Source organism: Oncorhynchus mykiss, chromosome 19, assembly GCF_057628025.1.
Source record: "Oncorhynchus mykiss isolate SJ-2025 chromosome 19, ASM5762802v1, whole genome shotgun sequence".
Lineage (NCBI taxonomy): Eukaryota > Metazoa > Chordata > Actinopteri > Salmoniformes > Salmonidae > Oncorhynchus > Oncorhynchus mykiss.
Window position 1 is genome coordinate 50,118,295 of NC_143040.1, and position 450,955 is coordinate 50,569,249.

At 43.2% G+C, this 450,955-nt stretch overlaps 13 protein-coding genes, 2 long non-coding RNA genes and 2 pseudogenes across 25 annotated transcripts; 9 read left to right on the forward strand and 8 right to left on the reverse strand.

Moving 5' to 3' along the window:
• Positions 1 to 842: 842 nt before the first annotated feature.
• LOC110497863 (BTB/POZ domain-containing protein 7) lies at positions 843 to 28,776 on the reverse strand. The gene is made up of 11 exons (XM_021574300.3): positions 28,400 to 28,776; positions 19,683 to 19,915; positions 16,522 to 17,658; positions 6,634 to 6,842; positions 4,672 to 4,747; positions 4,186 to 4,346; positions 3,884 to 4,027; positions 3,571 to 3,760; positions 3,297 to 3,475; positions 2,709 to 3,110; positions 843 to 2,580 (listed from the first exon to the last, which is right to left on the reverse strand). Exons 2-11 carry the CDS (start codon positions 19,762 to 19,764, stop codon positions 1,831 to 1,833), a joined length of 3,330 nt encoding a protein of 1,109 aa, XP_021429975.3. The 5' UTR covers positions 19,765 to 19,915; positions 28,400 to 28,776; the 3' UTR covers positions 843 to 1,830.
• Positions 28,777 to 33,000: 4,224 nt separating this feature from the next.
• LOC149975225 (uncharacterized) lies at positions 33,001 to 34,657 on the forward strand. Its single transcript, XR_016488682.1, has 2 exons — positions 33,001 to 33,218; positions 34,203 to 34,657. It is a non-coding gene; the product is annotated as an uncharacterized LOC149975225 (long non-coding RNA).
• Positions 34,658 to 35,701: 1,044 nt separating this feature from the next.
• Positions 35,702 to 85,919, forward strand: LOC110497864 (protein unc-79 homolog). Of its 2 annotated transcripts, none has more exons than XM_021574305.3 (50): positions 35,702 to 35,828; positions 37,286 to 37,406; positions 41,250 to 41,404; positions 42,068 to 42,238; positions 42,487 to 42,582; positions 42,738 to 42,793; positions 42,929 to 43,058; positions 43,188 to 43,252; positions 49,462 to 49,550; positions 49,936 to 49,976; positions 50,778 to 50,806; positions 54,596 to 54,825; positions 54,998 to 55,169; positions 55,368 to 55,598; positions 55,843 to 56,033; positions 56,292 to 56,415; positions 56,940 to 57,083; positions 57,529 to 57,744; positions 58,012 to 58,239; positions 58,374 to 58,524; positions 58,844 to 58,923; positions 59,078 to 59,226; positions 59,465 to 59,622; positions 66,032 to 66,213; positions 66,457 to 66,658; positions 66,855 to 67,034; positions 67,546 to 67,614; positions 68,061 to 68,398; positions 68,660 to 68,842; positions 69,060 to 69,222; positions 69,326 to 69,475; positions 69,623 to 70,927; positions 72,132 to 72,248; positions 72,365 to 72,467; positions 72,585 to 72,725; positions 72,853 to 72,891; positions 73,078 to 73,190; positions 73,294 to 73,379; positions 73,865 to 74,038; positions 74,131 to 74,199; positions 77,605 to 77,715; positions 82,949 to 83,053; positions 83,160 to 83,237; positions 83,350 to 83,439; positions 83,596 to 83,771; positions 83,945 to 84,128; positions 84,254 to 84,457; positions 84,921 to 84,998; positions 85,080 to 85,121; positions 85,230 to 85,919. In XM_021574305.3, the coding sequence occupies exons 1-50, from the start codon at positions 35,807 to 35,809 to the stop codon at positions 85,416 to 85,418; spliced, it is 7,920 nt and encodes a 2,639-aa protein (XP_021429980.2). In that variant the 5' UTR covers positions 35,702 to 35,806; the 3' UTR covers positions 85,419 to 85,919. The 2 variants fall into 2 exon arrangements, with proteins under 2 accessions (XP_021429980.2, XP_021429976.2); XM_021574301.3 differs by having other exon boundaries at positions 35,706 to 35,828; positions 41,091 to 41,404.
• A 6,433-nt stretch (positions 85,920 to 92,352) lies between these two features.
• On the reverse strand, positions 92,353 to 110,603 carry LOC110497865 (proline-rich membrane anchor 1). The gene is made up of 4 exons (XM_021574306.3): positions 109,625 to 110,603; positions 108,497 to 108,638; positions 105,201 to 105,327; positions 92,353 to 94,591 (listed from the first exon to the last, which is right to left on the reverse strand). Exons 1-4 carry the CDS (start codon positions 109,805 to 109,807, stop codon positions 94,492 to 94,494), a joined length of 552 nt encoding a protein of 183 aa, XP_021429981.2. The 5' UTR covers positions 109,808 to 110,603; the 3' UTR covers positions 92,353 to 94,491.
• An 8,454-nt stretch (positions 110,604 to 119,057) lies between these two features.
• LOC110497869 (protein FAM181A-like) lies at positions 119,058 to 120,962 on the forward strand. 2 transcript variants are annotated; one of them, XM_090211294.1, is made up of 2 exons: positions 119,058 to 119,133; positions 119,370 to 120,962. In XM_090211294.1, the coding sequence occupies exon 2, from the start codon at positions 119,451 to 119,453 to the stop codon at positions 120,282 to 120,284; it is 834 nt and encodes a 277-aa protein (XP_090067420.1). In that variant the 5' UTR covers positions 119,058 to 119,133; positions 119,370 to 119,450; the 3' UTR covers positions 120,285 to 120,962. The 2 variants fall into 2 exon arrangements, with proteins under 2 accessions (XP_090067420.1, XP_090067421.1); XM_090211295.1 differs by lacking the exon at positions 119,058 to 119,133 and adding an exon at positions 119,174 to 119,272.
• LOC110497867 (ankyrin repeat and SOCS box protein 2) lies at positions 120,908 to 135,233 on the reverse strand. 3 transcript variants are annotated; one of them, XM_090211293.1, is made up of 9 exons: positions 135,125 to 135,233; positions 125,343 to 125,568; positions 123,888 to 124,057; positions 123,529 to 123,684; positions 123,154 to 123,399; positions 122,789 to 122,960; positions 122,109 to 122,703; positions 121,842 to 121,995; positions 120,908 to 121,657 (listed from the first exon to the last, which is right to left on the reverse strand). In XM_090211293.1, the coding sequence occupies exons 2-9, from the start codon at positions 125,474 to 125,476 to the stop codon at positions 121,494 to 121,496; spliced, it is 1,791 nt and encodes a 596-aa protein (XP_090067419.1). In that variant the 5' UTR covers positions 125,477 to 125,568; positions 135,125 to 135,233; the 3' UTR covers positions 120,908 to 121,493. The 3 variants fall into 3 exon arrangements, with proteins under 3 accessions (XP_090067419.1, XP_021429983.1, XP_021429984.1); XM_021574308.3 differs by lacking the exon at positions 135,125 to 135,233 and adding an exon at positions 125,743 to 125,837; XM_021574309.3 differs by lacking the exons at positions 125,343 to 125,568; positions 135,125 to 135,233 and adding an exon at positions 124,393 to 124,666.
• Positions 135,234 to 136,462: 1,229 nt separating this feature from the next.
• Positions 136,463 to 149,365, reverse strand: LOC149975226 (ATP-dependent RNA helicase DDX24-like; annotated as a pseudogene). Its single transcript, XR_016488702.1, has 6 exons — positions 149,294 to 149,365; positions 145,513 to 146,925; positions 140,427 to 140,552; positions 140,196 to 140,307; positions 139,557 to 139,739; positions 136,463 to 136,496 (listed from the first exon to the last, which is right to left on the reverse strand). The product of XR_016488702.1 is annotated as an ATP-dependent RNA helicase DDX24-like (transcript).
• On the forward strand, positions 136,963 to 140,067 carry LOC110497868 (ubiquitin thioesterase OTUB2). The gene is made up of 6 exons (XM_021574313.3): positions 136,963 to 137,283; positions 137,407 to 137,484; positions 138,641 to 138,759; positions 138,876 to 138,960; positions 139,096 to 139,287; positions 139,581 to 140,067. The coding sequence occupies exons 1-6, from the start codon at positions 137,281 to 137,283 to the stop codon at positions 139,785 to 139,787; spliced, it is 684 nt and encodes a 227-aa protein (XP_021429988.1). The 5' UTR covers positions 136,963 to 137,280; the 3' UTR covers positions 139,788 to 140,067.
• Positions 149,366 to 149,690: 325 nt separating the features above from the next.
• On the reverse strand, positions 149,691 to 153,906 carry LOC110497872 (protein Z-dependent protease inhibitor). Its single transcript, XM_036954823.2, is given in 6 exon segments — positions 149,691 to 149,972; positions 150,091 to 150,238; positions 150,356 to 150,632; positions 151,109 to 151,322; positions 151,325 to 151,734; positions 153,818 to 153,906. Coding segments are annotated over 5 exon segments (1,218 nt in total). The 5' UTR covers positions 151,706 to 151,734; positions 153,818 to 153,906; the 3' UTR covers positions 149,691 to 149,774.
• Positions 153,907 to 154,092: 186 nt separating this feature from the next.
• LOC110497873 (ataxin-3) lies at positions 154,093 to 162,061 on the reverse strand. 5 transcript variants are annotated; one of them, XM_090211297.1, is made up of 12 exons: positions 161,948 to 162,061; positions 161,403 to 161,518; positions 160,655 to 160,819; positions 160,510 to 160,554; positions 156,973 to 157,058; positions 156,773 to 156,839; positions 156,584 to 156,671; positions 156,349 to 156,484; positions 156,002 to 156,171; positions 155,646 to 155,802; positions 155,471 to 155,526; positions 154,093 to 155,358 (listed from the first exon to the last, which is right to left on the reverse strand). In XM_090211297.1, the coding sequence occupies exons 3-12, from the start codon at positions 160,706 to 160,708 to the stop codon at positions 155,306 to 155,308; spliced, it is 912 nt and encodes a 303-aa protein (XP_090067423.1). In that variant the 5' UTR covers positions 160,709 to 160,819; positions 161,403 to 161,518; positions 161,948 to 162,061; the 3' UTR covers positions 154,093 to 155,305. The 5 variants fall into 5 exon arrangements, with proteins under 5 accessions (XP_090067423.1, XP_036810723.1, XP_021429992.2 ...); XM_036954828.2 differs by lacking the exon at positions 161,948 to 162,061 and having other exon boundaries at positions 155,987 to 156,171; positions 161,403 to 161,513; XM_021574317.3 differs by lacking the exon at positions 161,948 to 162,061 and having other exon boundaries at positions 161,328 to 161,431.
• ubr1 (ubiquitin protein ligase E3 component n-recognin 1) lies at positions 161,447 to 199,221 on the forward strand. Its single transcript, XM_036954818.2, has 45 exons — positions 161,447 to 162,135; positions 162,829 to 163,088; positions 163,610 to 163,688; positions 163,820 to 163,930; positions 176,640 to 176,767; positions 176,866 to 177,004; positions 177,185 to 177,247; positions 177,433 to 177,664; positions 177,769 to 177,857; positions 177,975 to 178,073; positions 178,163 to 178,320; positions 178,426 to 178,525; positions 178,639 to 178,767; positions 178,884 to 179,064; positions 179,508 to 179,569; positions 179,725 to 179,835; positions 179,976 to 180,041; positions 180,149 to 180,250; positions 180,342 to 180,405; positions 180,585 to 180,709; positions 183,587 to 183,639; positions 183,761 to 183,863; positions 183,983 to 184,031; positions 184,152 to 184,306; positions 184,405 to 184,504; positions 184,616 to 184,719; positions 184,834 to 184,914; positions 185,013 to 185,191; positions 185,841 to 186,043; positions 186,171 to 186,264; positions 186,390 to 186,542; positions 186,691 to 186,791; positions 186,882 to 186,978; positions 187,172 to 187,320; positions 187,428 to 187,483; positions 187,581 to 187,677; positions 187,791 to 187,858; positions 189,674 to 189,909; positions 191,492 to 191,628; positions 191,724 to 191,832; positions 191,978 to 192,034; positions 192,135 to 192,212; positions 192,328 to 192,498; positions 193,728 to 193,829; positions 195,601 to 199,221. The coding sequence occupies exons 1-45, from the start codon at positions 162,091 to 162,093 to the stop codon at positions 195,740 to 195,742; spliced, it is 5,217 nt and encodes a 1,738-aa protein (XP_036810713.2). The 5' UTR covers positions 161,447 to 162,090; the 3' UTR covers positions 195,743 to 199,221.
• A 3,257-nt stretch (positions 199,222 to 202,478) lies between these two features.
• Positions 202,479 to 203,154, forward strand: LOC149975227 (uncharacterized; annotated as a pseudogene).
• Positions 203,155 to 204,498: 1,344 nt separating this feature from the next.
• LOC110497875 (uncharacterized) lies at positions 204,499 to 216,684 on the forward strand. The gene is made up of 20 exons (XM_021574318.3): positions 204,499 to 204,571; positions 206,700 to 206,817; positions 207,043 to 207,135; positions 207,281 to 207,424; positions 208,405 to 208,563; positions 209,147 to 209,228; positions 209,345 to 209,534; positions 209,652 to 209,795; positions 209,909 to 210,099; positions 210,218 to 210,353; positions 210,465 to 210,576; positions 210,667 to 210,796; positions 210,890 to 211,073; positions 211,175 to 211,508; positions 211,654 to 211,753; positions 211,893 to 212,011; positions 212,139 to 212,317; positions 212,426 to 213,014; positions 214,010 to 214,113; positions 216,382 to 216,684. The coding sequence occupies exons 1-20, from the start codon at positions 204,563 to 204,565 to the stop codon at positions 216,505 to 216,507; spliced, it is 3,243 nt and encodes a 1,080-aa protein (XP_021429993.3). The 5' UTR covers positions 204,499 to 204,562; the 3' UTR covers positions 216,508 to 216,684.
• A 23,452-nt stretch (positions 216,685 to 240,136) lies between these two features.
• Positions 240,137 to 244,322, forward strand: tmem179ab (transmembrane protein 179a, genome duplicate B). Its single transcript, XM_021574320.3, has 4 exons — positions 240,137 to 240,530; positions 242,154 to 242,291; positions 242,506 to 242,584; positions 242,725 to 244,322. The coding sequence occupies exons 1-4, from the start codon at positions 240,229 to 240,231 to the stop codon at positions 242,905 to 242,907; spliced, it is 702 nt and encodes a 233-aa protein (XP_021429995.1). The 5' UTR covers positions 240,137 to 240,228; the 3' UTR covers positions 242,908 to 244,322.
• c19h14orf180 (chromosome 19 C14orf180 homolog) lies at positions 243,969 to 262,909 on the reverse strand. Of its 2 annotated transcripts, XM_021574319.3 has the most exons (8): positions 262,307 to 262,909; positions 261,267 to 261,297; positions 255,330 to 255,416; positions 253,713 to 253,839; positions 249,746 to 249,885; positions 247,348 to 247,517; positions 247,133 to 247,259; positions 243,969 to 246,075 (listed from the first exon to the last, which is right to left on the reverse strand). In XM_021574319.3, exons 1-8 carry the CDS (start codon positions 262,457 to 262,459, stop codon positions 245,870 to 245,872), a joined length of 1,041 nt encoding a protein of 346 aa, XP_021429994.1. In that variant the 5' UTR covers positions 262,460 to 262,909; the 3' UTR covers positions 243,969 to 245,869. The 2 variants fall into 2 exon arrangements, with proteins under 2 accessions (XP_021429994.1, XP_090067424.1); XM_090211298.1 differs by lacking the exons at positions 261,267 to 261,297; positions 262,307 to 262,909 and having other exon boundaries at positions 254,801 to 255,416.
• Positions 262,910 to 264,154: 1,245 nt separating this feature from the next.
• LOC110497878 (uncharacterized) lies at positions 264,155 to 266,892 on the forward strand. The gene is made up of 2 exons (XR_002469732.3): positions 264,155 to 264,230; positions 265,968 to 266,892. It is a non-coding gene; the product is annotated as an uncharacterized LOC110497878 (long non-coding RNA).
• Positions 266,893 to 291,409: 24,517 nt separating this feature from the next.
• Positions 291,410 to 293,757, reverse strand: LOC110497879 (zinc-binding protein A33). The gene has a single exon (XM_021574322.3). It carries the CDS (start codon positions 293,652 to 293,654, stop codon positions 292,164 to 292,166), a length of 1,491 nt encoding a protein of 496 aa, XP_021429997.3. The 5' UTR covers positions 293,655 to 293,757; the 3' UTR covers positions 291,410 to 292,163.
• Between the last annotated feature and the right edge of the window lie 157,198 nt (positions 293,758 to 450,955).

A 450,955-nucleotide genomic window follows, 5' to 3' on the forward strand; every position in this document is an offset into this window, starting at 1 on the left:
GTATTGATTAGACATGATTTGGAAAGGCACACACCTGTCTATATTTAAAGGTCCCACAGTTGACAGTGCATGTCAGAGTAAAAATCAAGCCATGAGGTCGAAGGAATTGTCTGTAAAGCTCCAAGACAGGATAGCGTCGAGGTACAGATCTGGGAAGGGTACCAAAAAATGTCTACAGCATTGACGGTCCCCAAGAACACAGTGGCCTCTATCATTCTTAAATGGAAGACGTTTGGAACCACCAAGACTCTTCCTAGAGCTGGCCGCATGGCAAAACTGAGCAATCGGAGGAGAAGGGCTTTGGTCAGGGAGGTGACCAAGAACCTGATGGTCACTTTGACAGAGCTCCAGAGGTCCTCTGTGGAGATGGGAGAATCTTCCAGAAGGACAACCATCTCTGCAGCACTCTACCAATCAGGCTTTTATGGTAGAGTGGCCAAACATAAGCCACTACTCAGTAAAAGGCACATGACAGCCCGCTTGGAGTTTGGTAAAAGGCACCCAAAGACGCTCAGTACATGAGAAACAAGATTATCTGCTCTGATGAAACCAAGATTGAACTCTTTGGCCTGAATGCCAAGAATCACGTCTGGAGGAAACCTGGCACAGTCCCTACGGTGAAGCATGGTGGCTTCGGGACATGTCTCTGAATGTCCTTGAGTGGCCCAGCCAGAGCCCGGACTTGAACACAGATTGAACATCTCTGGAGACCTGAAAATAGCTGTGCAGCGATGCTCCCCATCCAACCTGACAAGCTTGTAGCGTCATTCCCAACAAGACTTAAAGCTGTAATCGCTGCCAAAGGTGCTTCAACAAAGTACTGAGTAAAGGGTCTGCAAATATTTGTTTTTGCTTTGTCATTATGGGTTATTGTGTGTAGATTGACAAGGGGAAAAAATCTATTTAATCAATTTTAGAATAAGCCTGTAACATAACAACATGTGGAAAAAGTCAAGGGGGCTGAATACATTCTGAATGCTCTGTATTTCAGAGACTGAAGAGGCAGCACAATGACAGACCTACAGGACCTCAACAGACCTACTTCCTGCCTGATCTGAACTAGCCTGAGCCTATTACTCATCAGCATTTCTGTGTAACATGCAGCACCAAAAAGGGGAAATCAAATGTAACCTGTCAGGTGAGGTACGTACTGGAGGAATGCAGAGAGAGGGAATACAAATGAGAGGAGCAAGAAAATGTTTTTACACGATTTTATCATGAAGATAACGCTGATTGAAGCTATGTGCTGGTGTTAACTAGTTTATACTGAGATCCTATTTATACATCTCCCAGTTAAAATATATCCTGAGGACTACAGTCCATATGTATATTATACCTCCTCAGCACATCTGAACTACATTTCATGGTTGACGATCATAGTAACGTCTTTATGATCTTCTTTATGATAACATCTTTGTTCCTGATTCCCACAACTTTGAGGTCACAACAAACCTGTGGTGCAACAAGGCTCAAGGGAAATAGGCAAAGCCCCTCCCAAACAGTACTGCTGGAGTTATATTGTAAAACTGCAGCATTGAGGTTGGCTTCACCAAGCTTCAATACAACAGTCTGACAGTCACTGCTGTTTCTCCAACTAACCTACAGTCCTGATGCTGCTTATCTGTAGCACTCAGAGGAGACGTGAGGTGAAGACAGCACTATGTCATGGAGAAAGGCCTGGAGGAGGTAGGGTACTTACACACACACACAATAAATAAAAATCATTAGCCACCCCTTCACACACACTCATTAGTGCTTTGCTGTCCATGACAGAGGGTTGTTTCCCTCACTTTCCCTTTTGACAACTCAACCCCAGGTCCTCCCCGAGGGTTATAGTGCAGACTTCTTGTAAGGGTAGTCAGGGTTGTTGGGTGACCTGCGTTCTCTGCTAGCCTCCTCGCTAATACTGTTCCTATGTGGCTGCTGGGCCCCTGAACCTGGGGACTCGCCAGTAACCGCCATCTCCTTCGGGCCTTCCCTGTGGGCTGATGACCGCTCCTCATACCCGTCTAGGTTTCCACTGGGGGAGCCACACAAGTTGCCAAGACCGTGAGTAAGGTCGGTCTCATTGTTTGATCGTCCTCTGGGGATGTGTCCTTCCCCAGCCTGGGGACCAGAGGGATTAGCCAGAGCTCCATCCTGCCACTGGGGGGGCAGGCCTAGGACGTCCAGGCGCAGGGGGTCAGAGCGTGCCTCAGCTGCCCGTCCCTGGCTGTCAGACATGTAGGAGGGAGGGTGGCTGGAGGAGCTGTGGCTGTAGAGGTCTGGCCCTGCGTAGGGGGGCAGGGGGTGGCTGGATGTTGCGGTGGTTGTTCGGCAGGAGAAGTCATACAGATCAGGGAACTCTGCCTGGGCCTCCAGCTTTGGCTCTGGAGCGTGCCTCTTGCAGGAGTGACCATGACTGAGGCTGAGGCGAGTGGAGGGACAGGGGCCGGGGGGGAGGAGTGGGGCCGGGTGTGCCATGGGGCCATGAAGTTCGTGACCGTCCCTGTCCCCCATATGGTGCTCCCTCAGGGTCATTACAGAGACACCCAGAGCGATGTCAGGCATGAACTCCCTCATCACAGGCTCCATGCTCAGCTGGAGAGACAGAGAGAAGCACACCAACACGACTAGTTATACATGATTATACATGATCACAGCACAATACACTTCTACAGCTACAATGACCAAAAGCAACAAACACAGCATGACATGTGGACCTTCACCTGTGGTTCTGGGAGCAGGGCTCGGCCCTTGGCCTGGGGGTTGCTGCAGTCTGGAGGTGGAGGCCTGGGGGCGGAGGGGTAGTCTGGGCTGCCATGTTTGGCTGTGGTGTGGAGCTGGAGAAGAGTGTGGTTACAGGGGTAGGAGAAAGAGCGGGTGGGGGGTGGGATGGGCACACGAGGCCTCCAGGCGCCCTTTAGCTGGGCACGGCTGGGGGTGGCAGGGGGGTGGTATGGGGGTGGTGGGGGAGGCAGTGGGGGGTGAAACCCAGCCAGGCCCTCCAGGTCTGAGAACATGCTGTCCATCGCTGGGCTGCTGTTGACCCGACAACGACCTGCCTGGCGCAGGGCCAGAACAGGACTCTCGTCTCCAAAACGCTCCTCTGGGAAGAACTTGTAAGGGTTCTGAGAATAAACAAACAAAACATTTAGCATCCCAAAAACCTTCTACTATAACACACACACACGTTATTACGTAGTACACTAAGTGAGTGATACTTTTGTCTTTCAGGGAGGTCCTTAGGACAGAGGTCTCCCTTTAACAAGTCGACAGCCTGGTCCTCCCTGTACCCTACGGGGCTTCCCCCTCACCTGCAGTAGCTCAGTAGCCCCGTCCGCCAGGCCAAACTCCCTCAGCACACGCAGCTGCAGCTCATAGCTGACGGTGGGCCCCTCGCCACAGTTGAGGGCGTAGGCCCTCTGGACCTGGTCGGTGTGACTCAGCTCCTGCAGCCTCTGGACCATCTCCTTAACCACCGCCAGTCTGGGTACTGACAGGACACACCGAGGGTTGGTGGGCCATGTCAACGTTTCTAATATGTTATACTAAATGGCTTTCTTATTGGCACCAGTCTTGTCCTCTTACCTGGGATCTCATTGGCTACCACGGACGGAGCGGTGGTCTGGCTGCTGGCCATCTGCTGATGGTTGATCATGTGACAGCACTGTGGCACGGCGTTGTTGACCATGTAGAGGGTGTCTGGCACGTTGGACATGCGCACCAAACGTAGACGCACCAGATCTGTCTGTTCCACCATCATCTCATCCAGCACAGACTGAGTGGGGGAGGAGACGGGTTAGGAGTCGGTCATACCCTGGCCTGACCCAAACCCTCTCACAGAGATGAGAGATAAAATACTCTCCATTAACCAGCAACCCCTCGATGCGGAGTGTCCTACCTTGGCCTCCTCCACGTATGGAGAGAAGAGACGTGGTCGCACATAGATGCCAGCGTTCTTCTGCCGTAACCACGAGTTGGCCTTGCCCCCCTCAGTCGTGGGCAGCATGTCCGAGGGAGGGGTGCTGATCAGACCCCTCTTTGTCTGTGAATGGAAAGAGGGTCATTTAAAGAGAACACACCAAGAAGGTCAGGTCAATCAACAACTAAGGCATTAATAGGGCATAAATGATAGATCTGTATTGGCAGCAATCAGAAACTGTATTGAAACATCCATATGACGCGTCATCCATGACTACTAACCGCGTCAGAGAGGACGTCGCTGTTGGCAGGGAGGATGTGCTCAGTGCGGATGAAGGGAAGCAGGGGGGACAGGATCTCCTTCAGCTCCTCCACATCCAGGTCCTTCCTCTTCACCCCCCGCTTGTTCACGCTGTGGGCTGTTCCGCTCAGCACGTTAGGCTCTGGGAAAAGAACCCGCCCACAAAACACACACAGTTGGTAGTGATTCTATATATAATTATGTGGTTAGTAAGGCCAACACACACTCGTTATTTTTTAACGATACAGTATTTTTCCAGTCGGGTTCAGAGCCACACAAAAAACTAAAAAATACTGCGATCTACGATCGTGGTGCTTCAGTCTCCCATTTTTAAGGATAAAACTTGGAAAACTAAATTATTTCAGTCTTTTAGTGTATTTTGGAGGTGCTGGTACTGTAGGTGGGTGCTTTTCCAACAGCCATTAGAAGGTCTGCTCGGAGGGTAATTATAGAGTGTATCATCTTACCCCGGTCTGCCATCCTCTTAATAAGCTGCTGCTCGCCCCACTTCACAACGTACTTGAGAATGTCCTGCTCACTCGCCTGTGAAAGAGTGAGAGAGAGAAGAGGGCAGGGGAGGAGTGCGAGAGAAAAAAGATAGCGTGATGAGAGGGGGATGGTGATAGGGAAAGAAAGGTGTAAGGACAAGGTTAAACATTGTAGTGTGGAGCAACATCTGAAGAGGCGGTTCAGTGAGGAGACTTGAATATGTGTTTGATGGTGTGACACGGTGTAGTGGTGGCTGAGAGTTGTACAGTATTTGTCTGATTGGATTACAACGTTTCACCTGAGCCGTCCTGTGCGACACCCAGGGAGCTTGGCACAGCAGAGCAGACCAAAGCTCAGTTTCAATTAGTGGCCATGTCAGAAGGCAATGCCTCCAGGGAACGTTCTCACTCCGTCTGTACTCCAGACGCTGTGTGTTTGGGTTTGTGTTTATGCAGCCGTGTGCGTGTTGCCACTCTTCACCAAATAATTGTCAACCCAATCATGCCCTAGCTGCCTCGCAGACGGGAGGAACTCTGGGGAGGTGAAAGGGGGAAATTCTAAAAAGACAGTTACATTTTTGTAACCAAAGCACTGACATTGCCCCATACAGTACATAAATAGTCAATACATTTAAAAAAACTATTTAGGATTCATTTATTGAAACTAATATCAACTAGTTATATTATAATGGAACACAATCTTCTGGAATGCAGTAACCTCAGCATTGGCGCTTGTAGAAACCTATGGTTCAATGGCATAACATTGTTCAGTTAATTTAGCAGACAAGAGGCTCTTATTTCCAGAGCCCTATTCACAGTCAAGACACACCTATGTTATAGTAAAAAAACATGTAATATAACAGACTAATATAGAACAGAGTATTTTTCCAAAAGTTGCCAGTGCGAAGTGATGCGCATGTTGCTTCTGGAACAGGTATTCCCAATGAGTGATCATTTGAAACAGGGCTCAATTTGGTAAGGGTTTGATGGTTACGAACCAAAAATTGGTCTACTTTTCGATATACAGACATTCGATTTAGTTTATTCTGACTGTTCTTTGGAATTTTCCAAATGGATGAATAATTCCACACGGAACACTGCATGGTGATGAATTATGGCTACGGCATCAGTTTGGTGAGAAGCCTACGCTCAGTCTTTATCAAACTCACGCGTTTGCACATTTTCAGTGTGGAACCTGTCTGTGTGTTCAGGGGGTTATAGCCTAGGCTAACCAATTCTAAATGACACTAGCAGTTCGCAAAGTAGCGTAAGTGGAGAATAGACGGGATACAATTTTTCCAAAACTGCAACTCGTTGTTGAAACACATCTTCCCAACTTCAATCCACCAGTCCATTTTAAATTAGTGAAAGGTGACATCATTTGGCAAGGAATGTAGGTTGTGTCTCCCATCATTTAGATATGTTTTTTTATAGCCATTTATTTCTGTAGGCCTAATGGGAGCTTGTGTCTCCCATCATTTAGATATGTTTTTTTATAGCCATTCATTTCTGTAGGCCTAATGGGAGCTTGCGTGCAAACTCAGCACACGTGTGTTGAGGGAGCAGTCAGAACGCATTTGAGTGATTGAGAAACAGAGGGGAAAGGCAATTTAAGGAGAATAACTGTGTGATACTTGGCTTGGTCTCTTTTTTGTTGTGCCCCGCAAATAAACATGCACAACTGGAACACTTGAGTCAAACCAAAATAACGTAATCTTCAAGACAACATTAAAACAATTTTCGGGACAAAATGTAACTTGTCCAGTCGGGCAGTCACGAAAACCATTCCACCAAATAGTTTTACAGTATTAAAGAAAGAAAAATCTGAGAAGTCTGTTCGAGTACTCGATTACACATGCCCATCCATGACAGGATACGATCTTAGGAGTCTGTGGAGATGCATCCAGTTCAATCACACACACAGCGGCGTGGGTATCTCACCTGTAGGTAGTCTGACTGGATAGCGGTGAGCAGGTGCTCCTTGCTGAGCTCGTAGAGTACGTCAGAGGTCACGACCTGGCTGAACTCCTCACACAGGAAGTGTAGGGCCTGGCGGTGGACCCACTTAGAGCCGTAGGGCTGAGAGCTCCATTTCAGGATGGGAACCAGGCAGTCCAGGGACAGGCTCTCCACCACAATGTCCTCACAGCCTGGGTGAGGAGACAGGAACACAGAGCACAGGGGTCACATACCTCTAACACTCATATCACGGAGTGAACAGCACCTTTAATAGCCTGGTGGTCCAGTCAGTCTGTGCTTCAGCCAACCCCTCTCTGTGTCATGCCAAATATGTATTGTTGAGTTGGCTACAGCACAGTATGGGCCCAGGCTACATTTTTGTAAATCTATTGTATGGGAAGCCATACCCTGTCAGAACATTAGTAAGAGTATTAATGGGTGACTTAATTGAACCATAAATACCCCGCCACACAGTCACACAGGGGTCACTTCTGGAGCCATTCAGAAGCCTACAGTAGTTTCCCTCCGATTCATCACTACAGGGAGCACTCCCCCCTTTCCCCCGGCACCCCCCTCCATGCGTTTCCTAAATCAGAGCACATACCAGAACAGCAGGCAGTGGTTTAACACTGTTACACACAACCCCACAGAAATGCCTTTGATACCTTCACGTGTTCCAGTCACTCTACCTCCCGTTCACCACACTAACACAGCAGCCAGAGGGAAGTATGCCGCACACACACACACACACACACACACACAGTATACACGCACACAGAAAACACATGCACAAACACACACGCTCTCATGCACTCGTATGCATATGCACACACACACACACATTAATCAAAAACGAATTAAAAGTTGCAGAGGGTTATTAATTATTACTTGATATACTGTAGCCATTTGAACCCATCTTGGGTGAAATGGAATTTCAGAAATGGCTATAGTGGCAGTCATAGTGGCAGTAGCAATTGAGATAGAACTAAAATAAACATCAAACAATCAAATGACATCAACTTGGATAGGAAACTAGTGCATGTCCACAAGGGAACATAAATAATTTGGCTTCACTTTTTGACAGTCAACTCAGTGGAAAATGAGAGCAGGCAGTGCGATGCCAGTGAGAGGCACACAGTGTGCCTCTGAGGCAGACGGAGATACTGGTCTGCTTTGAAGTGGCCCCTGCCCAGGCCCCATACTGCTGGCTCTGTCTTTAGCTTGTGGAGAAGAGCGGAGCAGGCTGCCCTGCCCTAGGCTTAGCTGGGTTATGAGCTCCAGTACCAGTGCTCCTCTGGGACTCTTATCTGTGGGCTGCGTGAGATCTGCTGCACTGCCATTCCCTTTGAAACTGCACTCTGGGAAATTGGACACTGACGCTCAGGGAGATGACGCCTGCCCTCCTCTTTAAATATATATTTTTTTTCCCTCCTTCAACCGACACACACAGTTAAAGATACATTTTCCTAGATTTTCCCTTCCTTTACTTTTATTAGCTAGTCAGAGCGATGCAAAGCAGACCCCAACAGTGTTAAACGCAGGATGGAAATCCTGTGTCGTTAAGAGGACAAATGAGGTTGAAATGTGGACGCAGACATTTAGCCTTTTTATCTTCCATAAACAGCCTGAAGTGGGAATAGATTCCACACTTCCTTTCCTTCCTTCCTTCCTTCCTTCCTTCCCTACCGGTATCTCTTCTCTCTGTATTCCGCTCATTCTATCCTAATTTTCTCGCACTCTCTGAGCAGGGGTAGACATGTAGAGAGAGACACACACACACAGACAGACACAACTTCCTTTGAAAAGGTAAAGCTTCCCCAGTGGAGACCAGCAGCACATGAAAGCAGACAGCTCTGTTCTCTATTAGCCCATTAGAATGCATAGCACCATTCAGCCTTTTAAAGCTTTGCACCCTTATTATGAGCCGGAGATTAGACTGGGCATTATATCTAATACTTAAGCCATTTCCCCTTCCTCCTTCCCCTCTCTCTCTCTCTCTCTGGCACTATGCATTCACTGCAGCCTAGCAGACTGACTAGAATATCAACACAATGAGCATTATGGCAACTGCATCTGTGAGACGGCAATAACTGAGGATGTGGGCTTGCTGTTTTTTTTAGCTCCATGTTTATGAAACAACGTTTCCAAACCCACTTAAGACATCAGCAGCACTCAGGACCAGTAAACACTGGTGGACTTGAATCATGTCTGATTACTCAAGTAACTAGAGCTTAATTTTTAGCGGAGGTCTCAAACAAAACAAAAAGGAAGGAGGAGAGACTAAAGAAGAATGATGGGCTTCACTCCGACTGCCTGAGGTCTAAGGCCAACTTCCAAGCAAACCGATTGCCGAGGAGCAACTGGAAATCCCCCTCTGCTTGGAACAATTAGGGTTCACTCATGTAATAGGTCAAGTTCTGCCTGTAACCAAAGATATGATTGATCAGACAGCAATATCACAGACCAAGACTCCTTAAACGTAACAGGAGAAAGTTGAACGGCTGACAGATTCTCCTAATGGAAGGTGCTATGACAGAACTAAGGCTGTTAGTCACACAGGGCCTATCAATAGCCTCTTAAATGCAATGGCAAGTTTAGATATCAATTCTGATCCCATTCACTACCACTCAAACACTTTCACATCAGCAAGCAACTCTGAAGACTGACTGACTAACGTTATTTATTGCCCACCCAGGGTGTGGTCATTCATGGTATTAATCAATTACTAAAACTTACCGCACAGGAATCATGATTGTAATGGCACGCATGTCTCCACAGATGAGTCATTACTCTCCCGCTCTGTCTGTCTGTCTGTGTGTGTATATGTGTAGAAAGGAAAATCTACATTGGTATGCTGATCTACTCATTATCAATGCTCTCACTGTGTTTGAAAAATGAACAAGGCTTTTAATATCGGCCAGGGTAAGTGAGAGTAAGTAAAAGAGTGAGTGAGTGAGTGAGTGAGCTCTGGCTAGGGAGCTAATAGGGTTGATAACTGCTGATGGAGACGAGAGGCTCTCAGATTGAATCCTACCACCAGTGAGTGTACCCCGGCCTGGACACAGCTCAATCAGATGGAGGGGGAGCAGATGAGGCACAGAGAGGAGGAGAAGGAAGGGACTGCTAGCCCGGAGATAACTCGATGCGCATGACAGCTACCCCAGGTCTCTGACAGGAGGCTGAGGTCACTCAAGGTTGTCACATAGAAATTAAATCATGGGCCTTCTCAGCTCATTTGACACTTGGGTGAGCAAGAGTTTTGGCAGCCAACGGCGTGTCAGTGGAGGCTCCTCACAGAAGGATAGGGGGGACCATCCTACTCAGTGAATTTCAGACAGATAGAAATTGTGAAACACCTAAAAAACTAACATTTTTAGATAAAACTATACTAATTATATTCACGTCACCAAATAATTGAATCAAACACACGGTTTTGGAATGAAGGTCTATAGTTGCCTAAACAACACTCTGTTAGGAGCACCCCCCCTCCTTGTGGTACATTGACTTCAATACAAAACCTAGGAGGCTCATGGTTCTCACCCCTTTCCATAGACGTACACAGTACACTTCCGGAGGACATCCTCCAGAGCTCTTGCAGCATGAACTGACAGTTGAACAGTTTTGAAAAAATTAATTTCTTTAAAAAATTGAGAAGCAGCAGAGAGAGAGAGCTATATTTTGTTGTATTTTTGTCAATAGCTAATGCCGCTAATTTAGCCTACTCAACAACCTGACTCAAACAGAGAGGAATGCTATGTATGTTAGCTAGCTGGCTAAGGCTTTCCAACACTCCAACTCTTCCAAGTTAGGGTAAGCGTTCGGTTTTATTAAATTTATTGCCACCATGGCCCACTGATGTAACTACTAAACTGCTTGCTGTACTCTGTACTGCATGATGGTACACATGGATTTAATTGTGGGTTTACTAATGCGTTAGTTTTAGTAGCTATGTTGACTATGACGTTAGCTAATACTGTGACAACGTAGACTGTGTGTGAAGCGGTTAGCATTTATGTTATGAAGGTTTGGCTTGAAGAGGTTTGTTCACCTGGTCACAGACAGCTGTTTGTGGTGCACTGAAGTTCACAAACTAAAGGAAATGTGAGAGGAGAGCACGTAAATGCGAGAAGGAACTATACAACAAGGAAAGTGATGCTGTTTTTATGTGGCTGCTGAAATTTATCGGTGATCATCCGATTGTGTTGCAAAATGTTTCTTAAAAACGGAACAAAAAACGGGAATGGACCTACCTGAATTTGTCCAATAGGAACTCTCATTTAGTTTGTAACTGTTTGGAATAATGATTACACTGTCTGTCACCTTGTTCACTCCAATTTGTCTCTCGACCTGTGCACCTACATTATAAACTTCAATTTGTAGGCTAGGTTGGAGCAACCTCACGATGGGTATAGGGAAAATGTGAGTATCATGTAGTTGCCCAAACCTAACAATGTTACATTGGGCTGGGTGAATGGAATATGAGTGACAGCCATCCAATATGCTGTAATGGCCACGATCTTAAAAATAAATAATTGTTCTCCCTAATCTTAAAAACGGCACTGACCACCAGGTGCGTGTGTGTGTGTGTGACTGAGCGTGCAGGCATGTTAAAACGGTTAGGGGTGTCTTTGAGAGGAGGATAACTAACAGAGGAAAGAGAAGAAAAAAAACTGGAGAGATGGAAATGTAATTAACTAAATAAGACGGCTATCGTACAGACGAAATGAGAGGTCCTTGATACACACCACAACATGGGGTTTCATGGGAACTGATGAGATTGTTGCTTCTCTGTGGTCAAGAGAGGGGATATAAATACCCTATAGTAAAGGCTTGGAGGAGGGGGGGGGGGGGGATTTGAGGGGGTGACAGTTTGCCTGGTGCAAAGCTGCCTTGGCAACCCTGAGAGACATGATGGTGTAGGGAGTAGTTTGGAAATCGATAATGTGAACGGGACAATATTGCAATATTATTTTTGCGCTAGTCAGCTCTACCTGCACCAAAACTTCAGTATTTTTCCTTCATAGCTTGTAAATAGTATTTTTCCTTCATCTTCTTTGAAAAGAGAGCCAATTTGTTTAACACTTAATTTCCATGACTGATCAAAACTGTTTTTTTTTCTTCATGGCTCTCTTGTCCCTCTGCAGCAATATGTTTGGAACATTGTATCTTGAGGTCCCTGGCAATTCCCAGCCCTCGTACAGGTGTGAGGAAGATCTAGCCAGCTGTGTGTGTGTGTGTGAGAGCCATCTTTTCTACTGTGCCTTTATAACATGCAAACATGGAGTTGTGCTCCCCATGCTCTTTTAACTGCAACAGCACTTTGAGATTTACAAGAAAAGCTTAAAAAAAAATGTTGTAGGACAGACAAAGGTTAAATCTTCCCACTGTCCCGACAGCCCAGTAGTACATTGTTTCCTGTCTGTGATGCAGCTAGTGACAAGAGGCACTAATCCCTGTGTCTGTATGTATTTGATGGAGTGGGTGGGCAACAGCTATGATCGGTGTCTTCTTTACTACCGAATATGTAATACTGTCAAAACCCCACTGATCTCCAGCAGAGATGGAATGTAGCTGTTAAAGACAGATGTGCAAATGGCCACTATTCTTTGACACATCAACCACAGTATGTATGGTTGAGATATATATATATATATATATATATAAAAATTCAATGATTTTTTGTTTCTCAAATATCAGAACCCATCAATCAGCTGGCAGATAATGGTGTGAGTGGTTTCTGTTAGTAGCACACCTCACATCCTGATCCCTGCCTAGCGGATGTGAGAAACACCTTCATATTAAAATGAACCTTGCAGGCATGAAGAGAGCAATCACCCCCCACAGGTTTAAAATCACATCACTCATTGGAATGGGAGGTGACGGTAATAAACTGACAATATCTACGCTCTTGGCTCCATCTGACCTTCTAGGGGGGGCTTCTGGGTGAACTCCAGTACTCAGAGTGACAGCAGCCAGAGAGAGGGAGAGCAATGGAGAGACGGCTGCGGTCTTGTGATAAATAAAAGGAGTGATGAGGCCCTGACAGGAGCGCTCGCTGGCTCTGCAGAGATGTGTGTATCAATAAAACTGTCTGTCACTGGAGACCTTCCTGGAACAGGGAGGGAGGACAGAGGAACAGTCCTGAACCGGACATGCTTTTTCCATTTACATTGGCCTACCGTCTGCAGCTGAGAAAAACACAATTTGCACTAAAACAAGCTATCAATATAGGGATTCTGTTCAGAGAGATGTCACCCCATGGTTACCTTTTGCTCGTTCTTGCATGGACTAATTTAGTTACATTGTTGCATGGGGGACATATTTTGGAGCTGGACCTATTGCTAGGCAACAGTCTGAGGCGTGAGAAGGTTAACCCCCTGAACTCTGTGACTTGTCAAGACGGCTAGTTGCAGTGCCTTCAGAAAGTATTCACACCCTTCGACATTTTCTGCATTTTGTTGTGTTAACAGGGTGGGATTAAAATGGAATGAATTGCCATTTTTTGGTCAACAATCTACACTGAACAAAAATATAAAATGCAACAATTTCAAATATTTTACTGAGTTACAGTTTATAAGGAAATCAGTCAGTCAATTGAAATAAATTCATTAGGCCATAATCTATGGATTTCACACGACTGGGAACACAGATATGCATCTGTTGGTCAGATACATTACATGACTAAAAGTATGTGGACACCTGCTCATCGAACGTCTCATTTCAAAATCATGGGCAGTAATATGGAGTTGGTCCCTCCTTTGCTGCTATAACAGCCTCCACTCTTCAGGGAAGGCTTTCCACTAGATGTTGGAACATTACTGCAGGGACTTGCTTCCATTCATCCACAAGAGCATTAGTGAGGTCGGGCACTGATGTTGGGCATTAGGCCTGGCCCGCAGTCGCTGTTCCAATTCATCCCAAAGATGTTCGATGGGGTTGAGGTCAGGGCACTGTGCAGGCCAGTCAAGTTCTTCCACACGATCTTGAAAAAACATTTCTGTATGGACCTCGCTTTGTGCTCGGGGGCATTGTCATGCTGAAACAGGAAAGGGCCTTCCCCAAACTGTTGCCACAAAGTTAGAAGCACATAATCGTCTAGAATGTCATTGTATGCTGTAGCGTTAAGATTTCCCTTTAATAGAACTAAGGGGCCCACCCCGAACCATGAAAAACTGTAAAGTTTCCTCCAGCAGAGTTTGTGTGGCCTACCACTTTGCAGCGGAGCCCTTGTTCCTAGACGTTTCCACTTCACAATAATAACACTTACAGTTGACCGGGGCAGCTCTAGCAGGGTAGAAATTTGTCTAACGGACTTTTTGGAAAGGTGGCTTCCTATGACAGTGCCACGTTGAAAGTCAGAGCTCTTCAGTACGGGCAATTCTACTGCCAATGTTTGTCTATGGAGATTGCATGGCTGTATGCTCGATTTTATACACCTGTCAGTAACTGGTGTGGCTGAAATAGCCAAATCCACTCATTTGAAGGGGTGTCCACATACACTACATGGCCAAAAGTATCTTGATTACATAAGCATTCAACATTTTAGAATCACTTTTAGCAGCGATTGCAGCTGTGAGTCTTTCTGGGTAAGTCTCTAAGAGCTTTGCACAGCTTGATTGTACAATATTTGCACATCATTATCAAGTTGGTTGTTGATCATTGGTAGATAGCCGTTTTCAAGTTGCGCCATAGATTTTCAAGACAATTTTAGTCAAACCTATAACTAGGCAACTCAGGAACATTCCATGTCGTCTTGGTAAGCAAATCAGGTTTTCCTCTAGGATTTCTCCTGTGCTTAGCGATTCCATTTCTTTCTATCCCCCCCCAAAAAAACCTAGTCCTCCCTAGTTAATTTCTTTGACACAATTTTTAAAGTTTTACTTTAGTGTGTTGTTGCAAACAGGATGTATGTTTTGGAATATGTTTTATTCTGTATAGGCTTCCTTCTTTTTACTCTGTCATTTAGGTTGGTATTGTCACGTAACTACAATGTTGTTGATCCATCCTCAGTTGTTTTCCCTCCCATCACAGCATTAAACTAACTCTTTTAAAGTCACCATTGGCCTCATGGTGAAATCCATAACCAGTTTCCTTCCTCTCTGGCAACTGAGTTAGGAAGGACGCCTGTATCTTCGTAGTGACTGGATACACCATCCAAAGTGTAATTAATAACTTCACCATGCTCAAAGGGATATTCAATGTCTGCTCTTTTCCGTTTTACCCATCTACCAATAGACCACCCCCCCGGTCTTTCTGTATTTGAAATATATCTGTGTTTTAAATTCACTGCTCGACTGAGGGACTTTACAGATAATTGTATGTGTGGGGTACAGAGATGAGTTAGTCATTAAAAAAATCATGTTAAAACACTATTATTGCACACAGAGTGAGTTCATGCAAATGATTGACCTGTGAAGTACATTTTTACTCCTGAACTTATTTAGGCTTGCCATAACAAAGGGGTTGAATACGCATCGACTCAAGACATTCCAGCTTTTCATATTCTATTAATTTGTAAAAATGTATAAAAATACAATTTCACTTTGACATTATGGGGTATTGTGTGTAGGCCAGTGACACAAAATATCAATGTAATTAATTTTAAATTCAGGCTGTAACACAACAAAATGTGGAAAAAGTCAAAGGGTGTGAATACTTTCTGAAGGCACTGTATTGGTTTTATTTAGTTGGACTCGGTCTGAGTAACCCCAGTGATGAACTGTTAGCCCCGCATCCCTGACCAAGTGAGGACGGCGTAAGAGGATTTATTTTTTTTGAGGGTTCTACTGGCGCCGGAAGACCTCTGCTTTTGCTCTCCTCCCGCTCGGAGGCTCGACCGTTGGAGATGTTGTGAGAGACTAAGCTCTGAGTGACAGGCCCAATGGACTGTTTGCACTCTTGCGCTTCTCAGTCACGCACAGGTGACCTGGATTCCGGACCGTGAGTGTCATTGGATTGGGGACTAATTACTTTGCTATTTCTTTTATTGGTTTGAAGGGGATCCCCTCTGTATAAAATTAACACTTTTAGGTATTAAACCCTGGTACCAGGTCCTTCCTAAATAAGTGTATATCTGTGATTTGAGTATTGAAACGTTAAAGAATAACTGTTGGGTTACACATGATTCCAGTTTGAGCTTTCTATTGAGACTCATTTTATTGCGATTACACCGACATGTCTTCATAATTCTGTATTACTCTTATTCTTTGATTTAGTTAAAGGTTAGTCACTACTTTATGGTTAGGCCTACACATACATCTTCACATGCCGCCTACTTATCATTGCCACACACCTAGATACTAGGTCCAAACTGATAGGTACACAGGTTCCTCAGAAGAGGGGGCTACAGAGATTAACGGGATGGAAAGAGACATGGAGATAAGCTTTTAGCAGTTGTGCCAATACTCAGTCTACATTAAAGTCTTGATGTTGGCTCACACTCCTGCCCTGTCTAACCTTTGATAGATTTCAGTATGCAGAGATGCAGTTATATGAGGATATCTATCCTCAGTCAGACCCATACCGTCACAGAGCTAAGGGCAATATCACATTAAAATAGCACTCTTAGCATGAAAGATTGACTTTCAAATTCATGATGCGGCCCATTTATCTACCTTGGCTGACCTGATTTAAAGGATTTAAACCATTGAAGCATATTCTCACTAGCTGATACAGGCAGCCTCCCAGATTACCATTCATCCACACACACTGAACAGATTATAAAGGGATCTGGGAAGAACTGGACATGTAGCCCCAGGTTGAGTGTGAACACCAGCTCTCTGTGAACCATTCATTCATATCCGCTCTGAGCTGGAGTGTGACTGGACAGGACAGACAGACAGGACAGAGATGGTTGGTACTGTAACTTACCTTGTGCCAGCATGCTGAACTCAAGGAAGAGCGCGATGTGGTAGAGCTCCATGGCCTCCTCAGTGCGGGTGCTAGCTCCTCCCCTGCCCCCGGCCACCAGGACCTGCACCTCCCCCAGGCTCCCGGCCGAGGGGCTCCCCCTCAGCACCAGCCCCAGCTCTACCGCATCCGTGTACATGCAGTGAAGGATGACTCGCACGTACTTCCGCGGGATGATGGACTCGTCCAGCACGATGCGTGTGGGTGTCTGCAGCGTGCGCTCCGTCATCTCCTCCCCTGTGCGGATGCGCCGCTGCAGAAGGTTCCGGAAAAAGGGTGAGCGGGCCGAGAGCACGGCCTTGTGGGCCCTCAGGTCCTTGTCTGGGGAACCCAGCCCCCGGCAGCCTCCTGTGGCCACGCCCCCTCCAGCCCCCCCACTGCTGTAGGCCTCCACCAGCTCCGCATCGGAGGAGAAGCTGAGCAGGGCGTCGTAGTAACACATGTAGTCAAACAGCCCTCTCATGTCTGCCTCCAGGGAGTTGGGCGTGCCGAACTCCTCACTCAGCTGCACCAGCACGTCCACGTTCTGCAGCCTGGAGTCCTCCACCCCACCCACCCCAAACTCCCCCGTGTACAGGTAGTGCAGTAGTGCAGAGAACATGGGCACATCGATACCCGCCGTCTCAATGTCCATAAGGACCTCAGCTCCATACCCCGGAGAGGAGGACAGTAGGGTCTTGAAGAAGGGGCAGCGGGAAGCCAGCACGGCGCGGTGGGCGGGGAAACAGGTGTCCTGGAAGATGAGGTCCACGTCGGTGCAGTACTTGTGCTGGTAAAGGGCAGCCAGGTCACGCTGCAGGCTGGGTGCCTTGGCCCGCGCCAAGCTGGCATGGAAGCTCAGCTCCTTGAGGGAGGCTGTGCCCTCATACTCCTCCACCAGGGCGTTGGCATCACGCACATCCCACCCCGACAGGAGCTCCTTCATCTGGCGGGCATGGTCCGCAGAACGGCTGGACTTACGGCGCTTGATGAACCTCCTCTTGAGGGTGGCCAGGCCCAGGCTCTTCTTCTTCCTGTCATGGGGCTTGTCGTGACCCTGCTCCAGGCTGTACAGCTTGGACTCCCAGCCATAGCCCTGCTGGGAGTATGACGACGTCCCTGCAACACACACACAACATAACACAGAGGTCAGCTGGTTCAAATGTCCTGGTTATTTTTGAACAGGGAAATAAGTTATGAATAAAATCCTAGCATATGATACATGTATCTTGTTTTCCACAGCTGTTTTTTAAATGCGGTCAATTCCTCTGGCTCGGTAGCATTTAGAGTTTGCCATTTCTAGTCTGAAAGCATGACCCTAGGAAACACAATCTGTATTTTCTCCTAGCCCCGTCATGTGACCTGTTCAGGCTGTCCAGACACACCACTTTGCTCGAGCTCCCTCACAGCAGGCTTGGCACTCCCTTGATCTAGGGCCTCAGGTCTCTCATTTCACAGATAATTCAATGTTATGAAAGGAACAGGCCATCATTATCAAAATGAATCACAAGCATCAATGGGTCTATCTGCTAATAAAGCTGACTTTGATTAAGGCATGGTTGGAATTAGACGGCAACAGGAAGTAAAACATGGACTACAACGTTGTGTGTAAGTTTGGGGGGGGGGGGGGGGGGGGTAGTCTTGCAATGCACTTGTCCACCTATACTTGCGTCAGAGGCACCACTGCCAAATAGAAAAGTCTCTCTGCCCTTCCTTCCCTGAGCATCCATCACTGTGACCCACATAGTAGTCATTCTAATACTGTGAATCATCCTCTGTCTACGCCGGCACAGCTAAGCTTACAACCAACAAACATTAGAACCGCGAAGAACATCCAGTTATTCTTTGCAATCTACAGGGCTTTCAACCCAATCAAATTTCCCTGAGCATGGACCAGTCTCTAGAACTACAGACAAGAAACGTGTAACAGGAAAATTACTATAAAAGCCTGGGGTTTTTCGTTAAGCAGACAACACAAAAAATGAATAAGCAGCCACTCCTAAAAGGCCATCAATAAGGCCCTGCAGTGATATATAATGAATGAGGAATTGATGCTTGGAGTCTGAAATGGGAATTAACAGAGGCAGCGGTGGATGACTGAACAGTTCTCTGCAAGAGCAGTCAGATCAAATAAAAGTTGAATAGAATGCAGCTTGAACACTTCCAGCCCAGCAACGCAGACAGATGACATTCATTTCATAAGTCAAGAAAAAAGAAATACTTCTGACTGACAGAATTCTTGCAAAAAAATCATAAGGCTCTCCAGAGGGTAGTGAGGTCTGCACAACGCATCACCAGGGGGCAAACCATCTGCCCTCCAGGACACCTACACCACCCGATGTCACAGGAAGGCCATAAAGATCATCAAGGACAACAACCACCCGAGCCACTGCCTGTTCACCCCGCTATCATCCAGAAGGCGAGGTCAGTACAGGTGCATCAAAGCTGGGACCGAGAGACTGAAAAACAGCTTCTATCTCAAGGCCATCAGACTGTTAAACAGCCACCACTAACACCGAGTGGCTGCTGCCAACACACTGACTCAACTCCAGCCACTTTAATAATGGACAAATTGAGGGGGGAAAATGTATCACTAGCCACTTTAAACAATGCCACTTAATATAATGTTTACATACCCTACATTACTCATCTCATCTCATACTGTACTCGATACCATCTACTGCATCTTGCCAATGCCGTTCGGCCATCGCTCATCCACATATTTATATGTACATATTCTTCTTATTCATTCCTTTACACTTGTGTGTGTATAAGGTAGTTGTTGTGAAATTGTTAGATTACTTGTTAGATATTAGTGCACGGTCGGAACTAGAAGCACAAGCATTTCGCTACACTCGCATTAACATCTGCCAAGCATGTGACCAATACAATTTGATTTGATTTGAAATCTGAGCCTAAAATCAGTTGCTGATTGAAATGTTACACTGGAAGTGAAAAGATCAACTCCAACCTCCCTCCCTCCACAATGACCTGTACATTCCTGTATCATGCATCACATTTAAGTATATCATTTTTCTATGTTCATATTCTTGCCGTGAAGGTCTGTTGAGGTCACTGATAATCAACACTTAAGATACTTTACTATAATACCCGTAGTGCATGTAAGAACATTGAGAACCTACCTATGAAGGTCTGCTGTATCTGTGCGTTTCCTCCTATACGAGGGGAGCATGAGTGCGAGTAGCTGGATGCATTGGCACCCATTGTGACTCTTCTTCACTTGTTGTTCTGGGATCTCCCCTCCTGCATCTTCATTCTGCCCGGGCGAAGCACTTCATTCATCAGCCATCGGCTCCCTCTCTCAGGGCCGGGTCCTCTGGAGCCTCCTCTGACACCCACGCCCAACCTGCCATGCCTGAGAAGGGGAGATGGGGGGGGGGGGTAGCTATGGAGTGATTTGATTGTTTTTGAGTAACTTTGTTATTGAGTAAAGTGCCATGTGGATTAAGCCCCGGTGAGACTGTTAATACAACTCAAACAGACCATACATCATGTCCAGGGGTGAAGGAATCTGTTACTCCTGATCTCAACCTCACATTACTAAAAAATAACAATAATACTTTTTCAGACAGAGGATGGACACAGTTTTTGCCCCTGAAATTCCTTTTGAAAATCTAAATCATGAACTTCCTCTTGTATAACACTGCATATATTTGCTATACGTGCAGAGGCTATATATATATATATATATATATATATATATATGAGGAATAAAAACATCAAAATGTTGATATCATTTAATATCTACATCTAGATTCTAAACCATCCAAAGCTGCTCAACAGTGGCTTAAGGTTAGCACCACTTCAGACTGTTGCACTCTCTCGGCCTGTTGATTGGCAGGCAATAGTAAATGCAATACAGATGTATGGCGATCTTTGTAGGAAACCAGACCCCAGCCCTGTCCAGCCTACCTCTTTTAGACAAAAAGCCCCATACAAACTCCAGCTCAACCTCCCTCTCTCTGCAGGCCCAGCCCTAGCCCTAGTTCGCCCCTGCACCCAACCTCTCTCTCTGCAGGCCCAGCCCTAGCCCCAGTTCGCCCCTGCACCCAACCTCTCTCTCTGCAGGCCCAGCCCTAGCCCTAGTTCACCCCTGCACCCAACCGCTCTCTCTCTGCAGGCCCAGCCCTAGCCCTAGTTCGCCCCTGCACCCAACCGCTCTCTCTCTGCAGGCCCAGCCCTAGCCCCAGTTCGCCCCTGCACCCAACCTCTCTCTCTGCAGGCCCAGCCCCAGTTCGCCCCTGCACCCAACCGCTCTCTCTCTGCAGGCCCAGCCCTAGCCCCAGTTCGCCCCTGCACCCAACCGCTCTCTCTCTGCAGGCCCAGCCCTAGCCCCAGTTCGCCCCTGCACCCAACCTCTCTCTCTGCAGGCCCAGCCCTAGCCCTAGTTCGCCCCTGCACCCAACCGCTCTCTCTCTGCAGGCCCAGCCCTAGCCCCAGTTCGCCCCTGCACCCAACCTCTCTCTCTGCAGGCCCAGCCCCAGTTCGCCCCTGCACCCAACCGCTCTCTCTCTGCAGGCCCAGCCCTAGCCCCAGTTCGCCCCTGCACCCAACCGCTCTCTCTCTGCAGGCCCAGCCCTAGCCCTAGTTCGCCCCTGCACCCAACCTCTCTCTCTGCAGGCCCAGCCCTAGCCCCAGTTCGCCCCTGCACCCAACCTCTCTCTCTGCAGGCCCAGCCCTAGCCCTAGTTCGCCCCTGCACCCAACCGCTCTCTCTCTGCAGGCCCAGCCCTAGCCCCAGTTCGCCCCTGCACCCAACCTCTCTCTCTGCAGGCCCAGCCCCAGTTCGCCCCTGCACCCAACCGCTCTCTCTCTGCAGGCCCAGCCCTAGCCCCAGTTCGCCCCTGCACCCAACCGCTCTCTCTCTGCAGGCCCAGCCCTAGCCCCAGTTCGCCCCTGCACCCAACCTCTCTCTCTGCAGGCCCAGCCCTAGCCCTAGTTCGCCCCTGCACCCAACCGCTCTCTCTCTGCAGGCCCAGCCCTAGCCCCAGTTCGCCCCTGCACCCAACCTCTCTCTCTGCAGGCCCAGCCCCAGTTCGCCCCTGCACCCAACCGCTCTCTCTCTGCAGGCCCAGCCCTAGCCCCAGTTCGCCCCTGCACCCAACCTCTCTCTCTGCAGGCCCAGCCCTAGCCCCAGTTCGCCCCTGCACCCAACCGCTCTCTCTCTGCAGGCCCAGCCCTAGTTCGCCCCTGCACCCAACCGCTCTCTCTCTGCAGGCCCAGCCCTAGCCCCAGTTCGCCCCTGCACCCAACCTCTCCCTCTGCAGGCCCAGCCCTAGCTCGCCCCTGCACCCAACCGCTCTCTCTCTGCAGGCCCAGCCCTAGCCCCAGTTCGCACCTGCACCCAACCGCTCTCTCTCTGCAGGCCCAGGCCTAGCCCCAGTTCGCCCCTGCACCCAACCTCTCTCTCTGCAGGCCCAGCCCTAGCCCCAGTTCGCCCCTGCACCCAACCTCTCTCTCTGCAGGCCCAGCCCTAGCCCCAGTTCGCCCCTGCACCCAACCGCTCTCTCTCTGCAGGCCCAGCCCTAGCCCCAGTTCATCCCTGCACCCAACCACTCTCTCTCTGCAGGCCCAGCCCTAGCCCCAGTTCGCCCCTGCACCCAACCTCCCTCTCTCGGTAGCTCCTCCATTGACCCAACCTGGACGTAACCCTACTCTGAACTGCGTTGGTCGGCAGTTTCTTTGGTTTGAGCTCTGAAATAGTAAGTTAACTGTCTGCAAGTCTTTATGCATGTGAGCAAATACAAGTGACAACTGTTAGTCATGGTGGTCTGCTACGGTCTACTATCAAAAGATAACACATACATTTATATTTTAGAAGACACTCTTATCCAGATCATAGCTTGAAGCAAAACAATGTTTGATACAAATCTAAAGATTATATGACCATCAACAAACCCATCCCACTAACCCCAACAAAGACACGTCCTGACCCTCTGGGAGGCTGGAGGGGAGCTCCAATGCGATGGGAGATCTGCTTTATCTCAGATGGATGTCCCCCCGCCCCCAGCATGCTAATAAATCACTGTGTTTTCCCCCATAGAGCAGCACTATAACCATCCTCCCAGAGGCCCACTGTAAAACCACAAGCTCTTACTCAACACTCACACAATGGGAAACCAAACATTCACACGAATACACTCAAAACTACTAAAACTGTTTCACATATACTAAGTTATGGTTGATCTTTGTTTCATCCGAGGGATTTTTTTAGTTAACCTTTATTTAACTAGGCAAGTCAGTTAAGAACAAATTCTTATTTACAATGATGGCCTACCCCGGACGATGCTGGGTCAATTGTGCGCCACCCTATGGGACTCCCAATCACGGCCGGTTGTGATACAGCCTGGAATCAAACCAGGGTCTGTAGTGACGCCTCAAGCACTGAGCTGCAGTGCCTTAGACCGCTGCGCCACTCGAGAGCCCAAATGGTGACGTAACTAAAAATAAGCCAGGCTTCAGGGAGAATATGGATTGGATTTGTGTAGAGAATTTTTATATCTAGGATAGAGGAAAAAACCCAGATGTGCTGTCTTGTTTACAAAAGGTCCTCTGAGGTGCAGTAGAAAGCAGAGCAGCAATGCATCCATCACATCAGCCAAACAACACACTCCCAACTTTACAGCCAGAGTCCAAAACAATCATCTTCAAGAACCACATTTTCCACTAGGATCCTGGAAGCATATCTTAATGTTTGTAAAACAACAATTTCCTTGAGACCTGGACACTCGATGTCTCCTCAGCATCCCAAGTCTAACTCCACTCTCTCACTCTGATGTTGAATAGGCAGAGGAATGATGTCTGGGGGTGTGGGGGAGGGACACAGATTGGCTGGAGCAGGGTCCTGGGACGGGCCGGAGTTGGGTTTAGGGAGGGGAGTGGCAAGATGAAAGGCAAGGTGAGCTGGGCTATGTGTCACTAATGAGAGGTGACAGGGGAAAGGCCTCACGCCATGGCCCTCCCCATGCCCTCTCTTCCACTCTGTAGCTTGCAAACACACACACACACACACACCTCACCACAGTGGATTGGGTCGCTGTATTTAATCTGCCACTTACACTCTAAGAATAAAAGGTTCTGCATAGAACCAAAAAGGGTTATTTTGTTTGCTTCATATATGACACCCCTTTGTAGGATTCTTTAATCGGAAACCCAGGGGTTCTTCTTCACTGAACCAGAATTAGTTCCATATAGAACCTTGGATTCCATATAGGATTCTAAATAGAACCTTAAGGGGTGCCATATGTGAAGCAAGCATAGAACCCTTTTTTGATCTATCTAGAACCTTTTTTTCTAAGAGTGTACAGAGCATCTCAGCCTCCCACAGCACATTACCATACAAAACACCAGGCAGGAATAGGACCAATCTATTATTCAAATGACAGTCAAGTCATTTTATCAATAATTTATATGGATTTCCTTATCAGAGCGTGTAGGAATAGAAAAAAGGAGACAGGCATATCTCTGGGTTCTACTCATATCTTCCTAAATTTCCAGCTCTCCCAAACCCCTCCTGTTCAGCCTTTATCAGATCACCAACAGTGGCTGTCATCCCAGAGTCCAGCTCACACATGCGCACAGCCATGAATTTGTATAAGGGAGACAGTAACAATTGGGATGATTTGACCTACTAAGTACTCTATAGTCAAAGCAGATGCAAAATGCCCATTTGACTTCTGTTTATACAATCCCCCTATAGTCCAGAGTTGCAGATTGGTCTAGTTTTTCCAAATGGTTACTGCGCAAATTCGTTCTATGATCCAAAAGGCACTGCACATTGACCAATCACAATGCAATTGACACCAAAGATAGACAGTTGATGACTGAAACACCAGCAGCAGAAAAGAGACACACATTCACTTCATTGTAGCATATTTTATCCTCTTTGAAAAGCGTCAACATCTTAGCAAAATTGATGCTATGTTATATGCATTTCCCTGGCATCAATAAAGCACCAAGGCCATGAACTAATAGTAAACTATATCAGTTCAATCATTCACAAGGCAATATATTAGCCTTTAGCGCTCCATGCCCCACAGGGAGTTTCTCTTCATTTACTTACAATGAAGATGTAGAAGGCTATTGATTTCTAAAGCATTCTCTATTCATTTGGGTTGCACTACCAGTTTATCGCTCAAACATCCATCCAATCAGCATTACCATAAAACAAAGCAGTCCCAAGATCCCATCAAAAAGGTCAGGATGTGTGACTCCCTGACCTGGAAATTGAAGTTTGGGACATCACAATGCTATTCTAATAATAATGGTATTTTACCAAGACACGTCGGCCAATTGTTGAACAGGAGAGTGAAGGGGGAATAACAAGTAGTCTCTCCCTGCGTCATTTTCATTGTGTGCTTTACTACTGTGCTAACTAATGAGCCGGACTCACACTGTCTGAGACAGCATGTCCCCTCCCCTGCATGTCCCTATATCTGGGGCCTTTGCTACTGTATCAGAGAGGTTTAATAAGCCTTCTAATGAAGGGCTGGGATAGCTTGGGGGTGGGGGTTACTATAGAGCGGGACACAGAGCTCGTTAGTATGATGACCACAGGGTCAGCCGTGAAATTGATGTGTCTCGGCACCTTCTGCTGAGCTCAGACCTGACCAAGACATCTTTACCCGAACTGACATAATGGATCAATCACCATTCAGTCAGTGACAGGATACACTCTTTCACTCATTTTGTGACCATTTCCAGTACATCTTGACATGTGGCTAGTTTCCTTGTCGTTCTGAAACATTGCCATAAAATGTCTGTTTCACTATGTTGGACAGATTTGGGCCAGAGCTCAGCACAGTCTATTCTAAAGAAAGATGTGAGAGCTGACCTGGATTTTATTATTTTCCCTACTTTTTCCTCAGGTTTATGGTCTTTCGTTAGACGTTCTGCTGAGTCGACAGGCCTAAATGTTTTTGCAGCATAAACTCACTAATCAGGAACAGAACTCTATACATTTCACTCTAAACGGGGCAGTAAGAAACATCCAGCGATTTGTATTTATGTAGTCTGTGAGTCACTGGGACAGACTTACAGGGCCATGTCACAAACTGCTTAGCTCTGCAGTGCTCTGGTCCATCAGGCCAATCAGTTGAGCAGTGCAGCCGTTCATTCCACTGATTACAGCCTCTGTTAGGACAGCTACCATAAACGGCCAGAACAGACCAGAAAACAGAAGCACACTGGAGTGGTGCGCAGGGTCAGCTGTTTGTTCACCCGAATTGTGCTATAGACTAAAGTCAGACTGCATAATGATTTTTTGACAGGGGGTGCAGGATTTTGTTTTGCCTGATTTAGATATGTTTCTGCTTATAATTTCTGACATTTTGATAGGCTATTTGTTAGTCAACTTGTCTACAATTAGATACAAGCAGCTTATCTTCTGTCATTATATGTTTACCTAAAAGACTATATAAACCCTTGCTCAACAGAATAATGTAATAGATCGATAGAATGAATGCTACAATCCGGTTGACGTCGGTAAAGTTCTCTGTCATCTTTCGAGGAAGCAAGGATGTTTAGGTACTGGGAAGGAAATACAATAAAGCAAAAACAACAGGAAAGATTTTCTGTACAAAGTGTCAAAATGACATCAGCTTGACCGGTTGTCAGGAAAAAGAAAGCTGTGAAAACGACCCAATGTGTTTCTGATAAAATGTCAGTTCAGCTTCAATAAATATTTTACATGGTCGAAATACTATCAGCATTTATGGTGATGACAGCACCTCTACAGACCGTATCTAACTGAGCATTGCATTCCCTTAAGATGCAGGAAGAAAGAAATCATATTCCCACTTCCAAATTATGCCTATATTTGGTGTATAACTGTTATTATTAAGACTATAGCCCTATTTGCCCAGAAGTAGTATTACTAGAAAACGTGATGTATTTATTACCCCAAAATGTCCGTTATTCCAGAGGACAATTCAGAAGGGATAAGTTTTCCAAACTGCCTGGAGTTTTTTTTCTAGGTGTGCAGATATTTCAAGTCCAGGCGGTAACAGGCTACACTGATAACTGAGATTGGTTCCCAAGTTTCTAAACCATACCAAACCATCATTGGTATAGTGTCACCATAATATTTGAATTGAGGATGTGTGATCATAAACTAGCACCCTGACAAAACAAATAAACTAAGGACACAAAAGGTGGTCTTCATGTCAAAGCAACTCGTGGAAGCTAGTGAGCCTCTGTTATGCTCTGTGTGCAAATTAATGACCTCATCATTCAACAGTCTACCTTGGCATTACAAACAATGAAGGAACTGGATATCTATGGTAAACAGGCCTGAGCCGGAGTCTTCAGCCAGACTCTCAGGGTGACATTCAACATCTTGGGAAACAAAGCACTGACCTGCTTTTCCCAAATTTGGGTCAGCGTTCAACAGGAACTTTATTTGAGAATAAATCCACTGTTAATAACTTACCACCTTCAGCTCAATCTCTCCAATTCAGATGACTTACTTTGGCTAATTTCCTTGTGACAGAAGATATGTAGACCATGCACTTCAATATTGTGGGATATTTCTCAGGTTATGCAATAGTTGTCATTTCTGAGTAACTGTCTACATTTTACTCTGTTGCCCAGATAAAATAATACATGTCTTTATCTAGAAGGAAGGAAAGCAGGCACCTCAAGGACACAAATCCATGGAAGCAGATAACTAATGGCCTTTGTCATGTTATAATGTATATTGGCTTTAGGCCACAGAGTAATTGAGTAAACATAGTTTTCATTGATATCTAGGCTCTACACATTCATCCTCACATTGCAAGAAGGATGCATGTGCCTTACTCAAATGTTTATTTTTTTTTTTTTTTATGTCCCAGTTTTCTTAGGACAATATAGGGCAAACCAGTCATGGCATCATTCTAATCAGATGCCTGTGTGAGCCATTCTGATTCATCTCAATTACATAGTGGTGGATTTCACACTCCATAGGCTCCTATAACCTAAACATCCTATAGGATACAAACAACTAAACATTCTGCTGCCTCAGTGAGGTATGCCCTAACAGACTAAATTCGAGTTGCCATAGTATAGGTTCTTAAAATGTTACTGTTGCAGTCAAATTCAAGTTTAATACATTGATCTGCCAACGATGGCAAAAAAAAAAAAAAACATTCGAATTTTTGACATTGCCAGAAATGGGGAAACCTCTCATTTCAACGCCGCATCAGTCACTTCAACAGTAGGCTAAAGAAGAAATGTAGCTAGGCTACATTATTGCTATAGCGCGATCCGCCAACAACTAATTGGATAGGCCTACCGTGTCGATACTGTAGCAATAAATAGCAACAAATGTATAACTATTTGTTAAATTAGTTCGTTTTTTTTTTTTTTTTTTTTACAATTTAACAAATGTTCTTGTTAGAGGAATAGCATATGGATCGGACCTTTCAGGGTAGCTGCATCGTAGCCTACAAATAAGATACCTAACTTAAGCCATAACATGAATGTCGTGGAGAGGCTTTGTTAGTATTGTAAGCCATACCACGGAGCCATTGTTGCCTTGCTGACAGCATTTCGATTATTCCTGCTAAACCCGTCGCATGCCAGCGTCGTATCATGGAATAGCCTACGCTCGACTGAATCGGAAACAATGACTCACAGTAAAAATGGACATTATAGCAAACAAGTTGAGTGATAAAAATAAACATTTCGGTAGCATGTTAGCCATGTTCATAACCCTGTAATTAGCCTACATGTCGGTTTCTACGTCCGCTTTGAGTTGCTCTTTGGAGACTTGACAAGTTCTGTAAAAATAAATATCTGGTCAAAAAGGCATTTGGACCTGCGATAGATCGTTGATTGAATAGTTTAAGGTGTCACTGTACCTTGAGCAGACTTAGCTTCTTTCAGAAATTATTCTCCCTTTTAAGTGGATTCCCGAATGAAGTTGTGATGATTTCCTTGTAGAAAAAAAATTGTCTTAACCTACGGCACAACTCCCCTTTGTAACACCGATCATTAAGCATAAATCGACGCCAAATACACAGAGAGAATCCTACATGTGCCTTTAGATCCACTTTGCCTCGACTTTTCAGCAAATTGCAAGTCCCTTTTCCGAGAATAGAAACTCAAGACGTGTTCCTTAGCTTGGATTGATTTTCCTTAAAAACACTCATCCTTGCTCGGCGCCTGGTTGGGTGGTGTGGCCTATCCAGACGCTGTTTGCTGACTGGTTCGAATCTGGAATTGTCAGCTTGCGAGCGCCGTCTAGCTGTATGTGCAAGCAATACAGGCCAATTTGATGATAGGCCTTCGCTCCAGTTTTCATGATATAATTTAAAAAAAAGTTAATTCCCATACAGAATTTACCCCATTGTTTTGCCCAGAAGGCTCAGACTTTTCTGTTTCCAAACTCTGGCCGGCACCCTAGTCTCACTGGGCCATGGCTCCGGCAGACTTGCACTTGGGGCCAAAGCCAGGACACCAGAGTGGCGCAGCTGTCTAGGCACTGCTTTGAAAAGCCAAGTTAACAAATAGATCACTGACCATTTCGAATCCCACCGTACCTTCCCCGCTGTGCAATCCGGTTTCCGAGCTGGTCACTGGTACACCTCAGCCACGCTCAAGGTACTAAACGATATCATAACTGCTATCGATAAAAGACAGTACTGTGCAGCTGTCTTCATCGACCTGGCTAAGGCTTTCGACTCTGTCAATCACTGTATTCTTATCGGCAGACTCAACAGCCTTGGTTTCTCAAATGACTGCCTCGCCTGGTTCACCAAATACTTCTCAGATAGAGTTCAGTGTGTCAAATCGGAGGACCTGTTTTCCGGACTTCCGGCAGTCTCTATGGGGGTGCCACAGGGTTCAATTCTCGGGCAGACTCTTTTCTCTGTATATATCAACGATGTCGCTCTTGCTGCGGTTGATTCCCTGATCCACCTCTACGCAGACGACACCATTCTGTATACATCTGGCCCTTCTTTGGACACTGTGTTAACAAACCTCCAAACGAGCTTCAATGCCATACAACTCTCCTTCCGTGGCCTCCAACTGCTCTTAAACGCTAGTAAAATTAAATGCATGCTTTTCAACCGATCGCTGCCCGCACCCGTCTGCCCGACTAGCATCACTTCTCTGGACGGTTCTGACTTAGAATATGTGGACAACTACAAATACCTCGGTGTCTGGCTAGACTGTACATCCTCCTTCCAGACTCATATTAAACATCTCCAATCCAAAATTAAATCTAGAATCGGCTTCCTATTTCACACACGCTGCCAAGCATACCCTCGTAAAACTGACTATCCTACCGATCCTCGACTTTGGCGATGTCATTTACACAATAGCCTCCAACACTACTCAGCAGCAAACTGGATGCAGCCTATCACAGTGCCATCCGTTTTGTCACCAAAGCCCCATATACCACCCACCACTGCGACCTGTATGCTCTCATCGGCTGGCCCTCGCTTCATATTCGTCGCCAGACCCACTGGCTCCAGGTCATCTATAAGTCTTTGCTAGGTAAAGCTCCGCCTTATCTCAGCTCACTGGTCACCATAACAACACCTAGCCGTAGCACGCGCTCCAGCAGGTATATCTCACTGGTCATCCCCAAAGCCAACACCTCCTTTTTCCGCCTTTCCTTCCAGTTCTCTGCTGCCAATGACTGGAACGAATTGCATAAATCGCTGAAGTTGGAGACTTATATCTCCCTCATTAACTTTAAGCATCAGCTATCTGAGCAGCTTACAGATCACTGCAGCTGTACATAGCCCGTCTGTAAATAGCCCATCCAATCTACCTACCCCATATTGTTTTTATTTACTTTTTTGCTCTTTTGCACACCAGTATTTCATCAACTGCACATCTATCACTCCAGTGTTAATTTGCTAAATTGTAATTACTTCTACTATGGGCTATTTATTGCCTTACCTCCTCACACCATTTGCGCACACTGTATATAGACTTTTTCTATTGTGTTATTGACTGTACGTTTGTTTATTCCATGTGTAACTCTTTGTTGTTGTTTGTGCCGCACTGCTTTGCTTTATCTTGACCAGGTCGCAGTTGTAAATGAAGACTTGTCCTCAACTGGCCTACCTGGTTAAATAAATGTGAAAAAAACCTGCATCTCAGTGCAGGAGGCATCACTATAGTCCCTGGTTCGAATCCAGGTGGAATCCCATCTGACTGTGATTGGGAGTACCATAACGCGGTGCACAATTGGCCCGGGTTTGTGTGGGGTAGGCCGTCATTGTAAATATGGATTTGTTCTTAACTGACATGCCTAGTTAAATAAAGGTTAAAAAAAAACTTTAGTTTTCGACCTTCATTTACATAACACTTACTAACTGTGAACTTTAACACCTTCTCAAAAAAGCATAGGTTGTTGATTCTGCTCTTCACAAGTCCTCACTGTCAGCCCTAGCTATGGAAACACATTTTCCCTAACATAAGGGTGTGTATACACTACTGTTACACTGGTGTTACAGTAAAAAAGCAGCAAAAGTGCAGTTTATTAATATTTTAAAGTCTGTAAGATGTGCAAAGGCTACCATCAAAGAGTGCGTCACAAAAATGTAAACAATGGAGCAAATGCATCTTATGATGACATCTATACATGCACATTTTTATTTGATTTCTAAGCCAACCCAATCTGTTTTGCTCCATAGATCGTCAGTTTTGTTGCTAAACAACCAACCCACCTAGATTATTTACCGACATGCAGCTGTGGAATGAAGATAGTTTAAAAAGTGATCTATACTCAATCAAGCCTATAATCAATTAAAAAAAATAGGCTATATACCTAATCAATTAGGCTATTTTCTGGTGTGTTTGGTCTTATGTGTATTATTAGGCTACAAAAGAAGTAGGCTAGATTGATAGTTGATTGCACTGTCGGTTAGGCCAGAGTTTCCCAAAGTCAATCCTGGGGCCACTCTGGGTGCATGTTTCGGTTATTGCCCTTGCACTATACACCTGATTCAAACAACCAAAGCTGGTTGATGAGTTGGTTATTTGAATCAGTAGTGTAGTGCTAGGGCAAAAACCAAACTGTGCATCCAGGGGGCCCCCAGGCTTGACTTTGGGAAACCCTGGGCTAGGCTGTGGTCTTTGGTGTGGCGTTCAGTCATCATTGAAGTACCAATGTCCTCCAACGGAGGGCGATATGTTATATAAAATGCATTCAAACCATTGGCACAGATTGTGGTGGAATTTCTTTTGTAAATATGATTTTTTCCCCTGATTACTTTAATTCACTTGTTATCATCGTAGCCTATGTGATTATTAAAATATTACATATTTACAATGATTCTCATGTGGTTGGTATAGGCCATAAGTTCCTAAATCTTGTAGGCCTATTTCTCTTTTGCACTTTTCTATTTACACTAGCATCCTATAAACATTTCCTGAATGACAATATTAATGTGCATTGAGAGTAATCCACTCTGGTCAAATCTGTTGTCATGGATGTCACGTCTTTCAGTTGGACCTCACAAACTGTAGCATACACCCTGAGAATAGAGCTCTCTAACTGGAGTGCATCACACTAGACCTTTAGATAAGTATGTTCACAGTAACCAGACAGTAACCATATTTACTCTTTCTGAGTCTCAGATAAGGAATATCTGTTTCAGCCATACCCATAACCCCCTGCTTCCTAGTGACTTATGACACGACATCGCTTGCTGTTACTTTTGTTGTGTGGTTGGTTATTTTAATGTTTGGTGCTGACCTTATGTCACGCCCTGACCATAGAAAGCTTTTCATTCTCTATGTTGGTTAGGTCGGGGTGTGACTAGGGTGGGTCATCTAGGTGATTTATATTTCTATGTTGGCCTGGTATGATTCCCAATCAGAGGCAGCTGTTTATCGTTGTCTCTGATTGGGGATCATATTAGACAGCCATTTCTCCTTTGTGTTTTGTGGGATCTTGTTTTTGTGTAGCTGCCTGTGAGCAGCCCAGAACGTCACGTTTTGTTTTTCTTCTGTTTTGTTTGGTGAGTTTATTAATTATTAAACATGTGGAATTCTACGCACGCTGCGCCTTGGTCCAATCATTATAACGATCGTGACACCTTATTGCCTCCCATGTAATCTGGTTATACATTACAAATGTGATATGGCTGATTCTACACCAGATAAATATTAACGTAGAATTCATCATCTGTGAATAAACCTTTGTCATAGTGGGCTACAGTCAGTGTCACTGGTTTTATTTTCTCAAGGTGTCACGCAAGTAGGATTCATTTTGTGTTGAAACATTTCCATATCATTTTTCTATATCATTTGATTGCAATTAAACCCAATCATATAAAGCCCAATCATACCAGTCCTCAATACATTTGGCCAGCCTCTATGATTGCATGTATACTAAGTTTTTTGACAATGGTTTGTTTTGGAGTCTGGGCCCTGTTGTAGTGACTCCTCCCTTTGGATGATAATGATGGGAAGGCTTGATGAAAGCCCAGTGTCTCTATCTCAGAGGATGTGCTGCTGGGAAGTTTTCCAGTGTTACTGAGATAGGACCTGCTGTTCAGAAGCTGTGAACCTGACGTTAGCCACACAGGATTAAGTAGAGTGATGTTTGCTCTTTTTAGGGGACCCACAGGGTTCCTTGTACGGACAAAAGCGGTTCTGCAGGACCACATATCAAATATCTACAGCAAGCCACCCAAGGACAAGATTGGGCCTGGGGTAGGAACCAACACTCCTCATCTCTCTGTCCTTATTAACTTATTTCTTGCAACCAGAAAAATAGTGTTTTGGAAGTGTCCCATTTGGTAATTGTTTTGTTTTGTCCATATTACCAATTTCGTTATCATTTTTGCATTCTTTATTTTGTTGCCTGCAAATGTTTGAAAGTATATGTTATCTTATATTACCATTCAATGTCACTATTGAATGGTCAAGTTGGTCCATGCAAAGCTCATAGGAATTGAACTAAAACAAAGCTATTTCTGACGAATTGCGGCCCACTGAACTCCTAAAATTACACAAGCATCAGACAAGAAACTACAACACTCCAACAAAGTTACAGCCTGAGGCAGCCATATCTTTAACACGTTACTTTACATTCTCTAATGTAGTGAATTCAAGCGAATGGGGGTTTTCCAGCTAAAAGAGAAAGATGGTTTATTAATAAATGTATTTGTATTTATTTAAGTTAGTAGTGCCACGCTTTCCCCTCGGAAAAGAGATCTGATGACAGAGTTGTGAGACAGAACCTAGTGTTGGTGCAGCCGTCCGCTCAACTTTCCTCAGGGTTTTTAACTGATCATTTATGGGTGTAGCTATGAAGCCCAACAGTGCCAGGGGAGGATGTTGTGGAGGCAGGGGGATGGAGACTGTGCAAGGGAGACCATGATGTAATATAATCACAGCAAAGGATCATGACCCGCTGGGGGGCAGGTCAATTGGTCGGCCCAGCTGTGAGCCTACAGCACGAAGGAGAGAGAGGGCTTGATAAACAGGGAGAGACAGAAAGTTGGTGTTTATGAGAGAGAGAGTGGGAGGGAGGGGGAGGGGGGGGCGATGGGTTTTACACAAATGCATAAAAACCTGACCCAGGTAATTACAGTGTTATTACATGACCAAGGAGTTACATTCAGCTGTTGCCTGTTGGCCTTTTGATTGTTTTATATTCTAAATGTGTATGTGGTCTCTTTGTTTCCCTCACAGCAATCTCTCTTCACAATGTCAGTGTTTGCATTCGCTCTCCTGGCTCCAGCTGGATGGATCATGCACCGTATACCAGTTTACCGCCAAAGACCCCCTCCAGAACCCTGACTGGGCTACACCACCATGCATAGTATGACATCAGTGAAGCATCAGAGAAAGATAAAAACATTGCCTAAATGTATCTTGTCTTAATAATGTCTAAGATTAATAAATATATAAACAGATGAATGAAACCACAATAATTTACCAGGTGAATGGTATAATGTTTCATATTTTCAATTTATTTTGTTTCTAAAGAGGTGGGATCATGACATGTAGTATTTCAGTTGATGGCACTGTAAATGCATTATGGATTTGTCCCTTAAATTAGCACTGCTTCTATTTGCAATCATACATCTGCAGTATGTGCCATCCTATCTGACTCAGATCAATAAAGACAAAGTTGGCACACTGTTGCATTGTTGTTTGTCTTTATTGCAGACATTAAATATTGTTTCAGCAGGCTGGCCCATGGCCAACTATGTTTTCGGCTTCAGAATTCCAATCTATATGTGACTTCCGTTGAATCCGTGATTTTCTTCTAGTGGAATGCGTGATTGTCTTCTAGTGGACAAGAAGTACCAGGAACCAGTGCGTCAGCCCAGGCTCCAGAGACAGGATGTTGTTACTTTATCAGCTGGAGAGGGGAATACTTTAGTCTGGGTTCTTGGCACACACCGAGATCCGTTGAGAAGGCTAGTTAAGCTCATAGTGTCCATTCTCTTAGGCTCAGAAGTGAAAATCTTGTTTATCTTTGGAAAATCTTGTTCATCTTATTTTAACTGGGGTGAACTTGGAAGAATTACAATTACTTAAAAACCATTCATGATGTAAATAGTCAGTTGCCATAACCCCCCAGCTATGAAAGCAAGAAACTATAGGAGCAATTCTCTCTCACCCCTAACTAATGTGGATCAAATGGCCTATGTTTACCACAAAGAAGTACAGTAGTTTGATAGTATATTTTCATACTGTGCATTCTGTCACAATACATTGTTTAAAAATGCGACCCCTGATGCTTTATAAGTTACAGTTACAAAATCTCTGATAACCATCTGTTGCTTGATTATAAATTAGCCTATATAAAATAGTGATATATAGCCTAAGAGGAGTAAGTATGCCACCACGTTCGAACTTCTCACTTTGATTCTCAGTTGATGCAGAATTGCGAAATGAGCAATAACAGTCTCATGTTGAGGCGGGTGTTAAAAATCACTTTCTTGAATGACACTTTGTCATAGTCGGAGCAGTCCATTTGGAAAAGTATGTTCTGATTTGGGTCCTCCTTTTTCTATCAGCACATTGACATATACATATAAAATGAAATATATATAACATATCCACGAAACACACCATATGCATTTGAATTACTTACATGTCCAATGCAAGAGATTTCAATTGCTGTTAACCTGCTTTCATGGCAGCAGTGGTACAACCAAAGCGAGCCTGTGCGCGAGGGTGTTTATTCACTTTTCTTAAGACTAAGGGGGAACAACACCGTAGGGGAGAAAAAAACATTTGACATTTGACAGTGTTTGTTTTATGATTCGTGAATTATTTCCACAATGTCTACGAAAGCAGAGCAATGTAAGTACTATTATTTAAAATATTCCTATTATATCCTCCCATTTTTTCGTGTAATTTTCTAGTAAGAAAGCGAATGAGAGGAGCTGTCCTTGGTGATGAAACCGCGGTTGCTAAGGCAGGTTGCAACACGTTCTCGCGTCGCAGAGGATGGCTCGAGGGGCTGGTGTCTAGGGAATGCTCTATGTTCTGACGGTTGTCACCAAAAATATATGAACATAACATTCTAACCGATATTAAGCATTCCTTTTTGATTGACACGCTGTATTGGTATCACGGTCGATTTGATACGTTTTCCACTGAACAATATGGTGGCATTGTTGATCAATAATGTGGTTGATTTGCTTGTTCATATCATATCTTTTACGTTCATAACATAAATACGGGTTTTTTCTTCATCATTTACCTCTGAACAGGTGGATAAACAGACTGCAGTTACATTATTTGATAAACTATCAGATTATTTACTCTAGAAAAGGAGAGTAAATAAATGCATAGTGTAATAAACAATTTGTGGTTTGTTGTTGTTGTCAATCAACACACCTTGAAATAACTCAACATTTCTCAAATAGGCATATAATGCATGGAATAAACAAAGTTCCTATATATACATTTATCTGTAATAAAGCCTGCTTAAACGATTTTACATCTATTTGGCCATGTTTGGGGCATCTTAGAAGGTACTATATGCTATTCTATGGTACCATGTATAAACACCCACTAGGTAGCTTATAGAGTGTGTGAGTGTTGTTTCTCCTGCATTCTGTAGGCTACATTGACATTACTGAATTGGTCAGACATTAGCTTGCACAAGTATCACACGTTTTAGCCCTTAAAAACAAGAGTTGATGTTTGGTTTTGGCAGGCAAAAAATGAGAGTTTTTAGCCCCTGCTAAAATTTTCCACCCTGTTGGCTCTAGCAATTGAGCCTGTGGACGAGGTACATTTCTGGTTTTACAAAGTGTGTCTGAAGGGAGCCCTGCTGATTCTATTTACAGAACCACTGTGTTGTAGCCAACCATGTTTTCCTTGGTATGAAATTTGCAGAAAATGAACACACTCCTACACCCATGTATATAGCCTATACACAGTCATTTAATTACACATACACCCACACCCTGCCCCACACAAACACAAAGCCTGTGGGTGTTATTGTTATTTTTGGGACTTGTCATTTGCAGGTCAGCGAGCACTAAACACTACCAGCGTGAGTCACAAAATGGCACCAAAACAACCCACTCCAGGGCTGGTTGTGACCGAGCTGGACAAACACAAAGGTCACTTAAAGAGAGACCGACAGGATGCCACAAGGACAATGACCAGTTGCCATGCTTGGGGCAGACTATCAATAACCAGGCTTATACTGTACCAACCATAACCTATTGCCCCCACCTCCCTTGATTTGATAAAGGCTTCATCAGACTTCTTTTGTTTGTTACTCTGCTCTTTATCTTGTTTAGTTGCCTCTAAGATACGATACTTGCAAGAGTATCACAACCGTGTGCAACACAATATTTACCCCGTGCCCTCCGGAACAGACATTGCAAACACACTGAAATACTTTTCCCAAACCCTGCTCAGGTAAGTACCCTGCGCTGGAACCACAGGTGAAGTAACAGTAACAGTATTTGATGTTTAGTTTCAGAGGAGAGGTGACTGGGGTTTAGCCTAATTCTAATGCATGCACAGCAATAAGACAGGATTATTGCTGGTAGGAAGTCAGTTGAAATTAGAAGATATACATGTAAGTGTAAATATGGGAAACGGTTTCCAACAGTGCAAGTGTATCATCATTTAAGAATCCTAGTTGATAACCACCCAGGTCCTTTTTAGAGAGGGAATTGAGTTGCTCCATCCTCTGCCTTTGTGATACCGTATGTTTCATGTTGCTGTATGAGGACCATGATCCTACAGTACATCAACAACACGAGTCAACAACACGATCCCCTCATATCGCCCCATGGCTGTCTGATATTGTAGTACGCTCTTTTTAAATAAAATAGAGAAGGTTTGTTGGGTTCCAACCAATAAATCAAATCTGCCAAGATTGCCATTACTGAGTCTTTCCAATGTGGGTGTGCCTCAAGGGGATATGAATTGTGTTGATGTTGTAAGTAGGCGGTTATGAATAATAATGTGAATAATTATGTTATTTTGCAGAGTGTACCTGGTATGGTTGGTATTATATTGGAGAAAAACCCCTCTGTAGGTTCAGTAGTAGCTTTGTAGATGCACATGTTCCTAGGATGGCCTGTAGTCTCACTCCCAGAGGGGCTAAGGGAGGTCTGGTCCTCTGGCTCCTTGGGTCTGACAGTCCCCAGTGTGCAGTGACAGAGAGCCTGTGGAGGGAACAACACGTCCCCTCAGAACAGGTCAAGAAGCCAGGGCAGCCATTATGGCCACAACCAGTATGTGACATTTATTTGTTGAGTTTGAGCAGAGCTCTCTGTGAGAATCAGTTGTGCTTGCTTTGATCATTGGCTACAGAAATCATCATCATTAGGCACAGTTATCTAAAAGGATGTGGATTAGGGAGACAGAACTTTCATGTTTCACTTATGAAAATTATGGGATAATGACAATCATTTTCATTTCATCACACAGTGGACATAGTAGTGCATTTTTTTATGATAATGTTCAAGTCAATATTGGTAAACTATCTTGGATCTTTCTGACTTTGCTGAGAGAATGATCCAGCTAGATGTGCTTGCTAGTGTATTGTTACAGTCCTGGCATCCTATTGGTCCTTGGCACAGATGGAGCGTGACAAGGGCTGTGATTGTATGAGCCTATGTTGTGGCAGCATGTTAACTCTAATGACAATTGTGTCTGTGAGGCTCAGTATCGCTGGGGTGTGAAGGGAATCACACTGGTATGATACTGTAACATTCGCCTCATGTTTTCCTTGAGCCAAATCTCCTCCCTCCCAAATCACACAACAAACCATGCCTCCCACATTGAAACCCCTCTGCACTGCTCAGTAGACTCTCAGACATTCTGACAGACACCTGTGTTTCATTGGCCTGGGGTGAAGAGAGGGAGAGCGAGAGTGTGAGCTAAAGAGAGGGAGCACTGAGGCTTGCATATGTCAGGTTCCTGGAAAAAAAAAAAGAGTCCCGCGCAGACAGAGGATGGAGCGCCAAATTAATATTTCATTAATTCTGCAGCATAGAGCGATATCAGTGTAAGACTATTATGATATTAGTGTAAAGGGATGTGGCTACCTGGGCTCATTTTAAGGGGCTTACTCCAAGGGGTGCTATGCAACATGTCATATATTAGTCAAGTAAAGTAGTTGCCACATTTTCCTCCCAGACAGTCATCTAGAAAGTAACACCCACCAGCCAAGCTGTCTAGCTCTCTGCATCAGTGAACCATGGATTCACAGTCGCCCTGACCCCATGCCAAATTCCATTATCATTTGAGTGACTGTGAGGAACCAAGATGCAGTCTGATACTGAATCAAGATAATTTCATGTATCATATTATAATGTGATTTCCTTCATTCCTAGTTCCTCTTGAACCTTGCCTGGCATGAACAAGTCACACTCAAAGGAAATGAAATATCTCACATCTAGCTAAGAAACACTGGTTATTACGTTATTATATCCCCTAGTTAATGCTTATTTACAGCAATGTAATTTATAGTCAGTGGCTCACTCAAGCTTTAGAGAAACTAGATATTGCCGCAGTTAGCGACAACATTTAGAAGATAGTGACAGTGTAGGTTGTTTTATCGGATCTAAGATGTGTTTTACTGTGTGTGCATAATGTGTGTCTGTGTATTATTGTATGTGTGTTTGTTTGTCTGTGTGTCTCTGTGCGTCTGTGTGTGTGTTCAATTCAATGCTGCAGTTGAGTATTTGCAAAGAGGGCAGTGATATTAAGTCATACTCCGCAAGATATAAAGCTAATCTCCCCCATTGTTGGAAACTGACTATCCCTTCCAACTCACTGAGATAATGTTTTTTACACTTTGGTTTCCAGTATTTAAAATTGTCCAACTTGAGGCCAAATTCTTACGGAGTATAACTTTCAGGGGAATAGTCAGAGTATGATGATGTTAATCTTGAAAAATGTCATAATAGTAGGCTATTCTGTATTGCTACACTAAAATCCCCTTACTCACTGCCCCTGTAGAAATGCTATACCTCTACCTCTATGAAAAACAAAACATCAGAATTTGTCATCTGGGCTCTCATGCTAAGTACCTCCAAGTCATTTTACTGATAGAACAGCTTAGTTCTTTAACATCGTGTTTAGTAAAAGAGCAAGGCTCTCTGTCCCCCCGCCTCCCCACCCCTAGAATCCCCACACACAAACCAACCAACTAGTTCTTTCCTCTCTGTAAATGGTGAGATATCCACCTTCCCAGGGGACAGCAAACACAAATGTTCATCCCCCATTAGCTCACAAACATAATGCTACCTGTCATCCCGTTTGAAACAACCTATTCCTTTGTCATTATAGTTTCTCCCCTACTGTAGATTAGTTCTTACATTTATTTTAGAGACTTAAATCCATATGCCTGTTGGATCTCATTCTTTCTCCTGATGATACTGATACAGTATCATAATGAATGCATATGGACATTTTTTCTCTGGTGCAATAAACATGTGCTGTGACCCAGAAATTCTTATCTAACCTCACACACATGTTTATTACTAGCTGAAGCATGTTTCAAAAGTGTCACCTCCGTATTTTCCCTAACCGATTTGGTGACATTCCCATCCTTGACGACAGCCCTACAAAACAGGATAATTGTCCCTGAGAAACATCATGGGCCATTGGCCTCTCGGTATGATTGCTGCTGAATTGATCTGATTGGAATATGGCAGCCACAGAGGGAAAACCATTTGCAGTTTCCCCTTCAGAGAAGTATGGGGTTGCCACTGAAAACATGCATTTTTTTTCTCCTTGTCGCCAGATACGCATGAGATGCAGTGATCATTGCAGTTTTTGCAAACATTTCTGTTCATGTTTTTTTGTTTTCAGAAGACAGAGATGTACAAAAAGTGAAATAGAAAATGAAAGTAATTCTACGTCACACTGAACAGATAAAGCAGGGAACAATTCCCAATGCCTTCAGTGAAATACTACAGACACTGCATCCTATGTGGGGTCTATCTGGGTTAGTTTTTTTCTATTTACGCTGTCTCTGTAGTGCCATTTCAATGTAATGTGCTGTTTCTTTGTGTCTTTGTTGTCTCTTTTTTTCCCTTGTTCCCCCCTATCCCTTCCCTCCTCCCCCCACCCCCGGAGCAGCATTCTGTCCCGCACAGGCAGGAAGGAGAACCAGGAAGCTTCCAATTTGGCCGTGCCCATGACCATGTGTCTTTTTCCTGTGCCATTCCCACTCACCCCATCTCTAAGACCACAAGTCAGTTCCATCAACCCTACAGTTACTCGCTCCCTCCTTTACAGCGTTCTGCGTGATGCCCCTCCAGACCGCGGGGGGCAGGGGCAGCAGAGTCGGGACGCTCAGCTCTCAGAGTACCCCTCTCTGGACTATCAGGGGCTCTATGCGACCCTCGTGACCCTGCTTGACCTGGTGCCCCTGCTGCAGCACGGTCAGCATGGTGAGTGATACCAGGACATACCTCTGTACGTGTCCATCGCCCTACGACCCGTTTTAACCACATGAAGCTGCCTTTTCTGGCCTCATTCGCTCCAGGAAACGAGTCCCACAGAAGACCTAAAGGGATGCATGGGGTGATGGGGAACATGCTGGATCCTGTCAGCTAACTTTGTTGATAACTTATTTGTAGACATACTGTAGTACTGTACACATGTATTAACTGTTTGCAATCTCTTTATTTTTTTTATTGAAAATGGAAAAAAGCTATTTTAAAGGTTAAATTGCTATGGCTGGCATATGTTGTGTATATATTAACTGCACCAGGTAATCGTAATCTGTAAATAGCAAGTCTGTGAATATATCTGTTTATATGGAATAAGCATGAAAGCGCATCTCCTTGACTAGAAAGCACAACCCTTTGCTGAGGGAAAACACCAGTGCAGTAATAATAGGTTTTACTGAAACCGCACTGATCTAAACTGAGTCTCACAATACTCTCTCAGGATTTTGTTGTATTTATACACATTGTATATTTATCCATTTTCTTTAAGTTGTAATGCCAAATGTTTATTTACTTACATATGTTTGCAACGTATGTACATTTCATTGAATTACTGTCTCTCTCTCTGTGTCTGTGCGTCTTGGCTCTCCCTTCTCCCATCAGATCTGGGACAGTCCATATTTTACACAACAACTTGCCTCCTGCCCTTTCTCAGTGATGATATTCTCAGCACTTTACCCTACACTATGATCTCCACTTTAGCTACATTCCCCCCATTCCTGCACAAAGACATCATTGAGTACCTGAGCACCTCTTTCCTCCCCATGGCTGTATGTGAGTACAGCCACTCTGTATCTAACATCCATCTACTTGCATGTGAAAAAGAACCCCTTTTCAATTCAACATGAAGTTAACAAGTCATTAAGTGGGATAAGTCTCATTCAATATCAGTAGTCATACACGTTTACCAGACATTTCAGTATGCATCACCATATCAAATGAACTGCCAGGTTGGTGTCCCACAGTATGCAGTTCTTCATGAGGTTTATGGTTCTTCATTTGTCTTTTCTGTCCTTCTTTAGTGGGTTCCACTAGAAGAGAAGGGGGTGTTCCAGCATATGTCAATCTCTCTGCCTCCTCTATGCTAATGATTGCTATGCAGTACACCTCCAACCCAGGTAAACCTTGAACTCAGGTTATCCTAAACCAGTACAATACAGTACATCACAGTGTCTATGTCCAGTGTAGCACAGCCTGTCTTTTGATTCATGTACTGTACACTATGTTATACCTGCCACCTGCCTGACTCTAGCCCCTGCCTTTTTGTTTCCAGTATACCACTGTCAGTTGTTGGAGTGTCTTATGAAGCACAAGCAGGAAGTGTGGAAGGTATATGTTTGCAAAATGCATGTGCCATATTCACATAGGTTAGATGTCTCTCTCATAGATCTGGAAAGTGTCAGTGAATAGCTTTGAGAGGTTCTTATATTTTAGTTCACTATGGCGTGTGTTGTGTTGTGGCAGGACCTGCTGTATGTCATATCCTACGGACCATCCCAAGTAAAGCCTCCAGCCGTGCAGATGCTCTTTCATTACTGGCCAAACCTAAAGCCCCCAGGAGCCATTAGTGAATACAGAGGCCTGCAGTACACTGGTGAGCGGCTTATGGTCTGCCTGTCAGGTTGGTCTTCTGTGCAACAAACCTTTAGATTGCAGGTCTAATCCTCCTTCCACCTCTGCATCTCTCCCCTCTCCTTTTTTCCCTCCATTCTATTTTCCACAGCCTGGAACCCCATCCACTGCCAACACATTGAGTGTCACAATGCCATCAATAAACCTGCCGTCAAGGTAATATCTGACTAACTACTGTACACTGTACACAAACATAAAGTGAATACACAAAGTATGTGCCAGATTGCCATGGTGTGTAAAAGCGTATTGGTGTTTTCTGCTGGAAGCACAACATTAAAGCAACCAGCGAATGCTTGAGTGACTTTTGTCGTTCTGTCGTGTAATGATATCACTGGCCACGCAACTCAAGGCCTGTTTGCGCTGCTCTGCGTGTCTCTGCTCAACTGTGCTCAAAACTGACAAGTAGAGCGGAGAAAGGAACAGGGGCAGGGACAGGGGCAAGATTTCAATTACCCAGGAGCACAGAGGGGGTGTGGGTGTGTGTGTGTGGGGGGGGGGGGGGTCCTAATTGGAAGCCATGACCCCATACTGCCCCTGAGGATAGTACGCCTGTAAATGAGAGCAGTAAATTACAGAACATCATCTGAGCATCTCGGCCATTAGCACTGTGGCCTAATACAGGGTCATGTACAGATCATAGATAACAGAACAGAGACATATGCATGCAGCCAGCCACAGACTAAAGGCAAGCAGAGACAGGTAGAGGGGACATTATATATATATATATATATATATATATATATATATATATATATATATATATATATATACTGTATATATATATATTATATATATTACCAGTCACAATTTTGGTCACACCTACTCATTCCAGGGTGTTTCTTTATTTATACTATTTTCTACATTGTAGAATAATAGTGAGGACATCAAAACTATGAAATAACACATATGGAATCATGTAGTAACCGAAAAAGTGCTAAACAAATTAAAATATATTTTATATTTGAGATTCTTCAAAGTAGCCACCGTTTGCCTTGATGACAGCTTTGCAAACTGTTGGCATTCTCTCAACCAGCTTCATGAGGTAGTCACTTGGAATGCATTTCAATTAACAGGTGTGCCTTGTTAAAAGTTAATTTCCTTCTTAATGCGTTTGAGCCAATCAGTTGTGTTGTGACAGGGCAGGGGTGGTATACAGAAGATAGCCTTATTTGTTAAAAGACCAAGTCCATATTATGGCAAGAACAGCTCAAATAAGCAAAAAGAAAAGACAGTCCATCAGTACTTTAAGACGTGAAGGTCAGTCAATCCGGAAAATTTCTATAACTTTGAAAGTTTCTTCAACAGCAGTCGCAAAAACCATCAAGAGCTATGATGAAACTGGCTCTCATGAAGACCGCCACAGGAAAGGAAGACCAAGAATTAACTCTGCTGCAGATCATTAGTTCATTAGAGTTGTCAGCCTTAGAAATCGGCAATAAACTGCACCTCAGATTGCAGCCCAAATAAATGCTTCACAGAGTTCAAATAACAGACACATCTCAACATCAACTGTTCAGATGATACCTTCATGGTCGAATTGCTGCAAAGAAACCACTACTAAAGGACAATAATAATAAGAGACTTGCTTGGGCCAAGAAACACGAGCAATGGACCGGTGGAGTTTGAACAAGAAAGAGACTGATGGAGTGCTGCATCAGATGACCTGGCCTCCACAATCACCCAACCTCAGCCCAAATGGTTTGAAATGGTTTGGTATGAGTTGGAGCGCAGTGTGAAGGAAAAGCAGCCAACAAGTGCTCAGCATATGTGGGAACTCCTTCAAGACTGTTGGAAAAGTATTTCAAGTGACTACCTCATGAAGATGGTTGAGAGAATGCCAAGAGTGTGCAAAGTTGTCATCAAGGCTACTTTGAAGAATCTAAAATATATATTGATTTGTTTAACACTGTCACGACTTCCGCCAAAGTCGGTCCCTCTCCTTGTTCGGGCGGTGTTTGGCGGTCGACATCACCGACCTTCTAGCCATCACTGATCCATTTTTCATTTTACATTGGTTTGGTCTTGTCTTCCATCACACCTTGTTCCAATTACATGTTGTGTGTTTAACCCTCTGTTTCCCCTCATGTTCTTGTCGGTGATTGTTTGCTGAATGTATTGGTGCTAGTTATGTTCTGGTGTGCAACAGGTTTTGCACCCTCTTATTTTATTTTGTTTTTGTTTGTTTCCGGAGTTTTTTAAATTTTTATTCAACTGCTCCGTTTATACCAAGTTCACTCTCCTGCACCTGACTTCCCTGCCACCAGCACTCATCTATTACAGAATCACTGACCTCAACTATGGAGTCAGCAGGAGAAGGTGCCCCGGCCATTGAGGTGGAGGAGCGCATCCAGGAGCATGCGGTTATGCTTCACCCTCTTGGCACCGCCATGGATCGCGTTGTCCAGACAATGGACCGCTGGGAGAGACAGGGAGTTCTTCCAGCGCCTCCACCAGCACAACCGGGATCTCTCCTGAGCTCCCCTTTCCCGCCTGAACCCAGTGGGATCCGTCTCTCCTTGCCCCAGGAGTACGACGGGAAGGCTGCAAACTGCCAGGGGTTCTTATTACAATTAGACCTCTATCTGGCCACCCTCTCATGGCTCCATCGGGCCGTGAGAGGGTGTCCGCCCTCGTCTCGTGCCTCACCGGGAGAGCCCTGGAGTGGGCCAACGCCGTGTGGAGATGTGGCATTGGACCAGTTTGAGGAGTTCACCCGCCGTTTCCGGGCAGTCTTCGAACACCCGCCCGAGGGTAGAGTGGCGGGTGAGCGCCTCTACCATCTGAGGCAGGAGACGAGGAGCACCCAGGAGTTCGCCCTGGAGTTTAGGACCTTGGCTGCCGGCGCGGGATGGAACAACAGGGCCCTGATTGACCATTACTGTTGCAGTCTGTGCGAGGACGTCTGTCGGGAGCTGGCCTGCAGAGACACCACCCTCACGTTTGACCAGCTGGTGGACCTGTCCATCCGGCTGGACAACCTGCTGGCTACTTGCGGACGTTCAGATTGGGGTCTGGTGGTTCCATCCTCCTGCACCCCCTCTCCGATACCCATGGAGCTGGGAGGGGCGGTGCGCAGGGAGGGGGTTCCCGCTCGTGCACCATCGGTGGCCGCAGAGGTCACACTGCCGGTCGGTGCCGGGTTGGTTCCTCTGGGAATCGAGGCAGCAGGCAGGGCATCACCCTGCCTGTCACCCCAGGTGAGCTGGCACCAATCCTACCCAGAGCCCTCTGTTGCACATATGTTTGTGTTTGTCACGTTCCCTGAGTTTTCCCTGCATTCACAGCATAAGGCGCTCGTCGCTCGTCGATTCATGCGCGGCTGGGAGTTTTATTGATAGGGCTTTAGCCCTTAGTTTAGGGATCCCCATCGTTCTCGTGGTTGTGCCCTTCCCCGCTCACCCCTTAGATAGTTGACCATTAGGGTCAGGGTTGATTAGGGAGGTCACCGAGCCTTTCGGCATGATGACGCAGGTGGGTCATACGGAGAGAATTAGTCTCTTCCCTATTGACTATAATGCATTTCCCCTGGTTAGCTTGTCATAACCCCACTGTTTCTTGGCCACAGAGGGCTCTCACGGGGTGGTCACGAGAGTAATCAGGTAGGTGTTTAGGGGTTGTGCTACTACGGTGGAGAGTCCAGGTTCCCAGAATGCGAAGGCAGACACACTGTCCCGGATGTATGACACAGAGGAGCGGCCCATGGATCCCACTCCCATACTTTCGGCCTCTTGCCTGGTGGCACCGGTAGTGTGGGAGCTGGACGCAGACATTGAGCAGGCGTTACGTACAGAGCCCGCTCCCCTTCAGTGTCCGGCTAGGCATCTGTACGTTTCGTCTGCTGTCCGCGACCGGCTGATCTATTGGGCCCATACGTCACCCTCCTCTGGTCATCCTGGTATCGGTCAGACGGTGCTCTGTCTTACTGGAAAGTACTGTTGGCCCACTTTAGCTAAGGACGTGAGGGTTTATGTTTCCTTCTGCTTGGTGTTCGCCCAGTGCAAGGCTCATAGACACCTGCCCAGAGGTAAGTTACAACCCTTACCCGTTCCACAACGGCCGTGGTTGCAGCTGTCGGTGGATTTCCTGACTGATCTTCCACCTTCACAGGGTAACACCACGATCCTGGTCGTTGTGGATTGTTTTCCTAAGTCCTGTCGTCTCCTTCCTTTGCCCGGTCTCCCTACGGCCCTACAGACTGCGGAGGCTCTGTTTACACATGTCTTCTACGGGGTGCCTGAGGGTATAGTGTCTGATCGGGGTCCCCAGTTCACGTTGAGGGTCTGGAGGGCGTCTAGGGGTCTCTGTCAGCCTTACCTCAGGTTTTCACCCCGAGAGTAACTGGCAGGTGGAGAGAGTTAACCAGGATGTGGGTAGGTTTCTGAGGTCTTATTGCCAGGACCGGCCTGGGGAGTGGGCAACGTTTGTGCCCTGGGCAGAGATGGCCTAGAACTCGCTCCGCCACTCCTCCACTAACCTCTCTAACACTTTTTTGGTTACTTCATGACTCCATATGTTTTATTTCATAGTTTTGATGTCTTCACTATTATTATACAAAATAGAAAATAGTCCAAATAAACAAAAACCCTTGAATGAATAGGTGTGTCCAAACTTTTGACTGGTAATGTATATATGTATATACAGTACATTCGGAAAGGGTTCAGACCCCTTGACTTTTCCACATTTTGTTATGTTACAGCCTTTTTCTAAAATTGATTAAATTATATATATTTTCCTATTCAATCTGCACACAATAACCCATAATGACAAAGTGAAAACAGGTTTTTAGACATTTTTGCAAATGTATATAATTAAAAAATATATATATACCTTATTTATATAAGTATTCAGGCCCTTTGCTATGAGACATGAAATTGAGCTCAGGTGCATGTTGTTTCCATTGATCTTCCTTGATTTACCTGTGGTAAATTAAATTGATTGGACATGATTTGGAAAGGCAAACACCTGTCTATATAAGGTCCCACAGTTGACAGTACATGTCAGAGCAAAAACCAAGCCATGAGGTCAAACGAAATGTCCGTAGAGCTCCGAGACAGGATTGTGTCGAGACACAGATCTAGGGAAGGGTACCAAAACATTTCTGAGGCTTTGAAGGGCCCCAGGAACACAGTGGCCTCCACCATTCTTAAATGGAAGACGTTTGGAACCACCAAGACTCTTCCTAGAGCTGGCCACACGGCCAAACTTAGCAATCAGGGGAGAAGTGCCTAGGTCAGGGAGATGACCAAGAACCCAATGGTCACTCTGAAAGAGCTCCAGACTTCCACTGTGGAAATGGGAGAATCTTCCAGAAGGACAGCAATCTCTGCAGCACTCCAACAATCAGGCCCTTTATGGTAGAGTGGCCAGACGGAAGCCACTCCTCAGTAAAAGGCACATGACAGCCCTCTTGGAGTTTGCCAAAAGACACTAAAAGAACTCTCAGATCATGAGAAACAAGATTCTCTGGTCTGATTAAACCAAGATTGAACTCTTTGGCCTGAATTCCAAGAGCCACGTCTGGAGGGAACTGGCAACATCCCTATGGTGAAGCATGGTGGTGGCAGCATCATGCTGTGGAGATGTTTTTCAGTGGCAGAGACTGGGAGACTAGTCAGGATCGAGGGAATGATGAACGGAGCAAAGTGCAGAGAGATCCTTGATGAAAACCTGCTCCAGAGCACTCAGGTCCTCAGACTGGGGCGAAGGTTCACCTTCCAACAGGACAACGACCCTAAGCACACAGCCAAGACAATGCAGGAGTGGCTTCAGGACAAGACTCTGAATGTCCTTTGGTGGCCCAGCCAGAGCCCAGACTTGAACCCAATGGAACATCTCTGTAGAGACCTGAAAATAGCTGGAAGAGCTTGAGAGGATCTGCAGAGGAGAATGGGAGAAACTCCCCAAATACAGGTGAACCAAGCGTGTAGCGTCATACCCAAGAAGACTCGAAGGTGTAATCGCGGCCAAAGGTGCTTCAACAAAGTACTGAGTAAAGGCTCTGAATTCTTATGTAAATGTGATATTTCTGTTGTTTACTTTTAATACATTTGCACAAAAAAAGTTATCTGTTTTTGCTTTGTCATAATGGGGTATTGTTTGTAGATTGATTAATTTTTATTTTATTTAATCAATTTTAGACTAAGGCTGTAACGTGACGTGGAAAAAGTCAAGGGGTTTGAATACTTTCTAAATGCACTGTACACAGACTTATTTGAGTTTGAGGTGTTATCACGTGTCATGGCACAAGCATTGAAGAAATAGGGTGTGGTATGCACTTCTTAGGACCCCTTACAATCCTATATCACTGCTACTATTGTACTGTATATTCCTTCTGGATCCTGTAACTGTCTGTTGTCGCCCTATAGATGTGCATCGATCCCACCCTCTCCGTTGCCCTGGGAGAGAAGCCCCCTCCTCTGTACATCTGTGAAGAGTGCAGCCAAAGGATATCAGGGTCTGTTGTTGTAAAACCTTACTCTCCACCAAGATGCCATTCCAAACATACGTCACCTGCTGTCTGCTTCATTATTCCAGTCTTTATCCTGAGGGAGAGGCATCACCATGGTTGCATAATTCCATTGAGCAGATAATGAGATTGCCATCACTAAACAACTTGTTCTCATTTCCTCTGACTTATGGCATACTGTATACACTATCTATGTCTAGCTCTTTAGAATACAATGTCTCTTCTTGGATCCTCATTAAAGACTCACAATATAACATGAAGCAGTCATGCAGACTACTGTATATGTTTGTGTATCTGCTAGAAGTGTATTTATAAGGTAGTCTCAGCTAACTATAAGTTGATTTATGATTTATATATTTGTGTGACTTTACAGAGATCATGCAGAATGGCTTGTTGATGTGCTCTTGCCCCAAGGTGAGTGTTAGCAAATTAATCTCTCTCTCTCTCTCTCTCTCGCTCTCTCCCTCTCTCTAGAGTCAATCAAAGGGGGGTTTTAGTTATGACTGTAGGGAGGGAGGTGGAAGTTAGTGCCCACATGAAAACAATTACAGTTTACAATAGAAAACTACAGTAATTACTATAGAATTCTGTAGTATACTGTAGTATACTGTAGAATACTATACTACACGCTGTAGTATCCCTCAATCATGTGTAGTACTTACTATAGAATGTTGTAGTATACTGTAGAATACTATAGTAATAACTACAGTATTATCCAAAAAATGACACTGTAGTAAACACTACAGTATTTAATTTGCATATACCCTGCCCACTCCCCTCTCCCATATCCCAGTTTGTGCCACCCGTAAGTGAGAAACCTACCAAATACCTGCCAAATATAGACCAACTATTGTGTTCCCTGTTACAGAAAAGAGCAGAAGCACTGTTCTTCAGGTTATGTGCTCTTTTAGTACTTCTCCAGTAGGTTCTCTCAAGGACAAAGCCTTCGATTTCATGTCAAATATAATAAAACAAAAGCGCTATAGTAAATACTACAGCAAGGTCTGCAAAAACACTGCAGTAAATACTACAGTATACTACAGTCCTCAAAAAACACAAAGTAATTATAGTATATACTACAGTTTTCTTTTACTACAGTATTTATACTATAGTTAGTCCAGTATTTCTACCATGGTATACTACAGTATTTTTGTGTGGGTGAACCCAATGTCTGTCTGTATGTTATGTTGAATATCTCTGGCCTCGTCTTTACAGCTGAGATATCTGCTATTTGTCAAAAGAAGGTAAGGCCTGAATGTTGGTGCATTCATATGTGTTTGTGTTTGCTTGGGTTTGTATTTGTATTTGTTTGTGCTCTCATCAGTTTATGCTGAATTCATAGTAGTATATTTGATGGCTAAAAATACATGGCTAAAAATGAGTACCCCTTTTTTTCTACATATTAGACCAACAAGGGAAATAGAGTTAAATAAAGGTTAAATAAAATAAAAAAATAAAGAGTGGTGGATTGGAATTGTTTGCTAGTTTGTTTGCATTTTTGGATGGCTTTGCTTACCTAATCATGGACAGTGGCTGTGCCGCCCTTGCTATGTCATGGTTAATGTGTTGGTTAATGCCTAGGGCCTTGGGAAAGTATTCAGACCTCTTGACTTTTTCCACATTTTGTTATGTTACAGCTTTTTTTTTTTATTATTTAAAAAAAAATTCCTCATCAATGCATACCCCATAATGACAAAGTCGAAACAGGTTTTTCAAAAATTTTGCAAATGTATTAAAAATGAATAACTGAAATATCACATTTACAAAAGTATTGGATGCATTTCAATTAACAGGTGTGCCTTAATTTGTGGAATTTATTTCCTTCTTAATTGAGACAATCAGTTGTGTTGTGACAAGGTAGGAAGGTATACAGAAGATAGCCCTGATTGGTAAAATACCAAGTCCATATTATGTCAAGAACAGCTCAAATAAGTAAAGAGAAATTACAGTCCACCATTACTTTAAGACATGAAGGTCAGTCAATGAGGAAAATGTAAAGAACTTTGAAAATTTCTTCAAGTGCAGCCGCAAAAACCATCAAGTGCTATGATGGAACTAGCTCTCATGACGATTGCCACAGGAAAGGAAGACCCAGAGTTACCTCTGCTGCAGAGGATACGTTCATTAGAGTTAACGGCACATCAGATTGCAGCACAAATAATTGCTTCACAGAGTTCAAGTAATGGACACATCTCAACATCAACTGTTCAGAGGAGACTGCGTGAATCAGGCCGTCGTGGTCAAATTGCTGCAAAGAAACCACTACCAAAGGACACCAATAAGAGGCTTGCTTGGGCCAAGCAATGGAAATTAGACCGGTGTAAATCTGTCCTTTGGTCTGATGAGTCCAAATTTGAGAATTTTGGTTCCAACCGCCGTGTTTTAGTGAGACGCAGATTAGGTGAACGGATGATCCCCGCCTGTGTGGTTCCCACCATGAAGTATGGCGGAGGAGGTGTGATGTGTGGGGGTGCTTTGCTGGTGATACTGTTGGTGATTTATTATGAATTCAAGGCACACTTAACAAGCATGGCTACCACAGCCTTCTGCAGCGATACGCCGTCCGATCTGGTTTGTGCATAGTGGAAGTATCATTTGTTTTTAAACAGGACAATGACCAAAAACACACCTCCAGGCTGTGTAAGGGCTATTTGACCAAGAAGGAGACTGATGTAGTGCTGCATCAGATGACGTGGCCTCCACAATCACCTGACCTCAACCAAATTGGGATGGTTTGGGATGAGTTGGAGCAAAAAGTGAAGGAAAAGGAGCCAGCAAGTGCTCAGCATATGTGGGAACTCCTTCAAGACTGTTGGAAAAGCATTCCTCATTAAGCTGGTTGAGAGAATGCCAAAAGTTGTCATCAAGGAAAAGGGTGATTACTTTGAAGACTCGAAAATATCAAATATTTTATATTATTATATTATTATTTCATAGTTTTGATGTCTTCACTATTATTCTACAAAATAGAATAAAATAAATAAAATAGTAAGAATCAAGAAAAAATCCCTTGAATTAGTAGGTGTGTCCAAACTTTTGACTGGTACTGTATGTATATATATATATATCATGCCATCATGCCAACATCCATCCAGTGTTTATTTACCAATGACTGGTAAAAGTGCTTGATTTGATTTGAGGAGAGAGGTAACCACTTGTGTCATTCAAGTGCTGTAGAAAGAGACACTATACTAGCCTGCTACAGGCTACAGAGACCTAAAGTGGAACACTCCCTTCATTACTTGTCCGATGGATGGCCCAGTCTTAATGGAACTGGCAGGGCATGATGTTTGTTCCGGAGCACAGTCCCAAGGGCATAAAAGTTCCCCCTTGTTTCCCACGGAGACTGACACACAATTCACAATGCTCAGGTAGTGTATCAAGCTGAGCAGCCGGCCAACAACTGTCCTCCATCCCAGTTCATCCAGCAGCAGTTTCAATCCTAACACAGCCTTTTCAATAGGCTTTGTCCCACGGCAGAAAGCTCTTTAAACTCTTACCTGGACCCACGCCAGCTCTCTCATTACCAGCATATTGTTGTTCTGAGAGGTGATTGCTAGTTACAGCTAGACAAGGGGTTGCCTTCACAGTGTTCTGTAGTTACAGTATTAAACACTCATATACTGTGTAGAGAGTATAGTCCATTAACCAAGTTTTCAGCACAATGTAACAATAAGTTATGGATTGCGTGCAGCTGTGGTTTTTCGTTGAAAGAAAGAATTGTCCGTTTTATGTTTTTGCGAAGAACAGAGAGAGGGGGAGGGAGGAAGAGAGGAAGAAAACAGAGAAGGGGAAGATCTGTTAATTTGATAGGTGGTAATGCATCTCTGTAATGGCCAAAGCTTTTAGCGGCTGATCAGATTAAGCCAGTCCACAATTGCCACCATTTTTTTGTTGAGAAATGAGACACCATAGGGACATGTGCAGTACCTATCTAAGAATGTTGCTATCTGTCCCATGGCAGCGTACACATTAGTATACACACACACAAATATACTCAAAAGTGAAAGAACGTTCATTTCATTTGGGATGTCTAAACATCAGTGCATTTATTGAGGCATAAGAGCATTTTATCTTATTTCACTTAAAGGGACATTTCACAATTGTTCAACCAACTTATTATTGATCTCCAGCACCACCCCAACATCAACATATGTGAAAATGGTGCGTTTCTATGTTTTGTAGTAAAACATATACACTGAGTATACAAAACATTAAGACCACCTGCTCTTTCCATGACAAAGACTGACCAGGTGAATTCAGGTGAAAGCTATTATCCCTTATTGATGTCTCTTGTTAAATCCACTTCAGTCAGTGTAAGGGAAGGGGAGGAGACAGGTTAAAGAATGATTTTTAAGCCTTGAGACAATTTACATGGATTTTGTACATGTGCCATTCAGAGGGTGAATGTGCTGTTGAACAGGGTATGGTAGTAGGTGCCAGGCGCACCGGTTTGTGTCAAGAACTGCAACACTGCTGGGTTTATCACACTCAACAGTTTCCCATGTGTGTATCAAGAATGGTCCACCACCCAAGGGACATCTAGCCAACTTGACACAACTGTGGGAAGCATTAGAATCAACATGGGCCAGCAGCTTTCTGTGGAAAGCTTTCGACACCTTGTAGAGTTCATGCCACAAAGCATTGAGGCTGTTCTGTGGGCAAAGGTGGTATATTCAGTGTAAGTGTTTCCAATGACATCATCAGTGTGCATTGTGTGATTTTAACCAATTATGAGAAGGTTTTTCCTACTAATTGTCTACTAATTGGTTGATGATGTCATTGGAAACACTTATCTTCCTCTGTCTTTTTTACTACAAAACATAAAAACATGCAATTTTCTTATATGTTGATGTTGCAGTGGAGCTGGAGATGTTGAGAAGTTGAAAATGTTAGAAATTTCCCTTTTCCCTTTTCCCATTTCCCTTTAAATGGTGCAAACAGTTTAGATTTCTGTAACCAAAATAATTCAAATTTTTATATTAAAATGATACGAGGAGTTGTCCTCTCATTGTCCCCTCTCTGTCTTGTAGAACTGTAGCTCTCATGTCAGGAGGGCGGTTGTCACCTGCTTCTCAGCTGGCTGCTGTGGGCGCCATGGCAACCGGCCCGTCCGCTACTGCAAGCGTTGCCATGTCAACCACCACAGCAGCGAGACGGGGGCTGCGGCGGAGACCCATCTCTACCAAACCTCTCCCCCTCCCATCAACACCCGCGAGTGTGGGGCAGAGGAGTTGGTGTGCACTGTGGAGGCTGTTATCAGGTGAACATCACAGACAACACAGGCAAACAACCGTATGCTTCACAATTGCACTGAATTCAACCAGTTATCTACCTCTCTATCACTATCTATCTATCTATCTATCTATCTTCCTCTGTCTTTCTGTCTGTCTCATTCTTGATTCCCCCTCTCTCCATCCATCTATCAACATCAGCCTACTGAAGGAGGCAGAGATCCACGCAGAGCTGCGTGAGTTTGAGCTGAACAGGCGTCGTCAGATGGGCCTCTCTGCCTCTCACCACTCCCTTGACAACATCGACTTCGATAACAAAGAGGACGACCAGCACGACCAGAGGCTCCTCAGTCAGTTTGGCATCTGGTTCCTGGTGCGTGGCTCGCTGGTCTATCACTCACTATCGCAGTAGTGAGATTAGGATGTTGACACACCTGTCTGGGCTCTTATTACCAGCCCGGGCTGTACTCTCTTCATAGTGCAACATTATATGCTTTAACCGTATCTCTCTCCAATCTTGGAAGCCCCTGATTGACCATGATACCCTACATCCTTTCCCCCATCCCTGTAGGTGAGCCTGTGCACCCCCAGTGAGAACACGCCCACAGAGAGCCTGGCGCGGCTGGTGAGCATGGTGTTCCAGTGGTTCCACTCCACAGCCTACATGATGGACGATGAGGTGGGCTCCCTGGTGGAGAAGCTCAAGCCACAGTTTGTCACCAAGTGGCTGAAGACCGTGTGTGACGTGCGGTTCGATGTCATGGTGATGTGCCTGCTGCCCAAGCCTGTGGAGTTTGCCAGAGTGAGGAGGAGCGGGGGAATGGTGGAGGAAGAGAGGTGTTGGAGGGTCAAGGTGGTTGAGCTGCAGGGGGTGATCGTGAGGGGTTGTAGGGTGTAATGGTGGGTGTAGGGTAGTATGAGGTTAGGACTGTTTTTCTAGAGGCAATGCACATTGTAGGGACAGCAAGTGTTGGTTGTGTTCCTTGGTGAATACCCTCCATGGTTATACCTGACCTGTGTATGTGTCTATGCACCCATATCCCCAGGTGGGGGGTTACTGGGATAAGTCTTGCAACACGGTGACCCAGCTGAAAGAGGGGCTGAACAGGATCCTGAGCCTGATCCCCTACAACGTGATCAGCCAGCCGCTGTGGGAGTGCTTCATGCCAGAATGGCTGGAGGCCATCCGCACTGAGGTGCCTGACCAGCAGCTCAAGGAGTTCAGAGAGGTGCTCAGGTACTGTATATTGAACTTCCTCCAAGTCGCCCAGTTCACTGTACTACCTCCTCTACGTCAATGGGTTCCTATGGTTACTGTTGACGCAGAAATCATTTTCTCTCTCATGAGAAAGTTTGAATGCTATGTGAAACACAGTCATGGGTAGACAGTGAAAACAGACTTGCTTAGTTTCCATTGTTACACCTGAGAGAGACGTAATACTAAGCCTCAGCTCTAAAAGCATTTCCCCACCTCTCCCCTCTGTTCTCCCTGCAGCAAGATGTTTGACATTGAGCTGTGCCCTCTGCCCTTCTCCATGGAGGAGATGTTTGGGTTCATTAGCTGCAGGTTCTCAGGCTACCCAGCCTCTGTGCAGGAGCAGGCTCTGCTCTGGCTGCATGTGAGTATAAGGCCTGTGGCTTTTTACGAGTGTCCATTTCATATTGAGTGGTTAATTTCATGTGTGAAATGGACAGGTTGTCATGATGTGTGAGTGCCTGGGCAGGGGCTTTACTGAATATCGAACTGGGTCACACGGCTAGCATGAGACCAGAGTTCTGAGGGGGAGAGAGGAGGGATTTTGCTTTTGATTCCATATGCACTCACAGCCTGCTGTCCTATTTATACGTGGATGGATTTTCACGTTTTCTGTCATGACTGTGATTACAGACACCAAAGTAATTCAATCTGACTATATAGGTCACACTCAAAGCAGCACTACAGGAGTATGTGTACTACATTCTAGTGTCTTGTCTTTTGCCTCTCTTAACATTTGTTTGTTTGTGTGTTTCATATGTGCGTGTGTAAACCTGTTTTTGTCATTAATGTGTCTTGTGGGTGCGTATGAGTTTGGTCTGCATCTTTGTGTGTGTGTGTGTGTATATCTGTTGGTGTGTTTGTTTGTATGTGTCTGGATGGACCCAGGTGTTGTCAGAGCTGGACATTGTAGTGCCTCTGCAGCTGTTGGTCGGGATGTTCTCTGATGGGGTGAACTCTGTGAAGGAACTGGCCAATCAGAGGAAGGCTCACGTCTCAAATCTAACTGGGGAAAATACTGAGGCTCGGAGGGTGAGATGTCATACTATGTCATCAACTCCCATGCAAAACAACCTCAATGCCAAAGAAAAAAGCTCTTATCGCTCATATATTTCCTTTCTATCAATGAACAGTAACAGAAGAACAAATGAGCTCAGGACAGATACAGTTTACATCCACAATAGGAAAATTCTTGTTATCTAGCTACCCTCTATTGTCAACCATCCACAGCCCGTGCGTTGTCATGGTAACTGCTGAAGTCTAAATATAGTCCTGTTTAAGGGGCTTAATTGAGTTTTACCATCGTTCAGATTTATCATTGAAAGTTAAAGCCTTCGGCTCATCTATCGACAGTATATTTGCAGTATATTTCTACACCTGAACACACCTTGATAACTTGGGAGGGTAATTCTAAGGATAGTACAAATATGAAACAATTACACGTTTGTGTGTGTGTGTGGGTGCGTGATGTTCCTAGGAAAGCGTGGTTTCAGAACCAGGCCGTCTTGGGCAGCACAACACCCTGAGCCCATTCCCCAGTCCGTTCCGGAGCCCATTCCGGAGCCCCCTGCACTGCAGTCCCTTTAAGAACCTAGGCCATGCTACAGGACACTGTGCCCTGGACCTGGACTGTGACGATGATGACATGAACCTGAGCTGCTTCATCCTCATGTTTGACCTCATCCTCAAACAGGTGGCCAAATCTTTGAGCATGAATGTGCCTTTTGTTTGTGTGCTGAATGGGTGTGTTTGTTTGCATGTGAGCAAGGAAGTGTGTGCTGTATAATAATATATTATTTTGAAGCTCGGAAGGCACATTCCAGACATGGGTTCAGTTATACAGTACTGTTTGCTGCATTTTACAATGCCTCATTGAATATGTCACAGCCACCAAGTTGAATTCCGTCCCACTTTCTATTGGGTTCTCCTGTTCAACCTGTTGTGTTGGTTCCTTGTCCAGATGGAGCTCCAGGATGACGGCGTGATTATGGTTCTGGAAAGCAGCCTGGGGAAAGACATCGTGGGCATCATCAACAACGTCTTCCAGGCCCCGTGGGGGGGCTCCCACACCTGTCAGAAGGATGAGAAGGCCCTGGAGTGCAGCCTGTGCCAGTCTAGCATCTTATGCTACCAGCTGGGCTGTGAGCTCCTGGAGAGACTCACCCCCAGGGAGGAGATACATCTGGTGGTGAGACACACATGCACACACACTCCTGTAAAAACAACATGAAGGATGTCCTGAAGCGTCCCAATTGTTTTTCAGTGGTTGGTAATTCTTACTGCATTTGGTTGTCAATAGACATGATTGTGTCTTCCCTATAGGAGCCAACGGATGGCTTGGAGGACACATTGCTGTTGCCTCAAGTGTTTGGACCTGAAAAAGGGACAAAGGGAGGGACAGAGGAAGGGGACCACCCTACCAGCACACACACTGACAACCCTACCTATCAAAGTGACTCTCCTGACAACCCATGTATGTATCCATGGTGACCTAAGGCTTGGGTTGGAAGGGTTTAAAAATGAGCACAGAATGTCTCAATGCATTGATATAGATCTGACGAAACACAAGCAGAGCAATGCTCAGTTGTGTCGGTGTAAACACCTCATTGTTATAAAAATGTAATCCCAAATGTATCGTTTGACCTGAAGCCAACGAATGTGAAAAATATGAATGAACAGTTCTCTGTAACAGTTCAGAGGCAGTGTGCAACATGAAAAGGAAACACTGCATAGTTTCTCCTTTGCTAGGCAGTGTTAGGCTTTGTTTTATATCAAAGCTTTCTGTTCTACAGCAATGAAGAATAATCCCGACAAGACGTTTTCCTACCAGCAGCTCCCTGTGTCTCTCAAGCTAATATACACCATTCTGCAGGTACCTGCTAGTCCACCTGTATCTAGTGTTAAAGTATCTTGTAATGTACAGATATAAACTGTCTAAATAATAGATGCGTAATCAAAGAAAATAATCCCCTCATTAGAAAAGATTGAGTGAGGAAATGAACTCTACCTTCTGTTCATCAATGTAGGAAATGTCCAAGTTTGAGGAGCCTAATATCCTGTTCAACATGCTGAACTGTCTGAAGATCCTGTGTCTCCACGGAGAGTGTCTGTACCTGGCCCGTAAGGACCACCCCCAGTTCCTGGCCTACATCCAGGAAAAGATGCTCATTCCCAGGTCATCACAGTCACCATCACCGCATGGGGCCCCTCCTGCAGTTTCAGACATAGCTTGTTGGTTTTCTATAGATATCTTTGCGAGTACTTTCTTTAAACATGACTTGAGCCATGAGATGTAGCTACATGTAGCAACTGAAATTGTCGATCATAATCTTAATGAAAGTTGTACTGGATCATCAAACATGTGAAGAGCAGCCAGATGTGTGTGCGTCTAATGTGATACCTGTATGTTCTAGACTGTGGACCATGCTGAAGTCCGAGTTCTGCCAGCTGGCCTCCCTGGCCGTGCCCCAGCTCCTGCATGCCCTCTCCCTCTCCCATGGAGCAGACATCTTCTGGAACCTGGTGGACAGCAATTTCAACAGCAAGGACTGGAAGATACGCTTTGAAGCAGGTGAATGATATAGGAGGCTTCTGTGTGTGTGTGTGTGTGTGTGTGTGTGTGTTTACGTACAGTACCAGTCAAAAGTTTGGACACAGCTGCTCATTCAAGGGGTTTTCTTTATTTTTACTATTTTCTACATTGTAGAATAATAGTGAAGACATCAAAACTATGAAATAACACATATGGAAGTAACCAAAAAATTGTTACATTTGATTTGAAGGCCTCCCGGATCGCGCAGGGGTTAAGGGCGCTGTACTGCAGCACCAGCTGTGCCACCAGAGACTCTGGGTTCGCGCCCAGGCTCTGTCGTAACCAGGTCCGTGGGGCGACGCACAATTGGCCTAGCGTCATCCGGGTTAGGGAGGGGTTGGCCAGTAGGGATATCCTTGTCTCATCGTGCACCAGCGACTCCTGTGGCGGGCCGGGTGCTGTGCGCGCTAACCAAGGTTGCAAGGTGCACGGTGTTTCCTCCGACACTTTGGTGCGGCTGGCTTCCGGGTTGGATGCGCGCTGTGTTAAGAAGCAGTGCGGCTTGGTTGGGTTGTGTATTGGAGGACGCATTACTTTCAACCTTAGTCTCTCCCGAGCCCGTACGGGAGTTGTAGCGATGAGACAAGATAGTAGCTACTAAACAATTGGATACCATGAAATTGGGGAGAAAAGGGGGTAAAAAAAAAAAATGTATATATATATATATATATATATATATATATATATATATATATATATATATATATAAAAATGTATTTGAGATTTTTAAAAGTAGCCACCCTTTGCCTTGATGACAGCTTTGCACACTCTTGGCATTCTCTCAACCAGCTTAATGAGGTAGTCACATGGTAGTCACATTTCAATTAACAGGTGTGCCTTGTTAAAAGTTATTTTGTGGAATTTCTTTCCTTCTTAATGCATTTGAGACACATCAGTTGTGTTGTGACAAGGTATGGGTGGTATACAGAAGATAGCCCTATTTGGTAAAAGACCAAGTCCATATTATAGCAATAACAGCTCAAATAAGCAAAGAGAAACAACAGTCCATCATTACTTTAAGACATGAAGGTCAGTCAATCCAGAAAATGTCAAGAACTTTGAAAGTTTCTTCAAGTGCAGTCGCAAAAACCATCAAGAGCTATGATGAAGCTGGCTCTCATGAGGAACGCCACAGGAAAGGAAGACAATGAGTTACCTCTGCTGCAGATCATTAGTTCATTAGAGTTAGCTGCACCTCAGATTGCAGCCTAAATAAATGCTTCACATAGTTCAAGTAACAGACACATCTCAACATCAACTGTTCAGAAGAGACTGCGGCCTTCGGGTTCGAATTGCTGCAAAGAAACCACTACTAACGGACACCAATAAGATGAAGAGATTTGCTTGGGCCAAGAAACACAAGCAATGGACATTAGACCGGTGGAAATCTGTCCTCTGGTCTGATGAGTCCAAATTTGAGTATTTCGGTTCCAACCGCCGTGTCTTTGTGAGACGCAGAGTAGGTGAATGGATGATCTCCACATGTGTGGTTACCACTATGAAGCATGGAGGAGGAGCTGTGATGGTGGGGGGGTGTTTTGCTGGTGACACTATCCATGATTTATTTAGAATTCAATGCACACTTAACCAGCATTGTTACCACAGCATTCTACAGCGATACCCCAACCCATCTAGTTGTGCTTAGTGGGACTATCATTTGTTCTCAACAGGACAATGACCCCAAATACACATCTAGGCTGTGTAAGGGCAATTTGACCAAGAAGGAGAGTGATGGAGTTCTGCATCAGATGACCTGGCCTCCGCAATCACCCAACCTCAACCCAATTGAGGGTTTAGGATGAGTTGGACCGCAGAGTGAAGGAAAAGCATCCAACAAGTGCTCAGCATATGTGGGAACTGCTTCAAGACTGTTACGTTTCGCTGGTTGAGAGAATGCCAAGAGTGTGCAAGGCAAAGAAACACTTTTTTTGTTACTACATATGTGTTATTTCATAGTTTTGATGTCTTCACTATTATTCTACAATGTAGAAAATAGTATAAATAAAGATAAACTCTTGAATGAGTAGGTGTGTCCAAACTTTTGACTGGTACTGTATATATTTTAAGTTAGATCCAAATGTTTTATTGTGGCATTGTCACAGAGCACCGCAGAGCACAAATTAGTATATAATATAATAATATCAGTATGCTACATTCACATTTAATTGAACATACTCTGACCATAAACATCATTAGAAGTAGATATTGATTACATAAGCAAAGGAACATTGAAAAATAACAAGAACAATTGCTAAGGGAAATGATGTGTCATGAGTACAGATCATTATAGGATAATGATGATCATGAATTCTAATGATCTAATTTTGGCCCCATATTATCTGTACTGAAACGTATGGCAATTTACTTTTCTGTGCAAATCAACAACAACAAAAAGACACCAGTTGGGTGCCAAAGCAGTACCATGACCCACATCATAGATTATCCATTATATTGACTAGGTACTCTAGTGGCGACTTTAACAATGAAAAGAAATGTCATCAAAAATGGAAGGCAGTCAGGAGGAGGCAGGATCAGGTGGGACCATTCTAGTCAATGAGATGGCCGATACGCGTGTGAACAACAGGCACATGGTTTCCACTAGTTACCACAGCCACTATGGAAAAATGGGCTATATCGTAAGATTTCATGAAAACAAGCATTTGCTTTTTGGTCCTAATTTAAGGTTATGGTTAGACATAAGGTTTGCAGTGTGGTTAAAGTTTAAAATCCCATTTTAATCAAATAAATTGTAGAAATAGGTGGGGTTTATGACTTTGTGGCTGTGGTATCTAGTGGAAACCAGGCACAATGCCGATATAATGTATTGTTTTCTCCCAGTTGTCGGGATGTCCCGAGTCCTATATGTCCTACACTTGTAACAACCTAATCATTATGAAGCTTCTATTCCATAAAATAAGCCACACGTAGCAAATAAGCCATTACATTTTGGGGTTAACCAATTTCCAGTGTGTGGGCGTATAACACAAACATATAGTAACCCAAAGGTTCACATTCAAATCTCATCACAGACAACTTTAGCTAAGTAGCAACTCTGCAACTATTTACTACTTTTTAGTTATTTTGCAACCACTTAGCATGTTAGCTAACCCTTCTCCTAAAACCGTAACCCCAACCTTAAAACCCTTTAATCTAACTCATAACCTTAACCTTATCTCCTAACCCTAATCCCAAGCCTAGCTAACGTTAGCCACAATAAATTGGAATTTGTAACATACTGTATCATGCGTTTTGTAAATATCATAGAACTTGTAATTCGGAACATATCATACAAAATGTATAATGGACATCCATAACTGAATTACATAACATACTAATTGTGAAGTGTCCCAGATATATATTTACTATGATATACACCTTAGCGAAATACATTTAAACTCAGTGTTTCACAATTCCGGACATTTAATCAGAGTAAAAAAATCTCTGTTTTAGGTCAGTTAGGATCACCACTTTATTTTAAGAATGTGAAATGTCAGAATAATAGTAGAGAATGATTTATTTCAGCTTTTATTTATTTCATCACATTCCCAGTGGGTCAGAAGTTTACAGGCACTCAATTAGTATTTGGTAGCATTGCCTTTAAATTGTTTAACTTGGGTCAAACGTTTAGGGTAGTCTTCCACAAGCTTCCCACAATAATTTTGGGGAATTATTTTGTCCCATTCCTCCTGACAGAGCTGGTGTAACCGAGTCAGGTTTGTAGGCCTCCTTGCTCGCACATGCTTTTTCAGTTCTGCCCACACATTTTCTATAAGATTGAGGTCAGGGCATTGTGATGGCCACTCCAATACCTTGACTTTGTTGTCCTTAAGCCATTTTGCCACAACTTTGGAAGTATGCTTGGGGTCATTGTCCATTTGGAAGACCAATTTGCCACCAAGCTTTAACTTCCTGACTGATGTCTTGAGATGTTGCTTCAATATATCCACGTAATTTTCCGTAATCATGATGCCATCTATTTTGTGAAGTGCGCCAGTCCCTCCTGCAACAAAGCACCCCCACAACATGATGCTGCCACCCCCGTGCTTCACGGTTGGGATGATGGTGTTCTTCAGCTTGCAAGCCTCCAGAGGACCAGAGGACATTTCTCCAAAAAGTACGATCTTTGTCCCCATGTGCAGTTGCAAACCGTAGTCTGTTTTTTATGTCGTTTTTGGAGCAGTGGCTTCTTCTTTGCTGAGCGGCCTTTCAGGTCATGTCGATATAGGACTTGTTTTACTGTGGATATAGATACTTTTGTACCTGCTTCCTCCAGCATCTTCACAAGGTCCTTTGCTGTTGTTCTGGGATTGATTTGCACTTCTCGCACCAAAGTACATTCATCTCTAGGAGACAGAACGCGTCTCCTTCCTGAGCGGTATGACGGCTGTGTGGTCCCATGGTGTTTATACTTGCGTACTATAGTTTGTACAGATGAACGTGGTACCTTCAGGAGTTTGGAAATTGCTCCCAAGGATGAACCAGAATTGTGGAGGTCTACAATTTTTTTCTGAGGTCTTGGCTGATTTCCTTTGATTTTCCCATGATGTCAAGCAAAGAGGCACTGAGTTTGAAGGTAGGCCTTGAAATACATCCACAGGTACACCTGCAATGGACTCAAATGATGTCAATTAGCCTATCAGAAGCTTCTAAAGCCATGACATAATTTTCTGGAATTTTCCAAGCTGTTTAAAGGCACAGTCAACTTAGTGTATGTAAACTTCTGACCCACTGGATTTGTGATGCAGGGAATTATAAGTGAAATAATCTGTTTGTAAACAATCATTGGTAAAATTACTTGTGTCATGCACAAAGTAGATGTCCTAACCAACTTGCCAAAACTATAGAAATTTGTGGAGTGGTTGAAAAACAAGTTTTAATGACTCCAATCTAAGTGTTTGTAAACTTCCGACTTCAACTGTACATCTAGCCCCTGATTCCAGGCCTACGGTCCTAACACTGAAAAGACACACCCTATCCCCTCAGCCGTCAAATTAGTTTGACACTTCTGATGACGTATCATGACGTCTGACGAGTGTACACTTGCAGGGCAAGGGATGAAGGAATTACTTTTAATGGACCACCCTTGGCCAGAAATTCGTCACATGTTCATCCCGCGATGATTGTGTTTTCAGCCGCCAGTAGCTTGTGGGTGCTTTATATGCGCTACAGTTAATTATGAGTGCATGTCTACTTATATTAAATATATAATTATTAATATACGCCTACTGTATGATAGCTATCAAATTAATTAGCTAACTAACGCTAGCCTGCCTAGCTGGAACTTCTGAAGAAGGAAAATGTTTTATTTCTACAATTTCCAAAAGATAATCAAACAGCAACATGTTTACTTTTTACGAGACGTGTTTGTGCCGTCATGTGCATTTGTAGTACAATTTCTAAGTTATTTGCATTCGTTTTTACTTACACTTGTATGTTGACTCCTCCATTGATGTTGTTTTTAAGTTTTTGCCGACTTTTCTTAGCGGATGTACAATCGTCTCGAAGTGAATTTTGGGGAGTGTCAGGCCCCGGAGTGAGCATAATTGTACACTCGCGAAGCTGACTAAAAATGAGGGCCGAGGGGCTTAAACTTCCCTTGCTTGGCTAATAATTTAGACCGTCCTCCAAGATGGCGACGGTGATTCCCCCAAGGGCATAAGGCGAGGGTAAGTGAATGAGGGTGTATCTTTTAAGTGTTTGGACTGCAGCCCCAAGTCTGTTATCCCTCTTGACTTTGCCTGTGGGCAGAGAGGAAGAGGCAATCTGGCTAGGATAATGCTGGCTCGCCTCCTTCTCCACAGTGTCATCTAGTGACAGACACTGTACATTGCCCATCAGCATTAGAGTGATGCTTATTTTAAGACTCCTTTGCAATGAAAATAATGAATAGACCAGACATTTGCTTGATTTATTATTGCCCCCCTTAATGAAATCGGGGAGGATACTGTGGATCTCCATCCGTACGTTCTTTCATCACACGTGATATCTCAGACAATCACGGGCCCAATTTTGAGAAACTTGGGCGAATGATGCGTCTTGCCATAGAGATCCGGAATCTACAAAATTGTGTTATTTTTATGGGGGATTGGAAATGATGCAGACAATTACATTGATATAAGCTACAATCTATCTGCAATATTAAAGCTGATCTACACCTTTAATTTGTTTTTTTTTTTAAACAAAATTGCATTATTCGTAGAGACGACGTTTACTGATGCATTGTTTGTTATCTATGTACAAAAGTAAGGTTTACAAGATAAAACATTCAGATTAGATTGTAGAACGTGTTGTTCTCATTATACCCTTTACTTAGTGTTCTATCTACCTCTGTGTCATGGCGCTGAGATATTGTCTTATGCCCTGTCTGTGTTGTCACGGTAACTCCCAGTGGAGAAGGTAGCAGTGCTCTGTCGGTTCCTAGACATTGGTTCTGTGACGAAAAATCACCTGCTGAAGTACTCCCTGGCCCACGCCTTCTGCTGCTTCCTGGCCTCTGTGGAGGATGTCAACCCAGCTGTGGCCACACGCGCCAGGCTGCTGCTGGACACCATCAAGAGCCCAGCACTACAGGTGACTAACAGAGCTCTATCTAGGCCAAGATAAATACTCTTATTCAACTACCATACAACCACTTTTCTTATATCAATTGAACACGTGTATAGTCTTTTTTGTCTCGGAGGATAAATTGCTTCGCATCATGTCAGCAAATAATTCCGTATTGACAAATAACACAAACATGTAAGTGCAGTGCTAACACTTGTGTCTCTGTCTGTATCTGTGTGTGTCTGTGTCTGTATCTGTGTGTGCCTTTAGGGCTTGTGTCTGTGCCTGGACTTCCAGTTCGACACAGTGGTGAGGGACCGGCCCATCATCCTCAGCAAGCTGCTGATGCTGCACCACCTGAAGCAGGAGGTCCCTGCCCTCAGCTGGGAGTTCTTTGTCAACCGCTTCGAGACGCTCTCCCTGGAGGCCCAGCTCCACTTGGACTGCAACAAGGAGTTCCCTTTCCCCACCAGTACGCCCAGCTGGAGGATTCTCTCTGTTCCATAGTAGAAGTTGTGCTATGACATGTTCAACACAACAAACAAAGCATGTACAGTAGGGAAATATAAACCTGTGAAATAAGAACATAACTGTTCCAGTTGATGTGTGTTATGAGGCACAGTCACAGTGATGTATGTTATTTATCTTTCCTTCCATCTCCCTGTCAGCCATCACAGCTGTGCGCACCAACGTGGCCAACCTTAGTGATGCAGCGATGTGGAAAATCAGACGGGCGCGCTTTGCCAGGAATCGCCAGAAGAGTGTGCGTTCCCTCCGTGACAGCGTCAAGGGCCCGTCCGAGTCCAAGAGGGCCTTCTCCCTCCCAGAGACTCTGTGTAACCGTCTACGTAAGTGTCCAGTTGGTAGAGTGTCCATTGGTTGGTTAGGCTACTAGTCTGTGGGTCTCAGCTTTTGTCTGTCCCATGCTCCTACTGTTTCTCTCCTCATCCATTCATCTCTCTGTTCTGTTAGTACACCTACAAACAGTACCTGTGTTCCTGTTTGTTTTATTCAATTGTTTTCTGTGATTCGTTCTCTTGCCGGATGTAAGAGTTCTGTTTTATCTGTGATTTCCTCATTGACTCTGCACAGGATGCTGTCTGAGTTTCTGGGTGAAGGGGTTGGCTTTAGACTGTGTGTGGTTGTTAAGCTTGAGTGCTTCACATTATTCTTCATGTAAGCAAGTGGAAGCTAAATTATTAATAGAATTACTAGTCTTAGGATCCACATACGTCTTGGGGTCACTTTGTGAATGGTGTGAGACATTGGGATGTATAGGGTTGTCTGGAAGCTCAGACGTGTCCTTTGCTACTTCCCCAGAACATTCTCCTAAATTGTGTTCTCATGTATGGTTTTTAGCTCTAAGACTTACGAGGCAAGAGCACTCTGCCCCGACTCTGGGAGATATGATAGAGAAAGTCCTGCCAGGTAAATAACAACCCAAATCTGACTCACCTTATTACAACTGAACCAGATCAACATTCCCTTCAGCATAATCACATCATAGTGGGAGAAATAAATACCTTATGGCAATTGGTAAAGTTGATGTGCATCAGGAAACTTGAAAAAACAATGTTTGCTCTTCACTGACATTCATTGCTTTTCATCCAGAGTTCATAGATTGTGCATTCTATTTTAGTCTCAGGCAAAAACTAATTATACTGTTGGAATGGGAGAAAACGGTTACTCTTGCTATCTTGATAGCTTTTCACATTTTCTGTTTGCGTTTGACATATGCCATGAATATGTTAGTGGTGTCATATATGTAATCACCCTGCTGAATGTAGACCAAATGAGATGACTGTCGTACTATCTCCCTCTCTGTTCACCTGCTTCACCGTCCCTCTCCTCTCCATCCGCTCCCCTGTTTGCAGCACGCTTCCTCCCGCCCTTTAACCCTGACGCTTCAGCCCCTCTCCTAGGCCACAGCCCCTCACCGGAGGACGACTCGGTCATCAGGGACCTGCTCCCAGAGGATGCTGGGATAGATCACCAGACGGTGCACCAGCTCATCATGGTGCTGATGAAGTTCATGGCCAAAGACAAGAGCAGTGCCGAGGCAGACATTGGCAGTGCCAAGGCCTTCAACACGGTGAAGCGCCACCTGTATCTACTGCTGGGCTTTGACCAGCAGGAGGGTTGCTTCATGATCGCACCCCAGAAGATGAGGACCTCAACCTCCTTCAATGCTTTCATCGCTGGCATCGCACAGGTCAGAGAATATCAAGTAACCTTATGAATGACGGCGAGTTGACGCTGTAAAAATAGTTTGAATGATTATCCTTGAATACATTTAGAGTTGAATCCCCAGAAATATCCCTGGCTCTCATCTCCTTCAGTTGAGAGTAAGTTTAAGATGGGATTTTTTTGTCATGTTTCCCTCTATAAAGTTTAAGTTTCATGTTGCTGCTGCTGATTATGAAAATCTGTCAAGCTTCAAGAAGAACCTAGCGTGATGTGATATCTCCTGCAGGTGATGGACTACAACATTGGGCTGGGGAAGCAGCTGCTCCCCCTGGTGGTCCAGGTGTTGAAGTACTGCACATGCCCCCAGCTCAGACACTACTTCCAGCAGCCCCCACGCTGCTCTCTCTGGGCCCTGCAGCCACACATCAGACAGATGTGGCTCAAAGCCCTGCTGGTCATCCTCTACAAGGTACACACTACCCATGTTTGGAATATAATGAAACCTTATCCACTATGTGAATGTGTTTACATTGAAAACTGTATACAGTGTGTGTATAATTGATTACCGGCACTTAAAAGTCTGGTTGTGAATCATTTTTACTGGGAACAACAGCTAATTCATAAATATTGGTGTTGCTTTCTACTCTCCTACACTCCACTCCTACCGATCCTGTGTGTGGTCCCAGTACCCCTACAGGGACATGGATGTGAGTAAAGGGGTTCTACACCTGATCCACATCACCATCAACACCCTGAATGCCCAGTACCACAGCTGTAGACCCCATGCCACCGCCGGACCCCTCTACAGTGACAACTCCAACATCAGCCGCTATAGCGAGAAAGAGAAAGGTAGCACCAGAAAGATGATTACATTACTGGACTGGGCTTGAAATGAATCTGGAGTAAGACTTGAGAGTTTTGGATATCATGTGTGTGTTTTGTTTTTTTCCAGAGGAGGACAGTGTATTTGATGAGTCTGATGTCCATGACACCCCAACTGGAGCAGGCAACAAGGAGTCCCAGACCTTCTTCGCCCGTCTGAAGAGGATCGGTGGCAGCAAGTCTGTCAAGTACCAGCCAGTGGAGCTGAATGCACAGAAAAGTATAACAATAGTTTCAAAGGATGACCTATTTTATCCAAAAAATAAATAAATTGAACTTAAATGCTTTTACTGATATGAATTGAGCTTTTACCGATTTTTATAATCAGATATAAGCTATCTTTTGATCCTCTCTCCGTCTGTGTCAGGTGAAATTGAGCTGTCTGAGTACCGCGAGGCCAGTGCGCTACAGGACAGCATCCTGCATTGTGTGAGGGAGGAGAGTACCAGGAAGAAGCGTCTGCAGGCCATGCACAAGCAGAAGTCCTTAGACATTGCCAACACTGACTCCATCCTCTACAACCTGGACGAGCACCGACGTAAGTCCTGCATAGACCGCTGTGACCTGCAGCATGGTCTCCCCGCACCCCCCTCCTCCACCACCTCCCACCCCAGGCAGAAGGGGGGTCATGGGAAGGGCTCGTCAGACGGTTCCTCAGGCCGTGCGGAGGGCAGCGACCGCCAGGACCGTCGAGGATTCCGGGGGGGCCACTCAGACTGCTCCAGGCCTGTCATCCCAGAGGTGCGTCTCAGCTGCATGGGGACGTTTGAGGACAAGGCCGACCTGGACTCCCCTCTTACAGGGGGCTCATCAGCAGAGAAGGAGGACCCGGACCTCATTGACCTCTCCTCTGACTGTACTTCCATCCCAGAGAAACACTCCATCCTCTCCATGTCCGATAGCGACTCCCTGGTTTTTGAGCCCCTGCCGCCACTGAGGATCGTGGAGAGTGACGAGGAATTTGACCTCAACACAGTGATGGGCAACAGGCTGAATGGGAGTGCCAGGCCCCCAGCCTCCCCTGCCAGGCCCCCAGCCTCCCCTGCCAGGCCCGCTGCCTCCCCTGCCAGCAGTAGCACCCTGCACCTGTCTCGGGTGGTGCAAGTGAGCGTGGAGGACTGCTCTATGGACAAGAAGACCACAGACTCCACAGCAAAAGAAATCCCTCAACAGCGTTTACAGAGGAGGCCACGCTATGCAACCCCCACCACCTCCCTGGAGCTGCCTGACCAGCCGGAGCACCCTGGCCTGGAGAGCCCCATGACCCTCAGTTTACAACAGAAGAGGGACCTGCTGAGGAAGACCCCTGCTGTCCCTGACACCTCCCTGGATGACTTTGTGCACCCTGAGGACCTGAAGGCAGCGGTGGGTGTGGGGACCAGTCCCTCTGGTAGGACCGTCTTCCTGGACATTCCTGAAGACACAGCCGAGCCCCTCACCTCTCTGGAGGGGAACAATGATGAAGAGGAAGATTATGAAGATGATGACCTTGATGACAGCGACCTGAAACCTGATAATGATGATGATGACAATGACGAGGCAGAGTTTAAGATCCAGATAGTTCCCCGGCAACGCAAGCAGAGGAAGATAGCTGTGAGCGCCATCCAGAGAGAGTATCTGGACATCTCCTTCAACACCCTGGACAAGCTGGATGAGCAGCCCACTGAGACAGGTAAGAGAGACCAGGGTCAGGGGAGAAAGAGAAGCCTCAGTCTAGAGGTCTCCCTCTGTATGGACCTACGGCTGCTGTATCCTTCACCTACGCTGATTTCATGCACAATATGTATTTTTGATGTGTGTGTTTCAGTGACGACATCTCTTAAGATTTTTCTAGAACACATTTTCTAGAATAGTAACGGAAGTGTCTGCTTAGAAGGGCCGAACCACATGAACAGACTTTAAATTGTCTAGTTGGATATCCATGCTACTTCAAATCTTCAGTCAACTGGTCACCACTGCTGTCTCCTGTCCTGTGGTGTGGCTTTGTACGTGTTTCTTCCGTTTCCCATTCCTACCCATGGTAAACACCTGAAAAACAAAACATGTTGTGAAGTGAAGTCCTAGAAGCCGATAAGTAAATATCAATACAGCATCTTCAAATTGCTGCAACACAATGTCCATAAATAGCTGTCCATCTAAGAACAAGCAATAACATAGAATGAGAAGGCAAATTCGTTTTTTTACTAAATAGGGCATCAATAACCAATTGTAATTTCTTCACAAAATATTAATTTTAGATTGCTGTTGCACTAGGACTTGTTCTATACTTGTAGTTAACCACTTGTAGCTCTACACTACATTTGTTTTGGCGTTGGGTGTCTGCAGCATCTCATGCTCTAAACAGTTGTCCACATGTGAGGTTATAAGGTGGCTGAGAGCTGAAGCAGCCACCATTGCGCCCCATCCCTCACGCACACCACCCTGGACAATCCGCCTCAGCCCCCACCCTCACAGCTGCTATCCCAGAAACAAGCAACCACTCTTCAGTATCGAGTAGGATCCAAATACTTTCTCATTGTCATCTGTTTAAATTCACCAATAAAACAGGGTGTGGTCATCACACCCAGAACATTCAAACATTTCAAACATTTGGCCTTCTTTTTTTTCAATGTGTTAAATAGTTTTTTTTCATGGTTCTTTCGTTTTTCTTATCAATAGATCAGGGATTATATCTATATTCCGACAATATATCAAATATGGAATATATGCAACTAAGCCATTTCATCTTTTATTTTTATTTACCTCTGTGAGCGTTTTCCACTCCCCATTTTCATGACAGAGTTTGTTTTAGTAAACCAGTCATTGAAATGAAAGTGGAGATAGAGGGAAACTACCAGGCAACTCAATCCTCTGTATGTGTGTGTGTCGCACCCCAGCTCAGTACCGTCAGGCGAAGCGGGGCTCGTTGGGAGCTCTAACCATTAGCCAGCTGATGAAGAGACAGTTGGAGCACCAGTCCAGCGCCCCTCACAACATCAGCACCTGGGAGACAGGTCAGTCACTGGCTACCTCTGGTCCACCCCTTCAGATTTGTAAATATCAAAACACCTTTTAAATACTGTAATGACTTTGTTTGACTGTGCTGATTTTCGTGTTGCTCTCTAAACAGGCCCCACCAAGACCAGCCTCCTATCTGCCCCCAGTACAGTCAGCATGTTTGTGCCCGCCCCCGAGGAGTTCATTGATGATCAGCCTACCACCATGACTGACAGGTGAGTGAACCTACCGCCAACCACCAACACTGACTGGTGTGTCATTCTGGACAGCGGATACTGTATGTATTAATGGTAATTTGTTGTTATTAATACTAATACTGTGTGGTCTCTCAGGTGTCGTGACTGTGGTGCGGTGCTAGAGGAGTATGATGAGGAGACCCTGGGCCTGGCAGTGGTGGTGCTCTCCATGTTCATCCACCTCAGCCCTGACCAGGCCGCTCCACTGCTGCTGGACATCATGCAGTCTGTGGGCAGGTCTGGCAACTACAGCAGCTCCTGCATCAACCCCCGTATACATCCCATACACAAACCTAATTGTTCAGTAAAGTTTTGGCACACTCTGTCATGTCTCTGATCTTGAATTCAGATGTTTTTCTTACAGGCTGGCGTCTAGTGCTAATTTCTCTGGGCAAGCTGAGAGGTATGACACATCACAACTAGACATACTGAATATATTCTTATTTGGTATGTGTTAAACTCAGGTGTACTGTGGATGCTGATGACTAGTTCACGCTGGCTGTATTCTTGTACACAAATGAGAGAATGGGCCAACATGAGGTGCAGACGCTCTGTGTGTGAGTTGATGTTGATGTCTCTGTTGGTGTAGCATGCTGATCCCTGGCAACGCAGCAGGTGTGGCTAAGCAGTTCCTCCGCTGTGTGTTCCACCAGCTGGCCCCCAATGGCATCCTGCCTCAGCTCTTCCAGAGCAACATCAAAGGTCTACTCAGACAAACATATAAAACACAATATGGCTCCGGGTTAAGAGCAGCATTCTGAGGGATATGGTTTGATCTTTACTGTCAATTTCTGTGTATTTCCAGATGGAGGTTTTCTGAGAACATTGGCTTCTTCCCTGATTGATTTTAATGAACTGAGTTCTGTGGCTGCGCTGAACCAGCTGCTGGAGGTGGGACTTTTACTTGCTTAGTGTAATGATTAAAGCTCAGCACTGGACTGAAGGAACTATGCGGGTGTTTGTGTATGTCTTGAATCTCAAGCAAAATGTCCACTTTCGTCATGTATCCAGCAGGAGGAGCTCTTGTAAAAGTTGACGACACCACAGCACTGCTGTTAGGATAGCGTGATAACAAACCCAATTAAGAATGCTGCTGAAGAGTATGCCTCTGCATGGTTGTTCACCATATTCACTTATTCTCTATTAACTTGGTGTCTTCTCTTTAGCAATCTTACACTGTTACAATGTTCAAGGAATAGCACTTGTGATAGTCCACCTCAGTTCACTCCTTTGACTCATAACATCACTAGTCCAAACAACTTTTAGAATATAATTTTTAAACTAGTGAACAATTGATAATGGAACAGTTGGTAATGGCTCTATGGCAATACATATGTATTATGTAACCCTGTTGTCATTTATACCATCGTCCTCAGGGTCTGAACAACAAGAGGAGTCTACCAGCCGGGGGCACCATGCTGCACTGCCTGGAAAACATCGCCACCTTCATGGAGGCCCTGCCCATGGACTCCCCCAGCAACCTGTGGACCACCATCTGCAATCAGTTCCAGACCTTCCTCACTAAACTACCTTCTGTGCTGCCTCTGAAGGTACTGGATCTCACACTGCATGTAGGCTGCATTGACTGTGACCAATATAGAGCTAAAGCCTTATGAAGAATTGTATGATGTCTCTCTCACAGTGTCCCCTGGACTCCAGTTTGAGGATTATCATTTGTCTGTTGAAGATCCCCACCACAAGTGCAACCCGGGTGAGTCTGTCTGTGTGTGCTTTGCAACTGCGACCTGGCCAAGGTAAAGCAAAGCAGTGTGACACGAACAACACAGAGTTACACATGGAATAAACAAACATACAGTCAATGATACAACAGAAAAAGTCTATATACAGTGTGTGCAAATGAGGTAGGATAAGGGCGATAAGGCAATAAATAGGCCATAGTGGTGAAATAATTACAATATAGCAATTAAACACTGGAGTGATAGATGTGCAGAAGATGAATGTGCAAGTAGAGATGGGGTGCAAAGGAGCAAAATAAATAAATAACAGTATGGGGATGAGGTAGTTGGATGGGCTATTTACAGATGGGCTATGTACAGGTGCAGTGATCTGTGAGCTGCTCTGACAGCTGGTGCTTAAAGTTAGTGAGGGAGATATGAGTCTCCAGCTTCAGTGATTTTTGCAGTTCGTTCCAGTCATTGGCAGCAGAGAACTGGAAGGAGAGGCAGCCAAAGGAGGAATTGGCTTTGAGGGTGACCAGTGAAATATAACTGCTGGAGTGTGTGCTATGGGTGGATGCTGCTATGGTGACCAGTGATCTGAGATAAGGCGGGGCTTTACCTAGCAAAGACTTATAGATGACCTGGAGCCAGTGGGTTTGGCGACGAATATGAAGCGAGTGCCAGCCAGCGAGAGCATACAGGTCGCAGTGGTGGGTGGTATATGGGGCTTGGTGAAAAAACAGATGGCACTGTGATTGACTGCATCCAATTTGCTGAGTAGAGTGTTGGAGGCTATTTTGTAAATGACAAGTCAAAGATCGGTAGGATAGTCAGTTTTACGAGGGTATGTTTGGCAGCATGAGTGAAGGATGCTTTGTTGCAAAATAGGAAGCTGATTCTAGATGTAATTTTGGATTGGAGATGCTTAATGTGAGTCTGGAAGGAGAGTTTACAGTCTAGCCAGACACCTAGCTGTAGTTGTCCGTATATTCTAAGTCAGAACCGTCCAGAGTAGTGATGATGGACGAGCGGGCAGATGTGGGCAGCGATCGGTTGAAGAGCATACATTTGGTTTTAATTGCATTTAACCTCTCTGGGATAGGCGGGACACTTGCGTCCCACCTGGCCAAAAGCCAGGGAAAATGCAGAGCGCCAAATTCAAATAAATTACTATATAAATCTAACTTTCATTAAATCAAACATGCAAGATAGAAAATTAAAGCTACACTCGTTGTGAATCCAACATGTCAGATTTCAAAAAGGCTTTTCGGCGAAAGCTGATGATAGCACAACAGTAGACAATGAGATAGTAGCATATTTCAACCCTGCAGGTGCGACACAAAACACAGAAATCAAATATAAATCATGCCTTACCTTTGACGAGCTTCTTGTGTTGGCACTCCAATATCTCCCATAAACATCACAAATGTTCCTTTTGTTAGATTACTTCCGTCTATATATATCGACAATGTCCATTTATTTGGCGCTTTTGATCCAGAAAAACACTGGTTCCAACTTGACCAACGTCACTCCAAAATATCTCAAAAGTTACCTGTAAACTTTGCCAAAACATTTCAAACTACTTTTGTAATACAACTTTAGGATATTTTTAAACGTAAATAATCGATCAAATTGAAGACGGGATGATCTGTGTTCAATACAAAAAGAAAACAAACTGACGCTACTTTTCTAGTCACGCTCCTCTCTCAAACAGTCCACTTCAAGTGACTCTCATTCAAGATGGCCGTACTTCTTCATTACACAAAGGAAAAACCTCAACCAATTTCTAAAGACTGATGACATCCAGTGGAAGCGGTAGGAACTGCAAGCAAGTCCCTTTCCCAATGAAAACCTATTGAAAAGACAGTGACCTCAAAAAACAAATCTGAATGGTTTGTCCTCGGGGTTTTGCCTGCTACATAAGTTCTGTTATACTCACAGACATGATTCAAACAGTTTTAGAAACTCCAGAGTGTTTTCTATCCAAATCTACTAATAATATGCATATCTTATATTCTGGGGATGAGTAGCAGGCAGTTGAATTTGGGCATGCTATTCATCCAAAAGTGAAAATGCTGCCCCCTATCCCGAAGAAGTGAGCAGTTGGAGGCCACGGAAGGAGAGTTGTATGGCATTGAAGCTCACCTGGAGATTAGTTAACACAGTGTCCAAAGAAGGGCCAGATGTATGCAGAATGGTGTCGTCTGCATAGAGGTGGATCAGAGAATCACCAGCAGCAAAAGCGACATCATTGATGTTTACAGAGAAAGTTGGCCCGAGAATTTAACCCTGTGGCACCCCCATAGAGACTGCAAAAGGTCTGCACAACAGGCCCTCCGATTTGACACACTGAAGTCTGTCTGAGAAGTAGTTGGTGAACCAGGCGAGGCATTCATTTGAGAAACCAAGGCTGTTGAGTCTGTCGATAAGAATGTGGTGATTGACAGAGTCGAAAGCCTTGGCCAGGTCAATGAATACAGCTGAATAGTATTGTCTCGATTCGATGGCGGTTATGATATAGTTTAGGACCTTGAGCTTGGCTGAGGTGCACCCATGACCAGCTCGGAAACCAGATTGCATAGCGGAGAAGATACGGTGGGATTCAAAATGGTCGGTGATCTGTTTGTTAACTTGCCTTTCAAAGACCTTAGAAAGGCAGGGTAGGATAGATATGAGTCTGTCGCAGTTTGGGTCTAGAGCGTCTCCCCCTTTGAAGAGGGGGATGACCGTGGCAGTTTTCCAATCTTTGGGGATCTCAGACGATACGAAAGAGAGGTTGAACAGGCTAGTAATAGGGGTTGCAACAATTTCGGCTGATAATTTTAGAATGAGAGGGTCCAGATTGTCTAGCCCGGCTGATTTGTAGGGGTCCAGATTTTGCAGCTCTTACAGAACTTCGGCTATCGGGATTTGGAGAAATGGGGAGGCTTGGGCAAGTTGCTGTGGGGGTTGCAGGGCTGTTAACCAGGGTAGGGTAGCCAGGTGGAAAGCATGGCCAGCCGTAGAAAATGCTTATTGAAATTCTCATTTATCGTGGATTTATCGGTGGTGACAGTGTTTCCTAGCCTCAGTGCAGTGGGCAGCTGGGAGGAGGTGCTCTTATTCTCCATGGACTTTACAGTGTCACATAACTTTTTGGAGATTGTGCTACAGGATGCATTAGGCCTACTAACCAAATGGTGAGCACAGTCTTCAATCGAGTGTCATATAGCACACTATCCCAGCCCTTCTCTGATATGGGCCTGAGCAGGTTATATGACTGGTTACATTCTGACTCTTTAAATCAAAGGATTTACACCTGATAGCATTCAGTTTAGTCACACTTGCATGAGTGAACGTATAAGTCCTACAAAATCCCTGTTGTGTTAAAATCCCCTTGGCCTCCCACCAGCAGGCAGGACCAAGCCGTTACTGTCTCTTTTTCTCCTCTTCCCCAGAGCTTACTGGAGCCCTTCTCCAAACTGCTGAGCTTTGTCATGCAGTATGGAGTGTTCAGCCTCTCTTACCTGGTGGAGCTGTGTGGCCTCTGTTACAAAGCCTTCAACAAGGTAGATATGTAAAGTTTAGCTTACATTTGCTAGCATATTTGTTTGTTTGTTTGTAAAAAATAAAACTGTTAGCATTGCAATGATCTCATGTGAAATAGAGGTTGACCGATTAATCGGTATGGCCGATTAATTAGGGCCGATTTCAATTTTCATAACAATTGGAAATCGGTATATATTTTTTTACACCTTTATTTAACTAGGCAAGTCAGTTAAGAACACATTCTTATTTTCACTGACGGCCTAGGAACAGTGGGTTAACTGCCTTTTTCAGGGGCAGAACAATAGATTTTTACCTTGTCAACTAGGGGATTCAATCTTGCAACCTGACAGTTAACTAGTCCAACGCTCTAACCACCTGCCTTACATTGCACTCCACGAGGAGCCTGCCTGTTACGCGAATGCAGTAAGAAGCCAAGGTAAGTTGCTAGCTAGCATTAAACTTATCTTATAAAAAACAATCAATCAATCACAATCACTAGTTAACTACACATGGTTGATATTACAAGTTTATCTAGCGTGTCCTACATTGCATATAATCGATGCGCATTCGCGAAAAAGGACTGTCATTGCTCCAACGTGTACCTAACCATAAACATCAATGCCTTTCTTAAAATCAATACACAAGTATATATTTTTAAACCTGCATATTTAGTTAATATTGAACATGAATTTCTTTTAACTAGGGAAATGGTGTCACTTCTCTTGCAACAGAGTCAGGGTATATGCAGCAGTTTGGGCCGCCTGGCTCGTTGCGAACTGTGTGAAGACTATTTCTTCCTAACAAAGACAGCCAACTTCGCTAAACGGGGGATGATTTAACAAAAAACGCATTTGCGAAAAAAAGCACAATTGTTGCATGACTGTACCTAACCATAAACATCAATGGCTTTATTAAAATCAATACACAGAAGTATATATTTTTAAACCTGCATATTTAGCTAAAAAAAAATATTTAATTTATTTATTTCACCTTTATTTAACCAGGTAGGCAAGTTGAGAACAAGTTTGCGACCTGGCCAAGATAAAGCAAAGCAGTTCGACACATACAACGACAGAGTTAGACATGGAGTAAAACAAACATACAGTCAATAATACAGTAGAAACAAGTCTATATACGATGTGAGCAAATGAGGTGAGATAAGGGAGGTAAAGGAAAAAAAAGGCCATAGTGGCAAAGTAAATACAATATAGCAAGTAAAACACTGGAATGGTAGATTTGCAGTGGAAGAATGTGCAAAGTAGAAATAAAAATAATGGGGTGCAAAGGAGCAAAATAAATAAAGAAATAAAATAAAATAAATACAGGAGGGAAAGAGGTAGTTGTTTGGGCTAAATTATAGGTGGGCTATGTACAGGTGCAGTAATCTGTGAGCTGCTAAATAAATCCAGGTTAGCAGGCAATATTAACCAGGTGAAATTGTGTCACTTTTCTTGCGTTCATTGCACGCAGAGTCAGGGTATATGCAACAGTTTGGGCCGCCTGGCTCGTTGCGAACTAATTTGCCAGAATTTTACGTAATTATGACATAACATTGAAGGTTGTACAATGTAACAGGAATATTTAGACTTATGGATGCCACCCGTTAGATAAAATACGGAACGGTTCCGTATTTCACTGAAAGAATAAATGTTTGATTTTCGAGATGATTGTCTCCGGATTCGACCTAAGGCTCGTATTTTTGTGTGTTACTATGTTATAATTAAGTCTATGATTTGATAGAGCAGTCTGACTGAGCGGTGGTAGGCAGCAGCAGGCTCGTAAGCATTCATTCAAACAGCACTTTCGTGCGTTTGCCAGCATCTCTTCGCTGTGATTCAAGCATTGCGCTGTTTATGACTTCAAGCCTATCAACTCCCGAGATTAGGCTGGTGTAACCAATGTGAAATGGCTAGCTACAGTGCCTTGCGAAAGTATTCGGCCCCCTTGAACTTTGCGACCTTTTGCCACTTTTCAGGCTTCAAACATAAAGATATAAAACTGTATTTTTTTGTGAAGAATCAACAACAAGTGGGACACAATCATGATGTGGAACGACATTTATTGGATATTTCAAACTTTTTTAACAAATCAAAAACTGAAAAATTGGGCGTGCAAAATTATTCAGCCCCTTTACTTTCAGTGCAGCAAACTCTCTCCAGAAGTTCAGTGAGGATCTCTGAATGATCCAATGTTGACCTAAATGACTAATGATGATAAATACAATCCACCTGTGTGTAATCAAGTCTCCGTATAAATGCACCTGCACTGTGATAGAGGTCCGTTAAAAGCGCAGAGAGCATCATGAAGAACAAGGAACACACCAGGCAGGTCCGAGATACTGTTGTGAAGAAGTTTAAAGCCGGATTTGGATACAAAAAGATTTCCCAAGCTTTAAACATCCCAAGGAGCACTGTGCAAGCGATAATATTGAAATGGAAGGAGTATCAGACCACTGCAATTCTACCAAGACCTGGCCGTCCCTCTAAACTTTCAGCACATACAAGGAGAAGACTGATCAGAGATGCAGCCAAGAGGCCCATGATCACTCTGGATGAACTGCGGAGATCTACAGCTGAGGTGGGATACTCTGTCCATAGGACAACAATCAGTCGGATATTGCACAAATCTGGCCTTTATGGAAGAGTGGCATGAAGAAAGCCATTTCTTAAAGATATCCATAAAAAGTGTCGTTTAAAGTTTGCCACAAGCCACCTGGGAGACACACCAAACATGTGGAAGAAGGTGCTCTGGTCAGGTGAAACCAAAATTGAACTTTTTGGCAACAATGCAAAACGTTATGTTTGGCGTAAAAGCAACTGCTGAACACACCATCCCCACTGTCAAACATGGTGGTGGCAGCATCATGGTTTGGGCCTGCTTTTCTTCAGCAGTGACAGGGAAGATGGTTAAAATTGATGGGAAGATGGATGGAGCCAAATACAGGACCATTCTGGAAGAAAACCTGATGGAGTCTGCAAAAGACCTGAGACTGGGACGGAGATTTGTCTTCCAACAAGACAATGATCCAAAACATAAAGCAAAATCTACAATGGAATGGTTCAAAAATAAACATATCCAGGTGTTAGAATGGCCAAGTCAAAGTCCAGACCTGAATCCAATCGAGAATCTGTGGAAAGAACTGAAAACTGCTGTTCACAAATGCTCTCCATCCAACCTCACTGAGCTCGAGCTGTTTTGCAAGGAGGAATGGGAAAAAATGTCAGTCTCTCGATGTGCAAAACTGATAGAGACATACCCCAAGCGACTTACAGCTGTAATCGCAGCAAAAGGTGGCGCTACAAAGTATTAACTTAAGGGGGCTGAATAATTTTGCACGCCCAATTTTTCAGTTTTTGATTTGTTAAAAAAGTTTGAAATATCCAATAAATGTCGTTCCACTTCATGATTGTGTCCCACTTGTTGTTGATTCTTCACAAAAAAATACAGTTTTATCTTTGTTTGAAGCCTGAAATGTGGCAAAAGGTCGCAAAGTTCAAGGGGGCCGAATACTTTCGCACGGCACTGTAGTTAGCGGGGTGCGTGCTAATAGCGTTTCAAACGTCACTCGCTCTGAGACTTGGAGTAGTTGTTCCCCTTGCTCTGCATGGGCCGTGATTTTGTTGAGCAATGGGTAACGCTGCTTCGAGGGTGGCTGTTGTCGATGTGTTCCTGGTTCGAGCCCAGGTAGAGGCGAGGAGAGGGACGGAAGCTATACTGTTACACTGACAATACTAAAGTGCCTATAAGAACATCCAATAGTCAAAGGTATATGAAATACAAATGGTATAGAGAGAAATAGTCCTATAATTCCTATAACAACCTCAACCTAAAACTTCTTACCTGGGAATATTGAAGACTCATGTTGAAAGGAATCACCAGCTTTCATATGTTCTCATGTTCTGAGCAAAGAACTTAAACGTTAGCTTTCTTACATGGCACATATTGCACTTTTACTTTCTTCTCCAACACTTTGTTTTTGCAGTATTTAAACCAAATTGAACAGGTTTCATTATTTATTTGAGGCTAAATTGATTTCTTTGATGTATTATATTAAGTTTAAATAAGTGTTCATTCAGTATTGTTGTAATTGTCATTATTACAACAAAAAAAATTTAATCGTCCGATTAATTGGTATCGGCTTTTTTTGGTCCTCCAATATTCGGTATCAGTATTGGCGTTGAAAAATCATAATCGGTCAACCTCTAATGTGAAAGGCCCAATTTGAAAAGGGATACGGAAATATGACTTTGTCCCGCATTGTTAAACATGAATCCATGTCTGCAGGCCTCTGTATATTGTAGTTCTTGGTGACAATACTTATCCCCAGCCACTCCTGCTAGACAGGAAGGTGGCTGTGTGTCACAGATAGTTAAGTAAACAATCAGCCAGTATTGATTTACATCGTTAGTTGAGGCTCTGGGCTGAGGATGTATGAGGGCAAGCCTCCCTCTGTTAGAGCTGTGTCCTGGGCTGTCTCCTGCTGCAGGACAGATGGATCCTTACCACACCACTGCTGTCACAGCACCATGCTTTATGTCTCCAGCTCTATTGATTTCCTCCAGCCTGGTTAATCCCTGCTATATAACATCCGTTTCTCAAAACACGAGTCAATATGACTGATTACGTCTATTTAAATGTTTCCTGTGCAGTTAGTCTTATGAGGTGAGCTGTCTCAAACACACGTTTAAGGAGGATTTTTCAGTGCTTGGGTTATTGTAGATGTACGGATGTTTGGGAAGTTATGTTTATCACTACTGCACTACGCATAGAACATTTGAACAAATATGACCCCAAATCAACTATACTCGATATATTTTGGTTTCATGCTGATGAGAAGGGAATGATTTCTTTGGTTGAAAAGAGAGAGAGAGATGTAGCAGGGCTTTGTATTGAGGGCAGTGGCTCTCCAGGCTGACAGCCTCATCTGAACTGGGACCCTGGGAGAGCGGAGATCTGGACTGGGTGCCATGCTAATCAGATCCTCTGTCTCTATTCAGACCACAGACAACCTTTATTCTCCAGTACACATACACACAGGCAGCTCTGGAGAGGGAGAGAGAAACAGTACACAGCCCTGAAATATTAAATAAGACAGCTTAGAGAAAACATCCACCAGGCAAACCTTTTTCCCCAGTATGCCTATCTCACTTGGTTCCTCTAAAATCATTCCAACATTTGTACACAGTTATTTTCTATATTCTCTTTCCACTATCCTCATTTGTCCTCATCCTGAGCTATTTTGTGTATTCACAGGAGAGAGATAAGTTCTATATGTCCCGTATTGTGGTGATGGAGCTTCTGCAGGCTCTGAAGTTCAAGTCTCCTCTACCCGATACTAACCTGCTACTGCTGGTCCAGGTAAAAGTAGTACAATCAGAACTACTTGTGGAAAAGATTTCAACCCAAAAGTACCAAAGATAACTTTACAAATGTCTTTATGTTAACTATGTGTGGATGTTGTCAGTTTGTTTGTTCAGATATTGGTACGAGGCTAGCAGAGTCTACTATTCTCTCAAAGCACATGATCTCATCACTTCCAGGGGTAAGACAGTATATAATACAGTACATTGGTTATCTGTGTTCCTTTATGATGACCTATTGAAATAAACATATGGGTTGTTTGATTGTTGCGCTATTCTCTCTGTCTTTCTCAGTGCACGACAGCAGCAATGGAATGCATGAGGCAATACATCAGTGAGCTTCTAGACTTCATAGCGGATATGCACACACTGACCAAACTGAAAGTGAGTTTCCTCCTTACTCTGCCTTAACTCATGTAAGATGGGTGGATAAGTCTCATCTCTAACCATCGTGTCATGTGGAGGGTCCTGAGTTTCTCCTGGTCAAGTGATCAGGGGAAACGCAGGGCCGTAGTCATGTGATCATGTGACTCTGTCCAGAACCATATGAAAGCGTGTTGTCAGCCGCTGCACGAGGACACGTTTGGAGGAAACCTGAAAGTGGGCCTGGCACAGGTGGCTGCCATGGAGATCAGCAAAGGCAATCACCGTGACAATAAGGCAGTGATCCGTTATCTTCCCTGGCTCTACCATCCCCCGTCCACCATGCAGCAGGGGTGAGAGGCACCAACAGTCACAGCACTGATGTTACTTTCAGTGATCTCACTGTCTGTAATCATGAAGATATTCTATTACCAGAATTACTTTTATCAGGCATTAGAATGAATGGTGACTCTAATAACACTGTAATGTTTGCTCAACAAGCGTTTAACCTTTGTCTCCTCCTCAGACCTAAGGAGTTCATCGAGTGTGTGTCCCACATCCGCCAGCTGTCCTGGCTGCTCCTGGGCTCCCTGACCCACTATGCCCTGTACCAGGGCTCCACCTCCTGTATGCCCATCCCCCTGGACGCTGGCTCACACATCGCTGACCACCTCATCATCATCCTCATCGGCTTCCCTGAGCAATCCAAGGTCAGGAAAATGTCTAAGTGCTATATGCATAAATGTTGAAGAAACTGCTACGGAAACCTATGAAGATTTCACATGAAAACCAAAGTGTCACTGACCTCTCTCTTCCTCGCCACCTCTGTCTGCAGACGTCAGTGCTGCACATGTGCTCCCTGTTCCATGCCTTCATGTTTGCCCAGCTGTGGACCATCTACTGTGAGCAGGCGGCGGCCGCCTCGGCCCTGCAAAACCAGAACCAGACAGAGTTCTCTTCCAATGCCATACTGACGGGCCTGGAGTTCTGGAGCCGCGTCACACCCAGCATCTTGCAGCTCATGGCCCATAACAAAGTGGTAAGGAAGATCCACATGCTTATCTCTCCATCAGCTTCAAGAGGGGGTGGACTGGAAAGACGATGTGCTTGGAGACGTGCAACAGTTAAATGTGAACTACTCCTCTGACTGTTGTCGTGAATGTGACAGAGGAATTGGTTAAATCAACAACATATCGTTGTTATGTCTGACAGGACATTGCTGTTTTGTAAAACTGAGATTCAATCTGATCGCGCTTTATCCACAATGCAGGTTTTAAAGGAAATGTTCCTGCGTTCACAGAGACCATATTCTCAGTCAATGCTGGCTCTATTGGAAATCATCTTTAAATGGTGCATTGTTCAAATCTGCGGTCGGATTGCATCCCGGCCTGAGACTGCTTTTCTACCATACATTTTGTTTCATATTTGGGTGGGGGGGTTAATCATAAATCAAGTTATGATCCCTTGCAGTAATAAAAATGTGTTCTCTTCAACTTTCCAAGATGGTGGAGATGGTGTGTCTACATGTCATTAGCTTGATGGAGGCTCTACAAGAATGCAACTCAACCATCTTCGTGAAGGTACATTTTTCCCAAACACTTGATTTTACACTTCATGTTGCTTTCTATTTCAACAAAAAATTCCCCTCTTCTCTCCATCAGTTAATACCTATGTGGTTGCCCATGATTCAATCCAACCTAAAGGTAAGAATTAAATTGCAATTCAAATATGATTTGTATTATTTCATATATGGATATAGATGCTTGGGTTTTCAGAACATCCAGTGAAAAAACTCCCCCTGTCCCATGCAGCATCTGTCTGCAGGGCTCCAGCTGCGACTGCAGGCTATCCAGAACAGGGTGAACCACCAGTGTCTGCAAGGCCAGGCAGCCGGGGCCCTGCCCTTTGCCCTGCGCAAGTGGCTGCAGTGCACCCAGTTCAAGATGGCCCAGGTGGAGATCCAGTCATCAGAGGCCGCCTCACAGTTCTACCCTATGTGACCTGCCCACCTCTCACGAGATCCACCAAGACCCAGGCCACCTCAGGACCAGCGTGCATCTGCTTAATGCCTGCCTGCCTGCCTGCCTGACCATTAACATCAGGAAGTTGACTCCTGCATAAATTGATTCTCACAGTCTTAAGACTCTGCTTCTGACGTAGCAACGTCTAAACGTCTAAACTTTGAATATCTATACTACTCTTTTGTGCAATGAGAGGGATAGGTGAGTACAGGTCGGGCAGGTGTGCAGATGCAGTGGGATAACAGTACAGTAAATAACAGTTTAGGTGCCCAACATGCTGTGTGCAGCATCAGAGGTCAAACCAGATGGAGAGAATATCTAGCAGCACTGCAGATGACTGGAGTGGATGGATGGAGAAGGCTGTATGCTGAAGCTCAGGCTTGTTTACTTGGTGATACTCATGTTCTATATTGTTATTTTCAGTTGCTTGGTTGCAAGCCTGACAAAATAATAAAAATCAAGCCACATGTTCGAAATATACAGTATGTCTCAGTCTCTTTGTCATCTCTACAGAGAGCAGTTAAAAGTGCACAAAGTGTGATATGATTGTACATCTGCACAGTATCTAAAGTATATATTGAATAAGGTCTGTGGGAAAACTAAATGACTGCTAAAGCCAAAGGCTGTATCGGGAAACACCCATGCATATCCTTGCTCAGGACAAACCAATATCAATCACATTTTATTATCAGTAAAGACAATTGGACTTTAGGGCACCTGTCTCACCCTCTACCCAGTTCAGACAGGTTGCCTCTAGCCAACAGAGCCCAGATCGATCTGACACAATATGGGATACAGCAGGAGCACTGTAACTCGATCAGGGTGAAGCCAGACGGCGGAGGTAAACAAGACAAGTGAGTCCGTGTCTACCGCCCCCTGTAGAGCCTAGAACCAGTTACCTCTAGTTTAATGTTGTTTGTCATGATAAATCATTGTTGTGGGATCTAATCACATTATGGAAAGGGCACTTCCCACTGGGCACAGACGTCAACTCAACAACTAATCCACGTTGGTTCCACGTTTCAAATTTAATTGTAAACAACATTGTTTACAGCGGCTGACAACACGCATTGTTTACATTGTAAACAACATTGTTTTTTGATTCAACCAGTGAGTGCCCAGTGGGTTGTCTGGGAATATCACACCACATGATAGTTGGACTAAACATTTAAATCCAAGCTTGGGGCTCTATTCAATCCGTATCGGAGAAGTTAACAGTGCCTCTTAACTGAAGACGATGTGGGCAATGTAACTACGGAAAGCCATATATTTCCAATGGAAGAGAAGCGAAGTGGGAGGGTGATCGTTGGGCGATGCGAGCATGGGTGAGGGATGTGAACAGGGTGGGACCAAAGTTGGGGAAAGCTGAACTTAATGCAAATACTCCACTAAATCATGACGCGCTTGACCAATCGAAGCTCACTATAGCTTACAGCCCCTACTGGATTGGATGTTGATATCTAGAACTACCTAGCTTGCTTGCTAGCGTCCACACGAGGGTGAAGCTAGCGTAGAATATTTCAGAACTTCTTTACACCTGCAGTTTGTAAAATGATCTTCTACGAGAGGTGTGTGTCAAATGAGTCACCAGCTTTGAGTGCTGTCTAATAAAATCACACTGTGACAGAAACACACACACACACACACACACACACACACAGTATCCTTGTGGATACTAAATTAATTAATTCCCATTCGAAATCGTATTTTCCCTAACCCTATCCAAACCCTAACCGTAAACCTAAAACTAACCCTAAAACTAACCCTGAAGCCTAAAATTGCCTTTTTCCTTTTGGGGAATGGTGAAATTGAGAATTTTTTTGTTGTTTGACTATCCTTGTGAGGACATTTGGTCCCCACAAAAGGACATTTGGTCCCCACAAAAGGACATTTGGTCCCCACAAAAGGACTTATGGTTCCCACAAGGAAAGTAAAACCAAACGCACACACACACAGAGCAGCTAGGATATGCATGGGCTTTCCCTGATTTTTACTGCTTGAGAGCAAACAGTTCAGCCGTGCAGCTAACAGCCACAGACAAGAGACACACAGAAGCACTCACTGGATTTTTAATAACAAGTATACAGTCTTCAGATTGGCCATAATCATTCAATAGCACATAAGCAGCCTAAAATCTTCTAATTACAGAAATAATCAAATTTATACCACAGTGGCTATATTACTGTAAACAAATAAGGTGATTATTTTCCCATTCAGCCCTGTGAAATACCTTGTATTTTATCTGGGCGAGCCACACAGAGCTTTTTGAGATAGAGAGGCTCCGTGGCCTTCCTGTTCAGGCCTGTCAGATCTTCTTTATTACAGAGCAACCCAGAGTGCCCTGACTGGACAATGCATGAATGTTTAAATTGCCCGGAGTGTCCCATAGCATTATCATCAAGTGGCACATCTAAAGCAGGAAAGGCAGACTACTGTATAGTCTCTCATTCACATTCTTCTGCGGTGCTCTCCCTCCCTCTCTACATGGCTCAGCTTGGACCCTGATGGACTTCTCCCCCTCTGAAGTCTCAAAATAGGGCTACTTAATGTTAGATCCCTTACTTCAAAGGCAGTTATAGTCAATGAACTAATCACTGATCATAATCTTGATGTGATTGGCCTGAATGAAACGTGGCTTAAGCCTGATGAATTTACTATGTTAAATGAGGCCTCACCTCCTTGTTACACTACTGACCCTTTTGAGCTTCTAGTCATGAAATCTATGCAGCCTACTCAATCACCTTTTATAGATACTGTTTACAGGCCTCCTGGGCCATATACAGCGTTCCTCATTGAGTTCCCTGAATTCCTATCGGACCTTGTAGTCATAGCAGATAATATTCAAATTTTTGGTGACTTTAATATTCACATGGAAAAGTCCACAGACCCACTCCAAAAGGCTTTCGGAGCCATCATCGACTCAGTGGGTTTTGTCCAACATGTCTCTGGACCTACTCACTGTCACAGTCATACTCTGGACCTAGTTTTGTCCCATGGAATAAATGTTGTGGATCTTAATGCTTTCCCTCATAATCCTGGACTATCGGACCACCATTTTATTACGTTTGCAATTGCAACAAATAATCTGCTCAGACCCCAACCAAGGAGCATCAAAAGTCATGCTATAAATTCCCAGACAACACAAAGATTCCTTGATGACCTTCCAGACTCCCTCTGCCTACCCAAGGACGTCAGAGGACAAAACTCAGTTAACCACCTAACTGAGGAACTCAATTTAACCATGCACAATACCCTAGATGCAGTTGCACCCCTAAAAACTAAAAACTTTTGTCATAAGAAACTAGCTCCCTGGTACACAGAAAATACCGAGCTCTGAAGCAAGCTTCCAGAAAATTGGAACAGAAATGGCGTCACACCAAACTGGAAGTCTTCCGACTAGCTTGGAAAGACAGTACCGTGCAGTATCGAAGAGCCCTCACTGCTGCTCGATCATCCTATTTTTCCAACTTAATTGAGGAAAATAAGAACAATCCTAAATGTATTTTTGATACAGTCGCAAAGCTAACTAGAAAGCAGCATTCCCCAAGTGAGGATGGCTTTCACTTTAGCAGTGATAAATTTATGAACTTCTTTGAGGAACAGATCAAGATCATTAGAAAGCAAATTACGGACTCCTCTTAAATCTGCGTATTCCTTCAAAACTCAGTTGTCCTGAATCTGCACAACTCTGCCAGGACCTAGGATCAAGAGAGACACTCAAGTGATTTAGTACTATATCTCTTGACACAATGATGAAAATAATCATGGCCTCTAAACCTTCAAGCTGCATACTGGACCCTATTCCAACTAAACTACTGAAAGAGCTGCTTCCTGTGCTTGAACATAATAAACAGATCTCTATCCAACGGATGTGTACCAAACTCACTAAAAGAAGCCGTAATAAGGCCTCTCTTGAAAAAGCCAAACCTTGACCCAGAAAATATAAAAAAAACTATCGGCCTATACCGAATCTTCCATTCCTCTCAAGTTTTTTTAAAAAAGCGGTTGTGAATGGTTTCTCCTCTGACAAATCAACTGTACATTTCGGTGTTCCTCAAGGTTCCGTTTTAGGACCACTATTGTTTTCACTATATATCATACGTTCGAAAACATAATGTTAACTTTCACTGCTATGCGGATGACACACAGCTGTACATTTCAATGAAACATGGTGAAGCCCCAAAATTGCCCTCGCTAGAAGCCTGTGTTTCAGACATAAGGAAGTGGATGGCTGCAAACGTTCTACTTTTAAACTCGGACAAAACAGAGATGCTTGTTCTAGGTCCCAAGAAACAAAGCGATCTTCTGTTGAATCTGACAATTAATCTTGATGGTTGTACAGTCGTCTCAAATACAACTGTGAAGGACCTCGGCGTGACTCTGGACCCTGATCTCTCTTTTGACGAACATATCAAGACTGTTTCAAGGACAGCTTTTTTCCATCTACGTAACATTGCAAAAATCAGAAACTTTCTGTCCAAAAATGATGCAGAAAAATTAATCCATGCTTTTGTTACTTCTAGGTTAGACTACTGCAATGCTCTACTTTCCGGCTACCCAGATAAAGCACTGAATAAACTTCAGTTCGTGCTAAATACGGCTGCTAGAATCCTGACTAGAACCAAAAAATGTATCATATTACTCCAGTGCTAGCCTCCCTACACTGGCTTCCTGTTAAGGCAAGGGCTGATTTCAAGGTTTTACTGCTAACCTACAAAGTATTACATGGGCTTGCTCCTACCTATCTTTCTGATTTGGTCCTGCCGTACATACCTACACGTACGCTACGGACACAAGACGCAGGCCTCCTAATTGTCCCTAGAATTTCTAAGCAAACAGCTGGAGGCAGGGCTTTCTCCTATAGAGCTCCATTTTTATGGAATGGTCTGCCCACCCATGTGAGAGACGCAGTGGGTCATATGATTGAGTGTAGTCTGGCCCAGGAGTGTGAAGGTGAACGGAAAAGGCTCTGGAGCAACGAACCGCCCTTGCTGTCTCTGCCTTGCCGGTTCCCCTCTCTCCACTGGGATTCTCTGCCTCTAACCCTATTACAGGGGCTGAATCACTGGCTTACTGGTGCTCTTTCATGCCGTCCCTAGGAGGAGTGCGTCACTTGAGTGGGTTGAGTCACTGACGTGATCTTCCTGTCTGGGTTGGCGCCCCCCCTTGGGTTGTGCCATGGTGGAGATCTTTGTGGGCTATACTCGGCCTTGTCTCAGGATGGTAAGTTGGTGGTTGAAGGTATCCCTCTAGTGGTGTGGGGGCTGTGCTTTGGCAAAGTGGGTGGGGTTATATCCTTCCTGTTTGGCCCTGTCCGGGGGTATCATCGGATGGGGCCAAAGTGTCTCCTGACCCCTCCTGTCTCAGCCTCAAGTATTTATGCTGCAGTTGTTTATGTGTCGGGGGGCTAGGGTCAGTTTGTTATATCTGGAGTACTTCTCCTGTCTTATCCGGTGTCCTGTGTGAATTTAAGTATGCTCTCTCTAATTCTCTCTTTCTCTCTTTCTCTCGGAGGACCTGAGCCCTAGGACCATGCCTCAGGACTACCTGGCATGATGACTCCTTGTTGTCCCCAGTCCACCTGGCCGTGCTGCTGCTCCAGTTTCAACTGTTCTGCCTGCGGCTATGGAATCCTGACCTGTTCACCGGACGTGCTACCTGTCCCAGACCTGCTGTTTTCAACTCTCTAGAGACAACAGGAGTGGTAGAGATACGCTTAATGATCGGCTATGAAAAGCCAACTGACATTTACTCCCGAGGTGCTGACTTGCTGCACCCTCGACTACTACTGTGATTATTATTATTTGACCATGCTGGTCATTTATGAACATTTGAACATCTTGGCCATGTTCTGTTATAATCTCCACCCGGCAGAGCCAGAAGAGGACTGGCCACCCCTCATAGCCTGGTTCCTCTCTAGGTTTCTTCCTAGGTTTTGGCCTTTCTAGGGAGTTTTTCCTAGCCACCGTGCTTCTACACCTGCATTGCTTGTTGTTTGGGGTTTTAGGCTGGGTTTCTGTACAGCACTTTGAGATATCAGCTGATGTACGAAGGGCTATATAAATAAATGTGATTTGATTTGATTTGAAGTGGTTGTGCTTCAAATGGTCTCCCTTTTAAAATGTCCTACAGAATGTGCAAGGAGAAAATCCTCAAGAATATTGACCAATTGATTCCTTTATGGCCTAGCTACCAGAGCCCATAGATTTTTCCAATTCTATTATTATCTATTGAGGTGGGTATGTTGCACATATTCCCAGATTGTTGATCGATTTGCGTTTGTCAGCTGTTCTATTCAGTCACGCATGTGGGTCACAGTGGTCAGAGTGGTAGCAGAGCAGAAGTGGCCAGTCCTATGTACGTAGTCTGTATGCACAGAGAATGTCCGTGCCAAGACCTGACACCAAAGGAACCCCCAGTGGCCCACAAGTTGTCCCGTTAGCATGATCAAGCCCCAGGGGGATGGCTGTGTTTGATAATAGCTGTTCATTAAAAATGAACAGTGTGAGACAGACTGAGAACAGGTCCTGCGCCCAGGGGGAGCCCCAGGAGAAGACCAGTACGGAGATCTCTGAGACACAGAAAGGAGAGGCACCATGGGTACAGGCTAAAAATAACACCTTTATCATTAACACGCAGTGGATTTATCAATGTTGTACCGTATGCCATTCAATTAAAACATGTTCTCATTTTGTCTCTTCTTTTTTTGCTTATGTGATAGATAAGACTATAGGCCTATCTTTCTATAGACCTATTTACAACTGAAAAAGTCAGCAACTTAATCAACTGAATGTACATTATTGAGTTTATGTCTCTTTTGGTATATAATGAATAAATTGTGCAAAAACTTTTCATTGCCAAATATACATGAATGGTTTGCGCCATAAACATGACAACATTGATTCAATTCTAATTGGTAGCACATTGTTTAATTTCTACTATGTATAAACATATTTTCTGTTACACTGTACATGTAATTACAGTCCAGAAGGCAGATATTTTTAAATATCAATATTTACATTCATGCATCCATGATCATTTCCCTCAATGTACAGTATTAGTGACGCATTTTCAGTATCTGGGTACATTATAGGGTATATGGTAATACCTATGCATGCAGGGGTGGACTGACCATCTGGCATTTCAGGCAAATGCCAGATGGGCTGCTCCATTTTTTGCCACGTGATTCTTGCACAAAATTGGATTTTTTTGGCTAATAATGGGGTCCTCAGGGAAGACAATGGGCAAATGTGGGGGCCTCGAGGAAAGAAATGGGCTGGTGTGTTAGAAATGACAGGGCCAATTTTTGGTCCCAGTCCACCCCTGTATGCAAATCACAATGCAAGGTCTGTGTTTACAAAATTCAACAGTAATGGAAAATTTCAGAGATACTGCCAGACATCCATCTATTGTGCTCTCTCTCACACACACACACTCAAACACACATTATATACAGATGAACTGCACCTATGCCAAAAAGTAGCTTAATAATTGATTGATGCTTTAAATCAACTGTGTACTGTTTATAGCAGAAGGATGTTGATGATGCCTGTGAGTGTGAGTCACATGTCCCTTTTGAGGCCATCCTCTGCAACTTAATATCCGGATTAGCCTCTGTTTAGAATCCTGTCCTCCACCACACAGCACTTGAGCCCTGGGCTCATGTGCACTGTTTCTATAGTGATGGGTTCTCCCCTTGCTGAAAGGTGGAACAATTAAAGACTGCAAAATCACATCAGAACATGGCAAAGGGCTTTTCACTGTCCACCACTGCCTCCCCTGGCTGTCTAACCATTGAGATGTGACGAAACAAAATGTAATATGACGTTAGTATTGTCGGGGGCATTCACCTGTGATAAGACTCGAGGGTAGTACAGAACAAGCTGCTAAAAGCATGGTCCGACAGCACACACTCACAAACTCAAAACACCCATCAAACCCCCATCATATTCGCTGAAGTCACAGGGGAAGAGAAAAAGGCATGTCAAACAGCAAGAGATGAAGAATTGATACCCAAAACTCATTGCAGAGCAAGCTGAAGTGTTTACTGTGTCAGTAGCAAATGAACAGTGGGCTTCAGTGGAGGCTGACTCGTAATAATGGCTGGAACGGAGAAGATGGAATGGCATTTAAAAAAAATGGAAATCATGTGTTTGATGTATTTGATTCCAATCCACTGATTCCGCTCCAGCCGTTACCATGAGCCCCTCCTCCCCAATGAAGGTGCCACCAACCTCTCGTGGTGGGCTTAAAGCATCAAAGCATTACAAATGAATGGTATGATTATTCAATAATTCATAAAAAATAACACATTTCAAATCATTAAAATGGAATTCATACGCAGACAATAAATACATAAATGAACAAATAAATAAAATCCAGTTCTCAGCTGTGTTGTTGGTATGGAACATAGGAACTGACTTGATCCCCTTCTTTTACTTCACTCCTGTATATATTTTTTTAATTGCATAGTCAGATAATCACTATACATCCCAAATCACACCTGCAACTGTGACAGTGTTGTACAAATTCTGCTTTAAATATGAAAAAGGGTCTGAGGAGCATAGATGAGAGACAGCCCAAAGAGTAAAACCTGCATGCACAATTTCTTCATGATTTGGTCCTCGCAACCTCCTATCCCATTGCCGTCCTTCAACGTCTGTTCCTACATTATAGTTGCCTGTAAGAATTGCGGAGCTGTATAGATTGGTAGCCTAGCAGTCAACCATCCTCCTGTCAATGACACTTCGTGTTGACAACATGATGTTCAGTCTGGTGAAGTCCTCAATTCACTTTATTACTAGTTCTCTGAATCCACTTCAATGTTTTTGCTTTTTATGTTCTTTTCACTACTTTCCTTTATCTGGACGTTTCCTTTCATCCAGGTGACCTGCTAAGAGAGAAGGAAAGGCGTTAATGTGTTTTAAACAGGTCAACCCCTGTGGCGTTCTAGGTAAGAGGGAATTGTTGCATTTTGGGTAGGATGGATGGTGGTGGTGGTGGTGGTGGGGGGTTATGGTTATGCCAATTCCTCTTCCTGTCAGTGAACAGTCTACACCACAGTGTTGTTGGGGCCCATGGCTTTCTTGTTGCGTGCACTCATGGCATACTCTCCACGACTCATCCCGTTCTCCTCTTTCCGTTGTGGTTTCCTGCAAACAAACACAACTTATGTTGACTGAAACTGGACAGTTTCATCTCCATCTCTTCATTCAAAGACTCAATCATAGATACTCTTACTGACAGTTGTGGCTGCTTTGCGTGATGTATTGTTGTCTATACCTTCTTGCCCTTTGTGCTTTTGTCTGTGCCCAATAATGTTTGTACCATGTTTTGTGCTTCTACCATGTTGTTTTGTTACCATATTGTTGTCATGTTGTGTTGCTACCACGCTGTGTTGTCATGTGTTTCTGCCATGCTATGTTGTTGTCTTAGGTCTCTCTTTATGTAGTGTTGTCTCTCTTGTCGTGATGTGTGTTTTGTCCTATATTACATTTTTTATTTTTAATCCCAGCCCCTGTCCCCACAGGAGGCCTTTTTGCCTTTTGGTAGGCCGTCATTGTAAATAAGAAATTGTGCTTAAATCAAATCAATCAAAGTTTATTTGTCACATGCGCCGAATACTACAGATGTAGACCTTACAGTGAAATGCTTACTTACAGGCTCTAACCAATAGTGCAAAAAAGGTATTAGGTGAACAATAGGTAAGTAAAGAAATAAAAACAACAGTAAAAAGACAGTGAAAAATAACAGCAGCGAGGCTATGTACAGTAACGAGGATATAACAGTAGTGAGGCTATATACAGACACCGGTAAGACAGGCTAATTGAGGTAGTATGTACATGTAGATTTGGTTAAAGTGACTATGCATATATGATGAACAGAGACTAGCAGTAGTGTAAAAGAGGGGTTGGGGGGCACACAATGCAGATAGTCCGGGTAGCCATTTGATTATCTGTTCAGGAGTCTTATGGCTTGGGGGTAAAAACTGTTGAGAAGCCTATTTGTCCTAGACTTGGCACTCCGGTACAGCTTGCCATGCGGTAGTAGAGAGAACAGTTTATAACTGGGGTGGCTGGGGTCTTTGACAATTTTTAGGGCCTTCCTCTGACACCTCCTGGTGTAGAGGTCCTGGATGGCATGCAGCTAAGCCCCAGTTATATACTGAGCCGTACACACTACCCTCTGTAGTGCCTTGCGGTCAGAGGCCGAGCAATTGGCATACCAAGCAGTGATTTAACCAGTGCTCTCGATGTTGCAGCTGTAGAACCTTTTGAGGATCTCAGGACCCATGCCTAATCTTTTTAGAAGGCTGCGTTTGACCCCGCAGCCTTGTGAATGTTGACCTGTTTAAAGGTCTTACTCACGTCGGCTACGGAGAGCGTGATTACACAGTCGTCCAGAACAGCTGATGCTCTCATGCATGCCTCAGTGTTGCTTGCCTCGAAGCGAGCATAGAAGTTATTTAGTTTAGGTCGTCTGGTAGGCTCGTGTTACTGGGCAGCTCATGGCTGTGCTTCCCTTTGTAGTCTGTAATAGTTTGCAAGCCCTGCCACATAAGACGACCGTCGGAGCCGGTGTAGTATGATTCAATCTTAGCCCTGTATTGACGCTTTGCCTGTTTGATGGTTTGTCGCAGGGCATAGCAGGATTTCTTATTAGCTTCCGGGTTAGAGTCCCGCACCTTGAACGCGGCAGCTCTACCCTTTAGCTCAGTGCGAACTGACTTGCCTAGTTAAATTAAGGTTCAATAAAAAATAAATAAAAATGTAACGACAGTAGAGGTGCTTTATTTAACTTAAGAAAATACATAAATCATTCTACTCCTTAAGCCTGTGGTTGTTTACCTACGGAGAGATTGGATTTCATAGGCTGTTGTGGCTGGATGCACTGGTCAGTCATGCTCTCTAATAAGCTGAACAATAAAAAGTCACGTCGCTCTCAGACCCACGAAAGGAGAAGATAAATGAAACAGAAGAGATGCTGGATGTGGCAATTAGACACACTCCATTGATATTCGATAACATTTTATTTTACCTCAGAGAAGAGCTTATGTATACATAGAACATCAAATAAATACTAATACTGTAATATTCTATGTGAGTGAGATCCCCTCTCTTGGTTATGTTGGTTATGCTGTAATGCTACTCTTTCTTTGAGCCACATTCTGATGCAAAACAAGCCGAAGCACATAATCCTCCGCTATTATTGGTCTGTGAAAAGCAGTATCCTTTAATGCAAGCCATTTTCATGCATCCCTCAGTGCTTTTGTGGTTATTATATTTGTCCAGTGTACTGTGTCTTCTATGCCGACCCCTTCAGCTGCTCTCCTCTGCACAGGCTTATGTAACCCAGAGACAGATCGGAATACATTTAGTACAGTCATTGTCCCACTCAATACTGTACACTGCCTTCAGTGGCACAGGGGGCCCTTAAGCTACATCTTAGCTCAGTGTCTCCTTCCCTCTCCTCTTAAAGCCACTGCTGGCCAGTCTGACCTGACGGACAGTCGTTCAGTCTAATCCAGACCAAGACTTTGCCCTGCCATGGGATCTTACTGGGATGACATTTAAATATTCAATAAAATATATTGGTCACTCTTAGGCATCATCCACAAATCATTTTTACAATTACTAATGTGATATCTTCTTGCATAAAGAGAGTATTTACATCTCCATGGATGTTACAAGCCTTACTGTAGTACTAACTTGGAGACACTGAACTTAGAGTCCACTCGTTAGTATAACAGAATGGTCACTAATGAGTACTCAGTAGCTTCCTGACTAGCTTCCTGTCTGGGGGTGACAGTTGGCTTCCTAGGTCTCAGGCAAGGTTACCCATCACAGGAGACAGTGACAGGGATTCAATGCACTTCCTGTGTTGTGCTATCCGTAAATGTAATCTGTTGGAGTGTGTCCGGTAGTGGGCCAGACAGTGGTGGTGGTGGTATTGATGTCTACCCACAGACAGCGGCAGCCCTGCTGATAAACAGATGCTGTGTTCTCCTTCTGGGACCTAGGACAGCCTGGGAGAGGAAACTGCCGGGCCCAAGGGTACCAACACATCCTGTTGGGAAATGATTGGCTAGTGCTGGTGTGTGTGCATGTGCGTGTGTGCATGTGCGTGTGCATGCGCGTGTGTGTTTGCTTTCCCTAAAACCTTGGTGGTGATGGCTACCCACAGACAGTGGCAGCCCGGATGATAAACAGATGCTGTGTTCTCCTTCTGAGACCTGGGACAACCTGCCAGGAGAGGAAACTGCCCGGCCCAAGGGTACCATGGAACATTTTATTTTGCAACGTGACCCAAATGAACTACCCTCCAGTACATGCATTATGACATTGGCTGAAATACTATTCACACGTAACTATTTCATGTTTCAAAACAATTTCTTTATCTAGAGGAAGGGTACTGCTATGGGATCCCCTATGGCTCCTAACTATGCTAATTTATATGTGGGTTACATGGAGAGACAGGCAATTCTCAGTACTCTCAAAAATGTTATTATTTGGAAATGGTACATTGATGATAATTGTTGTTTGATGAACACTTGAACTCTTGTTCTGAGCACCTGAAATTTCCTATGCAATCTGACACACGCCAAATCAGTTTCCTTGATCTTCTGATTTTGTGTGAGGATAACAGTTTGTTGAGGGCTGATAGCTGTTACCCGCTTCCCTTGAAAAACAGTTTGCCCTACAACCAATTCTGTCCAATCAAAAGATTTTGCAAAAAACCATGACATCGACAGAAACATGGCTGAGATGCAAAGAAAATTCACGGAAAGGGGATACAAAAATGGTCAGATAAATACTGCCGATGAGGAAATCCAAAACAAATCTGGTAAAAAGAAACATTCTTGCGTTCTTACTACTCGCTATTCAAAGTGCTCTGAATGAATTAAGGGAATCGTTCACAAACATTGGCACATTTTAAGATCTGATGACAGTATAGGTATAGGGCTCCCGAGTGGAGCAGGGGTCTAAGGCACTGCATCTCAGTGCAAAAGGTGTCACTACAGTCCCTGGTTCAAATCCAGGCTGTATCACAGCCGGCGGTGGTTGGGAGTCTCATAGGGCGGCGCACAATTGGCCCAACGTCATCCAGGTTTGGCCGGGGTAGGCAGTCATTGTACAGTAAATAAGAATGTGTTCTTAACTGACTTGCCTAGTTAAATAAAGGTCAAAGAAAAAAAGAAAAAAAGAAAATAGGTATTCTCACGGGGGAGAAATCTCTGAGATCAATTGGTAAACTCTCATTTACCATCCCAAAATAACCCCACACAATGTCTGGCTTAGCTCAATGCTCACTTACAGTGCCATTGCAGAAAGAAAAAGTATGTGAACCCTTTGGAATTACCCAGATTTCTGCATAAATTGGTCATCAAATTTGATCTGATCTTCATCTAAGTCACAACAATAGACAAACATAGTGTGAAACCACTGCTGTCCAAAAAAAACATTGCTGCACGTCTGAAGTTTGCAAAACTGCAACTGGATGTTCCACAGCGCTACTGGCAAAATATTCTGTGGATAGATGAAACTACAGTTGAGTTGTCAGGAAGGAACACACAACACTATGTGTGGGGAAAAAAAGGCACAGCACACCAACATCAATACCTTATTTCAACTGTAAAGTATTGTGGAGGGAGCATCATGGTTTGGGTCTGCTTTGCTGTCTCAGGGCTTGGACAGCTTGCTATCATCGACGGAAAAATGAATTCTCAAGTTTATCAAGACATTTTGCAAGAGAATGTTAGGTAATCTGTCCTCCAATTGAAGCTCAACAGAAGTTGGGTGATGCAGCAGGACAACGACCCAAAACACAGAAGTAAATCAACAACAGAATGACTTCAACAGAAGAAAATACACCTTCTGGAGTGGTCGAGTCCTGACCTCAACCCGAGTCATCCAAAGAATATTGCTGAACTGAAAACGTTTTGTGAAGAGGAATGATCCAAAATTCCTCCTGACCGTTGTGCAGGTCTAATCTGCATCTACAGAATGTTTGGTTAAGGTTATTGCTGCCAAAGGAGGGTCAACCAGTTATTAAATCCAAGCGTTCACATACTTCTTCCACCCTGCACTGAATGTTTACACGGTGTGTTCATTAAAGACATAAAAACGTATAATTGTTTGTGTGTTATTAGTTTAACCTCTCTGGGATATGTGGGACGCTAGCGAGAGAAAATGCAGAGCGCCAAATTCAAATAAATTACTATAAAAATCAAAGTTTCATGAATTCACACATGTAAGATACCAAATTAAAGCTACACGTGTTGTGAATCCAGCCAACATGTTAGATTTCAAAAAGGCTTTTCGGCGAAAGCAAACAATGCTATTATCTGAGGATAGCACCACCGTAAACAAAGAGAGAGAAGCATATTTCAACCCTGCAGGTGCAACACAAAACGCAGAAATAAAATATAAATCATGCCTTACCTTTGACGAGCTTCTTCTGTTGGCACTCCAATATGTCCCATATACATCACAAATGGTCCTTTTGTTAGATTAATTCCGTCGATATATATCCAAAATGTCCATTTATTTGGCGCGTTTGATCCAGAAAAACACTGGTTCCAACTTGCGCAACGTCACTCCAAAATATCTCAAAAGTTACCTGTAAACTTCGCCAAAACATTTCAAACTACTTTTGTAATTCAACTTTAGGTATTTTTTAAAGTAAATAACCGATAACATTGAAGACGGGATGATCTGTGTTCAATACAGGAAGAAAACAAACTGACGTTAACTTTCTGGTCACGCGCCTCTAACAAACAGTACACTTGAAGTGACCCTCATTTTGAACAGGGCTACTTCTTCACTACACAAAAGAAAAACCTCAACCATTTTTTAAAGACTGGTGACATCCAGTGGAAGTGGTAGGAACTGCAAGAAGGTTCCTTAAATTCTTGATTCCCAATGAAATCCTATTAAAAAGAGAGTGACCTCAAAAAAAAAAAAGAATCTGAATGGTTTTTCGTCGGGGTTTCGCCTGCTACATAAGTTCTGCTTTACTCACAGACATGATTCAAACAGTTTTAGAAACTTCAGGGTGTTTTATATCCAAATCTACTAATAATATGCATATCTTATCTTCTGGGGATGAGTAGCAGGCATGCATTTCATCCGGACGTGAAAATACTGCCCCTTCACCAAGAAATTAAGCAGACTGTGTTTGTCTATTGTCATGACCTAGATGAAGATCAGATAAAATTGTATGACCAATTTATGCAGAAATCCAGGTATTTCCAAAGGGTTCACATGCTTTTTCTTGCCACTGTACAAATCTAGATCCTTCAAACACTACCAAACAGGGAAAGAGATCCCAATCAAAGGTGTTATCACGTGCTCCACTAAGGCAGTTACTTATCTTATAATTTGTTCTTGTAGAAAAAATTATGTGGGCAAAACAAAGCGCAAATTAAAAGTAAGAATCTCTGAGCATCGTAGCACCATTATGTGCAAAAACTGGACGTACCCAGTTGCGGCCCACTTTTTGGAAGCAAAACACTGTATTTCATCCCTTTGCTATATCGGAATCGAAAACGTCACCCTCCATAGGAGAGGGGGTGACCTTGACAATGTATTGTTAAAATTAAAACGAAAGGCCACCTGGATCTTTAATTTAGAGACCATTACTCCATTCGGGCTCAAAGTAGAGTTTGATCTCCTGAGGTGCTGACTTATTGCACCCTCTACAACCACTGTGGTTATTATTATCTGACTTTTCTGGTCATCTATGAACGTTTGAATATCTTGGCCATGTTCTGTTATAATCTCCACCCGGCACAGCCAGAAGAAGACTAGAAACCCCTCATAGCCTGGTTCCTCTCTAGGTTTCTTCCTAGGTTCTGGCCGTTCTAGGGAGTTTAGGCACTAAACACTGTGCTTCTACATCTGCATTGCTTGCTGTTTGGAGTTTTAGGCTGGGTTTCCTTGTAAGCACGTTGTGACATCGGCTGATGTAAAAATGTCTTTTTAGATTGATTGATCTGAAGCCATTCTTGTGATTATTGTGTTTTTGCTAGCCATTGTAAATCATGTTTGTAGGACTATGTAGCCAAATTGTATCTATGATCGTAAGTTATCCATTCATGCTTTTTTATATGTTCTATCTATACCTCTAAATCAACCAATGAAATCAAGCCACAGCTGGCCATGATTACAGACACCTGTGTGTGTCCTTTCAAACTATTTAAACCTGCAGTGTTTGTCATTATACCCTGATGAAGACAGCCTGTCGAAAAACATTGGCTATTAAGCTGCTAGAATGTGCAGCTCTCCTTTTCTTTTTCAAGGGCCCAAGGGTACCAACACATCCTACTGGGACAGTATTGGCTGGTGTGTGTGTGTGTGTGTGTGTGTGTGTGTGTGTGTGTGTGTGTGTGTGTGTGTGTGTGTGTGTGTGTGTGTGTGTGTGTGTGTGTGCGTGTGTGCATTTGTGTGTGCATACTTTTATGATTGGAGATTGCTAGGGGAGTTGGGATACACCGGACTTTCCCACTGAAGTCTCCATGGACCACTGAAAAGGTGTTTAAAGCCCCATAACTTTCTCCACTGGCACTGACCTAGTCTCAAGTCAATGATCGTCAATGTTTTTCTAGCAGGCCACCATAGAGGGCAGGGTGTTCGGGCCTCACAGCGACCTCTACCCAGCCCTTCAATAATAGATGTCATGCTGTTGACACGTGGCAGGTGGCTACACAACACTTCACAGGTCAGATTAATATTTCATATCAAAGCTGTGCAATCGCAGCACACGTCCGTTTGAAGTTTGGGGAAGGGATAATGTTGAGGTTGGGACATGTGTTGAGCTGTTTACAGTTATTCTCATACCATCTGGACATTAGAGGAACATGCTACTGTTTAAAGACCCCTCTTAAAGTGTTTTCACTTTTCACTGTTTCGGAAGTGTAGTAATGAAATATCATAAAACCAGAATATTATATATGCTTTGTAATAAATTCATTAAAGATACAGTATATTTTGCTTCCTCGTAAAATCTTTAACTGACTGTTTATGCTGGATTTACCCTGAACATAAACTGTCCTGATTTGTCCTCCTTGCTGGACAGAAATCCCAGAGGAGCGAGTAATTGAGAAAAACAGGCACAGTGTGTTGTCTTGTTTTGTTGTGGTGTTTAGATTCCCCGCATTGCTGACAGCATGGACTGCAGCATCATGTCTGCTGTTTGGATAGCACAGCACTGTCACACAGCACGTCTGAATCCTGCTCTCCATGCTCACAAACATCAACTCCCTTGATGCTATGAACTGAATTGAATGGAATTGGATGAAATGGGTTTAGTCCAACCTCTTTGCCTCTGACCAATGACTGGTGGAATAAGATTATGAGACAACAAAACAAAAGGCCAAATGTGTGCAACCCAGCTAAGGGACAGTCGGGGCTTGCAGAGATAGCTCCTCTAGTGTCTGTGCTGCTGGGGCCTTGGCCACACTCCAGCTGATTTTCATTGGGAAAGCCTTGAGCACTGAGGGGCTGGACGGGCTATATATAACTGTTTCTGTTTTTGTCACTGACAAAACCTCTCTCACGTTGTTATTGACTAAGACACCCAATTACTGCTGTTTCCCAGCTTTGGTAGACAACATTCATCTGTCTCTGTTTCTCTGACTCTTTTTCTCTCTACATTCTTTCTCTCCCTCTCGGTCAGAGAGGATCCATGACAATTTTCAAATCATTATTTTTGATTTTTTCATTACCTCTGTTTCCTCAGACTGATTTGTTATTGGCTCAGGGCTAATGTGGGCAGTCAGACTGGACCTTAGCATTTCTCCCTCCTCACTCAGTCACCGGGGATGGAGGCTTGGCGAGGCACAGAAGTCTGCAGTCACAGAGCCCACCTCCATAAGAACTTCAGGACACGACCCGCTTGCATGTATAAAAGATGTAGCCTGCGACTGAATGACTGTGCAAATTAATTCATAAATAATGACTTGGGTTTGGGGCTACAGCGGCCCGTATTGCAACAACACTTTCCTGCCATAGCTGCATTAAAAAAGGTGCCCCTTGGCTACAGAGGGGGCTGGTGAATTGCCATAATGAATTCCAGAGCCAACCTCCCATTACTTACACTGCCTGACTTAGCCTGTTTGTTGTTTGAGAAAATGATAAATATAATCCTACTGAGGAAAGACATATGTAACATCCAGTCTTTACACAGTTTTATGAATAACAATTTGATGTATTCAAATAATGTTCAAAAACGTGTCTCCAGCTGTGACTGTATATCTTCTTTAGTCACACTGTGCCTGTTAGCGTGTGTGTGTGTGTGTGTGTGTGTGTGTGTGTGTGTGTGTGTGTGTGTGTGTGTGTGTGTGTGTGTGTGTGTGTGTGTGTGTGTGTGTGTGTGTGTGTGTGTGTGTGTGTGTGTGTGTGTGTTTATCATGTGTGTCTGTGTGCACAGTATGTGGGTGTTTAAGTGTCTGAACATGTGTGTCTGAGTGCCTGTGTGACACTGCCTGAATGTCAGACAAGGAATTAGGTCTTGGTTGTGCTGCAGGCTAAAACCCCACATGCAGTGGTGGAAAAAGTACTCAATTGTCATACTTGAGTAAAAATACCTTAATAGAAAATGACTCAAGTAAAAGTGAAAGTCACCCAATAAAATACTACTTGAGTAAAAGTCTAAAAGTATTTGGTTTTAAATATACTTAAGTATCAAAAGTAAATGGAATTGCTCAAATGTACTTAAGTATCAAAAGTAAAAGTATAAACCATTTCAAATGTCTTAAATTAAGCAAACCAGACGGATAGCCAGGGTAACACTCCAACACTCAGACATAATTTACAAACGAAGCATGTGTGTTTAGTGAGTCCGCCACATCAGAGGCAGTGGGGATGACCAGGGATGTTCACTTGATAAGTGTGTGAATTGGACCGTTTTCCTGTCAAAATTTAACGAGGACTTTTGAGTGTCAGGGGAAATGTATGGAGTGAAAAGTACATTATTTTCTTTAGAATCATAGTGAAGTAAATGTAGCCAAAAATATAAATAGTAAAGTACAGATTCTCCCCACAAATGACTTAAGTAGTACTTTAAAGTACTTTTACTGAAGTACTTTACACCACTGTCCACATGGCCTTTCCTCCGATGAGCCAATCCAAACAGGGGGAAATCGATTCAGTTGCTAGTCTAAAAAGCTCTGAACAATTATGCAATTCAAAATCAGCCCACGCCAAGAAATAGAACAGGGAAGTATTTCAATGTCTAGAACACTGCTGACAGGAACTGCTGACTATAGCGCAGGTCTTTCAGATCATTGGGTTATTCCCAGTAAGATTATAGATATAATTTCCATCTAACTTGCTTTATGGAGAAAGCTGCATTGTGTAACATGATGTATGATATCCAGTATTAACGAGTGACAGTGTAATGACTTGTTGTAGGTAGAGCTTTCCAGATGATCCCTGTGACCTGTTCCATTACTGTGACCTCTGAACACCCTCTGACCCATAACACAGGCCACGTGTCCTTCTTTAGAGCAATAACAACATGGCAATGACATAGCAACAACCCCCAGAATCAAATGTTTTTCACAGTCACTAATTATTGTTGTAACCTGAGCAATGTTTCAGGTTGTGTTGAAAGCTTAATAAAATACAGAATAATTGAATTGGAAAGGAATATGTATGTTTTTTTGTTTAGATTGATGTATTCCGAATGGATGTCGGCTATACGAATGACAAGACGCAGTCTTTTCCATGCCAATCTTGTTGACATAGGTGACTGACATACCTCTTTATGGCCTTGTAGCAGATGATCATGGCTGAAAGGAGGAAAACAGCTGAGGCACAGCCCACTGTTCCAAGCACTAGGATCTCCATCCACCATGGCCTCAACAGCGGCAGAGGGGACTCAACCACTGGGAGGGATGAGGAGAGGGGGATGGATAAAGAGAGAAAAATACAGTTTCATTTTCAAACATCATTAGCCTTCTAACACAGCACTAGCACTTGGCCGCTTATCGAGATTAGGTTATCATGCAAACTGCTTTAGCCTAGATACTGTGTTTGTCCTACAGTATGTATTACATCATAAATGCTTCATAGACAGCCATTCTGTCTTAGCACGGCATGATGAAAGCTCATCATTAATGCAGCAACACCACACCCCATGTTGTAAATCAACTTGCCAGTGATCTGCTTAAAAATGGATTGATTCTCAACCTTCTATTACTATACTATTACACCATAAAGCTCTGGGCCTGATTTGCTTCCTAACTCTGGATAGCAGGGTAATGCTCACCTGTTCATCAAATTCTTAGGTTAAATGTTCAGAGATATCTAACCCTGCTCCATGAATCATTTAAAATGCAGTCAACCTTTATTACACAAGCACTCCATGTCCAAACTGATTCCACCTACAGGAGCGCCATGTTATGGTCACATGTCTGACTGAGGGTTAGGACTATGTACAAGTACAAGGACACACACCAGGGAACTTATATTACACTCAGTGCAGCTTAGCAACGAACAGTATCTGAATGGTGTACTCCATGCCCTCACCATCTCTCTAGACCTTCCCCTGTTCTCTCTCTCAACATGTTTTTTCTCTAGCCACGTGCTGTTTTCACTCTCTCTCCCTTTCAGTCTCCTCTTTTTTTAAAGGTGAATAGCCTACCATAGAGACAGTTAAAAGCTTTGTGGCACTGACAATACTGCTCAGTTTGACAGGAGGGAGATCTTAGGGGTCCCCAGCAATAAGCATGTCTCACTCTGTCTGAGCGGGAATCCATTTGACTATATTTAATTATTAAAACATGAACTGAATATGGCTCCCCAACCCACTGCCAAGAGTGTAATGATGGCTGGGTTTAATAATGTAGGTTTATCATCCAGGTTTATCATGCAAAAAACACATCCCATGCATTCAGAGTATAGTTTTGTTGTGAATGAGAGGGAGGAATTGACTCCATGGTAACGCACAACCCGTAGCAATGCTGTGGAATATTTAAACACTTTAGATTCATCCAGAGCAAATGACATGGCACGTTTCTCCCCAGCACACCACGTCATAAGTCAATTTGAATGTAAAATCTCCTTTGAGCCCAACTTCAGTTCTAATCCTGCATTTCGGATTCAATTCAGTCAGGGGTACGGATCTACTTCAGTGTGATAAAGCTCTCTCTTTTGAAGGGACTTCTGAGCCATTTTTTGAGCACATACTTTTACTCAACACTGCCAATTTGCCTCATTTAAAACTTTTTGTCAATACAATCTCTCTCGTTGTCCCACTTCTTCATGCATATTCATGTATTATTTTGGGACCAGTCCAATCAGCTCCCTTATGCATCTGGCACACACCAAAACAAACAGATTTTACAGCAGCAATGATTACAGTTCAATCCTTTCCTTTGAAGTTTGCCTCTGTTATTTTTTCACAAAGTTCTCACTGAGGCCAGATGACCAATGTTTTGCCTCCTTCCCAATACACGAACAACATAAATACGTGCCTTCTTCCCAACCTTCCATAGACTATGATTTAAAAATGCTATTTTCACATTTTACTCCAAGAAATTAATATTTTTTTTGCCAAGCCAAGAGGTTTTGCTTTGCCATTGTAATGGTTCTCTTCTTTTCAAACCACATAATAGAGAACGACATGCTGAAATGTACAGTCAGAGAATTCAGAGAATCTCATAGAATCATTCAGGGAACCTTCCATGCAGTGGCCTTGGCAGTAGTCACAGAAAGATCTAGAACCATAGAAAAAGAACAACAGACATGCATAAACATACACACATATTGTGCATCTATTTGTATAACGCTTTAGATTCATAAACAGGGAATTAGAATATGGTGACACAATACCCAGCCAATAAACTGTAGACCACGTTTACAGATAAGACCCGATGGAAGAGTCCTGCGTTCATGATCGACGACATTGTGGACTTATACATCAACAGGTGGCCGATAGGTTAGGTAAGTTAGAGTCACAGTGGTCACTGACAGCCCTATCTTCTATTCATATATGCCTCACTTGGTAATTTAGGAGGAAAGAAGGCCTATATGAATTGACCAGACAGAGGAAATCATTTAATCTGATTGATTGAACCCTTTCCACAGCTGTCTGTTGAGCATTTAACGATGAAGTGCCCCTGCACACTCTCAGTATGAAGTGTTTCAGCTGACTGATTTTCAACAGTCTCAGTGTTAACCTGGGCTGAGTGCACAATCAGCAATGCCTGTCCCATATTTCATAGCACTGCTCATTACAGTATTCATGACAACATACAAATCATATCACCAGTTATATTGACAAACTATCCTCTTTCCCCCATCGCAATGTCATACATTGATTCATATAGTTGATACAACTAATTTGTCAATGACAAGAATGTCCCCGTATCAGATCAGAAAATTATCTGATCATTAGTTAAGCACTGAAATATGTTGAAGGAGACATGGAAACCAGTAAGGCAAGAAACTCAGGAAAAATACACAAAACTGTGTGGCAACGCACACACGCACACACACACACAGTCAGTGGTCCCATCTTGACTTACAAAATGAAGACGGGACTGCCGGGACAGTTCATTAGCCTTCTTATCTGTATCAAAACCCTAATTTAATGAACTCATCTGTGTTTTAACAAGGGGGTCCTCGAGGGGAAACCAAATCACTGAGCCTGGCAGGACAGGAGGCAGAGATTTCACAGGCAACTGTGTACTCCCGAAGGTAAAGCCAGGCACAAATGATCCCTCTATTCTGCTGTGAACATCGTGCCGGCTCTAGTATCAGGCACTTGTAGTCTTCTCAGAAAAAGCCTTTCTCCGTCCACACACAGCACACTCTTCCACTACTCAGAAACCTCATGTGAGAAGATGCAAACACTTCATTCCACTACAGATGGTCTGGTAGAAAATCAGAGTAGCAAGACACTTAAAGTGAAAAGGTTTAGATAGATACAGGCACTGAAAGTGAGCCAGTTGTGAGTGAAACAGGTGACAGTGAGACAGGATAGTGAGACAGGAGAGTGAAACGGCAGAGGCTGGTTGGTGTGGTGTGAGACAGGTGTGAGTTGAGCCTTACCTGTGGCCAACAGTAGCCGTGGGGGAGGTGGGGGCGGAGGCGGGGGAGGAAGGGGAGGGTAGCTTCTACACTGGCATGCCAACTGGCAGTGTTCGCTCACTTTCTCAGCTACAGTCTGTGAGCATGACTTCTGGAGTTCACCCTTATGGACACAGAGAGAGAGAGAGAGAGAGAAAGAAAGAGAGAGAGAGAGAAAGAGTTTCACTATTCATTATGCATTCAATAATATTTACTTTCATTATCCACCCCCAAAAGACATATTTCTGAAAAAGTCTGCCTTTTTAATGATTAAAAATGATTGCGAGATGAGAGCTTAGAATGTTGATATATGCCTACTGTAGCCTACTTACTGAAATGTCCTGCACCATTAGTGCTAGTGCATCAGCAACTAAACCATCAGGGTTTGTGGTTTGGAAACCTCTGGATTTCCACTCAGTAGTACCCAAGATCATATCCCTCTACTATACTGCTTCCCCAGAAGCTGCATTCATAGACATACTGGATGGTACCATGCCTACGGCTGCAACCCTCTCCCTCAGAGAAACCACCCACCACCAGTGGGCAGTAGGCTGCCCTGAGGAGTGTGTGTGGGTGGACTTGGAAACTCGAGCAGATCACATTACACATGAACCTTGGCAACATCCCGCGCCTGCACAGCCAGCTCACTGCTCTCTGTAGGCAGCAACAAGGGCCAGGGGTTAGAATGCTCATCCTCAACATCATATTCCAGATGGGAATCTATAGCTCTCTATGTGCTACTTTCCAGGAGCCTACCACTTTCTGCCTGCCTTCCTGTGTGTGTGCTTGTGTGGGTGCGTGTGTAACAAATCACTTAATAGTATATTTCACATGAAAATATTGCATCAACTGACTGGGAACTACAGCTGATTACCACTCAAAACTTCTCCATAGCTGGTGCAATAGTGTGAGAGTGCAAAGGCAAGAGGCACATCAATAAACATAGCGTGTTTTTTTAAAGTATATATTTGATATAACATAAAAATGTGACAAGAGCAGGATCAAAAGCTGCTATTACCAAAATCACCCTAAAATAGAGCTCCACTTACGTTTGTGTAATAACTCGCCATGCGTAAAATTACAATAGGCGCGCACGAACACAATACCTACCTGGCATGAGAGTAAAACCAACGATAGAATGCACTGACCGAAAAGAAGAGGCCAAAAACTTAAAATAAATGGTATTAGATCTTGGACCAGCATTCCTCCTGAGCTCTTCTCGAAGACACTAGACAGCGTAGCGAGTAAACAAGCACGGTATGCATAGGATTGGACCGTTTGGGAAATTCTCATTCACCCTATCCAAGTCGTCGGCGATATCTGTGACTGGCGTCTCCAGAAATAGTTTATGCCATATTAATTTTGCTCTTGAATTTCAGTTGTCGTTGGCATATGACAGGCAAGGAAAGCAGGTGACCAGGCAATCCCAATAATTCATATATCTAAAGTTATTTATCTGGGCACTCAAACCCAATCCGAATAAATGCGCTATAGGTCGATGTCCAGCGCTGTGAATCCAACCGATGCTCCGTTACTCCGTGTGATGTGAGAGCGGTAAACGGGACATAGGCTACCTTACATTCTTGCCTGTCAGCATGCATGTATGCAAATACTCAAGCCATCGAAGTTTGAGCAAATTATGAAAAAAATATCCTTTGAATTATTGTCCAACACAACTCCCCAAAAAAGCTGCAGCCCCGTAACACATTTCCTCAGCTTATTTAATAAATCTTACTGTATTTACAAATATATGCAACTCTGGAGAGCAGAGCAAAGGGTTAAACTGATGCATCCCTCTGCCTAAAGACTATAGATTAGGCGGAGAGCCTCGCGGTACCATCGCGCATTCAGTGCAAGTGTAACTCGCACTTGACGTCCTCGCGTAGTGCCCTTCCTTTCAGCTCATACTTGACTGCGAGTAGGCTCCGACCTATTCTCGAATACCACGAATGGTAGGAAAAGTTGATCAGACGAGAGAGGTTTATCGAGACACGTAGGTCGAAATGTCCAGTATGCAAGAAAATAACATTTATGAATGGTAAGAATAATGTTCACACCGGTCTATCCCGTTAAGCGGCTAGAAGACGATGAGAGCGAGTAGGAGGGATGAAGCCATCTGAGGAAACCACTCAGAAGACTGGATGGAAGTCAGGATTCAGATGTGGGCACATAATACACACACTAATAGCATATTGTAGAAGATTGTATAACCCATATATGTATATACAAAACAATTAGTGTAAAATACAGAAGCATGTTGCCTTTACCAGCAGCATACCACCCTGCATACCACTCACTGCTGGCTTGCTTCTGAAGCTAAGCAGGGTTGGTCTTGGTCAGTTCCTTGGTCAGTTCCTGGATGCTGCTGGAAGTGGTGTTGGAGGGCCAGTAGGAAGCACTCTTTCCTCTGGTCTAAAAAAATATCCCAATGCCCCAGGGCAGTGATTGGGGACATTGCCCTGTGTTGGGTGCCGTCTTTCGGATGGGATGTTAAACGGGTGTCCTGACTCTCTGAGGTCATTAAAGATCCCATGGCACTTATCGTAAGAGTAGGGGTGTTAACCCCGGTGTCCTGGCTAAATTCCCAATCTGGCCATCAAACCATCACGGTCACCTAATAATCCCCAGTTTACAATTGGCTCATTCGTCCCCCTCCTCTCCCCTGTAACTATTCCCCAGGTCGTTGCTGCAAATGAGAATGTGTTCTCAGTCAACTTACCTGGTAAAATAACGGATAAATTAAATTAAATTAAAATACAGTAGTCCAGGCTATATACTGCGGTTTGAAATGTGGACATCAAGAATCAAGCTTAGAAACCATCAAGACTCAAGCTTAGAAACCATCAAGACTCAAGCTTAGAAACCATCAAGACTCAAGCTTAGAAACCATCAAGACTCAAGCTTAGAAACCATCAAGACTCAAGCTTAGAAACCATCAAGACTCAAGCTTAGAAACCATCAAGACTCAAGCTTAGAAACCATCAAGACTCAAGCTTAGAAAGCAAAATGTGATTTTTTCAAAGTTTGCGTGAAAAAGTATAGTAGGCTAAATTATGTTTATTCCCCATATCTTACTCTTTGGATGGGACGCACTAACATTGGGGCCAATTACAGACCCTACAGAGGGAGCGGTAGGAGAGGAAAGTTACATAACAATTTCGACGTGCATGCAGTCCTCTGTAAATAACAGACACCGTTATCCATAGTCCATGTTTACGGTGTCTCTCTCACGACCTCAGTTGACAAGCCAATGTGGTGCTCTCAAAACATGAAGCCTAAGCAGCTCTCTCCATATAATTATCCTCTTCCTCCCTGATCAGCACAGAGTGGAGAGGGTTTCTGCACACTAAAGGTCAATTACTTCCTTTAACTAGAAAACTGCTCTTAACACTTTGGAGTGGAAAACACAAGACTCTTTAAAAGGTTAATTGCAGCTGTTACTTACTGTAATTGTTTTTGATTAAAATGGTAAAAAAATAATAATAATTGAATAGCTTCTTAGCAAAGGGCAATTTCTATCACTGTCTGGGAGTGGTCTGAGTGGGGAGGGGAAAACTGAAAATTTGCCATTATTGGCAGAGATGTTTGGAACTGTTTTTGTCATTGGTCTATTAAAATCTCTACAGCTTCTGTGGGTCCCCTGCGGGGCGGTTGAGCTAACGTAGGCTAATGTGATTAGCATGGGGTTCTAAGTGACAAGACATTTCCCAGGTCATAGACATATCCAATCTTTCCAATTTACAGTAGCTATTACAGTAAAATAATACCATGCTATTGTTTGAGAAGAGTGCACAGTTATGAACTTGAAAATGTATTAATAAACCAATTAGGCACATTTGGACCATCTTGATAAAAAAATGTTGAACAGAAATACAATGGTTCATTGGATCAGCCTAAAACTTTGCACATACACTGCTGCCACCTAGTGGCCAAAATAATATAAATTGCACATGGGCTGGAATAATACATTATGGCCTTTCTCTTGCATCTCAAAGATGATGGTACAAAAAAAATACAAAAAACATGTTTTTTTCTTTGTATTATCTTTTACCAGATCTAATGTGTTATATTCTACTACATTAATTTAGCATTTCCACAAACTTCAAAGTGTTTCCTTTCAAATGGTATCAAGAATATGACATCCTTGCTTCAGGTCCTGAGCTACAGGCAGTTAGATTTGGGAATGTCATTTTAGGTGAAAATTGAAAAAAGGGGGCGGATCCTTAAGAGGTTTAAACTAATTTGCAGCATGCTGATGTTACCATTGAAGGCCAAAACTCCATCCCACTAAAACTGGTTAAAAAAACAGACAGTCTTTTCAAACAGAACTTACACTAAAAGGGCATTATCATAATTTTCACAATTACACAGTATTATTCCAACCTCAGTGTGGAAATATATATAAATCACAGGAAAATCACATTTTGGGGATTCATTTTTATTTCTGGATAGTTGCTGGTTGAAAATACAGTCTACACAGGATCTTCTAATCAGCAGGTTTGAACGGGTGGGAGTTTTGGCTTCTCATAGTGACATTACAATGCGGTAAATTGGTTAATAGTTCAGCCCTCACTGCCAAAAACAGCTAGTTTTCAGTTTTCCTCTCCCCACCCAGAACACTCCCAGACAATTCTAGCAAAAGTCTTGCTTGATTAATATTTTTTTTGCAATGGAAATCTATTACAGTAAGGTACTTAATTGTTGCCCAGAAATGATTTGATATATATTTTTTTTAAACAGCTGTATTGGGCCTTTGATGGTGTTTAATATATTATCCTCACACCAGCATCCATTCCTGTGCCAACTAAACATTATGGGAAAAATACTACTTCTGGTAATAAAGGAATGTTGACTTTAATTTATGAACCATGACGGTATGACTATTTGCACAGCACATCAAACTCTATTGCTTTTTCTGTTGCAGTGGCAAAGGGGAATTATTTTTGATGCAGTATTTAATTAAAATGTTAACGTCCAATTTCAGGCTTAATATTTCCTTCATGGTATTTAAAAACAATCCAATCAAGTCAAAGCACGGTTGTTATATGCCTATATGACCAGCAATCTGCTCATTATAAGGAGGTGGCCAGAGGGAAGGGTTGGCATTTCAAGCTCTACTGACTAGTGCAGTAGAAATAACAGAGCTCGCAGCCCTTTCTGTCATGAGCGATAAGTTAGACACAAGACCTGGCATTTAAGAATGCTGTTGGCTTCATGAAATTTAACTGGCATCCACACCAATTATCCAAGTTATTTTTGATGAAGATAAATTCAGTCAACACGTATACTGCAGCAATGCAATGCATTCTGTCTTCTAGGGAACAAAACGTTTTTCTTTTTCACACGTTTGTCTTTTATATACAGTTGAAGTGGGAAGTTTACATCCACTTAGGTTGGAGTCATTAAAACTCGTTTTTCAACCACTCCATAAATATCTTGCTAACAAACTATAGTTTTGGCAAGTTGGTTAGGACATCTACTTTGTGCATGACACAAGTCATTTTTCAAAAAATTGTTTACGGACAAGATTATTTCACTTATAACTCACTGTATCACAATTCCAGTGGGTCAGAAGTTTACATACAGTTTACATTCCAGAAAATTATGTAATGGCTTTAGAAGCTTTTGATATGCTAAATTATGTAATCTGAGTCAATTGTAGGTGTATCTGTGGATGTATTTCAAGGCCTACCTTCAAACTCAGTGCCTCTTTGCTTGACATCATCGGAAAATCTAAAGAAATCAGCCAAGACCTCAGAAAAAAAAATGGCGCGCTTCATAAAATAGATGGCATCATGAGGTAGGAAAATTATGTGGATATATTGAAGCAACATCTCAAGACATCAGTCAGGAAGTTAAAGCTTGGTCGCAAATGGGTCTTCCAAATGACCCCAAGCATACTTCCAAAGTTGTGGCAAAATGGCTTAAGGACAACAAAGTCAAGATATTGTAGTGGCCATCACAAAGCCCTATAGAAAATTTGTGGGCAGAACTGAAAAAGCGTGTGCGAGCAAGGAGGCCTACAAACCTGACTCAATTACACAAGCTCTGTCAGGAGAAATGGGCCAAAATTCACCCAACTTATTGTGGGAAGCTTGTGGAAGGCTTCCCGAAACGTTTGACCCAAGTTAAACAATTTCAAGGCAATGCTGCCAAATACTAATTGAGTGTGTGTAAACTTCTGACCCACTGGGAATGTGATGAAAGTAAATAAATCACTCTCTCTACTATTATTCTGACATTTCACATTCTTAAAATAAAGTGGTGATCCTAACTGACCTAAGACAGGGAATTTTTACTAGGAATAAATGTCAGGAATTGTGAAAAACTGAGTTTAAATGTATTTTGCTAAGGTGTATGTAAAAACTTCAGACTTCAACTGTAGCCTACAGTATGTAACTGTGTTTTGCTACTATTGAGAGGCATGTCCAGAGAGGATTACATTTAAGCTGAAGTCTTAAGTGCTGGCATAACATGTCTTCTCTGGATGGTTAGAGTTCTCCTGAGGGAGCTGTTTAGTAGTTTTGCTCCTCTATCCTCTCCTCCAGTCTATCCTACCCCTGTATCGATTAACTGACAAGAAGGAAGCTGTACATCATCCACTTCCTGTCCAGCTGACGCCACTTGATTGCAGCAACCATAGAACACCTGCCATAACACCATCATTCACATCCTCATGCTCCATAGAGACAAACATCACACAGACTTCAGGATAAGACCCTCTTGCTAATCAGGATAGATTGGTTATCATTATCTTATAACAGTGCCATAGAGTGTAGTCTACAGTGTAGACTATAGGATTAATTACTTATACCCACTAAAGACTGGTCATCTAAAGACTAAAGACTTAATCACTTGTGCATAACAAAAACTAAGGATACATAAACTTAAGTAATTATAACACTTTCAAAAGTAACTATGGTTCCCCAATGTGTATTGTTTTAAACAAAGCTTTTTTACAGCCTTGACTTGTTTGTCCTCACAGTGTTCTAGACTGTGTAGAGGTTTATTGCCATCTAGTGGAAAAGAGATGTGATTTTTATTTACCTGTATTTAACTAGGCAAGTCAGTTAAGAACAAATTCTCATTTATAATGATAGCCTATGAACAGTGGGTTAACTGCGTTGTTCAGGGGCAGAATGACAGATTTTTACCTTGTCAGCTCGGGGATTTGATCTCGCAACCTTTCGGTTACTGGTCCTATGCTCTAACCACTAGGCTACCTGCCGCCCCAATTTACCAATATGAATACTTGTGCATCAACACATGAAAATTATGGGGTTAAGTGGTTAGAGCCTTGAATACTAAAAACACCATATTAATACGATACAATATGTGTTTGGATTTGATATCATGAACATAAATAACAAGTGAATACAATGTCAGTACTAAAGTAATTGTGTCATAACGTGTCATAATGTAAACTGTTACCGTAATATGTTGGAAGTACCTCAGTCTGGAGTGTGTGACGTGGATGTGCCGTATGCTAATGAGAGTGCTGGTGGGAGTCCCAGAGAGACAGCTGCTGGGTCTGGGGGCAGAGCTTGATAGGGGGTCAGAGGGCAAGGGGGAGACTTGTGCTGTCAACACAGTGGCCTATTGGCAACCAAGAACCAGGGAGGTTGAAGTGGTTACAATGGGGTGTGTGTTTAAGATCTGACTACTAACATCTGAAGTTACTAGGGTAATAACATTGTTATTATTCAAGGATAAGTGCAACAGTGTTTTACAGTGATTCAGACTTTGATTTGATTAGTGCGTCCTTTCCAGTTAAATGTTATTTATTTATTTATTTTATTGAACCTTTATAAAAATAGGCAAGTCAGTTAACCTCTACGGAATGAGTGTCCCTAAACCGGGACGGTTGTTTTCAAAGTGTGCGAAAGTGACTAGAATGATGTTGTATACAACAGCCAACTTTCCGGAACATCATATATCTTATATGGGCAGAAAGCTTAAACTATTGTTTATCTAACTGCAGTGTCAAATTAACAGTAGCTCTTACAGTGAACAAATACCATGCTATTGTTTGAGGAGAGTGTACAACAACAACAAAAAATTACCATGGCAACTAGTTTGATACATTCACCTCTGAAGGTAAATAACGTACTTACATTCAGTAATCTTCCTCTGATTTGTCATCCTGAGGATCCCAGAGATAAAATGTTGCATAGTTTTGCTTGATAAATCAATTTTTATGTTCAAATGTAGGAACTGGGGTCTACAGTTCGACCCCCACTGCTGTATCTGTCTCCACACCCACCCTGCCCAGCCATCTAGATGTGTGAAAGTTAGTGTATAAGCTAATGATCCATTATGTATGACATTCCTGGGAGTGTGTAAACATTTTTTTTTGTATTGCCATAGCGTTTTTTTATGTTCTCTATAGTTATGTACTTGAAAATGAATCAACTGACCAATTCGGCACATTTTGGCAAACTCCTGACAGACTTGATACAAAATATTGATCAGTAAGGTAATTCTTCACGGGATCAGTCTGAAACGTTGCACACATACTGTTGCCATCTGGTGGCCAAACTAAACTACACCTAGACCTCTGAAAGTGTGGCCTTTCTTTTGCATTTCAAAGATGAAGGAACAACAACAACAAAAATGTTTTGTTTGTATTATCTTTTACCAGATCTAATGTGTTATATTCTCCTACATTAATTTCACATTTCCACAAACTTCAAAGTATTTCTTTTCAAATGGTATCCAGAGCATGCATATCCTTACTTCATGTCCTGAGCTACAGGCAGTTAGATTTGGGTATGTCATTTTAGGCGAAAGTTTAAAAAAAGGGTACTATCCTTGAGAGAACAAATTCTTATTTTACAACGATGGCCTACCCTGGCCAAGCCCTCCCCTGACCCGGACAACGCTGGGCCATTTGTGCGCCGCCCTATGGGACTCCCGATCACGGCCGGTTGGGATACAGCCCGGGATCGAACCAGGGTCTGTAGTGACACTAGAACTGAGATGCAGTGCTTTAGACTGCTGCGCTCCCGGGAGCCCTAAACCGTATGTCTGATGGGGCTCAGAACTTTATTATTCTACAATCTACCCTTGCCTGTGTCCCATTACACATCACATACAATCTGAAAATACAAACCTCGCCTTCATCTTTTTTATTCAAACTGTCATGGATACAGGGACACAGTAGGATTTATTGGTGCCACTATACTTCCTCTTTCTCTCTCATTCTCAGTCACTTCAAAAGCACAGGAGTAGGTCGACAGGGCAGGGGAGGGGTGCACCATTGTTAATTGGCCTTTGAGATTAACAGAAAGGTGAACGAAGAAGAGGAGAGATGGAAAATAGGGTCCTGTTGCCTCCAAGTGCCGACAGCATGAGCAGCTCAACCCTTCAAACCAGGGATTGGACAAGTTAAAATATATGTAATTCAGACATTATGTAGTTCAGGCTACATATTCTGAGAGAAATAACACGTTAGTAAATTATTAGTTATAAAACATGATACGCCTATAACATGTAATGGATACACAGTGCATTTGACTCTGAAAAGTCAATAAATATGAATATTATCGTCCTTTACAGGTGTGCTTAAACAACGTCTTGCGGTCAGGGCTGAGGGCAGCGAAGCGGTATGGTGGATACAGGCGTGTGGTGTAGGTTACTTACCAGACAAACGGTTTCCTCACATCTCATGCCACACTGCTGCCAAGAGGAGCTAGTTCAATGGAACGAAAGGTACTATTTTTTCTTCAATAGGGGGATGGAGCTCAATTAGCATTTCACAAGTCCCTTTTTCCTCCTCTATTGCAATCTTCCCCGCGGAGCCTGCTTTCTCCGGGGATTGTCCTGTTTTGGGCGCTTGTTGCCGTTGGCAGGGTGACAGTATTCGAGTGTGCAAACTTGTGCTATTGTCCGCCGGCCAGAAGGAGCTATGGAGACCCACTAATATGACACAGGAAAATGTTTGCTGATGGCAATTCTATGGGCTTTGTCCAACTCTTTCTCCTTCATGACGACTCGATTTAAGTCTCTAAATGTTTGACTACAAATGCAGGAGTGCTATCCAGCTCCTTTCCCTTTGTCCCGCGAGGTTTGAATGAGTAATTCAGCTTTTGTGTAGCTCAATTGAGGGGGAAAATAGAAAGACAAGATTCTTGAGCGCTCAAGCCCCCTTTCCATGGATATGTGCTCTTTAGATCACCCCCCAACCAAATCCTACATCTGACATCACTCTAGGAGGGGGGAGTCTAGAACAAAACAGTTGAATGTAACAAATGTTGTCTCGCAGTGATGAAGCATGTCCATTTCAGCCTAGTCAGAATAATAATGCTACGGGAAATATGTAAACTTTTGGATAAACTATTGTATGGGTGTTCCATGAGCGCGCGGAAGACCGGGCAGAAATATTGCATATATTAGCTGCTTTTCTTGAGGGATCTCCATGACAACAATTTGTGATGGCAAAGAATTCAATACTGGGGCGCTTGGAGGCTGATTGGGGAGCATTGTGAGGGGCCTGGGGTCGCTGATTGGTTCAAGGAAAGCACCATAACTACAAGCAGTTTATATTCATTCAACTTGTTGAAGCAGTCAGACTGCGTCTGGGATAGAGACAGGAATGGGAATCCTCTACAGGGGACATGGTACGTTCTATTTGTGGATATGAATGGATAACTTGCAACCGATGTTTTTTTAGGCTATGTGCAATTGTGTAGGCGAATTATTGTTTTATCATGCGTAATTGTGTAATTGTTGAGGGATTCTTCATGAACAACGAATCATGTAAGTAGGCTACATTAAATTCTTAATATGTTTTCCATTTACCCTAACAAATTTGGTTGCGCATGCTTCTCAATGATGCCATTCACTTTTTCCTCAGATTTTTAAGATGAAGAATATCATTTGCATGGACTTTTTTGGTAGTATGGATTAAACCATTTACACTTTCACACTGTTTAAAATGGCAAGTGCAGACAGTGAAGTGAAAACGTTACTGAACTTTGTAAACTTGGCATCCAGTGACATCAAAGCAGCTCTAGACAAATCAGCCCCTTGCAGGCGCTCTGTGGACCACAGGAAATACCTGCAGAAACAGCTCAAGCGTTTTTCTCAGAAATACTCTCGGATGCCCAGATGCCACACACACAGGTCCGCGGAGTCTGGCATCGTCAAAGCCCTGGTGGACAAGTCTAGCGCGTATTCTTTGGAGACAATTCACCAGAGCATGACGCCCATCAATGAAAAAGGGGGTTCGGGTGCGCAAGACGAGGTGAACGTAAGGATGGGTCAGAACCCAATTGCAGACAGTGCTAACAGCAAGCAAGATCAGGTACCCATGAGGAAACGTCAACTCCCTGCATCGTTTTGGGAGGAACCCCGGTTAGCCCAAACCAATACAGAACCTTCACTGTATGGATGGAAAAAGAGCCATGGTGTGACCCGAATCAATAGGGTTGAAAAAAAAATCAAAAATCACCAGGAACCAAAACCGACCTTGTTTCAATCCAATCGACTTGGCTCTATCGAAAAAGAACCGCTCAACGTGGACTTGGTCTCTCACAACGTCAGTGTGTGCGGTTGCTGTCCGTTTCAGTACCATGGACACCACGTCTTCCAGAGTCACATAGTTGTTCCCCACTCAACTGTGGGACTCTGGGGAAAAGCCTCAGTGGCTGAAATTGAAACGCCTGATATGGCACACGGACATAATAACCAAACGCATGTCGTGGTCAAACCCATACCGACTAAACCCACGGTCCCCTCATCGATTTTCAGCGTGTTTGGATTCATTTAAACACAATTATGCACGTATAAATACATTTTAAATACGCAATTCTTCATTAAAATAAGCAACAATGAAGATGTAAATATGAATTAGTTGACTTTGCAATGCCATATGTTTTTATTTCAAACTTGGTATTTCTCTTTTTTTTTAAGAGTAGTCAGTCATTGGCACTTAAGTCTTTCAGACCAAATAGGCTATTTCTGCTCGGAAGACCTGCAACGTTAGTTTACCTACCACTTGGCTTCCATATAATCTAAGAGGAATTAATGATAAAATCATAGCACTGTATAAAACTGAAAAATGTAGACTATACTTCATCATCCTTCTCTCTAATTCTATACTTCACATGTGTTGGTATAGGATTGGAGTGACATTCGAAGTTGTTCATTCTTTGATTATTTGTGATCAGCTATGCTGAAGGAAAGGTCTGCTTGTGTGTTGATTACTTCATGGTGTTTGTGTAGGCTATATATTTCTAAAATACACTGATTTAAAAACGAATTGATCGAAATGACTTGTTGTAGTTCACTGATATTTTTCCACAAAGGTAAACAGACTGACAGTGACGTTCCCCCCCCCCCCCCCCCCCCCCACAGAATTTCTGGATATTTTCTGTTTGTAAATAATACTTGTTAAGTGGAGAATTTACATTTATTTTTTTAAATAAAATGCAGATGTTTCGATTTTTTTCTTTGGTACCAGCACCTTTTCCAATACAGGATCATACATTTTGGCACTGACATTTACAGTACATTACAACAACAACTGGACTATTATATAGGCCTACACTCATTGCAGAAGGTCTGTTGAAAACACACTTTAAAAGCATATTACAAAATTAGTGCTGAATATACAAGTACATTCCATAAACCATCAAACTGATTGTCTGCATTTGTTTGCCTGGGCCTAAACATCTAAATGACACAGGTATTTTAAAAGCTTACCTTGAGTTTCATTTAAACTCAGTTTCGTTGCACTTCTTCAGAGATTATCAACTGCTGTGGCTTTTGGCTATCTGTTGTCATTTGTCAACCCATCCACTCAGAACTGCAGCTCACTTCCATACACACATGCTATGTGCAAACAACACACACACACATATTTTGCCATTACACACATTTTACCCTATCAAGTAATAATTACTAATCCATAAATACAGCCCAAACTCCTGTAAACAGGTAATATACTATAAGGCACAACACAGGACACTGATAAGCCTTATTTGCCATCGGGGCAGAAGTCATCAAAGCTGTGTCTGGGCAAGCTGAGGTACTGCAGCAGTCTGTCTGGGAGGGGTAGTCTGTCCAAAGACCTGAGTCTGGACACACCCACCTGCTCACGGATCCTTAACCTACATAGGTGCATCAGTGGACGGGATGACACTGAGGAAACAGCATGGGAAATTGTGTTAGATTGTCCCTCCTGTTTGAGTGTGTGTGTGTGTGTGTTTGTGTGTGTGTTTGTGTGTGTGTGTGTGTGTGTGTGTGTGTGTGTGTGTGTGTGTGTGTGTGTGTGTGTGTGTGTGTGTGTGTGTGTGTGTGTGTGTGTGTGTCTAGATGTACTCACATGACTTGGCCTTGATGCTGGGCCATTCTCGCCGGCCGCCCAGGACCTCGGTGAGTCTGGCACACAGTTGAACATTACCAACATAGTCCAGCAGCAAGTCTATGACGGGCCCTTCCCAGTTACACATGGATGGTAATGAGATTAACTCACAAAACTAAGGGATATTAGGATGAACAGAAAGAAAAGATAATGAGCATCATGCCTTCTTGAAAAATCAAGTTCCCATAATAATTGTGATCACGGCAATAGGAGCCTACTTTGACTTACCTGTACTTTGCTGACAGCAGGTTCTGTGTAGGTTAGAAGAGACATGTCATTGGTGCATTTGCTGATGTCAACACCTATGCTGCCCATGCTGTCCTGTGCTGGATGTGGGCCGCAACCATAAGCACATCTGAAGCAGGCCTGGGCATCACAGCCCTTATCCAAAAGGCACTTGAGAAGAGGTAGGTTATTCAGGCAGAGTACAATAGCACCAGGGAAGGTGGTAGGACAGGCTGGGATGCTTGTGTTAATATCGGCCCCATGCTCCAGCAGTAGAGAGACAATCCTGGCACAACCGTGTCTTACAGCTGCTAGTAGAGGGTTGACTGGGTCCAGGCTCAGATTAGCACCAGCTTTCAGTAACATTTCTACTGTCTTACTGCTCCCATTGGCAATGGCAAAGTAAAGTGGTGTGGTGCGGTGATCCGAATACCGCATGGAGCGATTGGGGGATAGTGTGGCATTGACGTCGGCTCCTGTCTTGAGCAGTATGGCTGTGACCATGTCCCTGTTGTGCTCTGCAGCCAGGTGGAGGGGGCTGATTCCACTGTGGCGAACTCTGGCCCGACTGGTGACCGGGACAAGCAGGGTCACAATCCTGGAACAAGTGGACATTAGTACTGTACATAAGAGTAATACAAAATACAGACATGACAAGAGCCATATAGTGCATTCTAACTTACTCATGGTGTCCATACTGAGCAGCAATGTGTAGAGGTAGGAGTCCTGTCTTGGTGGGTTTGTTGGCGTCTGTGTTGTGAGATAGTAGCAGCTCCACTATCTCCCTGTGGCCATCTTTACTGGCCTCATACAGGGCTGTAGCACCGTCACATGTCTGCATGTTAATGTCAGCACCTGGGGAAAAGAACACAACGTCAGAGACATCGCAAAGAACTGACCGACTGTTATAAGAACACATCACTTAATCACTTTAAAAGGCCATTGTCTGTCTCAATAAGGTGATAATTAACAGCCATATAGCATGGATGCATTATGTGGCCATACATGTCATGTCAGACATTACAGAACTACATACAGTAAACCCTACCTTTTCTAATGAGGTACCGTAGGGCATCTACACGTCCTTGCTGGACTGCTACTATTAGTGGTGTGATGCTGTAGGTATTAGGAGGGTTAATGGTGGCTCCTGCCCTAACCAGCATCTCACAGATCTCCATGTTGTCCCTGCACACTGCCTCATGGAGTGCTGTCCAGCCCCGGTTACACCTCTGGTTCACTGTGGCCCCGAATGACAGGATGAGGCTCACTATTTCCACGTTCTCCCGCTCACATGCTGGAAGGCATCAGATGACATTAGGTTAGCCTGGCAGAAGATACCATGCTTTAGAATAGGCCATCTATTTAAAAACAGAGGTATCATTATCTTCCACTCTCAGGCTATAGCCTATGTGGAGAGATGTACCTTTGTATAGGGGGGTCTCTTTGTTCTTGCAGCTGATGTCGGGGTCTGCCCCTGCCTGTAGAAGGCACTGCACACAGGACAAGTGCTGACCGGAAACTGACAGGAGCAGAGCAGTCTGTTCCTGGAGGGTGCGCTTGTCAACTGACCCTGGTTGGGCTGGAGGAGAAATATATGCATAGGCTACAATGCACAAATGTAAACACACAATGCTTAAACATCATTTACAACTTTGATAATATATAAAGTACGTTGTCTTCTTTTCACCATTTCATGATCCTCCAGTCTATTTAATTCAACCGCAACAATAAAGGCAAGGCTTTACATTGATAGACTGTAAAAATTATGCTTTCAACATGTACCTTTCATCAGTGCCTTAATGCATTCAGCTTGGCCATAATACGCAGCCTCATGCAAAGGTATCCATCCGTCTTTGTTCTCTTTCATCAGGCTGAGTGGTGCAGCCACTGACAGCTCATTCACAGTTTGAGCATCTCCTCTCTGGATGGCAAACACTATTGGCTCTACATCCCTACAACAGAGGGAAGGCAAATTACTTGAAGAGACAATGCAGAATCTAGGTTAATAGATGCAGGTTTATGATACCAAGTTCTCTCGTAAAAATCGTTTTTAATGTTTTTAAATAATGAGTAGAATCCCCGTGGACTAAATTTGTGTAGTCTGTTTCAGTGTATAAAAAAGACAACGAGGAAAAATGTCGGTCTTATATCATCAATGATAACATATTTTAATTTACAAGCACACATTATGGCCATTACATCTAACCATATATCTAACCACTGGCAACTAAAATAAAATCACTGATAGGCCGATTGCCCAGGGCTTCACAAGTAGCAAAATACTCACTCCGCTGACTCTGACGTAATGTCGTTCTGCCGTCGCCGCTCAACGCATCGTTTCTCATCGCTCGATAATTTGCTTAAAGATGTGTTGCCCTTGTTCCCACCATAACAAAATTGCGATAGATACTCAGAATAACTAAATCTAGTCATTGTTTTAGCGGATCCACACGCGTTGTAGAGAACACACGGGGCAGAGCAGCGGTCGAAGCAATGACAACAGCGGGGGAGGAAAGCCAGGGCTCAGCTGTGCTTTCAGAGATTATTTTAGGACTGCATTGACATGTGTGTGTTGGGGGTGGTGGCTACTATACCATATATGTCAAGGCACTCCAGAATCAGTCGCTCAAAGATAAAAAGCAAATTGCATCAGGATACCTTGGGCATCTGTTCTCCACCCCCTTAGTTTTTTATTATGGCATTTCCTAACTGAACTGGCAGGTGTTTTTATATTATGATACATTTGAAAAAGGTATTGTGTTAATGCTACTGGAATTGTCAATAACGTGAGAATGTAAAAAAAAAAAAAAATGCAAGGGTTATTATAACAAAATTATAAACCCAACCCCATTTGGTAAATAAGTCAAATGGCACCTTCTTTACCATATGGCTTTTGTGCAAAAAATGCTGACAGCATGGAAATCTTAACAATATGAGCATAAGTGACTATTGTCTAAGGTTTGAACACTGCAGCTTTAGAATACAACATCATGCCCTTCAGAGTTTGATGCCTACAGCTGTTGTATCACCCACTATATCATAGTGATAGGGGTTCAGAATTTGACTTCCTTTATCTTTGATGTAACTACGTTAATTTTAAAAATGGTATTTAACCTTTATTTAACTAGAAATAACATGTACCTGACCCTGCAGATTGTTACACATCTGATACAGTATAATGCACTCAATTATTTTGAACAGAGGCATTAAAAAGACATCTTCATTTTCTGGGCTCACCTCAAAGAGTTGAAGGATGAGTGGATTGCAGTGGGGTGAGTCCGAGAGTTAGAGGTATCCATGTTATCGATATTTTGTCTTTGGCATAGTGTTCTGGACAGGCTGGCTGGGATGGTCCCATTGGTGGTCACCATGTTGCACTCAACAACTAGGTTATGCAACACTTCCCTGTTGTCCTCGTAGCCCAGTGATGTGCCTGTTGGTCCTGGAGTTGCAACACAGGGACCTGGAAGGTAGTTAACAGCATGAATCAATTCATCATTAAACAAAATATTCCACTCATTCATCAAACATAGAAGTTAGAATTTCCCTTCAAAATCGTACAATCATGAAATAAGATGGGAGAGATAGAGCGCACAACAAACTTATGCAGTATCAAACTTAAGCAGCATCAACATACAGTCATACGTTTTCCGCATGTGGAGTAAACTCAGGGCCAGTCACTCCTGTGTTGATGTGAGAGAAAAGAGCTATCTGTGCTGCCAGACGACAGAGAGCAAGCAGCCCCAGCAGTGGTGATGCCTTTTAAGGACATGTTTAGCTTTGTTTGGTTCTACTTGATTCTGCTTCACTAAAAAGCCTCTCTCTGTCTTGAAGGCTTGCATGGTTATGGCAGAGGTTATGAAGGAGTATTACAATCACCCATAGAACAGCTTGAATTACAGTCCCCGGTAATATACATAAACTTTTGTGACATAAGATAAATCACTCAATCTTAAGAAAATAAACAGTCACCATCCAGAAATAACAAGATTAACCCTGCCAAAATGAAATGCCTTTGATTAGAAATTTTACAAATCTATCTATGGGGAAGTCAAAAGCCTTCTACAGTATATTTGAAAAAGCATATAGGCTAAAACATATTTATGGCTAAACATAAGTATTATGCAGGTAATGCAGAATTTTTCCATCTATGTAATTCCCAAAGCTCTTTCTGACAGTCTCAGTACACTATTTCTACTCTGCTCGGTTTCCAGAGCACCCAAAGCATATTTCCAAGATCTGTTATTATTAGACAATAACACTGGTTGAGGCTGTGGGTTCATTTTAGATTGATTGCTATTTTCTGTCTAACTTTACAGTCAAGTAAATGTAATCCAATCTCATACCATTACCACTGGGCCTACGTCCTAAAACATACCACCACCACGGTAACTAGCATAATGTTCGCCTTTCTGAACAACGGGTTTATCAACATATCTCCTTACAACAGGATTAGCAACTTGCTAAATTATATTTGCTGAAAATTGCAGAGCATCAGCTGGGACCGAGAGACTGAAAAACATCTTCTATCTCAAGGCCATCAGAGTGTTAAATAGCCACCACTAGCCGGCTTTCACCCGGTTACGCAATCCTGCACCATTTTCATTTTCATTTATTTTATTTTTATTTAACCTTTATTTAACTAGGCAAGTCAGTTAAGAACAAATTCTTACTTACAATGACGGCCTACACTGGTCAAACCAGGACCAATTGTGGGCCAATTGTGCGCCACCCTATGGGACCAATCACGGCCTGATGTGATACAGCGTGGCACCTTAGAGGCTGCAGCCCTATATACACTACTGGTCAAAAGTTTTTGAACACCAACTCATTCAAGGGTTTTTATTTATTTGTACTATTTTCTACATTGTATAATAATAGTGATTACATTAAAACTATGAAATAACACATATGGAATCATGTAGTAACCAAAAATGTGTGAAACAAATCAAAATCTATTTTATATTTGAGATTCTTCAAAGTAGCCACCCTTTGCCATGATGACAGCTTTGCACACTCTTGATATTCTCTCAACCAGATTCATGAGGAATGCTTTTCCAACAGTCTTGAAGAAGTTCCCACATATGCTGAGCAATTGTTGTCTGTTTTTCCTTCATTCTGCGGTCTGACTCATCCCAAACCATCTCAATTTGGTTGAGGTTGGGGGATTGTGGAGTCCATCTGATGCAGCACTCCATCACTCTCCTTCTTGGTAAAATAGCACATACACAGCCTGGAGGTGTGTTGGGTCATTGTCCTGTTGAAAAACAAATGATAGTCCAACTAAGCCTAAACCAGATGGGATGGCATATCACTGCAGAATGCTGTGGTAGCCATGCTGGTTAAGTTTCCCTTGAATTCTAAATAAATCACAGACTGGGTCACTAGCAAAGCACCCTACACTATAACACCTCCTCCTCCATGCTTTACGGTGGGAAATACATATGTGGAGATCATCCGTTCACCCACACCATGTCTTACAAAAGACACAGCAGTTGGAACCAAACATCTCCAATTTGGACTCCAGACCAAAGGACAAATTTCCACTAATGTCTAATGTCCATTGCTGGTGTTTCTTGGCCCAAGCAAGTCTCTTCTTATTATTGGTGTCCTTTAGTAGTGGTTTCTTTGCAGCAATTTGACCACAAAGGCCTGATTCACACAGTCTCCTCTGAACAGTTGATGTAGAGAAGTGTCTGTTACTTGAACTCCGTGAAGTATTAATTTGGGCTGCAATTTCTGAGGCTCGTAACTCTAATAAACTTATCCTCTGCAGCAGAGGTAACTCTGGGTCTTCCTTTCCTGTGGCGGTCCTCATGAGAGCCAGTTTCATCATAGCGCTTGATGGTTTATGCGACTGCACTTGAAGAAACATTCAAAGTTCTCGAAATGTTCCGTATTAACTGACCTTCATGTCTTAAAGTAATGATGGACTGTCGTTTCTCTTTGCTATTTGAGCTGTTCTTGCCCCAATATGGACTTGGTATTTTACTAAATGTCTATCTTTCTATCAAGTCAAATCAAATGTTATTGGTCACTGTCACGCCCTGACCTTAGTATTCTTTGTTTTCTTTATTATTTTGGTTAGGTCAGGGTGTGACATGGGTGATATGTGTGTTTTTGTCTCATCTAGGGTGTTTGTACTGTCTAGGGGTTTTGTAGATTTATGGAGTTGTTTCCATCTAGGTGTTTATGTAGGTCTATGGTTGCCTAGATTGGTTCTCAATTAGAGGCAGGTGTTTATCGTTGTCTCTGATTGGGAACCATATTTAGGCAGCCATCTTCTTTGGGTATTTCGTGGGTTATTGTCTATGTTATGTTGCACCTCAACACATTGGTAATATAGCGCTCACGGTTGTGTTCTTCCTGAAATAAAGAAAAATGTATTCTAACCACGCTGCGCTTTGGTCCCCTCCATACGACGATCGTGACAGTCACATACACATACTTAGCAGATGTTATTGTGGGTGTAGCAAAATGCTTGTGTTTCTAGCTCCAACAGTGCAGTAGTATCGAACAATTACCCACATCTAAAAGTAAAAGAATGGAATGAAGAAATATACAAATATTAGATCAAGCAATGTCAGAGAAGCATTGACTAAAATACAGTAGAATAGAATACATTATATACATATGAGATGAGTAAAGCAGTATGTTAACATTATATAACATTATTAAAGTGGCCAGTGATTACAAGTCTATGTACACTACCGGTGCCTTCTTAAAACTTAATTTGTATAATTTCTTTCCTTCCTAATGCATTTGAGCCAATCAGTTGTGTTGTGACAAGGCAAGGGGGTGGGGGCATACAGAAGATAGCCCTATTTTGTAAAGGACCAAGTCCATAATATGGCAAGAACAGCTCAAATAAGCAAAGAGAAATGACAGTCCATTACTTTAAGACATGAAGGCCAGTCAATACGGAACATTTCAATAACTTTGAAGGTTTCTTCAAGTGCAGTCACATAAACCATCAAGCGCTATGATGAAACTGGCTCTCATGAGGACCGCCACAGGAATGGTAGACCCAGTTACCTCTGCTGCAGAGCATAAGTTCGCTAGAGTTACCAGCCTCAAAAATTGCAGCCCAAATAAATGCTTCACAGAGTTAAAGTAACAAGATATCTCAAAATCAACTGTTCAGAGGAGACAGTGTGAATCAGGCCTTCATGGTCGAATTGCTGCAAAGAAACCACTACTTAAGGACACCAATAAGAAGAGACTTCCTTGGGCTGAGAAACACGAGCATTGGACATTAGACTGGTGGAAATGTGTCTTTTGGTCTGGAGTCCAAATTTGAGATTTTTCCTTCCAACCGCCGTGTCTTTGTGAGACGCATGTGCATTTCCCACCATAATGCATGGAGGAGGTGGTGTTATGGTGTGGGGGTACTTTGCTGGTGACAGTGTCTGTGATTTTTTAACCAGCATGTCTACCACAGCATTCTGCAGCGATTTGCCATCCCATATGTTTTGGGCTTTAAAAAAAAAATATTGTTTTATTTTACTAGGCAAGTCAGTTAAGAACAAATTATTGTTTACAATGACAACCTAGGAACAGTGGGCATTATGACACATTTTTTACCTTGTCAGCTCGGGATTCGATCCCCACCAACCTTTCAGTTACTGGCCCAATGGTCTAACCACTAGGCCACCTGCCACCCCCATGGGACTATCATTTTTTTTCAACAGGACAATGACCCAACACACCTCCACGCTGTGTAAGGGTTGTTTTCCCCAGAAGGAGAGTGATGGAGTGCTGCATCAGATGACCTGGCCTCCAGAATCCCCCTGACCTCAACCAAATTGAGATGGTTTGGGATGAGTCGGACCGCACAGTGAAGGAATAGCAGCCAGCAAGTGCCCAGCATATGTGGGAACTTCTTCAAGACTGTTGTAAAAGCATTCCAGGTGAAGCTGGTTGAGAAAATTCCCAGAGTGTGCAAAGATGTCATCAAGACAAAATTAGGCTATTTGAAGAATTTCAAATTAAAAAAATATTTGTATACTTTTTTGGTTACTGCATGATTTCATATGTGTTATTTCATAGTTTTGATGTCTTCACTATTATTCTGCAATGTAGAAAATAGTAAAAATAAAGAAAAACCCTTGAATAAGTAGGTGTTCTTAAACTTTTGACCGGTGGTGTAGCTTCCAAAATTGTATATATTTGTTATTACAATGGAGAGTACCAAAATGGCTGTGTGGTGGCTTCAAAACAGCGCCCCTAGTCATCTAGGTGTAATACACATCATTGGTTGCAACCCAAATTGATATTCAGTTGATACTTTGTTTCATTGAAACTGAAGCCTACTGACATAAATTAAATGCGTCTCATTTTCTTAGTGTCAAATGAACTAGACCCATACCTACTGTATCTGGAAAAGTATCTGAAGTCAAAACAGGATTAAGAAAATGCTGGTGCTGATCAAGCTGGTTGGATACCTAACAATTATTGACCATGTATGCGGACATCTATATTTAAAAAATGAAATGTATAATAATTGTTCTATCTAGATTGCAAACACAACCTATTTCTCAATGTCAGTCAACAACTTATCAAGGCAAGTATGCATTTTATGGAGTACATTTCACTTGCTTTCCATCTGTGAAATTGAACGCCTCCCCACAGTTGCTATGACAACGGAGAACGCTCTCCTTGCATTCCCTCTTGCCTCCCCTCTGGTTCCCGGGCAACATGTAACACAAGTTCAGTTGTACACCCAAATCCGGAAAGACCTTTGTCGCTCTCTTGTTCGTGTGCATGGAACCATTCTTTCAGGAACACAACAAGTGCAAGTGCTAAGTTTTATAAACTTAATGGAGTTCAGTTGCAACACCTACAAATACGGACTCTTCCTTTTATAAATAAAGACTACCCTCATATTAATGCAAGTGGAAAATAGAATGAAAAACATTTTTGTAACGCAATTTGAGTAAACTAGGTATGTAACAATCAACTTTTAGAATCGTATGCATTATGCATGATAGCTCATCTGTTTAGCTTTGCAAATCCCTTAGAGGTTTGCCTACCATTGGGCCACAATCCTTATGTCATGATAAACTTTTATTGATAGGTCTAATCATATCGTAGGCCCATGAGAATTGGATGCAACAATGATTTGCATTTAAATTATATTGCACAATTATGCAGCTTAAGTTAAGTTTGTAATGGACTAAGAATTTTAGCACTACACTGCCATTAAACACTATAATTATATATTCCCCCTGACATAGAGATGAAAATGCCAATCACACACCTGTTATAAGAGGTAAGTATTTCTAATTAGATCTGATTTGCACACAAAACATAAGTCAGTGCCATGAAACAGTATTTGCCCTTTTGTGATTTTCTCTATTTTTGCATGTTTTGGATACTGAATGGTATCAGATCTTCAACCAAAGCCTTTTATTAGAGAAAGGGAACCTGAGTTTACAAATAAAAACAAAATGCATTCTTATTTTGTTAATTTAATTAACAAAGTTATGCAACACCCAATTCCCCTGTGTAAAGAAATAATTGCCCCTTACAATAACTGGTTGTGCCATATTTAGCTGCAATGACTGCAACCAAATGCTTCCTGTAGTTGTTGATCAGTCTCTCACATCACTGTGGAGGAATTTTGGCCCACTCTTGCATACAGAACTGCTTTAACTCAGCAAAGTTTTCAAGCATAAACTGCTCGTTTCAAGTCCTGACACATCTCAATTGGGATTAGGTCAGGAATGTGACTAGGCCATTCCAAAACTTCAAATGTGTTGCTTTTTAACAATTTTCATGTAGACTTGATTGTATGTTTTTGATCATTGTATTGCTGCATGACCCAGCTGCGCATCAGCTTCAGCTCACAGTCGAATGGCCTGAAATCCTCCTGTAGAATACTCTGATACAGAGCAGCATGGTTAATTCTAGTAAGGCTAGTCGTCCAGGTCCTGAGGCAGAAAAGCATCCCCAAACCATCGCACTACCACCACCATGCTTAACCGTTGGTATGAGGTTCTTTCTGTGGAATGCAGTGTTTGGTTTTTGCCAGATATAACGGGACCCATCTCATCCAAAAAGTTGATTAAAGTTTCCAAAAAGCACATGGAAGCACCTGGATGATCATCAAGACTCTTGGAAGAATGTTATAGACAGATGAGTCAAAAGTATACCTTTTTGGATGAGATGGGTCCCATTATGCCTGGCAAAGTCCAGACCTACTGTAATCCCAATTGAGATGTGGCAAGAGTTGAAAGAAACAGTTCATGTGTGAAAACTTACACATCGCTAAGATAAAGCACTTCTGCATGGAAGAGTGGGCCAAAATTCCTTCACAGTGATGTGAGAGACTGATCAACAACTACAGGAAGCATTTGGTTGAAGTAATTTCAGCTAAAGTTGGCACAACCAGTTATTGAGTGTAAGGGGGCCATTACTTTTTACACACAGGGGCATTGGGTGTTGCATAACTTTGTTTATGAGATAAATGAAATAAGTATGTAATTTATGTGTTATTTGTTCACTCAGTCTCCATTTGTCTAAAATTAGGTTTTGGTTGAAGATCTGATTACATTCAGTATCAAAAATAGGCAAAAGTAGAGAAAATTAGAAAGGGGGCAAATATTTTGTTCACAGCACTGTACATTTGATGTGGATAATTCTTATGGCCAGTGATGGTGAAATGCAGTGGGATCATAAAGCATAAATAAAAGTTTTAAAGTATTAATTACACAGCTAATTTAACTACTAATTTCCCATGTAGGCCGCTAGCAGAGTCCTGGAGACAGGAATTAACTCATTACAGAGAACCCTTGTCTTGAAGAAGCAGGTGGAGGTGGATGAAGTGGATTGTCAGCTGGCACAGAAACAGCAGGAATTCAAAGCTCTTGCACAGAGGAGGGCAGGGCTATAGCTGAAACAGCAGGAAGTCAAAGCCCTTGCACAGAGGAGGGCAGGGCTATAGCTGAAACAGCAGGAATTCAAAGCCCTTGCACAGAGGAGGGCAGGGCTATAGCTGAAACAGCAGGAATTCAAAGCCCTTGCACAGAGGAGGGCAGGGCTATAGCTGAAACAGCAGGAATTCAAAGCCCTTGCACAGAGGAGGGCAGGGCTATAGCTGAAACAGCAGGAATTCAAAGCCCTTGCACAGAGGAGGGCAGGGCTATAGCTGAAACAGCAGGAATTCAAAGCCCTTGCACAGAGGAGGGCAGGGCTATAGCTGAAACAACAGGTATTCAAAGCCCTTGCACAGAGGAGGGCAGGGCTATAGCTGAAACAGCAGGCGGTGAGTTACAGTGCCTTGCGAAAGTATTCGGCCCCCTTGAACTTTGCGACCTTTTGCCACATTTCAGGCTTCAAACATAAAGATATAAAACTGTATTTTTTTGTGAAGAATCAACAACAAGTGGGACACAATCATGAAGTGGAACGACATTTATTGGATATTTCAAACTTTTTTAACAAATCAAAAACTGAAAAATTGGGCGTGCAAAATTATTCAGCCCCCTTAAGTTAATACATTGTAGCGCCACCTTTTGCTGCGATTACAGCTGTAAGTCGCTTGGGGTATGTCTCTATCAGTTTTGCACATCGAGAGACTGACATTTTTTCCCATTCCTCCTTGCAAAACAGCTCGAGCTCAGTGAGGTTGGATGGAGAGCATTTGTGAACAGCAGTTTTCAGTTCTTTCCACAGATTCTCGATTGGATTCAGGTCTGGACTTTGACTTGGCCATTCTAACACCTGGATATGTTTATTTTTGAACCATTCCATTGTAGATTTTGCTTTATGTTTTGGATCATTGTCTTGTTGGAAGACAAATCTCCGTCCCAGTCTCAGGTCTTTTGCAGACTCCATCAGGTTTTCTTCCAGAATGGTCCAGTATTTGGCTCCATCCATCTTCCCATCAATTTTAACCATCTTCCCTGTCCCTGCTGAAGAAAAGCAGGCCCAAACCATGATGCTGCCACCACCATGTTTGACAGTGGGGATGGTGTGTTGCTTTTACGCCAAACATAACGTTTTGCATTGTTGCCAAAAAGTTCAATTTTGGTTTCATCTGACCAGAGATCCTTCTTCCACATGTTTGGTGTGTCTCCCAGGTGGCTTGTGGCAAACTTTAACCGACACTTTTTATGGATATCTTTAAGAAATGGCTTTCTTCTTGCCACTCTTCCATAAAGGCCAGATTTGTGCAATATACGACTGATTGTTGTCCTATGGACAGAGTCTCCCACCTCAGCTGTAGATCTCCGCAGTTCATCCAGAGTGATCATGGGCCTCTTGGCTGCATCTCTGATCAGTCTTCTCCTTGTATGTGCTGAAAGTTTAGAGGGACGGCCAGGTCTTGGTAGAATTGCAGTGGTCTGATACTCCTTCCATTTCAATATTATCGCTTGCACAGTGCTCCTTGGGATGTTTAAAGCTTGGGAAATCTTTTTGTATCCAAATACGGCTTTAAACTTCTTCACAACAGTATCTCGGACCTGCCTGGTGTGTTCCTTGTTCTTCATGATGCTCTCTGCGCTTTTAACGGACCTCTGAGACTATCACAGTGCAGGTGCATTTATACGGAGACTTGATTACACACAGGTGGATTGTATTTATCATCATTAGTCATTTAGGTCAACATTGGATCATTCAGAGATCCTCACTGAACTTCTGGAGAGAGTTTGCTGCACTGAAAGTAAAGGGGCTGAATAATTTTGCACGCCCAATTTTTCAGTTTTTGATTTGTTAAAAAAGTTTGAAATATCCAATAAATGTCGTTCCACTTCATGATTGTGTCCCACTTGTTGTTGATTCTTCACAAAAAAATACAGTTTTATATCTTTATGTTTGAAGCCTGAAATGTGGCAAAAGGTCGCAAAGTTCAAGGGGGCCGAATACTTTCGCAAGGCACTGTACATTACACCACTCACCATGAGCAAAGGAATTTCAATACCATGGTGAAATTATACAGATATTGTTTATGTTCAAAATAGAACCTACAATAGAAAGAGAGCCGAATCCTTATCAGCAATATATACATCAGTAACCTGCTTATGTGTACATCATCTCTTGAATTTTTCCCCTAGGTTTATGGTCTCAACTGCGCCGGCGGGCCCTGAAGAAGTACCAGGCAGCGAGGAAGCAGAACGATCTGAAACAGAAGGAGGAGCTCACTGAAAAGCTGGAGTAACATTGGACATATCATTCTCACCTGAAATCTTGGACTCTCTTTACCTGACATATTTCCCCCAACCCCTACAGGCAGCATTATTTAAAGGATAAGGTGACCAAGCACAAAATGTACGAAGACTACATGATGAACATTTTAGATTTCCTCCCAGAGAGTAAGTTGTTTGACTTTTAGTTGAATCAATTATACCTGGATCTGGAAATCTAATGTTTGGCAGAAATATTGAGACATTTGAGTGCTCTTTCCAATTAATAAACAAAGTATACAGTGTATGTTGTAAGTGAGGTACAATACAATAAGTATGTTTGTTTCCTTATCTGACTGTGAATGTAGATCACCTGGAGTAAGGGGCAGACTCCCTGGTGATGACCATCATCCGACGCCTTGAGACCCTGTCCCTCACCCATCTGGTGGAGCACCTGGGCCAGCTGGTGGAGGAGCTGGAGCAGGGCCAGCACAGCCTGGACAGTCTGAAGCAGGAGCACAACACCAACAAGCTGGTCAGACATATAAATACATGCTTAGAAATGCATGTACACTGTGCTCTATATGTGCTAATGATAAGCCATTTGGTTTTGGTTCATGAATTGTCTGGGGCCAGGTTAGACTGTGTTGTCTTCTTTCCCTCTGAGGCAGATGAGATGAGGAACAGGGAGCTGTCTGAACTGTTTGCCCAGTGGGATAGAGCCAAGGAGAAAAACAAACAGACTGAGATTAACCTGACGATGCACCAAGGCCAGTCCCGAGACCAGGTCTGAGCACCGCCACCATTTGACATTAACTCAATAGTAACCAATAATAATGTCACAATAACCTCCACTCCACCTCTCTTGTCAGGTTGAGGAAGTTGGTAGCTTGCTTAGAGCTGTGAAAAAACTTGCAGAACAGTGCTACTTACACCACTATGGGCCTCTGGAAGAAATGGACATGCTGACAATGATGGATATGGTAAAGGTAATGTCTAATTGCATTGTTATGTATTAGTAATTACCTTGACCGAGATCCCATTTGTTCTCATTTATAAAGTATACTTTATTTAGAATGTATTATTATCCATGATTTCTTCCAAAATAAAGATTTTGTATAGTTTAAGCATATTATATTTCCCCAAGCAAGATTGCAACTAACAATTTATTTTATTAATTACCATATTTACAGGAATACATTCAGGAGAGGGCAGACAGAGAAGAGGATAGACGGATAGACGAGTGCCAGAGAACAGAGGATCACTGAAAAACATTAACAGTAAAACACAACTAAAAAGTTACTTTACATTTGTATTTAAGGTTGTTGTAATACTGTTATAATAGTATAGTTTGTGGTGATAAGTTGCTGATGAAGGAAATTGTTGGGGTTATACCATGCAGTTGTACATGCATTACTCATATACCCTAATCAAAGATTGATGTTCAAAAATTGTTAGGATGAATTCCAATGTTCATTAGTTTGCTTTATTCATTAAAAAATATATATTACAAAATGTTCATCTGACAAAATGTCTTTGAACCAGTCTCTTTGAAATGAATAAAAACAGATAAATATGAGTTGTGGTTGCTGTTTTAAAAATGAAGACTTCTGAATGGACTAACTATAGCACTTCTAAATATCCGGTTGTTAATGTTGCTCAAATATAAATGTATTATTATTATTTATTGTTTAAGCAAAGCATAAGGGAGTTTTACTCCAGTCTAGTAGGTGGCGGTAATGCAAACATTTTTGGATGCCTATCGCAGTTAAACCTCATCGAAGAAGAATGATGCTCGAAAATGAAATAATTTTAGAATGTCTCTCGATGTTACTTTTCATTCCATTGTCTCTTTGTTGCGTACAACTGTCGTGTTCTGTTTTACCACGCGATTAGCCCGCGAGACAGGATGACAATTCTGAAAACATTTACATCTGTTTCTACTTAGCTAGCTAGCTCTCTAACCATGATTATCTTTGTAGCATGCTAACCTATCCTCATCAAGGTGGAAAGAAAATCATTCGACTGTTCTTTGAGACGCCTCAAGTATGGTAATGTTATCTTTAAGCAACAAAAACATGATTTAACGTAGGAATTAACAAAGCATTATGTTTTACTACTGTCACTACACGATTTATATTAGATTTAATTTAGCCAATGACTGTTCTTTACAGACGGAACCAGGACAGTTTGTTTCAAGTAGAGAAGAAATATCTACATATCTGCTGGAGGTGGAAGCTGCAAAGTATCGGGTAATAATGCCTAGTCATAAAGCTATTGAAAAATGCTCACACGAGCATGTGAATTCAAGTTTGGACTAAATTAGGCTATTAAACACAAAGCTTAACGTTGCATGCCTGCTGTGGGATCTCTGACATCTTTGGATAGATATTCCTTGGATATTTCAAAACAAATAGAATTATACTGAACAAAAATATAAAACACAACATGCAACCATTTCAATAATTTTACTGAGTTCTATTTCAATTTCCTTATAATACGCTGTCGTACGCGTCGATCCAGAGCATCCCAAAGTGCTCATTGGGTGACGTGTGATGAGTGTGCAGGTCATGGAAGAACTGGGACATTTTCAGCTTCCAGGAATTGCGTACAGATCCTTTCGACATGGGGCTGTGTGTTATCATGCTGAAACATGAGGTGATGGATGAATGGCATAACAAGGGGCCTCTCGTAACGGTATCTCTGTGCATTCAAATTGCCATCAATAAAATGCAATTGTGTTTGTTGTCGGTAGCTTATGCCTGCTCATACCATAACCTCACCGCCAACATGGGGCACTGAGTTCACAACGTTGACATCAGCAAACTGCTCGCCCACACGACACCATACAGATGGTCTGCATTCTCTGGCAACAGATGTGGACATTCCTGCAGTCAGCATGCCAATTACGCGCTCCCTCAAAACTTGAGACATCTGTGGCATTGTGTTGTGTGACAAAACTGCACGTTTTAGTGTGGCCTTTTGTCCCCAGCACAAGGTGCACCTGTGTAATGATCATTCTGTTTAATCAGCTTTTTAATATACCACACCTGTCAGGTGGCTGTATTATTTTAGCAAAGGAGAAATACTCACAAACAGGCATGTCAACAAATGTGTGCTCAATTTGAGAGAAATAAGCTATTTGTGCATATGATGGTTTTATTTGGGGGGGGGGGGGGGGGGGGGTCTTAAATAGCAGCTCATGAAACATGGGCCCAACACTTTACATGTTGCGTTTATATATTTGTTTAGTGTAAATTACATTGTTAACACTACTTTACAGTTTACTTAACAAATTGCATATGGACTAACTAGTTACTCAAATACATAGTAATGTAAGATCATTTAACTAGCCTAAAATACTTGAATTTGTCAAATTCACCGACACATCTCTTATTTGTTTTGCAGGAGATTTGCAGCCAGTATAAGTACATGAGGAAAATCAGGGGCGATGGTAATTGCTTTTACAGAGCCCTCTGCTTTGGACACCTGGAATCATTGTTGCAAAATGATAGAGCTTTGCAAAGGTAAATTCCTTCCTAGTATGCATACATTTTTCCATGTGTTGGACCCTTTACCTGTGTGTGGCTTGGCCACTTCAAAATAATGGATGAAAATGTATAATTTTCTCTCCATATCTCAGATTCAAAGAAACAGTGAAACAAAGTAGCAAAGAATTATTGGCTGCAGGCTTTGATGAGAGCTCTTTCAAAGACATGCTTGACATGGTAAGTTTACATTTAACTTTGTACCGTTTTAAAAATAATCTAATAATGCACCTTCACAATAAAGATGACTAGTCACATTAACTGTCAGACATGTCTTTGAAGCCTGTTTTAATTATTGGACAATTCATATTTTAGTTTGTAGGTGTCCTAGAACAATGTGAAGCTGATGAGCAGGGTGACGCGTTGCTCCAGCTCTTTAATGAGCAAACTACCTCCGACAGTATGGTGCAATACCTCAGGCTGCTCACCTCAGCCTACCTGCAAAACCATGCCGACTTCTTCAGCCACTTTGTGGAGGCACCCAGTCTCAAGGTTTACTGCACTCGGGTCAGTATGAGTTGCGCTCAAGACCATATTGCAGTTAACTTCTGTTTTATTAATGTGCTATGGAAGTATGCCAGATGCTGCTGATACTTTTCTCCAAAGACAATCAGACCTCTTGTCAAAGAGTCTCACCACTCAAAACTAATGTCTGAAAGTATTCTGCTGCTCTCTAGTGGTGGTGCAATTAATGGAAAATAATTGGTGTTTTAGGGACCAATCAAGGACATGACAATTTTTTGGTAGCCTCTGTTTCTGCTTGGGTATATACTTACAATGTCCATTCTTGCCTTATCCAGGAAGTGGAAACCATGGCGATGGAGTGTGATCACGTAGATATTCTGGCTCTGTCGGAGGCCTTAGGAGTTAGCATCCACATTGCTTCCGTGGAGGGGGGAGACGGACACCGCCTGGCCCACCACACGATTCCAGAGGGAGCGGAGCCCTGCCTACACCTCCTATACAAAACAGCCCACTATGACATTCTCTACCCACATTGCCATTGAGGGGCTTGATGAAGGCCTCCACTTATCTCAGGTTTACCGGTAGTTAAGTGTTCAAATAAATGTACATTGTGATTAAGAAGTTTCTCAAACAAAAACGTTTCTAGCATTGTTTTGTAATTTACAGTGAACGCATATGCGGTAGACTCCGCTCGACTTTCTTGAATGTCCAAAAAAAAGTATTTATTCAAAAACACGACTGATATCTTCTAAAATCATTTGTGAAAATGTTAATAATTGCACTGTATTTCCATTTATATAAATTCAATCTCCAACATTCTAATTGAGACTACAATCATTTTTAACGCTGCTGCTGCTTTTTCTTTTGTTTCTGTCTTTCCTTCTGATTGGAGACACTGGTCAAGGCCGTTTCCAAAGCATGTAGGGGCATGTTGGGCAGGGAGAGCTTACCCATCTGTGTGGGGTACTTGGTCTTCATCACATTCTTGAATAAAGGCTGAGAAATCGGGTGACCTTCACCATCTTCTGCTGCTGCCCGTCATCCTCCTCATCCTTCCTCCCCCTAAAAAAAAACAAAATGTCAGTTTACTCTGATCTATTTATGCAAGGCCCTCTTATTTCTGTGTTTCTCATGGGGCAACCTCCCACTCCTAGATAACTAATTTAATGATGTAGTCTTACCAAGCAAAACATCATCCAGGTCCCCCTTCCAGAGCTTCTGCTGCTTGCATAAACCAAGAGTTGTGCTGCTTCTCTGCTGTTGTGGAATTCAATCTTCTCTACCTTCCTGGCCATGTTGACTCGCTCCTGTCAAGGCAGATATGAAATATGGTACAATGTTGTTTTATGTCATGAAAGATAAGTAAGTCTGTGCAGCTCCTAGCTTAGATCGACCATCATGTGATCAAATACAGGTGCCTATGAAATCTATTAATTTGCTTGTCATTTCCGGTCACAACTTGCAGACTTGTTTACGTGCTGCTGTGCATCTTGTTGCAAAGCTTACTTTATTACCTGACAACTTTACGTTTTTTACTTTTTAATTACTGTTCATATTTTTAGTTTTTCCCTCAACTTTTTTTCAGTCAACTTTTTCACTCTGGACGTTTTATCTGGACATGGTTCGTCAGGACTTCCAACAGCCGAAGCAAATTGTAACATTAACATGATGCCTTCTAATTGCAGTCGCTGTACTCATAGTATACAGGAGAACGATCGCCTTACGCTGTGCTGCCAGCACAGCTTCAGACGCAATCGTTAGGCAAGGGTAATTTCAGTGTAGGAAAGGATGAAACAGCGTCTGTGCCACCAGTAAGTACAGATAGTAAAGATAGTATAAATGCCCTCGCACGGTCCCTGCAGCCGGACAACTTTCTCATGGCTTCTGGAGGGAAATGCTGTAGGAATGCTCAACCGGTGTCATTCATTCAGCCGACAGAAACGTTCAACCGGTTCTCCCCATTAAGCAGCGTTACGGGGTCTGAGAGACCGAAGGCTCCCACCATTAGCTCTGACAAATTGAAAACCCTAGTCATTGGCAACTCCATTACCCGCAGTATTAGACTTAAAACGAATCATCCAGCGATCATACACTGTTTACTAGGGGGCTAGGCTACCGACGTTAAGGCTAATCTGAAGATGGTGCTGGCTAAAGCTAAAACTGGCGAGTGTAGAGAGTATAGAGAGATTGTTATCCATGTCGGCACCAACGATGTTAGGATGAAACAGTCAGAGGTCACCAAGCGCAACATAGCTTCAGCGTGTAAATCAGCTAGAAAGATGTGTCGGCATCAAGTAATTGTCTCTGGCCCCTTCCAAGTTAGGGGGAGTGATGAGCTCTACAGCAGAGTCTCACAACTCAATCGCTGGTTGAAAACTGTTTTCTGCCCCTCCCAAAAGATAGAATTTGTAGATAATTGGCCCTCTTTTCTGGGACTCACCCACAAACAGGACCAAGCATGGCCTGCTGAGGAGTGACGGACTCCATCCTAGCTGGAAGGGTGCTCTCATCTTATCTACCAACATAGACAGGGCTCTAACTCCTCTAGCTCCACAATGAAATAGGGTGCAGGCCAGGCAGCAGGCTGTTAGCCAGCCTGCCAGGTTAGTAGAGTCTGCCACTAGCACAGTTGGTGTAGTCAGCTCAGCTATCCCATTGAGACCGTGTCTGTTTATTTTTTAAATTTTTTATTTTACTTTTATTTAACTAGGCAAGTCAGTTAAGAACAAATTCTTATTTTCAATGACGGCCTAGGAACAGTGGGTTAACTGCCTGTCTGTACCTCGACCTAGGTTGGGCAAAACTAAACATGGCGGTGTTCGCCTTAGCAATCACTAGGATAAAGACCTCCTCCATTCCTGCCATTATTGAAAGAGATCGTGATACCTCACATCTCAAAATAGGGCTACTTAATGTTAGATCCCTCATGTCCAAGGCAGTTATAGTCAATTAACTAATCACTGATCATAATCTTGATGTGATTAGCCTGACAAACATGGCTTAAGCCTGATGAATTTACTGTGTTATATGAGGCCTCACCTCCTGGTTACACTAGTGACCATATCCCCCGTGCATCCCGCAAAGGCGGAGGTGTTGCTAACATTTACGATAGCAAATTTCAATTTACAAAATAAAAAATGACGTTTTCGTCTTTTGAGCTTCTAGTCATGAATTCTATGCAGCCTACCCAATTACTTTTTATAGCTACTGTTTACAGGCCTCCTGGGCCATATACAGTGTTCCTCACTGAGTTCCCTGAATTCCTATCGGACCTTGTAGTCATAGCAGATAATATTCACATTTTTGGTGACTTTAATATTCACATGGAAAAGTCCACAGACCCACTCCAAAAGTCTTTCGGAGCCCTCATCAACTGGACCTACTCACTGCCACAGTCATACTCTGAACCTAGTTTTGTCCCATGGAATAAATGTTGTGGATCTTAATGTTTTTCCTCATAATCCTGGACTATCGGACCACCATTTTATTAAATTTGCAATCGCAACAAATAATCTGCTCAGACCCCAACCAAGGAGCATCAAAAGTCGTGCTATAAATTCTCAGACAACCCAAAGATTCCTTGATGCCCTTCCAGACTCCCTCTGCCTACCCAAGGACATTTGAAGAACTCAATTTAACCTTGCACAATACCCTAGTTGCAGTTGCACCCCTAAAAACTAAAAACATTTGTCATAAGAAACTAGCTCCCTGGTATACAGAAAATACCCGAGCTCTGAAGCAAGCTTCCAGAAAATTGGAATGGAAATGGTGCCACACCAAACTGGAAGTCTTCCGACCAGCTTGGAAAGACAGTACCGTGCAGTATCGAAGAGACCTCACTGCTGCTCGATCATCTTAATTAACTTAATTGAGGAGGATAAGAACAATACAAAATGTATTTTTGATACTGTCGCAAAGCTAAATAAAAAGCAGCATTCCCCAAGAGAGGATGGCTTTCACTTCAGCAGTAATAAATTAATGAACTTTGAGGAAAAGATCACGATCACTAGAAAGCAAATTACGGACTCTCCTTTAAATCTGCGTATTCCTCCAAAGCTCAGTTGTCCTGAGTCTGCACAACTCTGCCAGGACCTAGGATCAAGGGAGACACTCAAGTGTTTTAGTACTATACAGTGCCTTGCGAAAGTATTCGGCCCCCTTGAACTTTGCGACCTTTTGCCACATTTCAGGCTTCAAACATAAAGATATAAAACTGTATTTTTTTGTGAAGAATCAACAACAAGTGGGACACAATCATGAAGTGGAACGACATTTATTGGATATTTCAAACTTTTTTAACAAATCAAAAACTGAAAAATTGGGCGTGCAAAATTATTCAGCCCCCTTAAGTTAATACTTTGTAGCGCCACCTTTTGCTGCGATTACAGCTGTAAGTCGCTTGGGGTATGTCTCTATCAGTTTTGCACATCGAGAGACTGACATTTTTTCCCATTCCTCCTTGCAAAACAGCTCGAGCTCAGTGAGGTTGGATGGAGAGCATTTGTGAACAGCAGTTTTCAGTTCTTTCCACAGATTCTCGATTGGATTCAGGTCTGGACTTTGACTTGGCCATTCTAACACCTGGATATGTTTATTTTTGAACCATTCCATTGTAGATTTTGCTTTATGTTTTGGATCATTGTCTTGTTGGAAGACAAATCTCCGTCCCAGTCTCAGGTCTTTTGCAGACTCCATCAGGTTTTCTTCCAGAATGGTCCTGTATTTGGCTCCATCCATCTTCCCATCAATTGTAACCATCTTCCCTGTCCCTGCTGAAGAAAAGCAGGCCCAAACCATGATGCTGCCACCACCATGTTTGACAGTGGGGATGGTGTGTTGCTTTTACGCCAAACATAACGTTTTGCATTGTTGCCAAAAAGTTCAATTTTGGTTTCATCTGACCAGAGCACCTTCTTCCACATGTTTGGTGTGTCTCCCAGGTGGCTTGTGGCAAACTTTAACCGACACTTTTTATGGATATCTTTAAGAAATGGCTTTCTTCTTGCCACTCTTCCATAAAGGCCAGATTTGTGCAATATACGACTGATTGTTGTCCTATGGACAGAGTCTCCCACCTCAGCTGTAGATCTCCGCAGTTCATCCAGAGTGATCATGGGCCTCTTGGCTGCATCTCTGATCAGTCTTCTCCTTGTATGTGCTGAAAGTTTAGAGGGACGGCCAGGTCTTGGTAGAATTGCAGTGGTCTGATACTCCTTCCATGTCAATATTATCGCTTGCACAGTGCTCCTTGGGATGTTTAAAGCTTGGGAAATCTTTTTGTATCCAAATACGGCTTTAAACTTCTTCACAACAGTATCTCGGACCTGCCTGGTGTGTTCCTTGTTCTTCATGATGCTCTCTGCGCTTTTAACGGACCTCTGAGACTATCACAGTGCAGGTGCATTTATACGGAGACTTGATTACACACAGGTGGATTGTATTTATCATCATTAGTCATTTAGGTCAACATTGGATCATTCAGAGATCCTCACTGAACTTCTGGAGAGAGTTTGCTGCACTGAAAGTAAAGGGGCTGAATAATTTTGCACGCCCAATTTTTTAGTTTTTGATTTGTTAAAAAAGTTTGAACTATCTAATAAATGTCATTCCACTTCATGATTGTGTCCCACTTGTTGTTGATTCTTCACAAAAAAATACAGTTTTATATTTTTATGTTTGAAGCCTGAAATGTGGTAAAAGGTCGCAAAGTTCAAGGGGGCCGAATACTTTCGCAAGGAACTGTATCTCTTGACACAATGATGAAAATAATCATGGCCCCTAAACCTTCAAGCTGCATACTGGACCCTATTCCAACTAAACTACTGAAAGAGCTGCTTCCTGTTCTTAGCCCTCCTATGTTGAACATAATAAATGGCCCTCTATCCACCGGATGTGTACCAAACTCACTAAAAGTGGTAGTAATAAAGCCTCTCTTGAAAAAGCCAAACCTTGACCCAGAAAATATAAAAAACTATCGGCCTATATCGAATCTTCCATTCAGCACGGTTGCTAGGAAAAACTCCCTAGAAAGACCAAAACCTAGGAAGAAACCTAGAGAGGAACCAGGCTATGAGGGGTGGCCAGTCCTCTTTTGGCTGTGACGGGTGGAGATTATAACAGAACATGGCCAAGATGTTCAAATGTTCATAAATGACCAGCATGGTCAAATAATAATAATCACAGTGGTTGTTGAGGGTGCAGCAAGTCAGCACCTCAGGAGTAAATGTCAGTTGGCTTTTCATAGCTGATCATAAAGAGTATCTCTACCACTCCTGCTGTCTCTAGAGAGTTGAAAACAGCAGGTCTGGGACAGGTAGCACGTCCGGTGAACAGGTCAGGATTCCATAGCCGCAGGCAGAACAGTTGAAACTGGAGCAGCAGCACGGCCAGGTGGACTGGGGACAGAAAGGAGTCATCATGCCAGGTGGTCCTAGGGCTCAGGTCCTCCGAGAGAGAGAAAGAAAGAGAGAATTAGAGAGAGCATACTTAAATTCACACAGGACACCGGGTAAGACAGGAGAAGTACTCCAGATATAACAAACTGACCCTAGCCCCCCGATATAAACTACTGCAGCATAAATACTGGGGTCAGGAGACACTGTGGCCCCATCCAATGGTATCCCCAGACAGGGCCAACCATGCAGGATATAAACCCACCCACTTTGCCAAAGCACAGCCCCCACACCACTAGAGGGATATCTTCAACCACCAACTTACCATCCTGAGACAAGGCCGAGTATAACCCACAAAGATCTCCGCCACGGCACAACCCAAGGGGGGGGCGCCAACCCAGACAGGAAGATCACATCACATCAGGATCATGGGGATGGTGAAAGACCGTGTCTTACCACTACCCCTTCTTGGCGGCCCCAACAATGTCCATATGGTCTCCGATAGCAGGTGGCAATGCCAGAGCTTGAATGGCCGTCGGTGATCCAAATCCTAGACTGCTCAGTGCCTTCAACACTTGATCAGAGACAAACAGATCCTTCCACGCTGCCACATCTGAGTTTTGGTCAGAACTAGAGCGCGCCGCATTGGTCCAATTCTTTGCTTTCTTTTTGGAGAGTTTAGCCACTTTGCATTGAGGGGGTAACTCTGTCTGTTGCTCATGTTCTATCTGGGACTCTGGGATGATCTGCTTTTCCACAACTCTATTTTTCCGCTGTTTGCCATCAGTCTTTGGATTGTTTGATTGTGGCTGAGCATCCTCAGGACACATAACAGCATTTTGTGACAGTTTCTTCAGGGGCTTCTTCCTCCTTGACAACTTTCTCTGAACCATTTCCAAGATTTTGGACCTTGTTACTCACCTCTTCACTTCACTGTCCTTAGAGAGGTCATCCTGTGTGGTTGGGTCATTTTGTTGGGCTGTTTTCTTCTTATTCTTCTTCCTCTCAGCTGGTTTTTCAGACGTTTCATTTTTATCACTACCTCCCTTACATACCTCTTCCCGTTTCCCTCCATCCATCTCACTTGCTTGCTTTTCTTTTCTTAGCTTTCTTCTCTCTTCTTTTGGTCTTTTTCTCCTTTAGCTTCTTCCTTGGCAGAATCTATCAGTCTGTAGCTTGTCAGCTCCTCAAAACAGACCAGTCCCCCCATGCCCTCTACAGAGAAGAGACTGGGGTCCAGCTCAACTGCTTTCCAGCTGCCCTTCACATGGATCCCCTGTTTGGCTGACTTCGGCCAGGAGATAGAGCATGCATTTTTTTTAATTTAAATTTTTACATTTTTTAGAATTTTACCCCTTTTTTCTCCCCAATTTCGTGGTATCCAATTGTTAGTAGCTAATATCTTGTCTCATCGCTACAACTCCCGTACGGGCTCGGGAGAGACGAAGGTTGAAAGTCATGCGTCCTCCGATACACAACCCCAAGCCGCACTGCTTCTTAACACAGCACACATCCAACCTGGAAGCCAGCCACACCAATGTGTCGGAGGAAACACCGTGCACCTGGCAACCTTGGTTAGCGCGCACTGCCATATGATCGAATTTTGGGGTTCTAGTCAAGATCCTAGCAGCCTATCCAATTTGGTCCTGCCGTACATACCTACACGTTCGCAAGATCGTCTTATTGTCCCTAGACTTTTTAAGCAAAGAGCTGGAGGCAGGGCACTGGAGTAACAAATCTCCCTTGCTGTCTCCCCTCTCTTCACTGGATTTTCTGCCTATTAGGGGGACTGTCCCTAGGAGAGGTGAGTCACATGATGCCAGGCTTTTGTCACTATACTCTACTTGGTTGAGTCACTGAAGTGGTTTTGCACTTGGGGTTATATCCTGCCTGGTTGGTCCTGTCCGGGGGTATCGTCAGACAGGGCCACAGTGTCCCTCGACAACCCCCCCCCCCCTGTCTCAGCTTACAGTATCTATGCTGCAAAAGTTTATGTGCCGGGGGTTAGGGTCAGTCTGTTATATCTGGTGAAATTCTCCGGTCTTACCTGGTGTCCTGTGTGAACTTCAGTGTGCTCCCTCTAATTATTTAATCTCTCTCTCTCCTTCTCTCCCCTCCCGGAGGATCTGAGTCCTTGGACCATGCTTCAGGACTACCTGGCCTGATGACTCTCGGATGTCCCCGTCATCAGTCCACCTGGACGTGCTACTGCTCTAGTTTCTTCTGTTTTGCCTGTGGCTATGGAACACTGACCTGTTCATCAGACGTGCTACCTTGTCGTGCTTCTGCTCCAGTTTCAACTGTTCTGCCTGCGGCTATGGAACCCTGTCCTGTTTACTGGACGTGCTACCTTGTCCTGGACCTGATGTTTTCAACCCTCTCCTGCTCTCTCTCTCTACCGCAACTGCTGTCTCGACCTCTGAACACTCGGCTATGAAAAACAAACCGACATTTACTCCTGAGGTGCTGACTTGTTGCACCCTTTACAACCACTGTGATTATTATTTGACCCTGCTGGTCGTCTATGAACGTTTGAACATCTTGAAGAACGATCTGGCCTTAATGACCATGCACTCTTCTAATCTCCACCCAGCACAGCCAGAGAGGACTGGCCACCCCTCAGAGTCTGGTTTTCTAGCCACCGTGCTTCTATATCGGCATTTCTTGCTGTTTGGGTTTTTAGGCTGAGTTTCTGTATAAGCACTTTGTGACATCTGCTTATGTAAAAAGGGTTTTATAAATACATTTGATTGATTGATTGAGATGTAATTACTTTTTCAGCCATCTGTGTGCCACCCTAAGTCTAGTAAAGGTGTCCTCCTCTCTTCTGTCTTGTGCTGTCTTCCTCCCATCCCAGACTTTTCTCTGTATTTGGAGATGCAACCTGGACTCAGGGGTAGACGTAACATAGTAAACATAAATCCGGGACACTCCAATCAGTATGATATATTACGTTTCGTATGGTATGTATTAGTTTGTGGATGTCCATCATCCAATTTGTATGATATTGTACGAATTACAATTCGTATGATACGTTACGAATTGCAGTTGGTACAATATGTTAGACATTTGCAAAACATATGATATGGTACAAATTCCAATTTGTTGTTGCTAATGTTAGCTTATGGCTAACGCTAACATTAGCTTGGTGGTTGATGTTAGCTGTGGTTAAGGGTTAAGATTAGGAGTTAGGTTAAAAGGTTTTAAGGTTAGCGTTAAGGGAAGTGTTAGCTAACAAGTAGTAAGTAATTGCAAAGTTGCAAATTAGCTAAATTGCTAAAGTTGTCTGTGATTAGATTCGAACATGCAACCTTTGGGTTGCTAGACGTTCACGTTAGGTGACCTTCTGTCTCATGTACCCATTCCAAATGTAACATTTCATTTTAATTTGAGTGTCTCGGATTTACGTTTGACTATGTTACGTCTAGTTTATGAGACCAGGCAGGGAAGAGATGCATGCCCTTAATGTCTCTATCCCACTGCTCCTGCCATCTTTGCACCACCACCGTCCATATCAGGCCGTTTGCCTCATTGAAACTTCAACGTCCACCTCCTAACTGCTAATGGCCTGTTTAGCCAGAACATCATCTGTTCCCCTCCACCCCCACATGGGCTGGGACCCAACTAATCCTCATCTTTATACCCATCTGTCTCACCCAGCCATTGGTTTGTAGTGCCTCATACAGCAGGTCTTGTCTGCTACAAGAGCTAAAGGACTGCAGACTCATCATAACTGCACGAGTCAGAGCAAATAACTACTCTGTCCAGCTTGATTTCCTCCACCGACTGCAAGGCTCAACAGTACAGCCAGCCAGGTAGTCTGTAATAAGTTTCCTGCCACCCCACATTGTGATCACGTGGTTTGAAAAACATTGTTAGGAACCACCAGGGTCATATACAGTCATTGGTAACCACTCAGCTTGAGCAGAGGTTCTTGATGGAATGTTGGTCAGATTTGCTTAATTTCTAGGACAATGTGTGATTCATGGATTCAGGATTGAAATGTTCATGTTATTGTTAGTCTGTATTAGGAAGATCACCAAACCAGTTGAATGAATATCTGTTCACCTTTAATACATACAAATGAAATATATTACATGTACAACACCTCTCCGGGCACCAAATGCACTGTGCTCATTAGACTCCGTTTTTGGTCGGGTCAGTCACTCGGCCCATGAACAACAAGCTGTTAGTGGCCTCATGGTAGATAAAAAATAAGAAGGGTCGGTTGACGATGAAGGAAGAGGGTAAGGCGTATCCAATAATGCCGCTTTCTGTGGCAGCGGCTACAGTGGTGCCTCTCTCATCCACCTCGATCACTGCCTTGTGCAACACCTGGAACCACATTATCATTGCAACAATATGTTATTTGTTATTTATCCACAGTGAGTAATAAAGTTGCACATTTCTCAATTGGTTAAGGCAAGTTTGGCCTGTTAATCCAAGAACTGACCTCTGACACCTTCAGGCCTGGGTCTTTGCTCAATTTAGTGAGGTTAGCGGTGTCATGGAAGATACTGGATATACCCAAATCTGGTAGGATGTTGTGCATGGCGTATGATTGCTCCATCTTGAACTTGGGCAGTTGAACTTCTAGTTTCCTTTAAAAAACAAGGAACTTTCATACATAGGAGAACGTATTCAATATGAAACACTTAGAAAACCTATGGAATTTTGCAATGTTTCACCACAAAATACACTTGACGCTTTCTATTTACCTTTCTTTCAGATTTTTAATCCAGTTGAGGAATCTTTCAGCTGTGATCTCATCATCTATTGTGGTATAATCCAGGCCTTTGTTGGGTAGCAGGATAAGCATTGAAACACCATCTCGGTACGGCAGCTTCAGCACCTTGGCATTAAGGGGAAAGTCGTCCATTGTGTAGAACTTATCCTCCATTCTTAACATCATAGGCACCTGGACAATATTGTAGTTGTCAATATAGAAACGTTGAATTTCTGTGTGATTGAGATTGAAGGGCATCTGCCATTCACCTAAATTCCAAATATGACAAAGCATATTTATTGGAAAGCAAAACCCACTGGGCACAGACGTCAGTTCAATGTCTATTTTTGATTTACATTTGGTTGAGGTGTCAACTAATGTGAATTTAACGTGAAATCAACAAAAAAATTTCACAATGCCAATAGATTAGGTAAAAAAAGGCCTTTTTGTAAATCCAATCAGTTTTCCACATTGATTCAATGTCATTATATTGCATTTTTTTGTTGTTGAAATGACATGGAAACAACGTTGACTCCACCAGTTTTTTCCCAGTGGGAAGTGTTATTGTTGCATTTTAGGCAATACAATTCCATTTTGAAAGTGAAATGTAAAACACAACATCTTGAAATAAGATATACTGATGGGATGCAATTATGGTAGACACAAGTGAAAACTAAATGTAAACAAGTTAAATGTAACGTTTTTTAAGTGTTTAAATCAGAGAATGCATGACATAGCTGCTCACCCCGAAAGAAAATGGTGTTGATGAGCATAAGTTGGGTAAGTGGATCCAAGTCAGACACCATCTCCTTGACTCTGTTATCAGTCTTTCTCATTATGTAGTCATTGATCATGGCAACGCTAGCTTTTGTATTTGCAAAGTCCACACTGTTGATATCAGCGTTGAAGAATTTCTTGATCTGGTCACTGTAGTCACTCTCTACCTCAAACTTTTTAGGCAAACAAAGAAGGTGGTGCTCTGGTCCAGTTTCAATGATTCATCTTGTGTGATGTTCCCTTGGAGTTGTTGGAAGAGTTCTGGAATGATGTCTGGTTGCTTGTCCCGATCTAGGTGGGCTAGGTTGAGCCCCTTCAGTATTTGGTCTCGTGTGGGACCCTGTGCTGCCATGGAGAGGGTGGCAAAAGCTGTGGATATGCTCAGGGGTGAGAAAAATATGTTATTATCATGGTAACCAGCAATCTTCCTGTAGAGAGTCATGGCAAAGTCCATGTTCTTGAAGGTCAGGTCTGTGATGTTGGGGCTCTGCTCTTGAGTTTGGTAGACGGGGATGAGGGACCAGACATGGGTCAGGAGGAAAAGGAGTCCCACCTTCATCATCATAGTAATTTGATGAGTTATGTGATTACAATCTGCAATAGTATTTATAGTGAGGTCCAAAATAATTTTGACAGTGAAATGTTTTTGGTTTTGCTCTGTACTCCAGCACATTGACGTTTATGTTATATGAATGAACCATTTAGAAACTACAGCACTTTTGTACATAGTCACCCCATTTTAGGGAACAAAACATATTTGAACAAATTCACGTATTTGTGCATTAAAGTAGTAAAAAGTTTAGAATTCGGTCTCATATTCCTAGTACGCAATAACTACATCAAGATTGTGACTCTACATACTTGTTGGATGCATTTGCAGTTTGTTTTGGTTGTGTTTCAGATTATTTTGTGCTCAATAGAAATTAATGGTAAATAGGGGTGAGTGGGGTAAACTGAACCATTTTTTACATTCAACATCACTCCATCAAGGTAAATATAGTATTCTTCATAACAAATATCTACATATATTTCAGGATGTTGTGTATCCCTTGACATAATCAGAATTTATGTAAACATTCATTTTGAAAACATAGCTTGTCCAAAAAAAGTAGTCTCTTGGCACAATATATGGTAAATTCAGCCACCTACACATTTCCGTACAGAACTAATTATGAACTAATTATGTCTATCTTTATTTCCCAAACACAATTCAACACAATCAGAATCACTTTGTGTCTTTTAATCATTTAAGCATCTTTTAACACAGGCTTAACACCTAACAAATACTTTTTAAAAAGTACACACTTCTAATATAGACCAGGCCCTGTTGTATCCCAGTGATAATGCCTTAAATTAGGCCTGGGAAGAAATCACTTCAACTTACCACATAGCCCTTGGCTCAACTTACCCCAAGGCAAACATTTGGACTATATTAGCCCACACAGCTTGAAGGATGCACTTTCATCTTAGGTTTAGGACCTTATATTGAACCTTATAGAAACCCCAACTGACATATAGAACAATCTTAAAATGATCTAATTTGATTTAGGTACCAGCACCATGAAATGTATTTGAACAACCTAACTTTTTTTTTTACCTAACTTGCTTTCTTCCACAGATTCCATAAAACAACCTCTTCCTATAATTTTGTACATGGTTTCTTAGAAACAAGGGTGTCTCAACTTACCCCACTCTCCCCTAATGTATTGTGTCATTTGAGTCACTTCCATAATAGAATATGTTTATAAACACTTGTACTTTAATGTGGACGCTACCTTGATTACAGATAATCATGAATGAATTGTGAATAACATTGAGTGACAGAAGCATTATTTTCATAACCCACCCCCAAAATTCTAACATCCCATTATTGATAATGGTTAGAGGATAGCATGACTTGGGTGTATGATCTTTGTGCCTAACTTTCTCATCCATCATTATTCACAATTAGGTGTTCAGAAACATATTCTATTCTTATTTACAATAAAATAGACACATAAAATGACACAATACATTATTTACCATTCATTTCCATTGAGCACAAAATAATCTGAAACACGACCAAAACAAAATGTAAATGCACCCAACAAGTATGTAGAGTCACAATCTTGATGTAGTCATTACGTGCTAGGAATATGAGACCAAATACTTCACTTTTGACTACTTTTATACATAAGTGAATTTGTCCAAACACTTTTTGTTCCCTAAAATGGGGGGACTATGTAAAAAATAAAATAAAAAAGTGCTACCCACCCAATACAGACAAATATCCTGAAATGAAAGCTGACAGTCTGCAGTTTAACCTCAAAGTATTATTCATTTCAAATCCAAAGTGCTGGAGTACAGAGCCAAAACAACACGTGTCACTGTTCAAATACTTTTGGACTTCACAGTATGTCATGTTTACATGTCTTCTAGACAAATGGCAAGATATTTGTTTGGTGATCAATGACTTATCAATGCATTGCATCAGAGCTCAAATAAAAACTACACTTAAGACAGAATGGGAAAACGTATATTTAGTAATTTCAGAACGAATGTCAGCTAATTTTGTTAGCAATTTAGGGGGCTTCAACATCACAACTCGCAAATAAGATTATCACAACAACAATAAAAGCAACACTGTATATACATATATTCTTACAAATAGTTGCATACATCTCAAAAACAGACCTACCTTTCAGCCTGGGTATCAGAAAGGTATTTTGTCAAAACCCTCCATCTACTATTTGGGGAGACAAAGTGCGAGTGTGCCTTCAGGGTTATCTATTAACCATGGGTTAGGTTTACTCAAACTGGTAGTCTTGTTTTAGTTTCTTTCCAAATGAAAGCAAATTTGGTACTGACAATTGATGTACCCACTTTGAAAGGTGGAAATGATTCAACTTAAATTAGGACAAGGATGTAATTCAACAATTCAGCCATAGATCAATGATGCAAGATTCCAGAAGATTTCAGTAGGAGCAAATATTTTATTCCTGGAAAGAAAACTTTTAGATACAGCAAATGAAAGAGAGTGATGTAATAAAATGGTGATGTGGAGTATAACAAACATATGATTGTTTAGTGCCTATTGAAGAATATCAAGAAGTGAAATGGATGCAATCATTAAAAAAACTAAAAGCATTGTGGCACCGCAACTCTAGTTCAAACTTTGCTCTCAAATAAAACAAGAACAATTTAAAGAAAAAGGGAATGAAATCATGGAATTTCCAGAGAAGTCAACTGAGCACAGCTCAAACTCTACATGGGATGTGTAATACATGCTTTGGATTAGCGTATCCAAACCGGAAAATTCCACGTAAATACGATAATTGTAAACAGCATTGATCATGTTATCACTGTATTAAAATAGCGTGTGTCTATACTACTTCAAAAGACAAAATAACAATTACAAAAACATATGACTAAGGAGTTTAAACCAGGGTGGTGGTTAATTAACTAGCTAGGGCAAGTCGGATCAGCCCTTTAAAATGCTGCTTATATATGTTTCTTTAGAAGATGCAGTAATACAGCTAAAACGGAATTCACCTCACTACTGGATATAAATCTATTATTTTATGATTTTGGGGGGGGGGGGGGGGGGGTGACCACTTACAAGACCCAAGTGAAAGAAGGCAAGAGACTATCATGGTCTCTACCAAACCTCTACTGAACTAGTGGTCCCATGTAGCACTCCCATACTGAAGGCTAGAGGATTGTCCTAGGTAATTATTGGTTTCCTCTCTCGTAACACACCTCACCATTTTGCCCATCCACCCACCAAACACACCTCGGCACGGTAGGCTCCATTAAGACCCCTCCCAGCGGAAAACAACAAGCGTAGGAATAAAAAAATCAAACCACAAATTAGAAATACAAGGCGCCGTGGTAGAAAAGCCATCACAGACTTGGAATAACTGCATTTTAATTCTTTATCGTCGCTCTTCCCAGCCTCAGGTTCAAGTCTGTTAGAGTAGACTAGCACCTTTTCTTTATTCTCTGTTGTTATACTCTTCTCTACAACCTGTCAGCGAACTAGCCAAGGGAGGTGTGCCAGCCTTCTGGCCGGCTATACGTTCGCTTATGGGAAGGGTTAGAGGAGGGGGTGAGGCTGCCCCATGAAGGAGGTACCAGTCGAGGCAGGTAGTAGTCAACGTAGGCTTTTGCTGGAGCACCCTCCACCTCACTGGCTGCGTTTGGCTTGTGCATCTTCCTCTGTGCCACTCTTCCCGGGTCCTGGAAAATGTGAGGGAAGGGAGGATGCTCGGAGTTTAAGTCTCAACCTATTATTATTATTATTATTATTCAGCAATGCAAGTATTACTGTATGAGCTCATTTCCCCCTTACCTGTGCTTTCTGTTGGTTGTTGAGGTGAAGTGGGCTGAGCCAGCTGTTGGGACTGTCTGTATGGTAAACAGTGGATCTACAGGTTAGCATTGTCTAGTCTGGTTATTTTTTTGTAACCACACACACACACGAACACCCACAGAATAATAAATATTCCAGATGGTGTAGCACTTACCTGTCAAAGTAGGCTTGTCTCCTCCGTCGCAGTTCTTCAGCTGAGAGTTTCTCACTCAGAGGTGCTCCTCCTGTAGTACTCCCTGGTGCTTGGCCGGACGATGTCGTTTTAGCAACAAGTCCCCCTTTTGGTATTGACGTATTGCTCACTACTGCCCCTAGACAGACACATAGACAAATTACTCATTTTAGTGTTAGTTTTGGGATACTTTTATCATATTGCCATACATTGTGCAAATTGCATAATGATTTTGTTAGCGGTCTGTTTATATATACAGGTCTAAACCAGGATATGTATCAAAGCGGTTGTGTGCGTGTGTGATTTTATTTACGGTTGCTTACCCAATAAAGCCTTACCCTGCATGCTGAGCTGTATGGCCCTGCGAAGATCAGCCTCTTCATCCTCCACCTCCATTCCCTGTCTACTCAGGGCCAGGGCCTTCCTCAGCTCCTCCTCATCCTCATCCACCACCCCCTCTACCACACCAGGGCCTGCCTCCAGCACACTACCCTGCCCTGATGACCTGCTGCTCAGGGTGAAAAGCATTGTCAGTGTCTCAAAGGGGTTAATTCTCTCCCCTTACCAACTAATGACTCTAGAGGTTAAAGTTCAAGATGCTGCATGAATCTGACAGTATGAGGGAATGGTGGTAATTTGTGGTTTGGCGAAAACTACTGTCACTCTGGAGGCCTCTTCCTCTTACCCCATGCCACTACTCGACTGAGCCTCGTCCTCTCCAATCAGCTTGGGTCTCTGTTGCTGCTGCACCTTCATGATCCCCAGAATCTGCTCTGCATCACACTCCGGGAGATTTCCTCGGATCACAAATATGGAATACCCTGCAAGAAGACAGGCCTTTGACCAACTAGCTAACTTTGATAAATCAAGAGCACAAAAATGTAAACACAAAAAAATATGAACATATCAGGTTGTTTTACCTTCTTGTTGTAACTGTGCAAGGAAGAGGGCTAGGTATGTGTCTGATATCAGCTCTGGTCCAGTCAACAATGAATTCAAATTAAACCACTGCAATGACAAATAAATCAGGTTAAATCAGCTGGCTATATCAACCGGCCCAAAATGTCTGAAGGGAAATCAATTATACATAGTAAAATCTCAACTTATACCTGTTGCCCAAGTTTTCGTATTGTAAACCAGTGCTCCTTGTAGTTGCATATGAATGCCTTTTCATTTCTGAAACAGAAAATAACATTATTTCAAATGTGATAGACCATATGAAAAATGTGTGAAAAGTGAAATTTCAAGATAGAAAACAAATAACTTCATACAAAGTTTATGATTTGTAGCACATCCACAGGGTTCTTACATTGGGTTTATCATAAGGCTCTGGTATTCTCGGCTGTTGAAGAGGATCAGCTCCAAACCCCACACTGATAATGCATTGCTGATAACCTGATGGTGAGACCACATAATAAAGTTGTCAGTGTCATCAAGAGGTAATCTTGACATATTGTAATCTATTTATTTTGTAACAGTTAATATATATATATATATATATTTTTTTTTTCTTCCCATCCCTCACTACCCCAATTACTATGACACCCCCCTCACAGTGTTCATTGGGAGGAGATCACAGAGACCTGGCAGTTTGGTACCAGGTCAACAACCTCTCCCTCAACGTGAGCAAGACAAAGGAGCTGATTGTGGATTACAGGAAAAGGAGGACCGAACACGCACCCAGTCACAGACGGGCTGTAGTGGAGCGGGTCAAGAATTTCAAGTTCCTTGATGTCCACATCACCAACAAACTATCATGGTCCATAAAACACCAAGACAGCCGTGAAGGCATGACAACACCTTATCCCCCTCAGATGACAATTGTGCAAGTTCTCCCACTTAAAAATATGAGAGAGGCCTGTAATTTCCCTCATAGGTACACTTCAACTATGACTGACAAAATGAGATTTTTTTTTCTCCAGAAAATCACATTGTAGGAATTGTAATGAATTTATTTGCAAATTATGGTGGAAAAGAAGTATATGGCACCTGTTTGAACTTGTTATCAGTATAAAAGACACCTGTCCACAACATCAAACAGTCACACTCCAAACTCCACTATGGCCAAGACCAAAGAGCTGTCAAAGGACACCAGAAACAAAATTGTAGGCCTGCACCAGGCTGGGAAGACTGAATCTGCAATAGGTAAGCAGCTTGGTTTGAAGAAATCAACTGTGGGAGCAATTATTAGGAAATGGAAGACATACTGATCCACTGATAATCTCCCTCGATCTGGGGCTCCACGCAAGATCTCACCCCGTGGGGTCAAAATGATCACAAGAACAGTGAGCTGGGACCAAAGTAACAAAGCCTACCATCAGTAACACACTACGCCGCCAGGGACTCAAATCCTGCAGTGCCAGACGTGTCCCCCTGCTTAAGACAGTACACATCCAGGCCCGTCGGAAGTTTGCTAGAGAGCATTTGGATGATCCAGAAGAAGATTGGGAGAATGTCATATGGTAACATGATACCAAAATATAACTTTTTGGGAATAACTCAACTCGTCGTGTTTGGGGGACAAAGAATGCTGAGTTGCATCCAAAGAACACCATACCTACTGTGAAGCATGGGGGTGGAAACATCATGCTTTGGGGCTGTTTTTCTGCAAAGGGACCAGGACGACTGATCCGTGTAAAGGATGAGTGAAAACCCACTTCCATCAGCAAGGGCATTGAAGATGAAACGAGGCTGGGTCTTTCAGCATGACAATGATCCCAAACACACCGCCCGGGCAACAAAGGAGTGACTTCATAAGAAGCATTTCAAGGTCCTGGAGTGGCCTAGCTAGTCTCCAGATCTCAACCCCATAGAAAATCTTTGGAGGGAGTTGAAAGTCTGTGTTGCCCAGCAACAGCCCCAAAACATCACTGCTCTAGAGGAGATCTGCATGGAGGAATGGGCCAAAATACCAGCAACAGTGTGTGAAAACCTTGTGAAGACTTACAGAAAACATTTGACCTCTGTCATTGCCAACAAAGGGTATATAACAAAGTATTGAGATAAACTTTTGTTATTGACCAAATACTTATTTTCCACCATAATTTGCAAATAAATTCATTAAAAATCCTACAATGTGATTTTCTGGATGTTTTTCTCTCTTTTTTGTCTGTCATAGTTGAAGTGTACCTATGATGAAAATTACAGGCCTCTCTCATCTTTTTAAGTGGGAGAACTTGCACAATTGGTGGCGGGCTAAATACTTTTTTGCCCCACTGTGTGTGTGTGTGTGTGTGTGTGTGTGTGTGTATATATAGTACCAGTCAAAAGTTTAGACACCTACACATTCAAGGTTTTTTCTTTATTTTTATTATTTTCTACATTGTAGAATATTAGTTTAGACAACTATGAAATAGCACATATAGCATCATATAGTAAGCTTAAAAGTGTTAATATAAAATGTATTTTCGATTCTTCAAAGTAGCCACCCTTTACCTTGACAGCTTTGCACACTCTTGGAATTCTCTCAACCAGCTTCACCTGGAAGGCTTTTCCAACAGTCTTGAAGCAGTTCCTACATATGCTGAGCACTTCTTGGCTGCTTTTCCTTCAATCTGCAGTCCAACTCATCTCAATTGGGTTGAGTGATTGTGGAGGCCAGGTCATCTGATGCAGCACTCCACTCTTCTTCTTGGTCAAATAGCTCTTACACAGCCTGGAGGTGTCTTTTGGGTGATTGTCCTGTTGAAAAACAAATTACAGTCCCACTAAGCCCGAACCAGATGGGATGGCGTATTGCTGCAGAATACTGTAGTAGCCACGCTGGTTAAGTGCGTCTTGAATTCTAAATAAATCATTGAGAGTGTCACCAGCAAAGCACCCCCACATCATCTCCATGCTTCATGGTGGGAACCACACATGTGGAGATAATCCGTTCGCCTACTCTGCATCTCACAAAGACACGGCGGTTGGAACCAAAAATATCACATCAGACCACAGGACAGATTTCCACCAGTCTAATGTCCATTGCTTGTGTTTCTTGTCCCAAAAAAGTATCTTCTTATTGGTCATCTTTAGTGGTGGTTTCTTTGCAGCAATTCAACCATGAAGGCCTGATTCACGCAGTCTCCTCTGAACAGTTAGTGTTGATGTGTCTGTTACTTGAACTCTGAAGCATTTATAAGGGCTGCAATTTCTGAGGCTGGTAACTAATGAACTTATCCTCTGCAGCAGAGGTAACTCTGGGTCTTCCTTTCCTGTGGCGGTCTGCATGAGAGCCAGTTTCATCATAGCGCTTGATTGTTTTTAAGAGTGCACTTGAAGAAACTTTGACATTTCTTGAAATGTTCCAGATTGACTGACTGTCTTGAAGTAATGGACTGTCGTTTCTCTTTGCTTATTTGAGCTTTTCATGCCATAATATGGACTTGGTCTTTTACCAAATAGGGATATCTTCTGTATACCACCCCTACCTTGTCCCAACACAAGTGATTGGCTCAAACGTATTAAGAAGGAAAGAGATTCCACAAATTAACAAGGCACACCTGTTAATTGAAATACATTCCAGGTGACTACCTCATGAAGCTGGTTGAGAGAATGCCAAGAGTGTGCAAAGCTGTCATCAAGGCAAAGGGTAGTTACTTTGAAGAATCTCAAATATATTTTGATTTGTTTAACACTTTTTTGGTTACTACATAATTCCATGTGGGTTATTTCATAGTTTTGATGTCTTCACTATTATTCTACAATGTGGAAAATATCAAAAATAAACTAAAACCCTGGAATGAGTAGGTGTGTCCAAACTTTTGCCTGGTATTGTTTGTGTATACACATACACAGTGTAATCATGAGGATCTGAATACATTATTTCATCTTATACTACATGATTGTTCGTTTTGTTACTCACTTGTATAGAAAAGAAACCACTGTCATCCATGTTACCAGATGGCTGCTGCAAATACACACAAATAAAGAGCATGAACATTCTAAAATCTACTAATAAACAACTACTGTATTTATCATAAACCCCAGGGCCCAGACCACTCCCATACCTGTAAAAAGGTTCTGTACTCCTCACTACCCATACCACCCTCCGCCATCCTCATCCTTTCCTCTTCATCCAGTTGATGGGCGATGGACGACAGGTCCACGGGGGTGAAATACTCGCCTTGCAGAAGGTTGTTAAGGCAATGCTGAGCACACAGGGAGCCCTCTTGCTGTAAATGAGAATGAATACATAAATCAAAATTGTACCACAGACTGCTATAAAATGTGTCAACAGCAGCTACTGAAGCTAGATATGTAACCTAGTTTATTAACTAACGTTAACTAGCCAGCTAATTGACAGAAATTACGCCAGTGAAACGCAAACTACAGCTAGCTATAATTAGGCCATGTAGCTAGCTAGCTTATTCACACATTTATAGCATTTCAAAGCATCGAGGGCGCATTTTGTAATTCGATAATTTACGTAACGTTATCACGTTCCCTAGTCAGCTCTAGTAAAAGTTGAGACAAGTTGGAAACTGGGACAAAAAGATAATTCAACTAACTAACGTTAGCTAACTATAATTTAACAAGCTGGCTAGAAAGAAGGCAAACCCCTCGATGTACTTCAGCTGTAAATTGGTGCAATTTAGCTAGATAACAAACGTAGTTATTTTGAAAACGGTCGGAATGCACATTCGGTGAACTTAATAATCGAAAGAAAACAGACAAGCTTACTTTCTCATGAAAGATGGACTCCATGTTTAATTGTCCTACTAAACGTCATACTCTGACCAAAGAATGTGATCTTACCTTCGACCCTGCTGGGTTCAGGACGAAACAGCCAATCAACTCTCAGTATTCGTTTGTTATTGTTGACACTTGCCAAATTTCCTTACTGGCTAGCTAGAGTTTTGTGATACAGATAGCTATGAACAAGAATATAAACGTCTTAGTGTACAATTCGATTCATGAATACAATCTGTGTATTATATCTAGTTAGCCTTTATTTTCATAGCAAAGTTTCAGAGGTGAAGGGTTGTCACTAGTTACCACAGTCAAAATGGCTAAATATATAGTAACATTTCATGAAAGCAACATTTGCTTTTTGGTCTTAATTTAAGGTTAAGTTTAAAATCTGATATTAAGAATACCATTTTTTTTTTTTAAATAGGCGTGGTTTAGACATAAGTATGACTTTGTGGCAAGTAGTGACGACAGAGGCGAGGAAGTCACGGCTAGAAAGAATACAACGTTTGTCAAATTAACGTCAAACGTTGAATGGTGTTGCATTTTAGCTAAATCTACCCCCTTCCCTAACCTTAACCGAAGCACCCTGCTACGTTAATTCTCCTAACCTGCTACAAAAAGTAACATCTCACAAAAGCTGAATCCCTTCTAGCCATGACTAGGCGAGGTCGATGACAGTCGCAAAAATAACTCCAAAACGTCTCTCCACAGTCTCACTCCCTAGCATCAACAGTTTTACGGCAAATGGAATATGGCGGAAGGTGAAACATCGTTAAACGGACTGGAGCTCAGTAAGGTATGGTATGCTCAAAATGTAAATTCTGTAAATTACACGCGTATTTTGTCTTGATCTATCTTATATTTTACTGATGATATGGTTTTGCACTATATTTGAGTTAGTTCCCGTTTTACTTGGTGGACGCTCTTCTACGCACCCCTTTTCAAGTTTGCTAACCTGCTAACGTTAGCAACATTTACTAGCTACTGTAGCTAGCTAGCTAGCTAATGTTGCAAGAATACTATTTTGGTGGGCATTCTATCTATCTATCTATCTGGTTAAGATATGTCTGGTACTTTAATTATGAATTGTGTTCACACAGCTAACGTTAGTTCAGATGTTCTTGGTGGTAGTTAGTTAGTTAGCTAGCTACGTTGTCACACAGCATCGGATATTCTTGGTTGTCAGGATTTGTGACTAACGTTAGCTTATATAGTGTGTGTGTGGGGGGGGGGCTGTATTCTTTCTAACCATGACCATCTCGCCTCTGTCGTCACGAGTTACCACAACCACAAATTCATAATTATGGCTAAACACTGCCTATTTAAAAAAGTGTGTGTGTGTTTAGTTTTAAATTTGAGCTTGCTAGGTTAATGCTTTTTGCCAGAACACTGTATAACAAAGATGTTTTTATCATTCAAGAAGAAGGCTCTCGATTAGTGTGTATTTATTTAACCCAGATGTTGCTCTTCTCCCTCTCATGTCTTGCAGAGATGGCGGGATGCTGCGGACTGCGGGGCAGAGATGCTCCGCTTCGTGGTGGAGCAGGTGCCACAGATCTACTGCCTGGAGGTGGAGTCCAACTCTCAAGAGGAGGAGGAAGTGGTGCAGAGCCGTCTTCTGCAGCCACTGGAGTGTTTCCTGTTCGGGGAGGACCCTCAGGCCGGCCTGGAGAAGCTCCAGCAGGGCAGTGCCTCCTCACAGCTTTGTGGACGTGTCTTCAAGGAGGGGGAGACTGTCTACTCCTGCAGGTCAGAACCAGCTTACTAATTGTCATGAATCAATGCTCATTAAGACAGAGGTTTCATAACTTCTGAACCAACTCAGTCAGTAGTTGTAAGAAACAGAAATATTTCTGTTTCTCTGTCAAGAAACAGAAATATGAAGAATCTGTTGACCATATGAACGTGATGACCTTTTTAGTAACCCGATTAGATATAAGCTCAGAAGGTGAGTTATTTAAAAAAAAAAAATAATAATAATTCTCCCCCTCTTAACTCGACTAGTAATGTGGTTCAAAGATCTATGTAAATATATCAAAATAGTTACTTAGAATTGATTTGCAAAAGCTGCAGTTCTATTATTACCTAATTGGCCTACCTTTTGGTCACCTCACACACTACAACACTACAGTACTTAGCCTAACTGGCTCTAATTAATAGTTAAGTTAATTCTGTATCAGATTTTAATGTGTGACTGCGTGCTTTCGGGCCAACTGTTGAGATGTGTGTGATCAAATTACGACTCTAACCTCCTGTGGGCCTGATTACAGGGACTGTGCGATAGATCCCACATGCGTACTGTGCATGGACTGCTTCCAGGACAGTGTGCACAAGGGCCATCGTTATAAAGTAGGTTCCCATTTAAAAAGTTTTTTTTGGGGGTGGTTTTAGTGTTTAACATAAGTATTGATAACATCTCGTGAAATCTCACCTGCTGTCTGTGTCCATTACTGATCCTCAATGTTGTGTGATTTTTATAGATGCACGCTTCATCAGGAGGGGGGTTCTGTGACTGTGGGGATCTGGAGGCCTGGAAGACTGGGCCCTGCTGCTCCAAACACGACCCAGGGGCTCCCACTGCCATGGAAACGGTGCGTTTCATAACAGCCGGAAGAGAGGGGGGGGGGGGGGGGGTCACATTTTATTTTTCCATTCTGTGTTGATGACCTCAGTGTGCTCCTTTTCCTGTCTTGAGTTGGAGAATGCACTTTTGGCCTTCAACAAGAAAGTGTCTGGGAAAATGACACTTGGTCAGCCTCCATCACAAAACAAATTAGTGCTGGAATGACAGAGGGAGGGTGGTTGCAGAGCGGCCTTATGGAAAATAAGGGGATGAGATAAAGGCAGTCTACTGACGTTCTATTTAATTTGGTCCACTTATGTTAAATTATCATCCATCAACAATGTTTCCATATCAACGTGGAATGGCTTTTGCTGATAAGAAACAATTATAAATAGGCCTAAATGGAGGGGCATTCAAGTCATTGACCAGTGTGGTGAACAGTCATGAAACAAAAGTGGTTGAGTACTGATTACTTATGCAGCCCAGCCCAGGTGTTGTCTGGCTTTCCTTACCCAGTATGTTGAGATGACTGGGCCTTCCTCTGATAAGATCAGGAGCGGTGAGCAAACACAGAAGGCCCATGTGGCTCATTGCCTCTTTCCGTAAACAGTAGGTGCCTCTTGTAGGCTGTGCGCTGCCCTGTAGGCTGCTTTTTAGTGACACATCACAACACTGTCTGGGTTTCAAACAAGGAAGCTCTCAGGCGGGTAATTTCTCAGACCTAATGTCTAGTGATAGATTACATCCCCTATTTTGACATGGTAGTGTGACATGGTGTCTAGAATAGATAAACAGACAAACTGACTGTAGCTCTACCTATGTGTTATTTTGCCTATGTGTCGAATAACGTTTGTGTTCTTTTTGATAGTCTGTACACTTCTGATTGTAGTCTTACAGTGCATTTGGAAAGTATTCAGACCCCTTGACTTTTTCCCACATTTTGTTACGTTACGGGCTTGTTCTAAAATTGATTAATATTTTTTTTCCCCCTCATCAATCTACACACAATACCTGATAATGGCAAAGCAAAAATATATAAAACAAATATTACTGAAATATTACATTTACATAAGTATTCAGATCCTTTACTAAGTACTTTCTTGAAGCACCTTTGGCAGTGATTACAGCCTCGAGACTTCTTGGGGGTCAGGGTAGAGAACATCACTTCTAAAATGAGATCATATGAATTAATACATACTGTGCTAACTGAATACAAAACCAAATGAAACAAATATTTTCTAACATTGTTCCACATATGATAATAGATATGATTATTACACCTACATATGAAACATCATTCATTTTTAACATAATATAGTGTGCTATAAGCACAGCACTTATTAATTTAATGAATAACATTAGTTCCGATTTCTTATTTTACTATTGAGTTATTAAATAACCTCAGTGAATTATTTATTCAGGCAGCCATAGACTGCAGATGGATTAGGAAGCGTATGATTGTATAAGTAGGCTCAATCATTATTATAATTTAAATATAAGTCAGTGCCTTAACATGTAACACACAGCCAAGTGTCGGATTACGGATGGCCCTGAATGAATCATGAATAATTAGGAAAGTTACAGAAGCACAAATATCATACCCCCAAGACATGCTAACCTCTCACCATCATAAAACATACTATATTCTTATTTACAATAAAAGTGACTCAAATGACTACATTATTTACCATTAATTTATATTAGGCTCACAATAATCTGAAACACAACCAAAACAAACAGCAAATGCATCCAACAAGTTTGTCGAGTCACAGGCTTGATGTAATCATAGAGTGCTAGGAATATGGAACCAAATACTAAACATTTGACTACTTTAATACACAAGTGAATTTGTCCCAATAATTTTGGTTCCCTAAAATGGGGGGGACTATGTACAAAAAGTGCTGTAATTTCTAAACGGTTCACCCGATATGGATGGAAAATACCCTTCAAGCTGACGGTCTGCACTTTACCCTCATAGTCATTTGTATCATTTCAAATCCAAAGTGCTAGAGTACAGAGCCAAAACAACAGAAAATGTCACTGTCCCAATTAGGGCAGTCCGACTGAGAGTCGTCTGTTCTTAAGCGTGTATTTTTTAAACATGCATTTTTCCATGTACAGTACCAGTCAAAAGTTTGGACACCTACTCATTCAAGTGTTTTGCTTAGTATTTTTTTTTTCTTCATTGTAGAATAGTAGTGAAGATATCAAAACTATGAAATAACACATAAGGAATCATGTACTAACTAAAAAAGTGTTTAACAAATCAAAATATATTTTAGATTCTTAAAAGTAGCCACCCTTTGCCTTTGACAGCTTTGCACACTCTTGGCATTCTCTCAACAAGCATCACCTGGAATGCTTTTCCAGCATAAGGTGAGCACTTGTTGGCTATGGTCCAACTCATCCCAAACCATCTCAATTGGTTTGAGGTCGGGTGATTGTGGAGGCAAGGTCATCTGATGCAGCACCATCACTCTCCTTCTTGATCAAATAGTACCTTACACAGCCTGGAGGTGGGTCATTGTCCTGTTAAAAAACAAATGATAGTCCCACTAAGCGCAAACCAGATGGGATGGCATATCGCTACAGAATACTGTGATAGCCATGCTGGTTGTGTGTCTTGAATTCTAAATAATCACAGACAGTGTCACCAGCAAAGCAGCCCCACACCATCACACCTCCTCCTCCATACTTCATGTTGGGAACCACACATGCAGAGATCATCTGTTCACCTACTTTGCGTCTCACAAAGACACAGCGGTTGTAACCAAACATCAAATTTGGACTCATCAGACCAAAGGACATATTGCCACCGGTCTAATGTCCATAGCTCGTATTTCTTGGCCCAAGCAAGTTTCTTCTTCATGTTTGTGTCCTTTTAGTAGTGGTTTCATTGCAGCAGTTCGACCATAAAGGCCTGATACACAGTCTCCTCTGAACAGTTAATGTTAATGTGTCTGTTACTTGAACTCTGAAGCATTTATTTGGGCTGCAATTTCTGAGGCTGGTAACTAATGAACTTATCCTCTGCAGCAGAGGTAACTCTGGGTCTTCCTTTCCTGTGGCGGTCCTCACGAGAGCTGCTCAACTAAAACAATCTCAGTCGATCAACAGGCTAATGACCAAACAATTGACCAGTCGACTAATTGGGGTCAGCCCTAGTCCCAATACTTTTGTATCTCCTGTCCAGCTTGTTTATCAAATTACATTTTATTGAGCACATACTTGTTTTTAGCAGATGTTATTGCAGGTTTAGTGAAATGCTTGTGCTTCTAGTTCCGACAGTGCAGCAATATCTAATAAGTAAAAACTAACAATTTCACAACAAATGCCTAATACACACAAATCTAAGTAAAGGAATGGAATTAAGAATATATGGATGAGCAATGTCAGAGTGGCATAGACTAAGATACTGTAGATAGTATAGAATTAAGCAATAAGGCACGAGTGGATGTGGTATTTGGCCAATATACCACGGCTAAGGGCTGTTCTTAGCACGATGCATCGCGGAGTGCCTGGACACAGCCCTTAGCCGTGTTATATTGGCCATATACCACAAATCCCCAAGGTGACTTATTGCTATTAAAAACAGGTTAACAACGTAATTAGATCCATAAAATAAATGTTTTGTCATACCCGTGGTATATGGTCTGCTATACCATGGCTGTCAGCCAATCAGCATTCAGGGTTCGAACCACCCAAGTTATTATACAGTATGTACATATGAGATGAGTGATGCAAGATATGTAAACATTTATTACAGTGACTATAGTGTTCCATTTATTAAAGTGACCAATGATTTCAAGTCTGTGTACCTAGGCAGCAGCCTCTCTGTACTAGTGATGGCTATTTAAGTCTGATGTCCTTAAGATGGAAGATGTTTTTAATTCTCTGGGTCCCAGCTTTGATGCAGCTGTACTGACCTCGCCTTCTGGATGATAGCGGAGTGAACAGGCAGTGGCTCGGGTGGTTGCTGTGCTTGATGATCTTTTTGGCCATATTGTGACATCGAGTGCAGTAGATGTCCTGGAGGGCAGGTAGTTTGCCCCCGGTGATGCGTTGTGCAGACCACACCACCCTCTGGAGAACCCTGCGGTTGTGGGCGGTGCAGTTGCCGTACCAGGCAGTGATACAGCCCGACAGAATGCTCTCAATTGTGCATCTGTAAAAGTTTGAGGGTTTTAGTTGACAAGCCAAATGAGCAATGTTTATAATGTTCTTGAAGCCGTCTTTCCTGACTATATAAATAGGAATCATATCCTTGTTTGTGATAGGTGATATCTTCTGTGATTTCTATGTGTAGGTGGGATGTTTTTCTGTAGGGTGGTAAAACTTAAAAATGCATCAGCAGTCAATGCCTGCTTAACATTGGTGGCTGAGATGCTTTTCTGCTGTCAGTTAATAATTAAAAATAAAAAAAACATGTCACCATGCAATTGTCATAAAGTAGGGAATGGTTCTTCAAATTATTGAATAAATGTGTGGTGTTGTCACCACAACACTTGTATTTGGTTGACATCGGTTTGCCTGTAGCTGAAATGCTGCCATACCACTGAAGATGCTTTGTCACCAAATCGGTGGTCTCGTTGGCACTAGCAGCACTCATGTTTCCGACACAATGTGAAGCCCTTTCCAGCATCTAACTGCGTGTTCAAGGCGGGGAAGCTTGTGATTGGCAAGTGTGTGCATGCCATGCAGAGTAAGAGAGCCCGCTTGTTATTGGTCAGCATCCTCTGTGCACGTAGAGATTGAATGAAGCTAGCGCATTTGGAGGAGGTACCATAGTTTTAGTTTTTTTTGTATTAACGTAATATCAAAGAAAGGAGATAATCGCAGTCTCTTGTGATATGGGTATCGCATTTTTGATCTGAATTTGATTAAATCGTGCAGCCCTAACGTCTCTATTTCGAAACGGTATATCGTCCAAACCTAGTCTATGCCATATTATGTAGTGTACAGTTTAGATGTTAGTCTTGTCTTCCTCTTTTGTTAAGAGATTAGTCAATTTGGCAGTACGTCCAACCAGAGTTGTAGGTAGTGGCGGACTGAAGATGGCAGACTGAACATAGTTATATAGAGCACCTCAAGATGAAAACGTAATATTCAATATCGGTAAGTTAGATTAAATATTAGCACTACACAATCTGGAGGGTGATAAACTTCAATCTGGATAACGAAACAAATCTTAAGACTAGAGAAATTTATCGACAAATATTATGAAAACAAGCAACACCTAAACATGATGGAGAGTAAGATAGGGGAAACTATTTCAAAATGAAAATATGACCCTTCTACAGACACAGACAATTTAATATTTTCACCCCCGGGAATGGTAAAGGTCGAAACCGATTTGTTTAAATCAATAAATTACAAACGGGGTATACTTGAATTAGTCAATAAGGATATAAAAGAGTTGAAGTCAAGCCTCGAGATGAGTGATGAAAAAGCTGCGACATTGGAGAAAGATAAAAACAAACTAAAAGGGACAGTCAATAAGATTGAAATCGAAGTGAATGAACTTAAAAAGGAGAACACCATTCTGAGAGAAGCCTTACTTGACCTACAGACTAGATCCATGAGAGAGAATCTCGTACTTACACATATCCAAGAGAGAAAATGAGAAGTTCCTGAGTCTGTAGTTAGAGTTCCTCCTTAAAGAGCTTCAGATTCCAAATGAAGCTATCGACAAAATTTAACTCGAATGTGTACACCGCTTCGGACAGAGAGGGCAGAGGTATGAACGCCCAATCGTTGCCAAATTTGCATCTTTTAGAGATAAAATAATGGTTAAAAGACTTGCTGGGACCAAAATTGGCATGAATGACCAGTTCCCGAAGGAAATTGCAGAATGGCGTATCCAATTTTCAAGGAAAATAGATTAAAAGGGAAACGAGTAGCTCTCGTCATCGATAAACTATATATTGATAATCAGTTGTTCAGAGACACAAAGACGAATCCATGTCTATTTAAAAAAAAATACGAAGTTCTTATAGACAAGGAAATTAATGAAACACAATTCTAGCCTGGTTATGGATTGTAATAAAACAAAAACAAATGTAGCTTTTTTTTATATTTCTTCAAATATAACTAATTGGAACACAAAAGCATGCGAGGCAGGGTTGGTCCTGCAAAGCCCGAGCCCCCTAAAGGGAGAGAATTCTATACAAGGACATTCTCAAAGCTGCTTATGAGAACCTTGACGACCTTGTACCTAGCCAGTGGGGATTCCGGTGGGGTGCCCCCACCCAGGCAATGGCAGTGCTGGCTTTAACTAGCTGCAGTAACCCATGGGAGGGGGTCACATTCGGACATTCAGAGAGGGGTATATTATTTTGGCCCTGGTGGCACAAAATCAAAAGTCTGACTGCATGGAGATACTTGGGAAAATGGTCAATATGTGGGAAAGTGTGGGTCTTTCAGGGAAAAGGGGTACATTTGACCTCCCATCATCCTGGACATGACAATGGTTAATCTCCCCATTTCTGCCCATTTTTGTTTTGCACAGTCTTGCAGGCCTTCTCATACAGCTGCAACTGTATATGCAGTTGTAAATCAAGACCTTTCTTGAGTTGGGCTCTGGGATGGTGCAATTGTTGAGAATGTGACCCTATGGTTATGTGGGGGAAAGGTTTGAGTGTGTATGTGCGTATCCCACAATTGTTGCGAAGGAGTAAAAGATGTTAGGGACAATATAGGATGATTCACAATAATTGTTTGCTAATATAATAATTGCTTGCAATATTGTAATTTTGATAATGGTGAGACTGGTGAGAGGTAAAATCCTTTGCATAAATTGCCTACATCATTGATGTTTACAGAGAAAATCGGCCCAAGAATTGAACACTGTGGCACATCCATAGAGACTGCCAGAGGTACGGACAACAGGCCCTCCGATTTGACACACTGAACTCTGTCTGAGAAGTAGTTTGTGAACCAGGCGAGGCATTCATTTGGGAAACCAAGGCTGTTGAGTTTGCCGCTTAGAATGTGGTGATTGACAGAGTCGAAAGCCTTGGCCAGGTCGATGAATACAGCGGCACAGTATTGTCTCTTATCAATGGGGGTTGTGATATCGTTTAGGACCTTGAGCATGGCAGAGGTGCACCCATGACCAACTCGGAAACCAGATTGCATAGTGTAGAAGGTACGGTGGGATTCGAAATGGTCGGTGATCTGTTTGTTAACTTGGCATTCGAAGACCTTAGGGTAGGATAGATATAGGTCTGTAGCAGTTTGGGTCTAGAGTGTCTCCCCCTTTGAAGAGGGGGATGACCGCGGCAGCTTTCCAATCTTTGGGGATCTCAGACGATACGAAAGAGAGGTTGAACAGGCTAGTAATAGGGGTTGCAACAATTTCAGCGGATAATTTTAGAAAGAGAGGGTCCAGATTATCTAGCCTGGCTGATTTGTAGGGTTCCTGATTTTGCAGCTCTTTCAGAACATCAGCTATCTGGATTTGAGTGAAGGAGAAATAGGGGAGACTTGGACAAGTTGCTGTGGGGGGTGCAGGACTGTTGACTGAGGTAGGGTTAGCCAGGTGGAAAGCATGGCCAGCTATAGAAAAATGCTTATTGAAATTCTCAATTATCGTGGATTTATCAGTGGTGACAGTGTTTCCTAGCCTCAGTGCAGTGGGCAGCTGGGAGGAGGTGCTCTTATTCTCCATGGACTTTAGTGTCTCAAAAGTTTTGGAGTTTGTGCTACAGGATGCAAATTTCTGTTTGAAAAAGCTAGCCTTTGCTTTCCTAACTGCCTGTGTATATTGGTTCCTAACTTCCCTGAAAAGTTGCATATCGCGGGGGCTGTTCGATGCTAATGCAGTACGCCACAGGATGTTTTTGTGCTGGTCAAGGGCAGTCAGGTCTGGAGTGAACCAGGGCCTATATCTGTTCCTGGTTCTACATTGAAAAGGGCATGCTTATTTAAGTTTGTGAGGAAAGCACTTTTAAAGAATTACCAGGCATCCTCTGCTGACGGAATGAGGTCAGTGTCCTTCCAGGATACCCAGGCCAGGTAGATTAGAAAGGCCTGCTCGCTGAAGTGTTTTAGGGAGTGTTTGACAGTGATGAGGGGTGGTTGTTTGACCGCAGACCCGTTACGGATGCAGCCAATGAGGCAGTGATCGCTGAGATCCTTGTTGAAGACAGCAGAGGTCTATTTGGAGGGCCAGTTGGTTAGGATGATATCTACGAGGGTGCCCGTGTTTACGGATTTGGGGTTGTACCTGGTAGGTTCATTGATAATATGTGTGAGATTGGGGGCATCAAGCTTAGATTGTAGGATGGCCTTGGTGTTAAGCATGTCCCAGTTTAGGTCACCTAACAGCACGAGCTCTGAAGTAAGATGGGGGACAATCAATTCACATATGGTGTCCAGGGCACAGCTGGGGGCAAAAGGTGGTCTATAGCAAGCGGCAACGGTGAGAGACTTGTTTCTGGAAAGGTGGATTTTTAAAAGTAGGAGCTCAGATTGTTTGGGCACAGACCTGGATAGTAAGACAGAGCTCTGAAGGCTATCTCTGTAGTAGTTCTATCTTGTTGGAAATTTCAGGGTTTTTGGTGGTCTTCCTAAGCCAGGATTCAGACACAGCTAGGACATATAAGGATCCAGTCCATTTAAAAATTGGAGGCCTCTTACACTTCAGTGTTGTGATTCAATAATCCTAGCACGATGCTTGGCGCATAGAATTAAAAAAGGATTGTCAGATATTATTCATCCAAATCAGACAGGTTTTTTACATGGACGATACATTGGAGATAATATAAGACAAGTACTGGAAACAATAGAATACTATGAAATATCGGGGACTCCAGGCCTGGTTTTCATAGCTGATTTTGAAAAGGCTTTTGATAAAGTACGAATGGAGTTTGTATATAAATGCTTAGAATATTTCAATTTTGGGGAATCTCTTCTAAAATGGGTTAAAGTTATGTATAGTAACCATAGGTGTAAAATAATAAATAATGTCTACATCTCAGTAAGTTTTAAACTATCTAGAGTAAAACAAGGTTGTCCACTATCGGCATATCTATTTATTATTGCCATCGAAATGTTAGCTGTTAAAATTAGATCCAACAATAATATTAAGGGATTATAAATCTGTGGCTTAAAAACTGAGGTGTCATTGTATGCTGATGATTCATGTTTTCTTTTAAAACCACAATTAGAATCTCTCCACATCCTCATAGAGGATCTAGATACTTTTGCTATCCTCTCTGGATTAAAACCAAATTATGATAAGATATTACATTTTGGATCACAAAAAAATGCAAATTTTACATTACCGTGTAGTTTACCAATTAAATGGTCTGATGGAGATGTGGACAAACTCGGTATACAAATCCCAAAAGAAAGAAATGAGCTCTCTACAATACATTTTTATAAAATAGATAAGATCTTGCTACCATGGAAAGGAAAATACCTGTCTATTTGTGGGAAAAAAATCACCCTGATTAACTATTTAGTCATATCACAGTTTGCCTATTTGCTTATGGTTTTGCCTATACCTAATGACCTGCCTTTTTTAAATTATGTGAACAAAAAATATTCAATTTTATTTGGAATGGCAAGCCAGACAAAATTAAAAGGGCCTATTTATATAACAAATGTGAATTTGGAGTGCAAAAATGATTAAATATTAAAGCATTAGACCTCTCACTAAAGAAATCAGTAAAGAAATCAGTCATTGGTAGGAATGTCTCATTCAAGAATGGCCTTTTCCTCTCTATTCAGATTACAACTGCTCACTTTCGGTTGTTTGAAAAGGAAATAATCTCCCAAATATAATTTTTTTTTAAAAACAAGCCTTAGAAAGTTGTTTGCAATTTCAGTTTAATCCACCTGAAAAGACTAATACAACAAATATTGTGGTTAAACTCAAATATACTAATTGATGGAAAAAAACATATATTTTTAAAGAAATGTAAATATTAAAAAAAGGTATAATTTTAGTGAATGATATCATAAATAGGACTGGTGGAGTTATGTCATACATGCAGCTAACACAGACATATGTAAATGTCTGCTCTACCCAAATTACAACCTACTAATAGCAGCATTACCACAAAAATGGAAGAGGCAAGTAGAAGGGGGAAAAAAGTAAGGAACTTCTACGTCGGCCCTGCATTAAAGAACATAAATGGTTAAAGAAAAGTGTGATAAATAAAAACATATACCAATTTCATTTAAGGACCAAAAAATGGACAGCTGTGCCATATAAATGGTGAAATAATAGGTTTTCGATGTGCCATGGAATGGGTACATGGTTTATTAATTGATACGCAAAACAACGCCGGATTCAAAACTTCAAATTTTTCAATTTCAATTACTATACAAAATTCTTGCAACCAATAGAATGTTATATATATATGGGGGATATAATCTTCCCAGCTCTGCAGATTTTGCTGTGAGGAGGCGGAGTCACTAGATCATTTATTTTGGTATTGTCCATATGTAGCTCATTTTTGGTCACAGGTCCAGGAATGGCTAAAAAATTGCAACATTTGCCTAGAACTAATGCCACAGACAGCAATACTGGGTGATTTGAAAAGCCATAGTCAATCAATAATTTAATAATTATTTTAGCAAAAATGTTTATTTTTAATTTACAATCTGTAGAAGTTAGGAGAATAGAAAGGTTCAGTGCTTTTGTGAAGCATCACAGCACAGTTGAAAAATATATGGCAAATAAAAATCCAAAATGGATGCTGTTAAGCCCTAGATGGGAGGGGTTGAATGGAGCTGAAGGGTGGGACTAATAACAAGATAACCAATGTAAAACATACAGGGTCTGTAAAATGTATATAGGTTCAGAAATTTTGCGAAATAGCGCAGTTACAAATAGAAATAAAACTGGATGGGCATCAGAAATAGAGGAAGGACTAAAAACAAACTAAATATAACTATTGTAAAATAGATTGTAAGATGTGTATAAGATGTATAAACTGAAGTGTTATTGTTTATTAGTTTACTCCAATTGGGAGAAGGGTGGTAGGGTTTGCGGAGAATAATAAAGGTATATTCTATAAAAAAAAGTATATGTGTATATGTATGCATATGTTATATGGATATATATATATATTTACCAAAAAAAGATATGGGAATATTAAGCTGATCCACCAAAAAAAGAAAATAAAGAGATTATGTGAAGAAAAACAATGAGCTCTGTCTCATTTGAATTTTCTAAATAACTTTTGTTGGATTAGTTAGTGTATACATTTGTATATGTCTGAACTGTCTTAATTATGCATGTGTAGGGCCCTATAAAGTCTGCGATGTGGACGGAATCACAGAATACAGACATTATAACAACGTTCAACAATATAAATAAATACATTGAATTTAGTAGGAAATCAACTAAATATATAGAATTTATTAGTAAATGATTTCATTTTCCCAAGATTATGATAAGACATGAACAAAATCAAATGCACACGTGATTCATATTGTCATGGAAATTACCACCAGGGACACATGAAGTCAATATTAAATTAATATTTTTTTTATTACTGACAAGCTGGAGAGGTTCCAACAAATGTAATGCACCAAGACAGACAAGTTATATTTGCATGATTTACATGATTAATTATACATATTATTTAATTAACGTTTGGTTCATGCATGTGACCGACCAATACCTCACAAGGCTTCGTCTCTCCACTTTGTGTCACCGTTAGTGATGATGTTAATGACAACCGTCTTCTGGTAGAGGGAAAAGTTATCCCAAAAAACCTTCTCAATTAAATGTTAACTACAAAGTAGTCTATGCCTACCTAACATAATAATAATATCCACTATATATACAAAGTATGTGGACACCCCTTCAAATTAGTGGATTCGGCTATTTCATCCACACCCGTTGCTGACGGGTGTATAAAATCGAGCACACAGCCATTCATTTTCCATAGACAAACATTGGCAGTAGAATGGCCTGTACTGAAGAGCTCAGTGACTTTCAACATGGCACCTTTCAACAAGTAATTTCATGACCTCAGCTCCACCGAACACCTTTGGGATGAATTGGAACGCTGACTGCAAGCCAGGCCTAATCGCCCGACATTGGTGTCCGACCTCACTAATGCTCTTGTGGCTGAATGGAAGCAAGTCCCTGCAGCAATGTTCCAACATCTAGTGGAAAGCATACTTTTGGTCATATCGTGTATCATGATTATTTGCTTCAATCCAGTGGGGATTTGTTTAGCAAACCGATAACCAAGCAAGTCCGATAACCAAGCAAGTCTCTTGCTGGTGTGCACTTCAATTAAAGGGTATGTACACCCAACATTTCTTAGATTTTTGCCAGACCTCCAAATGTTGTCTCCTGATGTAGTTTAAGCATGGTTGTGGACTTAGAACATCCAATTGTGTTGTTTTTCTATTTAAAAACTGTGATTTTGTGAGTAAAAATCTAAACGAAATGAAATATGAAACCTAAGAAAACAAAATGGAGAACATTTAAACATATTTTATAGTGCCCTTACATGTGCAAGACATGATTGTGTGTATCAGATGGCACCATACCATAGGGCGGCAGCCTGCCTAGCAGGTAAGGGCGTTGGGCCAGTAACTGAAAGCTTGCTGGTTTGAATCCCCGAGCCGACTAGGTGAAAAATCTGTCTGTTCCCTTGATCAAGGCACATAACCCTGATTGCTGCTGTAAGTCACTCGGGTTAAGAGCGTCTGCAAAATGACTCAAATGTAAAAATGTGTGTGACTGATACTTTTTGTCTCTGTAGGATGAGTGTGTGTTAGAGCCTGGTTTACGTGAGCGTGCCCAGAAGCTCTTCCAGGTTCTCCTGCGCTACGCTACAGATCTGCTGGTGTGGGAGGAGAGCTATGAGCTAGCAGCAGAACTGCAGCCCAGGTACTAGCCTATTTCTAATGATAACCATAGCACTAAACGTATCCACATTACACCAGTAGTTTTAAATCCAGAATGACATTCAATGTGATTTGTCACAGGGTGAAGGAGGACACATACTACTGTGTACTGTACAACGATGAGCACCACTCATATGACCATGTGATCTACACCCTGCAGCGCTCTGTTCAGTGTGACCACAGTGAGGCACATACTCACACAGCCCTCATCGACAAAGAGGTACTGTCTGCAGGCGTTCTCTGCCATCTGGCATTCTTCATTACTTTCTTTCATTTAAAGCATCTAGATATGTCAATAAAGGGGGGAAAAACGGAAAACGAATGTCTTCTGCTGCGATGTTGAACTCTCGTTGTTATTATAGCTATGCACTTGAAATTGATCATTCTGTTTTGAATGCAGGGTCGCCGGGCAGTGAAGCGAGGGAAGCTCCGGTCTTGCCAACAAGCTAAGGACCTCATCAGGGTAAATCATAGCCTTTTATAAAACTGCAAAAGGCAAATTTTGCCATAGAACTTAATCACCTACAGTGTTCTGAGTCAGACATCTTACCCCTGCTAAATGCTGTGTTGTTGTAGTCCTACGTTGGACTACATCTCCCTGCAGCCACTGACCTCTAACCCATGCTGTCTTCTGTGTTGTGCTTTTAGTCCCACTCGGAGCACATCTCCCTGCAGCCCCTGCGTGTGGAGATCCTCCACTCTGCAGTCATGGCCCACCAGAGCTTTGCCATGCGACTGGGCACCTGGTTTCAGCAGATCATCGGCTACTCAGTGGGGTTCAGGCAGGTGTTCTGCCAGGTGGCTCTGGAGCCCAGCTCAGAGGGTGACCAGCCCAGCCTCATCAGCCGACTCATGCTGCACGACTCCAGGCTATACAAAGGCAAGAAGACCTTGATCCATACTTCATTCTTTCTCTACATTAAGATGCACCTCTGTTTTGCCTCCAGTCCATCACATTCAAGCCCCTTCTCTTCTTTCCACCAGGAGCCCGCAAGTTCATTCATGAGTTGATCTTCTGTAGCCTGCTGATGGAGACTGAGTACAAGAGGCGCTTTGCCATTGAGTTCACCAAGGTATGTCAGAAGTCAGTAGTACACTGATATGTTTCAAAATAAATGCAACCTTTACATTACAATTTTGTGGCTAACCTATACTGTACGTCCCACCCTTTTGCCCTCACTGTCTTTCAGCATTACAAACAACTGCAGAAGGACTACACACTTGATGACCATGAGAGGAGCATATCCATTACAGCTCTATCTGTGCAGATCTTCACCGTACCCACTCTGGTGAGGGCGATGGCCATCCATGTAATATAAAGTAAACATTTGCCAGGCTTAGCTCACATACCACTGTATCCTTCTCTCTCTCTGTTCAGGCCAGGCAGCTGATTGAGGAAGGGAATGTGATCAAGGTGATCGTTGACACCGTCATGGAGCTGCTGTCGGAGCACCTGGATGCCAACCATCGCTTCCACTTCCAGGGGTACAACTCAGACAAGTTCTTCCGGATCCAGGTGATCTTCCACGACCTCAGGTGGGTGTGACATACTAGTCAGCTTAATCTCTGACATTAAGGAATATGTCTCTTGCTATAGCTGCCTGATGCTTATCCGTAATATGAAAGTGTTCTACTCCACAGGTACATTCTGATCAGCAAGCCCTCTTTGTGGACTGAGGAGCTGAGGACCCAGTTCCTGGAGGGGTTCAGGGTCTTCTTGGGGCTCCTCCACTGCATGCAGGTACACTCAGTCGCTTTACACTCTGGAGTAACTGTCGGGCGGTAGGGCGTTTGTATTGACTTGCAGCCTTTGCCTCCATCATGAAATACATCAGATGGTTGTTCTCTTGGTAGGGTATGGAGGAGGTGAAGCGGCAGTTTGGTCAGCACATCGAGGTCGAGCCTGAATGGGAGGCTGGGTTTTCTATCCAGAGACAGCTACGACACATCCTCGTCATGTTCCAGGACTGGTGTTCATCTGATGTAAGTCCTCACGCAATGCTTTTTAAAATCCCCAAATCCCTAAATCTCTGATAAATATGGAAAAGTGTATGTTCCTGTGTACTTGACTGGCATCTCTGCGCATGCCCCTCCCCCAGGAGACTGTTCTCCTCCTGTCCTTCAGGGAGTGCCACAGGGCGCTGATGCGCTGCAATAACCAACCCTTTCAAAGCGAGGCCACAGACTACTACATGTGTAAACACATCCTCCATGTCAGCCCGTACAAGGTGTCCCAGGAGCCTGTCAGCATACACCTGCCCATCTCCAGGGCGCTCGCTGGTGAGGAGAACCATACTGTCCATCTGTCTGCCCCTATGGGCCTTGGAAAATTGCTCTGTGTTGGGACAGTAGTTGGGGTTGTGTAAATGAAGATGGCGTTATGGAAATGAAGATCATACAGCATGCCTATTGGTTTTCCATGGAAAAATGAAAACACAAAGCAGACCAAACTCGTTGGTCCTTTAAAAACCTGCTGTATGTAAAATATTGTGTACTATAGCTTGGAAAATAAATACATGTGACTCTGGATGACAGCATAATGTTTGTTTCCAACATTAGGGCTGTTTTCCTAAAGAAGTAAAACAATGTCCTATATAAGTTATTGCGATACTGGTATCATCCCAGCCCTATTGGTTATGCTGTCATTCCACCTTCACAATAATGTTCTTTGGTGTATCTTTAGTTTTACGGAACCTCTAATGCCAGTTCCTTATGATCCCCAGGCCTGTATGTACAGCTGTGTTATACAGGGGCAGTCAGACGCCTCCACGAATTCATGGATCCAGTAAGTATCTGTGACGAGTGAAAACTCACTTTAAATCTTTCCATCGGTTTTCTTGTGTTTCATCTGTCGGTAGTCAGTAAGAATCAGCGTTGTATCTGCAGACTATCTTCTTCCCTCTGCTGTTGCTAAATGACAGAGATGTCTATGTGTTACAGGAGAGCTGTGACTTCACCTGGTTTGCAGAGCATCCTCTGCGCTGTGTGGTGCTGGCTGCCCAAGTCTCAGCTGAGATGTGGCGCAGGAACGGCCTCTCGCTTGTCAGCCAGGTGAAAGGCGGGATGTGATGGCTTGGATGGGCTGATGGTGTCAACTGTTGCTAAAACTGGAACTTTTCAAAGTTTTTATTTCACATTTTATGATTGCTTAAATGTCAGTGTTTCAATGTAAGATTATTTGTAATTTCCAGGTGTATTATTACCATGATGTAAAATGCAGGGATGAGATGTATGACAAGGATGTCATCATGCTACAGGTTAGTGTTTCAACAGCAACATTGTTCTGCACTCCCCTCCCTTTTTATTCTATGGAGTCTCCTGACTACCACTACATAATCGGAAGTCTCCTCTCAACTTTTTACAGATTGCTGCTTCCAAAATGGACCCCAACCACTTCATCATGCTGATCTTGCAGAGATTTGAGCTCTTTGATGTGTTCAATGGAAGCCTCGCAAGCAAAGACCAAGTAAGAGAGACCATTGACTATTGGTTCAAATAAATAATTATTGCATTTCGGAAAAATTGTAAATTAATAAAATACCAATGGTCCTGTTCAGGAACTGCTGAAACAGTGGAACCGGTTAACAGAAGAGATGCTCTACCTCCTCATCATCATTGTTGGTATGTCCCTAATCTGCTTTCTAAATAACATATCTACTTAAGTAAATGTCTGGCGAAATCCTAATATGTAGTTAGTAAGTTGACTGTGTATAGTGACATCTCGTTGGCTAGATGATATAGCAGTTATTGATTATGTTGAGGGGTGTCTCATTCTGTATGTCATGCCCCCTGTGTCCTAGGGGAGCGGTATGTCCCAGGGATCAGTCACGTGACCAAAGAGGATGTGACTATGAGGGAGGTGATCCACCTGCTGTGTATTCAGCCCATGGCTCACAGCAGCCTGGTCAAGGGCCTGCCAGAGAACGTGAGAATGTGGACCTATACTACACCTTTAAAGGCCCACACAGACTGTACTATTTTACCCGTCTTATACCAGGATTTTGCCATCCCAGGCAAATTCTTAGGTTGTAAACGATTGTTGGACGTCTTGGCCCGTTCAGTGTGACAGGGTCTAGGGTTCCGATTAAGCACCACTACGTGGAGTCGTAGTCTCCGACAAAGTTCTGTCAATGTCAGAAATGTTTAGCTTTTATTGTGTTTTGTGGCTGCTGTTACGAGCCGACCTTGTTGACTTGATCAGTAGGAACACGGCTGACACTGAGTATGCACAGAATAATACGATTGAATAGTCAGATTCATATAATGGCTCAATTTAAACGTTTACATGCTTTGCAAGAAGAATGATTTCCCTAATAATCTTTACATGACACATGAAGTCAAGCTAACTGATGGAATTTTGAAAAATGCACAATCGCCAATCAAAGTATACGTTCTACCACAGCGGCCATGTTGTCTTTAGGAAGCATGTTTTATTCTGAGTTCGGACATGCAAGGTTTGCATGTGAACTATTTCTAAGATGCATACTTTCAGTTTTTCCGAACTCATTTCACTCTCCCATAAGAAGTTCCCGCTAGTTAATACAGCCTTGAGGACTTAATTTAAGGTTATGTTTAGACATAATGTTAGCAGTAGGTTTAAGGTTAGGATTGGGATTAAAATCTGCCTTTAAAAGATACACTGCTCAGTCAATCACACTTCTGTGAAATCAAACTGTCCACTTAGGAAGCAACACTAATTGACAATAAAATTCACATGCTGTTGTGCAAATGGAATAGACAACAGGTGGAAATTATAGGCAATTAGCAAGACACCCCCAATAAAGGACTGGTTCTGCAGGTGGTGACCACAGACCACTTCTCAGTTCCTATGCTTCCTGGCTGATGTTTTGGTCACTTTTGAATGCTGGCGGTGCTTTCACTCTAGTGGTAGCATGAGACGGAGTCTGCAACCCACACAAGTGGCTCAGGTAATGCAGCTCATCCAGGATGGCACATCAATGCGAGCTGTGGCAAGAAGGTTTGCTGTGTCTGTCAGCGTAGTGTCCAGAGCATGGAGGCTCTACCAGGAGACAGGCCAGTACATCAGGAGAAGTGGAGGAGGCCGTAGGAGGGCAACAACCCAGCAGCAGGACCGCTACCTCCGCCTTTGTGCAAGGAGGAGCAGGAGGAGCACTGCCAGAGCCCTGCAAAATGACCTCCAGCAGGCCACAAATGTGCATATGTCTGCTCAAACGGTCAGAAACAGACTCCATGAGGGTGGTATGAGGGCCCGACGTCCACAGGTGGGGTTGTGCTTACAGCCCACCACCGTGCAGGACGTTTGGCATTTGGCAGAGAACACCAAGATTGGCAAATTCGCCACTGGCGCCCTGTGCTCTTCACAGATGAAAGCAGGTTCACACTGAGCACATGTGACAGACGTGACAGTCTGGAGACGCCGTGGAGAACGTTCTGCTGCCTGCAACATCCTCCAGCATGACCGGTTTGGCAGTGGGTCAGTCATGGTGTGGTGTGGCATTTCTTTGGGGAGCCGCACAACCCTCCATGTGCTCGCCAGAGGTAGCCTGACTGCCATTAGGTACCGAGATGAGATCCTCAGACCCCTTGTGAGACCATATGCTGGTGCGGTTGGCCCTGGGTTCATCCTAATGCAAGACAATGCTAGACCTCATGTGGCTGGAGTGTGTCAGCAGTTCCTGCAAGAGGAAGGCATTGATGCTATGGACTGTCCCGCCCGTTCCCCAGACCTGAATCCAATTGAGCACATCTGGGCCTTCATGTCTCGTTCCATCCACCAACGCTACGTTGCACCACAGACTGTCCAGGAGTTGGCGGATGCTTTAGTCCAGGTCTGGGAGGAGATCACTCAGGAGACCATCAGCCACCTCATCAGGAGCATGCCTAGGCGTTGTAGGGAGGTCAAACAGGCACGTGGAGGCCACACACACTACTGAGCTCATTTTGACTTGTTTTAAGGACATTACATCAAAGTTGGATCAGCCTGTAGTGTGGTTTTCCACTTTAATTTTGAGTGTGACTCCAAATCCAGACCTCCATGGGTTGATCATTTTTGTGTGATTTTGTTGTCAGCACATTCAACTATGTAAAGAAAAAAGTATTTATTTAAGAATATTTCATTTATTCAGATCTAGGATGTGTTATTTTAGTGTTCCCTTTAGGAGGTGCTGACCTGCATACTATGTCAGGAGGAGCAAGAGGTCCAGGCCCGCTCTCCAGCCATGGTGCTGACCGCCTTACTTTTTTTGAGCAGTGTATATTGTATAGGCAAGGGTTTATGACTTTGTGGCTGTGTAAACTAGTGACTAGTGGCTTGAGCTACTGGTTCTGACACAGACGCAGATCAAATACATCACTGCAGTTGATGTAACCTACATCGACTGACGTAGTCTAGCAAGCCTATCGCAGAATGTAACGACTTCATTTAAGCAAATGGTACAATCTGATATCAAGATTAATCATTTGGTAACGTCGCACAGTGTGACGTAATAATCCTGAGAAAAAAGAAGAAACTGGCCCACTGCTCTTGCTAGTATCACTGCTCTTTAATAAGCTTTACGTATCGGCCTGAAGGCCTTCGTCAGAGCTCGTATAAAGCTTTGTAAAGAGCAGTGATACTAATAAGAGCAGTGTGCAGGTTTCTTATGTTATTCAATTGTTACCATGCAACAAAGATGGCTCAGATGTGCAGGTGCCTTTTGAATCATATGTAATAATCCTAAGACTTAATCCGACGTACAGTCTGGGAAGGCCTTCAGCACTAATGCTGTTACCACTTCATCACCCCTTTTATACTGCAACAATGTACTGTCTTTGTTTGTAGGAGAGCCATGAAACTGGCCTGGAAACTGTCATTCCAAAAGTTGCCACCTTCAAGTAAGTGTAACACTAAGGTCATCTTGACCATAATAATACAAATCAAAATAATAAATAATGTTTTCAGCAGAGAATAATGTTTGACAAGCTTTTTCACTGACCTGTTGATCCTCCCATTTAGGAAGCCCGGTGTTTCTGGACACGGCTTGTATGAAGTGAAAAAGGAGTGCCTGCCGGAATTCAATCCCTTCTTTTTTCACTATTCTAAATCTCAGCATAGCAAGGTAGATGTTGGTACAGAGGCTACATACACATTTCTATTTGTTTTTCCAAAGCCATTTTTCCCTTGGCTGCTGGCATTTGCTTATGCATAACCTTGTGAACCCTGAACTCTGTGCTCCAGGCAGAAGATGCTCAGAAGAAGAGAAGAACTCAGGAGGGCAGTGACAAAGGTGAGATGGAACTCATAATCATACGTTCATACAAAGGAACAGTGTTATTATGAGCCAATGCCTGTAGGTGATTCACTATTTGCTAATGATTCATCACTGTCTGTCTCTGTCCATGTCCAGCCCTGCGTCCCCCTGTCCCCCCTCCCTTTTGCCCAGCCTTCTCCAGCATAGTGCATCTGCTGTGTTGTGACATCCTCATCCACATCCTCAGACGAGTCCTGCAGAGAGCTGTGGAGGACCGGGCCACCTACTGGACAGAGGCCATGATCCAGAGGGTACCTTTCGCATGTATTTCTCGCTGTCTCTCTCGCGCTCTCTCTCTTTCTTTTTTATATGAACCATATTAACTGTAACTGTGTGTGCCCCCCCACAGTCCCTGCACCTTATAGGCCAGGGTCTGTTGGAGGAGAAGGCCCAGTTGGGAGCCAGCACTGTGGAGCAGGTCACCTTTGACTTCAGCCTCAAAGCTCGCAGTGAGTGTCCTAGAGATACTACTTTTTGTCTTTAAATATGTGTCTCTTGGTTTAGGGTACAGTTTATATACATTTTTTCTTGAGCCATTTTCTGTTTCTCTACTCGCTCAGCGATCGGCTCCGAGCATAGTAAATCTGTGTTCCACCTCCTGTCCAAGATGACGGCTCTTCCTTCCTTGGAAGCCCAGAAGGATATGATTAAGTGGACACTGCAGGTGGGTTAACTTCATTGTCCTGTTAAGAGATTTGATCATCTTTTTTCAAATTAGATTTTAGACAGTTTACAGTACAACTTTTTGTTTAAATGATCATATTTCTCTTTCTGGTAGATGTTTGAGATGGTGAAGTGCCTTAGGGAGAAGTCCAGTCCAGCAACCTCTATGAGTGTGGAGCAGACCAAGCCAGAAGAGGTAAAAACAGAACATGGGTCATTTTTACACCTTTGTCATGCAACATTTCTGCATTGAAGAATCCTCACCCTTTGTCTATGTCTGATTGTTTGACTCAGATTGTCCCTGACAAAGACAAAGCCGAGCGGAAGAGGAAGGCGGAGGCAGCCAAGCTCCATCGCCAGAAGATAATGGCCCAAATGTCAGCCATGCAGAAGAACTTCATTGAGTCACACAAGATGCTGTATGACAACATGCCAGAGAGTTCCCAGGGGGAGCCTGTGGCCTCCAGAGAGAGGTGAGGAGGATTTAGGGGGAGCTGTTGGCCGTGAGGGAGACTACAGCGTGTTGCCTTTCCTTTAAAGACATGCTTCGGAACTTTGGCGACTACAAAGTATTTTTTTAAACCTCTCGCTTTGGGCTGGATGTGTCCATGTGTAATTCATACATGCATAATTACCTTCTTTCCTCAATTAGCCATGAAATCCCTAGTTTGAAAGCTACAGTTTTTCTGAAAGCTGTGTTGCGCCATTTTCCCTACATTTTCTCTCACGTGGTCCAGCCCCCTAGCAATTTGAGTTCTAGCCAATGACCTTCAGCCCCTAGCAATTTGAGTGACAGCTAGCAAGATGCATACGCAGCAGAGCGAGAGAAAGCAATGACATGGTGCACGTGTGTGACGTAGTACACAGTTTTTGGTGACCACTTTTGGCTCGTGAGCGCTACGTTCAGAACTACTGGCTGAAAAGTATACAAAAGTACTGGAGAATCTCTTTAATAATATACTCTAGCTTGCCTAGTAGTACCTCAAGTTTACTGCAGGAGGGGGAGTGAATTCAAATTTGAATTGGGTTGATTGCTTGAATGAAGGTTAGTGATTAGGAGGACATCTATAACTGATTTAAATGAGTAATTGTGCTGTCATGTTTCTTCCTCCTGTCCTGTAGCTGTGCCATGGAGCTGGGAGAGTTGTGCGTGGCTGTGGGGCCTCAACGGGGCTCCACCCCGGCTGAGAGGGAGGTGCTGACCTGCATACTATGTCAGGAGGAGCAAGAGGTCCAGGCCCGCTCTCCAGCCATGGTGCTGACCGCCTGTGTCCAGAGGTCCACCGTGCTCACACAGTGCCGGGGGAAGACTCTGGCCAACAATGGTTAGTTCTCTTTTTAGTCTCCTCCATTTGATCTCGTGTTGTACACAATACACTCTGACCACTGTGATCTCTTATTGCATTACTGTTGAAATGATTAAAGATGTTAATGTGTTTTTCTGTGTGACAGAGACCATGTACCCCCTCTTCATGCCACCTGACCTGGCTGTGGGGACTCACACTGGCAGCTGTGGCCATGTAATGCACGCCACCTGCTGGCAGAAGTGAGTCACTGCAGTCACGTGTATCAATGAATCATAGGGATGATGATTCCAACATACTATCTTGGGCCTGAAGACCTAAAGATAGATTAGACCTACATCTCATTTTTTTGTTCTGTGTGTTCTAGGTACTTTGAGGCAGTCCAGAACACCACTCGGAACCGGCTCCATGCTGAGCTCATCATTGACCTGGAGAACGGGGAGTACATGTGCCCGCTCTGCAAGTCCCTGTGCAACACTGTGGTTCCTCTCATCCCCTTGGAACCACTCACACTCAACTAGTATGTCTTCCTTTTAGACTTTATTGCCACTTCCTAAATGACTGAGTTTAGATATGTTTTTGGAGTATCCATAAAACTAACTCTGGTTTATGGCCCAGTAGTGAACATATCAGTTGTAACCGACCTGTCCCTTATATCCTGTCTGCAGTGAGAATGCAGAGCTGGTGGGACAGCTCCTCACCCTCCCTCGCTGGATCCAGATCCTCTCTGCCAGGATCAAAGGACTCAAGTCTGTCACTCAGGGACCAGGTAAAGACAGCTGTGTGATCTCACAAAGTCATCTTCGTGGAGAGAGCCCAGGGCTTTTGCAGGTGTGACTCCATTGTGTTTGTGGTCCAGAAAGCAGCAGTGAGACTATCAGTGACGGAGACACTGCCCTCTGCGGGGAAGGCCAGCCAGACTTCCGCTCCATCCTCAGCTTTGGAGTAAAAGAGCCGTGAGTCACACACACACACACACACACACACACACACACACACACACACACACAACCATCTGCTCTTAATGGTTTATTCAAATGTTTCTATAGTGCACGACACACACTGACATCATTTCCATGTTATTGACAGTGTACTATATTATGTATCCACTCACGACATGCTCTGTAATCAGTACTTGTTGATCTTCAGGAGGAAGTACTCTGACAGCATAGCGGAGATGCTGGTGGTGTGTGCCACCACGGTGCACAGGGTGGGGCTGCAGACAGGCCCTAACGAGCTGTGTCCCGCCGTGCCCGTCATGTCCTGGAACACCTGTGCCTTCACCATCCAGGCCATCGGTCAGTCCCACCGACTCTCTACCTCTCCATCGGTTTATTTTTCCATCCTTAATCTAGCTGGACTAATTTTACCATTACTCAGTATGTTTTTTTTTTTCTCCTAACAGAGAACTTGCTACAGGAAGAGGATAAGACACTGTTTGGCTCTTTACAAAACAGACAGGTAGGTCAGATAGATTACAGAGGAGGGACTGTGTTTGACCTATTTTCACCTATCCCCTCGGAGGGTTTTGTCACAGTAACTCTGCTTTCTTTTTCAGCTTGCGGGCCTGAAGGCTGTGGTTCAGTTTTCTGCAACCCAACGCCTCAAGAGCTCCCAGGCTGTCATTCAGAAGCACTTCACAGACATGTTAGGAGGTACACGTTCAAACACCACCCAACACACGATATCCATCCACCTAACATTCTAAACTTATTTTGTGTGATTTGGTATTTTATGTAAAATTTGATTTGGTTGCCTCTCTCTACAGCCTTGTTACCCACCATGAGTTCAGAGAGCACACCTTCTATTCTAGAAGTAGACTTCTTCCACCTTCTGGTAAGTCACCCATCAAATCAAATTGTATTAGTCACATGCGCCTAAAACAACAGGTAGACCTTACAGGGAAATGCTTACTTACGAGCCCCTTTTTTAATCATTTTTTATTTAACCAGGTAGGTCAGTTGAGAACAAGTTCTCATTTACAACTGGGACCTGGCCAAGATAAAGCAAGGCAGTGTGACAAAAACAACACAGTTACACATGGGATAAACAAATGTACAGTCAATAACACAATAGAAACATCTGTATACAGTGTGTGCAAATGAAGTAAGGAGGTAAGGCAATAAATAGGTCAGTAGTGGCGAAGTAATTACAATTTAGCAATTTACACTGGAGTGATAGATGTGCAGATGAGGATGTGCAAGTAGAAATACTGGTGTGCAAAAGAGCAGAAAAACAAATATGGGGATGAGGTAGGTAGTTGGTTGGATGGGCTATTTGTAGATGGGCTGTGTACAGCTGCAGCGATCGTTAAGCTGCTCTGACAGCTGACACTTAAAGTTAGTGAGGGAGATATAATACTTTTTTTTGTGTGCAATTCGTTCCAGTCATTGGCAGCAGAGAACTGGAAGGAAAGGCAGCAAAAGGAGGTGTTGGCTTTGGGGGTGACCAATGAAATATACCTACTGGAACGTGTGCTACGAGTGGGTGTTGCTATGGTGACAAGTGAGCTGAGATAAGGCGGAGCTTTACCTAGCAAAGACTAACAGATGACCTGGAGCCAGTGGGTTTGACAACGAAAATTAAGCGAGGGCCAGCCAACAAGAGCATACAGGTCGCAGTGGTGGGTGGTATATGGGGCTTTGGTGTCAAAACGGATGGCACTGTGATAGACTGCATCCAGTTTGCTGAGTAGAGTGTTGCAGGCTATTTTGTAAATGACATCGCCAAAGTCAAGGATCGGTAGGATAGTCAGTTTTATGAGGGTATGTTTGGCAGCATGAGTGAAGGAGGCTTTGTTGTGAAATAGGAAGCCAATTCTAGATTTAATTTTGGATTCATGTCTGTGACTTCATGTGAGTCTGGAAGGAGAGTTTACAGTCTAGCCAGATACCTAGAATATGTGGACAACTACAAATACCTAAGTCAGAACTGTCCAGAGTAGTGATGCTAGTCGGGCGGGCGGGTTCGGGCAGCGATCAGTTAAAGATCATGCATTTCGTTTTACTAGCATTTAAGAGCAGTTGGAGGTACGGAAGGAGTGTTGTATGGCATTGAAGCCTCTTGGACCTAGATTTGGCACTCTGGTACCGCTTGCCTTGTGGTAGCAGAGAGAACAGTCTATGATTAGGGTGGCTGAAGTCTTGGACAATTTTCAGGGCCTTCCTCTGACACCGCCTGGTATAGACGTTCTGGATGGTAGGAAGCTTGGCCTCAGTGATGTACCGGGCCGTTCGCACTACACTCTGTAGTGCCTTGCGGTCGGAGGCTGAGCTGTTGCCATACCAGTCAGGATGCTCTCGATGGCGCAGCTGTAGAGCCTTTTGAGGATCTGAGGACCCATGACAAATCTTTTCAGTCTCATGAGGGGGAATTGGTTTTGTCGTGCCTGCTTCACGACTGTCATGGTGTGCTTGGACCATGTTAGTATGTTGGGGATGTGGACACCAAGGAACTTGAAGCTCTCAACCTGTTTCTGGGTTGATGGTGTTGATGTGAGCCATGTCCAGCATTTCAAAGCACTTCATGGCTACAGACGTTAGCCATTTAGGCAGGTTACCTTTAGTGAAGGAAGTTAATGTTCTGTTTGATGCATACAGTAGGTCTTCCACATGCTCTGGGGATAACCAACCTTTCTTTGTGTGTTGTCAGGTGGGGCTGGTGCTTGCCATTCCAGCGCTCTACCAGGAGGAGGCGGTAGACCTGCAGCCCTCTGCTGTCAGCTCTGCCTACAACCACCTTTACATCCTGCACCTGGTCACCATGGCCCACGTGGTGCAGGTCCTCCTCTCCTCCACAGATGACACAGCAGTGTTTGGGGGAGAGGAGGGACAGGCGGAGAGGGCGGCAGTAGAGCTCTATGCTGCTGTGTCACAGTGTACCGGCGGGTGAGAAGGAATGCTGTCTTTTCTCTGTATTTTTAAAATGTAATATACGCTACTGGTCAAAAGTTTTAGAACACCTACTCATTCAAGGGCTTTTCTTTACTTTTACTATTTTCTACTTTGTAGAATAATAGTGGAGACATCAAAACTATGAAATAACACATGGAATCATGTAGTAACAAAAAAAAGGTGATAAACAAATCAAAATCTATTTAATATTTGAGGTTCTTAAAATAGCCATCCTTTCCCTTGATGACAGCTTTGCGCACTCTTGGCGTACTCTCACCCAGCTTCATGAGGTTGCGTTTCAATTAACAGGTGTGCCTTGTTAATTTGTGGAATTTCTTTCCTTACTGCGTTTGAGTCTATCAGTTGTGTTGTGACAAGGTAGGTGTGGTATACAGAAGATAGCCCTATTTGGTAAAAGACCAAGTCCATATTATGGCAAGAACAGCTCAAATAAGCAAAGAGAAACGGCAATCAATCATTATTTAAGACATGAAGGTCAGACAATCTGGAACATTTCAAGAACTTTGAAGGTTTCTTCAAAGTGCAGTCGTGTAAACCATCAAGCGTTATGATGAAACTGGCTCTCACGAGGACCGCCGCAGGAGTGGAAGACCCAGAGTTACCTCTGCATCAGAGGATAAGTTCATTAGAGTTACCAGCCTCAGAAATTGCAGCCCAAATAAATGCTTCACAGAGTTCAAGTAACAGACACATCAACATTACCTGTTCAGAGGAGACTGTGTGAATCAGACCTTCATAGTTGTATTGCTGAAAAGAAACCACTACTAAACCACTACGAAATGACACCAACACGAGCAATGGACATTAGTCCGTTGGAAATGTATCCTTTGGTCTGGAGTCCAAATTGGAGTTTGTTTGTTCCAACTGCCGTGTCTTTGTGAGACCCGGTGTGGGTGAACGGATGATCTCCGCATGTGTATTTCGCATCATAAAGCATGGAGGAGGTGTGATGGTGTGGGGATGCTTTGCTGGTGACACTGTCTGATTTTTATTTAGAATTCAAGGCACACTTAGCATTTTGTAGCGTTATGCCATCCCATCTGGTTTCGTCTTAGTGGGACTATAATTATTTTTTCAACAGGATAGTGACCCAACACACCTCCTAGATGACCTGGTCAACCGAATTGATATGGTTTGGATGAGTTAGACCACGGAGTGAAGGAAAAGCTGCCAACAAGACTTTTGGAATAGCATTCCAGGTGAAGCTGGTTGAGAGAATGCCATGTGTGTGCAAAGCTGTCATCAAGGCAAAGGGTGGCTATTTGAAGAATCTCAAATATAAAATAGATTTTGATTTGTTTAACACTTTTTTTGGTTACTACATGATTCATTATGTGTTATTTCATAGTTATTATGTCTTCACTGTTATTCTACAATGCAGAACGTTTTTGAAAATTAAGAAAAACCCTTGAATGAGTAGGTGTTCTGAAACTTTTGACTGGTAGTGTACTTTCTGTAAATTGTGCAGTGGGTCATTTTGGGACATTTTTCTGTTCATGTTCATCCAGTCAAAGGTCAATTGTTTTTGATTGTGTGACTGTGTCCTATTGTCCAGGCTGAGGTCAGATGTGTCTGGGAGCTCAGTTGCAGACAGAGTGAGGAGAGGGGTCACACCCTTCCTGCGCTGCGCTGCCCTCTTCTTCAATTGCCTTACAGGGGTGCCCCCTCCAGAGGAGCTCTCCAGTACTACAGGTAGGTATCTCAGGGCTCAGACTACTGGGGGGTGTACGGGGATTGAATGGGTTAGGGTTTTACTGACTGAACCATTCATGCTGTCTCGACTGCAGTTACATCTCAAGGCCAGATGGAGGCACTGTGCAGTTATCTGGCATTGCCCTGCGATGTGTTCCAGCTCTTCCAGGAGCACCGTGGGACTGTCTTTCCCTTATTACAGAGGTAATATCAATAACCTGTTAGTCACAGCCAAAATACATTGAAATTAATACTGATGTTCTTATTATCAGATGTGTGATGTTACTAAGGTAATTGTATGTACTTGATGTACTTAAGATATATTTTTCACTGATGGCCTCTGTCTCAGATGGTGTGGGCACCCAGCTGTAACCAAAGCCCTAAAAGGGGAAATGCAGACAATCAGGTAAGCTCAAATTCACTTTACAACAGAATTAAATATTTCAGATTTTATTTTCCTTTCTTCCCTATGAATAACTGAATCTTTGATAAAATTATTATTGCAGTTATCCCAGGAAAAGGAATCGGTTAATTGAGCTTCCTGAGGATTACAGCGCGCTCCTCAATCAAGCCAGTCACTTTCAGTAAGTAGCCACCACTGTCTGTCTTGGATTATCATATACGCTGGTTAAGTGATTGGTGAGCTGTTGAGTTCCAGTGGAGACTGAGTCCTCTTCCTCTCTCTACCCCCCTGTCCAGGTGTCCTAACTCCACAGACGATGAGAGGAAGCACCCCACCCTGTGCCTCTTCTGTGGGACCATCTTGTGCTCCCAGAGCACCTGCTGTCATAGCCAGCTTGACGGGGAGGAGGTGGGCGCCTGCACCGCACACGCTGCCACCTGTGGGGCTGGAGTGGGCATGTTCCTCAGGTGGGTCGGGGACAAGGGCTCCTGTAGGGACAGGGTGGGCATGTGTCTCAGGTGGGTCGGGGACAAGGGCTCCTGTAGGGACAGGGTGGGCATGTTCCCCAGGTGGGTCGGGGACAAGGGCTCCTGTAGGGACAGGGTGGGCATGTGTCTCAGGTGGGTCGGGAACAAGGGCTCCCGTAGGGACAGGGTGGGCATGTGTCTCAGGTGGGTCGGGAATAAGGGCTCCCGTAGGGACAGGGTGGGCATGTTCCCCAGGTGGGTCGGGGACAAGGGCTCCCGTAGGGACAGGGTGGGCATGTTCCCCAGGTGGGTCGGGGACAAGGGCTCCTGTAGGGACAGGGTGGGCATGTGTCTCAGTTGGGTCGGGGACAAGGGCTCCTGTAGGGACAGGGTGGGCATGTGTCTCAGGTGGGTCGGGGACAAGGGCTCCTGTAGGGACAGGGTGGGCATGTGTCTCAGTTGGGTCGGGACAAGGGCTCCTGTAGGGACAGGGTGGGCATGTGTCTCAGTTGGGTCGGGGACAAGCGCTCCTGTAGGGACTGGGTGGGCATGTTCCCCAGGTGTGTCGGGGACAAGGGCTCCTGTAGGGACAGGGTGGGCATGTGTCTCAGTTAGGTCGGGGACAAGGGCTCCTGTAGGGACAGGGTGGGCATGTGTCTCAGTTGGGTCGGGGACAAGGGCTCCTGTAGGGACCGGGTGGGCATGTTCCCCAGGTGGGTCGGGGACAAGGGCTCCTGTAGGGACAGGGTGGGCATGTTCCCCAGTTGGGTCGGGAACAAGGGCTCCTGTAGGGACAGGGTGGGCATGTGTCTCAGGTGGGTCGGGGACAAGGGCTCCTGTAGGGACAGGGTGGGCATGTGTCTCAGTTGGGTCGGGAACAAGGGCTCCTGTAGGGACAGGGTGGGCATGTGTCTCAGGTGGGTCGGGAACAAGGGCTCCTGTAGGGACAGGGTGGGCATGTGTCTCAGGTGGGTTGGGGACAAGGGCTCCTGTAGGGACAGGGTGGGCATGTTCCCCAGGTGGGTCGGGGACAAGGGCTCCTGTAGGGACAGGGTGGGCATGTGTCTCAGGTGGGTCGGGGACAAGGGCTCCTGTAGGGACAGGGTGGGCATGTTCCTCAGGTGGGTCGGGGACAAGGGCTCCTGTAGGGACAGGGTGGGCATGTGGTTAAACATGTTCATATGTTCTATAAAGCTTCTACTGATTGCTTTGCCCCCCCCACTGATTAGGATAAGAGAGTGTGAGATGGTCCTGATGGCCAGTAAGACACGAGGAAGCACCTACCCAGCCCCTTATCTTGATGACTACGGAGAGACTGACCCACAGCTAGGGTAAGCTGGCCACATCTCCTCGCTTAGCTTTTGAAACATTCATTACATCTACAGTGCCTTGCGAAAGTATTCGGCCCCCTTGAACTTTGCAACCTTTTGCCACATTTCAGGCTTCAAACATAAAGATATAAAACTGTATTTTTTTGTGAAGAATCAACAACAAGTGGGACACAATCATGAAGTGGAACGACATTTATTGGATATTTCAAACTTTTTTAACAAATCAAAAACTGAAAATTGGGCGTGCAAAATTATACAGCCCCCTTAAGTTAATACTTTGTAGCGCCACCTTTTGCTGCGATTACAGCTGTAAGTCGCTTGGGGTATGTCTCTATCAGTTTTGCACATCGAGAGACTGACATTTTTTCCCATTCCTCCTTGCAAAACAGCTCGAGCTCAGTGAGGTTGGATGGAGAGCATTTGTGAACAGCAGTTTTCAGTTCTTTCCACAGATTCTCGATTGGATTCAGGTCTGGACTTTGACTTGGCCATTCTAACACGTGGATATGTTTATTTTTGAACCATTCCATTGTAGATTTTGCTTTATGTTTTGGATCATTGTCTTGTTGGAAGACAAATCTCCGTCCCAGTCTCAGGTCTTTTGCAGACTCCATCAGGTTTTCTTCCAGAATGGTCCTGTATTTGGCTCCATCCATCTTCCCATCAATTTTAACCATCTTCCATGTCCCTGCTGAAGAAAAGCAGGCCCAAACCATGATGCTGCCACCACCATGTTTGACAGTGGGGATGGTGTGTTCAGGGTGATGAGCTGTGTTGCTTTTACGCCAAACATAACGTTTTGCATTGTTGCCAAAAAGTTCAATTTTGGTTTCATCTGACCAGAGCACCTTCTTCCACATGTTTGGTGTGTCTCCCAGGTGGCTTGTGGCAAACTTTAAACAACACTTTTTATGGATATCTTTAAGAAATGGCTTTCTTCTTGCCACTCTTCCATAAAGGCCAGATTTGTGCAATATACGACTGATTGTTGTCCTATGGACAGAGTCTCCCACCTCAGCTGTAGATCTCTGCAGTTCATCCAGAGTGATCATGGGCCTCTTGGCTGCATCTCTGATCAGTCCTCTCCTTGTATGAGCTGAAAGTTTAGAGGGACGGCCAGGTCTTGGTAGATTTGCAGTGATCTGATACTCCTTCCATTTCAATATTATCGCTTGCACAGTGCTCCTTGGGATGTTTAAAGCTTGGGAAATCTTTTTGTATCCAAATCCGGCTTTAAACTTCTTCACAACAGTATCTCGGACCTGCCTGGTGTGTTCCTTGTTCTTCATGATGCTCTCTGCGCTTTTAACGGACCTCTGAGACTATCACAGTGCAGGTGCATTTATACGGAGACTTGATTACACACAGGTGGATTGTATTTATCATCATTAGTCATTTAGGTCAACATTGGATCATTCAGAGATCCTCACTGAACTTCTGGAGAGAGTTTGCTGCACTGAAAGTAAAGGGGCTGAATAATTTTGCACGCCCAATTTTTCAGTTTTTGATTTGTTAAAAAAGTTTGAAATATCCAATAAATGTCGTTCCACTTCATGATTGTGTCCCACTTGTTGTTGATTCTTCACAAAAAAAATTTTTTTTTTTTTATATCTTTATGTTTGAAGCCTGAAATGTGGCAAAAGGTCGCAAAGTTCAAGGGGGCCGAATACTTTTGCAAGGCACTGTATCTCTGATGTCGTTCTGTAGAAAAATGTTATATTTGTAAAGCAAACCTGTGTCACTGACGGACTGTATGTGAATGTGAGATTAGGAGGGGGAACCCCCTGCACCTGTGCCCTGAGAGGTACCGGAAGCTCCACCAGCTGTGGCAGCAGCACTGTATCCTGGAGGAGATCGCCCGTAGCCTGGAGGTGGTCAACGTCATGTTTGCTTTCGAATGGCAGATGCTGTGAGCCCAAGACCAGGTTATGTGTGCTACTGGGTAGGGCCAAGGTCTGGAGGCCACAGCCAGGGGGCACAGCCCACACACACACACACACACACACACACACACACACACACACACACACACACGCATATATACATATACATACACACACACGCCCATCTACATATGTCCTGGCCGGGAGCGGTGCGCCCCTGTGCAGCCATTCCTCCCCAGGATCCGAAAGGGAGTGCAGATAGGACAGAGAGCGATGAGGAGGTGGTTGGGAACTAAAGTCGCCTTGTTTGAATTTGTCTGCTGTGAGAGGGCTATGAGTAATGATAGGAATAACGTTCCCCTTCTCCATAGAAAAGCTAATTAAAGGAAAATACTTCTACACCCCAGTATCTTTATGCCGTCAGCTTGTGTATATAAAATCTCTCCCAAGTGATGCTGTGAATTTTCTGCCATCTCCTTTTGTTTTAAGACTTTATAGAGATGATAAAACAATGGCTTTAGTGAGTCTTGCAGTGTGGGAGTTGTTTACTCTTTTGCAAATGTCTTTGGGATCATGCTTCCTGTTTCTATATTTTTTGCTTTCTGTCACAGTAGACTTTGCATGGCACCTAGCCCATGTTACTGATCATCACCCTTTTTAAACGATATAAATAGATGTATTTCCACAAATAGAGTACATTTTGGGTAGTGTAACTTGGTAAAAAAAAAAAACTAATTTCACCTCATTTTAACATTGACATAAAGAACATGTTCAACTTAATAAAGAACATGTTTTCCATCTCAAGGAGTTAAATTTAAAAAAGGACTACCAAGGGCCAGTAAAGTGGCATTAAAGTAACATGGTTAAGGTTTTCATCTTAAATCATCAGTCATGCATCTCCCTGTTACAGGGGGAATGAAAGCTTCTTGTGTGCAAAATGTAGGGGCAATTAAATGTAGGGGCAATTAAATGCAAGCTTCAGACATAAAACATACAAATAAATGTTAAAGCATTTCAAGCCTTTCAAACACCAGAAAATTGCCAAAAATAGTAGATCCAGCTCACCTGTTTTTTACACTATGATTTCTCTATTAGATGTTCAATGTTTCTTTTGAAAAAATATTTTAAAAAGGAATTGATTCACCATATTAAAACGAGAGTTCCGTTTACTCACCAGGATTGATTTAATCACTTATCACATAAATAATTATTTATCTTCAGAATTGACTGTCAAAACAACAAAATAACTAGAACTTTACAATGATGGTGAGAACTTGGAGACTTTATGGGGTTAAGTGGGTTAAAACCTTCCTAGAAGTCTGAACATGACGAGGGACATGTCAAAATTGTGACTTTTGTGACTTTGGCAAGTCTATATTCATATAAAAAATCTGATTTCTTGAATTTTCCATGTGGTCAATATTAAATGGCACATCATTTTAATGTAATGGGCTTCTAAACTTCAGTATTGGTGCACAATTTCTGTTTAAATATTAAAGGGATGCAAAAGGTACTCTATTCGTGGAATGACCCAGGTAATGTACAGTGCCTTCAGAAAGTATTCATACCCCTTGACTTATTACACATTTGGTTGTGTTACAGCCTGAATTCAAACGGGATTACATAGTTTTTTCTCACCCACCTACACTCAATACTTCATATTGACAAAGTTAAAAAATATATTTATTTATTTAGCAATTGTTTTTGTAAATGATATACAGAAATATATCATTTGCATAAGTATTCACACCCCTGAGTCCCTACATGTTAGAATCACCTTTGGCAGCAATTTCAGATGTGAGTCTCTCTGGATAAGTCTCTAAGACCTTTGCACACCTGGATTGTACAATATTTGCACATTTGTTTTTCAGTCTTCAAGTTGTTTGTTCATCGTTACTAGACAGCCATTTTCAAGTCTTGCCATAGATTTTCAAGCAGAATACTGTAACTAAGCTACTCAGGAACATTCAGTGTCGTCTTGGTAAGCAACTTCAGTGTATATTTGGCCTTGTTTTAGGTTATTGTGCTGCTGACAGGTCAAATTCCTCTCCTAGTGTCTGGTGAAAAATGGACTGAACCAGATTATGTTTGCAGTGTTAATTTAGTGCCTTGTTGCAAACAGGATGCATGTTTTGTAATATTTTTATTCTGTGCATGCTTCCTTTTCACTCTGTCAATTAGGTTAGTATTGTGGAGTAACTACAATGTTGTTGATCCTTTACTTAGTTTTCTCCTATCACAACTATTAAACTCTTAACTGTTTGAAGGTCACAATTGGCCTCTCCGGCAACTGAGTTAGGAAGGACGCCTGTATCTTTGTAGTGACTGGGTGTATTGATACACCCATCCAAAGTGTAATTAATAACTTCACTATGCTCAGTGATATTTAATGTCTGCTTTAAAAAAAAAAATGTTTTACCCATCTGACAATAGGTGCCCTTCTTTGCGAGGCATTGGAAAACCTCCCTGGTCTTTGTGGTTGAATTTGTGTTTGAAATTCACTCTTCGACTGAGGGACTTTACAGATAATTGTATGTGTGGGGTACAGAGACGAGGTAGTCATAAAAAAATCACACTAAACAGTGCACACAGTGAGACCATGCAACTTCTATGTCTTGTTAAGTACATTTTTACTCCTGAACTTATTTAGGCTTGCCATAACTAAGGTGTTGAATACTTATTGCTCAAGACATTTCAGCTTTTCATTTTTTAATAAACAGTTCTAAAACCATAATTCCACTTTGACATTATGGGGTATTGTTTGTAGGCCAGTGACCCCCAAAAATCTAAATTTAGTCCTTTTTAAGTTCGGGCTGTAACACAACATTTTGAAAAAGTCAAGGGGTGTGAATACTTTCTGAAGGCACTGCAGATATACAAGCAATTTCTATACTGGTCAAATGCAAAAGTATATGAAGAGATAATTAACTATTTTATTGTACAAACATTGCTTATTGTAATCTGAATGAATTAGATAGCAATTAAATGTTAATCTGAAAGCACTTTGAAATAAAGTTACTAAAGTGTTCAATATATGTACATGTAAAAGAGTCGGGTCTTCACTGAAATTCCATATTTTGCCAACCTGATACACTTATTAGATGCTTCTTTTGTTGTAACTCCTTTTAAATAATTGTGTATGGGAACATTGTCAACTGCTCTTGAAATTATTATTTGTGCTGTGAAAATGACATTCAAATAGATCATATTGTAGCTAATGGGGACAAAAAGGTTCATACCAGCAACGCAAAATATATTCTGTACACATGACTAATCTAACAAGTAAATAAGAGCACATCACAACTACATTTAGTGTATTTAAGACAACAATTATGTACATTTTATGGGAGAGTAGCTACGTGGAAAAAGAATAATCGCTATAAAAATACACTTGATATTACATCAACCTTTTCAGGAAAATGAAGTTTTGTGCATATACTGTATGGTTTTGTTTTTCCTCAGTGCTGTATGATAACCAGGCTGTCTGAATAAAGACATGATCTAGACGACTTCTTGTGCCCTCTGTCTGACTGGGAATATCAACACAAATGTCATGTTTGTTTGTTCATTTTGCACTTACTCTCTTTTCAGACACTGAAGAGTAAATAAAAAAACAAAAAAATGTAATGAAAGAGAAGATACTGTGTGACTTAAGTATTTCTCATCACCCTCATTGCATCATATGGGGGCGGCAGGGTAGCCTAGTGGTTAGTGTTGGACTAGTAACCGAAAGGTTGCAAGTTCAAATCCCCGAGCTGACATTCAAATAGATCATATTGTCGTTCTGCACCTGAACAGGCAGTTAACCCACCGTTCCTAGGCTGTCATTGAAAATAAGAATTTGTTCTTAACTGACTTGCCTAGTTAAATAAAGGTCAAATACATTTAAAAAATGTCAGTACAGTGACTTGCACATTGACATCAAATCCCAAGTCATTATTATACAGTAACCCTTATGTTTCCTACAATAATGAGGGTTATCCAGTAACCCTCATGTTTCCTACAATAATGACCATAATTTATATTACACACTATACTAGTTAGCTTTAATAACTACTGCTTCCTGGCAGCACTTGAGGCTGTTGTAAGGATTCATCTTGCAGGAATGATACTGTTGATTGTTGCTGAGCAGCACCTACATCAGATTTGCTAATATTTCCCTGTTTAATTCCATGGCGAATCAAGGTTCACAGAGAACCTACACAGTTTTGTTTATAGTCTGAAATAAGATTGCATATTGTGTTGATTGGTAGTATCTGTAGTCCTCAGTAGTTTAAGCAGGGCCTTAAGAAGTCTCTCCCTCCTTTTGTATGGTGTGTGTGGCCATAATAGTAATAATGTCATCAGATTGATTGGAGGTGTGATCCTGTTCTGACATAGATTAGGGGTAATTTGAGGCAGTGGGGGTCCTTGGGACAATTCTGCTATTGCTTAGAAATCTCAATCTTGTTTGTCACACACTTGGCTATATGCATACAGACTTGCTGCACAGGATTAGGATGGCAGGTAGCCTAGTGGTTAAGAGCGCTGGGCCAGTAACCGAAAGGTTGCTTTTTCGATGAGCCGACTAGGTGAAAAATCTGTGTGTGCCATAGAGCAAGGCACTTAACCCTAATTGCTCCTGTAAATCGTCTACAGTGCAAAAATAGCACTAGTGGTATTTATTTTAAGTGCCAACACTTGTCTGTGCTTGGTCTTCACTTTTCTCCTACAGAATTTCTTACTAATCGTAAACAATATTGTACTGAACAAACCCAACAAGAGCAACTATCAGCAAAACCTTGGTAACTGTCTAAGTTCCAAAATGATTTAGTGTTTACAAGCTTCTAACTCTTTCCGTTAGGCTCTTCATCTGTATGCGTTGTCTATCCCACAACCCCCTCTAACTCACATGCATCCTTCCACAATATGTAAGATTTCTTGAAGTAAGACAAACTCAGTCGCGTTGGTCTATAGCTTTAGCAAAACTAGAGAGCATATTTATGTAAGATACTGTACATAGATACTGTACATATAACATTTGTTTATCAGTTATAGTAGACCAGAGTAAAATATGTGGTTCCCAAAAGTAGTTTGGGATGTGTATTTTGGGACAGTCCCATGTAAACCAGTAGACGGCAAGGGGTGTGTCACACACAAAACTGAGCACGAATAACCTAGAGCCAATATCACAACAGAGATATAGTGTGGGATTAGGGAGCATACAAAGTGAATAAACAATTCTACTAATCAAGCTGAGGAGAAATGGCATGGGAGATGGACCAGATGCCCAGATAACTTCCCTGCAAAGAGAAGGTGTCATAAGCAGAATACTGCAATGTTGAGTAAGTTCTTTACTGGTTTGCTGAGTCGAAATAAACCCATATGGCAAAAACTGGTTGAATCAACGTTGTTTCCATGTCATTTCAACCCCAAAATTCAATGTGGTTGGATTTGCAAAAACCCATCAAGGTAAGGGAATTTTGTATTTTTTTTCAACCCAAATTTTAACCTAAATCCAATGACAGGGTGACATTTTTGGTTGATTTCACATTGAATTCACTTGACAACTCAACCAAATGTAAATGAAAACTAGACATTGAGTGTTAGTTACTATTTTATTTTGTGTTATCACCTTTTAAATGCTGCATCTTTTGTACAAACCTTGGAAAGTTTCTCTGTAAAGTCTACACCAGTTGTGTTTTCTGCACATGTGATAATTTGATTAGATTTTGACTATGAGTATCTTGCAGGTACCATATACTTCTATGGAAACCACATCACCGTTTATAAGGATACTGCTATGCTCACGTCAAACAGCCAGATGGTGAGGCCGCTGGACTGCATGATGTAGGTATAGTTCTCAAGCAGGGCCTGGAACTTGATCTGTAGCAGGTCCACAGTGTGCTTCAGAAAGCAGCGGCCTGCCCTGGTGTGTTTATTTCTTTATAGTAGCGAATGGCACCCCCCAGCCCCAGGTTCAGAGCCTCGTCCAGCTCACTTCACATGCCGTAGCACATGAGCGCCCCCACCAGGATGCAGAAGGTGAAGAAGAAGGTGCAGATGATGTATGGTAGCATCAGCAGCTTCCAGGCATGTTGCAATGAGCATGTTGGGGACGTAGTGGAGGTCCCTCTGCCATCAGCTTGTTGATATCCACCTTCAGGAAGATTCCCAAACTGAACAGAATCACCACTGTCACCACGGAAACCCAGTTGAGGATCCACAGCACTTGGGCAAGCTTGTCCAAGCTAATTTGCTAAGCAATTATTCAGAAGAAATAGAATACAATAAACTACAAATATGGTTTTATAGCATCTGATGTCTCAATCATTTTGTTTACCACCTCAGAGGTTTCACATAACAATGTGATGCCCCATGCACCTTTATCAATACAGAGTTCAAATAGAGAAACCCCATGCTTAAGCTGTCTGTCTTGAACACAGTCACAGGTCATCCCTACAGACTGTGGATATCAGGAGAGAGCACCATACAGAAGGACCTACCTTATCTCTGCAGGATTCATAAACGCCCCTCTTTCAGGACCCTGTCTTTCACAGATAATTTGTAAAAATCCAATTAACTTCACAGATCTTCATTGTTAATGGTTTAAACACTGTTTCCCATGCTTGTTCAATGAACCATAAACAATTAATGAACATGCACCTGTGGAATGGTCGTTAAGACACTAACAGCTTACAGACGGTATGCAATTAAGGTCACAGTTATGAAAACTTAGGACACTAAAGAGGCCTTTCTACCTACTCTGAAAAACACCAAAAGAAAGATGCCCAGAGTCCCTGCTCATCTGCGTGAACGTGCCTTAGGCATGCTGCAAGGAGGCATGAGGACTGCAGATGTGGCCAGGGCAATAAATTGAAATGTCCGTACCGCGAGACGCCTAAAACAGAGCTACAGGGAGACAGAATGAACAGCTGATTGTCCTCACAGTGGCAGACCACGTGTAACAACACCTTTACAGGATCGGTACATCCGAACATCACACCTGCGGGACAGGTACAGGATGGTAACAACAACTGCGCAAGTTACACAATGAACACACAATCCATCCATCAGTGCTCGCAATAGGCTGAGAGAGGCTGGACTGAGGGCTTGTAGGCCTGTTGTATGGCAGGTCCTCACCAGACATCACCGGCAACAACGTCGCCTATGGGCACAAACCCACCGTCGCTTGACCAGACAGGACTGGCAAAAAGGGCTCTTCACTGACGAGTCGCGGTTTTGTCTCACCAGTGGTAATTGTCGGATTCACATTTGGAGGCGGAGGGTCCGTCATGGTCTGGGGGCGGTGTGTCACAGCATCATCGGACTGAGCCTGTTGTCATTGCAGGCAATCTCAATGCTGTGCATTACAGGGAAGACATCGTCCTCCCTCATGTGGAACCCTTCCTGCAGGCTCATCCTGACATGACCCTCCAGCATGACAATGCCACCAGCCATACTGCTCGTTCTGTGCGTGATTTCCTGCAAGACAGGAATGTCATTATTCTGCCATGGCCAGCGAAGAGCCCGGATCTCAATCCCATTGAGCACGTCTGGGACCTGTTGGATCGGTGGGTGAGGGCTAGGGCCATTCCCCCCAGAAATGTCTGGGAACTTGCAGGTGCCTTGGTGGAAGAGTGGGGTAACATCTCACGGCAAGAGCTAGCAAATCTGGTGCAGTCCATGAGGAGGAGATGCACTTCAGTACTTAATGCAGCTGGTGGCCACACCAGATACTGACTGTTACTTTTGATTTTGACCCCCCCATCCCCCTTTGTTCAGGGACACATTATTCAATTAAGGTTAGTCACATGTCTGTGGAACTTGTTCAGTTTATGTCTCAGTTGTTGAATCTTGTTATGTTCATACAAATATTGCAGTTTGTATGATGTATAATGCATTTGACGTTTCGTTTTTTGCTGAGTTTGTTATATGTCTGATCTGGCTCCCATCACTGTTTGTTTTTCTCTTCAGTGACAGTCATCTTAAGGTTTGGCCTGGAGGTAGTTTAGCCGTAGTGACTCCGGTGGAGTAACAGACACCAGCCTGTGGCAGCGTCAGAGTGAGTCCAGTCTGTTGGCCAAGCCCCCTGACCCTCCTAATAATTCCCTCTAATCTGCCCTGTAGGATTTGGACGTACCTTCTGCCTCCTGAGCAAATCTGACTGCAGCACCACAAAGAGTTGTAATGGCCAAAGGCGTGTTTGGGTGTTTGTACGTTTGTGTCCAGTCAGTTCTCCTTTGAGTCTTAGTCTCTAAGTCAACAGGATGAGGCCAAGTAAGGCAATATATCAAGTCTAAATCAATTTTGTTATGAGGACAATATTATGCTTACAAGAAAATACGGAAAATGTGTCAGATTGTTTGATAATGTGTCAGATTGTTTGATAATGTGTCAGATTGTTTGATAATGTGTCAGATTGTTTGATAATGTGTCAGATTGTTTGATAATGTGTCAGATTGTTTGATAGTTTGTCTTAATGTGATACAATTAACAAAGTTTGTGCTGCCCTCTGGTGCTTTGATGACACTATGCATGTGTCAGCGGAAAGTAAATGGCCCAAGGAATGAGTTTTGAAAGCTCCAGATATCTTAATACAGACTCCATTATCCTCATGGTGTTATTGTATTTGCCACAAATCACTTTCACCAGCCCCCCCCCCCCCCCACTCTTTCCCATTCCTGAGCTCTTTTTTTCTCTCCGTCTCTCACGAACACGTCCATACGCATCCACACAGCCAATCAGCCAATGAGATCGAGATTACTGGATTACCATGTCCCAAAGGAGCTTGTGTAAGAGGAGAGTTCCACTGTGGACACACACTGGCCCAGTCAGCACATCCACAGCGATCCCAGGAGCACCGGACCAATGTGGCAGGTAAGTTCTGGAGTTCCCAGTTTAGTCAATCATGGTTCTTCAGTGAAATGGCTGTCACTTGCAGTATACTCTCATACTGTGATTCCATCTAATCGGAAATATCAAGGATAGCAGCCCTCTAGGCTTTACGGCACTGCAAGTTAACTACATTCTTAAAGCCATACACATAACATTGGCCTTCAATTCTGTAAAGGATGTTATATCCTATGCAGTATTGTATTTGATCTAAAAAACAATTATTCTCTCTGATGCTTGTGGTTTGTAGTTCCAGTGTTAATACAGCAACATGACTTAATGTTAATTTATTTAATGCATTTCCTTTGGAATGGGATTAAAACCATCTATGGATATGAGGGATTATGTTCAGTAATGGCCTATTGAAAAAGAGATTACATTGATGTGTAGCCACTGTGTGTATGAATTACAACAGAGAAGGATGACTGCACTGTCTGATTGACTTCACCCCCAGTATGTTGTACCGTAGCTGTGAATTTGTACAGAAAGTTTTTCATCCAGAACTTTAATTTGACCAGACTTTGAGGGATTTGAGAACATGTTCTCTTTAAAAAAAATGATTTACAGTGCATTTAGGATTTGTTTCAGACCCCTTGACTTTTTCCACATTTTGTTATGTTACAGCCTTACTGTAAAATTGATCACATTTTTTCCCCTCATCAATCTACACACAATACCCCATAATGACAAAGCGAAACCAGGTTTTTAGACATTTTTGCTAATTTATAAAAAATAAAAAACTTAAACACTATTCAGAACTAATGCTATGACACTCGAAATTGAGCTCAGGTGCATCCTGTTTCCCTTGATCATCCTTGAGATATTTCCACATCTTGATTGAAGTCCACTTCTGGTAAATTTAAATGATTGAACATGATTTGGAAAGGCACAAACCAGTCTATATAAAGTCCCACAGTTGACAGTGCATGTCAGAGCAAATACCAAGCCATGAGGTCGAAGGAATTGTCCGTAGAGCTCCGAGACAGGATTGTATCGAAGCACAGATCTTAGGAAGAGTACCAAAACATTTCTGCCGAATGTAAGGTCCCCAAGAACACAGTGGCCTCCATCATTCTTAAATGGAAGAGGTTTCGAACCACCAAGACACTTCCTAAAGCCGTCCGCCCAGCCAAACTGAACAACTGCTGGAGAAGGGTCAGGGAGGTGACCAAGGACAAGCATCTCTGCAGCACTCCACCAATCAGCCATTTATGGTAGAGTGGCCAGACAGAAGCCACTCCACAGTAAACAGCACATGACAGTACGCTTGGAGTTTGCTAAAAGGCACCTAATGGACCAGATTCTCTGGTCTAATGAAACCAAGATTGAACTCTTTGGCCTGAATGCCAAGTGTCACGCCTGGAGGAAACCTGTCACCATCCCTACGGTGAAGCATGGTGGTGACAGCATCATGCTGTGGGGATGTTTTTCAGCAGTAGGGACTGGGATACTAGTCAGGATCGAGGGAAAGATGAACAGAGCAAAGTGGAGAGAGATCCTTGATGAATACCTGCTACAGAGCACTCAGGACCTCAGATTGGGGCAAATGTTCACCTTCTAACAGGGCAACGACCCTAAGCACACAGCCAAGACAACACATGAGTGGCTTCGGGACAAGTCTCTGAATATCCTCGAATGGCCCAGCCAGAGCCTGGACTTGAACCCGATTGAACATCTCTAGAGAGACCTGAAAATAGCGGTGCAGCGATGCTCCCCATCCAACCTGACAGAGCTTGAGAAGATCTGCAGAGAAGAATGGGAGAAACTCCCCAAATAAAGGTGTGCCAAGCTTGTAGCGACATTCCCAATAAGACTTGAGGCTGTAATCGCTGCCAAAAGTGTTTCAACAAAGTACTGTGTAAAAGGTCTGAATGTTTATGTAAATGTGAAATTTCATTTGTATTTGTAATTTTTTTTGCAAAACATTTTTTAGACCTGTTTTTGCTTGCTTTGTCATTATGAGGTATTATGTGTAGATTGATGAGGGGAAAAAACGATTTAATTAATTTTAGAATAAGGCTGGAACGTCACACAATGTGGAAAAAGTCAAAAGGTCTGAATACTTTCCGAATGCACTGTATGTGTTTGGTACATTCACTGTTAACATTCTCAGGGTGTGAGAGGGTGCCACAGCAGGACTATGATGGACACGGAGGATCAGTGGACACAGGCCTTGGCTAGCAACAACGTGAGGGCCATCCTGCGCTGGATATGCAGCCTTTCAGCTGAAGGTCAGATCACTGGACTGGCAAGATTAAAATCACATGCAGCATACAGTACTTACAGCCACTTACTGTGTCTAAGAATGGTTGGATACTTTAACATACTGTAATGATTCGATGATTATAATATGTGATCATTAGTAACATTTCTTCTCGGTTCATGCTGCTTTTTATTATGACCCATAATGTAATTGCATGAATTTGTCTCATTCCATTAATTTGTTTGTCTCTCAGTGGGAAATGCTGATGTGGAGGCCAGCCTTGCTACTTTCAGTAGCTGGGTCCAGAGGACGGCTGAAGTTTCAAAGAAGGAGTTACTCACCCTTTGTAAGGAGAGATGCACCACAGCACCAGCTATCCCAAACAGAGCCAAAGGCTATCGATCCCAGCTCTTTCCACAGCTTTATTACAAAGGTCTTCTACTGTCCCCTCTCTCTGGGTTCCTCTCTCTCCTCCCCTCCCCTGTTTCTAGGCTTCAGCCGTTGCCAGGGCCTGTGGATGTTTCTGGACCACAGCTGCTTCACCAGGGTGCACCTGCTGCTGCAGCGGCTGAGGAACCTGCTTACCCTGGCCCAGTGGGGGAGGAGGCAGAGCGGCCTGACACACTTCTGGCATGGTGCAGTAGTATTCAAACCCTGGCCCCCCTCTCACAATGATCATATTGTTGCATGAATGATATCAACTGGCTAGTTTGTTTAGTACAATGATCTTGGTAAACTCTGATTTACCACCCCAAGATATTCCTGAACAATGTCTATTTGCGCCCCTACTGGTTGGAAATTACAAATGTAATGGCTGTGCTCAATGCAATGGCACTTATAAATGTAGATCCTTCAAACACCCACAAACAGGGAAATCGATCCCAATAAAAGGTGTTATTACGTGCTCCACTAAGGCAGTTATTTATCTTATAACTTGTCCTTGTGGTAAAAATCATGTAGGTAAAACAAAGCGCAAATTAAAAGTACGTATCTCAGAGCATCGTAGCACCATTAGGTGTAAAAACTTTACTTATCCAGTTGCGGCCCACTTCTTGGAGGCAGTCCACTTGATTTCGTCTCTGCGTTACATTGGCATCGAACATGTCACCCTCCCTAGGAGAGGGGGTGTAAAATGAATCTATGATCGTATGCTATCCATTTGTTGTTTGTATGCTGTTCTTTGTATGACATTTTAATATTTGATTATTAACCAATGATATTAGGCCACTCTTGGCCATGATTACAGACACCTGTGTCTTTTGACACTATATAAACGATTCATCCCGCAGTGTTTGTGATTATACCCTGATGAAGACAGCTTGGCTGTCGAAACGTTGGTATTACATTTTTGCATCTGAGCTCTTAGAGTGTGCGGCTCTCTTTTATTTTATTTTATTTTCAAGTTTTCTACTCCGCTAGCCAGCACCTCGTCTTAATAGGTGTGCGTTTCTTTTTCTTCTAGATAGTACAATGATCTTACCTTGACACCTAGTGCTAGCATTTGGTATGGTTTAACAATATAGGTAAAAATAGGATTGGAATTGTAGTTTCTATCAAGAGAGCTGTTTTCTGATCACGATTGAATGGTGACTGTCTGTCCTCCATCTGTATGTAGGATTGGGGATCCCGTGTGTGGTCTGCAGGGCCGGGTGTGGATCCTCAGCTGTGAGGCAGGACTACTGGAATCGGATACACAGAGCTCTGAAGCAACACATCTGGCTGGGTCGGCTTGTACAGTGGTGGGGCATCACCGGACTCCTGCCCAAGTATCCTGGTAAGGATGCATACGTTAACGTTATAGAAGGACAAACAGTCAAACTGTACAAACCGGTCACTCTTTGCATCACAGAGTTGTTACTACTGTGTAACTATTCTACAAACTACAATGCAACAAGTGTTGTATGTTGTAGTGTTAGGGTTGAAGTTAAGGTTAGTCTAGTACAGGGTTCCCCAACTGGCGGCCTGCGGGCCAAATTTCTCCCGCGGGGTGTTTTATTTGGCCCCCAAGTTTTCTTATTTCTTTTTTTTTTATTTTAATTTTTGGACATAAGGCTGTAAAAACACCAGGAAAATCAGCTCCAAGGGATTTATTTTAAAGAAATCTGTTCCCATGTATTCCCATGATTAATAGAGAGAAGCGTGATCATATACAAAGGTAAGCAAGGTTTGAAATGGTTTGTCTTAGTCACACATATCTGTTTTGGCTTCTTGTGGCCAATTTGCAGTCTACAAATTATTTGTAATTTTGTTTCCGGCCCCCATCCGCTCCAGAAAAAAATTGTCCCGCGTCTGAATCTAGTTGATGATCCCTGGTCTAGTATTTATAGGTACACTGACTTGTCCTCTCCTCCTCGCAGAGGCTCAGGAAATGAAGCGGATCTATCAGATGTGGAGAGAGATGGATCAGAACCACCGCAGGGCTTCCCTCCACACTCTTGGGTAACTCTTAAATCACTGATAGGTCTCTCTTGCTCTATTTCTGTTTTCTTCCTTTACTCCCTGATCAATCTTTTTAAAATCCATTCTCCACATCTTCTTTCTCTTTATTTGATTAGATGGGAGGAGGAGGGACGGGAAAGGTGGAATTCACTGATCCAGGGTATGGTGGCTCAGATGGACCAACAACATGGGCCCATATGGATTTCTGAGGACTGCACAGACCAGGGCTATCCACCCCCTAACCTGCAGGCTCTTCTGAAGCTGGTGCTGGTGCCTCGCATCAACAACATGTCTGTTCAGGCCATTGTATCCGAACATGGAGAATCCATAAAGTGTCTTCAAAGATATGACTGTCATGTGAACTGAACTGAATATACAGTATTCTTGATTATGTACACTACACTTAACACAGCCTGTGCACAGCTCATGTACTTCATCCTGGACATGGCACATTTCCTGCAGTGCAAAGATGACCTCCTGCAGTCCTTTTGCCACGCCTTCATCATCCCTCCCAGCTTCTCCCAGCAGATCCGGGCCTTCTGGCTCCTCGACCATGGACACTTATCGGTACCTTTGCTCTCACTATAACGTTTAGTCTATCGATGTGTATGTCTTCTTGGATTTAGCAGGGCTCAACAGAGCCGACAGATTTTCCTATGGCTGTCATTGCCTCTGTGTAGGGCTCCATGGAGCTGCTGCTGAGCCCCAGGTCTGAACCACCCTGGTTCTCCTGGCAGCACCACTGCATCATCCACAGCCTGCTGAGGAGAAAGCAGCTCCGCTTGGCGCTGAAGTACATCTATTGGACCAGACTAGCCACAGACACCCCCCACGACCTGAAGCTCTGTGTGGACGTACTCCTACAGAACAGGTAGGGCTAAATACACTAGCATGTGCTATACCAAATGGACTACTGTATCTATACCATGTACTCTGGCTCTGCATGGCTCACGGTTTTCATATTACATCTTGTTTTCTCTGCCCCTAAGCCATGTCTCAGACGCCTGGGCCCTCCTGAAGAAAGGTCACACAGGAAGTAACGACATGGTCAGGTACTTCCTCCATGGATGTGAGAGGCTTGGCCTATGTGTGGCGGCTTCCGACTGCATGGAAGCAATATGGAAGGTGAACCTCTTTGTAAAACTATCATAAGACATGTAAATACTTAGGCATGTACATGCAGATTGCTTGTTGTCAGTAATCACATTTTCTATTGAAAAACGGTACCTTTATTAGGATGTGGGCCACTGTACTACTCAGTCGGAAGAGGCTGAAGGTCAGTGTGGAGTAGAGGGGCTTCCTCAGCGTAGGAGGACCACAGGGAGCTCTATGGCAGTGAAAGAGCCAGGTATGGATCACTGATTGTGACTCATACTGATTTGAGAAATATCATCACTGTCAAGTATTCTGAAAGTCAGTGAAATGTTGTGAACTGCAGGGGGTCCCATTCATCCGTTATCTGCCCTGCTGTATCAGTCTCAGAACATCAACACACTCTCTTCAGAGGATTTCATCACACTCCTCAGGGAATCTATGGTTGAACTGAGACAACCCCAGCCAACAGCAAAGTACATTATTCAATACAAAATAACTAAAATGTTGTTTACAAAAATACCCAATGTCAGTGTGTGTTTGGTATAATCCGTTTTTCCCTGGCCCAGTGAGGAGGTGACATGGCCAGGGGAGCACCAAGAGAGGAGAGGGAGCTGTCGGAACCTGAGTCTGACCATCCAGGCCCTTAGGCACCACCTCCCTAGACCCTCCCCAGTGGGTATGATGACTGACAGGCTGGGAGAGCAGGGAGACACAGAGCCACCTGATCATGACCTGCCTCTTATAGCTGCGGTACTTTACTACTGTGGCTCTGTCTGAGAGTGAGTGTGCTGAGGAATAATACTTTGGCAATGATGAATATGAAAATAATGAATTTCATTGTCTCAATGCAGGAGAAACCCTGGACCCCGGCACACCTCTCCTCTCAATCCCTGTCCAAGGAGACCTCTGAATCTATGTTCTCTTCCCCCTCACTGCCCTGCCTGAGACCGGGCATCCCATATGTGTATGGGAGCACAGGAATGCTACAGCGGATCTCATCCCTGCTCAGTGATGGAGGACGGTGCCAGAGCAGTCAGGGTGACAGCCCTTCCCCCCCAGCAGACATACTCCTCCCAGACTACCCTGACCGGACTCTGACACTAGAGGGTGCCACAGACCCTGTCTCCTTCAACAGCCTCAGTAAAGACAGCATGGAGGTGGAGGAGCTGGTGTTCTCCACTGAGTGTGAGTTCAGATGCACAGACTAGAGGTGTTTTATACTCAACATTTAAGTTGTCGGCTCCTTTTGAAGTAATGTTCTTGAGTATTAACCCAATGGAAATCCATGTTCTGGTCATCTGTTGTTGAAAGTGTTTTCTGTTTCCTTTAGGGGGAGTGGAGGACATAATGACCTGTGATACACCAGGAGACGACGTCTTCAATGTGGAAGAGGAGGCAGTTCCTCCTGTAGATGTAACGTTAGACAGAAGGTGACCCTTCTCAATCCTCAATGTTTACATTATAATTTCATTAACAGACCATAATTCCACTCTTTGCTGTGGCCAGCATTGTGTTATGCAGTACAATAAGATAAAGGACATGTTCTTCATGTGATCATTTGTTTGTCAGGCATAGTCTGAGCAGACTGAACCTCCATCCTCAGTTCTACAGTAACGAGGACAACCAATCAGTGCCCTCTGTATCTGAGATCCAAGTGGAGAGTCACAACTTCCTGACACCTGACTATGGTGTGTTTCAACTGTTAATACATTCTGTGTTGTGGCTGTGTTTTCACTATATCTACTGTATGATTTGACTGAGAAATGATTCAATAATTGGCCCTTTAACTAACTGCTTTTGTTCATGTTAATCCAGAGAAAATGGACTACTACAAGGAGGTTACTGACAAAATCATGCATGCACCAAGTGTGAGTGACGTGTGGAGCATCATGCCTGGAGGGGACAAATCAGGGAACATCTGCTCCCAGACCTCCACCTTCTCTGGGGCTGTTTCTGCCTCATCTCACTGCTTCCTGGAGCTGGAGCCCTTACAGGTGACAGACCTCTCTACTGTCCAATTACATACATACTGTACATACTATGCAGACAACCTACAGTATTTGCCAACTCAACTGGGTTTCTGTATGTCTGTGTTTGTTCAGAGGGCATTCGACCCTCCACCGCTTGAGGATTCAGTGGAATGTTTCCGCCGGGACTCCCAGGATGCAGTGGACCAACCGGAGATCCTGACCTCCTGTGCACTCACTGAGACCACCCAGGATCTGCTCTCTGAGCTCCACCAGACCTTCTGCTTCCTGGAGGAGCTGGGAGACACAGGCTCCAGTGGCCCAGAGACAGAGAGAGGCTCTACCCTGGAGGGGGAGCAAGACAGTGGGGCTTCCGTGAGGTACATCAGGCCCTTCTCTCTCCAGGACTCCTCTCTGCTCATCCCCCTGCGGAGGTCCGCACGCTCCAGACAGCTACAGGTTCCTGGGGTGTCTCTGTCCCCTAGGACTAGCCCCAGCCACACCCCCCAGCTCAGCCCCTCCTCAGCCCTAGAGACATCCAGGGATAGGTTACCTGGAGGGGGGAAGGCCTCGCACAAGGAGGATGCATCATGCTTCAGAAGCACCCCAGAGGATAGGCTAGGCCACTGTAAGCTGGGCAGCTGGTGGAAACAAGCCCTGGAGACCCGGAGGGCATCCACTGGCCTACTCCCTGCCATAGAGCAGGTGTCCACGATCTCACGAGGTAATGTGTGTGTGTGTGTGTGTGTGTGTGTGTCTGTGTGTGTGTGTGTCTGTGTGTGTGTGTGTGTTGGATAGAAATGACAAGCTACTCTATCTTGCGTTTAGAAAACCCATTTAGTGTCACAGCTAACAAAGTTGGTAATTTTACGCCGATTTGCCTGTATAACAATGTTAATATTATTACTTAATATAGTATAGCCTCTAATATCATCTCTCTTTGTCATTGTGACGGGGAACGTTGAGAGAGCCTTTTCTTTGGAACTTTACATTGATGGAGCATTAGAAACAGCAGCTGGCTGGAGACTGTAGTGTGTGCCTCTCTTGTGTGTGTGTGTGTGTGTGTGTGTGTGTGTGTGTGGGGTGGGGTGGGGGGGGGGGGGGGGGGGATAGTTGGCCTGTTGCTGTCACCCAGTGGGGAGTCTATGTCCGGAATGGGACCCAGGTACTGCTCAGAGAGGGGTGATACAGAGAGGAGGGGGTGCACTGTAGTGTCAGACTTGTACTCGCTCAACCTTGCCACAGTTACTCATCTGTGACCACCACCCCCTGCTCTCCGTGGTAGGGGCCTTCCACTGATGTTACCCAGAGCAGATGGAGCTCTGCTGGGCCTTGCTGATCACTGCTGGGCCTGGGGGAACCACGCCTCACAGCCCCACACACCACACTAATTCCCTACCTCATCACTGGGACCAGGGCTTAGGAGACCAACACACAGCAGGGGCCAAATGTGACATTTAATTAAAGCTCCGTTTGTGAAATAAAATCAATAGTTTCAGAAAGCAGGTGATCTTGATATTTTTTTCATGCTTCTCAGAAAATGAAGTGCGTTTGTTAGCATGCCAATGAGGAAGTGGCAGGGACTGTTCAAGTGGCTGGCCATATTGACATACGAGGTCTCTGAGGTTTTAATGTTACATCATGACAGCTGTAACACCTCTGAGGGATCTAGTTTGAATCCTTTCCTGTTCTCCCTGTCCCCTCTCTCTTCATCTACAGAAAAGAGGGCCTCACTCGTCCCAGGGCCACCCTACTCCCACAGTACGATCAACTTCCAGGAGTCTCCGGCCAAGCAGAGAGGAGACAAGTGGGAGGTCAAACAGGTACAGGTCATTTCTCTCTCTGTGGTCCCTATTTCACTAGACCCACAATAACATCTGCTAAACACGTGTATGTGTCAAATACATTTGATTTGGTCTCACATAGAGGGTGTCAGTATAGGGGGAAATATGCTATGGTTGTCCAATGGGGGGCAGTGTTGTCCCAACTTGGAAGTTTTTATTTAGTCTCTGATTTGAATGACCTCATACCTACCCCCAAGAGCCAGCCCATCCCATCCCCCTGTCACAACCTACACATCTTTCTCATCAGACTTAGTAATGTCATATAAAAACATGGTGGAATCGTATTCAGGCTTTGATAAAACATTTCTTAATACTTTTTTGTTACATTTAATTGGTAATGAATAGAGCCAATGACTAAATGATTTCCGGACTACTTTGATGCGACATGCATGCTACAGGTACTACATTCACTTTGTGTTTCTCTGACAAAAGTTGTAGACTGCTTTCTTGGCTCCTTCTAATCTCTCCAGCCCCCTTCTAATCTCTCTGGCCCCGTTTATACCTGTCGCTTACATGGGTCCTTTGTCCTGATCTTGCGCTGAGCTTGCCAGTTTAAAATCAAATCAAATGTTATTTGTCACATGCGCCAAATACAATACTTACAAGAGCTTAACCAACAATGCAGTTCAAGAAATAGAGTTAAGAAAATATTTACCAAATAGACTAAAGTAAAAAATATATAATAAAAAGTAACACAATAAGAATATCAATAACGAGGTTATATACAGGGTGTGCCGGTACCAAGTCAATGTGCGGGGGTACAGGTTAATCAAGGTCATTTGTACATGTACAGTAGGAAGGGTGAAAGTGACTGTGCATAGATAATAAACAGCGAGTAGCAGCAGTGTACAAAACCGATAGAGAGGGGGGTCAATGTAAATAGTCCGGGTGGCCATTTGATTAGTTGTTCAGCAGTCTTATGGCTTGGGGGTAGATGCTGTTAAGGAGACTTTTGGACCTAGACTTGGCGCTCCGGTACCGCTTGCAATGTGGTAGCAGAGAGAACAGTCTATGAATTGGGTGCCTGGAGTTTTGACAATTTTTTGGGGCCTTCCTCTGATACTTTACACTTTCACGATGTGTCTTTTAATTATCTACAACCGTCTAAAAATGTGTGCACAAACAGAATGAGGACAAGATCAGGACAAAGGGTGTATGTTAAAACAAGGTATTAAGTGGCTTTTGTCTAATGCATTGACAGATCTAACAGTTGGTGCGTTTGACATCATGATGTCAGCAGTGGCTGTACAGCATGTGCACTGCAATGTTGCTGCACTGATACGATTAGGCAGTTGTTCAATTGAGATTTAATTATGTAATTGTTTAATTGGGATGTAATTATCTTATTGTTTGGTTGGAGTCAAGGGAACCATATGGAGCCTGGCAGGTGAAATGTAATTACACAAAGTTAATTCATGATGACGTAGTTGATAATTATACCTTTGGGATGCTGACTGGTGGATGTGGGAATGGTTGATGTTCTTTGACACATTGAATGCTGATATTGCACAGTTCTAAATGACCACCCATCATAAAAGATACTGATTTATTCCATTACATTAACTTGTTAAAACACTGCTTAGATTGATGTTATAAAGATATGATTTATTCCATGTTTTATTATATTTTTTCACTTTGTGTGACCAACCCACATCTGTATATCAAAGAGAACAAAGTGGTTGGGATTTGATGAATTGGCAGATTGGGAGATATTGATGACAAATGTGTGAAGATCAAAGTCATACTAAGTAGCATATTATCCAAACATCTCCAATTAAAACACAGCAGCTATGGATATTAGGTTGACTACTATACATTTTCACTGTTTTTGTCCCATGTGACCTCATGATCAGATTGGTTTTGGTGAAGTAAGGTTGCGATGTTCAATGAAAGGGATGTTCAACAAACAATGTGGATGACTCTGGTACCACTCACAGATGTAAAGACATTACTGGAAGATTTTAGCTTGTTGATCAACTTGTGTGGCTCTTTCTGAAAATCTTGACGTTTGTATGGAGAGAGGCAGTCTGAATGAAGATAGCTCGTTGGGTTGAGGTGACACATTGAGATGAATGGCCTCTATTAGGAACATTTCATCAGTGCCTGAGCTCTGTGGTTTCAGTCTCCCTCAACCCCCGGGGAACGATTAATGACCACAGGATATTTCATCACCCCCTCCATTTCCCAACTCAGGATATGAGGGCCTAATTGTGTCTGTTGTCTGGTGTTCTGTCCCCTGTGTTCCAGGCGGAGAAAGAGGAGCTGCTGGGGCGGAGGGGCTCTGGGAAGTTGCCCCACCAGCGAGTGGAGCAGGACTTGGCGAGCCATAGGGGAGCCAGAGTGAAGAAGGGCAAACGGGTGAAGAAGGCATGAGGACATCCCGTTACACATCTATACTGTCATTCTGTAGAGTGACGAACAATCAGTGTATGTGTGTAAGATGTATAATTGACCAAATCCTGTATGTATTACTGTTGTGCTACACTTCAAACCACTGTAAATGTAGTCAGGTGCAGACTTATTAAATGTTTTTTACTTGGCAGATACAAATATATATTCCTCACTGAAAAGATTTGTTGTTTGTCACAGTAATGGCTCCACAGTAATGGCTCCACAGTAATGGCTCCACAGTATGCATGGACAGATAATCCAAATGGTGTGGTTGCATCTAAACACATGACGTTTCTCTTTTATCTAAAAAAAGATTCCATTTTGAGCACGGTGGTGATCGTCACCATGGCTGTCATGGATGACCAATGGTGCAGTGACCTTAGTACACCACATCACCTATACGGTCACCTCACATCATCACCTCTCCTGTCACCTCTCTGAGCTCTTCATCTGACAGGTCCTGATTCCTTTGGCGACCACTCCGCTCCTATAGGCTGCTGGTGTGTTCTCTGGACACATCCTCCTCCTTATACAGTTATCACACACACACGCACACACACACACACACACACACACACACACACACACGGAACAGCTCATCAATAGTTAATCTCTCAGTAATTATTGACATGGGTTAAATTATTTAATACTTCACGAACCCAGTCGATTAAGAATAGTGGATTCTGGGTCATTTGCGTATCGTCTCAATGATCTGAATAGATGCAAGGTCATTTGGATTGACTATAAGGATACAGATAAACTCTGGACTAACTCATTCTAAAAGCACCATATGGTGTCCTTGGATATCTATCTGTCAGTTTTCCCCCTTTTTAAAAAGGATTTGCCTTGCTGCTATTCCATCTCATGAAAAATGGATGACCTCCCAGTGCTAGTTGCTGCCGCCTTCTCTCCTCACATTTGCACAGTGCCCTGAGATTGCATGTATGTTAGCGTCCCTCCCCCTCTCTCGATTTTGGAGGTGGAGGGGGTTGAATAACTTAACACACATTTCAGCATGACATTTCTGCTTGGGGTCTCCCGTCCATGAGCCAGGCCCACACACACACTGCATTATTACCAAAGATATGTGTGTCATCTTCTGGAGTTGTTAGGCCTCCCTGCATGACCTCACCAGGTGTGACAACACCTCTGATACCCATTTGGTGCATGGGGCTGGAGGAACAGGACCAGCCAGTGTTTTGGATGCTTTAGTTTACACCTCAACAATCATGATTGGGATTGGCTGCACAGTTTGTTTTTTGAATCCAAAGAACCTTTCATCCAGTAGAATATCTTCATCCTAGTTAAATAAAGGTTAAATAAAAAAGGTCATCCACATCTTACAGCGCAGTATAGTAATTCATGATTTGAGCATAAATAAAGATCTTCCAAATGGAAATATTCTAGGGGCAAAAACCTGTCTGGAAGAAATTATGCTCGAAAACATATCAGGACACGCGGTCTGGAAAATAAATAAATGTTCTGACCACATACATCCAATAACTCCCACTAATTTGAATACTGATAAAAATCGTGGAAACCTGGGCTCTGCACTGCAACAAAATTACACATAAATCATGTGCAGAGCAGACGAGGTTAAAAATCCCAACCAAACATGATGGATATAAATTGCTGTCTGATGTTTGTAAATCATTCTTATAAATAATTGTCTGTGTGCGACTGGAGGCACGCTCTGGAAAATGCAGGGCGATTAATACTTGCTATTGCAAAACTCTCCATGTGAGTTCCCTTCTGACCCCTGTAATGTACTTTTTATTGCTATTTCATCTATTTCTTCATCTTCAAAACGAGCGTCCTTAACCTTCCCCAGTGTAGATTCATATAGGCCACAGTAAGCCCCATCTTTGTAGGGGGTTAATATAGAATATTCAATCGATTTAGAACAATAAAACAAAATAATGCAGATATAACAGCTGCTACTTTCCATAACATGGAAATAATTTGCAGCTTATTTTCAAAACACTATATCCACCAATGTTGGTGTTTTGTCATCAGAAATGATTTCTTCTGGGTACGTTAACATGTGTGTAAAATGTTGCTGTTCTCTGATGTTTTTATTCATCGATTTTAGATGTGTATGAAAATGAGTTTGATTTACAAAATGCTGCATATTAATTATATATCCTGTATTTGACTGAAATGTGGTTGTCTTAAGATGAATGCACTTACTGTAAGTCACTAAAATGCCAAACATAAGTGTTTTACATACAGATATCATATTACTGTGTTGAATTACTTAAATATATATATATATATATATATATATATACAGTGCCTTGCGAAAGTATTCGGCCCCCTTGAACTTTGCGACCTTTTGCCACATTTCAGGCTTCAAACATAAAGATATAAAACTGTATTTTTTTGTGAAGAATCAACAACAAGTGGGACACAATCATGAAGTGGAACGACATTTATTGGATATTTCAAACTTTTTTAACAAATCAAAAACTGAAAAATTGGGCGTGCAAAATTATTCAGCCCCCTTAAGTTAATACTTTGTAGCGCCACCTTTTGCTGCGATTACAGCTGTAAGCTTGGGGTATGTCTCTATCAGTTTTGCACATCGAGAGACTGACATTTTTTCCCATTCCTCCTTGCAAAACGGCTCGAGCTCAGTGAGGTTGGATGGAGAGCATTTGTGAACAGCAGTTTTCAGTTCTTTCCACAGATTCTCGATTGGATTCAGGTCTGGACTTTGACTTGGCCATTCTAACACCTGGATATATTTATTTTTGAACCATTCCATTGTAGATTTTGCTTTATGTTTTGGATCATTGTCTTGTTGGAAGACAAATCTCCGTCCCAGTCTCAGGTCTTTTGCAGACTCCATCAGGTTTTCTTCCAGAATGGTCCTGTATTTGGCTCCATCCATCTTCCCATCAATTTTAACCAGCTTCCCTGTCCCTGCTGAAGAAAAGCAGGCCCAAACCATGATGCTGCCACCACCATGTTTGACAGTGGGGATGGTGTGTTGCTTTTACGCCAAACATAACGTTTTGCATTGTTGCCAAAAAGTTACATTTTGGTTTCATCTGACCAGAGCACCTTCTTCCACATGTTTGGTGTGTCTCCCAGGTGGCTTGTGGCAAACTTTAAACAACACTTTTTATGGATATCTTTAAGAAATGTCTTTCTTCTTGCCACTCTTCCATAAAGGCCAGATTTGTGCAATATACGACTGATTGTTGTCCTATGGACAGAGTCTCCCACCTCAGCTGTAGATCTCTGCAGTTCATCCAGAGTGATCATGGGCCTCTTGGCTGCATCTCTGATCAGTCTTCTCCTTGTATGAGCTGAAAGTTTAGAGGGACGGCCAGGTCTTGGTAGAATTGCAGTGGTCTGATACTCCTTCCATTTCAATATTATCGCTTGCACAGTGCTCCTTGGGATGTTTAAAGCTTGGGAAATCTTTTTGTATCCAAATCCGGCTTTAAACTTCTTCACAACAGTATCTCGGACCTGCCTGGTGTGTTCCTTGTTCTTCATGATGCTCTCTGCGCTTTTAACGGACCTCTGAGACTATCACAGTGCAGGTGCATTTATACGGAGACTTGATTACACACAGGTGGATTGTATTTATCATCATTAGTCATTTAGGTCAACATTGGATCATTCAGAGATCCTCACTGAACTTCTGGAGAGAGTTTGCTGCACTGAAAGTAAAGGGGCTGAATAATTTTGCACGCCCAATTTTTCAGTTTTTGATTTGTTAAAAAAGTTTGAAATATCCAATAAATGTCGTTCCACTTCATGATTGTGTCCCACTTGTTGTTGAATCTTCACAAAAAAATACAGTTTTATATCTTTATGTTTGAAGCCTGAAATGTGGCAAAAGGTGGGCCGAATACTTTCGCAAAGCACTGTATATACATATATACATATATATAATAATGTCAAATGTATAATTTGTAAATGTCTTTATTAAAAATGCAGTTATTTGTTACATTTGACTGTAAAACCTAGCAGTACTACTTATTTCTCTGAGTGAGGCAGATATATAGCATTTATCAAAAAAACTATCTCTGAAATGAAATCAAGTGATAGATTTTTAACAAATACATGTCTGTCATTAAACAACCCCATGCCATGGTTAGATAGTGAACAAAACACAGCGATCGCTTAGAATTTCTTTAAACAATAAAAGCTCATTTAACATTTCTGGAATGAAACTCTTCATGTGTCATCAAGGGCTTGAAATCATCCTCAACAGTAGCCTAGGTAGAGTGGAGAGTAAACAGTACAGTTTCATGGGCTTCCTACTTGATGTTGAGTGGAGTACAGTAAAGGAAAAGGCAAGGCAGTGGTTAGGGTCAGAGAGAAGGCAAATCGTCAGATACAATCTTAGAAGAAAGGTGCTTAAACCTAAAACAGTTCTTTGGCTGTCCCCATAGGAAAACCCTTTTGAAGAATCCTTTTTGGTTCTGGGTAGAACACGTTTAGGTTCCATATAAAACTCATTCCACAGTGTTCTACATGGAACCAAAAAGGTTTCTGTGGGATCAGCGGAATAAGTATTTTGTCTAAGAGTGTACCATGCCCACTGGAGGGCAATATCTAAGCAGGGACATGGAGCTGGGTTGGTGGCTGACAAGGAGGCGAGGACAGAGCTCTACCTGGGTTTCGCTGGGCTGCCTGTGGGTTTACTCTTTACCAGATGGCTTCACTGTTGACCAATGAGTCAGACAGTTACCTGTACCTCCTTGAGAGCTGTCACCATGTATCACGAAACTATTGTGTGTGTGTGTGTGTGTGTGTGTGTGTGTTAGAGGTACATACATTTAGGTAACCAAGCATACCACATGAATGGAAATGGTAGGCATGACTTGAAGACGGCCTTGTATGCTACTTCATTCTAATGGAAAACAATTATAAAAGTGATAATTATCAAGTACATTATCATGCACATCGATGATTGTATCCTTCCACCAAACTGGTACGATTTGGACTGACATTTATCTAAATGAATTATTTTTCTGCACACCCCACAATATGAAGTACATGTTTAACCTCCAAGAATACATTCTCCCATCTCAGGCATCAAAGCCCTATTATCGCCCATTTTCTTATGGACACTATGGAGCTCTTTTATAATCATATTCAGACACCTGTAATAAAAGCAACATTTCCCTATGAATCATGTGTCACTCAAACTAATTCAATAATTGCTAATATTAAATGTATTTAAAATCTCACACTTGCTATTCTAACACATGAAATGGACACTGTCAGTGGCCTCATCCTTTTTGATCAAAAGTATGACTTCACTTCAAAGTTCAACAAACATAAAATTCATATTTCTTGACCTTTCCCTCAAATTCACAAAATTGTCACGTAACAGGATTGAGACGAGGGTAACGGTTGAAGAGACATTGAAGAGGCTTCCATATGAATTGGTGTAACGTAGACGCAGGAAGCAAGTGCAGTTAGTGAGTTTAATGACGAAGAATGATACAAAACAAGAAAAGTGTCTAAACATGCAAACATAAACAATGTTTCCTGGTGGGTGATGAACCCAACACCGCTCCTCTGGACTGTACCCCTCCCAGTCCACCAGGTACTGGAGCCGACCCCCACAACGTCTGGAGTTCAGGAGGGACTTGACGGCATAGGCGGGACTACCCTCGATGTCCAGGGGAGCCGGTGGGAGACAGCATCAGCCAGGGGACTAGGAACCTGAGGGAAATGGGAAGCTGTAATTGGTAAGTTACCTCATTGATCCTCTGGAGGACTTTGAATGTCTCCATAAACCGGGGGCTCAGCTTCCGCTAGGGCAGGAGGAGTGGGGGGTTCCTGGTGGAGAGCCAGACGCGATCATCAGAATGAAAAACGGGTGCCTCACTGCGGTGGTGGTCCGCCTGCTAATTCTGGAGCTGGACGGCGAGTTTGAGCCTCACATGGGCAGCGTCCCAAACCTCCCCTGCACGCCGGAACCACTCATCCACCGCAGGGGCTTTGGTCTGGCTTGGGGTCCACGGAGTACCCCAGGATGCACTGGAAGGGAGACAACCCGGTGGAGGAGTGATGAAGTGAGTTCTGGGCGTACTCCGCCCAGGGAAGAAACCGGGCCCACTCCCTCTGCCGGTCCTGACAGGGACTCCTCAGGAATCTCCCCGTCTCCTGGTTGGTCCTCTTCACCTGCCCATTGGACTGAGGCCGGTACCTGGATGGGAGACTAACTGTGACCCCCAGCTTCTCCATGAAGGCTCTTCATACATGCGACTTGAGTTGGGGACCACGGTCGGAGACATTATCCTCCGGAAGGCCATAGTGTCGGAAAAACTGCTGAAACAGTGCCTCAGTGACCTGGAGAGCCGTAGGGAGATCATAGAGAGGGATAAAATGGCAGGATTTGTAGAATCTGTCCATAACAATCATAACAGTGGTGAAACCATCAGACGGGAAGATCAGTGACAAAATCTATCAACAGATGGGTCCAAGGCTGCTGAGGCACGAGTTTCCCTGCTTGTGCGTTCCGGAGAGACTTGATTTGGGTGCATACGGAGCATTGAGACCTCTGTAGCCAATACACGACAAAGACTTGGCTACGAAGAAACCAGCCGACGCATGGGAGGTCTCAATGCAATTAGATCTGGCTGCACAGAGGTGCAGAGTCTGTTAGCAGGTCGATGGCACACTCCCAGGGGAGATGAGGAGGGAGACAGATGCCGCGAGTCTTTGAGAAAACCTCCCGGAGATCCTGGTAACCCTCCGGGATGTCGGCCCGGAGGGCATCCACAGGATTCTCAATCGACGTGGAACCACAAGGTAAGGGAAAGCAGATCTTCCAGCATCCGGGCGCCCAGGCCGTAATCTCAATCTTCGGCCAGGAGATGGTGGGGTCATGGCGTTGGAGCCATGGGAAGCCGAGGAGGACTTTGTGTACGGGTGCCTGGATGATGAGGAAGAGGAGGATTTCTTGGTATAGGGGGCCCACGGTGATGGTGTGGTGCTGTGATGCATGGGACCCTGCCAGATCCCAGTGGTTGGTTATCCAGTGCTTGAACCGGAAAGGAGAGCGGGTATGATGTTATGTTCAGGGAGGAGGCAAGGGCCTGGTCAAGCACTGGATAACCGACCACTGGGATCTGGTACAGTCACACACACATCACAGCACCACTAGAGCTGTGGAAACAAGAGGGACAGCCAGCTAGTGAAATCGGTACTAAGAAAGGCTTAGTGGAGAGTGAAGATGGAATACTCACACTTGCCCCAGTAGACGGATGATCCCTGGACCGTCCCTCTGCTCTAGTGACTCCCTGGTTAGAACGTAGTGGACACCGTTGAAGCTGGTTTTCTGAGACGGTGTTGCTCAGCCGTGGGGAGACATGTGCCGACACTCCCAAAGGAAGTTATCCAGATGGATGGTCAACGCGATGAGTGTGTCCAATGAGAAGCAGTCGTCTCGGCACGCCAGTCCATCTGGACCTCCTCACACAATCCTCTTCTGAATAAGGTGCGGAGTTCCGGCTCATTCCATCCGCTGGATGCTGCCACTGTAAGAAAGGTGAATGCGTACTCTACAGCGGTCTGGTCCTCCTGCTGTAGTTGGAGTAGGCGTTCACCGCCCTTTCTGCCCTCTGTTGGATGATCGAACACTCCTCTGAACATGAACCTCCCATAGGAACCCAGCTCCTCCTCTCCTCTCTCCCAGACGGGCGTAGCCCCTTCTAATGCCCGCCCGGTCAACAAAGAAATAACCGTGGCAAGATAGGACCTCTCGGTGGTGGGGGTTCCAGTTTGATGAGCAAAATCGAGGGAGCACTGGAGGAGGAAGCCACGGCAATTGGACGAATTCCCGTCATATTTGTCTGGAAGGGACAAACGGGCATCGCTGACCTGGGCAGACTGCTGAATGGGCTGGGGTGCTGGGTCGACTCATGGTAGAGGATCCTCCGCTCGTTGGGGTTGATGCCCGTTGCGGAATATTTAGACATTGACGAACACGGATGACCTCATTCATCACCGTCCCCAGTTGCGCCAGCTGATTAGGGTGTTGGCGAAGTAGGTTTCCCTGTTCGCCGACCATCTGGAAGATGTCTCGGTTGGCTGCTTGTTTCCATTCTGTGAGGCAATATTCTGTAAAGTAGACGCAGGGAGTCAGGAAGCAAGTGCATTTAGTGAGTTTAACAACGAAGAACATTTTTTTAAATTTTATTTTATTTTACCTTTATTTAACCAGGTAGGCAAGTTGAGAACAAGTTCTCATTTACAATTGCGACCTGGCCAAGATAAAGCAAAGCAGTTCGACATATACAACGACACAGAGTTACACATGGAGTAAAACAAACATACAGTCAATAATACAGTATAAACAAGTCTATATACAATGTGAGCAAATGAGGTGAGAAGGGAGGTAAAGGCAAAAAAGGCCATGGTGGCAAGGTAAATACAATATAGCAAGTAAAACACTGGAATGGTAGTTTTGCAATGGAAGAATGTGCAAAGTAGAAATAAAAATAATGGGGTGCAAAGGAGCAAAATAAATAAATAAATTAAATACAGTTGGGAAAGAGGTAGTTGTTTGGGCTAAATTATAGGTGGGCTATGTACAGGTGCAGTAATCTGTGAGCTGCTCTGACAGTTGGTGCTTAAAGCTAGTGAGGGAGATAAGTGTTTCCAGTTTCAGAGATTTTTGTAGTTCGTTCCAGTCATTGGCAGCAGAGAACTGGAAAGAGAGGCGGCCAAAGAAAGAATTGGTTTTGGGGTTGACTAGAGAGATATACCTGCTGGAGCGTGTGCTACAGGTGTGAGATGCTATGGTGACCAGCGAGCTGAGATAAGGGGGGACTTTACCTAGCAGGGTCTTGTAGATGACATGGAGCCAGTGGGTTTGGCGACGAGTATGAAGCGAGGGCCAGCCAACGAGAGCGTACAGGTCGCAATGGTGGGTAGTATATGGGGCTTTGGTGACAAAACGGATTGCACTGTGATAGACTGCATCCAATTTGTTGAGTAGGGTATTGGAGGCTATTTTGTAAATGACATCGCCAAAGTCGAGGATTGGTAGGATGGTCAGTTTTACAAGGGTATGTTTGGCAGCATGAGTGAAGGATGCTTTGTTGCGAAATAGGAAGCCAATTCTAGATTTAACTTTGGATTGGAGATGTTTGATATGGGTCTGGAAGGAGAGTTTACAGTCTAACCAGACACCTAAGTATTTGTAGTTGTCCACGTATTCTAAGTCAGAGCCGTCCAGAGTAGTGATGTTGGACAGGCGGGTAGGTGCAGGTAGCGATCGGTTGAAGAGCATGCATTTAGTTTTACTTGTATTTAAGAGCAATTGGAGGCCACGGAAGGAGAGTTGTATGGCATTGAAGCTTGCCTGGAGGGTTGTTAACACAGTGTCCAAAGAAGGGCCGGAAGTATACAGAATGGTGTCGTCTGCGTAGAGGTGGATCAGAGACTCACCAGCAGCAAGAGCGACCTCATTGATGTACAGAGAAGAGAGTCGGTCCAAGAATTGAACCCTGTGGCACCCCCATAGAGACTGCCAGACGTCCGGACAACAGACCCTCCGATTTGACACACTGAACTCTATCAGAGAAGTAGTTGGTGAACCAGGCGAGGCAATCATTTGAGAAACCAAGGCTGTTGAGTCTGCCGATGAGGATGTGGTGATTGACAGAGTCGAAAGCCTTGGCCAGATCAATGAATACGGCTGCACAGTAATGTTTCTTATCGATGGCGGTTAAGATATAGTTTAGGACCTTGAGCGTGGCTGAGGTGCACCCATGACCAGCTCTGAAACCAGATTGCATAGCAGAGAAGGTATGGTGAGATTCGAAATGGTCGGTAATCTGTTTGTTGACTTGGCTTTCGAAGACCTTAGAAAGGCACGGTAGGATAGATATAGGTCTGTAGCAGTTTGGGTCAAGAGTGTCCCCCCCTTTGAAGAGGGGGATGACCGCAGCTGCTTTCCAATCTTTGGGAATCTCAGACGACACGAAAGAGAGGTTGAACAGGCTAGTAATAGGGGTGGCAACAATTTCGGCAGATAATTTTAGAAAGAAAGGGTCCAGATTGTCTAGCCCGGCTGATTTGTAGGGGTCCAGATTTTGCAGCTCTTTCAGAACATCAGCTGAATGGATTTGGGAGAAGGAGAAATGGGGAAGGCTTGGGCGAGTTGCTGTTGGGGGTGCAGTGCTGTTGACAGGGGTAGGAGTAGCCAGGTGGAAAGCATGGCCAGCAGTAGAAAAATGCTTATTGAAATTTTCAATTATGGTGGATTTATCAGTGGTGACAGTGTTTCCTATCTTCAGTGCAGTGGGCAGCTGGGAGGAGGTGTTCTTATTCTCCATGGACTTTACAGTGTCCCAGAACTTTTTTGAGTTAGTGTTGCAAGAAGCAAATTTCTGCTTGAAAAAGCTAGCCTTGGCTTTTCTAACTGCCTGTGTATAATGGTTTCTAGCTTCCCTGAACAGCTGCATATCACGGGGGCTGTTCGATGCTAATGCAGAACGCCATAGGATGTTTTTGTGTTGGTTAAGGGCAGTCAGGTCTGGGGAGAACCAAGGGTTATATCTGTTCCTGGTTCTACATTTCTTGAATGGGGCATGTTTATTTAAGATGGTTAGGAAGGCATTTAAAAAAAATATCCAGGCATCCTCTACTGACGGGATGAGGTCAATATCCTTCCAGGATACCCCGGCTAGGTCGATTAGAAAGGCCTGCTCGCTGAAGTGTTTCAGGGAGCGTTTTACAGTGATGAGAGGAGGTCGTTTGACCGCTGACCCATTACGGATGCAGGCAATGAGGCAGTGATCGCTGAGATCTTGGTTGAAGACAGCAGAGGTGTATTTAGAGGGGAAGTTGGTTAGGATGATATCTATGAGGGTGCCCGTGTTTAAGGCTTTGGGGAGGTACCTGGTAGGTTCATTGATCATTTGTGTGAGATTGAGGGCATCAAGTTTAGATTGTAGGATGGCTGGGGTGTTAAGCATGTTCCAGTTTAGGTCGCCTAGCAGCACGAGCTCTGAAGATAGATGGGGGGCAATCAGTTCACATATGGTGTCCAGAGCACAGCTGGGGGCAGAGGGTGGTCTATAGCAGGCGGCAACGGTGAGAGACTTGTTTTTAGAGAGGTGGATTTTTAAAAGTAGAAGTTCAAATTGTTTGGGTACAGACCTGGATAGTAGGACAGAACTCTGCAGGCTATCTTTGCAGTAGATTGCAACACCGCCCCCTTTGGCAGTTCTATCTTGTCTGAAAATGTTGTAGTTTGGAATTAAAATGTCTGAATTTTTGGTGGTCTTCCTAAGCCAGGATTCAGACACAGCTAGAACATCCGGGTTGGCAGAGTGTGCTAAAGCAGTGAATAGAACAAACTTAGGGAGGAGGCTTCTAATGTTAACATGCATGAAACCAAGGCTATTACGGTTACAGAAGTCGTCAAAAGAGAGCGCCTGGGGAATAGGAGTGGAGCTAGGCACTGCAGGGCCTGGATTCACCTCTACATCGCCAGAGGAACATAGGAGGAGTAGAATAAGGGTGCGGCTAAAAGCAATAAGAATTGGTCGTCTAGAACGTCTGGAACAGAGAGTAAAAGGAGGTTTCTGGGGGCGATAAAATAGCATCAAGGTATAATGTACAGACAAAGGTAAGGTAGGATGTGAATACAGTGGAGGTAAACCTAGGTATTGAGTGATGAAGAGAGAGATATTGTCTCTAGAAACATCATTGAAACCAGGAGATGTCATTGCATGTGTGGGTGGTGGAACTAATAGGTTGGATAAGGTATAGTGAGCAGGACTAGAGGCTCTACAGTGAAATAAGCCAATAAACACTAACCAGAACAGCAATGGACAAGACATATTGACATTAAGGAGAGGCATGCTTAGTCGAGTGATCAAAAGGGTCCAGTGAGTGGAGAGGTTGGTTGAGGGTCACGGCGATTTAGACAGCTAGCCAGGCCATCGGTAGCAAGCTAGCATAGGATGGAGGTCTGTTGTTAGCCACCTCTTGCGTTCGGTCAGTAGATTAGTGGGGTTCCGTGTGGTAGAGGGGATTAATCCAAATCACACAACAACAACAAAAATAAGAACAATAGATATAGTTATAGAGGCCCGAGAAGAAAACATAATAATAATAAAAATAAATAAATTGTCCGATTGTCTATTCAGATAGCAGCCGGTAAGACAGCTAACGGTTAGCGGGCCGCAGATGGGCGTTCAGGTAACGTTGCGACGGAGGAGCCAGCCGGATCTCCTTCAGGTAGATAACGTCGGCAGTCCAGTTGTGAAGGCCCCGGTGGGGCTCCGCGTAGGCAGTAAAACGGGTCCGGATAGGTGACTGCAGCCCAGGAGTGAATGATGGAACTCAGGAGTGATTGACGGAGCTGGCTAGCACCGGAACAATCGATGTTTGCTCCGGAATCGACGAAAGCCGACTGTCACACGGATAGCAGCTAGCTAGCTGTGAGATCCGGGTATGAATGTCCAGAGAGCAGTTGAAATCCAGGGACATGGAGAGAAAAATTGGTCCGGTATGTTCCGAGCCGCGCTGCGCTGTACAAAACTGGCGATAGATTTTCGATAGATTTTCGAGCTAAAGGATAGCTGATGACCACAAACCGTGGTTAGCTGAATACTAACGATTTGCCAGTAAAGAAGCTAACTAGCTTCTGATTAGCTTCTGGATTAGCTTCTGGGCTAGCTCCTGGCTAGCTTCTGGCTAGTTTCTGGCTAGCTTCTTGGAGTTTCTGGCTAGCTTCTTGGAGGATTACAGATCTGAGGTAAATAATACTTTTTTATAAATATAAATTGGTGAGGCTGGTTGCAGGAGAGTGTTTAGAAGATGAGTTGATGGAAAATAAAAATAAAATGTATGTGAAAAAAGTTGTAAATATATATATATACAGGACACGACAAGACGAGGACAAAAGACGTCTGAACTGCTATGCGATCTTGGAGTGAATCATCATCATTGACCGATACAAAACAAGAAAACTGTCTAAACATGGAAACATAAACAATATTGCCTAGTGGGTGATAACAACGGAGTGCTATATTAAGGGGAAGTAATCAGGGAAATGGTAAAGTCCAGGTGTGCCTAATGAGGCATAGGTGTGCGTAATGAAGGTTGCCAGGTGTGCGTAAGGATGGGTTGCCAGGACAGGGGGTTAGTAGACCGGCAACTTCGAGCGCCAGAGAGGGGGAGGAGGAGTGGACTTGACAATTGGTTTTGTTTACTCAAATTCACTACAAGATTTTCAATACACATTGTATTTCATAGATATAACCATGTAATGAAGACAATAGATATCAAGTTGAATTAGAGATCTAACCCAACTGCGGTAAATAAATAAACAAATAAACATAGCAGACATCAATAACATTGAAGAGACCTGTGCCTGCCTGTAGAAACACCACAGGCTGGGTTCCCACTGTGTACACTTCCTATTGGCAGCCTGAGGTTTTGTTTGTGTGTGCGTGTGTGTGTGTGTGTGTGTGTGTGTGTGTGTGTGTGAAAATCAACTCAAATGTACTGATTGCATACACATACAGTGCCTTGCGAAAGTATTCCGCCCCCTTGAACTTTGCAACCTTTTGCCACATTTCAGGCTTCAAACATAAAGATATAAAACTGTATTTTTTTGTGAAGAATCAACAACAAGTGGGACACAATCATGAAGTGGAACGACATTTATTGGATATTTCAAACTTTTTGAACAAATCAAAAACTGAAAAATTGGGCGTGCAAAATTATTCAGCCCCCTTAAGTTAATACTTTGTAGCGCCACCTTTTGCTGCGATTACAGCTGTAAGTCGCTTGGGGTATGTCTCTATCAGTTTTGCACATCGAGAGACTGACATTTTTTCCCATTCCTCCTTGCAAAACAGCTCGAGCTCAGTGAGATTGGATGGAGAGCATTTGTGAACAGCAGTTTTCAGTTCTTTCCACAGATTCTCGATTGGATTCAGGTCTGGACTTTGACTTGGCCATTCTAACACCTGGATATGTTTATTTTTGAACCATTCCATTGTAGACTTTGCTTTATGTTTTGGATCATTGTCTTGTTGGAAGACAAATCTCTGTCCCAGTCTCAGGTCTTTTGCAGACTCCATCAGGTTTTCTTCCAGAATGGTCCTGTATTTGGCTCCATCCATCTTCCCATCAATTTTAACCATCTTCCCTGTCCCTGCTGAAGAAAAGCAGGCCCAAACCATGATGCTGCCACCACCATGTTTGACAGTGGGGATGGTGTGTTCAGCTGTGTTGCTTTTACGCCAAACATAACGTTTTGTATTGTTGCCAAAAAGTTCAATTTTGGTTTCATCTGACCAGAGCACCATCTTCCACATGTTTGGTGTGTCTCCCAGGTGGCTTGTGGCAAACTTTAAACAACACTTTTTATGGATATCTTTAAGAAATGGCTTTCTTCTTGCCACTCTTCCATAAAGGCCAGATTTGTGCAATATACGACTGATTGTTGTCCTATGGACAGAGTCTCCCACCTCAGCTGTAGATCTCTGCAGTTCATCCAGAGTGATCATGGGCCTCTTGGCTGCATCTCTGATCAGTCTTCTCCTTGTATGAGCTGAAAGTTTAGAGGGACGGCCAGGTCTTGGTAGATTTGCAGTGGTCTGATACTCCTTCCATTTCAATATTATCGCTTCCACAGTGCTCCTTGGGATGTTTAAAGCTTGGGAAATATTTTTGTATCCAAATCCGTCTTTAAACTTCTTCACAACAGTATCTCGGACCTGCCTGGTGTGTTCCTTGTTCTTCATGATGCTCTCTGCGCTTTTAACGGACCTCTGAGACTATCACAGTGCAGGTGCATTTATACGGAGACTTGATTACACACAGGTGGATTGTATTTATCATCATTAGTCATTTAGGTCAACATTGGATCATTCAGAGATCCTCACTGAACTTCTGGAGAGAGTTTGCTGCACTGAAAGTAAAAGGGCTGAATAATTTTGCACGCCCAATTTTTCAGTATTTGATTTGTTAAAAAAGTTTGAAATATCCAATAAATGTCGTTCCACTTCATGATATAGGTCTGTAGCAGTTTGGGTCAAGAGTGTCCCCCCCTTTGAAGAGGGGGATGACCGCAGCTGCTTTCCAATCTTTGGGAATCTCAGACGACACGAAAGAGAGGTTGAACAGGCTAGTAATAGGGGTGGCAACAATTTCGGCAGATAATTTTAGAAAGAAAGGGTCCAGATTGTCTAGCCCGGCTGATTTGTAGGGGTCCAGATTTTGCAGCTCTTTCAGAACATCAGCTGAATGGATTTGGGAGAAGGAGAAATGGGGAAGGCTTGGGCGAGTTGCTGTTGGGGGTGCAGTGCTGTTGACAGGGGTAGGAGTAGCCAGGTGGAAAGCATGGCCAGCAGTAGAAAAATGCTTATTGAAATGTTCAATTATGGTGGATTTATCAGTGGTGACAGTGTTTCCTATCTTCAGTGCAGTGGGCAGCTGGGAGGAGGTGTTCTTATTCTCCATGGACTTTACAGTGTCCCAGAACTTTTTTGAATTAGTGTTGCAAGAAGCAAATTTCTGCTTGAAAAAGCTAGCCTTGGCTTTTCTAACTGCCTGTGTATAATGGTTTCTAGCTTCCCTGAACAGCTGCATATCACGGGGGCTGTTCGATGCTAATGCAGAACGCCATAGGATGTTTTTGTGTTGGTTAAGGGCAGTCAGGTCTGGGGAGAACCAAGGGTTATATCTGTTCCTGGTTCTACATTTCTTGAATGGGGCATGTTTATTTAAGATGGTTAGGAAGGCATTTAAAAAAAATATCCAGGCATCCTCTACTGACGGGATGAGGTCAATATCCTTCCAGGATACCCCGGCTAGGTCGATTAGAAAGGCCTGCTCGCTGAAGTGTTTCAGGGAGCGTTTTACAGTGATGAGAGGAGGTCGTTTGACCGCTGACCCATTACGGATGCAGGCAATGAGGCAGTGATCGCTGAGATCTTGGTTGAAGACAGCAGAGGTGTATTTAGAGGGGAAGTTGGTTAGGATGATATCTATGAGGGTGCCCGTGTTTAAGGCTTTGGGGAGGTACCTGGTAGGTTCATTGATCATTTGTGTGAGATTGAGGGCATCAAGTTTAGATTGTAGGATGGCTGGGGTGTTAAGCATGTTCCAGTTTAGGTCGCCTAGCAGCACGAGCTCTGAAGATAGATGGGGGGCAATCAGTTCACATATGGTGTCCAGAGCACAGCTGGGGGCAGAGGGTGGTCTATAGCAGGCGGCAACGGTGAGAGACTTGTTTTTAGAGAGGTGGATTTTTAAAAGTAGAAGTTCAAATTGTTTGGGTACAGACCTGGATAGTAGGACAGAACTCTGCAGGCTATCTTTGCAGTAGATTGCAACACCGCCCCCTTTGGCAGTTCTATCTTGTCTGAAAATGTTGTAGTTTGGAATTAAAATGTCTGAATTTTTGGTGGTCTTCCTAAGCCAGGATTCAGACACAGCTAGAACATCCGGGTTGGCAGAGTGTGCTAAAGCAGTGAATAGAACAAACTTAGGGAGGAGGCTTCTAATGTTAACATGCATGAAACCAAGGCTATTACGGTTACAGAAGTCGTCAAAAGAGAGCGCCTGGGGAATAGGAGTGGAGCTAGGCACTGCAGGGCCTGGATTCACCTCTACATCGCCAGAGGAACATAGGAGGAGTAGAATAAGGGTGCGGCTAAAAGCAATAAGAATTGGTCGTCTAGAACGTCTGGAACAGAGAGTAAAAGGAGGTTTCTGGGGGCGATAAAATAGCATCAAGGTATAATGTACAGACAAAGGTAAGGTAGGATGTGAATACAGTGGAGGTAAACCTAGGTATTGAGTGATGAAGAGAGAGATATTGTCTCTAGAAACATCATTGAAACCAGGAGATGTCATTGCATGTGTGGGTGGTGGAACTAATAGGTTGGATAAGGTATAGTGAGCAGGACTAGAGGCTCTACAGTGAAATAAGCCAATAAACACTAACCAGAACAGCAATGGACAAGACATATTGACATTAAGGAGAGGCATGCTTAGTCGAGTGATCAAAAGGGTCCAGTGAGTGGAGAGGTTGGTTGAGGGTCACGGCGATTTAGACAGCTAGCCAGGCCATCGGTAGCAAGCTAGCATAGGATGGAGGTCTGTTGTTAGCCACCTCTTGCGTTCGGTCAGTAGATTAGTGGGGTTCCGTGTGGTAGAGGGGATTAATCCAAATCACACAACAACAACAAAAATAAGAACAATAGATATAGTTATAGAGGCCCGAGAAGAAAACATAATAATAATAAAAATAAATAAATTGTCCGATTGTCTATTCAGATAGCAGCCGGTAAGACAGCTAACGGTTAGCGGGCCGCAGATGGGCGTTCAGGTAACGTTGCGACGGAGGAGCCAGCCGGATCTCCTTCAGGTAGATAACGTCGGCAGTCCAGTTGTGAAGGCCCCGGTGGGGCTCCGCGTAGGCAGTAAAACGGGTCCGGATAGGTGACTGCAGCCCAGGAGTGAATGATGGAACTCAGGAGTGATTGACGGAGCTGGCTAGCACCGGAACAATCGATGTTTGCTCCGGAATCGACGAAAGCCGACTGTCACACGGATAGCAGCTAGCTAGCTGTGAGATCCGGGTATGAATGTCCAGAGAGCAGTTGAAATCCAGGGACATGGAGAGAAAAATTGGTCCGGTATGTTCCGAGCCGCGCTGCGCTGTACAAAACTGGCGATAGATTTTCGATAGATTTTCGAGCTAAAGGATAGCTGATGACCACAAACCGTGGTTAGCTGAATACTAACGATTTGCCAGTAAAGAAGCTAACTAGCTTCTGATTAGCTTCTGGATTAGCTTCTGGGCTAGCTCCTGGCTAGCTTCTGGCTAGTTTCTGGCTAGCTTCTTGGAGTTTCTGGCTAGCTTCTTGGAGGATTACAGATCTGAGGTAAATAATACTTTTTTATAAATATAAATTGGTGAGGCTGGTTGCAGGAGAGTGTTTAGAAGATGAGTTGATGGAAAATAAAAATAAAATGTATGTGAAAAAAGTTGTAAATATATATATATACAGGACACGACAAGACGAGGACAAAAGACGTCTGAACTGCTATGCGATCTTGGAGTGAATCATCATCATTGACCGATACAAAACAAGAAAACTGTCTAAACATGGAAACATAAACAATATTGCCTAGTGGGTGATAACAACGGAGTGCTATATTAAGGGGAAGTAATCAGGGAAATGGTAAAGTCCAGGTGTGCCTAATGAGGCATAGGTGTGCGTAATGAAGGTTGCCAGGTGTGCGTAAGGATGGGTTGCCAGGACAGGGGGTTAGTAGACCGGCAACTTCGAGCGCCAGAGAGGGGGAGGAGGAGTGGACTTGACAATTGGTTTTGTTTACTCAAATTCACTACAAGATTTTCAATACACATTGTATTTCATAGATATAACCATGTAATGAAGACAATAGATATCAAGTTGAATTAGAGATCTAACCCAACTGCGGTAAATAAATAAACAAATAAACATAGCAGACATCAATAACATTGAAGAGACCTGTGCCTGCCTGTAGAAACACCACAGGCTGGGTTCCCACTGTGTACACTTCCTATTGGCAGCCTGAGGTTTTGTTTGTGTGTGCGTGTGTGTGTGTGTGTGTGTGTGTGTGTGTGTGTGTGTGTGTGTGTGAAAATCAACTCAAATGTACTGATTGCATACACATACAGTGCCTTGCGAAAGTATTCCGCCCCCTTGAACTTTGCAACCTTTTGCCACATTTCAGGCTTCAAACATAAAGATATAAAACTGTATTTTTTTGTGAAGAATCAACAACAAGTGGGACACAATCATGAAGTGGAACGACATTTATTGGATATTTCAAACTTTTTGAACAAATCAAAAACTGAAAAATTGGGCGTGCAAAATTATTCAGCCCCCTTAAGTTAATACTTTGTAGCGCCACCTTTTGCTGCGATTACAGCTGTAAGTCGCTTGGGGTATGTCTCTATCAGTTTTGCACATCGAGAGACTGACATTTTTTCCCATTCCTCCTTGCAAAACAGCTCGAGCTCAGTGAGATTGGATGGAGAGCATTTGTGAACAGCAGTTTTCAGTTCTTTCCACAGATTCTCGATTGGATTCAGGTCTGGACTTTGACTTGGCCATTCTAACACCTGGATATGTTTATTTTTGAACCATTCCATTGTAGACTTTGCTTTATGTTTTGGATCATTGTCTTGTTGGAAGACAAATCTCTGTCCCAGTCTCAGGTCTTTTGCAGACTCCATCAGGTTTTCTTCCAGAATGGTCCTGTATTTGGCTCCATCCATCTTCCCATCAATTTTAACCATCTTCCCTGTCCCTGCTGAAGAAAAGCAGGCCCAAACCATGATGCTGCCACCACCATGTTTGACAGTGGGGATGGTGTGTTCAGCTGTGTTGCTTTTACGCCAAACATAACGTTTTGTATTGTTGCCAAAAAGTTCAATTTTGGTTTCATCTGACCAGAGCACCATCTTCCACATGTTTGGTGTGTCTCCCAGGTGGCTTGTGGCAAACTTTAAACAACACTTTTTATGGATATCTTTAAGAAATGGCTTTCTTCTTGCCACTCTTCCATAAAGGCCAGATTTGTGCAATATACGACTGATTGTTGTCCTATGGACAGAGTCTCCCACCTCAGCTGTAGATCTCTGCAGTTCATCCAGAGTGATCATGGGCCTCTTGGCTGCATCTCTGATCAGTCTTCTCCTTGTATGAGCTGAAAGTTTAGAGGGACGGCCAGGTCTTGGTAGATTTGCAGTGGTCTGATACTCCTTCCATTTCAATATTATCGCTTCCACAGTGCTCCTTGGGATGTTTAAAGCTTGGGAAATATTTTTGTATCCAAATCCGTCTTTAAACTTCTTCACAACAGTATCTCGGACCTGCCTGGTGTGTTCCTTGTTCTTCATGATGCTCTCTGCGCTTTTAACGGACCTCTGAGACTATCACAGTGCAGGTGCATTTATACGGAGACTTGATTACACACAGGTGGATTGTATTTATCATCATTAGTCATTTAGGTCAACATTGGATCATTCAGAGATCCTCACTGAACTTCTGGAGAGAGTTTGCTGCACTGAAAGTAAAAGGGCTGAATAATTTTGCACGCCCAATTTTTCAGTATTTGATTTGTTAAAAAAGTTTGAAATATCCAATAAATGTCGTTCCACTTCATGATTGTGTCCCACTTGTTGTTGATTCTTCACAAAAAAATACAGTTTTATATCTTTTGTTTGAAGCCTGAAATGTGTCAAAAGGTCGCAAAGTTCAAGGGGGCCAAATACTTTCGCAAGGCACTGTATTTAGCCAATGTTATTGTGGTTGTAGCGAAATGCTTGTGTTCTTAGCTCCAACAGTGCAGTAGTATCTAACAGTTCACAACAACACACACAAATCTAAAATTAAAATAATGGAATTAAGAAATCTATACATATTAGGACGAGCAATGTCAGAGTGGTATTGACTAAAATACAGTGGAATAGAATACAGTATGAAATTAGTAAAGCAGTATGTAAACATTATTAAAATGACTAGTGTTCCATTATTAAAGTGACCAGTGATTCCATGTCTATGTATATGGGGAAAGGGAAAGGGGGATATCTAGTTAGTTGTACAACTGGATGCATTCAACCCAACCCCTCTGAATCAGAGAAGTGAGGGGGTCTGCCTTAATCGAAACATACATGTTATCGGCGCCCGGGGAAGAGTGGGTTAACTGCCTTGCTCAGGTGCTGTCAGCTCAGGGCAACAGCCTCTAAGGTGCAGGGTTGAGTAACCGGGTGGTAGCCGGCTAGTGATGGCTATTTAACATTAGGATAGCTTTGAGATAGAAGCTGTTTTTTCAGTTTCTCAGTCCCAGCTTTGATGCACCTGTACTGACCTCGCCTTCTGGATGGTAGCGGGGTGAATAAGCCGTGGCTCGGGTGGTTGATGTTTTTGATGATCCTTGTAGGTGTCCAGGAGGGCAGGCAGTGTGCCCCCCGGTGATGCGTTGGGCAGACCGCACCACCCTCTGAGACCTGCGGTTGCGGGCAGGTGCAGTTGCAGTACCAGGCAGTGATACAGCCCGACAGGATGCTCTCAATTGTGCATCTGTAAAGGTTTGTGAAGGTCTTAGGGTCCAAGCCAAATTTCTTCAGCCCCCTGAGGTTGAAGAGGTGCTGTTAAGCCTTCTTCACCACACTGTCTGTGCGGGTGGACCATTTCAGTTTGTCAGTGATGTGTACGCTGAGGAACTTGAAGCTTTTCACCTTCTCCACTGCGGTCCCATCGATGTGGGCAGGGGCGTGCTCTCTTTTCTGTTTCCTGAAATCCACGATTAGCTCCCTCAATGTTTTGTTGACGTTGAGCGAGTGATTACTTTTCTGGAACCACTTCTCCAGGGCCCTCACCTCCTCCCTGTACGCTGCCTCTTCATTGTTGGTAGTCAAGCCTGCTACTGTTCTGTCGTCTGCAAACTTGATGATTGAGTTGGAGGTGTGCGTGACAATGCAGTCATGGGTGAACAAGGAATACAGTAAGGGGCTGAACATGCACCCTTGTGGGCCCCCTGTGTTGAGGATCAGCGAAGTGTAGGTGTTGTTTCCTGCCTTCACCACTTGGGGGCGGCCTGTCAGAATCTATTGGGGCGGTATGCAAATTGTGGTGGGTCTAGAGTGTCAGGTAAGGTAGAGGTGTTATGATCCTTAACTAGCCACAATGTCAGAAGTGAGTGCTATGGGTCGATAGTGATTTAGTTCAGTTACCTTTGCTTTCTGGTGTAAAAGAACAATGGTGGATATCTTGAAGCATGTGGGGACAGCAGACTGGGATTGGGAGAGATTGAATATGTGCATAGTAAACACTCCAGCCAGCTGGTTTGTGCATGCTCTGAGGACATAGCTAGGGATGCCTTCTGGGCCGGGACGTGGCTGGCACTATCTTGTAATGCACGTTCCCTCAAAAAGGAGACATCTGTGGCATTGTGTTGTGTGACAAAACTGCACATTTTAGAGTGTCCTTTTATTGTCCCCAGCACAAGGTGCACCTGTGTAATGATTATGCTGTGTAATCAGCTTCTTGATATGCCACACCTGTCAGGTGGCAAAGGAGAAATGCTCACTAATAAGGATGTAAACAAATGTGTGTGCAAAATTTGAGATTATTAAGCTTTTTGTGGATCTTTTATTTCAGTTCATGGACATGGGACAACCACTTTACATATAACATTTATATTTGTATTCAGTGTAGATAAAATGTAGTGGAAATTCAGTACTGAGAGAGACTTTCTTCAAACAATCATCTTTATTTAATATCGATTAAATATTGCAATAATGAGACCGTCAGCCCACCAGTCTTGACTGACTGACCTTTACATACGATGCACAGTTTTTATATAGCTGATACCAAGATTGCTTAGTCAGTCACTTCTAACCTACCCATAAGCCACCTTGGTTATTTACACAGGATGGTATTTTACTTAGTTTGCCAGATGCCAGGAATTTGAGACAATGAGGCATTGTTCTTAACTCTTTCAGGCTCTCTCTATTTTGTGTCACACACCACCACATCTTGTCCATAGAATGCTAGCTTTTAGGTTTTTATCACCAACACAAATCAATTGTCAGCTTTAAGCTATCTCTAGTAGAACCCATGTCCTCAACACCCAGACTAGCTGCAGGGTGCTAGAGTGGAGACCATAAAACACAGCATTAGCAGGACAGAAATATCTTTCTGCTCGTTAAGTAAATAATTGTTACATAGCCAACAAATAAGGTGAATACATCATTTTTCCCCTCACAAGATACATACAGTATCTTAGTGGATGGGGCTTGCAAGCTGTTTCCAAAACATTGGACCAACTTGAGCAATGGCAAAGCCACATCTTCCACATCTTAGCAAACAATCACTTTGTAAACTAATGTTAGCTTCAACTAACATGACAAGTACATATACCTTCTCTGTAAAACAAAGCTATATCCAGTCTATGATATTAGCCAGAAGGCTCTGATGCTAGCTAGCTGCAGTCAAGTCTATGGAAGAGGCTTGCTATAGCATCAGCTTTGTAGTGGTTATACTATGTTGAAACACTTGTCTTCAAATGTTCTTACATTTTTCTCACAACTGCATTGCTGTAGCTTTTAAATTAGGAGAATGTAATTTGTCATTTTAACGAATTTGATACATATTTTAGAGATCTCCTCCATGTTGGCAATGCCTGACAACGCCCTGGAATCTGTTCGCGAGTAAAGAGAGCCTGGAATGTTCAGGCATGGAGTGAGCTTTGAGGGCATTAGTTGGTGTAACGGGGTAGACTGAGTTATGCAACAATATTTTGTGATTTTAATAAATAATCATGCAGTTAAAACATTCAACGTTAATAGTTATTGGCTACAGAGGACATGACAAATGCTTGGTGTCATTTGAAAACAAGCAATTTTCTGCCATTAAAATTGAAATGAATGTAATGTTTACAGGGTACATTTCAGTTTATATTACATTGGATTTTGGTGACCCAAAACTTAAACTATACTTAAAAAGGTCAGAGGGACTCAAATCGTACCAGTTTCATGGAATTACCCGATTAGTAGAATATGAGATGAATTAGGCTCATTGAGACTGCTGCCTGCTCCAGCGTGAATGGTGCTGATGCTGCGCCCACGCTCAAGTGTCTACTGCGCAGTCGCCGATGCAACAGACGCAGTAAGAGAAAATATATGGGAAAATGGCCCTCGATAATGTACTTTTCGCGCAATGCATCCTCTATTTTTTGGCGTTTGTGTTTGGCTTTATTTCCGTAGTGCCTCTCTCCGAAAACACGGAGGATTTTCATGGAAAATGCTTGCTTTTCACGCGTGGTATGTGGCAGAATGAGAACATCACAGTTTCAAAGCAGCGCTTCATCGTTGAGGAGTGGGGACCGGAGTCTTCCTGCAGTTTCATCACTTTTGTCGGGATAGCATCTCTCGTCCTCTCCGCAGTGCAGGCATGGAGACTGCTGTTCTTTCTTTGCAAAGGCCACGACGAGTGAGTGTCCTAATAATTTGTGGTTGTTCTACATTACTGTCCATGTTTTCTTCGTGTGTATTTTATCTTAATTATTTTTAAAGCGATATAAAGAGATGGGTTGTGTTTCAAGCAGCCCATCCACTCCCACGCCCGAATGATCAGTGATGCTGCTTGACTAAATACAGCAAAAACAAAACCCGCTAGCCATTAATTTAATGTTTTTTTCAGAGTCTTTTCTACAGATCTAGGCCCCACAGAATAAAAAAAAACGTATGTTTTTGCTATGGCACAATTTGCCCATCACCCTGCGTAGCTCCATAATCAATATGTTTAATCAGCCCGAGGGAAGAAATGCCATTTTCTGCCTTTTCAACAGAGTTGCAATCACAGAAACTACATTTATGGATTAGGATACTCTATCTTAAAGAGATGTGTCTGCAATCTTTATAACAACATGTTTTACTACTGTGCAATGCAGACGATTTCATTGGTCTGACAGGTGACAGAATGAAACAGTGACAGACCTTTCACTTAAAAAAACATGTAGGCCTATCTAAAACTAAGAATGAATGAATTAGTGTGATACAGCTACACCACCAATATCTTTATATTGGTCATAGCATCCATTAAAAAAAAACGCAATATAGCCACAATAAAAATAAAACCCACCACTCAAGCATTTGACAAGATGGTTGGAATAAGAAAAGAAAACACCACAATCTCCACAGACATCTTCAATTCAAATCCAATTCAACACTAAGGAAATGTGACAGGGATGGTATTAAAGAAATCACATTATACACCTTCCTAATGAGTTGCACCCCCATTTGCCCTCAGAACAAACTCAATTCGTCAGGGCATGGACTCTACAAGGTGTCAAAAGCGTTGCACAGGGATGCTGGCCCATGTTGACTCCAATGCTTCCCACAGTTGTGTCAAGTTGGCTGGATGTCCTTTGGGTAGTGGGTCATTCTTGATACACACGGGAAACTGTTGAGCGTGAAAAACCCAGCAGCATTGCAATTCTTGACACACTCAAACCCGTGCGCCTGGCACCTACTAGCATACCCTGTTCACTTAAATATTTTGTCTTGCCCATTCACCCTCTGAATGGCACAATCCATGTCTCAATTGTCTCAAGGCTCTTAAGGATCCGCAACTTTAAAAAAAAAAATTCACCTAAAATGACATACGAAAATCTAACTGCCTGTAGCTCAGGCCCTGAAGCAAGGATATGCATATTCTTGGTACCATTTGAAAGGAAATACTTTGAAGTTTGTGGAAATGTGAAAGGAATGTAGGAGAATATAACACAATAGATCTCATAGAAGATAATACAAAGAAAAAAACAACCGTTCTTTTGTATTTTTTTTTGTACCATTACCTTTGAAATGCAAGAGAAAGAACAGAATGTATTATTCCAGCCCAGGTGCAATTTCGATTTTGACCACTAGAAGGCAGCGGTGTATGTTCAATGTTTTGGACTGGTCATTGAACCATTGAATTTCTGTTCAAAATTTGGTATCAAGACTGCCCAAATGTGCCTAATTTGTTTTCATGTTCAAAATTGTCATGGTCAATCTAATGTTATGTACACTCAGTGTATATTCTCTGTCTCTCACTCTCTCTCTCTGAGTGTAGTTCCCTGTTCAATGCCTTCCTGAATCTGGTGATCAGCTCCCTGGTGGTGTTCACAGTGTTCCTCTCCAGCACCATCGTCAGTGTGGGCTTCAACCTGTGGTGTGACGCCATCACAGAGGGAGGGAGCATGTCCAGCAGGTGAGACTCAAAACACCCTGTCTATACCTCACACTGTCTTTACATGTCTCCCAAGCTCTTCGATTGTCTGTGGCAATATTTAGAAATACTATTGAGTTCCAACCGTATACCTATGATCATGTGACTAGTCGTGTCCCCTAATCTCAGTGACCAAAGTAACAGTATGAGCAGTTCTTCTCCTAAGCTCACACCTTACTCTTTACTTGTATTACAGCTGTGAGGACCTGCAGGACACTGATCTGGAGTTAGGCCTTGACAACTCCTCGTTCTATGACCAGTTTGCCATTGCTCAGGTAAGGGTCAGACGAATGTGTAGACTTATACACTATGTTGATACTTGAGACTGTACCAGAGTCTTCTGTCCAAATTTGACCCAGCTCTGGTTGAACCCTGTGACTATATTATATCTGTTAAACATGTCTCCTACCTGCAGTTTGGTCTGTGGGCAGCGTGGCTGACGTGGATGGGTATCACGGTCATGGCCTTCCTCAAGGTCTACCACAACTACCGCCAGGAGGACCTTCTGGACAGTCTGATCCACGAGAAGGAGCTGCTGCTGGGACGCTCGTCCCGCCGGGGTTCTGATGCCAACCAGATGAAGAGTGGCATGGTCTAACACCCAGAGGACACGTGCACATCACTGAAACATATCCTCTTATCCTACCCTTACTGCCATCATAGATAGGCCAGCCCCTGACAACCTATATACCATCAATTGAAATTCCATTAACTGTGATTAGAGTGCATTGTTATGCCTTGCTTACATATACTCCTCCTATATGCTGTCTGATTTACCAGTTGAAAACGCTGTTGACCGCAAAGCGTAGGGTAAAGGCATTCCAGCTGTATTGTGGAGCTGATTCAATCCACTTGTCCACTTGCTATATTTATATTTGTTAATGAGCTACTGCTGACATGTCTTCCCCTTCAAGGCACTCACTGGAGTGTAAATTGGCTCAGAGAATCAAGGCCATTTAATGAGGATAGAAATGGAACATAGAGACTTCTTTTAAAAATGACTTACTTTTTAGCTGCACTTAGATGATGACTCAACACAGGGTGGTTAAAGAATGGTGAAAATTGATATTTTTTATTGTATTTTTTACTGTGTGCATGTAACGTTAGATGTGTGAGCAGGATGTAGTTGTTGATGTTGGGCAATATATTTTTTGTAACAATCCAATACATTCAGATTGTGCAGGCTTTCAGTAATGTGTGACTTCCTTGCCTACGTGCAGCAACAGAGTATGATGTGTGCTTTTGCAGTATATTATACAGTATCTACAATTACCAAACAGTATTTTGTAAAAATTAAAACTGTACTATGTAAGAGACATGTATGGTCAATTAACTTAAATTGACTGGGAGAGAACTCAGGAGGAAATGCCTAAGAGTCATATAGCTAGATAAATCAGTCTACCTGATCATCCTGATAATCATAAAAAGTTCAGGCTGGTCATGAGGCACAGGGTCCGATATTCCTCAATCCTCATGCCCAAAAAAAACATTGACAGTGAGTGAACAAATTATAAGTAACATAGATGGGATAACTCATTATCCAAGGCCAGTTCTGTGCTGTTGTGTGTGAGGAAATGTAGTCCGCAGTGTGGAAAGATGGATCATCACACACACACACACACAACTCACCACCCTCACTACTCACCACCCTCACAGATCTTGGTATGCAATGACAGTTTTATTTCAAATAATTCAAATAAATAACAAAATATAGAAACTACAAAATCCTTCTAAAAGGCACTTCTTTCAAAGTGACCACAGGCATATTGTCAGCAGTGAAATGCAGCTACTAACCAAAATGTGCAGAAACAAGCCATGTTGACTTGCTGGGTATTTGTATTGCTAACGATAGTAGTTCCGTTTGATGGTGCAAAGGGAACCTTCAGTCTCAGTAGCTCCTCCATTCAGACATTGGTTGCATCATATTGCTCAGATTTTTCCAACAGCGACTCTTTCTTATGTTGTGTTCCCTGAAACCTGTTATACTGTTTAAAGAATATGTATCAGTGGAAACAACGTCTTGTGTTTTATTGCTCGGATCAAGAGGTATGATATGATATGATAAGCATCACATACATAAGCATCACATTAGTCCTTTAAAGCTCGACCTGTTTATAGAAGAGACTTTAATTTTCTATATTTGAATGGTTCCAATTACTGAAGGTCCCACAGTGATGATTCAATTAGTGTCATAATGTTGCTGCATCTTACCACAGACCATTGGACTGTACAATTCATGTAGATTCCTTTCTTTACATCATTAACATTTGCTCTAATTTAAGGTACTTTTCAATTCCCAAATAATCCTCAACTTTAAAAGCATTTGACATCAAGATTCAAATCTGAATATTGGCACAATCAAAAAATAGAAATGTAACAAAAGCCCTTACAAAATGTACTCTAAAGAAAATGAAAGTATTGGATATTTGAGTAGATGCAGATATGCAGTATGGAAGAATAAATACAATTTAGAGGAGAGAGGATATTATTTGAGGCATTTTAGCATTTACCAAGAGGTACACTGTCAAAATCGTAAGCACTCATTGAATTTGAGTACATTTCCAGGAAAGTGAGTATTCATATTATTGTGGTGAATGTCTTATCATCTTTGTCCCAACTTGGAACCCAAAACTGATCTGACCTAAAAAAATAGTCCGACTACAACAGGGTTTTCCAAACTCGGTCCTCGAGATCCCAAGGGGTGCACGTTTTGGATTTTGCCCTAGCACTACACAGCCGATTCAAATAATCAACTAATCATCAAGCTTTGATCATTTGAATCAGCTGTGTAGTGTTAGGGCAAAAAAACAAAACGTGCACCTCTTGGGGTCCCAAGGACCAAGGTAGGAAACGCCAGACTGCAGTATTTATGCTGTAAAAGAAAGATGGCTTTGTCAATTTGCTAGTTTAACCTGGCACTGTGAAGTGAAGCAGTCCTGTGCCTGTGTCAGCAATCCTTTTCAGAAGGTTGTCACATTGTGCTTGACTCAATCCATAATCCTTATTTTAGACGGTAAGGGTGTTTTGTGCCAACTCTAAGCAGTTTTTCACACTTTATACATTCAATTATGTGCAATAACAAGGCGTAATATTGTGACAGTCCTTAGTATACGGTATATACACATTCATATCTGTAGCTAGCTTTTAAGTACACAAATGACATAGCATTGTAATTAAATAAATATAATTAATTTGGCATTCCATGAAACATTCACTCACAATAGATTGTGCCAAGAAAGGAACATGTCAATTATTGTAGCAATTAAGTGAGCATACCAGTGAGCATCGACATTGCTGATGTGCAAAATGTCTTATCAACAAAACGAACATGGTAGCATACCCACCACCAGTATACAGACATGGAGGCTAAATATCTCTGGGATTACACATTTCTCCATATATGGGTGTGAGCATAGCAGTAGGGGTGCACATCTCAACACCATAGATAGATAGTCCGTGTGTATGACTGAGGTGCTCGGGACCAGGCTAGGTAGGGCACCTCAACGAACATGTAATGAAGAGAGCGAATCCTCCATGCCTCCCCCTCTGGTGGGTCCCAGTCACTGCATGGTTAGCCAGATCCAGCAGCCCCACAGCAGCTGTTTTATGTGTATCAGGTAGACAGCCAGCGAGGCCTCCAGCTCCTCACAGACACGCTGTGGGCGCCGGCGGTCCGTGCAGAACATGGCCACGCCCAGCAGTGACATCAGCAGGAACAGGCAAGTGAACAGGGCCAGGTGGGGGCTGGGCGGTGATGTGTCATAGGCTGTGAACCAAAAGAGACCAAAAACAAACTGTTGAATGATTTATGATTTGTAAATGCTCTTCCAGTCTGCATGTTCAGGAGTGAGGGGCATGTTGTTTTCGTGATTCCAAAATCACTTTTGTCCACCCCATTGTAGCTAAAGGCCTGATTTTCAGTCTCTTTATTAACAGTATAAAAAGTGCCATACACCAGATACTGGACTGGAATATGCAATATCAAAAGTGGGTGGAATACCCATGCATCACAGTACAATATTAAAATGTCTATGATTGCAAATTCTCATATTAAGCACCACTCAACACTCTTCCTTACACAGATTTAGTATAACAAGTCAGTAATGACCAGTCAATGAGGGTGACACTTGCTCCATATTCTTAGTGTGCTATTATTTGGGACCACTGTCAGACAGACTTACCAACTAAACGGTCATAGTATGGAATGTCTGCGAAACCGATAGACAAGAAGCAAGTAAATAAAGAAAGAAAAGGCTACCTTATTTGCATGCATAATTAATCATGAAGTGTAAATAGCTTGCTCATGTTTGTTCTTTTTGTGAATTCAGCGTTACATTAAGTACTACAGTATCCACAAGGGACAGTGTTTTACAATCTAATCACAGGATTTTACTGTATCTTGTTCATTTTCTTTTACAGCTAAGCCATAACAACGCAGATTCCTTTGTAAGGTTCAGTAGTAGTGGCCCATAGAGAATTAGGAGAACAGTAGATTTAGCAGTATAACTCACCAATGTATTACTAAGCATTGTTTAATACATTTTGATTTAGTAAGTGTTTCATTCTCTAAAACCCAGTGGAATAGAGCTGAGTCAGTCCAATAACAAATGTGTTTCTTGTTTCTGCAGACCAAGGCCTTCCAGTAGAGTAGAGAGGAGTGTGAGTGACTGGGTAGAGGTGAGAATGCACCAGAGGGCAACGCCATCTCTCCTCGGCTCGTTACATGCACTGAAGGGGCTCAAACTTTGAAAGTTTGGAAAGATCTAGTCCTCATGGCCTCCATATGTTTGGTATTTGATCTCTGATCCTGATGTCTCTCTCACCATGCACAGTGGTTTCAGGCTCCCTGAACCGGACCCGCCGCTCGCCTTTCCGTCTGTGGCTGGGCTCTGAGTCTGATCCTGAGCCAGATCTCTTCAGTATGGACATGGGGATTTTACCGTTGGTGACCTGAGGAGAGGGTGAGATATCATTAGAACTGAGGACACAATGGACACCAGTTTTGAGGACATTTCAGTCATTGAAATAAAAGTGTCACCTTGGGTTTTGGTGTGTCCAACAGTGGGCGGGGGTCTTTCCTGTGCCGGACCTCAGAGCGTTTATCCCGGTGGGAATGGGAATGGGAAAGACCGTTGTTGAGTGTGTCTCTGAAGGACTCGGCAGTAGCAAACCTCTTGGAAAGCGCTGACACACACTGGCCTAGGGAATCTAAGGGATTAACCATGAGTAAACATTAGTCTCTGACCACAGATGGAACCTGGATCCAAGGTACCAATAAACATGCAGACAACTACTGTGTAGACAGAACTGAAGATGAAAGTTCAAAATACAAAAACAAACATTTCTGTGAAAAACATCAGGGTTGACTCCATCATGGCCATTTACTATGTACACAGGTACAGTGCAGTGGTACTTACAACACACACATTTCCAGATCACAAAAGCACTGCACTGGCTTTGTACTATGAAAGATGTGGAATAGACTGCACAAGCAACATGTAGACCATCCAACTATCAATAAATGGGTTTATAGGAGGAGTGCAGCTCACACCCACAATGACAACTCTATGACAGCCATTTTAGGTCACAGAGAAATCATACTTTGTGTACAAAATAAATCTAATCTTATTTGTCACATGCGCCGAATACAACAGATGTAGGTAGACCTTACAGTGAAACGCTTTTACAAGCCCTTAACCAATAAAGCAGTTTTAAGAAAATAGGGTTAAGAAAATATTTACTAAATAAACTAAAGCAATTTTTTTTAAAGAACACAATTAAATAACAATAATGGGGCTATATACAGGGGGTACCGGTACCGAGGCTATATACAGGGGGTACCAGTACCGAGGCTATATACAGGGGGTACTGGTACCGAGGCTATATACAGGGGGTACTGGTACCGAGGCTATATACAGGGGGTACTGGTACCGAGGCTATATACAGGGGGTACCGGTACCGAGTCAATATGGAGGCTATATACAGGGGGTACCGGTACCGAGTCTATATACAGGGGGTACCGGTACCGAGTCTATATGGAGGCTATATACAGGGGGTACCGGTACCGAGTCAATGTGGAGGCTATATACAGGGGGTACCGGTACCGAGTCAATGTGGAGGCTATATACAGGGGGTACTGGTACCGAGGCTATATACAGGGGGTACCGGTACCGAGTCAATATGGAGGCTATATACAGGGGGTACCGGTACCGAGTCAATGTGGAGGCTATATACAGGGGGTACCGGTACCGAGTCAATATGGAGGCTATATACAGGGGGTACCGGTACCGAGTCAATGTGGAGGCTATATACAGGGGGTACCGGTACCGAGTCAATGTGGAGGCTATATACAGGGGGTACCGGTACCGAGTCAATATGCGGGGGTACAGGTTAGTCGAGGCAATTTGTACATGTAGGTAGGGGTAAAGTGATAATAAACAGTGAGTAGCAGCAGTGTAAAAACAAGGGGGGGAGGGTCAATGCAAATAGTCCGGGTGGCCATTTGATTAATTGTTCAGCGGTTTAATGGCTTGGGGGTTGAAGCTGTTAAGGAACCTTTTGGACCTAGACTTGGTGCTCTGGTACTGCTTGCAGAAGCACGTGAATGAAATGTGTACCCTGACAGTGACCTGGCTTACATTGCAAGGACAAACTGTGTCCATGCTTCAGCTGTTCTCTTTACTTATTGACAATAATTTTACCAAGGATATGGCCAAGAAGGTCAACTGGCATGAATAGGAACCGTTCTCTTAGCACCCCAGGTCCTACACATAGCCTGCTCTACTGAGCACCCCTGTCTGTGAACACTGACTCAACAGCTGTTCTCAACATCTAGGGCACATTTTACCCCGTGCCTTCTTCAGCAGACCTCTTTACCCCAAAAATGGCAACTTTGGAAAACAGTCGAAAATGCCACCTCCTCATCATGCGAGTGAAGCATGAGCACACCAATACAGTGGCTTCAAACTGTCAATTTCACAATAAGCATTTTCTGTTCAGCTCTATATAAAACCACTCTGAGTGGGTGTGTTTATTCATTTAACAATTCCTTGAGCAGACATCATACAGTAGGAGGGCTAACTGGAATTATGTAAGCCACTTATAGTGCGATGTGTGCGCTGAAGCAAAGCAGTTAAGTTGTTCCTGGGCTTAACAGCTGTTTTCCGGTTTGTCATGCCACAAGAGAGTGCTTTATGTCAACCTAGTGACAAGGTCTACACCAAATCACCTCTCAGGGTTCAGTTTAACTACAAACTGTCAACTATAAACTCTCCACTGCCTGTGCCCGCCTGTCACACTGAGAAGAACATGCTGACACACTCAGCCGTGATGGAACACTCATGACTATTGAGTTCATCTACTGTAAGTATTCAACCATGTTTATTTCAGCATGACACTGGCTTTTAAAGTGTTCTGTCTTTATTCAGGGGTTTTACCTGAGTATTCTGTTTTGCCAATTTCTGCGTAGACGGTGGCCAGCAGCTCCAGACTCTTGTCTGTGACGGGGTGGTCGCTGCCAAAGGCCCTCTGATGGATCTTAGTGGCTTTCCCACTGTACTCTAAAGCGAGATGAGGTCTAAAAGATGAAGGACAGGAACACAGAGATAATTAACATTTTATAGATTATTTCTCCCACTGGGGACATATGTCATTTGAATGTCTAGTTGGATTTACATTTGGTTGAGATTTAAACTAAAGTAAATTCAATGTGAAATCAGGTTAAAGGAGGGTGAAAGAAAGAAAAGAAAAGAAAATATATTTTATTGTCCATTTTGCCAATGCTCCCACCGGTTGGTTTACCGTGCACCCTTTCATAGCTATACTGCTCTGGCATGGAGCTAGGTGGGCATAGCATTGCAAGACAAATTCCGGCCCTTACGTGTGCCAATGGATGTAGAACAAGTCCTGTGTAGTGTCACAGATGTCACGATCGCTGTTCCAAAACAAAGCTTCCCTTCAATTAGTAATGGCCAGGTGTCTGTTTGCACTGTTTTAGAATGTAATTTGAGGACATCTGATCGCCAAAGTACAGCGAAGCCCTTCAACGGCCGAAGGACTTCCTGCCACAGCGCTGAAAGATTCAGGAAGCACGATAACTTTCTGTCCAAGAGAGAAGAAGGGGGCTGGCATTGACTTAGCACTGACTACTAAAGACAGTTATATGAGCACCTCTTCCAGTTCTCTTGGTAGTCCTCATTACTCCATCAGTGTCCAAGGTTAATGTTCATCTCATAGACCGTTCATAAACATCTACAAAAATGTCTATGACCCAGTAAAGATGAAGAGGCTGCCATCCTCCCAATTCCAAACTGCCACAAGCTCCAGTGCTCTAGTGCTGTAGTAGGATGTGAGTCTTCTAAAACCCTGTAAATAAAATATTGCACCCAAACAAGTCCATTGGATTGGGAGGCGTCTAATGGGTGGATGAATTTGGGGCATTCTGTACATTTCTTTAGGGTGAAAAGCATAGTATTAGAGACACACTAACCTAAACGTACGGTTCTAGAGATGGACTAACCTAAAAGTACTACAGACACCCTAAACTAAAAGTATAGTATTACAGACACACTAAACTAAAAGTATATTGCTACAGACACACTAAACTAAAAGTATAGTACTAGAGACACACTAAACTAAAAGTATAGTACTAGAGACACACTAAACTAAAAGTATAGTACTAGAGACACACTAAACTAAAAGTATAGTACTAGACACACTAAACTAAAAGTATAGTACTAGAGACGCTACACTAAAAGTATAGTACTAGAGACACACTAAACTAAAAGTATAGTACTAGAGACACACTAAACTAAAAGTATAGTACTAGAGACACACTAAACTAAAAGTATAGTACTAGAGACACACTAAACTAAAAGTATAGTACTAGAGACACACTAATCTAAAAGTAAAGTACTAGAGACACACTAAACTAAAAGTATAGTACTAGAGACACACTACACTAAAAGTATAGTACTAGAGACACACTACACTAAAAGTAAAGTACTAGAGACACACTAAACTAAAAGTATAGTACTAGAGACACACTAATCTAAAAGTAAAGTACTAGAGACACACTAAACTAAAAGTATAGTACTAGACACACCAAACTAAAAGTATAGTACTAGACACACTAAACTAAAAGTATAGTACTAGAGACACACGAAACTAAAAGTATAGTACTAGACACACTAAACTAAAAGTATAGTACTAGACACACTAAACTAAAAGTATAGTACTAGACACACTAAACTAAAAGTATAGTACTAGACACACTAAACTAAACGTATAGTACTAGAGACACCCTAAACTAATCGTATAGTATTACAGACACACTACACTAAAAGTATAGTACTAGAGACACACTAAACTAAAAGTATAGTACTAGAGACACACTAAACTAAAAGTATAGTACTAGAGACACACTAAACTAAAAGTATAGTACTAGAGACACACTAAACTAAAAGTATAGTACTAGAGACACACTAATCTAAAAGTAAAGTACTAGAGACACACTAAACTAAAAGTATAGTACTAGAGACACACTAAACTAAAAGTATAGTACTAGAGACACACTAATCTAAAAGTAAAGTACTAGAGACACACTAAACTAAAAGTATAGTACTAGACACACCAAACTAAAAGTATAGTACTAGACACACTAAACTAAAAGTATAGTACTAGAGACACACGAAACTAAAAGTATAGTACTAGACACACTAAACTAAAAGTATAGTACTAGACACACTAAACTAAAAGTATAGTACTAGACACACTAAACTAAAAGTATAGTACTAGACACACTAAACTAAACGTATAGTACTAGAGACACCCTAAACTAATCGTATAGTATTACAGACACACTACACTAAAAGTATAGTACTAGAGACACGCTACACTAAAAGTAAAGTACTAGACACACCCTAAACTAAACGTATAGTATTACAGACACACTACACTAAAAGTATAGTTCTAGAGACACGCTACACTAAAAGTATAGTACTAGAGACACCCTAAACTAAACGTATAGTACTACAGACATACTACACTAAAAGTATAGTACTAGAGACATGCTAAACTAAACATATAGTACTAGAGACACGCTAAACTAAACATATAGTACTAGAGACACCCTAAACTAAAAGTATTGTACAAAAATGAGAGATCAAACAGCAGAAACCAAAAAAGCGGATGTTTCCGGTTTTCAGGGATACAGTATTTTCAACCTAACTTCAGTTTCCCCTTCAAAATGGATTTGGGTACTCCAGTCAGCCATATTTTTTTTACGCCTGCTAGGTTAAGTTACCAAAAATGTGAACACATTCAGGGCCGTCTGATTGGTCCAGAAATCGATGGGTTAGGCCAGAGCCAGAACGCACGTGGGTAAAGCGGTGATTTGAAAATTAGTCATTGGCTTTGATACTGTGATTGGTTAGAGACGATTCAATCACTGATTACTTTGTTTTGAACAACACCCCTCGTGCACCTCATCACCAAAAACGACTTCAATGACGGCAGTCTCAGACTAGTATGTAGTGAACGACGGAGCAGCAGAAGAATTTAGCTTGAGTAGTCAGGATACCTGTTACCCCCTTCCACCCTATCAAGCCAATCAGGCTAAATTCTCTAATCTTCCAAACATTGACAGGAGGGGCAAATAAATGTGTATGTTCCTGTCTTTGTGGCCTACCAGAATACCCCAGCATCAAGGACATCAGATCAATGTGTTCTGGTAACACTTGAAACTCCCATTAGGGATGTTGTCCCTTTGCTCCACCTCTACAGGTAAATTCACCTCGGTGGTTTTTGCATGAGGGCCACAGATGCAAACATTTCTTTGTGCACTGGTTTATTTTGGCGAGGTACATTTTCATCCTGATGACATATTTTCAAAGCACTGTGAACATATAAACCCATCTTTCACTAACAATCTGGGGGAGGGGCAATATGGAAATGAGTATCACTTTAAGATGTGAGACAGCATACAGTTTAAATACTGTAGATTTCTGTTAGAAATAAGCACATCATTCAGAAACGTCCAATTTAAAACTACAGAAAGCGAACAATGCCTCAATGAAATAGCCTCATGTCTGAATGACAGTACCACTGTTTTTCATTTTGTAAAGATATTATACACTCATTCAGCCTTTCAAAAGTAAAGGGGAACAGAGCTAGCCAAAATATCAAAATACAGCATCTAGTAAATATAATTAGAGCCTTTTGGAGCCTTTAACAGCAAGCAAAAACACCTACAGTATCAGTATATATTATGCTGTCTATATCAGCCACAATATTAATATCTACTTTCTTTTGTCTCATTTAATGAGAGGAAGACCAACAATACTAAACAGCACTGCCCTTATTGCAAGAGAGGACATTTGCGTTATTCTTGTTAACTCTACGTACCTTTTACTCATGATGCAAAGCTGGGCCAGCCGCTCAAAATGCTGTGCCTGGGAGGCCTGATCCGATAGCTCCTCTGGGGATGCCCATCCTGTCCCAGACGAGCCCAGCAAAGCCTCCTTCTGGGGGCCTGTTACACACACACAGGGCATGTAATCAGCCGCCCGCTAACGTCTGTCTCGATCCCTCTTGCTCACGCTCTATCCTTCTCTCTCTCTTTATATCCCTTTAACTCCCTCTGTCTCTCCACATAGCAAGTAAACAGAATCCAAAATGCTGGCGATGTGATCTCTGGCAGGGCTGGCAGTGTGGAGATGAGAGTGGAGTCTGAACAGCAGGGTACAGTGGAGCCAACAGGATAGTGAGCGGGAGACTTCAGATAGAGAGCAGAGGGAAGAGGGAAGGGAGAGGAAACTGTGAGTGCAAACAGCGCACTTACCACACCCACAAAAGCAGTGGCACAGCTACCTGTTCACACAGACACAAACACCTGAGCTGACCCTGGTGGGAGTGGAGATTAGCCTCCATAAAAGCTTTTCCAGCCTAACGTTGGAGAGGTAAACTGAAAAGTAAAGTGGTTCAGAAATGGCAATAAGGAGACAGAAACTTTTAACAGGATGAGGGAAAAGAATTGAAAGCATTGAAAATAGGGTAGGTCAAATATCTGTCAGATATTCAAAATTAGATGGAAATGGGCTGAGGTTTGAACAGGAGATTGAAGAGAGAGAGAAGGCTGGTGGAGTGATTGTGATGCCAGCATTGCCCCAGGAGAGAGAAACAGAGCAGCTGGCACAGTGCTGAATCAGGGGCCTCAGTATTCCATGGCGCCACACAACTCCTTATGAGATAATGCCTAACATGGCCATTTGTCTTCCCTGTCCATCCCATAACTCCTGCTACCTCCTGCCCATGCTACACTGAACTGCTGTTGAATCAGCAACCTCCAGACAGACAGACAGACAGACATACATACATACATAGCTTACAGCAATGGAATTTTGTTAGGGCACCCCTTAATCACCCAGTTAGAGTGCTAAGTGTAGTTTATAACACAGTTTTGGAAGGACAGCTTTAAGCTTCAGATGACATACCTAATCCACAACAGGAACTTCCATACATGTGCTTGTTCTTCTGTATTGGAATGCAGCCTTGGAGCAGAGCAGGAACTCCATATATGGACTCAGACTTCTCATATTGGAATGCAGAATTCCATACATGGATAACGATAATTCATATTGGAATGCGGCCCTGTAGCAGGAACTCCATATATGGGTCCAGACATCCACAATGGAAGGCGGCAGCGCGGCAAGGAAATCCATATATGGTAGAGCAGTACCCATGCCAATTTGCTCACCTGCATCCAATCTTCATTAGCCAAAAGCCTGCCTTACTCACCTGAGTCCAATTGCTTCATCAACCACCCTCATAGTACTTAAACGGCATCCTTCGTCACTCCTTGTACCGATGCACAATGGTGGGCAATGAGTGGGTGGCCAACCCAGAGCCACGACAAAATGCTACTGACGATGGTCCCCTTCTGACATAGTTGTCAGATGGTGAGAAGCTGCACTTGTGGATGCCACCTTAATGCCCCCATTTTACAGATGTAAATATACTTGCCTGTGCTCCCCTGAACAGCAGTGAGCTCAATTAGAGAAACCTCGTAGAACATCTTCTCAGCCTGAATGAACTGCAGGGCCTTGCCGTCTATTTATATAGGTGAAGGATCAGGCCCAGTTGTCAAAGGTATTAAGTCAGTTGTAGTGTCAGAAATGTTGTCACCAGGCTTAACTGCAACGTGTTTTTAAAATATTTTTTATGGCTCCTGAATGTGACTTCAGCCAGTAACAGGCTCGTCACCAACATTCTAGACAGATAGCTCAAAACAGTCTCTGTGAAGGCGTGGACTATAATATCTGGGCATTCTACTGCAGTCTTGTTTGTCAATGTTGATGTGTCAGTTATTTTGGGTATCTGATTCTGTAAGGGATGGATTTAAATTTACTGGGGGGGGGGGGGGCTGTTCCAACTCAAGGTGTTCACCAACAGGTTTCTGTGCCAATGCACCACACAACCAATAAACAAAGCATACCAACTTTGGGCACTTCAATATCATGGTTTGTGTTAACACCACAAATAGACTGTCGATCTCAACAAACAGACAATACATCCCTCTCTACATTTTAGGTTTACCCAGTATCAAAGGCTTGGCTTGACAATCTCTGAATTTTTTGTAAACGATGTCTCTTTCCGTTCATCAATTGGCCACTGCACAGTTTGAATTTATTGATTGATAGATTTTGTCAGTTAAAAAAACAAACATTTATACCCAAAGATTTTGTGTGACCGGGTTGGCACAATAAAGTCAGGGACTTACAGTATCATAGGCCTTCAGCAGCTAAAGCTTAATAACAGCCACACCATACCAAACTTTCACAAATGTTTCTAAACTTCATTAGGGTAATATCAAAAGTCAAGCCATTGTTTATAGGGAAAATATGAGCAGAAGAGCGAATGTAAATCAGGGAAAAAATGCGCTAGCCTCCCCTGTGCCCAATAAAAAAACATACACAACCCTCCCCAAAGCAACAAAAAAATCTTGACAACCCTCCAGTATTTTGGACCACCTCTCCTTCCAATAAATTAAGATTTGTCCCTAAGGCACCAAATATGTGTGCCATCCCTAAAAATAGACTCAGGAGCCGAGTTGGTTCACTTTGTCAAAGGCATTCTTCATACTGAAATAAATGCATCCCTTTGTATGTTGACACCGTTAACACTTGACAGGTGAATTTAAAAGCATTGCTTGACAAGGAAAATGTGCTTAAAATAAACACAGACATACAGCCTGGTGTAAATGGCCTACTCAAAAGCAGGAGCACTCTGTCGCACGTGAGACCAGACTTTGCTCAGTTCTATTTCTGAATGCTTGTGTGTGACCTATTGATTGCCGTTAAAGTAGCACAGTTTAGATACAAATAAAAGCTTTAAAAATGTATTATATACCGTGAATAAAGCCTATTTGCGTTATTTCTATGCTTCCCGTTCTTAAGTTTTGTTTTTGTGTCTTTTACTTTTGGTTTCGTACACCAGCTTCAAACAGCTGAAAATACACTATATCTTTGGTTATGGAAAAGATAGTTCACAGCGATTCAGATGTACTATGATTTTCTACACTATACTTTTTTGTTTTGTCACATAAAGTGAAATTAGGCGAACCATTCGAATGTTAGCAACCAGGAAAAGCCGGAGCGATTTCTGCATAGTGCATCTTTAAATGACAGTAGTCTATAAACCCTATCACAACTGTCCATGTGAAAGGAAAGAGGCTACCTTTTATGACTAGCAAAATACACGAGAAGCACATTAACACACACTCCGAATAGACTTCACTAGCCAGAAGGATACACAATGTATGCAGTGCCATGCATACTTTATGACTCCAGTAGACATCCAGTGGACAAGTAGAATTCTGTGTTTACTGTGTTGCTACTATGTGCTGTGTTTACTACGATCCTCTTCTAAACATCCTGCATATGCTGCAATGTGCCTCATTCCTATTCGTTGACAGTATATCATAGTCAGCTGAGGTAGAGATATTGGGCTGCTGACAGACAGTTTTGGGTTAACTCCAGGGTTTACTGGGCCGCTGAGGTAATGACTGTTCAAATCAAACCACATTTTATTTGTCACGTGTGTAGACTTAACCAAGTAAAAAATTCTAATAAAATAAAAATAGTAACACAAGAGGAATAAAATACACAATAAGGAAGGGAGTACCAGTATACAGGGAGTACCAGTACCAGATCAATGTGGAGCTATATACAGGGAGTACCAGTACCAGATCAATGTGGAGCTATATACAGGGAGTACCAGTACCATATCAATGTGGCGCTATATACAGGGAGTACCAGTACCAGATCAATGTGGAGCTATATACAGGGAGTACCAGTACCAGATCAATGTGGAGCTATATACAGGGAGTACCAGTACCATATCAATGTGGCGCTATATACAGGGAGTACCAGTACCAGATCAATGTGAAGCTATATACAGGGAGTACCAGATCAATGTGGAGCTATATACAGGGAGTACCAGTACCATATCAATGTGGCGCTATATACAGGGAGTACCAGTACCAGATCAATGTGGAGCTATATACAGGGAGTACCAGTACCAGATCAATGTGGAGCTATATACAGGGAGTACCAGTACCATATCAATGTGGCGCTATATACAGGGAGTACCAGTACCAGATCAATGTGGAGCTATATACAGGGAGTACCAGATCAATGTGGCGCTATATACAGGGAGTACCAGTACCAGATCAATGTGGAGCTATTTACAGGGAGTACCATATCAATGTGGCGCTATATACAGGGAGTACCAGTACCAGATCATTGTGGAGCTATACACAGGGAGTACCAGTACCATATCAATGTGGCACTATATACAGGGAGTACCAGTACCAGATCAATGTGGAGCTATATACAGGGAGTACCAGATCAATGTGGAGCTATATACAGGGAGTACCAGTACCAGATCAATGTGGAGCTATATACAATGAGTACCAGTACCAGATCAATGTGGAGCTATATACAGGGAGTACCAGTACCAGATCAATGTGGAGCTATATACAGGGAGTACCAGTACCATATCAATGTGGAGCTATTTACAGGGAGTACCATATCAATGTGGCGCTATATACAGGGAGTACCAGTACCAGATCAATGTGGAGCTATATACAATGAGTACCAGTACCAGATCAATGTGGAGCTATATACAGGGAGTACCAGTACCAGATCAATGTGGAGCTATATACAGGGAGTACCAGTACCAGATCAATGTGGAGCTATATACAGGGAGTACCAGTACCAGATCAATGTGGAGCTATATACAGGGAGTACCAGTACCATATCAATGTGGCGCTATATACAGGGAGTACCAGTACCAGATCAATGTGGAGCTATATACAGGGAGTACCAGTACCAGATCAATGTGGAGCTATATACAGGGAGTACCAGTACCAGATCAATGTGGAGCTATATACAGGGAGTACCAGTACCAGATCAATGTGGAGCTATATACAGGGAGTACCAGTACCAGATCAATGTGGAGCTATATACAGGGAGTACCAGTACCAGATCAATGTGGAGCTATATACAGGGAGTACCAGTACCAGATCAATGTGGAGCTATATACAGGGAGTACCAGTACCAGATCAATGTGGAGCTATGTACAGGGAGTACCAGTGCCAGTGTTGATGGCCATTACAGACAACACTTTTCACATGCCAATAAGATGGCTGGAGAGGCGTTCACAACTAACACATTCGGTATGGATTACAAACACAGATATAATTGCATTGTATATCCTGGCTTATAAACTGTACCTACTCGATCCATCACCCCCAAAAAATTATGAAAAAACTGTCAATACCACGTGATGCCTCAAAAATGTTTTTACAAAATCACCCCAAAGTAAAATTTCTAATGTGTTTTGAAATCTGGAGATAATTCCACTATGATCAGAGGCCCATTAAGCCCATATCACTACATTAGAAAACCCCATGCTAACTGCCAACAGTGAGATGAGTATGACGAGGACCCTCTGGGATAGAAGGTCACTTCACAGGCAGACCACAGAGGTCAAAGCACTACTTCTGCTGGTCTGGGGTATTTACAACCTGGCAGGACAGCAACAACAATGCAGCGAACCCACACTGAGTAGGTACTAAGTCCTCCACCCTGAGTTGGTGATGACCAAATTGGGGAGAAAAAAACATGGAAACAAAAAAAGCAGACAGAGACCCCCTTCCAACAGCAGGGTGAACTCAATTTAGAGCACATGCAGTACATGTGAAGTGGAGAGGGTCAAGGTTGAGATAAACTTCTAAAGGAAGCACTCTGAAGCATATGTGGCTTGTGACACTATTCTCATACAGTCAACACACACATACCACAAAACAGACAATAAAATGTTTTGGATTGTGTTGATTACAAACATGAAACTGTAACAGAAAACATCCTGAGAATGATTTGACTGAAAATTCCATTTGATTGTCTTATTTATTTCTCTAATTTGAGAGCCAAATTGAATGGATAGATGAATACACTTTCCACGAAAGCCAGGATGACTTTTGGTCAGAGAGCTCTGAGAAGAATTCCAGCAACTGGGAGTTATTATTATGGCATTTGATGCTGAGAGTTTATGTTTTTTATTCTGTGCATGTGAAAATATGTGTTCCCATCAGAGTCAGTTAGATTAGGCTAAGTCTTCACCTCCCTCACTCCCCAGGGAACCTTCCCAAATACAAACCAGAGAGCCCTTTAAAAGCCTGTTAAACTCTGGCTCTGCCCAGTCACATGAATATCCTGTTTAACCTGTCCTCGGGGACCACCCACTGGGCACAGATGTCATTTTGACTTACATTTGGTAATTCATGTGAATTAAACATGTCATTGGATTTAGGTTAAAAGTTAGGTGAAAAAAATACAAAATTATCTTACGTTGATGACTTTTTAAAAAAATACAATCCGTATCTACGTTGATTCAACATCATCACATTTCATTTTGGGTTTTAAATGACGTGGAAACAACATTGATTTTGCCCAATAGCCAGTGACTTTAACTGGGACAATCAGACTGTCATGTATCCCATTGTTCTGGCCTAATCTCTGTGTCGACAAAAAGACATGTCTGGATCAGTTCCACGTAACAAGTTCCATGATAAAAACTCAAATGACTTTGTAAATAGTTTTTTAACTATCTACTTCAAATCGTTCTGGTGGTAATGACCTGTGTCTATGAAGCTTATATGTTACTATTAACATATGACACCACTGTGACATAATTATTCATGATGCCATGTGTCTCTTTCATGTCCAAAGACTTAATTAACCCTATCATGACCTATGAGCCTCTTAACTAAATTACTTCTGAGGACATGAGGAGACTATGGACATGTATTGATGAAGTGAGCCCAGTAAATCAACCTATTTTGGGAGATGGGTTGTGAGGAGCTGGGTCTTGCTGAGGCAGATAACTTGAGCTGGCGTGAAACGTTTTTCAATGTCTCAGTAACAGAGAGGAGTGCCATGGGAAGAGGTTGTATATCCTGCAACACCACACCCCTCTTATCTGAACCCTATACTGCACTGGCCTGTAGTGGATGATGGCGGTGGTGGTGACACACACAGCCACTGCAGAATACAGGTTAATTCGCTTTCTCATACTCTGTGTTGTGGGGAGATAAGCACTTACAAATCCTCTTAAGAAAAAAGCCTGACCCCATTCAAAACCTTGAGCATTCTGGGACAAAGCTGTGATAATATTCTGTCCCATGGACACAAATTCCCTCTTTATACGATGCTTTTTCTGTACAGCCAAATTACATTTTGCACTGGAATTCACCATACCCGCAGGCCACTGCCACCAAAAAAGGAAACAGCTTTTGCCTTCCTAGCATAGTCACAGGTTTCATGCAAAGATAGTACTAATAGTTATCTGGAAGTGGGGTTTGGTCTCACAAGGCCTCCGTTTGTGTGTAAAGGATACAATTATTTTCAGAGATGAAGAGTTCAGCAATCTGTAATCACAAAGGAGAACACATATTAGGATTGTATGATATGAATATGCTACACAATTAATTGTCTGTCTGCATTCTACACATATTACCATGTATGACCATTCACATTCCACTATTCTCATATAAGCCACTGTATTGTGGAGGGGAATGAACAACACCACCCTCTCTCTCGCTCTCTCTCTCTCTCGCCGTTGGTCTGTTCAACATCATGCCACATTCCTGGGATATTGGGCAAGGGGCTACATTTGTAAATGTAAGACATTTTCTTTGGGTCACTTGATACATATTGTTATCCAGGGGCCTATAGTAAGTAATCTGGTACTGTGGCCCTGGTTCAACAAAACTGGATGAAAACAACAATATTCTATTCTGGGAGACAAGCATGCACATGAAATGAGTCCCAGTAATCGGATGCTATTTGCATTCATCAGATACAGTGGAGTTTCTGGTAATAGGCTACTGACATACATTATTATGTTATGCACTATACATGGACCACTTCCAACCTCATATTGAGGTACAGTAGCTAACATACTCACAGGTTTGCAATACGCATATTACTGACATTGAAAAGAGCCATTTGACATTTTTCTGTCTGTCCTGAGACAGACAGACTCCCTGTCTTCACCTTGCAACATGCACTGTCAACAGGAAAAACGCTGATCCTGTGCTGTGAGTGGCAACATGACGTTTGACATTGGTATTGGTGATGGCAAGGTTGTATTGGTATGTGTAGTGTGTGGCTTGTGTGTTTATATTATATGCTAATGTATGAGTAACAGGCAAACACAGTGTCAGTACTGTATGTATGGTATCAGTATTGTGGTGAATGGGTTTTGTGTCTGTGTGCTCATGTTTATGTACACCACAAGTGTGTGCATGTGCCTGTAGACTGGACATTTGTGTGTGCAAACATTTGTCTACAGTATGCGTGTGTATGTTTGCGGGTGCATGTATACATATGGGTGTGAGAATGAGTGATCGTCCGGCCATTAGGTCGGTGGCTCACCTGGTGAAGGCAGTTGGGCAGCGAAGTGAAGCTCTGCACGTGCCTTAACCCCAGCAGAGAGCTAAGGAAGCAGTGGAGGGCGGCCTGGTACTCCCCCTGTTGCTGGAGCTGCTGTCCCAGTTGAAACAGGCCCTCCCTTCCCCCGTTCAGCATCCCCAGTCCCAGACAGAGGCAGCGCTGCCTCCCATCGGAGCTCCGCCAGCCAGGGACAAACGCTCCACTCCACCCCCAGAGCAGAGAGGGGAAAAAATCTAAACAGCCCAGGGATAAAAACACAGCAGAGATGTGGTTTACAAGAGCCAGACTACAGAACGACTTCCTCTCTGTCTTGTCTATTCACAGTAACTCAAGGGCAGGTGGTGAGCTGAGCTGAGGCAGGCTGTGAAGACAGATCAACTCCCCTCCCTCTCAGCCCATGCTGCATCAGGAAAGGAGGAGAGGAAGTCAGAGGGGATTTGTTCATTGACTGGCAGAGCCCTGGTCCAATCACTGCTCTACTTGCGTACAGTAGTCCAGCCAGCGTGTGTGAACAGTCTCAGCATGTAGGTAACGGAACTGTCGACTGAGCACTGTGGCTCTCTCCCTGAGCACTCTGGTTCTCTCACTGTGGTTGGCTCTACTTATGAAATCAAATTGCAGGGCTTTATGCTTCTGCAAGGTTTCACCACTGGAAATACTGCACATGTTTAATGTATTCCATTTGTGCATTTGATTTAATTTCAGGATACACTCTGACCTAATTTGTCTAGTGCACTGGTACAGCAATGTTGTGCATGTCTTGGGGGAGGGAGGAATTAAATCAAGAAATCTTAATGCTTTATGGTTTATAAATGAGAAGCCTGTGAAAATGAACAATGGCCTTACACAGATAAACAAGTGCTTGACTAAAAATGCAGTGTGTCTACATGTTTTCCTGTGAGTAACATAAGCAGATGGACTCCATTATGGTCTCCATACACTCATGTGTTTCGTAATGCGTGACAAACAGTAAGCGTAAACAAAGAGTCATTAGTAACACCTGCTGTATGTGTAGACAGAGAGTGCTCCACTGTTCAAACAAGGACAACTAATATTTATTTATCCACCGGCCCGCCTGCTTCAGATGTTTGCTCTTCCTTCAACATTAAACCAGCGACAATCTGTGCCCAGGGAGAGGGTGTGACATTGACTTTGTTAGTCACTCTCACTCAGATGTCATATTTACATGGCATAAGTCATGGAAAATGTGTAGAAATGCAGGAAATTAGCTTTAAAACTGCAAAAATGTATATCTCCCAGAGGAGGCTGGTGGTGGGAGCTATAGGAGGATGGGCTCATTGTTATGGCTGGAATGGAATAAATGGAACAGAGTCAAACAAGTGGTTTCCATATGTTGATGTTTGATACTGTTCCATGCATTCCATTCCAGCCATTGCAACGAGCCTGTCCTCCTATAGCTCCTCCCACCAGCCTCCTCTGCTCTCCAATCCATGGTAAAATGAGTAAAATTGCATGAAATGTGTTATAAAATTGCACACAAAAAAATGAGCACGTGTGGAGAGAGTTGATAGTTCAGATAAAATATATTTAGGACGGAGACGATTATGTTGATGAGCTAAAAGAGAGAGTAAAGACCTCAATGTTTTTTTGCTTTCCCAGAAAGTAGAATTGAGCGCAATAAATTAAGTGTTGAGATCAGCATCTCCCTGCTCACGGTATACTTGCCTGCGCTCTCTCGAAATGCACTTGTGTGTTCGCAAATCTACATGTTACTCAAATATGATTGGCAGCCTTATTGACAAATCACAGCACTTGTTACAATGCCAGTGATTGGCTAGCTAGCTAAATGGAAGGTGGGACCAACGTGATGTTTACATCCCCAGGTATCTAACCAGTAGCCACATTGCAACATGGAGGACTTCCCAAAAGGCGCTTCTTATTTTAGGTAAGAAAGCTAGCTTAGGAATTCAGCCTAATGCTATTTCAACGTGTTTTTGATGATCTAATTTATGTAAAGATTTGCAAGTGGATTTCTGTAATGGTAGACTCAATAATTCCAGACATAAATATTTTTCGAATGCGATGTCATTCCTTCCGGTTTCATCTCACCCATTTATTTTTTTTGCCTTTATTTATTTAACTAGGTAAGTCAGTTAAGAACAAATTCTTATTTACAATGACGGCCTACAAAAGGCCTCCTGTGGGGACGGGGGCTGGGATTAAAAATAAAATACAAATATAGGACATAACACATCACGACAAAAGACAGACAACAGCACAACGGGCGAAAAAGTAGAGACAACAATACGTCACGCGAAGCAGCCACAACTGTCAATAAGAGTGTCCATGATTGAGTCTTTGAATGAAGAGATTGAGATAAAACTGTCCGATTTGAGTGTTTCTTGCAGCTCGTTCCAGTCACAAGCTGCAGCAAACTGAAAAGACGAGCGACCCAGGGATTATGTGCTTTGGGGACCTTTAACAGAATGTGACTGGCAGAACGGGTGTATGTGGAGGATGAGGGCTGCAGTAGGTATCTCAGATAGGAGGGAGTGAGGCCTAAGTTTAAAACAAAACAAAAAATAAGCATCAACCAGTGGGTCTTGCGACGGGCATACAGAGATGACCAGTTTACAGAGTAGTTTAGAGTGCAGTGTGATGTGTCCTATAAGGAACGTTGGTGGCAAATCTGATGGACGAATGGTAAAGAACATCTATCTAATGTCACCCATATAGCAACTAATGTCACACATTGCATGCATCCTAGCTACCGTACTGGCTTGCTATATCAGGCAACTCTAGGTGCTTGGGGAAAACAAATATATTTATATTATCTATAAAGATTATGAAAAGGCCATTTAGGTAGTTAGCTAACTTAAACGCAATAGGATCAGGGTCAGGCTGTCTGGTCTGGTATTGTCTTTGTTTCAGTGCAGCATAAGCCTGTTGGATGAGCCTAGCTAAATTGAAAATGCTTGGGGAAAGAGAGAACTTCAAACATTAGCTGAGGTCATCAATGTAGCTAGCTAATGATTTTAGAAAATAAAAACAATATCTTTGCTACCTATACTTTACTGACCTGCTACTGACTATTGGGGTCAACGCTTCACCCTTTCCAAAAGCTAAGTACCTCTCCATATTCCATTTCCAACATTTCACCTGCTAGCACTGTCTGCTGACATTCTCTACTGCTTTGTGTGCTACGCACAGCCAGTACAGTAGTGCACCTACTGTGAACCAGAGAGGAGGCCTTTTGGGATACTGGAAAGGTGAAGCACAATTCGGGTTGAATTCATTATGGATTATAGTGACTTTTCTGCCTGAACACTCATTGCTCACATCTGAACTATTTGAGTTACTAGTGTCCCCCCAATGACAATGGAAAACTTTTCTGAGTAGACATGATTAGCCTTTATTGATACCAGATAACATTACTTAAGCCACTGTCTCCTGCCTCCATTTTTATTGTCCCATTCAAGTCTTTTTGATTTTCCCATTTAAGTTTGTTTAAATCTATTTACTATTTCCCCATTACCTTTGATATTATACTCCTTTCCTTAGTTCTATTGTGGCTTATTATGATTTAGTTTAATCATTTTTGCAGAGGTATTGTGGAGTTTTATTGTAATTGGCCCTATGACGTTTCAGCTAAATCTGTTGACAGAATCTTTCTTTCACTCAGTACAACAGAACCCAGGAGAGGCCTGCTGCGAATACTGGCTTGGATCCCTCAGTGTGCCTGCAGTGGTGTGACCACGGAAGAGTCCTCAAGGTCTTTTAAAATAGGACTTTTCCAATTGATCTTTTTGGACTTGTCCACTTGGGACTTTTAGCTATTGTTAAATAAATAATGTAGAACACCCTTCTGTCTCTGGTGTGTGTTTGGAAGGCCTACATATCTTGTAACCACTCATTCATACAAACTGATATACAGTGGTGTGAAGTACTTAACTAAAAAATACTTTAAAGTACTACTTAAGTCATTTTTGGGGGTATCTGTACTTTACTTTACTATTTATATTTTTGACTACTTGACTACTACTTTTACTCCACTACATTCCTAAAGAAAATAATGTACTTTCTACACCATACATTTTCCCTGACACCCAAAATTATTCCTTACATAGCAGGACAGGAAAATTCCCACTCTTAAAGAGAAGAGAAAATCCCTGGTCATCCCTACTGCATCTGATCTGGCAGACTCACTAAACACAAATGCTTTGTTTGTAAATTATGTCTGAGTGTTGGAGTGTGCCCCTGGCAATCCGTACATTTAAAACACTTAAGTATATACTTAAGTATATTTTTGAAATTAAATTTACTTTTGATACTTAAGTATATTTAAGACCAAAAACATTTGGACTTTTACTCCAGTAGAATTTTACTGGGTGACTTTCACTTGTACTTGAGTCATTTTCTATTAAGACATCTTTACTTTTACTATGACAAGTGGGTACTTTTTCACCACTACTGATACAAATGCAAGCACTGACTTATATTCACTTGTCTATTGTCCCATTCTTCAATCTGGTCTTTCATATACATATTTTAGTTGTTACACCTGTGTGATGTGTCTGATATAAATGAATAAAAATGTATTCACCCTGTACATTACTTGAATTGTAGAACTTTTGAATCATAAACTAAGTCTTGATACAGTCTGCATGTTTAAGTTTCCATAAGTTAGTAAAAATGTGAAGACCAACAGGCTATGAAATAGTTATTATTTTCTAACCTAACTAAAATAAAAAAAATTAAAAAACGTTTTTACACAGCTTCATAAATTCGGCCATTGAAAGCCTTGGACGGTGTATCCTTCCTCAGGGAACGGCCTGCTGGCAACAGGGTGGCATGGTTTTTGATGTGCTGCTCTAGAGATCCATTGCCCAGCAGACTCACCTGGGACAGGGGGAAAGATGCATGTTTGTTTTTTTAGAGGGAGGTGAGAGCCTACGTATTGAAGTGAGTATGGTAAATCCAACCAGGAACCCTTGATTATATGCTATATCACACAGACCGCAATAGTGAAGGTGCCATAAGTATACTATTATGAGTGGGGCCTACTTCTCTGTGCTCTGAAGAGGTCGCAGGTGGTTGGTCAGAAGGCTCTGGAGGTCCTTGGCATGTTCTGTCTCTGTAGCGACTAGAGAGGTGTGGAGGGAACTACTGAGTGTGCTTGAAAGAGCAAGAGTTCACATCTAACAAGTATATTGCTGATTATTGAGGACTAAGGGGGCATTCAAATCAGACAAATGGATGTGTAAAAGACGCAGCAACTCAATGTCTTTCAATGGGAGGAGGGCGTTGGGGAGGCCCTGGCATTGTGTTGCGCTGTCCGTCTGAAAAGTTGCAGAGATGCATCCCCTGAAAACTTAAAGCAGTGTTCCTTCTCGTCACACCACTGTGTTGGACAGGCATTATAAGCATTTTGATTTAAAGGCAGCCTTACTCTGTGGTTCAAGTTGTATTTTAATGTCTAACTTCCCCTCTTACTGGGCGAGTTTGTTCTGCATGGACCGGTGCCACGGATGGGTGGAGATTTAGTTTAAGGACCAATGGAATGATCAAAAATGTGCAAAATCCACCCACCCGGGGCACTGGGCCATGTTAAACAAACTGGCCCACACTATGACCCCTAAGCCCTCACCCGTGACCTCCCATTGGCCCAGGGTCTCCTGTCTAAACCTCTAATCAGAGTCTCTCTGACAGGAAGTTAATCCAGGAGGCAGGTTTATGGTGCATAGGGCTTCTCCACTCCTCAAATGAGTGGTGTATTAGTTATTCAAATAGGACCGGTAGGGAGCACCTAAGGAGTTGGACCTATAACTGAAAGGTGGCTGCTTTGAATCCCTGGCCAAGGTGCTGGAAAAAAGGAGGTAATTGATCTGGCATCTGGATGGCTGCTTCACATCCTGAAGATATTCCCCTACTGTTAATGGGCTTGAGCAAGGCCGTTAACAGCACAACACACTCTCCATCCAGAGGAGCTGCACTGCAGCTTGACCCTGTGCTCGCCTCAACTGTAAGTGATGTGCCGTTATGACTTACTGACACTGACATGGGGTGCTCCATGTTCCTGCTGGTAGCAGGCCTTAACCTGGATGCGAGGAAATGCCCTGCCTTGGCGTATGGTTATATCTATCTCCACCAGGCTCCTTTTAAATCAAATGACAAACCTGCATGGATTAGCAAAAGAAAATTGTACCTGTATTTAGACAATTGTAGTCATGAAAGCTGCAGTTTTTTTAAGCAGGAGTGTACAGGTTTTTGTTCCAGCACTCTCCGAACACTTCACTCAACTAATTGTGGTCTAAATTTAAGACCACGATTAGTTTAATGAGATGTTTGTGCTAGGCAGGAATAAAAATGTGCACACAGTTCCACTTTACTAAAATCCCCAGGTTTTGCAGAACTCCTGGTTGGAGGATTCCAGATTTCCTGCTTATTCCCTCATGATTCTGTAAATATCCCAACCAGGTTTTCTGGAAAACCAGGGAATTTTGTGGAAAGTTACCAGATTTTTTGCAACTACCTGGGACAGGTACGTCTGTATTATAGAATGAGCTCCCTAAGTAACAATGAGATGACAATGATATGGACAACATGTGCATCTACAGGTCATTTCCCAATTAAAAACACCAACATAAAGTGTCTTAATAGGGTCACCACACGCCACAACAGCTTCAAAGATGCATAGATTCGACAAGTGTCTGAACTCTATTGGAGGGATGCGACACCATTATTCCACGAGAAATTCCATCCTTCTATGTTTTGTTGATGGTGGTGGAAAACGTCTCTGGCGCTGCTCCAGAATCTCCCATAAGTGTTCAATTTGGTTGAGATCTGGTGACAGTGACGGCCATGGCATGTGGTTTACTTAGTTTTCATGCTCATCAAACCATTCAGGCACTCTTGCCCTGCGGATGGGGGCATTCTCATCCTATGGGTGCACAGCCATGGTAGCCAAAATAATGTCCTGCCCAGCATTTTTGTACATGACCCTAAGCATGCTGGGATGTTAATTGCTTCATTAACTCAGGAACCACACCTGTGTAGAAGCTCCTGCTTTCAATATACTTTGTTTCCCTCATTTACCCAAGTGTTTCCATTATTTTGGCATGTGTGGGTATGGATGTCAGTGCGCAGACCCGCGAGCCATTGCGATTCCTCATGATGAGTTCAGATTTTTTTTGTGGCCCCCACTCCCATCAAAGTTGCCCATCCCTTATCTAGTTGAATATGAATGGGTCCTGACGTCCACACATGGCCTGTCCTCTTCTATGACGGCAGAGCCCTGCAGACAGCCACGGTGGCTTGGGAACCAAATTAATGGGGAAACACAGACCAAATGGCCAGAGTCAGTCTCCATTTACCTCTGATCCAGCTTGCTGCACAGGATGGGATTTTAATGGCTGTGAATGCCAAGTCGCAGAAGGATCAGAGAGCATTAAAGCTGCATGGGCAGGTCAGACTGAGGGAAGGAGCGCCATGCAGTACGATTCAGTAAGCTGGCAGAGCAGGAGCCTTTGATGTGATGGAGATGGAGAGCAGCTCTCGGACTCTCAATGTTGAGGCCATTGTGTCCAAATTCAAACAGAACAGGATCCATCTTCTAATTAGAGTCCAACCAATCTGAAAAGACACCTGCCTGATCTTGATGAGGGCTTGGATGTTTCTCTCTCTATGTTAACAACATGCTCAAAGCCATGCCATGGGAAACCCAACCAGCATTACATGCTTTCACCTACCATTAACATTCCATGTATCAGAACAACAAGACCCTACTGTATTTATCCCACAGAAAAGGTTCAAAGTAATTATAGGTGAATACATGCCATTGTACTCTGATAAGGTTACAGCAGGATCATAGCAAAAGAGAAAGATGCAAGCCTAAAGAATGAATCGTATTATTGCAACCTCATTTATACTGTAATTCTAGTCACGTTTTGAGAGGTTGATATCACTCTTGATTGAAATGGCTACGGCTCCATTTGACAATAAAGACGCCAGATGCCTTTTCCAATGTCCCTGGGATGACCACTCCATGTTGACTGCATGGGCTTATAATGAAGAGAGAAAAAATTAAGTCTTTACATTCACATATCTGTGTTGTCTCATACTATTTTGTTAATATATTTTATGCAGTATAATGGTCATTTTTAAATGCCATTCTTTTGATTTCTAAGTCGTGCAGTGTCCCAGACCCTATTTTATACATATGGGGAAACTTGTTTTGATGACTATATTAACTGCCTAGTTAAATAATACAACATCTAGTATGAGGGTCTTTAAGGTGTTGATCTGAATACAACATCTAGTATGAAGGTCTTTAATTTATGTTCAGCTATTCAACTGCCATAGAATGGGAATCTACATGTAAATGGAATATTGATTGCCTGTCTTGCAAGGTTCCTGGACAAATACATCAGTGTGATCAGTAGACACTGTCCAATGCTTCCCACAGTTGTGTCAAGTTGGCTGGATGTTCTTTGGGTGGTGAACCAGTCGTGTCTACACTTGACACACATGTGACTTCTGCTATCAGAATGCGAAGATCACATTGAAAAGACTGGTCTAGACGCACAGAAGTCGCTTTGTGGTCTGATTGTGTTTAGATCTAGGTGACCACTTCAGGATACACATAGGAAACTGCCGAGTGTGAAAAACCAAGCAGCGTTGCAGTTTGACACACTCAAATTGGTGCGCCTGGCACCTACTACCATACCCCGTTCAAAGGCACTTAAATCTTTTGTCTTGCCCATTCCCCCTCTGAATGGCACACTTACACAATCCACGTCTCAATTGTCTCAAGGCTTTAACATTATTATTTTACCTGTATACTCCCATTCATCTACACTGATTGAAGTGGATTTAACAAGTGACATCAATAAGGGATCATAGCTTTCACCTGGATTCACCTGGTCAGTCTATGTCATGGAAAGAGCAGTTCCTAGTGTTTTGTACACTGTATTTTTACAACTGCATTTCTCAGATGCAACCTTATGAAAGTTTCTGCACAGTATCGGAGGGCTAGGTGTTGAGCCTAATGTTAGCTATATGGTACAGTAAGTACTGACTTAAACACTAGTAATCCAAGCCAACATTTGCCATCTAAAGATGTGCCATTTTATCCCAAGTGGACCCAGTGTCTGAACAAACCTGAGGATATAAATTAAAGCTAACTCATACAGAACAACATTAGTTGGGGAAGTCAATTTTGTATAGTCCAGTGAGTTCAGAGAAGGAATCTGCTCCTCTAGTGTCCTTGTTTTGTTGGACAACACTGCACATGGCCCTGCATCAGCACATACTGTTTATATTTACTGCACTATACAGATATACACTACAGTATGCAATCCTCTCTCAACCAATGGTCTTGAGCTGTGGAAAATGTTACATTCAGCAAATGACAGTGGATATGTCCCTAGTTACAATATGTCAAGTTAACTGACACGAATAGGATGTATAAGATACACTCAACCCTGCCTAGAGATTATCTAGAATTGACTTTTACTGTTGTCTCCTCTACTTCCCCAGTGATCAAAGACTTGAGGAGGTACAGGGAAGGAGGATGCTATTCAATTATTAAGAATAATATTTGTTCCAAATCCATCAAGAAACGCAGAGGTATACATTCCTGTCTCCCCTGTAGTACAGCAGCCTGACAAGGGCTAGGCAGCAGAAGAATTCCCTTCAGGATTCCAGCTGGGGGAGTTTTATAGGCTTGGCCCGGACATCCCCTTCCTATTGAAGAGGCTTTTATGACCTCTATGTAATCAGCAGTAAATGCTGCCACCATCTGTCTCTTTTTACTTAATTATCTGACCCAATGACTTTTACTGACAAACACTGGCCTGGTAAACACTGTAAGACAAATCCCAGCTATGTCTATGACACATTCATAAATCATCCATTCATTTTTTGGTCAATTTTGAGAGCCAGTCAGCTTTTCTAGTAAACCCCGTCCTTGGGCACAGTGCACCAAGCCCTTTGCTGTTGTTCATCATAGATCATGTTCAGGTTTGGCTTCAGGCTAATTGCATTTGTCACTTTATAATGGCTCGTACGCACCCGAGGTCTGCCCCAATGTCTCTGTAAATGTTCACATTGAGTACAATAAAATTATTGTGTTTCTAATGATGATAATTGTCATTACACTGCAAATACCAATCCCATTAATTTGCTAGGCATTGAAGTGAGCATTTAATATTTTGCTCTACTCTAGTGCCCCCCAGTGGATTATTGAGAAACCTCTTCCAGCTTCAGTGGGACTCTATCACAGATAAACGACCCTCTAGTAACTACATACAGAGGCAGTGTTTAGAGCAACTGAAAAGGTGTCCTACTTTTGGAGATTTCATAATGGATATTTCCATGTTGTAGAATAATATCTGCTCCTCTCAGCTCTTTATTTGTAATGACAAGAAGGGTGCAGAATGGCATTAGAAGAGCGTACTGCGTGGGCTTAATGTTTCTGTGTGGAGAGCTAATTGGGAGACAATATGAAGTGTTCTGGGATGCCATTTACCTCCCACTGTGGAATTAATCAGTCTCACACAATTACATAATACACTGGTGAAAGCCTATCTGATGTGCTTCTGACAGCATCAGGCTCAGGGCAATTAACTGTACTTCTCCTCTCTCCCACTCTAGTTCTCTGATGCTTCCCCTCAGTGGTACTGCATCTATTAGCCTCTCCTCTCTCTGCCAATCATACCCTGCTCTCTCTATTCTCCTACACTCAGCTGTGTTGTGACAGCAACTCGTATTGGCTTGCTATGAAAGCCTGGCTGGGAACAGTGGACAAAGACTGCCACAGGTGTTCTTCAGCCTGTTGGGACTGACGGTGGATCACGTCAGCATCACTGTCATCCCCACAGGGTTAGAGATCTGATTGATCATATTGCACGCAGCATCATTAACAGCAAGCACCTGTGCCTTTTCTTTGCCATTTGTCCTGCGGCGCTTCACACACACTAATTCGTGGCCATGATTATGTGAGCTCCTCGACTCAAGTGGAGAAAACGATGTGAGAACCAGTGGGAAACTTAGTCGTATTATGGTAGAATCACAACATTCCAGTGCCAGCTATACTGTATGTACAACATAACTAAAGGATAAATGCATCTCGGTATAGTCCCATGACATGCAAACCAATCAATTATACCTTGTAGAGTAAGGCAATACAGAAAGGAACAACCATGCTCCACGTAAGATTAACCAAACATTGACATATTTTATCTGTCAGATAGGATATGCTCATCCTCGACTGGACCTCTAAGGTCATGTACCAGTCATTAGCTGAGAGTGAGTTAATGGCTCTCTCTCAAGAGTCCACCCCATGTCTGAGGCTGAGTGGGCTCATGTTGACTTTAGATATCCTGGCTGAAGGCCCTCTTTCTATCTAAAGGAGGGGAGTGAGGGCCGTCGCCTGATGGCATGTGTGATGTGACAGGTCACTGCTTTGCCCTCTGGGAGATTAGCAAAATGGACCACACTCCTCCATCCAATCACAGCCAAGCACTAACAAGACACCTGCAGGTTATGGATGTCTTCATCCTTTCATGGTCCTCCTCCCTCCATCGTTCCCCCTCTCTCTGCGTCATGCTGCAGGTGTGGGCCACCCGGCCATCCCATTCAAGCTGGTGGATTTGGCCGATTTCTCCCAGTTAGTGTGACCGAGTGGAAAAATAATGACTCTGGGAGTCTTTCATTGGGAAAGCGAAGTCCCCTGGTTAGTGCAATGTGAGCTGTTCAGGACTAAATAGCATGGATGCAGTCAGCAGAGCTTGCCAGGACTGACAGGTGTCCACCCCTGGGAACATACCAGGGAGAATCTCAATGACAACTCATATCAAATAGCTATGGAATCCCAACACTGTGGCCTCATCAACTCCAATTAATCTCCCCTCAATGAGTCTAAACTGTCACCAAAAGCACTCACAAACTTCTACAGATGGACAATCGAGAGCATCCTGTCGGGCTGTATCACCGCCTGGTATGGCAACTGCTCCTCCCACAACTGTAAGGCTCTCCAGAGGGTAGTGAGGTCTGCACAACGCATCCCCGGGGGCATACTACCTGCCCTCCAGGACACCTACACCTCCCGATGTCACAGGAAGGCCATTAAGATCATCAAGGACAACAACCACCCGAGCCACTGCCTGTTCACCCCGCTATCATCCAGAAGGCGAGGTCAGTACAGGTGCATCAAAGCAGGGACCGAGAGACTGAAAAACAGCTTATATCTCAAGGCCATCAGACTGTTAAACAGCCACCACTAACATTGAGTTGCTGCTGCCAACACACTGACTCAACTCCAGCCACTTTAATAATGGGAATTGATGGAAATTGATGTAAAATATATCACTAGCCACTTTAAACAATGCTACTTAATATAATATTTACATAACCTACATTACTCATCTCATATGTATATGTATATACTGTACTCTATATCATCTACTGCATCTTTATGTAATACATGTATCACTAGCCACTTTAAACTATGCCACTTTGTTTACATACCCTACATTACTCATCTCATATGTATATACTGTACTCGATACCATCTACTGCTTCTTGCCTATGCCGTTCTGTACCATCACTCATTCATATATCTATGTATGTACGTATATATGTACGTATTCTTTATCCCTTTACACTTGTGTGTATAAGGTAGTAGTTTTGGAATTGTTAGGTTAGATTACTCGTTGGTTATTACCACATTGTCGGAACTAGAAGCACAAACATTTTGCTACACTCGCATTAACATCTGCTAAACATGTGTATGTGACAAATACATTTGATTTGATTTGATTTGAAACTGTGGTACAGAACCTGTGCGATACCTTGAATGCCAAACATTTGGTCTAATGTCAAAATCCTGTGGCAGGGGTACGATGTTGGATGTAACAGTCTCTGTTTTTGCTCATGAGAATAGTCTGTAATCACATCACTGTTTAATTCATACAACACTGAGTGTACAAACATTAGGACCACCTGTTCTTTCCATGACATAGACTGACCAGGTGAATCCAGGTGAAAGCTATGATCCCTTATTGATGTCACCTGTTAAATCCACTTCAATCAGTGTAGATGAAGGGGAGGAGACAGGTTAAAGAAGGATTTCTAAGCCTTGAGACAATTGAGACATGGATTGCTGTGGAGGCTGGTGGGAGGAGATGTAGGAGGACGGGCTCATTGTAATGGCTGGAATCAAATGAATGGAACAATATCAAACACATCAACATATGGAAACCACATGTTTGATTCCGTTCCATTTATTCCATTCCAACCATTACAATGAGCCCGTCCTCCTTCCATCAGACTCCTCTGATCGATTGTGTATATGTGCCATTCAGAGTGTGAATGGGCCAGACAAACTATTTAAGTGCCTTTGAACAGGGTATGGCAGTAGGTGCCAGGCGCACCAGTTTGAGTGTGCCGAGGAACTACAAAGCTGCTGGGTTTTTCACGCTCAACAGTTTCCCGTGTGTATCAAGAATGGTCCAACACCCAAAGGACATCCATACGACTTGACACAACTGTGGGAAGCATTGGAGTCATCATGGGCCAGCATCCCTATGGAACACTTTTGACACCTTGTAGAGTCCATGCACTGATGAAGTGAGGCTGTTCTGAGAGCAAAAGGGGGTGCAACTCATTATTAGGAAGGTGTTCCTTATGTTTTGTCGACTCAGTGTACACACTGGCAAACACTGTCCCATGGAAGTCCTGCATTTTAATTTGTCAAACTGATTTTCTCAAACCCTCTTTTCCACCAATGTGCATATTGTTTGTTAAATTACTTACATGGGGGTTGTCAAAAAAAATATAGGGTTCTGATGAATCTGCTTCAACAGCTTTTATGCATATTAGAGGATTTCGATTGCAGTGGGAATTTAACCTCAGAGCAATCGCTCTCAGATACATGGCTCTGTTTAACTAGAAAACCCCTGTGCTCCAGCACAGAGATGTGCTAATTCAATATATCTTTAATCGAAGACGTAGGCTGTACAATTTTATGTTGTTAAATCAACCAAAATATGTTTTCCTCATTATTCTTTTGCACAGTGAACTGAGCCATTAAATGTATGAATCCACAGAGCACATTATCTCTTTCACTTTACTGCTGCTAATTAACTTACATCTGTTTTCATATATTTCAAATCTCTTTAGTGTTTGTTGTAAGATATTGGTAGCTGACTTTAACTGAAGTAAAGGGTGATACTGTTAATTTCAGAGTTAAAATCAGGTGGTAACAACAGCACTCATACAGTTGGTCAACCAGAGTCACTGTGACTGTATTTGACACATACACAGCAGACAATGCTTGGTGCACTGCTGATAGGGCCGTAATGTTGCAGATACTACATTATTCACATCACTATATGTATAAGTGGCCTAATATCCAGGCTATGACATTGAGGAAGGTACATCTCCTCTCCATTGGGGCAAGTCAAACATAAACTTCTCATAAGAGCTCCTGTAGCCTGAGCCCAAACAGGTGTAGCCACCCTGACAGATACAGAGAAGAAGACACGTGATAGAAAGGTTAAGTGTTGCCTCACCTCCAGCTCAGTGAACCATAGACATGACCGTGACCCTGCATTGCTGTTGCCTCAGGAGCTATATGCTCAGCGTCACGGTCAATCAACCACTGATACAGGATTTACAGAGAAACACGCCTGGCTTTATGGTAACTCAATAACGAGAAGATTATCGAAGGCTAGTGGCTAACCGAGACACCACGCAGTAAATGTTTCTGTGTTACTCATCATCCAAGCGCTCCTCTTTCCCCAAATCCGTGTTTCTCCGAATCCATCATGACAAGTTTTTATCATCCCCCTCAACCCTGGGATGAGGGTCAGTTAAATTTAATCGGCTATAATTATTTGGTATTTTTTTTATGGTTGCAACTGTAACCTACTTAACACTCAATGAAACTTGCTGCTATGTTACATGTGAGTGGTTTAGAGAGTAAGCGGGATTGGCTTAGTGTTCGATAGAGCTGTGAGGATTCTGCTGAGGACATTTCCATGAACAACTACACATAATATGTTTATTGATCGCGGTTGCTTGGGCCTTTAATTTCTCCCTTTCTAACATGGGTTCTTACAGGCTTGGAGGCATGGGGGGGGGGGGGGGGGTTATAGATTGCCCATACTGTGGATGCATTGGGGCAGTAAATTGTGCTGACAGAGCATGGGATGGTGGCAGATCTGCAATCAGCAACATGACAACATCTCACAGGGAATTAAAAAGACAATACTTTGGGTCATTACTTTGTGATAATACAGCATGTTGTACAGCATCATCATAAAGAAGAGGGCTATACAGTTGATTATTGAAGTTTTATAAAATAGGCTAATACTCCTATTGCTCTGCTGTACATTCTCTGTCTGTTGTAGATGGATGCATCGACATAAAGACCTTCACTGTTGTACCCGTCCGGTCATTGAGATTGCATGCGATGAGTCCATTGCATCAACCAAATGTCATAAAAAAAATTGATCATGATGAACCCAGACATGAATGAATCCAAGAACAATGCAAGAACAGCTTCCACATTTCCTGTGTCTGTGGTCATTCAGCTGGTCTGGTGTTAACAGACAGACAGCTGTCACATGTCCGTTAATAATGGAAAATTCGATCAAATTGTGAAATTGTGTATGACCAGGTCTGCTGATGAACTCTAATCAGGTTAGCATGGCCCTGGTGAAACAGGCGTCTCAAACCTAGGATATGGTTTGTTAAAGGCTCCTATCCCCAGAAAGGGGGGATGGTTGCATTAGCACAGGGGGAACAGAAATGTCCAGGAGACCCATGCAGCCAAGGGTTCTGGTCCGATAAAGCTCAGTCTGTTTGTCTCTAGACCAGAGAGACCATGGACAATGGACAAGGTCATCCAGCACCAGAGGACCAGGATGTTTAACTCTGTCCACCAGGTCAGTAGATCTTCCAACTGGGACATACTGTAGGCTATGTCAAAGAACAAGTTAGCATTTTTTGTCATGAATCTTGTTCGGTAGGCAGCTCTGCAGAGTGGTTATTAGCTGGCACAGTCACATTGTCATACAATCTGATTCTAACCTGAACCTTAACCCTAACCTTAACCACACTGTTAACTCGAATGCCTAACTCTAACCTTAAATGAATGTTTTTATGCGTTTTTACAATATTTGACTTTGCAGCTGGCTCATCTAGTGGAAATCGCTCAGTTCTGCCCTGAGGGACAAGACTCATCCTAATAAATGCCAACCTGTTGTCAAAGATGCAGTCAGTTAGGAAAATATCTCAGTGTTAATGCATTTTCACTTGGCAAATACACAGTAGAGCAAGTCCTATCCCATTGCTGTACCATTTGACTGCACATGTGGCAGTTAATGACCTTTCCTTCAGTACCTGCTGACTGCAGGGCAGACCTTTGATTACACAGTAATAATTACAATGGTCACCAGAGGGTGGGTGGGTTCTACTGCTGCTGGTGGCTCCATGGACGGGTTATTTACGAAGTCGTCAAACTCTGGACAATTTCATCATGGGAAATAAACAACCAGGGTCACGTCCTTCACTGGTGAAATATGTAATGTTGTCTGTGAGCCTCCATGTTAGTAAAACACTTAGACAGAAAGACATAAAAATCAAGCAGGAGCTGCAGCGTAAACAACTTGATTTAACTTGGGGCTCGGATGCAAAAGTTTTGACCAATAATTATGTGTTTTTTCCTTCCAATTTAGTATCTTTCTAGATAAATCCCAAATAAATGTCAAGATTTAATCTTGCATAGTTTAAGAAGGTTACATAAATAAAACGTTTTTTCTCATTAAATGCTCTTGTGAACTACAAAATGCACAGGAGTAAGGCCTACTTTGGATTTAAAATAGGAGCTGTTGAAATCAGCTCATAGATTCAAAACAAAAGTCCATTTGACATAAACTCAATGCTGCATTTGTCACTGTGTATTCATATGCTCAAGTAGAGTTGGAACCTATTGACTAGTGCTGAGCGATTAACTGAAATGTCAGTTTTTAAACAACTACATCGAACATTGGTTAAATTATTTGAATTCCATTTCGTTCAGTTTTTCTACAGCTTCTGTAGAAATAAATCAAATCAAGCCCGAGCTGTGCAATGTAGTAGTTGTAGTTTTCAACAGGCCAATATTCGACATAGTTTAACGCGGACAACATGGTAATTAACTATAATGACCACAATTAATTGTGCCTACTTGTCCGGTCTGTGCTTATTTTATGCCTGCCATGTAAAAGAGATAGAAGAATGCATGATGGAGAGGCGGTGGTGAGGGATAGAGAGCAGTTGCTTCGCAAGTTATCTCTACCTGAAAATACATGATCTAAGTGATTGATAATTGGTATTCCGCAGTCATAAAAGTATGCCTTATTTACTTTGAAGAACTACTAAAATAGTGATTTTGTTAGACAGCATAGGCAGCAGCTCTTTAGAGATGAGAATACTTGTAATTAAATAATAAAGTAATCAAATAAAGTAATCACAACAACTGAAATATTATATTAAAGTAAAATAATGTGAATAAATGATGATTAATAAGCAGTAATGGGCAGTTATTCATTGTTGTTACAGCATTCAACCCACATAATGCACAGTGCATTTAATGTTTAAAAAAAGAAACAAAACCAATCTCAAAAACCACTATTGCTCAGCACTACTATTTACACTCACATTCCCAGCAGCTATTCTGTGGATGGGACTCCACTCTGCCACATCTGTGGATGGGACTCCACTCTGCCACATCTGTGGATGGGACTCCACTCTGTAGCCTACACTCCAGAGTGGAGTCACATCATGATCAATCACAGCATTTAGATGCCGCTTTGAAAAACAGATTCCTCTCCACTGTACTTGCAGATGCAAGGTTTGATGAATGAATCAGGAGATGGATTAAAGTAAAATGTGAGCGTAATAGTTTGCCTGTGAAATGAATCACACCAGGTTATTCAACTGAATGAAGGGCATGATCGGCATTGGCGATTTATGGGAGGTCCTCTCGTTCAGTGCTACTAATTTAGCTCTGTCTGTGTCCCAACCACCTCTTCCCTCACACACACACACCTTTTAAAACATGGCGTTTTAGCTGTTATCATCTGGCACAGCCGCCCGTAAAGCATGTCCACTGAGGATGCGGCGTGGGGGCCAGGAGCTCTCCTGGGAAATCTAGGAGTTTGTTTGGCGGGAAACAGGAGGCGTAAACAAATGGAAGCCCAGGCTGGATTTACTGCTTCCTGATTCATACATCTCTGCGGTCGGACAATCCCCCACTCCCAGCCACGGCTCATGCTGACAGGACACACACTACACTGGGAATCAGATAGACTAACCTGGAGGATCACCACCACCTCTGCTGGGACTGCTCTATTTGTGATGGAGAATGGAGATGTAATATGGCTTCCAAATGGCTCATTCATCCTCTCTCCTCTCCCCTGTAACTACCCCCCCCCCCCAGTCTTTGCTGTAAATGAGAATGTGTTCTCAGTCAACTTACCTGGTAAATTAAGGGTAAGAAAATATACAAATAAAAATGGTTACACTAACTGTATTTATTGACATAATCTGCAATATCGGTCGTCATTATGTCATATTATGTCGTATTATGTCATTCACCGGTCGTCATTATGTCCACTACTGTGCTTTGGTCCTCTGTCTCTCATTTGGTAGAGCATGGCGCTTTCAACGCTAAGATAGTGAGTTCGATTCCCGGGACCACCCATATGTAAAATATGTATGTATGCATGATTGTAAGTCACTTTGGATAAAATTGTCTGCTAAATGGCAAATATTATTATTATAATGATATCTGATGAATATGCAATAATCAGAAACAGTATCAAGACAATAGATCACGTTATGGCATACATTGACAGGCCAAAAGACAAGCAAGGATAGTACAGTCTCTCTGTGGTTAAATGCTGTATCCCCCCCATCTCTTGGCTCATCTGTTGTTGTTTTGGGAACGAGAGATGTTTGATTACCGTCCCACAAAGCTCTTCCTCCATGCCTTGTCCTGCTCTGGGAGGACCTCTACACCCCCGAAGCAGTTTAAAAACACACAGAGATTTATTGATCTACGCTTCTGGATCTACTAAGATGTGGACTCTCTACCACAGGACTCTGGGTATCATGTCACACTGTGAGATATAGTTCAGCTTGGGGAGCCAGTCTCAATCCTTCCCCAAAGACCTAACAAGGAAGTCCTATCTAATGGGGTGGCTGTGGTTTTCACCGGTCCAGTAAGGAATAATAAAACACAGCTATTTCATTATGAAAAAAACATTAGACAATATCTCCATAAAATATTAGCAAAAAGTCAGCCTCATAGCTTTCTCAGCTTGATATAAGCCAAAAGGGAATGTGTGCAAAGCCTAAAATAATTGTTATAAACAGCAGTAGACTGAACTGCATGGCTTCAAACAAAAGGAAATATATCCACTACCTCTATTTCCCCCCATATTGTGCATTAGTATGCGACCACTCAAGTGTTCATTTTTATATTACAGATTCCTTTGACTATAAAGCTGGGCTATTGCTTTAATTCCCCAGTTGTAAGCATTTATTTTACTGTGCGCTAATAAAAGCCCAAATTCATCTGCAAACGGTTGACAGTTTCCCCTTCAGGAGAAATGTGCTCAGCATATTGTAAAAATCCATGATAATTATCCTGCAATATTAGTTTTATCACTGGCGGACGTATCCCAACCACGTGGTGGTTTCTGTTCCAATTTCATCACTCCAGTGCTGTAAGGTAAGGGGGAAATACAACCAAGAAGAAAACACACTAAACAAACATCCAGCATTAGCGTGTGCACCCTGAGCTTTCCACTCACACCACCTCAAGCATATCTAACTCCTCTCTGTGTGTTATCTTGAATTTACCATTCAAAGTCAATTCAATGGAATCTTCAATAGTGTCAATGACCCCTTTTTGCTTGATGATACCCAGCTCTACAATGGCCAGTTATAGGGCCACACAGCCAGGTCCTCACAACCATGTCTACTGCAGTATGGATTTACACTAGGTCTGTAGGAAGGTAATTTTCCTGTTTGCTAAGTGGCAGACAGTTTGGACAACCATTCATCTTTCCAAACACAGTGATCCCGTTTAGGGTGTATAACTGTAGATTGGATTGGAGTAACACTTTCTCTGAAGAATGGCGATTGATTCCTTTTTTTGCCAAGGACTCCTTCAATGGCATTATGGACTTAACTAAACCCAAGCATTCATTGTCCCAGCTACTACCACCACTACCATACTGCTACACACATGGGTTGGATAGATGTCACTTGAATAATTCTTTGTGAAGGGCAATAGACCATCACAGGCACAAAAGCACCCTCTATAGCACCATGGACATCACTAAAGCCTCGATCTTTCCTCTCCGGTGCTCTGCTTTTTAACAGTAAATTGATTGGGATGAGAGGACTCGGTGCACAATGTTCAGGCTCTCTCGCTTGATTGATTCTTTGTCAGAAGAGCCTAGACCATCACAAGAAGATCCCTCTCCATTCCAAGGCACATGGAGTTGATTAAATCCAAGCATCCATGGTGCTATACAGGGTGCTTCCCAAGCCACTTCACAATCATTGCCCCAAACTAACCATTTGGGATTTGGACGGATCTGGCTTGATTAACTCCTTGTAAGAAGGGACTGGTGCATCAGATGGGATAAACCCTTCATACTGTTACTGGTGAATGAAATAAGAGTGCCTCACTAATCCTCCTGGTCCCTTCTATTGTATGGAGGTCCTCTGTATAGTTACACAGATTACTGTATGAAGTCATAACTCCTAACCAGACATTGGTGCTCTGGGCCCGTCTATGTATTAAGTACTCCATATTGGGGCCCTGGCTGTGTGTAATCGTGAATCAGATGGGTGTAGCTCTGATATTAACACCCTCACATTCCCCCCTTACTCTCGCTGAACCCCAGAGTCAATCTGATTCAGAAGGCAGTTAAAGGGACACACTGAATTGCTTGTGTTTGGCATGATGGGGGTCTCTGACTGTGTGCTTGTGAGGGGAAGATTTGAGGGGAGCAGTGCTTGTGTCAGTTTAATCTGTGAGAAACAAAGCGGTTAACTGTCCCTTTTTCTACTCTGATGTCACTCTGTAAATACAATCATGAAGGGATGTGTGTTCAGTGCTACATATGCAGGGCTGCTCTCCGGCTGGCTGAAACAGTGCTGTTCAGTAAGGCATCAGGTCTGCCATAATTGCATCCGTTCTCTGAGGTCACTTGAGGCCACTGAATATTAGGTTAGATGTGTATTACGGGGAAAAAAAACGAATACAGTGAACCATTAATGCAAGTCCCAGACAAGATGATGCAGATGCTAAGCTACAGGACTGTTTTGCTAGCACAAACTGGAATATGTTCTGGGACTCATCCGATGGCATTGAGGAGTACACCACATCAGTCACCGGCGTCATCAACAAGTGCATCGATGACGTTGTCCCCACAGTGACCGTACTTACATACCCCAACCAGGAGCCAAGGATTACAGGCAACATCCGCACTGAGCTAAAGGGTGGAGCTGCTGCTTTCAAGGAGTGGGACTCTCACCCGGACGCTTATAAGAAATCCCGCTAAGTCCTCAGACGAACCATCAAACAGGCAAAGTGTAAATACAGGACTAAGATTGAATCCTACTATACTGGCTCAGATGCTCGTCGGATGTGGCAGGGCTTGCAAACTATTACGAACTACAAAGGGATGCTCAGCCGCGAGCTGCCTACTGGCACAATCCTAACAGACGAGCTAAAGGACTTATATGCACGCTTTGACTCAAGCAACACTGAAGCACGCATGAGAGCACCAGCTGTTCTGGACGGCTGTGTGATCACACTCGCCCTAGCCAATGTGAGTAAGACCTTTTTAACAGGTCCACATTACCAAGATGTGTACTCTGAGCATGCACTGACCAACTGGTAAGTGTCTTCAGTGACATTTTCAATCTGTCACTGGCCGAGTCTGTAATACCGACATATTTCAAGCAGACCACCATAGTCCCTGTTCCCAAGAACAACAAGGTAACCTATCTAAATGACTACAGACTCGTAGAACTCACATCTGGAGCCTTGAAGTGCTTTGAAAGGCTGGTCAGGGCTCACATCAACACCATCATCTCAGAAACCCTAGACCCACTCCAATTTGCATACCGCCCCAACAGATTCACAGATGATGGAATCTCTATTGCAATGAACACCGACTTTCCCACCAGGACAAAAGGACCACCTACATGAAAATGCTGTTCATTGACTGCAGCTCAGCGTTCAACACCATAGTGTTCTCAAAGCTCACCACTAAGCTAAGGACCCTGGGACTAAACACCCCCCCCCCCCCCCCCCCCCCCAGGTGGTAAGGGTAGGCAATAACACACTCAAGGGTGCGTGCTCAGTCCCCTTCTGTACTGCCTATTCACCCATGACTGCATGGCCAAGCATGACTCCAACACCATCATTAAGTTTGCTGAGAACACAAGCGTGGTAGTACTGATCACCGACAATGATGAGACAGCCTATAGGGAGGAGGTCAGAGACCTGGAAGTGTGGTGTCAACCTCTCCCTCAACGTGATCAAGACAATGGAGATGATTGTGGACTACAGGAAAAGAAGGGCCGTGCACGTCCCCATTCTCATCGACAGGGCTGTAGTGGAGCAGGTTATTTAGTGTCCACATCAACAACAAACTATCATGGTCCAAACACACCAAGACAGTCATGAAGAGGGCAGGACTACACCTATTCCCCCTCAGGAGACTGAAAAGATTTGGCATGGGTCCTCAGATCCTCAAAAAGGTTCTATAGCTGCACCATCGAGAGTATTCTGACTGGTAGCATCACTACATGGTATGTCAACTGCTAGGCCTCCGACCGCAAGGCACTACAGACGGTAGTGCGTACAGCCCAGTACATCACTGGGGCCAAGCTTCCTGCCATCCAGGACCTCTATACCAGGCGGTGTCAGAGAAAGGCTCTAAAAATGGCCAAATACTCCAGCCAACCTAGTCATAGACTGTTCTCTCTGCAACCGCATGGCAAGTGTTACCCGAGTGCCAAGTGTAAGTCCAAAGAGCTTCTAAACAGCTTCTATCCACCAAGCCATAAGACTGTAGATCAGCTAATCAATTGGCTTCCCGGACTATTTGCATCGACCCCCCCCTTGTTTACGCTGCTGATACTCGCTGTTTATTATCTGTTATCTGTGCATATTCACTTTACCCCTACCTACATGTACATATTACCTCAATTACCTCGACTAACCTGTACCCTCACACATGGACTCTGTACTGGTACCCCCTATATATAGCTTCATTATTGTTATTTTATTGTTGCTCTTTTATTTTTTACTTTAGTTTACTTAATAAATATATATTTTCTTAACTCTTATTTTTCTTAAAACTGCATTGTTGGTTAAGGGCCTGTAAGTAAGCATTTCACGGTAAGGTCTACAGGTGTTGTATTCGGCGCATGTGAAGATGAAGATGGATAGATGGAATGGGCTTTCAGTGGCTGTGCTGCTCTGGCAGTATAGCGATGCAGTAGCTGTACAGTATTGTGTCAGTTGCAGATAGACACTATAGTGGTGGAGTATTGGGGCAATTCTAAGTGCTCACAGCAGATGTAATGATATGGCGGAAAGGTGTAATTTGCTGGGCGTCCCCAGAGTATCAAACCCCCTGGATGGGAATTGCCATGTTGGAAATGCAGATGATGGCATCCACAGACAGAGCTGTAAGGCTAAATAATATTTTACATTCTACATGTAATAAATCTGACTATCTGACTCCATTTTATATTATAGTTAAACGATGTGCAAGTATTTTGAGTTTAGCTGACTAAGATCAAGAAATGGTAATGCAAGTATTTCATTAACATTGTAGGATGAACGAGTTCCATAATACAAGGCAAAATCACAAGTTACAGAGCATTACTGGCATTAACAAGCATTAGCAATCTCGGTTACAAGACAAAGCATGAACAAATCCGTCCTACTCAGCCCTCATGAGAAACATTTTCATATGGTTCACAGAACAGGAGAGGAAATAAATACTTTTTCATTCCCTTTATACCCATCCGAACGTGTGACTTTTTCAAACCACAACAGACCACCACTGACCAATCAAACGATACCAAGTTACAGTAACCTCAAACTAAACCAACCTCCACACTGAACCACGGTTAGAGCGTTGGGCAAGTAACCGAAAGGTTGCTAGTTCGAATCCCTGAACCGACAAGGTGATAAATCTGTCAAAGTACCCTTGAGCAAGGAACTTACCCCTAATTGCTTCAGGGTCAGCACTGATAATGGCAGACCCTAGCCATGAACCCACTCTCAGGATCTGAGCACAACACCCCATCTGCCCAAAGGTGTGAGGGGGATGGGAACAATGCAGATAAGGGAGAATTCCTGAGAAAGACAATAAAATATTGCATACAGTTTACCACAGTACATAGATCCAAATACTGTAGAATGCATCTGAGTTCTCCTCAGGGGACAAGCTTCAGATAGAGTAATACTACTACATCCATGCTTGGAATCTAACACACATTTCATTCTGTATAAGATACATTTTAGCCCCTCAAAGGGGGGAAAAGTGGACTGGTCCTCGGTCAGGGGAGCAGCCCCAGTTGACAAAGATTACATAAATTGAGGTGAGTTTCTTACTAATTAGTGACCTTAGTTCATGAATCAAGTACAAGGGTGGAGTGAAAACCTGCAGACACTCGGCCCTATGTGGAATAAGTTTGACACATGCGCCCTGGGAGAAGATTTGAGTTCAGGAGAGTAGTCTCCTAGAGGATCTGCATAACGTTTTACTGTACTGATATTTCTGTTCTCATTCATTGACTAGACCTGAAGAGGGCAGACGAGACTTCATTTGAACACGGTCACGATCAGAGGGCTCCGTAACAAATCTATTTTTCATGCTGTAATACATACAGAGCAGCGATGAATCATTTGGTTAATGATCTGGGAAAAATAAGTGTATAGATTTGGAGTTTATTTACAGCAGTACCGATTTCATTTACTGGAAAATTCCTAAGAAATTATCATCATCAACTATTATGCATATGCCAACACTGTATTGTTTTCTATCACGCCATCTTGAAAATGGAAGATTCTTTCTTGTGTTAACTGCCAACACTGTAAATGTCTATACCTGAACTATTGTACTTCAGAGCTACACAAGCCTGCTATTTTACATGTCCACATGATATGTGCAGGACTTTGGCAGAAGCAGTCTTACCAGATCCATTCGGTACACCAATAAAACAATGACAATAGCATGATAAGCATGCCCTGCAGGCAACAGCAATCAGGGAGAATAGGAGTGTATTTCTTCATGACACGGGCTATAAAAAGCCATCCATCCACAGTTGTGTATGTATTCAGACAAAAGACTGCAGAAGCCCAGAGAATGGAGAGCAGAGAGAACACCAGTCTTATCTTGATGCTGCTTCTGCCTCTGCTTCACATGGCCCAGGCTTTTACTACATCTGGAGGTCCCTATCCTTTAATTTACACCTAATGTATACCCTCCCATTGTTTCCTATCCAGCACAGTTTATGTCCGCTATTGGTATTGTTTATTGAGGCGTCAAAATGGAAATGGAAGGCTGACTGCTTAATTTGAGCAGATACTACAGTCTGACAAAAACATACCCTACATTACTCATCTCATATGTATATACTGTACTCCATACCATTTACTGCATCTTGCCAGCTTTATGTAATACATGTATCACTAGCCACTTTAAACAATGCCACTTTTATATGTTTACATACCCTACATTACTCATCTCATATGCATATACTGTACTCTATACCATCTACTGCATCTTGCCTATGCCGTTCTGTATCATCACTCATTCATATATTTTTATGTACATATTTTTCATCCCTTTACACTTGTGTGTATAAGGTAGTTGTTGTGGAATTGTTAGGTTAGATTACTCATTGGTTATTACTGCATTGTCGGAACTAGAAGCACAAGCATTTCGCTACACTCGCATTAACATCTGCTAACCATGTGTATGTGACAAATACAATTTGATTTGATTTGATCTAAAGATATGAATATCAATATGTACTTTCTCCAGAACACAGTTGGATAAAATGTACAAAGAGTTTCCACATGGTCAGAGTTACTGTTTTAAATGAGTAGTTACTGTGTAGTTACATATCACAGAGAAATCAATAATTCCATGAAAGAACATGGTATTGGCGCAACTAATTGTAAAAGAGTGACCTATCAGTGATCCTGAGACAGGAAGAAGGAGGGGAATAGTGAACTTGAAGCTGCTGCTAGGCATAAAGTCCAGTCTCATTATGATGACAATGCACAGTATAATATAGCAAGTGAATATTTCCAGATGTCTGACTGGGTCTGTCATTAGGAACATGCTGAAACTGGCAAAAACACAAATTTCCCTCTCTAACATAGAGAGCTCTAAATCGAACCAGACAAGCCACTTAACTTATGAAATGGGCCCTTTACGGAAGACGGGGCTATCATGGAGAACAATATTATGTGTTTTCAGAAGTGGTAATAAAAGATAAATAAAAAAATCCCTCCTTAATCACATTTATGTAACATGAAACCAGTGCTAAAGTGTTGTGGGACAGATGGATGTTACCATGGCATCGTTTGACTGCATGAAGAGAGCATGGTCACCTGATGCCATAGCTTCTACTGTAATAGCCCATAAACCCTAATGCAATCATCTCTCTTGTCAAGGTATGGGATGACCCTCATACGATGATGTGTCTATTCTCCCTCCTCTCCTCACTGGTGATGGTTAGATATGTTTGTCTCAGATGGAATAATGACAAGATACACTGGTTATACCTCTCCCTGAACATGAATCAGGGAAAAAGATAAAAGTCAGACAACCTGTACAGTCAATCCTTCATTTTAACAGCCAGAGAATTCACCACTGAACAAATGAAGGTGGGCTGCATGTGAAGAGAGGAATCTCATTATAGTGAGGGAGGGCACTGCTTGATGGTAAGAGAGTTGGGTTGGGGATCTACAGTGTGTGTTGAAGGGGAGGTGGGGAGGAGGGTTGTAAATACCCCGCTAGTGAATACCTCAGATAAATAAAAGAGAGAAGAGGGAGTATTTTACTAAGCCAACTGATTCCATGAAATCTGCTTCCTTCCTCTCTGAGGGGACTGGCGTATTATTCACGGAGGCCCTCTGACTTTCTGGAGCTCTGCTTAGTGTTAATGCAGTGACATAATCGGTGAGTAAGTCTAGCATCAGCATTTCGCAGCAGGTGTTTTTTTCTGTCTCCTGGGCAGGTGACCTAATCGCTGGAGCTAGGAATGAGAGCACTAATCCATCAAAGTGACACGACCAATCCCCCCATGTCCACCACAAGCTAGGGCAGGCTTCCACACCCACCCACCAGCCTCCACACACACCAACCAGCCTCCATACCCAGCCACCAGCCTCCACACCCACCCACCAGCCGCCACACACACACCAACCAGCCTCCATACCCAGCCACCAGCCTCAACACCCACCCTCCACACCCACCCACCAGCCTCAACACCCACCCTCCACACCCACCCACCAGCCTCCACACACACCCACCAGCTTCCACACCCACCCACCAGCTTCCACACCCAGCAACCAGCTTCCACACCCAGCCACCAGCCTCCACACCCAGCCAACAGCCTCCACACACACCCACCAGCCTCCACACCCAGCCAACAGTCTTCACACCCAGCCAACAGCCTCCACACATACCAACCAGCCTCCACACACACCTAACAGCCGCGTCACCAAGATTCCCAAAGCAATCCCATTCGCTTAGCAGGCAGGCACACAGGAACACAGAGTGTTCCGTTCCCCGGTTTCTGTATTCTGGGTTTGTTTGTGTATATGTATATTTCAGGAAATGGCTTCCTGGATTTGAAGCAGCTGATTGGTCGGCCCCATCGAGGACTGGAGGTCTGATCCCGCCTTCTCGTTAGGGGATACAGCTGTCGGCAATTACAAACTCCTTCTGCAGCTGGATAAAAGCCTGTGTTCCTTTGTTAGGAGAGAGAGCTTCTTGGATGTCCTGTGTTGATTGTTGCGCAGAGACAGTGTTGTTGAAAGTATTTTGTAGCCGATACTTCTGTGGTATGTGTGTGCCAATCGGACTCAGTGTTTTTGATTATTGAAATTGTTCACCTTAAGTTTGTATTATTGTTATATTTGTTCCCAGGAGGGAAGGGGAAGGCACCTTGGCCTGCGGGCATACCTATACCCATAGTATGTACTCTGTCTATGGACACTAGGTAAGACCTGGGCGGACCATCCTCTGTATGTTGGTTAGCGCGCCAGGTGGTAAGGTTAGGTAAGTAGTGGGCAGGTAGGTAAGGTAGGAGAGAGGACTCTAACTTTTACTTTCTTTGCTTTGGTTCTGTCCAGCCCCTTTTCCCCACATTACCGTGTCAAGGAAATAAATTCTCAGTAAACGGTAATGTTCTCTGCCATCCTTACCCGTACCTACAATCACATACCTCTTTCACTCCACAGGGAGTTGTGTAGCAGGGTGTTGCGTTCCCTCCAAGAGGTGTGCGTAACGCAGAGTCGCCAGAGAGAAATAGGAGAGTTACATTCAGGGTCTGAAGGCTCAAGAAAAAACAGTAGGCCTACTACATTTGTGTTACAGTACCCTGAGAGAGGGTGGCCAATCCAGAGGACATTCATTCCTCTCAGACAGGGATGATGTTGGAGTGTCCTTTCCACTAATCTGATCACTGTCTGCTGTGTGAGGTCCTGCAGGCCGGGGTAATCTCATTACCGTCTCCCATGTAGAGGGGTTGCCGCCTGCGGGGCCAGGCCTTATGCCCCACACACCTGCTCTCTCACAACAGGCCCGTGTGCGTACACACACACACAGCGATCTAATCAGGTGATATGCAAGCCATTGATTTCCAGCTTTTCTTCCGTATGGTTTTGACTATAATTTCTATTGATGCTGATGGGGCCGTGGAGAAAGGAGAGGACACAGGATGGTGCTATTGAGATTTAGACAAGGTGAGTGTTACGGTTTCCTTTAGGTGAAGGAGAGTCGGACCAAAATGCAGCGAGGTATTCTTGATACATATTTAATGATAATGAAAAAACAAACAATACAAAAACAACAAACGTAACGTGAAAACCTATACAGCCTATCTGGTGAAAACAAACAGAGACAGGAACAATCACCCACGAAACACACAAAGAATATGGCTGCCTAAATATGGTTCCCAATCAGAGACAACGATAAACACCTGCCTCTGATTGAGAACCACTCCAGACAGCCATAGACTATACTAGATACCCCTACTAAGCCACAAACCCAATACCTAACAAAAACCCCATGACAAAACACACCACATACAAAACCCATGTCACACCCTGGCCTGACCAAATTAATAAAGAAAACACAAAATACTAAGACCAGGGAGTGACAGTGAGGCAGAGCTGCGTGATGGCGAGTCTTCTCCATGTCTCGCCATCCTCATATTCCCCAGGGCTCAAACAACACCAGGCATGGTCATTGAAGAATGTTGAAATTCTACCATATAACGGAAGTTAACCACTCCAAACATAAAATATTTGCTATTTATTGAAGAACAAATAAATCAATATATATGTATTTTTTTTCAATCTTTATCTTTTTACATTGAAAGGTTAGTGATATGCATAAACACATACATTCAAAGTTTTCAAAACACTGCAACATAGTTTTAAATGACAATGCAATTATATTCTCCATCTCAAAAGCGACCAAGGTCATATTGATGAGAATGTTACTTTGTACACCATGCTGGGGAAACTCTTACATTCAAGTGTTCATACACTATGGTTTTCCACCTTCAGAGAGACTTTCCCTGGAAGGATCTGCAGTGTTTGACCATTGTGCAAATAAAAGTGTGGATACATCCTTTCTGTACATTTGTGCTGAATTGTTTTGAGTTTGTGAATATGTGGACTAAGACCAAAGAAGGACACCTCCCGTTTGTCCCAGGAAACTCTAATCCTCTGTGTCTTTTTCTTCATGTTATGAGGTTCACCATCATGTACCCCAACAGCCCATAATCCACTTTCTTTATCTATCTTCCTACTAACAGACTCGCTGGCCACTCCTACACTCCAGTCATCACTTTCTCCGACTTCCACATCCCAGAAGTGTGTCCCTGAAGTGAACCCCTCTGAACCCAAGATGTCACGATAAAAATCAAACCTCTCTGGGTTGTCTGGGAGAGACTGTGGTTTATCTTCAGATCTTAGGCTGGTCAGATCTTCAGATAGATAGAGACTGGGATGTGCAGTGTTTGGGTCTAGAACCACAGGTGTGTATTTCACTGCCTTCTGCATCTTCTCCCAGACTTGGAAACTGAGGTTGCCCAGGTGTTTGGCCAAGTCGATCAGTGCTCTTGAGCCCAACTGTGGGTCCTCAGGCACACTCTGCGTTCTCTCCATTATCATTTTGTAGCTCTGCAGGAACGACACATCGTCATCCACTGCCAGTTTCTCCTCCACAGCCCTAATTGTGTCTAACAGAGATGACATGATCTCACTTATCTCGTCTACTCTCTCCTTCATCCTTTTGTTATTCTCCTCCTCTTCCTCCTTCAGCGCACCTAGTCTCTCCACCTCCTCATCCCTCAGGAAGCAGTGTAGCTTCTCAAACTCCTCCTTTATCTGCCTTTCTGCTCTCTGGGTTTGCACCCTGATGTGAGCAACCATTTTGTCACAGGTGAGCTCAGCTTTGCTAAAGGCAGCCATTTTCTTCTGCAGGGCCTCCAGTTGGGGTCTGAATCCCTCCCTCCTCTGACCTGCTGCCTTCTCCACAGAGCAGAAGCTGTGGTCTGCGTGCTCCGACACACACTCCACACACACCAGACACTCATCCTCTAAGCAGAAGAGCTGGAGCTTCTGGGAGTGTAAGCTACATACACCCTGTGGACCCCTGTGGCTGGTGTTTTCACTCTGTGAGAGCCCGCCTGTAGCGTCTTCTACCATCCCCTCTGTAGCATTCTTTGCAGACTCCTCTGTCAGCTCCTCGGTTGGCTCCTTTGGGGGCCCAGGAGTGTCCTTGGTCTCCCTCTCCCTCAGTAGAATCTCACAGGTATGCCTCAGGGCTAGGTTGGGAGGTGGCTGGTCTCTGGAAGACCTCCTTCTGCAGACTGGGCAGTCTTGCGTCCCTCCTTTACTCCAGGTCTCCTCCAAACAGGCCCTGCAGAAGCTGTGGCTGCAGGAGAGGATCACCGGCTCCCTGAAGATCTCACAGCACACTGGACATGACAGATCCTTTTCCAAGAGAGAGAAACGGTCTGCCATCCTCGCAGGAGTACTGTACAGTGAGTGAGAGAGTATGTGTGAAAATGAGGGAGAAAATGTGTTTGCGTGTGTGTAAGAGAGAGAAAGACAAAGAGAAAGGGGGGGGGGGGGGGGTGGATGTAGGCGTGTGAGTGAGAGAGCTTCTATGACTGGAGAGGAAAATACTTTCACTTTCACAGAAACAAAACTTAAGACTTGGAAACGAAAGGCAATGAAACGAAACTTAAAACATAGAAACAAAAGGCATAGAAACTAAACATAAGGCATCTCTCAAATGAAACGTAAAACATACTGGGGCACAACATTACAGTTTTGTAGTATGTATTTGGTCTTCGAGGTTTGACATAACACTTTTATACATGATTTTATACATGATGTTGGACCCATCATAAAAGTAATCATTTAAAGTTGTAAAGTTTATTTGTCACGTGCGCCGAATACAACAGGTGTAGTAGACCTTACAGTGAAATGTTTACTTACAGGCTCTAACCAATAGTACAAAAAAGGTATTAGGTGAACAATAGGTAAGTAAAGAAATAAAACAACAGTAAAAAGACAGGCTATATACAGTAGCGAGGCTATAAAAGTAGCGAGGCTATATACAGCCACCAGTTAGTCAGGCTGATTGAGGTAGTATGTAGATATGGTTAAAGTGACTATGCATATACAGTATAATGAACAGAGAGTAGAAGTAGTGTATAAGAGAGTTTGGCGGGTGGTGGGTGGGACACAATGCAGATAGCCTGGTTAGATAATGTGCGGGAGCACTAGTTGGTCCGCCCAATTGAGGTAGTATGTACATGAATGCATAGTTGAAGTGACTATTCATATATGATAAACAGAGAGTAGCAGCAGTGTAAAAAGAGGGGTTGGGGGGGGGGGGGGGGACACAATGCAAATAGTTTGGGTAGCCATTTGATGACCTTTTCATGAGTCTTATGGCTGGTGGTAAAAACTGTTGAGAAGCCTTTTTGTCCTAGACTTGGCACTCCGGTACCGCTGCCATGCGGTAGTAGAGAGAACAGTCTATGACTGGGGTGGCTGGGGCCTTTTTACAATTTTTAGGGCCTTCCTCTGACACCGCCTGGTGTAGAGGTCCTGGATGGCATGCAGCTTAGCCCCAGTGATGTACTGGGCCGTACGCACTACCCTCTGTAGTGCCTTGCGGTCAGAGGCCGAGCAATTGCCATACCAGGCAGTGATGCAACCAGTCAGGATGCTCTCGATGTTGCAGCTATAGAACCTTTTGAGGATCTCAGGACCCATGTCAAATCTTTTTTAGTTTCCTGAGGGGGAATAGGCTTTGTTGTGCCCTCTTCATGACTGTCTTGGTGTGTTTGGACCATTCTAGTTTGTTGTTGATGTGGACACCAAGGAACTTGAAGCTCTCAACCTTCTCCACTGCAACCCCGTCGATGAGAATGGGGACGTGCTCGGTCCTCCTTTTCCTGTAGTCCACAATCATCTCCTTAGTCTTGGTTACATTGAGGGATAGGTTGTTATTCTGGCACTACCCGGTCAGGTCTCTGACCTCCTCCCTATTGGCTGCCGTCGTTGTGGAGTGCAATAGAGATTGCATCATCTGTGGATCTGTTGGGGCGGTATGCAAATTGAAGTGGGTCTAGGGTTTCTGGGATAATGGTGTTGACGTGGGCCATTACCAACCTTTCAAAGCAATTCATGGCTAAGGACGTGAGTGCTACGGGGCTGTAGTCATTTAGGCAGGTTGCCTTGGTGTTCTTGGGCACAGGGACTATGGTGGTCTGCTTGAAACATGTTGCTATAACAGACTCAATCAGGAACATGTTGAAAATGTCAGTGAAGACACCTGCCAGTTGGTCAGAACATGCCCGGAGCACACGTCCTGGTAATCCGTCTGGCCCCGCAGTCTTGTGTATGTTGACCTGTTTACAGGTCTTACTCACGTTGGCTACGGAGAGCGTGATCACACAGTTGTCCGGAACAGCTGATGCTCTCATGCATGCTTCAAAGCAAAGGTATGTTAAGTATCTTTTTCACCAACGGCCCAATTCAGACATAGGAAATTCTTTCCTAGACACGCCTTTCCTACGCACTTCTCAGTAGTTGGTATTTAGACTTACCGTATGCAGCCACGTCACTTGCACCACGGGTGTGGCTACATGTACCTTACACACACTGAATACATTTCATTCAACCGCTGAAAACCCTCCCACTTGCCAGCCAACAGATTTTATTGTGGAGTTTTCCTTCAATAGAGTTTTCTGTACATTTATCTTGAACCATCCTTTTAAATACCATCCTTTCAAACCTTTAAGTTTGAATTTTGTCCACAGACTCACTAGAATATATAGTGAGAACGGTTTCAGAATATTAGGGATCAATGAAAGAAAGCCATCTAAATAGGCACCATCTAAATATATGCATATTTGTGTCTGTATTGATGATACAGCACTGTCTGTTGTGCCTTACTGCATAAATAAATAGGATCGGGTCAAAAGCATGGTGTCATGAATCGCATGTCTCATTCCATGCAATGTGTGCAACAGGCCTAGTTAACAATCATGCAGCCAATCAATTTTTTTTTATTGGCTTCAACATGGAAATACAGTATTTGTCTACACACATTGCATTCGCATTTCGAAAATGCACTGCATGTTCAAGCCATGGACAATTGGACATTGACCAAACGTTATCATAAGGTTAGCTTCCAATCTCTGTTAATATGGCCTGTTAGTGACTTTGCCATGTGAAAGGTAAACAGGCAAATTTCCTAGGCTACAAGCGGATTCAGAACAAAGAACAGCGATAGGAATTCTGGCGATTTGACAGTTAGGTGCAACAGGTGAAAATGGAAGATGTTTTAACAAAATGATGAAGGAAAAACAATAAGCAGTCTATTGTAATAACTTGATGTTTCTAAACTGACTTCCTACAGTCATTGACACCTTTCATTCAATGGGCATCGCAGATAGGCCTAATGAGTCCTGACAGGACTCTACACACTGACACTGACAGGACCCTACACACTGACAGGACTCTACACACACAAACATTTCACAGAAGATGCATGGACAAAAATAATGTTCAATATAATGAAAAAACGGGAATGTTTTTTTTTGCTGATGTTGGTATTTGAATAAAACATTGGTTATATGCTACTGACTACCCACTGAGTATGCACTGGTTGAATCAACATTGCTACTGACTACCCACTGGGTATGCACTGGTTGAATCAACGTTGCTACTGACTACCCACTGAGTATGCACTGGTTGAATCAACGTTGCTACTGACTACCCACTGGGTATGCACTGGTTGAATCAACGTTGCTACTGACTACCCACTGGGTATGCACTGGTTGAATCAACGTTGCTACTGACTACCCACTGGGTATGCACTGGTTGAATCAACGTTGCTACTGACTACCCACTGGGTATGCACTGGTTGAATCAACGTTGCTACTGACTACCCACTGGGTATGCACTGGTTGAATCAACGCTGCTACTGACTACCCACTGGGTATGCACTGGTTGAATCAACGTTGCTACTGACTACCCACTGGGCATGCACTGGTTGAATCAACGTTGCTACTGACTTCCCACTGGGTATGCACTGGTTGAATCAACGTTGTTTGAACCAACATGGAATAGATGTTGAATTGACGTCTGTGCCCAGTGGGTAGACTACTGTGCGCTTCTGCTGGCAAAATCGATGCCATAACCAATTGTGTTACCGCGAAGACCAGCTTATGGTCTTAAATATTATGGGTAGCACTGCTTGAAATTGGCGCACCTTTTTAAGGACACACCTCAAATATTTCTACCCTTCCCACCTCAGCACAAACGACAGGTCAATTTCCAACCCTGGCGCCAGGTTTGGAAATTGCCAAAGAGCTGCCTTAACGCTAGCCTGAAGAGCGGTATGTTCTTGACATTCAAAACCTTTTTCATACAACTGTTTGGATTGGCAGAAACTGCCTAATACAGTGACTGCATCCTGCGTTCTGTCTCCTGTTCCCAGCTCATTAATGCCCAGTCACTATCCCAGGCTGTGGTGTGATGTGGTGTGAATGGCATCCAGGCAGATAGCAGGAATAAGGGAACAGAGGAAGGTTCATGGAAAGGCAGCACGGCTGATGATCTAAGGCCCAAACAGGAAAGACTGCTGCTGCAACACTCCCCCAAGGGAAGGCTTAATGACTGACATTAAAAATAATTATGAGAGAAGAAAACAGTTCTGCTCCAAATTAACCCTTCTCCCCCCAGTCCCCTCCCTCTGAACACTCCCAAAACTCCTAATTGATGATAATCATGATTGTAATGGACATGTTACTTCAAACACTATTAGTGTCAGTGGGGCCACAGTACAGTGTTTTCTTCTGGTGTGTTTGGTATGGGCAACAACTCTTGTATGTCCCTAAAATATGAAAATGCACGTTGAATGTTGCCCACCATCCTTCAGACTTGAAGACTCCACATGAGACGTATGTTCATACCATGGAATAATTCTTTATTCAATTATATGACATTCATTAGTCATGGAACTCATGTAGGTCATGCTGAAAGGTTCCTCTGGGAGGGTTTTAGACAGAGAGTCTTGTTTACTTAGTGTTTGTGAATGTAAGCAGCCAATCAGAGAGATAAGGAATGGCTCCATCAGCAAGACAACCACACACATCTGACTCACTTTTAGTTCTTTCCCCATGTGGGTTTATTACAGATCCTTTGATCTATCACAGTGCCATCCGTTTTGTCACCAAAGCCCCATATACTACCTACCACTGCGACCTGTACGCTCTCGTTGGCTGGCTCTCGCTTCATACTCGTCGCCAAACCCACTGGCTTCAGGTCATCTACAAGACCCTGCTAGGTAAAGTCCCCCTTATCTCGGCTCGCTGGTCACCATAGCAGCAACCACCTGTAGCACGTGCTCCAGCAGGTACTGTATATCTCCCTGGTCACCCCCAAAACCAATTCTTCCTTTGGCCGCCGCTCCTTCCAGTTCTTTGCTGCCAATGACTGGAATGAACTACAAAAATCTCTGAAACTGGAAACACTTATCTCCCTCACTAGCTTTAAGCACCAGCTGTCAGAGCAGCTCACAGATTACTGCACCTGTACATAGCCCATCTATAATTTAGCCCAAACAACTACCTCTTCCCCTACTGTATTTATTTATTTATTTTGCTCCTTTGCACCCCATTATTTGTATTTCTACTTTGCACATTCTTCCACTGCAAATCTACCATTCCAGTGTTTAACTTGCTATATTGTATTTACTTCGCCACCATGGCCTTTTTTTGCCTTTACCTCCCTTATCTCACCTTATTTGCTCACATCGTTTATATACTTTTTTTTCTACTGTATTATTGACTGTATGTTTGTTTTACTTCATGTGTAACTCTGTGTTGTTGTATGTGTCGAACTGCTTTGCTTTATCTTGGCCAGGTCGCAATTGTAAATGAGAACTTGTTCTCAACTTGCCTACCTGGTTAAATAAAGGTGAAATAAATAAATGAAATAAAAATCCTTTGGCTTTGGTTTCCCCCATTGATTATGTGAAGGAGAGATGATGTTGAGGAGGTGGGAGTGATGTTGCTGCTCAGCCTCCAAGGGTCCATGAATCGTCTCCTGCTCATTTTATAATGCAAATCTCATTACCAAGATTTAATGGCCTTTGAGGTTCTCAGCAGCAATAAACTATCCTTTAAATTGAAATTACATGACAGTTAAACTATAAATCACAGACGTGATTTTGAAAATGATAAACCTGGCCACTTGTTGATCTACGAACCCATTCCTTTACGGATAACGCCTCAGGAATATCAAATCCATATTCAACTGGGATTTTTTTGTTGTGGATATATTTCAACAAATTGTACAGTGGATTAACAACTACAAAAGTGTTATGATTGGCCTAACTCAAGTGCAGTGTAGTTCTACAGCAGAGGAGACAGAAGAGAGAAACTAGAGAAGATATGCTGAGGGAGTGATTTGTGTGTCCCTGACAACAGTCTAATTTATAGGTCACCAGAGAGTGCTAGACTTGCACGCCCAGTAGACCATGGCTTCATATTTCCATTAGAAATCCTCAGATCCCATCCAGGTCCCATACTAGGTATGAATTTCAGACACATCCATCTGGCCTGGTCCACCGAGGCCTGCTGAAACTCCAGGAGGCAGGGCAGACCTCCGTCTCTGTCTCAGAGCACAGGAGCTGGTGGTGGAGGGAAACCAAAAAGGGCTCTCTCGCTTCCATGTCCCAAAAGCAGGGGCTGTACCTGCTGGCACAGGCTCTAGTTCCCCTCAGATAATTAAAAGTGAGTTGTAAATCAGTGTGTAAGCAGTAATCACACAAGCCCCTATCAACTCCCCCACAATGACCGTAAATCTCCAGGAAAACAAAGTCCATGCCCTAACAAAGACCCTGCAACTTTATCTGATCTGAGGATGGATATGTGTTTCATGAGAACCACCTCTCCACTCCCATGTTGAAATAATACAGCTCTAATATCCTGAGTCTCGGTTTAATGTTAAAATCGATTTAATTTCAACTGCTAGAGGAGCAGTGAGAGGTTAGTGATGACTTCATACTTGTTCTTTTTCAGAAAACCTTGTACGCTGCACTGCTCTGGTGTCACATACAATCTGTTATTTATTCCTCTTTGTACATCTTACATTTGACCTGGGTCAAAAATGTACTGCCTACGTTTATATTAATCAAATACCTGATTTAGTGGAGGCTTTTGATCAAGCAGAAAAAGGTTGCATAAAGCCCATAAGATGAATGGAATAAAAGCTGAGCACCACCACCCAGCCTAACAAGCAGCATGTTGGGAGGATGGGGTGGGTGTTTCAGGTGGGGGAGGAGGTGATGCAGCACATCAATGACTGTATTGATTTGCAAAAATGTATATTTGCAAAAAGTGTGAGACATGAAAATAACTTATTGATCTGCTTAGAAAACTTGATTATTAAAATAGGGACAGAGAGGGAATTGACAGGCTGGATAATGACTTTGAAAGGGCCCATGTGAACAAATAGGGCACTGAGAAAAGGTTCTGTTAATGAAACCCATCAGGAGTAACACACAATACAGAAGCCATTTTTAACAAACCATACCTTGCTGTGTCTTCATTGCCTTATATAGAACTTTGTGATTTCCACTTGTTCAGACACACTCCTCTACACGCTTAGAAAAAAGGGTTCCAAAAGGGTTCTTCAGGTTTCCCCATAGGATAACCCTTTTTAGTTCAAGGTAGAACCCTTTCTGGTTCCAGGTAGAATACTTTTGAGTTTCATGCATAACCCCCTATGGAACCCAAATTAGTTCTAACTGGAACCAAAAAGGGTTCTTCAAAGGGTTCCCCTATGGGGACAGCCGAATAACTCTTTTAGTTTCTAGATTTTTTTCTAAGAGTGTACTTCTCTCTCATTGGCCAAGGCTAAATAAATCCTTCTCTGATGGCAGACAGCCCAAAGACATCATTTCAGACCATATCATCATATTAGAACCACTGAATAAGTTAACTTGTATATACTCTCTGATTCAACAATACCCCGAGCACCCCTGTTGCTCAGGCAGAGTCAAGGACAATAACCCTAAAGATGGGGATGCTGCTTGCCTTTGGCACTGGGTGGTCAGCTATAAAACACAAAGGATCAGAACTCATCCAGGCTTATCTGGAAAAGGTGATTCCCTCATCTGTGCTGCTGTATAGAGGAGAGGAGATTAGAGGGATCCCAGTTGTGCAATTAGGGTTTAAATTAGGGATATAGCCAGATTAGAAAGGATATCTGGAGAGTGCGGTAGCTAAGTTAATGGAAATCAAGAGGATCCCCATTAACTACAGAACACATTTCTTATCATTCAGTCAACAATTACCATTAATATGAAACACTTTTCCTAATTCACAAGGTGTTGTGAACCTGCAATGCTATTCAATTGTATGAGCTACAAAATGCCCAAAGGACAACTACTAAATCAGGCAGGCAAACAAAAGTGAGTGGTGACAGAAGAATTGCTGTGTTGGCCAAGGCATGTGAAGATATCAAGCATCAAAGACCACAGTTTACTTAACCATTTACTTATCCACCTGGATCACAGGTCATTACTGAGATGACCTGCTAATCAGTACACAAAGAGCATGTGGATCCTCTGTATGTGTTTTTGTGCGTGTGCGTGTGAATATGTATGCTTGTGTCTGTCTGTGAAAAGCCCCCCTGTAATCAATAAGGTTGTAAGCTGTGTGTTTAAATCACTTTGCCCTCTGTTCTTCGGTAAACATCCATGTGAATGACAAAGACGGCTATAGTTTTATAGTCAGTGTTTTCTCGGCCCCGATTCTAAACAATAATGACTTTTTAATGTGGACCTGTGATTACATTGTCATGGTGAAATATGGGGGCCCTTGACTGCTTAGGAAATGAAGGGGCCAACATGAATTACTACAACAGCATAGATTACACCAGTGAGCCAGGTGAGGCAATCTTCATAAATTCTAATCTAATCTTAACAGACCTGGCAGACTCAGCCAGCGGCAGGAGACTTCATGCTGTGGGGAGATGGAGCGACAGGAGGACAACACTCCGGATGTTGCAGGCGGTTGCAGGAGCTGTCAGGACAGTGGTTGTAACATGCTGAGGATCACTTTAACCGACTGATCAGAAACACCTGATGCCTTTTCATGACGGTTAAAGGAGAGAGAGGAAGTTGAGGAAGTGGGTGAATGTTGAGTGGGCATCTAATTTAAAACAAATTGTTTGTACTTCGCCAGGACAGGTGTTCAGTTCTCTTTATTCCCTCACGTCAGCATGACACTGAGGCGTCAGTGAGGTCACAAATCAGAGCGGAGCCTCCCAGCGTGGTGCAGAGAGGAGAGGTGAGGAGAGGTGGTGTATGTCACAGACCTGTCAGGTGTCCTGCAATCTTAGTTTATTCTCTGCCATGGACCACAAGTGATCACAGTTTGATGGTTCAAACCCTAGTCTCCTCACAGGACATTTGTTATTCATGTCACAAAGCTGTCACCCAGGATTCAGGGCCTGTGGGAGGCTAAAACCATGATAGCACACATCCTATTAGCAGAATGTTGATCTCCTCACAGTTCCTATCAGACCTTCTATACCAGCAATACTCTCCACCTCCCAGTACAAATTACGTGCCAAAGCCTCATATAACATGAGAATAATATATTAGAGAGAGCTAACTGTGGGTGTGTTTCTGTAGGTTCCATTCTGATTTCCCACAGCACATCTCCAGTGTGAGGGAAATACTAAGCTCACATATTGTACAAATCACACCGGTCATGGTTGGGAGCTGCTGCTAATCGAATATGAAAATCTAAATGTGCATCTTTTCCCCCCAAGAAGATACATACATTATACATTAACCTTTGCATAGCTGATGCATCATGCATTAACCTTTGCACAGCTGACAAGTCATTATGTATGCTTGTTAAGTTAGACGGATGCATCGAGGTTGGAGGTGGATTCACCACAAGTCAATTTCTGCCCCAACCTTTCCACCTAGCAATAATAAGACAATTCTCTTCTTCCTTAAAAGGTACTTTTCAGAGAGTCTGAGTTAGGACTGGACACATAAGAAGCGTGAAATATTGGGGGATTTTTGAGTAGCGTCGTCAGTGGCCCACAGTCTGAGTAAGGTCAGTATTTTGGCGCCCTCTCACCCCAGGACAGTGACACGGTAGAAGGTCAGAGCCCCTGGGCGTCCCCTCCTGCTGAGTCGTGCTGGCTAAGGAATTAAATCCCTGCACCAACCAACCACCTATCTTTCATGCTCCGACTCATCCATTGCTCTGCCCAAGCAAGCAAGTACATTAGCATTTCGTTCGCACTGCACAAATGGGTCCTGCTCTACACACAGAGAAATCATGCAGCAAAAGAGATTAAAGAACGAAGAAACACAGGAGTGTGTGTGTGTGTGTGTGTGTGTGCGTGTGTGTGAGTGAGTGCGTACACGACAATGTGTGAGTATATTTAAATGAGCATACTACATGCAAAGAAATCATAGACAAAGAAAAAACTTGAACTTCCTAGGATCTTGCAAATCAGAAGACGTGATCATATTCCTTTCCATCCATTTGGGAGTGAATCAGAAGGAAACATTTTCTGATTAGAGCCCCTGAATAGAAATGTATCCCTGTTGAATCCCTAAATCTCATGAGCAACAATTATCCATCATATCCTCTGTCTGATTGAAAGTGGCCCTCTCATTAAAAAACAATGGGAGATATCATTTTTTTCTAATTAATTATCTCATAGATGTGTAATGTGTAATGTGTAAGGCCTCCAAACAGCTTATGAAAAGGACTTTATCACAGACGGTTGGTACGGTAATGAGGTTTACGCTGATCTCACCGGTGCCTTCTCTGTGAATTGATACTGGGGGATAAAGCTTGGTTATTACAGTGGTAATGTATCTGGGAAGAAGGGAATGTTTTGCAAATATATTGGTAATTTGAAGAGTGTTATTGGGCTGGAGATGACATCCAGTCTGGCCTGAGGAAACCAAATGAAAAAGTAAATGTGAGTCTTTGATTTCATCCTAATGCTTTCTTCGTTCCCTGATAATGTTACTCATTATAGAGTATAGCACATTAATCAAACTGAACTAATCTTATTGCATCCTCTAAATGACCACAGTTGCCAAAGTCAGTGGAAGGTAAGAGTCAGTGGAAGGTAAGAGTCAGTGGAAGGTCATAGTCAGTGGAAGGTAAGAGTCAGTGGAAGGTAAGGCCAAAATGGCAAACAAATGGGACCAACATTAGGATATGGAACAAACAGACCCACCAAAAGAAAAGAGAAGGATAAAATGAAGCTATCTTCTAGTTGTCCATTTTCCACAAGTTGTTACTTTTAGCTTTTTTTCCTCTACCACATTCCTCTAACAACCTCTACCACATGGTCTTACTGTATTGTAATCTCTCTCTCCTTCTCTGTGATACCTGTCAATCAATGTCAGTCCACACAATGAATTAGTGATGGGGCAATGGCTGCTTCCTCTACATCTTATCTCCTATGTATTATTGACCTGATGCTCTGTGTGTGTGTGTGCTCGCGTGTGCATGCATGCATGTGTGTGTCTACGTCAGGAACTAGATGATGTCATTCTTTCCAGCTGCACAACCTGCTGCACCTTGGGAGCAGACACACAACTTGTCTTCTCTTTCCGGGACAGTGCCCTAGTGTAAGGAGCATCCTTTTGTCACTTGGCCCAGGCTCTGCTGATCTACTGGTAATGGCTCATTGGCCTGAATATTCCAGCATACAGTAGGTATTCCAGTGTCAACTCACATCACATGCACCAATAGTGATGAGTGCTCTGTGTGTGTGTGTGTGTGTGTGTGTGTGTGTGTGTGTGTGTGAGTGCTCTGTGTGTGTGTGTGTGTGTGTGTGTGTGTGTGTGTGTGTGTGTGTGTGTGTGTGTGTGTGTGTCGAGTGGGTGGGGGCAGGGTGGCTAAAACACATCTGAAATCCCCAGTCAGGGCAGATGGAGGCTGTATTAAGAATGCAGAGCAGGGTAGTAAGATGTTTCTGTGTATAATGCCTCCCTCGAAAACAATACTCAAACTCCAGCACTCAGACAGGAGTGGCTTCTCTGTGACTGATTTGCATTTATAATACGACCTACACATGCAGACGCTATAACATGACCTACACATGCAGACGCAATAACATGACCTACACATGCAGACGCAATAACATGACCTACACATGCAGACTCAATAACATGACCTACACATGCAGACGCAATAATATGACCTACACATGCAGACGCTATAACATGACCTACACATGCAGACGCAATAACATGACCTACACATGCAGACGCTATAACATGACCTACACATGCAGACGCAATAACATGACCTACACATGCAGATGCTATAACATGACCTACACATGCAGATGCTATAACATGACCTACACATGCAGACGCAATAACATGACCTACACATGCAGATGCTATAACATGACCTACACATGCAGACGCAATAATATGACCTACACATGCAGACGCAAATAATATGACCTATGCATGCAGACGCAAATACTGGAAGGAAAGGTGGCCAAAGGAGGAATTGGCTTTGGGGATGACCAGTGAAATATACCTAATGGAGCGTGTGCTACGGGTGGGTGCTGCTATGGTGACCAGTGAGCTGAGGTAAGGTGGGGCTTTACCTAGCAAAGACTTATACATTACCTGGAGCCAGTGGGTTTGGCGACGAATTTGAAGCGAAGGCCAGTCAACAAGAACATACAGGTCGCAGTGGTGGGTAGTATATGGGGCTTTGGTGACAAAACGGATGGCACTGTGATAGACTGCATACAATTTGCTGAGTGTTGGAGGCTATTTTGTAAATGACATCGTCGAAGTCAAGGATCGGTAAGATAGTCAGTTTTATGAGGGTATGTTTGGCAGCATAAGTGAAGGATGCTTTGTTGCGAAACATGAAGCCAATTCTAGATTTCATTTTGGATTGGAGATGCTTAATGTGAGTCTGGAAGGGGAGGTTACAGTCTAACCAGACATCTAGGTATTTGTAGTTGTCCACATATTCTAAGTCAGAGCTGTCCAGAGTAGTGATGCTGGACAGGCGGGCAGGTGTGGGCAGTGATCGGTTGAAGAGCATGTATTTAGTTTTACTTGCATTTAAGAGCAGTTGGAGGCCACGGAAAGAGAGTTGTATGGCATTGAAGCTAGTCTGGAGGTTAGTTAACACAGTGTCCGAAGAAGGGCCGGAAGTATACAGAATGGTGTTGTCTGGGTAGAGGTGGATCAGAGAATCTCCAGCAGCAAGAGCGACATCATTGATGTATACAGAGAAGAGAGTTGGCCCGAGAATTGAACCCTGTGGCACCCCCATAGAGACTGCCAGAGGTCTGGACAACAGGCCGTCCGATTTGACACACTGAACTTTGTCTGAGAAGTAGTTGGTGAACCAGGCGAGGCAGTCATTTGAGAATCCAAGGCCGATAAGAATGTGGTGATTGACAGAGTCGAAAGCTTTGGCCAGGTCGATGAATACAGCTGCACAGTATTGTCTCTTATTGATGGGGGTTATGATATTGTTTAGGACCTTGAGCGTGGCTTAGGTGCACCCATGACCAGCTCGGAAACAGGATTGCATAGCGGAGAAGGTACGGTGGGATTTGAAATGGTCGGTGATCTGTTTTTTAACTTGGCTTTCGAAGACCTTAGAAAGGCAGGGTAGGATAGATATAGGTCTTTAGCAGTTTGGGTCTAGAGTGTCTCCCCCTTTGAAGAGGGGGATAACCGCGGCAGCTTTCCAATCTTTGGGGATCTCAGACAATTCGAAAGAGAGGTAATGATCCAGTTCAGTGACACCTAGAAGGCTGGTGACGTAGACCTTCGGAGCTGGTGAACGGAATATTGATGAACATGAATTTCTTGTGTCCACTCCGCCGCTAACGCTGTCAAATCCTGCCACGTGTTTCTAATCTGTTTTGAGCAAATTATGTTTTTGAATTTGGTTTTCATATTGGCAGGTTTGCTAGCAACACTCCTAAACAAAGGGTTCCGAAAGGGTTCTCCAGCTGTCCCCATAGGGGAACCCTTTTTGGTTCCAGGTAGAACCCTTTTAGAACCCTCTGTGGAAAGGGTTCTACATGGAACTCAAAATGGTTCTACCTGGAACTAAAAAGGGTTCTTCAAAGGGTTCGGACATATAACAAACCCTTTTAGGTTCTAGATAGCACCTTTTTTTCTAAGAGTGTAGTGTTTGATATGCAATGCAATCTCTTCATAATTAACTGTCAGTGTAGAAGAGTGTCCTGAAAATTAAGGAAAACTTTTCTACCAATGCCAGGCAAAATCAGGCATTATCATTATTATGGATGTATCCAAATGAATGCAATGCAGAGAAAGTGACTGTTAGCCGCAGCTAGCTGGCTACCTAGAAAGCAATGGAAAGGAACGTTCCCAGCGAGCATGGCACCGAAACATAAAGAACGAACGATTGGGTCGCGTCTGTAAATATCGAACTAATTGAATGAAAGACTGGGTTGCGTCTCTAGCAACCAAAAGATGAGAAAGTATGAATTTGCTTATAAAAATGAAAATATCAGCAAAAAATAAGCATTTCCACCGGTAAATGTGTGCTTTCATATTGTGTTCTTTGATATATGCTGCATAAACATCTCTGTTCTGTACATTACCTTGGAAAAATGTGTAACGGCAGATTTCCTCCTCTTCGTCTGAAGAGGAGTAAGGATCGGACCAAGATGCGGCGTGGTAAGTGTTCATGACGATTTTAATAAAACATTTTAAAAAGCCTGAACACTATGAAATACAAAACAATAAACGATAACGTGAAATAAAACAAACACTGACACAGGAAACAAACACCCAGAAACCAACAGTGAAACCCAGGCTACCTAAATATGGTTCTCAATCAGGGACAATGATAAACAGCTGCCTCTGATTGAGAACCATATCAGGCCAAACACAGAAATAGAAAAACATAGAAGCACAAACATAGACTGCCCACCCCAACTCACTCCCTGACCATACTAAATAAAGACAAAACAAAGGAAATAAAGGTCAGAACGTGACAGTACCCCCCCCCCCCCCCCGCCTCTTCGCCCGCCTCCGTGGCCACTTTAAAGCGACGACCCTCGCCACCGACCTTGGACTGGGGACCCTCGACATGGGTCCCAAATGGACGGGGGATTCCGGCAGCGCCGGACAGGCGGGAGACAACGGCAGCTCCGGAGTGAAGGGCGATTCTGGCATCGCCTGGCTGACTGACGGCTCTGGCGGATCCTGGCTGGCTGACGGCTCTGGCGGCTCCTGGCTGGCTGGCGGCTCTGGCGGCTCCTGGCTGGCTGGCGGCTCTTGCAGTTCCTGGCTGACTGACGGCTCAGGACAGACTGGCGGCTCTAGCAACTCCGGACAGATGGGAGACTCTAGCAGCTCAGGACAGACGGGAGACTCAAGCAGCCCAGGACAGACGGGAGACTCAAGCAGCTCAGGACAGACGGGAGACTCAAGCAGCTCAGGACAGACGGGAGACACTGGCAGCACTGGACAGGCGGGAGACCCTGTAGGCAGAAGACGGAGAGACAGCCAGCCTGGTGCGGGGGGCTGCCACCGGAGGGCTGGTGCGTGGAGGTGGCACTGGATAGACCGGACCGTGCAGGCGCACTGGAGCTCTTGAGCACCGAGCCTGCCCAACCTTACCTGGTTGAATGCTCCCCGTAGCCCGACCAGTGCGACGAGGTGGAATATGCCTCACTGGGCTGTGCTGGCAAACTGGGGACACCATGCGTAAGGCTGGTGCCATGTACGCCGGCCCAAGGAGACGCACTGGAGACCAGATGCGTAGAGCCGGCTTCATGGCACCTGGCTCGATGCCCACTCTAGCCCGGCCGATACGAGGAGCTGGAATGTACCGCACCGGGCTATGCACACGCACGGGGGAAACTGTGTGCTCCACCACATAACACGGTGCCTGTCCGGTCCCTCTCTCTCTCCGGTAAGCACAGGAAGTTGGCGCAGGTCTCCTACCTGGCTTCACCACACTCCCTGTGTGCCCCCTCCCAAGAAAATTTTGGGGCTGACTCTCGGGCTTCCAACCACGCCGCCGTGCTGCCTCCTCATACCAGCGCCTCTCTGCCTTCGCTGCCTCCAGCTCTGCTTTGGGGCGGCAATATTCCCCTGGCTGTGCCCAGGGTCCTCTCCCGTCTAGAATCTCCTCCCAAGTCCATGAGTCCTGTGTCTTCGGCCGCTATTGCTGCTGCCCATTACCACGCCGCTTGGTCCTCTGTTAGTGGGTGTTTCTGTAACGGCAGATTTTCTCCTCTTTGTCTGAAGAGGAGTAAGGATCGGACCAAGATGCGGCGTGGTAAGTGCTCATGACGATTTTAATAAGAAAAGCCTGAACACTATGAAATACAAAACAATAACGTGAAATAAACCAAACCGAAACAGTCCCGTGTGGAACAAACACTGACACAGGAAACAAACACCCACAAACCAACAGTGAAACCCAGACTACCTAAATATGGTTCTCAATTAGAGACAATAATAAACAGCTGCCTCTGATTGAGAACCATATCAGGCCAAACACAGAAATAGAAAAACATAGAAACACAAACATAGACTGCCCACCCCAACTCACGCCCTGACCATACTAAATAAAGACAAAACAAAGGAAATAAAGGTCAGAACGTGACAACTTGGCTCTGCCTTGTCCATTATTTCCAAGGTAGTGTACAGAACGTTGGCCTTCATCCCTTACATACAACGGTCCCAGAAAATGGAAAAATACTGATATCATCAGCCTTACATGAAAATCTCACAATGACAAATGAGGAGGAAAGGGGAAAGGTAACAGTAGAGTATCTGCCAATACCATCCCTGGCTGGTTTTGTGTGGTGTACAGATTGTAAGTTCCCTGAAAGGCACCTTGTCTCTCTCTGTGCCACTGGGCCCTACATGCTGGCATGGCACTTTCTGGCTCTGCCATTCAAGAGCTGTGACAAGGACAGAGAGAGCAGAGCTGTTCTGTAGCAGCGCCTGGCTGCCTCAGCCTGATAAAGACACATAATTACACCCAGTCATTTATCTCCGGCGACAAATCCCATCTCCACCTGATGACATTAGCCACATTCAGTGACCAAACTCCCCCCTACACCCAGACTTCCTAGTTCAATTTCAGATAACATTGTCTCACATATTCCATTCAGCAGTTTCCTTAAAAGTCTATTTATCTGAATGAACCTGCACAAATTCAGCCTGGTGATAATGACCTGGTGTCATCAGTGGGATGACAGATGGCTCAGGGAAACGCAGCAGAGATCAAGAGGAGAACTAGGTTGTCTACTCTGTGAGTGACATCCTTTCCTTCCTGCTGCCGCCCCATCCCCACCAATACCACCACCACCATCAACACTGGTGTCCTCTCACTCCTTGTGTGTCATCTTTAATTTATGCCTGGCCTAGCCTGCTGGTTTGGGAAAGACAAAGAAACAAAAGAGGACAAAGATTTGGAATAAAACCCAGCAAAGGCATGCTGCAATGTAACATATAGAATACTGAAGTATGGATTAAAGCAGATTGTCAGTGAGGTAGTTTTAGGCATGATGTTGGTCTCCACAGTATAAATTACAGAACCTGTTTAGCGAAACAGGTCTCTCCTTAGTTCAAATGGCCGCCTGCTGTTAGTCGGTAGTGTAACACTAATGAGAGCCCACCATAAGTCAACTCTGAATAATTGAGCGAGGCTAATTCAGTATTGATCCAGTCCTGGAGGAAGTAGCATGGACTTTACACACCACCAAATCAAATCAACGTTTATTGGTTGATTACACAGATTTGCAGATGTTATAGCAGGTGCGAAATGCTTATATTACTGGATCCAACAGTGCAGTAAAATGTCTCGCAAATACAATACTAATACACAAATAATCAAAAATCCAAACAAGAAAAGACAGAACAAGTCCAATTAACAATCCAGAGTAGTTGTGTCAGTGGGAGCATTAACAGAGTAGATGTGTTAGTGGGAGCATTAACAGAGTAGATGTGTTAGTGGGAGCATTAACAGAGTAGATGTGTTAGTGGGAGCATTAACAGAGTAGATGTGTTAGTGGGAGCATTAACAGAGTAGATGTGTTAGTGGGAACATTAACAGAGTAGATGTGTTAGTGGGAGCATTAACAGAGTAGATGTGTTGGTGGGAGCATTAACAAAGTAGATGGGTTAGTGGGAGCATTAACAGAGTAGATGTGTTGGTGGGAGCATTAACAAAGTAGATGGGTTAGTGGGAGCATTAACAGAGTAGATGTGTTGGTGGGAGCATTAACAAAGTAGATGGGTTAGTGGGAGCATTAACAGAGTAGATGTGTTGGTGGGAGCATTAACAAAGTAGATGGGTTAGTGGGAGCATTAACAGAGTAGATGTGTTGGTGGGAGCATTAACAAAGTAGATGGGTTAGTGGGAGCATTAACAGAGTAGATGAGGTAGTAATGTCACAGCTTGAACTATTCTGATATGAACTATTCTATTGAACTATTGAACTATTGAACTATTCTATTCTGATATGAACTATTCTATAAAACTATTGAACTATTCTATTCTGATATGAACTATTCTATAAAACTATTGAACTATTGAACTATTCTATTCTGATATGAACTATTCTATTGAACTATTGAACTATTGAACTATTCTATTCTGATATGAACTATTCTATAAAACTATTGAACTATTCTATTCTGATATGAACTATTCTATAAAACTATTGAACTATTCTATTCTGATATGAACTATTCTATAAAACTATTGAACTATTCTATTCTGATATGAACTATTCTATAAAACTATTGAACTATTCTATTCTGATATGAACTATTCTATAAAACTATTGAACTATTCTATTCTGATATGAACTATTCTATAAAACTATTGAACTATTCTATTCTGATATGAACTATTCTATAAAACTATTGAACTATTCTATTCTGATATGAACTATTCTATAAAACTATTGAACTATTCTATTCTGATATGAACCATGAACAATCAGATTCCCTTCAATTCCCTAAATGTCCAGTGGCATTTCACTCCCCAGGGACATTATAGGGGTCTTCAGGGAGGCATTGAGGAGAGCCAAGATATATGCTTTGCCATGCAGACCTCTGTTGCTCTCTAAATGTCATGGAAGTAGATGAAAAACTGTAAACCTGCAGAGACACAGCTAATTCTCCTAGCTCTGTAAATCAGTCTGAGAGGTTGTTATATTGCAGGGATGCTCAGCTGCTGCAGTCCTTGAGAGCAGCTGTCTCTGCTACTGCTTTCCATGGTTACATTTCAATCAGCAGTAGATTTAAGTCTCGCCTCAGAAGTAAGGTATCTACTTTTATAAAATCAACAGTAGTTGTACAACCCTGTAATACAGATCCACATAAAATAACTGCTTTGTGTAGTTTCAGTATGGAACTGCATGACAATCTATCTTAAATTGTCTTTAGTATTCCTAGATCTTTAAAGAACCTATCATACTGTAGGAATGAGGTTTTTCTCCTCCAAACATTTACTTAAAGCCCATATCTAATATACTTGCCATGCTCAAGATTCAGAAAGGGATTACTGTAGTAGAGATATGTTATAGAAATGACAGGTACTCGGATCAAATTTCAAACACATACAAATGTGTCAGACTGCCAGACTCTCATCTCACTGGTCTGGTATGGAACTGTATGTGTATAGATCAATGGCAACCGTCACAGTTTCTCTGGAGTTGATTTACATGTGATATGTTTTGACACTGAAAGAGATGTACAGTGGGTTCATAGGATGTCAACCAAACAAGCATAAAAGGAGAAGCAATTACAGTAAACCCAGTGGATCTGGATCTGGGAAACTCACAGCATAGTTAGTGTTAGACTTTATGAAGTTGAGCTCTCTTAATCAGTTGAACCAGGGGGCATCACCAACTGAGAGGAACAGGATGTTAGTCTGATACCATGAATTATGCATCAAAGATGGCCTCATGCTTCTCACTTCAATCACCGGAATTTGCTCAAGGATCAGCACAGCCTGTGCACCTCGAGACTGTGCGTGTTTGTGTGTGTGTGTGTGTGTGTGTATGTGTGTGTGCTTGCGTAAGTGCATAAGTGTGCTTGCGTGCGTGTGTCTAAACACAGCTATTCGTTGCCATCTCAATTATGCATGGCTGTGGATTAGTTATTATTTTCGGTGTTTCTATTCTTCCTTAACCAACACACACATACAAGTCCCAATGGATGTTAGCATTTTTTGTTAATTCTACAGAACTACACATTTCTAGATCTTGCCACAACACTGAGTGAATTACAACCAAGCCACAAGTCATTGTTAAAGTATATTCATCTCCTGTTCCCTCAGGCAACTGGCAGAGTGCAGCAGAGGGGTGGGGTTGTTATACAGTTGTAAAGAGACACAGAGCAGCTGTAAATGGTAGCAGTTCACCTGCGGGGTACAAAGTTGGAAGATATAACAGGCACTGCAGGGAAAACATGGGGAAGCTCTCCTCATTCTCATTCTACTACTGACAGTACTGTATATCACTACAATTGGCCCCTTCTTTAACTCACGTTTAAACCCTCCAAACTTACACTGCAGTAGCCCACACAGACACTCACTTGCAGGCATGCACGCAATCCCTCTCTCTCTCTCTCTCTCTCTCTCACACACACACACACACACACACACACACACACACACACACACACACACACACACACACACACACACACACACACACACACACACACACACACACACACACACACACACACACACACACACACACATCTTAGCTGCATGACTGACTAACAGAACTGTAGGCTACAGTAGTGGATGAATGAGAGTGAGAAAGCAGAATCTGCTATCTAAATGTAGATAATATAGGTAGATAGTAGTGCTGCATTTGGTAGATAACTGAAGGTAGAGGTGATAGTAGTGCTAGATTAACTGAAGGTAGAGGTGATAGTAGTGCTAGATGAATTGAAGGTAGAGGTGATAGTAGTGCTAGATTAACTGAAGGTAGAGGTGATAGTAGTGTTAGATTAATTGAAGGTAGAGGTGATAGTAGTGCTAGATTAACTGAAGGTAGAGGTGATAGTAGTGCTAGATTAACTGAAGGTAGAGGTGATAGTAGTGCTAGATTAACTGAAGGTAGAGGTGATAGTAGTGCTAGATTAACTGAAGGTAGAGGTGGATGGTAGTGCTAGATTAACTGAAGGTAGAGGTGATAGTAGTGCTAGATTAACTGAAGGTAGAGGTGGATGGTAGTGCTAGATTAACTGAAGGTAGAGGTGATAGTAGTGCTAGATTAACTGAAGGTAGAGGTGATAGTAGTGCTAGATTAACTGAAGGTAGAGGTGGATGGTAGTGCTAGATTAACTGAAGGTAGAGGTGATAGTAGTGCTAGATTAACTGAAGGTAGAGGTGATAGTAGTGCTAGATTAACTGAAGGTAGAGGTGGATGGTAGTGCTAGATTAACTGAAGGTAGAGGTGGATGGTAGTGCTAGATTAACTGAAGGTAGAGGTGGATGGTAGTGCTAGATTAACTGAAGGTAGAGGTGATAGTAGTGCTAGATTAACTGAAGGTAGAGGTGATAGTAGTGCTAGATTAACTGAAGGTAGAGGTGATAGTAGTGCTAGATTAACTGAAGGTAGAGGTGGATGGTAGTGCTAGATTAACTGAAGGTAGAGGTGGATGGTAGTGCTAGATTAACTGAAGGTAGAGGTGATAGTAGTGCTAGATTAACTGAAGGTAGAGGTGATAGTAGTGCTAGATTAACTGAAGGTAGAGGTGGATGGTAGTGCTAGATTAACTGAAGGTAGAGGTGGATGGTAGTGCTAGATTAACTGAAGGTAGAGGTGATAGTAGTGCTAGATTAACTGAAGGTAGATGTGATAGTAGTGCTAGATTAACTGAAGGTAGAGGTGGATAGTAGTGCTAGATTAACTGAAGGTAGAGGTGATAGTAGTGCTAGATTAATTGAAGGTAGAGGTGATAGTAGTGCTAGATTAACTGAAGGTAGAGGTGATAGTAGTGTTAGATTAATTGAAGGTAGAGGTGATAGTAGTGCTAGATTAACTGAAGGTAGAGGTGATAGTAGTGCTAGATTAACTGAAGGTAGAGGTGATAGTAGTGCTAGATTAACTGAAGGTAGAGGTGATAGTAGTGCTAGATTAATTGAAGGTAGAGGTGATAGTAGTGCTAGATTAACTGAAGGTAGAGGTGATAGTAGTGTTAGATTAATTGAAGGTAGAGGTGATAGTAGTGCTAGATTAACTGAAAGTAGAGGTGATAGTAGTGCTAGATTAACTGAAGGTAGAGGTGATAGTAGTGCTAGATTAACTGAAGGTAGAGGTGATAGTAGTGCTAGATTAACTGAAGGTAGAGGTGGATGGTAGTGCTAGATTAACTGAAGGTAGAGGTGATAGTAGTGCTAGATTAACTGAAGGTAGAGGTGGATGGTAGTGCTAGATTAACTGAAGGTAGAGGTGATAGTAGTGCTAGATTAACTGAAGGTAGAGGTGATAGTAGTGCTAGATTAACTGAAGGTAGAGGTGGATGGTAGTGCTAGATTAACTGAAGGTAGAGGTGATAGTAGTGCTAGATTAACTGAAGGTAGAGGTGATAGTAGTGCTAGATTAACTGAAGGTAGAGGTGGATGGTAGTGCTAGATTAACTGAAGGTAGAGGTGGATGGTAGTGCTAGATTAACTGAAGGTAGAGGTGGATGGTAGTGCTAGATTAACTGAAGGTAGAGGTGATAGTAGTGCTAGATTAACTGAAGGTAGAGGTGATAGTAGTGCTAGATTAACTGAAGGTAGAGGTGATAGTAGTGCTAGATTAACTGAAGGTAGAGGTGGATGGTAGTGCTAGATTAACTGAAGGTAGAGGTGGATGGTAGTGCTAGATTAACTGAAGGTAGAGGTGATAGTAGTGCTAGATTAACTGAAGGTAGAGGTGATAGTAGTGCTAGATTAACTGAAGGTAGAGGTGGATGGTAGTGCTAGATTAACTGAAGGTAGAGGTGGATGGTAGTGCTAGATTAACTGAAGGTAGAGGTGATAGTAGTGCTAGATTAACTGAAGGTAGATGTGATAGTAGTGCTAGATTAACTGAAGGTAGAGGTGGATAGTAGTGCTAGATTAACTGAAGGTAGAGGTGGATGGTAGTGCTAGATTAATTGAAGGTAGAGGTGATAGTAGTGCTAGATTAACTGAAGGTAGAGGTGGATGGTAGTGCTAGATTAACTGAAGGTAGAGGTGATAGTAGTGCTAGATTAACTGAAGGTAGATGTGATAGTAGTGCTAGATTAACTGAAGGTAGAGGTGGATAGTAGTGCTAGATTAACTGAAGGTAGAGGTGGATGGTAGTGCTAGATTAATTGAAGGTAGAGGTGATAGTAGTGCTAGATTAACTGAAGGTAGAGGTGGATGGTAGTGCTAGATTAACTGAAGGTAGAGGTGATAGTAGTACTACTGTCCTGTTGGTTTTCACTCCAATCATAATGTAGGGCACTTGATTCTAATAATAAGCTGGTTGATAAACTGAATCAGGTTCGTTACAGCTGCGGTTAGACCGAAAACCTACAGGAGGGCAGCTCTCCAGGAACAGGGTTTGAGAGGTACGTCTAAAGTATTCAATGGAAACAAAGACATCGCACTGGGCACACACTGGTTGAATCAATGTTGTTTCCACATACTTTCAATGAAATTACATTGAACCAATGTGGAATCTACATTTAATTGACATCTATGCCCAGTGGGATGGCTGTTTCCATAACCACAACTATGTATCGGTGTAACATTTTGTTTGTGTGACTCTGGAATAGTCAGGTCAGAGGTAGCAGGAAAGCTGATACCTGTAGAGGAAAATAACTTCTAGTAAGATAGAGGTACAGTACATCCATAGCCGTGGGAAGTAGTTTGTGGGTGGGGGTGCTGTGATAATTTTTTTTGCCAACTGTGTGTGTGTGTGTGTGTGTGTGTGTGGGGGGGGGGGTGTCTGATAATAATTATTTGTACAAAACAGTTAATCTAATAGTACTTGCTTGATAGTACTTGCTTGACATATGTTTTCCAGTTTCTTTTTTCTATGTGAAAACTGAAATGGTCTATTCATTCCTTTTCAGTAGATGCTCTTATCCAGAGCAACTTACAGTACTGCATACACCTTCACACTGGTCCCCCATGGGAATCAAACCCACAACCATAGTATGACCAGCCTATGTACAATTCAGTAATGTATATTTACATGAAGGTGTTTGTAAGGATGGTAAATTACTGCTGCACAAAAAGTGGTTGCTTTCCATGTTATTTGATCAAGAAAAATATTTCATTTGATGTGGATATTTTGTATCTTTGTCCATAACTTTGCACCTTTAGATGTAACTGTTTGAAGACAGGGTTTTGTTCTTTCTGGATTCCATATTTGTATTTATTATGGATCCCCATTAGCTGCTTCTCTTTCTGGGGTCCAGCAAAAAGAATGACAATGGCAGAGAAAGAGACAGTGCAACAACTCTTACTATTCCAACTATTGAATCCTGCAAGATACTGTACTCTTTTAATTAATTATACAGCTGGCCTAACTTTTTTGCCAAAGCGGAGATGCTGATTCTTTTGTTGTTGCCGTGCTACAGACATCGGTCCGCTAATACCAGTAAAGGCCCAGTGCACCCCTACTTCCTGCAGCTATGTGTACTTCCTTCTGTTCCGTCCTGCAGTTCGGTACTGGATATATTACATGTGGGAGATGCTAAGGAAGAAAATTATGGGGGATGGAATCCAATATAGAATTGAGAGTGAAGAACCAAGTAAAACATCAGCAGGCAACTCTCATCCCCCAACTCATACCCCTCAAACCCTCCCCCATTTGCACTGTGTGTGTGTGTGTGTGTGTGTGTGTGTGTGTGTGTGTGTGTGTGTGTGTGTGTGTGTGTGTGTGTGTGTGTGTGTGTGTGTGTGTGTGTGTGTGTGTGTGTGTGCGTTTGTGTGTGTGGTCCATAGGGGGGAAATGCGGAAAAGAATGAATTATTGAGAGCAAATTTCATGGGCTGAAGGTCAGAATGTGAAGAAAAACCCATCCATGATTAAACATTTATGTTTTCTTATTGTTTCCAATGCTGAGAGCTGAAATAGCCAACATCAGTGGGAATTATTATTGCTATCAAGAGCAGAACTCATCCAAAATATGTGTACCTAAATATATGTGGAAACTGATTGCAATGACCAGCTGTAGCTCATTTCAAATGGAGTGATACAGCACATGAATGATACAGAGCACGTGCTGATATCCCTCCCCCAAAAATCTATGGATATGAAGTGATTATTACGATGATTATGGACCCATTAAAACATCATAATGTATATTTACGGAGCTTTTCAGATTAATGTTTCCCCAGCGTGGTAAAACTTGACTCTGATAAAGGTTTTCACAAGGGGAATAGAAGTGTAACATGAGCTAATTAGTTTGTCCGTGGGAAAATGAAAACTGATCTGAGGTCTGTAACAATAGGGCTGGCACTGAGCTCCTTTCATCGTAAAGTAACACTGGCCTTCTCTGGCCTTTTCTTACGGCCTAATTGATATTTCATTTGAACATTTCTACTTCTTATTTTAATGGCTGTTCATTCCACAGTGCTTGGCAGAGTCGTTAGGAGTCAGGACTAACCTGAGTTCCTATTGGGTATATATATATATATATATATATATATATATATATATATAGCTGAGCTAATGTGCTTCAGTTGTGCTCGTGCTCTATTAAAAAGTGGGAATTTATGCTTTTACCCTTTAGTTACAGGTTTACTGGAACAAGCACTCATTAAAACCAGAGATGTTCACCATACAGTAGACACAGATACCCTAATCTCTCCTCTCGTACACAGAATCACAGGACAAACTCACAAGGTACACACAGGTACAGAACTCATGTGATTCCTCCAAGTGATGTATCTCTGTGAGGTCCCCATCTCCTCAGTTAGAATAAAACCCTGGTTAATAACAACCAAACCTGCCCCACTGGCTTTGTGCAATACTCTCATACTCATCTCTCTCTTTCCCCTTTCTCTATCTCTTGTCAAAAAGATGGTGATCCATAGCCAGCCTTGACGCATCACTGTCCCATTTGCTGTTGCGGTGTATCCCGTCCCTCATTAGGATGAAGATGGAGAGGTTCTGAAGGCTCTGACGAGAAATCGCGGGCCAAACATGACACCGGCCCCAGCTGCAAACGGACCATCATTTCCTTTTTACAACTTTTTCAGATGAATGCTAATATTCGGACCAGAGCTTAAACACTGGCAGTGGTGGTGGTACTGGTGGGGGTATGTACTCAGAGAGGAAATCTGTAAGACTGGTTAATATATCCTGCCAACGAGCATCCTCTTCCTCCTCCCCCTGCACATGTTCCGAGCCCTGGTCCACATAGCCATTGGTCACACATCTATTTTCTTTCTTTCTCTCTCTTGCTCACTCTCTCATTCTCTCAGCGGACACACAGGAGCTGCTTGATGACTCTGCAACCGTTCAGAGAGAATGGGGGCATCACAGGCTCATCGAGATGGTTGAGCTCATTCACTGATGGCTAGATGGCTAATGCCTGTCCCTCTTTGTTGTGTCTCTGTGTACTGTAACTGCATCAAAACTGTTCTCGCTAAATCAACACATCGAAAATGCCATTCTCAATACATGAGCACCACGCCTGTAAGGATCAACTCAATAGCTGTTTCCATTAACTTGTCCAGTGATTTCTCAATATTTAGAAAGTTTGCATAGAAAATAGATGTGACTTGCCTGCTAGGGTTCATTTCCATTTAATTCTCTTTTGTGGATAAAAACACCTGGATGTAGTGGTCACACACACAAAAAACACAAAAACCTACAGTGTTTGTTTCTGCACTAAATTCTCTCCTGGCCCCTTACACTAAGTCTGAATTTGTCCTGCTAGGTGACCTAAACTGGGAAATGCTTAAACCACCTGACCAAGTCCTAAAGCAATGGGACTCCCTACATTTTTCTCAGATTATCACCAGTCTCACAAGGTATGACTCCAAAAACCAAGAAAATGCTACTCTCCTCGATGTTATCCTCACAAATAATCCTGATAGGTATCAGTCTAGAACCAGGAACAGATATATCCCTTGGTTCACTCCAGACCTGACTGCACAAAAACATCCTGTGGCGTACTGCATTAGCATCGAATAGCTGTAACGATTGTCCTCCTCCTCTGACGAAGAGGAGTAGTAGGAAGGATCGGAAGACCAATGCGCAGCGTGGTAAGTGTCCATTTTAATATACACTGCTCAAAAAAATAAAGGGAACACTAAAATAACACATCCTAGATCTGAATGAATGAAATATTCTTATTAAATACTTTTTTCATTACATAGTTGAATGTGCTGACAACAAAATCACACAAAAATTATCAATGGAAATCAAATTTATCAACCCATGGAGGTCTGGATTTGGAGTCACACTCAAAATTAAAGTGGAAAACCACACTACAGGCTGATCCAACTTTGATGTAATGTCCTTAAAACAAGTCAAAATGAGGCTCAGTAGTGTGTGTGGCCTCCACGTGCCTGTATGACCTCCCTACAACGCCTGGGCATGCTCCTGATGAAGTGGCGGATCTCCTCCCAGACCTGGACTAAAGCATCCGCACACTCCTGGACAGTCTGTGGTGCAACGTGGTGGATGGTGGATGGAGCGAGACATGATGTCCCAGATGTGCTCAATTGGATTCAGGTCTGGGGAACGGGCCAGTCCATAGCATCAATGCCTTCCTCTTGCAGGAACTGCTGACACACTCCAGCCACATGAGGTCTAGCATTGTCTTGCATTAGGAGGAACCCAGGGCCAACCGCACCAGCATATGGTCTCACAAGGGGTCTGAGGATCTCATCTCGGTACCTAATGGCAGTCAGGCTACCTCTGGCGAACACATGGAGGGCTGTGCGGCCCCTCAAAGAAATGCCACACCACACCATGACTGACCCACCGCCAAACCGGTCATGCTGGAGGATGTTGCAGGCAGCAGAACGTTCTCCACGGCGTCTCCAGACTCTGTCACGTCTGTCACATGTGCTCAGTGTGAACCTGCTTTCATCTGTGAAGAGCACAGGGCGCCAGTGGCGAATTTGCCAATCTTGGTGTTCTCTGGCAAATGCCAAAGGTCCTGCACGGTGTTGGGCTGTAAGCACAACCCCCACCTGTGGACGTCGGGCCCTCATACCACCTTCATGGAGTCTGTTTCTGACCATTTGAGCAGACACATGCACATTTGTGGCCTGCTGGAGGTCATTTTGCAGGGCTCTGGCAGTGCTCCTCCTGCTCCTCCTTGCACAAAGGCAGAGGTAGCGGTCCTGCTGCTGGGTTGTTGGCCTCCTCCACGTCTCCTGATGTACTGGCCTGTCTCCTGGTAGCACCTCCATGCTCTGGACACTACACTGACAGACACAGCAAACCTTCTTGCCACAGCTCGCATTGATGTTCCATCCTGGATGAGCTGCACTACCTGAGCCACTTGTGTGGGTTGTAGTCTCATGCTACCACTAGAGTGAAAGCACCGCCAGCATTCAAAAGTGACCAAAACATCAGCCAGGAAGCATAGGAACTGAGAAGTGTTCTGTGGTCACCACCTGCAGAACCAGTCCTTTATTGGGGGTGTCTTGCTAATTGCCTATAATTTCCACCTGTTGTCTATTCCATTTGCACAACAGCATGTGAAATTTCAGTGTTGCTTCCTAAGTGGACAGTTTGATTTCACAGAAGTGTGATTGACTTGGAGTTACATTGTGTTGTTTAAGTGTTCCCTTTATTTTTTTGAGCAGTGTATGAAACTGAACACTACAAAAATACAAAAATACAACGTGAATGAACAAACGAGTGGTACAAACACAGTGGTACAGACACAGACACAGGAAACAATCACCCACAACTCAAAAGTGAAACCAGGCTACCTAAGTATGGTTCTCAATCAGGGACAATGAATGACAGCTGCTTCTGATTGAGAACCATACCAGGCCAAACACAGAAATCCCAAATCATAAAAAAGGGAACATAGACAACCCACCCAACTCACGCCCTGACCATACTAAAACAAAGACATAACAAAATAACTAAGGTCAGAACGTGACAGTAGCCCCCGCGATATGCAACTTTTCAGGGAAGTTAGGAACCAATATATACAGTTAGGAAAGCAAAGGCTAGAAATTTGCATCCTGTAGCACAAACTCCCAAAAGTTCTGGGACACTGTAAAGTCCATGGAGAATAAGAGCACCTCCTTCCAAGTGCCCACTGCACTGAGGCTAGGAAACACTGTCACCACCTATAAATCCGCCATAATTGAGAATTTCAATAAGCATTTTTCTATGGCTGGCCATGCATTCCACCTGGCTACCCCAACCCCGGTCAACAGCCCTGCACCCCTCACTGCAACTTGCCCAAGCCTCCCCCAGTTGTCCTTGGACCCCTACAAATCAGCAGGGCTAGACAATCTGGACCCTCTCTTCCTAAAATTATCAGCCGAAATTATTGCAACCCATATTACTAGCTTGGTCAACCTCTCTTTCATATCGTCTGAGATCCCAAAAGATCGGAAAGCTGCCGCGGTCATCCCCCTATTCAAAGGGGGAGACACTCTAGACCCAAACTGCTACAGACCTACAGTATATCTATCCTATCCTGCCTTTCTAAGGTCTTCGAAAGCGAAGTTAACAAACAGACCACCGACCATTTCGAATCCCACCGTATCTTCTCCGCTATGCAATCTGGTTTCCGAGCTGGTCATGGGTACACCTCAGCCATGCTCAAGGTCCTAAACAATATTATAACTGGCATCAATAAGAGACAATACTGTGCAGCCGTATTCATCAACCTGGACAAGGCTTTCGAATCTGTCAATCACCACATTCTTATCGGCAGACTCAACAGCCTTGGATTCGTAAAAGACTGCCTTGCCTGGTTCACCAACTACTTCTCTGACAGAGTTCGGTGTGTCAAATCGGAGGGCCTGTTGTCCGGATCTCTGGCAGTCTCTATGGGGGTGCCACAGGGTTCAATTCTCGTGCCAACTCTCTTCTCTGTATACACCAATGATATCGCTCTTGCTGCTGGTGATTCTCTGATTCACCTCTACGCAGACAACACCATTCTGTATACTTCTGGCCCTTCTTTGGACACTGTGTTAACTAACCTCCAGACAAGCTTCAATGCTATGCAACTCTCCTTCTGTGGCCTCCAACTGCTCTTAAATGGAATTAAAACTAAATGCAGGCTCTTCAACCAATCGCTGCAGACACCTGCCCACCCATCCAGCATCACTACTCTGGACGGTTCTGACTTAGAATATGTGGACAACTACAAATACCTAGGTGTCTGGTTAGACTGTAAACTCTCCTTCAAGACTCACGTTAAGCATCTCCAATCCAAATTTAAATCTAGAATCGGCTTCCTATTTCGCAACAAAGCATCCTTCACTCATGCTGCCAAACATACCCTCCTAAAACTGACTATCCTACAAAATAGCCTCCAACACTACTCAGCAAATTTGATGCAGTCTATCACAGTGCCATCCATTTTGACACCAAAGCCCCATGTACTACCCACCACTGCGATCTGTATGCTCTCGTTGGCTGGCCCTCGCTTCATATCCGTCACCAAATCCACTGACCCACCAGGTCATCTATAAGTCGTTGCTAGGTAAAGCCCCGCTTTATCTCAGCTCACTGGTCACCATAGCAGCACCCACCCGCAGCACGCGCTAAATGAGGTATATTTCACTGGTCACTCCCAAAGCCAATTCCTACTTTGGCCGCCTTTCCTTCCAGTTCTCCGCTGCTAATGACTGGAACGAACTGCAAAAATCACTGAAGCTGGAGACTCAAATCTCCCTCACTAGCTTTAAGCACCAGCTGTTAGAGCAGCTCAAAGATCACTGCACCTGTACATAGCCAATCTGTAAATAGCCCATCCAACTACATCATCACCATAATGTTATTTATTTATTTATTTTGCTCCTTTGCAGCCCCATCTCTACTTGCACATCTATCACTGAAGTGTTTAATTTTCCATACTGTAAACATTTTCCCACTATGGCCTATTTACTGCCTCATCCCCCTTATCCTACCTCATTTGCACGCACTGTATATAGACTTTCTCTATTGTATTATTGACTGTGTGTCTGTTCATTCCATGTGTAACTCTGTGTTGTTGTTTGTGTCGCACTGCTTTGCTTTATCTTGGCCAGGTCGCAGTTGTAAATGAGAACCTGTTCTCAACTAGCCTACCTGGTTAAATAAAGGTGAAATAAAACAAATAAAAAAGTCTGGTGTTTTCTGTAATGACCTTAGTGATTATTTTTTTACAGCATGTGTTCGTAATGGCTGCTCATGGAAACGACCTTTCCTGATTCGTCATTGACGCTTGCTAATTTTTTTAATGAGCAAGCCTTCCTTCATGAACTGGCCTCTGTAAAATGGTATAGAATCAGCTTGATCCCTTCTGTCGAAGACGATTGGACCTTCTTTTGTAAATATTTTCAGTTGTATTGTTAACAAACATGCCCCCATAAAGAAAATGAGAATTAAAAACAGGTTCAGCTCTTGGTTCGACCGTGACCTTGCAGAGTTACTCCACCTCAAGAAATGCATTTGGCGAATGGTTTGGCACACGTGTACTCAAGCTGACTGGCTATCGTTCAGGCAAATGAGAAATAAGTGCACTCAGGCTGTCCGGAACTCAGGCTATCCATAATTTATAGGTCCTCAATGATGTCACCATTGCCCTTGATACTAAGCAATATTATGCTGCTATTTTTATTGACTTGGCCAAATCTTTTGATAAGGTAGACCATTCCATTTTTGTGGGCCGATTAAGAAGTATTGGTGTCTCTGAGGGGTCTTTGGCCTGGTTTGCTAACTACCTCAAAGAGTGCCATGTATAAAGTCAGAAAATCTGCTGTTTCAGCCACTGCCTGTAACCAATGGAGTACCCTAAGGCTCAATCCTAGGCCCCACGCTCTTCTCAATTTACATCAACAACATAGCTCAGGCAATAGGAAGCCCTCTCATCCATTTATATGCAGATGATACAGTCTTATATTCAGCTGGCCCCTCCCTGGATGTTGTGTTAAATGCTCTACAACAAAGTTTTCTTAGTGTCCAACAAGCTTTCTCTACCCTTAACCTTGTTCTGAACACCTCCAAAACAAAGGTTATGCGGTTTAGTGAGAAGAATGCCCCTCTCCCCACCGGTGTGATTACTACCTCTGAGGGTTTAGAGCTTGAGGTAGTCACCTCATTACAAGTACTTGGGAGTAAGGCTAGACGGTGCTCTGTCCTTCTCTCAGCACATATCAAAGCTGCAGGCTAAAGTTAAATCTAGACTTGGTTTCCTTTATCATAATCGCTCCTCTTTCACCCCAGCTGCAAAACTAACCCTGATTCAGATGACCATCCTACCCATGCTAGATTACAGAGACATAATTTATAGATCGGCAGGTAAGGGTGGTCTCGAGCGTCTAGATGGTCTTTACCATTCGGCCATCACATTTGCCACCAATGCTCCTTATAGGACACATCACTGCACTCTATACTCTTCTGTAAGCGGATCATCTCTGTATACCCGTTTCAACACCCACTGGTTGATGCTTATTTATAAAACCCTCTTAGGCCTCACTCCCCCCTATCTGAGATATCTACTGCAGCCCTCATTCTCCACATACATCACCCGTTCTGCCAATCACATTATGTTAAAGGTCCCCAAAGCACACACGTCCCTGGGTTGTTCCTCTTTTCAGTTCGCTGCAGCTAGCAACTGGAACGAGCTGCAACAAACACTCAAACTGGACAGTTTTATCTCCATCTCTTCATTCTAAGACTCAATCCTGGACACTTACTGACAGTTGTGGCTGCTTTGTATGGTGTGTTGTTTTCTCTACCTTCTTGACATTTGTGCTGTTGACTTTGCCCAATAATGTTTGCACCATGTTTTTGTGCTGCTACGATGTTGTGTTGCTACCATGTTGTTGTCATGTTGTGTTGCTACCATGCTGTGTTCTCATGTTTTGCTGCCTTGTTATGTTGTTGTCTTAGTTCTCTCTTTATGTAGTGTTGTGCCTCTCTTGTGTTCTGTTCTTGAATTATATTGTATCTAGTTTTTTTTTAAATCCCAGGCCCCCGTCCCTGCAGTATGCCTTTTGCCTTTTGGCAGGCCGACATGAATAAGAATTTGTTCTTAACTGACTTGCCTAGTTAAATAAAGGTTACATAAATAGAAAGAGCTTAGTTAGTTAAGCTACTTGATGACATCACGTTCCCTGTATATCTTTATGAATATTCGGTAATCATAATTTACAAAAGAAAAAACACAGTTTCCATCATCATTTGTCGCAATAAAGAAAGTTAGACAAATGATCAATTTTGTCGATCGCTATATATACTTTTTCTATATCTGCAGTTTCCATTACACATGCCACCAAATTGTTTTGTTGTCACATTGCTTTTGTCAAATAATGGAAACCTGCTTAATGTCTTCATATTTATGTTCTATGATGTCTAGAGGGTTGTCTGGCGTACAATGGCATGATCCTGAAAAAACTAAAGGAAATAACAAAGATAATTTATCTTACATACATCACACAATAACAAGCTCAGTGTTGGAAAAAGTAATGTAATCATGGCTGGATCATGCAGACGAGTAAGGAGAGGACCTATAATGACATAGTGCATATAGGAGTGCCTTGGCTTTGTGTTTTTACATGAAGAGTTATGAGTGTATAGGGAGGGGCTGCAGAACAACATTCTGGGGAGCACAGCACTGACTAGGCATGGTGGAGTGGATTTGCTCTGATCAAAGGGATAGGACTTTGATGAATGCTGTTCATTAGGCACACTACAGTGAGTTTACTAGAAAGAACTTAGGGACCGAGAGACAGGGAGAGAGGGAGGGAGAGAGAGAGAGAGAGAGAAAGAGGGGGAAGGGGAGGAGGAGGGACAGAAGAAAGGAGGGCAGGAGAGAATGCAATGGAGGGAGACAAAGAGAGTGAACAACATTTTCCTCCTCCAACCCCACACTAATAACAGCATATGAGGATGGAAGGGTCAGATACCAATACAATACAACACATTGCATCAGCTTTGACCATTTTTACATTACTGACAACATCACATGGAAATATGAGGTCATTATGATGATCCCCTTTATTTTCTCTGAAAGGTGCAACACATAACCAGCACCTTTCACTTCCCACAGCCACCACCGAGGGGAGACAACCCTCTGGTATGAAAACCCTCAGCCTGTTCATGGCTATCTCAGACTGCGTCCTCCTCTTCTCTGGCTATATGGCCTGTAGCCGTTTTGAGTGTTAATCTTAAATAAACGGGTGGTTTGTCAATGCGAGAAAATAGAGCGTCTTAATCTAGGGGCATGAATCATGTGTGGTCATTAAACACAATCACTTGGTGGGCATACACAGCAGCCCTGCCTGGCCTGGCAGCCTGGCTGACTGATGGATGGCCGCCTGCATGTGGCTGACAGACACAGAGTGGGAAATGACAGATGAATTTACCCTCCCCTCATTAATATCACAGCCTGGATTAGAAGAGTCAACTACCAATCCCATTCCTTTATGTGAGTGTCTCTGCACATTCCCCCTTCAGCAGTCTACACACGCATACTGTGTATACAACATGTTGTACGCATATGGCATGGGAAACTAACTCTCCATGCTTTATTGCTATGGCTTAACAGAGTCCAAAAGCATATTTGCTGTTATTGTAAGGAATGCCAAACAACAATCTGTCTCCTGTGTCTGCGGCAGAAGTGTGTGAATTGATTTGGTATGCTGGCCACCTTCACCTTTTCTGAGGAATAAGAACCAGATGTCAGCGGCAGTTTTCTGAAGTACCTACGATTAAATTACAGAGATTCAGGGAATCGGCTCTGGTTTATAAAACAGAAATATTACAGTCCACAAAAATGGAGAATCTACAGTTGAGGGTGTTTTTCCTTATTCATTCACACAGTAGGCCTCTCACAGAATATCAATTAGTCTGAGGGCTTTAATGTGATTAACTTTCTGTTAAAGGACATGTAACCACTCTGTTGAGTGGCTCTGATGGAACTCTATGTTCAGTAAGCAGACAAATAATTCTGCATGCATATCTACTGTATATGATTCTTAGAGGAAATTGATTTGTTTGTGAGAGACATGATGGACATGTATGAGATGTGCACATAGTCTCTACACTAAACCAAGGCTGGTGCTTACTTTTGAGGCAGCAGAGATGCTGAGAAGACTCTAGTCATATCAGTGAGGAGCGTAGACTAGATTTTGTCTTTCCCCAGGTTTTGTTGATGAGCATCAGAGGAACGCTATGAAAGCAGAGCGACAGGCAATTGATGTTCCCAGGACTGCTAATAAATGAAATATCAATTAGGTGATAATGAGTCATTAGCCAATTTCAGATGAGCTTGAACCTGCAGATGAAATGACATCGTACCCAGTGTCACATTTCATTGCATGTCTTTAAGACATGGCATTAGTGTCTTGAGACATGTCTTGAAGACATACATAAAATCACAAGACATAGCACTATTTTACATTAGTGTCTTGAGACATGTCTTTAAGACATACATAAAATCACAAGACATAGCACTATTTTACATTCGTGTCTTGAGACATGTCTTGAAGACATACATAAAATCACAAGACTTGGCACTATTTTACATTCGTGTCTTGAGACATGTCTTTAAGACATACATAAAATCACAAGACATAGCACTATTTTACATTCGTGTCTTGAGACATGTCTTGAAGACATACATAAAATCACAAGACTTGGCACTATTTTACATTCGTGTCTTGAGACATGTCTTTAAGACATACATAAAATCACAAGACATAGCACTATTTTACATTCGTGTCTTGAGACATGTCTTGAAGACAAGTTAAATGTTTCAAGACATGGCATTGAGTGTCTTGAGACACAGGCCGTCTCAAGATAAGTCTTCAAAATGTGTCTTAAGAAGTCTTGAGACATGTCTTGAGAACAAAAGTATCTCAAGACGTCTTGATACATCTCAATTGCATGTCTTGATACATCTCAATTGCATGTCTTGATACATCTCAATTGCATGTCTCAAGACATAGGTGATTGCTGGGTATGATGAAGCAACGGTCATAGGGAAGGCTATGTGTAATGATTGGAAGACTAGTTCTCAAGAGCAAGCTTAGCATTAAAGCAATGCAAAGTAGAGTTGAAGTCCCTAATGGGCATGCACATAACACAGATAATGTGAAATTTAAATATGTAGACCTTATTACAGTTGGCTGTGTAGTTTGATAAACATGGCTTCCAATGCTTCAACAACACTACATGTTGATACGCAAGTCTTTAAAGGGGCAATCTGCACTTCAAACAACAGCAAAGTGGGCACCCTGCCACTGTTTCGGTAAACAGTTGTGGGATGGGGCTGAAGAAATGTAACCACTCAAGTTCATAGACAGAGCTTCATAGACCGTCCATGATATCAAAATTATAGTTTTAACAACCATCTTTACATTTTTGGGGGCTATACAGCAGTGGTATTCAAAGTCAGATGGAATTGCAGTGGGGTTGCAAAATTTTAACAGTACAAATTATTTTATGGGACAATGTACTTTTATTGAATTTTTTTAGATAATTTGAAGAATATTTTTTTAAATTAAATGTATTTATTGGTTCTCTCAATTTTGATAAGAGAGATGAACATCTAATGAATTTAAGGTTATTTGCTAATGTGAAAATCAACATTTACTGTTTTTTAAGGTTGTGTCATTAGATTTGGGATGGGAGTGTGTCGCCAGAAGTTCTGGAAAAAAACGGGTGGTGAAAAGATTTGGGTCCCAGCTGAAAATGTTTGAATAACACTGCTATACAGCGTTTGTTTACAATGACATTGTTTACAAACAAAGGAGTAAAACAAGCTTATATTTTGGGGTTCTGATGGGGTTAGACGTTTGAACTAAGCTCAGGAGGTATTTATAACTTATGTTATTCCGGATTCAATGGCTATGTCATGATAGTCCAAAAATGTATGTACGGTAGCAATCCCAGATTGCCCCTTTCAACCATGCTTTTCAAAGTATGCTGCTTTGTGTTGAGACAGACTATAGGTATTCCCCAACATACGCCCCTGTCAACACAGTCTCATCCCTTTAAACATGAAAGACACACAACACGCCTGCCCTGCTATCACTGGACATAGATGCCCTGAGAGAGAACAGAGAACAAGAAAGAGAGACAGAAAAAGCCAAATTCAAAATCCCCCTGTAAGGTTCCCTGGGATGAGGCCAGTCTTAGAGGTGCTGTTATTTAAACCATAAAGGCTTCCCTGTTCCTTTGACCATAACTCAGTGTACTTCTCTATTCATCTTTAAACACGCAATTAAGGGATGGTCTCATTTCTCCCTTTCTTCTAAAGGGGCATCACTCCAGTGATCTCCAAATAGAGTGGTTTTGAAACCTGCTCAAGTGGTTTGAGAGATGGAAGGGGATCGAATCAGGGGGAATAATCACATTGAGATGAGGAAGACAGAGAGAGAAAAATAATATTTTGAACATCCTCACCCAGTTTGGATCCTCTCTAATAATCACAATTCCACTTCTACTGGCAGATAGAAGGAAAAGCTTGATGGTGATTGAGACTAATTGTTCTTTGACTGGTACTTCTCAAAAGACAGAACAGCCCACAGAGTGAGACTGAGGTCTCTAGAATGTCATAGATTAAACATGTCCAGCTATTCAACAACAAATAAAAATGCACATTGCTTTTATTTCAGCTACTTGATGTGATTGTGTTTTAGCTTTAGTTGGCTAGCTAGCAAAGCAGAAGTAGCTAGCCTGCATGGCAACCTTTTTGCTTAGAACGTTTGGCATGGAGGACCAGCTAGTTTGTCTAGCATCTTCAGAATCTCAAAATTAACAACTGGCTTTTGCCAGGACTATATTGTCCGGTGGAAGGATGAAATAAAATAAATGTACTCATTAAAATAAAGTTGAATGAAAACACTTTGAAAAAAAAGATGTTGGTAACCATTTTATAAAAACAATAAGACCCTTGAACCTGGGAATTATGGTGAATAACACCTCTAACACTTTGGACATTAGAGCTGCCCTTTAGTCGGGAGTTATTCACACAATAATCTCTGAGTTGTCATGCCTGATTGCTTAATTGAATGCTCTCTCAGACTACATCTGAAAAACCTACTTGAATTTCCCTCTACAAAGACAGGCTACGTTGATTTACACCTCCTGTACCCAAACTGTCAGCTGGCTCTGCTACTGTAGAAAGACCTTGCCTCTTGTTGGACGGCTTAGGAAGCCTATGTCTTTCTTCTGTGTGTCTTAGCCACGGCACACACAGTGAACACACAGTGAACACGCGCCAGTTTAATTAAGAGAACAATGTGTGGAGACTGGCGTCCTGGCAGGGCAGGGGGAGGGCTGTTGGCGAGGAACCGGTTAGGGTGGAGGTGGCCTGCTGTGTTGGGTCTACGCCGGGCCTGCTGCTCCTGGCTGATATCTCCAAGACAGAACCCAGGGAACTGGGTCTGCAGCACCAACATTACCAGGACATCAGACACACACTATGGTACACACTGTGAACCTTGTGTAAAGTGGAGGTCACCACTGCTCGACCACAGAGTCCTGAGTGACAGTTCTGCGACAATGACAAACCGATTGGACATATTACTGTTTGAATCTGAAACTGAATCTAGCATACATTCTTGATGACATTGTGTGTAGTGTAGGCATTTTGCAGAAGACACAGTGATCTTCAAACAGACTAAGGTGACATGTAAAACCTGTTATTCAGGGATTCTTGTTCATCCTGTCTAGAACTATAGCTACGACTTCATCGCATTAAGATTATAGTGTCACATCTTGAGATATGCATCCAGGAATGTGACAACTACATGAGACAGTAGCAATCTACTGTAACCGATACAGAGCAGAAGACATTCCCGTTCAGTTCTCACTCTAAATCTCTGTTGTATCCAGTAGCTCCGTGAGCTGAGCTGCAGTATTGTGTCTCCGTTCATTCATTGGGCTGTAATCCCATATTGAGGAGTAATCCATAGGCTGAGCAGTCGTATTGAGAGCTGCTCGATTACCCAGCCAAGCCTATCTGAGGTGGTTTGAGAGCTTTAGCTCTCTATATGGTCTGCCTACAGGGTTAGAAAGGGGTGAGTAGAAGACTCAGGCATTCATGAGGTCCAGACGAGGCTCAATGTCACAATCCACAGGGTGACAGAAGGGTGAGGATGAATCTGTGGGGAATTCTGATTAGCTGCCAGTTGTTGTTCACTGAGCAGAAAAAAACAGCAGGGGCCACGCACAGTACTGTAGATGCAGGACTGTACACTACACACACACATGCACGTATAGACACAGACGCACACACACAGGCACCGCCACATTTCTGTGCATAAGGCAGACTGATTGACTTGTTCTGCATGCATCATTCATAATTCTGGCTGTCAGAGAAAGATATATTCTACTGCGGAAATTCCCCACATCAGCACTCCATGGTAATTTCCTGCCATGCTCAGGGCATGCTACAGTAGGATGGCAGCAGGCTAAATTGCAGTGGGGACCATTACCTCAGAAAGGTGCCTGGCTGGCTCTCAGACAGGGGCTATTAGCACTGCAGTGTGCCCAATGATACAGAGGCCCCCAGGGAACCCATGGAGAGAGAGGTTGGAATGATGACAGCCACCACTCTCCATCTACGTGTGCTTCTGCTCAACTGAGGCAGGAAATGTAAGACACTGAATACACTGACACATTTGGATGTCCATCCATATATTCCTAATTTGAACATTAGGTTTCATGGGTAATATCTGAGGCCTATCTGGGATTTCACTATCATTTAAGAACCGGAGTAGTTACATGAGCACAAACAATATACAACCTGAACAGAATACAGATTAAGCTACAATATTATCTTTACAATATATCATATATGCCTACATATTACCATTAATAAAATTACCAGTTGAATGCCTTTTAAATTTGGTTTATCATCCCAGGCTGTTTTACACATTAAAATGAATTGACAATGATTACCCTTAAAGGCCCAAAGCAGCTGTTTTTATATCAAATGATTTCTGAGTAACAACCTTACTGTAATAGATTACAATAAAAATGGCAAAAATGTATTTTTAGTAAAAAACTATTACTCAAGTAAGAATGTTGCTAGGACTGTATTGCAGTGGTCTGAGTGGAGAGGGGGAAACTGAAAACTATATGTTATTGTCAGATTGCTTTGGAACTCTCTTCATTATTGGTCAATTAACCAATTTACTGCATGGTGATATCACCACGGAAAGCCAAAACTCCCGCCCAGGCAAACCTGTTGATTAGCAGGTCCTGTGCAGATTGTATTTTCATCCAGCAAATATTATGAAATAACACAGATCAAATGTTTTATACAAATGATACAAAACACAGGAAAAACAGAATTATGACTGCACTGGGCCTTCACCAAAAGACAGTTTGACGAGAACCCCGAAAAAATTATGTAAATTTGACAATAAAGAAACAAACCTGTTGAGGTTACAAATTTGTTTCCCAAAATTTCAGGAACTTTGGGGGGGGAAAACCTGTGGTGCAATGGGACATTTGTGCACCGATACGGATGCCAGAGAGCACGGTGCACCTCGCCAAGCTCTAAGTACAACACCTGCACCACATTCACCCTGCGTTATCTCCATCAGCCAGCCCAGCGCTGCAACAAACAACCTGTAATCCTCTTAACTTAATATACAACACCCCGCAGACACAACAGAACCCACACTAACACTAACCATAGTCAGTTAGTCAAATACCCTCATACATTTTCATATTAGTATTTTTTTGTGTAAACACACTAGCATTGTCTTTCCATCCGTTTCCCAAGACTGATGCAAAGGAAATTAAATCCTGGGCTTTTGGGAATTTTCAGGGATGCAGTGATGTCGCATGCACATTGGATATGGGAACACAATGTCATGCTGTGGGTCAGTGTTCCTCTCCATTTCTCACTCACACACACAAGACACAGGGGTTTGTGGTGTGTGTATGTGGGGAGGAGGGCCGGGGTGCCACTGATGACCTTGACTGTCTCGTGGCTGTCTGCCGCTGTCACCAGGCTGGCACCGACTTTGATTAGGAGTAATTAATGCTCTCACATCTGGTGGCACTCCCCTCTCCCTCTCCCCCTTTCTCTATCACCCTTCTATCATTCTACCTCTCCTTGATGTCTTCTACCTCAATGCTTATTCTCTCTTTCTCCTTCTCACCTCTTTCATCTCTCTGTCTTTCCATCTCCCCTCTCCTAACCAAGCGGTGTATCATTGATTATCGGACGTGTCCCCTTCTGTACGCTGACAATACATCTGACGTGTCCCCTTCTGTACGTTGACGATACATCTGACGTGTCCCCTTCTGTACGTTGACAATACATCTGACGTGTCCCCTTCTGTACGTTGACAATACATCTGACGTGTCCCCTTCTGTACGTTGACAATACATCTGACGTGTCCACTTCTGTACGTTGACGATACATCTGACGTGTCCCCTTCTGTACGTTGACGATACATCTGACGTGTCCCCTTCTGTACGTTGACAATACATCTGACGTGTCCCCTTCTGTACGTTGACGATACATCTGACGTGCCCCCTTCTGTACGTTGACGATACATCTGACGTGTCCCCTTCTGTACGTTGAAGATACTCTCCATCCCTTCCTTAGTCTAACTTCACCCCATTCTTCCAGCCGTTTGTCTGTCAGGGTGGATACGGGTGGGTCTCTGTCATTGTCACCTTCAGTTTTACTTCATTTTGATCTGGTTTCCATGCTAAGCTGCGCCGTTTGAGTGCGCTGGAGATGAAACGGCTGTTTTCTTGGAACCTGAGCAAAGGAAGTCCCCCAGCAGTGATCCCTAACCAGCCCGGGCTCTCCTAGGAATCACACATCACATGCTCTGGAAACAACAGAGGAAGAGAGAAAAATAAACAGTTGGCGAGAAAAGGGCTCTCTTCAATTATCAACGACAGATGTGAGCAGGGGGAGATAGACAGAGACACACAGGGAGGGAGATGGAGGTGTAGGAGTTCTAGCACAATTATATATCAACAACATCTCAGAGTTGGGGACAAGAGGTTTAAAATGATTACATACTGTAACGCTTAATAGCCTAATGTATCATAATTGATGTATACGTAATTGATTTATGAACTGTATATGTATGTACATTAAAAATGAGTTGGTTTATGACTATACTCATGCAGTGACCTTTGTCCTTACACATACCCACCCTTCCTCCATCCATCCATCCCTCCCTGCCTCCCTCTACAAAGCCAAACCTGCCTGCCTGATACCGCTGGGCCCAGAACACTGGCCTGGCTCTGGGTTAGGTTACCCAGACTGAACTATGATGACTAGCCAGGCCTCACATTCCTGTTCCCAGCTAGGGCCGCCAGGGGCTTTGCTGTCAACACCAGCCCAATGACTGTGGCCCTGACCTGGGTCCACCAAGCCACCTGCCCCCTCCCTCCTCTAGTTTCCCTGGCCAAGGACAGAGAGCAGCTGCCTGCCAGGGAGATGGCCATGTCCAGCCATTATCACTCCGAGCATGGGGCATTGCAGCAGGGAAGGGAAGGGCGGGGGATCCTTCAGGCCACTCTTTGCACACCACATTACACCATCTCCTCCCCCCATCTCTCTGCCCATCCTAAACCACACAGAGAACAAGATCACAGAAAGGGATGACACCTCTTTGTCTGTTTCTGAGGTGATGTCATATTTATATTTATGTATCTTTTTATTTATCTGGAAATATATCCTATGGAATGCATACTGTCAAATACTATATGTGTCTGTGCATGGGTGAATGTATGTGTTGGGTATGTGTGCATGTTGGTGCCTGTCGTTTGAAAATGCATTTATCATCCTTTTTTTCAGTAGTGACTGTAATCCGACCAGTTTACCTTGAAAATTATACATATTTTCCATATGTGATACAGACATGGCTTGGTGCAGATGGTAATGGGAGAGTGTGTACATTTGAAGAAAGGTTTATGGTGTGTGTTTTGTGGTGTGTGTACTGTATGTGTAAACTAGTCTAGGGGGATGGGGCTTGTGTGTATTTGTGTCTGTATGGAAAATTGAGGTGGCAGGGGGTCTGGGGGAAGGACGTGTGTGTGTGTCGTATCTGGAGAGTAGAAGATGAACACAGATACATATTCAACAGGGATACACACAGGTGAAAGGCCAATAACGCATGACCGCATGAATAAACATTGTCTCCTATCCTGCTGCAATTATGCCCAGCAAGCAAGTGGTCTAGCTAAGTGATTCAGGCCCCAAACGCTCTCAGCTCAGCGCCACTGGACCAAACTGCAAATTGGGTTTCCACCCAGGTGATAACCAGGGATGGCTCCATCACCCCCACATGTATGCTCTTTTGTAGTTGTGTTTTCATCCATTACTAGAAAGCGTATGTGTGTCTGTCCTGCCTGTATGCATCCGTGCGTTTGCGTGTGTGTGGGGAAGTGGGGGGCGTGATGTGTTTTTCTAGCCCCACACAGAAGCAGTGAACTCTGCCACAGTGCGCCAGCCGCCAGGCAGCCAGCAGGATAGCAGGTCCTGCTCTGGGTCTCTGTATGCGGGGCGAGGGGTCAGGACTACTGGTCATTCCCTTCAGCAGAACACACCTACTCCATTAACTCTCTCTACAACACTACAACCTCAGTCCAACAACCACATGCTCTTCCATCCCAAAACAGTTTCAATTCTGAGGTAGAGTGGAGATTGAATGATCCAAATTCCACAATAATTCTAAAAGTGCTAACCAACTGGACAAAAATAAGATATCTGACTGCAATTCCATGCACAACAATCCAGACCGTTTTTTATTCTTTCATATACACTCAGATTGGAGTGAATCATTTGTTGTTCTAACCCCAATATAAAATAATCAGCACAGGAGCTTATGCAAACAAAACAATTAGATAGAATTCAAATAGCATAATTGTAATCGTAAGACAAATGAGAGCTGAAAGGAGTAATCTTGAGACGGTTCCAACAAACACTCAAATGAGCATAGCAAAGAGCTTCAATTTGCTTACCCATGTTGCCACTGTGATTTCCCACCTCATTTAAATGGAATCAATAAATCTGGAAAATGTGAAACTAATCAAGGCTGTTAAATTATGCAGGAAGGTGTGCTGTGTGACTTGACAGGCCCATCCCCTGGAAGAAAGGAAGGGGAGGGGGGAGATCTTAATTCCCCATCCGTGATTTATATGATGTTATAAAATGGAGGACAAAAGACCAAGCATGGTCGACTGGCTGCTCCATGTTAGCCCCACATGTAAAGCACTGATGGTCCCCTATGGCAGGGTTTCCCAAACTCAATCCTGAACACCCCCCCCCCATTTTGGTTTTTGCCCTAGCACTATACAAGTGATTCAAATAACCAACCAAGCTTTGATTTGTGTGTAGTGCTAGGGCAAAAAACTAAATGTGCACCCAGGGGCGGCCAGGGCCGAATTTGGGAAACCCTGCCCTATGGAGACACAGATAAAAACACAGCTCGGATCAGAATACAACATTAATCATGTGATTTTCAGCACGTGGGAGACATGAAATAGAAAGAAGCTGGAATTTATTTACTCTCACCACTAGCTCAAGAGCTGCAGGAGCAGACTCCTCTGTACTAGCGGGTGAATTTCTATGGCAGATTATGGTGAATGTCACGTTCTGACCTTAGTTCCTTTGTGATGTCTTTGTTTTAGTATGGTCAGGGCGTGAGTTGGGTGGGCAGTCTATGTTCTTTTTTCTATGATTTGGTATTTCTGTGTTTGGCCTGGTATGGTTCTCAATCAGAGGCAGCTGTCAATCGTTGTCCCTGATTGAGAACCATACTTAGGCAGCCTGTTTTCACCCTTGAGTTGTGGGTGATTATACTTTCTGTTTAGTGTGGGTTGTACCTCTCTTTGTTAGATGTTGTTCAGTTTAAATAAATAACATGAACCACGCTGCGCTTTGGTCCTCACCTTCTTCCACCGACGGCCGTCACAGTGAACCCCTGACCTGAAAGGCTTTTCACTCAGATTCATGATATGACTCTTCAATGCTTTGTTTCCCTAAATATTTGGCATCTATGTACAAGTTGGGGATTTGTTGGGTCATCTGACTGGGTTTATAGTGGTCTTAACAACAGTTGAGTTGAGGCACCACCAACATGCATTAAGTGAGCATCAGTATTCTCGGAGGAAACCCAGAGGGGTCATTCTATTTTAAAAGGCTAATGTGTGCCTTTGGATGTGCACATCCTACTGACCACAGCACAATGCATGCTAATGTCCAATCTAGGATGAATACACACAATCACGCACACACACACAATTGCAGCATGGGGCTTATCCAACAAGAGAACATACCCCCCGGGGATTCCAATTCCAATCCCCAGATTACAGAGACTGGTAAAACGTTAACAGAAGATGATTAATCATCTGCAAGAGTGTGTCTATGAATATCTCAACCCAACAAAGATAGAAAGAGGATTCTGCTCTGGGAGCAGAAGTATGAAAATCCTAACCAGAGTCGACTAAATAAGCCCTTATTTCTGTCCACAATTAGGGAAATCATACACTTAGACTAGTGGAGCTGTACAGCAATAGCCAGTTGGATTCTTTAACACCCATGTATGAAAGCCTATCAAGGTATTCCCAGGTCTTGATTGAGTGCAAAGTAATATATCATGAAAATAGTCATGTAAAATAGTTTCCACTACATTCAGTGCCATCTCCTCAGCTTAGTTTATGTCCCACAGTGTTGCCATGGCCTGTGTTCCTCGTTGCTCAGTAACTGTGTAGGCCAGTCCAATCTATGTGCTGCTGTCTTGTCACCTGGGGCTGCATGGCAAATAATCCAGGAACACAAGGACAAAATTCAAGGGCCTGTCAGCCCTCCCCTCGTCAAGTGGACAAAATCTTTCTCTCTCTCTCCAATTCAAAGGGGCTTTATTTGCATGGGAAATATACACTGAGTGTACAAAACATTAACAAGACCTGCTCTTTCCATGACATAGACTGACCAGGTGAATCCAGGTGAAGGCTATGATCCCTTACTGATGTCACTTAAATCTACTTCAATCAGTGCATGTGCAGGGGAGTGATATCCAATTGGTAGTTACAGTCTTGTTCCATCACTCTCCTTCTTGGTCAAATAGCCCTTACAGAACCTGGAGGTGTGTTGGGTCATTGTCCTCTTGAAAAACAAATGATAGTCCCACTAAGCGCAAACCAGATGGGATGGCAAATCGCTGCAGAATGGTGTGGTAGCCATGCTGGTTAAGTGTGCCTTGAATTCTAAACAAATCCCAGACAGTGTCACTAGCAAAGCACCCCCACACCATCACACCTCCTCCTCCCTGCTTCACGGGGGGAACCACAAATGTGGAGATCATCCATTCACCTACTCTGCGTCTCACAAAGACAGCGGTTTTTACCAAAAATCTCAGATTTGGACTAATCAGACCAAAGGACATATTTCCACCAGTCTAATGTCAATTGCTTGTGTTTCTTGGCCCAAGCAAGTCTCTTCTTCTTTTTGGTGTCATTTAGTAGTGGTTTCTTTGCAGAAATTCGACCATGAAGGCCTGATTCACGTAGTCTCCTCTGAACAGTTGAGTTGAGATGTGTCTGTTACTTGAACTCTGTGAAGCATTTATTTGGGCTGCAATTTCTGAGTCTGGTAACTCTAATGAACTTATCTTCTGCAGCAAAGGTAACTCTGGGTCTTACTTTCCTGTGGCGGTCCTCATGAGAGACAGTTTCATCATAGCGCTTGATGGTTTTTGCGACTGCACTTGAAGAAACTTTCAAAGTTCTTGATATTTTTCAGCTTGACGGACTTTCGTGTCTTAAAGTAATGATGGACTGTTGTTTCTCTGTGCTTATTTGAGCTCTGTTCTTGCCATAATACGGACTTTGTCTTTTAGGGCTATCTTTTGTATACCACCCCTACCTTGTCACAACACAACTGTCTTAAACGCATTAAGAAGGAAAACAATTCCACAAATACATTTTTAACAAGGCACACTTGTTAATTGAAATGCATTCCAACTACCTCAACATTCTGGTTGCAAAGAGTGTGCAAAGCTGTCATTTGTTTAACACTTTTTTGGTTACTGCATGATTCCATATGTGTTATTTCGTAGTTTTAAAAATAAAGAAAAACCCTTGAATAAGTAGGTGTCCAAACTTTTGACTGGTACTGTAAACAGTAACACATTTTTTTAAATTGTGGCTATTGTATTCAACTCTAAGGCAAGTGGGCTCAGACACTGAAAACTGTGATTTTTTACAGTCAAAGGTTCCTCTGTGGATTTCATATGTTTAGCACCTACTCTTACAATTACATTAGGGGGCACCCCTAGATTTGATTCCAAATCCAATATGGCATCCAAAATCCAATGGCTGCCAAAATAACATTAATTGGTGTTTTAATCACCTGTGTATATACGAGAAAATATGAATAATTGTGTACTGTGCTTATGACGTGTAGTCAAGACTGTTTTGGTGTACTTCAATTATGTAAGACATCCAATATGCCCACCATATACAGTGCCTTGCGAAAGTATTCGGCCCCCTTGAACTTTGCGACCTTTTGCCACATTTCAGGCTTCAAACATAAAGATATAAAACTGTATTTTTTTGTGAAGAATCAACAACAAGTGGGACACAATCATGAAGTGGAACGACATTTATTGGATATTTCAAACTTTTTTAACAAATCAAAAACTGAAAAATTGGGCGTGCAAAATTATTCAGCCCCCTTAAGTTAATACTTTGTAGTGCCACCTTTTGCTGCGATTACAGCTGTAAGTCGCTTGGGGTATGTCTCTATCAGTTTTGCACATCGAGAGACTGACATTTTTTCCCATTCCTCCTTGCAAAACAGCTCGAGCTCAGTGAGGTTGGATGGAGAGCATTTGTGAACAGCAGTTTTCAGTTCTTTCCACAGATTCTCGATTGGATTCAGGTCTGGACTTGGCCATTCTAACACCTGGATATGTTTATTTTTGAACCATTCCATTGTAGATTTTGCTTTATGTTTTGGATCATTGTCTTGTTGGAAGACAAATCTCCGTCCCAGTCTTAGGTCTTTTGCAGACTTTTCTTCCAGAATGGTCCTGTATTTGGCTCCATCCATCTTCCCATCAATTTTAACCATCTTGCCTGTCCTTGCTGAAGAAAAGCAGGCCCAAACCATGATGCTGCCACCACCATGTTTGACAGTGGGGATGGTGTGTTCAGGGTGATGCGCTGTGTTGCTTTTACGCCAAACATAACGTTTTGCATTGTTGCCAAAAAGTTCAATTTTGGTTTCATCTGACCAGAGCACCTTCTTCCACATGTTTGGTGTGTCTCCCAGGTGGCTTGTGGCAAACTTTAAACGACACTTTTTATGGATATCTTTAAGAAATGGCTTTCTTCTTGCCACTCTTCCATAAAGGCCAGATTTGTGCAATATACGACTGATTGTTGTCCTATGGACAGAGTCTCCCACCTCAGCTGTAGATCTCTGCAGTTCATCCAGAGTGATCATGGGCCTCTTGGCTGCATCTCTGATCAGTCTTCTCCTTGTATGAGCTGAAAGTTTAGAGGGACGGCCAGGTCTTGGTAGATTTGCAGTGGTCTGATACTCCTTCCATTTCAATATTATCGCTTGCACAGTGCTCCTTGGGATGTTTAAAGCTTGGGAAATCTTTTTGTATCCAAATCCGGCTTTAAACTTCTTCACAACAGTATCTCGGACCTGCCTGGTGTGTTCCTTGTTCTTCATGATGCTCTCTGCGCTTTTGACGGACCTCTGAGACTATCACAGTGCAGGTGCATTTATACGGAGACTTGATTACACACAGGTGGATTGTATTTATCATCATTAGTCATTTAGGTCAACATTGGATCATTCAGAGATCCTCACTGCACTTCTGGAGAGAGTTTGCTGCACTGAAAGTAAAGGGGCTGAATAATTTTGCACGCCCAATTTTTCAGTTTTTGATTTGTTAAAAAAGTTTGAAATATCCAATAAATGTCGTTCCACTTCATGATTGTGTCCCACTTGTTGTTGATTCTTCACAAAAAAATACAGTTTTATATCTTTATGTTTGAAGCCTGAAATGTGGCAAAAGGTCGCAAAGTTCAAGGGGGCCGAATACTTTCGCAAGGCACTGTATATGCAGATGATACAGTCTTTAACCCAGCTGGCCCCTCCCCGTAGTTGTGTTAAATGCTCTACAACAAAGCTTTCTTAGTGTCCAACAAGCTTTCTCTACCCTTAAGCTTGATCTGAACACCTCCAAAATAAAAGTAATGTGGTTTGGTAAAAGAGAGACATAATTGGTAAAATTTGTTAATTATAGAGCCCTCTTAGGCCCCTCATCCTCCACATACAACACCCATTCTGCCAGTCACATTCTGTTAAAGCACACAATCCCTGGGTCGCTCCTCTTTTCGGTTTCTCTGCAGCTAGCGACTGGAACGAGCTTCAAGAAACACTCAAACTGGACAGTTTTATCTCAAGCTCTTCATTCAAAGAGTCAATCATGGACACTCTTATTGACAGTTGTGGCTGCTTTGTGTGATCTATTGTTGTATCTACTTTCTTGACCTTTGTGCTGTTGACTCTGTCCAATAATGTTTGTACCATGTTTTGTGTTGCTACCATGCTGTGTTGTCATGTTTTGCTGCCTTGTTATGTTGTTGTCTTTAGGTCTCTCTTTATGAAGTGTTGTGTTGTCTCTCTTGTTGTGATGTGTGTTTTTGTCCTTAATTTATATTATATTTATAAATGTAAAAAAATCCCCACAGGAGGCCTTTTGCCTTTTGCTAGGCCGTCATTGTAAATAATTACTTGTTCTTAACTGACTTGCCTCGTTAAATAAAGGTTAAATAAAAAAAACTGACAGAGATTGAGACCATCTGCAGAGAAGAATAAGAGAAACTCTCCAAATACAGGTGTGCCAAGCTTGTAGCGTAATCCCCAAGAGGACTCGAGGCTGTAATCGCTACCAAAGGTTCTTCAATAAAGTACTGATTAAAGGGACTGAATACTTATGCAAATGTGATATTTCTGTTATTTTTTACTTTATAATTTTGCTAACATTTCTAAAAACCAGTTTTTGATTTGTCGTTATTGGGTATTGTGTGTAGATTAATGAGGGGAAAAAAAGCTATTTAATACATTTTAGAATAAGGCTGTAATGTAACAAAATGTAGAAAAAGTCAAGGGATCTGAATACTTTCCGAATGCACTGTATGCTCTTCAAGAGGTGACGATATTACAACCAAATATTCTGAACAAAAATATAAACGCAACATGCTACATTTTCAATGATATCAGGAAATCAGTAAATAAAATAATGAGGCCCTAATCTATGGATTTCACATGACTGGGCAGGGGCGCAGTCCTACCCATAGGCCCAGCCAATCAGAATTAGTTTTTCCCCACAAAAGGGAATTATTACAGATAGAAATACTCAGAGTGGCTGGTCTCAGATGATCCCGCAGGGTAAAAAGCTATGAGACTTGTGGTCTGCGGTTGTGAGTCCTGTTAGACGTACCTACAAATTCTCTAAAACGACACGGAAGGTGACTTATGGTAGAGAAATGAACATTCAATTCTCTGTCAACAGCTCTGGTGGACATTCCTGCAGTCACCATTCAAATTGCACACTCCCTCAAAACTTGAGAAATCTGTGGCATTGTGTTGTGTGACAAAACTGCACATTTTAGAGTGACCTTTTATTGTCCCCAGCACAAGGTGCACTTGTGTAATGATCATGTTGGTGGACTGATTATCTTGGAAAAGTAGAAATGTTCACTAACAGGGATGTAAACAAATTTGTGCACAACATTTGAGATAAAGACTATTTTTGTGCGTACTGATTTTTAAAATTTCAGCTCATGAAAAATGGGTCCAACACTATATGTTGCCTTTATATTTTTGTTACGTATATTTAACATTTATTTAACAATCACTTGAAAACACAATTGTCAATGGTTTTAGGGAGCTGTTCCCTAATGGTTTTATGGATCTCTCCTTGCCCACCAGGCAGGCAAATTGAATGCTCTACACGTTATTGTTTGTGACGTTTTATTGAAAACAACCTATAGTTAGAATCCATGAAGTGTTATGCTAATTTATGCAAGTCGTTTTTTTAAATACACTACATGACCAAAAGTATTTGATCACCTGCTCGTCGAACATCTCATTCCAAAATCATGGGCATAAATATGGAGTTGGTTCCACTTTGCTACCATAACAGCTTCCACTCTTCTGGGAAGACTTTCCACTTGCTTCAATTCAGCCAGAAGAGCATTAGTGTTGTCGAGCACTGATGTTGGGGGACTATGCCTGTCTAGCAGTCGGCATTCCAATTCATCCCAAAGGTGTTCGATGGGGTTGAGGTCAGGGCTCTGTGCAGGCCAGTCAAGTTCTTCCATACTATTCTCAACAAACCATTTCTGTGTGGACCTGGATTTATGCACGGGGGCATTGTCATGCTGAAATAGGAAAGGTTCTTCCCCAAACTGTTGCCACAAAGTTGGAAGCACAGAATCGTCTAGAATGCCATTGTATGCTATAGCAGATAGTTTTCTCCTGGCATCCGTCAAACCCAGATTCGTCACAGATGGTAAAGCATGATTCATCACTCCAGAGAATGCATTTCCACGGCTCGAGAGTCCAATGGCGGCGAGATTCAGAGGCAGTTTGGAACTCGATAGTGAGTGTTGCAACTGAGGACAGACAAGTTTTACATGTTACGCGCTTCAGCACTCAGTAGTCTCATTCTGTGAGCTTGTGTGGTCTACCACTTCAAGGCTGAACCGCTTTTGCTCCTAGACTATTCCAGCTCACAATAACAGCACTTACAGTTGACCGGGGCAGCTCTAGCAGGGCAGAAATTTGACGAACTGACTTGTTGGAAAGGTGGCATCCTATGTCGCTGCCACGTTGAAAGTCACTGAGCTCTTCAGTAAGGCCATTCTACTGCCAATGTTTGTCTATGGAGATTGCATAGCCATGTGCTCAATTTTATACACCTGTCAGCAAATGGTGTATCTGAAATAGCCGAATCTACTAATTTGAAAGAGTGTCCACATACTTTTGTATATTTAGTGTAGTTTATAAAAGTGTTAGAGCATTAGAAGTTATGATAGCCTGAACGCTGTAAAGTTCGTCTTATATCTTAATTGGCCAAGGAGCAGGACCATTTTGAATAGCAATCACTTTATTCCTATCATTCTCATTCAAAACCATGTTAATTCATGCAAATGTTAAATTATATTTCTAAAAGTATGCATAGTATCCATAAATCCTTTGACAAGCCATCTAAGTTGGGCCAGTCTGTGTCACATCTGCTCCTGCCCTCTAGTGCTCATCCGGTGTCTCCCTGACCTGCCGCCACTCCCCCAGTGCTCTCTCTCTCTCCCTCTCCCTCTCTCTCTCTCTATCTGTGTGGGCGGAGACATTTGCTGGCGTCAGAGCAGATCCCCACCAGCTGCAACCTGTTCCATAATCAAGACCTCTACAAATACTCAGTCCTGACACTTCCACACTGCCAGATCGCAACTGTTTCTAGCAGTTTGTTCCTGGTTTCCCTTGCCTGATACTGTTTTCCTCTCCGCTACAGTTCTGCCCGCTCTGACTCTGGTCCCTGTCTCCAGTCCGACTTCTCGTCAGTCCTGCTACTCTGTCTTGGATTCTACGCTCCCTTGGAATCCCCTCCAGACCTGCTTACCCTGTCACCACACCTCTCACCTCAGCCTCCGCACGTGGTTTCCAGCAACCCACCCGAGATTCCCCTGACCTGCATGCAACCCCCCCCATGTTTCAATAAATACCTTGGTTACCTCATCCCAGTCTCCTCGTCTGAGTCTGCTCTTGGCTTCACCTGTTCTGCATGACCGTCTGCACATCTCAACGTTAGTTTGGAGTTGACAGCGTAAACGGTGTATTCAAATTCTAGACAACTGGAGATTTCTTACATACTAATATTATTAGTGTGCTTGCTGACGGCAAGAACACTCTACATTTCTTATATACTCATATTATTATTCCGTTAGCTCTAGCGCTTAAACCGTTTAAGCTATTAACACTAAACCAACTTTAGAATGTGACAGACCATCTTCAGATTGCTTGAATATAATGTAACATTTATAATATTAAATGGAGTCAGATTTATTAAACAATATTTAACCTTCTACAACTGTCCCCTGGGTGTCTGACGAGCACCAAGTTGGCTTCTCACTTCATGTGTTAGTCTGTTCATTTCAGTGGCCTGGGAGGAAAACTGCATCTTGAATTAGACAACATAAGCAAAAGCATCTTTCCTTACCAACGAGCTGAATATGAGAGAGAATATACTAGCTCTGGCCGAAAAGCTTTATTTCATTGGACAGAAATAGTAAATTAGCCCTGGGTTTTCCCAGTGAGCCAGCTGAAGGTTGAGGCTTTAGATGTCTCAGAGGCCAATGGAAGTTTAAATGGTTCAGGAAGGGGAACTACAGATTAGAGTTTTCCACCAACACAAAGTCAATGTAACACTGGGCTTGGCCATATACCGTATACCGGGGTATTTGGAAATAGCCATAGGATGGTTTTCAATACCGTTAAAACTTTCTTTAAACAAAAAATATAAATTAGAATATTTGTAGATACTTTTTAATATATTGTTTTACTTATCTTCAAGTAGGTGCTCTCCTTTGCGAGGCATTGTAAAACCTCCCTGGTCTTTGTGGTTCACTGCTCGACTGAGGGAACTTACAATTATCCATATGTGTGGGGTACAGAAGTGAGGTAGTCATTCAAAAAATCATATTAAACACTATTGCAACTTGTGACTTGCTAAGCACATGTTTACTCCTGAACTTATTTAGGCTTGCCATAAAGAGGTTGAATACTTATTGACTCAACATTTCAACTTTTCATTTTTAATAAAAAAAATATTATATTTCAACAACCCTGCACTTTTAATGGGAATATGTGCATGTTTAGAGCACCTTTAGGTATAGAACAAAGTCAAATGAATTCCTTTTAGAACAGTACTTGGTGACATATTTTATCTAAACCTAGACTTTCAAATCTCTTATCCCCCCCCCCATTCCCCCAAAATAACTGGACTTTTCAGTTTCCTTTGGTCTGCTGTATCTCAGGCTCTGTAGTAGTCATATAGGCTATGTAGTAGTCATATAGGCTCTGTAGGAGTTGTATAATCTCACAGCTTTGACCTTTCTGGCAGTACTAAGAATGTTTGTAAGACATATCGTTTTGAAACTCTAAATATACTTTGAGGGTAGTGTACAATATTATGCGCTGTTTAGAAAACGCCACCAAAGGGGGTCAGTGTTTAACAGGTTATGTACATACCTGCAGTCAGTTTGGGCAATACGTTAGGAGAAAAAGCAGATTACATTCTTAATTTCACCTGTCACATTATTTTTCATTATGAAGTTTACCGGTAGTCCCCAGGCACATTTGTTTAGAAGCACACAACGACGAGAGACCAGAGCCTTGTGAGTCACTCACTGTTGTGCAGCATGCAACAATACAGTATGTTCATGTACCAGCTAGCTATTGTAACTATTAAGTTAACTGTCTAAAATGTGCTAAATGCTCTGCAGTTGTGCATTTAGTTTTCTAATTTAGTAGCTAGTTATCTAGCTTAGTAGTTAGCTTCTTGCAAAATCAAGCTTCTCTTGGTAACAGCAGAGAATCGCCTCCTGGTTCAAGAGCCTTGCTGCCTAATATTTGTTTTGTGTGTGCAGCAAACTGTGAGTAGCATGTTTTAGTTAGTTGTATAACTTTATGAGCTGGAATGTATGTCCTGTAAATAATTTACGTCAGACTGTATGAAATGTTTGCAACACTCTTGTTAGCATTTAGCGAGCATTCGCTCAGTGGGGTTTGAAAATAGCGCCTCTGTTCAGTGCCAGAATTACTGAATGCACTCAACTAGTGTTTGGCAGCATTGCCTTTAAATTGTTTAACTTAGGTCAAATTATTTGGGTAGCCTTCCACAAGCTTCCCGAAATAAGTTGGGTGAATTTTGGCCCCTTCCTCCAGAGCTGGTGTAACGGAGTCAGGTTTGTTGGCCTCCTTGCTCGCATACGCTTTTTCAGTTCTGCCCACACATGTTCTATAGGGTTGAGGTCAGGGCTTTGTGATAGCCACTCCAGTACCTTGACTTTGTTGTCCTTAACCCATTTTGCCACAACTTTGGAAGTATGCTTGGGGTCATTGTCCATTTGGAAGGCTCATTTGTGACCAAGCTTTAACTTCCTGACTTATGTCTTGAGATGTTGCTTCAATATATCCACATAATTTTCCATCCTCATGATGCCACCTATTTTGTGAAGTGCACCAGTCCCTCCTGCAGCAAAGCACCCCAACAACATGATGCTGCCACCCCCGTGCTCCATGGTTGGGATGGTGTTCTTCAGCTTGCAAGCATCCTCCTTTTTCCTCAAAACATAATGTTGGTCATTATTGCCAAACAGTCAGACCAGAACAATTCTCCAAAATGTACGCCCTTTGTCCCCATGTGCAGTTGCAAACCGTAGTCTGGCTTTTTTAATGTCGGTTTTGTAGCAGTGGAAGCTTGCTGAGCGGCCTTTCAGGTTATGTCAACACAGGACTCGTTTAACTGTGAATAAAGATACTTTTGTACCTGTTTCCTCCAGCATCTTCACAAGGTCCTTTGCTGCTTTTCTGGGATTGATTTGCACTTTTCGCACCAAAGTAGGTTCATCTCTAGGAGACAGAACACTGTTGGAAAAATGACTTGTGTCATGCACAAAGTAGCTGTCCTAACCAACATGCCAAAATAGTTTGTTAACAAGAAATGTGTGGAGTGGTTGAAAAATGAGTTTTAATGACTCCAACCTAAGTGGATTTAAACTTCCTACTTCAACTATAACACACTGCTACATATGCACACATACCGTACGTTGCCACACACACGCGCACACACACACACACACACACACACACACACACACACACACACACACACACACACACACACACACACACACACACACACACACACACACACACACACACACACACACACACACACACACACACACACACACACACACACACACACACACACAGCCTTGGTCTAGTGGGAAAGAAAAGTAATAGCTCAATTAGGTGCCAAATGGCTTTCTGGGGGCTAGTATTTAATCGCCAATGCAGCAGGAAGCAAAGTAGATAGAGGCAATGCATTCTGAAATGTAAGGAGAGACATAAATTTCCTATTACAATGATTTTATAGCCTTTAAAACATACAGGCTTGATCAAGTCTGTTGATATGGGCTTAAACTACCTTGATAACCTGCATTCTGCAAGTAGTTCATGTCCTTTGCCAAGGTAATCATTGGTACATTGAGAGCAAAATGGTACTTTCTTCGACATGCAAGGCTATGCAACTGATTAGGAACGCAACAACCGACTCAGGACTAAACCGACTAAGGACTAAATCAAGGAAAGTCACAACATCCTCTCATTGCTTTTTGTCACTGATAAAGCACTGGTTTTCTATAGCTACTATATGAGGAAGCAGTCACACTCCTAACACTGCTCCAGAGTCTGCACCACACACAGAAAACTATAGAGATAGATTAGGAAGAAGTTATCAGAGCCATTATTTCACCAATTCCCCCCTGTATGCATGCATCCAAATCTATTGGCATGGTGTATAATTGACAGTTGCATCTGAATATTGAGTGTCCAACACTGTCAATGACCTCTTTTAGCAGGGAGGAATATTCAACATTCAAATGCTTAGAGCATAGTCAAACAAATCACTCGAGGCAAAATGAGGACCGCTAGACCAAGCTCTGGTGACAGTGGCCAAAATATTTAGCAAAGCTGTCAAGTAGTGCTTGACCCAGACTGAACCTTGTCTTTGACAATACAAAACACACACATACAAAAGACAAGATACAGACGCACACAAACATCAACGACATCACACGCCCAGACATACCTGTTCTCACCCTCACATTGCACCATTTTGTTCCTCTCCGTCGCCCATGCTCTTTCAATATTTAGATAGTGAAGCATGTGATTTTTCCATTGTCTTAACATTGGAGGATTGGTTGATTTACACACAACATTTCTGAAACATCCCTTAGATGAGCCTATTGCAAATCAAATTGTTGATGTTAAACAAACCTAGAGAGGAGCAAACAGCAACAGCTAAGTATGAGCTTTTCCGGGGCTGCTTCAGCAGCAGCCCATCTAGATCAATAACACTGAGACATGTTTGTTAGACCCCACAGACCCTCCAAACCTGGATTTCTTTATCTCCAGGCTCTATACTGGGGTATTTCACCCAACGTGTGTTTTATTTACAGTATAACTAATTCAGTATGGTCTTGTTATCTAGACCCTCCAGTGGCCTGTTCCTCCAGGGATGTTGTGGCCTAATTGTGTTCACCAGATCTGGGGTCTGGAGCAGTGAAATCCCTGACCGGAGCAGAAATGAGAATATCAATAAAAAGAATCCTGGATGATCTTTGCTTGTGGCAAAACTGTGGCCCGCTGTATGACTGGATGCTGGGCTTTGTAATTACATGCCTCTGAATAATTGAAATCACTGTCTTCTGGCTACGAGTTCATTTACCTCTAATGTTCAATATTGCATTGTTTTATACCATATAATATATTTTAGATGTGTCATAAAACCTCTCTCTAGACATTCCATGACGGTTGTTTTTCCAGTAGGGAACATTAAAAACCCATAAAAAGAAACCATATTCAGATCAGCAACAAGGACTGAACCATACTGTACATAGCTGATGATAACACTTCAGTCCAAGGTGTTGTTGGCATGAGGACTCCATTTGCATGATATAGTGCATATCATGCAGTTTGTTTCGACCTTGCCGTCAGATATGACCTTTACATCATTTGACACCATGGACTTACTGTAAGATCAAAGCAGTCTTTAATGCAGGGACTGGAACACTAGGCAGTACTGTATGGGGCCGATCCCAGTTTAGGAATTTATGCCTTTCATCCGCACACCTTTCCTACGCACTTCACAGTATTTGATATTCAGACTTGCTTTACTCGGCTGCGTAATGCGCTCAGCAGGTGTGGCTACCTTGCATGCTCTGAATACATTTAATTCAACAGCTGAAAACAGATTTTCTCGTGGAGTTTTTATTCAAAGGGGTTTTCAGTGTATTTATCTTAAGCCATCCCTTTAGATACGATGCCCCTTTATTTGAATTTTGTTGACAGATTCAACAGAATGCAGTGAAAGAACGGGTTCAGAATATCAATGAAAGAAAGCCTATGCATATTCTCTGATCTTGTAGATTATTTAGGCACATTTTAGCAATGGGAAAGTATGTAGGAATCACTAAAACAAAGGTTTGGAGAGCCTTTACGCACGACATATCACATACTGACGAATAACAAATACAGTGGTTTGATTCATCCTGAATATGATATTCAAGTTATATTCAAGATATTCAAGATTTTATTTTTACAATAGGGGTTGAACAATAATCCTGTAATCTACCCTAATTCTCACTAATCATGGAATTGTATGACAATGGTCCAGTTGTCATGAACTGTGCACCAGGCTCCAGGTTTAACCTGCTACTTGTGGTCTGAGTTCCATAATGATTCAAATATCAAATCAAATCAAACGTATTTATAAAGCCCTTCGTATATCAGCTGATATCTCAAAGGGCTGTACAGAAACCCAGCCAAGCAATGCAGGTGTAGAAGCACGGTGGCTAGGAAAAACTCCCTAGAAAGGCCAAAACCTAGGAAGAAACCTAGAGAGGAACCAGGAAATAGGCTACATATTGTAAATTATTGCACAAAGTTAGACTAATATGATCCACTAATGCTAGCGACCCTCAAGAACAATTTACAAGGACTTGACAGAGGAAAGAAAGGTAAGGGACTGTATGTTTTTCATAATGAGGGGTACCTGGATAAAATAATACCTCTCTGAAATGAAAATGGATGGCCCTCCCTTCAGTAAAATATATTTTTTACCTGACCCTCCCTGAAGGTTTGATAACAAAAGTGACTCTCCCCATACCCAAAATAATAATGAAAACATAAAGTGGATAGCAGATAACATGCCTACCGTTTACCCTCACTCCTAGGACAGACCAGAGCCTTAGATACAGCGCATTCGGAAAGATTTCAGACACCTTGACTTTTTCCACATTTTGTTACATTACAGCCTTATCCTAAAACTTCCCCTCATCAATCTACACACAATACCCCAATACGACAAATCTAAAACAGGTTTTTATAAAAAAATATTTAAAAAAAAACTTATTTACATTTGCTTTGAGACTCAAAATTGAGATCAGGTGCATCCTGTTTCCATTGATGTTTCTACAACTTGCTTGGAGTCCATCTGTGGTAATCTAAATTGATTAGACAGGATTTAGAAAGACATACATCTGTCTATATAAGGTCCTACAGTTGACAGTGCATGTTGGAGCAAAAATGAGGTCTAAATAATTGTCCATAGAGCTCCGAGACAGGATTGTGTCGAGGCGCAGATTTAAAGAGGAGTCCGTAATTTGCTTTCTAATGATCATGATCTTTTCCTCAAAGAAGTTCATGAATTTATCACTGCTGAAGTGAAAGACATCTTCTCTTGGGGAATGCTGCTTTTTAGTTAGCTTTGAAACAGTATCAAAAATTAATTTGGGATTGTTTTATTTTCCTCAATTAAGTTGGAAAAATAGGATGATCGAGCAGAATTGAGGTCTCTTCGATACTGCACGGTAGTGTCTTTCCAAGCTAGTTGGAAGACTTCCAGTTTGGTGTGGCACCATTTCCGTTCCAATTTTCTGGATGCTTGCTCAGAGCTCGGGTATTTTCTGTATACCAGGGAGCTAGTTTCTTATGACAAATATTTTTGGTTTTTAGGGGTGTGACTGCATTTAGGGTATTGTGCAAGGTTAAATTGAGTTCCTCAGTTAGGTCGTTAACTGATTTTTGTACTCTGACGTCCTTGGGTAGGCGGAGGGAGTCTGGAAGGGCATCTAGGAGTCTTTGGTTTATCCGAGAATTTATAGCAGAACTTTTGATGATTCTTGGTTGGGGTCTGAGCGGATTATTTGTTGCGATTGCAAACGTAATAACATGGTGGTCCGATAGTCCAGGATTATGAGGAAAAACATTAAGATCCACAACATTAATTCCACGGGACAGAACTAGGTCCAGAGTATGACTGTGGCAGTGAGTAGGTCCGGACACATGTTGGACAAAACCCACTGAGTCGATGATGGCTCCGAAAGCCTTTTGGAGTGGGTCTGTAGACTTTTCAGTGTGAATATTAAAGTCACCAAAGATTAGAATATTATCTTCCATAACTACAAGGTCCGATAGGACTTCAGGGAACTCAGTGAGGAACACTGTATATGGCCCAGGAGGCCTGTAAACAGTAGCTATAAAAAGTGATTGAGTAGGCTGCATAGATTTCATGACTAGAAGCTCAAAAGACGAAAACGTCGTTTTTTTTGTAAATTGAAATTTGCTATCATAAATGTTAGCAACACCTCCACCTTTGCAGGATGCACGTGGGATATGGTCACTAGTGTAACCAGGAGGTGAGGCCTCAATTAACAGAGTAAATTAATCAGGCTTAAGCCATGTTTCAGTCAGGCCAATCACACCAAGTTTATAATCAGTGATTAGTTAATTGACTATAACTGCCTTGGATGTGAGGGATCTAACATTAAGTAGCCCTATTTGGAGATGTGAGGTATCACAATCTCTTTCAATAATGACAGGAATGGAGGAGGTCTTTATCCTAGTTAGATTGCTAAGGCGAACACCGCCATGTTTAGTTTTGCCCAACCTTGGTTGAGGTACAGACACGGTCTCAATGGGGATAGCTGAGCTGACTACACTGACTGTGCTAGTGGCAGACTCTACTAAACTGGCAGGCTGGCTAACAGCCTGCTGCCTGGCCTGCACCCTATCTCATTGTGGAGCTAGGGGAGTTAGAGTCCTGTTTGTGGGTGAGTCCCAGAGAGGGCCAATTATCTACAAATTCTATCTTACAACCTTCTTCGCATGCCTTGAGGATAGCACAGTGCTTCCTACACGGCCCGCTACCAAGGACTGTGGGCTCTCCTTCTCCGTGGCCGATGTGAGTAAAACATTAAAACGTGTTAACCCTCGCAAGGCTGCCGGTCCATCCCTAGAGTATCCTCAGAGTATGCGCAGACCAGCTGGTTGGTGTGTTTACGGGCATATTCAGTCTCTCCCTATCCCAGTCTGCTGTCCACACATGCTTCAAGGTGGCCACCATTGTTCCTGTACCCAAGAAGGCAAAGGTAACAGAACTTAATGACTATCACCCCGTAGCACTCACCTCTGACATCATGAAGTGCTTTGAGAGACTAGTCAAGGATCATATCACCTCTACCTTACCTGCCACCCTTGAACCACTTCAATTTGCTGACCGCAAGGCACTACAGAGGGTAGTGCGTACAGCCCAGTACATCACCTGGGCTAAGCTGCCTGCCATCCAGGACCTCTACACCAGGCGGTGTCAGAGGAAGGCCCTAAAAATTGTCAAAGACCCCTGCCACCCCAGTCATAGACCATTCTCTCTACTAATGCATGGCAAGCGGTACAGGAGTATAGGACAAAAAGTCTCAATTGGGCCTACCAACTAGTACTCCCGCACATTGGCTAACCGGGCTCTATGCATTGTGTCCCGCCACCCACCACCCGCCAACCCCTCTTTTACGCTACTGCTACTCTCTGTTCATCATATATGCATAGTCACTTTAACCATATCTACATGTACATACTAACTCAATCAGCCTGACTAACCAGTGTCTGTATGTAGCCTCGCTACCTTTATAGCCTCGCTACTGTATATAGCCTGTCTTTTTACTGTTATTTTATTTCTTTACTTACCTATTGTTCACCTAACACCTTTTTTGTACTATTGGTTAGAGCCTGTAAGTAAGCATTTCACTGTAAGGTCTACGCCTGTGACAATAAACTTTGATTTGACTCAATCTCCGCCTGAATGACGTGCCCAAAACGAAACTGCCTTTTGCTCAGGCCCTGAAGCCAGGATATGCATATAATTTGTGCTATTGGAAAGAAAACACTTTGAAGTTTGTAGAAATGGCAAAATAATGTAGGAGAACATAACACAATAGATATGGTAGGAGAAAGTCCAAAGAGAAACCAACCAGATTTTTGAGAATTGAGAATTATCTCCCTGGATGCAATTCCTATGGCTTCCACAGTGTGTCAGCAGTCTATGATCAAGGTTTCAGGCTTGTAACTTCAAAAACGAATAAGAAATATCAGTTTTAGTACAGTGACACAGTCTTGGAAATTTGTGTTTGAGCGGACAGTGCAGTTAGATTAACAAGAATTTAACCAATATAAGACACTTATATGTGCCTAAATGTTTAATATGAGGTCAAAGGAATTGTCCGTAGAGCTCTGAGACAGGATTGTGTCGAGGCACAGATCTGGGGAAGGGTATCAAAACATTTCTGAAGGTCCCCAAAAACACAGCAGCCTCCATAATTCTTAAATGGAAAAAGTTTGGAACCACCAAGAGCTGGCTGCCAGGCAAAACTGAGCAATCAGGGGAAAAGGGCCTTGGTAGGGGAGCTGACCAAGAACCCGATGGTCACTCTGACGAGCTCTAGAGTTCCTCTGTGGAAATGGGAGAACCTTCCAGAAGGGCAACCATCTCTGCAGCACTTCACCAATCAGGCCTTTATGGTAGAGTGGTCAGACGGAAGCCAATCCTCAGTAAAAGGTACATAAAGGACTCTCAGACCATGAGAAACAAGATTCTCTGGTCTGATGAAACCAAGAGTGAACTCTTTGGCCTGAATGCCAAGCGTCACGTCTGGAGGAAACCTGACATCATCCCTATAGTGAAGCATGGTGGTGGCAGCATCATGCTGTGGGGATGTTTTTCAGCGCCCGGGACTGGGAGACTCGTCAGGATCAAGGGAAAGATGAACGGAGCAAAGTACAGAGACATCCTTGATGAAAACGTGCTCCAGAACACCCAGGACCTCACAGTGGGGCAAAGGTTCACCTTCCAACAGGACCATGACCCTAAGCACACAGCAAAGACAACGCAGGAGTGGCTTCCAGACAAGTCTCTGAATGTCCTTGAGTGGCCCAGCCAGAGCCCGGACCTGAATCCAATCAAACATCTCTGGAAGAGACCTGAAAATAGCTGTGCAGTAACGCTCCCCATCAAACCTGACAGAGCTTGAGAGGATCTGCAGAGAAGAATTCGAGAAACTGCCCAAATACAGGTGTGCCAAGTTTGTAGCGTCACACCCAAGAAGACTTGAGGCTGTAATCAGTGCCAAAGTACTGAGTAAGGGTCTGAATACTAATGTAATTTTGATATATATATTTTTTTAATAAAATGTCTAAAAACTTTGTCATTATGGGGTATTGTGTGTAGACTGATGAGGGAAAAAACAACAGCCATTATATAATAAGGCTGTAATGTAACAAAACTTTCAAAAGGTCAAGGGGTCTGAACACATTCCGAATGCACTGTACGTAGCTAGGCTTTATAAATAAAACTGATTGATGTAGTAGGCTAATATTAACTACAGTAGCTGGCTAATCGTTGCCCATGGAAGGAAGTTAGACTAGCGAGCAAGCTTTTTAGCCAGGTAGCCTAGGACAACAAAAACTTAGTGTGTACTGTATGACAGAATCATAGACCGTTTCGGCAACATGAAAGAGAGGAAGACGCATTGGTGTTTCTCTACAAGTAGGGTGAGTCAACATGTTTTTTCTACTTACGCATAAACACACACACAAACACGCACACGCACACAAACACACACACGCACACACACACAAACGCACACACACACAAACACATGCACAAACACAAATGCAAACACACGCACACAAGTAAATCAGTACCACGGACAGCAAAATTATTGTTTTTACTGGATTAGACTAAGCACAGGTGATTTGATGATGTTGAAATGTTGATGTTGAAATGGTGCTGGAACAGTGGAGGCAGCTCCTGTTTTCTTTGCGACTTGCGGTAACTCTCTTCTAACTCAATAGTTGTTAGGTTGTCCGAAAATGTCAGAAACATTAACTTGATTGACCATGTTGTATGTCATGTAGCTGTTTGTTAAATGCAATATGCTTTATGGACTCCACCGGTTGGACTCTACCGGCTTTGTCATAGAACAAAGGTGTGGTTGAATGTATTCTGTCACTGTGTCTTCTTATTGTCTCAGGCTTAGGTCTGTATATCATGGTGGCAAGGCATATGAACTAACAGGTCTTAGAGAAAACAACGCAATTATCACAACACATAGATTGTAATATGTTTTTTTCCCCCTGGCTTGGCTTCCCCAGTGATTTTACCCACGCACCACTCCTGGAAGCCATATTTTTTAAACATTATTATTATTATTATTATTAACATCCAAACACAGCGGCTGAACAAGACTGTTAGGCGATAAGAGCTACAACGTATTTCAAAATGAATCAGCCATGTCATTACAGGGATGACCTTGGGCCTTGTTTGGATAATCAGAAGTAGTGGAACCAATTGAAACAATGTGATGAAGCACTGTTGATTTGATGTCTTCTCCACAATGCAAACAGCACAGTCATTCAGTCAGCAGCACATGCTGACCTTTCACAGTCAATACTGTATAAGTGGCTCTTATCTAACTCCTGCTTAATTAGCTATTCATATCCCTACACCTTACATGACTACAAATACCCCTGCTTTATTGTTTTGTTATCACTTCTTCCAGGGGGTTAATATCTTTCTAAATTCTCATTAGCTGCCGATACAGCCCCTGTACCGGTGAGATAGTGAGACTGACTGTGGCCTGAGCACACAATGGTTTGACCAAAGCGGTCCCAACTCCGGTCCATGAGTACCCCCGACAGCAGGCTTGATAATTAGTTGACAAGTAGAATCATGTGTGCTTGTCCAGGTCACAACAAAAAATATGTACTGTTGGGTGTACTGGAATACTGGAATTGAGAAACACTGGGCTAGAGGGTCCATGTATAGACCAGAATGGAAATGGAAGACAGCCACTATACTTGAATAGCTCTAGAGATGGTGTCTACATGTTAGTTCCGATACTGTAGGTGGCTAACAAATGAGAGTTATATTTCTGTTGAGAGGAAACAGCAGCAAAAATATTTTCTCCATACCGCACTGGTACAACAGAATGTCAAACCCATCCCAGGCCCACATTAAACAGGAGGATTTTTTATGTGTCATCTCCATAATGGAGATATGCCTCTAACCCCAGGAGTCTGCAACACTCCGGAACAGACAAGTACTGTATTTATCACTCCCACATCACACACTGCAAACACACACACACACACACACACACACACACACACACACACACACACACACACACACACACACACACACAGACACACACCTGAACGCACACACGAGGAAGTAGGAAGATCACTATTGCTCCATCCATCCCTCTGCCAACCTCCCAAGACTTGATCTAATAAGTGACATTTATTAATATGCGTATTCTAAAGTTCACAAATTTAATTATGAAAGAGCAAAGTTCCCTGGCTGTTATTGCTGATTGTGATTGATGGAGTGTGGTGCGTTTGTGAGGAGGGGACCTCCATATGGAAACATAAAAGCATCGCTGGATTTGAGGAGCAGCTAAATCATTTAAGGCAGTAAATCTGATTAAGCATACAGGGAAACAGTGGAGGGGGAGCAGTGTTCAAACTCATATTCACTGAACCCCCCTCTGCCCCTGTAGGTTTCTTATAAGTACCTTATCAAGTATTTATGAATTCCCCTCATGTCTCAGGTATGGAATCCACACTGTTTCTGCTTTAGTAAGTGTCAACGCCATATATCTCAGCTCAAATGGCTAGCTGGCAGCACCCTGTATGACTGAAACACTCTTACTTAAGCTGTGATGAATGGGACGATACAATACATGGTAAGCACCACAGATCTAAAAGACAGATGTACTGTAAAACATATAGGAATACAATGAAGGTGAACTTAGACAGGTCCATAGAAGGCAGCCAAGGTGTTCATATTTTAGGTGTGATCATACTGTATATTCAGGTCTGAGATCATCCTCATATGTGAAGAGTGTGAACGAGTGTCTGTGTGCATGAGCGTATGTAGAGTGTGTGTGTGTGTGTGTGTGTGTGTGTGTGTGTGCGCGTGTGTGTGCATGTGCGTGCGCAAGCGTGTGTGTGTGTGTGTGTGTGTGTGTGCGTTTGTGTGTGTGGTCCATAGGGGGGAAATGCGGAAAATAATGAATTATTGAGAGCAAATTTCATGGGCTGAAGGTCCAGTCCAGTGAGTGTGCATAGAGCCAGTGCAAGAAAGTCAGTGCCAGTAAAAAGAGGTCAATGCAAATACGTAGTCCAGGTAGCCATTTGATGAACTGTTCAGCAGTCTTATGGCTTGGGGGTAGAAGCTATCTGGACAATGCCCCTGTGTACAAAGCGAGGTCCATACTGAAATGGATGGTTGAGATCGGTGTGGAAGAACTTGGCCTGCACAGATCCCTGTCCTCAACCCCATAGAATACTTTTGGGATGAATTGGAACGTGGCAGATGTGTTGTTGCCTACCTTCACCACCTGGGGTCGGCCTGTCAGGAAGTCCAGAATTGAGTTACAGAGGGAGGTGTTCAGTCCCAGGGTCCTTAGCTAAGTGATAAGCTTGGAGAGCACTATGGTGTTGAACGCTGAGCTGTAGTCAATGAACAGCATTCTCACGTAGGTGTTCCTTTTGTCCAGGTGCAAGAGGGCCGTGTGGAGTACAGAGATTGTGTCATCTGTAGATCTGTTGGGGCGGTATGTGAATAAAGGGGGTTCCAGGATTTCTGGGATGATGGCGTTGATGTGAGCCATGACCAGCCTCTCAAAGCATTTCATGACTACAGATGTGTGTTACAGGGTGATAGTCATTAAGACAGGTTACCTTGACTATGGTGGTCTGCTTGAAACGTAGGTATTACAGTTTGGGCCAGGGACAGGTTGAAAATGTCAGTGAAGACACTTGCCTGCTGGTCAGCGCATGCTCCACCATTATGTATGGACATTGTACACTATTTGAATTGTCTCACCTAACTAAATTATCTGAAATAATAATCCAATAAGACAACAGTTCAGGGATGTCCCGAGCCCTCTGGATGAAACCTGTGAATACATTAATGTAAGCTTTACATTGATTTAATCACAGTCAGTGGTTCTGCCTAATGGGACCTCCCTCCATTCATATGCATGCAGAGTGTGTGCAACATTGAATAATATTCTCCCATAGTCTCACACACATATGGCCTTTTCAATCATGTGAAGGATTGACTCCATATTGCGTCCTAGGGTTCAAAAGAGGGGATGATTGCTGTATGTCTCATTATATAGAGAGGAGGAGGGTAATTTGCCTCGCCAGGGCAGCTCTGATGGCCAACCCCAAGAGGTGATTCATTTTGACTGTCCCATCACTCATCTGGTTGGGTGGAGACTGGGACTACCTCTGACAAATGTGTCTGACGTGTGATTGGTGGGAGGAAGTGAAACCCCAAGGTCTGTAATGATGTGATTACTCTCTGTGATTACTTATGAATATAGTGACCAGAATGGCTTGAATAGCATTCTGGAACATTTAAAATGTCTACAATGGAAATGTTATACTTGAGACAGAGGAGAAAAGAGCTTGGAGACGGAAAGAAGAGTTCCACCCGCGTTGATGGCCATAAAGAGCCCTCCAACATGTCAACAGTCCTATGGCTTGGCAGGCAGCCAGTGTGAATACATGGTTTGCTTGGTAAAGTATCAGAGGCACAGAGCCTTCCAGATGAATACTCTAGAGACAGGGAGGAAGATGTACACATGCAGAGTAGAAACACTATGTCAGATAACAAATGGGATGTCACATGTGCATACAGCATGTGATCTTTAGGTGTCTTTCCAGTCAAAGCACACACTTGCACACTAGCAGAAAAAGAAGGGCTTTAAACCATCTAGAAACCTTTGCAGAGGAAAGGGAGGGGACTACGTTTACCTCATGCAATACAAACAAGGAAACTCATACATATTTCATTTCTAAACAATGGCTTTAGAAAAATACCCTTATTTTGTTATTCATGTGGGACGATAAAAGCATCCAGCTCACACGTCCTCTCCTCTGCCTTTCCATGTCTACTGGTTCTCCCTCTGCTGAGCAGTGGATCATAGGCCCTATTGCTGGCCACAAAAGCCTTTAGATAAAAGACAAAGAAGACGGAGAGGAATAGGGATTACCTCCTTCAGGTGACCTTCCACAAGGAGAAAGAGAGAGGGAGGAGAGGGGAGAGGGAGGAGGAAGGGATCTAACAGGGTGAATAGTATAATCCCACTTTCTCTTATTGTGAGAGCAGGACCATGACCATCCATGCATGGATATCACTTCTGACATCATGTGCTCCTTTCTATAGAACTAAACCCGTTATCTCTACTCAAAGATACTGTAGGGGTGGATTCTGCCAGATTCAATCAGGTGAGGATGCAAGATTCCCCACTTCCAGCTTTCCTGTGAGACATACAGGTAAAATACAAGCCCTCAGATGTAACAATACAGGTATAGTATATCACAGTAAAGGGACAGGGGAATTCAACGGGAGGGGGATTCTGACACTAACAAACACACTGTTCAGCAATAAATTACCTGGACAAGGACAATGTTCTCCACAAGACATATACATATACTCAGGCTCCCAAGTGGCGCAGCGGTCTAAGGCACTGCATCTCAGGGCTTGAGCCGCCACTACAGTCCCTGGTTTGATTCCAAGCTGTATCACAATCGGCTGTGATTAGGAGTCCCATAGGGTGGTGCACAATTGGCCCAGTGTTGTCCGGGTTAGGTTTGGACGGGGTAGACTGTCATTTTTTTGTTCTTAACTGACTTGCCTAGTTAAATAAATAAAACGTTAAATACATGGGACAATTTTTATTTATTTATTTATTTCACCTTTATTTAACCAGGTAGGCAAGTTGAGAACAAGTTCTCATTTACAATTGCGACCTGGCCAAGATAAAGAAAAGCAGTTTGACACATACAACAACAGAGTTACACATGGAGTAAAACAAACATACAGTCAATAATACAGTAGAAAAATATGTCTATATACAATGTGAGCAAATGAGGTGAGATAAGGGAGGTAAAAGGCCAAAAAAGGCCATGGTGGCGAAGTAAATACAATATAGCAAGTAAAACACTGGAATGGTAGATTTGCAGTGGAAGAATGTGCAAAGTAGAGATATAATGGGGTGCAAAGGAGCTAAATAAATAAATACAGTAGGGGGAGAGGTAGTTGGTTGGGCTAAATTATAGATGGGCTATGTACAGGTGCAGTAATCTGTGAGCTGCTCTGACAGCTGGTGCTTAAAGCTAGTGAGGGAGATAAGTGTTTCCAGTTTCAGAGATTTTTGTGGTTCGTTCCAGTCATTGGCAGCAGAGAACTGGAAGGAGAGGCAGCCAAACAATATAACCAAGAGTAATTTACTACCTAAATGACAGTGTCAGCTTTACAAGGGTTTGGTATGCTTAGCTCTGTTTTAGCAGGAGGAAATCTGAATATTACTGGGATGTGTTATACCTCTCAGAGACTCAGAGGTATTTCCAGGACTGGCCAAGCACTGACTTCATTACATAGGCCTAGCACTACTGTCCCCCAACTCTCAGTCCAATAAATATGGATATGAGAAGAGATTTACTGGCGAAAGTTGTTGAATGAAGAAAGTGCACCGCAAATTGGCTCTGGAATATTGCCACTTGGATGAGCCGTGATGCCCTATTGCAAATTACATGATGAAATGATTTGTTCTGACAAGACCGGTCTGGAGACTAATTAGCCCACTAATACTCTCTTTATTAGCTGTTTTTGTTTCTGGGAGACAATCGCTGTCTCTCTCCCTCTCTCCACAGGAAAGGTAAAACAGTCTTTGAACTGAATTAGAAAACAGTAATTTACAACAGCATGGAGAGTAAAATAAAATGTAGTCTATTAAAAGTTTTCACATAGTTCTGATGCATTTACATCCATTATGGCCAGACGGGCAACAACGGTGTTTGTATATCCAGCCAGAAGATCAGGTTGGTGATCTTAGGAATTGGATGAGGGCCAAGGCTTCACCCATCCAGCCATCTGGCTAGCTGGCTGGCTGCGACCCAGTGGAGCAAGTCTCCTAACCCCATTCATCAGAGCCATGGATGGCTACATTAAAGCCAGCCGCACATGGTTCAAGATTAAGGCCATCGGACCAACCAGTGACTGGAAGTGGACTTTTAATCTAACTCCAACATCACCATCCATCACCAATGTGTGGAGAAAACTAAAGACGGGCCCTGTGCTGTGTACTTTGAGAATGGGTTGGAGAGAAATCTTTAGTCTTTAGTCAACTTTCTGCAGCTGCACCCAATACATTTCCAGGCCTGACAACACAATAAAGCCACTTATTTCTCATTGGTTTCTCCAGGTATGTACACATACTGCACAGTACCAGAGGGAGCATGTTACCCTGGTCTATAGGGACACTACATTATGAACAGAGGGCCTTCAACATCTTTGTTGATCATGTCTGTTCAGAAAACTAGAAGAAAGGTACATGCCACAATGTTTTCCCTTTTTCTCAGCATTGAACTTGCCCTCACTCCATTAATATCAAGCAAACCCTATTGCTCCTTGCCGTTCCAAACAGCATTCCCAAATGTGTGTTCGGATGTCCCTTCTCAAATGACATTCCTCAAACCCCTCTGCACACCTCAGCCTGAAGGCTCGCCTGTCAACTCTGGCTCACAGGTTGACTCACCAGACCACAGCCCTCCCAGCCTCCTCACATGTCTCTTCTGCCTTTCTATTCCCATAATGTCCTGTACCAGTGACCTCTTACCATGTTTTTCTTCCACAATCTCCTCACCACATCCTGGGCAGTGAAGCAAACACCCGCCCCTGGATGCCTGGAGCCTCTGATGAGTCTTTCATTAAGGCTAGTGTCAGGATGGAGCCCCCTCCTCTTCTCCTGCGTTCTCAGCCACTGAGGGCACTGCCAAATTGTTTCAGGATGGATGACCTGTCAGGAGGATCCAGAGGAAATACAAACATCCTCATCCATCACAAGGAGCCCCCGACCCACACACGCAAGCATATACACACACGGACACACAGAGACACCCACCCCATGTACAGCTACAGTGACATGCCTGCTGACTTTCTCAGACACTGCCGGGCCTGTCTCTGTATTCAGTGGTATTACCAACAGAGCCTGCCTCTGTATTCAGGAATCTTACCAACGGGGCCTTCCTCTGGCAGAGCACTCCATAAGAGCAACCCGGGTCTTTGTGCTTGGGCACTGCCACTTCTCAAGGCCCATTCTCGGCAATAATGGATGACTCTCAAATGAATCATGACCAAAAAAAGACATGGAAGAAAAACACACGGTAAGGGACCTGTTATACTTCATGTGTGTTGTACTGTTCTTATGGGTAATTTGTGGTGAATTAATTGCAAATAAAACAGAAATAATTGGATACTTTATTTTACTATATCCTAATCATCTAAGACCAACTGACACAACTACTAGCATACTTGAGGGTAGAGACAACAAAGGTAACCAAGCAACACCATCCGTAACAGATACCTCTCTGCCACAGGGTATTTATGTTATGGTCTTGTGAGTGTGTATGAGTGTGCGTATGTACTGTGTGTGTGTGTGTGTGTGTGCGTGTTTGTGTGTGTGCTGTGAGTGTGAGTGTTTGTGTATGTGTGGGTGGGTGGGTGTCAGGATCGACCAGGACGTTTCTGGGGGGTCTGGGGAGAGAGTTCCCTGCCTTCTCAGCTTTGATCTCCACTTCCTCTCCCAGGGACATGTTCTTCTACAACAGGGGTTCTTAAAAGTGAGGGGTCAGCGAAGGTACTGCAGGGGGTCTGCACCCAGATCTCAAAATATACTATGTTTTTCAATGTTTTTATGAATATTACTAAAACAACAGATTAAACACATTTTGACCAAGGGATCTCTGGAATATGTTTAGAGGATGTAATACAATACAATGTAATATTATGAATCTACAATTTATGTTTTTAACCCTAGGCAACATGGGCCTGAGACGCTCACAGGGATATTGGTATCCACAGTACTCCACCAATTATACATTTTCAATTCAATACTTATTGTATACTGTATTTTTTCATAATTGAACTGTGATTTTAGCTTTAAAACTTCTAAGGTTTCTCTATGCCTCATGGAAAAATTTTATAGAATTGCAGGAAAGTAGTTTGAAAAATTGACAATTTTCTCTCTGATGTCAAGATTTTAAAGGCCTGAGACTTGGTTCATCTGACCATGCACTGCCACAGTCATAGTAAAACTAATTTTATGCTACTTTAATCTCACTCGAGTTGTGTTCTGATTATGAGGGGTCCTTGATGAATTTGCCATCACAAAAGGGGTCCCAGGCCCCTATTCTAGAACACACGACATCTCCATAATTGATCTGCCTTTAACAGATATTCCACCATTAATGCATAAAGTTTCAAATGCCTCTATAGTGGAGACTGGAGACACAGAATGCTCTGTTTCAACCTTCACATAACCCCTGCAACAAACATACGGTGCAGTTTCACACAGAGGACTCCACAATCACTCAACTACACTACTATACTGTATGTACATGCTACACATGCCAACCTGTGTACCAACATCAATACATTTTGTCATAAATAGCTGAAAATAGAGTTTATCTCAAACTCCAATTACATGTAAGAGTATCCCTCACAGTTGCTCTGCATTCACACAGCCTTAGTGATTTGACTTGAGCCTTGCTGGTGGAGGGACGGCCCCAGCCTTGTCCCCACTGAGCCCTGTTATGTCTGAGGCCAACCCCACCCTGACAGCTCAGGCATGACCTTTCAACTCTCCAAACATTACTGGAGCATCTGAGCATGTCAGGCAAGAGAATGGAAGTTAGAGGGAGGGTTAGGAGGAGGTCGAGGAACTGCAAAGAGACTGTTCCAGGAGGATGGTGGGGGAGAGGGGAGGGGGTGATAATGGAATGGAGAATGGGTGGGGGAAGGTGGTACCTTTGGGGGACTCTCAGGGGTCAGGTAGCACTGCTGATCATTAAGGAGCCCCTATAAAACCCTGGCCTCGGCCATGATTACACTGTCAGGGTGTAAAACAGAGGTTGCTGGGGTGAGGGGAGGAAAGGGAGACTGATAGGAGTCGGTAACCCGCAATGTAGAAACACCATACTGTACCTTGATTTGAACAAAATAATCAAGCTGTATTTTTTTTCAGAGCTTATCAAATGATCCTTGCTGCTAAACCCCCTTAAAGGCAGTAAGTAATACATTACACTATACTCCTCTTTCCAGTAGGACACAGGGCCATAGGCTACACGCGTAGGTCTACTACCGTAACTGAAGCTCTATACAGTCATTATTTAGACCTTGTCACAAAACACAACACAACATTATGTTGTCAATGATGACAGATGAACGTATGACAAGTTTCTTTTGTCTGACCTCTCATGGGATGCCCACATCAGATACATGCTGAAGAGAGCCCAACCAAGAATCCACTGCCTGAGCCTGGCCAAGTGCTGGTCTTTCTTCAGATGTTCTAACCAAAATATGCAGTATGTGACATTCATCCTAGAATATTCTTCACATGTTTGGGCAGGTCCAAATAGAAGGCCTTCAGTGAAGATGTCATTGGAATATCCCATGACCATTCCCCAGCCTGGAGGCAAAAAAGAGATGAAGATAAAATACTGAAGGAGGGGACCCACCCACTTCTCCAGGCTCTGACCACAAAACCAAACTACTTTAACCTGTGAAATGGATGCACACAGTCAATCAGTAACACTAAAATACACCAACTGTCCTTTCTGCCTAGAGCATACTGATGGACCCTGTAGTCTACCTGTGCTTATTTCTTACATTCTTAACTGTAATGTGCCCAGTGGTAAAATCTGAACCTTTTAGATTACTGTTTGTATTTCTCTATTTCATATTGTGATGCAATTATGTTTTATACAATGAACTTGAAACTTGTCCAACCATCACAAAGGATGTGTTAGGAAATCAAACCCTAAGGCTCTTCTCCACTGTATAAATACATGCATCTATCTAAATACATGTATCTGTCTGTCTAAGGCCTATTATCCAAGAACAGTAATTCGTCATGGTCACTGGAAACAGAGGTTTAGGAAAGTCCCTAAGAGAAGTCTGTGGAACGGAACATAAGCCCTCTATTCTGGAAGGCTGAAGGTGCAGTAGTCACTAGAGAAGGATTAGAGTACATAGAGTACATAGAAAACAGCCAAAAGTGGATGTGATATCACAGAAAGCATAGTGTCAGACTTCAATATCATTTGGAAATACTGAACATTTTGCTTTAGATACTGATGTTAAGGCGGCCTCTTTTCACACTCATCAACTCACAAACAATTAGCAACAATTAGCAACGAGAAGAAGAACAGCAGATACAGTGCCTTCGGTTAAAGTATTCAGACCCCTTGACTTTTTCCACAATTTGTTACGTTGCAGCCTTATTCTAAAATGGATTCAATTAAAAAATACCCCATAATGAAAAAGCGAAGAGGTTTTTTGACATATTTGAAAATGTATATATATATTTAAAAAAAACAACGTATTTTTGTAAGTATTCAGACCCTTTACTATGAGACGTGAAATTGAGCTCAGGTGAATCCTGTTTCCATTGATCATCCTTGAGATGTTTCTACAACTTGGAGACCACTTGTGCTAAATTCAATTGATTGGACATTATTTGGAAAGGCACACACCTGTCTATACAAGGTCCCACGTTTGAAAGTGCATGTCAGATCAAAAACCAAGCCATGAGGTCGAAGGAATTGTCCGTAAAGCTCAGAGACAGGATTGTGGATCTGGGAAAGGGTACCAAAAATGTCTGCAGCATTGAAGGTCACCAAGAACACGGTGGCCTCCATCATTCAAGTCAAATAAAATAAAATACAATTGTATTCGTCACATGTGCCGAATACAACAGGTGTAGACCTCACAGTGAAACGCTTACATACGAGCCCCTAAACAACAATGCAGTTTAAAAATCTATATATATAAAAGTATGAATAAGAATAAGAAATAAAAGCAAAAAGTAATTAAAGAGCATCAGTAAAATAATAATAGCAAGACAATATACAGGGGGGTACCGGTACAGAGTCAATTTGCAGGGGCACAGGTTAGTCGAGGTAATTGAGATAATACAGTTGAAGTCAGAAGTTTACATACACCTTAGCCAAATACATTTCAACTCAGTTTTTCACAATTCCTGACATTCAATCCTAGAACAATTCCCTGTCTTAGGTCAGTTAGGATCACCACTTTATTGAGGAATGTGAAATGTCAGAAAAATACTAGAGATAATTATTTCTTTCAGCTTTTATTTCTTTCATCACATTCCCAGTGGGTCAGAAGTTTACATACACTCAATTAGTATTTGGCAGCATTGCCTTTAAATTGTTTAACTTGGGTCAAATGTTTAGGGTAACCTTCCATAAGCTTCCCACAATAAGTTTGGTGAATTTTGGCCCATTCCTCCTGACAGAGCTGGTGTAACTGAGTCAGGGTTGTAGGTCTCATTGCTTGCACACAATTTTTCAGTTCTGCCCACAATTTTCTATGGGATTGAGGTCAGGGCTTTGTGATGGCCACTCCAATACCTTGACTTTGTTGTCCTTAAGCCATTTTGCCACAACTTTGGAAGTATGGTTGGGGTCATTGTCCATTTGGAAGACCCATTTGCGACCAAGCTTTAACTTCCTGACTGATGTCTTGAGATGTTGCTTCAATATATCCACATAATATTCCTGCCTCATGATGCCATCTATTTTGTGAAGTGCACCAGTCCCTCCTGCAGCAAAGCACCCCCATAACATGATGCTGCCACCCCCGTGCTTCACGGTTGGGATGGTGTTCTTCGGCTTGCAAGCCTCCCCCTTTTTCCTCCAAACATAACGATGGTCATTATGGCCAAACAGTTCTATTGTAGTCTGGCTTTTTTAATGGTGGTTTTAGAGCAGTGGCTTCTTCCTTGGTGAGCGGCGTTTCAGGTTATGTCGATATAGGACTTGTTTTATTGTGGATATAGATACTTTTGTTCTGGGATTGATTTGCACTTTTCGCACCAAAGTATGTTCATCTCTAGGAGACAGAACGCGTCTCCTTCCTGAGTGGTATGATGGCTGCGTGGTCCCATGGTGTTTATACTTGCATGCTATTGTTTGTACAGATGAACGTGGTACTTTCAGAAGTTTGGAAATTGCTCCCAGGGATGAACCAGACTTGTGGAGGTCTACAATTTTATTTCTGAGGTCTTGGCTGATTTCTTTTGATTTTCCCATGATGTCAAGCAAAGACTCACTGAGTTTGAAGGTAGGCCTTGAAATACATCCACAGGTACACCTCCAATTGACTCAAATGATGTAAATTAGCCTATCAGAAGCTTCTAAAGCCATTACATACTTTTCTGGAATTTTCCAAGCTGTTTAAAGGCACAGTCAATTTAGTGTATGTAAACTTCTGACCCACTGGAATTGTGATACAGTGAATTATAAGTGAAATAATCTGTCTGTAAACAATTGTTGGAAAAATTACTTGTGTCATACACAAAGTAGATTTGCCAAAGTAGACTTGCCAAAACTATAGTTTGTTAACAAGAAATTTATGGAGTGGTTGAAAAACAAGTTTTAATGACTCCAACCTAAGTGTATGTAAACTTCTGACTTCAACTGTATGTACATGTAGGTAGAGTTATTAAAGTAACTATGCATACATAGATGATATCAACAGAGAGTAGCAGTGGTGTAAAATGGGGGGGGGGGGGGGGCAATGCAAATAGTCTGGTAGCCATTTGATTACATTTTCAGGAGTCTTATGGCTTGGGGGTAGAAGCTGTTTAGAAGTCTCTTGGACCTAGACTTGGAGCTCCAGTGCCGCTTGCCATGTGGAAGCAGAGAGAACATTCTGAAACTAGGGTGGCTGGAGTCTTTGACAATTTTCAGGGCCTTCCTCTGACACCGCCTGATATAAAGGTCCTGTATGGCAGGACGCTTGGCCCCAGTGATGTACTGGGCCCTACGCACTACCGTCTGTAGTGCCTTGCGGTCGGAGGCCGAGCAGTTGCCATACCAGGCAGTGATGCAACCAGTCAGGATGCTCTCAATGGTACAGCTGTAGAACCTTTTGAGGATCTGGGGACCCATGACAAATATTTTCAGTCTCACGAGGGGGAATAGGTTTTGTTGTGCTCTCTTCGCGACTGTCTTGGTGTGCTTGGACCATTTCAGTTTGTTGGTGATGTGGCCACCAAGGAACTGAAGCTCTCAACCTGCTCCACTACAGCCCCGTCGATAAGTAAGGGGGTGTGCTCGGTCCTCTTTTTCCGGAAGTCCACAATCATCTCCTTTGTCTTGATGACGTTGAGGGAGAGGTTGTTGTTCTGGCACCACACAGCCACATCTCTGACCTCCGCCCTACAGGCTGTCTCATCATTGTCGGTGATCAGGCCAAACACTGTTGTGGCAAACTTAATGATGGTGTTGTAGTCGTGCCTGGCCATGCAGTCATGAGTGAACAGGGAGTACAGGAGGAGACTGACCACGCACCCCTGAGGGGCCCCTGTGTTGAGGATCAGCGTGGCGGATGTCAGGAAGTCCAGGATCCAGTTGCAAAGGGGGGTGTTTGGTCCCAGGGTCCTTATCTTATTGATGAGCTTTGAGGGCACTATGGTGTTGATCGCTGAGCTGTAGTCAATGAATAGCATTCTCACGTAGGTTTTCCTTTTGTCCAGGTGGGAAAGGGCAGTGCGGAGAGCAATAGAGATTGCATCATCCGTGGATCTGTTAGGGCGGTATGCAAATTGGAGTGGGTCTAGGGTTACTGGGATAAGGTGCTGACGTGAGCCATGACCAGCCTTTCAAAGCACTTCATGGCTACAGATGTGAGTGCTACGGGTTGGTAGTCATTTAGGCAGGTTACCGTAGTTTTCTTGGGCACAAGGACTATGGTTGTCTGCTTAAAACATGCTGATATTACATACGCGGACAGGGAGCGGTTGTAAATGTCAGTGAAGACATATGCCAGTTGGTTAGCACATGCTCGCAGTACACGTCCTGGTAATCCGTCTGGCCCTGTGGCCTTGTGAATGTTGACCTGTTAATAGGTCTTGCTCACATCGGCTACGGAGAGCGTGATCACACAGTCTTCCAGAACAGCTGGTGCTCTCATGAATGTTTTGTGTTATTTGCCTCGAAGCGAGCATCTAAGTAGTTTAGCTTGTCTGGTTTGTGTCACAATGCTTGTGTCACTGGGCAGCTCTCGGTTGTGCTTCCCTTTGTATTAGGTAATGGTTTGCAAGCCCTGCGTCAGACGTCCGCTGAGCGTCAGAGCCAGTGTAGTACGATTCATTCTTTGTCCTGGATTGATGCTTTGCCTGTTTTATGGTTTGTCAGGCAAAGTACGAGTTCTTATAAGCTGACGAGTTAGATTCCCACTCCTTGAAAGCGGCAGCTCTAGCCTTTAGCTCAGTGCGGATGTTGCCTGAATTTTAATTTTAATTTCAATTTAATTTTTAACATTTTATTTAACCAGGTCAGCCAGTTGAGAACAAGTTCTCATTTACATCTGCGACCTGGCCAAGAAAAAGCAAAGCAGTACGACACAAATAACAACACAGAGTTACACAAGGAAAAAATAAACGTACAGTCAATAACACAATAGAGAAAATCTATATACAGTGTGTGCAAATGAGGTGAGATTATGTAGGTTAGGCAATAAATAGGCAGTAGCGGCAAAGTAATTACAATTTAGCAATTAAACACTAGAGTGATAGATGTGCAGAAGATGAATGTGCAAGTAGAGATACCTGGGTGAAAAGGAGCAAAAAAACAAAAAAACAATATGGGGATGAGGTAGTTGGATGGGCTATTTACAGATTGGCTATGTACAGGTGCAATGATCTGTGAACTGCTCTGACAACTGATGCTTAAAGTTAGTGAGGGAGATATGAGTCTCCAGCTTCAGTGATTTTTGCAATTCGTTCCAGTCATTGGCAGCAGAGAACTGGAAGGAAAGGTGGCCAAAGGAGGAATTGGCTTTGGGGTTACCAGTGAAATATACCTGCTGTAGTGCAGGCTATGGGTGTGTCCTGCTATGGTGACCAGTTAGTTGAGATAAGGCGGGGTTTTACCTAGCAAAGACTTATGGATGACCTGAAGCCAGTGGGTTTGGCGACAAATATGAAGCGAAGGCCAACCAACGAGAGCATACAGGTCGCAGTGGTAGGTAGTATATGGGGCTTTGGTGACAAAATGGATGGCACTGTGATAGACTGCATCCAATTTGCTGAGTAGAGTGTTATCTTGTAAGGCTATCTTGTAAATTACTTCGCTGAAGTCAAGGGTCGTTAGGATAGTCAGTTTTACAAGGGTATGTTTGGCAGCATGAGTGAAGGATGCTTTGTTGTGAAATAGGAAGCCAATTCTAGATGTAATTTTGGATTGGAGATGCTTAATGTGAGTCTGGAAGGAGAGTTACCGTCTAACCAGACAACTAGGTATTTGTAGTTGTCCACATATTCTAAGTGAAAACCTTCCAGAGTAGCGATGCTGGATGGGCGGGCAGGTGCGGGCAGTGATCGGTTGAAGAGCATACATTTAGTTTTACTTGCATTTAAGAGCAGTTGGAGGCCACGGAAGGAGAGCTGTATGGCATTGAAGCTCGTCTGGAGGTTAGTTAACACAGTGTCCAAAGAAGGGCCAGAAGAATACAGAATAGTGTCGTCTGGGTAGAGGTGGATCAGAGAATCACCAGCAGCAAGAGTGACATCATTGATGTATACATTGAAAAGAGTCGGCCCAAGAATTTAACCCTGTGGCACCCCCATAGAGACTGCCAGAGGTCCGGACAACAGGCCGTCCGATTTGACACACTGAACTGTCTGAGAAGTAGTTGGTGAAGCAGTCGAGGGAGTCATTTGAGAATCCAAGGCTGTTGAGCTGCAGATAAGAGTGTGGTGATTGACAGAGTCGAAAGCCTTGGCTAGATCGATGAATATGGCTGCACAATATTGTCTTTTATCGATGCCGGTTATGATATCATTTATCACCTTGAGCGTGGCTGAGTTCACCCATGACCAGCTCAGAAACCAGATTGCATAGCGGAGACGGTATGGTGGAATTCGAAATGGTTGGTGACCTGTTTGTTAACTTGGCTTTAGAAAGGCAGGGTAGGATAGATATAGGTCTGTAACAATATGGGTCTAGAGTGTCTCCCCCTTTGAAGAGGGGGATGACCGCGTTAGCTTCCCAATATTTTGGGATCTCAGACGTTATGAAAGAGAGGTTGAACAGGCTAGTAATAGGGGTTGCAACAATTTCGGCGGATCATTTTAGAAAGAAAGGGCCCAGATTGTCTAGCCCAGCTGATTTGTAGGGGTCCAGATTTTGCAACTCTTTCAGAACATCAGCTATCTGGATTTGGGTGAAGTAGAAATGGGGGAGGCTTGGGCAAGTTGCTGTGGGGGGTGCAGGGCTGTTGACCGGGGTAGGGATAGCCAGGTGAAAAGCATGGCCAGCTGTAGAAAAATGCTTATTCTCAATTATAGTGGATTTATAGGTGGTGACAGTGTTTCCTAGCCTCAGTGCAGTGAGCAGCTGGGAGGAGACGCTCTTATTCTCCATGGACTTTACAGTGTTCCATAACTTTTTGGAGTTTGTGCAACAGGATGCAAATGTCTGTTTGAAAAAGCTAGCCTGTGCTTTCCTAACTGCCTGTGTATATTGGTTTCTAACTTCCCTGAAAAGTTGCATATTGCGGGGGCTTTCGATGCTAATGTGATACTTCACAGGATATTTTTGTGCTGGTCAAGGGCAGTCAGGTCTGGAGTGAACCAAGGGCTATATCTGTTCCTGGTTCTACATTTTTTGGGGCATGCTGATTTAAGATGGTGAGGAAAGCACTTTTAAAGAATAACCAGGCATCCTCTACTGACAGAATGAGGTCAATATCCTTCCAGGATACCCTGGCCAGGTCGATTAGAAGGGTCTGCTCGCTGAAGTTTTTTAGGGAGTGTTTGACAGTGATGATGGGTGGTCGTTTGACCGCAGACCCATTACAGAAGCAGGCAATGAGGCAATGATCTCTGAGATACTGGTTGAAGACATCAGAGGTGTATTTGGAGGGCAGGTTGGTCAGGAGGATATCTATGGGGGTGCCCCTGTTTACGGATTTGGGGTTGTACCTGGTAGCTTCATTGATTATTAGTGTGAGATTGAGGGCATCAAGCTTAGAATGTAGGACTGCCGGGGTGCATCCCGCTAGCGGGACACCAGCCAACAACATCCGGTGAAATTGGAGGGCGCGCAATTCAATACTCTTAATATTAAACATTCATGAACATTCAAGTATCTTATATTATTTAAAAGCGTCAAATTCTTGTTAATCTGTGCTGTCCGATCTACAATAGGCTTTACGGCGAAAGCATACCATGCGATTGTCTCAGGACGGTGCCCTAACATCAGCATATTTTCCAATTAGCACAGGCTTCATAAAATCACAAATAGCGACTAAATAAATAATTTACTTTTGAAGATCTTCCTCTGTTTGCAATCCCAAGGATCCCAGCTACAACATTAATTTTCGTTTTGTTAGATAAAATCATTCTTTATATCCCAAAAGGTCTGTTTATTTGGTACCATTGATTTCAGTAATCCACTCGTTCAACTTGCAGACAAAGGAGTCCAAAAAGCTCCCGCTAAACTTTGTCCAAACAAGTCAAACGACATTTCTATTTAATCCTCAGGTAAATGTAAATAAACTATAATATTTAATACGGAAAGTAATATGTTCAATAGGAAAGCAAACTTAGTAAGAGCACGCCCTCTCACTCACGCGCCTAAACACTGATATTGTTCCGGTGATCTCCTCACCAAAACTCAAAATGTTATAGTTAGGAATGGAAATTTCAGGATTTTTGGTGGCCTTCCTAAGCCAGAATTCAGACACGGCTAGGACATCTGGGTTGGCAGAGTGTTCTAAAGCAGTGAATAAAACAAACTTAGGGAGGAGGCTTCTAATGTTAACATGCATGAAGCCAAGGCTTTTACGGTTACAGAAGTCAACAAATGAGAGAGCCTGGGAATGGGAGTGGAGCTAGGCCATGTAGGGCCTGGGTAGGATAAGGGTACGGCTAAAGGCTATTAGGAACTGGTCGTCTAGTGCGTTCGTAACAGAGAGTAAATGGAGCAGGTTTCTGGGAGCGGGAGAATAGATTCAAGGCATAATGTACAGACAAAGGTATGGTAGGATGTGAATACAGTGGAGGTAAACCTAGGCATTGAGTGACGATGAGAGAGGTTTTGTCTCTAGAGACACATTTAAACCAGGTGAGGTCACCGCATGTGTCGGAGGTGGAACAAAAGGGCTAGCTAAGGAATATTGAGCAGGGCTGGAGGCTCTACAGTGAAATAAGACAATAATCACCAAACAAAACAGCAATGGGCAAGGCATATTGACATTAGGGAGAGGCATACGTAGCCAAGTGATCATAGGGACCGGTGAGTAGCTAGGCGAGCTGGAGACACAGCGATTTAGACAGCTAGTGGGCCGGGGCAAGCAGGCTAACAGAAGGGCCTTAGGTGGACGTCGTGATGGAATAGTCTGTTGTAGCCCCCTCGGACGGTTACGTCGGCAGACCAGTCATGATGGATCGGCAAGGCTCCGTGTAGGCAGTAAAAGTGTCCAGGCCAATTGGCAGAACAGGTTTTGTAGCCCAAGAAATTGGCTGATGGACCTCTTCAGCTAACAGTCCGATATGCTCTAGACAGCTAGCGGGCCGCGGCTATCAGGCTAGCAGATGGGCCTTCAGGGGCATCGCGACTGAGGAACCTGTTGAAACCCCCTCGGGTGGATTACGTCGGTAAACCAGTTGTGATGGATCGGCGGGGCTCCGTGTCAGCAGGGGTTCAGGTCAATTGGCAAAATAGGTTTTGTAGCCCAAGGAGTGGCTGATGGACCTCTTCAGCTAGCCGGTAGATTGGCTTAGCACGAGGCTGGTTCCAGGCTAACTGGTGCTTGCTTCGGGACAGAGACGTTAGCCAGGAGTAGCAACTCAGATAGCAGCTAGCTAGCTGCGATGATCCAGGTGAAAGGGTTCAGAGCTTGCGGTAGGAATCTGGAGATATGCTGGAGAAAAAGCAGTCCGGTATGCTCTGGGTTGAATCGTGCTGTGCAGACTGGCAGGAGTTGACTGGGTTAAGGTGAGCTGATGACCGCTAGCAGTGGCTAACTGACTACTAGCTAGTATCTAGTTAGCTAGCTAGCTTCTGTTGGGGGTTCCGGTTTGTGTTAATGGACAGTCCAGCAGGCATTGGCTGTGTAGCCGAGCAATCATAGGGTCCAGTGAGCAGCACTCGATGAAACAGGGAACAGGACGGTAGTCGTTTACTACGTTGAGCAAGCGGGAGACATTGAGTTCAGGGAGCTAGCAGGCCGGGGTTAGCAGATGAATAATCACCAAACATCCACGACGCAGAGGCCGGTTGAGTCAGCAGACCAGCAGACCAGTCGTGATGAATCGGCGGGGCTCCGTGTCGACAAAGGGTCCAGGCCAATTGGCAAGAGGGGTGTTGTAGTTGGTGTACTTGGTTTGCTAGCCTAGCTAGGCCTAGCTCAGGGCTAGCTGGTGCATGCTTCTGGACAAGGGCGTTTGCCACAATAGCTCCTCAGTAGCAACTAGCTAGCTGCGAAGATCCTGCGTAATGGTCCAGAGCTTGCGGCAGGAATCTGGTGATGTAGTGTAAAAAAGCAGTCCGATATGCTCAGGGCGGGCATCGCGCTGTGCAGACTGGTAGGTATTATCCGGGCTATCCAGGCTAAAGCGGCAGGAGTCCGAGCTAACGCCCCCCCCCCCACCCCACCCCGTAAAAGACAATATTTACATGGGACAAGAAAAAAACATGTCTTACTGCTGTGCCATCTTGGCTTCTGGTTGGGGTATGTACGTACTGTCACTGTGGGAACGATGTCATTGATGCACTTATTGATGAAGCCAATCTGATGTGTACTCCTCAATGCCAACGCAGGAATCCCAGAATTTATTCCAGTCTGTGCTAGCAAAACTGTCCTGTAGCTTAGCATCTGCTTCATCTGACCACTTTTTTATTGATCGAGTAACTGTTGCTTCCTGCTTTAAATTTTTGCTTGTAAGCAGGAATCAGGAGGATATAATTATGGTCAGATTTGCCAAATGGAAGGCGAGGGAGAGTTTTGTATGCGTCTCTGTGTGTGTAGTAAAGGTGGTCCAGAGTTTTTTCCCTCTGGTTGCACATTTAACATGCTGATAAAAATTTGGTAAGACCAATTTAAGTTTCCCTGCATTAATGTCCCCGGCCACTAGGAGCACCGCCTCTGGGTGAGCGTTTTCCTGTTTGCTTATGGCGGAATACAGCTGACTGAGTGTGGTCTTAGTGCCAGCCTCAGCTTGTATGTAGACAGCTACGAAAAATACAGATGGAAACTTAAGTTGTAAAGAAAAAGCCATATCTCAGACTGGCCAATCAAAGAAAAGATGGGCAAAATAACACAGACATTGGACAGAGGAACTCTACCTAGAAGACCAGCATCCCGGAGTTGCCTCTTCACAGTTGACGTTGAGACTAGTGTTTTGCCGATACTATTTAATGAATCTGCCAGTTGAGGACTTGTGAGCCGTCTGTTTCTCAAACTAGACACTCTAATGTTCTTGTCCTCTTGCTCAGTTGTACACTGGGGCCTCTCACTCCTCTTTCTATTCTGGTTAGAGACAGTTTGCGCTGTTCTGTGAAGGGAGTAGTCCTCAGCGTTGTACGAGATCTTCAGTTTCTTGGCAATTTCTCGCATAGAATAGCCTTAATTTCTTAGAACAAAAATAGACTGATGAGTTTCAGAAGAAAGTTATTTGTTTCTGGACATTTTAAGCCTGTAATCGAATCCACAAATGCTGACGCTCCAGACACTCAACTAGTCTAAAGAAGGTCAGTTTTATTGCTTCTTTAATCAGAACAACATGATAAACTTGGATTAGCTAACACAACGTGCCATTTGAACACAGGAGTGATGGTGGCTAATAATGGGCCTCCTTAAGCCTATTTAGATATTCCATAAAAAATCTGCTGTCTCCGGCTGCAATAGTAATTTACAACATTAACATTGTCTACATTGTATTTCTGATCAATTTGATGTTACAAAAAACTTGCTTTTCTTTCAAAAACAAGGACATTTCTAAGTGACACCAAACTTTTGAATGGTAGTGTACAAGGTCCGTTCCCGGGAAAGCAGTATGTCATTCACGTCAGGCTCGTCGGACTCGTTAAATGAAAAAAGGGATTTGGCCAGTTTGTGCTGAGTGATCGCAGTTCTGATGTCCGGAATATCTTTTTTGCCAAAAGACACCTAAAGACTCTCAGACCATGAGAATATTAAGATTCTCTGGTCTGATGAAACCAAGATTGAACTCTTTGGTCTGAATGCCAAGCGTCATGTCAGAAGGAAACCTGGGACCATCCCTACGATGAAGCATGGCGGAGGCAGCATCATGCTGTGTGGATGTTTTTCACCATCAGGGACTGGGAGACTAGTCCGGATCGAGGGAAAGATGAACAGAGCAAAGTACAGAGAGATCCTTGATGAAAACCTGCTCCCGAGCACTCAGGACTTCAGACTGGGGGCGAAGGTTCACCTTCCAACAGGACAATGACCCTTAACACACGGCCAAGACATGATTTCAGCATAGGAAAAAGAGAAAGTAATATACAACGGAGCAGTTATGATGTCATAATGGATTACGATAAAGAGTGAGGGAGAGAGGAAGATAGAGAGAGGATGTACAGCGATTAATTAATGGATGTGATCGTATAATTTAATGAGAGTGCTCATAATGTTAATCATGCAATACCCTTAAATAGGCTGGCATGCCATGCTCCCTACTCCTTAATTTAATTTCATTGTATTTCCTTTAGCCAGGATAGTCCACTCAGTAACGATTGCCACTGTTTTCCAGGAAGTCCTGGGTTCCATAGAATCAATAAAATCATTCCCATCACATAACAGTTGTCTAGATAAAAACCCACCATACACACTCCTCATAGTGCCGGCGGTTACATTTGGCTTGTGTAGATTTTTGTCTTGTATCAACACAACTATAGCCACATCGAGAGTGCTTTTTCTTTTTTTTCTGCCATTAAGACAAACAGTCAGCATCAGTGAGTGCAGTAGTGGAACGTCTTATACTGTATCAGAGCCAGGCTGTCAGTGGCACTGTGGGGCTGTTGAGCATGGCTTTCTCCTGGAGGTGAAGGGCAGTTAGAGGACACAGATATTCCCCTGATCAGATGAAGGCTATAAATACAGGGAAAGCAAACAGAAGCTCAGACTGTTTCCATCTCTGGAGAGGGATGGATGGAACACATGTGTACAAGCACTTAGGACAGAGCATATGGGCCAAACAACCAGCACATTATCTTTTGACTGTCTATTTGACTACACTTCTTTACAGTGCTGAGATACCCTATACTGTAGAGAGTCTGCATCTCATACAGTGGGCTTTACATTATATATGCACTTACTAGACACTCTGAGAAGTGCTGCTTGCTTCCTGACGCTTCAGTGGTTGTGAGGATAGTAAGTAATGGCACAAACTTGTATTGTTCATTCTAAATCAATTCCACACTACAAGGGCATACGAGAATAAAAGTGTGAAAATGGTCTCCCTCTATCAACCACATCCATCACCTACTGTGCAGTCGAGCGGTAGTGGCCATAGGGGACTAATGGCATCAGCACTGCCTCATGTAGATTCTTACAACATGCCTTAGAAAAGCATCATACAGGTGACCCGCTGGAGCTAATTTAATGATTATATATTGTGAATACCCCAAGGAGTGGTGTGGGGATGTCTGTGGACCGGTGAAAAGAAAGTAGGGCGATTGAGAGGGTCTGTTCTGTGACTGGCTGCTGAATTGACTTTTCACAACATGCCTTGAGAGGTAATCAGTCATGTTGAGTGGCAGGGGTGTTTGTGCGCCCCTATACGCCTCCATGTGCAAAACCTCCATCTGTCTGTCTCATGCATGTTCCTTCCTGTCTGGAAATGTTGTGATCCCACACTCCACCGATCGCCAAAAAGGACAGCATTCAGGCATCATCACCACTGCTAAAATGATGTGTGTGTCCTATATCGCTGGGTGAAGGGAGCATAAGCCTATCTGAATCTTCTCTCGTCTGCATGGGGAGGATGCTGTATACTAACAGCCTACGTCTTTTCCTCACACGGAATTGTTATGTAATTCCCCCTTGCTGCATCCGCATTAGCTCAAGATAAGATGGTAATAGCTCATCACAGGTGATTGTCTGTTAGTGATTTTAGGTTGGATGACAATTTCTGTTAGTTTCCACTTTCAACACAAAGCCTTTTTTCAATGTACAACAAAACCTTCCAATTTTATGTTCTGTTGTCTCACTGTGGGTGTTGAAAGCATACGGGTGGGGGTGAGGGTGGGGTGTAATACTGAATATAACTACACAGTCATTGCTAATGTTCAAACTCAATCCAAAGTACATGATTGTCTACTGTAGGAAATAAAGAGAGGGGGAGATGGGGACTGTTACAAAATGGTGCTAAAGATTTTTATTCAGTTAATTGAACACTCTCCTTGAGATCAAGAGATTATATCTGTTTTGATCTAACAAGAATAGAGAATACCTTCCAAACTGCATCCCTACAGGCCTCCTGCTGGCAGGTATATTGTACATTTGTTTTCACCAGGATCCTCCAACCCCCCACTATGACCTCCCATGGAACAATCTGTGGTGAGGGAGAGGCAGTCAGCCCAATCTAGACCCAGACACCCTCCATGTGCCTAAGCCCTGGTAATGACATGGTAACGAGAGAAATGGGCACATAAAGAAGATAAAGAGACTGTATTCTGGGCCAGCACTGCTATATCAATAGTGCTGTAAAAACAAGACATAACTTAAGCTCAATACAGGCACGGAATGGATGGTGAAGTGTAAAGGAGGATTGGGGTGGTAAAACACAGGAGGCCAGAGTAATGGAGTTTGAGATTTCTTGAATGTGATTTTTTTATGATTCAATCTTCCTCCAAACAACCTTTTCACTTCAACTGCCCTCTGATGTCTTAAGCATGATGACTAGAGGTCGACCGATTAATCGGAATGGCCGATTAATTAGGGCTGATTTCAAGTTTTCATAACAATCGGAAATCTGTATTTTTGGACACCAATTTGGCCATTTTTTTTACATCTTTATTTAATCTTTATTCAACAATGCAAGTCAGTTGAGAACACATTCTTATTTTCAATGACGGCCTAGGAACGGTGGGTTAACTGCCTCGTTCTGGGGCAGAACGTCAGATTTTTTACCTTGTCAGCTCGGGGGATTCAATCTTGCAACCTTACAGTTAATTAGTCCAACGCTCTAACCACCTGATTACATTGCACTCCACGAGGAGACTGCCTGTTGCGCGAATGCAGTAAGCCAAGGTAAGTTGCTAGCTAGCATTAAACTTATCTTATAACAAACAATCAATCAATCATAATCACTAGTTAACTACACATGGTTGATGATATTACTAGTTTATCTAGCGTGTCCTGCGTTGCATATAATCGATGAGGTGCGTATCATTGCTCCAATGTGTACCTAACCATAAACATCAATGCCGTTCTTTAAAATCAATACACAGAAGTATATATTTTTAAACCTGCATATTTAGCTAAAAGAAATCCAGGTTAGCAGGCAATATATTAAATAGGTGAAATTGTGTCACTTCTCTTGCGTTCATTGCACGCAGAGTCAGTGAATATGCAACAGTTTGGGCCTCCTAATATGCCAGAATCTTACGGAATTATGTCATTACATTGAAGGTTGTACAATGTAACAGGAATATTTAGACTTATGGATGCCACCCGTTAAATACGGAACGGTTCCGTATTTCACTGAAAGAAATTATAGTTTCCAGATTCGGCCATATTAATGACCTAAGGCTCGTATTTCTGTGTGTTATCATGTTATAACTAAGGCTATGATTTGAAAGAGCAGTCTGACTGAGCGATGGTAGGCAGCAGCAGGCTCGTAAGCATTCATTCAAACAGCACTTTCGTGCATTTGCCAGCAGCTGTTTATGACTTCAAGCCTATCAACTCCCGAGATGAGGCTGGTGTAACCGATGTGAAATGGCGTTTCAAACGTCACTCGCTCTGAGACTTGGAGTGGTTGTTTCCCTTGTCCGGCATGGGTAACGCTGCTTCGAGGGTGGCTGTTGTCGTTGTGTTCCTGGTTCAAGCCCAGGTAGGAGCGAGGAGAGGGACGGAAGCTATACTGTTACACTGGCAATATTAAAGTGCCTATAAGAACATCCAATAGTCAAAGGTTAAGGAAATACAAATGGTATAGAGAGAAATATTCCTATAATTCCTTTAATAACTACAACCTAAAACTTCTTACCTGGGAATATTGAAGATGTTAAAAGGAACCACCAGCTTTCTCATGTTCTGAGCAAGGAACTTAAACGTTAGCTTTCTTACATGGCACATATTGCACTTTTAGTTTCTTCTCCAACACTTAAACCAAATTGAACATGTTTCATTATTTATTTGAGGCTAAATTGATTATATTGATGTATTATATTAAGTTTAAAAAGTGTTGTAATTGTCATTATTACAAATAAAAAATAAAAAATTGTCAGATTAATCGGAATCGGCTTTTTTTGGTCCTCCAATAATCAGTATCGGTATCGGCATTGAAAAATCATAATCGGCCGACCTCTAATGCTGACCCTATGCAGCAAGATGAGTTCCCAGCCAGAATAATCAATGGCATTAAGGATAATTTACCTCACATAGGCCAAACATGTTCTACACTTGAGGAAATAGATCATTTAAACTGTGATGATCTGCGTTTTACTTTAGGCTAATCTTTAAAGACTTTCCAAACCTTCCCTAACCTTTCTTCCCTACCCCAAGCTCCAGCAGTGACCAAAGGGGCAAATGTTCTTATTTGTCACAGTGCCACATCCAATCAGTCAAACATCAGTGGTGGAAACCTTGCCAATTCTAGGCATGCAGGCTGTCACCTAGCAAATGCCATGGCGACAGGTCATTACAAAATCAACAGAACCATTTTATTCAGCCTGTGTTCATTGGCTGCTTTATCCCAACCAAGCATGGTCCAGCCTACAGAACAGATTGACATGGCTAACACAATGCAAGTCTCCATCTCTAGCAGCAGCACACTTTCACTCTGTCAGGGACAATTACAGTGCTGTACTGCTGCCATCCACGGCCATCAGACAAGGCCTACATGTGTCCAATACAGATCTAGCTGTGAAAAGAGAAACTATACACAGTTTGTTCAGACGAACTTGAGAGAAGCAGCTTTTGAGCCTTTCAATATACAACATTTCAAAGGCAAAATGTTGCATAAAACTGAGTGTGGTTTTGGAAGATAGAGCATGAAAATAATGTATTGGGAAAAGGCTTGTTGTGTCTCTTTTAAGATTAAAATGACAAGACGCCAATGGAGCTGTCTTAGTATTCAGCTGGTATCGTCTTTATATGCATCTTTCCCATAGTCAATATATGCAAGGACTACAAATGACCTCATTGCGAGTTTCTCCCCAACCCATGCAATCTGTTAGCGGTTATAAGATTAAAGAAGACAAGCTGTTATGCTCGGCAATTCATTCATTAGCAATGAGATTGTCATGCAAGTGAAGTATTGAATATTCAGACACACAGCTGACATTCCCTTTCAACAGCAAAGCTAAAGCAAAGGTGGCGCCGACAGATAGAGCAGCCGTGCTTCTAGCTTCTAAGAAACTTTACAGTATTTTGTTTTTTGTATGTGTTATTTCTTACATTATTAGCCCGGGACATTGTTTTATTACATACAACTGAAAAAAACGTTTGGATATCAGTGTAACGCTCGTCGGAAGAAGTGGACCATGGTGCAGCGTGGTACGTGTTCATGATTCTTTATTTAATCCGAACACCAAACAAAACAACAAAAGAACAAAAGAACAATGAACGTCACGTTCTGAAGGCTACACAGAGCTAACAAAAAACAACATCCCACAACCTAAGGTGGCAAAACATGCTGCCTACGTATGATTCCCAATCAGAGACAACGATAGCCAGCTGTCCCTGATTGAGAACCATACACGGCCAAAACATAGAAACCCAAAACATAGAAATAAAGAACATAGAATGCCCACCCAAATCACACCCTGACCAAACCAAATAGAGACATAAAAAGGCTCTCTAGGGTCAGGACGTGACAATCAGAGCGGCAGTAACTCACCAGCATTACCAGCAGTATGACCAATTGAATCCTTTGTACGTACCTCCCAGAGCAATTTAACTGATTATAGAGGCTGATCCAAAACACCGCCAGCGTAATAGAGGTATTCGGAGTGGACTCCAAGTCCAACTCAGGAGTTGCGCACACCACCTACTGCTTCTGAGTATATTACTCGCTAAAGTTCAGTCTCCAGATAATAAAGTTGACAAGCTCAGGGCAAGGATCTCCTTCCAGAGAGACATCAGGGATTGTAACATACTCTGTTTCACGGAAACATGGCTCTCTCGGGATACACTGTCTGAGTCCATACATCCAGTTGGGTTCTCAGTTCATCACTCAGACAGGAATAAGGATCTCACCGGGAAGAAGGGTGGGGGTGTGTGTTTCATGATTTACTATTCATGGTGAGATTGTGATAACATACAGAAACTCAAGTCCTTTTGTTAACCCGGCCTAGAATACCTCACAATCAAATGCCGACCGTACTACCTGCAAAGAGAATTCTATTCGGTTATAGTCACAGCTGTGTATATTACCCTCAGACCGATACCACGATGGCCCTTAAATAACTACATTGGACTCAATGCAAACTGGAAACTACATATCCTGAGGCCGTATTTATTGTAGACAGGGATTTTAACAAAACTATTCTGAGGAAAGTTCTACCAACACATTGACTGTGGCACTTTGCTACTCAGTTTTTTTGAAATGCCTACAAGGCCCTCCAACCGTCCTCCTCAAACAAGAAGTACCCGTGCTACAGACTATTCAACGCTGGTCTAACCAATCAGAATCCACGCTTCACGATTGTTTTGATCACGTGGACTGAGATATGTTCCAGGTAGCCAGAAAGCATCCCTAGCTGCATCCTCAGAGCACGCGCAGGCCAGCTGGCTGGAACGTTTACGGACATATTCAATCTCTCCCTATCCCAGTCTGCTGTCCTCACATGCTTCAAGAAGTCCACCATTGTTCCCTTACCCAAGAAAGCAAAGGTAACTGAACTAAATGACTATTGCCCCGTAGCACTCACTTCTGTCATAATGAAGTGCTTTGAGAGACTAGTCAGGGATCATTTCACCTCTACCTTACACCCTAGACCCACTTCAATTTGCTTACCACCCCAATAGATCCACAGACGATACAAACGCCATCACACTGCACACTGCTCTATCCCATCTGGACAAGAGGAACACCTATGTAATAATGCTGTTCATTGACTATAGCTCAGCATTCAACACCATAGTTCCCTCCAAGTTCATCATTAAGCTCGGGCCCTGGGTCTGAACCCCGCCCTGTGCGACTTCCTGACTGGCCTCCCCCCAGGTGGTGAAGGTAGGAAACAACACCTCCACTTCGCTGATCCTCAACACAGGGTCCCCACAAGGGTGCGTGCTCAGCCCCTTCCTGTACTCCCTGTTCAACCATAACTGCGTGGTCATGCAAGCCTCCAACATCATCATCAAGTTTGCAGACGACACAACAATAGTAGGCCTGATTACCAACAATGACAAGACAGCCTACAGGGAGTAGGTGAGGGCCATGGGAATGTGGTGTCAGAGGGTGGTGCGGTCTGCCTAATGCATCACTGGGGGCAAACTACCTTCCCTCCAGGACACCTACAGCACCTGATGTCACAGGAAGGCCAAAAAGATCAATGGACAACAACCACCTGAGCCACTACCTGTTCACACCGCTATCATCCAGAAGTCGAGGTCAGTACAGGTGCATCAAAGCTGGGACCGAGAGACTGAAAAACAGATAAACAGGTTATATTAAATAGCCATCACTTAGAGGCTGCTGCCCTATATACATAGACTTGAAATCACTGGAACACTTTAATAATGGAACGCTAATAATGTTAACATATTTTGCATTACTCATATCATATGTATATACTGTATTGTATTCTAATGTATTTTAGTCTATGCTGCTCTGACAGTGCGCATCCAAATATTTATATATCCTTAATTCCATTCCTTTACTTTAGATGTGTGTGTATTGTGTGTATTGTTGTGAAATTGCTAGATATTACTTGTTAGATATTACTGAACTGTTGGAGCTAGAAACACAAGTATTTCGCTACACCTGCAATAACATCTGCTAAACATGTGTATGTGACCAATAACATTTTATTTTATTTTAAATGAAAGCATGTGTTTATTAATGTGTAGACTGTCTGTTATGATTTCAGACAGAAGGTAAGTCTGTGTACAGCCAGAGACAGCATATTTCCTGGTTAAACGGCCATAAACCTTGCATTGATTTTCAATTTGGAGCTCTATATGGTCACTTCAAAAGATATGATGCAGTTACCAACTGCCACCTCTACTCAAGTTTCCCATATGTCCAATGGCTGTGTGGTTGTGTGGTCTCTCCACTGTGCCAAGCACATTAAACCTCATTAAAACAGGTGCTTATGTTCTGCAAGCTGGAAATGTCTGAAGTTACACTGTGAAGTACTCATAGAAACGATCCATAGTCAGGCAGACATGACAGTTTGGAGAGGCAAATTAGGACAAGGAAAAACTTGACTAATTGGTGCATTAGTAGGATTAGATGAAATAGTGAAACAGGCAATGCAGAAATAACCAATGAGGTTAGCAAGGACAGCAAGTTCAACGACAGGAGTGGCATGATGTTCTTCTAATGCCCTTGAGGAAAACTTTACATGCCGTTAAATCTATGCAACTATGCCATATAAATACCTGCTGCTTTACCGAATGTTTGTGACGGCATGGATAAAAAGAGTCAGCTCATAGGATAGATAATAATAGCAATGAATGATAATTACAAATGTGCCACCTTGTTAAGTTGTCATTGGCTCTCAGGCACCTCGTAACCTGGGGTGCTGTTCTGTCATGCAGAAGATCAGCCGCTCCCTTTCTCCCTCTTCGCTACAGCAGTCTACTGTGCAATGTAGTGGTGTTGGTACCTGTCCTGGGTAATGACAAGACTCTCTCTTTCACACCGGGCTGAGTCTTCACTCCTCCATCTCTTCCAAGGCAGCACCCCTCAGTCCAGGCCCAGATAGCTCAGATTCAGGCGGCGCCGGCCCTGTAATTATACAGCCACTGAGACGTTTACGGCCCAGTGAGTCAGGGCCACGGACAGATTTACCATGGGCCTCTGAGGGACTGTTCCCGTCATCTCCCCGACAAGAACAGACAAAACCCCCTGCTAATGACAGCTGAACCTGCAGCATGCTACACGTTGATGGATGGCTTACTTAGCAGCACCGAGGATTTAGCTCATCTAATAGCTTGCTTGGCAAATCCCCTTCTCAATTATCTCCATAATTGATTAAATGTTTAGATTGGGGGTGTATAGTTTCAATCTAGTTTTCTAAAATACTAAAACATGCCTCCTCTCCTCAGGATACAGATGCTGTTTTGGCCACCTGTTTTCTGTATTGTCCCCTATGGTCCAGTATGATTGTATTGATGTTCAGACCACTGATTGGTGAGTCTCTTCGCTTGGAAACGCCGGACATTAAAGGACACTTTTCCAGATCGATTCCCATCCTGTATTCCATGGGGGAGTTAGAAACACTTTCCCCTTCCCTGCTCTTCCCTCATTTGTTCCCTACTCTCATTCCCTCACTCTCTCTGTCTCTCTTTCTCTTGTCATCCCCTCCTCTCTCTCTCTCTCTCTCTCTCTCTCTCTCTCTCCCCATCACCTCCTCTCTCTCTCTCTTTCTCTCTCGCTCTCTTTTTCGCTTTCTCTCAGCCTTGTGTCTCCACGGGTTCTTCCCATTACCGCCTATGCCTGGTTTCCAGTCTGGTGAAGTCTGTTTTTAAATCAGATTAGTAGTGAGTGTAGCTCAGGGGGCTGGGGGACCGCAGCATAGAGCAGCATCCTCACCATATCCATCCTCCACCCTCCACTGGGAAAACGCCAACCCAAGCACCCAGGAAGAAACTCATTACTGCTCAATTCCTCAGTGGTGCTAAATGGGCTTGTTGAGTTCCTTATCGGGTTTTCAAGAGCGCACGGAGCCGTAGAGAAAAACACAAGGCATCTCCTAGATTAATCTGGGCTTCTGGTCTCCCAACAGGTGACAGGAGAGTCTCAGGGAAAGTAGCACAGCTCCCCAGGACTGCTGATGACACTGATTCAGCATGCTGAGCTGAGACACTCTCTGTGCTAACAGTGTTACAGTGTTTTCACTTGCCTCAAGCATTGCAATACCTATCCACAGTTATAATTTCTCTCCACAAGTACATTTTGCCTGTTTGGAAGTTTAATTGCAATCCTGTTGGGATATAGATTGTTCATGTATCACCTGAGGAAATACTGATAAAAGCTAAACAACAAACTCCTCTGCGTTGAATTTTCTGACTATCAGGAAACATCAATGAGATTGCCAAATTGCATTTCTGAGGAGTCATCAATACTGAACACTAAAAAGGTATTAATCAGTTCTTGCAATCAGGGAATTGAGCAGAGTATAAATTAAAATCGAAATGTTTCCAGAGAGCTAAACAGTTGAAAAACAGAAACTACACAATAATGCAGATTTATGATTTAGATGAATGCCAAACAGACTATATCATGCAAGTTCTATAATAATGTTGAATCTGGATATGAGAAGACAAACCACAGTGGCATGTAGTGTGTGTGTGTGTGTGTGTGTGTGTGTGTGTGTATGTGTGTGTGTGTGTGTGTGTGTGTGTGTGTGTGTGTGTAATTAAATACACTCCAATGGCCCGTTAGATGTATCCCTTATGGATCAGGGGCAGGGTCACTCTCCTGCCACACAGCCCCATCAGGAATCCTAATGACTCTCCTGCATAAATACACACACTGTGGACCCCCACCCCCGCCCCAGCATTCAACATGGGTGGGGGGGAGGGCTGTTACCCCTCCTCGTTCCCTCTCTAGACCAACCAGGCATCCAGCTGGAGATAATTTACTTTCAATGCTTCTAATTATCCACAAGGTCTCTTTTTAAATAGACAGTCCTCTTCATTTCTCATAGTCTTGCAAATATTCTGGGGTTTGAGCTATTGTCACTGTCCTTGACCCTTGGATGTCTTTAACCGCCTGTCATTGGCTGTCATCTGACAGCATGTCTTCAGTATAAAATTTTCAGTCAGCAGCCCATGCTTAAAAACGTGTCCAGAAACCATAGGAGGTCATCCATTTCCCATTGTGTGGCAACACGAACAAGAATAAATGAATATCTCTTACCAGTTATTGGCCATGGTCTCTAGAAGGACATTTTAGAGCTACACCAACATGATAGTCCAACTAGCTGAATGCAGGCATTATTAGCACATTCTACCGATCTATATCATACACAATTTTAAATATGTTTTTGAATAGCCACATTCTACAACAGTTTGGCTAATTTCTAATGGGAAATCAAAGGGAAGAAAGCTGTCAATACCACAGGAATATTGTAAATTGTGTTTCCACCATACTAATTATTAGCAACTATCCATCAACAGCTATTTTTTAGATAGGAGCTAGTATCTCCTTAATTGGCCCCAGCATCTAATCGATTACATTTCAAACTGATTGCCTATACATCATCTCGCAACAACAGAAACAGCTACCATAGATTTACACATATGCCAATATACTTTACCTCCATATATTTATATCCATACTATGCTCTATTAATACAGCATATAGCAAATCACAGTGTGCTCTATGGAATATTAATACCCTGGTTGTTGTTTCAGGTATAGTTTGCATAGTTGTACAATTGCCAGTCATTCCTGAGCCTGATTACTGTATAACTATAGCTTTAGGATACTGTGGTTACACATTCGGGGAAGGAATGATGACAACCACTCATTTTGAATCACCCCTTGAGATGTGACTGTAGACTACCGTGCATGTCTCCATGCAGGATGCTCAGGTGTGGCTACACCATCATTAGTGTTCAGTGTTTCTGGGAATCCCGCAGCTGGGGAATGCAGTGGTGGTAGTGGCTGATGGACTGGGTTTTGGATGGGTGCATGTTTTCCACCTCCTGGGTAATAGCTATGGATCGACATGCAATCGCTGCGCTTTGTTCTGCTGTGCCAAACTGGCTACTGTGGTATGATGGGGGTGTGGTGGAAAGGTGCAGTCCAGGAGGGTTTGGTTGACTGGAACTGAATGGAATTTGGCTGAATTTAATGGATACACCTAGGAATGGCAGCCTGAATCACCTGTCTACGTTGGTTTGGGATTACTCAGGAATCCACCTTAAATGAACATAATCAAGATGTTTAGGTCTTTCGCTTGGCTTAAGGTTGTGTGCATAAATCTCTGTAACAAATTTAACATTTGATACTGAACCAGGTGAAATATTATCAGTCCTTCTTGACCCTGTAGCTACTTCATAGATCAGAATGTTGCCACAGTCAAGAAGGTCATGATACTGTAACATAAACCTCTTGCATCGCAACAAAAAAACTCTGAGGTTGTTGCTCCCTAAGACTCTCAGACTAACAGGCTTGTATGTAGCTTGATAAGAAAAAGAAAACCCAGGTGACCCAGAAAGCAAAAGTGAATTCGAGCCAGATAACTAGGAATAAAACAGATCATTAAAACGGAAGAAAGCAGCAAGCATGTCAGGGCGCCTTATAAATCACTCTGCCAAAATATTATGATTATCATTTCAGTAGAGAGAAAAACCCCTCTGCATGTAATGAAAAGGGGCACTGGGTTCACAGAGCCCTTCTTCCCCTCTGACAGCCTGATTACTGACTGAACACAGAAAAGCGGCTTTATATTTACACTGTGATTTAGAATGCTGCCTGCTACAGCATAGCACATTGACTGACACACAGTTTATTTACACTGTGATTTAGAATGATGCCTGCTACAGCATAGCACATTGACTGACACAGTTTATTTACACTGTGATTTAGAATGATGCCTGCTACAGCATAGCACATTGACTGACACACAGTTTATTTACACTGTGATTTAGAATGATGCCTGCTACAGCATAGCACATTGACTGACACAGTTTATTTACACTGTGATTTAGAATGCTGCCTGCTACAGCATTGCACATTGACTGACACACAGTTTATTTACACTGTGATTTAGAATGTTGCCTGCTACAGCATAGCACATTGACTGACAGTTTATTTACACTGTGATTTAGAATGATGCCTGCTACAGCATAGCACATTGACTGACACAGTTTATTTACACTGTGATTTAGAATGCTGCCTGCTACAGCATTGCACATTGACTGACACACAGTTTATTTACACTGTGATTTAGAATGTTGCCTGCTACAGCATAGCACATTGACTGACAGTTTATTTACACTGTGATTTAGAATGCTGCCTGCTACAGCATTGCACATTGACTGACAGTTTATTTACACTGTGATTTAGAATGCTGCCTGCTACAGCATAGCACCTTGACTGACACACAGTTTATTTACACTGTGATTTAGAATGCTGCCTGCTACAGCATAGCACATTGACTGACACACAGTTGTTGTTTTTTTTAAATACAAGCTGACCAGAGAACGAGATTGATGAATGGCAGACCCATATTTAATGATTAGGCCTGTATGAAAAAAGTTTCACTGTGAATCACCTACATTGTTAATTGTTGCCATAGTATTAGTGTCTTTTTTGACCTGTTGATATTCCTGTAAAGGTACATTGTCTCCAGGTTCATTTTCTCCAGGTTTCTCCTACAATGTCTCCATTGTCTTTCTGTTGCCAAAGCGGTAGGAAATTGGAATGGCAGATTGGTAACAGTGCCTGAGGCTTTAGGGTTAAGCTAATAGCACTACAATGTCTTGATTTGGATCATGATCAATTAGTGGAATGTAACTCGTCTTATACGTACTGTATGATTAAAGACATCAGTCAAAAGAGCACTTCAAGAGCCCACACAGTAGGTGTAAGGAGTTAAAGTCCATTGAGTCTAGCTCAAGCATGTGGCTCATATCAAATGTAGGGTTCAGTGGTTGTGTTGCCCTGCAGAAATAAAAGCCTCCACAGATGGGAGTACCCTCTCTATGACCTCTAATGCTCAGGCCCCTTCTCTCTCTCTCCTCGCTCACTCTGTTCACTCACTCTGGAATAGGGGATCATAGAGAGGGTTAGGGGATACAATGACAGTGGAAGGTGGGGATAGAGAGTAAAGTTGTAATGGACTGGGGGTAGGGACATTGGAGGATAGAGGGTATAAGTGTGATGAAGTATAAAGAAGGTTGGATGGGGTAAGTTGGAGTTCTTGGCACACTGCCTTGCATCTCTCTGGACTTGTCATTGAGACCTGGAAATATACTGTACTGTATAATGATCCTCATTCACAGTGTTAGACTCATTCATAGGTTTTCTCCAGGACTTACCGATGGGGCCTCCAGCCACCTTGAGGGCAAAGACTGAACTGATTCTGACGATAATAAGATCTCTCATTATCATAAAGCATAATACTCATCAAAAATATACACATTTATTCTGTAACTATTTCCTGCAAACAACTGGAATTGCAGCTCACCATAGTCAACCTATAAATACGAATAGTGCTCCTACTGTAGCGACTCCCATTATCCAGTTCTGGAGCACATACAGAAATGTTACAAGCAAATAAAGGACCTTCAGCGAATGGCCCTCCAGGATTATAGAGAAGCCACTGCAAATATCTAAATGTCAACTGTGCATAAACACTTTCCAATTAGCCTGCACGCACACAGCAGCTGGGAGGTGACCAGTGCTTTGTCAGCCCCTCCGTACCCTAAGGCCCTGGAGACTGGCTGAGTGACACGTGGATGTGCACAGACATGACACACATACTCAGGGACCAGTCAGAACACAATGTCCAGACAAAGGAAAACATTTAATAAATTGTGTTACTGGACTGGTAGCATTGCTCTTCCTGCCTTTATGATAACTGATCATATACTATATGTAGGCTATGTTTAATTAGTTAATACGCTGGTTATAGGTATTGGGTGAAATTTCTTAAATTCAATTTATGAGTCTCTCTCTCTCTCTTAAATGTAACCTTTATTTAACTATATTGCTATATTGCATAGAAAATAACAGCAGGAGAGAGAGAGAGAGAGAGAGCCTCATTCAGGAATATTTATTTAAATGTAACCTTTATTTAACTATATTGCATATGCATAGATAATAACAGCATGAGAAGTCCACTCTACACTAGCCCCAACAAGTCCCATCATCTCCTCATGAGTGTTGTTGATGATGACTGTTGTCTGTGTGTCATCACCACTCCACTGGCACTCCACTCATTATCCTGACGCCAGATGATGGGTCATTTGCACCTCACTGGTGCAACAGGAGTCTGTGGAACAGCTCCTAATGACACCCCTAGGGCCTGGGCCTGGCCAATCAGACTGTGCCCTTGGCCTCCATGAGGTACAGTAGAGGAGATGCTGTCTGCAGGCCAGTGTGCCATGTGGCCTGGAACTCCATTGTCCTTGAGTCTGAGAGAGAGATGCCCAGACCTTCAAACAGGCAGTCCCTCTCCCTCAGCGACCAGGGGAACAGGTGAGGCTGTGTGAAATAGCCTGTTGCCCGACCTCAGTGATTCTTCTTTCTTTAGTCCCCTGTCAGACTGAGGCTCTCCAACCCCTGAGGCTCCTCTGAATCGTAATACTGAGTGTCTTCAGTGTGGGAGGGTTCCAGAGCAGTGGAATGGGATGGTGGAATGAGAGAGAGAGGTCAGATGTGTGTAGGGAGGTCTGCTGAAATAATGCAGATGAGCTATTTCTATTCCATGTTTCCAGAGGCTAATTGCCCACGCTATTAGCATAAATACCACCCCCTGCACCCTAGACTGGGATGCTCAACTCCCTCCCCAATTATTGCAGGCACTGATACTGTGGCGGGTATCACGACCATTCTTGGGCAGGGGAAGGAAAAGAGTTTAGCAGAGTTAGCTAGCAAGCCCAGTTGTAGCACCGCAGCTACAAACCTATTCTGGTTGGCTTCCTGGCGAGCAGTGACACAGTGGGGCAAGGACTACGCTAAGGATGAGTGTTGGTTCGATTGAATGTGAATGACTCAAGCTCTTGGAAGGGCCTCAAAGCAGAAACAGTGAGTGTGACTAGAGGGTATCTATGGCTTTTCCAGGGGTCTTTTAAGAGTCTGATGTAGGCATGGATCAGATGCACCCACACTTTAACCCTGCCAAGCCCCTGTGGGTATCCATCACAAGCACCATCTCAAGAGCTGCTCCCCCCCAGTCTCCCAGTCCCCCTCACACAACCACACTGCAATACCAACATGCTCTGCTCTATCCTAACATCTCTCCCTTTATCTCTCGCTCTTTCCTTCTCCCTGCCTCAAGGACGAGTTTGCATCATTTATGTTATTCCTTCTGGATGTAGATCTTATAGATGTTTACACATTCCCAGTCTTGTTCCCCAGCCTCTCTTTGTGTACTGGTGGAGGACATTTGTATCAGCTTCATTCCAACATATTACTGCATTTTTTTCTGTTCGACTTTGTATTAACACTTAAAACCACGTTCTTCCTACAATACCACAGTTTCAACTCAGCCAAATACAAGACCAATTTAGCAGGTGTTATTTCTGTTATGGCACTCATCCATACAGAGATATCACATACTATGAAAACAATTACATTTATATTTGAGCAGATATATTTATATGGAAACCCAAAACGCTTTATAAATCAATGTACAAGGGCCTGTTTCCACTCAAATGTATATTTATTTCTCACGCTCAGCGCCCTTCATGGCTTTAACCTCATTAAGCCCAGCCTGGTCTCAGAGACTAGACATAACATAGTAAATGTAAATCTGGGACGCTGAAATTAGTATGATGTGTTACATTTGGTATGGTTAAATAAGACAGATGGTTACTTAAGGCAAAAATGAAAGTAGGGGTGTTGGTTGGGGTAGATGAGTAGGCGTATAACACAAACGTCTAGCAACTGAAAGGTTGCGAGTTTGAATCACATCAAGGACCATTTTAGCATATTAGCAACTTTTCAGCTACTCACTTCTTTTTAGCTACTAAACCTTCCCCTAACCCTAACCTTAACCTTTTTAGTTAACCCTTCCCCTAAACCTAACCTCACTCCTCCCTGACCTTAACCACTAACCATAACCCCTAGCCTAGCTAATGTTAGCCGCTAGTTACGTTAGCCACCTAGCTACAATTAGTAACATATCAAATTTTGCAAATTCGCAACATATAGTACGTTATGCAAATTCGTAGCACATGGTACGTTTTGCAAATTCATAACATATAATACGAGTTGTAGTTTCGTAATATTTCATACAAAATGGGTGATGGACATTGTGATGGACATTAATACATACCATTCAAAATGTAACATATCATACTAAATAGAGTGTCTCACCTTTATGTACAGAATAATACGAAATGTTCTTAGACAAGGTTGTTAATAAGGATCCACCCCTTTTTTTAAATTCTAAAATGACATAACCAAATCTAACTTCTTGGTACCATTTGAAAGGAAACACTTTGAAGTTTATGGAAATGTGAAAGGACTGTAGGAGAATTTAACACAATAGATCTGGTAAAAGATAATACAAAGAAAAAAACAACCGTTCTTTTGTAATTTTTTTGTACCATCATTTTGAAATGCAAGAGAAAGAACAGAATGTATTATTCCAGCCCAGGTGCAGTTTAGATTTTGGCCACTAGATGGCATCAGTGTATGTGCAAAATTTTAGACTGATCCAATGAACCATTGCATTTCTGTTCAAAATTGTGTATCAGGACTGCCAAAATGTGCCTAATTTGTTTATCAATAACTTTTCATGTTCAAAATTGTGCACTCGCCTCATACAATAGCATGGTATTCTTTCACTGTAATAGCTACTGTAAATTAGATTAACAATAATTTAAGCTTTCTGCCGATATCAGATATGTCTATGTCCAGGGAAATGTTCTTGTTACTTACAACCTCATGCTAATCGCATTAGCCTACATTAGCTCAACCGTCCCGTGGAAGGGACACCGATCCCGAAGAAGTTTGCTGCACATACTGGAGATCCCAGATAACAGCTTACACAAACATCTGCAGCATACCACTCCAATAAGGAACTGTTAGGGAAGGGGGATTGAACATAAGTAAATAGACACTTCAAATAGTCACTTCACATACAGTACAGTATGTACAGTATGTACAGTATGTACAGTATGCAAGGAGTCAGTGTGGCACACAGCCGATAAAGAGCATGCAGACAGAAAGCCATACAATTTCTCTCCATAGAAACCTGATACACAGACAGCCACAGATAGATGTGGGTGCTGCAGCAGTCCAGTAGTCCATAGTGCAGTCACATATTCACTGTCTATTCCATTGGTTAAGTTACCGGTATAGACAGCAAAAAAGACAGCCAAAGTGATCCACAGAGGTGCACTAATGTACAGTACACTTCTGAATGGTTTTGCTTAATGTCTGTACGGGTCAGCAATAGAACGCTGGTCACCAGGGCTAATGAATAGGAAACTGAATGTAAATGTTAAAAATACCCAACGTTCTGTGGCCCAGAGGGATGAGAGGATGAGTGGATGACTCCTGAGAAGTGAACGGATGAAACACTCCCTCCTTTCAGCCTCCTCCTCGGGGTACTGGCCCCGTGCCAGATCAGATATGTGTGAGTGCTTCTCCTCTTCCTCCTGAAGACAAACTCAACAACCTACAAATGATTCAGCCCTCCCTCCCCACACTGAAAAGCCCTTTGTCAGGGGGTCCATTGAGCTGTGGGGCTCAGATAATAACACGGCTGTGCTGTGGAGGAACACATTCTTCAGAGTAGAGCAGAGGCAACGCAGGGCCAAGAACAATAGGCCAGACCTGTCTGGATGACTGCAGCCATGTAAACGAGTGCCAGGAAATACGGATATTTGTATGCAGCGCAATTTGACATATTGATTAGCACTGCTCTGGAGAAAACAACAACAAAATATCCTGGTTAATTATTTATGCCATTGAGAGGGATGCTTTTCCACTGATTTGTCTTGACGAGACTGATTAGGTTTCTATTTATGGTCGGTAACGCGCAGAATGTGACACGGGTGTCTGCTCCGTCTATTCTATACTAGCTTCTACTGTATGTGCCTGCTTTAGCTAATACAGCTAATACAGCTAATACAGTATAGATTTCCTTACCTCATATTTGACCTTTTTGGTTTCATTACTTAAAAGAAATTAAATAGTATTTCACATAATGCCTCCCTATTTAGTTTCTGGTGCCAGGCAGGGGACTTGCAGTGCTAGCCAAGGGGTCTCATTTCATACAGCGAGGAAAAGTGATGCAGCATAGATTAAAGATGAAGTTCGTGAAAATAATTAATTGGCGATGTGCCTGCTTCTCTAATAATTGCTGTCAGGTGATTCTCCTGGATATTAACGACACAAATGGAGTCTACTGTCACATGGATTTTCTGGAGAATTTAATCTTGGCACAAGAACCCATGCATCCAAAAGAGATGAGTTGTCTTATTACAAGTCCACACCCCACAACTCAATAAACTGGAAACCATTTCCTACATACGATTTAAAACATTGGTATAATTTATTTATAATGTATGGGGTGACTAAGTCATTTGGCTACTGAAAAACAGTCAATACCGCCAGACAGTACTTCACTTACAGCACAGGCCATGTGACCATTTCTGAAACAAAATGTTAATAACCCCTTAAAGCACTTTACCTACAAGCAGCATTATCACCTGAAGCGTCTCTCAGTCCTGCTGTGGCAGGTATAAGACAGGCAATTAGAAACCTCTGCATCCGATAAGAGGCGATTCTCTACCCTACAGACTGAACACCCCCATAAGTCATAGTTACATTATCGAGAGTCCTACTAGAATTATGCTGTGTGTGGGCCCAATTCCTGTGGCAATTCTAAACCTACACATCAGTATTTTTTGGCTTGGCTGTCTTTTAATGTTCCATCTCCTGATGAGTCTGGGCGAGGGGTGCTGACCTGAAGTTTAAATCCCTGGCGAGGCCATTATGTGGAGAGTATGGATGGAGGAGAGAGATGGAGCACAGAGGACAAATAACACACAGGACCACCTGCCTATAACATCTACCATACAGCAAGGCACAGGTCTGTTTGTAGTGTGTGTACAATACAGTCCGTGTGTGTGGTCCATAGGGGGGAAATGGGGAAAGGGAAATAATGAATTATTGGGAGGAAATTACGGCCATAGGGTCACTATACTATACATTCGAGTTATGGTCAGCAACACCACACAGCCTCTCCCCCCCAGAGGATCAAACCCATGTGAGATTAGACTGGACAGCTATCACTCCATTTCATCAACAGACACGCTGTGCAGGGGGGAGATTACACAGAAAGAGGGTGATGACAGGGATATATCTGGGCTGTTTGGGATCATTGTGGTGATGGCTGGCTTATCACGTGAACTCTGATGTCTCTTTACCTAGAGTATGAATTACTTAAAGCTGCAATATGGCACTTTTTGGCCGACCCCGACCGAATTCACATGTTATTTATAAATATGTCATTCTCATTGAAAGCAAGTCTAAGAAGAGGTAGATGTGTTCTATGTGCGCGTTTTCTATGCTTCCCGTTCTTAAGTTTCATTTTTGCGTCTTTTACTTTCGGGTTTGTACACCAGCTTCAAACAGGGGAAATGGCAGCTCTGCATATTATACCTTATACAGAGACATGAAATGTTAGGAAAGGAGTCATATTTATATCAGTTGGATGTGAGGTAGAAGGGAATGTTGGCGTGTAGCCATGATGGCAGACCTTATTCGCTGCCCTATCAAGGAAATACAGCGCCATCCCATCACAATGAAATGCACTGAGCCTCTTCCTTTTTTGTCTCAGCACATGTGATAACAGTTGTTATAATTTAGTGTCAGTCAATGCTACATCATTGACTGGCATATTTCTGTCTAGGATAATCTACAGTATCTATTATATTTTGACAAAGCTACAGTGCATGGGCTTCAGTCCCCAGTAGATGGGAATTATGGTATTCATACCACAGAGCCACATATGGATAATGTTATTAAAACCTCCATTAACTTTCTCTGCATCAAACTACAATCACTGGGCTTGTTTTACATTTACACAGACACATCATCTGTGTTACGCTCCACAGTCTCTGTATTACTGTCCAGAACCTTCCATGTAGGCTACACAGTGGCTGGGGTAGAACAGAGATAGCTAGCTGTCCATCTGGAGAACGCTCACCTCATTAACCCTTACATTATTATGTCTCACATGGGGCTAATAACAAAATGATTCAATATTGGACGTTTTACACTCTATTCTACTTAATCATTCTCAATCTCCATGTTTAATATCCTATATTCAGAGAAATCTGACCCCGGGCCACTGATTGGTAGGCTTGTAAACGCAAAGCAATGTTCAATCGGCTCTTAAAATAAAAAAGGACATTTGCAGTAAAATGGGACACAGGATAGAATGAGAGATACCAAATGAATATACAGACACAAAACATTCACAAACATGTTATTAGATGAATACCTCTCACAGAAGAACATAGAATGATCATGCTCAAAGTCATTGCCAATAGACAGCTACACCGTTACCATTTGCCAACTGTCACGTCTACTCCCACTCCCCCTCCCTGGCGCTCACTGTCGACAGTTTACTTATTATTACGCACACCTGCCACCATCATTGCGCGCAAATGCGCCTCATGAGACTCACCTGGACTCCATCACATCTATGATTACCTCCCCTATAGCTGTCACTCCCTTTGGTTCATTCCCCAGTCAGTATTAGTTATGTTTCTCATGTCCAGACGCTACTCTTGTTTTCGAACTAATAACGATAATGAGATACGATGCCATGAAAAATACGATGACAATTTAGTTGACAAATGTACTGGTACCTCTTGTGTTTAACCAGGTGATCATTACTCATTGTGTATCTATTGTTACTTTTATTATTATGTGTTTTACTTTTCTATTATTTCTCTAAGCATTAAGCATTTCGCTGTTAGTCCACACCTTTTGTTTACGAAGCATGTGACAAATCAAATTTGATTTGACGACGAGAACTCCATGTGAGACTAATGGTCATTCAATTTGACATGCAGCTCCTTTTCATTTGTTTTGTCCAATCATAACAATGCATGGGTGCATGGGCCATTGTAGAATATTTAATTAAATCCTCTCATTGGCCGATAACGTCTTTCAGTTGCGCGGGCTGCTTGAGCAGACCTGGCTCTCCCACAGGTCCCTGGAGGTCACATCAATCACTCTTCTCTCTTTTGAACTGATGCGCAGTTAGGACACTTCATTTGTAACTTACCTAATTTAGAAACAATGTATCTGATGATCTTTGCCTCCAATCTAGGTCATTTGCTCTGATCAGTGATCACATCAGAAGCTCTATTACATGCGCTGTTATTCATCTGTGTTGTTGCTCTCACGGTCTGCAAAATGAAGTTGCAGTTTCATTTTTTAAATTAGAAAAACATATGCTATTAGCTGAATATTAGGAGTACAGTAATACCTCTGGCATTGTTGTAAAGTTTAGATTATCCCATTTTCAAGGAAATCGCTGTTAATCGCCCCACTCCGACAGTTATGATGGGGAGAAAATCAGTGCTGTAAATATTTTAAACTGTAGCCAAGCATTTATAGAATGTAAGGTTAATCTATAATCTGCCACAATAGCAATGTTGCCAGCAAAGTTACACGAGGGGATATTAGGCCTAGTTGGACAAGGCTATCTGAATGTGCAAATGATGGAAGTTAGAGGTTTTAATTATTTATTGGGAAAAAAATGACTGACTAAAACTAGACTAAAATGGTCTAGAGTTTTAGTCGACTGACAGTAACTAAAACTATTGAAGGATGAAATGACTAAAATGTGACTAAGACTAAAAGGTATTTTAAGACTAATACTAAGATCAAATCAAATGTATTTATATAGCCCTTCGTACATCAGCTGATATCTCAAAGTGCTGTACAGAAACCCAGCCTAAAACCCTAAAACAGCAAGCAATGCAGGTGTAGAAGCACGGTGGCTAGGAAAAACTCCCTAGAAAGGTCAAAACCTAGGAAGAAACCTAGAGAAGAACCAGGCTATGTGGGGTGGCCAGTCCTCTTCTGGCTGTGCCGGGTGGAGATTATAACAGAACATGGCCAAGATGTTCAAATGTTCATAAATGGCCAGCATGGTCCAATAATAATAAGGCAGAACAGTTGAAACTGGAGCAGCAGCACGGCCAGGTGGACTGGGGACAGCAAGGAGTCATCATGTCAGGTAGTCCTGAGGCATGGTCCTAGGGCTCAGGTCCTCCGAGAGAGAGAAAGAAAGAGAGAATTAGAGAGAAAATTCTAAAATAGATGCCAATATGAAACACTGACACACACAAGGACAGAGGTTCTAATGGACTCAGAACACTCTGCTGATCAAAGCCTCACCTGACATGGTTCTTCTGATGGACCTCACACAGATCTCTAGTCTGTCAATAGCTCTTCATCATCTCCACGTCTCACATCATTTACACCCAGCCGTCCCAATCCATAGCAAAGACAATAAGGGGAATCACACTGATATCAACAACAACCCCTGGACCAGGACAGAAAAGGTGAGAAGACAGGCCTTTACACAACATGATGTGTCTATATCTATCTCTACTACTGGGCTGGTTGGAAGGTAGATAGGCCTACTGCTTCTTCGTTTGTTATTAAAACATAAGACATCATTTGAGTGGGGAGTGGTGACGTAGCCTGTGTACACACAAAGCAACAAAGTCTTTGCTAATGGGTCTGGAATGGAAACAGTGATGAACATACAGTAGTGGAGCGATTCCTGAGCTGCTCCAGTGGTTTAGTACTGCTCTAGCTGACAGACAGCCAGTTGATTTGTTGCCCATTGTTCTTCAGGCTCAGTAAAGTGTGACTTGTGGAAGGATCCAGACTGAGAGGAAACCCCAGCAGCCCCTTTTGAACCAGTCACGGCCCACTGGACCAGTCTGACCAGTGAGTCAGTCAGACAACAATCCATTGCAAGCAGCAGGCACACAGTGGAGAGAAAAACCACAGTCACAAATAACAGAGCTGAAAATCTCTTGTTCATGCTATTGCTTGTCTTTCTCATCCACTCCCTAATGTATGAATTACAACCTCTCTCTCTCCTTATATCACCGTGGAATAGGAACTATGAAAGAAAGCCCATTTGTTTTACATTGAATATCCAGAGTACAGGTAGGCTAGAACTAACCCCTTCCCATGCATAGAAGACCATGTTTGGGATGACTTAATGGCTAAAACAGACCTCACTGCTCACGAGTGGACGACCCATTACAATCATCCAGAAAACATATTTCCTCCTAGAATTTATTTAAAGTAGGCTATAGGGATTAAATCTATCAATTGTTATTCCTACAAGTCCCTAGTCTAACATTCAATTCCACTTCAAATAGCTAATGTCATTTCCACATTTCCTTTCACAGCCATTTTGCATAAAAGGTATCATAGAAAAGCATTTTCCTCCAAAGGTTTTCAATGACTCGCTTGCCTTTAGAAAATGTGAAATGCAAGAGAGAATGTATTTCTTTAGAAAAAGCAATAGCATAAATGTCATAATGCCTCCATTCTACTCTCTGCTGAAAGAGAAATTAGCGTTACTCTGAGGACATAACTCGGAAAGAGCAGTGATTACTCCACGAAAGAGACAAAAGCCTTCAAGTGATGCTTGTAAAAGTTCTGGAGTTCACAGAACAACATGTCTCCTCTGTAGAGACAAACTCATTGCACACTATTACAGATAATTACATCAATCTGTCAGTGATTAGTTCCCTCGCCTTTCCATGTGAACAAGACTAGCCGCTCCATGCTGATGGATCTATGGTTTACCATACAGTAAAGACAAAGTACGAGAGGTGCTGTATGACAGGTGGCTGATGGATAGTGCAGTATTAGCAGCAGGGCCTTTCTGATGGAGGTGGAGTGAAGCAGAACTCTCTCCTCTCCAAAACACCCACACAGAGGGAAAGAGCCTGGAGGGCAGATACAATCGACCATGGGGAAACTCACTGGGGAACTCACTCCTTTTGTTTTATCATGGTTCAGTAACAAGAGTGAGAGAATATCATGCATCTCCCTGGAGTCCTGAATGGCACTTTCTTTCTTTTTTTATCACTGAGTCAAGTTCAGCAATGAGCAACATCTCCACCCTCTACTCAGTGAGGCCAGTACCCAGGGGTCCACACATTAGATGGTCACTGTTAACATTCACTCTCCATAGACCTACTGTTGGACCCCTAACCATGCCACCACCTGAGCCCCTTTCATATGGACTGTATAATCTCGCTAGCTATGACGCCATGGTAACAGAGTGACGATAACGGAGACTCCAATTGTTCACTTTAAAATATATGCCAAACAAAAACAATTATTGCAAAGTTAAACAAACCAACTCTATGCACTAGGACTACTTAACAATTTCCACAAAAAAATGTACTAGTGCACTGTTCTTCAAGTAAATGTGTTTTTGCAAAAATGTCAATGGAAATTGTTAAAAGTAGTCATTGTGCATAGAGTTGTATGGTTTGCAATTGTTTGCTTTTTGTTTGACATACATTTTAAAGTGACAAATCTGAGTCTCAGCATCACTCTGTTGCTGTGGACTTGCCCCCAATGCTACTGCCCTGTTGTATGTGGGTCACTAGTTCAGTAGAGAATAAAGCTCAGAGAACATTATTCAAACCTAAACGACTTCAATCCCACAGGATTGCTCATCATAAGAACGGAATCCATGCCGAATGGGTTCAACATTATCACTGTTCTTCAGAGAGTGAGTTCAGCTGTATGTGGGTACAACATTATCACTGTTCTTCAGAGAGTGAGTTCAGCTGTATGTGGGTTCAACATTATCACTGTTCTTCAGAGAGTGAGTTCAGCTGTATGTGGGTTCAACATTATCACTGTTCTTCAGAGAGTGAGTTCAGCTGTATGTGGGTACAACATTATCACTGTTCTTCAGAAAGTGAGTTCAGCTGTATGTGGGTACAACATTATCACTGTTCTTCAGAGAGTGAGTTCAGCTGTATGTGGGTACAACATTATCACTGTTCTTCAGAGAGTGAGTTCAGCTGTATGTGGGTACATCATTATCACTGTTCTTCAGAGAGTGAGTTCAGCTGTATGTGGGTACAACTATTATTCACTGGCCTCAGAGGTAATTGGGAGTTGCACCCTCAGTGTCCCTGTCTAGTGGGGGGAGGGGCATCTTTCCCTCCTGGGGTCGACTCCTTTAAACCTGTACGCTGTGCGTTCAACAGGGGCGAGTCATCTCCTTCAGTAAAGGTCACGGGCGACCATGATGGATGGCTGCTGCCGCAAGTTTCATTTAAAATAAAGAGCAATAAACAGGGGGCTGGTGCTGGTGGCGTGGGGGGATGATGAAGGCCCCATTAGCTAAGCAAAGGTTATGTGCTACTCCCCTGACAAGGGCTGTCACTGCAGGATCACACGCAGTGACATGGGACAGCGGGCCAGGGTGGTGAGAGGGACAGGCAGGGACACGTCAGCCCCAGAGAGGTCCCTGTCTCTCAGGGCCAGGAGCTGCCAGGGGCCCCCTGTTTATCAGCCATGTCATGACTGTAGTTTTTAAGTGCAAGGCCAGATGTGGGAGGCCAGAGAGGGGAGATAAGGGAGTCTTCCAGAGGGACAGTCTCCAAGGAGTCTCTCTATCACTTTCTCAATGAGCTCAAACAGTAGAATCAAGGTCTACCTGCATTATCTTCACACTACAGCATTATGTACAGGGCTACAAAAGACATACTAGAGGAGGAAAGCAAATGCCAAACACAAGAGCTTGAGGCAGGTAGCCAAAGTTAGACATGGAACAAGCCATTAGGAAAATATCAACACAGAGACCTGTGTAACACGTGGGTAATTCGCTACACTACCAAATTCTCCACACTAATGACATTTAATAGGTGGGCTGGGCCCAAATTGTGACAGTGTGATCTATTTGGCATAACACCGCTAATGGCTACCGTCAAATGAGATTTCATTTTTTCAGAAACAGTTATCACATTGGAGACCAATTAATTTAGTGTCACCTCTTAACTTTAGCGTTTGGCAAAGAGACATGGCCAATGAAAACATGAGTGAAGTCTGCCTCCATTAGCTATGTTGATCAAACAGGGTGTAGGCTGCTGAGGTCTGCTTTCAATTTAGCGTATAGAAGCTAATGGAGGCAGATGCCCAATGAGTGGCTGATGAATGGGCCAGGTGGGGGACTTTAGACACCAGGCCAAATGAAGATAACATTTTGGTGCTGATGGTTCAGGAAACTGAATAAAGTGATTGAAGGGGCCTCTAATGTAGGCTTAAGGGATTTCTAATTGGAGTCAATGAGACGCATCAGTCAATACAGCTCAAAATAAATATTTGGTGTCTCATAATGTGGTCATTATTTTTCCATCACGTTCATTCTGAATCAATATTTACGGGATTAATTGATGTGTCTTGTTTATCATCATGTTATTGATGAGATAAACCCACTTAGGGTTTGTTTGAGCTGGTGACCGGAAACACTTCATGGGGTTGCTTGGTACTACTGTCTTGCAGTTACAGTTCTACCTCTCTGGTGTTGGTTCAAAAAAATGTTGATGTGTGTGTCTGTTAACGAACGATAACAATTACATTCCTCCCCACAAAAATAATAAGCCTGAACGAAATGAAACAACGTACTTTAGCAATAGAGATATCAGCAATATCAGACATCCTTAAAGTCATTACAAATACGATTTAAGCAGCGCCACAATCAGCACATCTATCTAAAAAATGTTTGGCAAGATTGCTTGGTTGAATGCCATCCATGAATAATATCTAAGCATAATTCACTATGGGTATGCCTTTACATCCCTGTCTCTGTGTGTATGCCTTTACTTACCTGTCTCTGTGTGTACTGTATGCCTTTACCTACCTGTCTCTGTGTGTATGCCTTTACTTACCTGTCTCTGTGTGTTTGCATTTACTTACCTGTCTCTGTGTGTATGCCTTTACTTACCTGTCTCTGTGTGTACTGTATGCCGTTACATCCCTGTCTCTGTGTGTCTGCATTTACTTACCTGTCACTGTGTGTATGCCTTTTACTTACCTGTCTCTGTGTGTACTGTATGCCGTTACATCCCTGTCTCTGTGTATGCCTTTACTTACCTGTCTCTGTGTGTATGCCTTTACTTACCTGTCTCTGTGTGTATGCCTTTACTTACCTGTCTCTGTGTGTATGCCTTTACTTGCCTGTCTCTGTGTGTACTGTGTGCCGTTACATCCCTGTCTCTGTGTGTATGCCTTTACTTACCTGTCTCTGTGTGTAAGTATGCCTTTACATCACTGTCTCTGTGTGTATGCCTTTACTTACCTGTCTCTGTGTGTACTGTATGCCTTTACATCCTTGTCTCTGTGTGTATGCCTTTACATCATTGTCTCTGTGTGTATGCCTTTACTTACCTGTCTCTGTGTGTATGCCTTTACATCCCTGTCTCTGTGTGTATGCCTTTACTTATCTGTCTCTGTGTGTACTGTATTCCTTTACATTCCTGTCTCTGTGTGTATGCCTTTACATCCCTGTCTCTGTGTGTATGCCTTTACTTACCTGTCTCTGTGTGTATGCCCTTACTTACCTGTCTCTGTGTGTATGCCTTTACTTACCTGTCTCTGTGTGTATGCCTTTACTTACCTGTCTCTGTGTGTATGCCTTTACTTACCTGTCTCTGTGTGTACTGTATGCCGTTACATCCCTGTCCCTGTGTGTATGCCTTTACTTACCTGTCTCTGTTTATGTGCCTTTACATCCCTGTCTCTGTGTGTATGCCTTTACAACCTTGTCTCTGTGTGTATGCCTTTACTTACCTGTCTCTGTGTGTATTCCTTTACTTATCTGTCTCTGTGTGTATGCCTTTACTTACCTGTCTCTGTGTGTACTGTATGCCTTTACATCCCTGTCTCTGTGTGTATGCCTTTACTTACGTGTCTCTGTGTGTATTGTATGCCTTTACATCCCTGTCTCTGTGTGTATGCCTTTACTTACCTGTCTCTGTGTGTACTGTATGCCTTTACCTACCTGTCTCTGTGTGTATGCCTTTACTTACCTGTCTCTGTGTGTTTGCATTTACTTACCTGTCTCTGTGTGTATGCCTTTACTTACCTGTCTCTGTGTGTACTGTATGCCGTTACATCCCTGTCTCTGTGTGTCTGCATTTACTTACCTGTCACTGTGTGTATGCCTTTACTTACCTGTCTCTGTGTGTACTGTATGCCGTTACATCCCTGTCTCTGTGTATGCCTTTACTTACCTGTCTCTGTGTGTATGCCTTTACTTACCTGTCTCTGTGTGTATGCCTTTACTTACCTGTCTCTGTGTGTATGCCTTTACTTGCCTGTCTCTGTGTGTACTGTGTGCCGTTACATCCCTGTCTCTGTGTGTATGCCTTTACTTACCTGTCTCTGTGTGTAAGTATGCCTTTACATCACTGTCTCTGTGTGTATGCCTTTACTTACCTGTCTCTGTGTGTACTGTATGCCTTTACATCCTTGTCTCTGTGTGTATGCCTTTACATCATTGTCTCTGTGTGTATGCATTTACTTACCTGTCTCTGTGTGTATGCCTTTACATCCCTGTCTCTGTGTGTATGCCTTTACTTAAATGTCTCTGTGTGTAGTGTATTCCTTTACATCCCTGTCTCTGTGTGTATGCCTTTACATCCCTGTCTCTGTGTGTATGCCTTTACTTACCTGTCTCTGTGTGTATGCCCTTACTTACCTGTCTCTGTGTGTATGCCTTTACTTACCTGTCTCTGTGTGTATGCCTTTACTTACCTGTCTCTGTGTGTATGCCTTTACTTACCTGTCTCTGTGTGTACTGTATGCCGTTACATCCCTGTCCCTGTGTGTATGCCTTTACTTACCTGTCTCTGTTTATGTGCCTTTACATCCCTGTCTCTGTGTGTATGCCTTTACAACCTTGTCTCTGTGTGTACTGTATTCCTTTACATCCCTGTCTCTGTGTGTACTGTATTCCTTTACATCCCTGTCTCTGTGTGTATGCCTTTACATCCCTGTCTCTGTGTGTATGCCTTTACTTACCTGTCTCTGTGTGTATGCCCTTACTTACCTGTCTCTGTGTGTATGCCTTTACTTACCTGTCTGTGTGTATGCCTTTACTTACCTGTCTCTGTGTGTATGCCTTTACTTACCTGTCTCTGTGTGTACTGTATGCCGTTACATCCCTGTCCCTGTGTGTATGCCTTTACTTACCTGTCTCTGTTTATGTGCCGTTACATCCCTGTCTCTGTGTGTATTCCTTTACTTATCTGTCTCTGTGTGTATGCCTTTACTTACCTGTCTCTGTGTGTACTGTATGCCTTTACATCCCTGTCTCTGTTTGTATGCCTTTACATCCTTGTCTCTGTGTGTATGCCTTTACTTACCTGTCTCTGTGTGTATTCCTTTACTTATCTGTCTCTGTGTGTATGCCTTTACATACCTGTCTCTGTGTGTATGCCGTTACATCCCTGTCTCTGTGTGTATGCCTTTACTTACCTGTCTCTGTGTGTAAGTATGCCTTTACATCCTTGTCTCTGTGTGTATGCCTTTACATACCTGTCTCTGTGTGTATGCCGTTACATCCCTGTCTCTGTGTGTATGCCTTTACTTACCTGTCTCTGTGTGTACTGTATGCCTTTACATCCTTGTCTCTGTGTATGCCTTTACTTACCTGTCTCTGTGTGTATGCCTATACATCCTTGTCTCTGTGTGTATGCCTTTACTTACCTGTCTCTGTGTGTACTGTATGCCTTTACATCCCTGTCTCTGTTTGTATGCCTTTACATCCTTGTCTCTGTGTGTATGCCTTTACTTACCTGTCTCTGTGTGTATTCCTTTACTTATCTGTCTCTGTGTGTATGCCTTTACATACCTGTCTCTGTGTGTATGCCGTTACATCCTTGTCTCTGTGTGTATGCCTTTACTTACCTGTCTCTGTGTGTACTGTATGCCTTTACATCCTTGTCTCTTTGTGTATGCCTTTACATCCTTGTCTCTGTGTGTATGCCTTTACTTACCTGTCTCTGTGTGTATGCCTATGCATCCTTGTCTCTGTGTGTATGCCTTTACTTACCTGTCTCTGTGTGTACTGTATGCCTTTACATCCTTGTCTCTGTGTGTATGCCTTTACTTACCTGTCTCTGTGTGTACTGTATGCCGTTACATCCCCGTCTCTGTGTGTTTGTATTTACTTACCTGTCTCTGTGTGTATGCCTTTACTTACCTGTCTCTGTGTACTGTATGCCGTTACATCCCTGTCTCTGTGTGTATGCCTTTACATCCCTGTCTCTGTGTGTATGCCTTGACTTACCTGTCTCTGTGTGTATGCCTTTACTTACCTGTCTCTGTGTGTATGCCTTTACTTACCTGTCTCTGTGTGTACTGTATGCCTTTACATCGTTGTCTCTGTGTGTATGCCTTTACATCCCTGTCTCTGTGTGTTTGCCTTTACTTACCTATCTCTGTGTGTATGCCTTTACTTACATGTATCTGTGTGTACCCTATGCCGTTACATCCCTGTCTCTGTGTGTATGCCTTTACTTACCTGTCTCTGTGTGTATTCCTTTACTTACCTGTCTCTGTGTGTATGCCTTTAATTACCTGTCTCTGTTTGTTTGCCTTTACTTACCTGTCTCTGTGTGTACTGTATGCCTTTACATCCCTGTCTCTGTGTGTATGCCTTTACTTACCTGTCTCTGTGTGTATGCCTTTACATCCTTGTCTCTGTGTGTATGGCTTTACATCCTTGTCTCTGTGTGTATGCCTTTACATCCCTGTCTCTGTGTGTATGCCTTTACATCCTTGTCTCTGTGTGTATGCCTTTACTTACCTGTCTCTGTGTGTACTGTATGCCTTTACATCCCTGTCTCTGTGTGTACTGTATGCCTTTACATCCTTGTCTCTGTGTGTATGCCTTTACATCCCTGTCTCTGTGTGTATGCCTTTACATCCTTGTCTCTGTGTGTACTGTATGCCTTTGCATACCTGTCTCTGTGTGTATGCCTTTACTTACCTGTCTCTGTGTGTATGCCTTTACATCCTTGTCTCTGTGTGTATGCCTTTACATCCCTGTCTCTGTGTATGCCTTTACATCCTTGTCTCTGTGTGTACTGTATGCCGTTACATCCCTGTCTCTGTGTGTATGCCGTTACATCCCTGTCTCTGTGTGTATGCCTTTACTTACCTGTCTCTGTGTGTATGCCTTTACATCCCTGTCTCTGTGAGTATGCTTTCACATCCCTGTCTCTGTGAGTATGCCTTCACATTCCTGTCTCTGTGAGTATGCCTTCACATTCCTGTCTCTGTGGGTATGCTTTCACATCCCTGTCTCTTTGTGTATGCCTTTACTTACCTGTCTCTATGTGTACTGTATGCCGTTACATCCCTGTCTCTGTGTGTTTGCCTTTACTTACCTGTCTCTGTGTGTATGCCTTTACATCCTTGTCTCTGTGTGTATGCCTTTACTTACCTGTCTCTGTGTGTATGCCTTTACATCATTGTCTCTGTGTGTATGCCTTTACATCCCTGTCTCTGTGTGTATGCCTTTACATTCCTGTCTCTGTGAGTATGCCTTCACATTCCTGTCTCTGTGGGTATGCTTTCACATCCCTGTCTCTGTGTGTATTCCTTTACTTACCTGTCTCTGTGTGTACTGTGGGCCGTTACATCCCTGTCTCTGTGTGTATGCCTTTACTTACCTGTCTCTGTGTGTACTGTATGCCGTTACATCCCTGTCTCTGTGTGTATGCCTTTACATCCCTGTCTCTGTGTGTATGCCGTTACATCCTTGTCTCTGTTTGTACTCAATCAAATCAAATTTATTTTATATAGCCCTTCGTACATCAGCTGATATCTCAAAGTGCTGTACAGAAACCCAGCCTAAAACCCCAAACAGCAAGCAATGCAGGTGAAGAAGCACGGTGGCTAGGAAAAACTCCCTAGAAAGGCCAAAACCTAGGAAGAAACCTAGAGAGGAACCAGGCTATGTGGGGTGGCCAGTCCTCTTCTGGCTGTGCCGGGTGGAGATTATAACAAAACATGGTCAAGATGTTCAAATGTTCATAAATGACCAGCATGGTCGAATAATAATAAGGCAGAATAGTTGAAACTGGAGCAGCAGCACAGTCAGGTGGACTGGGGACAGCAAGGAGTCATCATGTCAGGTATTCCTGGGGCATGGTCCTAGGGCTCAGGTCCTCCGAGAGAGAGAAAGAAAGAGAGAATTAGAGAGAGCATATGTGGGATGGCCAGTCCTCTTCTGGCTGTGCCGGGTGGAGATTATAACAGAACATGGCCAAGATGTTCAAATGTTCATAAATGATCAGCATGGTCGAATAATAATAAGGCAGAACAGTTGAAACTGGAGCAGCAGCACAGCCAGGTGGACTGGGGACAGCAAGGAGTCATCATGTCAGGTAGTCCTGGGGCATGGTCCTAGGGCTCAGGTCCTCCGAGAGAGAGAAAGAGAGAAGGAGAGAATTAGAGAACGCACACTTAGATTCACACAGGACACCGAATAGGACAGGAGAAGTACTCCAGATATAACAAACTGACCCTAGCCCCCCGACACATAAACTACTGCAGCATAAATACTGGAGGCTGAGACAGGAGGGGTCAGGAGACACTGTGGCCCACTCCGAGGACACCCCCGGACAGGGCCAAACAGGAAGGATATAACCCCACCCACTTTGCCAAAGCACAGCCCCCACACCACTAGAGGGATATCTTCAACCACCAACTTACCATCCTGAGACAAGGCTGAGTATAGCCCACAAAGACCTCCGCCACGGCACAACTTAAGGGGGGGGGGGGGCGCCAACCCAGACAGGATGACCACATCAGTGACTCAACCCACTCAGGTGACGCACCTCCTCCAGGGACGGCATGAGAGAGCCCCAGTAAAGCCAGTGACTCAGCCCCTGTAATAGGGTTAGAGGCAGAGAATCCCAGTGGAAAGAGGGGAACCGGCCAGGCAGAGACAGCAAGGGTGGTTCGTTGCTCCAGAGCCTTTCCGTTCACCCTCCCACTCCTGGGCCAGACTACACTCAATCATATGACCCACTGAAGAGATGAGTCTTCAGTAGAGACTTAAAGGTTGAGACCGAGTTTGCGTCTCTGACATGGGTAGGCAGACCGTTCCATAAAAATGGAGCTCTATAGGAGAAAGCCCTGCCTCCAGCTGTTTGCTTAAAAATTCTAGGGACAATTAGGAGGCCTGCGTCTTGTGACCGTAGCGTACGTGTAGGTATGTACGGCAGGACCAAATCAGAGAGATAGATAGGAGCAAGCCCATGTAATGCTTTGTAGGTTAGCAGTAAAACCTTGAAATCAGCCCTTGCTTTGACAGGAAGCCAGTGTAGAGAGGCTAGCACTGGAGTAATATGATCAAATTTTTTGGTTCTAGTCAGGATTCTAGCAGCCGTATTTAGCACTAACTGAAGTTTATTTAGTGCTTTATCCGGGTAGCCGGAAAGTAGAGCATTGCAGTAGTCTAACCTGGAAGTGACAAAAGCATGGATTAATTTTTCTGCATCATTTTTGGACAGAAAGTTCCTGATTTTTGCAATGTTACGTAGATGGAAAAAAGCTGTCCTTGAAATGGTCTTGATATGTTCTTCAAAAGAGAGATCAGGGTCCAGAGTAACGCCGAGGTCCTTCACAGTTTTATTTGAGACGACTTTACAACCATTAAGATTAATTGTCAGATTCAACAGAAGATCTCTTTGTTTCTTGGGACCTAGAACAAGCATCTCTGTTTTGTCCGAGTTTAAAAGTAGAAAGTTTGCAGCCATCCACTTCCTTATGTCTGAAACACATTCTTCTAGCAAGGGCAATTTTGGGGCTTCACCATGTTTAATTGAAATGTACAGCTGTGTGTCATCTGCATAGCAGTGAAAGTTAACATTATGTTTTCGAATAACATCCCCAAGAGGTAAAATATATAGTGAAAACAATAGTGGTCCTAAAACGGAACCTTGAGGAACACCGAAATTTACAGTTGATTTGTCAGAGGACAGACCATTCACAGAGACAAACTGATATCTTTCCGACAGATAAGATCTAAACCAGGCCAGAACTTGTCCGTGTAGACCAATTTGGGTTTCCAATCTCTCCAAAAGAATGTGGTGATCGATGGTATCAAAAGCAGCACTAAGGTCTAGGAGCACGAGGACAGATGCAGAGCCTCGGTCCGATGCCATTAAAATGTCATTTACCACCTTCACAAGTGCCGTCTCAGTGCTATGATGGGGTCTAAAACCAGACTGAAGCATTTCGTATACATTGTTTGTCTTCAGGAAGGCAGTGAGTTGTTGCGCAACAGCCTTTTCTAAAATTTTTGAGAGGAATGGAAGATTCGATATAGGCCGATAGTTTTTTATATTTTCTGGGTCAAGGTTTGGCTTTTTCAAGAGAGGCTTTATTACTGCCACTTTTAGTGAGTTTGGTACACATCCGGTGGATAGAGAGCCGTTTATTATGTTCAACATAGTAGGGCCAAGCACAGGAAGCAGCTCTTTCAGTAGTTTAGTTGGAATAGGGTCCAGTATGCAGCTTGAAGGTTTAGAGGCCATGATTATTTTCATCATTGTGTCAAGAGATATAGTACTAAAACACTTGAGTGTCTCTCTTGATCCTAGGTCCTGGCAGAGTTGTGCAGACTCAGGACAACTGAGCTTTGAAGGAATACGCAGATTTAAGGAAGAGTCCGTAATTTGCTTTCTAATAATCATAATCTTTTCCTCAAAGAAGTTCATGAATTTATCACTGCTAAAGTGAAAGTCATCCTCTCTTGGGGAATGCTGCTTTTTAGTTAGCTTTGCGACAGTATCAAAAAGGAATTTCGGATTGTTCTTATTTTCCTCAATTAAGTTAGAAAAGTAGGATGATCGAGCAGCAGTAAGGGCTCTTCGGTACTGCACAGTACTGTCTTTCCAAGCTAGTCGGAAGACTTCCAGTTTGGTGTGGCGCCATTTCCGTTCCAATTTTCTGGAAGCTTGCTTCAGAGCTCGGATATTTTCTGTGTACCAGGGAGCTAGTTTCTTATGAGAAATGTTTTTAGTTTTTAGGGGTGCAACTGCATCTAGGGTATTGCGCAAGGTTAAGTTGAGTTCCTCAGTTAGGTGGTTAACTGATTTTTGTCCTCTGGCGTCCTTGGGTAGGCAGAAGGAGTCTGGAAGGACATCAAGGAATCTTTGTGTTGTCTGTGAATTTATAGCACGACTTTTGATGATCCTTGGTTGGGGTCTGAGCAGATTATTTGTTGCAATTGCAAACGTAATAAAATGGTGGTCCGATAGTCCAGGATTATGAGGAAAAACATTAAGATCCACAACATTTATTCCATGGGACAAAACTAGGTCCAGCGTATGACTGTGACAGTGAGTGGGTCCAGAGACATGTTGGACAAAACCCACTGAGTCGATGATGGCTCCGAAAGCCTTTTGGAGTGGGTCTGTGGACTTTTCCATGTGAATATTAAAGTCACCAAAGATTAGAATATTATCCGCTATGACTACAAGGTCCGATAGGAATTCAGGGAACTCAGTGAGGAACGCTGTATATGGCCCAGGAGGCCTGTAAACAGTAGCTATAAAAAGTGATTGAGTAGGCTGCATAGATTTCATGACTAGAAGCTCAAAAGACGAAAACGTCATTTTTTTTTTTGTAAATTGAAATTTGCTATCGTAAATGTTAGCAACACCTCCGCCTTTGCGGGATGCACGGGGGATATGGTCACTAGTGTAGCCAGGAGGTGAGGCCTCATTTAACACAGTAAATTCATCAGGCTTAAGCCATGTTTCAGTCAGGCCAATCACATCAAGATTATGATCAGTGATTAGTTCATTGACTATAATTGCCTTTGAAGTAAGGGATCTAACATTAAGTAGCCCTATTTTGAGATGTGAGGTATCATGATCTCTTTCAATAATGACAGGAATGGAGGTGGTCTTTATCCTAGTGAGATTGCTAAGGCGAACACCGCCATGTTTAGTTTTGCCCAACCTAGGTCGAGGCACAGACACGGTCTCAATGGTGATAGCTGAGCTGACTACACTGACTGTGCTAGTGGCAGACTCCACTATGCTGGCAGGCTGGCTAACAGCCTGCTGCCTGGCCTGCACCCTATTTCATTGTGGAGCTAGAGGAGTTAGAGCCCTGTCTATGTTGGTAGATAAAATGAGAGCACCCCTCCAGCTAGGATGGAGTCCGTCACTCCTCAGCAGGTCAGGCTTGGTCCTGTTTGTGGGCGAGTCCCAGAAAGAGGGCCAATTATCTACAAATTCTATCTTTTGGGAGGGGCAGAAAACAGTTTTCAACCAGCGATTGAGTTGTGAGACTCTGCTGTAGAGCTCATCACTCCCCCTAACTGGGAGGGGGCCAGAGACAATTACTCGATGCCGACACATCTTTCTAGCTGATTTACACGCAGAAGCTATGTTGTGCTTGGTGATCTCTGACTGTTTCATCCTAACATCGTTGGTGCCGACGTGGATAACAATATCTCTATACTCTCTACACTCGCCAGTTTTAGCTTTAGCCAGCACCATCTTCAGATTAGCCTTAACGTCGGTAGCCCTGCCCCCCGGTAAACAGTGTATGATCGCTGGATGATTCTCAAGTCTAATACTGCGGGTAATGGAGTCGCCAATGACTAGAGTTTTCAATTTGTCAGAGCTAATGGTGGGAAGCTTCGGCGTCTCAGACCCCGTAACGGGAGGAGTAGAGACCAGAGAAGACTCGGCCTCTGACTCCGACCCGCTGCTTAATGGGGAAAACCGGTTGAAAGTTTCTGTCGGCTGAATGAGCGACACCGGTTGAGCGTTCCTACAGCATTTCCTTCCAGAAACCGTGAGAAAGTTGTCCGGCTGCGGGGACTGTGCCAGGGGATTTATACTACTATCTGTACTTACTGGTGGCACAGACGCTGTTTCATCCTTTCCTACACTGAAATTACCCTTGCCTAGCGATTGCGTCTGAAGCTGGGCTTGTAGCACAGCTATCCTCGCCGTAAGGCGAGTACAGCGACTACAATTAGAAGGCATCATGTTAATGTTACTACTTAGCTTCGGCTGTTGGAGGTCCTGACGAATCGTGTCCAGATAAAGCGTCCGGAGTGAAAAAGTTGAGTAGGAAAAAACAAAAATATAAACGGTAATTAAAAAGTAAAAACCGTAAATTTGTCAGGTAGCAAAACAGGTTGGCAACAAAACGCACAGCAACTCAAAAACAAGTCTGCAAGTCGTGACCGGAAATGAAGTTGTGTTCAAAAAAACCTGTATGCCGTTACATCCCTGTCTCTGTGTGTATGCCTTTACTTACCTGTCTCTGTGTGTACTGTATGCCGTTACATCCCTGTCTCTGTGTGTATGCCTTTACATCCCTGTCTCTGTGTGTATGCCTTTACTTACTTGTCTCTGTGTGAACTGTATGCCGTTACATCCCTGTCTCTGTGTGTATGCCTTTACTTACCTGTCTCTGTGTGTATGCCTTTACTTACCTGTCTCTTTGTGTATGCCTTTACATCCCTGTCTCTGTGTATATGCCTTTACATCCCTGTCTCTGTGTGTATGCCTTTATATCCCTGTCTCTGTGTGTATGCCTTTACATCCCTGTCTCTGTGTATATGCCTTTACATCCCTGTCTCTGTGTGTATGCCTTTATATCTCTGTCTCTGTGTGTATGCCTTTACATCCCTGTCTCTGTGGGTATGCCTTCACATCCCTGTCTCTGTGTGTATGCCTTTACATCCCTGTCTCTGTGGGTATGCCTTTACATCCCTGCCTCTGTGTGTATGCTTTCACATCCCTGTCTCTGTGTGTATGCCTTTAAATCCATGTCTCTGTGTGTATGCCTTTACATCCATGTCTCTGTGTGTATGCCTTTACATCCATGTCTCTGTGTGTATGCCTTTACATCCCCATCTCTGTGCGTGTACCTTTACATCCCTGTCTCTGTGTGTGTCTGCACATTTGTTTGCTAATTCACAAATGCTTCTCAATGTAGAATGTGTTTGGTGTTATCAATTCTCTTCTGTGCTCATACCTGGACTACGGGACCCCAAAGTAATCATTTAATCATATTGACCACATCTAACTTTGTATGTGGAAATTCAAATCAAATATTGCTCATTCATATTCTTCATATTTTAAGATTCAACCATAAAAAAAGGAAATAAATGAAACTATTCATGATGGGAAAACCATAATTAGATTTCAACAAGAAGAATAGATGTTACTATACAATTAGCAACAAACTCCACTCCTAAAGCGTTGAGCAAAAGATCCTTAAAAATGTGCTTGAGGACAATGACAATCCAACAAACAAAATATTAGATTAGCGTTAAGATCAAGGTAAATTTCACCTACATAGGTTTAAAATGTTTGGTGACCAAGAAAGCAAACCCAACTGAAATGTTTTTCTTGATACATTATTCAAATGCATAAATTAGCATTTCAGCCTTGGACAAGAAAGATCAGCGAGGAGACTGATGAAGAGCAAAGGGAAGAGAGCGAAGGGAAGAGCACAGCGGCTTAGATAAGGCCTTGAAATTTAAACACTGTGGGAGCTGCTGCCATTGAATCCAGAAGATTGCCTCATGGGAACAGAGGCCAAGGCTATATCAAGAGTCAGCTTTGACAATCCTATGGTGAATACCAAGTCCTCATTCTAAACACAGTGGACATATGGTAGAATAAAGATGTGTTAATATAACAAAGCATTCTCACATGAAACTGATGGGAGAGGGACTGGAGAGGAATTTCAATAAGTGTCAGTCTATAGTTATTGCAAAAACAACCCAATGGTTGAGGCTCTGTCACGCTCGTCGTACGAACTGGAATTATACTCGGACCAAAGTGCAGCGTGATCTGGGTTCCACATCTTTTATTAAGTGAAACTAAGAAATAAACAATAAACTAACAACGAACAGTGACTACAGAGGTGCTACGTGCACGAACTCAAAACAATATCCCACAACCCACAGGTGGAAAAAAGGCTACCTCAATATGATCCCCAATTAGAGACAACAATTACCAGCTGCCTCTAATTGGGAATCATACAAAATCACCAACATAGAAAAACAAAACTAGAACCCCACATAGAAATAATAAACTAGACTGACCCCCCAGTCACGCCCTGACCTACTCCACCATAGAAAATAAGGACTCTCTATGGTCAGGATGTGACAGGCTCACACATACAGTGTAATTCCACACAAAATCATCCCAGTGTCATTCTGCATCGTAGAGGTTAGTAATTGAATTCATAGAGTAATATGAAAATATTTACATTTTACATTTTAGTAATTTGGCAGATGCTCTACATGACCAAAAGTATGTGGACACCTGCTCGTGAAACATTTCATTCCAAAATCATGGGCATTAATATGGAGTTGGTCCTGCCTTTGATGCTATAACAGTCTCCAATCTTCTGGGAAGGCTTTACACTAGATGTTGGAACATTGGTGCGGAGAATTGCTTCCATTCGGCCCCAAGAGCATTAGTGAGGTTGGCCACTGATGTTGGGCGATTAGGCCTGGCTCGTAGTCGGTGTTTCAATTAATCCCAAAGGTGTTTGATGGGGTTGAGGTCAGAGCTCTGTGCAGGTCAGCCAAGTTCTTCCACACCAATCTCGATAAACCGTTTCTGTATGGACCTCGCTTTTTGCACAGGGGCAATGTAATAATGAAACAGGAAAGGGCCAACTCTTGCCACAAAGTTGGAAGCACAGAATCGTCTAGAATGTCATTGTATGCTGTAGCGTTAAGATTTCCCTTCATTAGAACTAAGGGGCCTAGCCCGAACCATGAAAAACAGCATCAGACCATTATTCCTCCTCCACCAAACTCCACTGTCATGATGTGGCCCTTTCTGGGTATAGATCATGGCATCCCCCTCTCTCGCTCTCTCCTACACCCAGGTTCTGTTACCTCAGGTCGTAAATTCCTGGGGGAGACTCTCTCTCCCTGGCCATGCAGAAAGAGACACATGGAGAGAACAAAGGATTTCACATGGTGAACTCCTAAATCCCCAAAATGGGGATTTGATACAAAATGTCCACTTGTGAGAAGGTGGGAATGGTCCGTGGACACTTAAGGGACGGCTATGACGAGTGGGTTTCATTTGGTGACCTCAGAAAGAACAGGAAACACACATAACTATCTCTCTGAATATGTAGATTTCTCAATTATGGGGTTGCATCTAATTATTGTATAAAATGAATGAGTAAAGATGAAACTATTTGTGAAATGATGTAAGGTGATGTTAAACCTTTAAAGAAAGATAATTGTATTCCCTTTAAAGTTTAACTAAGTCATTGGCCCGCCCCCATGAGCACAGACATGATCTGGGGTCATTTCGCCTTTTCTACTGTTACGAATAAAACCCCCTCCTGAGGAAATCCTCTTCAGACCACGCGCACCTCGATGGACACCGAGGGGGCACAGGTTTGAGTTAGACCACAAAAACCTCAGTATGAGCTAAGGTTGAAAGGGTTGTTGAATTCCTAACCATACCATGTGGAGCATTGGCTACACGACTGGAAATGGTTCAACTCTGAGACTATCGATCCCTACAGAATAAGAGCAAATCTTAGACATAATTACTAGTCTGCAGCTAGAAATTAGGTCAACCTAGGATGTGAAGACCGATAACCGCTGAAACATCTAGCATTCATGTGCAAAGGATTAGCATTTCAATTCATATACAGTAATTATCAACGGTGTAGTGACTCCTTTTGTATTTCCTGCCCTCTTCAGTCCACACCCACTTCCCTTTGTCCACCAAGCCGTCATATCGGCTTAGCCCACTAGGGAACCTGCCCTATCATTTCCTTGCAACCATAACGGTTGTTTGTTTATGCACTTCTGTGATTATTTAGTTAATTAGTAAATAAATGATTAAGACAATTGGTGTATGGATGATTCATAGTAAAGGCTGGGTTCGTGCAGATAACCAACAATTTACAACGTTTGGAATGAGACTAACGTGAGGTAAAGAATAATTAATTAATAAGAAGACTAATTGATCAGATATTAAAATATCTGAAGAGTTATATTAGGAAAATTATAACTTTGCAATCTGAAGATTTTCCTTGGTGCCCAACTTCCTAGTTAATTACATTTACATGATTAGTTTTATCACGTAATAATAATTACAGAGAATTGATTTGATAAAATAACAGTCTTCACTTTAATGATGCCAAAGACACGACAACACTATGCTTGGGGCAGGTAGTGTTCTCATGGCATCCGCCAAAACCAGATTTGCCCGTCGGACTGCCAGATGGTGAAGCGTGATTCATCACTCCAGAGAACTTGTTTCCACATCTCCAGAGTCCAATGGTGGAGAGTTTACATCACTCCAGCCGATGCTAGGCATTGCACATGGTGATCTTAGGCTTGTGTGAGGCTGCTCGGCCATGGAATCCAATTTCATGAAGCTCCCGATGAACAGTTCTTGTGCTGACTTTGCTTCCAAAGGCAGTTTGGAACTCAGTAGTGAGTGTTCCACTCGAGGACAGACAATTTTTACTTACTACGGTTCCGTTCTGTGAGCTTGTGTGGCCTAGCACTCTGGTTTAGGCTTAGTGGGACTGTAATTTGTTTTTCAACAGGACAATTACCTAACACACCTCCAGGCTGTGAAATGACTATTTTACCAAGAAGGAGAGTGATGGAGTGTTGCATCAAATGACCTGGCCTCCACAATCCCCCGACATCAATCAAATAGAGATGGTTTGGGATGAGTCGATTTGCAGAGCGAAGGAAGAGCAGCCAACACGTGCTCAGCATATGTGGGAACTTCTTCAAGACTGTTGGAAAGCATTCCAGCTGAAGCTGGTTGAGAGAATGCCAAGAGTATGCAAAGCTGTCATAAAGGCAAAGGGTGGCTATTTGAAGAATCTCAAATATTTTTGATTTGTTTAACACTTTTTTGGTAACTACATAATTCCATATGTGTTCTTAATTTTGATGTCTTCATTGTTATGTAGAAAATAGTCAAACTAAAGAAAAACCCTTGAATGAGTAGGTGTTCTAAAACTTTTGAACGGTAGTGTATATTTCCATAACCAAAAATATTGTATTTTCAACTGTTTGAAGCTGGTGTACAAAAAGTAAAAAATGCAATAACAAAAGTTAAGACCGAGAAGCATGGAAATAGTGCACAAAAAACAGATCTACCGCTTCTTAGACTTTCTTTCAATATGAATGACAGACCTACAACTCACATTTCGATGTGAATTTGATCGAGTTGCCCAAAAAGTTACATATTGCAGCTTTAAGCGAGCTCCAGACAATAAAGATCATGGGCATTTGCATGTCACTTTCCATTTGACCTTCACTTATCTGATGACTTTTGGACAACGACTTCTTTCCGCGTGCTCACACACTCAGGCCTTTATCAGCTTACCATTCATTTACATATATAATCATTACAGGCGCTTCAGGAGCCGTTTGCTAAAAAGCTTTATGCAAATTGTAATTAACGTTAATTAAAACCTGGGCTGTTTCTGAATGGGAGCCATGGTGCTGGAGTGTCATTTACAAAACCAAATTGAATCAAATGACTTTACTGTGGGAAATCAGGAGGGGGCCTGGGCTGGGGGTAAAAATGTCTCGGCTTACATTAAGATAACACTAAAGAGCACAGGGTAGTGGAGTCACATTGCTCCCAGTTTGGATATTATCCAACTGTAGGCTCCAATCTCTAGTCATCACATGCATATTTGAGCACCCCCTCTAGCTTACATGCTTGTTCCATTAGGCACTTCAGGTCATTGGTATAGCTTGGCGGGGGAAAGCAATACCACCTAATACTTCATTTGATACGAGAAACAATCTGTGTCAATGTCACGGTCGTCCTCCTCTTCATCTGAAGAGGAGAAGCGAGAAGGATCAGAGGACCAAAACACGGCGTGGTATGTGTTCATAGTGAATATTTAATTAAAGAAAGTACTGAACGCTGTATACAAAAAAACAATAAACGACCGTGAAGCTACAAATGAGACCTGTGCTGACACAAGCCACTAACATAGACAATCACCCACAAACAAACAGTGCAACCCAGGCTACCTAAGTATGATTCTCAATCAGAGACAACTAATGACACCTGCCTCTGATTGAGAACCATACTAGGCCGAAACATACAACTCCCCAAATCATAGAAAAACAAACATAGACTGCCCACCCAACTCACGCCCTGACCATACTAAATAAATACAAAACAAAGGAAATAAAGGTCAGAACGTGACAGTCAAAATAAGCATAACATCAAGGCATAGGTTTTTCTTTAAATGTCCTTACAAGCAGATAAACTTCAGGAAATCAGAACTTCTTTGAAAATGTTATTTTATCCATTAAACCACACGGATTAATAAATAATATCCTTATTTACTTTGAACTTTTCAGTATGAGAGAATACCATACCATCTGGCTAGTCTTTTGTTGAGAAATTACAAATCCTTTTTGATGTTCTTTTAAAGCATGCTAGGCTAACAAGGCGAATGGGAAAGGCCTCTCAATGATGGTAAAGATTCAACTACTAGGCGTGGCGCTTAGTAAATAGCCTTTAGAAAAGCTACAGTACTCTGCCTTAAAAATGAGACTAACTCTACTCCCAAAAGGGATCAAAGAAAGGCAGCCAGTTAAAAGGCTAATAAACTTCAAAGGGATTTTCTTTTACAAACAATACGTGCCTCCAATGGCTCACAGAGCTGCAGAGGACATTGCCTTTTAACTAATACAGCAAACAATTAAGAATTGATCGTTGAAAAGAAAGTGATCGTGGCACATTGCTAAATAATCACAAAGGTATGCCTCAGTAAAATCCCACATCCAAAATATCCCCACTGTTCATAACACCAACAATATGCTCACTAAATGACACTATTTAATAGGAGAAGTAGGGAACTAATTGATAGTCATGACTCATGAGTCATCCCAGACCAAAGTGTGTGAAGCAGAGTAAGTCTGGAAGCTGGAGCCATGCAGGCTGTAATCTGTGGATGTTAGAAAGACATCAAACAGTGATCATCACCACAACTTAATGGAATACCGAGTCTTTATCTGTCAGTGGTGTGTACACCCAGCATACACCAGATTAGACATCGGGCCAAAGCCATCACTGAGACACTGAGAGAAACTTAAACTATGTAAATCCTGTCTGAAACCATGGTGCGTAAAGTGCTGTGAAATCACATGTCTCTTTTCATGGTAATGTGATTCATGATCCTGGGCTTTATCATATGGAATCAATAGAATTCCACGAAATGACTGGCAAATTTGGACATTGAGAAGTTTATATATTTAGAACAAAATTCTTAATGGCGATTTATGTATGAATGTTCTGAATTCAATCTGTTCTGACTGATCCTGATCCTCATCCTCACACCAAAACAAGGCCCATCACCCCATCTCCACTAGTTAAGAATCAAAATAAGTGGCAGACTGGCAGACAGTATGGCTTGGTAGAATTATTTTGTAAAGACAAACATCAATGTGCTTATCTATTGTTGATACTGTTGTCCATAATGGCAGGATTCCCCTCTCTCCACAGGACCACCCTCCAGTCAGTCCACACACAGTGTGACACCAGAGAGCATGCCAGCAGCAGCAGCAGCTCTGTCCTGATCTGAAGCACATATACTTGGCAGTCAGGATACAGAACATGATGACTCCCTGTCCTGGAGTGAACATGGCAGTGGGAGACACCAGTGAATAGCGCTGATACAGTCTTCCTCTCCATATGATAAAACATCTCCTCTTTCTTCCCCTTACAGAGATCCTCCTTCTGCTGCTCCAGTGTGGGTCAGTCAACTGGGTATGGATATTACCCAGTCACTGTGTAGACCCACGTCTCAACCCATTAAACGGTCACACAGGATTTACTCAAGATGGGGGAGAGAGAGGCTAAGACATTATCTCCTTCTGCACATGGAGGGAGACAAAGGGAGGGAAGAGAGAAAGGAAGAAGACAGAGGGAGGAGAGTGAAGAAAGGACTTGAGTAAACTGTATGTATCATAACCAGTAATAAGTCCTTCTCAATGGCCAAGTCCACAGCAGGAGGTAAGGATGCCAGAGTAGATTTCAGCTAGGAGGAGGCTGTGGGTTTCAAGAATGGAAGAAGAGGGAGGTTGGTTTGTTTTCTTTACACTTACCATAAAAACACAACTTCTATTTGAGCCCTGCTGAAAAAAAAGCATGTCAAATATTCTCTTATCCATGCAGTTTAAAGTTATTTTCACTCAATCTTCAGCTTTCCTCTTTGACATTATTTTCAATGGGATGCCACATGGTTATAAACCACCTCCCCTTTACTTCACTTATTTTCCCGCCTCTTTATTATAATTCAAAATAATAATTTGGGATGATGAGGTTGTAAATATTTTACATGAGTTGTCGTGTGTGTGTTAGTGTGGTGTGCTGCCTGTCTCTGTAGAGCAGGGGTATGAGGCCAAACAGTACAGTGTGAGGAGATGATGATGTTGTGATGAGGGGGAGATGGGACAGTGGGGGATGGGAAGCATGGATGCACTCACTCAGAACAGCCCCTGTCCAAGTGTTTTAAGATCTTGTACGCTGTCAACCCACTCTCCTCTATTCCACTCAGCCACCCCCCTCTCTCTCTCTCACTCTCCAGGGTCTCCCTCTCCAGGTGTGGTGGAACGAACCAGGCCCAGGATGTGGTTATTGACGGCTCTATCAGATCCCCACTACTCATAAGCCATTCGCTTACTGGATGTGTGTAATACTGACAGCCAGCATGATAATGGCGGTCACAGACCAGTGGAGGAGCTGCTGGACACAATGAATTGCATTTAGCTTTTTTATCCTGCATAATATTCCAATGGGGAATAAAACAGAGTTTTACAGAGCAGAGCAGCCGCCGGTCATTCAACCTTGGGATGCAGTCAGTCATACAATGCCATTAAATGTTAGTACTGCTTTGAGTGAAGACAAATACATGCATACTGATGGGTTGGCATTATTCTACAGCAGTATCACATCATTCCTCCTCCTAACCCTGACCACATAACAGCCCCCTCCAACACTGACAGAGCTCTATGTGTGCACAAACTGGCAGGCATCAGGGGTGAAGGGTCAAAGGTCATGCTTACTATCCTTGTCCTAGCAGCCGACGACAGCTTTGCATATGTAGACAACTCTGTCTGGATGACTTCTTCTATGTCCACAGCAAACATAAACCCCAGTCAACCCCAATCTCAGCTAGAAAAATAAACCCATTAAAGAAATGAACACATGGAAAGGATGGTTGGAGGGACAAATAATATAATATATAATGAAGGATTTACAGTATGGTATAGAGGGTCTGGTTCATACTATTAAGTCCCTGATGTAGTATATGTAGACAAATGGCTGCTGTCCTGATATAGAGCAATCAAGAAGGGGGGGGACTAAAGCAGACCAATGAGAGTAAATAGACAGAGGGGCAAGGCTTGTACATGCAGGTCAGTAAATCATGTTCACTGAAATTTAAAATTGGACAAAAGAGGAATTTCATATCTGGTATGAACTTGCTTAGAGGTACAATAGCATGTGAGAGAGAAAGGCAGAGCGAGAGGCAGTTCATTGACGGCCCTGGGGAGTACATTTCCCTTCAACGAATATCATTTGGCGACCCCCATCCCACTCATTTAATAATTTACAGTATTGATTTGGAGTAAAACCATACACTGTGAAGTAGATAGATGTGGAGAATTCTTTCATTTAATGGTTTGATGATCTGCGTCGTTGCTTTTGTACAGAACAACTGGCTACAATGAAAGGCGGATTTGAAATGCACGTTCTAGGAAGTTGAGACATCTGCATAATGTCGATTGGAAATGGAGATTGCACAGACAGAGCTATGGAGCATGTACACTGTAACCAAAAGAGTTATACTCTGCTGCCCAATGATACCGTAAATGTTGCTCCCTTGGAGTATAAAACAAATGCATGCAGCACCAAACAACTACAACACGGCATAAAAATAGATCACCACATCCGCATTTTCTAAATGTAAAATAATCTCTGTCAAAAGTGAAGGATTTTTTTCTTAGTGCTATTAATGATATTCTTTGTCTTCCTTGACATTTCTAATCAATTACAGATTGTATCCAGGTGACTTAATTAGGATTTCATGTTGCAGTGAAGTGGTTTGGGCCCTGGCAGCATTAATCACAGCATTATGCAGAGCCCCAGAGCCACCCTACCACAGGCAGGGGAAGCCTGGTTTCAGCCACACAGCCAAATCAATCAGACTCTGCTCAGGTTCCAGTGGAAACACACAGAACATTCCTTTGTTTCTCTGATATGCATGTGTCTGAATGAACTGTGTAGGGATGATACATCTACGCGATAATGTTTTTTTGTTTGTTTGTTTTCCGCTCAACAGGATTTTTGTTGTAAATGGTCTGTCTGCAGTTTTACTAGAGAATACTACAGGTACACTCAACGTGATACAGTGGATTTACAGCCGTTGACTGTAAAGACGAAGACAAAACCCTGATCAGGGAAAGCATCTGAGTAGACACTGGTGAACGAAGGATGTCTTCAGTAATTCCCACTTTTTTGCACAGTGAGAATCAATGGAGCGGACGTGCTACGCCATTACTCCTTCTACTCCTGCCTTCCACATCCTCCCTCACTGATGTTCTCTGTGTTGTCAGATTCCATATCAAAATCATGCAGACAGCACGGGTGTCTCTCTCAAAATACCCAAACCACAACCCGCCTGGGGAGGACTGTAGTGTGTAAATACTGTACTGCACTGTACTGTATGTGTGTGGTTTATGAGTTACTGTGCTGACTCCCTCCTCCCTGTTTCCCAGTTTTTATTTTCGGGAATATCAACAGTGTTAAAGAGTGTCTTCCCTTTCACGGGTCTGCCAATGAATTAAACTCATTGCTCTAATCATGATGGAGGTGTGTGTGTGTGTGTGTGTGTGTGTGTGTGTGTGTGTGTGTGTGTGTGTGTGTGTGTGTGTGTGTGTGTGTGTGTGTGTGTGTGTGCGTGCGTGCGTGCGTGCGTGCGTGCGTGCGTGCGTGCGTGCGTGCGTGTGTGTGTGTGCGGCATAAGGCAGAGACTGCATAGTGTATGATAGGACAGTAAAATAAGATATAAAACACAGTATTTCCCTCTAAGGTGAACCTCCGTGTGCTCAAAGCTATGACAGACTGGAGGTGTTCAGGTTGTAACTCGGGTGTTTGGAGTTTTGCCAAGATGCTTATCTAACCACAAAGCAATTAGTACAACACCCTCAGAGAGTTTCGTTTTTGCTGTAGCTGTATTCACTTCTCTGCTCCTATTGTAGATCTCATAAGGTTTCTGGAAAGTGCTTGGTAAAGGTTTTCCACCGGTATTCTCCATAGACAGGTATTCTCCATAGACAGGTTCGCTGAGAAAGTCACGAAAACGCATTCAGTAGGGCAGTGTGTTGTTGTTATTCTGGATGGCCAGATAGCTAGCAACAATGACAAGACACTGCCATGTGGGGAATCGTGCCTCATTTCAGATAGTTTCATCTTGTTCTTGATACCATGTCTTGTTTTGAAAAGTTTCGACTGATGTCTATGCTAATATGGCTAGGATTCGCTAGTTAGCTAATCAACAACTGTAACGATATATTTGAGAGACAATAAGTGTTAATTTTGAGTCAACCCGTCTATACCCCTGTACCTTCCTCTATTCTTTAAAATATTCAATGATATTCATTGATAAAGCATTCCCACAGGAACACAATCTTTGAATATACAGAAGACAGTTGTTGTGGAGTAGATAGTATTAATACAGTTAATTTTTCTCTGTCAACCCTATATCAGAAATGTCAGCAGAAATCCATTTACACCTCTAGAGAGCACATATGAATTAACTTTACAACCCACACTGTGATGACCACAATGAATTATTAAATACAAGCCATGCCTATCCTTCCTCCCTACATGAAGCCACAAACGGGCATTCTGCTAGCATTGCTTCACCACTTTGACTGCAAACTTGCAGCTTTTGTGTCTACAATCATCTTAAACTGATCAAATATTGCCCATTAATTTAGTGTCCTCGCATATAACTGAGCACCAAAGTGATTCTATGAAGATTGGACAGAGTCATAACATACTTATCAATGGTGTCAGATGTGCTCCCTGTCCTCCCTCTCACAACAGTCCCCAGCAGGAGACAGCAGGATTAGAGCAGCTCTCCACAGACAGACATCCCTGGAAAGCAGGGGAAGCAGGGATCCCTACTAGCAGCCAAATCCCATTCAGTCTTAAGCCTCTCACTGAGCCTGCTCTATCTGCCTCCCCCTCGCGGCTCCCGCCCTGCTGCCCTGTAATCAGCCTATTAACATGGAGATCCAGGTACTAGTAGGACAGCAGTATGAAAATCACCTCATTCATATTTAAAGCTGCTGGGCATACATGTCACACGGGATTACAGTGTGTGAGTCTCTTTTTTCTCTCTATCTCTCTCTCTCCCTCTGCTTGAAACTGATGTTTCAGTTGCCTCAAAGAAAGGCATAGAACCTAATCTTTCAGCCATGGTCTTCAGCTGTACATATTAATGGAAGGAATGTGACAAATGAGGCAAAAAGCTCCTTGACCCTTACCATAAAGTTCAGTTGAATATACGTTTTCCTCCCCTATAGGTTTGGTGTTACCTGATTGCCAGCGGTTTGCCTTGCACCATGAAGAGTACTGTCCTGCTGTGTTTGTTTTGGCTGTGTTTGCTTATTTTTGTCTTCGGTCTCGTGCTGCATTTACAATATAATCACTGTAGGGGTTACAAGGGATCTCTACTGATCACTCAACATGATGACATCATTAGCTCCAGAGGCGAGGCCATTTTTCTCCTTGAGGAATCTCCTCATCTGCAGAGTATCAGTCTCATGTGTAATGGGGGTAAATCATTGGCTATATCAACCAAATGGAATCGCAGAATTAAGCTCCTAAATTTCCCTGACAGCATCTAATGAGTGATGAATCCTTCTGGCTCCCAGTCACTCTCATCCTTTACCAAAGACAAACATTTTGCCTTTGTCTTGTAATGGCCCGCTGATAAACTGTATGCCTGCCTGAGTTGTACTGCTGCAATGTCGTCAATTGCTATACACTTTTAGGTGTACACTGTAGGTTCACTGGTTTCTGTCTCCACCATCTTCGTGCGCATTAAACATTTACATTGACAATAACAGTTTACACTGAGTATACCAAATGAGCCTTGGAGTTCATTCCACAAGTAAGGTGCAAAAAAACTAAAGGCAAATTGACCTAACTCAGTGGAGATAGAAGGGATCTCCGGAGATAGTCATCCCTGAGACCAGGTCTGGTATCTCCTACGTTAACAATGAAGTATACGGTGGAAGGTCATGCAGGAGGGTTTTATAAAAGAAGAGTGAAACGCATCGATCTACGAGACTTCAGAGGGCCAGTCTACTTTCTGATACAGAATGCAGCAATGTGTTCTGAACCTATCGCCCGTAATAAAGAGTAGTGAGCTATGATGATAAACTGCATCCAATGGCTTCGATACAGTGGCAGTTGTATTCATATAGACAATATCCCCATAGTCTATCACCGAAATGAATGTTGACTGAATGATTTGTTTTCTGCTATTTATAAAAAGGCATGACATGTTTCTATAAAGGAAGCATATTTTAATTGTTAATTTCTAACTCATCAATATGCTTTCTGAAAGATAGCTTTTCATCAATCCAGATGCCCAGATATTTACACTACACGATCAAACGTATGTGGACACCTGCTCATCGAACAGCCTCCACTGTTGTGGGAAGGCTTTCCGCTAGATGTTGGAACATTGCTTCCATTCACCCACATTAGTGAGGTTGGGCACTGATGTTGGGCGATTAGGCCTGGCTTGCACTCGATGTTCCAATTCATCCCAAAGGTGTTTGATGGGGTTGACGTCAGTGCTCTGTGCAGGCCAGTCAAGTTCTTCCACACCAATCTCGATAAACCGTTTCTGTATGGACCTCGCTTTGTGCACAGGGGCATTGTCATGCTGAAACAGGAAAATGTCTTCCCCAAACTTTTGCCACAAAGTTGGAAGCACAGAATCGTCTAGAATGTCATTGTATGCTGTAGGTAGTTAAGATTTCCCTTCACTGAACTATGAGGCCTAGCCCGAACCATGAAAAACAGCCCCAGATCATTATTCCTCCTCCACCAAACTTTACAGTTGGCACTACTACGCATTGGGGCAGGTAGCGTTTTCCTGGCATCTGCCAATTCCAGATTAGTCCGTCGGACTTCAGCACTCGGCGGTCCTTTTCTGTTCATTTGTGTGGCCTACCACTTTGCGGCTGAGCACGTTGTTGCTCCTAGACGTTGCCACTTGACAATATCCGCACTTACAGTTAACCGGGGAAGCTTTAGCAGGGCAGAAATATGATGAACGGACTTGTTGGAAAGGTGGCATCCTATGATGGTGCCACGTTGAAAGTCACTGAGCTCTTCAGTAAGGCCATTCTACTGCCAATGTTTGTCTATGGAGATTGCGTGGCTGCGTGTTAGATTTTATACACCTGTAAGTAACGAGTGTGCCTGAAATAGCCGAATCCACCAGTTTGAAGGGGTGTCCATATACTTTTGTCTATATAGTGTATAAGCAGGGAAACAATCAATGAGGGCACCATTCAATGTAAATATGCATAAATCATCAGAAACATTTTTAAATGATTTGGAAAATAACATATTCTTGGTTTTACCTGCAATAAGTACCAGTTTCAGTTCAACCATGCCTTTTTGCAAAGCAGTGAATGCAGCAACAGAGAAAAATACCCTTTACAATTCCATGGTCACATCCATCTCATTTCCCTGAGCTTGTTGTGCCAGGGCCGTTGGTTTAGAGGAGCGCTGATAGAAACTCAGAACCTGTATGTTCCTTCATCCTGTCCCTGAGGCAGTGAACTGGAAACAGCCAGGCAGACAGTGTGAACCGCCAGGTATTGATCTGAATCAGACATACACTGAGACGCTCAAAGAGGGAATGCACCGTAGAGCATCTCTGGGTGGCTTGATTGGTCTGGGAAGCTAACAAACCCTAGTATGTGATGCAAAGTGATTTATTTAAAGTGCTTTGTGTCAGGGATGCGAGGTAAAATAAGGGGAACATGCTGGTGGGGTTGCATATTAAAAACAATAGTGGGTAGCAGTGGAACCATGTAATCACAAAGTTGATTTGCTTCTGCCCAATCCTACAGTATTATATCCCATGCTCTTCTATCCTCCATGCTTGAGGTAGCAGCCAAAGAGTACTGTAGCTTCCACTGTATATGCATACTGTAAAGCAGAATGGAGGGGGCAGGTGTGGGTGAAGGAGGAGAGAATGACAGTAAGACTAACGTCCCACATTTAACTCCTAACCGGCATAGACACAGAGGGCTTTCTGTTGAAGCTCAAAACGTCGGATGAAAAATTTACATTCCACATCGGCCCGATCAATACTCCCATTAAGCCCTAATCAATTGACCATTAACAGGCTGTTCCTCACAAAATCACAGATTCGGAGCATTGGACACAAAAGAGCTGACTAGTTATGCACACAGACAATTCTGTATAAGTGTGATTCCATGCCAGTGGGTGCGAAAAACATTTTTGTTATCCCAGATTGTTCTGGCAATTCTCACATAGCAATTTCATTGGGAGGAAGGATGTTTAACATGGTTTCTATAATTGTATCACCAAATTCTTTTTAGAAAATCATGATGAAATTGGCCATTTTTGTCATGTACTGTCATGTTGTGTCTTGTCTCTGTCCTTTCCTTTCACCCTGTCTCCCTCTGCTGGTCGTCTTAGGTTACCTTTTCTCCCCCGCTTCCCCCCAGCTGTTCCTTGTCTCCTCCTAACTACCCATTCACCCCGTTTCCCACCTGTTCCCTTTTTTCCCTCTGATTAGGTCCCTATATCTCTCTCTGTTTTTGTTCCTGTCCTTGTCGGATTCTTGTTTGTTGTGTTTCATGCCTGAGCCAGACTATCGTCATGTTTGCTGTAACCTTGTCCTGTCCTGTCGGAATCTGCCGGTCTATCTGAGCCTACCTATGTTTAGTTATTAAAGAAGCTCTGTTTAAGTTAGTTCGCTTTTGGGTCCTCATTCACTCACCGTAACAGAAGAATCCGACCAAGAATGGACCCAGCGACCTCGGATCCTCTCCACTCAGCCGTCGAGATCCAGGGAGCGATGCTAGGCAGACACGAGCAGGAATTGTCTGCTGCTCGACATGCCGTTGAGACCCTGGCCACCCAAGTCTCCAACCTCACAGAACAGGTTCACCATCTCCGCCTCGATCCACCGGCCACTTCCAGGGCTTTCGAATCTCCGGAGCCCAGAATCAATAACCCGCCGTGTTACTCTGGGGAGCCCACTGAATGCCGCTCGTTCCTCACCCAGTGTGATATTGTGTTTTCTCTCCAGCCCAACACTTACTCCAGGAGCACTGCTCGTGTCGCCTACGTCATATCTCTCCTTATTGGACGGGCTCGTGAGTGGGGCACGGCAATCTGGGAGGCAAGGGCTGAGTGTACTAACCAGTATCAGGACTTTAAGGAGGAGATGATACGGGTTTTTGATCGATCTGTTTTTGGGGAGGAGGCTTCCAGGGCCCTGTCTTCCCTATGTCAAGGCAATCGATCCATAACAGACTACTCTATTGAGTTTCGCACTCTTGCTGTCTCCAGTGGCTGGAACGAGCCGGCCTTGCTCGCTCGTCTTCTGGAGGGTCTCCGCGCAGAGGTAAAGGATGAGATTCTCTCCCGGGAGGTTCCTTCCAGCGTGGATTCCTTGATTGAACTCGCTATTCGCATTGAGCGACGGGTTGATCTTCGTCACCGAGCTCGTGGAAAGGAGCTCGCGCTCTCCGTCGCCCCCCTCTCCGCATCACTACCATCTTCCTCTGCCGGCTCGGGTGCTGAGCCCATGCAGCTGGGAGGTATCCGCATCTCGACTAAGGAGAGGGAACGGAGAATCACCAACCGCCTCTGTCTCTATTGCGGTTCCGCTGGTCATTTTGTCACTTCATGTCCAGTAAAAGGCCAGAGCTCGTCAGTAAGCGGAGGGCTACTGGTGAGCGCTACTACTCCTGTCTCTCCTTCAAGATCCTGCACTACCTTGTCGGTCCATCTACGCTGGACCGGTTCGTCAGCTTCCTGCAGTGCCTTAATAGACTCTGGGGCGGAGGGCTGTTTTATGGACGAGACCTGGGCTCGGGAACATGACATTCCTCTCAGACAGTTAAAGGAGCCCACGGCCTTGTTCGCCCTGGATGGTAGTCCTCTCCCCAGGATTCAGCGTGAGACGCTACCTTTAACCCTCACTGTTTCTGGTAATCATAGCGAAACCATTTCTTTTTTGATTTTTCGTTCACCTTTTACACCTGTTGTTTTGGGCCATCCCTGGCTAGTTTGTCATAATCCTTCCATTAATTGGTCTAGTAATTCTATCCTCTCCTGGAACGTCTCTTGTCATGTGAAATGTTTAATGTCTGCTATCCCTCCTGTTTCCTCTGTCTCTTCTTCACAGGAGGAGCCTGGTGATTTGACAGGGGTGCCGGAGGAATATCACGATCTGCGCACGGTGTTCAGTCGGTCCAGGGCCACCTCTCTTCCTCCACACCGGTCGTATGATTGTAGTATTGATCTCCTTCCGGGAACCACTCCCCCCCGGGGTAGACTATACTCTCTGTCGGCTCCCGAACGTAAGGCTCTCGAGGATTATTTGTCTGTAGCTCTTGACGCCGGTACCATAGTCCCCTCCTCCTCTCCCGCCGGAGCGGGGTTTTTTTTTGTCAAGAAGAAGGACGGGTCTCTGCGCCCCTGCATAGATTATCGAGGGCTGAATGACATAACAGTTAAGAATCGTTATCCGCTTCCTCTTATGTCCTCAGCCTTCGAGATCCTGCAGGGAGCCAGGTTTTTCACTAAGTTGGACCTTCGTAACGCTTACCATCTCGTGCGCATCAGGGAGGGGGACGAGTGGAAGACGGCGTTTAACACTCCGTTAGGGCACTTTGAATACCGGGTTCTTCCTTTCGGCCTCGCTAACGCTCCAGCTGTCTTTCAGGCATTAGTCAATGATGTCCTGAGAGACATGCTGAACATCTTTGTTTTCGTTTACCTTGACGATATCCTGATTTTTTCACCGTCACTCCAGATTCATCTTCAGCACGTTCGACGTGTCCTCCAGCGCCTTTTAGAGAATTGTCTTTTTGTGAAGGCTGAGAAGTGCACTTTTCATGCCTCCTCCGTCACATTTCTCGGTTCTGTTATTTCCGCTGAAGGCATTAAGATGGATCCCGCTAAGGTCCAAGCTGTCATTGATTGGCCCGCCCCTAAGTCACGCGTCGAGCTGCAGCGCTTTCTCGGCTTCGCGAACTTCTATCGTCGTTTCATCCGTAATTTCGGTCAGGTGGCAGCTCCTCTCACAGCCCTTACTTCTGTCAAGACGTGCTTTAAGTGGTCCGTTTCCGCCCAGGGAGCTTTTGATCTCCTCAAGAATCGTTTTACATCCGCTCCTATCCTTGTTACACCTGACGTCTCTAGACAGTTCGTTGTCGAGGTTGACGCGTCAGAGGTGGGCGTGGGAGCCATTCTTTCTCAGCGCTCCCTCTCTGACGACAAGGTCCACCCATGCGCGTATTTTTCTCATCGCCTGTCCCCGTCGGAACGTAACTATGATGTGGGAAACCGCGAACTGCTCGCCATCCGGTTAGCCCTAGGCGAATGGCGACAGTGGTTGGAGGGGGCGACCGTTCCTTTTGTCGTTTGGACTGACCATAGGAACCTTGAGTACATCCGTTCTGCCAAACGACTTAATGCGCGTCAGGCGCGTTGGGCGCTGTTTTTCGCTCGTTTCGAGTTTGTGATTTCTTATCGTCCGGGCTCTAAGAACACCAAGCCTGATGCTTTGTCTCGTCTCTTCAGTTCTTCAGTAGCCTCCACTGACCCCGAGGGGATTCTCCCTGAGGGGCGTGTTGTCGGGTTGACTGTCTGGGGAATTGAGAGGCAGGTAAAACAAGCGCTCACTCACACTCCGTCGCCGCGCGCTTGTCCTAGGAACCTTCTTTTCGTTCCCGTTCCTACTCGTCTGGCCGTTCTTCAGTGGGCTCACTCTGCCAAGTTAGCCGGCCACCCTGGCGTTCGGGGTACGCTTGCTTCCATTCGCCAGCGTTTTTGGTGGCCCACCCGGGAGCATGACACGCGTCGTTTCGTGGCTGCTTGTTCGGTCTGCGCGCAGACTAAGTCCGGTAACTCTCCTCCTGCCGGCCGTCTCAGGCCGCTTCCTATTCCCTCTCGACCGTGGTCTCACATCGCCTTAGATTTTGTCACCGGACTGCCTTCGTCAGCGGGGAAGACTGTTATTCTTACGGTTGTCGATAGGTTCTCTAAGGCGGCTCATTTCATTCCCCTTGCTAAGCTTCCTTCTGCTAAAGAGACGGCACAAATCATCATCGAGAATGTTTTCAGAATTCATGGCCTTCCGTCAGACGTCGTTTCGGACAGAGGTCCGCAATTCACATCTCAATTTTGGAGGGAGTTTTGCCGTTTGATTGGGGCTTCCGTCAGTCTCTCTTCCGGCTTTCACCCCCAGTCTAACGGTCAAGCAGAACGGGCCAATCAGACTATTGGTCGCATCTTACGCAGTCTTTCTTTTCGTAACCCTGCGTCTTGGTCAGAACAGCTCCCCTGGGCAGAATACGCCCACAACTCGCTTCCTTCGTCTGCGACCGGGCTATCTCCTTTTCAGAGTAGCCTCGGGTACCAGCCTCCGCTGTTCTCATCTCAGTTCGCCGAGTCCAGCGTCCCCTCCGCTCAGGCTTTTGTCCAACGTTGCGAGCGCTCCTGGAAGAGGGTCAGGTCTGCACTTTGCCGTTATAGGACGCAGACTGTGAGGGCTGCTAATAAGCGTAGAACTAAGAGTCCTAGATATTGTCGCGGTCAGAGAGTTTGGCTCTCCACTCAGAACCTTCCCCTTAAGACGGCTTCTCGCAAGTTGACCCCGCGGTTCATTGGTCCGTTCCGTATTTCTCGGGTCATTAATCCTGTCGCAGTTTGACTTCCTCTTCCGCGATACCTTCGTCGCGTCCACCCGGTCTTCCATGTCTCCTGCATCAAGCCCGTCCTTCGCGCCCCCGCTCGTCTTCCCCCCCCCCCCCCCCATCCTTGTCGAGGGCGCACCCATCTACAGGGTCCGTAGAATTTTGGACATGCGTCCTCGGGGCCGTGGTCACCAGTACCTCGTAGATTGGGAGGGGTACGGTCCTGAGGAGAGGAGTTGGGTTCCCTCTCGGGACGTGCTGGACCGTGCGCTGATCGAGGATTTCCTCCGTTGCCGCCAGGTTTCCTCCTCGAGTGCGCCAGGAGGCGCTCGGTGAGTGGGGGGGTACTGTCATGTACTGTCATGTTGTGTCTTGTCTCTGTCCTTTCCTTTCACCCTGTCTCCCTCTGCTGGTCGTCTTAGGTTACCTTTTCTCCCCCGCTTCCCCCCAGCTGTTCCTTGTCTCCTCCTAACTACCCATTCACCCCGTTTCCCACCTGTTCCCTTTTTTCCCTCTGATTAGGTCCCTATATCTCTCTCTGTTTTTGTTCCTGTCCTTGTCGGATTCTTGTTTGTTGTGTTTCATGCCTGAGCCAGACTATCGTCATGTTTGCTGTAACCTTGTCCTGTCCTGTCGGAATCTGCCGGTCTATCTGAGCCTACCTATGTTTAGTTATTAAAGAAGCTCTGTTTAAGTTAGTTCGCTTTTGGGTCCTCATTCACTCACCGTAACAATTTTAGGCATTTTTAAAAAAATCTGTACATTCCTCCTGTAAGACCCTGTGATCTGTGAACCATACATGATACAGACAACATCTTGGTGTCATTATCCGCCTTATGTGTTCTCTCAAATATGCAGTGAGTCTAGATTTTGAAATACACATTTTCACATACATTTATTCAACAAAACGACCCATTTTGTAGATTTTATTTAATTTTTTACATATTGTTTGTAACAATATACTCTTCAAAACATGTCACATTTCCAGAGTGGGCTCTCTTACCTATTTTATACAAATACATGTACATTATAGTTTTTGACCAATTTCAGCCCACCTTTAGGATTGCACATTCAGCAAGTCACCAGCAGAGAGAGATGCCGTTGAATCCATCTGTACATTTATTGTGTTGGTGGTGCTCATGAAATTCATCATACCTTCAGAATTAGCGGAGAGCCCACTCTGGAAATGTGATGTGTTTGTAGAGTATATTGTTCCAAACAATAACTTAAAATGAACACAATCTAAAAGGATAGTTTTGAGATATTAATTGTAATATTTTCAATGTTAAATAAATCATTGTGAACATTTGTATTTATACCAAAAATATTTTGCTCCCCCACTGGCGTGTAAGACATACATGATCAGTGACATCCATCCAAGATTATGAAGTAAAAACAACCTTATGATGGCACCCAAATGTCAAAAAGACATTAGTCCAAGAGATGTCATTTCACACCTAAACACCATCACAACCTGCATACCTAATGATCCAAAGCAGAGGTCTCAACTGAAGGTTTCACTTAACCCTTTACAGCGGTGTCTGAGTCACTTAACCCCAGAAAGCAGCAGAGGCAGCTTGTTAGCTCCCATCTCTTCAGGCTCTGTAGCTTCCCTCCACTTGGGTAATCAGATTCAGGCCTTGTACCAAACTACGCCTGGGTAAAATGGAAATGATTCCTCTGCATGGCCAAACACTGGAAGGTGTAACATCTTCTAAAAAGTCCCAATTTTAAAGTTTGAGAGCTGACAGGCAATAAATACCATAGTAGCAAAAAACAGGTTTAAACATTTCAAAAGTTTGGTTCAGAAGACAGGAAGGTTTGACATTTTAACAACCAACTGAAGACCATGCCATAGCTATATATAGCTAAACCCATCTAACATTGGTATAGTATATAGCACAGAGCCAACAGCTTTCATACCAGGGGTTCTAGACAGCAGCACCCGGGCTGTGGTATACATGTATACGGTATCTAAACAACGACAAACAGACCAGGGGTATAATCCCATGCACTGTGTCCCTCCTAATCTCCATATAGAAGAGAAGTACACAAAGTGAATGGGGAGATGGCTTTATCCCTGGATCCACTGTTCCACTGTCTGGGCTCCGGAGGTGTGGGTGCCTAGATAAACGAGGGGGAAGGGGATTAAAATGTCCCCAACGCGCTGGCTGTTTAATTGAAACCTCTCCTGGGACCCTACGGAGGGGAGAGTAGGAGGGTAGATGAGCTGTCTGGGAAGCTGCCGCTGGGGAGCCCCCTAGGTAAATCCATTCCCTCTCTGCCTCTCAATAGGGGGTGATGAATTGGGTGCCGTCAGCCCCCCGCTGGGGACAGGGGCGAGCCGTTGCCTGTCGAGACACATGGAGACACGCGGAGCACATTGTGGTCTTTATGTCAGTGCTCGTGATGGAGAAATCCCACCGCGGGGTGCCCCACTTTGATCAATAATGAATCTAAACATTAAAAAGCATTTTCTTTGTGCGACAGGCCAATGGGGGCATCCGTCATAGAGAGAGAGGGAGGGAGTGCTGCTTTTCCAGGCGCAAGGCGTGGTGCACCCGCCACCCTCCCCCGACCTACTCAGACTCCCTGCTGGGTTAAATACGCTAAATCATCGCACAGTTCCTCCTCTGACCCTCAAAATGAATCTGTCACATCTGGGCGGGGTTAAAGAGAGAAGGCTTGACACGTGTGATAAGAATAAAGCTCCCTTTGTAGATCCATACATACAGTATACATACTATATCTAACACAGACACATTTTCCAAGCACAGCATCACTCCCCAGACTTCACATAACATTTGCCATTAGCTGACTTGGGGATAATTTACAAGGTTGTTAAATTAAATCATATATAGATTGAACAAAAAAAATTAAGCAATCACTGGGGCAAGATGTGGAAGTAGGTGCTTGCATTTAAATCTCACACTTGGATGCATTTAGTTCCTGGAACACCACCACAAATGGAATAACTGTTTTCCTTCTCAGCGTAAATACCTAGATTTTAGACCAAGGAATCCACAACATAAATATATCCATCACTGCTCAAATAGAACCCATAGCCAACACACTGTCATGCTTGAGAGATGGCATCTGTAAAACAAATGTGATGTGAGGAAGTGGTCTGATTATGTTGTATTACCTCGCATCTTTTGTCTTGTTGCTAAGTGATATGATGATTGATGAAGGGAGGGACATTCTGTCCAAGGTCAAAGCACTTTGTGTGTCAGACAGAAACTCGTGTTCTTTAGACCTAGGCAAGAAAAACATCTGAGAAGCCACAGAAGCCACAGACTAAAAGCTTGCTGCAAAAGCTTTGGTCACAGAGAGAAAATAGAGATCATTTGAGCAATTCAAAACACGTGTGAAAGCACTCCCTAGTGAAATGTGCTTCTGTAGACACATGGGCACTGATCAGGGGTTAATACAATGAGGAGGGGGGGGGGGGGGGTGAGTTGGATCAAGCATCTCAGTCATCACTGTTGCTGTAGAAGAGGATGTAAAAATCAGAGCAGCATTGTTCATCCTCAGTGATCTCAGCCAGACTCTCCTCTAAGATCGCTGCTTTAGAAAATGAGCTCCCATAACACAGTGACCTGTAGAGAGAGGAGGAAATGGGTACAGGAAGAATGAAACAAAGGATAAGTGGGTTTGGAGGAGCCACATGTTCATAAAATGATGAGCAAATGGCATTTAGCTGGGATTCATGGTGGAGGAGGTAGTAGTCTGTTCCAGGATGCCATCCACCAGGACATGACACCCTCCATTAGCTGCAAGAAAGGCTGTGTCATGGTTTCTACAGGCAAAGTGAGGCACAATTGTATATTTTGTGTTTTGAACTGTCAAAGTTTAAGAAAAAGTATAACCAATAGACCAGGAGTTGAGTCCTAATATTTCAATTTATTTACTGCACGATAAGGCTCTGTAGCTGAAATATTTGGGCGTTTTCGGTCCTTGTCACTTGTCCAAAACCCTAACCAGAGATTTAATTGTGCATGAAGTCTGAACCTGTACAGAATACAATATGGTTTCCAAATTGCCTTTTCAATTGTGAAACCTTGATGTACTTGGACACTGGGGACTGGAGATTGTTAATGGTTAGAAAGCTCCAGTCTCATTATCCCTCAGCGGAGCGCACACACACTCATGTTTGGCTTTATAATTAATTTAACTCTGAATATTAATTAGGTGAGAAAAAACTATTTCTTCTTTGTTAATCAGATTAGAAATTATTACTGGATTCCCAATTAGCTCCTTAATTGAAGCTCTGTGAGCTTGTTTGTGTGAAGCTGTGTTCATTCCAAAACGAATACCCTATATGCTAATTTCTGGATGGAACAGGACAGGGTTATTGAACAGGAGAAACAAAAATCTGTCTGTGTTTTATTCTTTTGATCAAGAGCCAAAGCAAATCATGGAGGTCAATTTCAAAGGGAAAGTTTTACTTGCTCTAATAGTTCTGGGAGTTCAGTGACTAAGGGATGGTAATGCTAAAGACTTATGTATCATAAACATACCGCTTCCTTTGATGGGCTAATAAGAAATGAGTCATTTGCGGCCTGAATTCCGAACTTATTCGTATTTACTGAGACGCTTAATGATGCCTTAATTCAAAGACTCTCAGTTTACCTTTCAACCTATTATCTCACTTATTTCTCCTTCCACAAAATGTCATTTCTTTGTGTGATATGTATTTTCCTGTGTTACATGTTGTTTGAGACATATACAGTAAGGCAATGGATAATTAGGGAGGATGAGAGGTGGAAAACGACACCGTCACACACTTCTTCCCTTAACCATCTGGTGGCACTGTTCCAGCTCCTTCAGGTCCTTCACGTTACCTCATCTATAGTCATCATTCCATTACAAGACCAAAATCCTCCGTGCAAACTAACTGAACAAAGGATGCCACTGTGGAGATGGTTTGCGGTTAAGCTTATGTGATAGATCTGATCTGTCTCCCATACAGTCAGATAGCACATGACCTGCTCATGGTTCCACTCATCTCTGTCCTCTATTGTCGACATGTTTTCATTATTTGTCCTGCAAGATGTGGGCATCAATACTATTAACAATGAATCCAAGTGTTTCTAAGGTCACCTCTCTGGTCACTCTGGTAACCTCTTGTAAATATCTAAAAACATCCCAGATACAAATATCCTAATAGAATGTGAGATATTAGGCTGTATACATACACATACTGAATTTCCATCATACCTACTGACCACAGAGAGCACTTCATGAGATATATCACCTTATATCTATGGTGATGATCAACTCTCAGCGGCAGTTTTGCATTAGAATTCATTAGTCATAATTGGTGGAAGATTTCATTACGTGCTAATAAAGAAAAGGAGCTTATTTAGACTGGCTAATGCTTTGGTATTACAATCATTCTTAATTCTGCTGAGATAATATTATCTCTTGGTAGGAGAGATCATTTAAATGTTAATAGGCAACCTCCTTTCTCTTGTTTTTTACTGCCTCCCCTTGTCAGTGTGGAGTATGCTGTACTGTACATGGGTTTCATTAAGAACAACCGCCTCTGTACTGAAGGAAGACAGAAGTAGATAAAGGCCCAGTGTTATTGTGTGGGGGAAAATATACAAAATATTTGTAAAATGCCAAATCTGTGTATATGTCAACAAAGAACTTCCAGTCAGAAATACAGTAAAAGAAAAGGACCAAATTCTCATAAGTAGCTACAACATAATGCAACAAAATAAAAAACTCCCTTCCCTAATGCACCCCTCCCTTAGCAGCTCTCCTTTGCGTGGCTTTACAGCAGCGGGTCACGCCATGAGCTAATTCCCTCATAGGACGGCCCTTTATATGAAAAAGGTTCAGCTAGCCCTCTGTCATCTCAACATTTTGACTGTCAGAGCCTCCCCTCCTTGGCCCTCCTCAGTCCTAATGAGCCATCTCCTGGGGCAAGGCTTTACTCCCACCAGGGGTAAAGAGGCCATCATGTTGCTCATTTAAATATGACAGATAGCCATGACTTCCACCTAATTGTGTGCATGTGTTGGCTCATTTATTTTGGTGGTAAAACATTCTGCCCCATATTCTTTCCCCTCCCCACTGGTAGGCCGGCTGTGAGCAATTTGGTGAAGCAGGGACTTTTTTTTATGGGATTGGAGAGGCTTTGAGACCGGCCTCTCTCTGATGTCTAAGAACGCCCACCGACTCCCATACAAAGGGATACACTTATAAGACACTCAAAACATTCTAAACACATAACCATACCCATTCATGTATGCACACACGTATGCACACGTACATGCACACATACAGACACACACACTCACAAACGCACCCAGACACACTGATACGAGACCACTGGGGACTGTGTGATTGCTGTCTGTGGCACATTTCGAAGCGGTAAATGTCAAAAACATCCCGAATAAGACCTGGAATGTATGAGAGACACCGTTAGCTGGCATATGAAATATTGATGCCCTAAAGCATGTAGATTGTTTATTGACTGGCATAAAAAGGGAAACGTGGGACAATAAAAAAGTGTGTCTGGTCTTACTCCATTTCTAATTCTAATTAGTTCGGTTGATTTCTGAATTCTATTTGAATGTGTTCTTCATGTCAGCCGGGTTGTAATTTCCCAAAATAAACAAGCAATTAAAGGAATAATTGACTTAATACACTGCCTTGCTAAAGAGGTCCGCTGGTATAACTCTTTGGCTTGCACAGAATAGGTCCCTCGGATGTAGACACAGTTTGTTCAGTAATATTCTTTCCCTGCCTCAATCAGGCACAATTATGGCTCCTTCAATATAAACAAGGCCCTCCCCTACTTTCTGTCACTTGACAGGCTAGTGACATTTGCCAGGTGGTATTTTGCGCTACGATGTCCTGTCTGACATAAGTGAAATTCCCTGTGAACATCCTGTTTGTCCAATGGACAAAACGATGTGTGCATAATAATGAGAGGTAACTGACAGTGATGCATGAACTGTTTCCAATAACTTTTTGAGATAGGCTGCACCTCTAAAATTCCCCCATGCCCTTCTCACTACTGGTTAGAGATCAATTGTATCTTGCACAACAGACACAGTAGAGCTGTAGGGTACATCTACATTGTGCAAAGGTTGATTCCACCATTAATTTGGTCCGTTACTATACTGTAGCAGCAGTAAGACTGTGTGTGGAGCCCTGAGGGGTGTAGACCTGGCTGACTCATGTAATAACCCTGCCATCGGTGACTTACAGCGTCACTGTGAGGTGATGCTGTATACAGGTGAGACGGCTGACCCTCCAGCTAAACAGGAAAGGTGGGGTGTAGCCTACAACACATGGTCCCACCGCACAGACAAAATATGACCGAGAGGCCAACCACAGGAACAATGAAAGGGGTGATTGTGGTTGATGAGTACATGCAGGTAACAAACTATAACTGAATTATTAGCTAAAACACGAGTGGAAATCTAATAGCTGTGAGAAATCCTATGTCCTTGACACAGATGATAATTTGTATTATTCTACCAATATAAGGTAATGTAATACAGTCTTATGTGTACAGTGACTCTTGAGTCATTTACATATTATGTAAAGTGAGACACAAGGTCAGTAACTTCAATTCCCTGGTAAAAAAGTTAATCGACCAGTGATGTGTTACTGTATTTGTTATTGATCGTGATATCACTGTCTGTCTGTCCGTCCAGGGCAGTGTGGGGCCAGGCTGTATTGATTCTCACTGATCTGATTATACAGTCTGAACACAATCTGTCATGGCTACCTGAGAATTGGTGGTGACGGTAGCACATAAACTACTGAGCGTCATCATGGTATCTGGAGAAAGACTGGGGAACGTAAAGTATGTGAGTCATAATTATGTTGTCTATCAGCTGAGTTAGACTTTCTGCCTATTGTATCTGTCTGTCAGAGAACTTTCACCGCAAACTGCTCAAGCCAAGCATACATTTGAACCTTTATGTATCTAGGCAAGTCAGATTAGAACAAATTCTTGTTTACAATGACAGCCTAGTGTCTGTCAGAGAACTTTCACCGCAAACTGTTCATGGCAAGCATACATTTGAACCTTTATTTATCTAGGCAAGTCAACTAAGAACAAATTCTTGTTTACAATGACGGCCTAGGAACAGCGGGGTAACTGCCTTGTTCAGGGGCAGAACGACAGATTTTTACCTTGTCAGCTCGAGGATCCAAGCTAGCAACCTTTCGATTACTGGCCCAACACTCTAACCACTAAGCTACCTGCTGCCCCAAAATACGTATGTAACCAGTTTATAATTACAGTGGTACACATTGTAATTACTCCCACAATCCAATGTAGAGCATAGTTGGGAAGTGAAAAGGCAGTCTTTTACTTTAGGTCACCAGAACGTCACTGAAAAGGAGGTGTAATGTGCTAGTGTGATGCTATACACAACACACCTGACCAAAGGTTTGAATTGGGATGAAATAAAATCATGTTTATAGTGAGGGGTGGCAGGTAGCCTAGCGGTTAGCACATTGGGCCTTTAACCAAAAGTGATAACTGATTCGAACACCGAAGTTGACAAGGTGAAAAATCTGTCGATGTGCCCTTGAGGAAGGCACTTAAGGGGATACTTTGGGATTTTGGCAAAGTCAGAGGAACTCGTGGATACCCTTCATTATTATTTTGTTGGTACTTTTACCTCTTTTTCTCCCCTAATTTTGCGATATCCAATTGGTAGTTACAGTCTTGTCCTATCGCTGCAACTCCCCTATGGACGGGGGAGAGGCGAAGGTTGAGAGCCATGTGTCCTCCGAAACACTACCCTGCCAAGCCGGACTGCTTCTTGACACATTGCTCGCTTAACCCGGAAGCCAGCTGCACCAATGTGTCAGAGGAAACACCGTCCAGCTGGTGAACGAAGTCAGCTTGCAGGCGTCCGGCCCACCACAAGGAGTCGCTAGAGCGCGATGGGACAAGGAAATCCCGGCCAGCCAAACCCTCCCCTAACCTGGGCGACACTGGGCCAATTGTCTCCCAGTCACGCGCCACTCGGGATGCGTGGATACACTTTTTATGTCTCTGTGTTCAGTAGGAAGGAAGTTAGAGGTAGTTTTATGAGCCAATGCTAACTAGCATTATCGCAATGACTGGAAGTCTATGAGTATCTGCTAGCAATGGTATCCAAGAGTTCTGACTCTGGGAAAGCAGATAAAGGGCCTCATTGCCAAAATCTCAAAGTATCCCTTTAACCCTAATGTGTTCCAGGAGCGCCATACTACTATGGCTGACCCTGTAAAACAACACATTTTACTGCACCTATGTGATAATATGTGATCTTTTTTTCACCTTTATTTAACCAGGTAGGCTAGTTGAGAAAAGGTTCTCAAAGGAGCAAGATAAATACATAAATACAGTATGGGGATGAGGTAGTTGGATGGGCTATATTACAGATGGGCTATGTACAGATGCAGTGATCTGTGAGCTGCTCTGACAGCTAGTGCGTAAAGCTAGTGAGGGAGATATGAGTCTTCAGCTTCAGTGATTTCTGCAGTTCGTTCCAGTCATTGGCAGCAGAGAACTGGAAGGAAAGGCGGCCAAAGGAGGAATTGGCTTTGGGGGTGACTAGTGAGATATACCTGCTGGAAAAATAATAAAATAAAATAATAAAAAAAACTAGAATTTGTTTTTTTCCCTCATGACTTGATGATGCTATATTTAAGAAAAAAGGCACGAGGGGTTGTGGTATATGGCCAATATACCACGGCTAAGGGCTGTTATTGAGCACAACACAACGTGGAGTGCCGGATACAGCCCATAGCCATTGTATATTGGCCATATACCACACACCTCCGAGATGCCTTATTGCCACTATAAACTGGTTACAAACGTAATTAATACAGTAAAAATCTCATATACCACGGCTTTCAGCCAATCAGCGTTCAGGGCTTGAACCACCCAGTTTATAATAATCAATACAACCGGAGTCCTCGAGTGTAAAGAACGTCGTGCTGCTTGCTTAGCGAGTACCACTTCCCCCAGATTCAGCTCACACGAGGCTCGAAGCCAAAACCTCTGCTTTGCTAGCACACGTGACCGACCTCCCGAAACATCTTACCAGTCAGTGCCAACGAAAATCTTACAAAAAAAATGTAGCAACACTTCACGCTGAGGAGTAAGTTTCACACATTCCCATGTACTTCATTCACCCCTCAAACTAGATCCGAGTCGCTAAGCACCACTAACGGGGGCCAGTGTGCTGCTAACAGTTTAGCTTCCTCTACTGTCCGACTTCCCCATACTGGGCTTGAAACAGTGATCCTCTGTTTTACAAAACACTTGACCGCCCTCCTTGATAACATTTCAACGGGTTGAGCCACCCAAAAAATACCAATTGGATAGCTCCATCCGCGACACTGGGCTTCAAGTACAAGAGCAAAAAAAAACTGGAACCTAGCATCTAATAGCACTGAAACTGACATGAATTACTGTGTTTAATCAGAGGAGGGAATTACATTGTTTTACAGTCAGGCCACCTGCATCAGAGAGGGGGGTGGGGGGGATGGAGGGAGGGAGGGAGGGAAGGATGAAGGGGCAAGGTGAAGGAGGGAGAAATCCATTAAATGGAGAGTGAACAATGGAATGAGAACGTGGGCATGCAAGAGAGTCATATAGGTTTAGAGAGAGACCATCATTTTCTGACACCACGAGGGCTAATATCCTCATCAAAGCATTTGATATCTTAATGTCCAATTCCACAACATAACTTCCACTCATCATGAAATTTAACGACAGCCCATTACGCCTGTTGAATGACATCAAATATCAAATCCGATTTTCCTTGAAGATTTCTCACACGCCGTCACAACTATAACAACTATGACAACGAATGACTAGCCTACAGTTAGGTTAGCCCCAGGTAGGTCAACTCCTTCCCTGTCCCTCTCTGTGTGTCTGATGCTGCGGTGCTGGGTCTGATGCTAAGCTGTTAGGTCTGATGCTACAGTGGCGCTACGCTGCTCTCTGTGTGCCCACTGTGCCAGGCAGTGCCAGGGACCTGTCGCCATCCCAGCATGGCACAGTGTTACGACATGTCCCGACCTTCTGTTCATCCTGTCACTCTGGCCCTGGTACTACCAGAAGGACCACATCCACGCCAAGCAAAAGTATGTTGGCAATGCTCTGGGCACGACATACTGGAAACATGTCTGTGCCTATACTGGATGGTAATGAGACTCATGGTAATGTGTTCTTATACCTGGCCTAAAACAATGACATGGTTTCGGAGAGATGTTGAGTTGTATTATCAGAAAATGGCCTTGGGTGACACCTGTTACCTTCTATCCATGACAGACAGGGCATGATGATGCTGGGGCATTTCCATGTAAAAGGAACCATAAACATGTGAAGTTCATAAGAGCATGTTAAATAGGGCTTCAAATGAAAGCTAATAGTCTATTATAATTGTTTTATTAAATGATACATTTGCAAACCATTTTTAAACCATATTATTCAAACATTTGAACATGCAAAGGGATTCATTTCTGGTCAACATCTACCAGATAAAGTCTTACAATGTATCAGAAATACATCAAAACACAGTGATGTTGAAGTAAAGACCACTGCCAACTAATATCAACACCTTGTGCCTTGTAATTTTGTTACCAAAAACCCAAATATCTTGAAGATATTTAAACATTTATCTTCCTCATGATGAAGGATAATGAAAGTTTGCAGAAGTAATAAGTAAAGGTAGACCTACCAATTCATGATAGTGTTTTTACTGTTTATGAATTATTAAGTGGTTAAAACTCGTAATTCTGTTACCAACTTGGTAACGGAATTACTGCAATTGAATTGGCTACAATGGGAAATCATGGTAGTCGCAAACCACAGTTGGGTCACTTGCTTCTGTCCTCCATTCCTCTGGCGTACTGTTATGTTCAGCTCATAAGAGTTTTTTATCTTTCTGTCATCAAAGCAAGACAGTGAAAACAGCCTGGACAACCGCTTACTCTCCCGTTCTTTCTCTACTGCTTTCTCTCTCTCTCTTCTTTCTCTCCAGTTAATGTCACCTCTCCCGACACTGACACCTACCATGACACCTACCACCTACCCTCTTTCCATTTACTGTAACAAGCATCCTTACCAACCAACACCGGATGTTGAAAATTATTTGACATTTTGGTCCGTTCTGGCCGGACCAAATCTGAACCAATCATAGACGTTTACGTTTTACAAGATTGGACAGCACAGTACAGTACAGCAGAGCACAGTAGAGAACAGTACAGTACACTCACGCACACACGCGCGCACACACACACACAGCGTATCCCACACTTGATGATGAGCAAAGGCCCCCTTTCTCATCTCTGAGTGTGTAAATCAATAGCCTTCACAAGGTGCAGACAGAACACTCATCCTGCTCCCTTCATCGACACACACATTTCCACGGATGTCAGCTAAATAACAGATAAATAATACATCCTGCTCTGCTCTACACCCCCCCCCCCCCATCACTGAGTAAATCAGTGTAAGCAACCGTGCGAGGCCTGGAGTCAATCCTGTACACTTCATACCATCACTGTCAGCTTACCTTACTGTTCAGGTGAAATAATACTTTTAAGAAATCACCCTGATATGAACCATATGAGAACCAATTAGGGGCTGTGACAGCGCTTGTCAGTGGTTGGATGGGTGGTGTAATGAGCAAACGTGTGTCCATACCTGCAGGGAAATATTGTGTGAGAGAGAGACAGTGATGGATTGTGTGTGTGTGTGTGTGTGTGTGTGTGTGTGTGTGTGTGTGTGTCTGCCTGCCTGCCTGCCTGCCTGCCTGCCTGCCTGCCTGCCTGCGTGCGTGCGTAAGTACGAGAGAGCGCGAGAGAGACAGAGGGAAAGACAGATAGTTTGTGTGAGTGTAAGGGATTAGCATGGCAGCTCTCGCACGCACACGCACACACACACACACACACACACACACACACACACATCTGCCTCTGATTCCAAAGGTTGCAAGTTCGAATCCAGCAATATAAAGTTGTTTCAAATCTTAACCCTTACCTTAACCATTCGGTTAATGCCTAACCTTAAGATTTCGGTGTTAATGCCTCAACTTAACCCTAACCTACCTTAAAAATGTGAAGTTAACGCCTAAACTTACCCTAAACACTTTGAGATTTGACATTTGAGAAACATGAACAATCGTCTAATTCTGACATGAGACTGTGAGAGTTGCAGCGGCATGCAGGTATGGTACCACAGTGTCTGAATAAATACACATTTCCTAGCCTCCCTTTGACAAGCAGGCGCCATTCAATCATCTAAGTCCCATTCAATCACATTCCTGAGAGGACAGATGGGGCTGGACTAATTCCATAGCTTCTCTCCATAATACAGTGCATTCGGAAAGTATTCAGACCCCTTGACTTCTTCCACATTTTCTTACCTTACACCCTTATTCCAAAATGTATTCTAAAATCTTCCCTCATCAATCTACACACAATACCCCATAATGACGAAGCAAAAACAGGTTTTTAGAAATGTTTGCTAATAAAATAAAGTACAACAATTAAATCTAAAATGTACATAAGTATTCAGACCCTTTACTCAGTACTCTGTTGAAGCACCTTTAGCAGCGATTACAGCCTTGAGTCTTCTTGGGTATGATGCTACAAGTTTGGCACACCTGTATTTCGGGAGTTTCTCCCATTCTGCTCTGAAGATCCTCTCAAACTCATTCAGGTTTGATGGGGACCATCGCGAGCATTGCTGGACAGCTATTTTCTGGTCTCTCCAGAGATGTTCGATCAGGTTCAAGTCCGGGCTCTGGCTGGCCCACTCAAGGACATTCAGAGATTTATTCCTGAGTTGTCTTGGCTGTGTGTTTAGGCTCGTTGTCCTGTTGGAAGGTGAACCTTCGCCCCAGTCTGCTCTGGAGCAGGTTTTCATCAAGGATCTCTCTGTACTTTGCTCCGTTCATCTTTCCCTAGATCCTGACTGGTCTTCCAGTCCCTGCAGCTGAAAAAACATCCCCACAGCATGATGCTGCCAGCGCCACGCTTCACTATAGGGATGGTGCAAGGTGGTGCAGAAATGACGCTTGGCATTCAGGCCAAAGAGTTCAATCTTGGTTTCATCAGACCAGAGAATCTTGTTTCTCATGGTCTGAGAGTCCTTTAGGTGCCTTT

Coding starts and splice junctions, on each gene's coding strand:
- LOC110497863 (XM_021574300.3), bottom strand. CDS start 19,764: ATGGGTGCCAATGCATCCAGCTACTCGCACTCATGCTCCCCTCGTATA. Junction 6,843..16,521: donor GTTCAGCATGCTGGCACAAG/GTAAGTTACAGT, acceptor CTCCTCACCCAG/GCTGTGAGGACATTGTGGTG. Junction 3,111..3,296: donor GGGCTACTGAGCTACTGCAG/GTGAGGGGGAAG, acceptor GTTTATTCTCAG/AACCCTTACAAGTTCTTCCC.
- LOC110497864 (XM_021574301.3), top strand. CDS start 35,807: ATGTCTACGAAAGCAGAGCAAT. Junction 50,807..54,595: donor CTGCTATTTGTCAAAAGAAG/GTAAGGCCTGAA, acceptor TCTGTCTTGTAG/AACTGTAGCTCTCATGTCAG. Junction 66,214..66,456: donor TCAAGAGCCCAGCACTACAG/GTGACTAACAGA, acceptor GTGTGCCTTTAG/GGCTTGTGTCTGTGCCTGGA.
- LOC110497865 (XM_021574306.3), bottom strand. CDS start 109,807: ATGAGAATTTCCCAAACGGTCCAATCCTATGCATACCGTGCTTGTTTA. Junction 105,328..108,496: donor ACGGCTACTGTTGGCCACAG/GTAAGGCTCAAC, acceptor CATCCCTCCCAG/TGGTTGAGTCCCCTCTGCCG. Junction 94,592..105,200: donor TGCTACAAGGCCATAAAGAG/GTATGTCAGTCA, acceptor GTTTGTTTGCAG/GAAACCACAACGGAAAGAGG.
- LOC110497869 (XM_090211294.1), top strand. CDS start 119,451: ATGGCAAGTGCAGACAGTGAAGTGAAAACGTTACTGAACTTTGTAAAC.
- LOC110497867 (XM_021574308.3), bottom strand. Junction 124,058..125,342: donor TCATCCTTCAACTCTTTGAG/GTGAGCCCAGAA, acceptor CCTCTGTTGTAG/GGATGTAGAGCCAATAGTGT. Junction 122,704..122,788: donor GCTCAGTATGGACACCATGA/GTAAGTTAGAAT, acceptor CACTTGTTCCAG/GATTGTGACCCTGCTTGTCC.
- LOC110497868 (XM_021574313.3), top strand. Junction 138,760..138,875: donor AATGATAGAGCTTTGCAAAG/GTAAATTCCTTC, acceptor TCCATATCTCAG/ATTCAAAGAAACAGTGAAAC. Junction 138,961..139,095: donor TCAAAGACATGCTTGACATG/GTAAGTTTACAT, acceptor TTCATATTTTAG/TTTGTAGGTGTCCTAGAACA.
- LOC110497873 (XM_036954826.2), bottom strand. CDS start 161,351: ATGGAGTCCATCTTTCATGAGAAA. Junction 156,840..156,972: donor AGCCTTATGATAAACCCAAT/GTAAGAACCCTG, acceptor TTTCTGTTTCAG/AAATGAAAAGGCATTCATAT. Junction 155,803..155,986: donor GCAGGGTAAGGCTTTATTGG/GTAAGCAACCGT, acceptor GTGTCTGTCTAG/GGGCAGTAGTGAGCAATACG.
- ubr1 (XM_036954818.2), top strand. CDS start 162,091: ATGGCGGAAGGTGAAACATCGTTAAACGGACTGGAGCTCAGTAAG. Junction 180,406..180,584: donor CCTCCTCATCATCATTGTTG/GTATGTCCCTAA, acceptor CCTGTGTCCTAG/GGGAGCGGTATGTCCCAGGG. Junction 191,833..191,977: donor GTCTTTCCCTTATTACAGAG/GTAATATCAATA, acceptor CCTCTGTCTCAG/ATGGTGTGGGCACCCAGCTG.
- LOC110497875 (XM_021574318.3), top strand. Junction 210,354..210,464: donor GCATGGAAGCAATATGGAAG/GTGAACCTCTTT, acceptor TACCTTTATTAG/GATGTGGGCCACTGTACTAC. Junction 214,114..216,381: donor ACAAGTGGGAGGTCAAACAG/GTACAGGTCATT, acceptor CCTGTGTTCCAG/GCGGAGAAAGAGGAGCTGCT.
- tmem179ab (XM_021574320.3), top strand. CDS start 240,229: ATGGCCCTCGATAATGTACTTTTCGCGCAATGCATCCTCTATTTTTTG. Junction 240,531..242,153: donor CTTTGCAAAGGCCACGACGA/GTGAGTGTCCTA, acceptor CTCTGAGTGTAG/TTCCCTGTTCAATGCCTTCC. Junction 242,292..242,505: donor GGAGGGAGCATGTCCAGCAG/GTGAGACTCAAA, acceptor CTTGTATTACAG/CTGTGAGGACCTGCAGGACA.
- c19h14orf180 (XM_021574319.3), bottom strand. CDS start 262,459: ATGCTGAACGGGGGAAGGGAGGGCCTGTTTCAACTGGGACAGCAGCTC. Junction 261,298..262,306: donor TGCCCAACTGCCTTCACCAG/GTGAGCCACCGA, acceptor TTGTGATTACAG/ATTGCTGAACTCTTCATCTC. Junction 246,076..247,132: donor GCCTGAAACCACTGTGCATG/GTGAGAGAGACA, acceptor TTTGGTTCACAG/CCTATGACACATCACCGCCC.
- LOC110497879 (XM_021574322.3), bottom strand. CDS start 293,654: ATGGCAGACCGTTTCTCTCTCTTGGAAAAGGATCTGTCATGTCCAGTG.